The following is a 576,716-nucleotide window of genomic DNA, read 5'->3' as shown; positions in this document are numbered from 1 at the left end:
GATAGTTATAGTTTTTAATCAGATGTTTAGGGAATCCATGTGGCTATTCTCTTAATGGGGATTGTAAATTTTTTTTTTTTAGAGAAGAAACTAGACAAAAGTTCCATAGGATGAATGTGTGTGACCTAGATTAAACTAAAGGAAGCAAAGCTCAGGCTGTTAACTCTTTAATGGCTCACTGTGATGAAAAGGATGCCCCAGGGTGCACAGAACTGGACACCAGCCCCCAGTCAGCGAACACGACATACCCTACAATGCTGGTTCCCAGACACAGTGTTCCCTGCTCTGCAGCTGTCCCTGGTCCCATTGCTCACATCTGGATCCTTTACCCGAGTTCTGGCAGTCTGAGCTTGTGTTTCACTGAGGGATATTTACTCCCACATAGCTGTTAAGCAGGAGGAGCAGAAAATCAACTCGGATACAATTAATACCATGTTGTAATAAGGAGATGTCACCAAGAAAAACAGTTGCTGAATTGATTCTGATGATGCCGAGGAGGGTAACTATAATGATAATGGTGATTAATATAACCATTACTGGTTCAGACTCATAGAATGAGCGTATTTTTATCCAGCCTTTGTTTATGCTGATGCAATCCTTCATGCTCCAGTTACCGACATAGATCATGCACAGTGGCAGATAAGCTTTGCTTTGGCCTGAATTCTTTACCTAATTGACAAAAACACCTCTAATATACTTCAGTTAGATGATGGGATGATACTCAGATAAATTTTGCTTTGGCCTGAATTCTTTACTCAATTGATGAAAACACCTTCAACATAATTCAGGTAGATACTGGGGATGATACTCAAATATCTGTATAGCTCCCCCTGCCCCATTTTGATAGAAATAATCTTGCCTGGAATTGCCAAAATTCTTTCCTAAATAGACTTAACAAGAATGGTCAGACTGGGGTGAGAATGATAGTACAGAGGGTAGGGTGCTTGCCTTTCACACAGCCAACCTGGGTTTGATCCCCAGCACCCCATCTGATTGCTGAACTTGCCAGGACTGAGCACTGAGTGAAGAATAGGAATAAGCCCTGATCACTGTGGGATGTGGCCCCTCCCCCCAAAAGAAACACAAACAAGAAGGTCAGACTATTGACACAGAGTTAGAGGCAAGATTGATGTTTTGGTATCTCTCTGTGTCTTGGAAAGCACCATTAGAACTCTTGTCCTGAAATTGTCTTTTCATTGCCATGGGTGCTCCTGTGCTCCTCAGAGGGTCATTCTTCCTCATGAACACCTGTCAGGAGAGCTGCAGGCCACTTGCAGCTGTAGCTTCTACATACATTCGTATCTCAGTCAATGTGACAATCTGAAATATTCCTACATAATTCCAGGTGGCCCTCTCAAAGTAGAAAATTATGTAAGCAATGGAGGTCACCCCATTTTTTTCAGATTAATTGACTTTGAAGGTTGGGGAAAAATAGTTGAGTCCTTGCATTCTAATTCTCTTTACTTCCTAAATGAAGTATAGGAATTTGTGGCCCTTTATGACTCTGCCCCTCAACTAATCTTGCCGAAAATCCTACCTGGAATTAAGCTATGTGTGGAATTATATAGTTTTTACCAGGACCCAAATTCTGCCTAGTCTACCTAGCAGGGGATTGTGGGAATATTACTGTGCTATAGGATTGTCATATAAAGAACTGGAACAAGTGGCTCTTATCACACAGGATTATTTTGATGATTAAAATAAAACTTGAGAGAGCTGACACAGATGAACAGTTCATAAGCCTTAGCTTTGTGCTCATATATGAGTGCTTATGTGCGTTTATTAAGAACTGGACTTGAGTTCTGTCATAACAGGCAGCCAGATCTAGATAGCTTTTGAGACCCAGGGAGAGGATCTCACTGAGAGAAAAGAGCAGGGGAGAGACCTGTACCTTGCCAAGGATGTCTCTGATGTGGGCTTTGCTTATTGTTGTTTCACCATTGTACCGACATCGTATAGCTTACAAAAAAAAAAAAAGCTGTGATCTTCTCTTTGACCTTAATTTCTCACTCTTGCTGGCGAGGTACAGAACAGTTTGGTGGAAAGGGAGAGGGCAGATTTGGTGGTTGTGGCCCATTTAATGCCATTTCGCCCGTATTTGGATCTTAGACCATCTTCAGGGTTCCCTTTATTTGAAATTGGTGCAACGGAGGGTAGGAAAACAGACTAGAGGGTGTGGATAAAAATGGTTCTAGGACAGTAGTGAGAGAGTGTTTGCTTGGACCCAGCTGACAATAGAATGATAATTTCTGTCTCCTGTTGGGTTTCACTTGATTTTATCTATGAGGTAAAAGAGTACGTGGGAGTGTGGGGGAGGACAGGAAGGCATGGAGGCATGGTTGAACTTTGGAAAACCAAACTACACATAGAAAAATCTGAGATGCTTTCTGATAAAATCCATCTCCTAAGCAGAGTGAGCGCAGACAGGGATCCCACCCTCTGCTCCAGTCCTTATGTGATTCCTCTCATTGTAGTTCCTTGCTCCCAAACAGGTTGGATCAGGCTTGTCTTGGGATGGATATTGGCACTCATATGATATTGCCTTGCCTGTGGTGGCAGCTCTTTTCCAATCCTTTTCTTGTCACTAACACCAGTTGATTGCCAGCATCCTTCCTTAGTGCACTGGGTGAAGGCAGGTGGAGGAAAGCGACAGTGCAGATCTACTGTGCGACGGCAGCAGGACTCGTGCAGGATTTGTTCCTTCTATGCCCTCATCCCCAAGCTCTAGAAGAAGACGAAGAGACACTCACAGTCCCCTTTGTGAGGAAAACTTGAAACATTTCTCTCTCCACCAGTCCTCCTGCAGCCAATTTCAACTCCTGAACCATCTGACTCAGGGACTCATAAACAGAACTGAGCAGCGTCATGGAGCAAGGAACTCAGTGTGACCAGGGCAGCTCCACACTGGTGCCCTGCTGGGACCCTCTCCTCTCCAGAGCAATGGATGCATCAAGGATACAGCTGCATCCAGGCCAGGCAACCCCTGTGCTCTATCTGGGCCCAGGATTTTCTTACTTGGAATAAAATCCAAATCTGTTCTCGTGGCTCCCTAAGGCTTCTCCCACTGTCTCTTACCGTCTCACACCACCCCATTAGCCTCTTTGCTCATGAACCTGCTGTGACTCACAGAGCAGAGTCACCAGCAGAGTAAAGGAGCAGGTCTTGTCCCCAGGCACTTACTCTTTTCTTACTTACATACTCTTTCTTCTGCCACCATTTTCTTTTCCCATTATCCTAATGGATTGGTCCCTGACTTTCCTCAAGAAATCCTCCCCCAAAATAAAATAAAATAAAAAAAAGAAATCCTCCCAGGCAGACTGCCCATGAATAGCCTGGATAAAAGAATACTCCCCTCTGCTACTCTCTTTAACTTCCTCTGTTAATAGTTTTCTTGACAGCACCTATAGTCACACCAATTCTACATTTGCTCACTATCTCTGTTCCTCTCAGGAAGATAAGCTTAGTAAGAATTAGTACCTTGTTTCTCTCAGCAGTACCTAGAATAGGAGGACTTGGCACATAGTAGGTTCCCAACAAATTATTGGTGATCAAGGAAAGGTTGCATCAGGTGCTGGAAATCGTTTTGTTTTGTTTTGTTCCCAAGCAACACTTAGTGGGGCTGGAGCAATAGTAGAGTGGGTAGGGAGTTTGCCTTGCATGCAGCTGACCCGGGTTCAGGTTCGATTCCCAGCATCCCATATGGTCCCCCAAGCACCACCAGGAGCAATTCCTGAGTACAAAGCCAGGATTAACCCCTGAGCATTGCTGGGCATGACCCAAAAAGCAACAAACAAACAAAAAAACCCCCAAAATCAAAAAAACCCGAGCAGCACTCAGGGAACCCAGGGACTAGGAACTTTTTGGTGACTCTGGGTCTGTGTCTTAAATAAGAACCTGAAAATATGACGCTGGGGATTATCTATGCCACACTGGGGTGTTTGCGGAGGTGGGGGGGCGTTTCCAGGGATCATATACAGCAATGCTCAAAAAACTGAACAGAGTTGGAATTATACCCAGTTGAGCTGCATGGTCAGCTGTATTAGAGGTCAAACATCTAGAAAACCTGTTTATACATATATTGATGGATAATTGCAAAAAAAATGGTCACAATTCTCCTTTCTGTATCCATATGTGGCGATGTGACTTGGAGCTTCTTTATATATAGCGATAGCACAGCAGTAGGGCGTTTGCCTTGCATGCAGCCAACATGGCCGACCGGAGTTCGATTCCTCCGCCCCTCTCGGAGAGCCCAGCAAGCTACCGAGAGTATCTCGCCCGCACAGCAGAGCCTGTCAAGCTCCCCGTGACGTATTCGATATGCCAAACACAGTAACAACAAAGTCTCCAATGGAGACGTTACTGGGCCCGCTCGAGCAAATCGATATATATATATACATATATATGTATATATATATATATATTTACTTGGAGCTTTTTTCCAACAATATTTTTCAACTCTTGGGCTAGACTTGAGGCTTTCTTCAACCAATGGAGGTAGCAGATATGAGCTTCAAGAAACTTGAAAAGTTCTCCCACCATGAGATGCTATTGCTCCTGAAATCCTCCATGTCATCAACATACGGCTAGCCTGCAGCAGAATGAGGCATGTGATCCCGTGGCAGTGAGCCATGTGTGAAAGCTGAGTCACTGACCTTAGACATAAGGGCGATCTGAGCAGCTCAGCTGGGTCAGTACCACATCCAGTCCAGTTCCACCAACCCCAAATGCTGACCCCTGAAATACGACTTGATTGACTATTACTTTTTATTTTGACTTTTTGGGTTACACCATGCGACGCTCAGGGGTTACTCCTGTGTCTTCACTCAGGAATTAATCCTAGCAGTGCTTAGGAGACTGTATGAGATGCCAGAGATCAAACCCAGGTCAGCCACATGCCAGGCAAATGCTCTCCTGCTATACTATTGCTTTAGCCCAATTGACTATTGCTTTAAGCCATCAAGTTTGGAGTAAGCTGTTTCATGGCAAAAGCCAAAGAATACATATGTGAGAGAAGGCAGGAATTAAAAGCAGCTAAGTTTTTATTTTTGTTTGTTTGTTTAGGGGCCATACCCAGCAGTGCTTAGGGCTTATGCCTGACTCTATGCTCAGGAATTGATTACTCCTAGCAGGCTTGGGAGTTAGATGGGGTGCCAGGGATTGAACCCGGTCAACCGCATGTAAGGCAAATGGCCTACCCGCTGTACTAACAGTCTCGTCCCACAACTGGGTTCTGAATGAGGAATCTTACCACCCCCATCGCAGACACACAATGACTCCTGTCTATTACTCTGCCCACAAGTCATTTTCTGGGACTGGCACATTCCAATCAGATAAAAACTTCTAGATTATCCAGAATCTGCGGCCACCGCCATGTATTTACATTATATAACCCAAAATTTTTATATTTGAAAAGACTCACTCATCACAAATCTGTTTAGTGGTAGTGAGAAAAGATCACACTTCCTACATTACTAAATTTCCCAAGGGAATCCACAGAGTCAGAAACTATACCAGCATTTGATGTTCAATTCTTCATCTCCTGAAGCTTCACTCATGATGAGATTCCTCCAGAGATGATTAACTCCAGAGGGAATTGTGCCCGACTGATAGATACACATTATTCTTTATTCTAACTCTCAAAAAATGGACCTCTGTAAATCATTATCTCTCATTTACTAGAAAAAGATAACTCAATTCTCTTGTTAATATGAGCCTCCAAGCTTAGGTCCTGAAACCATGAAAGAAAATCCTGCTTGGCACATTTTGCCAGAATAGAAAGGACACCAGGAGAATTTTATAAATCTCTAATCTACATTGAATCAATCTCATTAAAGATCAAGATGTTTCTGTTCCATGCCTCAAAAGGTGCTAACATTATTTCTTGGACTTGAACTAGCTACTGATAAGATGACATCTTATATCAACATAATAGGGTTCAAATATGGTTTGAACCAGGGGAACACTTACAAGACGATTAGAGGCCTCCCCCCAAAGCCTTTATCCCTCTCAGAGAGCCTGGCAAGCTACTGAGAGTATTTAACCCACACAGCAGAGCCTGGCAAGCTATCCATGGCATATTTGATATGCCGAAACCAGTAAATACAATGGATCTCTTTCCCTTGACCCTGAGGAGTCAACAATACGACAGCGTTGAGAAGGATGTGAAAGGAGAGTCTGATAAAATCTCAAGGCCAAACTAGGCTGCCAAAATGAAGAAAGACAAAAAATGATTTTCTGCACTTTCAATGCATGTACACTGGCATCGAATGCATCCATCAAGGACCTGATGGTACAAGCACAAAAGATCAAGTATGACATCATTGGTCTGACCGAGACGAGAAGGCATCAATCACATCACGCTGTTTTTGACACTGGAGAACTGTTCCTCAGAACGTGTGACAAAAGAGGCATCGGAGGTGTCGGTGTCCTTGTCAACACCAACTTGGCCATGATCATTGATTCATTTGAATGCCTAACAATCTGAATTGGATGATTACACTTGAATAGATGTGGCTCACTGCCAGCCATTCCTATCTTCGTTGTCTATGCACCAACATCCAATTATGATGAAGGAGAAGTTGAGAAGTTCTACATGCAGCTGGAGAAGTTCTATAAAGAAGACCACACCTTCTACAAGATCATTGTCAGTGATTTTAATGCCAAGATAGGACCGAGAAGATCAGCCAAAGAACTCCACATCGGGACCCATAGAATGGAACGAACAGGGTGAGAGACTGTCAAGTTCATCATGTCGACCAAGACCATCCATGGTAACTCAGAGTTCCAGAAGGCCGAATCGAAACATTGGACATGGGAGTCTCCCGGTGGATGGTTCCACAATGAAATTGACCACATCATATTCAAATGATGGTTTTGCCTGACCAATGTTGCTGTTGTCCCAAAATTCCAAAAGGGATCAGACCACTGTCTCTGTGCAAAATTCTACTTCACAGAGCAGGGAGAAAGAGCTGCAAAGTTTAAGAAGAGAAGTCCCAGTATGAACACAAACTGGGAGCTCTTTGGCACTATCGCTGCAACATGGGAAGATGTCATCCTTGACAACATTGACGGGGAATGAGATCAACTGATTGAGCACCTCCATGATTGTGCAAGGAATGCCGAGAGAGATAGGCACAAAAAAACGCCTGTCTTTGAAAACTCTTGAGCTCATTTGCCAACGTAGTTTGGCGCATTCCACAAGCCACCACAAGCTAAAGTTCGAGCTCGCAAAGCAGTGCAGAGTTGCGATAAAGGAAGACTCAAAGAGAGAACTGAGGCAGTGCTGATAGATGTGGCAGAAGCCGGGAAAAGCATTCGTAACACCCGCCTGTCCTTCGCCAACTAAAGGATCAAGGTGACTGCCCTCCGACATCCTGATGGATCTATCACATCTTCCAGAAGGATAATGGAGTAGATTATCCATGACTTCTAATCAGATCTCTTGATAGCCACGTCCACCTGTCCACATACCAAATTCCGCAGGATGGATTGTCATTCCCAACGTTCTCCCTGCTGAAATCCGACAAACCATTTTGTCAATAAAGAAACGAATAGCACCTGGCCCAGACAAGGTCAGACAGGAACACCTTAAGAACCTGCCATCAGTACTCATCAATACACTGGCTCGGCTCTTCACATACTACCTGTCTGAATGCATGGTTCTGTCAGAGTGGAAAACCAGCAGGACTGTACTACTGTACAAGAAGGGAGACATCCACTACATTGGCAACTATGGCCCAATCTGCCTATAGTCTGTCATGTACAAGCTTTTCAATCGAGTCATCCTGAATAGGATTGGCAGAAAACTAGATGAAGGACAACCATGCGAGCAAGCTGGGTTTCGCAAAGGATTCAGCACCATCAACCATATGCACACGTAACCAAGCTCATTGCAGTTTCTTGGGAGTTTAAGATGCTGTTCTGTCTAACATTCAATGATTTAAAGAAGGCCTTTGATTCTGTTGAGACAGAAGTGGTCACTGAAGCCCTAGCCAATCAGGGCATTCATACTCAATACATCAGGATCCTCCATGAGATGTATTACGGATTCACTACCAGGATCTCACCATTCTACAAAGAAGTGATCATCGATGTCGAGAGGGGTTCAGCAGGGTGATATCATTTCACCGAAACTCTTCAGTGTCAGTGTCGAGAATGTCATGTGACGACTGGAATGGGAAGGAATGGGAGTGAAGATAGATGGTTGGCAACTACACCACCTCCGCTTTGCTGATGACATCGTTTTTTTTTTTTTGACATCGTTTTAATATCACCAAACATTAGCCAACTGGCACAAATGCTGGCGAACTTTGACTGAGTGTGGAAAGGTTGGACTACAGCTGAATCTCACAAAGACAATGTTTATGAGAAACAGTTTCGTTCCTGACATTCCATTCACTCTCAATGGAATGACCATTTCCGAATGCAGCAGTTATGTGTTCCTAGGTTGAGAAGTCAACATGATGAATGAGCTGGCACGTGAGTTGTGCAGGAGGAAGAGAGCAGCTTGGAATGCCTTCAAGAGCGTCGAAGTAATAGCTAAGAGGATGAAGAACCTCTTGCACATCTTTTTGATTCCACAGTTCTTCCTGCATTAACATACTATGCCTCAGAGACCTGGGCCCTACGAAAACAGGATGAGAACTCTATTCAGGTCTCCAAAGAGGAATCGAAATAGCTATACTTGGAGTATCACACATCACTCAAATGAGTGGAAGAATCTGGAGTTTCGACCTCCATCTACAGTCAAGAATCAGGGACGCTGTCTCATTTGCCAAGGCATCAAAAATCAGATAGGCTGGACACGTAGTGACATTTGTAGACGGAGACGACCGCTGGACTAGAGCTGTTACTGACTGGATTCCACAGGACATCAAAAGACTGTGTGGCCGCCCGCCTAGAAGATGGTCAGACTTCATCAAGACCCTGAGTGATTGGTTTGAGGCTCTTCGTGTTCCTAGAATGAACAGATGCCATTGGGCTGCACTAGCACGCGACAGGGACTAATGGAGATGTTACTGGCGCCCTCTCGAGCAAATTGATGTTTAATGGGAAGTCAAGTGCTCAAGTGAAGTGACATCAACCTTCACCCAAAATTCCTTTCTGTCTCCACTTAATTCCTGCCTTCTCTCACATATGTATTCTTTTTTATTTATTTATTTTTTGCTTTTTGGGTCACACCTGGTGATGCACAGGGGTTACTCCTGGCTCTGCACTCAGGAGTTACTCCTGGTGGTGCTCAGGGGACCATATGGGATGCTGGGAATTGAACCCGGGTTGGCCGCGTGCAAGGCAAATGCCCTACCCGCTGTGCTATCTCTCCAGCCCCTGTATTCTTTAGCTTTTGCCATGAAACAAATTACTCCATACTTGATGACTTAAAGTAATAGTCAATTGGGCTGAAGCAAGGTTTGATCTCTGGTATACTGAGCACCACTAGGATTAATTCCTGAGCTCCAGATTAATTCCAGAGCTAGGGGTAACCCCTGAGCATTTCCAGGGAGAGAAGTATATATTTATGTCACTATTTGGAGTCAGACTATAAGAATCCACTGATAGATAACTGTGGGGCTAGGGATGTGGTTCAAGTGACAGAGCATGTGCCTAGCAGGTGTGAGGCCCTGAATTTTATTCGTGGATCTGCATCCCCCCCTTCTTTAATAACACTGCTGGATATCACCCTAGTGACCCTTGAACACTGCTAGGTTTAGTCTCCATAAAGATATCACTGTCATCATCATCACTGTCATCCCATTGTTCATCGATTTACTGAATGGGCTCCAGTAATATTTATATTTGTCCCAGCCCTGAGATTTTAGCAGTTTCTCCTTACTCATCTTTCCCAACGATTGGAGGCTCTTTCAGGGTCAGGGGAATGAGACGTATTATTATTAATCACTTGATCACTTGACATCCCGTTACTCATCGACTTGCTCTAGTGGGCGCCAGTAATGTCCCCATTTGTCCCTGTCGCATGCTAGAGTAGTCCAATGGCATCTGCTCATTCTAGGAACACGAAGAGCCTCAAACCGGTCATTCAGGGTCTTGATGAAGAAGTCTGACCATCTCATAGGTGGGCGGCCATGCAATCTTTTGATGTTCCATGTAATGCAGTCGATAACAGCTCTAGTCCAGCGGTCATCTCCAAATCGCATTACGTGTCCAGCCCAGCTGATTTTCGATGTCTTGGCAAATGAGATAGCATCTGTAATTCTTGATCATCAACGAAGGTTGGAACTCTGGATTCTTTCTATCACTTGGGTGAAGCGTGATTCTCCAAGAATAGTTCTTTAATTCCTCTTTGGAGACCTGAATAATGTTTTCATAGGGTCCAGGTCTCTGAGGCATATGTTAATGCAGGAAGAGCAATGGAATCGAAGAGATGTTCCCAGAGCTGGAGGTTGTTTGTCCCCTTAGCTATTTCTTCAACGCTCTTTAAAGCGTTTCAAGCTGCTCTCTTCCTCCTGCGCAACTCAGGTGCCAGGTCATTCGTCATGTTGAGTTCTAGATCTAGGTACACATAACTGTTGCATTCGGAAATGGTCATTCCATTGAGAGTGAATGGAATGTCAGGAATGAAACTGTTTCTCATAAACATTGTCTTTGTGAGATTCAGCTGTAGTCCAACATTTTCACACTCACGGTTGAAGTCAGCCAGCATTTGTGCCACTTGGCTGATGTTTGGTGTTATTAAAACGATGTCATCAGTGAAGCGGAGGTGGTGTAGTTGCCAATCGTCTATCTTCACTCCCATTCCTTCCCATTCCAGTCATCGCATAACATTCTCGAGGGTGGCACTGAAGAGTTTCAGTGAAATGGTACCACTCTGCAGAACCCCTCTCTTGACATCGATGATCACTTCCTTATAGAATGGTGAGATCCTGGTAGTGAATCCGTAATACAGCTCACCGAGGATCCTGATGTATTGAGGTTGAACGCCTCTCTAGGGCTTCGGTGACCACTTCAGTCTTAACAGAATCAAAGGCCTTCTTTAAATCAATGAATGTTAGACAGAATGGCATCTTTTTTTTTTTTGATTTTATTGAATCACCATGAGATAGTTACAAGCGTTCATGTTTGGGTTACAATCACACAATGATCAAACACCCATTCCTCCACCAGTGCACATTCCCCACCACCAATATCCCTTTTCACCTTCACCCTGCCTCCATGGCAGACATGATTCCCCATAATCTCTCTACTTTTGATGGTTTGCAATACAGACCCTGAGAGGTTATCATGTTTGGTCCTTTACTTTCTGCACACATCTCCCATCCTGATTGATTCCTCCAGCCATCATTTTCTTAGTGGCCCCTTATCTATTCCAGCTGCCTTCTCCCCTTTTATCATGAGGCAGGCAGAGTGACATCTTGAACTCCCAAGAAACCTCAATGAGCTTGATTATTGTGTGGATCTGGTCGATTGTGCTGAATCCTTTTTGGAAACTGACTTTTTCGCATGGTTGTTCTTCATCTAGAGTTCTGCCAATCCTATTCAGCATGACTCGAATAACAGCTTGTAGACAACAGACAACAGACAGATAGGGCCAAAGTTGCCAATGTTTTGGATGTCTTCCTTCAGTAGTACAGTCCTGCTGATTTTCCACTGGGGCGGAACCTTGCATTCAGACAGGTAGCGTGTGAAGAGCCGAGCCAGTGTATTGATGATTACTGATGGCAGATTCTTCAGGTGTTCCTGTCTAATCTTGTCTGGGCCAGGTGCTGTTCGCTTCTTTACCAACAAAATAGCATGTTGGATTTCAGAAGGGAGAATGTTGGGAAAAACATACCCATCCTGTGGAATTTTGTACGTGGGCAGGTGGACCTGGCTATCGAAGAGATCCGAGTAGAAGTCATGAATAATCTTCTACATTGCCCTTCTGGAAGGTGTGATAGATATATCAGGATATCAGAGGGCAGTCATCTTGGTTTTATAGTTGTTGAAGAGCAGGCGGGCGTTATGATTGCTTTTCCCGGTTTCTGCTGCATCGGCCAGAACTGCTGCTCTTCTCTCTTTGAGGTCTTCCTTCTCTGCACTGCTTTGTGAGCTCGAATGTTCACTTTCAGTTGCCTGAGACTTGTGCCAAGTCATGTTGGCAAATGAGGTGAAGAGTTTTCTAAGACACGTGTCTTTTTTGGCTATCTCTGTCTCGGATTTCCTTTCACAATCATGGAGGTGCTGAACCAGTTGATTGTATTCACCTTTTTTTGTTCCATTCTAGCCCAAGGGTCCCAATGTGGAGTTCTTCAACTGATCTTCTTGGTCCTATCTTGGCATTAAAATCACCGACAATGATCTTGTAGAAGGTATGGTCTTTACAGAACTTCTCCAGCTCCATATAGAACTTCTCAATTTCTCCTTCATCATAATTGGATGTTGGTTCAGGATAGTGAAGATAGAAACTGCTGGCAGTGATCCACAACTATTCAAGTGTATTCGTCTGATTCGGATTGTTAGGCATTCAAATGAATCAATGCTCATGGCCAAGTTCGTGTCGACAAGGACATACCACTGACACCTCTTTTGTCTCATGTTCCGAGGAACAGTTCTTCTCCAGTGTCGAAATTGGCATGATGTGATTGATGCCTTCTCGTCTCGCACTTGTACCATCAGGTCCTCGATGGATGCAGCTGATGCCAGCATACATGCATTGAAAGTACAGACAGTCATTTTTGTCCTTGTTATTAATATGACTATTAATATTATTGGGCTGGAGTGATAGCACAGCGGGTAGGGCCTTTGCCTTGCACGCAGCCAACATGGCCCACCTGTGTTCGATTCCCCTCTCGGAGAGCCCAGCAAGCTACCGAGAGTATCTCGCCAGCACAGCAGAGCCTGGCAAGGTAAAATCTGAGCAGACTCAAAGAAGGTAACTCTCTTTTTTGTTTCTGAGTACCTTCACCCAAAATTCTAGTCAATGATTTTATCTACAACGGTGGCTTTGTAAACCTTTCTTGATCTAAATAAAATGGAGCTAACCAAGCTCTTGATCTTTCCAGACAAGAATATAGATGTTTTCTTGTTGAAAGGGATCTGTTTTCTTTCTTTGCTCCTTCATGGTTGCATTTCTTTTTCACACATTGAGACTTAGATTCTGTCTTGATGAATTCCTGAGATCCATATTTTTGTCGTGGTAGAATTGTGGTTTGGATAATATTTCTGCATTTTTTTTATTCCATAGATAATGATATACAATCTACTGTGAGGTTGAGTATAGTTCTCTTCCCTGTTTTAGGATTTCACATGACTCAAGCACTTCCCATCTCCTGGGCTGTGGATATCCATCCTCTGCTGCCATCAAATCCTGGCAGAAAGCAAGAAGAGACTCTCAAATGTCAGAGGGGGCAAGCTGTTAACTTCCTCTTTTCAAGGGGGAAATAGCATTGATTGACAGATTGGAGACAGCTGCTACTAATTTATCCACCAAAAAATATTACATGGCTTTAAGCAGTGTTCAGGAGCATGAGAAGGTAATAAACTCTGTGTATAAGCTCAGATCTCAGGAGAGGGAGACCATGGAAAACCCTTAGTCAAATTATTTCTTTCTTTTAGGCCCTCTGAGCATGCCTAGATTAGCAAAGGTAAAATGATAAAGAAAATCTATCAAGAAAATAAGTCTATCTATTTGCTCTTCTGGAAGGTTATTCCTCCCATTCTATTGGCATTTTTGTGTGTCTGGGTGACTGGCAGAATGGTGGGCATAGAAACATCAGCCAATAGGGTCAGAATAACATTCAGTTCTCACACAGTGTTTTGATGGGAACTCAGTCATCCAACTCTCATGATATGGACATCCAGTCATCAAGAATCATTGTTGCAGAAATATGAAGTGGAGCGAGGAAAGCCTCTTTAACAAAGGGTACCGGGAAAACTGGGCAGCTACATGCAAACAAATGAACTCAGACCTTTCTCTAATGTGAGGAACAAAAGCTGTATCACTATGGATTAAAGATCTCAATATCAGACCTGAATCCATAAGGTCTCCCATGAGGAGAAAAATGTAGCAGAATCCTCTATGACATTCAAGCTTAAGACATCTTCAAAGATAAAACACCACTGACCAAGCAAGTGGAAGCAAAGATAAACAAATGGGACTACTTTAAATGAAGTAGCTTCTGCATCTCCAAAGAAACAAGAACCAAGATACAAAGATGGCCCATGAATTACATGAATTAGGAAAAATTATTTACCCAACACTCATCTGATAACGGGTTAATATCCAAGATATAAAAGCATAGTGGTAATTCACAAGAAAAAAATCCTACCTCGTCAAAAAGCGGGGAAAAAATCAGCAGAAACTTACTCAAAATAGAAATAAAATGGCCAAAAGAAACATGCAAAAATTATCTACATCACTAATCATCAGGGAGATGCAAATCAAAACAACAATGAGATATCATCTCACATGACGAAGACTGGCACACATCAAAAAGAATAAGAACAATGAGTTCTGGCTCAGGTGTGGGTTGAAAGTAACTCTCATTTTGTTGGTAGGAATGCCAGCTGGTCCAGCCTTTTTGTAAAATAATATGGGCATTTCTCCAAAACCTAGAAATTGAGCTTCTATATGACTCAGCAATACCACTTACAGGAATATACCCTGGGGACCAAAAACATACTGCAGAAAAAAAACCCTTAATTTTTATGTTCATTGAAGCCCTCTTCACAATAGTCAGAATCTGGAAACAACTGAAGTACCTGAAAACAGACGACTGGATTGATAAACTATGGTACATCTACACCATGGCATACTAAAGTCACCATGAAAAATGAAGTCATGAAATTCTCTTGTAAATGGACATGCTGAGTGAAATGAATTAGAAGAACCAATGGACTCATTTGGGGAAATCGAAAAAAATAATAAGATACCAATACCCAAAGACAGTATAAACCAGGGCCAGGAGAATTGGTCCATGGCTGGAAGCTTATCTCAAGTGCTGGGGCAACTATGGAGTTGGGAGAGAGAGGGGGCCATTATGACAATGACAGTGGGAAATGATCACTCTAGGTAAGAACTGCGTCTGAAAGTGGGTAAAGGAACAAGCACAAAAGCGTCTCAGCACCTGTATTGCAAACCATAGTGGAATAGAAGTATAGTGCCCAAAAGGAAAGAGAAAAAGAATGAGAGAGAGAGTGGGAGAGAGAGAGAAGAAAAGTGCCCACCATAGAAGCAGGCTGGGGGTTGGGGGACTGGGGGTGGCTGTCGGGAAACTGGACACATATGTAGTGGGAAATGTGCACAGGTGGAGGAATAGGTGTTGGAACATATTATGACTGAAACCCAATCATGAACAGTTTTGTAACTGTGTATCTCATGGTGATTCAATTAAAAATAAATAAATCAATAAAAGAATCATTGCTGTACCTTGGCCTTTGGGTGCCTTGGTGTGTGGCTTTGATCTGAGATAGGTCATGGGCTCAGTGTATAGCAGGCCATGGGACATGTGGTCACAGTTTTTTTCACAGTTTTTTTTTCTTCCTTCATCATGTTGAGCACCAGAATGGATACACTTATGGTGCTAGGTAAAAGGATTCATTTATGAATTAGCTGATTTCCCATGGGTCTTGAATACTGTAGGCACCTTAATTATAGAATAGTCTAGTACAATGACGATAGCTCCCCACCCAATTCTATATATGGAAAGTGTTCATCGACATCTGATTCATAAAAAGAGATTATGCCCTCAGAGGAGGTTTGTTGCTTCAGTTTTATTTTCTCTTATTTATTAATATTTTAACCATTAGAATATTAAAAATATTTTATAATACATTGAAGTTACTGTTTTATATTTGCAGTCCTGCTGCTCTAATCTCTTCACCAGGGTGTCAAGGTCCTTGTCCCATGATACCTTCATCTCCATCCCTTGACTATTTTTTTCAGTTCCCACTTCTTTTTAATCATGTATCAGTATTTGGGACCATCAATTAGAGACTATCTAATTCCTTTACTTTTTCTTTATAATCTTCCTATGAGTCACATAATAATTTTCTATTTGACTTATTTAATATTGGGGGGGTCGTTGGTGTGTTTGGGCCACTCCTGGAGGTGCCCAGTGCTTACTGCTGGCTCTGTGCTCAGGCATCACTCCTTGCTATGGTGGAGACTGAACCAGACACAACCTCACGCAAAGCAACGTCTTACCCTTGACTCTCTGGCCCTGTCTTTTACTTTCTGATTCATTCAATCAGCATGACATCCTCCAGTTCTATTCATGTTGCAACAAACCACACAATTCCATCTGTTCTCATACCTGAGCATAAGTGTGATTTTGTCCCTTGTGAATTATGTGTTCTTGGGGTAGGTATCCAGGAAAGGAATATGACCCCAGGAGGGTCATATGGAAGTTATATTTGTAATTTTTTTTTCTGAAAAATCTTCAAACCATTTTTCAAATAGGCTGAAGCAGGAAACAGCTTTATAAGCTTTTAATGTAGACTTTGGGTAAGTAAACTAGTAGAGAACTTTTCTGTATTTTTCTTATAAACTGTTGGGTATCATGGCATTTTGGGAAGGGTCTTGATAGGGCAGTCTAATGTACTGCACACTGGAACAGTAATTACTGACTTTACATACAGCATATCAGCCCCTGCTCTAGGTGTATGTGTATGATGTAATTTCATCCTCAAAATATGAGGTAATTACTGCTATTATCATCTCATTTTACAGATGATAAATGGAGGCACAGTGAGGACCTATTTCTGTTTCTTCTGCTGTAAGGCTAACAGATAAGGCAGAACCAGAATCCAAATACCAGTCTCTAGCTCCAGAAATGTCCCTTGTAGCTACTAGTCTTGAGTAGTACTGAGTGGAAGTAAAACTTTGATAAAATTATCAGTTCACTTTGCCAATAAAGAAAGTATTATAGATGCATCTAGGTGATTGCTACTTGGTTTAGAGTTTGTCACTTTTCTTTTTTATTGCTCATTCAAAAAATTGTGTAAGGAGCTGAAAAGGGTATCCTGGGTTAATCTCTTGCCTTGTTTGCAATTGAGATGGGCTCAATCCTGGGGACCCCTCATGGTCCCCCAAACACTGTCAGAAGTGATCCCTGAATGCAGAGCCAGAAGCAAGTCCTGAACACCTTTAGGTTTGTGACCCCTGGCCGCTGCCAATTGCTTAGACACCATGATTTAGAATATTGTCTATACTAATGTTTCTCAAACACTGTCACTGCACCACATTTGCCACCAGAGTACCTCCACCCCTCACCCACCTCCAACTCTAGGTCCCTGTCAACCCCTATGTGTTATCCATCTCCTATTCTAGCAGATTCTGTGCTCTAGAGAGACGCTGAGGCTGTTATCATGGGCTATTATTTATTCCTCTAGTATGTCTCTATGTGCAACATATGAGGGAGATAATTTGCCATTTGTCCTGTCTTTGATACTCTCTTCTCAGTATGATACCCTCCAGGTCCATCTAAGTTGAGCAAACTGCAGGATCTCATCTTTTTTTCTCTCTGAGCAGAATTCTACTGTGTTTATACAGGTTTATCTGTAGTTGAGCAGTTGGGTTGCTTCTTTATCTTGGCTTCTGTGAACAGCGCTGCAATGAATGTAGGTATTTTTGCTCATTTAAAAAAATTGGAATTTAAGAAGAACCTATGAATTATGAAGGCATGTATTCATTTTTTGACAGATATTATAAATAACCATAAAATTCCTTCCCATTTATTCATTTAGCTGATGAGGACCTGATGGATATGAATGAGGACTCTATTGAAATCATAATTTCTATCCTTTCAGAGGTTTTGGCCTCTGTTAGAGAAACAAGTATATGTTCATGAATCATGAAAGACAAGGTAGCATAGTGTGTGTGGTATGTGATCAAGGGAAAGCTGAAGACATGATGCTTAAAGAAGAAAGGGCTTAAAACAGAGCTGGAAAGATAAGGAGAATGTCCTGAAGGAGGGACAGATTGATTGCTAGCTCATATAATTTTCATAGGCTTTCTGGATTTTTTTTTTTTTTGGTTACACTCATTGGTGCTCAGGGTTACTCCTGTCTTTGCAACCAGGGATTACTCCTGGTGGTGCTCGGGGGACCATATGGGATGCTGAGCATCAAATCTGGCTTGGCCACATGCAAGGTAAGCTCCTTACCCCACTGTACTATTATTGTTCTTGCCCGTAAGTAGGCTTTTTTTCCCCCTTAAATTTTTATTAGTGAAACACCATGAGGTACAGTTGTAGACTTACAAATTTTTGTGCTTGAGTTTCAGTTATACAATGATCGAATACCCATCCCTCCACCAGTGCCCATTCTCCACCACCACCAGTCCCAGTATCCCTCCCACCCCTCATCCCCCCATCCCACCCTGCCTCTGTGGCAGGGCATTCCCTTTTGTTATCTTTCTCCTTTTGAGTGCTGTGGTTTGCAAAAGAGATGTTGAGTGTCAATCTTGTTTGGTCTATAGTCTACTCTCATCACACATTTCCCATCTTGAGAGGAACCTCCCAACACCCTTTATTTGGTGTTCCCTTCTCTATCTGAGCTGCCTTTACCCCTAGCGTGTGCAGTAAGTAGGCTTTTTTAATGGGAGCAGGATAGTGAATTTTTTTTTTACCTTATCTAGATAGTGTTTAGCTCAGGACCACAAGAGAAATTTCTGGAGCATGTTCAAATGCTGCTTCTTATTTACTTTGTCTTGAGGTATTCAGCAATTTAACTTTTCTGAGGCTCAGTCTTCTCTTCTATTAGAAGGTGGAAAGAGGGAATGAGAGATTTTTCAGTAATGATCACAGTAGGAATTAGATTGAGTTCTATAAAAGGCTAAGAGAAAGATGATTTATTTGCAGGTAGTAAGGCAGTTCGTTGGAGTGGTGTGAGGGCGAGGTTATAATTGTTCATGAGAGTCTGAGAGATCGCAATGGTCACCAAAAGAAACAGCCATAATTAGTAAGAAGCCATATCTCAGGGCACAGTGCCTGCTCCCTGGAGGGGCAGAGTGAGCTCAAGGAACCTCATCAGGAATGTAAATTGGAATGTAACCATTCTGGCAAAAGTGGTGAAGGCCCCTAAAATTTAAAAAAATAAACAGTCATGCAATTTTGCAATTCTACCTCTGGATATTTATCCAAAGAAAGTGAAAAAACAACTTAAAAAGTTATGTGCTCAGATGTTTATTTACAAAGGCTAAGACTAAGGGCCTTGGAACAATCTAAGTGTCCACAGATGAATGAATGGATAAAGAAAATAAACTATTATTCATCTTAAAAGAATGAAATTTTCCATTTAGCAGGAACATAAATCGATCTTAAGGATATTATGAAGTGAATAAGAGAAAACCACATACTGTATGATGTCACTTAAATATGGACTCTGGAATAACAACAACATAACCCTTAAGTCCCTTCAGTGGTAGTAAGGAGCGATGTGAGGTAAAAAGAGTTAACTGGGTCAAAAGGTACAAACTTCTAGTTAGAAAATAATTAAGTCGTGGGAATATAACATGTGCTTACTGCATTACCTAGTTTCCTAAACTGTGGGTCAATACTCCGTGAGATGCCATAATTGAATGTTGGGGTTATGAAAGACTTGACAACAGTAAAAGGCCTACACACATGCAAGAGCAAAGCATTGATTTAAATCCAAATGCATCAGGAATGAATTTGAGATGTTTCTGGGCAGAGCTTGCCTATATTACATTTCTCAGGTAGAAAGGTGCTGCTGGTGGAAGGAACTTAGGATGCCATGTTGTGTTGCATATATCAGAGTTTTGGAGAGAGTAAATTTTAAAATTTCTTATGTCACTTAATCACTTAAGATGAGAACTCTATTCAGGTCTCCCAAAGAAGAATAGAAAGAGCTATGCTTGGAATATCACGTTTCACTCAAATGAGAGAAAGAATCTGGAGTTCTGACATCCGTCGACGATCAAGAATCAGGGACGCTGTCTCATTTGCCAAGGTGTCGAAAATCAGATTGGCTGGTCACGTAATGAGATTTAAAGACGACCGCTGGACTAGAGCTGTTACCGACTGGATTCCACGGGATGTCAAAAGACCGCGTGGCCGCCCACCTACCAGATGGTCAGACTTCTTCGTCAAGATCATGAACGATCGGTTTGAGGCTCTTCATGTTCCCGGAGCGAACAGGTGCCATTGGGCTACACTAGCACGTGACAGGGACAAATGGAGACGTTCTTATGTCAAGAAGAAAATTTTGTAACTGTAGTGACAGATGTTAACTGGACCTGTGGTAATCATTTTCCAATATTTACAAATGGTAAATCATTATGTCATACACCTAAGACTACTATATATTTATATATAAATTACACTTTAATTAATAAAAAGTCTCCTAAGAGAAGGAGTCAGGCCAATAGGTTTTGCTCATCTCTCCTATTGGCTAGACTCAGTCCCAAGGACCAGCAAGAAAACTCTCAGTTCATCTGTTAGAATGAGAGTCACCACGAGAGAAAGGGAGAGGGTAATTGCAGAGGACCAGGCAGATCTGGGACCAACACTGAGTGGAAGCACCAAAGAGTGAATGCACAGAAACGTTTTCTGGTGTCCAGTCTTGCGGATTCTTGTGAACTGGGTTTAGGAATTTGGACTTGGTTCTAAAGGTAATGGGAATCATGGAAAGCTTTTGAGCATGAATGTGAAATAATGAGACAACAAACTAGCATCAATGTTTGAAATAGATCATCAGGTGGGAAGATAAAATAAATGCTTGGGTTAAATCTTAGGCCACTGGCTTGGTGCTAACCATTTACCTTTGGTGACCCAGCAAGTGACAGGGGCTTCTGGACCGGATGTACTGACAGCAGCATTTGTCTATATTTGGAAGCTGGGGATTTCTCCAGAAAACTTAAAAAAATAATTTTTTTTTAAATCCCAATCTCCTTCTTTTCTTGAGTTTTAAGAGCTACCCAGGTAACTGTAGTCTGATTAAACGTATTAGGGACTTTATAGAAAGAAAGAAAGCTGGTTTGGAAGTAGCTGTCTCAACCTAAGTCTTGGAACTGCCTCAGAACGCATCCCTAGAATACTCTTTTGGGATAAGAAAGTTACTGTGCTCATTACAGTCTGCTGAACATCTCTCTGACAGACACGTGGCTATGGCTGCAATCAGCACACTTCTGCAGGTTGAAAAGGTGACTTTGCATTGTTCTTTGGGCCAGTAATCATTTGCTATTATAAAAGTGAGCACATTTGTTGTACTACGCATTTCCTCTCTGAACGATGTCTTTATTGGATTCACTTAAGTATCAGAGGAATAAAGTACCATGTGTGCAAAGTCACTGGGTAACTGTGGTAGGCTTGAAAAAAATCAAGGTGTGCTTAGAACCAAGGTTTTAAAGGACTGTACTTCTGTCCCTGAAAGTTGTGTTTATATCTCCTTTGCCATAGAGAACTTGACCTTGTCTGTCCCCATAATTTCCTGTGTTGAATATTGCAGAACTGAACGGCAACCTGGAAACCACCAGGAATTATGTCAGCAAACAGAGGGCTACAACTCCTGTCTCTCAAGTGTGGACAGGGAGGCTCATAATTAGATGAGTCTAGAAGTTTTTATTATTTTTATTTCTAGATACTAGTTCTGAGTCTCTAAACCCCAAACCAGAGGTGCTATTGCTTCTTTAGGAAGAAAAACCAGTTATGAGGCACAAGAAGACCCTCTAGTTCTTTCTAGAATGTCACCCATTCATATCCCTTTTATCAAAATTGTAGACTACTCAGAATACTCACAGATAGCACAGAGGCTGGATTTCAGAATACAGGATTAAAAGGACTTTATTTTTTGATGAATAAAAATGCAATTGACATGTATTTGCTACTTTTTTTGGGTGTTTTTTGTTACAGCCTGAAATGTTCAGGCGTTACTCCTGGTTCTGCACTCAGGAATTACTCCTGGTGATGCTCGGGGGACCATATGAGGTGTTGGAGATCAAACCCAGGTTGGTCGCATGCCAGGCAAATGCCCTAATAGCCTAGCCCATATGTACTGCTTTTAATCAACAATGCTGGTAGACAGCACAAAGGTTACTCACTCACTGTGTTTTAAAAGAGAAATCTGAAATCCATAAGGGCAATTTTCTTCCTTTTTCTACAATACCCCTTACTTACATGATGATCTCAAATGATTTTGGATTGGGTTTCAAGTCTGCATTTGGATGCACATAAAATAATTGCTTTTCAAACAATACTCTCATGATTAAAAAACTACTGCAGCTAAAAATATTTAAATCAGGAAGCATCCCAAATAAAGGACTTGGCAAAACACATCAAGTATGACAAAAATTTTGCTGTCAGAATGTAAAACAAGTATCAAAAGACTAAGCTATACATAAGGCCCCATGCAACACTAGAGTTCTGCTTGGTACCATTTTGCCTGAAATGTTTGTATGTCTCCATGTAATTGTAGCTAATCATATAAATTCTTTGTTTCAGTCTGAAATCTGTTCAGGTTGACACCTTCAATTTTGTGTTGATTATTTTTTCTCCCATGTTCTGATCTCCTTCTGTCTTAAAAAAAAATTATACATTGCTGGCAAAGCATGGTCTTGTGAAGCAGAGATTTGATTATATTTAATTTCCTTCTCTCCACTTTCCTATGTTTATATCTATCGAACATTAATCTTCAACTTGAGGCCCACCTCAGGTTCTCTTAAGAAATCTGTTAGTTTTCACGTGTTATATTAATTTTTTCTTTCCTCTCTCCTTCCCTTCCCCCCCCTTTTTTTTTATTTCCTTCCGCAGATTTTCTTTTATAAAGTAATTCTAAACTGTTCATTTTCGATTGTTCTAGATGAGCCCAGTGGATTTTCTATTCAATTTCTCATTTGGGGGAGAAAAGATCACACTGAAGTTGGGGCCGTTCCTAGTGTTGTCACTTCTTTCTCTGATCAATGGACAGAAAGGAAAGAGTGAACTGAGATCACAGTTATGACCAGATACTGTCCTTTCGGAGTTCCTGTACTACATGTCTCCCACAGAGTCATATGTTGAAATCGTGAACCCCAGGTGATAAGACCTTTCGAAGGTGATTAGGTCTCCAAGGTGGAGTCTTCCTGATTGGGATTAGTGCTTTTACTAAAGTTTGCAGTAGTGGAAGACAAAACTCAATGAGAGGGGCCAGAGCAATAGCATAGCAGGTAGGGTGTTTGCCTTGCACAGGGCTGACCTGGGTTTGGTCCCCGGCATCCCATATGGTCCCCCAAGCATCGCCAGGAGTAATTCCTAAGTGCAGAACCAGGAGTAACTCCTAACCCCTAAGCATTGTTTGGTGTGGTCCAAAAAGAAAGAAAAAAAAAAAAAACAAAAAACCTCAATGAGAAAGAAATTCTCTCGAATCTACTGACACTTTGGACTACCCAGGCCCTAGAAAGAGAATGTCTGTTTTTTTTTCTTATCACAGCTCTTGTACACTTACAGAAAGGGAGTGGGCCTTTGGAGACCCCCTGATGCTAGTGTGGAGCTGGGGTTTGTCTTGGTCGTTTCCTTCCACTCTGTGACTGTGCCATCGGAGAAGTCAGGCTGAGTCAGAGGCAATTGCAGGCCCCAGAAGGATTTTCTCTCCTCTCAGACTTGACAGTTTATTACCTCCATGGGGGCTACAATGTAGTTCTGGAATGGGTATTTTCCCAGGCTATCAACCTGAGGATTTCTATATTCCAGATTCCAAGAAGGTCATTGGAGATTAGGAATAGCATCATTTTAGACTCTTTATCCATTGCCAAGATTTGAATTTGTTAGAAACACTTCCCTATTTTTTCTTCTTTCCCAGAGAAATCAACTGGATGTTAGAACAATAGCCCATCAATTTCCATCTGGAACTTAATTAGGATCCTGCTTTCTGTGACTTAAAAAAAAAACATATTTCTTCTGACTGCTCAGCCCATAGTGTTTTTTTTTCCATTTTAAGATCCCTTATATAATAACAGGTCTGCATGAGGTTGGGCCTCATAAAGTTTCAGTTCTAGCAGATTGAATCCCTAACACTTAACAAAATCTGATGTGTCTGACGCTTAATGCATACTATTTATTATGTATTGACAGTGCAATTATTTTTGTTTGCCTTGGAATATCTTTGGCTTTGCAATCAGATTTGAACTGTTCAAGAGCTTTAGATCACATCACTGTCTGTCTTGCTTGCATGAAGGCTACGCTTGTTTTAGACTCCTATTGATGAAGGTTATTCAGCTCTGTTCTCTGTGTGATGGGTACAGAGGTTGAAAATCTAAAGGAACTCTGGGGATGCATGGATGCAGCTCAGTGGTAGAACACTTATCTTGCAGGCACAAGGGCATAAATTTGATCACTGCCATCACCCACGTGTCAAGTGTGCAATCTCCTATGAGTACCACGACCAGAGCATATAAACACCACAACTAAAGTGCAAGCAGTACAGTCAACATGTGACCCATGGCCACTGCAACCACAACAACAACACAGGAAAGGGCAGGGGAAAATAAAATAAAGTTTGAAAAGCTCTTTCTTCACAGCACTTCAAAATATAGTAGGATAATGATATATCTCTGGGGTCTGACAAAAAAATGAATCACATTCTAATAGTTTTAGATTTAATTTTTATCACGTGGGCCTGATTTCAGAAATGCCTGGGCATTACCATGGAATCAACTGACATGTGTAATGCAAGAGTGGGATTGAATGAATTATCTTAGGGTGCTCTGAGTTTTTTCAGCAATAAATCACTTGCACTGCTTGCTATTTAGCTATTTATCTGCTGTAAATTTAAACCTGCCACCAACAAACTCTGTGAGGGCTCAGTGCAAAGAGAGGATGTATTGGATGCATTACTATGTCTCCAGGGCTCACAACTGGGACACACACCAGCACTGCTCACTCCTGCTGTGAGGCAGAGCTGCTAAGTGCAAGAGCTGAGATAAAAACCAAGTGTTACTGAAATGATTAATTTTGACTGCAGTGATTCTAGCCGACTTCACAAACAAATTGACATTTGAGTTGGTCCTTGATATTGGATTTTGACAAGCAGAGACCGGAGGAAAGACCAGCGATGGTGAAACGGGATCAACAGTAGCAGGAAAGTATAAATGTTTCTGACTTAAACACACAACAGAGGCATAAGAGTCGGGTGTGGTTTGGATATACATTTCCAAGGACTGTGAGTGACCTTAGGCAGGAGTTGCGCTGACATTTTCCAGGTGAAAATAAGCCTTTGGCCAAGTTTTGATGGTTCAGCATAAGGTGTTACATTTTTTTTCTGAGTTACTGCCAATATATAAAAGTCAGGTTTCAGGGGTAAGGTGCTTGCTTTGCATGCAGCTGACCGGACTTGATCCTTGGCACCTATTAGCTTCCCCCAAATTGCACCAAGTGTGATTCCTGAGCACAGAGCCAGGAATAAACCCCAAATACAGCCAGGTGCCAGATGTGCTCTCCCTTCCCCCCAAAAGATAAAACACATACAGGCATGCATCTATCCTCCTCTCCTTGGTCCTTAGGTTTGATCCTCAGGACTATTTCACAAATACAACTGGATTTGGGAATCTCTTGAAAACAATCTCACAATACTCTACCTCCGTTTCATCCTAGTGATAACCGTATAGAATAGAACAATGATTGTTCTTTGCTGATTCCAATAGAGCTTCTGATTTTGCCACTACTACACCAGTTGACTGGCCACGCTGCAGGAGCACTGGCAGGCATTTGAGTGGCATCCTCTGACCTAAGTATCGTCCTGACTTGCTTATTGGGAGACCTGTTGCCTGTTGGGCCTCTCTCTCTCTCTCTCTCTCTCTCTCTCTCTCTGTTTAAAATTATCTTTATAGGATTCTTGCATACTCAGGTGGCTCTTAGGAATTGGTAGACTCTTCAGAGAGGAAAAGTGCCAGGCAGTCATCCCAGACGCAGCTCTGATGAATCTTGTTGCTCTGTGTAGATCCTAGGCTGGAACACTTGGTAGAGTTTTAGAGGCAGGGAAGAATGACCCTCCCAGCTGCAAAGATCTCTTTCCATGGCAACCCACAAGGCTTTTGTCAATGTGAGAGCTTGTTAGCATCATGCATGGCTCTGGTTTATGTTTCCCTGATGAGTGAGCTTTCTTTTCTTCTAGAATGAAGACTGGCAGCATGCCAATAAGAATTGAAATCCATTTTCAGAACAAAGAAGGAAGTGTATATATTTTTTTCTCTCTTTATTTGCTTCATTCAGCTGTGATGTTAATCAGATGCTCAGACTTCTTGGACCTCTGTGAGCTAATTTCACTGCTTTTCCTAGAGAAGGGCACTTTGCTTTCTCCCGTGCCTATACTGCACTACATCAGAAGGCAGGAAAATGCTCCCACCCTCATGCCAAAGCACAAGGATGTACCTAATGCAGTTATCATTGCTTACTCCACTCTCGGAGACCTGTGAGTTCTTGCTCATATACCGGCAGGCTCTGTGCTTGATGCCTATTAAGAGTGAGAGGTTCCTAAGTGACATAACCTTCTTTTCAGTAGAATAAAATAGAAGGTTACTGAGTCTACGAGCTAATCTGTCTAATTAGATGCCTCTGAGCAAAATGCATAAAATTTGCATGAATTATCTTAACATGCAAAGAATAGGACACAGGAAGGAAAAAAACGCAAGGAAATTTGCATCCTGATGGGGGAGGCGGGAGAAGCTTGGGGGCTCTACCCCAGAAGGTCCTTTCTTCTGTATTTTGGACCCACACTGTATGGTGCATGTTGTCAACAAAACAGCTCTCTTAGCTTTGGATTTGAGGCCATCCTCCTAGTTCTCTTTGAGGACTGCAGGATGCAGCAGCCATCAAGCTCATCCAGGAAGCTTCTGCAGTGTCCGGGAGAGAAGGACTGTTAGTTTCAGTCTCAATCTCTAGGTGGCACTGTTGTATTTATTGTCAGAAGGACTTTGGGGAAAACACAACAGAAAAACACTCAAGTCCAGCTCCCCTTCCTGCTAGCCCCAGTTCCTCCTGGCATCCCAATCCATTCTGCCCAGGCACAGCGCCTTCATGCCGCCCAGTGGGCGCTGTGTTATTTAACTTCATGCCATTTATTTAAAACTAGCACTTGTCTTTGTTCTGTTGCTATAATGTACTTAGGAAGTCCAGGGACACGTGCAGTGTCTAACTGCCTCAGGTAGCCCTTGCTTCTCCCAGTTCCACTACTTCCTCTCCAAACCTCCCAATCCTCTTTCCAGGTTGATACAGTGCCAACACACGCGCCCGCACTCGCGCGTGTTTGTGTGTGTGTGTGTGTGTGTGTGTGTGTGTGTGTGTGTATGTGTGTGTAGAAAGGCTGGGGTTCAGAGCCTTGAATCCTGCAGAAGCTCTGGTTGGTAGTAGAGTCAGGACTTGGGCAGAGATGACAGGGGAAATCGCCACTGGACTGAAATGTTAGAGGAGATTGGGAGCAGGAACTGAGGTCAGTTCTTTCATCCCATTCTTTCTGTCAGTCTTAAAAAACCTGTTTCCTCTCAGGCTGACAGGTTTGCACCCAGTCTGAGAATTATATTCTGGTATCTAGTAGCCATGTTGAGGTTGAGGTAAAGGAAGACTAGCTTACACCAGACTGCCTCAGTTTCCCTGAGCTACGTCTTATTCTGGCAAAGACTTGTGGGGAGGGGGCAATAGAATGGCATTTGTGAGGAAGAAATGCTTGCAGATTTGGAAGATGGGCACTAATTCTGAAATTATCACAGCACATAATGACCAAGAGGGAAGGATATGGAGGGTGCAACGTGGGCAGCCCTAGAATGCTTGGTCAGGTACCATCCTCCCTGTCCCATCTCTGCCCAACTGCTCCTTCCAGCGCTGACTTCTCCACTGACAAGAGCTTCTTTCAGGAACATGGCTCGGTTCTTCCCCCATCTTGCTCCATGAACACAGTCCTCTCTGTAGCAGCATCAGACCTGGAGGGAAGATTGGGAGGAAAGAGGATTGGGAGGAGAAAGGATTGGGAGGAGAGGCAGGTACTTCCTGAGGCAGTCAGACTCTCTCTCCGACTACCCCTTGACTTCGTAAGTTCACCATAGCACTGTAGCAAAGAGAACCATGCATTTTGAATCAATACAAATTCTGATTTGTCAGAACAATTTGACCACTTGTTCTCTCTTGTCAGTGACCTCATCGTTTCCTCACCACATGGCTGTTCCCAGCTCACTTGGGCTAATGACGGGTTCATCCAGAGACTGGTTCAAGTTCATAGAGTTCGGGACAGAGTCAGAAGCCCAAATCAGGTTTCTTCACCCTTTTTGCTCTCCTTAGGAAGCTGTTTTATTTATTTTTATCTTAAGTAAATAAATTCTCCACTTTGGAAGAAACATTCAAGTCTGATCAATGTTTGCTTGCCACCCAAGAATCAAATAACAATGTTAAGCTGAGGGCAAAGTAATAAAAGAGACACCATGTTCTTAAAAAATTTTAAATCAAAATTCTGACTTGAGAAGCAATAACCCTAGGGTTTATTCTGTGTCTGTTTTCAATTTCACTATAATATTTTTTAGGGGGAGGTTTCAGTAAAGGGGTTGTCACTTTATCTGTTAGGCCTCAGTAGTACCTCTGTAAAGTAGGGTAAATAAATCTTAACTGGTCCTTTGGTATGTAGGGAAAATAAATTGTTTTATGAGTCACTGAGGGGTCTGTGAATGAAAGAATCAAGACAAGCATTATACTTTTATCCTTGTTTTAATAGCAATTTATTAAGCCCAAACCTCAGGGAATTGTGTAAGAATACATGTCTTCTGACTGATTATATCTTTGAATTTTGTAAAAGTTTATAATGGATGAAATAGTACTTAACAGCTTCATAAACCCAAACTGTAACACATTTAAATGGTCTTCACTCTTATTATCTTAACTAATGAATTTTACTAGGCATCTCTGTGATAGCTGTATGATTTATAAAGATTGTATTTACTTTTTCTCCTTATAAGAACCTAATGAGACCAAATTGGTTGCATGTAATCAGACACTGGCCTTTTTCATCTCTTCGGGTTTTATTTACGAAAGCTTATTAGAGCAAACGTACTGAGTAATATGCAGCGAGAGCTAGGTTTTGCCTAATGATCCCAAACAGCCAACACAGAATGCAGATAATGAAATGACAGGCTGATTACAAATGCAAGGAGAAAAGTAAATGCACTCAGGGCCCATTTTGAAAATCCTTACCTAGGCATAACACCCATTAACATGTTTTCACCTAAGAACATCTACTTGTAGAGACTAGAACGGGACTATAATACCTGTTCTTGAAAATGGGGGTCTGGTTTTTTGTTTCCAATGGTGGGGGCTTGGGTTAACATTAACTTCATGGCAGTGGTTGTGCAGAATGATAGCACAGTTGGCATCAAGGCTTTGAGGACCCTTCATTCAAGAGAAGTGGTTTACATTCTAGCAGGTGCTTTACAGTACTTATATTCAACCACTGAAACAAATAGTTGGGATGACCAGAAGCATTTTCCCTCTTTGAATGTCTGTCTTAGAGTCAATAATGCATATAAACAGCTTGGAAGCCAGCCTCACATGCTGGGGAAAAATGCAGCTTAGATAGAGAAGGGACCACCAGGCAAAGGGTGGTTGGAGGGCCCGTTCGGGATGGAAGATGCGAGCTAAAAGTGGACTATAGACCGAACATGATGGCCTCTCGATACCTCTATTGCAAACTACAGCACCCTAAAGAAAAGAGTGAGCAAAAGGGAATTCCCTGCCACAGAGGCGGGGTGGGGTGGGGGGAAAGGGTGGGGGTGGGAGGGCTGCTGGGATCATTGGTGGTGGAGAATGGGCACTGGTGGAGGGATGGGTACTCGATCACTGTATGACTGAAACGCAAGAACGGAAGCTTGTAAGTCTGTAAAAGTACCCAACGGTGGTTCATTTAAAAAAAATAATAAAAAATCAGCACAACGTCATTTCTCCCACACAGCAGCCAAGCACCTTAGGTCATTTCTGGGCCAAGAGGCTGACATCGCTGTTGGGTCCTGCCTCTCCGCTGTCTCTAGCCTTCCTTAATCAGAGCACTTACTTCCCTTGCTGATTAGGATCTTCCTTTCTTCAACGGAGAGAAAGATTGGCTGCTCTTTCTGCAGTAGAAGGCTGCACTCACTGATTTTTTCCCCCATGATATGACTTAAAAGGCCCTTGGAGATTAAGGACAGCTTTATTGTTTTCTCAGATGATAGCTTTCAATGCTTCTTTCCTTTTTCTTTTCTTTCCTTTGTAAAGTCGGACTCTGTAATGACTTGGCCTTTTCTAAAACTTTCCCAAAGCATGTTTGTTTGAAGCCATTTATACATTTATTTCCTACCGTCTGGTATAATGCATTTAGTGAGTTTATTACCCTTTGGGTGAACGACTTCCTCTATAAAGTTTCCACGGTTGTCCCCCCTTACTAGTATTTTGAGATTTAGCAACTGACTCTGCTTTCACCTCGCTTGTGTTATTGAGGATTTTAGTGACCTCCGACCTCTTGTTGCTTTCTGCAACATTCTCTTTAGGCTCTCCAACGAGGAGAGCAACATTTGGGTTATTTATTCCAGCCATTGTTCTGAAGGTTTGTTTCCTTCACTCAGGCTAAACTGGTCTAGAAGAAACGAAAGTCAAGGGCAGAGGAAATGTTATAAACAGAGACCATTCATAGTAGGAAAAAGAAATTGAGGCTTAAAGAAGTTAGGTGTCTTCCTAAGGATAGTAAATACATGGGACCGATAGATCGCTCCATAGCTGGAAGCCTGCCTCATGAGCAAAGGGGAGAAGGCAGCTGGAATAGAGAAGGGATCCCTAAGAAAATGATGGCTGGAGGAGTTGCTCAGGATGGGAGGTGTGTGCAGAAAGTAGATAAAGGACCAAACATGATAACCTCTCAGGGTCTGTATTGCATACCATAATGCCTCAAAGTAGAGAGAGATTATGGGGATTCATGTCTGCCATGGAGGCAGGGGGAGGGTGGGAAATATCGGGGGGGGGGCGGTTAGACCGGGGATACTGGTGGTGGGGAATGTGTACTGGTGGAGGGATGGGTGTTTGATCATTGCGTACTTGTAACCCAAATAAGCTTGTAATTATCTCATGGTGATTCAATAAAATTTAAAAAAAAAGAAAGAAGTTAGGTGTCTTGTTCAAGGCCACTTGTTAAAGACAGATCTGGATTGTAACTAGCGCTGTAGCACTGTCCTCCCTTTGTTCATCGATTTGTTCGAGTGGGCCCAGTAACGTCTCTGTTGTGAGACTTGTTACTGTGTTTGGCATATCGAATATGTCACAGGAAGCTTGCCAGGCTTTGCCGTTCAGGCGAGATACTCTTGGTAGCTTGCCAGGCTCTTTTAGAGAGGTGGAGGAATTGAACCTGGATTGGCCAGGTTGGCAGCATGTAAGGCAAATACCCTACCTGCTGTGCTACCGCTCCAGCCAGATTACAACTAGGCTCTCAACTATTTTTCCTCAGGTCTTGCTTCCGGTCATCATGGCAACAGTTATTTATGCCAATGGTTTTGGACATACAGTTGATTGTTCAAGTTATGAAGAGTAAACTTGTAAGCAGGGAACTTTTCTTGGCTTTGCTGCTTCTCCATCCCCGACATATCTCTTATGCTGAAGAAGGAATTGTAGGGCATAACGACCCCACATCCACCATTAGCGTGGCTTCCTCTTTGCCTTGGTCCACATGCACCAATATGAGCTTTTTGGCTTGTGTTTTTTGTTGTTCTTACTAGTTTTGTTGTGAGATCAGTTTTAGAATTGCAGATATACCAGATTTATGCCCTACAGGTTGTGATATTTTATAACACCCAGTACTCAGATATACTAATGTTTATACCTTAGTATTTAGTTTTGTTTTGGGGCCACACTGGCGGTGCTCAGAGCTGACTCCTAGCTCTGTAGTCAAGGATCGGGTGGATGAGTGAACTTGGGTGGGCCATGTTAAAGGCAAACACGCTTCCTGCTGCATTATGACTCTGGTCCCCAGACGTTTGTTGCTTTACGATGCTTGAAAGTCAGCTTGACAATACAATTTTTGTTGTTGTTGCTGCTGTTTTCCACTTGCAGTTGATAGTTCAAGGTATGACGAGTAAAACTGTAAAGTGGAACTCAGGGTCTTACATATTGCAAAGGATGCACTTTTTTTTTTAACAAAAAACTTATTTTATTTTGGTTTGAGGGCCATACCTAGGGCCCTCACTGGATGTATTCAGGGATCACTCTTTTTTAAAAAAAATTAATTTTTAAATTGAATCAGTGAGATACACAGTTACAAAGTTGTTCGTGATTGGATTTCAGTCATACAATGTTCCAACAGTTCAGAGATAGTTCTTGGTGGGGCTCTTGGGACCATGTATGATGGAAGATATTGAACCCAGGTTTGCCATGAAGCGCACACTTTAGCACGGAGATAACCCCCAGTGTAAAGGGATCTGTTTCTACCATGTTTTCCCAGTTCCTCCAACCTGCACTGTTGGTATTGCAGCGAGAGCACATAGTGTAGGATCATGCTGTGACCTTGAAGCCCCGAGAAAACAATTGAATTGGACACATCACTTCGAGCCCAGAGACTTGGGGCCCCTGTTCCTTTTATCCTCTTGTTACCTCTTGTTAAGTTTACACAACGGTTGAATATTGTGTCATTCCAAACACATGAGCACCCTGTAGGTGAAACACTTTTCTGTGTTTTTCTTTTCTTCCTTCTATAATGCCCCCCTTTATTATTTATTTATTTATTTTTTGATTAATTCATTTTTTTAAAAAAATTTATTAGTGAGACATCATGAGGTACAGTTGTAGACTTACAAATTTTGTGCTTGGGTTTCAATTATACAATGATCAAATATCCATCCCTCCACCAGTGCCCATTTCCCACCACCACGGATCCCAGTATTCCTCCCACTCCCCATCCTCCCCATCCCACCCTGCCTCTGTAGCAGGGCTTTCCTTTTTGTTCTCTCTCTCCTTTTGGGTGTTGTGGTTTGCAAAAGAGGCATTTAGTGGCAATCATGTTTCGCCTATAGTCTACTTTCAGCATGCTTCTCCCATCCTGGGAGGATCCTCCCAACACCCTTTACTTGGTGCTCCCTTCTCTATCTGAGCTGCCTTTTCCCCTAGCATGTGTGACTGGTCTCCAAGCCATGGAGCAAAATTCCTGATATTAATCTTCGCCACTTTTGGGTGTTAGTCTTCTATTTTGTTACTTAATGTTCCCCAGATGAATGCAATCTTTCTATATCTATCCCTCTCTGACTCATTTCACTTAACATGATACTTTTCATGTTTTCATGTTACTTTTCACCACTTGTATGTAAATTTCATGACTTCATCTTTTCTCACCACTACATAGTACTCCGCTGTGTAAATGTACCAAAGTTTCTTTAACCAGTCATCTGTTCTCGGGCACTCAGATTCTTTCCAGATTCTGGCTATTGTAAAGAGTGCTGCAATGAACAAACAAGTTGTAATGTCCCCCTTTAAATGCCATTTTATTTTATTTTGGATCACTATTATCTAAAAATAACAGACAAGCTTATTGTCAGGGTCACTCCTGGATGTGCCAGGGGACCCTTTGCAGTGCTGGGGATCAACTCCGGTCCTGCTGCATCTCTCCAGCCCACAGTGCCCAGCTCTCTCCATTTGGGAAATGGGGGGAGGGTAAAGTTTTATATATTTTTTGGCATTGTTGGTGGTCCTCAGGACTTATTCCTGGCTCTACAGTCTGGGATCACTTCTGGATGGGTTTTGTGGTGCTGAGTAGAGAGCCGGGTTCAGCGGCATGAATGGCAACCCTCTTTACCACTTACAATCTCACTTAAGTCTCTCTGGATTGCAGCTTTAAGCACATTTGATTTTGAATCAGTGAGCCATTTTGCTGTGTAATTCTACTCCAGAGAAGTTTCTCCTGGTCCAATTTTTCTCAGCTTCAGTTCCCCACCCGTTTTAATTTCCTCTTTTTGTCCTCACGTTTCCCTCTGCTATTTGGGATACGGAATCTGAAACCAATATTTCTTCTGTTTGCCGACACAGTGTCTAAAATGACATTTTAAGGCTCGGTGTCTCTGCCCTTTCATCTGAGCCATTTGTGCCTAAAAGAATCTATTCCCCAAATTTCTTGCGTCCACATTTATGCGGCCCAGGTAAGAACAATGGTGGATGTGATCATCTGCATATTACTTGGAAGGCGCCTTCTTCTGGAAAGTTTCTTCCGGGCTTATTTCACACAGTGGTTTCACTTGCCTGCCTGTGGGGAGTTTTTAAGAATCTGATGGTCTACACTACACCTTTCTTACGATTGTATTTCCAAGGGCAGGGGTGCAGAGTTTACTCCCCCTCTCCAAACTTTATCTCATAGTAGAAAAATGCTTTGTGTATAATGAACATATAAGGCTTTAGATGGACTTGTGAATCTCAGTCTTTAACTCAAATGTTCCCAGTACAATTTCTATAATCCAAGAAAACTCAATATGCAGAACTAGAATTTACAGAGAACTTTGTGGTTTTTCTTTGTATTCCAAAAGGTTCCATGATAGGACTTCCTCTAATTTCAAATTCCTTGAATAATTTTAACCTATATATTTTTAATCACATGAAGGAATTTAATTTTTACTGGGAAAACAGATAAATTTGACGGTTGTCGTACTGATTGCATAGAAAAAGAGCACTTGATTCTCAGAGACTAACAGCCTGGTGGTTTGTCATCATCATTCTTTGTTGCATGGTTTTGTCATAGATAGAAGTGACTGTTTCATTATTAATGACCACAAAGTCTCAATTTATGTAGATGAAAAATGGAGCTGCAGGTAAAATAGAGGAAGGAACTCAGAGCTTACAATCTATTCTCTGGAAGAGAAATAGACACACACACACTCACGTACACACACACATACACGCGCACACACATGCATGTGCGCACACATGCACACACACACAACTTATTCCTACTTTTTCCATTAGAAGAGGGCACAGTATGAAACTGTGACAGGGCTCCAGAATGACTCTGGCTTTGCTTGGCTTTTTTTTTTCCCTCTCTCAACTCTGCCATGGGCTTTCTTAAACTCTGAGATTCTTCCACGAGCTGACATTCTCTGTGCCCAAGGCTTCCTGCTTCTCAGGCCAAAGCAAGGGACAGGACAGGACAGGACAAAGCTCCCGCCCGAACTGGTCCCACTCCCTCTCAGTCCTGTCACTGTGCAGCACTGCACACCCACTTTCCGAGGATGGAAGTAGCGACCTGGCAGCCCTTTCTCTCTCTCTCCTACTCTTGAAAGCCAATTTCCTGCTTCAATCTTATTCTTATGAATAGAAACACGGAGCTTGCATGGAGAATGAGAAACCACTGTATCATAGGAAGCAATCACACAGAACACAAAAAGCCATTCAAAGTAATTAAACTACTCCCATCCCCTTTTCTATATTTCTTTTCAGCTTCAAGCTGATGGGCTGTTTATCTTCGCCACCACCACTGCGGCAGCGCAGAGGAAGCAGCAAGCCATTTTCTGCAAGGCTCCTGCCGAGAGGGCAGAATTAAGACAAACACTTTCATTCTGGGCTGCCAAACATTTTAGCTTCTGAAAGGGGAGGGGAGCCACGCCATCACCGCCCCCCCACCTCCTCCCAGTAAGGAAATAAATAAAGGCCTGGTGGTGAGACGCTTCTGGGTGATTTTCCACTTGTCAGAGGGAAGAGGGTGGGCTTGGGGTGGAGGGGCTAGGAGGGAGAGGAGCTCATTATCTTCCCGCCCCTGGAAGCTTTTGTTCTCTTCAGCTGGGGAGAGAGGCTGCAGCTCTGGGCCCAGCTGTGCAGCAGTTTGCATGCTAGCTAAGAGGGCCTCAGACCAGGATGGCACTCAGCCCCGCGCAGATCCAGGAGGAGATGATGGGCAGGAGAGTGAATTCCCGGCTCTCACTGGAGTTGAGCAAGGATTGCCTCGATAGCACTCCTCCTGACCCCTTGGCCAATGCGTGCCTAGATGCTATTTTCCAGTGCAGCTGCAGAGAGGAAGCAGAGAGGTTTGCCTTGAGGTCCCTCTTTGAGGTCCCTCCTTTCCCCTGCATCCTGGTCCTTCCACAGGAATTTATGGCAAATTTTCTGCAGAGTGAGCACCTTGGCTGAAGCAGACGGGGCTTAGAGTTGGCAGTGCAAGGTGGTGAGATAGCGCATTGGGGGTCCAGAGCAGTTTCTCTTTCTCTTGCCCATCATCACCAGTGCAGGTGTAATCTGATTTTCTCTTGTGGAAAGCAAAGTTCCATTCTAATAGGTGGTGCGGGGATGTGGGGAGACAGCCAGGGGAAGTTGACCGGAGATGCTCTTCAGTCAGTCAACAGGAACAGGGTTACTAAGGACGTACAGAGCTTGATCAGCCTGGCCGACTGTCTTCCCAGCAGGCAGGACCAAGTGGGTATCAGACTGAGATATCAGGTCTACCTCCTGATAGACCCCTGAGTATCTGAGATGCTTCTACCCCTTTTTTTGGGAAGGGGCACTTTTAAGAAGCTTTGTACATGATAGAAAACCTGCCTCCCAGATCGCAACATTTTGCAGAAGACAATCCAAAAAGCACTAAGCCAAGCCACCACCGGGCTCGAATCTATTTGAGGACTAAGTGACTTTCACTCCTTCCTGAGGCTCTCACTCCCCACATAGCTTTGTATTTGATTCTCTTTTATTTTGCTGTAGTCTTGGATTTATTGGAGTGGGCGTCATTTCCAGGTTTCCATATATCCCAGCTTCAGAACAATCCCATTGGCTTTGTACCCAACCCATCCCAGCCCCACTGACCCTGCCTGGAGTTGCTGGTTTGGTTTAATCTGGGAGCTGGCAGCGGGCCCATTCCCACTGACAAACCTGCAGTATTCAGCACTCATTTTGCATCTGTCATTATCTTTTGTATGCAAGGGAGTTTAATGTGCAATAAATGTAAATGGGCAATGTATATTCTGTGTTTTACTAACTTTCAATTGAGCCTGTTTTTGCCAGCGACTGCTCTGCCTTGCCAGGACTCATCAGTGAGACCCTCAGTGCTTGGTTTCCTTTGCAGGCTACGTCTCTTCCCTGAAAGCAGCTTTTATCCAAGTTCTGTTTCTGCAGAGGCCACTGGGCTTTCCTCAAATCTCAAGACCATATATACCTATTCTTCTGGTGACCAAGTGATTCTGGGAGGGTTTGCTTAGGCATGAGGGATGTAGTGGAGGCTGTCATCTCCCTTACACATGAATCATTTCAGTAGATAGGGAAGTACGAAAAAATTCCTGGAATTGAGGTAAAATCAAATGTTGCTTCCTGGACCAGGCTATGAAATCTTTCCCTTCCCCCTTTTAAGACATTTTTCAAAGGACATAGAGTGGAATAATTTCATCCACTTTGCAAAAATGTTAACTATGCTGAAAGGAAATGATAATTCAATTTATTCTCTCAGTAGGAATCCTTGTAAGGTACAAAAGAGGTGGGGCAATGCCTACTGAAAATTAAATTGAGTCTATAGGGGCAATGACCAAAGATCTTGGGATTCTCGACTCTCAGGGCAAATGCACTGACATTCACAGGTCACAGTGGTTAATGTGCCTCCATGAGGACTCACCTTATGATTTAGTGTTGCTTCAGATAATGCAGACAAATTTTAATTTTGACTTTTGGGTGAGAATTTGCAGTAGCGAATCAAGGGAAATGCATTCTTGCAATACTTTCTCCAGTTAGCCAGGGAGCATTTCTGCTCTGAGGAGAGAGGGTATCAGTAATTGCATGTCACATACCAGGGATGAGACATCATGCTAAGAAAGCACATCTGTCAAAATCAGAGGAGACTGAGGAGCTTTAACAGTGGAGTATTTGGACATTTCACAGTCAGCTGCTTGCTACAGAGTTCTTCCTAGATCTGCTTTTATTTTTGTTTTGGGGCTACACTGGGCAGTGCTCAGGACTTACTCCTGGCTCTGAGCTGAAGGATCACTCTTGGCAGTGCTCAAGGGAGCACATGGGGTGGAACCCGGGTCAGCTTCATGCAAGGCAAGTGCCCTACCCACTGTACTATTGCTTTGGCCTCAAGAGATTTTCTTAGATCTGGCTTACTCTTAAAGTGAGGCACAATTAGCTCCTTCTCCCTATTTCTGTGTTAGGGAGTCTACACTTTCCTGAGTGAGTAGAAAGGAAGAATGGTAGTTCAGACCAATGAGGCAACAGAAGATTCAGGGTGCTGATTGGAGACGTTTGAGTCCAGAAGTCAATGGTGTAAATCTTTTTTTATCTGTATCCAAAGGCTGAAGAAGAAGACCATGGTCATAGCTAGATAGATTCTCTCTTATTCAGTTTTTTATTCTTAAGCTTTCAACATGTTGAAAAAGGCTCACATTAAGGAGAACTGTAGACATTGCTCAGTTTACTGACTCAACTGTTAGTCTTTTTTAAAAAAAATTATTGATTCACTGTGAGATATAGTTACAAGCTTTCATGTTTGGGTTACAATCACACAATGATCAAACACCCAACCCTCCACCAATGCACATTTCCCACCACCAACATCCCTGGTACACTCCTCCCCTCCCCCCTCCCCGTCTCCATGGCAGACAATATTCCTCATAATCTCTTTCTATTTTTGAGCATTATGGTTTGCAATGCAGATACTGAGAGGTTATCATGTTTGGTCCTTTATCTATTTTCTGCACACATCTCCCATCCAGACCGATTTCTCCAACCATCATTTTCTTAGTGATTCCTTCTGTATTCCAGCTGTTCTCTCCCGACCCATTCATGAGGCAGGTTGCCAACTTTGGAGCAATCTTCTTGGTCCTTGTGTCCACTGTCCTTGGGTGTCAGTCTCCTGTTATTTAGTCAAATGTTATTCTTATGCAGTATCACCCTCACAGACACCTGGAATAATGTTTAACAAAATATTGGTCACTTTGTGTCCTAGTCCTGTTGACATGTAAAATGAAACATTTCATGGGCTTGGTTGAGGCTTAGTTTCACATCTGTAAAATTCCTGGAAATATATATTTTTCAATTGGCCAAGTGAACACGGAGGTGATAGGATCCTGTAAATTATGATCTTCAGAACATCCAGAAGTAATGCCTGTTTCAGAGACAGGATAGTTTTCAATCTGCTCTTGCCTTTCAACTCACACTGCCTGCCAATCTCTGATACTATTCCCTATTACAGATTCACATAATTTTGTGGAAGGTTGAGACAGTGCCCAGGATTCAGAGTAGTATATGGATCTACTAATCCTTTTAGTGGGCAATTGGCCTCTTCTTCTGTACACATTTGGGAGGCAAGGTTCTCATGGCAGCAGTTGCTAGTGATCCTGAATTTAATTATTACAAAGTCTTACATTCGTTAGTGCAAATGCAGCTCTGTGGGGCCAAGAATACAGCCTTCAATCTGTGCCCAGGCTTAAAATCACCAGCACCTTCACCAGAGTAGAACTCTTCATATCACTTACGCTGACATTTTGGAAATGTCAGTGATTGCTGAGTGTGTCCCATGGAAGGTTTTGGTTCTGGAATATGAAGGGAGAAAAATGACATTAGCTTTGTAAGTCCCCTCATGTGACTCCAGCTGCTCTTTCCACCTTCTTCTATGTTCTTCTCCCTAAAAATTGTTTTAAGCTTCTCTGGCAACTGAACACATCTTCCTCTGACTACAGATTATTAATAACGTATGTGAGCATAGAACCAGTGAAGAAACTAATTGAAAACTGGAAAGTTGAGTCAAACAATCATTTCAAGAGATGGAAAGGGTAAGGCCATGAGCAGCAGGGAATAGCCAACACAGTATCAGATAATCAGTTTTTTTTTTTTTTAAAATCCATCCCTCCTGTGAATTTATTAATGTGTGAGTAGGTTTATATGGAACCAAAGCTGTCGTCTGACATGGTCAGTTCAGTCAATCAGCACCGGCTTCTTTTCCAGGTTGATTCTCAGAGGTGCATGTAAATTATGCAGGATTCGCTATAGGCATTTGGGCAGGTAAAACGTTTACAAGAAAGCCATCTCTCTGCCTCTCAAAATGTGCTGTATTTACAATTCCACAGGCTGTGTAGTTAGTTGCTTGCTGTTCTAAAGTTAAAACCCCAAACCAACACAATTTAGAGCTCCAAGAGAAGAGAACCATTGATCATAATTCCAACAATTGGGCTCTTTCACCCAGAGAGAAACTTGGAATATCAAAAGTAGAGCTGCAACATATACACATTATGTTGAAAGTTTTAAAAGAAAAAGAATTATCTGTGGGACATGGGAAATAGTACAACCTTGCACACAACTGACCTGGTTTGTTCCTGGGTACCCCATATGGTCCCCAGAACCGAGCCAGGGATGATCCCTGAGCCCAGAGTTAGGAGTAAGCCCCAAGAACTGCCAAGTGTGGCCCCAATTTTTAAAATTTATTATTTGTGACATTATTATCCCTCAATTTTTATCCTTCAATTAGATATCAACTTACATGTTGAATGCTCTTATAATTTTGTGCTTATTATGATCATGGTGTGTGGTGTATATTTCTCTAGGTGTTTTTTCTTTTTGTATTTGCTTGGTCTTGTTTTGGGGTCATACCCAGATGTATTCAGGATATTTTCTTGGTTCTGCATTCAGAGATAACTCATGGCAGTAATCTGGGGTAATATGTGGTTCTGACCTTTTGGAAAAACAATATGAACATTCCTTAAAAAGCTGGAAATTGAGCTTCTATATGACCCAGCAATATCACTTCTGGAAATATATCCCAGGGTGCGAAAAAACACAATATAAAGAATATCTTCACCTGTATGTTCATTGCAACACTGTTCACAATAGCCAGACCCTGGAAACAACTCAAGTTCCAGAGAATAGATGACTGGTTAAAAAAAACTATGGTATGTCTACAAAATGGAATACTCTGCAGCTGTTAGAAAAGATGAAGTCATGAAATTTGCTTATTAGTCGATAGACATGGACAGTATCATGCTAAGTGAAATGAGTTAGAAGGAGAGGAACAGACATGGAATCACTGCACTCATTTGTGGAATGTAAAATAACATAATATGAGACTAACACCCAAGGACAGTAGAGACAAGGGCCAGGAAGATTACTCCATAGTTTGAAGGCTGCCTCATGAGCTGGGAAGAGGGCATTTAGGATACAGAAGGGTCCTTTAAGACAGTGATGTTTGGAAGGATCGCTCAGGATGGGAGATGTATGCTGAAAGTACCAAACAGGATGGCCTCTCAGTATCTGTATTGAAAACCATATGCTCCCAAATAGAGAGAGAGTCAGAAGGGAATTGTCTGCCATAGAGTCAGGGGGTGGGGTGGTGAGAGAGATACTGGGGGCATTGGTGGTAGAAAATGTACACTGGTGGAGGGATGGTATTCAAGCATTGTATGACAAAAACTCAATCATGAAAGCTTTGTAACTCTATCTCATGGTGATTCAATAATTTTAAAAAAATGTGGTGCTGAATATTGAACCCATGTTGTGAGGCCTTACCCATTATACTGTCTTCCCAGTGCCAATATCTGTTTTTTTTTTTTTTATCACAAACTGTAGTTATTTGAACTCTTTTCTTACTTTATTTTACTTCCTATATCCTTTTGCTCATAGACATGTTTGTATTTATTTTCTTATATTTTCCAGTGCTCTGGCAATAGAATTATAAAGATTTTTTTGCAAATAAATAAGTATACCCAACTCAATTTAAGCTGTGGCTGACTGCATGTAGAACAAGTAGTTCAAATTCATAAAAAGAGAGTTTTCTCTAAAAGCTCATAGTCAAATTTGAATGTCAAATTCATTTTTTAAAGCAGAAAAGTCTTTTCACCATGGGCATAGCTTTTCATGAAAATATTGGACTAGCAATTCATTGCCTGCAGATTTATAGGATGTTAAGGGGGAAAATCTGATACTTTTGCCTTAAATAAATTAGTTTGACAGATATCTCTTTTATTGCCTATCTTAAATTTTATTCAGTTGGAAAAAATGATAACAGAATGAACATTCACACACCCATCATCCAGGTTAAAAAATAAACCATTGTATTATCTTAGAAATTCCTTTGTGCTTTGCCTTGAGCCATATCTTACTCATACCTCTTCTCTTTTTTAACAATCATTGGATATTGAATGAGTCATCTTCTGCCTATTTTTCTTTCTTTCTTGTGGTCACACCCAGCCATGCTATAGGGAGGAGCATTCAGTGCTGAGGTAAGATAGGCTCTGCCATTTGATTTATTTCCCAGACTCTTTATTTGTTATTTCATTTTAATTTTGTGGACACACCTGATAGTGCTTGGGGGCTAATCCTGAATAGGTGCTTATGTGTTGCTCCTGGGGACTGTGCAGTTGAAGCTTTTGTGACAAATCATGCACTAGAGCCCCTTTGAATCATTTCCCCAGTTAGTCCTGCATTATTATTTAACAAAAAAAGGCAGGACAAATTTATTAATAACATTTATAGTTGAGAGAAACTCTGTCCTATAATATTGAATAATTTACCCACAGGGTTTTCTGGACATAGCTTAAACAACTTCAATTAGGACAAAAGGTTGGAGGAGTATGAGTAGGTTATCAAGGAAGGTTCTTCAAACAAAGATATACAGACGTGTCACTTTGACCCTCCCCATGGAAGAGAGAAGACAGAACTAGATGTTCCCTAATGCAGTAGGGAGAGGTCTTCCTTGGCAAGTGTAAATGTGTAAATGTAAGGCAACTTACATACAGATTTCAGCACCCCGCCGATGAAATATGCCTTTTGTCAAAGATATATTTTGGGGTAGCAGGGCTTTTCTTTCTTACAGTGCCATTTTTATAATTTCCTAAAAAATTCCACAATTCAGAGGTTGGTTTTTAAAATTGTTTTATAAAACTAATCTCAGTTCTAGAGAATAAAGCAATGAGCAAATCCTTAAGGCAGTCATCTAGGAGGGTTTCTTTCCAAATTAAATTTATATTACTGCAAATAGCAAGAGGCATTTCTATTGAGGAAAAAAGTTAAAAATAGAAACAAATAGTCAATAGTCTATGGGAAGTCAGTGAACATTCTAGATTCTGGGTTCTAAGCCTCTGCTGATGACAGGTATTCTTGGGTCCAGAGTTTCTAATGTCATAGGTGTTTGAAAAGCAGCTTACAGATTGTCCAGAAACATCATTGTGGTGGGTGGTCTTTCTGAAGATTGCATCAAATCCTATTTCCAGCTTGCATTTCTTCAATAAAGGGATTCTAACTTTCTTTCCTTTATACTTTCAACTGCAGGATGACTTTAGGTTGACCTTGTGACCACTCACTACTTTTGTCTAACTCTCCCTCTCGAAGAGCCCGGCAAGCACCAAGAGTATCCTGCCCACATGGCAGAGCCTGGCAAGCTCCCCATGGCGTATTCGATATGCCAAAAACAGTAACAACAAGTCTCACAATGGAGGTGTTACTCGTGCACTCTCGAACAAATCGAAGAACAACGGGAGGGCAGTGCTACAATGCTACAGTGCTATGCTTTCAACTAGCATTTACCTATGCATAGAGAGCACAGTGTTGTGTAGTGCTTTCTAAGTTATATACACAACTCTTGCACAAAAAGCTTTAATAACATCAATAGCAAATCATGAATATTATTATTTAAATATTGGGTTAGTTTAATTTCTGGATTGAAATTTTATAAGATCAATAAATTCCAATGAAAATCTTTCTTTCTATAGAGTTGGAAAATAGTCCAATATTTTACACAGAGTTGCAAGAGTTAAAGGTAGTCAAGAAACAGAAAGTGGGAATACGTTAGTGGGAGGTGGAAAACATTCCCACCTAATATATATTAAAATTTATATAGTTGAAAGAAATTAGGACAGTGCAGAGATTGATAAATAGATCCATGAAACATGACAGGTCAGAACAAAATCATGATTGTATTAGAACATCATGTGCCACAGACACTGAACGGCAGACCAGGAGGAAATAAATGAACTCCTAGCAAACCGTTCTCCATATGGAAGAAGGAAAATTGAATCTCTACTTCAAAACATACACAATTACACATGCCTATTGAATTAAAGATGAATTTGAAAGTTAAGAAAGTAAAAACTATGAACATTTGAGAATGTAGGCAAATATATTAATTCTAGCTATGAGTAACTTCTTTTAGAAGACGGGGGAAAAAGCAGAAGTAGAAAGCAAAAGGTTGATAAATTCAACTACATTAAAAATAAGAACTTCAGTTCATCAAAGACACCATAAAGAGACAAACCATAAACCGAGAACAGATATTTGCAACAAATGTATCTGACAAAGATTTAGTATTATGAACATAGAAAGACCTCCTATGAATTGTTAAGCAAAAGGAAAACAACTAACTTTAAAATGGGAAAAAGACATGAATATAAATTTCAGAGACGAGGGAACCTCTAACCCATAAACACATGCAAAGATGCTCAACTTCATTTGTATTCAGTGAAATGCAAATTGAAATTATAATGAGACTTCCTTTCATATCTACCAGATTGGCAAAAGTTAATAAAAGGTCTCTGCCTCCTAAACATTTGCAAGAGTGTGGAACAACATGATCTCTTACCCACTTCGAGTATAGTGTAAACAGGTTCAAAACAAGGTAGCACTACTTAATTAATTAAAAACCTCCACATTCCCTTTCTGCTAGCGATAACAAATATGGCAGATAAGATGGCAGATCCTTAGATTCTTCACTGAGGCACTGAAAAGTCAAACAGCACTGAGAAGGAAGAGAAGGGGTTGTGGGTCATTTCCTTCTTCCTCCATATAACTCTCATAAGTTATTGGAAAAAAAACCCGTGGAATGCAAATAATCACATTGTAGATTTGTTGTTCACATAGTTTTAAAATTTCTTGTTTCTTTTTGACTCTAGGGTGAAATGCTCAGGGTTTACAACTGCCTCTGATCTTAGAGATAACTTCTCACAGGTTTGGAGAACCATGTGTGGTGCTGGGGTTTGAACCTGGGCCAGCCTCATGCAAGGCAAATGACTTACCTGATGTACTCTCCTATCTCTTCAGCCTGCTATGTACATGGTAGGAGCTGTACTTGTGACCTTAGTGTTTTATAAAGTAAGAAGTGAGAGAGTTCTTGAAAACTACCATCTCAAAGCTCTGGTTGCCTATTCTAAATGGATGAGGGTGGTCCTGAGTAATAACTGTAGGTTAGGGAGTAAATGGTAAGAAGCTAAGTTTTGACTCATTGACCAGCATTAGACTTATATGTCTTTTTAAAAAAAGTGTTTATCCCCCTCATGGATGTCATGGGATTTAGGATTTGCCCTCCCGTTGATCATCGATTTGCTCGAGCGGGCCCAGTAACGTCTCCATTGGAGACTTTGTTGTTACTGTGTCTGGCATATCGAATACGTCACGGGGAGCTTGCCAGGCTCTGCCGTGCGGGCGAGATACTCTCGGTAGCTTGCCAGGCTCTCCGAGAGGGGCGGAGGAATCGAACTCGGGTCAGCCATGTTGGCTGCATGCAAGGCAAACACCCTACTGCTGTGCTATCGCTCTAGCCCGCTTCGATAGCTCAGCCGGTAGAGCAGAGGACTGTAGATGTCATGGGATAAATTAAAAAAAAACTGATTTTGTTGATAAACTAGTTCTATCATTTCTGGTGTCACTAGCACTATCGTTCTTCATGTTGGAGAAGGGCAAAGAAATCTAAGTTAGAAGAGATTAAATAAAAACTTTGAGGTTTAAAATTAAAGTGGTATTGGAATGAGGCTATGCTATCCTGTATTTTGCCTTAAGATTTTTTCTTGGTTATGTCCATAGCAAAGGTATAGGAAGAATTCTCAGTTAAGAGCAATGTAGAGATTAATGACTTGAAATGTCATCTCCCAATAAAAAGGAGCAGAAATCATCGTAAGGTTGCCTAGAAAAGGAAATATACAGGATTAAGTTGGAAAATCATATCTAGGTAAATAGCAAGTCAGCTCTCAAAAGCCACTATGGTTTTGGCAAAAGGCTCAAGGAAACAAGTTGATCTTGAACAAATTTGGATTAAATAATATCAACACGTATAACTTAATGGATTTAAATATATACACAGAAAAATACATGAGATTATTATACGCTTATTGTGACCCTGGGAAAACAAACATAACTGTTCATTGTAGAAGAATGCTAGAAAATCTATCTATTTAGAAAACTGGCATGTAGGGGCTATAGTGATAGTACAGTGTGTGGAGAGCTTGTTTTTACTTGGCCAATCCGAAGTTCCATCCATGGCATACCTTATGGTACCTTGAGTCCAGCCAGGTGTGATCCCCAATTGAGAGCCAGGGATAAGTTGTAAGCACTGCTAGGTGTAACCCCTTCCCCAAAAGGCCTTCTCAAACACAAAGCAAACAAAAATCAAAACCCAAAACTGTAAATAGAAAGCATCAAGCATTTGTGTGACCATCTCAACAAGTACATATTTGTATAATTGAATTATTAATACTGGGAATTAATCTTTATAGAAGTCTTCTAGCTAATAAATGAAGAAAGAATGATTCATTTAAACTATCATCATTTGGGAGACCCTGATAAACTATTTGATACAGGCATTGCATATCAATGGCTGCTAACCCTATGAAAGGAGGAAGCATTATATCTCTGTTAATGGAAAGTCACATAACTGCTTATGAAGTAGTGCTGTTAAAATATCAAACTTGAGGGGCTGGAGAGACAGTACAGTGGGTAGGGTGCTGACCTTGTAAGTGGCAGACCCAGCATCCCATATGGACACGTGAGTACCACCAGGAGTAATTATTGAGTACAGAGCCAGGAGTAAGGCCTGAACATCACCCGGTGGACCTTAAAAAGCAAAGGAAAAAGTTCACAATGTTTGAGAGGTTAAGAAATGAAACCAACCAATACCTCCAATTTACCCAATGATCTTGAAAATAAAATTGTATCGGATGACATCGTGGAGGCACCATCAGTAGAATCCAGACTTTTGGGAATTTTGTGAGACAAATGATCTAGTTTTCTTAGCCTATAAATTGTAAGGAAATAAAGAGACTAAAATAGGGCATTTATTAACCTTTAAAATGAAAAAACTGAAGATCTAAGAGACATATCAAGACAAAAAAATGAAGCTTCTTATTTGGATACTGATTCAAATGAACAAACTGTCAGAAGCAAACAGTCATGGGCTTTGTTAATCAGTAATATCTTCTAAAAAGTAAATTTGCTTATTTTCTCTAAGTTTTAGTGTCCTCTTCCAGGACTATGGGAAATCCACACGTCTTCCTCATAGGGCTTTAGCTGGAATAAAATGAACAATATCTATATAACGCTTAATACAATGCTTTTACATTGTAAGGATTCAATATGTGTTTGTTGTCAATGTTGCTTTTATTTTTACTAAAAGCTTGGTAAACAGTTTTAATTGGCTATGCATATTCAAAACTGGATATTTAAAAAGCAGGAAAGATAATCAGATTGTCTGCTTGTTTCTGGTATTTGAGGAAGATGGAAATAAGTGTAACGAAAGTGAAAGTAGACTTGTAGAATTACTTTTATCCAAAGTACTGGCGTTAACTGTAACTTTCCACCAAGTGCCACCAAGTGCTCAGAAACTCTGGTGTAGTTTGCCAAAAGTAGAGGAAATAACCAAAGATGGCCTTCAACATGCCAATGGCCAGAGCTGAGAGTTGCTCAGAGCCTCACTTTGACTGTGTTTGAGTCGCCATTCACACCAGTTCTTTTGGATGCTGAGAGTAGGTTCTCCCCACACCCCACAGCATACTCTAGCATCGTGTAATGTCTGTCTCTATCTATTCTGATACCTATATTTATTATTTCTCTAAAGTAAAAATGTCAATGAAAGCAAAGGCTTAAGTACAAAGCACAAATATGGACTCTGTTATATTGCCAGGAATACTCCTGGAATAGAAATGCATAATGAAAGACATGGAAAGAGCAAATAGATAATTTTATATTTTCTTCCGTGCCTATATGAATGATTTTGTATATTTACTGTATATAAAAGCAGTTGGAAGTTGCCAGATGAAACTATAAATCCGATTGATGCTAAAAGAAGAAATAGTACTTATTCTTTAATCCAGAAATAGCCCTGTGAATTAATATTATTACTATAACGATTTTTCAGATAAGGGAAGGATTAAAAGAGATAATTACCTGACAGGGTGAGATAGCAGAAAAGAAAGATCTGTAATTCAAAGACCCAACCTTGATATAGATATATATCTGTGTCTATATCCATATATATTCAAAGAAATTTATTTAGAGAAAGAAATATTAAGGGAGAGATAGAAAGGGAGAGAAAGAAAAATAGAGAGAATGAAAAAGAAAGAAAGGAAGAGAGCGAGAGAGAGAGAAAACATGTTTAAGAGTAAACAAGGACTTCTCCAGAGTGGAAAGAGTCTATGCCTTTTATATTATACCATCATTGACATAAGCATAGCCATTATAAAAGGTACTAGTTTTAGTATTTTCATGAACAGAGAAGCAAAATCTTGCTCAATAATTAAAAAATACTAGGTGTTTCTTTTCTCCTTCCTTTGAAAGTGTGACTTTAAATCCAGAAGTAATAACACTGTTAAGGGTAAAGTAGTGATTCCAATAAGATTCTAGCTATTCCTGTTTTATGCACTTCATATGTGTATTTTTCCTTAATTTATGACCTTGCTTATCATTAAGAATTTCACCAGGCACATCTGATATGCTTTTTGGCTTCCGAGTTATTTCCTTGAAGGTCATCATGCATAGGAGAAAGAGAAAAGTTTTATTGAAGATACTACCAGTATTAAAATTAATTTATTCTATTCTTATAATTTGCTTTTAATATCATAAAACTTACATCTTCTAGGGACTGTGGAAATTTTTATCAACTGGTTCTTTTAATAAAGCAGATTATATTAGAAGATTTTTGGCTTTGCTTTGAGCTGTCTGTATTACTCAATTCCCAGTGTGCAAGAGAAAAATAACTTCAGAATCATAGAAAGGAAGTCATGAAATTTACATACAAGTGGTACTACATGGGAAATATCATGCTAAGTGAAATGAGTCAGAAAGAGAGGGACAGACATAGAAAGGTTGCATTCATCTGGGGAATATAAAGTAACAAAATAGGGGACTAACACCCAAGAATAGCCAAGATAAGTACCTGGAGGTTCACTCCATGGCTTGGAGGCGAGCAGCGCATGCTAGGGGAAAAGGCAGCTCAGATAGAGAAGGGAGCACCAAGTAAAGGGTGTTGGGAGGATCCTCTCAGAATGCATGCTTAAAGTAGATTACAGGCCATTCAATGCCTCTTTTGCAAACCACAGCACCCAAAAGGAGAGAGGGAGAGAGAGAGAGAGAGAGAGAGAGAGAGAGAGAGAGAGAGAGAGAGAGAGAGAGAGAGAGAGAGAACAAAAGGCAATACCCTGCCACAGAGGCGGGGTGGGATGGGGGGATGGGGGTGGTGGGAGGGATACTGGGATCATTGGTGGTGGAGGGTGGGCACTGGTGGAGGGATGGGTACTCAATCATTGTATAACTGAAACCCAAGCACAAAAATTTGTAAGTCTACAACTGTACCCCATAGTGTTTCATGAAAAAAAATATATACATATATATAATATTGTTTAAATGGGAGAAAAGAGCTTCCTATATGTTTTTGATAATTCATGCATTATTCCCAAAATGTACTTTTGTGTCCTTTACTTTGTATGTCTTAATTCTAACTAGGTATATTTTATATTGTGTATTTGTGGGTGATGACCCAGAATGTGCCATCAACTTTTGGGAACTTTGTATGTCAAGATTTGTCATGTATGCCACAACACCCAAAAGGAGAGAGAGAACAAAAGGGAATGCCCTGCCACAGAGGCAGGGTGGGATGGGGGGGATGGGGGGTGGGAGGGATACTGGGATCCGTGGTGGTGGAAAATGGGCACTGGTGGAGGGATGGGTATTTGATCATTGTATAATTGAAACCCAAGCACAAAAAATTGTAAATCTACAACTGTACCTCATGGTGTTTCACTAATAAAAATAAAAAAAAAGATTTGTCATGTATGGTTCAGACATTATTAATAACATTGAACTATATCATATTGTGCACACAGAGAAAACTGCTGGTCTGAAGGAGCTGACTGTTGATTCCACTTTTATGCTGAAAGTCTTTAATTCCAAACATATATATATATATATATATATATATATAATTTCTGTGCAAAAATAATCGTGGAGTTCTATGAGAAATGACTTTTCTCATAGAATTTCCATTGATTGTAGGCATTGCAGTATTATGGAATTTTTGAAGTCAACGGAACTCAGTTTCAGAGCTGGAAACACTGTAGCTTGGTCCTTCTGGAGATTTTCTCTTATTCTGGATTCCAGTAAAAACTTTCAACTTTGGTCATTGAACTGGAACAACATATCCAATGTACTGTACATCAATTTCAAAGCTCATTCCACCCTGAGACTTTGGTCATGAGGTCTGTACAGTGGGACAACATATCTTTCACCCTAGAAAATACCTAGTCTAGATGATTGGGCTTCCTGAAAATTCACTGCTTTTATTAATTTTGGAGTTTATTCCCCATCCATTGTCACAACTATCTTATAAAAATATTTAGTATACCTGTTATATTTTGCTTGCCAGATTCTAACCTGCACGATATCATCAGTAAAGTAGACCATGGTGTTCTATGAAATACAGTTTCTTTTTTTTTTAACGTTTTTTATTGAATCACTGTGAGATAGACCCTTACAAAGCTGTTCATGATTGGATTTCAGTCATACAATATTCCAACACCCGTCCCTCCACCAGTGTACACTTCCCAGCACCAGTGTCCCCAGGTTCCCTCCCATCACCCCCTACCTCCCCCTGTCTGCCTCTATAGCAGGTGCTTTTCTCTCTCTCTCTCTCTCTCTCTCTCTCTCTCTCTCTCTGGCTCTCGCTTTCTCTCTTCTATTGGTTATTGTGGTTTGCAATATTCATACTGAAAGGTTACCAAGAATATCCCTTTTACCTACTGTTAACCCTCAGATATTGTCCTCAGATCTTATAGCTGGAATGATCACGATGGACTAGAGACAATTTCTATGAACAAGGTTACGCAAAAGTTAAATAGTGTGAAGCTAAAGTAAGAAGGTAAAATTATACTTATGACCAAAAACTCAAAAAGTGAATTCAACAACTTCTGGTGATTTCTGCTTCATGCTTTGGAAAATACAGCACTCCCCCCGCCCTCACTACCCCGCCCCAGATCAACACCAGGTGGTTCAGTAGGTGTTGATTTGTTAAAGTAAAGAGACCACATCTGGAGCAACAGATTAATTTTATGATTAAGTTTATGATAATTTACTGTCCTTCTTCAAGACCCATCTGCATTTTCACCAGTCAAACTAGGGAGGAAAATAGGGATATTAAAAATCATCACCCCTGAAAATTTCAATTGCAGATTAAAATCTCCCTGGGGATACGGTATTAAGGTCCTGTTGTGTAGGAGGTGTGCAGTTGGTCTCCTCTCGGGCTTCATCTCAGTCCTCAAACCATAAGCCAGGGAACCAGAGTATGTATTTTTCTAGTGCTTAGCAAATCTATTTTATGATGGATTTAATTATTTTAGAGGAAATAAACATAGGATGAGTTTATAAATAGATTATTAAATAGACTGGAGCCAGCATTTATTATCAAACCCTTATAAGCTCTAGTGGATCTTAGGATATTCTTGGGTCATAAAAATTAGCTTAAAGTAATTCCTGAAAGCCTGATTTATTCCTTCCTCTTGGGCACAGTAATTCTAGGAAGTGGTGGTAGATCCATTTGAAGAAGTCCAGGCCTATTATTCATAGAACATAAATGTCACAATATTAGATGGGCTGTCTTAAATAGTACAGTTTTCTTCTCATTAATGTGCTTCCATGAAGTGAACATCTTTGGAACTATATGAGACCCCAATTCAAGTCTCTATTTGCATGTTACAGAGATTTTTATTCTGTTATAGAAATAACGAAATCCCTTTGAGTGTATGATATTCATTTCATCCGTGTAGACCTTATGATCAGTTATATATTACCAGTAATATATTACATCAAACCTTCTGATTACCCACAAGCTTTGCTTCATACCTGGGGAGATTTAGTATAAAGAGCTGGTTGATGTAATTATAGAAACTTAGTAGTTTATACTATGGTATTTGTAAACTAGAGCCAGCAAAGCTGTGTTATAATTCCATTCCAAGTCCGGAGAATCAAGGGAGTTTGGACATGTATATTACAGCCCAAGGATAGGAGAAGACTCATGTCTCAACTCAGGAAAGGAGAAAGGAATGCTTCTTCTCATTCTTTGTGTTTTGTTCCATTTCAGAGCTTCAGTGGTTTAGATGATGTCCACCCACCTTATGGAAGACAGTCTAGTGAGCCCACTGATTCAAATGCTTATTATATCTGGAAACACTCTCAGAGACACATAGAGTCTGTCTTCACTTCAGTACCATACTGCTTTGATCACAATAGATTAATAATATAATTTTAAGTTAGGTAATGAGATACCACTAAATTTCCAATTTTCAGTGTGGCTTTGACCAATTGGAGTGTTTTATGATTCCATACAAATTTTTTATTGATTGTTTTAAGTCCTTGAAGAATGTAACCTGAACTTGGATGGAGACTGTGTTGAATCTGTATAATGATTTAAATAGGGTGTTTCTTTTGACAATACTGATTCTTTTCATCCATTAATATAAAGTATTGCCACTTCCCAAGATTTTCTTCTTCTTTTTGTCATTTATTACGTTAATATACAATATATTTTATATACACTACATAAAATTTTATTATTATTTGTTGTTGATTATCTAACTCCACCCACTAAAGAGTAGAAAATTTACTTATTTTTATTTACTGTCATATGCTCAATACCTTCATGTGTGCGGAGAGTGGTCCCAGCATGGTGGTGGCTGGTTCTGGAGGTCTTCGGCTGCAAGAGCCCTGGTCGGGGCAGGGAGGGAAACTCAACCCGCTCCCCTCCAAGGGGTCCTGGCGAGGACAGCAAGGCGCGGGGGGCAGGAGACTCTGTGCTGTTCTCTTCTGGGAGCTGGGTTTTATAGTCTCTGAGTCTTGGCCATTGATGGGATTACACGGTGCCAGGGGGCCAGTTGGTGGGTGTGACCCCCACCTACTGGAATTTGGAGAATCTGGGTGGAGGATGCTCAGCCCCAATCTAAACAGGCTTGGAGATCTCAGCCCCGGGACCCGCATGCCTTTGTTCCTCTACCGGTACCATGCTGAGCACCACCATGCTGAGACCACTCTCCGCACACATGAAGGTACCAGCATAGTAGATACTGGATACCAACTCAACAGTGTTGACACAATGAATAGTGTTGTTTTTGTGGAATTTATATTAAGTAGAGGAGAAATATATGAAAGCATACACAATATCAATGGTAAAATAAGATTTTGAATATACAACGAGCTGAGTTTTTCTATTGTCAATTTGGTTGAGCTAAGAATGGTTTACCACAGATCCTCTTTCGCTAAGTGAGGACCTTAAACTGTGGGAGCTACAAAGATGGAACCTCTGTGAGAGCTTCCTTTTGCAATCTCACCTTGGCAGGTAATTTACTTTGTTTCTTGTGTTAGTTATTGAGCACTGACTTTCTCACCTGTAGCAGAGCTCTAGAAGAACTAGGTGATGATTCACCTTTGACCCCTCCAATCTCCCCACTTCCAGATCATTAGTCTTTCACTTTTCCTATAAATTTGTACTAATTCCTATTCTATATTCCTTATCCCAAAACATCCTTGACTATACTTTCCTGACTATAGAGAAGTATTTTGCCCAATATTTAAGTGCTATAAAAAGACCCATGTTATGTGGGAATTGACATGAGAATCATTATCCAAGTTGATTGTTAAGAAAGAATGATGTTGGACTGGGATCCCAACAAAGTGAGTGTAAATGAAAAACAGGCAGGAGTAGATATGTGCCTCTGGAAAACAAAACTGGATGTCAATAGTAGGAGGGGAAATGACCAGTGAAATGGACTGAAAAATCAATATGATCAGTGCAGATAATTGAAGAGTATCCTGGTTTATGGGGGAGGTAGAAAGATCAATGGAGATAAGGGAATGTTAGAATTTGGAGACCACAGAAAGTATACAGGCACTTGGCACGTGGCAGATGGTCATATCTGTGTTTTGAAAATATTAATCTGACTTCAGAAAGAACAATCAATTATAGGGGACATGAAGATTCAAATAGACAGGTTAGGTAATCACTGTACTATTCCATGGTGTTGGGGATGATACATTATTTTGAAGTGACAGAGGTGAAAAGTGGGTTTGATATTGAATATATTGACTTTGGAGATTTTCGGAGAGAATCAGGTAACATTTTCTTTTTAAGCAGTGGGGTCTGGAGTGATGCCTTAAAATCTGAGTTGAAGAAGTAACTGTATAGGAGACATCTGCCTGTCTGTAATCTAGTGGAGAGGGTCAGACTTGTGCAAATTCACATATAGCTATTAAAACAAAACTCAAACCCCCTCCCCATTCGACCCAGAGGAGGATAAAAATAAAGAAAAAGGAGAGCAATAGTTTCAGTAGTGAGACAATTTCTTGATGCTATTCTAGTCAGCAAGTGAGAGAACTTGGGGAAATCTGAATCAGCTGTTTTTTTCAGTCATTCCAAATTCCAGCATGTATATTTTATGGAATTCAACGTGATTCCAATATTTAAAATACTGCATATAGTTTCCATACAACATCTAAAACCAGTCAAGTTCTGGAGACAGCTAAAGGACCAGCAATTTTTCAAGCCATGATAAAAATCACCTGTATTGAATATATTGATATATGGCATACCAATTTCAAGTATGGCTATTCCTGAGGATTTTCCTGAGTAATTTTGAGTTTGATGAACATTTTCTTTTATCTAGACAGGCTGATAATAAACAATGATCGAAAATGCAAGAAGAAAATTTCACCATATCTCAGTGAATAAGATTATTTAGGAAAAAAGGAAGGGCCTTTTGGTCATATATATCTTAGATACCGGAAGCGAGGCATCTGCCTATTTGTAATCTAGTAGAGAGCGTCAGACTTGTGTGAATTGTCTGATATATCTTCGATACCAGAAGGGACTCTCATTCACTGGTGGGAATGCTGAATGGTCAGGTCTTTTGGGAAAACAATATACACATCCCTCAGAAAACTAGAAATCAGTTTCCATATGACCCAGTAATACCACTTCTGGGAATATACCCCTGGGACCCAAAATCACACTACAGAAAAACCATTTGCACTTCTATGTTCTTTGCAGCACTATTCACAATAACTAGAGTCTGGAAACACCCCAAGTGCCTGAGAACAGACAACTGGATAAAGAAAGTCTGGCACATCTACAGATAGCATACTACAAAGCTACCAGGAAAAATGAAATCATGAAATTTGCTTATAAATAGATGGAATTGGAGAGTATCATGACAAGTGAAATAAGTCAATGGAGAGGGATAGAGGGAGAGGATAGAAGTATTACACTCATTTGTGAGATGTAAAAACCTATACTGCAAACCATAATTCTCAAAAGGAGAGAGAGAGAGAGGAGAGAGAGAGAGAGAGAGAGAGAGAGAGAAAGAAGGAGGGCGACAAGAAAGAAACCGAGCACACTGGTGGTAGGAAACAAACACTGGTAAAGGAAAGGGTGCTGGAACATTGCTGACTGAAACCCAATCATGAACAACTTTGTAACTGTGTATCTCATGCTGATTAATTAAAATTAAAAATTTTATTAAAAGAAAGGAGCTATGACAAACCATTGAGAAATTCCAAAATGTCTTGGCTAGGTAGAGAATAACAAACTTAAACATGTAGGAAAAGTAATAATTATCATAAAGGTAGAAGAATCAAGAAAGTGCTTTGTTTAGAAGTAAAAAAAAATGTTATGAATCATGGAAGAGAAGCTTATGCGTCAGTAACTTGATACATTAATTATTCTGTGGAGGGAGTTTATTCAAACTAAGAAAATGTGAGTCTTTATTAAAAAATATTTTTAATTGCACAGTTTGTCGCTCATGAAGTAAGATGCTCTTCAAGAGGCAAAGAAAAAAAAACTAGAAGGAAACTCTATAGGTTGAAGCTAAAATGATGAATGTGAGTTTATTTGGAGAGATTTCTCTGCAGGGCTTTTTACACAGACTGTATAGCTTTTCCTCTGTGACCTTGATTCTTTGAGGACTTATGAACAAACCTTTATCACTACAGAAAAAGTTCTTTGGAAAGATGGCATAACAGAAAGCTGAACTCAAAATTTAGCTTATGCTACTGAGGATAAACTCTTGTTGTCCCAAGAGGGTAGAACCTTTGACCTTTAGCTGAAACCAAAATAGTCCCTGGATAAATTTATTTGCAATTCTGATTCCTAGATTCTCAACAGGTTAAAATAAATCCCTATGAGTTCACAAATAATCCTGATAGATTTAGTTCCTCAAAGGTTACAGATGATAGAACTATTATAAATAAATACAAAATGTATTTCTAATTTCAATATAACTATAACATATCACAAACTTTGTGGAAAAAAAGCATCGAAATTTCATTCTCTTGTAGTTGTGCTTTTAAAATTCTAAAATCAAGTCATTAATTGGAACTTGTTTTTTGTGTGTATGTGTAGGTTTCTGAGGAGATGCTTCTTTTAAAAATTTTTAAAAATTGAATCACTGTAAGATAAACAGTTACAAAGTTGTCCATGATTGGGTTTCAGTCTTATAATGTTCCAAAACTCATCCCCTTACCAGTGTACATATCCCAGCATCAATGTCCCCATCCTCCACCCAGATCCTCCGAATTCCAGTAGGCGGGGGTCACACCCACCAACTGGCCCCCTGGTGCCGTGTAATCCCATCAACGTTCAAGACTCATAAAAACCAGCTCCCGGAAGAGAACAATGCAGTCTCCTGCCCCTGCGCCTGGCTGTCCTCGCCGGGGCCCCTTGGAGGGGAGCGGGTTGAGCTTTCGCGGCTGCGTGACATCTTATTATGACATCTTATTATCTCATTCCTACTTTGGACAAACTGGCAGGCTACCGAATGTAGCCTGCCCACACGGCAGAGTCTGGCAAACTCCCCGTGGCGTACCCAATATGCCAAATACCAGTAACAATGATGGGTCTCATTCTCCTAAAGAGCCTTGAATATAGCACTTTCTTTAAAATCTCAGGGCTAGGATGAAGGAGACGTTACTGGGGCCTGCTCGAGGCAATCGATGAATAACAGGATGATCGTGATTTGTGATTCGTGAATATCCCCAATTCCCTCCTTCCACCCCCTACCTCAAGTCTGCCTCTAGGGCAGATACTTTTCTTCTTTCTCACTTTCTTTCTTTCCTTTTGATCATTATGGTTTGAAGTACAGTTGCTCGAGGCCCTCCCGTTGATCATCGATTTGCTCGAGCGGGCCCAGTAACGTCTCCATTGGAGACTTTGTTGTTACTGTGTCTGGCATATCGAATACTCTCGGTAGCTTGCCGGGCTCTCCGAGAGGGGTGGAGGAATCGAACTCGGGTCGGCCATGTTGGCTGCGTGCAAGGCAGACGCCCTACCCACTGTGCTATCGCTCCAGCCAGGTTATCATGTATTTCTCTTTACCTACTTTCAGCACTCAATTCTGGTTCAGAGTGATGATTTCCAACTGTCATTGTCATAGTGGTCCCTTTTCTGTCCCAATTGCCAAGCTTCCACCTGTGGGCCAGTCCTCCTGGCGCTCATTTCTATTGTCCTTGGGTAGTAGTCTCATATTCTGGACGTGCTTCTTTTCTGTTGTTTTATTTTTGTTTGGAGGCCACAGCTGGCTATGCTCAGGGCTTTCTTCTGGCTCTGTGCTCAAGGATGTTATGTGGTGCTGGGAATTGAGCCCAGGTCGGTCACATGCAAGGCAAGCACCCTACCTGGTGTAATATCATGCTGGTCCCAGAGTATCTTCTTCTTTTGACGATTAAAATTTCATCCTCTACCAGACGTGGTTTCAAAATTCCAAAATCAAGGTATTCACTGTGTGAGCTCCTTGTGTAAGCCTCAGAGGAGGCATTTCTTTAGTTTTCCTGCTTCTCCAGCTTTCCTGTCCTCCTGATCTCAGTGTCTTCCTCCCCTTCAAAGTCCATGCTCCAGCCTTTGGGTCCAGCCATCTCACCTGCTGTCTCACTTTGCTTTTCTGTTTTTCTCTCCGGTGTGCTTTTGTGATTTTATTTGGTCTGTTTATATAGTGCAGGATAATCTCCCCATCTGAATTTTCTTAACCTAAAAATGTTTTTCCCCCTAAGTAATAACATTTTTGTAGAATAAAATTAAAACACCATTAGGGAGGTTGCATTGTCTCATCTACTATCCTATGCATGCATGCTTAAAGTATTAAAAACACTCAAAAATGATTTAATAATGGGTTTATAGAGAAGATAAGATTATAATTCATATAAATTATAATTTGTAAGAGTAAGCATATAGATTTGAGAGAAAAAATTTGAAAATGAAATGCAGTCGTTAAAAGAAATAACCCAAATCACTTAATATTTGGGTCAAACAGCAGAGTAGATGTAATTGTAGAGAAGATTTTTGAATAAAGCATAAAAATTATGAATATTGCATAATGACATACAGGCCACTGAATTAAAAATATAAAAGAGAATGGCTGGAAATTTTGCCTTCCATGCATCTGAATTGAATTCCTGACACTGCAAAAAACAAATAAAAATGAAGTATTATCAATGATCTCTCTTGCCTTTCTTAGGATTGTGGATATAACTCAGCAGTAAAGTATTAATCTTCCAGGTATGAGGCCTTGGTTTAATTCTTGGCACAAACAAATGAATAAAATCTTGGACCAGGGGTTTGACTTAGTGATAGAATGTTTCTCGTGCATAAGCCCATGGATGATTTGATTCCTGGAAATTCTCTCTCTCTCTCTCTCTCTCCCGCCCCCCCCCCCTTCCCCACCCCCCTCTTCCTGGTGTGAGAAGCTCTGTATCACTGGGAGTGGTCCCTGAATTCCCCGAATATGGCTTGGGAAATACCTGAATATGAAAAAGATCTTAATAGATACGGAGAATATAAAAAGCATAAGTAAAATGTTTTCATTTGAAGCCTTAAGAAGAGAAACTAAAAATATTAGAGGCAAGGTAATATTTGGAAGCATACTTTTAGATAAGTTTTTAGAACTGAAGACAAAACATCACAGATCTGGGGAGAAACTATTTCTTGAATCAATTCAAGTATTTAAATTTATTCAAAACATATTTCAAAATAAATGGAAAACTAGCATGTCTTGTATTAGGATTCTGGCTAACTATGAAATACACCAAAGTGTAGCCAGACAGGAAAATGTTTCTTTTCCTTACCTTCCACTGTGTCTGAGAACAGATACTTTTAGCAGAAAAAAGAGAAAGAAGAATAATTACACATTGTAATACTACTCACAGGAAAAAAATGCTTTAGATTATACTAATGCCAAGAATAAGTAATATGAAGGTTAATCTTATTTAAGTCAATGTTGACTATACTGAAAGTTTTAATCAAAGAGACCGATACTATGTTTGGGGAATGTTTATTTTAAGTAAGTAAGTAAGTAAGTAGAGGCCCTCCCGTTGATCATCGATTTGCTCGAGCGGGCCCAGTAACGTCTCCATTGGAGACTTTGTTGTTACTGTGTCTGGCATATCGAATACTCTCGGTAGCTTGCCGGGCTCTCCGAGAGGGGCAGAGGAATCGAACTCGGGTGGGCCATGCTGGCTGCTTGTAAGGCGAACACCCTAACGCTGTGCTATCGCTCCAGCCCTAATGTGATGTACTACTCCTAATATATCAGTGGTGCAGAGGATGAGAGCATTCGTGCTATGTGTTCCAGGAGTTCTAAAATTTTGAATGGGATAATACAGCTTGAGTTAAATTTTTAACTGGATGCTGACTTTGGGGTCTGGAAGCATCTCTGCAGCTTGTTTATCTCTTACAAGATCTATTGATGAGTCTCTGGATCATGGCTGGTTAATGAGCTCTTATGGAGCCAGAGGCAATTCCTGGGCATGACTGCCAGGCTCCCAGAAGAACAGGAAGATGGAGAGAGGTGGCCCATCCTTGATTTCATGAGAGCTCGGAGAGTTCGGTGACAAAACCTACATACCCGGGTTTTTCAGTAAATTCATTTCTTGATAAGGCTTGTCCTGAGACTGTGGATTTCATCCACGAGCATGATGGTGAGTGGATTATGGAGGGTTTGGGCTGCCAGTGCTCTGTTTGGGTAGTGGTGGGCTCACTCATCCCCTTCCAAAGTGCCCCAGATGAGACTCAGCCTGGTCGGGGTTTCTCAGTAATGGGAAAATTCTTAATTTTAAAATTTGTTATATGGAGATACTAAATTGTGCAAATTCTGCTTACGCACTAAGAAAAAAGTACTTGGTTCCCAAACAAGCAGAGAATAAGAAATATGAGAAATCATTCAAATAAGAATTCTAGAAAAACCGATGTCAAGGTATCAAGATCAAAATGTAAAAAAGTAAAAAGAGATCTTAATAGATCTGTGATTCTAATAAATGCAAAGGAATTTAAATGATTAAAGATTAGAACACAGAGTTTGGGAGTTCTGGCAAGAAGGTTGAAATAGTGAAATGCCAGGCACATCTACCTCCATAAATACACAAAATAACATGTGTAAAATAGGAAACCCTGAAATAAGATCAGCTTATTAAAGGATCATATCTACACAGAGTGAGTAAACAAAGAATGTTGGGAAGGGCAAGAACAATTTAAATTTAACTTATCGGAGCTCTGGACTCTAGTGAGGGAAGGAGAGCTAAGATATGTGTGTGTGTGTGTGTGTGTGTGTGTGTGTGTGTAGTGTGTGTGTGTGTAGTGTGTGCACATGTGTGACTAAAGGAGGGGTCACTTTTGTAATAGAGAAAATGGTATGTGGGGACTGAAAACAACCTGGTGTGGAGAATACAGAGGCCTTCCTCTGGAGAACAACAGAATCCTGCGGAGCAAAGATCCAAGACTGAGTGATGGGGGAACAGATATCACCCGGGGCAGATGCCACATTGCTAAAAATTCAATAAAGATCCAGGGCAAGAGGGTGAAATTCTGAGATTCATTAGAAGTGCCCAAGACCTTTGGGCAGTCCTTTATAACCATAAGTGCAGTACTAGCCCAAGGTGGTGATTGATAGCTTGAATCTACAACCCCTCCGATGCAGACAGGAGTTCAAGGTTTTGGGGACGGTCTGGTGAGTGGTACTTTCTGGGAGATAAATGAGGACCACCTGGTATTGGAAAAGCTGGACTGTCACAAGCAAAAAAAGGACAAAGATGTAATATCGCAATTTAATGGATTAAACATTTGGATACTGGACAGAATCAATAAAGTATATAGAAAAAACTTATGTGATACACTTTAGTATCACAACCTCAGGGATGTATTTGGAAACTCAATTCTGTTGGTAAAGACAACAACAAAAAAAGATAAACAAACGGGTTATTACTAAATTCAAAAGAATTTCAGAACAAAAGAAAGAAGGAAAGAAAAGAAAGCAAGAAAACTATCAAGAAAACAAAAAGAAAACCTAACAATTGGGAGAACATACTTGCACATCATATATCTGACAAGAGACTGATATACAAAAAATATAGAATACTCACAACTTAACAAAAAAGAAAGCAAACACCCAAAGCAAAAAAGTGGGCAAAAGACCTGAATAAGAAATTTATATAGATCTCTGACTGAAATGAAAAATTTCTTAATGTCTTATATTACCATGAAAATTTAATTTTACAATGAAATATTGCCCCCAAATGAAGAGAATATCCTATATCAAAAAGAAAAAATCACAAGTGGTGGTCTGGATATGAAGAAGGAACTCTGTTACAGTTGGTAGAAATGTAAATTAGTGAAGCTTCTATGGAAATTGGTACAGAAATTTTTTTAAACTAAGCTGGAGCGATAGCACAGAGGTAGGGCATTTGTCTTGCATGCAGCCAACATGGCCGACCCGAGTTCGATTCCTCCGCCCCTCTTGGAGAGCCCGGCAAGCTACCGAGAGTATTCGATATGCCAGACACAGTAACAACAAAGTCTCCAATGGAGATGTTACTGGGTCCGCTCGAGCAAATCGATGATCAACGGGAAGGCCTTTACCTTTACCTTTACGTAAAAATGGATATATCTTATGATCTAGTGATACCATTCTTGGGCATTTCTTGAATGGATATGGTAAAAGGTAAAGGTAAAGGCCCTCCCGTTGATCATCGATTTGCTCGAGGGGGCCCAGTAACATCTCCATTGGAGACTTTGTTGTTACTGTGTTTGAAAAATACTAATTGCAAAATATATTTATACTGATATGTTCAAAGAAGCATTACTCACAATCTCTAAAACACAGCACTGTAAACAAATAATAAAGTGTGTATATTGAATGGTAGAAAGTATTGCAAATAATCAGAAAGGGGTTCAATATCCAAGTTATATAGAATTCATGCAACTCAATAACAAAAAATGCAATCCAATTTCACTATCTTTATAGTATCCTTGGATACATAAAAATTTTAAATTTTGCCAAAGTCTGTTTCTCTATTTTCCCTTTTGTTGATTTTTTGTGTGTTTCTTTTTCTTCTTTTTGTGCTTTTGATGTCATATCTAAGACTGCAAGACCATATCTAAAATCAGGAAAATTTAATCCTTTGTTTTCTTCTGAGGGCAATATAACTCTATCTCTTAACATTTAGGTCTATGATCTATATTTGATCAGTTTATGCTAACAGTGAGAGGTAAGGTGAAGATAGAAATCTTTCTTAATTTTATTTATTAATAAAATCAACAATATGTTTTAATTTGTTAATTAACATTTCTTTAGTTTTTTTATATTTTATGTATTGAATCACTGTGAGATGGAGTATTATAAAGCCATTCATGATTGCGTTTCAGCTGATATTTAAAAAAGAATCCTTTCACAATTGTGCCTCAAAAGATCAAGTACCTTGGAATTACCTTAGCTAAGCAGGTAAAGGACCAGTACAAAGAAAACTATAAAATCTTAATTAACATTTCAATACCTTATCTTGAAGTTAGTTAATTAATTGGGGATAGGGGCCAAGTGATCCCCAGTAGGCCTGAAGACCCTTCCAGTGGGGCTTTCAGCATGACTTGCTGCTCAGCCACTGAGGAGGTGCTGCAAAGGGGTGGTGGGTGCCAGACGGGAGCACTTGATGGGTGCACTGCATGAAAGGCAAACACCTTCACTGTTGTGCTATCTCTCTGGCCCATCTGTCTTTATGTTTTTATTTGTGGTATCTGGCTGTCCTAGCATCATATATTCATTCATTCCTTTTCCTTGGTATCTTTATGGAAAGTCAGTTCATCATATATGTATGGTTAATGCTACAGTTTTGAAAAAAATGTACAAAAATCCTAGGTTATGAAATAAACTTTGATGGAGGGGCTGGAGCGATAGTACACCAGGTAGGGAGCTTACCTTGCATGTGGCCGACCTGGGTTTGTTCCCTGATATCCCACAAAATCTCTGAGCCCCACCAGGAGTGAGCCCTGAGTGCAGAGACAGGGGTAAACCTTGTGCACAGCCAGGTGTGGTCCCCAAACAAAACAATATTAAACGTGCAATATAAAAAGCATAATATTAATGTCATGAAAAATTCTGTGACAAGAAACAGCAAAGATTGTTTCATAAAATGTTCTTTCAAGAACAACTGAAAAGTCAGAGAAAATTTAAAATTGACCTGTTTTGAAAGTAGTTGAGATCTTTCAACAGTGAGGATAGTGAGCCCCAAATCCTGATGAGAAGAAAAGTCCAGAGAGACAAATCACACCTGACATTGTTCTTCACAAAATGTGTCACCTCAAAAGCAAAGGCTGAACGATTGTCATCTGCAAAGTAGGAGAGATTAAAGAAAGAATATACAGCAATGTGGCATATATGGGACAAGATGAAAATCTGGAATATTTACGTAAATGAAATCCTAAAAAAAGAAAGAAATCAGAACAAAGTAAAACTTCACCCTCATCGCCATCTCCCTTAGATTTTTATTTTTAACTTTGAGGCCACACCCAGTAGTGCTCAGGGGTAGTCCTGGTTTGATTCTTAAGAGAGATTCATGGGCCGCATGCAAGATAAATGTTCCCTCCACTTACTATCTCTTCAGCCCTCCAAAGCAATCTCTGAAGAGGTAACAGCTTTTTCCAAAAATTAAAAGCATCAAGCCACACATGCAGGTAGAAAATACAAAGAAGACCACAGTCACACATTATACCGGAATTGCTACAAATGAGATGAAGACAAAATCAGAAAAAAGATCTATGATACCTTCTAGGAATAACAATAAGACTGAAAAACATCACTTTTAGGGGGATACTTCATCATGATAAAAAGGCCATTCCATTAGAAATACATAATAATTCTAAGCTTATATCTGTAGGAAGATAGATTTTTTTTTCTTATGAAATTTTTTTTTTATTAGTGAAACACCATGAGGTACAGTTGTAGATTTACAATTTTTGTGCTTGGGTTTCGATTATACAATGATCAGATACCCATCCCTCCACCAGTGCCCATTTTCCACCACCATGGATAATATCCCCCACCCCCACCCCCATCCCCCCATACCCCCCTGCCTCTGTGGCAGGGCAATCCCCTGTGTTCTCTCTCTCCTTTTGGGTATTGTGGTCTGCAAAAGAGGCATTGAGTGGCAAACATGTTCAGTCCATAGTCTACTTTCGACATGCATCTACCCTCCTGGGAGGATCCTCCAAACACCCTTTATTTGGTGCTCCCTTCTCTATCTGAGTTGCCCTTTCCTCTAGAATGCCCGACTGGCCACTAAGCTATGGAGTAATCCTCCTGGTGCTGATCTCAGCTATTCTTGGGTATTAATCTCATATTTTGTTACTTTATATCCCCCAGATGAATGCAATCTTTCTATGTCTATCCCTCTCTTTCTGACTCATTTCGCTTAGCATGATACTTTCCATGTTGTACCACTTGTATGTAAATTTCATGACTTCATCTTTTCTAAGAGCTACATAGTACTCCATTGTGTAGATGTACCAGTTTCTTTAACCAGTCATCTGTTCTTGGGCATTCAGGTTTCTTCCAGTTTCTGGCTATTGTAAAGAGTGCTGCAATGAACAAACAAGTGCAGATGTCACTTCGACTATACATTTTTGCCTCTCTGGGATATATTCCCAGGAGTGGTATTGCTGGGTCAAATGGGAGCTCAATTTCTAATTTTTTGAGAATCGTCCATACTGTTTTCCAGAAGGGCTGAACCAGTGGACATTCCCACCAACAGTGAAGGAGTGTCCCTTTCTCGCCACATCCGCGGTTGCTTTTGTTCTTTTGAATGTGGGCCAGTCTCTGAGGTGTGAGATGGTATCTCATTGTGGTTTTGATCTGCATCTCCCTGATGATTAATGATGTAGAGCATTTTCTCATGTGCTTTTTTGCCATTCGGATTTCTTCTTTGAGATAGTTTCCGTTCATTTCATTACCGCATTTTTGGATGGGGTTGGATGTTTTCTTCTTGTGGAGTTTAACCAGTATTTTGTATATCCTGGATATCAACCCCTTGTTAGATGTGTATTTGGCGAATATCCTTTCCCATTCTGTAGGCTGTCTTTGTATTTTGGTCACTGTTTCTTTGGAGGTGCAGAAGCTTCTTAGTTTATCTTAAGTCCCATTTATCTATCTCTGTTTTTTCTTGCTTGGCCAGTGGCGTGGCATCTTTGAAGATACCATTAGCTTCAATGTCATGTAGGGTTTTGCCAACTTTGTCTTCAATTTACCTTATGGTTTCTGGTCTGATGTTGAGGTCTTTAATCCATTTTGATCTTACTTTTGTACATGGTGTTAGGCAGAGTTCTGAGCCCATTTTTCTGCATGTAGCCGTCCAGTGATGCCAGCACAATTTGTTAAAGAGATTTTTCCTTGCTCCACTTCACATTACTTGCACCTTTATCAAAGATTAGATGATCATATGATTGAGGGGAGATGTCAGTGTATTCAACCCTGTTCCATTGGTCTGCAGTTCTGCCTTTGTTCCAGTACTATGCTCTTTTAATTATTACTGCTTTGTAGTACAGTTTGAAGTTTAGGAGGTTGATTCCTCCCATTTGGAAGATAGATTTTTAAGATCAATTAGGTGAAGATGAAACTAAAAGTTAAAATGGTTCACTGATAATTATAGGAGATTTTTAACATGTTCTCAATAACTTCCATACCAAGTAGAAAAATAATATATACAAGGCCAAAGAATTTAATAGATAAAATCAATAGATTGAATTAATAAAATGACCTAATTTATATTTGTAGAACACTGAGTAATTTTTCCTGTTATCCTATTTTTCAATCACATATTTAAACTAGACATCAATAATAAAACTGTAGGTAGCAGAGAGATAATTCAGTGGGCTGGAGAACAGGTTCTGCATGATGTAGACTCATTTTGATCCCCACACTAAATACAGTTCCCTGAGCACTAGTAGGAGTGATAGCTGAGTACTGAACAAGGAGCAGTACTAGCCCCTAAGTATCACAGAGTATGGCGTACAAAGCAAAGCAAATCAAGCCACAGTAAACCAAAACCAACAGAACATAACAGGAAAAGTCCTCAAATATTTTCAAAATATGAGTTAACTTATCTCTAATTCCTATGACAACAAATCACAGTTGAAAAATAGAAACTTTTCTGAAATTAATAGGAATGAAACTGTGAGATATAAAAATGTATGAGTACCAAAGTTACTCAGAGTGAAGGGAGAAGCAGGAGGAGAATCAGAGGGGAATGGAGAGGAGATTGGAATAAACTGCAGTTGATACCGGCCATCCTGGCCCTCATTCCTTCCTCCTCCTGCCCATCGTCATGGGCCTCCCTGGGGTGGGGGAAGTGGAGACCACCGAACACGGGTGGTGAGAGAGATAGAGCGCCACTCCCCTTAAGTATATACACATATGGCTGTAGGGGCTGGAGTAATACTACAGCAAGTAGGGTGCTTGTCTTGCATATGGCTATCCGGGTTTGATCCCAGAGACTCCACCAGGAGTGATTCCTGAGCATAAAGCCAGGAGTAAGTCCTGAACCAATGGGCGTGTCCCCCCAAAAAAAACAATGAAAAACTACATGACCCCAAACTCTGTGTGCTACTCTGCCTGGACAGCATGAGCACCCATATTTCAGATGTGTGTTCTTCCCTTAATAAATCTTTCTGCTTTCTGCTTTCGGAGAGCCCAGCAAGCTACTGAGAGTATCCCGCCCTCACAGTAGAGCCTGGCAAGCTCCCCGTGGCATATTTGATATGCCAAAAGCAGTAACAATAACAGGTCTAATTCCCCTGACTCTGAAAGAACCTCCAATACCGTTGGGAAAGACAAATAAGGAGAGGCTGCTAAAATCTCAGGGCTGGGACGAATGGAGATGTTTCTGGCACCCACTCAAGAAAATTGATGAACAGTGGGATGACAGTGACAGTGACTAAAGTTACGGTGAGAGGAAAATATAAATTAAATATACATATGCTGAAACAAAAAGAAAGACTGAAAATGAATACCTGATTCTCAGGACCCAAAGTTTTTTTTTTAAATAAGCTCCAAAGAAGCAAGATAAAATAAAGATAAGGACTTAAATGAGGAAAACTGGCAAAATTATACAGAACGTATCTTTAAAATCAAAACTTGATTCCTTTAAAATATTAATAGACTGATATGTGATCAGGAAAACTAATTAAGGATAAAAGGAAGAATTCCTAAAATAAATTTCAACAGCAACAGAAAGAAGATACGTATAATTTTATTCTGAATGAAGTTGAACTAGCAGATAACATTTTAAAAAATTTAGCTTTCCAAAACAGATACAAGAAAAAATAGTTTCAGGTTTATAAGATTTAAAACCTATTAGTTTCAACCCAACAAAGGAAATTACAGACACAATTTATTTCACCTAAGAATTCTACTTGATAACTACTAACATATACATGTATATGTGTGTGTACGCATTAAGACGTTCATTCTTTTTACTAGTTCTAAGCTCTGTGTTTCTAATCCTTTGTTTTCAACTGAACTTTCTAATACTGAGGCTTGAATTTTGTACTCAACTCTTCTGTTTTTGTAGTTTGACTTCCTGTTTGGCTTTGCAGAAAGGTGGTAGAAACAGGAGCTTGGACAAAGTTGGGAGATGGGATAATACACATATCAGATATCAAGAATATTATAAGTGGATTAAAAACAGTTTATAAAACCCAAAATTAAAAAAGGTAGCGATTTAGCAGAGAAACCATATATAATGAAGTCTAAATATAAAATTTGGACTTTTGTTGCAACCATTGGTAGGGTTAGGGAAATTATACGTGGAAGCAAGATTAGAATGAGTTTACAAAGAAGCAGAAAGGAAAAACAAAAAACAGTTGATGGACTGTTTTTTTTCTGTTTCTGGGCTGGATCACAGTGCAATAAACTGTAGGCTTCAAGTCTTTAACAGCCATGATTCAGCATGGCTGGGACAGTTTTGAACTGATATCCTGGACCCATGACTTAAATTTTATGACGCTTAAGTGTATTAACTAATTTGGAGCTTTGTTTATCAATTCGGGCTTTTCTTGGACTAGAGTCAGCTTCATGAGCTACACATCGGTATTGCAGTACTAAACCATTTGGCTGAATTGATTTACCCTAGTCCTTTTAATGTCAAAACTCAAGTCCAATCAAATTATTTTTGGTGATCCAGGCCACCTGAGAATTTTCTATTCAGTTCTGTTTTTCTATTAATACAGAGATTTAGTCTTATACCATAGCAGATGTTTACGTCTCTAAGGGAGTCTAACTTTAATAATTCATAGCGAATATTAACTGGTTATGGGATTAGATGGCCCAATCCATTAAAAGAGGCTTTAAGCCCATTCTCCTGTCTCTAGCTGCTTGTGTGCGGGATCTTGGCAAGAAGGAAGTTTGTTTTTTTTTTTCCTCCTGCAGGCTATTTTCAGGAAGAGACTTTCATCTGAAATGCATTTACAGCCATGCTCCTTGGTGTCACAACATCCTGTTGTGTGTTGGAAGACAGTGGTTTTATAGAACAGCTCACCAATGTTCTGGAAAAACCTAAAAATTGTCTTTTGACTTGGGAATGTGTTAGGATGATAACCTCAAGATTTTAGCAGAAGAAAACCTCCTTTCCTGAGTTTCTTTTTGATATGTCTACGTATGTTTTTAGTATATGTGCTGCCGAAGCTATTTGATTGCCAAAAACTGTAACAACAAGTCTCACAATGGAGACGTTACTCGTGCCCGCTCGAGCTAATCCATGAACAACGGGAGGACAGTGCTACAGTGCAGTGCTACATATGCTTAAAAAGGCAGGGGTTCAATATAGGATGGTTTTATTTGTTTGTTTCTCTTTTTTTGGGAGGTGTGATAAAATTCAAGTAATTAACTAAGCAGTAGAATTTCCCTTGGTCCTAAAGGAACAATCAAGAAGCAAGTAGGGCACAATGCAAATCATACTCATCTCTTGACAAGTAATTTAGGCAGAGTTTCTGGCAAGAAGCCTACCTATTCCAAAAGCTCCATCCTCCATTTCTCCACTTTGCTCCACCAGAGATAGCTTGATTATTTCATAATGTTTTGGTTTCCTTTTGTCTGACAAATTGAAGCGTTAGTAGAACAGTTTTCTGTACTTACTGAGGGATTTTTTTCTCACTTCACTTGATCACTTGACATCCTGCTACTCATCCATTTGCTGGAGCGGGCACCAATAATGTCTCCATCTATTCCTGTCATGTGCTAGTGTAGCCCACTGGCGTCTGTTCGTTCTAGGAACATGAAGAGCCTCAAAACAATCGTTCAGTCTTGACGAAGAAGTCTGACCATCTCATAGATGGTGGCCACGCGATCTTTTGACGTCCCGTGGAATCCAGTTAGTAATGGCTCTAGTTCAGCGGTCATCTCCAAATCTCATTATGTGTCCAGCCCATCTGATTTTTGATGCCTTGGCAAAGGAGACAGCATCCCTGATTCTTGATCGTCAATGGAGGTGGGAACTCTGGATTCTTTCTCTCACATGAGTGAAGCGTGATACTCCAAGCATAGATCTTTCTATTCCTCTTTGGGAGACCCAAATAGTGTTCTCATCCTGTTTTTGTAGGGCCAGGTCTCTGAGGAGTATGTTAATGCAGGAAGAACAGTGGAATCGAAGAGATGTGCCCAGAGCCGGAGGTTCTTCATCCTCTTAGCTATTTTATTGACCATCTTGAAGGCGTTCCAAGCCACTTTCTTCCTCTTGCACAACTAAGGTGCCAAGTTGTTCGTCATGTTGAGTTCTCGACCTAGGTACACATAACTGTTGCATTCGGAGATGATTGTTCCATTGAGAGCAAATGGAATGTCAGGAACGAGACCGTTTCTCATAAACATTGTCTTCGTGAGATTCAGCTGTAGTCCGACCTTTCCACACTCACAGTTGAAGTCAGCCAGTATTTGTGCCACTTGACTGATATTTGGTGTTATTAGAATGATGTCATCAGTGAAGCAGAGGTGGTGTAGTTGCTGACCATCTATCTTCACTCCCATTCCTTCCCATTCCAGTCATTGGATGACGTTCTTGAGGGTGGCACTGAAGAGTTTTGGTGAAATGTATTACCTGCCATCAGTAATTATCAATACACTGGCTCGGCTCTTCACACGCTACCTGTCTGCATGCAAGGTTCTGTCCCAATAGAAAACCAGCAGGACTGTTCTACTCTACAAGAAGGGAGACATCCACAACATTGGCAACTATCGCCCGATCTGCCTGTTGTCTTTTGTATACAAGCTGTTCACTCAAGTCATCCTGAATAGGATTGGCAGAACACTAGATGAAGGTCAACCATGAGAGCAAGCCAGTTCCGGAAAAGGATTCGGCACAATCGACCATATTCACATGATAACCAAGCTCATTGAGGTTTCTCCGGAGTTCAAGATGCCGCTCTGTCTAACATTCATTGATTTAAAGAAGACCTTTGATTCTGTTGAGACTGAAGCGGTCATTGAAGCCCTAGCCAAACAGGGCATTCGAACTCAATACATCAGGATCTTGCGTGAGCTGTATTGCAGATTCACTCACTACCAGGATCTTTTTTTCTCAGTAATAATTATTCCAGGTAGGTACTCTGGCTACAGAAGGAAAATTGAAGCAAAACACTTGAAAAAAATGCTACCAATCCCCATGAGGACAGAGTTAGCACATGCCACCACAGCGAGTATATGTGAACCAGAAGTTACAGGGAAAAGAAAGAAATCCATCCTAAAAGGTCATCTTTTCTATTTCACTCTTCATTCTCTTGTTCTTTTTTTTTTGCTTATAGTAGAAAGTCCATGTGTCTTGTGTTGATGTCATCAATTGCTTTTAATTGAAGTCATCAACTGTTTTTAATAACCTAAATGAATACCAATTTTCATTTGTTAAGCCTCTCTTCAAGGTAAAGTATGCTGACAGAAGACACAATAAGAGGGTTTTTTAAAAAAATTTTTTTATTGAATCACTATGGGAAAAGTTACAAAGCTTTCAGGTTTAAGTCTTGGTCATGCAATGATCAAAGACCTTTCCCTTCACCAGTACTTATTTTTCACCAACAAAAACTCCAATATACCCCCCTCCCAACCCTCCCAATGCCTGTGAGGAAGATGAATTCTACTTAACTATCTACTTTGATTACATTCATTATTTCGACAAATGATGCACCATTATGTTTAGAGTTTACACCCAACAAACGATAGCACAGCGGTAGGGCGTTCGCCTTACAAGCGGCCAACATGGCCGACCCGAGTTCGATTCCTCCACCCCTCTCGGAGAGCCCGGCAAGCTACCGAGAGTATTCGATATGCCAAACACAGTAACAACAAAGTCTCCAATGGAGACGTTACTGGGCCTGCTCGAGCAAATTGACAATCAACGGGAGGGCCTTTACCTTTACCTTTACCTTACCCAACAATCAGAACTGCTGAAAAGGCATTGTGAAATAATTTTTCTACAGCTGGTTATGAGAACCATATGATGTTGCGGCTGCGCGATTTTGAATTTCTGATATTTTACTTATTATGTCTGGGGGGATTTCTGCCAAGAGTCAGATAATTACGAGATTGGTTTCTGTGGCTCTGGAGCCATGGCCATGCTGGAGAGCTGCTCATAGCGGGCAACTCGTGACCTCGGTAGGTTGTGAAGGACGAGCTGGGAATGCCTCCCTTCCCATGAGGTTGCAGTTTCCCTGTCACCACCAGCTCATACCTGACTTTCCAAAGAGCTCTGAGGCGGCTGCCATCTTGCTGCCCAGGGGAAAAGAGGTGGAAGGGGAAAAAAGGGTTTTTTTTTTTTATGTTGTTTTTGTTCAGACATCTCATCCTTTATATGACAATGAAACATCAAGGATCTCTGGGTAACTGTATATTATTGGGTGATGTGGTAAACTGTCATAGTAATGACGTTTAGTGGATTATACCTGCCAGTATCCAAGCACCCATGAACTTCTCTCCCATGTCTGAACTCTTAACCACTTGGTTTGCTTTGGTCACTTGTATTCACATTGCAGCAAACAATAAGATTTCATCTTTTCTATAGATTCATATTATTCCATTATCTGTCTATCTATCTATCTATCTATCTATCTATCTATCTATCATCTATCATCTATATCTACCACAAATTCTTATTCAAATTTTACTAGATATCTGGGCTATTTCCAAATCTTTCCTATTGCACTAAGTGTTGCAATTTACATCAGTGTATATATATCTTTTCAAATTAATGTTTTTCTGTTTGGGGATAGATGTCAACAAGTAGAAACGCAAGGTCACGCGGATGCTTTAGTCTTACTTTTTGGATAAATCTCCAATTGTTTTCCATGGAGGTTCAACTAGATGACATTACCAACAACTGTGAATGAGGGTTTTATTTTTCTGCATTTCAGCTAAAACTGCCTTGCTCCTCATCCCTTTGATGTATGCCATGCCATCCTCACTAGTGAGATGATATCTTATCTCCAAGCCTACTCGGATTTGGGCCGAGCATCCTCCACACAGATCCTCCAAATTCTAGTAGGCGGGGGTCACACCCACCAACTGGCCCCCTGGCGCCGTGTAATCCCATCAGCGGCCAAGACTCAGAGACTATAAAAACCAGATCCCGGAACCGCGCGGCCGTATTTGCGGCCGTGCGACATCTTATTATGACATCTTATTATCTCATTCCTACTTTGGACAAACTGGCAGGTTACCGAATGTAGCCTGCCCACAGGGCAGAGTCTGGCAAACTCCCCTTGGCGTACCCAATATGCCAAATACCAGTAACAATGATGGGTCTCATTCTCCTAAAAAGCCTTGAATATAATCTCAGGGCTAGGATGAAGGAGACGTTACTGGGGCCTGCTCGCGGCAATCGACGAATAACAGGATGATTTGTGATTGTGATTTAAATTTTCTTGGTGGATATTAGCCTTTTATTTGATGTATTGTGTGTAAATATTTTCTCCAATTCAGCAATGTTAATTTCAGTCTGATTTCTTTTTATCATGCAAAGCCTTTTTAGTTTAATGCATGCAGTATCATTTATTTTTGCTTTTGTTATCTTTCCCAATAGAGTAAAATCACTGATGATCTCTCAGAGGTCCATATTATGGAGAGTTCTACCCATGTTTTCCTCAATGCATAAACTAGAAAATAATAATATTTTGATACCACCTTGACTGTAGATTGCCCAAAGATATTTTGGAGTTTTTACTTATTTATTTAAATTATTTTAAATATTATGTTTATCAGAAAGCATGGTTATTTATAAGGTTATTTACAATACAGTTGTTTCAAGCACGCAATGTTCTATCCGGTACAATCCCACTCATTACCATTGTGACCTTCCCTCTTTCAGAGTTTTTAACTACAGAGAACATAGGAAAAATAGACATTACCCAACAAGTGGAAAAAGAAAATATTTTAAGGAATATTAATGATTAGAATGTTAGTAAAACAAGGTCTAGCTTTGTTTAAAATATATTCTCTAATGTGTGCACAATTCATTTGCAGTATCTTAGAAGACTTTATTTTCTATTTATTTATTTTTTTTTTTTTGCTTTTCGGGGTCATATCTGGTGATGCTCAGGGGTTACTCCTGGCTTTGTACTCAGGAATCACTCCTGGCAGTGCTCAGGGGACCATATGGGATGCTGGGAATTGAATCGGGTTGGCTGCGTGCAAGGCAAACGCCCAACCCGCTGTGCTATTGCTCCAGCTCCCAAAGCTTAGAAGACTTTAAGGTAAAGTTTCACAGCCCTGAAATGTTATTGCCAGAGATCAGACAGACTCCATGAAGCTTCTAGATGAAGGAGAATCCTGGTGAGTTTCTGCTTACTACTGATCCTCAAGGAAAACAGAGGTAAGGGACTGGGAAAGTGAGGACTTTCTGCAGAGGGAATTATCTTTCCAGACTCACAAGGTGGCTGTCACACTACATCTATACTAGCTTGATCTGCTTATCTTGGGAATTGACCCTTGCCACCCCAAATTTCAGGAGACTAGATTGGGAAGAAATTTGATTTTTTTACATACCCAAAGTACTATGGCAGAATGGCCTTCTCCCAAGTGCCAGGTTCTTGTCTTGTCACAAGAAAGTATTCAAGGACAAGACAGAGTATGGACAAAAGCAGAATTACTGTTGTGATATTGAACACCCAGGGCATGGTTGAGAGCCTTCTCAAGGGGAGGTGTATTTGGTAAAGGGGTTTTAAAGGCGTTAATTTATTAGGTTGATTACAGGTTGCATGATTGAGTGGATGCTAAAGTTGTGCTGATAAGAGATATATTCTAGCGCATATGGTGTTTGTGTCATTAGGCAACATTTCAGTGTGTGAAGCAAAATGTATGTTAGGCTAATGAGAAAAGTGAAAATAGGCTCAGGATTCTGTTCTCTGAGCTTGTCACAGTAAATATCTGGAGCTAGTTTTCCAAAATTCTCTATCAAGAAGTTGAAAACATTAAGGTTGTCTGGCTACATGAGATAGACCTTTTCCTTTTTTCTTCTTCTTAATATTTTTAGGCCACACCCAACGGTACTCAAGGTTTAATCTTTTCTCTACACTCAGGGATCACACTTGCCAGAGCTTGGTGGACCTTATGTAGTACGTAGACCCGAACAAGGGGAGCTGCATGCAAAGCAAGTGTGCTATCTTTGTGGCCAAATCTTCTAAACTTTTAATGCAGTTAACTGCACTGGCACACCTATCTCATTGCCGCCGAAGGCACTGTGATTTTAGTAAAAAGGAAGCTTTTGGGTTTCCCCACCTTCTTGTCTAAAAAGTGCTTTTCTTTCATGTATATATAGAACAGCCATTTGCAGACACAAAATGAATCCTTCTGCAATAAACACTTCTCACAAATGTGCAAAGTAGAGGAAACTGTGCATAAATATACATCCAATTACTTTTGGTTTATAATAAGCAATTAAAGTGTGCATACACACACAGATAATCACACTTATTAAAAGATACCACCAATTCTGCTCCCACTTGGGATCCAAACCTCCTGACTGTTCCGGCATAGAAATTCACATTCTCGTTAGATGGGAAATTTTGGAAGCCGTATTAATCAAATCCTCCTCACTGCATCTCTAATTGTCTTGCTATTATAACAGTGATGATTTCTTAGGAAGAAATCACAAGATTTGAAGCAAAATGTAATTCGCTGAATGCTCCACTCAGAGGAGACACCAGGTTAAGCAGCTCTCTTCCTCCCTGGAAAGCAAGAAAAACATAAAGGGAAAAGAAGCAGGTGGGCGGTTGGCGGGGTGTAAGGAGCTTCTTGGGGTTTAACGATACCTGGTATTGTTGAAAAGAAGTGTGGAGAAGAACTTCGTTGGCATTCTTTCTAAACTATTAGCTTAAGGACTCTTCTGTGTGCTCATAAATGATCTTTAAATTACAACGTTAACTCACCCCCTCCATGTTCCTTTTTCACCCCCCACCTCCCTCATATGGTTCCACCATCCACAATCCTGACCCTAAAACTGAGGTGTAAGAAAGCCAGTGTCAATAACAAGATGGTTTTCAATAAGATCAATAGAAACAACTTTACTTTTCATTTTAAAGCAATATGTTCTCAAGTGTGGTCTGGGGATCAGTCTTTAGGCAGAGGGAAAATGCCCCTCGAGGGGCAGTATAATGTATTTGCAGTTGCTCTCTCAAGGCAGTGCTAGAATTTTCCTGGGAAATAAATCACTTAATCACTTAATCACTTAACTTCCCGTTAGTCATCGATTTGCTCGAGCAGGCGCCAGTAACGCCTCCATTTGTCCCTATCGCGTGCTAGTGTAGCCCAATGGCATTTGTTCGCTCCGGGAACATGAAGGGCCTCAAACCGATCGTTCATGATCTTGACGAAGAAGTCTGACCATCTGGTAGGTGGGCGGCCACGCGGTCTTTTGACATCCCGTGGAATCCAGTCGGTAACAGCTCTAGTCCAGCGGTCGTCTTTAAATCTCATTACGTGACCAGCCCATCTGATTTTCGACACCTTGGCAAATGAGACAGCGTCCCTGATTTTTGATCGTCGACGGATGTCAGAACTCTGGATTTTTTCTCTCATTTGAGTGAAATGTGATATTCCAAGCATAGCTCTTTCTATTCTTCTTTGGGAGACCTGAATAGTGTTCTCATCTTGTTTGCGTAGGGCCCAGGTCTCTGAGGCATAGGTTAATGCAGGAAGAACAGTGGAATCAAAGAGATGTCCCAAGAGCCGGAGGTTCTTCGTCCTCTTAGCTATTTCTTGGACGTTCGTGAAGGCATTCCAAGCCGCTCTCTTCCTCCTGCGCAGCTCGGGTGCCAGGTCATTTGTCATATTGACCTCTCGACCTAGGTACACATAGCTGTTGCATTCGGAGATGGTCGTTTTGTTCAGAGCAAATGGGGTGTCAGGAACGAGGCTGTTTCTCATAAACATTGTCTTCGTAAGATTCAGCTGTAGTCCTACCTTTCCACACTCACGGTCAAAGTCGGCCAGCATTTGTGCCGCTTGGCTGATGTTTGGTGTTATTAAAACAATGTCATCAGCAAAGCGGAGGTGGTGTAGTTGCCGACCATCTATCTTCACTCCCATTCCTCCCCATTCCAGTCGTCGCATGATGTTCTCGAGGGTGGCACTGAAGAGTTTCGGTGAAATGGTATCACCCTGCCGCACCCCTCTCTTGACATCAACGATCAATTCTTTGTAGAATGGTGAGATCCTGGTAGTGAATCTGCAATACAGCTCACGGAGGATCCTGATGTATTGGGCTTGAATGCCCTGATTGGGTAGGGCTTCAATGACCGCTTCCGTCTCAACAGAATCAAAGGCCTTCTTTAAATCAATGAACGTTAAACAGAGCGGCATCTTGAACTCCCAAGAAACCTCAATGAGCTTGGTTATCATGTGGATATGGTCGATGGTGCTGAATCCTTTGTGGAACCCGGCTTGCTCGCATGGTTGTCCTTCATCTAGTGTTCTGCCAATCCTATTTAGGATGAGTCGAGTGAACAACTTGTAGATGACAGACAATAGGCAGATCGGGCGATAGTTGCCAATGTCATGGATGTCTCCCTTCTTGAACAGTAGTACGGTCCTGCTGGTTTTCCATTGGGACGGAACCTTGCATTCAGACAAGTAGCAAGTGAAGAGCCGAGCCAGTGTATTGATGAGTACTGACGGCAGGTTCTTCAGGTGTTCAGGTCTGACCTTGTCTGTGCCGGGTGCTGTTTGTTTCTTTACCAACGAAATGTCGTGTCGGATTTTGGAAGGGAGAACGTTGGGAACGACATATCCATCCTGTGGAATTTGGTATGTTGGCAAATGGACATGGATATTGAAGAGATTTGAGTAGAAGTCATTGATAATCTTCTCCATTGCCGTTCTGGAGGATGTGATGGATCAATCGGGACGTCGGAGGGCAGTCATCTTGGTCTTGTGGTTGGCGAAGGACAGGCGGGCGTTATGAATACTTTTCCCGGCTTCTGCCACATCTACCAGTACTTCTGCTCTTCTCTCTTTGAGGTCTTCCTTGATCGCATCTCTGCACTGCTTTGCGAGCTCGGATGTTAGCTTGCGGTTGCCTGAGGCATGCGCCAAACCATGCTGGCGAATTAGCTCAAGAGTTTTCGAAGATAGGCGATTTTTTGTGGCTATCTCTCTCTTGGCGTTCCTCTCACATTCATGGAGGTGCTGAACCATTCGATCGTATTCCTCGTCAAAATCTCAAGGCCAACAAAATCTCAAGGCCGACCTAGGCTGCCACAACGAAGGAAGACAAAAATGATCGTCTGTACTTTCAATGCACGTACGTTAGCATCAGATGTATCCATTGAGGACCTGATGGTACAAGCTCGAATGATCAAGTACGACATCATTGGTCAGACTGAGACAAGAAGGCACGAATCTCACCATGCCGTTTTAGACACTGGAGAAGAATTGTTCCTCGGAACATGCAATAAAAGAGGTGTTGGAGGCGTCGGTGTCCTTGTCAACACAAACTTGGCCAAGAGCACTGATTCATTCGAATGCCTAACAACCCGAATTGGACATTTACATTTGAATAGATGTGGCTCACTGCCTGCAGTTTCTATCTTCGTTGTCTACACACCAACATCTCATTATGATGAAAGAGAAATCGAGAAGTTCTATATGGAGCTAGAGAAGTTCTATAAAGAAGACCACACCTTCTACAAAATCATTGTGGGTGATTTTAATGCCAAGATAAGACCGAGAAGATCAGCTGAAGAACTTCACATCGGGACCCATGGCCTAGAATGGAACGAACAGGGTGAGAGACTGTCTGAGTTCATCATGTCGACCAAGACCATTCATGGTAACTCACAGTTCCAGAAGGCAGAATCTAAACGATGGACATGGGAGTCTCCCGGTGGACGATTCCACAACGAAATAGACCACATCATATTCAATCGACGGTTTTGCCTGACTGATGTCGCTGTTGTCCCAAAATTTCGAACGGGATCGGACCACCGTCTCCTTCGTGCAAAATTCTACTTCACAGAGCGGGGAGAAAGGGCTGCAAAGTTCAAAAAGAGAACTCCCAGAATGACCACCAACTGGGAACTCTTTGGTACTATTGCGGCAACATGGGAAGATGCCATTGTTGGGAAATAAATACAAAATAAAATTTTATACATTCCTTGGAGAACAAATCCAATGACCAGCAGATCTCAGACCTCCACTGGCATCTTTTTTTTTTTTTAATTTTCATTAGTGAAACACCATGAGGTACAGTTGTAGATTTACAAATTTTTGTGCTTGGGTTTCAATTATACAATGATCAAATACCCATCCCTCCACCAGTGCCCACTTTCCACCACCACTGATCCCAGTATCCCTCCCACCCCCATCTCCCCCATCCCACCCTGCCTCTGTGGCAGGGCATTCCCTTTTGTTCTCTTTCCCCTTTGCATCTTTTTGTTTGAGGGCCACCGCAGCAGTGCTTCTAGGCTACTTCCGGCGTAGTGCTTGGGAGACCCTCCTGAGGATGCCACATGTAAAGTCAGAGCTTCGCACTCTTTCCCAAGGCACCTGACCCCATCCCAGCAGGCATCTCAGGACCCGGGCTGCCCAATGCATCTCATTTACCCTCTGCCAAAGATCAACTATCCAGCAACTATTGTTAAAACTATTTGTGAAAATAAAGATTCCTTGGGGAAATTATAATTTAGTGATCTGGGTTCAGAGCAAGGAATCTGCATGTTGTACAAACTCTTCAATGATTCTAATGCAACACCCATGTCAGATAATTAGGTTTAGAAAAAGAGTTGAAGAAGGCTCAGTTATCAAGCTAGTTAAAACCTTGATACACCGTATTGCTTTGGATAAATATTTCCAATTCAGAGAACAATTACCATTTTATATTAGGCAAGCAATTCCTGTGATAAAGTGCTATTTATGTCCTTTTATACATTAACACAATCTTCCAAATCACTAGGGTTAGGAAATTACATCAAATGTCTAGTGTAAGCCAGATACTCTGACCTCAGGGTTGCTGTTATCATGCAGGGCAGAATTACCATCTCCATTTTAAAGATGAAATCAGAGATGCACATATTTATTAACTTTGGGCCCATGATGTTTTTTATATGATCAGAATGGAGGCTGTCAGTCTTTTCCAATTTCAGTGCTCTTTCTCTATGTGACGAAATGATGGTCTTTGTAGCAGGGCCCTTGGTTGTAGTAGTTAATGGCTATATTATTCAGCCCTATTCCAGCAAAATGTGGACTCTTTCATATGTGATATCTTTTAGTTCTTGCCAAGTAACGAGAATGCAGACCAGCTCTAAATCGCTCACCTCTAGATTTCATTTGTATGAGAGAGAAATAAAATATTTTTTAATTTAGGTCATGTTATTTTAGGTTTTATATCACTTTCAGCCGCTTCTATCTTAAACTGATTAATATTCTCACACTTGTTCTTTTCTCCTTAAACATTAAGTGTGACAAAAGTTCTGTTGATTTGAATTTTGTTTATGTTAGCACAATTTTTGTGTAATTGAGACCAGATAATTCTTTAAAACAGATCTCACACCAAGTGTCTAATCTCTAATTTAATTTTATAAATATATTTATCTTTTCATAATATGCGTTGTGAAGGAAATATAAGATCTTAATCCTCAGTCTATGTTTTTAGTAGAAAGTAGAACAGGTACTGATGAAGTTGAAATTTACCTATTACTTGTCATATATTTTGTTTGACTATTGGTTCTATGCACTCTTCTCCAAAATCTTGTTTTACGATTCTTTTCGGAGTTTTCAATATTACTGCAGACATCTGGCAAAAATCTTTCCCGTCTCTTACAGCTACAAAACAGATGATTACACAAGTGTGGTGGAGTGGGAATTCGGAATGTGACTCAGGTAAAGCACCTGCCTTTCACCCCCTTCCATGCCCCACTTCATGTGATCCTTGGGACCACAGAAGGAGATGTGGTCACGAGAGCACCAAAGCCAAGTGTGTGTGAGAGTACTGCAGTGAAATTTCCAGCCTATCAGTGATAACACAGCAGCCAAAGGTCTAGATATAGTCACGCGGATGTGAAAATAGACTAGTGGGTAGAGTGAGGCATATCAGCTTTGTTCTTTTTGGGTTCACTCTAGGATTTTATTCACCCTGGGTGTGCACGGGGAGGCCAGCCCAGATGAAATGTTATATTTGGTTCTTTTCCTCCCCAAAGGATGAATAGGAGGCATTCACAGGAAATCTGCAGGAGGAGCTGAGGAAGAACTCTCCCTTCTCTTCTCTTGTCACAGCTTGTTGATTCCCTTGACTAGTTGCCTATCTCAGCTATTGTTGCAATAAATTTACTTTTCCCAGTTTATTTACTTAAGTAACTTCATGATTCTGTAGGGAGAAACTTTTGTTGGATTTGGTTGTCTACTTTTGGTCTGAACTGGCACCTGACTCGATCACTTTTAAATCTGTAATCATTTTTAGGTTGTCTGGGCACTGGCTGGCTGGCTTTCTTCAAAATTTGGCAGCTGACTAACTGTTATTGGAGACCAAAGAGGAGATAGTGACAATCGTGTCATCATTCAGTGAGCTAGTTCAAGGTTCTACTGTTTAGGATAACACTGGTTTGTCCTTTCTTCCTTGCCACAGGGAGTTTAGGTTTATTTTGTTACTCCAATCACAGTGCTCCCATTCCTCTTTGTTTACTTCTAACTTCTTTGTGCTCTGTTGACTTGTAAATATTGCTTTCCTCTTCTCCTTAGTCCAATAACTTAATTAAGCATCTTAATCACGATCACAATCATGATCATCCTGCTGTTCGTCGATTGTCTTGAGCAGGCCCCAGTAACGTCTCCTTCGTCCTAGTCCTGAGATTTTAAAAAGTGCCATATTCAAGGCACTTTCAGGGTTAGGAGAATGAAAGCCATCATTGTTACTGGTGTTTGGAATATTAGGTACACAACGGGGAGTTTGCCATACTCTGCCATGTGGGCAGGTTACATTCAGTAGCTTGCCAGGTTGTCCAAAGTAAAAATGAGATAATGAGATGTCGCATGGCCACAAATGCGGCCACGCACTTCCAGGAGCTGGATTTTATTGTCTCTGGGTCTTGGCCGTTGATGGGATTACACTGCACAATGGGGCCAGTTGGTGGGTGTGACCCCTGCCTACTGGAAGATGGAGGATCTGGGTGGAGGATGCTCAGCCCCGATCTAAACAGGCTTGGAGATCTCAGCCCTGGGACCCGCATGCCTTTGTTCCTCTGCCAGTACCTTCATGCGTGTAGAGAGTGGTTTCAGCATGGTTGTGACTGGTTCTGGAGGTCTTCAGCTGTCAAAGCTCTGCTCAGGGCAGGGAGGAAAACTCAACCCAAAGACCTCAGCTGAAGACCTCCAGAACCAGCCACAAACATCTTAATAAACATCATAATTCTACTTCTTAATACTATTTATTTTCTGAACAGAAACTTTCTTAAGGAAGAAATATGAATGGTAAAAAGGCACATGAAAAAATCCTCTTCATCACTAAACAATCAGGGAGATGCAGATCAAAACAACTATGAGATACTATCTCACAACACAGAGACTGGCATACAACGAAAAGAACAAAAGCAACCAGTGTTGGCCTGGATATGGGGAGAAAGGGACCCTTCTACACTGCTGGTGGGAATGCAGACTGGTTCAGCCCTCCTAGAAAACAGTATGAACGCTTCTCACAAAATTAGAAATTGAGCTCCTATTTGACGCAGCAATACCACTCCTGGGAATATATCCCAGAGATGCAAAAAAAAGTATAGCCGAAGTGACATCTGCACTTGTTTGTTCATTGCAGCACAGTTTACAATATCCAGAATCTGGAAAAAAACCCGAGTGCCCGAGAACAGATGACTGGTTAAAGATACTATGGAACATCTACACAATGGAGTACTATGCAGCTGTTAGAAAAGATGTCACTGTCACTGTCACTGTTCTCCCGTTGTTCATCGATTTGCTTGAGCGGGCCCAGTAATGTCTCCATTGGAGACTTTGTTGTTACTGTGTTTGGCATATCGGATACATCACGGGTAGCTTGCCAGGCTCTGTCGTGCGAGTGAGATACTCTCGGTAGCTTGCCGGGCTCTCCAAGAGGGGCGGTGGAATCAAACTCGGGTCGGCCACATTGGCTGCATGCAAGGCAAATGCCCTAGTGCTGTGCTGTTGATCTAGCCCTAGAAAAGATGAAGTCATGAAATTTACATACAAGTGGTTCTACATGGAAAGTATCATGCTAAGTGAAATGAGTCAGAAATAGAGGGACAGACAGAAAGACTGCATTCATCTGTGGAATATAAAGTAACAAAATAGGAGACTAACACCCAAGAATAGTCGAGATAAGTACCAGGAGGTTCGTTCCATGGCTTGGAGGCCATCTGCACATGCTTGGGGAAAAGGCAGCTCAGTAGAGAAGGGAACACCAAGTAAAGGTTTTTGGGAGGATCCTCCCAGGATGGGAGATCCATGCTGAAAGTGGACTATAGACCATACATGATTGCCACTCAATAACTCTATTGCAAACCACAATACCCAAAAGGAGACAGACACAAAGGGGAATGCCCTGCCACAGAGGCGGGGTGGGATGGGGGGAATGGGGGGTAGTGGGAGGGATACTGGGATCATTGGTGGTGGATAGTGGGCACTGGTGGAGAGATGGGTACTCGATCATTGTATAACTCAAACCCAAGCACAAAAAATTTTAAGTCTACAACTATACCTCATGGTGTTTCACAAAAAAAAAAAAGAAAGAAAAAACTGGAGAAAAAAAACCAGAATTATAAAACAACCAAAAAACAGAAGCTTGAATGGCAGTAAAGCCATTTCACTTGATCACTTGACTTCCCGTTAGTCGTCAATTTGCTCGAGCGGGCGCCAGTGACGTCTCCATTTGTCCCTGTCGTGTGCTAGTGTAGCCCAATGGCATCTGTTCGCTCTAGGAACATGAAGAGCCTCAAACCGATTGTTCATGATCTTGATGAAGAAGTCTGACCATCTGGTAGGTGGGCGGCCACGCGGTCTTTTGACATCCCGTGGAATCCAGTCGGTAACAGCTCTAGTCCAGCAGTCGTCTTTAAATCTCATTACATGACCAGCCCATTTGATTTTTAACACCTTGGCAAACGAGACAGTGTCCCTGTAAAGCCATTTACAAAAAAACAATTATACAGGAAGAGATAAACTGAGCTTGCAAAGTGGATCTCCTGGGAACATCTTGCCACGGACTCAGACTACAGTGCTCAGGCAGGTTTAATCTTTTCTAACCCTAGCAGGGTCCGAATCTATTTATTACTTTTTGGATCATTATAGAATTTGTTCATGACCATGCTCTTAACTCATAGTTAAGTTTTATGGCTCTTTGGCCAGGCCCATTTCCATGCCAGGGTAGCAAATACTCACATCTTGCCCTGGGTCTATTCAGTCCGTCATAGGGACCCTGCTTTTGGCATACTAGGAAGTAAGGGCAACTGAGGCTTAAGTGAGAGAACGCAGGTCCAGGAGGTAAATATCATTCAGAGTCAATTAAGTCCCAAGTTAGGAAAGCATAGCATTAACTGTCTTCTTGTGTCCATACAAAAAGGACATCGCTCTGAATTAATTATGCAAAGGGCATAAGGAGAAGAGAAAAGCAATATTTACAAGTCAACAGAGCACAAAGGAAGAGGTTACAAGTAAACACTGAGTAATAGGAGCACTGTGATGGGAGTAACCCAATAAACCTAAGCTCCTTGTGGCAAGGCAGAAAGGATAAGTCAGTGCTATTCTACACTACTGGGATGGTAGGACAGTTTGCAGAGTAAGCTGGACCACATCCCAGGCCTAGACTTGAAACAGTCGTTTCCTTTACTCACTATTAGTGAGCATAACACAAAATCAACCCAATTTTAAGAAGTTGTGGAAATCAACTCTGGATCTTAGTGAAAAGAAGTTCAAACCTACAGCAACAGGCACTAAGAGAGGAAGAAGTGGCGGATTGTGAGAATCTTGTCAATGTACTGGAGAGTTGTGTCTCCTCCCAAGATCTCTCCATGCTGCTTTTTATGTTCCTGGTAACTTTCATTTTTCATTATTGTTCTTTGGTATATAGTAATGGTTCAACACTCAAACAAAGTACACATTCATCCTTGTTTCTAAACAGACATTTCATCAAAGTTTTCTCTAGCCTGAGTTTGTCCTGCTGAGATCTGGACTGATATTTTCAGGTGTTTCTATTAAACATGAACGACTGAAAAATTGTGGGCCTATGGGGCAGGTGAGAGCCCTTCCCGCTCCAAGGGACCCAGCCCCGGCAGCCGACCTCCACTACCTAACCACCACCATGCTCCAGGTTGCTTTCTGGACGCTCAGGCCGAGCCTCACTCATGAATGAAGTCCCACAGAACGCAGATAATATGGAACTTTGAGACCTTGGACTCTGGACTCAACAGGATCCTGGAACAGAGCTCCTTTGCCTGCTTCCTCCAGTCCCTGGTAGCTCAGGGAGTCACACCCATAAGCTACACCTTGCTGGAACCAGATAATCTCATCGGTCACCATCCAGAACTCAGTATGCTACTCCAGACGGGAGTATAAAATGAGGCTCCCAGAACTATGCCAATGGACTTCGTGTCAGGCTGTGGGGCAGGTGAGAGCCCTCTCTGCCCCAAGGGACCCAGGTCCGGCAGCCGACCTCCACTACCCAACCAGTGCCATGCTCCAGGCTGCTTTCCAGACATTATAAGATACTTCCTACCCATTTTCCATTATGACTACACCATATCTGATGGGGTTCAGACAGCAGGCAACAAATAATAGAGAAAAATATTTAAATATATGCCTCTCCGAGAACCTGGCAAGCTACAGAGAGTATCCTGCCTGCACGGGCAGAACCTGGCAAGCTCTCAGTGGTGTATTCGATATGCCAAATATAATATCGACAACAGGTCTCATTCCCCTGAGCCTGAAAGAGCCTTCAATCATTGGGAAAAGACGAGTAGGAAGAGGCTGCTAAAATCTCAGGGAGGAATAGAGAATTTACTGGTGCCCACTCAAGTAATTTGACGATCAAACGGGATGGCAGTGATGATGATGATGATGATGATGACTGTCACTGTCCTCCCATTGTTCATCGATTTGCTCAAGTGGGCCCAGTAACGTCTCCATTGTGACCCTTGTTACTGTGTTTGGCATATTCAATACGTCATGGGTAGCTTGCCAGGCTTTGCCGTGCAGGTGAGATACTCTAGGTAGCTTGTCAGGCTCTCCGAGGGGGTGGAGGAATCAAACTTGGGTCGACCTGGTCAGCCTCGTGCAAGGCAAACGCCATACCTGCCGTGCTATCGCTCCAGCCCAATGAAGATGATGAACTGAAAAATTATTTATCCCACAGAAAATTTTACTTTTATTGGGAAAAGTCTTTAGATCCATATGAACAATGGTAATGGGAAAGAAGAGGACAAAGGAAATGGTATTTTGAAAGATGAAAGTATAGACATCTGAACAAAGCAGAAAAAAACTAAAATTAAGAGTTCCCAGGGACCAGAGAGATATGCTGGGTGTGGCCGCTAAAACAAGCAAATTCTAAGGAGCCTGAAAGTGCTTAATGACTTATCATAGCTTTCCAGTGAGTGGGCTCAAGGTCATGAGCTTAAAACCTGCACTGCCACAGGCTCTGAGGTGATCCTGCAGCTCTGCTATTAGAAGCTCTCTGGGAGAAAAGCCTAGAAGATGACTCTGTGGCTTAGGAAGTGTGAGAGCATGAGATTTAACCCTAATTCTGTCATGCACCCAGGGCATTTTCAAGGCCTCTCGTTTGGGGTTTCCCAGTGAGGGAAGAGAAGAAATGTCTCTAAACCCAAAAATGCATGAGTATTCATCTATGAAGTGCTTGTAGGTAATCATTATCATTATAATTAATAAGATAATATTTTTGAAGAGCATTGTGCCACACTCATAGGTGCTCTGGGATCACTCCTGGCAGTGCTCAGGATAACATATTTGGGGTCAGATATTGAAGGGATGTCAGCCTCATGCAAGGAAAGAGATTTAGCACTGTACTGTATCTCCAGCCCCAATTAATGAAAAATATTGTATCAAAGTATTTGTGGTGCATCAGTGAGTCATACACAGAAGGCCCTGAGTCTCCTAAAGAGGTCAAAGGTTATGTTTCTAAGATCAACAGTTGGGTGGTTCATGGGCATCCCCAGGTAAGAAGACAATGTTTCTGAGATGGAACAGAGGGATGGAAAAGAAGAGGATTGCAGATATTAATTGCTGACTTTGAAGAACCAGGAAGGGGAATACAAGACAAAGGAGGTCAGTAGTTTCTGGAAGTTGGATGGAACAGGGAAGGCTTTCACCCCTGCAACTGCTCAAAAGAAAGCAGTCCTGTGGGATCTGCTTTAGCTTCTGGCTCTCCAGAATTGTAAGATCATAAATTTATGTTTGAAGTCACAAATTTGCGGTATTAGCATAGTCAGAGAAAACAAGATACCGATCAAATTAATAACAAGATATGCATGCCTCTAAGTTTTGACCTCATACGACTTCCTTCAAACACTGTGAAGTGAAGTCCCATCAGAAGGAGAATGGCCTGGGGTCCAGCGAAGAAGAGGCGCCTAAGGAAAGTGGGAGGTTTTCTTCTGTAAGAGTAGAAGGGAGTCCGAGAGATGCAAAATGACAGAATGATGGAAAGTAGCTGTTCCAGATTAAAGTTAGTGAGACAAAGATAAACAAGTCTGGGTGGTAGACTGTTCCGTAGCTTGGACTTTGTCATACTTAAGAGATCATTCAAACAAAGCCAGACAGCCTAGAGTTCAACTTGTTCGCAACAGTTCCTAACCATATCACGGTCATATCACGCTCCTCCCATTGTTCATCAATTTGCTCGAGCGGGCCCAGTAACATCTCCATCATGAGACTTGTTGTTACTGTGTTTGACATATCAAATATGTCACGGGGAGCTTGCCAGGCTCTGCCGTGCGGGCGAGATACTCTCGGTAGCTTGCCGGGCTCTCCGAGAGGGGCGGAGGAATCGAACTCGGGTCGGCCATGTTGGCTGCGTGCAAGGCAAATGCCTTACCGCTGTGCTATCGTTCCTAACCATGCAGCCAAATTATTTAACTAATATTTCTGAGAATAATAATAGTGTTACCATATAGGTACATCAAGTCAGGAATAAAGTAATATATAAAGGGACCATGGAGATATCATGGGTTTTAAGATGCACCCAATACAGGTTTGATCCCCAGTACCACATCCCACCCCCCACCCTGCCTGCAAAGTGCAGTTCTCCTGGCTCCTGATCACAACACACATGCTCCTAGAAGTCCCTGGTACTGAACACCCCAGCAGCATCACCTCGTGATGCTCTTGCTTTGACTCTAGAGCCAGGTTGGTGGAGTACCTCTGAGAACAGCCACTGGCTACCCTGGAGCCCAACTTTCAAGGCCCCTTAAATAGAGCCAATATATAGAGATTGTGTGTCAGGGTTTCTGGTACATAAGTGTTCGATTGTTGTTTACTTTTTATTTTTGAAACATCTAAGAATTCTACTGGAAATTTTGGGAGGAATATTGATAGTAACATAGAATGCTAGATACACATGTAATTATGTGAAATAATTAAAATAGTAATGCAGTATATTTTAATATATCAAGTATTTTTACCATCATAATTATATATGGACTATTGTTTTAACCACCTTGCTGTTTAAGTGTTCTGGGAGGTTGATAGAATATGGTGTGTGTGTGTGTTTGTGTGTGATAATGTATGTATGTGGTGGTGGGAAGTTGAATGATAAGGACATCACATTATAAATTTGCGATCAAGCTCTAAAGTCAAGATATAGCAGTATAAGCATATTATTATTAGAAATAGCTGAAAAGTTACGAGTGTCTCTAGGGATTACAAGGATCTAACTAAGAGAGTCATTGATTTCCATTATAAGCTCTATGGCATTATTTGCCTTTTGAAAATTGCAGATATTAAAAAAAATCTTTTTATGTTTGCTAGTTTATATTTCCAAACTGATGGCACTCCTCCTAGAATGTCAGTATAAACAATCTTTTATAGCAATGATTGATGAAAATCCCTTGGATTACAAAACTGAAATTACCAAACATTGGAGGTGAGGTTGGGGGGAAGGCGAGTGGAAGAAAGAGATGAACTAGAAGTAACATAAAGGGCCTGGAGCTATAGTTCAGTGGGCTGGGTGTTTGCCTTGGTTTGGGGCCGACCCAGGTTTGATTCCCAGCATCCCATATGGTTTCCTGAGTACAGAACCATGAATAACCCCTGAGCATCTCTGGGTATGACCCAAAAAGCAAAAAACCCAAAAAAAACTCTTAGACTTTTGGGATCAGAAAAATAGCACAGTGGACAGGGCATTTGCCTTGTACACGGCTGACCCAGGTCGATACCCATCATCTCATATGGTCCCTGAGTACTTACTGAGTGCAGAGCCAGGAGTAACCACCCTGAGCATCATCAAGTGTGACCTAAAAATCAAAAAAATAAAAAAGAAAAAGAAGTAACATAAAGACATTGGGGTAGGAATTTGGGCACTTTGGTGTTGGTGAAGATACAATAATTATGTACATCAAAACTAAAAACATTAACACTTTCATAACCATGTCTCAGTAATAAAAATTCATAATAAACGAATAATAAGTCAATAAAGCTGATGATAAACTGTTAATGTCATAACAGGTAGTTGAGGAACTTTCAATTGATAATTCCCCAGAATTATCAAAAATCCAAGTTCAAATATTGGTAATTTAAAGCTCTGTGACTGATTACAATGTGTGACCAAGGCTGAAGGACAACTGTGAGAAAACATTCTGAGCAGTGTTTGATAGGTTATTTTTATCATCGCTATTGTAGTTAAAAAAACACCCTACATTTTTCAGCATAGTGGGAACAGATGTGGATCTGGTGGTAGTTAATAAAATAAATAAATTTAAACTATAAATATATGTGTATGTGTGTGTGTGGGCATGGGTATGTATTTCCTAAATATTATAATTTTAATTAGGATTCATTTGAGTAGTTTCTATTGTTAATTTTGTAAGACATATGTGGTTTTACACCTAGCTTTTGCAGTTAATGCAAAAGTTGGATTTCTAAGACTTTTTTATTTATTTATTTATTTATTTATTTATTTGCTTTTTGGGTCACACCCAGCGATGCACAGAGGTTACTCCTGACTCTGCACTCAGGAATCACCCCTGGCAGTGCTCAGGGGACCATATGGGATGCTGGGAATTGAACCCGGGTTGGTCGTATGCAAGGTGCAAGGCAAAAGCTCTACCCACTGTGCTATTGCTCCAGCCCCTCTAAGACTTTTTAGAGGCTTCTTTGAGGTTTAAGTACTGATTACTTTTGTTGAAATGTGCTGTCCAATGCGAGTGCAGAACATCTACTAATGAACTAATGAATAATAATTAAATGATATGAGGAAGACCCAATATTAATTGCTATGTAGTTCATACTACAATTTACAAATCAGATACAAAATCCAATAATTTAGGACAATTGCTATGTAATTACTCTCACCCTACATAATAATTACAGTGTAATTTTGTCAATAGTTCACACCACATATCCATAAAGAGAACTACTATTACTTTGCATCCTGGAGTTGAAAATAACTGGTTAGATTATTCTGACTTCAGTTTAGGGATGAAACAGTATGTGATCTTCACCCTAGTTTAGAATACAGAAGCCACTTCAGATTCAGTTTGTAACCTGCTTAGTATCTATCTGATAGTTAAAATTTAGGTTCAGGAAGGACTTACGCGTTCTGTTTTCCCCTGTAACATCCGACCTATAAATAAAATGATATATTACTCGGCAGATGAAAGTGCATATTTATGCAGAGGAATGCTCTGTGATTAAGAACTATTAGGACATGCTAGAAAGTGTTACTTTTTTCTTTGAAGATGCAATCCGAATCGTTTTATTCTAGCTGAACTTGAGTTTATCAAAAGCTTTTTAAATCAGTGAGTAGAATATGATTTGATTAGTTCTCTGCAGGGAATTTTCTTTCTTTCCTTTTTTCTTTATTCCCAGCTGTATTAGGAGCTCAATATGCTGAGGAGCTGAGAGAGTCAGCTCCAGGAAGACGAAAACAAATAGAATTGCCACAAAATTGTGGGGATGGGGGATGAGGATCCCTCGTATCATCCTCTGACAGGCAGAGAGACTCAATCTAAGACAAGTTCTGAAGGACAAAGAGGTTTCTTCACAAGTCCAAGCAGAGCGAAGGCTAAAGGGAAATTGAATCTTGACGAATGGAATGTCGGTGAGTTTCAAGTCACGACAGAGATCTCATCAAAGCAGCAAATAGACGGTGGCAACAGCCTCATCCAGTTAATCTCTCTACCACAGTTGAGTGTAGTAAACGAAGGATGGCTAGATCACCCTTGACCCCAGAGCTTAGGAAGAAGGATAGAGAAGGAAAGAAATCAAAGTGGGAAGGAAAAAGATGAGTAAAGGAAGTAATGGAGGAAGAGGGGTCAGCTTTCAGTTATACTGATGTTGTGAGAGTGAAGAATGAGTTGAACTATTTATCCAAAGCAGACTCAGCAACATTGAAAAGATGAGATCACTGGATAACTGAAACCCCAGCACAAAAATTTGTAAGTCCACAACTGTACCTCATGGTGTTTCACTAATGAAAATTTAAAAAAAAAAAGAGAGAAAAAATTGAAAAGATGAGTTCTAAGGTGCAACCACCAAACTCTGTAATGTGACTATCAAGGTGGCAGGGGTTGGGTGGGGGGATGGCAAGGGAGTAGAATATAGAAACAATGGTGGAGGCAGTTGACAATGGTGGTAGGATTGGTGTTGAAATATTATAGAGCTAAAACTCAACTATGGATAACTTTGTTAATCACTGTTCCTTTTTTTTTTTAAAAAAAAAACAGATGTAGTTGTCAGATTCAACCACTCTTGATTAAAAGCCAATTACAAGTCAATTACTCCTTGATCACCAACTCTCTGAAGAACAGGTACATCCCAAACAAGGTGGGACCCAGAAAGATGTGTCCCGATTAGGGCAGAGAAGTCCTCAGGCATAGAGTTGAGAGGCTAACTCCCTCTGAAACTCTAGGCTGAAGTTGTAGAGTTCCTGAATTTGGAACACTTCACTCTAGTTGTTTAAATGATGAAAATAATAGCCACAATATTTGAAAGGTTGTACTTGTGAAGCTCAATTAAGTAATGAAACCCAATATATTAGCAATCAAAGTGTTTTATCTCCAAGTCAGATTCATTAAACCTCCTAGAGGGTTCAGTGGACCACATATTGGATACTAGTGATTGAACCTTGGCCAGTCACATGCAAGGCATGATACTGCTCTGTTATTGCTCTGATCTCTCTTCTGTAGAATTCTTTGTAGGAAAGCAAGACCTCGTCAGGTTATCAAAAATCAAGGACATTATTTGCTTGCTTGTGTATTTTGCAAAAAGAAATTCTTTCTATGGAAAGGAATGTAGAGAAATGTGAAAGGAAAGAGAGAGAGAGAGAGAGAGATGTTCAAGGGAGAAAAGAGGCTTCTCCAGAGTGGAAGAAAGCTTACAATGTTGACATAACAATGTAATCAAGCTCGCCCAAAACTCAGAAAAGAGCTGATAAATGGACATAAATGCCTAATTTATTTAGAATTAATAATTTGTTTCTAATTATTTGAGAAATATTTAGTCTTGTGATGTCAATCATAAGACATATATAGTTTTCTAGAGAACTTAATATCTTAGCTAAAGTCAGTTTCCCAAAGCATTAGAAGTTAGGTTGTTTCAATTCTCAAGACACAGCATATTAATTTATTGTATTATGATAATTTTGTGTTGTGAATTTATTGCACAAATAATCTTTGTTGTTTAGGTAATTTGGTTACAATAATCACAAAATTGATGGTTTTGATATACAAAGTTTCTATCTCCCCAAAGCCTCTGCCACTGTTTTTTGTTTTTCTTTAATGTGTGTGGCTCTTACACCCTGTTCATCATAGAGCCTTAGGGTCCCTCCGCATTATCCCAGGGCCCTTACCTCCCGTGCCCCACAGCATCCTAGCTCACATTCCTCTTCCCCCCCCCCCCCATTTTTTGGGTCACACCTGACGATGCACAGGAGTTACTCCTGGCTTTGCACTCAGGAATTTCTCCTGGTGGTGCTCTGGGGGCCATTTGGGATGCTGGGAATCGAACCCGGGTTGGCCACGTACAAGGCAAACGCCCTACCTGCTGTGCTATCTCTCCAGCCCCTCAGCTTACATTTCTTTCTATTGGCATTCTTTCTGTATTGTTTCCATTGGGAATTGTATAATCCCTTGAGGTAAATATTTTTATCAGGTTACTATTTCTCTTTCAGCAGCATAATTAATGATTAAACCTTCTGAATTATATTCATACAGCAAGAATTATTTGGAAAGTTCAGACTTTTAAAATAACTCAAGGTCTTATAAGCAGGATGTGCTTTGAAAATTGTCGGCTAACAGTAGCCTGAAGTAACCTATGTTGTTTAGTGGTTATATGTCACTATGGGGTTGTTTGTTTTATTTCACTTTTTTTTTGGCTTTTTGGGTCACACCTGGCGGTGCTCAGGGGTTACTCCTGGCGGTGCTCGGGGGACCATATGGGATGCTGGGGATCAAACCCGGGTTGGCCGTATGCAAGGCAAATGCCTTCCCTGCTGTGCTGTAGCTCCAACCCCACTCTGGGGTTGTTAAGTCAATTGACTTTCTCTTCCCTTGACCAAGACATGTGAAATTAATCTAGAGATGTAGCAAAATTATATTAGGATTTAATAAGGATAGACGATGAGGATGAAGCATCTTTTTCAAAAGAAAGAACAGATCTTCTGTAGAGAATAAAATTCAAGGTTTTGCTTAGAAATTATAATGTGTAATGCTTCTCAATTGACTTTAAAAGAATATTTGATTCGAAAAATCCAATGAACTATAGAACATGTTCCTTTTTATTTTATTTTACTTTGGATTTTGGTCACACTATGCTGTACTTGGCATTCCCTTTTGGCTCTACATTCAGAGATCATTTTTGGTGGGGCTTTTGGGGCACCATATGGGTGGGTTGTCAGTTTGAACCTGGGGTAAGCTGCATGCAAAGCAAATACTCTACCCTCTGAACCCCAAATGTTTCTTTTTCTACCCTAGAAAAAAAGACACTGGTTATTGATTGAAGACTATTCAGAAGAAAAGACCAGTATGATGCATATAATTCAAAACATTTATAAATATTCTAAATAGTAAAGTAAAATTGAAATGGGCACAATTGAGGATCCTAAGACACCCATAATAGAACATTACTTCCTTTGTAAGATGTGTCCTTTCTACAGAATGAAGTCACTTTTTTCCAAATCAGTAAGAAGCCAGGAGTGAGAGAAAGCTCTTAATAAAGCAAAGGTAATTTTAGATACCCAGTTGACTTAATTTCCTAATTATATTTTATAAAACTTGGTATCACTAAAAAATCTGACACAAAATTTTCAGTGAGTGTTTAAATTTGACTTAATCTATTAATTTAAGACATGTACACGTATAATCTATAAATTAGTTCAGAAGAAAGATCTGTCAAATCTTGAAGGAAAAGACCACTAAAAACAGCTTCAACTCTTGCTCACAGCTGTGTAACTAAATTACATAATCTTCTGGAAAGCAATTTGGCAATTTGGCAATATGAATGAAAAATCATATAATATACATTTTTTCAATAGGGTAATTCTCATCTTAGGACTTTTCATGAGGAAATAATGTCATGTACATAAAATGTGTTGAATATACCAAGAATGTTCCACAGTTTGGTTTATATTACCAAAAAATGAAATAAAATTAAATGTTCAGCAACAGAGACATGGTAGCATAAATTAGCATTCATTAAAAGTGATGGTGCAGATTTGAATCTTTCAGAATATTCTTAATAAAAAAGTAGCTTCAAAGCAAAATATGTGATATGAAATCATTTTGTAATTTAAAGATAATTTAAAAAGTCTAGAAAAAAGGTCAAATTCTATAAATTAGTTTCTATGATTATGAATAAGTGATCAAATTTATGAGTGCTTGCTTTTATTTTTACTTATATGTATCTTTTTCATTTTTTTCAGAAGAGATGTTAATTACTTATGGAATTATCTACCATACATCTCATGCTTGCAAGAATTTAGAAAATAATGATTTTGTAGAGTTAGACAACAAAGTCTTATTACTCCATGGAACACGATAAAGACCTTAATTTTTTTACTTAACAAATACTTAAAATATCTACATGGAACTCAGTATATTTCTATATACCACGTGCAATTTTGTTTCCCCTGACTCTTTATCTTTGTCTACCACTCTGACTTTTTACATGTGTTTACAAGCAGATAAAATTTATAGATTTTAGTGTATGGATCTATATGACTTTTGTTAAGCACAAACATCAATGTAACCATTACAACCATCAGAGTCTTAAGTTTCATCACTCATCTCCTGCAGCTCATTTCTTTGTGCTCCTTTGAGGCAAAGTCTTGTGTTCCCAATCTCTAGCCCTTGGAAGACAGTGTTCAAGCTCTGAATCTTTGTTAGTGTTGCCTTTTCCAGAGTGTCATGTAATTGCACTTACACAGTTTTAAGAATCTGGCTTCTTTCAGTTGAGGTCAGGGAGTCATTTTGTACTGCTACGTAAAGTTCCAGTTATCTGCTTGTATCTTTACCCTTTCACCAGCTGAAGAAGATTCCATTTGTTTTTACTTTAGATCATGAATAACGATTCTTCTTTCCCAAAATCTAGTTCTAAGTGTGTAGGCTGTAAGCCCTCCCTACCTGAACCAACTGTGTGAAATTTTTGATATAATGGTCTGACCCGAAATGTCACCAACGCAGGTTTGTGCTGGCTCTCAGCCTACTGCAGCAGCAGGGAGGAAGGACAGTACTCTGCTAACACTTCACCACTTAAGCTGTCATTAAAAGGGAAACACCTGCTGCCTGGAGAGTCTTTATATTTCACTTTCCACAGGGGTCTTCTCTGGACTTGTCAACTGATTGCTTTGGGGCTAAATTGGAAAAAAAATATTATCTCCCCATGTAAGTATCAAATAAGGAAGGAAGTGTTCTTTGTGTGGTTGGGCTCAGCCACAAAACAGAACCGTGGAGGGTCTAGATGCATACGCTCTACTTTAGAAAAGGAGAAGCACTGTGTCTAGCTGTTCTTTGGAAGAATAGACCAGGGACACTGTTTTATTGTGTGCTTAGAATACTATTATCAGTGGGAGTTTCTGTTCCTCAGCACCATTTGCTGTTCCAAAATTATTTATTGCAGCTTGAAAACCAGTCGCAGAAAGTGCTATATCTCTAATCTTCTGAATTCGTATAGTTTGGGAGGTAGGAAGCATAGGGTTCAAGTCCCAACTGTAAAAAAATATCTTACGCATACGCGGTGAGATGGGAAGATGTGAGTTGTCGGCATGCTCTCAGGACACTACTCTCGTTGCCTATGTTTGGTACTCTCGAGCTGCTGTGTATGGACCGGATCGAGATGGCTCCTCCTTTGTGCTCTGCTTCTGTGTGTGCTGCTGTGCTCTCTTCTGTCTATCTCTCTATTTCTGACTCTGTCTCTGTAGTCTCTCCTCTGGTCTCTTCCAATCTCTCTGGAGTCTTTCTGTTTCTCTCTCTCTGGAGCGCTTCTGCTCTTCTCTCTGGAGCCCTTGGCCCTGGATTCTGACTCTGCCCAACTTGCTTCCGACTCTGCCCCTCTGGATTCTAACTTCTAGCTCTTCTCGCTTCGGACTCTGACCCCTTCCACTCTTGCAGTCTTAGTTTATATAGCAATCACATAGGGTGGTGACACAAAGGTGGGCTGAACATTAACAAATCAACAAAGAGGGGTAAGACCACTCCTCCAGGACATTAACTCAAGGACAAAATCTCATCTAAGGAGATTACTCCAGATTACTAGGAGATCCACTTAAGGGCGGGATCCCATCCAGGGTGTGTCACTTTCTCCTTCCTCAATTAGTAATCCACTTAAATAGTTGTAGTAAATCTACTTCTAATATTTCTAGCAATGTCATTCTGTATGAGCACAGTAAGAGATATATCAACTTAAAGTTTGGTTCTTCCTGAGGACGTCTTACTATATATTCCAGACCACAGTCCTCAGGCCAGTTTAGTCTTCCTAACCCCAGTAGGGTCCTAGTCTCGTCGTTACTTTTGGATCATGACAGCATTTGTCTATGATCATGTTCTCAATTTATAGTTGAGCATTGTGGCGCTTTGGCCTGGCCCATTTCGATGCCAGCTTGCCCTGGGTCCATCCATTCAGTCCCTCATTGGGACCCTGCTTCTGGGGTGCTAGGAACTAAGGGCAGCTGAATTGAGAGAGCAGATGTAAATATTGGAGTCAATAATATTGGAGTAAATATTATTGGAGTCAATCAACTCCCCAGTTACAAAGCATAATATTAACTGTCTTCCTGTGTCCATACAGAAAGGACACTGCTTAAAGGTAAACTAAGTTCCTTGCGGCAAGGCTGAAAGGACAAATCCAGTGTTATCCTACACCAACTATGTTGCTCTGGGCAGAATATTGAACTTTCCTGAGACTTCTTCAGTATTAGCTGGGACTCAGAGTGTGGGTCAGTTTGTATATCTAACTTTGATAAGAGGAGTTAAGGCCTCCCGAGTCTCAAACTGACATAACCTCTGCACCAGTTAGGAAGGAGGGTAATGCGGAGAGTTTCTTCATGATTTACAGTGAAATCTCCCTGGTTTCTGTTCACAGAGGGGGCAGTGAATAGTTTGAATTATAGGATACTTTTTCAGAAATGCCATTTTTATTACTTTCAAATGGGCACAGTAAATATGCGAAGCTAACAAAATGTTGCCAGGATGTTTTGCCAAATATAGATCTTTGTGTGAATGTATCAGAATGATATGTAATTAACTTTTATTGTTTATACATCAGCCTGAGCTTCTAGAGTGCTTAAATACAGTTTGTTCCCTTAAGTGGTTTCACAAGTACCTTTATCACCAGGCATTTATTTACACAATACCCTGCATAAAATTTGTTGGTGCAAAGATGAAACTGTATTCATTTTTTTATACTATCAGAATTTAAAGACCTATGATATTTATCATATATGAATGACAAAGAGTTGGTATTTACAAGATTATCTTGGAAGCATTTTTTTCCTATTGAAGTGCCATTTGCATTTTTTAGGGGGGCAAAATCCAGTGTTTCTGAAAGTGGGGCAGTGATGGGGGAACAACTCTCGGCATGGTATTAGCAATTGCCTCTGGTAGTGCTCCAGAGGCCATGCAGTAATAGAGATCAAATAAGGGGCTACAACATGCAAAGCATATATTCCAGCCCTCTGATCCATCGCCTTAGCCCCTTTAAGTGTCGTTACTAACTCTTGTAGTCTTGAAGTCTTGGTTGAATTTGTTTTCCTGTTTACCCCACTGATTCAGAAGCTCTGGTTTCTAATCTTATTTAGACTGAAATACAAATTATATTGAGAACTTCAGAAGATTCTTTGAAGTTGAATTTCTTCAACTTCTTACACATCTCTTACTCCTGCACCCTTTTTTCTCCGGGTCCCACCTACCTGGTCACATCCCAGTCTTCTTGGTCCAGATAATCTTTTAACTCCTGAATTCTGCAGTGTAATGTAGATGACATCAATCTCTAGAGAATAAAGCAATATGTTGTTTCAGAAACAACAGTTTGATGGTCACTGGTTGCCCAGATTCTGAATTCTTCATTAGTCATTGAATACCTACCGTGGATACACTATGGAAGACTAGCAAAGACGAATAAGAATCAGCCCTGCTCTGGTAGAGAAGGCTAATTCCCCCGTGATTATATTTCTATTTTCTAGGGCACCTGATTTGTCCTTTGTCCTCAGGCTTCAATAATCCCTGCATTCTGCAGAAACAATCTTTCCCCAGCAATTGGTGACAGCAAATGACACACTTAGCAAATGGCTTTGCTAAGGGAGAATGACCTCAACAGTGTTACTTGGCTTAATTGCAGCTTCTCAAAAAATTTACAAAATTTTTAGAAACTACAAAATATCCCATCGATGATCTGAGAATCCTAGAGCCTATGAAAAGGGAGGGAGAATAATGGGACTCTGGACTCACAAAATTTAAGCCAATTTGTTGGGAGCAGGGAAGGGAGGGGAGAATTTTGAGTCAGGGCAGCACTAACTCATTGACTATCTGCAGGAAGAAAAGCAAATAAACTCAGATGTCTCAACCACCTCTCATGAAGACAGAATTTGTGTTGGCTTCTTTGTACATCTGAGTTATTTCCATAATCATTAGAAAGATGTACCACACAAGTGTAGGGCCTGTTAACACATTCACTGAGATGCAAAGCCTAATATATAATCAAGGTAACTGCAAGGCCAAAATTTCTAATGGCTCTTGTTCTGACTGTCCTGTTTCAATTTCCAGCCATTAGAGTTTATAGGTTTGTGCTTTCTGGACACATTTACACTGGACATGTATTAAGGTCTTATTACTTCAAAGGTGAATGTCTTACTAGCAAAGCTTTGTTTATCTCGAGAGATCATTAATGCTCAACTCTGTCTTGGGGCGGGGGAGACGTAGGCTAGGAAAAAGAATGAGAAACAAAGTGTAGATGTGAGAGAGTGGAGAGCTCTGCCGCATAAAAGTCTTAGCAGCTCTCGGAAAAGGTGATAAATATTTTAGTCATCCAGGGTGAGAGAAGCAAAGATGTATGTTGTCTTTTGTATTTTTTTAAATTTTTATTAGTGAAACACCTTGAGGTACAGTTGTAGACTTACAAATTTTTGTGCTTGGGTTTCAATTATACAATGATCGAGTACCCATCCCTCCAGCAGTGCCCATTTTCCACCACCACGGATCCCAGTATCCCTCCTGCCCCCCCATTCCCCCCCTCCACCTCACCCTGCCTTTGTGGCAGGGCATTCCCTTTTGTTATCTCTCTCCTTTGGGGTGCCATAGTTTGCAAAAGAGGCATTGAGTGGAAATCATGTTTGGCCTATAGTCTACTTTCAGCATGCATCTCCTATCCTGGAAGGATCCTTTCAACACCCTTCATTTGGTGCTCCCTTCTCTATCTGAGCTGCCTTTTCCCCTAGCATATGCGACTGGCCTCCAAGCCATGGAGTGAACATCCTGGTATTTATCTTGGCTATTCTTGGGTGTTAATCTCCTATTTTGTTACTTTATGTTCCCCAGATGAATGCAATCTTTCTATGTCAGCCCCTCTTTTTCTGACTCATTTTGCAGAGCATGATACTTTCATTGTATTTTTGAACGCTTTCTTTATAAAGAAGTTTGGCTGATATCACTTAGCACTTCATTTTAACGTGCATGTATATTTGCTTATGGGGTTTGGGCTGATGTTCTAACTTTGTCTGGGTAGACAACAAGAAACTTTGACTTGCTAGCACTGGGATAATATTTGCATGGGGTGGAGATAGCATATGGCTATCAGCAAGCCTCAGTGTGGCTTTGTTACAAATTACTACATGGTCTTAGGCAAATTTGTTCCATTTCCTAGAGACCAGTAGTCATGGGTGGAAGAGAGTAGCAATCCAGAAGTAACTGCCCTGCTCCAAATGGGGATGTGTGCCTATGTATTGTAGAAGCAGAGATTTTAGTTCTAGAGAATTTGATCTTATCCATCATTATGTGAGCAATAAATAAACTTTAATTTCATAGCAACATGTGGTCCTGTCTCACATATTCCTTGGGGAGAACATAATGCATATATGTGCTGAGTGTCCAAGGTCCTTCCTAAACCTTCTTCACCTACTGAGTCATCCTACAAAGTTGGATTCACGGCTCCTGGGATAAGCCCAGCCTTGCCCAAAGTTAGGCAGCTCACATCTACTAGGGGCAGAAGCTTGGATTTTAATATAACAACCAAAGCCAATATATAGAAGTAATATGATTTTTTGAATCATTGGAATTAGCTAGTGGAGCTTGAGAGTTACAATTACTCAGAGGCTCGCAAACCCTAATAACATCTGGCAAATTCCAACTGGGGCAGAAGGAAAAAAAAAAGACAACAAAAATAAATCAATAACAAAAGCCTCATCATATGCAACAAGCAAGTAAACAAAAAACATACCTAAGGCACCATCATCCATTTTTATTATGACAACCTCCAGGTCACCATGCTAAGGAATAGAGGGAAATTAAAAGGAAGCTTCTTAGAGGACACTGCTTACAAGGATTCCTTTACTTATAGCTTGTTAATTTTCGCAGTACAGTTGCCCTGGGTTGTGAATTAAAGAAGCAGATGAAAAAAATATTGCGCCTTTAACTGTACTGGAGGCCCCTTGCATACTCCTGTGCCTTTTGATGAGAAACATTAAACATTTTTAATTTAGCACATCAATTTGAAAATCTAATTTTTTTTTAATGCTTTGTAGCAGCAGACGCATTCACGGTGCTGTCACGACCATAGAAGAATTATGAGAAACTTGAACCGCAAAAAGTAAATTAGAAAAATCTCATTTCAGTTACTCTAAAAAGAGGGGAAATTAGATTTTGATTAAAATCACTCACACATACAATTTTAGGTAAACTAATTTAGCAAGACTGACTATATAATTTTTTTCCCTGCCACTATGTCCTTTTAATACTGCCTGAGAGGTATTTGTACCCATAACCTTTGTTACAACCAATGGATGGAAAAAAGAAAGTCTAATAAAGTGGCCTCTTGACCACACAGCACAAGGCCTGGCAGGGAGAGATTAAAGTAGTGTATTTGTCAATATAATAGGCAGAAGCCGGGAATGAATTCAGACTCCTGGTAGAGTCTTTTTTTAGCTGGCTCTCGGCTTTGCCTTTTCAATTTTTTTTATTAAACTTGGAAATTTTTACTTTAAGGAATGATGTGTCAGCTAATGTAGGAATTAACTGCATCATTAGCACTGCATAATGTACAGTGTATGGCCAGCGGCCCCAGTCTGGGTCTGACGAATGCTGCCACGTCCAAGGTGAGGCAGAAGAACAGCAATCCACAGTTGTCATTAATTACAGTGGACCTTGTCCTCTCCAGCGGTGTGGCCAGATGAAGAGAAATGACAACAATGGATGAGGCTCACGGCTCTATGTGTCAGGATTACCCTGATGCCTGAGTTCAAATTACTGGCCCATTGTGTCTGCATTTGAGTCTTAGTTTTCCCAGTGTTGAAGCTAGGTTCTCAAAGGTCTCGGGATATTTGAAGGGCATTTGAATTATTAAGCATCTCATATCAAACCTCATTTTGGAAATTGCATTGTTAATGAATTAGAAACTTTTAAATTAAAGCTGAGGTGAATTATTAACTCTGGGTAGGATGAGGGATTGTAGCTCTATAGAGGACAGTGTCCTAAACTTATCCCCACAGTCTCTGGGAACAAGACAGAAAGAGGTTGACTTCTTGGAACTTGACAGTGAAGCAATCTAAGAACTGCATGAGGTGATGGGTGCGAGAGTCTTTGAAAATGATGACATAACCTATAGACAAGATACTATTTTAAATAGTATTTTTTTAAAAAAAAGACAGCATTTTAGAGCTGAGTAGAACATATGGAGGGAGCAGCAAGTCCAGAGGGTGTAGAAATGAGAGCTTTATTCACTAAACGCTCTTTCAGTGTCAGTGAATCTCTCTCCTCACTGCACTCACAATTTCCAGGAGAAAAAAGTGAAGGGAAAGAGGAAGGAGATAAGACTTAAAAAGGAAAAAAATACAAGTGAAAGGGAGAGAAAATTATTAGAAAATAGAGGAACGTGGACTAGAAATAAGAAATACAGAGATTTAAAAAAAAAGAGGAAAGTACAGAGAGAAGGAGAGAAAAGGATAACAAGAATCAGAAAAGAAAGGGGAAAGAAGCAAGTCAGCAGGAATGATCTGGATGTTTCTTACTGAGTTTAATTTGTTTTTACAGCACTGTGGTCAGCTAAGTCTCAGGCATTACTTTCAGCCTTGGGAATACCAGAAGCCTTCTTAACCATCTGTTCCCGGGCATTTTCTTACTGTGCATCAGTTTCAACTTTCTTCCATCTCTGTTTGGAGTTTATGGTCCATTATTACAATTTCTCCCTTGCAAATAAGCACAACTTGTCTATTTTTTTCTTCAAACCTTGCCATGTCCAATTCTTTTCCTTCTGTCTAGGCAGCTTAATGTTTCTGGAGAAATATCATGCAACAGGACATTAACTTTATTTTTAGTGAATGATGACTTAGTCCCAACTGACCAGGTGACATTCTCGGTGATTCTGTTCTTCCATACCGTGAATTGACACAGAGAATATTCGTTTAGTTAGGACTACTTGGCATTTTAACATTTAAACTTCACAGAACACAAAATGTTCTTAATAATATATGCCACTGATTTAATAATATTGATTTTAAAAGAATATATATTTTCCCTCATTACTTCTCAGTGCCTTTTCTATCAAAAACAGAACAAAATTGTGGCTGGAGCAATAGCACAGCGGGCATGCAGTGACCGGGGTTTGATTCCCAGAATCCCATAAATGGTTCCCTAAACACCGCCAGGAGTAATTCCTGAGTTCAGAGCGAGTAATAACCTGTGTGCATCGCCGGGTGTGGCCCAAAAGAGAAAAAAACAAAATTATGCTTGGTAATATTGTGGGACTCTGGGATTGATCTCCAGCACCCCAAAAGCCCCAAAAAAGAGAAAGAAAGAAAAAAGAAAGAAAGAATAAAGAAAAAAGAAAAAGAAGGGGAAGAAGAAGAAAAGAGTATAAATCCTTAATTTTTAGGACTTTCTTCTCTGTTGCATTAATGTGTGTGTCTCTCCCTATTCCAATATCTCATTTGTGAGAGTTCTTGGATATTTTTATCCTTTAAAATTGCCTTGACTGTTATTGGTCCTTTTTCATTTGCAGAATGAATGAAGTTTCAGAATCAGTGTGCAAACTTGTACCATAGATGAAAAATTCTTGCTAGGATTATTATTGGACTGCATTGAATATATAGCTCAATTAAAAACATGACATCTTATAGTATTCAGCCATTAATACAGAGGCATATACAGTTTTTCCATTTCTCTGTATCTTCTTTTTTTCTCTAGTCATTTCTATGCAGATATCTCTTTCAAATTTCATGTTGCTGCCCTTATATTTTCCTTGACCCATTATCAAGGAGCTGCAGTGATTTTATTTGAATTTTGAAGAAAACAACTTTGGACTTTGCTGCTGCATTCTTGCAAGATTACTCAAAAAGTTGTCTCTAAATTGGTGATAGTTGTTGGGGTACTCCTTCCTTGTTTGAGATACTGTATCAAAATCTGAGACGACGTTTAAAAATTTTATGGAAATTTAATCTTTTTCTGACATATATACTTATCATTAGTCCTATGAGCATTTTAATTTTTTATGGAATCATCTATGGAAAAAATTAAGATATCTTGAAATTATGAAAGTACACACAAACAGATGTATAGAAACATGTACATGAATCTTTTGATATGAGGATAAAATTTTGGAAAAAGTGAAGACGATTGGGTAGATAGAAATAGTATAGACTAGAAAATCTCTGAAAAGAATAGCTGATAAGTTGAACATATTAAATTCATGCTTTGTGTGAGACCCTATCAAAAAAATGAGAAGACAAACCATAAAGAGAAATCTGATAGGGGTTGTTATTTCAATATCAAAGAATTCCTATAATGAAATAAGAAAATAAACAACCTGAGTTAACACTGGAAAAAATATCTGAATACCTCACTAAAGACATAAATAGTATGTAAAATATACCAATAAAATATATTTGTAGGGCCAGAGAGATAGTTCAGGAGTTAAGGTCTTGTAAGCAACCACTCCAGTGTGAATTACTGGTAACACATATGATCCTCCGAGCACTGTGCCATGAGTGATCTGCGAGCACAGTCAGGAATAAACCCTGAGCACTGCCTGCCATAGCTGCAAAGATATTGATGATCCTGTGAATTAGGGAATTCAGACTAAAGCTATATTAGATATTTATAGATAAGACTCAGATCCCAAAGATACTTATGATCATATGAACTACAGAATTTCAGATTAAAGCAATAAAGAAATATCACTAAGGTTGATCCACATCAAAGTAGATACACCAAATGTGATTTAGTTGGAACAATGCTAGCTCTCATTCATTGCTGGAGGAAATGCAAGATGTTACGATCACTTTGAAAAGCGGTCTGGAAGATACTTAGAAAATTAAGCATATCACTGTTATCAGAGAACTCAGCAATTGGATTTCTTAGCACTTATCTAAATAAGTCAAAAACTTATGTCATCCATAAATTTCCACACAGGTGCGTACAATTTTAATTATAATTGCCAAAGCTGGGCTAGGGAGATAGAATCAGGCTTTAGGTGTTTGCCTTCCAAGTCGTTGACTTCAATTCTATCTCCAGTAGCACATTCTTCAAGCTTGGCCAAGAGTGATCCCTGAGCACAGAGCCAGGGTATCTTCCAGAAGCCAAGAGATAAAATAATATTGCCAAAACATGAGGCAATCAGGCATCCCTCAGGAAAGTAATGGAGAGGTAAAGTACAGTACTGCCAGACAATGGAATATTATTCAGTGTTGAAAATAAGGTATCAAGCCATGAAGATACAGAGGAATGATGAATGCAAATTATTAAGTTAAACAGTAAATCTTAAAATGTATATGTTGTGATTTCATCTTTATGATATTCTTTACAAGTTACATCCAAGGAGATTGTAAAAATACTGGGTGTTGTCAAGAGGGAGACGGAACTAGCCAGGGCAGTGAAACTATTTTGTAGACACTAAACCTAGGCATATATGTTATCACGTATTTGTAAAAGTCTATAGATTATACAACACAAAAGTGGATGTAAATATAAATTCTAGACATTGGGCAATAAGGACAAACCAATGTAGGTTTTATCAACTGTGACTAATGAATCACTTGGCAGGGAATGCTGATAGCTAGGGTATGGAGGTGTGGTGGCAGAAGATAAATGGGAAATCCCAGTTACATTTTTGTCAGGGACCTAAAATTACTCCAAAAAAGCCAAAACAAATAAATAAACTTAAAATACATCAATGAAAGTCAAACAAATAAACAAGCAAATTCATGTGAGGTTATTAGAGGAGTTACAATGGATATGCAATTTGAAATGAAAATCATTTTTGTTTGCTTTTCCTTATCTGTGTTTACAGTGATGGAATGAGCATGGACATGGTATCAAACATATTCATTTGAATCCTAATTATTATTTGCAAGCTCTATGATCTTAGGCAAATTAAATTCTTTGTTTAAATATTTCCATACCCAAAAACATGTACTCTATTTTTTTTTCAGTGCTGATTATGTAATTGGTAGGATGCCTATATCGAAGACATGGCATCTATGTAAAATATGCATTCTTGGTAAACGGTGGTCAGTAGCAGTTGGAATTGTCACAGAAATGTTGGCTGTGTTATGAACAAATATACTGCTGTGTAGCATAGTGGCCATTTGTGGATAAGAGGCAGCTAATTTAGTACATTAAGAAGGTTAAGAAGTCTTAGCTCTAGGAACAGGACTGATAGAATGGGTAGGGCACTTGTCTTACATGCACCCAACCTGGGTTTGATACCCTGCACACCATCTGGTCCCCTGAGCTCACCAGGAGTGATCCCTGAGCACAGAAACTGAACTCTGCTGGGTGTGGCCAAAACCAAAAAAATAAGTATTAGCTCTATAGTTAGAGAAATAAAGAATTATTACTCTCTTTTGTTAAAATGGTGAGGAAACTTGTGTCTTTTGTCTTTGAGGCCTCACCAGCAGTGCTCAGGAGACCATGTATTACCAGGGAATGAAGCCCTGCCTCCTGCATGTAAAGCATGTGCTTGACTATTGAGGCATCTATCCAACTCAAGAAAACTTCTGCAACATGGTTAGTGTTTATTTTATGGAAAAATTAGAAGTTAAAATAAAACTCTGAACTTTAAAGCAAAAAGATAAGAATTCAAAGATAAAGCTAAGTCAAATGAGCATCAACAACCCTTGAGAAAGCAGAGTTAAGGAAAGAAAAGGAGAATAGCTATTCACCAGAGTGGAGGACCATATTGGAAGCAAGCTGAATAGATGGAATCAGAGATTTGAGGAGGTTACCTAAGGAAATCACCTACAACTAAATGGAGAGGAAGCAAGACAGAAATTATTCCAGACAGAGAAATAGATATGTGAAATAAAGTGAAATTAAGTCAGTTTTTTTATCAAAGCAGGATGATTTAGAACACTATTGTTATTAGTGCCTCAGGAATAAAGTATTGCTATAGCAGAACTTTTTTTTATGACATCTTATTGTCTTATTTCTACTTTGGACAAACTTGCAGGCTATCGACTGTAGCCTGCCCACAGGGCAGAGTCTGGCAAACTCCCCGTGGCGTACCCAATATGCCAAATACCAGTAACAATGATGGGTCTCACTCTCCTAAATAGCCTTGAATATAATCTCAGGGCTAGGATGAAAGAGACGTTACTGGGGCCTGCTCGAGGCAATCGACGAATAACAGGATGATGAAATGAAATGAAAATGAAAAATAGCAATAGCACAGCGGGTAGGGCATTTGCCTTGCTATGCGGCTGACCAGGTTCGATTCCTCAGCCCCTCTTGGAGAACCCGACAAGCTACTGAGAGTGTTCATGCCCCGCCCCCCACACCTGCACAGCAGAGCCTGGCAAACTCCCCATGGCGTATTCAATATGTCAAAAACAGTAACAACAAGTCTCACAATGGAGACATTACTGGTGCCCGCTAGAGCAAATTGATGAACAATGGGAGGACAGTGCTACAGTGCTACCATACCTCATCATCAGAATGCCAGCCACCAGCCACCATTGTCTCTACGTTAAATATTGTTTCATTTGAAACGTGGTTATTTGCAATACTGTTCATGACAGCATTTCATATATATAATGATCAAAGACCACATCCTGCTTCTCTCCATTGTAGTCTCAGGATTCCCTTTTAAGTAACACCTGTGCCCTTGGTTAATTTAGTTCTGTAAACCAGTTCTAGAATGATGTAGCCTTTGACTATTATTCCCAGCACTCTGATTTACAATACTGTAAATAGCAATGATTCATGCATTCAATGTTCCAGTACCAAACCCATATGACTAGAACTCGTGTCTGTCTACCAATATCTCAGTGGCCTCTCCCTGCTCTTCTCTTGGTAACTCAGTTCTGTTGGCTGACTCCCATTTTCTGATGCCATTGATATATGTTCTTTACTTACTATTTTTCCTTATAGTCTACATATAAGGAAATAACTATGTGTACCTAGGTTGAGAAGTCAACATGACAATTGACCTGGCACCCGAGCTGCGCAGGAGGAAGAGAGTGGCTTGGAATGCCTTCAAGAACGTCGAAGAAATAGCTAAGAGGACGGAGAACCTCCGGCTCCGGGCACATCTCTTTGATTCCACTGTTCTTCCTGCATTAACATATGCCTCAGAGACCTGGGCCCTACGTAAACAAGATGAGAATGCTACTCGGGTCTCCCAAAGAGGAATTGAAAGAGCTATGCTTGGAATATCACGTTTGACTCAAATGAGAGAAAGAATCCGGAGTTCCGACCACCGTCGACAATCAAAAATCAGGGACGCTGTCTCATTTGCCAAGGTGTCAAAAATCAGATGGACTGGTCACATAATGAGATTTGGAGACGACCTCTGGACTAGAGCTGTTACTGACTGGATTCCACGGGATGTCAAAAGACCGCGTGGCCGCCCACCTATCAGATGGTCAGACTTCTTCATCAAGATCATGAACGATCGGTTTGAGGCTCTTCATGTTCCCAGAGCGAACAGATGCCATTGGGCTACACTAGCACGCAGCAGGGACAAATGGAGACGTTACTGGCACCTGCTTGAGCAAATCAACGACTAACGGGAAGCTAAGTGATTAAGTGATTAAGTCTATATATGAGAGACATCAAGCATCATTCTATATATTCTTTCTCTCTGACCGACTTCACTAACCATCAAGACTTCTAGTTCTCTTCCCACAGTGGTGAATTGGTATAGTCTCATCTTTTCTGATAGCTGAATAGTATTCCATTGTTTATATGCCATACATCCTTTATCTTCTTATCAGTTCTTGGGAACTTGGCATGTTTCCCAATCTTGGTTACTGTGGGATACCATAGCAATAAATACATGGCACTTGTAGCACTACCCTCCCGCATTGTTCATTGATCTGCTCAAGCGGGCACCAGTAATGTCTCCATTGTGAGACTTGTTGTTACTGTTTTGGCATATCTAATATGCCGTGGGGAGCTTGCCAGGCTTTGCCGTGAGGGCAGGATATTCTCCGTAGCTTGCCGGGCTTTCCGGGAGGGATGGAGGAATGGAACCTGGGTCGGATGCACGCAAGGCAAACGCAATACCTGCTGTGCTAAGTAGAAATATTTTACACAATAAATATTTCTGTACTCTTGGAATCTATTCTAAGAAGTCGAATCACTGGGTCATGTAGAAGATCTGTTCTTAACTTTTTTTTTTTTTTTGCTTTTCGGGTCACAGCCGGCGATGCTCAGGGGTTACTCCTGGTTCTACACTCAGGAATCACTCCTGGCGGTGTGTTTAGGAGACCATATGAGATGCTGTGAATCGAACCTGGGTCAGCCACATGCAAGGCAAAAGCCCTACCCATTGTGGTATCGCTCCAGCCCCTTTTCTTAACTTTTTGAGAAGTCTCTATGCTGCTTTCTATAGACACCCCCACCATCAGTGAATGAGGGTTCCTCCCCACCCCCTCCCCATTCCTCTAACCCTGGTTATTTCTAGTACTCTTGAAATCAGTCTTACTGGTGTGAGGTGACATTTAATTGTCATTTTAATTTCCATTTCCATTATTAGAAGTGATAAAGACATCCCATGATCATCTATCTGTCTTCTTGGAGGAAGTGTCTGGTCAGCTCACCCGCCCACACCCCGCCTTTTTGATGCGGTTGTTTGCTGTTCTTGTTTAAGATTCGTGATTGGGCAGAATGGGCACGGAGGCCAAGCTCTGGGCAACAAAGCTGAACGGCTCCTATTCCAACCAGATACAGCCCGCCCCCAAGGGACTGGGACCCTCTCTGGGCATGCGCAGCTAGCTCCATCTCCTAGAAAGCCAGTTTTCTCCCCTGATCTGGGCAGGACGGGCACGGACACCCAGCTCTGGGCAACAAAGCTGAACGGCTCCTCATTCCAACCAGGAGACGTTCCCAACTCCTCGCCCAGTGCTAGGGACTCTTTCTGGAGCCGCGGCCGCATTAGCCAAATATTTTCCCACTACATATGCCATAGGAACCATAAGCTACCTTCTTAGATGGAAACTTCTCTAGTTTAGCTCAGCCACTAGAAACACAGTAGCCAATAACTCATAAGCCTATTTAACTCACACTGCATATCAAGCAAAATAGTAACAGTGAACGTGAAGGACTAAACCACACCTCTCACAATGGTAAAGCAACGCAAAAGCCCACCAAACTTTCTTATTGAAGAGTCTAGCCCAGATGACACCAACAGTACTGTAGTGTTAGACAACCTCTATGACAAGGAATTCAGAAGGGAGCTACTTAGGATGCTTAGGGAATTAAAAGAAACAATGGAAAGCAATGCCAATAGAAGACAAGAGGATTTGAAGGCAGAAATGAGGAAAATGCAATCGGAAATGTCAGATCTGAAAAATCTTGTCGGCGAATTGAAAAACTCAGTGGAAGGCCTCAGCAGCAGAGTAACAGCTGCTGAGAACAGAATCAGTGAGCTCGAAGATGAAGTTCAGAGACTCTCCAGAAAAGAGCAGAAAATGGAAAAGAGACTCACAATTCGGGAACAGATGGCAAGAGAAGACCGTGATGAAGCCAAGAGGGGTAACATAAGAATTATTGGAGTCCCAGAGGTACAGGAGGAAAACCTTGATGAAGAAGAAACTGTCAAAGACATCATTGCTACAACGTTTCCAGAGTTGAAGAAAACTTGTGACCACATTCAGGAGGCCCGAAGGGTACCAGCTAGAAGAAATCCGAATAAAAATACCCCAAGACACATTCTGATCAAAATGACCAAAACCTTAGACAGAGACAAAATTCTGAAAGCAGCAAGATCGAAGAAAGAAATCTCTTACAAAGGAGCATCCTTAAAATTCACAGCTGATTTTTCTGATGAAACCCTCATGGCCCGAAAACAGTGGTGGGACATAGTGAAAAAACTCAGTAAAATAAATGCCTCCCCAAAAATACTTTACCCAGCGAGACTCTCATTCATAATAGAAGGAAAAACACACAGTTTCACAGACAAACAACAGCTCAGGAACTTCATAGACTCAAAACCATGGTTACAAGAACAACTAAATGGGCTACTTTAAGGCAAGACAGGCCCCTCAAATACACCAAATTTCAACAGAACAACGGGACAAAATCCCATAACAATAATCTCTCTCAATGTCAATGGGCTAAACGCACCAATTAAAAGACATAGAGTGGCAGGATGGATTAGAAAATTGAACCCAACATTCTGCTGCCAGCAAGAAACACATCTCAATAGTCAAAGCAAACACAGACTCAGAGTCAAAGGCTGGAAAACCATCCTACAGGCAAACAGCTCCCATAAAAAAGCTGGGGTAGCCATCCTAATATCAGACCACATCGATTTCAGAGTGAAGAAGGTCATAAGAGACAGTGAAGGCCACTTCTTATTGATCAAAGGATCTGTACAACAGGAAGAAATTACAATAATAAATGTATATGCACCTAATGAGAGACCAGCAAAGTACTTAAAACAACTACTCATAGATTTGGAAAAAGACATCAATAGCAACACAATACTAGTGGGAGACTTCAACACCGCTTTGTCACCTCTTGATATATCAACCAGACTCAAGCTTAGCAAGGACATACTTCATCTGAGGGAAACAATGGAAGAAAGGGACTTAGTAGATATATACAGGACACTTCATCCACAAAAAGCTGAATACAGATTCTTCTCAAGCGTACATGGAACATTCTCCAAGATAGACCACATGCTGAGCCACAAAACATGCCTCCATAAAATTAAGAAGATAGAGATTGCATCAACAATCTTCTCAGACCGTAATGTGCTGAAATTAGAAGTAAATCACACACAAAAACAGAAAACTAAACCAAACACCTGGAAATTAAACAGTGCGCTATTGAACAACGAGTGGCTGAGACAGGAAATTAAAGAAGAAATCAAAAGATTCCTAGAAACGAATGAAAATGAGAACACGAGTTACCAAAACTTATGGGACACAGCAAAAGCTGCCTTAAGAGGAAAGTTTATAGCTCTACAAGCATTCCTCAGGAAGGAGGAGCGAGCACACATAAGTAACCTAACCTCACAGCTTAAGAGCTTGGAGAAGGAGCACAAGCCGAATAGGAGAAAGGAAATAATAAAAATCAGAGCAGAGATTAACGAGATGGAAACCCAAAAAACAATCCGAAAGATCAATGAAACCAAGAGCTGGTTCTTCGAGAAAATTAACAAGATCGATAAGCCTCTAGCAAAACTCACAAAGAAAGGGAGAGAGAAAACCCTAATAAACCGAATCAGAAATGAAAAGGGGGTCATTACAACAGAAACTACAGAAATTCAAAGGATCCTCAGGGAGTACTTTGAGAAGCTTTATGCCACGGAACATCAAAACCTCGAGGAAATGGATAAATTCCTAGACTCCTACAGACTCCCAAGGCTGAACCCAGAAGACCCGGAATACCTGAACAGACCTATCACCATCAAGGAAATTGAAATGGTAATAAAAAGTCTCCCCAAGCACAAAATCCCTGGCCCGGATGGATTCACTAGTGAATTCTTCCAAATCTTTAAAGAGGACTTACTCCCAATCCTCTTTAAGCATTTCCCCGAAATTGAAATATCAAAAACACTTCCAAACAGTTTCTGCGAAGCAAATATCACACTGATAACAAAAGCAGACAAAGATACCACAAAAAAAGAGAATTACAGACCGATATCCCTGATGAACACAGATGCAAAGATCCTCAACAAACTACTAGCAAATAGAATCCAACTACTCATCAAAAAGGTCATACACCATGACCAAGTAGGATTCATCCCAGGGATGCAAGGATGGTTTAACATTCCGAAATCAATCAACATAATCCATCATATCAACAAAAGAAAAGATAAAAAGCATATGATTATATCAATAGATGCAGAGAAAGCATTTGACAAGATCCAGCACCTCTTTATGATGAAAACCCTAGCCAAAATGCGTATAGAGAGGACTTTCCTCAACATAATTAAAGCCATCTACCACAAGCCTACAGCAAGCATCATCCTGAATGGGGAAAAACTGAGAGCCTTCCTTCTAAGATCAGGGATGAGACAAGGATGCCTACTATCTCCACTGTTGTTCAATATAGTACTGGAAGTACTTGCAATAGCGATTAGGCAAGAAAAAGATATTAAGGGCATTCAGGTAGTAAAGGAAGAAATCAAGCTCTCACTATTCGCAGATGATATGATACTATACTTAGAGAACCCAATAACCTCCACCAAAAACTCCTAGAAACAATAGACTCGTATAGTAAAGTTGCAGGCTATAAAATCAATACCCAAAAGTCCATGGCTTTCCTATACGCAAACAGTGAGAGAGAAGAAAGCAACACGAAAAAAACAATCCCGTTCACAATTGTGCCCCAGAAAATCAAGTACCTAGGAATCAGCTTAACTAAGGAAGTAAAGGACCTGTACAAAGAAAATTACAAAATGCTACTTCAGGAAATAAAAGAGGACATGAGGAAATGTAAAGATATCCCCTGCTCATGGGTCGGGAGACTTAACATTGTCAAAATGACAATACTACCAAAAGCATTGTATAAATTCAATGCAATCCCTATAAGGATACTCATGACATTCTTCAAAGAAATGGAGCAAACACTCCTGAAATTTATATGGAACAATAAGCCCCCACGAAGAGCTAAAACAATTCTTGGGAAAAAGAAAATGGGAGGAATCAACCTCCCGAACTTCAAACTTTACTACAAAGCAGTAATAATTAAAACAGCATGGTACTGGAACAAAGGCAGAACTGCAGACCAATGGAACAGGGTTGAATACACTGATATCTCCCCTCAATCATATGATCATCTAATCTTTGATAAAGTTGCAAGAAATGTGAAGTGGAGCAAGGAAAACCTCTTTAACAAATTGTGCTGGCATCACTTGACGGCTGCATGAAAAAAAATGGGCTCAGAACTCTGCCTAACACCATGTACAAAAGTAAGATCAAAATGGATTAAAGACTTCAACATCAGACCAGACACCATAAGGTACATTGAAGACAAAGTTGGCAAAACCCTCCATGACATTGAAGCTAATGGTATCTTCAAAGATGCCATGCCACTGGCCGAGCAAGTGAAAACAGAGATAGATTAATGGGACTATCTTAGCTAAGAAGCTTCTGCACCTCCAAAGAAACAGTGACCAAAATACAAAGACAGCCTACAGAATGTGAAAGGATATTCGCCGAATACACATCTGACAAGCGGTTGATATCCAGGATATACAAAATACTGGTTAAACTCCACAAGAAGAAAACATCCAACCCCATCCAAAAATGGGGCAATGAAATGAACAGAAACTTTCTCAAAGAAGAAATCCGAATGGCAAAAAAGCACATGAGAAAATGCTCTACATCAATAATCATCAGGGAGATGCAGATCAAAACCACAATGAGATACCATCTCACACCTCAGAGACTGGCCCACATTCAAAAGAACAAAAGCAACCGATGCTGGCGTGGATGTGGCGAGAAAGGGACACTCCTTCACTGTTGGTGGGAATGCCGACTGGTTCAGCCCTTTTGGAAAACAGTATGGACATTCCTCAAAAAATTAGAAATTGACATGATACTTTCCATGTAGTACTACTTGTATGTAAATTTCATAACTTCATCTTTTCTAACAGCTACATAGTACTCCATTGTGTAAATGTACCAAAATTTCTTTAACAGTCATCTGTTCTCGGGCACTCAGGTTTTTTCCAGATTCTGGCTATTGTAAAGAGTGCTGCAATGAACAAACAATTGCAGATGTCACTTCGACTATACCTTTTTGCCTCTCTGGGATATATTCCCAGGAGTGCTATAGCTGGGTCAAATGGGAGATCAAATTCTAATTTTTTGAGAATCGTCCATACTGTTTTCCAAAAGGGTTGGACCAGCCTGCATTCCCAGCAGCAGTGAAGGAGGGTCCCTTTCTCGCCACATCCGCGCCAGCACCTGTTGCTTTTGTTCTTGTGGATGTGGGCCAGTCTCTGTGGTGTGAAATAATATCTCATTGTTGTTTTGAACTGTATCTCTCTGACGATTAGTGATGTAGAGCATTTTCTCATGTGCCTTTTTGCCATTCGGATTTCTTCTTTGCGAAAGTTTCTCTTCATTTCCTCGCCCCATTTTTTGATGGGGTTGGGTGATTTCTTCTTGTGTAGTTTAACCAGTACCTTGTATATCCTTGATATCAACCCCTTGTCGGATGTGTATTTGGTAAATATTCTTTCCCATTCTGTAGGCTGTCTTTGTATTTTGGTCACTGTTATTTTTGAGGTGCAGAAGCTTCTGGGATAGACACAGAAAGATTGCATTCATCTGGGGAACATAAAGCAACAAAACGGGAGACTAACACCCAGGTATGGCTCAGATTAGTACCAGGAATTTTGCTCCATGACTTGAAGGCAAGCCACATGTGCTAGGTGAAAAGGAAGCTCAGATAGAGAAGAGAGCACCAAATAAAGAGTGTTGTGAAGACCGTCCCAGGGTGGGAAAGACATGCTAAAAGTAGTCTATAGACCAAACATGATTGCCACTCAATGCCTCTCTGGCAAAACACAGTACCCAATAGAAGAGAGAGAGAACAAGGGGGAATGTCCTGCCACAGCGGCAGGGTGGGATGGGGGATGTGGGGGGTGGGAGGGATGCTGGGACCCGTGGTGGGGGAGGATGGGCACTGGTGGAGGTATGGGTACTTGATCATTGTATAACTGAAACCCAAGCACAAAAATTTATAAGTCTATAAAAGTAGTTCATGGTGTTTCACTAATAAAAAAAAAGATTAAATAAAAAAATTAGAAATTGAGCTCCCATTTGACCCAGCAATACCACTCCTGGGAATATATCCGAGAGAGGCAAAAAATGTATAGTCAAAGTGACATCTGCACTTGTTTGTTCATTGCAGCACTCTTTACAGTAACCAGAAACTGGAAGAAACTTGAGTGCCCAAGAACAGATGACTGGTTAAAGTAACTTTGGTACATCTACACAATGGAGTACTATGTAGCTGTTAGAAAAGAGGAAGTCATGAAATTTACATACAAGTGGTACAACATGGAAAGTATCATGCTAAGCGAAATGAGTCAGAAAGAAAGGGATAGACATAGAAAGATTGCATTCATCTGGGGGATATAAAGTAACAAAATATGAGATTAATACCCAAGAATAGCTGAGATCAGCACCAGGAGGATTACTCCATAGCTTAGTGGGCAGTCGGGCATTCTAGAGGAAAGGGCAGCTCAGATAGAGAAGGGAGCACCAAATAAAGGATGTTTGGAGGATCCTCCCAGGAGGGGAGATGCATGTTGAAAGTAGACTATGGACTGAACATGTTTGCCACTCAATTCCTCTTTTGCAGACCACAACACCCAAAAGGAGAGAGAGAACACAGGGGAATGCCCTGCCACAGAGGCAGGGGGGGATGGGGGGATAGGGGTGGGGGGATATTATCCATGGTGGTGGAAAATGGGCACTGGTGGAGGGATGGGTATCTGATCATTGTATAATCGAAACCCAAGCACAAAAAATTGTAAATCTACAACTGTACTTCATGGTGTTTCACTAATAAAAAAAAAAGATTTGTGATTGACTTTATAAATAATTGATGTTAGCCCAGCATCAAATGTATGGTGAGAAAATATCTTTTTTTCTATCCAGTGGAATGTATTTTTGAGTTATTTTTATTTAGCAGTGAGGAAAATTTTAGTTTGATGTAGTCCTGTTTGTTATTGCTTCTGTTTTCTTAGCCAAAGGCATGGAATCATTGAAGATTCTTCTGAAGTCGTTATCATGGAGAGTTCTAGCTATGTTTTCCTTGATGTATTTTATGGATTCAAATCTAATATTGAGGTCTTTAGTTCATTTTGAAATATTTTTGTGGATGCTATTAAATAGGTGTCCATATTGATTTTTTTTTTAATGTGGAAACAGGATTCCCAAAAATATTTGAATAGGTTTCCATTGTACCACTTTATGCATCAACATCCTTTGTCAAAAATTAACTTGCTTGTTTATTGAGGGTGCATATCTGGGATTAAATCTTTTCTTTTTATTCTTTTTTTTTTTTAGTAAAAAGTCTAAGATTTTGTTGTTTCCCCACACACCAACAGCCATGTCTATTTAATACAGACTTAAGACTCTTTACTATCACCGATCTTATTAATGCCTAGTCAAATAGAGTATGTCAATCAATATTTTCTGGTTTCTTTCTCCCCTTTCCCTTACCTAGGTAAGACAGCCAGAAGACAGTGAAATTGATGTGTAAGGGAAATTTTAATTTGGAATGCAGAACAAAGCTCCTGGATATGGTTGAGTCTAAATAATATGAAGGATAGGTAAAGGTAAGGTAAAGGCCCTCCCGTTGATCGTCGATTTGCTCGAGCGGGCCCAGTAACGTCTCCATTGGAGACTTTGTTGTTACTGTGTCTGGCATATCGAATACTCTCGGTAGCTTGCCGGGCTCTCTGAGAGGGGCGGAGGAATCGAACTCAGGTCGGCCATGTTGGCCGCGTGTAAGGCGAACGCCCTACCCGCTGTGCTATCGCTCCAGCCCATGAAGGATATAGCAATAATTTTTTTCCTGAACTTGACTGAAGAGGAAGCATACATTAGATATCTTTAGTGTGTATTTCTTTCTTAATATAGCATATTTTAGATTAACACATTGTTCCTTATATTGATAGTTGTTCATATTAATTGTTATTAAAAAATAACATTCAAGTATACATGACTATATCACAAAATGTTTTCTAATTCATTGCTGAATGCTAACTGATTCCCATTTTAGGATACATTTGAATAGAACTGCTATTAATCTTTTGTATCATACTCATATGGAAATATAAAATTTTCTTTTCTCTTTGACAGTTAGCTAGAGAAGAATTACTTTAACATAGGTAAATTAATATTTTGTTTCATATTAAATGCCAAATATATTTCCAAAGTTCTTCTACTTTTATTTTATACTCTCACCAGCAATGTTGAGTTCTCATCCTTGCCAATTTGCTATTATAAAGTCCTTTAATTTGTGTCTAATTGATGTTATCTCAGTGTGATTTTAATTTAAATTTCCCTTATGGCTAATTTTTTAAAAATATTTTTCCACAGTAGCTACTTGAATTTGTTCTTTGGTGAAGTCTTTTGCAAACATTTAACTCATTTATAGTTATATTATCTACTTACTGAGTTATAGGTGTGGAAATATTCTGAGTTATGTCTTCTATATATGTAATAACATATTACAAATGTTGTTAGAGCATTTTCATTTTCTTGTCTTTTTTAAAATTTTATTTATTTTTGTTAAATTTATTTATTGAATCACCTTAAGAAAAGTTACAACGCTTTCAGGTTTAAGTCTCAGTCATACAATGATCAAACACCCATCCCTTCACCAGTAATTATTTTTCACCACGAAGAACCCCAATATAAGCCCCCTCCCACCCTTCCCAATGCCCGTGAGGCAGATGATTTCTACTTAACTCTCTCCCTCTCTGCTTTGATTACATTTATTATTTCGACAAAAGGTGCACCATTATTGTTTGGATTTTCCCCTCAACAATCAAAACTGCTGAAAAGGCATTGTGAAATAATTTGTTTTCTATTGCTGGTTATAAAAACCATATGATGATGGATTCCTGATATTTTACTAATCAAGTCTGGAGGGATTTCTGCCAAAAGCCGGATAATTACGCGATTGGTTTGTGTGCCTCTGGTGCCATGGCCTTGCCAGTGAGCCGATCTTGGGGGGCAACTCGTGGCCGCGGTAGGGTGTGAAGGACATGCTGGTTCCATCCCCCCATCCCATGAGGCAGCAGTTGCCTCATCACCGCCAGCTTATACCTGGCTGTCCAATAAGCACTGAGGGAGCGGCCACTGTGCTCGGGGGTGGAAAAAGGTGAAAGAGACAGACACCCTTTCCCTCCCGTGGGGGGGGGGGGCGGCGGTGAGGTGGTGTGTGGCGCCATAATTTAATGCATAGTTCATTCACATTTCTGCCGCAAGCTGCTGGGCTCTGAATTAGGTCCGTGTGCCTCTGGTGCCATGGCCGTGCCAGAGAGCTGCTCAGGGAGGGCAACTCGTGGCCTTGGTAGGGCATGAAGGACATGCTGATTCTGCCCTCCATCCCATGAAGCTGCATGGGATCAACTCTTTTTCTATTGGTTGAAGAATCTTCCTTTATTTTGCCAATGTAATAATTTTTATTAATATAGATTTTTGTAATTTAAAATGAGGATGAAAAAAGGCTTTCATTTTCCCTTTACCTAAGATTATTTTAAATCTTCATAGAATTTCATTATTTCATATAAATTTTATCAGTATATGGTCCATGTTTCTAAAAACATTCTGAAAATTTTGATGGGGATACCCTTGAATCCAGATAATCTATGTAGTGCTTTGGATAGTATGTTCATTTTAACAATGTAATCCTTCCAACTGTATCCAGGGAATTTTGTTTTCATTTCCTTTTGCCTTGTGACATTTATTTTCACAGTGCTTTATCAATTTTTTTTGGTAAAAGTCATTCACTTCCTTTGTAAATTCCTTGAAATTTGTTTTGGAAGGAGACACAGTTGTAAATGGGATTTTTTCCCCTCCCCTCTAAGTCACCTGATCACTTGACATCCTGTTACTCATGAATTTGCTCGAGCAGGCGCCAGTAATATCTCCATTCGTCCCTGTCCCATGCTAGTGTAGCCCAATGGCATCTGCTCGCTCCAGGAACACGAATAGCCTCAAACCGATCGTTCAGGGTCTTGACGAAAAAGTCTAACCATCTCATAGATGGGCAGTCATGCGATCTTTTGATGTCCCACGTAATGCAGTAGGTAAAAGTTCAGTGGTTGTTTCCAAATCACATTACATGTCCAGCCCATCTGATTTTCGATGTCTTGGAAAATGAGACAGCGTCCCTGATTCTCAATATCAACAGAGGTCGGAAGTCTGGATTCTTTCTCTAGCTTGAGTAAAGTGTGATACTCCAAGAATAGATCTTTCGATTCTTCTTTGAGAGACCTGAATAGTGTTCTTATCCTGTTTTCGTAAGGCCCAGGTCTCTAAGGCATATGTTAATGCAGGAAGAGCAATGGAATTGAAGAGATGTTCCCAGAGCCGGAGGTTCTTTGTCCTCTTAGCTATTTCTTCAACACTCTTGAAGGCATTCTAAGCTGCTCTTTTCCTTCTGAACAATTCAGATGCCAGGTCATTTGCCATGTTGAGTTTTCGAACTAAGTAGACATAACTGCTGAATTCGGAGATGCTCATTCCATTGAGAGTGAATGGAACATCAAGAACAAGTCTGTGTCTCATGAACATTGTCTTTGTTAGATTCAGATGCAGTCCAACATTTCCACACTCATGGTTGAAGTCGGCCACCATTTGTGTCATTTTCTAAAGTTTGGTGTTATTAGAATGCTGTCATCAATAAAGCAGAGGTGGTGTAGTTTCTGACAGTCTGTCTTCACTCCCATTCCTTCCCATTCCAGTTGTCGCATGATGTTCTCAAGTGTGGCACTGAAGAGTTTTGGTGAAATGGTATCACCATGTCAAACCCCTCTCTTTACATGGATGATCACTTCCTTATAGAATGGTGAGATCCTGGTAGTGAATCCATAACAAAGTTCACGGAGGAGCCTGATGTATTGAGTTTGAAATGCCCTGTTTGGCTAGGGCGTCAATGACCACTTCAGTCTCAACAGAATCAAAGGCCTTTTTTAAATCAATGAAACTTAGACAGAGTGGCATCTTGAACTCCCAAGAAACCCCAATGAGCTTGGTTATCGTGTGCATATGATCAATTGTGCTGAATCCTTTTCAGAACCCAGCTTGCACGCATGGTTGTCCTTCATCTAGTGTTCTACGAATCCTATTCAGGATGACTCAAGTGAACAGCTTGTAGACAACAGAAAACAGAAAGATTGAGCTATAGATGCCAATGTCGTGGATGTCTCCCTTCTTGTACAGTAGAACAGTCCAGCTGATTTTCCATTGGGACAGAGCCCTGCATTCAGACAGTGTGTGAAGTGCCGAGCCAGTGTATTGATGAGTACTGACGGCAGATTCCTCAGGTGTTTGGGTCTGACCTTGTCTGGGCCCGGAGCTGTTCACTTCTTTACCGACGAAGTGGCATGTCAGATTTCAAAAGGGAGAACATTGGAAACGTCATATCCATCCAGCGGAATTTGGTATGTGGGCAGGTGGATGTGGCTATCAAAGAGATCCAAGTAGAAGTCATGGATAATCTTTTCCATTGCCCTCCTGGAAGATGTGATAGATCTAGCAGGATGTCAGAGGGCAGTCATTTTGGTCTTGTAGTTGGCGAAGGACACGTGGGCATTTCGAATGCTTTTCCTGGCTCTGCCACATTTGCTAGCACTGCTGTTCTTCTCTCTTTGAGGTCTTCCTTGATTGCTTCTCTGCACTGCTTTGCGAGCTTGGATGTTCACTTGCAGTTGCCTGAGGCTTGTGCCAAGCCACATTGGTGAAAGAGCTCGAGACTTTTCAAAGGCAGAAGTCTTTTTGTGGCTTTCTCTCTTGGCATTCCTCACACAATCATGAAGGTGCTGAACCAGTCTAAGTCATTGTTTGCATTTAGAAAAGCAATGAAAATATATTGACACTAATTTTGTTTCTTCCATCTTATTGCATACATTTGTTCTTTCTATGTGGCTTTTTAAGTGGTCCCTTTAGGCTTTTCTGTGTATAGTATCATGAAATCTTTAGTGAAAATTTGACTTCTTCTATTTAAATCCCTTTGATATCTCTTTCTTGCCTAATTGCTATGAAAAGGACTTCCAATATCATCCTATTATAATAGTGGTGAGAGTAAACATTTTTATCTCAGATATAATCTTAGAAGAAAGAGTTCATATTTTCTAACATTGGGTATGATGGTAGCTCTGGATTTGTGACATATGGCCTTCACTCTATTGAGTAAAATTTCTTATCTTTTCATTTTATTTTTTAATAAATTCAATATTATTTTTGATCATATATGGATATTGTATCTTCTTGGATATTCACTCTGCATCTATAGAGATGATCATATCATTCTTCATATTAATGCAACATCATCTGTGGAGATGATAATATCATTCTTCATATTAATGCAATGTCATCTATAGAGATGATAATATCATTCTTCATAGTAATGCAATGTATTGCATTAGTTAGCTTGCATATACTGCACTATCTTTGCTTCCCTGGGATAATATTCTTTGTATTAATGCAGTGTATTGCATTAATTAGCCTGCATATCCTGAACTATCCTTGCTTCCCTGGAATAAATTACACTCAATCATGGTGACCCTTTAATGTATAGTTAAATTTACTTCACTAAGATTTGTTGTAATCTTACAAATCATTACAAAAATTTTTAATGTATCTTCAGAGATAGTTGAAATTTTCTTTGCTTTTAGTGATATCTCACTTTTTGGAATCAGGGTAGTATTGGTCACATAGATACCATATAGAATAATTTCTGTTTCTCCAACTTTATGAAAGAGGATGAGAAGAATAGGAAGTAGGTCCTTTGTAGATTTGGAAAATTTACCAGTGAACATATCTGGGCGATATTTTCATTTTGGGGAATAATTAGACTTCCATATTAGCTGTTCAGATATTCTGCTTCCTGTTAACTTTTTCAGAGATCATTAGGATTGCAAAAAGATTCCATTTTTAAAATATTTTTTCTATTTATGAATCACCATGAGGTACAGTTACCGACTTGCAAACTTTCGTGCATTTCAGTCATTCAATGATCAAGTACCCATCCCTCCACCACTGCCCATTTTCTACCACCAATGATCCCAGTATTCCTCCCACCATCCCCACCTCATGAGTCCCCCCTCCGCCTCTGTGGCGGGCATTCCCTTTTGCTCTCTCTCTAAAGGTTATATTTTTATAGGTTCTTCAATATTGTGCCATAAAGTTCTCTATTGTATTTGTGTATCATCTTTTATTTCTGATATCTTTTGTCACTTTCAACATGGATGCAATTTATTGGAGTTCTCTCTTGCTTCTTTTTTGTTGTTGAGTCTAAATAAATATTTGCCCATCTCATTTACTATTTTGAAAAACGAACTCTTGGTTTTATTAATTATAGTCAATATATGGCTTATATATACATATATATGTTGTCTACTATGTCATTTATTTCCTCTATAAGTTTTTTGCTATTATTTTTCCCTTCTGCTTACATTGAGTACTCTTTGCACTTATTTCTCTAGTATCTTAAGCAATGTAGTTAGGCTATTTATTTGAACTTTTTCTTTCTTTTTTTAAATTGAATCCCTGTAAGAAAGACCCATATAAAGATGTTCATGATTAGATTTCAATCATACAGTGTTCCAACATCCATCCCTCCACCAGTATACTATTTCCAGTACCAGTATCCCCAGGTTCTTCCCTCCCATCATTCCCCACGGCCTCCCCATCCTGCCTCTATGGCAGGCTCTTCTCTCTCTCTCTCTCTCTCTCTCTCTCTCTCTCTCTCTCTCTCTGTCTTTTCTTTTGGGCAATGTGAACTTTTTCTTATACCCTGATGAATACTTACATTGCTATGAACTTCCCACTCAGTGTAAATTTTGCTGTTTTTCTTTTACATATTTTGATAACTTTTATCTTCACTCTCAATTTTTCCTGGGAATTTATTATTTTTTTACAAATTCCTCCTTGACTCACTAGTTTTTTAGTGGTAATCTGTTTAGTTTCCAAAGTATTTGAGTTTCCCCCTACTTTTTGTTTGTGACTATTTTCCACTTTCAAAGCATTGTGGTCTGACAAGATGCTTGATGTGACTCTATCCTCATGATTTTATGGAGACAGACACATTTTGTGCCCTAACATGTGGCCTATTTTAGAAAATGCCCCATATGTGGCGGAGTAGAATGTGTGCTGAACTCTTTTGGGTTGAGACCTTATATTGGATTAAATCTATTTCTTACACTATTTTATTTAAGGTCAAAGTTTCCTTATTGCTTTTCCCCTATTTGGCTGATCTTGTGGTAAGAGGAAGGGTTGTTAAACTTTCATTTTTACTATTGTGTTGCTGTTGATAATTTTTCTCAAGTTCCTTAACATTTGCTCTGTATCGTTTGATGATCCTTCATTTTGTGCATGTATGTTAATGAGTTAAGTCTTCGTGACATATTGATCACTTGATAAATATATAATTCCCATCCCTATTTTTTTCTATTTAGTACATAGTTAGAGTTTTAATATTTATGTCGTCAGATATAAGTATCAACATTCTGGCTTATTTTTGTTGTTATTGTTGCTCTGTAAGATTTTTTCCTGACTTTTCCTTTAAAACTGTTTTTTATCTTGATCACTCAGGTGTCTTTCTTGTAAGCAGGTAAAGGTTGAGTTCAGTTTTCTGGTCCTTCCTGCCACTCTGTGCTGTTTTATTGATGGCTTTCGGCTATCAGCATTAAACAAGATTATTGAAATGGAGAGATTTATTGTTATATTTTTGGTATAACTGGTTTCAATTGCCTCTTCTTGGTTGTGTCCTTTAAGTATGTTGCTATGAGATTGAATTCAGCTTACTCCAGTTTATCAGTTAATTTTAATATAAAGAGAATAAATTTCTGGCATATATGCACAGGTAAAGAAAAGACAAAATAATTTTATTCATATCATCTTGGCTTTAAAGTGTTAAGTAACACATTTTAAACATTACAATAATTGATGGATATAAGGTTCATAAATCCTCTTAGAACAATTATATTATGATAGATTTCAACAGACAACTAGATCAAATTAAATAAAAGATTCAGAGATGAGAAAATAGAAATAAGAAATATTTGAAGATAAACAATGAACTAATTTAAATATAAAAGTAATTTATTTCCCTTGTAGTGCCAGGAATTCCTTTGCCTAGGCAAGGTCCCTCTGCCATTGATCCACAAACCTGACTTCTAAATTTAAAAAAATTAAAAAAATTAAAAAACCAACAGGAGATTATGGAAGTTGTGACCAATATATAAAACTTGACGATATCAAGTGGTAATAGTACAACTAGAGAAAACTGTAAGGTGATAGGTAAGAAGTTTGGGGTACTAGAGGGGGTGATGATTTCCTCATATTTCATATCATGAAGTCAGAAACATTGTACTAGTGGATAAGTCATTAAGAAGACATTAAAGCTGATGATATAAAGAACTCAAAAGAGATACTGGCAACAAATCTTTAAGTGATTAGAATGAGCAATAATTAACGCCAAGAACATACAGATTACAGGAAAAAAGGAGTAAGTGTAAAAATAGAACAAGACATTTTGAACCAATTAACAAAGTGTTAAATGTTTACAGCTAAAATTATAGCAAATAAATTTTTGGTATTGACATAATTTGACAGTAAAATTTCTTTTTTTAATGGGGCAAATAATTTCATAATGAAGCTTAGTTTTAGTTTGTCTATTTTGAAATTTTAAAGATTTTTTTAGAAGTGCAAACAAATAGATGAAATAGCAGAATTCCTCTCTTCCCTTCATACTGTTTTTTTCATAGTAACATAACTGTAGAAAAAATTCTTCTAATTAAAAAATTACAATTATTTTATACCATTTATATTTTCCTTTTAAGTTTCGTTTATTTTTACTTTATTTAAACTCTATATCTTACAAAGTTGTTCATTATACATTTATTTCAGGCATTCAATGTTCCAACATCAATCTCACCACCATAATGACCTTCCCTCCATCATTGTCTCCATTTTCCCAACCACCCCAAGTCTGCCCCCTTAGCAGGCAAAAATATTTATTTTACATTGCTTGTTGCAACTAAATGGCTAATGGAATTATCAAAAATTCTTCAACAGAAGAAAATTGTTATGTTTTACCATGGGGCTGTTAAGTCCTTATGTGAGGATTTGACAGTAAGAATTTCTAATGCACTACTTTTATCCTATGACTGTTGATATTATTTAAATATAACTTTAATGGGATGATGTAACATAAAATAAATTGCGTAGAGATTACACTATAAGCAACAAGAGTGTTCACATAGAAACACGCCTATTTATGGAATATTTGAAAAGATCATATATCATCACTTAAATTAACTGTATAGAAAACCCATTCATTTAGGGAAGTTTATACTGCACAATTTTGGTAAGTTTCCCCTAATCTATTGCATTTCCTGAATTGGAGTTTGAAAAATCTCTGGATTAAGAAATGGCAGCTGTATTACTAGACCACCAGCATGAGAGGCTTCCTATTCAATATCAAACTACTTTTCCTATTGTTATTTCAGAAAAAAACAGTGTTCTGATTATAGCTGTCTGGCAGCTGTTGATTATAACCAATTCTACCGTACTCCAGCAAAGAAACTAAGAGAAACTTGGAATCATAAATCATCTCTCAAAGATGATTTCGACAATAATACTTTGTATTATTGTACACACTTGAACTTATAAGGCACTAGCCCTTGACCTCATCAGGGTTATCTGATATCCCCCGTGTAACACTCTTAGAACAGATTCTTTTTGGATAGTAACAGAACTAGAGATTGAAAGCTTATCTCTTGAATCCTAGTTCTTCTTTTCTTTAAGCTGCATTGCTTTGCCTCAACACACACATGGACTGTGGATAAAAGGTAGTTTTTATTTTAATTTTGTGTTATCTAGATTATTTTCCATTGGTTTTTCTGGCCAATTCTCCTTGGTACCGTCAGCAAATCCCCCAAATCTTCATACCCAGCTTTATGATTGTACATCATATAAAATATGTTTGATTGATCCATTCTGTCCCACCTGTCTGTCTGGTTTACACCAGATTATTGTTATCGAAGAGTGCGGGCAGCTTTTCAAGTGGTGATGAACTCCACATGAGCACTACACTTCTGTCAAAGAATCTCCTCACTCCCTCTCCAGGAGAGGAGAGGAAGAAACACCAAGAAGAAGCCTTTGGTGCGAACCCCAAACCATACCTGCTGATTATGGAATGCCTGTCCTGAGTATGAGATACCATAAAAGTCACAATCCAGGTTGCAAATAGTAGTTTTTTGTGTTGGTTGCTCCACTACCCTCTGCCAGGCTTCAAGGGGATGAGCAAGGCTTCCAGAGAATTGCATCTTCAGAGGAAGCAGCACTAACATCACCCTGAACCAAGATGCATGGGAAACCAACCCAATAAACAAATTTTGGTTCAAAAACCAAGTAAGAAAACAAAAGAGAGCTACAAATCCAACATCTCTGAAAGAGCCTCTGCTCACTGTTTTTTTTTTTCTTTTTCCTTGTACAAAATGAATCTGTTCCAGCTCTATGTTGATGTCTCCTGGTACTAATGCAGCATCTCTGGTCCCAAAATGCCTCAAGAATTGCACTCCATTTGCTTTTTTTTTTCTTTTTGGGTCACATCCAGTGATGCACAGGGGTTACTCCTGGCTCTGCACTCAGGAATTACTCCTGGCAGTGCTCGGGGGATCATATGGGATGCTGGGGATCGAACGTGTGTTGGCCACATGCAAGGAAAGTGCCGTACCTGCTGTGCTATCGCTCCAGCCCCCATGCACTTCATATTCTTTTCTTCAAACACATTCCATGTGAGTGAAGACATTATGGGAACTTTTTTTTTTGATTAGTCCTCTGCATATTTCTATCACTCTTCACAGGTGAAAAGCATGTTTCTTAATAAGTATATTAAATATAATATATTTTTATAAACCACCTAAATATATGTCTTAACAAATCAGTTATTTTTTTATCAAGGTATCATGGTTCACAGTAGTATTGGTATGATTGCTTTGTATTTTCAATACTATTACACCACCTCCATCACCAGTGTCAATATTCCTCTATCTCTATCTCAAGCCAGATTCAAGATAAATGATTTTACCAGATTGTTGGTTGTCCAAGGCCATCTGAACCCATTTGTTCCAGATGGATTCAGATCTTGGCCCAAAATATTTAGGTCAGTTCTGATTTCTGTGATTTGACCAAATGTTTAATAGACTCTCAGTATTTTTCTTTACAAATACATTTCATTTTTAATAATGAACTAAAATGATTTTTACTAACATAACACTCAAAAGATTTTGTGCTTTTATTTAGTTTATTTATTTTTAATTTGGAGGATTCAAGGGTTACTGTCAGATTGATGCTTAGGTGTTATACTCCTTGCAGTGTTGTTTCTGGAGATCAAATCCAGTGCTCTCTCATGTAAAGCATGTGATCCAGAACTTTTAGCTATTTTTCTAGCCCAGATATTTAGTCATTTTTTTTTCTCTGGGGCAGGGATTGGGCCATACCCAAAGGTTCTCAGGAATATTCCTGACTCTGTGCTCAGGGGTGATTACTGGAAATGCTAAAGAGGCCATACGTGGTCCAGGAATTAAAAACCAGGGTTGTGGTTGACCGTTACATGCAAGGCCTTACCCTTACAATTTCTCCAGTCCTGTTCTATGATTTTAAGATTGTGATAATGGGGACTGGAGTGATAGCAGAGAGGGTAGGGCGTTTGCCTTGCATGTGTCCTACCTGGGTTCAATTCCCATATGGTTCCCTGAGCAACACAGTAGTAATTCTTGAGTGCATGAGCCAGGAATAACCCCTGTGCAACAACGGATGTGACCCAAAAAGAAAAAAAAAAGGATTGTGATATTGTTTCATTGATAATATTTCTAGATATCTACTCTGAACTTTTTGATTGAAGGGATAAAGCTCTCTTAAGTCACTGGGAAGTTAGTTTTACCACAGAAAGAGTGGACATTATTAGCTACTTCCATAAGCAGCAGATCAAATCTTTTTGACATGGGTAGTACCTGTATTTTTACCATCAAGAATATCTCTAAGCTGAGGTAACATGCTTGGGTCCTTCTGTACAAATAAAGGAAGCCAAATTGTTTCTAATGCCTGTTCTAATATCTGTCTCTTTGAAGACCAGAAGGGAAAGACTTACTGGAATGATGAATTTATTAGTGCAATATACTATCAATCTTGCTTCTCATCTTTCCTTTGTTCCATATAAATGTACAAATACAAAAAAAATTTAAGCTAGACTAATTACATTTTGGGTTTTAGGGGAAATTTATGTTGAGATCATAATTCATCTCTGGCCCATGAGGCAACTCTGAAAAGTTCAAGGGAGTTGTTGATTAGCATATGAGTTTCTTGATAGAACCCGCTGAAAATGACTATATAATATGCTTTCATTCAGTTATTTTGTAAATATTTATCAGGCAGTTTCTGTCCCAAACTGCTGTATAAAATTCTAAAGGACCCGTGGGAGAAAAGGCAATTGATTGCCTGAACCAGGCTGCCAGCTCATTGAGACAAGGATATGTCAGGAGTATTAGTAATTTTAGTATCAGATACAAAACGAGTGTGAGGAAAGATAGAGGTGAAGTCCTTCAGAGACTGTGGGCAGTAGAGGTTAATCCCAGTTTAGAAGTCTGGAAGGGACAATAATTTAAGAAAACACGAAGAAAGTGTTAGGAGCTTCACTTCATTAAATAGGCAACAATGCACTTCAGAGAAGACAATGCTGTAATCAAAGTTTTATCAATTTATTTTTTGAAAATGTAAAAAACTCACATTGGCTTCTAACACATGGGTTTTACTGGTCAGCAATAACTCAACATCTCTGCCTGTCACAGTATGTTCACCACCAACAGTCTAATGACTGTTCATCCCTACATAATTAGCCCCCACTTTCCTGCCTGATTTACCCCTTGCCCACCTCCCTCCACTCCCTTTCTTTCTGGTAATTGCTGTTCTGTCTTTAGAGCCTAAGAGATCTCCCCAGACCCCCCGCAACTCAGAATTTCTCATGGGCTGGTTCTTGGCTCTGTGCCAGAGAGTAATATCTGGTGTGCACAGGGTATGATACGAGATGCTGGGGATCAAACCAAGGTTGGCCTCATATAAGGCAAGTGTCTTACCTCCTGTACTGTCTTTTCTACTCCCAAGAATTTGTTTTGCTTTATTGTTTATTATTTTTGTTTCTTTTTAAAAATTTCCCACGTATAGGTAAAATAATACTGTTTTTCTTTTTTCTGTCTGAAGATTCATGGAGCTGACAATTCAAATGAGTTTAACATAACACTCTATTTCCACGCATATTTAAACTTCCAGTTGAATTATTTTTCTTAGGTTCTTGTTATAGAACCAGGCTCATTTCCAATTAGATACCTAATTTTTGACCAATACAAACTCTGATTTTAGTGTTTCTGGGTCTGTGTGACTCTACAACCCCAAGAGATCAAATTACTGCAGCAACCTTTTGAAGGTTCTTAAAGTCAGTGGGCTTCAAGAACATGTGGTAGAGTGGCTGAGAGCATTGTGACCCATTGACCTTCAAATCCCTTGACTAGACCATTTTCTACTTAGACTTCTGCTCCTGCAAGCTTGGAAAATGCTTCCCTTTGTCGAGATGTGTATAACACAGGTATTGCAATGCTTTAGGCTCTAATTTTTTTTTTTTTAGTTTAGAAAATTTTAAACATCAGAGGTTCATATTATCATTAAATAAAGACACTTGAATTTTGTTGTGTTTGCTATGACTTTAGCATTTTCTCTGAGTTTACACTCTGAAGTTCTGGATTTCAGGTTTTTTTTTTTTACTGGGAATATTTTTTACTTGGAATTTTTTTTTTTTACTATCAATATTTTATGTGTTTCCCTACTTCCTTGGTAGTTGAGTTGAGAGAACAATGAGTTACAAAGTGTTTTGAATTTTTTTTACATAAAAACATGTATCATTCTTTTGAAAAGTTTTATAAGTTTAGCTATGGAATATTATGATTTATTTGAAAAAAAATTTCAATCAATTTTTATATGTGTCTTTGTAAAAAAGTCTTTGTGGTGAGAAAAGCTCTAGGCAAAAATTCATAAATAAAAGTGCACATTTAGAATAGCTGGGGGTGTACTTCAGTTGTATAGTTGAAGAGTATTTGACTACAGGGCACCATATGTCTCAGATCACATTTTTGATAATCCACTAGTATCAACATTTATAATAGCCAATTAAAATAATGTACCTGAAATGAAGTTCTCATGCAATTATTCCCTTGTGAGAAATAGATAGGCTACATGGGTTTCCAGCCATTTAAAATAATGCATTTCTTCTTTAATGAGTGTCAGGGGATGTTTAACTATATCAAATTTTAGTTAAACTCTTCATCAATTTTCACCAAGGTTGGTGGGCCTGTAAAGTTAAATAAGTTTTATGGAGAGTAATTTGGCAATGAATCAAAAGCCTTAAATACATTAATGCTCTTTGACCCAGTAATTTCATGCCTGAGAATTTATCTTAAGACAACAATCAGAGATGTGCTGAAAGATTTATGTATGATGCTATTTATCACGGACTATTTTATAACAGTAAACTACGGAAACAACCTAAATGTCAAACAATAGGGGGTTGGTTAAATAAATTATGGTACAGCTATATCCAGAATGCTGTGTGATCATTAAAAATAATGATCTCAAATAATTTTTAGGCTGTGAGATGCTTAGGGTATTTTATTGAGAAAAATAATAGAGTAAATAGATTAGAACTCAGTTTGTATTTTTAGAAAATATATATGTATTGCTATATTACAAACAGACTATGAATATATAAAAATTTTAGCAATATTTATGGGTAAAACAAAGCAGTTTTTCTCCTTTATTATCCTTCCCATATTTAGAGTTGATTTATCTTTTTAGAGTTGATATATATTATATTATCTTCAAAAGAGATTTTAAAATGTATGTATATTATATGTCTGCTATAACAACACAATGTACTAGAAGTCCTATGGTTTAGAAACAACAACATTTTATTTCTCCAAATTCTAGTGACTGGAAGTTAAGGCATCGGCATGGTCAACTTGGAGTGAAAACCTACTTCCTACTTTACAGTTCACATCTTCTGGCTGTGCCCAATTATGGCATAAAGGGATATGGCTAAATATCACTGAAACCTTTTTGAAGACACTAATCTCATTCATGAGTATTCCATCCTCATGACTTGAGAATCTTTAATAGCCTCTTGAGATCATTTTAGTGATTGGAAGTTTAATGTAGAAAGATCGAAGAGATGCATTCAGATCATGGCATTATACCTATGAGTCATACACTATATTACTTATTTTAAATAAGTCCTAAATTTTTCTTTGTAATTAAGCAGTTTTCCTGGGACTTTTAAGCTTTTTTCTTGTTCTCTCTGGGGTTTCATGTGAAATCCATCAGTTTGATATTGTGGTGGTAACCCACAGTTCACAGCAAGTTCAGAAATTTTATTTCACCCATGAATTCAGAAGTTTACATGAACCTGGTTTGAGACCCACACTAACCAAACTTAAAAAAAACTAATTTCAGTTAAAATAAAAGCTATTAAGTAAGTTGGAAAAGAAGTATAGCTTTACTGTTCTCATTATCTGATCGACTCATTGAAAATATAAGTTTTAAAGACTTAATGATGGAAAACTCCAAAATGGTTAAATTTTCCAAAATTACAAAACCAAGAGTGCAAAAAATAGCAGGAAATCTTAGGCTTGGGATTCTCAGATTTCCTTTTATTTTAAGATATTTCTAATAGAGAACTCAACTTCAAAATCTAGAAGACTTCTTCTTGCCATTACAGTCTTGGGCGATTTAAGTTTACAAACTTCATTTAAAACTTTTGTTAATTAATCCCACTTGATGATGGTGTATGATTCTTTTGATATTCTGTTGTATCCAGTTTGTTGAGATTTTGTTGAGGATTTTTGCATTGATGTTCATCTGTGAAATTGTCCAGGAGCTTTCATTTTTTACAAAATCTCTCTGCTTTGGGTATAGTATAATGATGACTCCATAGAAGCTGTTCGGGAGGATTTCTGTTTCTTAAATATTTTGGAAGAATTTAAGTAGAGGTATTAAGTATCTTTTGAAGATTTTCTATAGTCACCAGAGAACCCATCTGGATCAAAGCTTCAGTTCTTGGAAATATTTTTAATTAGGTTTTCACTTGACTTGCTTGTAACTGGTCTGGGTTCAGATTTTCTCCTTGTTTAATTTTGGGGGTTATATGATAGAAGCATATAACTCATTTGTTTCTTCAAGATTCTCCCACTTGACAATGTAGAATAGTTTGTAATAACTTCATATGGTATTGTCTTTTGTGTTTCTGAGGGCTCCACTGTAATTTCCCCCCTTTCATCTCTGATCTGATTTATTCGTTTTTTCCCCCCAATTTTTCTAGTGAGGTCAAGCTAAGGGTTTGCTTCGTTTTTTATTCTGGTTTCTGGTTTCACAGTTTCTGGTTTCACTGACTATTTTTGTATTGCTTCTTGGTTTCTATATTCATTGATTAATGCTCTTATTTTATTTTTATTATTAATTCATTTTACTAAGTTTAATATTTCATTTTTGTTCCTTTTCTATATTTTTATGCAAGGATGTTTCAACACATGTAAATAAATTAATGTAATATGCCATATCAACAAAAGGGAAGATAAAAACCATATTATTATTTCAATAAATGCAGAGAAAGCTTTTGACAAAATCCAACAGCCATTCATGATCAAAATAAAAACTCCCAATGAAACAGGTGTAGAAGGATACTTCCTCAAGAGAGTAGCAGTCATTTACAACAAACTCACAGCCAGTATTATGTTCAATGATGAACAACTTAGTATTCCCTTTTGTTTATATATATATGTATATATATATATATATCAATCTGTATACGTATATAACATGTCTAGGGAGGCATCAAAAATGAGTAAACTGTTGGTTCTATATTATAGAAACAAAAATGCCAAAGAAGAGACATGGGAAAGAAAGCAATAATAGGAGGTCTGGAAATAGCATAGGGGCAAAGGTCGGGGTTATAATTTCATGTAGAGGTTAGATAACCACATGCTTCTAAACAATTAGACCCATGAATATTGAAAATATAGGACCCAGACTATGATAATTAAACTATAAACTGCATTTTTCAAGGAGTTATTTTGGGGAGTAGGGCCATTGGGGGAAGGAAGGAGTCACGGGGTGGTGGTATCGGGAGTAAGAATATTGCATATCTGAAACGCTATGTTAATCAATTTTTTAAATCACAGAGTCATATTAAAAGTAAAGCCTCTTCAACAAGCAACAAAAACAAAACAAGAAGCTTTTGTTTAAAGATTTACTTTTAAGTGCAGTTTTAGGTTCAAAACAAAAGCAAAACAAAAGCAGAGCATGAAAATTTCTCATACATATGCAGACTTTTATCCTCCATCAACCTCTCCCACCAAAATGAACTGGCAGTGATATATCATATCCAACAAAGACCACAGATTTCATTATGATTCACTCTTGCTCCTGCACTTTCTAATGGTTTGGACAAATGTAAGACAACATGCATTCATCATTCCAGTACCACAGAGAATAGTTTCACTACCTTAAATATCCTGTTCTTCTCTTACTGCTTCCTCTTCTCATCATCCATGCAGGGAAATCACTGATCTCATTGTTTCCACAGCTCTGTCATTTCAAGAACATGATAGAATTGGAGTCACAAAGTAGAAAGCCTTTCATATTGACTTATTCCACTTTGTATTGCGAATTTAAGTTTATTCATGGTCTTTTGTGACTTAATAGCGTACTTAATTTTAACACTAAATTATATTTTATTGTCTGAATAGACCGCATTTTATTCATTCACCTACTGACACATATCTTATTTATTTCCAAGTTTCAGCAATTATCAATAATGCTAAACAATATAACTCTTTAATACTAACTCTTGATGCTTCACTTTGATAATGAATTTATATGAACAAAGATACTTGAAAATTTTTCTGAAGAGGCTCCAGAATATTATAGGCCCTTGAGAGTTGTGCCTCTTATTCAATAAAATATCTGCTGAGTGAACTAAAATACATGAACAAATATATATAATATATGGGTCTCTTCCAATTCATAAAGAGAATTAGAAAAACATGGATGAATTAATACTCTTAATCTGTTGTTCTTCATTCAAATTTTTAGATATGTACATTTTCGGTCATTCTGACACTATTTTTTTCTTTCGCTCTTTTTTTAAAATTTTATTGAATCACTGTAAAATAGTTACAAGCTTTCATCTTTGGGTTACAATCACACAATGATCAAACACCCATCCCTCCACCAGTGCACATTCCCCATCACCAATATCCCCAGTATACCCTCCCCTTTTCCACCCTCCCCTGCCTCCATGACAGAAAATATTCCCCATACTCTCTCTCTGCTTTTGGGCATTATGGTTTGCAATACAGACACTGAGAGGTTATCATGTTTGGTCCTTTATCTACTTTCTGCACACATCTCCCATCCTGACTGGTTCTTCAAGCCATCATTTTCTTAGTCATCCCTTCTCTAATCCAGCTCTCTTCTCCACTTTGTTCATGAGGCAGGCTTCCATTTGCTCATGGAGCAATTTACCTGTCCCATATATCTACTATCCTTAGGAGTCAGCCTCATGTTATGTAGTTTTATACTCCACAAATGAGTGCTGTCCTTCTATGTCTGTCTCACTCTTTCTGACTCATTTCACTTAGCATGATACTCTCCATGTCTATCTATTTATAAGCAAAGTTCATGACTTCATCTCTCCTGACAGCTGCATAGTATTCCATTGTGTAGATGTACCAAAGTTTCTTTAACCAGTCTCTGTTCTAGGGCATTTGGGTTGTTTCCAGATTTTGGCTATTGTGAACGGTGCTACAATGAACATATAGGTACAGATGTCATCTCTGCTGTGTTTTTTGCATCCTTGCTATATATTCCCAGAAGTGGTATTGCGGGGTCATATGGAAACTCAATTTCGAGTTTTTGAAGGACTTTCCATATTGTTTTCCAGAAAGATTGGACTAGTGTGTATTCCCACCAATAGTGAAAGAGAGTCCCTTTTTCCCCAAATCCGTGTCAGACCCCTCAAAGAGTGGCTGGTTTTCATCCTTTGTCTGCAGGGGATGGGAATTGAGGCACACTGCGTGCAACCAAAGCTGCACCATTCCAGCACCCTCTGGTCATCTCACTCAGGTGCCCATCTGGTGGCAGGGCCCCTTCCTGGAGCCACAGCCTCGAGTATTTTCCTCCTACATATCCCATAGGAACCATAAGTTACTCTTTTAGATGGAACTTTCACTAGTTTAGCCTAACCACAAGAAACACATTAGCCAATAATTCATTAAGTCCACCTCAATTAATTCTGCATCATAAGCAGAATAGTAACAGTGAGCATGAAGTTCTAAACCACACAGGTCACAAATGGTAAAGTAATGCAGAAGCCCACCAAACTTACTTATTGAAGAGGCTAGCCCAGAAGACCCCAACAGTAATGAAGTACTAGACAACCTCTCTGACTAGGAATTTAGAAGGGAGCAAAGAAGGATGCTTAGGGAGCTAAAAGAAACAATGGAAAGCAATGCCAATAAAAGACAAGAGGATTTGAAGGTAGAAATGAGGAAAATGCAAACAAAATTTCAAATGGAAATGTCAGACCTGAAAAACCTGGTAGGGGAGTTGAAAACCTCAGTGGAAGGCCTCAGCAACAGAGTAACAGCTTCTGAGGATAGAATCAGTGAGCGTGAAGATGAAGTCCAGAGACTCTCCAGAAAAGAGCAGAAAATGGAAAGAGACTCACAATTTGGGAACAGATGGCAAGAGAAGATCGTGATGAAGCCAAGAAGAGTAGCAAGAATTTTTGGAATCCCAGAGGGCCACGAAGAAAACCCTGATGAAGAAGAAACTGTCAAAGACATCATTGCCATGACATTCCCAGAGCTGGAGAAAACATCTGACCAGATTCAGGAGGCCCGAAGGGTACCAACTAGAAGAAACTCGAATAAAAATACCCCAAGACACATCCTGATCAAAATGACCAAATCCTTAGATAGAGACAAAATTCTGAAAGTAGCAAGATCACAGAAAAAAATTTCCTATAAAGGAGCATCCTTAATATTCACGCCTATTTGTCTGATGAAACCCTCACATCCCGAAAACAGTGGTGGGATATAGTGAAAAACTCAATGAAATAAATGCCTTACAGACACTATTTTTTAAATTTATTTTTTTAATGGATCACTGTGGGGTACAGTTACAGACTTATAAATTTTCATGCTTACGTTTCAGTCATACAATAATCGAGTGCCTATCCCTCCACCAGTGTCCGTTCTCCACCACCAGTGCTCCCAGTATCCCTCCTATCCTTCCAGTTCCCCCCCACCCCCCGCTTCTGTGACAGGCACATTCCCTTTTCCTCTCTCTCTCTTTCTCCTTTAGGATGTTGTGGTCTGCAATGCAAGTATTGAATGGCCATCATGTTCCGTCTATAGCCTACTTTCGGCATGCATCTCCCATCCTGAGTGGGCCCTCTAAACACCCTTTACTTGGTGGTGCCTTCTCTTATCTGAGCTGTCTTTTCATTGACACTATTTTGTTGTAGTTTTCTGAGAGAATGGCTACCCTGTACATTTAAATAGTTGCTTGTTCTTGTTGACACACAGGAAATAGCCACTATATTGTATGCCGATTCCCCATATAACGAGACAGTTACCTGTGGAACTTGTGTCTCAGTTTACGAGGACTTGCATTTTTATCCATTTTTGACAATAAGGGATAATTAGCCTTATCTATGTTCTATGCTATCTTCTAACCTGCTGTGGTATATTAAACATCATAGCCTAATTCTACTGAAACTTTGACAGTTTATTCAAGTGGATTAGTATATTTTCTCTGTGCTAACTGAAATCCTACATATATATATATTTTCCTACTAGAGAACATTCTTTTCAAATAATAATAGCCTAAGCTAAAAATTTTAGCCTTTTTTATCCCTCCTCCCTCATTTATTCACTTTGTATTTATTAATTTATCTAGCTTTTTTTAATTCATTTTTTTGGTATTTGCATTCTATTTTTACTGGCACTGATTTTATATATAACTTGGTGGGGGTTGGTATGGATTTTGTGAAATAAAAAATTAGTTAAAATTAAGTAAAAATATTATGACTTCCATTCTTTACAATATAGTCATTTTTACTTCTAGATACGAAGACGTTTGGTCTGGGTAGAAATGTGTATGTGGTTACAGAATTTGTAATATTATTTCAAGTTGAATACATCCTTTTATTAGATTCCAAACACCACCTGAAGATAATTTGGAAGGTGTAACAGCAGAAAATTAAACTCTGTAAATGCTGTCTGGCAAATTAAAAGACGTAATTGATTATATTAGCTTATTTAAGTGCTTCTAATTGCCAGAGATAGGGTTTGTTTGGTATAGGTTTTCAACCTACCAAGCAAAGTTTACACTGTCAACTAGCAGGTAATAGAAGTTGCCAAATGGCTCTAGAAAAACAATAATAACTCTCAGGTGCTTAATTTTACTCAATACTTTGCTTTTGGTTTCACATTCTCTTGTATAGTCTGTGGTTAGTGCGAGAAAATAGTACAGTGAGGATGGGTGTGGAAAAGATTTCCAGTACCCACCATTTTTTTCCCCAAAAGCAGCCAGCATTTTTATTTCTTTCTTTTTTCCCCTAGGAATGACTTTTATTTTTTATTTTATTTTTCAAAATTTTCATTAGTGAAACACCATGAGGTACAGTTGTAGATTTACAAATATTTGTGCTTGGGTTTCAGTTGTACAATGATAAAACACCCATCCCTCCACCAGTGCCCATTTCCCACCACCACAGGTCCCAGTATCCCTCCCGCCCCCCCACCCCCCCATCCCACCCTGCCTCTGTGGCAGGGTATTCCCTTTTGTTCTCTCTCCTTTTGGGTGCTCTGGTTTGCAAAAGAGGCATTGAGTGGCAATCATGTTTGGTCTATAGTCTACTTTCAGCATGCTTCTCCCATCCTGGGCGAATCCTCCCAAAATCGTTTATTTGGTGCTCCCTTCTCTATCTGAGCTCCCTTTTCCCCTAGCATGAGTGGCTGGCCTCCAAGCCATGGAGCAAAACTCCTGCTACTAATCTCGGCCACTCTTGGGTGTTAATCTCCTATCTTGTTACTTTATGTTCCCCAGATGAATGCAATCTTTCTATGTCTATCCCTTTCTTTCCCTCATTTCGCTTAACATGATACTTTCCGTGTAGTACCACTTGTATGTACATTTCATGACTTCATCTTTTTTTAAAATTTTTATTAGTGACAGACCAAGAGGTACAGTTGTAGACTTACAAATTTTTGTGCTTGGGTTTCAGTTATACAATGATTAAGTACCCATCCCTCCACCAGTGTCCATTTTCCACCACCACGAATCCCAGTATCCCTCCCAAACCCCATCCCCCCCACCCCACTCTGCCTCTGTAGCAGGGCATTCCCTTTTGTTTTCTCTCTCTCCTTTTGGGTGCTGTGGTTTGCAAAAGAGGAATTGAGTGGCAATCATGTTTGGTCTATAGTCTACTTTCAGCATGCTTCTCTCATCCTGGGAGGATCCTCCCAATACCCTATATTTGGTGCTGCCTTCTCTATCTGAGCTGACTTTTTCCCTAGCATGTGTGACTGGCCTCCAAACCATGGAGTAAACCTCCTGGTACTTATCTAGGCTATTCTTGGGTATTAGTCTCCTATTTTGTTACTTTATGTTCCCCAGATGAATGCAATCTTTCTATATCTATTCCTCTGTTTCTGACTCATTTCACTTAGCATGATGCTTTCCATGTAGTACCACTTGTATGTAAATTTCATGACTTCATCTTTTTTAACACCTACATAGTACTCCATTGTGTAGATGTATCAAAGTTTCTTTAACCAGTCATTTGTTCTTGGTCACTCAGATTTTTTCCAGATTCTGGCTATTGTAAAGAGTGCTGCAATGAACAAACAAGTGCAGAAGTTACTTCGATTATACTTTTTTGCCTCTCTGGGATATACTCCCAGGAGTGGTATTGCTGGGTTAAATGGGAACTCTATTTCTAATTTTTTAAGAATAGTTCATACTGTTTTCCAGAAGGAAGCAGCCAGTATTTTCAAACCCATTCGTGGCCGCGCGACATCTTATTATGACATCTTATTATCTCATTCCTACTTTGGACAAACTGGCAGGCTACCAAATGTAACCTGCCCACACGGCAGAGTCTGGCAAACTCCCGGTGACATACCCAATATGCCAAATACCAGTAACAATGATGGGTCTCATTCTCCTAAAGAGCCTTGAATATAGCACTTTCTTAAAAATCTCAGGGCTAGGATGAAGGAGATGTTACTGGGGCCTGCTCGAGGCAATCGATGAATAACAGGATGGTCATGATTCGTAATTCACTTGATCACTTGACATCCCATTACTCATCGATTTTCTTGAGCAAGTGCCAGTAACGTCTCCATTTGTCCCTGTCTCATGTTAATGTAGCCCAATGTCATCTGCTCACTCCAGGAACATGAAGAGCCTCAAAACGCTCATTCAGGGTCTTGACGAAGAAGTCTGACCATCTCATAGGTGGGTGGCCACGCGATCTTTTGACATCCCATGGAATCCAGTTGGTAACGGCTCTAGTCCAGTGGTCGTCTCCAAATTGTATCACGTGTCCAGTCCATCTGATTTTCAACGCCTTGGTGAAGGAAACAGTGTCCCTGATTCTCAATCATTGACAGAAGTAGGAACTCTGGATTCTTTCTTTCACTTGAGTGAAACGTGATGCATAGCTCTTTCAATTCCTTTTTGAGAGACCTGAATAGTGCTCTCATCCTATTTTCATAGGGCCCAGGTCTCTGAGGCATATGCTAATGTAGGAAGAACAGTGGAATCGAAGAGATGTGCCCAGACCTGGAGGTTCATCATCCTCTTAGCTATTTTTTGACACTCTTGAAGGTGTTCCAAGTCACTATCTTCTTCCTGCACAACTCAGGTGCTGGATCATTCGTCAGGTTGAATTTTTGACCTAGGTACACATAACTGTTGTATTAGGAGATGCTCGTTCCATTAAGAGAGAATGGAACGTCAGAACAAATCTGTTTCTCATAAACATTGTCTTTTTGTGTGTGTGTGAAACACTATGAGGTACAGTTGTAGACATAAACTTTCGCGCTTGGGTTTCAGTTATACAATGATCGTGTGCTCATTCCTCCAGCAGTACCTATTCTCTCCCACCAATGATCCCAGTAGCCCCCACTCCATACCCCCCCATCCCACCTCATCTTGTGGCAAGGCATTCCCTTTTGCTCTCTCTTTCCTTTAGGGTGTTGTGGTTTGCAATAGAGGTATTGAGTGGCCATTCTGTACTTTCATCTCGCATCTTGCATCCTGAGTGAGTCCTCCAACCACCCTTTACTTAGTGTTTTCTTCTCTATCTGAGCTGCCTTTTCCCCCAGCATGTTCTGCTGACTTCCAAGCCATGGAGCAGACCTCCTGGTACTTATTTTATAGATTTTTGGGAGTTCATCTCCCATTCTGTTGCTATATATTCCCCAGATGGGGGCAGTCTTTCTATGTCTGTCCCTCTCTTTCTGGCTCATTTCACTTATCATGATAATTTCCATATAGGAAAATTTGTATATAAATTTCATGACTTCATATTTTCTAACAGTTGCATAGTATTCCATTGTGTAGATGTACCGAAGTTTCCTTTTTATTCATTTTTTAAAAAAAATTATTATTAGTGAAACACCATGAGGTACAGTGTAGACTTACAGATTTTTGTGCTTGGGTTTCAGTTATACAATGATCGTGTACCCATCCCGCCACCAGTGCCCATTCTCCACCACCAATGATCCCAGTATCCCTCCCACCCTCCTCTGTGGTAGGGCATTCCCTTGAACATTGTCTTTGTGAGATTCAGCTGCAGTCCAACATTTCAACACTCATGGTCAAAGTCGGTCAGCATTTGTGCTGCTTGGCTAATGTTTGGTGTTATGAGAATGATGCCATCAGCAAAACAGAGGTAGTATAGTTGCTGATCGTCTATCTTCACTCCCATTCCTTCCTATTCCAGTTGTTGCATGACATTCTCGAGATGGCACTGAAAAGTTTGGTGAAATGGTATCACCCTGCCAAACCCCTCTCTTTTTGTCATGATCACTTCCTTGTATAATGGTGAGATCCTGGTTGTGAATCCATAATAGAGCTCATGGAGGAGCCTGATGTATTGAGTTTGAATGTCCTGTTTGGCTAGGGTTTTGATGACTGCTTCAGTCTCAACAGAATCAAAGACCTTCTTTAAATCATTGAACCTTATACAGAGTGGCATCTTGAATTCCCAAGAAACCTCAATGATCTGAGTTACCGTGTGGATATGGTCGATGGTACTGAATCCTTTTCAGAAACAGGCTTACTTGCATGGTTGTCCTTTATCTAGTGTTTTGAGAATCCTATTCTGGATGACTCGAGTGAATAGCTTGTAGACAATAGAAAACAGGCAGATCGGGCGATAGTTGCCAATGTTGTGGATGTCTCCCTTCTTGTACAGTAGGAACAGTTCAGCTGATTTTCTATTGGGACAGAACCTTGCATTTAGGCAGGTAGTGTGTGAAGAGTCGAGACAGTGTATTGATGAGTACTGACAGCAAGTTCTTCAGGTGTTTGGGTCTGACCTTGTCTGGTTAGGGTGCTGTTAGCATCTTTACCAATGAAATGGTGTGTTGGATTTTGGAAAGGAGAACGTTGGGAACGACATATTCATCCTGTGGAATTTAGTGTGTGGGATATTGGATGCGGCTATCAAAGAGATCCAAGTAGAAGTCTTGGATAAGACTCATGCTCAGAGAGTCCCAGGCCCTGGAGGTGAGCTGTACCTGATTGGAAGGAGGAGAGGGATCCCCTTCAGCTTTGTTGCCGAGCCGTGGGGCTCAGTTCCCATCCCGCGCAGATCAGGGGAAAAAACCGGCTGTGCTATGAGATCGAGCTAGCTGTGCATGCTCAGAGAGTCCCAGGCCCTGAAGGCGAGCTGTACCTGATTGGAAGGAGGAGAGGGGTCCCCTTCAGCTTTGTTGCCGAGCCGTGGGGCTCAGTTCACTTTGCAGCCTTTTCTCCCTGCTCTGTAAAGTAGAATTTTGCATGAAGGAGATGGTGGTCCAATCCCATTTGAAATTTTGGAACAACAGCGACACCGGTCAGGCAAAATCCTTGATTGAATATGATGTGGTCAATTTCGTTGTGGAACTGTCCACAGTCAGACTCCCATGTCTAATGTTTAGATTCAGCCTTTTGGAACTGTGAGTTACCATGGATGGTTTTGGTCGGCATGATGAACTCAGACAATCTCTCCCCCTGTTCATTCCATTCTAGGCTATGAGTCCCAATATGGAGTTTTTTGGGCGATCTTCTCGGTCCTATCTTGGCAATAAAATCACGACAATGATCTTGTACAAGGTGTAGTCTTCTTTATAGAACTTCTCCAGCTCCATGTAGAATTTCTTAGTTTCTTCTTCATCGTAGTTGGATGTTGGTGTGTAGACGACGAAGATAGAAACTGCCGGCAGTGAGCCATATCTCTGCATTCTTTGACAGCACATTATTCTCTAGTACAAATGGGCTAAGAATTTGAACTGTATCCTGATTATTTCCCGATTATTACTATCCTGATTATTTATTTATTTATTTATTAAATAAAGCTTTACTGAGACATATATTCTCTGCCTTATTCATATACATTGAAATAACTCGGGGCTTTTATGCATGGATAAGCAGTTGGCTCATAAATCCCCTCCACCTCAATGAGATTGCATTTATTTTCTGAATATTGAGTCTCTATAAATGCATCAACACATGTTTATTGGGTGCTTTTAATGCATACTACAACATTCAAGAAGCTCTAGGGAAAGTGAAAAGAGTATCAGTCAAAGTTTTTGTCCTCAAGGAGTTTGCAATGTGTTAGGGAGATAGTGAATGTTTACCTTAAAATAGCTACAACATAAGTCACTTATTTGCAATTGTCAACTGTCACACCTATGGGACCTGTTCTAAATTCTGCTAGGCTGTAAATACTGAGGAGATAAAGACTCAGAATTCCTGAAAGCCAACTTGGGTTTGTTCCCATGTGTTTATTCAGCATCTATGCTGAGACAATTTGGAACAGAAGGTTATGGTGCTTAGTTGTGGAAAATTTAGAGTTCAATGAATGATGCTGTTACTGTTGTCCTTTTTCATGTGGGAAGAGACAATAGTAAATGGTCACTGACATACAATTTCCTGGCCTGCCAGCTCTGCTTGGAAATATCACTTAATGGTAGGATGGGGCAGAGGCAGAGCCAATGTAATTTTGATGACTTATACATGCTCTCTTATTTGTATGCTGAGCCTGGTACCAGATTTTCTTAATTCACATCAAACGATGCTTATGAAAGAGTTTTTTGTAAAAGCATAAATCATAGGAATAGCCAGCATTTATAAGCACTGTGTCCCAGGCACTTGGCTAAGCATTTTGTATACATGATTTACTGTAATCCTTATGACAACTTTATGAAGTACTATTTTTAGTCTCACTTTTTATTTTTTTACATCTGGGAAGCCAGAGCTGTAAGAGGTTAAGTTCTGCTTAAATAAGTATTTGAACCTAGCTCTGAGTGACCCTGGAGCTCAAATTCTCTACCAGTATTTTAATAAACTACCTCACAGAAAGCTTTTTATTACCCCAAGGTGTAGTGGTGTTGTATGCAGACAATGGTGATGGAGAAATAGTAGCTTATTCCCACAGCTGAAAGAGACTCTAATGTCACCTTTTGATATTTCCTATCATTCCATTTTCTTCTAAGTAGTAGCAGGATATATACTGGTCACAAGTATTCCTTTGCTTCACTGATAGCATGTAGATCAATCCTCATTGAAACTCAGCATCTTAGTTGAGCCTTCTGTGTTGTCTTTGTTTGTTGAGTTTAATTGACTTCCTATGCTACTTTCCCATCTAAATTGGCGTGATAGGACCTACTAGAATTTTGGTATTGAGGATTTAGGAGGTGTTGCATGGAAATACTTAGACAAGGACTTAATGAGATGTAACAATTCAAACTTTTTTTTTACTTATTGGTTTTAATAATGGAGGTTTGTATCTAATCAATTTCAACACTAGAATTGTATCAACAGTTACGACTTTGGTCTGTTAGGGCGCAGATCGTGATCTCCCTTTAACGACAAAGAGACTCCAGAAACTGCAAACAGCAAGCAAGGTTTATTGTAAGACTGGCTAGCCAGGGTCAAGCCGCCTACACAGACACGCAGGTCAGTTAGGTGAGGCAAGACCCCGAACTTTTCAAAGGGGATCTTATATAGGCCTTCACTGGCCGTTACAGCAAAGCCCGCGCATTTCATAGCCAATAGATTTGTAACAACATATGCTTTCTTAACCAATCCATTTAACAGTACATCACTCCTTAGCCTATAGATTCAAAGATCAGTATTTACGTACATAGGCATTGTGACTAATGGGCATCAGGTAACTGGGACATTTGGTTATCACCTGGCTTCCTTTGATTCTCAGGCCTGCATTCCGGAGGTGGATAAGGGAAGAGTTCCTAAGGGAGGTAACAGATAAGGAGGGCCCAACAAATGGTTCCCGACTTTACGTTCCAACAGGGAAGAGTTTCATTCTAAAGCTCTGCTAGGGAGGGGGCAGGAAAAGGAGAGTTACTAATTTATAGAGTTTTAACTCTGGAATCTCCCTCAGGGTCCCTAGGGATCTAACAGGTCTACATTAAAATAAATTTTTAAAGAAGAAAGTAAAGTAAAGTAAGTAAAGTAAAGGCCCTCCCGTTGATCATCGATTTGCTCGAGCGGGCCCAGTAACGTCTCCATTGGAGACTTTGTTGTTACTGGGTTTGGCATATCGAATACGTCACGGGGAGCTTGCCAGGCTCTGCCGTGCGGGCGAGATACTCTCGGTAGCTTGCCGGGCTCTCCGAGAGGGGAAAGAAGAAAGTATTTACATTAAAAAATAAATTTTTAAAAAATAAAGTCAGTGTTCTGTTTTGAATAAAGCAACCCCCTGCCGACTAGGTCAAATCTATGACTTTGGGTCTTGTCAGTGCAAGCTATTTGGGATTCCCTGAGGGCAGTTTTCTGAGGACAATACAGTTGTCTTATCTTAATGCTTTGAATTTCTGAAGTATCCTGTGTCTGCTCAAAGCTTTTCACTGTGTCCTTAACTGTGGTTGTGGCATTTTTACTTCCAGTGCTCATGTCTCCCCTCATGAATGCATCATTGTATGTACTCTTTTCTGGGGACTTTGGGGTCAGCCTTCAAGCTTGATGCTCTCTGGCTTTGCCACTTACTGCCAATGTGATCATTGGGTAAAGTATTTTGAAATTTTTATTTTTATTTTCCTCCTATCTAAAAATTGTTTTGTAGTATTTATAGTGGTCAGGTGTAAAAAACTAAGGATATGTGTGTTCGCGGGCTCTCTGGACGGCTCTGTCTCATGGCCCGTGTCTCATGGTGCCCTAGAGCTGCTGTGTGTGGCCTGGATCGGGATGCCTGTTGGCCAAGGGCAGACGAAGGAAGAGACGAGGGCCAGGCTGGTTGGTCTTGCAGCAGTTTATTACAAGGAAGTTTATCCCATAGAAGAAATTTATGCTATGGAGGGCCCAGGTTCTCTCAAGCACGTGTTTCCCTTGCTAGCCTCTCTGAGGTCCATCTTGCAGCCCTGCTCTCTCTCTCCAGCTCTCTCCAACTCCCTGCAGTCTGGGCTGACACTCCACTCAGTCAGGTTAGCCAAATCAACATAAGAAAGCCCTTCCTGAGGGCCCACCTAAAAGGTAATTCTAAAGCTCTTCCTGACTGCCCAAGGGCAAAATACCTCCTAAGGTGTTTTTCTCTTTTCCTCAGACCAATAAACTATCAACTATCAACTATTCCTGAGGCTATGCAGGAAGGACAGAACGGCCTATCCTACAGTCAGGATGGAATAATATTGGAGTCACTGGTCTCCTGCCCATCTCTACTGATGTCCTGGAACTAGGGTCCAACTTAGCCCTTAGACAAAGTCCTAGAGGTGAGAGGAAATGAGTAGCTGAAGTTTGGCTAAAATCATTTGATTGGCTCCAGGTGCCATGAAGTTTCTCGTGGAGTTTACTCCCTAGAGTGGTCCGGCTCTAGGGGTGCTAAAGTTTGGAGTCACGGTATTCCTAGTGAGATGTCCTAGGGAGCTGCTGCACTGGGTCCTTTTGTGAGCTCAGAGAACGCCACCCTCTTTAGATTTGACCACTTTGCTCTGCCCTCACTCACTTCACACTCATTACCTCCAAGCAAATCTTCAGTCACTTTCTTTCTTGCCTTGCTACTTGGCTTCTGATTTCAGGCAAACCCAACTTGTCTCACTTTCGCTTTAAATTTAGGCTTGATGGTGTATTCAGAGCTATCACATCCATGTTGGCTTCAGATTCTTGCTACTCAAACCCAGACACAGTACTTCACTTCCCTGGTGGTTGCTCTGCCTTTAATATTTCCTTCTTGGAGAATATCCATTGTTCCTCATTTCGCCTTTTGCTTCTAACTGAGCCCTTAGGTGCCAACGCTATAGTGCCCCAGGTAACTTAGTGAACTGGGAGGAAGCAATCCCCTCTCCAGTGACCCAAGCAATGCCATCTGCCTTAGCCAGATGTGGAGAATTGTCCTCATTATGACTGTTTTAACATATTAAATCCTTGTGCCTCACCAGTGATAGAGCAAAGCCTCATTAATTAAGGCCTTACTGATTCAGACTTGAAGATAATTTGTTCATAGGCCAAGTTAAAATTTACATTTGTACTTTCTATATGAAAAAAAGGTTCATTAAGTAAATCAATAAAGTAAGGAAAATTGCAGGAAGCCTGTTTAATCTTATTAAGAAAACAAACTATTTTTCAGCACTTTGTAATACCGTTGACATATAAACTATGTGCTCATTACAAATGACTTTTATGTGTTCATTAAGGCATATCCAGGAAGATTTCTGTTTGACAATTTTTGAAAAAAAATAACGGAAGCAAACTTATTCAATTTAGGATAATAACACTGCTTTTACAGAGTTGGCCATTTGGGCTCTTTTGTGGTGAAATGTGCATTAGTAACATATTGGTTTAGTTCAGATGAGACCTGGCAAGCCTGTATACTAAAGTTCTCATCTTGACTTTGCCTGTGAACTTGGCAAGCCATTTCTTCCTATAAACTGTGATTTATTTTTTTCTCAAGGGGATTTTGAGAGGATTAAATAAAATAGTATTTGCAAAGTGCTTTTCACTGTCCTAGACATAGAGGAATAAGCCACAAAAATGCAGCTATTTTGTCTCATTTAACCCATACAACAGAACCTGAGAAAATTGTTATCATTCTCATTTTCCACGTGAGAGAACATGGACTTAGAAAAATTGAACAACATCCCCTCAAAGTGGAAGAGCTTGGATGCAAACCAGATTGGCCAGGTTCCCCCTCCAAATCCTTCCCCAACTCCCTCCCTCCCAGTGCCCTCTTCCTTTTAGAAGCTGCCAAGGGGGAACCCCTTAGCCTAAGAGGACTCGGATATTTTCAGTTGAATAAGGTATACATAAGTTAATTATCTATCAGTTATATAGTTGTTTTTCTCCAGTTTAGTGCATTAGGAAGAATCCTTTCCCTGTCATGTTTCTTTCCATTTTAAATTTTGGAGGGGGATTAACTTGGCAGTGAGAAGCAAAAGAAGAGATTAGAAGTATCAGAAACAAGGATTCTGGAAATGCAGATACATTTGGTGTCTTAGAAAAGGTTGGTGGGGGGGGGGCACGCAAACCAACGTATTGTCAATGGAAGCACCTCAACTGGGTACTGAGCGCTCAGAGGGCAAAGAGTCCAGCTTTTTTTTCTGTAAAAACTAGAGCTTCCAAAATGATGGAAATCTATTGTCGACGAGAAGGAAGAAATATGGATTAAGCCTATAACTATGTTTAGAGCATCAGGGGATGAATTAGCCTAATTGGAATATTAGTCTCAGTTACTGAGAGTAATCACTACAGGCTGCCTCTGTTTTCATTAGAAATTTAATTAAGTTTATCAATGTTTGGCTTCTCTAGTATTCGTTTCCCAGACTCTCCCCAGACAGCCCTGTTGTTTAATAGAAGTTTTCTGGTCTTTTGTTTGGTTTCCAGGAAGGGGGCTCTGCTGGAACCATGCTCAGGTGATGGAGAAATGGAAGGGAGACAGGTAACAGGGTCAGCCCTTCCCAGGATACCTGGTGGGTACCCTCATGGCAGGGTGTCACAGTGCTAAACTGTGAATTCCTAGTTCTCATAGGTGATGTGGGTGGAACTTTCAGTGTTGGCGAGATCAAGAAAAGCACATTTCTCCAAAACAGGGAACAGAGCATCTTCTGACTGTACACGGTTTCCTTTAATAAGAATCCAGAGATGGTCCCTGGGTGATTCTGCTGTTCAGATGTGACAAGTGAATCTTCTCCAGGCAGACAGTTTTATCTAATCACTTAGTGTCTGTGGGCAGTTTTCACAGGAGTATTGTGTGTACAATGCAAGTGCTTGGAAGAACCATGAAGGGCTTCTCAGTGGGTAAAGAGAGTAAGACCAACTTAATCTTCTCTTGCTGTTGTTCTCTCCTGGGACTTCCTGTCCTTATTTTCCTCCTTCCCCTTCTTACTCTACTCCTCCCCTCCACCCTCCTTCTTTTTGGGGGGATTTAGGTTTCTCGTGATTGATTCCCTTATGCTAGTTCTATTTTCCTTGCTCTGTCTTCAACCACTTCCAATATTTTATTTAAAGGGATTTCAAATTTACAAATTGTTTCTGTTTTGCCACTATTCCCCTTTATACATTATGTATAAAATCGTTGTAAATATGCGTCTATTTTTGTTCTGGATGAATCATTGTAAAGTAGAAATATTAATGTGCTCACATTTTCACATGTGAGAAGGCTTTTATTATGAAGTAAATTGGAAAACAAGAAGTAGATAATTCCGAACATTATTTATTATGAAGGAGATTCTCTTACTTGCCTTCTATACAGCCAACTTTGGTTCAATTCTCAGCATCTCGCAGGGTCACCTAAAACCAACACGAGTGATTCCTGAGCACAGAGTACAGAGTAAGCCCTGTGCACCAATGAGAGTCACCCCAAACAAAAATAAACATACAAAAGGAGCGCCTTCATAAAGATTGGTTTGAATGGAGATTTTTGCTAATTACTTAAAACAATTTATGACAAATTAACCTAATAATCCCATCTGTCCCTGTCCTCTTCAAGCAAAAAAAATATTTTTGTGCCATTCCCCCTTCAATAATGAACATAAAGTTGTTATTTTTTTTTTAACATTTTATCTTTGCAAGTAAATTGAATTTTGTTTTGGTTAGTATAACCAATATATTTAATTCTTTTTGTCTCCAATTCCCTTTCCAGTTTCAAAAAAAGAAATGTGTTGTGTGTTTATTAAAGCTTCAAGAATCATTCTCAGAGATGTGACATTGGTTAAACATTTATTATTTTTTTGTCTTTTTTTGGGTAGACTTACAAATTTTTGTACTTGCGTTTCAGTTATACAATGATCCAGTACCCATCCCTCCACCAGTGTTCATTCTCCATCACACACACACACACACACACACACACACACACACACACAAATCATCCTGTTAATCGTCGATTGCCTCGAGCAGGCCCCAGTAATGTCTCCTTCATCCTAGCCCTAAGATTATATTCAAGGCTCTTTAGGAGAATGAGACCCATCATTGTTACTGGTATTTGGCATATTGGGTACACCACGGGGAGTTTGCCAGACTCTGCCATGTGGGCAGGCTGCATTCGGTAGCCTGCCAGTTTGTCCAAAGTAGGAATGAGATAATAAGATATCATAATAAGATGTCCGGGTTCTGGGAGCTGGTTTTTATAGTCTCTGAGTCTTGGCCATTGATGGGATTACACGGCGCCAGGGGGCCAGGTGGTGGGTGTGACCCCCGCCTACTGGAATTTGGAGGATCTGGGTGGAGGATGCTCGGCCCAAATCCGAGTAGGCTTGGAGATCTCGGCACTGGAACCCGCGTGACTTTGTCCCTCTGCCAGTACCTTCATGTGCGTGGAGAGTGGTCTCAGCATGGTGGTGGCTGGTTCTGGAGGTCTTTTGTTCTTGTTGATCTATCCAGAGGTGATGAGGTGATGTTGGAGTCTCCAGCTACTATTGTGTTTCTAGCAACGTCCTCCTTAAAATCTGTTAGCGGTTGTTTTAAGTATTTAGCTGTTCCCTCATTAGGTGCGTGAACATTTTAGAGTGTGATTTCTTCCTGTTGTACGTATTCCTTGATGAAGAGAAAATAGTCTTCTCTGTCCTTTATAGTCTTTTTAAACCTAAAGTTAATGTTGTCGGATACTAGTATGCCCACCCCTGCTTTTTTGAGGGAGCTGTTTGCTTGCAGGATTGTTTTCCATCCTTTGACTTTGAGTCTATGTTTGCTCTGACTGTTGAAATGAGTTTCTTGTAGGAGGCAGAATGTTGGGTTCTGTCTCTGAATCCATTTTGCCATTCTGTGTCTCTTAATTGGTGAATTTAGACCATTGACATTGAGAGAGATTATTGTTATGGGTTTTTTTGTTATCTTTCTGTAAGGCTGTGTTGTGCTTGTAGGGGTTGTCTTGTCTTATAGTAGCCCCTTTAGTCCTTGTTTTAGGTTTGGTTTTGAGTCTATGAAGTTCCTGAGCTGCTGTTTATCTAGAAAATCGTGTACCGTTCCTTTGATTTTGAGTGAGAGTTTATCTGAATAGAGTATTCTTGGTGAAGCATTTGTTTCAGTGAATTTTTTCACTATATTCTGCCATTGCCTTCGGGCTTGGAGGATCTCCTCTGATAGGTCTGCTGTGAATCTAAGGGGTGCTCTTTGTATGTGATTTCCTTCTTTGCCCTTGCTGCTTGCATTATTGTATCTCTATCGGCAGCATCAATCATTCTAACTATGATATCTATGATATGTCTTGGAGTTTTTTTGTTAGGGTCTCTTTTAGCTGGCACCCTTCAGGCTCCTTGAACCTGGATGACTGCATTGTGGAGCTCTGGGAATTTTTCAGCAATGATTTGTTTAACCGTGTTCTTTTCGTTGGGATTGTTTCCCTGAGATTCTGGTAGTCCAATGATTCTAATGTTGCTCCTCTTGGAATCATCTGCTAGGACTCTGATTCTCTGTAGAGCTATTTTGAGGTCCTGTTGTTTGTTGTTGCCTGTTGGCTTGGTGCAGCTGCTCTTCCAGCTCACTGATTCTCTCTTCAGCTGTGGTCATTCTATTGTTGAGAGAAGAGACTGAGTTTTTCATTTCACCTATGGAATCTTTTATTCGTGACATTTCTGCTCTCACTTCTTCGCATAATTTGTAATTTTTTTGTCATGTTACTGGATATCTGTCTGACTGTTTTATTGAGTTGATTGAACATCTTCATGACTTCTTATCTGAATTCTTTGTCAGAGAGGTCCCTTAGGTGAAGAGTATCTACCGAGGTTTCTGGATTCTTTTCGTCATTCTCCCAATGTGGTGGGGATTTGCGTTGTTTCTTCATGATGGTGTGTAGGTATGGAGACTAGGTTTCTTGGTATGGGTAAATTACCTGCGGCGGCGTGAGCATTGGCCCGCCGAAAATTAGGCCAGGCCCACTCCCACAGAATCCACGCACACTTCTGAAAAGGCCACTCCCCCACGGAAACCTGGTGTGTGTGTGGGGGGGGTAAAGACTGGGTGGTGGAGAAGATCAGCACAGTTTAGGAGACAAAGAGGAAGAGGCAGAGGCTCAGGGCTGCTTTTCTCCCAGGATCCAAGAGGACGCCTGGGGGGCTTGCAGGGAGAAATCCAAGTCCCGGGTTTGAGTACCAGTGTATAAACTGACCTGGGTGGCGGAGTAGATCAGCACAGTTTGGGAGACGAAGAGGAAGTGCCATTGGTTAAACATTTAATCTCTTTGATCCTCAGCTTCTTTCTTTGGTGGAAATCAATTAGAGATCTAAGAACAACAAAAGTCCCCCCTTTGGAGCTATAATTTACATACCAATTTGAAGCATACTGTTCAATAAATGTTGCCAACTGTATACTTCCAAGTAATCTTCCCTCAAATCCATATAGCACACTACCCTTAATTGCCCCACTGTTTAGCTGAAAAATTTGCAGTTGATCCTCTTGTTAATCTCCACCCTATGTAGTAGTCCTGATTTGTTTCCTGCTTCTACATATGAACTCAAACTATTTTTAGAATTTCATATAGTATGTACCTTTTTGTATTTTCTCAGCATACTGTTTTTTAAATTTTACATGTTGTTGCAAATAACAATAGTGATTCATTTTATTTTCTAATATGCCATTGTATGAGTTTGCATGAAATTGCCACAGAGACAACTTTGGTTCTGTTATCATACATTTCCCTTCTGTGTATCTCACCACATATTATGCATGACATCTGTAAATTATATTTTAAAGGCACTAAAAAACCGGAAAGGTTTTCTGCAGTCATTTTGCCTTTGTGCCTGTCCACATTTTTATTTACTTCCCCTCTCATCCTGCAAAAGTCATGTAATGCAGAACCTCACAGGGCAATTCTTTCTAGCATTTAATTGTCTGAAAATTATCCTTTTTTAAAAAAGTATATATTCACTACATATACGAGGTCCATATTTTGTTATCCCTTTCATGTTCTTATGTTCTTTTATTTATTTATTTTTTATGTAGGAGTACTGTTATTTACTCAGTCACTGATTAGCTGATTGAATTGGGCATGAACTCCACCTTACTTTTTTTCATAATTTTCTTATTTATTTATTTTTCTTCTTATATTTATTTATTGAATCACTGTGGGAAAAGTTACTAAGCTTTCAGTTTAAAGTCTCAGTCATACAATGATCAAACAACTTTCCCTTCACCAGTACTCGTTTTTCACCACCAAGAACCCCAATATACCCTCCTCCCACCCCTCCCAATGCCTGTGAGGCAGATGATTACCACTTAACTCTTCTCTACATTGATTACATTCATTATTTAGACAAAAGATACACCATTATTGTTTAGAATCCCCCCCCCCCCAACAATCAGAATTCCTGAAAAGGCATTGTGAAATACTTTGTTTTCTATTGCTGGTTATGAAAATCATATAATCTTGCATGGCCACAACAGCAGCCTTTCGATTTTGGATTTCTACAAAGAGCCAGATAATTACGAGATTGGTTTCTGTGAGTCTGGTGTTATGGCTGTGCCAGAGAGCAGCTCGTGGGAGGCAACTCGAAATCTCAGTAGGGCGTGAAGAATGAGCCGGTACCGCCCCCCTTCCCATGAGACTGCAGTTGCCCCATCACTGCTGGTTCATACCTGGCTTTTCAATAAGCTCTGAGGCTGCGGCCACCTTGCTGCCGGGCGGGAAAAAGGCGGAAGGGAGCAACACCCTTTCCCTCCCGGGGAGATATGGAGCCATAGTTTAATGCATGGTCCATTCACTTTTCTGCCACAAGCTGTCAGGCTCTGGATTAAGTCCTTTTCCTCTGGAGCCATGGCTGTGCCGGAGAGATGATCATAGGGGGCAACTCATGACCTCAGTAAGGCGTGAAGGATGTGCCGGTATCATCCCCCTTCCCATGAGACTGCAGTTACCCCGTCAATGCCGGCTCATACCTGGCTTTCCAAGAAACTCTGAGGCAGCGACCACCTTGTATGCGGTCCAGATGCATTTCTGCCAAAAGTCACTGGGTTTCGAGATTTGTTTCTGAGTCTCTGGGATCATGGCCATTAATTAGCTTGATCAGGAGCCAGAGAGGCCATTTGTAGGCAGCAACTTGGGGTCTCTCTGGGATGGGGAGGAAAGGGCTGGTACCACCCCCATCTGGTGAGGCCCTGCATATCTCATCCCTGCAGGCCCAAACCTGACTGTCCAGTAGCCTCTGGAGGATGGTGGTCACTGGACCACCAAGGGGAACAGGCCAAGGCACGAAACCTATTCCCACCTGGACTGGCCCAGAGCCAGTAACCTACTGCAGGAATAGGACGCATTTCTGCCAAAAGCCTGTGGGTTCCAAGATTCGTTTCTGAGTCTCTGAGATCATGGCCATTAAGCAGTTTGATCAGGAACCAGAGAGGTCATGCCTCCAATTATATAGCTGAGCCAGAGGTGGGTGTGTCTCCCACATATCTAACTTTTGGCTATTTACTTTCTTGGTAAACTTTGCCCCAAGTTTTTGGGGTCTGACCAAAGGCACAGCAGCATTTTTGGGGTATCTGAAAGTCTGACTGTGCCAACAGTCTGCTGATGCACTTGCCTCACAGGTACAAATTGACCTGCTAGCGGCATCAACACCCCAACCCCCACCCCCGTCATGTTCTTTTAGGACTTAAAAAATTACTTTGGTTTTTGGGTGACACCTAGCTGCGCCCAGGACTTGCTCCTGACTCTATACTTGGGCATTACTCCTGACAGGGCTTGGGGGCTACATGGAGTGATGGGAATCGAACCTGGTTCGACTGTGTGCAAGGGAAACCCTTACTCTTTGCCCCAGTTTTTTCAGTATTTTAAAACTATGACATTTTCATTCCACTTGAATTTTTCCTGAGGAGATTGGTGATAATTCTTGTTCTTAATTTCACTTCTTCCTATGCAATGTTTCCTTCTTTCTGATTTTATTTTATTTTATCTCTTTTATTATTGCTTTAAAGTTTCTTGATTTCCATATTCTTTGGTACGTATTTCTTTGTGTTTGTCTTACTTGGGATTGATTTTGAAGTTTTCTTTTATCCCCACTTTGTTTCAACACTGTGGTTTACGAAGCTGTTCGTGATGATTTGCTGCAGTCATTCAATTTTCCAACACCAAGCCCACAACCACTGTCACCTTCCCTACACCATTGTCTCTATTTCCCAATTATCCTTCAAGTGTGCCCCTGTAGCAGGCCCACAACAACTTATTTTCCATTATTTGTTACCACTAACTGCCTAATGGAATAATCAAAAAAGTATTTCATGGAAGAAAATTTGTGACATTAAGTCCTTGGGTGAGGACTTAGTGGAACTCAGGACTTTAAGTCCTGGGTTTATCCCTGGCATCCCATATGGCCCCGAAATACCCAGAGTTAATTCCTGAGTGTAGAGCCAGGAGTAGCCCTTGAGCATTGCTGAGTGTGATCCAAAAAAAAAGAGATAAAAGAAAAAAAACTTTCAGTCCTTGCCTGAGTGTTTACCAAATATTGTTGCAAGTTAAGCCTCCTGTGTTACTGTTTTTGTTGGTGGAGATGGATTGGTTTCTAGTTTATATCCCATCCAACCTGGTATGTTAGTATGTGCTGTCAGCATTGTAGAGTTTGGAGATGTTGCATGGCCACATTGCAGATGCACAATAAAGAAAATCCAGAATATTTAAGTGGATAGTTCTGCCAGAAGCCAGGCAGAGGCGTTGGGGTGTGGGCCAGAGTTGGCCAGCCCCACTCCCGAGAATGCCCTGGAGGTCTCAGCTGTGAACAGATATTCTACAAAGTTTTGTAGCTAGTGGATCTCTTAAGAGATTTGTTTATGAGTCACTGGAACAAGGTTCCTAGAGGAGCTTAGATGGCAGGAGAGGTCTGAATTTTGTTTGAAAGTCTTCAGTGTAACTTTCCTCAAATTTCAAAATTTATTATTTCTATATAATAATAGAAATATTATTATTCTTCATGATTGTCTATGCAACTCTACCTGACTCTCCTCTCTTTAGGTGATAAATATATATGTTACATACTGAATATTGCTATTTACTCTATATAGTTAGTGATGAGTTTTCTTTTTTTAGCTTTTATAGTCACACTCCGAGATGCTCAGGGATGACTCCCGATTCTTCACTCAGGAATTACTACTGGCAGTAATAATTTTTAAGTTATAGTCTGCTAATTACTTTTCCATTGTCATTTCTAGACCTGTTCTTTGTTGGTTAGCTTTTCTTCTCCTTGTGGATCAAATATCCCTGCCTTTTTTTTGCATGCATAATCATTTTTTATCTGAATTGGATTTTTTGAGGTATTTCCAACATAAAATATTATTAGTTTTAGTTGAAAACATAAAGACTTGATATCAGCATTACATAGTGAGATGATTACATCATAACTCTATCTCTCATCTTTGGAGATATATACACACATATGTGCATATATATGACTTTTGCCACACTCATCTTGTGGATATATACAATTATATATGTATATATGATTATATATGTATACACATATGAATGTATGTATGCATATATATATATATATATGGATTTGGGAATCACACCTGGTGGCACTTAGGGCTTACTCCTAGCTCTGCACTTAGGGATAACACATGGTAGGCTTGGGGGACCATATGGGGTGCCAGGATCGAACTTACATCAGCTGATTGCAAGGTAAATGCCCTACCTGCTATAATATTGCTCCAGTCTCATCTTGATATTTTTAATGTTTTAAGCATTGGAATTCTTTTTCTTCCCTTAAATAAGTTTATTTTGGATTGGCAATTAAATTATTGTAGGCCAACAAAATGCATACTTTAAAACTAAACTTTATTTTCGATTGTGGTCCCATTGTTTTATATCATTGCATGTTTCAGAAGTGCTTTTGTGTACCTCTCTAAAACTAATTTAATATGCGTACTTCTTTATACATTTTTATTAAAGTTTGAAGTACAGAGTGTATTTTATGTTGTACCCTACTAAGATCCAACTAAGATTTTTGCTGAATATCCTGGGTGTTTAACAAAAACCTGTGTTTTGGCAGATGAAAAGAATATATATGATGGTTCTTTGCATGACTTCATGGAGTTGCACCCTATAGATCCACAACTTAGTATTCCTCTAAAGACCTAGAGGCTCCCCCGAGCAGCTTTCTAGATCTTTTATTTTACCTGTTTTCCTTCTTGTCCATAGTATGTTCCACAGTCTGGGATGCCTGGCTGTACTTTCTTAATTCCTTGAGTGGACTTCTCTTCCCTGAGTAATAGAGCAGGGAGTGCCTCTTTAGAGAAGGTTTGGTGATTATGGGACTTAACTTGATTGTTCTTTTCCTAATCTCTTTGGAATCACTGTTCCATGTTGCTTGTTCTCCCTGGCCTGAAAATGCCCATGTCGTGTATTTTGTCCAGCCTTCCAATTGACCACAGCAAGAGAGTGAGTGATTCTGACGACAATTACTCTCTCATGGTCAGAAGCTAAAACTTTCTTAATCCTCTTATCTCCAAAGTTCACCACATCCACATGGTATTTTCAAGACTTATACGCCCCAAACCTGTTTATCTTCATGCTCCATGTACAAAAGTGAAAACAAAGTCTTAAATGTAAGAGAAGAATTTTCTGAATGAACCAAAAAAGGCCATTTCTCAGTATCCCTGCACCTACGCCATTTCTTTTTATTAACTGACTCCTATGTACTTTATCAAAACATAATTTACATTATATCTATTTACATTTACATAAAGTTGTATTTTTGTATAATTTCTATATACCTATATTTGTTTCTCATTCTGTAAATTTTATTCCTATATATATGTTTCTGAATCTGTATTGTTTTAAAACATATCTCCCTTTTTCTCTGTACATATATACATATATACGTAGTATTACATGTTTGTTTAGATGTGTGTATCTATATCTATGTCTATATCTATATCTATATCTATATCTATATCTATCTATAGACAGACTTGGAAGCCAACTCTTTGTACTGGAATTTCATTCTATTAATATTGTGTGTCTCATGACAGTTGGAAATGCTCTCTCTGGACACAAATTGAAAGCTGAAAGTTGGTAAGGGGATATACATGATAACCTTAGAGTACCTGTCCTGCAAACTACAATGCCCCAAAGGAGAGAGAAAGCAAGAGAGAGAGAGAGAGAGAGTGGAGAGAGAGAGAGAGAGGGCCATCTGCCATAGAGACAGACTAGGGGTGGGGGGTAGGAGGAGAAAAATTGGGGAATTGGTGGTGGGAAATCTACTACACTGGTGAAGGGACTGGTTTTGGAACATTGTTTAACTGAAACCCAATCATGGAAAACTTTGTAACTGTTTATTTCATGGTTATTTAATCACAGTCACGGTCAAGGCTCCTGTTATTCATCGATTTGCTCGAGCGGGCCCAGTAATGTCTCCATCTTGAGACTTTTGTTACTGTGTTTGGCATATCGAATTCATCACGGGGAGCTTGCCAGGCTCTGCCGAGCGGGTGAGATACTCTCAGTAGCTTGCCGGGCTCTCCGAGAGGGGCGGAGGAACCGAACTCGGCTCGGCCATGTTGGCTGCGTGCAAGGCAAACGCCCTACCGCTGTGCTATCGCTCCAGCCATGGTTATTTAATAAAAAATATATTATGTGTCTCTGGGAAATGCATCTAATCTTTGCATACCTGTCTTTCTTTACCTGTAAAATGGGAATGACATCTATGTCAACCTTATATATTTGCAGCAAAGAGTTAATGACCATATTAATATGATTCAATAAACTACCTGGTACTTTGCGAGTGCTATTTGAATTGTAAATATTAAGAGTTATATTTTTTAAAATTTTCCTGGCAGAAGCTGGGAAAAGCATTTGTAATGCCTGCCTGTCCTTCACCAACTACAAGACCAAGATGACTGCCCTCCAATGTCCTGATAGTTATATCACATCTTCCAGAAGGGCAATGGAGAAGATTATTCATGACTTCCACTCAGATCTCTTTAATAGCCACGTCCACTTGCCCACATACCAAATTCCGCAGAATGGATATATCGTTCCCAATGTTCTCCCTTCTGAAATTCAACATGCCATCTCGTCGGTAAAGAAAAAAAGAGCACCTGGCCCAGACAAGGTCAGACCCGAACACCTGAAGATCCTACCGTCAGTGCTCTTCAATACACTGGCTCATCTCTTCACACACTACCTGTCTGAATGCAAGGTTCCGTCCCAGTGGAAAACCAGCAGGAATGTACTAGGGAGACATCCACGGCATTGGCAACTACCGCCCAATCCGCCTATTGTCTGTCATCTACAAGCTGTTGACTTGAGTCATCCTGAATAGGATTGGCAGAACACTAGATGAAGGACAACCATGCGAGCAAGCTGGGTTCCGAAAAGGATTCAGCACCGTCGACCATATCCACATTATAACCAAACTCACTGAGATTTCTCGGGAGTTCAAGATGCTGCTCTGTCTAACGTTCATTGATTTAAAGAAGACCTTTGATTCTGTTGAGACAGAAGAGGTCATTGAAGCCCTAGCCAAACAGGGCGTTCAAACTCAATACATCAGGATCCTGCGTGAGCTGTATTACGGATTCACTACCAGGATCTCACCATTCTACAAAGAAGTGATCATCCATGTCAAGAGAGGGGTTTGGCAGGGTGATACCATTTCACCAAAACTCTTCAGTGCCACCTTCGAGAACATCATTTGATGACTAGAATGAGAAGGAATGGGAGTGAAGACAGACGGTCGGCAACTACACCGCCTTCACTTTGCTGATGACATTGTTCTAATAACACCAAACATCAACTAAGCAGCACAAATGCTGACTGACTTTGACCGTGAGTATGGAAAGGTTGGGTTACAGCTGAATCTCATAAGGACAATGTTCATGAGAAACAGTCTTGTTCCTGACGTTCCATTCACTCTCAACAGAACGAACATCTCTGAATGCAACAGGTATGTATACCTAGGCCGAGAAGTCAACATGATGAATGATCTGGCACGTGAGCTGCGCAGGAGAAGAGAGCGGCTTGGAATGCCTTCAACGAAGAAATAACTGAGAGGACAAAGAACCTCCAGATCTGAGCACATCTCTTCGATTCCACCATTCTTCCTGCACTAACATACACCTCAGAGACCTGGACCCTACGAAAACAGGATGAGAACGCTATTTGGGTCTCTCAAAGAGGAATCAAAAGAGCTATGCTAGGAGTATCACGCTTCACTTAAATGAGAGATAGACTCTGGAGTTCCAACCTCCATCAACACTCAAGAATCAGGGACGCTGTCTCGTTTGTCAAGGTGTCAAAAATCAGATGGGCTGGACATGTAATGAGATTTGGAGACGACCGCTGGACTAGAGCCATTACTGACTGTATTCCACGGGATGTCAAAAGATCACGTGGATGCCCACCTCCGAGATGGCCAGACTTCTTCATCAAGACCCTGAATGATCGGTTTGAGGCTCTTCAATTTCCTAGAATGAGCAGATGCCATTGGGCTACGCTAGCATGCAACAGGGATGAATGGAGACGTTACTGGCACCTGCTCGAGCAAATCGATGAGTAACGGGATATCAAGTGATCATTTAAAATTATTTACTGATATCTTATTGAATTACCGTTAGATAAACAAAGTTCTTGATTGGGTTTCAGTCATACAATGTTCCAACACCCGTTGTCACCAGTGTAAATTTCCCACCAGCAATTTTCCCAGTTTTTTTTCCCTTCTGCCACTGCCCCTTCCCCTTCTCCCCCACCGCCTTTATGGCAGGCCCTTTTCTTTCTCTCTCTCTTTCCCTTTGGTATTGAAAGGTTATCATGTTTGTTCCTTTACCTACTTTAAGCCTGCAGTTCTTTTTCCAGCTACCATAGTCATAGTGGCCCCTTCTCTAACCTTATCAGTTACCTTCTCCCCCTACAACTCGAGTCAAGTAGTAGTTATATTTTACTACAGAGAAAGGCCTCACTGAGTTTTTGACACCTAACTAGTGTCAGACATGAGAACTAGTACAGAGGATAAGGTGCTTACGTGTATGTGATGGGTCCCAGTTTGATCCCTCTCACCATATTTGGTCCCCTGAACACCACTAGGACTGAACCCCTCAACATATAGTCAGAAGTAAGTCCTCAGCATGGTCCACAGTGCCTTAAACACCAAAAAACCAATAATTAAAGACACAGTGTTTCCCTTCCTCCCTCCCTCCCTCCCTCCCTCCCTCCCTCCCTCCCTCCCTCCCTCCCTCCCTGCCTTCCTTCCTTCCTTCCTTCCTTCCTTCCTTCCTTCCTTCCTTCCTTTCTCCCTTCCCTCCCTCCATTTTTCCCTCTCTCCCTCCATTTGTCCCTCTCCTCCTCCTTTTCTTCTTTGCCCTTCTTTCTTCTTTCAAGTTTCTCTCTCTCTCTCTTTCTTTCTTTCTTTCTTTCTTTCTTTCTTTCTTTCTTTCTTTCTTTCCTCTCTCTCCTTCATCTTCCTTCCTTCCTTCCTTCCTTCCTTCCTTCCTTCCTTCCTTCCTTCCTCTCAATTTTTTCCTTAGTTCCTGAAGTCACTTTCAGAATATTTGGAAGAGAATTTGCTATTTCAAGGTGGTGAATATTTGCTTTAGAAAACTGGAAATTTCTATCCATATGAAGTCACATGTTTATATAAATCAGTAGCCTAAATGAGTAACGTGGTCCTTAAAAGCACTGCCAGAGGGCATCAAATAGTATCTACGGTCATTACTGTTTTTTTTTTCTGTTTTTGAGACCTTTTTATTTACTACTCTCTCTGCTGGTGTTCACGGTGTAGCCTGGCTGTGACATTTTGATCTAATATAGTTTACCTATGCATCTATGCAGATCAATTGATCTCTTTTCCACCTTCTATCTCCTCATGTGCCTGTTCCCCCTTACCACATTCCTTATCAAAAAGACCTTATTTAGCACAACTAGTCACCTTCCCAAAAACTCACAGAGGAATTATTAATAAATGAAAGCACTTCCTCTTTTTAAAAGTATTGAGCTCATGATGGCATTTTTTAGGAATGGTTCCTTATGGAAAAGAAAACCCATTTCGGGGCTATAGATAGAAAGTGGTAGAATCAGAACTCAATTTCAAATTGCCTGTCCCCAGAGATGAGTTGTTTATATTCCCTACATCAGAGTTCAGATGGTTTTATTAGGTCAAGGAGTCCAACAATCTAGAGAATTCAAAAGCAGAAGCCAGAGCCCATTTAACCTCTCTTGGTGTGTGTATCATAACTATTTCTTTCTTTTCTCCCCCTCATCCTACTCACCCCTACTTCCTTTCTTCCTTTTTCGATAAAAAAACAACCCTTATTTTATGTAGAAGTCATATGTTCTCTTTCTTCCAGTTATTTTAAAGACAGGGATCTTGAGTTATTTATTTCATTCTGTCCTTGGGTCATCGGCATTGATGCCCCAGATTATGGAATTTCACTTCTCCTGATTAAAGCTGCTGGGCACCGAGTTCCTATTTCCCTCTTGTTTCTTAGTTCCGGTGCTGAACCTCCTGACAAGCAAAAAATCCTAGAGGGGAAGAAAAGGAGGGGAGCAGAGGGTTAGAATTTTTGAGTCTATTACCTGCAGACACTTAGAGTGCCCCAAATGTTTTACATATAGCATGAGGGGCTCAGCTCACCATTTGCCTATGTAATGCTATTGAGTGTATTTATTTATCTCAAGAGAAGTCTGTTGGAATCATGCTATTTTTAATGCAGAATTCATCTTCCTCTCTGCTTTATGTCACTGAAAGATACTGGGTTTTAGTTCCACCTGGGCACAATGATGGGAACCAAGGGACTGGACTTGTTCCATACTGTAGAAAGGAGACTGCAGGGCTCTGACAGGTTCACTGTCACTTTCAAATATTGTAAGCAGCATCACATATTATCCAGGCTGTGTACATGTAGACAATTAAATACTAGTGAGCATTCTCCAGCTTGGAAACCAGAGCCTGTGACTAATGATCTTGTGTCTGACTTGAGGCCCTGCTGAGGACCAAAGACGGAATTAACCCCAATAGCATTTGGTGTTTGTAAGGTATCGTGAGCTGCTCTTACTTGAGAAGGTAAAAGAGTGTGCCTATTTGATTGTAAATGCCTTACTATAAGCAGATATTAAAAGATGACATTGTTGATGGATCTTCCTGGTTCCCTATCAGTACGATGTATGCATCTTTGGGATTTATCTTGTTAACGTAGAGGTCTGAGAATGACACCTTACTTTATCATCACACCTTAAAAACCCAATACATATGCACAAATACGCAACATTGCTTAGCATTTGTCATTAGAGCAAAGGGCTCTGGCACTGGCTACATACTCGGGTGCATTGTCTAAATTAATCCATTGAGGGATATTGAATCACTTCATCACAACACAGACTTGCTGCCTTGGTAGGCACGCTCTCCCTTCATTAGATTTAATATATTTCTCATTATACAAATCTGCCGCTGTGACAATAAGTCTTGTTCATAAATCAGTTTGCCCTTTTGCTATGCAGATGCAGAGAACTTTCATCAAACAAGACATAAATGGAGCCTGTTAGACAGGAGGTCAGAGCAGTCATCGGCAGAGAGTAATATCTATTCATTAAGATGATTTTTTAATAGCACATTTTAATGGGCAGAGGTAAAACAATTATGATTTTAACTTCTGGTTTGCGTTATAAAAAAGAAAAAGGGAAGGCAGTAAAAGAAACTATTTAGAACTTCTTTGATAACCCTCCAAACTTTTCACTCTCTCTGAGTTCAAGCCAAAGGCTGTGGACTCCGAGTTGGCTTACACAAACTTGCAATCTCTCAGGTTAGCGCTCTAGCACAGAGGCATTTCACTAAACACCGAGGCACAAAGAAAGTTATGTCTAGAAAGATATGCAACGTTTTGGGAATAATGTACAAAATGGCTATTAAGAAATTGAGCTAAAATTATGATTATTAATTCCAGAAAAGCTTTTACTTTATTTTTGGTTTCTCTACCCTAGTGCTTGATGTCCAGAATGTGTGATTGTATTTTTGTCAGACAAATTCTGATTTATTTACTACTTAGCATATATATATATATATACACACACACACATATATATATATATATATATATATACACATACACTGTAGCACTGTTCTTCCTTTGTTCATAGATTTGCTCCAGCGGGCCCAGTAACGTCTCCATTGTGAGACTTGTTGTTACTGTGTTTGGCATATCTAATACATCACAGGTAGCTTGCCAGGCTTTGCCATTCATGTGGGCGAGATACTCTCAGTAGTTTGCCGAGCTCTCTGAGAGAAGTGGAGGAATTGAACTTGGGTTGGCTGGGCCTACCGTGTGCAAGGCAAACACCCTACTACTGTGCTGTCGCTTCAGTTATATATATATATATATTATATATATATGGAGATATATGTCTCCAAATATTAGCTACTGACCCTGTCTTACATTTTCTTGATCATATTCTCAGAAATAAAGTCTGTTATTGGTCTTTTTCAAATATATTTTTTCCCATTATTCCTACTGTTTTAAAATTATTTCACTAGCATCTATTTTTATCTTTATTCATTTCTTTTTTCTTTTGGATACCATTCACTTATTTACTTTCATGAACTCTAAGCTTGTCTTATTTATTTTCCATTTGTTTACTTTAGATTGAAGATGTATAAGAATGGATTACTCATTCTGCTTGGTTCATGACTTGTCACATTTGTTTGTTCATTTATTTAATAGAAAATGCCCTTCTAAATCTGCTATGCTAAATAAAAACTATGACCTTCACCAAATTCATTTAACCATAATGCCTCTTTATCTTGTTTTTCCTTCTTGCAGTTAGGGTGACCATTACCTTCAATTTCATGTCATTCTTCTCTTTTCATATAGTTTTATTTCATTCTTACCTAAAGTTTATACATCTTTATTTTAGGTTTTTCATATAATTGAAATTCATGTTTCAAATCATATTTCTCAAGTAAAATGGATCTATCACCGTTTAGACTTATTTACTTTTTATTTCTAGTAATATTTTCTTTCTTGACATAAAGTCAAACTATCTAAGGTCTATAGAGCAATACAAAATATAAATAAAATAAACAAAGCATAAAAAAACAATAAAACATGCAGAAGGACATTTAGGGGTAAAAGTATATTTTAAAATGTATGAAAGGTTGTATGGAGAGCCCAACAAGCTACTGAGAGTATCCCGCCCACATGGCAGACCCTGGCAAGCTACCCATAGTGTATTTGATATGCCAAAAACAGTAACAATAACGGGCCTCATTCCCCTGACCTTGAAAGAGCCCCCAATACGCCACTGGACTACGCTAGCATGCAACAGGAATGAATGGAGTCGTTACTGGAGCCCACTGGAGCAACCTGATGATCAATGGGATGACAAATGACAAGTGACTGGAAAACCTTAACTTTACCTATAATATTAAAGCAAACAAAAATTCTATGAAAATAGTCATTCAATATCCTAAAATGTTGAAGCATTTGAAAAACAATGTATTGGTAAGTTTTTGGAGAAATAAGTAGTCATCCTCAGCCGGCTGCAATTTTAAAAGGTACAGCTCATATGGTGAGGTGTTTGTCAATAGCAAATGAAACTGAAAGTGTATTTATTATTTGATTCAGAGAATATGAGTCTATCTAATGATGCTTTTTGACAAATATCAATAAACTATGCAAAAGTCTCTATTTGTTTCAACATCTCTTGTAGTAGCAAAAGATTGAAGTAACCCAAATGTTTATCAACAGAGAACTGCTTGGATAAATTTTGGTTTGCTATGAAAATGCAGGACTGTGTAGCCGTTAAGAGAAAATTTAAGAAGATCTTCATAAAATGATGTCTAGTGATTTCTATTACATGTTATTAAAAAGGAAGAAGTAAGATACAAATAGAGCAGAGGATATGTTACCTTTCGTATGAGAAAGGAAAGTAAATAATACGTGTGTAAATTACTTTCACTCCAAAGAAATATGGGAAGGATAAACTGAAGCCATGCTGAAGGAAATGGCTACCAATAGAAAATAAAGGAATGGGGTGGAAGGAAATGAATTAAGACTTTCTTGACTTTTAAGCCTCATGTTTTATTATTTAACAATTTAACAAAAATTAAGTAAGTAGAAAAAATACAAATGTATGTTTACTTTTAGGAAAATAAATTATTTCAAGAAATGTTTGAAACCTACAGTTTTGTATGCTTTCAGTAGAATATATTTTAAGATAAAAGTACTGCAGACAGCAGTTAGAAAAGATGAAGTTATGAAATTTACATACAAGTGGTACTACATGGAAAGTATCATGTTAAGCGAAATGAGTCAGAAAGAGCGGGATAGACACAGAAAGATTGCATTCATCTGGGGAACATAAAGCAACAAAACGGGAGATTAACAGCCAGGAATGGCTGAGATTAGTACCAGGAATTTTGCTCCATGTCTTGAAGGCCAGCCACATGTGCTAGGTGAAAAGGAAGCTCAGATAGAGAAAAGAGCACCAAATAAAGGGTGTTGTGAGGACCTTCCCAGGGTGGGAGAAGCATGCTGAAAGTAGTCTATAGACCAAACATGATTGACACTCAATGTCTCTCTTGCAAAACACAGTACCCAAAAGAAGAGAGAGAGAACTAGGGGGAATGCCCTGCCACAGAGGCAGTGTGGGACGAGGGAGATGGGGTGTGGGAGGGATGCTGGGACCCGTGGTGGTGGAGGATGGGCACTGGTGGAGGGATGGGTACTTGATCATTGTATAACTGAAACCCAAGCACAAAAATTTATAAGTCTATAACTGTACCTCATGGTGTTTCACTAATAAAAAAAATTTAAAAAATAAAATAAAATAAAAAAAGTACTGCAGAGAAATTTTAAATGTCACATAATTTATTATAAACAATATTCATGTGCTTCAAGCATATTGTAGAACAAAGTGAGTAAATTTATAAAGATTTTTGTGGAAATAATCTATAAAATTATTATAAAATCAAATTAGTACTATATATGTATACATGTATATATATGTATATATATAAAATATACACTTTCAGTTAAAAATATATTCCATCCTCTATCCTTGAACCTAACTGAAAACAATAGCACTTGAGCAGCAATAAGCACAGACAGTAACTATCCCATGGTTCTAAATGTCATTCTCTATTAGAGACAACCAGGCTTCACACCCTCGGGAAATGGTTGGTTTTTGATCTGGTCTGGAAAAGAACAAGGTGAGTTTAGACTCTCTCTTACCAGAAAATAGGAAACACTCAAAGCAAAATAAGATTATGTCTCAGAGACACAAAAGTCAGTTTGATGGGGTTCTCACGGGGAAAATTTGGGATAACATGAATATTAAAAAGAATAATGAATATATTTGTGAAATAAATACAGTGATTAATAATTTAAGTGAGAAAAACACTATGAGTCCATTGTAATAGGTGGTAGGACTAGTTCATTAGGAGAGAACTAGTTAATAGGGCGACTGTTACAGGAATCACGATCACGATCATCACGACCACCCTGTTGTTCGTCGATTGCCTCGAGTAGGTGCCAGTAACGTCTTCTTCGTCTTAGCCCAGAGATTTTTTTTAAAAGTGCCATATTCAAGGCTTTTTCAGGGTTAGGAGAATGAGACCCATCATTGTTACTGGTATTTGGCATATTGGGTATACCACAGGGAGTTTGCCAGACTCTGCCGTGTGGGCAGGTTACATTTGGTAGCCTGCCAGTTTGTCCAAAGTAGGAATGAGATGATAAGATGTCATCTTATCATGCGGCCGCGGAGCTGAGTGTGATAATCTCTGGATCCTGGCCGTTGTTGGAGTTACACGGCAGTTGGTGGGTGTAACTGTCTAGTTACTGGCAGGTCCAGTCCCAAACCGTGTAGGCTTGGAGATCTCAGCCCCGGGTCCCACACACCTGGGTTCCTCTGCCAGTTCTGTTATGCCTGAGGCTTATCCAAGTGTGTGGAGAGTGGCCTCAGTATGGCCTTGGCTGGGGCCTGGAGGTCTTCAGCTGTTTGGGCCCTGGCGAGGATATTCAGGCACAGGGTAGGAGACTCTGCCTTGTTCTCTCCCGGAAGCTGAGTGTGATAATCTCTGGATCCTGGCCGTTGTTATAGGAATGCAAGTTAATAAATATAGAAATATGATAGCATTATAAAATCACCATTTTTATCCCCCAATGAAATAAATGATTCACTAAAGAAGATAAGCATTATAAAGCTATACTGAAATCATTTGCTAAAATGTTGTTTCAAAGCAGATATTCACAAATGACTAGAGTCACCTCCCAGGTTAATTATTGGCTGCCAATTTACAAAGGAAAAAGCACTTTTCTGTTCTTGTTGTTGTTATATAATAGAGATCTCGGTTACTGCTTCAAACAAATAAGACAAGTTAACATAAGTACTAGAAGGATGAATTAACACTTCTCCCAATTTTTCTTTAATCGTTGTGATTTAGAGTATGAATAATAGAGTTTCAAACCTGTAATGTTCTAATAGCACAACCACTACAGAATGTCAGCATTTCTCCACCAATGTCTTAAGCTTTTTTCCCTCTTTGCCTTTGGCAAAGAAGTTCTAAAGACTGTGACCATTTATCAGGGTTTGTTGTCATTGCCCAATAGTTATCCCTGTACTACTTTATATCCCATACGATGTGGCAGGCATCAGGTATGTTTCTCTCTCCCTCTGACAAACTTCATCCGGCATGATATCTTTTCGTTCCATCTATGTTGCAGCAAATGGGATGATTTCAGCTTTGATTTCCACTGCACAGATGGACCAGTTTCTTTAGCCACTCATCTGAACCTAGGCATGTGAGTTGCTTTTTGGGTCAAATTAGTACTATATATGTATACATGTATACATGCATATGTATATATATATAAAATATATATTTTATATTTTGGGCTCTTGTGAGTAGTGCTGTCATAAACTGGAGTGCAAAGGTCTTTTGCAAATAGCGTTTTTGGACCCTTGGATAGATGTCAAAAAATGAGGTATGGAAGCTCAATTTTTGATTATTTGAGAAGTATTCATACTGTTTAAAAAGCCGGTGGGCTACACTTTAAAAAACTTTGTCTTGAAAATGTATAAAAATAGGTAGAGGGATGATTTCATAACAACCAAAGCGAGGCCTGAACCTTGATTAGATTTTTTGAATGTAATTATGAAAGGAATTTGTGGAATAATTGGGAACATTTGAAAATGAACTATGACTCAATGTTATGTAATTTAAATTACTGTTTACTCTCTAAAATGGAATAATTACATTCAAATGCTTCTCTTAAGATATATGTGGTCAAATGTTTAAAGTGACTTCTCATGACAACCGCAACTTAATATACAGAAAGAAGTAACATAAAGGTAGAGGGGGAAGGATGAAGAAATATGGCAAAATTTTTATATTTCTGACTCTAGTTTTTTTTATTATATTATTTGCCCGAACTTTGTATTTAATACTCATAATAAAACTGGGGAAGCAAAGGACCTTAGCCGAGGAAAAAAACACAATCACACAGCCTTCTTGTAAACAGTAATTGTATACTTGGATTGTATCTGAGATTCGGTGCACTCTTGCACAAAGTGTGACCAGGGAATTAGCCTTATTATTCACTGTAGCACTATTCTTCATGAGCAAGACATGAGAGCAAACTAACTAGAATGATGGATAAAAAACTTTAGAATTTTGCAAAATTTGCTCCTTCCTCTTCCCTTGCTTCTCTACTTCCCCTTAATACTTTTACACACACACATACACACACAGATTTATTTTTTAAAAAGAATGTCTTGGGGCTGGAGCGATAGCACAGCGGGTAGGGCGTTTGCCTTGCATGCGGCCGACACGGGTCGATTCCCAGCCTCCCATATGGTCCCCTGAGCACTGCCAGGAGTAATTCCTGAGTGCAGAGCCAGGAGTAACCCCTGTGCATCGCCAGATGTGACCCAAAAAGCAAACAAAAACAAACAAACAAACAAACAAACAAGAATGTCTGCCATTTTCAATAATGTGAAAGAACCTAGAACCTAATACTGAGTGAAATGTTTGAACTACTGTATCATCTATTATCTCATTTCTATATGATTTCTAAAGTAGTCGAATTAACAGGAACAAAATAGACTGGTAGAACGGTATTTGCCAGGGACTTTGAGTAAAGTGAGGGAAGTGATGTGGGTCAGAGGGCAGACAGGCTGAATTATGAGAGATGAATACATTTTCGAGATCAAGTTCATATCATCTGCTGGTTGATAATACCACGATATACACCCCCAAATTGCTGAGAGTAGATATTAAGTCTTACAAAAAAGAAAAAGGTAACTATGTGTAAGTAATTACTATAGTAATTTTATTGTGGTGGTGATTTCATAGCGTAGGTATATTAAGATATTAGGTTGCTCACATTAAATATATATATATATATATACACAATGTTTATGTCAATAACGTTATTTAAAAACATAAATATAACACTTGAATGATAAAAAGAAAAGTCAGAGAATTTTATGCATTTCTCCATAACCTGTGAATCAGAATTTGCAGTTTAACAAGATTTCCAGGTGATTCACTTGTCTATGAAATGTTGAGAAATAGTGGTATACAAGATAGCAACTGAATTCTCAGTGAAACACATGCAATTCTCTAGCTTCTTTCTTTGTGCTATGAATATGAATATCAGAATTTTTACAGCTTTGTAAAGTTAAGCAGCAGGACATAATATATCTCTGGATCATTTTTTCCCCCCAGAGGAACATAGGATAATTGCTCTATAATTATATTTGTTTCAGGGCAGGTAGGCTATGAGTCAATAAACAACAAGCCTGCAAGCAGAGATTCAGATTGGCTTCTGCTTCATTTACCTCTGTACTTCCTTTCACCAGATACAATTACAGGGAAATAAAAGGTCTTTCCAAAGGGAGGAAACAAATGTCTAGAGAAATCTGTTTTAGATGTCCTCTGCTAGGTTCATAATTTTGGATTGCATTTGAGCAGTTTCTTTGCTCTTGTCAGTTTGAGAGATCTACCAACAGACCTTAGTGAAAACCCTACTTTAACAAGAGAAGGCAGGTGGTGACGACAAAATAAACCTACCTAACCAAAGTGTTCTTTCTGAATTTCTGACTTCTAATTCTGCTACTCCTAATTCACTTTAATTATTTTACAATTTTATATATATTGTTAGAAAAGATGAAGTCATGAAATTCACATACAAGTGGTACTACATGGAAAGTATCATGCTAAGTGAAATGAGTCAGAAAGAGAGGGACAGACATAGAAAGATTGCGTTCATCTGGGGAATATAAAGTAACAAAATGGGAGACTAACACCCAAGAATAGCCAAGATAAGTACCAGGAGGTCCACTCCATGGCTTGGAGGCCAGTCTCACATGCTGGGGGAGAAGGCAGCTCAGATAGAGAGGGGAGCACCAAGTAAAGGGTGTTGGGAGGATCCTCCCAGGATGAGAGATGCACGCTGAAAGTAGAGTATAGACTGTGCATGATTGCCACTCAATGCCTCTTTTGCAAACCACAGCACCCAAAAGGAGAGAGAGAGAGAACAAAACGGAATGCCCTGCCACAAGGGTGGGATGGGATGGGAGGGTGGGGGGTGGGAGGGATGCTGGGAGCATTGGAGGTGGGGAATGGGCACTGGTGGAGAGATGGGTAGTCATTCATTGTATAACTGAAACCCAAGCACAAAAATTTGTAAGTCTACAACTGTACCTCATGGTGTTTCACTAATAAAAACTAAAAAAAATAAAATTTTATATTTATTTTTATCTGTGTAAGGATTATTATAATTGCTTTATTAGTCATTTTTAAAAGTGGAGATTCTGTGGTTTACAATACTATTAATAATGAGTTATCGTGCACACCACACACATCAGCAGTGTACCCAAGTCACTCTCCCAAGGACCTCACTACTCCTTCAGCTTATCCCCTTCCCCTACTCCTACTAAGCTGGGTAAGTTCTCTCATTATGTTTCCTTTGGGCTTTTGCTATTACCTTGCTATGTATCTTTAAGTCTCACATATGAGAATTTAAGTAGAAATGTTTTACCTTCATGACCCACACACCTGTTTAATCTGGATGCTTCAAATGCACCAAATTCCACTGGGATAAAAAAATTGATGTTAAGTCAATATAATCAGCATTATTAGACTCTTTTCTGTTAATTTTCATTGGCATGTATGTTGAAACATAATTTGGTGCATTTCTCCCTGCTATGCAAATTCTGCTGTTTTATTGATAAATCTAGCAGTACTCGGGGCCACTCCTGCCTCTGTTCTGGGAGAATTGGGAATTCCTGGGATTGTTAACGATAAACTGGGGTTGGCAACCTGTAAGGAAAGCTCTGGCTTTCTTAATTAAGTGGGAGGGAGGGAGGAAGAGAGAGAGAGAGAGAGAGAGAGAGAGAGAGAGAGAGAGAGAGAGAGAGAGAGAGAGTGATAGCACAGTGGGTAGGGCATTTGCCTTGCATGTAGCCAACCTGCTGTCCCTCTCAGAGAGCCTGGCAAGCTACCAAGAGTATCCCCCCCTCAGAGAAGAGCCTGGGACGCTCTGGGTGGCATATTCCATATGCCAAAAACAGTAACAACAAGTCTCACAATAGAGACGTTACTGGTGCCTGCTCAAGCAAATGGATGAACAATGGGAGGACAATGTTACAGCTCTTGTTAAATCTAAGTGAAAAATGTGTGTCTTCTATCCCAGGCTTCATTTATCCCAGGATTATTATCTAGTTGCTAATGCTTCCTGTGACTTCCTATGCTCCATGCAGACTTCCTGTGGAAACTGCACAAGAGCTGTTGAGCCCAGGAAATAAGGCGGACACATGGGTGCCTGTTTCTGACACTTTTGAATTCAATTAAGTTTTGTGTGAGCACTGCTATTGCTTTGGGGCTTTACGGCGAATAAACTAAGATGCTTTAATTTCTTTTCTTTCTTTCTTCTTTTTTTTTTAAACAGCTTCCTGTCTTAACCTGGATGAGTTTCTTCTGAGTGATTTCATGTGACTTACCCTGTGACAGTCTTCCAAGCAAAAGGAAGTTAGTGAGAGGACCTTGACGGCTCTTCTCACTGACCTCCTTGCATCTGTTCGCAGCCTCCTGCTTTATAAAACACCAGCAAAATAGCAAAGCTGCTTCCCTTGGGAAAAGGTAAGTGTGGTCTCACCTTTTCCTTTCAGATTTTCTTCCTCTTCCTTCTTCCGAAGTCAATGTGTTTCGTGGCCGTGTAAAAGGGCCCCGCTCCATTTGAAGTGTTAGTCATCCTGAGTTAATTAAAATAACCGAATTATGCACATGAGAAGGAGAGCAGAGGAAAACAAAAAGAACTCCTATTTTCAGCTTCTGAGAGTCTAGAACTGAATTTTGCTGTAATCCTATGAATTTTGCAAGTGTATTTAGTTTCTTGGAGCTCCAGTTTTGTCATTTTTAGTGTAGGGTTGATTGAGCTTCCTGGCCTAGTTCCCAATGATCTATTGAGATGCCAACATACTTCAAATCAGGCTGTGTTTCTATATATTTCTATTTTGAGATAATAATCAATTCATGTTACTATATGAAGTAATAGAGTCTGTTTCTATTCACTCAATTTCTCACAATAATTTCTCTTGCACAACTATAGTCTAATATTGGAAGCAGAAAATCAGCACTGGTATGCTCCACGATCATCAGGTTTTACAAGTTTCATTGTCATTTTGTTTATTTAAAAAGTTTATATATTTAATTTTTATTAATTTAAATGTATTAAAATAACTACCTTATAACACTGTATAGGCTTCCATTGCAAAGCATCATAATTTGACCTCTGCATACAATAAATCACTGTCAAAAGTATAAATTTCATTGATTATTATATCTTTCAATTATTTAATGTCTCCTCCATAACTAGATGCTTTAATTTGTTCCATGTGTAAATCAAATTGATAAGTACATAATATATAATACATATGTTATATACACTATAAATCATCACCATCACTGTCACCATCACTGTCCTCCCATTATTCATTTGCTCAAGTGGGCCTAGTAATGTCTCCATTGTGACAATTGTTACTGCGTTTGGCATATTGACTACGTCAGGGGGAGCTTTGCCAGGCTTTGCTGTCTGGGAGAGATACTCTTGGTAGCTTGCTGGGCTCTCCGAGAGGGGCGGAGGAATCAAACTTGGGTCAGTCATGTTGACCGCTTGCAAGGCAAATGCCCTACTCGTTGTGCTATCGCTCTAGCCCATACACTATAAATAAGTTTATATATGAATATAGTATATATATAAATGTAGTGCAGCACCTGTGAATTTTCTAGGCCTTTGCTTCGCTGCTCTTTGTTCAACTGTAGAGCATTAGTCAGCACTTTCTCCCTCCTCAGTTTCTTCATCCAGGGAGAATTAGGGAAAAGGAGACACATTTGTTCTCTGGGGAGGGAACTGAAATTGTACTGCCATCATCCTTATCAGAAAGACTTGGACAAGAACAGTGCAGTCTTCTGCCCCAGCGCCTGGCTCTTCCTCGCCGGGGCCCCTTGGAGGGGAGCGGGTTGAGCTTTCCTCCCCGCCCCGACCAGGGCTCCGGCAGCCGAAGACCTCCAGGACCAGCCACCACCATGCTGAGACCACTCTCCGCACACATGAAGGTACTGGCAGAGGGACAAATCCACACGGGTTCTGGGGCTGAGATCTCCAAGCCTACTCGAATTGGAGTCGAGCATCTTCCACCCAGATCCTCCAAATTCCAGTAGGCGGGGGTCACACCCACCACCTGGCCCCCTGGCGCCGTGTAATCCCATCAGCGGCCAAGACTCAGAGACTACAAAATGCAGCTCCCGGACGAGACCAGTGCAGTCAGTCTCCTGCCCCTGCGCCTGGCTGTTCCTCACCGGGGTCCCTTGGAGGGGTGCGGGTTGAGCTTTCCTCCCCACCCCGACCAGGGCTCCGGCAGCCGAAGACCTCCAGGACCAGCCACCACCATGCTGAGACCACTCTCCGCACACATGAAGGTACTGGCAGAGGGACAAAGCCACGCGGGTTCCGGGGCGAGATCTCCAAGCCTACTCGAATTGGAGTCGAGCATCCTCCACCCAGATCCTCCAAATTCCAGTAGGCGGGGGTCACACCCACCACCTGGCCCCCTGGCGCCGTGTAATCCCATCAATGGCCAAGACTCAGAGACTATAAAATCCAGCTCCCGAAACCGCGTGGCCACATTCACGGCCACGTGACATCTTATCAGGACATCTTTTTATGACATCTTATTATCTCATTCCTACTTTGGACAAACTTGCAGGCTATCGAATGTAGCCTGCCCACAGGGCAGAGTCTGGCAAACTCCCCGTGGCATACCAAATATGCCAAATACCAGTAACAATGATGGGTCTCATTCTCCTAAAGAGCCTTGAATATAATCTCAGGGCTAGGATGAAGAGACGTTACTGGGGACTGCTCGAGGCAATCGACGAATAACATCCTTATCATGGTAGAACTTTGCTTACTGCAACAGAAACTCCACTTGGATTTTAAACATGCAGAGAGTTGTAAATTTTAAGAAATGGAAGATCATAAAGTTCTCCGGGACTATTGATAGAAAAATGTATAGTGGACCAATAATAAAGGGACAGAATCTTCCTGTTGCATGGGATGTGGAAGCCATTTTGTTACTTCCTCCCCTGTATGAAGGATACACTCTCACAAACACAGGAAGACATATTTTGTCACAGTAACAGAATCATCCTTCTTCAGAATATCCTTCTGACTCCTGAATATGGCAGATTCTGAAAAGGTTGATTGATCTTCACTTAGGTCATATTTTCTCTGATGTCTTCCCTTCTCCCAATAGATGTTGTCACAGTGTATCAGTCCGTTTCTTTGAATTAGGACAGTGTGTCTAGATTTGCTTTATTTCCCAAAATTTAAAACATAAACTCAAAAATATGGTTTCCAGATTGAGAATCTCCAAGCATAAGTTGTCAAATCATATTCTAAAGAGAAAGCACGAAAGCAGTTTTTGGATGCTTTTGAATAAAGCCAAAGGTTGATCATTCACTGAGGTTCAGAATTGCTAAACCATTTTCTTACTGGAGAGTAAGTGGGAGCTCTCTTAAAGCTTCTTTATTGTCCCACATCACAGCTATTTTTGTTCCTTACAAATGTTGTAGCAATTTAGCAATCTATCGACTTGACTTTTTTCCATAAACATGCTGCCTGTTAGATGCATAATTCAAATTCACACACAAACCGTGAGATGTTTGCTTAGCAAGAGCTATAATTTAAATGTAACCTCTGTAGAAAGCCATTCAGCAGCGCCTCTGTGTAAAGTGTAATTTAGTCTGTAGCCGCAATCTTCCCTCTGCCGCTCTAATATGTGAGCTTGTTTGCTAAATAATCATTGTAACGTTTTGCTCAAAGCAGTGGTTTTGTGTATTTTTTTCCCCCACCACTCCTAAATGTTGCCAAGGTAAATGAGAGTTCTTTGGAAACTGTTACTGTCATGTAGCTCTCATTTGAAAATGTCACAATAAAGCAATGTTCTTTGATGTCAAAAAGCATGGAACATTAGAACATGATAAACATAGTACCTAAATACAGTAAAATAACATAGCATAATGGTTCGATTCTCTGTTAAATTGAGAGGCATTTTGTTGTTTTTATTCTGAAGGGTCTAGTTGGGCCACATGACTGGGAGTGAGATGGAGTGCATAAAAGAGCTGTCAAGGTGGGAGTTTGGAGGAAATTATTATGATTTGCAGCTTGGGCAGAAAGGAAAGGAAGAGAAATTTGGAAGAAAAATGTACTCCAAATAAGTGAAATGGAGATTACAGTCCAAAAGATGCCATTAACACCAAATTACAAAAGTCTTTCCAGGTGGAGGCACAAAGTAAAAGCAAAGTTTTAAAGGCGTAATTCTAAGATTCTGAGGAATATACAAATTGGAAAGGAAGGAGAAAAAAAATTACAGAAGGCAGCCAGATTGGAAAAGCTACACATCGTCTTGATGCACTTTTAGTTCTTTTCATTATTATTTCTATTTATGATATTAGAAGATGCCAATCATACTTTTGGTATGTGTCTGAGACCTCCGAAATGAGTGGCGAACACATTTATTAAACCTGGCTGAGGAGGTCACTGGTGGTTTTCTTGTTTTGTTTTTTAAATCATTATTCCTTGTGATTGTGTGTGTGTGTGTGTGTGTGTGTGTGTGTGTGTGTGTGTGTGTTTAAACACTATGTTAATTGGTTAATTGGGCTGGAGCAATAATAAAGTGGGGAGGGCACTTTCCTTGTATGAACCTGACCTGGGTTAGATAACTGGCACCACATATGATCCTCTGAGCCCCACCAGGAGTCATCACTGAGCACAAAGCTAGGAGGAAGCCCTTGGACACCCCCAGGTGTAGCCCAAACTGCCCCCAAGCCTCCATGGAAAAAACCTTAAAAGCAATGACAATTTATCTCAACCTAAATTGAAACATAAGGCTGAGAATTTTAATTCATCAAAGAGACAATAGGAATAGCATTCAAACATCATAAAATAGTAATATGCAAAATGCTATCTGCCTTGCTTGCTTTCACATATTTAATTAGTTATGCACTCATTTGTTAAGCATTTATCATGTCATTACGATATGCTGCTCACTATACAGGGCAATCAAAATGGAAAGTTTTTTTTTTTCTCTCAAGAGGACTCAGTATCCTGAAACTTCTTAAAGGTTGTGTCCTTTTCTTACTTTTCTTTCTAATAATTCTGTCTAATGTTTCTCAACTTATTAAGATAATCACTTTTATCCCTGTCACTTAACATTTTGTGGACTATAAATTAATCTTTTCCTAAAATAGTTGTACCTTTGTACAACTACTCAGTTTAAGTAAAAATTATTCATCATTATTTCTTAGGTGTGCTTTCATGAAATAATCACCAGTACATGAAGTTTTCAATTATTGATTTTTGAATGATGACTGCTCTCAATCAACTTTAAAGTAAGATCTCAAGGAAGTTTTGAACAATGAAATTGCTAAAATAAGTATGTTCATACTCATATAACTTTAAAGGAACTATTCAATTCTGAGGCTATGATGTGTTTTTTTTTAAAGTTTAGTCACTTTTTTGTATATGTGAATACATATTGAAAATTCAATGGTAGGTCACTAATCATTTTTAATGCTTTAGCTAAAATTACCTCTTATCTAGTTTAGAAGATAGGAAAAAGCCAAAATAACAGAGAAAAGATGAAATTTACTCATATGCTGTTTAACTTTCTGTGTTCCAGAAATCATGATTATGAAACCTGTAGTTGATCACCCTTTGTTCATAGAAAGACTATCATTTAAAGTAAGACTGCATTCCCATTTTTGACACTTGTCTTGTTTTAGAATTGTCTTATTACACTTGTTTTATTTCTTGAGGACTGTTGACTGTCTTTCTTACTATAAAGTAAGATTTTAATAAGAGTGGATTAAATAGTGGTCCCTTCTCTATTCCAGCTGCCTTCTCCCCTTTGCTCATGAGGCAGGCTTCCAGCTATGGAGCAATCTATCTGTCCCGTGTATCTACTGTCCTTAGGTGTCAGCCTCATGTTATGTTGTTTCATACTCCACAAATGAGTGCAGTCCTTCTATGTCTGTTCCTCTCTTTCTGCTCATTTCACTTAGCATGGTACTCTCCATGTCTATCTGTTTATAAGCAAAGTTCATGACTTCATCTCTCCTGACAGCTGCATAGTATTCCATTGTGTATATGTACCAAAGTTTCTTTAACCAGTCATCTGTTCTAGGGCACTTGGATTTTTTCCAGATTTTGGCTATTGTGAAAAATGCTGCAAAGAACATATAGGTACAGATATCATTTCTATTGTGCTTTTTTGCATCCTCGGGATATATTCCCAGAAGTGATACACATATGGGGTCATATGGAAGCTCAATTTTGAGTTTTTGCAGGACTGTCCATTTTGTTTTCCAGAAAGTCTGGACTAGTGGGCATTCCTACCAACAGTGAAAGAGTGTCCCCTTTTCCCCACATCCACGTCAGCACTGGTTGCTTTTGTTCTTTTGAATGTGTGCCAGTCTCTGTGGTGTGAGATGACATCTCATTGTTTTGATTTGCATCTCCCTGATGGCTAGCATTTTTTCATGTGCCTTTTGGCCACTTGTATTCCTTTTTTTGAGGAAACTTCTGTTCGTTTCTTCTCCCCATTTTTTGATGAGGTTGGATTTTTTTCTTGTACAATTCTACTAGTGTCTTGTATATCCTGGATATCAATCCCTTATCAGATGGGTATTGGGTAAATATTATTTCCCATCCTGTAGGCTCTTACTGTATTTTGTTCACTGTTTCTTTTGAAGTGCAGAAGCTTTTTAGATTGGTGTAATCCCATTTGTTTATGTTTGCTTCCACTTGCATGGTCAGTGCTGTTTCATTCTTTTTTAGTTTCAATGTCATGGAGTTATGCCTACATTTTTCTCTATGTACTTTATTTATATTCATGTCTGGTATTGAGGTCTTTAATCCACTTTGATCTGACTTTTGTTCCTGGCATTAGACAGAGGTCAGAGTTCATTTTTTTGCAGGTAGCTTTTCAGTTTTTCCAGCACCACTTGTTGAAGAGGCTTTCCTTGTTCCACTTCATATTTCTTGCTCCTTTATCCTTAATATTTGCCAAAATTAAGTGGTAATATATTTGGGGGTCTGTGACAGAATATTCAACTCTGTTCCATTGGTGTGCAGGTCGTTTTCTAGCCCAGTACCATGCTGTCTTAATTACAACTGCTTTGTAGTACAGTTTGAAGTTGGGGAGGGTAATGCTACCCATTTTCTTTTTCCTAAGAATTGTTTTAGCTATTCGTGGGGGTTTATTGTTCCATATGAAAGATGGCTGGAGGAATCAGTCGGGATGGGAGATGTGTGCAGAAAGTAGATAAAGGACCAAACATGATATCCTCTCAGGGTCTGCACTGCAAACCATAATGCCCCAAAGTAGAGAGAGATTATGGGGAAAATCATGTCTGCCATGGAGGCAGAGGGAGGGTGGGAAAGGGGGGTTATACCGGGGATATTGGTGGTGGGGAATGTGCACTGGTGGAGGGATGGGTGTTTAATCATTGTGTGATTGTAACCCAAACATGAAAGCTTATAACTGTCTCACGGTGATTCAATAAATTTTTTTTAGAAAAGAGTGGATTAAATAAATGTGCTTCTTTTGACTTGATATCTCAATTTGGGTGCTATATCAAGTTGGTTTCTTTTTGATCCCAACTGTAAGAAATGGGATGTGTTCGATTTTGGATACATACTATAACCATGCCAAGAAAATGTTGCATTGAATCTGTAATTTTAGATAACCTGAAAATATGATGGAATCAATAAATTCATAGGAGGCATAGACTATTGAACTAGGTCAAGAAATACAATCAGTGAACCAGACGCAGCTTCTTTTATGATAGCAGGTAGATCATCTGGGAAGACATTAAATATAATATATACAAAAGATGCTAACCAAGGACCTGGATTGCCTTTCAAAGATGAATCTCATTTTATATACAACTACCTTCAAAAAGTTTTGCTCTCACGTTGACATCCCCACTTTATGTGTAAACACGTGACCTTTTATTGCTTCTTTGAAATCAAATTATGCTAATCAATAATATCACAAGGCTTCATACTCTCGAAGTGCATGCTTTAAAAAATTTAGGATGACTGAAGAGCCTTTATTATAGTCTCACTTAGGGTTGGTCACATTAAGCTGCTGTATCATGGCTCCCTGTTGACCTCGAGGCAACATTGTCCTTTAAGCAGCCATTGACTTATTTCCCACGACTCTTCCTGAAATGGGACAAAAACATTTTGAGTGTCTCTAAATCTTATCAGTGATTTCAGCTTTGCAAAAAATGCTCATAGCTCTAATAAACCAAAGCTTTTTTTTTTTCTCAGCTAGGATACTTTTACAAATCAAAAGAGGCACCGATAATAATTTTATTAGGACAGTAACTAAAAACAGAAAGTCTGAAAAGTGCAAGTAAAGGGAGAATGGGTAGCAGGTATTGGATGTAACATCTAGGTGACTGATGGAAGATTGTAGGTGCTTTGCTAGGGGTAAAGTGGGGTAATTCTGTACATAAAAGTCAGAAGTGGGAGGCTGGAGCAATAGCGGGCATTTGCCTTGCACGTGGCCAACCCGGATTCTATTCCCAGCATCCCATATGGTCCCCTGAGCACCGCCAGGAGTAACTCCTGAGTGCAGAGCCAGGAGTAACCCCTGTGCGTCGCTGGGTGTGACCCCAAAAGGAGAAAAAATGTCGTAAGTGTTGACTCTATTGTGGATATGTGACCCAAGTTATAGCACTGTAGTACTGTCCTGAAGCCCTGTCCACCCATTGTTCATCGATTTGCTTGAGTGGGCACTAGCAATGTCCCCATTGTGAAGTTTGTTGCTACCTTTGTTGGCATATTGAATACGCGACGGGGAGCTTGCCAGGCTCTGCTGTGCAGGTGGAATACTCTCAGTAGCTTGCCGGGCTCTCCGAGAGGGACAGAGGAATCAAACCCGGGTTGGCCCCGTGCAAGGCAAATGCCCTACCTGCTGTGCTATCACTTCAGCCTAATACAAGTTATGGTTTTTTAAAAAAATTAGCGGTGTTGGTGGAAATGTTAGATTGATGAAGTTGAAATATATCTTACTTGAAGCTCTATTTTTAACAATATTATAAATCACAGTGCTTAACTAATTAGTGAACTTAAAAATAAGGTAACAAAAAAAATGAGAGAGAGAGAGAGTCCAGATAAAGGTGGAGGAAAGGCTGCCATAACTAAAATCATTGTTTCTGATTTGGATCTATCTGTTTCTGAAAACACAGTGCTCTATTGAAGCTTGCTTTAGGGCATTATTAACACACTTGTTTAATGGTATTCCTTTTTGGTTGGTTTCCAGTAGATATCCTGCATTTCTGTTTTCCTCCCTAGTGAGCTGTTCTGCTTAGCTCTTTCCAATGTCAATTCTCTTGTTATTCTTTGTATTTGTACTCAAGCTGATTTTCCTGGTTGAGGACTCTGGTATGATTCTAAAGATTTTGTCTTGGAACCTAGTGTGGCGCTTTAAATCTAAACTTCTTCATCGATATTGATTCGCCCTAGGACACTGTTGCTTCTTAGGAGTAAAAATTAAATTTCGTCACAGAAACTTCGGAAATATTTTATGTGATCAGTTAGTGCTTCATGTGTGGGTGGACATTGCCGAAGTCATACCATGTTTTGGCCCATAAATATTTGTCTGCTCGATAGCTAGTTTTTTTAATCTCAGAGAACAATGGGTGTAACATTTTCTTTTCATTTATTTTAATCTCTTCTTGGTGTGTCTGAGTCAGAACACTAGTTTGGATCACGAACTATAGAAAAACAAATTTATTAAAACTCCATTGGGATACTTTTCCTCACTTGTATTAAATTTCACATAATTGTGGTATAACAAGCTTAAGTATTTTGTTATACAAAGACAAACTGGTTTTAAGTATTAATGTAGTAAAGGTAAAGGTAAAGGCCCTCCCGTTGATCGTCGATTTGCTCGAGCGGGCCCAGTAACGTCTCCATTGGAGACTTTGTTGTTACTGTGCCTGGCATATCGAATACTCTCGGTAGCTTGCCGGGCTCTCCGAGAGGGGCGGAGGAATCGAACTCTGGTCGGCCATGTTGGCCGCTTGTAAGGCGAACGCCCTACCGCTGTGCTATCGCTCCAGCCCATTAATGTAGTAAATGATAGAAAATATTTAACCTGTGAACATTATATGCCTGGTTCTCAATGTATTCACTACTAGTTTGATTTAAGCCTAACAATGATTTGAGATGTAAGGTTACCCCTTTATTGCTAAAGTAAACAAAATCTTAGAAAGCTTAAGTGAATTTTCCAGTATAGCATAAAGAAGGGCAAAGTAGAAATTTTGAATCCAGAAACTTTGTACATAGTTATCTAGGAAAGCTAGATATGACTGCATTGCCACCACATATATAAAAGGTAAAATGTAAAATATTCTAAAATTTTCTCTCTCTATATATATGTATATATATACATATATATATTTGCTAAGAGTAAACTTAGCAGGGATATCTTCCTTTCTTCATTTTGTTACTATAGGTCCACTGTAGTTACTACATACAAGTCCAGTACATCTACATGCTCTGGTATACAATCTTTATTTCTTTTACTATTTAACATAACTGTTCATTCTTTTATATTGATTGCCCAGTACCTTGATTTCATCATCTAATAGTGAATAAATCCAAGTGAATGTATCATTTACTCTGTTTCTCTCTATTGCCATTTTCATCAAGAGGTAAAGTTAATTTTTCAGTATCCTTTTCTGATTCTGACACCAATTCCTGTGTTTTGATGCCTTTCCCATATCAAGAAATACTTCAACACTAGCTGGGTGCCTTACAATTCAACTCAATTCTGACAATGTCATCCTGCATAGAATTATGTTAGACAGTTAAAGGCACAATGGTATGAGATTGAATTTCACCACCTTCCCTAATCAGACCCACATTTCAGATGATAAACACTAAACCAGATTAACTAAACTAGACCTCTGAATAACCAACTTGCCATAACTTGCAAATTTGTTAGGGCTTGACAAATTTTCTAGATCAGAAGTGGAACATTAGCAATGGATTACTCAAGGAGAACTCATAGGAACTAGACAGAAGTTCATAGGACTAGGTACAGTGAGAAAACTTGAGGTTTCCATGCTTTCTGTATTTCAACATATTCACCAGCTTTGAAGTGCTACAAGCCCCAGAATAGGGGTATTTTATGGAGTTTCTCATTACAGTCATGATTGACTAAGTCACTGGCCATTGGTGATTTACTGAAGATCAATATCTTATCCCCCACCCGTCTATGGAAGTCAGGGATGGAAACTTTGAACTCTCTAGTTACTTGGTTGGCTTAACTGGCTTCCAATCCTGATCTTTAGGTTATTTTCCGAAGATCACCTCACTAACATTAACAACAACAAAACACCTTTATTGCCATCATCAGCAGGCATCTCAAAGACATTTGTTCTAGGAAAGCTCCAAACATGTCTTTCTATAAATCATGTATCATGTCTGTTGGACATGGACTCCTCTCTCTCTCTCTCATCCTATTTGCTGCCCTCATGTACTGAAGGACACTAGTCCATAGAATATGGTTTCTTTGTAGTCCTGTGCTCACTACCTCTGGCTTTCTCTCCTAAGATGCTTTCATGCCTTCAGCTTTTTCTTTTTCTTCATTTTGGTGAAAACTTCTCTGTGATATGATTTTCTCTTCTTCATTTCTTCCTAAGGAACACCTTCCCAATCCTTCTAATTATGTTGTGCTATCTGAATAAGTGCTTAGGTACTAAGAACATCTCCTTCTTTGCAATTATAGAAAAATAGAGGATCCTTTAATTGAGCATTTGAACTTTTAAGTGACCCTTGAGGCAGGTTTTGCTTCTTTTTTGCCTACCTCACACAGAATAGCAGACTTGTCACAAAGAATAGGATGTAAATTAATATAGTTTTCTCCCACTATCTAAAATAGAGTATTCTTTGGGGGTAGAGAGACAATACAGCAGGTTGGGCATTTGCCTTGCCCGTTGCTGATCTGGGTTTGATCTCTAGCAGCTCATAAGGTCTCCCAAGCCTACCAGGAGAGATCCCTGAACACAAAGTCAGGAGTAATACCTGAGCACCACTGGATGTGACCCCATACGCAAAAATAGAGCATTCCTATGAATTTTTTTATAAGCACAAATTACATATCGTGAAGCAATTATCATTAATAATATATAAACTTAAAAATATCTGAAAAGATAGTCCACTTAATCACATCAGATAACACATAAAATATAAAATAACATTAATATATAAAACAAATGGGTGAATGAGTGAATGAACACAAAATTTTCATGCTTTTATTCTGTTTATCCCTAAAAAATAGACACATTTTTCTCCTTAATTGTGAATATGGAATAGACAGAATTTTCACCATGGTATTCTTGGAATCTTAGCTTTCTCTGTATTATTTTGGCAGTGTTTATTCTTTACTTTTCCGAAGTTTTCTTTTCCCTTAAACTATCATGTAGTTAGAAGTTTGGTCTTGTGGGAATTTCAAACAGCGGAGTTGTGCTTTTGAAACTTCAGGCAAATAAGCATCACTATATTCCCTGATCATGTGCAATAATTTTTTTTTTGTTCACTGCTATCTGCTTCTGTTTGTTTTAGTTCCCTTGAGTCCATAAAGTGGTGAAGAAAAAGAGAAAGTTGTTTCCATTGGTTTATTGCAAATTGGTCTTTTTTTTGTTTGTTTGTTTACTTATGGAATTTACACTAGATTCAAAGGTGTTTCCAGGCTTAAATTAGTCCAAGAAAGTGTGAAGATTTATGATTTATGGTCCTTGTTTGTGGTGATTGACATATATAAGTTCTTCTGAAACTGACTTTTGTAATTCACGTTTTGCTTTTATTGAACCACCATGAGATACACAGTTACAAAGCTGTTCATGGTTGGGTTTCAGTCTGCCTGCTGAATATAATTCACATTTTGGTGTGAGAATTTGAACATTTAATTTTTTTGTTATAGAATTTCAAATCTTCAAAATGATTTAGTTCTGTTCTTGATATCTATTTCTAAAAAGAAAAATCTTTCTTTAAAACTGGTTTCTTATCTAAGGATTTTTTTTTAGTTATTTAAAAATGCACCCACCATCTTTAGATCAAGACCTAGGGAAATTATTACACTTAAGAGTATAAATTGTGATATTTTAATACGCTAAACTATGATGAAATCATTGAAGGCATCATCATGCAAAGAAAACCCCAGGGAAGTTATTAGCAATTTAGCATTTACAGTTCATGAGAGAATGCTAATTTCACTTACCAGAGAAAAGTACAAAGATAGCAATCATTATGAATAAAACCCAATGATTGGATAAGCCTAAAATTGTGAAGTTGATGATTGAACAGACATACTCAGAATAAATGCATCTGATAGAGTAGAGGGAATTGAATGTTCCTTATTCAGTTTAATTTCCTTTCAGATTATTATTTTTTTTCTGGAAACTTGAATTGCAAGACCTATCTGCTTTAAAGGTATCTCCAGTCTGCAACTCTAATTAGTATAAGTGAGTGCTAGCTATAGATGAGGATATATAAATAGATCATGGGGATTTATCTTTTAAGCCTAAAGGCTGTCATTCCTCCTGATCAATTCTATGTCCCACTCTTTTTCTGACCCTATTCTGTTTGGCTCAGTTATGTAAACACCTGATAACTCATCTTCTTCCCTGCCTTTCCTCACCCATAACTTCTCACACACCTAATGTGATTACAAGATATTATAAAATAAACAATTTTAATGTTCCTCTTAAGAAAAATTCACCATTGATTTATAAATAAGAAAATGAAAGCTTAAAGGTTTAGCAAAAATTGCTGTTATAGAATTACTTCACAAAGGAGCATGTGTCCATGACATGCTATTAACTCTTTATTGGAATTTTTTTCTGGTATATTATTTTAATCATTTTCATTTGCTGACAGTTGTTCAAACTCACAAGAGTGAGAGTTGAATTAATCTCGTGGAATCTCAAAATTGCAGTTACTTTAGAAATAAAATATATCTTCCAAACTATAGTAAATCACTAGTAAGTTATTTTTATTGCACAGATAAAAAGGACATAGTTTTGAAAATTGGTAGGTTATGTCTAATAATATTGGGGGGAAGAAGCATCTTTTTAATTATGTAGGGAATAAAAATGTAGATTTTTAGGGAGACTATGCTCTTCCCTCGCACTACTATCATATATAATAGGGAATATAAGAGTTGCAAAATTTGAGAGAAGTAAGAAGGAAACTGGCACATAAAAACAGATAAATTGGTGATTCTGTGACTTTCATAGTTTCAGACAAGAAATTATGTGAGATCCCTTAGTTTTTAGGTGACTAAATCTGTACTAATTTTTTTCCCCACAAATAGTAAGCTCTCAGTAAATATTACTTATGTGTAGCTAACGGTACTAACTCATTAGCCAAAATATATGCTTACCTGAGAAGTAAATGTTGTTTAATCCCCATTTTGCCTGAGAAGAAACAAGACTGAAAATGTAAAAACATGTTCAAATCCACACATCTAACAGGTAGCAAAGTAGCGATTTAAACCTAGGTCAGGTGAATTTCCTTCCAAGCTTTCTAACCTGGTCAGAGACAGGAAAGAATTGACTTGACCTCCAAATGTCAAAGATATTTTGTGTTTCTGTGCGTTTTACAATCACACCCAACCCTATTCAATAAGTTATGATCAATGGGTAGATCATGAGACTTTACTCAGTAAACCTTCAAACCATATACTGTTCTTCATGCAAATTGAGTGGCTACTCTAAGTAAGGAATGAGTATGCAGTGAAAAATCAAAGGTGGGTGACACATAGCTCTGTAGTCAGGAGAAAGCTGAACGGAAGTTATTGTCAAACACTACACTAAACGTGGAAGGGAAGGCCATAGAGAAATCTGTGAGGAGACTGTGAGGAGAAATTTTCTGAGTTTGGAGGATACTTATGATGAGAAGAAGGCTATTTTAGTTTCTTAGTGCTGCCCATAACTAAATGCCCACAAAGTAGGTGATTTAAATAACAGAAATTAAATGTTCTCACCTTTCTGGGGATGGAAAGTTGACAATTAGGCAATGGAAGTTTGATTTCTCTGACTTCTTTGATTCCAGGAAGCTGTATCCGCCCTATGTCATGTGGTCCATTTTGTTTTATTGTGTACAAGCATGTCTGCTAGTTTCCCCTATATCTTAACCTCTTTCAGTAAAAACACCAATCATCATGTATTGGATGCCATGCTATGACTTTTTTTAAATTTTATTGCCTCCTCAAATACCTATGTCCAAACGGTCATAATCTGATGGACCCGAGGTCATGCTTGAACATGGAAAGGCAAAGGTCATGTGAAAGGCATGTGTGCGGACGTATGTGCATTTGTGTTTAGTGATATGATTCTTAAGTACCAGGAGAAGTAGGCCTCCAACAAACACCTCCAAAGCTCAGAACTGCTTTTCTCCCTTGGGGACTTGGTTGAAAATCACTTGGTTGAAGCAGAGTGCTGTTTAGTTTCTGGTTCTGGAGCTACGGGGAAACAAATTAGAAATTCCACTTCAAACAAATCTCTTGGTGCTGCTGCTGCTGCTGTTGCAGCTCTGGAGACAACACTTCTGGGATCTGCTCAGATACAGCCTCAGTCCAGGCCGGCATGCAAACCCAGCTGATTGCAGGAGGATGCTGAGCAATGCTCTGCAAGAGCTTTGAAAGGGTTTTCCTGGAGCTATGCTGTGCATTTTTTCTTTTAACAACTGGTGGTAGTTTAACATGGTGCCCAACGTGTTCCTAACAAACAATAATTTTAAAAGATGAGACTCAGTAGCAAAGCAAGTGACAGCTTGCTTTCTGGTTGTCTTCTTTAGGAAGCTCATTCAAATCAGTGGAGATAAAGCTTGTTATGGTCCCCCAGTCTCTTCCTCCCCCCGGCTTCTATTTTCTTGAGATGTTTATCTCAGATGGGAACTTCATCTGTCTGTGTGATACGACTGTATATTTCCTGCATAGTTTGGTGATTTTCAGCTGTGGAGAAGACAGTAACTCTGGGATTTATCATTGCTAGGTATGGTTTTATATTCCCTTAACATGCTTCGTTGTCCATTTTGTAAAGTGCGTGTGTACTAAGTGTGTGTGTGTGTGTGTGTGTGTAGAGGTTTCTCTTATTTAGTGGGCTTTTCATCATGTGACGCCAGCATGTATTTTACCCTTAGGATAATTCTTACTGAGGGCTGGTGCTTCTTGAAGCTGTTTTGAAGCTGGGTAGTTGCAATTTAATGGCAACTACTACTAATTATCATAAAACAAAACTAAGAAATGATGTTTATAACATTCTGTTCTCCAGGCACTAAGTTGGCTACAAAGGCATTCATTATCATTATGGACATTAGTGTTAAGTGGGTGCATTAATATTTTACTCCTGTATTATCAGGGCTGAATGATAGTAAACAGTAGGAGAGAGTACTGAGAATTTAAAGAAGGGGCTTTTACACCAGTTCTTTGCCTGTATGACCACTTGTGTCATGTGCATGTGGACCGAATCTGTTGTTTTAGTCAGCACTAGCATACATTTGGATCACTCCATAATTAATCTGGCCCACACAAAAAACAAAGGAAATAAAGGATCAGCTGTGCCATAGTGAAAATGCCCACTGCCTACTGGACAGAGAGAGCCTCTGCCTCCTTATCCACTTTATTCTAGCATGCAACATAATAAAATCTATGTTGACTCCTTTTATATATTCATAGATCCTGGGCAATGAACAATGCACACTCAAAGAGATTAGATAAATGTTTAGTGGACGTTCAATAGTAAAGGGAAAAAGTAAGTGGGTAATTTCATTTGCTCACTAACCATCACTTAATCTGGGTTATTATAGAACTGCTCTCTCAAACATATAAATCTTTCTAGGGAGGGCTACGTCAATCATCCACTCAATCAACAAATATTAACTAAGTGTATTCCATGTGTCAAGAATTTATATTAGCAGCTGTGAACAGAGCTGTGAGCAGAAAAGAATGAATAATCTCTTTCCTCTCAGGGCTTGCAAAATGCTGAAAGAGATGAGATATAAACAAACAAACAAATGAACAAGGAAAGAAGTACTACATGAGCTAGAGTGGTGTGGTTGAGGATGCAAGGATGCAGGACAAGGAGACTCACGGGGAGATGATATTTAAGTGGAAAGAGAAAGGAAAAGAATGAGCTAGATGTGCAAAAGGATTAAAGAGATATGGAAAAAGAGGACCACGTGTGAGGAAGCTTTCAGTCACGAGCCTCCTAATCAGACTGTCTGCTAGGATCTATGTGTTTGAAGGAATCAGTGTTTCCACTCATGGGTAAAAAAGTTCACAGTAACTTTGAATATAAGATAATGTTAGAGAAAAGCGGCACTTGGTGTGCTATCTGTGGTCATTATGAAAGCCATGGCCAGAGGGAAGAATAGGGGAGAGTAGGTGAGACACATTTTTCTATTTTCTAAAATCAGTAACACCAGCTGTAGACTGTGTGCTATAGACAATTTACCTCAGGATAGGATCTACTGAAGAAAAGGCAGAATATATTAACTCTTTGTTCATGTTTGACTGACTCAATGCTGCGGCATACCATGAAGATAGGTGCGTGCAAAGTGGTTTTCTCTGTATTCTCACCTGCTTGTCTGGGCTATGGCCATGTCAGGCTGGGGTCCAACAGTCTAAACGATCCAGGCCTATTTGGAAGTGTCCCTAGCTTTGAACTGCACCTGTGTTGGCTGGTCAGCAGAAACAGGAGCCCAGTCTTGTATTCTATATTAAGCCATGGCTCTGTGTAAAACCACCCGGTTGAAGAGTGAAAAATCCATTCAATCAGCCCATTGTTTAGTATTCAAAACACTTAAACAGTTTGGGCTTTTAGCTGAATTGGCCGTGATTTGAATGGGCATAAAAGCAGTTTAAATTAGCCACCGTGTAATGGTGGATCAAAACAATTATTCTAATCATACATTCAAACATTTAATGAAACCTCTCATATGCCATTGAACCCATCTCACTCTACCTGGGGGGATGGGTTCTTTTCAGCCAGGAATGCTGGGGCATGGTGGAGTCTTCTTGACTGTGGGAAACCTTAGCCTGAGTTAGCTGTGTTGCATTGTCATACTACAATATGGCGCAGACTGAGGCATCATCATGAACTTAAGATTCAGTGAACAATTAGAATACTTATTGTTAAATGATTTTCAAAACTCAATATCTGTTGACCGTTTATTGAAATAAATGGAATTTTGCAAAAATATTGAGGAAATTGGTTAGCCAGAAGGGTCAATACAAATAAGCTATTAAGGGTGGAGTAGGTTGAGTATGCTTAGAAATGGTTATTCATTATGTATGCAAGAATGCAGGAACAGTAGGAAGTATGCATGAGAGATCCAATGCATGATGGTAAGCACCATACTTACCCCACTTTTTAGGCTAGTGATTCTCAAACTTCCAGGTGTCTTATCGCTTGATCACTTGACTTCCCATTAATTGTGGATTTGCTTAAGCAGGCGCCAATAATGTCTCCATTTGTCTCTGTCGCGTGCTAGTGTAGCCCAATGGCATCTGTTCGCTCTGGGAACATGAAGGGCCTCAAACCGATCGTTCATGATCTTGACGAAGAAGTCTGACCATCTGGTAGGTGGACGGCCACGCGGTCTTTTGACATCCCGTGGAATCCAGTCGGTAACAGCTCTAGTCCAGCGGTTGTCTCTAAATCTCATTACGTGACCAGCCCATCTGATTTTTGATGCCTTGGCAAATGAGACAGCGTCCCTGATTCTTGATCGTCGATGGAGGTCAGAACTCCAGATTCTTTCTCTCATTTGAGTGAAACGTGATACTCCAAGCATAGCTCTTTCAATTCCTCTTTGGGAGACCCTAATAGCTTCTCATCCTGTTTGCATAGGGCCCAGGTCTCTGAGGCATATGTTAATGCAGGAAGAACAGTGGAATCAAAGAGATGTGCCCGGAACCAGAGGTTCTTTGCCCTCTTAGCTATTTCTTCAATGCTCTTGAAGGTGTTCCAAGCCACTCTCTTCCTCCTGCACAGCTCGGGTGCCAGGTCATTTGTCATGTTGACTTCTCGATCTAGGTACACATAGCTGTTGCATTCGGAGATGGTCGTTCCATTGAGAGCGAATGGGGCGTCAGGAACGAGGCTGTTTCTCATAAACATTGTCTTCGTAAGATTTAGCTGTAGTCCTATCTTACCACACTTATGGTCGAAGTCGGCCAGCATTTGTGCCGCTTGGCTAATGTTTGGTGTTATTAAAACAATGGCATCAGCAAAGCGGAGGTGGTGTAGTTGCCGACCATCTATCTTCACTCCCATTCCTTCCCATTCCAGTTGTCACATGATGTTCTCGAGGGTGGCACTGAAGAGTTTCGGTGAAATGGTATCACCCTGCCAAACCCCTCTCTCAGGTGTCTTATAGGATTGCATTATCCCCAAGACCATTTAATAGAATTATTCCATTAATTTGCTGTTATTAGCTTTCTTGCTACTATGATAGACAACCTGCTCTTATATACTTCCTCATTGATTACCATGAGCTAATATCCATAGAAGTTTGCTACCAACAATAGTGAGAAGCCAGAGATTCTGTTACTGTAATGTAGAGCATTCAATATAAAATTTCTCCTTGAAGAATTGGTACATGTAGTTATCATTCAACTGAAAAATTCTTCCTAAGTTTTATCTATATTTATTTATGTCATTTATGGTGCCTAGCACTCTGTGGCAATTCACTAATTTAAATGTTTCTGATTATCTAATTTCTTACAACTAAAGCCACTCAGTATCTCTTTCAGTATCTCTTGGCTTTCCTTGGAGGATCTGAGCCATTTATTAGTGCAATGACCTCTTAACTGTTTTTTAATTCTAGTATTTTCCCTCTTAAATTGCCTTCTAAAACTCCAGGAAGATCATTCTTTAAAATAGTTTATTCCTCTGGCCATTTGTCTTTTTGTTTTGTTTTGTTTTTGTGAAGTAAACCCTACTGTACTTAGGGTTTACTCTTAGCTTTGTACTCATATCACTCCCTCTGGACTGGGTGACCATATGGGGTGCTGGGGATCAATCATCCTGCAAGGCAAACGCCTTACCCACTTTGCTACTGCTCTGACCCCAGGCCATTGTTTGAAAAACAAGGGAATTCAATTTTACTTAGTGTTTTTTCTTAAATGCCTTTTCCACTTCTTTAACTGGAAAGTCTATGCCTTTTACACTTTGTCCATGAAGACTTTCTAGATTCTCCTAATCATAAGTATCTGTAGTCCTTATTTTTGCTGCTTCTTTGACCTGGACTACAAAATTAATTTAGTCATATAAAATGTAATTACACATATCACCATCTTTACGGTCCTTCCCTTCCTCTCCAAATAGTTACATGATCTGCTTTCTCTTAGAGACCAGGATTATAAAATGTGTCTTTCAAGTTAATCACAGTACAGTGTAGTTAGTACAGATAATATTCTAAGATTATTTTCATCAGGACAAAGACTATGAAGCAACAAGTAATTCCCTAACCTTCATGGATAAATAAATACAGTTTTTATTTTCCTCATATAGTTTGGTGAAGGAGTTGTTTCACACAGTTGTTTAAGCATATCTAACTAACTTCAGGGTTTTTGTGGATGATGTGTAAGATTGTCACACTCATCACCAGATATCGTCAGCCTCAAAGAATTTATTTCCCATACTCCTAGGTATTTCTCTCCAATATCAGTATAAGTAGTAGATAAAACAGGAGTCCAACAACTTCAACCTCTTTTGAGAACAGCGATGCCACCATGCCAACCATTCCTCAACTCTGCAAAAACCCGAGATCTGTGCTTAAATATTCAATAACTGTGCCCCTTAATTATTTCTATTTTCTGACTGGTCATGTCCTATGTAAATAAGGTTTGTGGAACTGACCAGTAAGATCACATATGACACTGGGCCATATAAAATGACCAATCAGAAGTCATGATTATTAGGCTCCTGCGTGCTCATTGCTCTGTGAAACAGTCACAGTCACAGAACCAAATTTCTTTCTAGAGACTCAAGTATCCTGGGATCCTGTATTCCCAGGACATCTTAGATCAGACTAGGGATAGGTGAAGAAAAACAGAAGGATTGCACCAGGTCCTTCATGACAACACTTGGAGATGACAGAAGTACTTCTGCTGATACTTCTTTGGAATTTTGTTATATGGCTCTTATTGGGAGAGATGTTTGGTTATGTAATTTAACTGTGTTTTCAGAAGAAAGAAGAAACATGTTTTATAAACATTTAAGTAAATTCTCCCACGCAGATTAAGATGAACTGGAAATCTTAAGAGCTTTGTTATAGAATATACGTCAAGGATAGCAGCCTTAGGAAAAAAAAAAACACAAAGCAAGGCACTGAGTTGTAAAAGGGTATCTCATGGGCAGGAGACAGAAATACCATTCCATGGGAAAGCGTATATTCCTTATCCCGATGACAGGATCTGTTATTTTATAGTCATGTAGTAAGAGCATCGGGCTCTCCGACTGGAAGTGAATGAAAATGTTACTCTATGAAAATGAATGCACTAGTCTGCTTTTATCTGTGTGAGATGCAGTGGCCTGCCTATCCTAAGAGGAAAGCTGTAGGAGCCAGCCTCTGTAAAATCTTGTAAGGGGTGGAGGAGGGCCACGGTAATGTCTTACAGTTGATTGATCAAACTGGTTTTCTTCAAAGGCTCATCTGACATGCCAGTCTCTTGTTCCTCACTCAATCCTCAGCTCTCCCTAATCCTTTATACCGATGGGCATTTTTGAGTTTGACAAATTGCACTGTCTGCATGGAGATAAAGGAGAGCAGTCTGATTCTTATTTAAACCCAGCGATTCTCTGGTAACCAAACCTGTGCTCAAACAGACAGCAACACCTGGAGCCCACCAGAGAGTGGAGAGAGAGAATGGGCGACATCCCAGTGACTGCAGGAGGACATTCCCGTATCTCTGTGGGGGAAGGGACCCAATTAATGCTGATATGCTAATTAGATAGCCTTTATAATAAGCGGGGGCCATTCCTCTGGGTCCAGTCCAGTTCCATAATGTGGAAATGAATCTTTTGTTTCTTTTCTCTTACCAGGCACAGGGGCCTCTTGAATGTTCTCATTTCTCACATTTATTTGTTTAAAAGAAGGAGCTTGCTGGCAGCACCCCCATTAAGATGACTCCCCTTATTTATCAATCCCACCAAGCTCCCTGACAGAAAGGGGGTTTGGTACTTTTAAAAATAGGTTTTCTTCCCAAATGAAGCAAAGCATGGGAAAAGGAGAAAGAAAAGTGAAATGTGAAGCATGTAGTGTGAAAGGTAGTTTCATTATTTGTCCTTTAGCTGCTTTTGTACTCAGGAGGGAGTGTTTGGGTCTCTCCACAGTTTGCTAGATATAAAAGCCCAGTTGCCCAATCATAAAAGACAGAAAAGCACTGACGGAGGAAGGGATTTTTCCAGCACTAATCCTTAGTCTACAGATGTAAAGAGGATCTGAGGATGAGTTTGATTTGCTACATATGTGTGGGAAGGTTCCAAACCTGAGTGCTTACACATTGTATCTTGGAAAATTCTATTTGACAACATGAAGCTCCCATGGATGAAAAATAACATTTGCATAGAACGCTTTTCTTTCCTTTCTGTCTTTATGATCTAAAACCTTTTTATTCCCCTTTGGCACCCATCAGAAGAATCAAAAACAAGTCCTTCCCCACTCCACCAGCACCCAAACCTCACTCCTGCCAATGACTGAGAACACAGTTATTCGCATGCAAATGCTTGGGGTCTAAAGCTAAAAGAATAAGACAGTGTCCACCATTTCTTATAGTGTGGTATAATAGAGACAGTACTGAACAGCAGTTGACCCTGTCTTCCATCTTTCTTGTTGTTTGATGATGTAAAAAACATTCCAAGATTTTCTACCATTTTTAAGCAATAGAATCTAACTAAAGTGGGGCTTCTAAAATCTATAGTTTCTTTCTCCTCAATGAATATGGATTTGAAAAACTTGAATGCTTCAAATACTTAAAATGCATATGATGACTGAAATAAAGATATCGTGGTACTATGTCAGCCCGGCAAGCTACCGGGAGTATTGGATATGTCAGACACAGTAACAACAAAGTCTCCAATGGAGACGTTACTGGGCCCACTTGAGCAAATCGATGATCAACGGGAGGGCTTTTACTTTACTTACTTACTTACTTATGTAAACCTTTGGACTAATATAGACTGCTTTCTCTTGTTAAAAGTGAATGCAGGGCCCAGGGAACTATATGGAGTGCTGGGGATTGAACCCAGGTTGACTGCATGCAAGGCAAATGCCTTACCTGCTCTACTATCACTTTGGCCCCCCAAATGGTATGCATTTTATTGTGACATATAGTAGGACTTATAGGAAAGCTGTGAGCATCAAATATCAAAATTTTTGAGATATATAGTGATTATAATGACAGCCAAATCTTAAGTGTTCAACATAGATTAGATACTATCATATTACCATGATTATGCCGATTGATATCAGAGGAAATTAGTAATTTTGAGGTATGCTATTTGTCTTATTCTTTGCAAATTGTTCTCCTCATATAGAATGTCCTAAGTTTTAGGGCAGAATTGAGGTCCTATAGGAAGGGAATGCATTACATTTTGAAGTCACCACTTCTGGGTGAGTCTCCCACATTCAAGTTAGCTGGTGACAAATGTCGGGTAGTGAATGTGATTTCATCAAATGTATTTCCTACCAGGTTCTAAGCTATCCGTAGGAGTTTGGGTTCACCAAAATGAATCACAGTTTGAGGAAATTTTAAATCAGTACACATGCCAGGTCTTGCAAAAGGGCCTACAATCAAAGGAAGTTTGACAATTCCATGAAGACACATGCAGCATCTCAGATAACAGCTGCAAAACTCAGTATTATGTCTATTTGTGAAGATGCAATGGAGAACACAGAAATTACTGTGCAACATCTCCTGGGTGCCATCTACATATCTGATGTATTTGCACACACGTAAGCCTAATTCAGTAAGTACTGGAGAGAATGCCTACTGCTACCCTAAAGGTAAGCTGTCAACCCTACCCTAGCACCACCTGACAACTCTTATTGTGGGGAAATACTCCATTCCTGGTGTTAAGCTTTATAAAATAGGTAAATTGAGTAGAATATGACATCCTATTTTTTTAAATTATAGATCAAAATTTGATTAGGCTGTTGATGAATCATTTACTGAATCCCCATGTTTTCAAAGTACTTGAAGCAGAATCCTCAGGGTGCTTAATGTTTAGCATTTTAAGAAAGTCTAGCTGTCTCAGAATCTTTGTTTGCTTTAAATATGCTTCAAAAGTGATCCAAATCACAGATAAGAGACAAGAATGAAAAAAATTAGCATATTTCCCTTTATGTGTAGGTGGGTGCATATGTAAATGTGTATTCTGCTGATCTCAATGTGTGTTAACACAGGAGTGTGTGAGTGAATGATGTATGAGAGAGAAACAGTGACAGCAATTTAATTAATTCTACTGACATTGTTATGCCTTTAAATACAAGTAAGAATTGAAATTGGAGCAACCCAGAAATCTCCATGGTTGCTATTGACAGTGCATTTGATTTAGCAAAAATGGAACTGCAAATTAACCAAACCAACCAACTTCTGGCAACTGATGGCTTGATGATTATCAATCCTCTGAGGAAGTTTGAAGAATGACCTGCGTGCCAGGAAACGACTGCTTCTCAGTCCCCATGCTCCTGCACACAGAGTAACAAAACACTTCAGCTGAAGAAAAAGGAGGAAGATTGGTGTTGTGGGAGTTACCTATTTGACTTCATGCATCTCTGTCATGTCACCGCTGCTAATTAGTAGAAATACTTTCCTGACAACTGCTATTAGAGGTAATTTAATCCACAAAAGTTTTGCAAAATGAAACCTGAATAAAATACGGAAGAATAAGAAAATTGGGTCAACGTCAGTGCTTTATTTTGAGTTGTCTGCATGTATAAATGGATAAGTACAAGAGCCACAGTCTGAGAGGGTTGGCATTCTGGACTATCCCTCCATGAATGCTCTCTAAATAAGGAGAAGTTGAAGGTTCGAGAACAGATTACAAAAAATGGGCATGTGAGTAGCTAAAAGTAGTCGCAAAGCCTTGGTTGTAGTAGGATCCTGAGAGAATCAACTAGGGTGCCAGAGAGATAGGACAGGGGTCAAGATGCTTTCATGCAGCTGACTACAATTTAAATCCCTGGCACCACATTTCATTTGTTCCCCATAGGTGTCTCCCCACCCCTGCCAGCACTTCCAGGGATCACGTCTGAGCACACAGCCAGGAGTAAGCTCAGAGCACTCCTGGATGTGCCTCATAAACAAAAAAACAACAAAAGAACTCAACTAGAGGTTTAGTTTTAAAAAACTTGTTTTAAGAAAAGAGATCTAGGAAATGGAATCACATTTTGTTCGTACTTTTCTGCTCAATTTTTCTTTTTTCACTTCCTAAAGCTACCAATCTGGATGACATTCTTCAATAATATCTGGGTATGTATCATTATTTTTGAGGACATTTTCTAGACTACTCTTTCTAAGGCAATATATAATCCAATAAATATCAGATTATTTGGTCAAGTGCTTAGAGTTTTTTTTAATGTATAAGCTATTCAACGATATTCATTGAGTGCTTTTAGCAAATTCTGTATTAAGAATTTTTTGGTATTATTTCACTTAATTATAAAAAGTATTCCTGTGAAGAGATACTGAATCTAGTTTTATAGTCATATTTTTAATTTTGGGGGGAGGGCTTTGGGCTTAATCCTGACAGTGCTCAAGGGCTAATCCTGACTCTGCTTAGAGAATCATTCTTGGCAGTGTTTAGAGGATCATATGCAGTATTGTGAATTAAATCAGGGTTAGCTACATTGAGGGCAAGTGCCTTAACTGTGCTCTATCTCTTGGTCCTCATAGTTATTTCTTTTAAGAGTTTTTCCCCTCTACTTTAGCTGTCTCTTAATTTACTATGCAATCAGCCATAATGTGTAGATATGCTTAAGAGAGGAACCACTATTCACACTATCATTTGAAAATAGTGTTGGCCTTGTGTTTTGCAATTCCTTGAAGCAAGTAGACAATTCAAGACTTCAGGTTGGATTTTTTTTTGGTGCTTTCAAAATACCATCTCACTAACACTCTTCATCTGGCTTACTTAGAAAATAGTTTTTGTTGTGCTGGTCTTATGGAAAGAGTAAGAGTAAAAAGATAAAAAAATATGCCACTGAGATCTTGTACTGTGTACTGTGAGCATTTATTACCGAGCCACTCTGCGACTCAGGATCCGAGGAAGTGGCAGCTGGCCCATCATACGCTTCACTTTCATCTGATTCACTGGAAATGGAGTCATGCAGAGGAAATGGGGGTCTCTCCAGCTTGTCATCAGTAAGGAACATTAATTCACCAGTGTCAGAAAAATTTTTACTTTGAGAACGTGTTTCCACTGGAAACATGTTGAGCTTCTTTTGGGGCTTGGACATGGGAGTAGCTGATCATTGAGCATCGAGCTACCATCAAGGCTTTTATCCTGGGGTTGGGGGTGGGGGGAGCCTAGGACATGGCTCTCTCAGCAGTAGGAGCTCTCTTTGTTTCATTCTTAATATTCTCTCTGTTTAACTCCTGAGGAGAGCCTCCATCACGTACATAACATCCTCCTCTTCAGATATACCTTCCAAAACCTGACAGATGGAATTAGCAATTTCACAAGTTAGCCAGAATTGTTGGGGGATCTGAGACCCTCCCTTAGTTAAGAACAAAAAAATCAAAGGTTGGGGGTTAGCAGTTACACATAGGTGAAATAACAGTCAATGTATGTAAAACCTTTCCTTCAAGCTTTTCCAGGACAGTATCTCACCTTGCTAGGAGATCCACCCAAAGATAGGATCCCATCTAAGGTTTTCCTTAGCTGGGATTCATTTAAATAGTGATCTTAAATTTACTTCTTAATAATATTTCTAGTAATTTTGTTTGGACACAGTAAGATATACCAAGCTTAAAGGGTAACTCTCCTATATATTCCCGACTACAATCCTCAGGCGAGATTAGTCCTTCCTAATGCCAGCAGCATCCTTGTCCAGTCACTTCTCTTTGGGTCATGACAGAATTTTTCCATTACCATGCTCTTAACTTACTGTAAGTTTTATGATACTTAGCCTGTCCATTATTGGTGCCAGAGTAGCTTATATCTTGTCCTAGGTCTATCCAAGTCCCTTCATTGGGACCCTCCACTTGGAGCACTAGGGACTAAGGGCAACTGAGGCCAAGTCGAGTAAATATGACAAATGCCCAGGAGTAAATATTATTCAGAGTCAATAAACTCCCAAGTTACAAAAGTCTAGCATTAATTGTCGTCCTGTGTCTAAACAAAAAAGAACCTTGCTTTAAAGTAAACTGCAAAGGACATAAAGGAAAGAGAAAATATATTTACAAATTCACTTACAAATACAAAATCCAGAATCCTCTGAAGAGTTTAACTTTATAGTCATGGGTCTTTACAGGGGGAAATGAGTGAACAACAGGGGAATCAGAGCACAAAGAGGAGTTAAATGTGAACACCAAGGAAATGGGAGTGCTTAGGGAGCGTTGTGATGGCTGTTACTCAGTAAACCTAAGCTCCTGCAGTTCTGAGGAGAAAGGACTGACTGACCAATGTTATCCAGCAGTTATCCCATTAGATCCATTGCCACATCCACATTACCCCTTTTCTCAGGCTGCTTCCAGTTACTGAGAGACTAGGCCAAGGGTTCTAAAGTAAGTTTATTCTGGCATTATTATTGAATTATTACTTTGGAGAACTTTTGTTTCGGTAATCCCCAAACCTGAAGGGTTTGCAGTCACCCTGATGTTGAAGACGTTTTCTGTCTAATTCTTTTTTTTTTTTAAATCTCCCTCAACAGCTTTATATCCTAATTTAAAGTTTCTTTCACCTTATCTGGCTATTTTCCTAATTTAGCTCTTGAAATTTTTTGTTTTATTTTGTTTGGGGGGGCATAGCCAGGAGTACTCAGAAATGCGTTCTGGTTCTACTCAGGGATCACTCCTGGCTGTGTCTGGGGGACATGATGTAGTTCCTCTGACAAAATCTGAGTGGTCTGTGTGCAAGGCAAGTGGTCTAGCCTGTTGTTCTTGTCCCAGCTCTTGAACTTCTTATCTTTTCTTGACTTCTGTCTCTCAGCAGATCCAAAGTAATATAAGTGGCACTGAAAATGGTTTAAAAAGCAGATGGTTACTCAGTTTTCTTTTTTTTAAATCAGATGGTCAGATGAAGATTTGTTTCCACAATCCAGCAGTGGATTGTTCATGAATGCCCCTGGTACAAAGTGGGGAACAAATTGTATACAATTTCACTGTTGTGTGTTTGAATGCCCTGTTAGAGAGATTGCCATTGAGATTACATGGTAAGATAATATTTACAAAGGCAGTGGCATTAGCTGCTAACTTATACTTAAGATCCATAGAATGAGAATGAGAAATTGAGGATTATAGGAAATCGAGACATCATGATGGAGTAAGAGCAACAGAAATAACATCCAACATAATTATTTAAGACAGCTCTTTGCTTAATCAAAATGTGTGTGTGTCTGTGTGTATGTGCATCTTTTAGATCTGAATTGGAGCTAACATATAGAATAATATAATTGATATTCCATATGTGTTTTATGTGTATCACAGCGGTTATCTTCTAGAGTGGAAGGTATGCCCCCTATATGATTTCTAGCATTTGTTTCAGATCTTAAAATTTATGGAAGCACTACTGATGTCATTGCCTTATTTACATTTCCATAATAACTTTTTTTCTAAACAATTTGGAATCTATGCAGAACACTTTAGAAGCATGATTCAGTTACCTTGCTTGGTCATTTATTTAGAAAGGGCCATTGAAAATTAAACCATGGTTATGATGAAATGAGAGACGAAAAATGTGATAAATTTGGTACATAAGAAACTAAACTAAGGGCATTTTCTGAGTGTTTTTTTTTCTCTTTTATTTTGATTCCATTTTTATTTGATTGAATGATTTTTAACATTTCCTGTTTCATCCTTTTCTTCTTACTATTTGTCAAAATTGAGTGCAGGATATTTCCTCTAAAGATGATTGTTTATGTTACTAAATTATTTTCTCAATTGTCTAAAAAATATTTCTTCTTTGTTTTTGGAAACAGCTCCTATTGTTTTGTTGTTGCCCTTTCAGTTCTGAGATAATTTGTAACTCAGGATCATTTTACTTGACATCTTTTGGTACATCTACATATTGTCTTAAATAATTAAAGACATCTGTATTCCCATTTACCATACATAAATGTTCTACAAAATAATCTTAGTTCAAATAATAAACTTTGAAATTATTGCTAGGTGGGATTTACTATGATAATAAGTTTAACATAAGAATTGGTCTATATGTTCTAGTTCAAGCATTTCCTTTCATTAATGAAAAAACTGAAGCCATTGCTATTCTTGTGTTCCTCTGAAATTTATCTGTTGAAACCAAATGCTCAATATGATGGTATTTGGAGATAGGGCATTTGGGACTATTAAATAAGAAGAAAGAGCCATTATAAAGGAATTAGTGACATAATAAAAAGAGATATGGGAAAGCTTGCCTCCTTATTCTGCTCTCCACCATTTGAAGATACACCATCTGCAAGCAGTTGTCACCAGTTATATGAATATCAGTGTCCTGATTTAGATTTTCAAACTCAAGACTGTGGAGAAATTAAAGTTTTTTGTTTAAGTCACCTCATATGTTGTGTTTGTGATGGAAACCAAATTGTCTGAGACACATAAAGATGCAAAAAAATGGTATCAGGTCTATGCAAAATGGAAGGAGAAAATTCCATCACATGGGATTCTAATCCTCTTCTCAACAGATCTGTGAGTTTAGTAGTTTCTGTAAGTTCCTGTTCTTTGAAAAGTCAAAGTAAGTTGGTAACTTTTTTTTTTGCCTTTTGGGTCACACCTGGTGATGCACTGGGGTTACTCCTGGCTCTGCACTCGGGAATTATCGCTGGCGGTGCTCAGAGGATCACATGGGATGCTGGGAATTGAACCTGGGTTGGCCGCGTGAAAGGCAAATGCCCTATTTACTGAGCTATTGCTCCAGCCCCTAAGTTGGTAACTTTTAACTGGACACTTTGGTGATCAAAATCTTGAGATAATACTAAGGCTTTATTAATACAATAAACATTTAATCAAAATTGCTAGGGGAGTAGTGTTTGGTAGGCAAGGACTAGGGACAGTGATGTCTCTTTGGAGCATGATACTGAAACTGCTCCGTGTTTAACAAGAACGTAAAAAATATGTGCTGACATTAAAGATCCATGATGAGAAGATGTTGGGGATAGAGAAGAGAGATAATTCAGGGGGATTAGGTGCTATAAAAGAGAAAAAAGGTATCAGGAATTACAATATGAAAGTAGGACTACCAGACTACTAGTATATCTAGTCAACTGAGGTGTGTGTGTGTGTGTGTGTGTGTGTGTGTGTGTGTGTGTGTGTGCACATATCATATTATTTTGTGTGTACTCCTTCTTCATTAATGGACCTGTTCAGGCTCATTTCTCTGCTTGAAACCCAGTGAGTTCCTCTCATTTTCCTCTCCTAACTCAAATGCAAGACATATGCTTCATTTTTTTTTTTTGAGCTAACGCTCTAGTTTCTGATATGGTCACAGTCCAGAATGGTCACAGTCCTCCTGTTGTTCATTGATTTGCTCGAGTGGGCCCAGTAACGTCTCCATCATGAGACCTGTTGTTACTGTTTTTGGCATATTGAATACATCATGGGTAGCTTGCCAGGCTCTGCCGTGCGGGCGAAATACTCTCAGTAGTTTGCCGGGCTCTTCAAAAGGGGCGGAAGAATCGAACTCGGGTCAGCCATGTTGGCCGCTTGTAAGGCAAATGCCCTACTGCTGTGCTATCTCTCCAGCCCTAATTTCTGATACATGATTAAAAAATATTCTAGAAATTTCTGATACATTAAAAAATATTCTAGAAATTTCCTTGGAGTCCCAGTCTCTTATTATTTATCAGGCATAGGTTACTTAGAAATTAAATATAAAATTCAAAAGCTTCCTTATGATTACCTTTGCCAAATGCACTTTACAATGTTGAATGGACAGTAAGAGTGAGAAGGGGATCTACTATAGAGATGAAAGCATGGAGATTATTTTTTCACCAGAAGTAAAAGGAATTAAGAAATCTAGGATAAAGCAGTCATTCATTAATATCTTGGTCAAAGGCAGAATTAAACATAAACAGAAGGCAATTTTCTGCTTTATAATTTTGCTGTGGTAGACTGACTCCTGTGAACTGCTCTATGTCTCCTACTGGGTTAGGTCAATGGAATGTAGACATTTTTAAGGACCTTTAGAAGGACTTAACTGGGGGTGGGAAGCAGGCCTAGTGTATGATCAGTCAACAGTCATCATAATGCCATGAGAATAGGCCAGAGGTTTAGAATCATCCAGGCGACTGGTAAATTTTATCAAAAGAAGAGGTGATATTTAGAAACGTAGCACTGTAGCACTGTCCTCCTATTGTTCATTGATTTGCTCGAGCAGGCACCAGTAATGTCTCCATTTGGCATGCAGAATACGCCATGGGGAGTTTGCTAGGTTCTGCAATATGGAGGGATACTCTTGGTAGTCTTGGTAGTCTCATGATGAAGACGTTACTGGGCCCGCTCAAGCAAATCAATGAACAATGGGAGGACAGTGACAGTGACAGTGACAGTGACTCTTCGTAGGTTGCCAGGCCCTCCAAGAGGGATGGAGTAATTGAACCCAGATTGACTGTATGCAAGGCAAATGCCTCACCTGCTGTGCTATTACTCCAGTTCATGACCAGGGAAAAAAAGAACTAAGAATAGGTAGGACATCTCTCCAGAAAGAGGAGAAACGTGAAAAAATCCAGGTTTAAAGTGGTCTGGGTGAGGCTCAGAGCTATAGAGAAACATTATCATATGCGTAGGCAGAGGGATAGTCTAGGTGGCCAAAGTGATGTCCTAAAATGAAGGATTGTTTGATGACTATGGTTACTTGTCTATGAATTTTTCTGCTACAATAGATTTTAGATATCAGTGAGGACAGCAAGCCACCCCATGAAGAAACTTCTCTCTCAATATTGAATTTAACCAGTCTGTTTTGATTACAGAGTTCTTTTTTTCTGATAAATAGCTATCTTGGGTAACCAGTTCTCTTCAGGCTTATCAGATACCTCTTCTCTCCAGGGAAACTAAGAAAATAATACAATACAGCCAAGTCAGCCAAGCTCTATCCCTGCCCCAAGGCAAAAGTGTCTTATTCTAACATTCAGTGGAAATTGTCATGTCTGTGAGTGACTATTTGTAGTTTGCTGAAACCCTTCAAGAGTTTCTACAAAATCAGAAAACAGGTAGTCTGATTATCTGAACCAAGATCTCCTGGGGATCACGCAATTAAGTAATCAGGCTACTTTCTTATAATTTTTGAAAACTTTATTTAACAATTATATCAATTAATTCCATGTGCATAGTGGGTGCTGGGCCTGGGAGAGAGGCGGCAGCAAACAAATGTTTATAGAACATCAATTCTCTACCACAAAAGATTTGTATTTTTTATTTACTTCTCTTTTTGGAGGGGGCATCAGGGGAGCACACACTCAGCAATGTTCAGGGCATGTTCTTGTTCTGTGCAGGACTCACTCCTAGGGATCTTTTAGCAAACATATGAGATACTAGAGATTGAGCCAGGGTCAGTAATGTGAAAAGCAAATGCCTTAATCCTGTACTATCTTTGCAGTGCCCTAAACACAAGAGAATTTAAATGGTTAATTAATTTTCTTAAATAAATCACTGAGGATAGGACATAATATATTATCTAAAAACAATGAATACCATATATCAAATAAAAGGCTAATATTCAAGATACATAAAGTACTCACACAGTTCAACAACAACAAAAATCCTGTCAAAAATAGGAGAGGAGGGGCTGGAGCAATAGCACAGCAGGTAGGGTGTTTGCCTTGCATGCGGCCGACCCAGGTTTGATTCCCAGAATTCCATATGGTTCCCTGAGCACCGCTAGGAGTAATTCCTGTGTGCATAAGCCAGGAGTAGCCCCTGTGCATAGCCGGGTGTGACCCAAAAACAAACAAAAGAATGGTAGAGGAGATGAATAGACACTTTAGTGGAGAGGAAATATGGATGAATTGTAGGCCAATAAAATTTAAAAGACCATCTCTTTTAAAATAGTGTTCCAAAATGTCAGAATGCCAACTGGTTCAGCCCTTTTGGAAAACTGTAAAATCTTATCACGCCGAAGGTTGTATGTTCACGGACTCACTGGACGGTACTGTTTCACCGCCTGCGTTCGGTGCTCTTGAGCCACTGTGTGTGGCCTGGATCAGAACGGCTGTTGGCCAAGGGCAGACGGAAGAAAAAGCGGGGGCCAGGCCGGTCTATATCAATAGTAGTTTATTCCAATCCTCTTCACTCCTGTCTTTCTCTGCCTCCTTCTCTCCTGGGCCCCAGTCTTGGAAGCTCTCTCCTTCTGGCTCTGACTCTGGATCTCTGGAGCCCGAGCTCTCTCACTTCTGACCCCCCTTTCCGAGCTTATGTCTTAGTTTATATAGCAGTCACATAAGGCAGTGACATAAAGGTGGGTTGAATACTGACGAATCAACAAAGAGAGGTAAGACCACTCCTCCAGGAGATTAACTCAAAGATAAAATCTCATCTACAGAGATTATTTCAGATTACTAGGAGATCCACCCAAGGGTGGGATCCCAACAAGGGTGTCTTCTTCCTTCAGTTAGTAATCTACTTAAATAGTTGTAATAAATCTACTTCTAATATTTCTAGCAATGTCATTCTGTATGAGCACAGTAAGAGATATAAATTTAGTTTGGTTCTTCCTGAGAACATCTCACTATACATTTTGCAATCCTCAGGCCAGGTTAATCTTCCTAGCTTCAGCAGGGTCCTAGTCTCGTCGTTACTTACTTTTGGATCATGACAGCATTTGTCCATGATCATGCCCTCAACTTATAGTTGAGTATCGTGGCTCTTTGACCTGGCCCATTTCGATGCCAGGGTAGCTCACTGCTTGCCCTGGGTCCATTCAGTCCCTCGTCGAGACCCTGCTTTTGGGGTGCTATGAACTAAGGGCAACTGAGTCAAGAAATCAGATGCTCAGGAGTAAATATTATTCGGAGTCAATCAGCTCCCAAGTTACAAAGCATAATATTAACTGTCTTCCTGTGTCCACACAGAAAGGACATTGCTTACAATACAAGTTCAGTGTTCTTAGATGGGTGTGACCTGACAAACCTAAGCTACCTGAGGAAGGACAAAAGAGTGTTATCCTACAGAAAACAGTATGGTTGATTCTCAAAAAATTAGAAATTGAACTCCCATTTGACCCAGAAATACCACTCTTGGGAATATATCCCAGAGAGGCAAAAAAGTATAGTCGAAGTGACATCTGCACTTGTTTGTTCATTGCAGCACTCTTTACAATAGCCAGAATCTGGAAAAAACCTGAGTGCCCAAGAACAGATGACTGGTTAAAGAAACTGGTACATCCACACAATGGAGTACTATGTAGCTCCATATTAGAAAGGATGAAGTCATGAAATTTACATACAATTGGTACAATATGGAAAGTATCATGCTAAGCGAAATGAGTCAGAAAGAGAGGGACAGACATAGAAAAATTGCATTCATCTGGGGAACATAAAGTAACAAATAGGAGACTAACACCCAAGAATAGCCGAGATAAAAACCAGGAGGTTTACTCCATGGCTTGGAGGCGAGCCGCATACTCTAGGGGTAAAGGCAGCTCAGATAGAGAAGGGAGCACCAAATAAAGGGTGTTGGGGAGAGCTGCCCAGGATGAGAGATGCATGGTGAAAGTAGACTATAGACCGAACATGATTGCCACTCAATTCCTCTTTTGCAAACCACAGCACCCAAATGGAGAGAGAGAACAAAAGGGAGTGCCCTGCCACAGAGGGAGGGTGGGATGGGGGGATGAGGGGTGGGAGGGGTGCTGGATTAGTTATGGTGGAGAATGGGCACTGGTGGAGGGATGGGTAGTCAATCATTGTATAACTGAAACCGAAGCACAAAAGTTTGTAAGTCTACAACTGTACCTAATGGTGTTTCACTAATAAAAATGAAAAAAAAAATCAGATATCAGGAATCAACCTAAAAAAGGAAGAAAGACCTATACATAATAAAGTATAATTTTTTGCTAAAAGAAATAGAAGAAGACACCAGGAAATTGAAAGATATTCCCTATTCATGTATTTGAAGAATCAACATTGTCAAAACAACCTTCCTACCCAAAAGCATTATACTGCTTCATTAATACTGATTAATTTTCCAATGGGTTGAAATTTGCTTATACATGAATGGACATGATGAGAATCATGCTGAGTGAAAGGAGTCAGAGGGAATGGGACAGATATAGAATTATCATGTGCATTAGCAGGATATAAAAATAAAGGTGTAGAAAAATACTCAAAGAAAATATAAACAAGGGCCAGGAGGTCCATGGTAGGAAGCTTGCCACAAGGTGTGAGAAGTGCAGTTTGGACAGAGAAAGGACCACTATGAGAATGATAGTTTGAAATGATCATTCTGGACAAGAACTGGGTGCTGAATGAAAGGTAATTGGCTCAAATGTATTACAAAACTCTTAATTTTATTTAGACTATAAGTACCGGACTAAGTTATAAATTTTTTAACTGTTTGGCAGATACATACTTTGACAAGAGGTTGAGGGAAAACACACACACACACGTATACTCAGATGCCTTGAATAAAAAATGTAAACTTTTATCAACTCTAGGGAAGAGGAATTTGAAATAAAAATCAAAATGACAAGTGAAAAATAATAAACTACACTTGAACCAGCAATTCTTCTCTAATAATTGAAGTCTTTGAATACTTTGACTAAATATTTCACTTTGAATATGTGAAATAATATACACCTAACTTTACACGGGGGACTATACCTTAGAAGCAAAAAAGTACTTAGAAACAGTCTATTCAGATTTGTGGATCATTAAATATGGAGCATTACAGAAACAGAATTTTATGAGACAATAGTTAGGAGGGAGTAGTGTTTTTATGTTATTATACTTAAAGAAATTTATAACACTGTAAAAAAATCAGGGGGCACTAATAAAACTTTACAAGAAAAAAAATACTCAACCCCATCAAAAAATGGAAGAGAGATGAACAAAAGCACTCAAAGAAGAAATGCAAGTGGCCTAAAGGCCTATGGTTAAAAAGCTCTACATCAACTCTCCACGACATTGAAGCTAAAAACATCTTTATGGATGAAACACCACTGATCATGCAAATAGAAGTAAACATAAGCACATGGGACTACATCAAACTAAGACGCTTCTGCACTTCAAAAGAAACAGTGATCCAAATAGAGAATGAGTCCACAGAATGGGAAAGAATATTTACCCAATACACATCTGGTAAAGAATTAATATCCAGGACATATAAGACACTAGTAGAACTGTACAAGAAAAAAACCTCCAGCCCCATCAAAAAATGGGGAGAAGAAATGAACAGAAGTTTCCTCAAAAAAGGAATACAGATGGCCAAAAGGCACATGAAAAAATGCTCCATATCTCTGGCCGTCAGGGAGATGCAAATCAAAACAACAATGAGATATCATCTCACACTACAGAGACTGGCACACATTCACAAAAACAAAAGCAACCAGTGCTGGTGTGGATGTGGAGAAAAAGGGACACTCTTTCAATGTTGGTGGGAGTGCCCACTAGTACAGCCTTTCTGGATAACAATATGGACAGTCCTTCAAAAACTAGAAATTGAGTTTCCATAAGACACCACAATACCACTTCTGGGAATATCCCGAAGATGCAAAAAAGCACAGTAGAAATGATATCTGTACCTATATATTCATTGCAGCACTGTTCACAATAGCCAAAATCTGGAAACAACCCAAGTGCCCTAGAACAGAGACTGGTTAAAGAAACTTTGGTATATCTACACAATGGAATACTATGCAGCTGTCAGGAGAGATAAAGTCATGAACTTTGCTTATAAATGGGCAGATGTGAAGAGTATCATGCTAAGTGAAATGAATCAGAAAGAGAGGGACAGCTTTATTTCGTCCCCCAAGCTTAGCTGGTCTTCTCCCCACCCAGGTCAGTTTATATGCTGCTTCTCAAACCCGGGACTTGGATTTCTCCCTGCAAGCCCCCTCAGGCGTCCTCTCGAACCTTGGGAGACAAAGTAGCTCTGAGCCTCTGCATTCTTCTTTTTCATCCCTCAAGCTGAGCTGGTCTTCCTCCCCACCCAGTCGTTACTCCCCCCACACACACCAGGTTCCCGTGGGGGTGTGGCCGCTTTAGAAGTGGGCGTGGCTTCTGTAGAAGTGGGCGTGGCATAATTTTCAGCCACAAGTAGTTTACTCATATCAAGTAATCTAGTCCCCCACACCACCTACACACCAACATGAAGAAACAACAAAGATCCCTACCACAAGAGGAGGGCCATGAAAAGAGTCCAGAAGCCTCGGTAGGTGGTACTCATTTAGGGGACTTCTCTGACAAAGAATTCAGATATGAAGTCATAAAGGTGCTCAACAAACTCAATGAAACAGTCATACAGATATCCAGTAACATGGCAGAAAAAATCAACAAATTATGGAAAGAAATTAGAGCATAAATTGGAAAGTTATGCACAGAAATGTCACAAATTAAAGATTACATAGGTGAACGAAAAAACTCAGTATGTGCCCTCAAAAGTAGAATGTTCATGGCTGAGGAAAGAATCAGTGAGCTGGAAGATCAGCTGCACCAAGCCAACAGGCAACAACAAACAGTGGCAAGGGACCTCAAAATAGCTGTAGAGAGAATCAGAGTCCTAGGAGACAATTCCAAGAGAAACAACATTAGAATCATTGGACTACCAGAATCTCAGAAAAACAATCCTAACGAAAAAACACGGTTAAACAAATCATCGCTAAAAAATTCCCAGAGCTCTACAATGCAGCCATTCAGATTCAAGGAACCCGAAGGATGCCAGCTAACAAGAACACTCCAAGACATATCATAGTTAGAATGATCGATGCCATATAGAGACACAATTCTGCAAGCAGCAAGGTAAAAGAAGGAAATAACATACAAAGGAGCACCCCTTAGATTCACAACAGATCAGAGGAAATCCTCCAAGCCCGAAGGCAGTGGCGAGATATAGTGAAAAATCTCACTGAAATGAATGTTTCACCAAGAATACTCTATCCGGCTAAACTCTCACTCAAAATCGAAGGAACGATACACTATTTTCTAGATAAACAGCAGCTCAGGAACTTCATATACTCAAAATCAAACAACAGTCAGTCAGACAAGGGCTAAAGGGGCTACTATAAGACAAGACAAATCCTGCAATCACAAAAGATCCTTACAAAAAGATGACAAAAAAAATGCGTATCAGTAATCTCTGTCAATGTCAACAGTCTAAATTCACCATTTAAGAGGCACAGAGTGGGAAAATGGATACAGAGACAGAACCCAACATTTTGTTGCCTACAAGAAACTCAACTCAACAGTCAGAGCAAATACAGACTCAAAGTCAAAGGATGGAAATAATCCTGCAAGCAAACAGCTCCTTCAAAACAGCTGGGGTGGCCATACTAGTATCCGACATTAATTTCACGTTGAAAAAGATTTGAAGGGACAGCGAAGGCTATTTTCTCTTCATCAAGGGATACGTACAAAAGAAGAAATCACACTCTTAAATGTATATGCACCTTATGAGGGAACAGCTAAATACTTAAAACAACTGCTAACAGATTTTAAGGAGGACATTGCTAGCAACAGAATAGTAGTTGGAGACTTCAACATCGCCTAATCACCTCTGGATAACAGAACAAAACTCAGCAAGAAATCATTGTCTTTGAAAGAAGAAATAGAAGAGAAAGGGCTTATAAACCTAAACAGGGCTTTACACCCCAGAAAGAATGAATACATATTCTTCTACAGTGTGCATGGAACATTTTCCAAAATAGATCATGTGCTAGGCCACAAAACATACCTCAACAGAATCAGGAAGATAGAAATAGTATCAACCATCTTTTCAGACCACGATGCACTGAGGATAGAAGTGAATCACACACAGACACGGAGAACCAAATTAAACACCTGGCAATTAAACAACTCACTGCTGAACAATGAGTGGGTCAGGAAGGAAGTCAAGGATGAAATCAAAAGATACTTGGAAACAAATGAAAATGAAGACACGAGCTACCAGAACTTATGGGATGCAGCAAAAGTCGTATTAAGGGGAAAATTTATAGCTCTGCAATCATTTCTCAGGACGGAAGAAAGGATGCACATAAACAACTTGACTTCACAGTTCAAGACCTTAGAAAAGTATCAACAGAAAGAGCCTAAATCAGGCAGAAGGAAAGAGATCATAAAACTTAGAGCAGAAATCAATGACATGGAAACCAAAGATACAATCTGAAAGATCAATGAAAACAAGAGCTGGATCTTCGAGAAAATAAACAAGATAGATAAACCACTAGCAACACTCACAAAGAAACAGAGAGAGAGAGAGAACCCTAATAAACCGAATCAGAAATGAGAAGGGGGATATCACAACAGAAACCAAAGAAATCCAAAGGATCATCAGAGACTACTTTGAAAGTTTGTATGCTACGAAACAAGAGAACCTAGAAGAAATGGATAAACTCCTGGATTCCTATCATCTCCCAAAGCTGAATCAAGAAAGATCTAGAGTACCTGAATAGACCTATTAACATCAAGGAAATTGAAACTGTAATCAAAAGTCTTCCCAAAAACAAAAACAAAAGCCCAGGTCCAGATGGATTCACTAGCGAATTTTTACAAACATTTAAAGTGGACATACTGCCAGTCCTTCTCAAGCTTTTCCAGGAAATTGAAAAAACAGAAACTCTCCCAAAAAGTTTCTATGAAACCCATATCTCTCTAATACCAAAAGGAAACAAAGACACCACAAGTAAAGAAAACTACAGGCCGATAACCCTGATGAACACGAATGCGAAGATTCTCAACAAAATACTAGCAAATAGAATTCAACTACTCATCAAAAAGATCATACACCATGACAAAGTGGGATTCATCCCGGGGATGCAAGGCTGGTTTAACAATTGGAAATCAATGAACATAATTCATCATATCAACAATAGAAAAGATAAAAATCATATGATCATATCAATAGATGCAGAGAAAGCATTTGACAGGATCCAGCAACCGTTTATGATGAAAACTGTCGCCAAAATGGGGACAGAGGGGACTTTCCTCAATATAGTTAAAGCCATCTACCACAAGCCTACAGTAAGCATCATCCTCAATGGGGAAAAACTGAGAGCCTTCCCTCTAAGATCAGGGATGAGACAAAATGCCCACTCTCTCCACTGCTGTTCAATATAGTACTGGAAGTACTTGGAAAAGCAAGAAAAAAATATTAAGGGCATCCAGGTAGGAAAGGAAAAAATCATGTTCTCAATATTCGCATATGATATGATACTATACTTAGAGAACCCTAAAATTGCTACCAAGAAACTCCTAGAAACAATAGACTTGTATAGTAAAGTTGCAGGCTATAAAATCAATACCCAAAAGTCCATGATTTTCCTATATGCAAATAGCGAGAGAGAAGAAAGTGATATGAAGAAAACAATCCCGTTTACTATTGTGGTCCAGAAAATCAAGTACCTAGGAATTAGCTTAACTAAGGTAGTAAAGGATCTGCACAAAGAAAACTACAAAACTCTACTTCAGGAAATAAAAGAGGACACGAGGAAATGGAAAAATATCCCCTGTTCATGGATCGGGAGAATTAACATTGTTAAAATGGCCATACTTCCCAAAGCACTGTACAAATTCAAGGCAATCCCTATTAGGATACCCATGACATTCTTCAAAGAAATGGAGCAAACACTTCTGAAATTTATATGGAGCAATAAACCCCCACGAATAGTTAAAGAAATTCTTGGGAAAAAAAATGGGAGGAATCAACCTCCCTAACTTCTAACTCTACTACAAAGCAGTAATAATTAAAACGGCATGGTACTGGAACAAAGGCAGAGATGCAGACCAATGGAACAGGGTTGAATATACTGACATCTCTCCCCCCAATCATATTATCATCTAATCTTCAATAAGGGGGCAAGAAAAGTGAAGTGGAGCAAGGAAAGCCTCTTTTACAAATGGTGCTGGCAAAACTGGACGGCTACATGCAAAAAAGTGGACTCAGATCTCTGCCTAACACATGTACAAAAGAAAGATCAAAATAAAGACCTCAACATCAGACCAGAATTCATAGGTACATTGAAGATAAAGTTGGCAAAACCCTCCTTGACCTTGAAGCTAATTTTATCTTCAAAGATGTCACGCCACTGGCCATACAAGTGAAAACAGAGATAGACAAGTGGGACTTCTTAAACTAAGAAGCTTCTGTACCTCAAAAGAAACAGTGACCAAAATACAATGACAGTCTACAGAATGGAAAAGGATATTCGCCAAATACGCATCTGACAAGGGGTTGATACTAAGGACATACAAAGCACTGTTTGAACTCCACAAGAAAAAAACATCCATCCTATTAAAAAATGGGGCGATGAAATGAATAGAAACTTTCTCAAAGAAGTAATAGGAATGGCTAAAAGGCACATGAGAAAATGCTCCACATCATTAATCATCAGGGAGCTGCTGACCAAAACCACAATGAGATATCATTTCACACCACAGAGACTGGCCCACATTCAAAAGAAAAAACCAACCGATGCTGCCGCAGATGTGGCGAGAAAGGGACCCTCCTTCACTGTGGGACCTTCCTTCACTGTTGGTGGGAATGGCGACTGGTTCAACCCTTCTGGAAAACAGTATGGACTATTCTCAAAAAATTAGAAATTGAGCTCCCATTTGACCCAGCAATACCACTCCTGGGAATATATCCCAGAGAGGCAAAAAAGTATAGTCGAAGTGACATCTGCACTTGTTTGTTCATTGCAGCACTCTTTACAATAGCCAGAATCTGGAAAAAACCTGAGTGCCCAAGAACAGATGACTGGTTAAAGGAACTTTGGTTCATTTACACAATGGAGTACTCTGTTGCTGTTAGTAAAGATGAAGCCATGAAATTTACATACAAGTGGTACTACATGGAAAATATCATGTTAAGCGAAAAGAGTCAGAAAGAGAGGGACAGACATAGAAAGATTGCATTCATCTGGGGAACATAAAGTAACAAAATAGGAGACTAACACCCAAGAATGGCCGAGATTATTACCAGGAATTTTGCTCCATGGCTTGGAGGCCAGCCACACATGATAGGGGCAAAGACGGCTCAGATAGAGAAGGGAGCACCAAATAAAGGGTGTTTGGAGGATCCTCCCAGGATGGGAGAAGCTTTCTGAAAGTAGACTATAGACCAAACATTATTGCCAGTCAAGCCTCTTTTGCAAACCACAACACCCAAAAGGAGAGAGAGAACAAAGGGAAATGCCCTGCCACAGAGTCAGGGTGGGATGGGGGTATGGGTTGTGGGAGGGATACTGGGATCCGTGGTGGTGGGAAATGGGCACTGGTGGAGGGATGGGTATTTGATAATTGTATAATTGAAACCCAAACACAAAAATTTGTAAGTCTACAACTCTACCTCATGGTGTCTCACTAATAAAAATTAAAAAATTTAAAAAAAAAGAAAGAGAGGGACAGACTTAGGACAGCACTCATTTGTGGAGTATAAAACAACATAACATGAGGGTGACAACTAAGGATAGTAGATACACGGGACAGATAAATTGCTCCATAGCTGGAAGCCTGCCTCATGAGCAAAGGGGAGAAGGCAGCTGGAATAGAGAAGGGATCACTAAAAAAAAAAAAGATGGCTGGAGGAATCGGTCAGGATGAGAGATGTGTGCAGAAAGTTAATAAACATGATAACCTCTCAGGGTCTGCATTGCAAACCATAATGCCCAAAAGTGGAGAGAGTTTATGGGGAATCATGTCTGCCATGGAGGCAGAGGGAGGGTGGGAAAGGGGGGTGTATACTGGGGATATTGGTGGTGGGGAATGTGCACTGGTGGAGGGATGGGTGTTTGATCATTGTGTGATTTTAACCCAAACATGAAAGCTTGTAACTATCTCATGGTAATTCAATAAAATTTAAAAGAAAATTTTAAAAAAAGCTCTACATCACTAATCATTTGGGATATGCAAATCAAAACAATAATAAAATATCATCTCATACCACAGAGATTGACATACACCATAAAGAATTAGAACACCCTGTGGTGGTATGGATGCAGAAAGAAAGGAACACTCCCGGTAGGAATGCCTACTGAGCAGCCTTTTTGTAAATTAATATGGACATTCCTCAAGAAACTTGAAATTGAGCTTGCATATAACCCAGCATTACTGGGAATATACACTAGGGGCCCCAAAACTCAGTACAGAAAAGTCATCTGCACTTCATGTCGATTGCAACACTATTTACAATAGCCAGAATCCGGAAACAGCCCAAGTGCCCAAGAAATAAATAAGTGGATAAAGAAACTATGGTTCATCTACACAATAGAATACTATGCAGCCACTAGAAAAAATGAAGTTATTAAATCTGCTTATACATGGATGGACTGGAGATTATCATGCTGAGTGAAATGAGTCAGAGACAGAGGGACAGACAGAGTTATTACACTTATTTGTGGGATATAAAAAGGCATTGTATGAGAAAATACCGAAAGATAATAGAAATGAGGTCCAGAAGGACAGGTCCATGCTAGGAAGTTTGCCACAAGGGGCAGGGGAGTGTTGTTTTAGGACAGAAAAAGGACAACCGAGACAATGATAGTTGGAAATGATCACTCTCACACGACAAAATGGATGCTGAAAGGAAGTAGAAGTGAAATGCATGACACCCTTTCAGTAACAGTATTGCAAAACACAGTGCCTAACGCACACACATACACACACACACACAGAGCAACCTGGGGAAAGGGAGAAGGTGGGGGGGTTGATGGGGGAAATTGGGAACATTGGTGCTGGGTAATGTACACTGGTGGAGGGGTGGGTGTTGCAACTCTGTATGAATGAAATTTAATCATAAACAACTTTGTAACCATGCATCTCACCATGGTTCAAAAGAAATTTCAGTGAAATTCTTCAATTACTTGGAACTATTAAAATTTGTATGGAAGCACTCTTCTAATAGTCAAGGCAATGTTAAGAGGAAAATAAACAAAAAAGAAGATAGGGTATTGTGGCTCCCGACTTTGAACTCTTCTACAAAGCTATAAAAATCAGAACTGCATGGTACTGGAATAAAGACAGACTCGCAGACAAATGGAATAGAATTAAGAATGCTGAGTTAAACGCTAAGAATAATGGGAGTTAAATTTATTGCAAAAGAGCTAAGTACATAAAGAGGAGCAAAGAAAGCCTCTTCATATCCTGCTGAGTGAAATGAGTTAGAAAGAAAGGGATATTCAAGGCAGGCTAATAAAGCATAGTGCCTAAAATGGGAGAGAGAAAGACAAAGAGAAACAGAGAGAGAAGGGAGGTGCCTGCCATAGAGGCAGGCTGGGATGGGGGATGGTGTGAAGGGGTGTGAGGGAAACTGGAGACACTGGTGCTGGGATGGGTGTTGGAACATTGTATGACTGAAATGCAATCACGGACAATTTTGTAATGCTGTATCTCATTGTGATTCAATAAATAAATAAATCACGGTCATGGTCCTCCCGTTGTTCATCGATTTCCTCCAGCAGGGCCAGTAACGTCTCTATCGTGAGACTTGTTGTTACTGTGTTTGACATATTGAATACGTCACGGGGAGCTTGCCAGGCTCTGCCCTGCGGGCGAGATACTCTCAGTAGCTTGCCGGGCTCTCCGAGAGGGGTGGAGGAATCGAACTCGGGTCGGCCATATTGGCTGCATGCAAGGCAAACGCCCTACCGCTGTGCTATCACTCCAGCCCAAATAAATAAATAAGTAAAAATTTTTAAAAAGTCTCTTCAACATGTAATCTTGGAAAAACTGGACAGTCACATGTAAGAAAACGTATTTGGAACCATACCTCATACCATTCACAAAAGCAACTTCAAAGCAGATTAAATATCTAGAGTTTAAACCAGAATCCATTAAATACATTGAAGAAAATGTAAGAAGAACTCTCCAAGAAATAGACGTCACAGGTATCTTCTATGAGATGACCACAGAAGCAAAGACAACAAAACAAAAATAAACAAAGGAGACTAAAAGGCTTCTGCACAGCAAAAGAAAATCAAGATAAATTGAAAAATACAATTTATTCAGTGGGAGGAAATATTTTCATGTAATACGTCTGATAGAGTTCTAATATCCAAGAGCTATAAAACACTTTCAAGATTCAACAACAAAAATTTCAACAATACCATTTTTTGATGAATGAGAGAAACAGACACTTCCTCAAAAAGACCCATGGCATAAAAAACCTTCTCATTGTCACTTATGATTAGGGAAATGCCAATCAAAACAACAATGAGGCATTATCTTACACCAGTGAGAATGCTGTATATTAAAAGATCTGGAAATGCCAGTCTTATAGGGGTTGTCTCATGAAATGAACCCCTATTCAAGGTTGGTGGGAATGTTAGCTAGTTTAGCCTCTATACACTGCAATATGGAGATTTCTCAAAAAGAGGTAACAATAGGGTTTGTATAGGACCCAGCACTACCATTTCTTGACATTTATACCCCAAGTGCAAGAACATTAATTTGAAAGGACATATATACACTATGTTCATTGTCACATTTAGTAGCACTGTAGCACTGTACTGTCATCCCATTGTTCATTGATTTGCTCGAGCGGGAACCAATAACATCTCCACTGTGAGACTTGTTGTTACTGTTTTTGGCATATTGAGTATGCCATGGGGGAGCTTGCCAGGTTCTGCTGTGTGGGCGGGATATTCTGGGTAGCTTGCCGGGCTCTCTGAGAGGGCCGGAGGAATCAAATCCGGGTTGGCTGCGCACAGGGCAAAAGCCTTACCTGCTGTGCTATACAGCCCTCTCATGTTTAGTATGGTAGATAAAATATGGAAATGACCCAAATACCCAAATACGGATGAGTAGAAAAAGAAGTTGCAGTATACATACACAACAGAACACGGTACTAAGAAAAAATCATGCAATTTGCCACTACATGAATGAAATTAGAGGATATCATGTAGAATGAAATCAATTAGAAGAATATAAGTAGATACAGAATGATCTTTCTATTTTATGGGATTCAAAGGCACTGAGGGTGCAATAGATGTCAAAAGACAGCATAATTAAAGAATTAGACCATAGAACTGAGCTTTCAGGGATGGGGAGTAGAACACGAGGGGCCTTTGTAACCTAGTTGGAGGGAAGTTGGTAACTGGTGGTGGATGTGGTGTTGAAATGATGTATGCATGAAACTATCATTTATAGGATTGTAAATCAAAATACCTTAATAAAGATAAAAATAAACATTTTATAGCATTTGCACAGAGGGTAGGGCGTTCGCCTTACAAGCGGCCAACATGGTCCTCCCGTTGGAAATGATCACTCTCACACGACAAAATGGATGCTGAAAGGAAGTAGAAGTGAAATGCATGACACCCTCGAGTTCGATTCCTCCGCCCCTCTCAGAGAGCCCGGCAAGCTACTGAGAGTATTCGATATGCCAGACACAGTAACAACAAAGTCTCCAATGGAGACGTTACTGGGCCCGCTCGAGCAAATCGACGATCAACGGGAGGGCCTTATATATATAGCATTTTAATCAATATGGTGATATAATTATTTCACTAAATAAAATTATTGAGATGTTTATTTTCTTTGTTTGTTTGTTTGTTTGTTTCTTTCTTTCTTTCTTACTTCCTTTTTTCTGTGAGACTATATAACTCTATCCTTAATAGCAGTACAATTCTATTCAGAAAATGTAGTGCCAACAATAATGTTTTCCATGCTATATATGAGATACACAGGTCTTAATCATCTTATAACTGAAAGTTTGCGTCCATTTGCTAATCTCTCTATCTGCCCCCTTGTTCCTTAGTTGATGTTCTGTCTTACTTCTCCTAAAAAAATGAAGTGTTCAATTTCCAAAAAAAATGTACAAAGAATTATTTTAGAATTATATGAAAAAATAAACTTCTTCACTTATTTTTCTAACAAAAAATATTAAAGCATTTCAAATGATAACTACTCAAAGGACATATAGATGGCACAGTTTTTAAGGAGACTGCCATCAGACAATGCTGGTAGGTAATTAAATAGTGCATTCTCTGTGCTTCAATAAAATTCTTCAAAAATGCTCTTCAAGTTGTCTCCTGGGCTAAAGGATTAAGACATTAACCTTAACAATGCCAAGGTGTGCTCACTTTCAGTTCCCGGTTAATTAGTATCCAAGGTAATATTTAAGAGCAAACTTCATAGAGAGGAATGTGTAAAAGCATTAGCTGTTCATAATCATGACAGTCGTTTGAGACTCAATGAACTAAAAAGATGCCAGATGGAATGTAAACTGTTATATTTAGAAAGGGTGAAGACATTTGAACCAAAAAGATAAATTACCAGAAGGGTTAGTAATGCACTACAGTACAGTTCTGTCCAAAATACTTTATATATGTTGAGAGAAATGTTGTTTATTTGTGCTGTCCAATGGACAGCCAATAGCAATCGGTGACTATTGAGGTCTAGATATGTGAAGCTACATTTAAAATTTTATGAATCAAGAAGCCACATTTAATGTCTTATACTTTTTAAAATCAAACCACTGTGAGTTATGAAGTCACAATAAATTAAGTTTCATAATTAATGGTAAGTAATCATGATCAAGTTTCATGATTAAGTTTTAGGTATATAATATTCCAACACCCTGCCCTTCACCAGTGTCTACTTTCCTTTCTGATGTCCCAGTTTCCCTCCTGTACACACACATGACTCTCTGGCAGATGCCTCTTCCTTTTTTTTCTTTCAGGCATTGTGGGTAGCACTACTGTTGCTGATTGGGTATCATGCACATCACTTCATATCCTTCCGAGAGGAAATGATCACAAGTGGGGCTGTCACACGAACACTGTGGATAGAGCCAGAAACGTTTCTTCCTTGGTTTGTCCCATCACCCTTATCCTAACCCTTCCCTGCTCTGAACAACAATACAACAAAATTAAACAGCGTTGACAGCCTTTCTGTCTGCACACTATGCACAAAAAGCAATAATCATGAGTTATTAGTTTGAGTCTCTCTTGGACGGATCTGCAGATCCAGGACAAGACTGATTCAGATTCACAGTTTACTTAATTAATCTATCATTGCTTTGTGGGCCACACCCAGCAGTACTCAGGGTTTATTCCTGGCTCAGGGATCACTCCTGGCAGGGTGCACAGAATCATGTGTGGAGCTGAGGAGCAAATCGAGGTCAGTTGCAAGCGAGGCAAATGTCCTGCTGTAATATTTCTCTGGTCCCCTAGACTCAGGGTTTGGTACTGAATTATCTGGGCAGATAGCAAAAGAAATTACATATTCAGAACTGACTTTAGGAAGTGAACGTCATGTTGTTGGTCTAGTAGAAGGAGTGAAGTGGAATTAATACACTTGGATCTATTCAGAGTTTTTTGTTTGTTTTGGGGTGTGTGTGTGTGTGTGTGTGTGTGTGTGTGTGTGTGTGTGTGTGTGAAAAGATAGCCACATAAAGATTTTGGAATAGGTGCCAGGTCATTCGTCATGTTGAGTTCTCCACCTAGGTACACATAACTGTTGCATTCAGAAATGTTCGTTCCATTGAGAGTAAATGGAACGTCAGGAATGAGACCGTTTCTCATAAACATTGTCTTCGTGAGATTCAGCTGTAATCTGACCTTTCCACATTCATGGAACTATCTAGTGGTAGTCAGATAGTTCTATTTAGTGGGACTATCTATGGTAACTATCTAGTGCTATAGTTACCATATTTGGTGTGTCAAAACTAGCATGATTGCATGAAATACTGATGGTCTCAGTGAATACTGATGACCTCATTAATTGCTACTTACCACCTTCATCAAAAACTTTTGTCTTCGAATGCCGTCTGACTGAAGTGGTTTTGGTCATGTTAATAAATCTGTCTAAGGTCAAACCATCTCTCAGTGATGTGTGCTGCTGTATTCCGAAATTGCTTTGGCAACACCAAAATGAAATGGAGAAGTGAAGCTCTCTCTTAGTTTATTTTTAAAATTGTCCTTAAGAAGATAAAATTTTGATTATTAGTATCATATTGATTTGTTTCGATCTACTGCCAACCGTATTCTCTCATTGTATTTTCTGAGAATACAGTGAGTTTACAAATTACTAGTTTTGTATTCCGAGACTGTTTCTAATTTGTCAGGGTTTTCTTTATTGCTCTATCTCTAGAAGATGTTTATAGGTGTATTTGATATCTCTTTATGACTCCTAGGATACACATATCTGAATCAAGGCTCACCCAGATCAAACTGGCTTATTATACATAAAGAATGTATAAAGAACCATCTATAAAAGAAAGGACAAAGTCTGTGCTCTCAGAACCCGGAGACTAATTATATTTATAGCAGCGAGACAGCACTACATGGGTTATGGTTATGGATCAAATTATTTTCCGACAACTCTGCTTACTTTGTATCTAAGAACTGCCCATGTGCTTAATGAAGTGTCTTTACCAACAAGAAACTCATTTAGCCACCTCTCATTTCTCCCTTCCTTCCGCTTTTTGCCTTTCTTTTTGCAGCCTCAAGAGTAATAATTACTAGGTAGAGAGGCTCTTTTCTTGCCACTGTCAAATTCCTGAGAGGAAGCATACTTGGATCATGCTTTCAGGCAGTGTATGCTGTGTTAGAGTTCTAGACGCATAAAACCTGTTGTCTAAGTACTGGTTTCCAAACCTTACTCATTATTTGAAAATCATTTAGTGGCCGCTGAGACACTCACTGAGACACTAACAGAGGTAGAGGTAAATGTTCCACAAAATTATTAAAGTCTGTTGAGTGATATTTTTATAGGCAATTAAAAGAAAGCGTATTTACAGCAACTCTCACAAATATTTCCACTAAGGCTGGGGGAACAGTATGAAGCAAGATGTCATTGTGATGAAGCTGTCGTAGAGAGTCTGAGTCTGGCGCCTTAGACCACTCGGCCATCCTGACAGCCTGTCATAGAGATTCTGGACCCCAAGGCTAAGGAATACTAAAATAAAAGTAAAGTAAAAAAAGTAAAGGCCCTCCCGTTGATCGTCGATTTGCTCGAGCGGGCCCAGTAACGTCTCCATTGGAGACTTTGTTGTTACTGTGTTTGGCATACCGAATACATCACGGGGAGCTTGCCAGGCTCTGCCGTGCGGGCGAGATACTCTCGGTAGCTTGCCGGGCTCTCCGAGAGGGGCAGAGGAATCGAACTCGGGTCGGCCACGTTGGCTGCGTGCAAGGCAAACGCCCTACCGCTGTGCTATCGCTCCAGCCCAAGAAATACTAAAATATGGAAAAGGAAATCCTGATAGATACAAAAGTTTTGGCTTCAGAGCACCTGTGTAGGATATCTTTGCGTGTTTCTTCACATCTATTCCAGTTCTATTCTGTGTCTGGGAGGTTGAGCAGTATAGACTTGGCCTCCTTCCTTTCAGCAGAATTAGGTCAATGGGGGAAGCTTGAGGCTCCCTCAGTCTCTCTCTCTCTCTCTCTCTCTCTCTCTCTCTCTCTCTGTGGCAATGCTGCTTGACTATGACTATGGTCATCAACAGAAAAATTACAGATCCTGCTTGGCATCCCTCTTTTTTTTTTATTATTATACTGTTCCCGACTTCTGTGCTTTGCTGATTTCTAGTTTCATGCAATCCAGCATGGCAGAGAGGCTCAAAGAAGTTCCCTTCACCCACCCAGGTGAAGGCACAGTAACTCTGTGCCTCCAAACCTAAAAGTTAACATTGCAATGAAGTAACATGAACCGAGACTTTTTTTTTTTTAAAGAAATGACATCTATCCAAAGAGCAGCTCCTGTGATCATTGTTCCAAGAAATGTTTAAGCGCTAAATTGGGTTGCAGTGTGTGAATTTGATCTCGGAGTAAAGCTAGTATATCGTTAGCAGTGTCCAATTAACTAGCAATTGACTTGGAAATAAGCCCGCTTCGGTTTGTTCATTTTGCCTCTCAGGAGTTGTAGAATTCCGAGAAGACTGAGCCACCCAGCGGTGGGGAAAGGTACTGCTGACAGCTGCACTCGGCTACATTCTGTGTAGCTTCCTGGTCCTACTTCCCACTTGGGTTTGCAAACAGCATTGAATTCCACGCACTGCTCAATTAGCGAAAGCTCAAAGAGCCCAATTTGCATGTAAAAGTGCTGTTTGCAGAAGAAAATAGAGAGTTTTAGGCACACAAATGATTTACTTATAAAAATCGCATCTAAATTTTTGGTTTTCAAAACTCACTACTGAAAGCCGATGGACCTAGAACAGTTATTAGAGACAGACAAACACTCTAACAACTGTCTGTATTTTTTTCTTCCATATTTCCACATGCATTCTTATCTCAGACCTTCCAATCCTATCTGCTTATCTCCCCTGCTTTTCTCCTGAAGCTGCCCAGGAGATTCCTTGGCTGGGAGGTGGGGAGGGAGGGGCAAGCTGACATCCTGCTTCAGTTCCCATTGACAGCTGAGCGCTAAGCAGCAGAGCTTGCATCCAACGATGATGTGCAAATCAAGATCTCAGATGGATTTGCAAGTCCCAGGTGAAACTCTTAGCAAAGGCATTTAAAAAACAAACTGTCTTTTGACATATAAACTGATTGAGTGTGATATGCCCTATCCTCGGAGGATAAGCTTGGAGAACTCTCAAGTATGATCCACGGGATCTGCTGCTCAGTTTCTAGTCACTCATTTTGAGGAAATATTGAAAATCCCAGAGGCAAACTCAGGCCTTTACTCTGGAGCTTAGTAGAATTAAAGGGCTGAACAATGGTGGGGCTGTCTATATCCTGCACAGTTTTGTTCCAGCCATAAAGACTAATTTTCCATTCACATGAAAGAATCCTAGCACTGCAACTGGAAACTGTTTTAAGTGCTTGAAAATTTCTTTTAGTCAGTCAGCAACCTTATCAACTCAATATTTATTTCTCACTGTGGATTCTAAGATGGTCAAAGAAGTACAATGAATTCTGATCCTGGGCCCCAAAGAACTTAAAAACTTACCAGGTTAAAAGAAATATGTGCTAAATTAATGAAGTAATGAGCAGAGGATCAAATTTATTTTAAATAAATTGAGCAACTACTAAGTGTGAGCCATTATAATAGTGGGCTAGAGATTGATCTTTGCTTTTATTGTGAGGTATTTATCTAGTTGGTGAATGATGGTGGGCACACATTGGACTTTGTAAAGAATTGAGAGAAGAGTGAGTGCAAAGAGTTGAACAATGAAAGTGAACTTGAGTTGGGTCTTGAAAGATGAGTTGGATTTTAGTGGCTGGAGTTGAGAACTAACCATGAGGGGGTCTGTCAATCTCTCTCTCTCTCTCTCTCTCTCTCTCTCTCTCTCTCTCTATCTATCTCTCTATCTATCATCTACCCAATGAGAAGCTGGAAAATACAGGATAATAGTAAGGTATAGATCCGGTGCATTTATCAAAGGAGTTTGGAGAGTGGTGTCCTTATGTCCCTGATTCTTGCCCTGGAAAGTCCAGAGACGGGGCCATCACTATGAAGCATGAGAAGGCATGTCGCTCCTCCAGCAGCAACGTCCCTCCCTCTCCTTCCTCTTTAATTGCCAGGCCTCTATTTTTGACAAGAGCAGATAAGTGCTAGGTGAGCTCTCATTGCCTCTGTGGGAAAGTTTCAGTCCTGTCCTTAGCAAGAGCTGCATCATCAATCACGCTTGACAAACTCAGGACGAGGGAGGAGGAGGAGGAGTTTGCTTTTCATTGAGGGAGGCACAAAGGTCACAGGCAGCTTCACTTGCAATGGGGTTTTCAGTCCCAATATTTCAGCGTCTACCTTTTCCTTCTGCTTCTTGTCAGACTTGCAGTGCTTTCTGCCCTTTTCAACTTCTTTCTTATATGAAATGCGTTTTACAAGTCTCTGTCAAGTTCCCTGTGAAAAATCCTTGATGCACAAAGTCCAGAGGGCTTAAAAAATTTCCTTGTCTTGTACCACTCAGGGAACACTGATCAGTCCTTTCTTGTCTTTAAATATACCCTCTTGGCTCTGCTGTGAAGACAGAGTTGGGAGAGATGAAGCAACGGGGGGTGGGACCCAGAGTGGTGACAAAGAGCCCTGTTTGTCAGCCAGCTGCTCACTGGCAGGAGGGCCAGGTAGGAGACATCTACGGGGATTACAGTTGTCCCTGGAATGCATAGCAGAAAGAGATGCGCTCAACCCTGGACACTTTTTTTTCTTTTTTGGTTTTTGGGTCACACCCAGCAATACACAGGGGTTACGCCTGGCTTTGCACTCAGGAATTACTCCTGAGCGGTGCTCAGGGGACCATGTGGGATGCTGGGAATTGAACCCGGGTCGACTGCGTGCAAGGCAAACGCCTTACCCGCTGTACTATCCCTCCAGCCCCTGGACACATTCTTAACACGGGGGAGAGTCCAATGCCCAAGGACCTGGCAGTTACAGCAGGGTAAGGCAAGGAAGGTGTGAAGAACCCTAAGGGATTGGTGGGGACTACAGTCAACTAGAAATCATCTGTCCTGTCATCTGAAGGAGATGCTTCTTCTCAGCTTCAGTGGATAGAGAGCTGCAGGAGGAAAGCAAGCTTAGTGCTGCCAGTTCTTCTGGGAAATTTTGGAAAGAGCAAATCTTGTGTTCTTTAAATAAATTTATCATTTTTTTAATTGGAAACTAATTCAGATTTTTATTTTTTGAAAAACACCATAAGGCCAGGATTGCACAAGTGAAGCAAAACTCTTTTGTGGGCTGCCAGTATGTGCAACTTCTTTAAGTGAAAATAATGCGAGCCCTGTTAATATGGTAAAGGAGAGAACTGATTTTTCGTAGTGGAGTTAATGTACTATCGATCGAGGCTGGCTTAGAGCGAGGCACACGTGGAGTGTCTATAACATCCCAATGCACTGTAACTCCAGCTTAAAATGGCGGTTTGCTGCTTCAAAGGCCTGGAGATTGTGCTGTGCATCTGGACTCCCTGGTTTGCTCCCTGGAACCACATGGACCCACAAGCGCTGACCAGATGTGACTCTGGAATGTGTGGCAGAAATTGCCCCTGAGTACCTTTGGTGTGGATCCAAAAGAAAAGTTCAGAAGCATTAGTCCTATAGTTGGACATATTTTCTTCTCAGCTCTCAACTGCGAGATGGTAACTCATAGACTGCTACTTATCTGTTCTAAGCTTCATTTTTCTACTAAGCAAGAAGGTAGTGATAAGCTTACCACCAAATACTATAGTAATTACTGTTACTATTATGTCCAGTCGATACAGTATTATTTTATTTTAAGAAAGGACTTTAATGTCAGGCACAGGGTTTTGAAAGTGGAATGTGGGGGATGCTTTACCAGCCATATTCACCAGCCACAGGAAGTGGTCAGAGGTGGTAGGAATCAGTTCCATGGAGGCCTGAGAGATAGTACTGCAGGAGGGAGCTTGCCTTGCATGCTGTTGGTCTGAGTCCTACCCTTGGCACCTTATAGAGTTCTCTGGGCACCAAGCCATGAGTAAGCACTGGGTCCCCAGAGTCCTACCTACCCCGGCCCTGCAAGAAGAAAGTAGTGCTTACTATAGCTAGCAGGACCTGAGAAGGGCTTTTGGTTCGGTGGCTAATGGAAGAATACAAAAAACAAGAATAAATAACTTGGCATGGAGTGACATTTAGATTTGAGTCACATGGCCAGGGTAACGAGAAAAATCAAATAGAGAAGAGTTAAGCAGTTTTTCCAGGTCATGCAAATAACGTGCCTACTACCACAAGTCACATCATCCAGGACTCATTTCCAGTGAGTTATTTACCAGAGCCTAAGAAACTGAGAGACTCTGTTTTCCTCACTCCAGGTCTGGCAATGTAGGGGAGATTTGGGGATGGGGGGATTATTCTAAAAGAGAAGACTTACAATTTTCCAGATGATAGCAATTCTAAGCTTAAATTCTTTGGTACCTAAGAGGTTCAGAGCAGTTTAATAGCATGCCCTGCTTCACACAAACTTCACTGACAAAACTGAAATTTGAACCTGAGTCTTTTTGAAACATTAGTTCAGGCATCGCTGCCTCCCAACCACAGGAAAAGGTGTAGATGGACATACCAGGGCCTTGTTGTTTTTAAGCTTTTGGAGAACATGTATGATGAAAGTGCAGAGTGAAGTCTCAAGAGGGGAGACTTGTTGTCCCCTCCCCATCACAAGGGATCCCAGGAGATGACATGATTAGGGTCACCTTGGTGCATGCACAGTCAGACTTACGTCCAGGAGCATACACTCATCCTGGGTTCTTTTTAAGTCCTTCTTCTTACCAGAGATCCTAATAGCAAAGCTTCTGATTTCCTCGGTTAGTACCTTCAGATGTTACCCCATTTAAATTCAGCCAAGTGCTTGCTGGGAAAGTACTTTAAGCTGATAAGCATCTTGAGACCCATACATTTTATTTAAGCAAAGACCAACAAGCTATCTCATTGTCTCATGTCAGATAAAACCAAGAAATTTTTATTTGCTCTTATTATTTATCATTTCACATTACTTAGAACCATCTCTTCCTGGCCTGCCTTTAGCTATTCATCACTTTTGAGGGGTTTGGGGTGGACCACACTCAGCAGTGCTCAGGGCTTACTCCTGGCTCTGCATTCAGAAATTCCTCTTGGTGGTGCTCTAGGGACCATGTGGGTTACTGGGAATCGAGCCCAGGTTGGTTGTGTGTAAGGCAAATAACCACCCTGTGTACTCTATCTTCAGCCCTCAGTTATTATCTTAGTCTCTCCAATCCTGCTGTAGTCAGACATCCTTTCCAATGCATACTTGTCCTTATATGCTGCAAGTTATTCTTCCTCTAGAAAAGGAGAGCCTGTGCCACAGTAACACACTACAGAGATCCTCGAGACTATAGGTTGCCTTGCAGAAGAAATTGATGGGTCGATTATTGCCAAAAGTATTTTACTTGATAATGCAGAGAGTAGCATGGTAGCATTGTCCTTCCATTGTTCATTGATGTGCTTCAGCGGGCACCAGTGACATCTCCATTGTGAGATTTGTTACTATTTTTGGCATTTTGAATACACCACGGGGAGCTTGCCAGGCTCTACAGTGCGGGTGGGATACTCTTGGCAGTTTGCCGGACTCTTTGAGAGGGACGGAACAACCGAACCTCGGTTGGCTGCATGCAAGGCAAATGCCCTAACCGCTCTGCTATCACTCCAGCCCAATGCAGATTATATTGTATATTGATGATAACAAAAGCAGAACTTCCATGAAAACTAAAATCAGTTTAATTTTGCACATCTGATAATTACTTTTGGTCAGAGGAAATGCATCTAGGACCAAGGACAGGTTGGCTGATAGACTGTTTTTAGAAATAGGAGGGGGTCATGTGTCAGATGAAAGGCTGGTCACCAAATAATCAATCAAATAAGTTATTTTTAAGGGATAAGTAGGAACGAGGACCTTTTCTCTCAGGGATTCAAAAAGGCCCGGCAGAGTCCGTGACAGTCATACATAAAGGAGCAGGCTTCTTGAGAAGGACCAAAACTTAGATAAACAAAAAAATAACTATTCACACAACACAAGGGTGAAAGTGATATTGATAGAAAGTGCAATTTGCTTTTAATTCTTTATCGCCCTAAAATCAGCAACAAACATCTATCGGGCTATCTATGCACATGTACCTATGGCACAAATAACCAATATGTCAGATGAATAAATTACCTTTCCTCCTCATCAAAGAATAGAGAAGATACAATATCAGGACTCAGTTCCAGCTACTTCTCTCTCTCTGTCTTCCAATACCATGCCCCACTTCCAATACAAATCAGATATGTGATGATATTCCCTTCTCTTTCAAATATGTTTATGCTTCTCTTCATTCTGCCCATCAACTATCTGCGTCTTCTTTCTGCTTTCATCTAAGTGGCCATTAAGTCCCATTAATTCTTCCTTCTATATATTTCTAAATCTGTCTCTTATTTATAGTAAAGTGTTTCTATACTCTATTTTTTTAAATCCGGGTCCCCTTGCTTCATCTAGATATGTGTCACCTTCATGTCATTGATTCCCTGAATAGCTGATGTGACTTTAGCTGTCTGTTAAACTCCTTGACCCACTACTCAAGATCCTTTATATGCCTCTCTTTGCTTAGCTCATACACTCATGCACCCACATTTCTGCTACTCTTCCTTATGGGAACCCTGAAGTCTATTTCAGGAAGTATCGGTTGCTCTTATAGAATGCTTTTATTATAAAAGGATATCTTGGTTCTGCAATTTCTCAGGCATCCTACTTAAACTTGCTTTTAAACACAAATTACTTTCTGGTTAGGAATACGCATTCTCTCCTAAAACATTTTTTCCAACCCCCATAATGTTAATCACCTGAAAACATCCCAATAACTTAATCTATCATTAGCTAAGGCCTACTTGGTAGTTTTGCCAAGAGCCTTAGCCGTTTGATGTATTGTTCCATACTTAGTCATGACAGTCCTGTGATGCATTATGTCACTCAATATTTTCACCCCAGAATAATAAATTGGAGAAATGAGACATCTGCCTACAATTTATTCCTGTTATGTCTTTTCCTTCCTGAAAAGGAAATGGCAACACTTCTAAAACAAGAAAGTTAGGTCAGCGTGGCCCTTCCCAAAGTCATCCTTATATCCATGGGACAGCCACATCACTTTTGTGTGCCTTAGTTTATTTGGTTGAAACATGAAACTCTTTTAGCTTTTCCTTAGAAAGTTGTTATGTTAATGAACTAAAAAGCGAAAATAACCTTACATATCAGGCACTACTCTAGTCACAGTGGCACAGGGACATGGTAGTCTGGGGCATCAGGGGAGGCGGATGAAGATGGTAAAAGGTTGAAAGCATGGACTTTTGACTCAAGTCATATTTCTTTCTTTCTTTTGACTTGTTTTGCTTTTGTTTCTGGGGCACACTCAGTGATGCTCAGGGCTTATTCCTGGCTCTTTATTCAGGGATGACTTCTGGTGGGCTCAGGGGACTATATGGAGTTGGGGATTTAACATGCGTGGGCTGCATGCAAGGCAAGTGCACTACCCATTGTACTATTTTCTCTTGCCCTTCAAGTCATACTTCTTATTTACAAAGCAATCTTGGATATAATCTTGGATATGACCTTTCCTAAGTCTTAATTTCTTCATCTGAAAAAAATTAAATTATTTTCTCTATTGTGTAGGGTTTTTAGGGGTATTTAATAGAATTTTAGGTTGATGCCATTGCAATTACAGTGGTATCTAGTGTTTGTTGAGTGTATATAATAGAAAATCTTTACTCTTACATCTTACATGTTTTTAAGGTAATTGACACTGCTCTCTCTGCTGTACAAAGAAGCTGAAGACAAAGAGGTTCAATAAGTTGTGTAAGTTTATTCAGCTTGCAAGGCTCAGCTAGACTCAGCTAAATTTCTAGCAAGAGGAATACCTTTGGGCCACAACCAAAATCTATCCCTTTGCAATGCAATTGTCAGCTGGAGAAATTTTGAGTAGGAGGCAAGTTGTTTGCCAGTTATGGGAACAAAGTGATATGTTTAAGTAGTTGGGGCCATGAAAATAGGTAAGAAGGGAATAAATCCACACCAATTCTGTTGGAGGTATCCTTTTGTTTTTCTTACCTTTAAAACACATATAAGTTAATGTAGTCAAAAATGAGTTTATCTATCGTCAAAATGGCAGTACTCCCGAAAGCTTTATACAGATTCAATGCGATCCCTATAAAGTTACCCATGAAATTATTCAAAGAAATAGATCAAGCACTCATGAAATTCATATGGAACAACAAACACCCACGAATAGCTAAAGAAATTCTTGGGAAAAAGACATGGGGAGGCATTACCTTCCCCAACCTCAAACTCTATTACAAAGCAGTAATAATTAAAACAGCATGGTACTGGAACTTAGGCAGGGCCACAGACCAATGGAACAGGGTGGAATATCCATACACATAACTCCGAATGTATGAACATCTAATCTTTGATAAGGAAGCAATAAATGTGAAGTGGAACAGGAAAGCCTCTTCAACAAATGGTGCTGGAATAACTGGGAAACCACATGCAAAAAGAATGGGCTTAGACCTTGACCAAACATGGTGCACAAAAGTCAGATAAAAATGGATTAAAGATATCAACATCAGGACAAAATCCATAAGATACATTGAAGACAAGGTCGGCAAAACCCTCCAGGATATTGAGACAAATGGTATCTTCAAAGACGACACTCCACTGACCAACCAAGTGGAAACAGAGGTAAAAAAATGGGACTATATTAAACTAAGAAGCTTCTGCACTGCAAAAGATACAATAACCAGAATACAAAGAAAATCTACATAATAGGAAAGGATATTTACCCAATATCCTTCTGATAAAGGGTTGATATCAAGGATATACAAAGCACTGGTTGAACTCTACAAGAAGAAAATATCTAACCCCATCAAAAAATGGGGTGATAAAATGAACAGAAAATTTCTCAAAGAAGAAATCTGAATGGCTAAAAGGCACATGAGAAAATGCTCTACATCACTAATCATCAGGCAGATGCAGATCAAAACAACAATGAGGTATCATCTCACACCACAGAGACTGGCCCACATCCAAAAGAACAAAAGCAACCGGTGTTGGCGTGGATATGGTGAGAAAGGGACTTTCCTTCACTGCTGGTGGGAATGCCGATTAGTTTAGCCCTTTTGGGAAACAGTATGGACGATGCTTCAAAAATTAGAAATTGAGCTCCCATTTGACCCAGCAATACCACTCCTGGTAATATATCCCAGAGAGGCAAAGAAGTACAGTCAAAATGACATCTGCATTTCTATGTTCATTGCTGCACTATTCATAATAGCCCAAATCTGAAAAAAATCCGAGTGCCTGAAAACAGATAACAGGTTAAAGAAACTTTGGCACATCTACACAATGGACCACTATGTATCTGTTAGAAAGGATGAAGTCATGAAATTTACATACAAGTGGTATTACATGGAAAGTATCATGCTTAGCGAAATGAGTCAGAAAGAGGGACAGACATAGAAAGACTGCATTCATCTGGGGAACATAAAGTAACAAAATAGGAGATAACTCCCAAGAATAGCTGAGATAAGTACCAGGAGGTTTACTCCATGGGTTGGAGGCCAGCCGCACATACTAGGAGTAAAGGAAGCTCAGATAGAGAAGGGAGCACCAAATAAAGGGTGTTGGGAGGATCTGCCCAGGATGGGAGATGCATGCTGAAAGTAGACTATAGACCGAACATGATTGCCACTCAATTCCTCTTTTGCAAACCACAGCACCCAAAAGGAGAGAGAGAACAAAAGGGAATATCCTACCACAGAGGCAGTGTGGGATGGGGGAATGGGGAGGGGGTGGGAGGGATGCTGGGATTGGTAGTGGTGGAGAATGGGCACTGGTGGAGGGATGGGTACTTGATAATTTTATAACTGAAACCCAAGCACAAAAATTTGTAAGTCTACAACTGTACCTCATGATGTTTCACTAATAAAAATTAAAAAAAAATAATAAAATAAAATGACTGTCACACCTGAGACTACAATACGGTGCTCCTGGAAGAGAACAGCGCAGAGTCTCCTGCCTCCATGCCTGGCTGTCCTCACCAGGGCCCCTTGGAGAAGGGTGGGTTGAGTTTTCCTCCCCACCCCAAGCAGAGCCCCGGCAGGTAAAGACCTCCGGTTCCAGTCACAGCCATGCTTAAGGCTACTCTCCACACATTCAGACCAGCCTCACGCATGAAGGGACCAGCAGAGGAACCAGGACCCGGGAGTGTGTTGATACCCATCCGATAAGGGATTGATATCAAGCATATACAAAGTGTGCGGGACCCGGGGTGTAGATCTCCAAGCCTGCTTGGATTGGAACTGGGGCTTCCTCTACCCAGATCCCCCACCTTCCAGGCCTTACACCCATCAATAGCCCCCGGCACCATGTGATCCCATGAAGGGCCAAGACCCAGAGACTATAAAACCCTGCTCTCGTTTTTTTTTTTTTAAATTTACATCTTATTATCTAGGTCTTATTCTGGTGAACCTGACAGGCTACCAAAAGTATCCTGCCCACACGGCAGAGTCTGGCAAACTTCAATATGGCGTATTTAATATGCCAAAAACCAGTAACAATGATGGGTCTCATTCTCCTGACCCTGAAAGAGCCTCGAATGTGGCACTTTTTAAAATCTCAGGGCTAGGACAGAGGAGACGTTACTGGGGCCTGCTCGAGGCAATCGATGACCAACTGGATGACAGTGATACAGTGATACAGTGACTGTCCCCACCCCCCAAAAAAAAGATGACATGCCACTGATCAACCAAGTGAAAACAGAGATAAACAAATGGGACTGTATTAAACTAAGAAGCTTCTGCATGGCAAAAGATACAGTGACCAAAATACAAAGACAATCTACAGAATTGGAAATGATATTTACCCAATACCCATCCGATAAGGGATTGGTATCAAGGATATACAAAGCACTGGTTGAACTCCACAAGAAAAAAAAATCCAACCCCATTAAAAATGGGGTGATGAAATGAACAGAAACTTTCTCAAAGAAGAAATCTGAAAGGCTAAAAGGCACATGAGAAAATGCTCTGCATCACTAATCATCAGGGAGATTCAGATCAAAACAACAATGAGATACCATCTCACACCACAAAGACTGGCCCTCATCCTAAAGAACAAAAACAACTGGTGTTGGCATGGATGTGGGGAGAAAGGGACTCTCCTTCACTGATGGTGGGAATGCCGACTGGTTCAGACCTTTTGGGAAACAGTATGGACGATTCTCAAAAAATTAGAAATTGAGCTCCCATTTGATCCAGCAATACCACTCCTGGGAATATAACTTGGAGAGAAAAAAAGAGTATAGTAGAAATGACATCTGTAATTGTATTTCATTTTTGCACTGTTCACAATAGCCAAAGTCTGGAAAAAACTGGAGTGCCTGAGAACAGATGACTGGTTAAAGAAACGTTGGTACATCTACACGATGGAATACTATGCAGCTGTTAGAAATGATGGAGTCATGAAATTTACAAACAAATGGTTCTACATGGAAAGTATCATGCTAAATGAAATGGGTCAGAAAGAGAGGGCCAGACATAGAAAGACTGCACTCATCTGGGGAATATAAAATAACAGAAGGGGAGAAGAACACCCAAGAATAGTTGAGATAAGTACCGGGAGTTCTGCTCCATGGCTTGAAAGTCGGCAGCACATGCTGGGGGAAAAGGCAGTTCAGATAGAGAAGGGAACACCAAGTAAAGGATGCTTGGAGGACCCGCTCAGGATGTGAGATGTGTACTGAGAGTAGACTATAGACCAAATATGATGGCCACTTAATACCTGCATTGCAGACCACAACACCCTAAAGGAAAGAGAGTAAAAAGGGGATCTGCCTGCCACAGAAGCGAGGGGATGAGAGAGGGATACTGGGAGCATTGGTGGTGGAGAATGGGCACTGGTGGAAAGATGGGTACTTGATCATTGTATAAGTGAAACCCAAGCACGAAAGTTTGTAAGTCTATAACTGTACCTCATGGTGTTTCACTAATAAAAAAAATAAAAATTTTTAAAAATAAATAAATAATAAAAATATAAGGATCGACACAAATAAGGTAAGAATTTGGACTACAAAAATCACTCTCTATTGAGAGATGTGGAATGTCTCAAGGGACACTTGTTTGTGGTGAAAAAGCTGGGAGGAACCATCCTGATATTATCTACACACGTTTTTGTAAATGGAAGGATACTGGAAAACATGGAGTAATCAAAGCTGAAAAGATTGAAAGCAGGAAGAGAGAAAGGCTATGAATGCTGTTTGGTGTCTTTCTCTGAGACATTCACCTGTGCAGAACAACAGAATCTGGAGAACTCCTCAGAAACTGTCCAACTTGATAAAAATTTAATCTCATCAGTGGTCTGATACAGAATATAGAAAACTGGTTTCCTTACAACATTTTCAAACTTTTCAGCAAGGTTTTATTTTTTTCCACTAATAGAACCTGTTTTGAGTGAAGACAGCTTGCAAAGCAGGTCTATTGGCTGTGGTGGAGTGACTCTAACAGTTTATTGGAGAAATAATGACCCTCAAAATAACCCTGGCAGTATGACTGTGTTCAGCACCTGAGTACAATGAAACTTGTGAGTTTTCTTGTATCACACCACTATGCTATTCTTATTTTCTAGTATCAATAGTTAGGGGCATTATGATTTTAATTCCTGATTCAAGTACTGCTCATTTTTCAGGGTATTGGGTGACACCAGGCTGTGCTACTCCTTGTGTCTGCTCAGCAGTGTTCAGGGGACCACATGTGCTACCACGAGCCTAACCACGGTGAGACACAGATGAGATAAGCACCTTACGCCTGCACTGAAGTTCCTGCCCCTACAGAGTTGCTTTAATGCCATGTGCTATAGACAGCCTGGCATATCTGCCTATGCTATTTTCTCCTTGGTTATAATATGGGATTTTGGGGTGGCAAGAAGAATGGGAAAGGTTTTTGATGCCTCTATTTGTGTAGCCTTGTGGAAGAATTTTTTCTTGGTCATCCAAGAAAATAAACTGGGTAAAGGAACTGAATTTTTATATGCTTGCCTGCCCCAGGCTAGCACTGACAATCCGACGTCTGTGACTTAATATTAGTATGTGATAATAAATTAGTAAGAAAAATATGTTTGGTGTTGGCCAGAGGTGTGTGACTGGTGATTGTGCTTTCTTATCTGAGAAACATTCTGTGACATTTCATAGTGACATGCCTATGTTCTCTTTGATCCCTGAATGTGGTGATAATTATGAATATTCCTGGGCCACTCTAGACACAGGGATCTATTTTCATTTTTCCACGTCTCTCATTTCCCTGCCTTTGTCATAACAAATAAATGACTCTTTAAGCCAGTTGGGGTCTCAAATGCCACATTTTCAAAACACATTATCTAGAAAGTTAAGAGAGAGGTTAAAAATAATGTCTTGGGGCTGGAGAAGCATTACAGCAGGCAAGGTCCTTCCCTTGCTCATGGCTGACCTGGGTTCTTTCCCCAGCATCCCATCTGGCCCCCTGAGCACTGCCAGGAGTGACCCCTGAGCAGAAAGTCAGGAGTAATCTCTGAGCATCACTAGGTGTGGCCCCAAAATAAAAGGAAATAATAATCATCTGCTTTCCTTTTCCTTGTATTACATAACAGCCGATTATGCCAAATTTGCTTTCCTGTGGTCTATTTAACAGCTCTTTATTATCCAAAGCATAGTCTCAATGGCAAATCAATAGTACCACAGGGAACATTTATGCTATGTAGCAAAGGGGGCAAATTCTAGACAAACAGGGAAGTAAATTTAGCGTGTTTAGGCAGATACTTCCATGAATTTTTAAAAAATGTGAGTGTGTGTGTGTGTGTGTGTGTGCACGTGCACCATTGTGTAATGAGAATTCTGATTAATCTACTTCCTTCGAACGCAAGTTTGGTCCATCTAGTTGTTGGTAAAATTCCCATAAAAATGGGGAGGGGTTGGAGAAAAATAAAATAGAAAAGCTCCACATTATAAATCTGTTCCTTATTGCTTAAAGCTCCAGGCAGCCTTACGAATCAACTTTTATTAGCTCCCTATTAGAGAACCATTTCCCTTATAATTTGATTATTAGAATGGATATATTTGAAATCTACATTTCCATATAGATAGAGCCACTCTGTTTTTATGACCTTGATGCACTCTTAAAAACTCAGAGAGACTCCATGTAAATTTCTTTGGTTGATTGTTTTCAAGAAGGAAATCTTAATACTATCCACTATGCTAATAGAGAGTGATTCAACTAGAGAGAGCTGAGTGGCAAAAGTTGGTTACCTTGAGCCTTTGCAGTATATTATTTCCTTTATTCTTAACAAATCATACTAGTTAAAGGTCATTGGATTTGCCTTTTTCTGTCCACTCAGGGAAATGTTTATTTTCTCTTTTTCCCTACTTTTCTTTCTCTCTCACACTGGATATACATAAACACCTACAGAAATCCTGCTACCCCATCTTGTCAAACAGTCCATTTTCCAAGACTGTGATGGAACTACTCGAAGCCTGCTCAGATCGGGGCTGAGCATCCTCCACCCAGATCCTCCAAATTCCAGTAGGCAGGGATCGCACCCACCAACTGGCCCCCTGGCGCCGTGTAATCCCATCAACAGCCACGACTCAGAGACTATAAAACCCAGCTCCCGGAAGTGCGCGGCCACATTCGCGGCCACGTGACATCTTATTGTTACATCTTATTATCTCATTCCCACTTTGGACAAACTGGCAGGCTACCGAATGTAACCTGCCCACACGGCAGAGTCTGGCAAACTCCCCGTGGCGTACCCAATATGCCAAATACCAGTAACAATGATGGGTCTCATTCTCCTAACTCTGAAAGAGCCTTGAATATGGCACATTTTAAAAAATATCAGGGCTAGGACAAAGAAGACGTTACTGGGGCCTGCTCGAGGCAATCGACGTATAATAGGATGGTTGTGATCATGATCGTGATTGTGATGGAACTAATGGTAGATAATACTGAGCTGTCTATTTTCCAAATGCCAGGCCCCAAGGGTATGATCCTGCTTATTCCCATTCAATCTTTAAGGAACAGAGAAGAAACTGGATGAGCGAGTTCAAGAAAATTTCTCAATATTTTTTTTCACAGTTTATAAAGACAATATTGGTAGTTACATTTAGAAAGAAGAGTGAAAAGCTCAGATGTTTTACTATACTGCCTTAATGTTTCCAAAGCTTGTAAGTAACAAATATTTCATTAAAAATTTTGATTACAACCATCCTCCCAGAGAGCTATATTCTAAATCTTAAATTCAAACTTAAATTCAGAGACATTTTATCCCTTGGACCACTTCATGTGATTGGTAAGGGATGAAACTCGAGTCTTTGACATCCCTGCTTTTATGCTATAAGAGACTTCAGAGCAGCAACTACAGATCCTGCCCACAGTAAGCAGTAAGTAGGTTCCCAAGGTCACAGATGTTCATATTCCCTACAATTACCCAACTCTCTTACCTCTAAAATTCCGTTTTCTACTTGATTGTTGTTGGAAAAGGCAGCTTCACTTGAGACATTTAGAATGACAAGTGGAAAATTGTTCCATTAGCAGAACAAGGAGAAATTAATTCCTTCTAGCATTTTACCCCTTTTGGCCATGAAAACACTGAATTAAATGTGCAGTAATGAGCAGGATAAATTGATTAAATACAATAATATAAAAACAGAATTTCTTCAAATTGATTTTCTCCTCATTTAAAAAAATCCATCTTATGTTCCTGGGGAATATTCATTCAGATGGAGTTAATTCTTTCAAAATACAGCAATAGGGATTGTTTTGAATAATTGAGTAGAGAAAGGGTAATCCTGGTAAATTAAGATGTCACTACTTCTTATGGAATTTCATCTTTACAGGTGGGAAGGCAAATATACATGTGCTGTCAACAAGTAAAACTTATGACTTGGGGCTGAACTATATAATGTTTCTCTCCAGTAAAGGGATTTCCCAGGTAAGAATTCTAGTAATCATTTTATTAATGATAATGCTTAGAAGCTCAAAAGTGCATTAGAGGTAATCTACTCCAAATCCCTTATTCAGTAGATGAGTTAACTGATACTTAAAAAAATTGACCTGTCCAATCTTTTCCCAGGATGAGATTGTGCAATGTGCAGGAAACAACGCCTGGGAGAAAGTAGAGATAGAGGGTAAGTAACAGATTGAAAAGAAGCATGTCCAATTGGCTCTTCTAGCAGAGGAAGTCTGAGAGAATAAGGGACTTATACGCAGAGCTAGAAATGAGATGAGATGAGATGAGATCAGAGACATCTAGTTTAAAATTGTGAAGCACTGGTATCCTTCTGTGTTACTAAAGTGAAATATATTCACAGCCACCAAGACTGAATGGTCAAGGCATCACCAAGGTCACTCAGAAAAATCTAAGACATAATAAGAACACTCAGAAAATAGGAGACAGTCCTAGACCAAACAAAGACACTATCCTTGATTTTATTTCCTGTTAGTCTGTGATGAAACTGCTTCGTGAATGAATCGCATGGGATTTGGCTTGTCAAATCATATGCAGAGTCAATAGTAAACTTCTTCATTTTGACCTTAAACGTATCACTTATGTAGGTTTTATTGTGCTGATATTATTAAACTGAGATGCTACTGCATGGGTTTGTGAAACTAGAACACATTTAAGAGGGTGAATTACAAAATTTATAGAGGTAGCCATTGTAATTGTCATGGAATAGTAAGGCATAACCCATACTTCCTGCTTTTTCAGACACTGGGCATCACTCGGATGCAGATAGCTCTGGAGAGTGAGGGCAGGCATGTGTGGCTTGGCATATCAGACCAGCTGTGATTGCGAAGAGGGATTTCCCTGCATCCAGCTCGGTTCCTGCAGGATTTTGCATTAGGCTCCATCACCAGCGTGTACTGATGCACTGAGCACATGGTCCTGACACAAAGCTGACTGTCACTGAAGCTTAACCTGGAAATTTCAGCGTAACTAGGTGCTACTAATTTAGCAGGGGAAAGCAGGAGTTGCAATTTAGGGAATAGGGATAAGGCAATGCTAAATTACAGAAAATTCTTATAAATTTTCCTTTGGACATGGCTTTCATTTGTTTTCTTTGGATGTAACAGTAAAAACAGTTCCATGGCCAAATGGGGTATCATTTATGTGATGGAGAGAAATAATAACCCTTACTCAGAAGTAGAGCAGAGAGGAGAAAATCAACTTCAAAATATTGTTGATTGGATTAGGGGTGTGGTGATAAAGCATATGCCCTTTATGGATAAATACTGGGCAGAGTCTCTGGACACTCTCTCTCTCTCTCTCTCTCTCTCTCTCTCTCTCTCTCTCTCTGTCTCATGCTGCTTATAAAAATTCAAGGAACACTTATGCAAAATCAATTATAAAGTAATTGAATTTCCAAGAATTGTGTTTAGAGAAAATCTGCCTACTTTTGTTTTTCCTTTTTCAGATTTTCTTAAACGTGATTGATCAAATTATAACGCATTTGAAATATACAGTGTGATGATTTAATATATGAATTTGAAAATTCAACATTAAGTTAATTAAAATAGACATTGCCTTCCATATTGCTTTGTTATGTTTGGTGGAAATACTCTAGTTTATCAGCAAATTTAAATGAAACAATAAACCCTAACTCAAATCCTGCTATATATTAGATCATCAGAACTTATTCATTTTAGACCTGAAAGTTTGTAATGCTTTATCACATGACTACATCTCTCACCGCCCCCCCCCCCCCCAGCCCTTGCTGGCTATCACCATTATATTCACCACTACTATGTGCACAGCAATTGTTTTTCTATGGTCCACATGCAAGTGACATCTTGCAATGTTTTTCTCTTCTGTTTGACATATCATTTAACATAAAAATATAGGAGTTGCTTAACTTAATTTTTTAATTTTTATTTTTTTAAAAATATTTTTATTAGTGAAACATCATGAGGTTCAGTTGTAGACTTACAAACTTTCATGCTTGGGTTTCAGTCATACAATGATCGAGTACCTACCCCTCCACCAGTGCCCATTTTCCACCACCAATGAACCCAGTAGCCCTCCCACCCCCCCACCCCTCCCCACCTTTGTGGCAGGGCATCCCCTTTTGCTCTCTCTTTCCTTTAGGGTGTTGTGGTTTGCAATAGAGGTATTGAGTGGCCATCGTGTTCAGTCCATAGTCTACTTTCAGCACGCATCTCACATCCCTCCAAACACCCTTTACTTGGTGTTCCTCTCTCTGCCTGAGTTGCCTCCTCCCCCCACCCACCCACCCAGCATGTGCTGCTGGCTTCCAAGCTGGGGAGCTTGGTACTTATATCAACTATTCTTGGGTATTCATCTCCCATTGTGTTACTTTATATTCCCTAGATGAGTGCAGTCTTTCTATGTCTGGCCCTCTCTTGTTTGTAAATTTCATGACTTCATCATTTCTAACAACTGCATAGTATTCCATTGTGTAGATGTATCAACGTTTCTTTAACCAGTCATCTGTTCTAGGGTATTTGGTTTTTGTCCAGATTTTGATTTTCTTAATTTTAAAGACCGAAAAATTTCCCAGTGTGTGTATGTATGTATGTATGTTTGTGTATGTGTGTATGTGTGTGTGTGGTGTGTATGTGTGTGAGAGATATTTGTAGCATTCTATGGTGTTTATATGTTATACTTCTCTATCATTTCATTGTCATTGGGCACTTAGGTTGTTTCTAAATCTTGATCTCTGAAAATAATGCCACAATAAACATAGATGTTCATACATATGCTTTACAACTAGCATTTATATATTCTTTGGATAAATTTCCAGAAGGGAGGTAGTGGGTTCCCATAATACTTAAATTTTTAAGTTTTTCAGCAATCTCCAAAGTATTTTCCACAGATGTAATACAGATTACATTTCCTTCAAAAGTATCTGAGAATTCCCTTTTACTACATAACCTTGCTAACGCTTATTGTTTCATGTCTTCTTAATAACCATTCTCACAGGAGTGAGATGACATCTTATAGTGGTTTTGATTTACATTCCCTGAAAATTATTATAGCCTTCAATAATCTTGTGTCTATTTATATATTTTCTCTGGAAAACATATCTATTTGGATTTGTGCATAGCTTTAAAACTAAATTATTTATTTTTATACTGCTGGGTTGTATTAGTTAATTCCCAATTGTATTTTAAATGTTAACCATTACCTGATGTTCAGTTTAGAGAGATTTTCTCCCACTTAGTAGCACTGTAGCACTGTCCTCTGGTTGTTCATCGATTTGCTCGAGCAGGCACCAGTAACGTTTCACAACAAATTGTGAGACTTGTTGTTACTGTTTTTGGCATATTGAATACCTCACAGGAAGCTTGCGAGGCTTTGCCCTGCAGGCGAGATACTCTCGGTAGCTTGCCCGGCTCTCAGAGAGGGGTGGAGGAACCGAACCTGGGTTGGCTGCGTGCAAGGCAAATGCCCTACCTGCTGTGCTATCACTCTAAACCCATTAATAAAATAAATACATAAACAAAAAAATAAATACATAATGATAGGGGCCAAGGAGAAAATACCAGGATAGCAGAGCCCATACTGACCCTTCAGTGAGCTCCCCCACCCCTGCCCCTGGCCAGCTGCAGTCCTGGAGGATACCCTGAGCACTTCCAGGTGGCCCCGGTCATCAAGAACAAAGAAGGGGAGAATGGGGAGGGGGGAGTAAGGATGCCAAGCACAGGTGAGAGGCTCCAGGCACTTTTATGTGTGACTGGCAGGAGCTGAGCATTTTTAAGGGTCATTTTCATGCTTTTATTTATTTATTCACTTTATTGAATGAGTGTGTTACCATGAGACACAGTTACAAAGTTTTTATGGTCTGGTTGCAGTCACACTGTTCCAACACCCTTCCTTCCACCAGCGTACATTTCCCTGCACCAATATCACTGTGTTCCCTTCCTGCGACCACCCCTGCACCCAGCCTGCCTCTATCTCTCTATAGCAGGCTCTCATGCTCTCTCTTTCTCTCTTTCCCTCCCTCCCTCCCTCCCTACTTACTCCCACTTAGTAATGTGCTTTTTCATTTTGGTAATGTGTCCTTTGCTTTGTAGCTTTTAGGTCTGATACACTTGTTGATTTCTTCCTCTATTGCCTTTGCTTATGGCATCAAAACAAAAATTTATCTAGCAGATCAATGCCAAGATAAGAATACACTTACTTCTCTGTATTCTTCTGAGAGTTTTGTAGGTCTTACTTTTGCAAGTCTTTGAGTCAATTTTTGTGTGTAAGGAATAAGCAGGAGTTCAGGTTTGGTCTTTTGCATGTGGATGTTCAGTTTTTCCAATGTCACTTACTGAAGCTGCTATAATTTTCCTTTTATATATTTTTTGACTCTTTTGTCAAAATTTAATATACCAACTTGCTTCTACGCCCTTCATTATGTTTTATTGATCTTGTGTCATTTTTTATAACAATGCAATACATTTTTTTGTTAATATGACTTTGTATTATAGTTTGAAATCAGGAAATGTAATACCTCCAGGTTGATATTTCTTGATTGATATTGCTAAGACAAGCAAGTAAGAACTTTTATTCTTCTATGTGAATTTTAGGAAAATTTTCTATTTCAACCAAAAATGTACCAAAATTTTGATAGGATTACAATGAATTTGTAGATGGCTTTAAGATATATGACATTTCAGCAATATTAATTCTTCAATCCATAAACATGAAATATGTTGACATTTACGTGTGTTCTCTTTAATTTATTCCATCAGTGTTTCTGTAATTTTCAGGTTACAAACCTTCTTGGTTAAACTCTATTTCTATGCCATTGTATTCTTTACACTATTGCAAGTGGAACTGTTTTATTAATTTCTTATTCTAATTGTTTTTAGTGTAAAGAAATGCAACTAATTTGGTATTATGATTTTGCATTCAATTTTCTTAATAAATTCATTTATTGGTTCTAATTGTATGTGTTTGTTATCATAAAGATTTTCTATATATCTTACACTATATCAATAGACAGTGTTATCTTTTTTCAGATTTGTATGACTTTGATTCCTTTCCCTTGCTTAATTGCTCAGACTAACTCCTTCAGTTCTATGCTTATTAAGAATGAAAAATGGACCAAAAATGATAACCTCTCAGTATCTGTGTTGCAAACCATAATGCCAAAAGTAGAGTGCGAATATGGAGAATATTGTCTACCATGGAGGCAGTGGGAAGGTAGGAAAGGGTGGTATTCTGGGAATATTGGTGGTGGGGAATGTGCACTGGTGGAGGGATGGTGTTTGATCATTGTGTGATTGTAATTCAAACATGAAAGCTTGTAACTATCTCACAGTGATTCAACTAAAAAATAACGAATGAAAATAATGAGCACCCTTCCTTGACTCATTTTTATTCTCAATGGGAAAACACTAACTTTTTTTTTATTTGTGAATCACCATGGGTACAGTTACAGATTTACAAACTTTTGTGCTTGCGTTTCAGTCATACAATGATTGAGAACCCATCCCTTTACCAGTGTCCATTCTCTATCACCAATGATCCCAGTAGCCCTCCCACCACCCCACCCCACCCCCACCCCACCCCACCTCTGAGGCAGGGCATTTCCTTTTGTTCTCTCCTTTTGGGTGTTGTAGTTTGCACTAGAGGCATTGAGTGGTCATTGTGTCTGATCTATAGTCTACATTCGGCTTGCATCTCCCAACCTGAGCTGGTCCTCCAAATACATTTTACTTGGTATTGACTTCTCTATCTGATCTGCCTTTCCCACGAGCATTTGAGGCTGGCTTCCAAGCCATGGGGGTAATACTAACCTTTTCACTATTTTTTTTTTCAGTATTCATATCATTTTTTTTTATTAGTGAAACACCAAGAGGTACAGTTGTAGATTTACAATTTTTGTGCTTGGGTTTAATTATACAATGATCAGATACCCATCCCTCCACCAGTGCCCATTTTCCACCACCATGGATAATATCCCCCCCACCCCCATCCCCCCATTCCCCCCACCTTTTCACTATTGAGAATGATATTTGTTGTGATCTTATACTAAAGGTTTTTGTTATTTTGAGGTACATTCCATATGTATATGATTTATTTATAGTTTTTATCCTGAAAAAATATTGATTTTTTTTTGTCTTTTTTGGGTCACAATCAACAATTCTCAGGGGTTACTCCTGGCTTTGCATTCAGGAATTACTTCTGGCGCGCTCAGGTGACCATATGGGATGCTGAGGATCCAACGTGGGTTGGTTGAGTGCAAGGCAAACAACCTACTTGCTGTACTATCACTACAGCCCCAGAAATATTGAATATTTAACTCTTTTTATGTGTCTATTTAGATGGTCATATGACTTCTATTTTTACCTTGGTAATGTAATGTTATTGCATTCATTGATTCGTGTATGTCAAACTTTCTTTGAATACTTAGGATAGATTTCATTTGGTAATTGTACTTTTAAAATACTGTTGACTTTTATTTTATTTGGCCAGCTAATGCTTTATTGAGAATATTTGTATCTATGTTCATTAGGGATATTGATCTATACTTGTCTCTTCTTTTTAAAGATAAAACATTTTTTAAAATTGAATCACTATGAGATAGCCCATTACAAAGCTGTTCATGACTGGATTTCAGTCATACAGTGTTCCAATATGCATCTGTCCACCCGCCCCTCCAGTGTACATCCCAGCACCAATGTCCCTAATTTCCCTCCCATACTACCCTCCACTTCCCCTCCAGTCTGCCTTTATGGAAGACACTTTTCTTCTCTCTCTCTCTCTCTCTCTCTCTCTCTCTCTCTCTTTCTCTTCTCTCTCTCGGTCCTTCCCTCCCTCCCTCCCTCCCTCCCTCCCTCCCTCCCTCCCTCCCTCCCTCCATCCTTCCCTTCCTCCCTCCCTCCATCCCTCCCTCCCTCCTTCCCTTTCTCGCTCAATCCTTCTCTCCCTCCTTCCCTCCCTCCCTCCCTCTTTCCCTCCTTCTCTCTCTCTTTCTGTCTCCTTTTGGGTATTGTGGTTTGCATTACAGATACTGAAAGATTATCATGTATATCCCTTTATCTACGTTCAATACTCAGTTCTTACCCAGCATTATCATTTTCAATTACTATTGTCATACTGATCCCTTCTTGGTCTCACCTATCCTCTGCCCTGCTTCCCCCACGCCTCCCCCCACACACTTGTGGTAGATTCCAACCATTGACCAGTCCTTCTGGTTCCTATTTCCCTTGACCTTTAATAATAGCCATATTTCTTTTTTATATACCACAAATAAATGCAGTCATTCTATATCTGTTCCTCTATTTCTGACTAATTTTACTCAGCATGATACTTTCTGTATCCATCCATTTATAGGCGAATTTCAAGACTTCATTTTTTCTAACAGCTGCGTAGTATTCTATTGTGTAAATGTACCGTGTTTTCTTTACTCAGTCGTCTGTTCTCGAGCACTCAGGTTTTTTCCAGATTCTGACTATAGTGAATAATTCTGCAAGGGACATAAAGGACAGATGGTGTTTCTGCTGTGTATTTTTGGCACCCCAGGGTATATTCCCAGTAGTGGTATTGTTAGATCAAATGAGAACTCAATTTCTAGATTTCTCGAGAAATTTCCATATTGTTTTCTAGAAAGGCTGAATATGGTAGTGTCTTCTTGTGGTCTTGACTGACGTTGTTATAAGAGTAATGCTGAGATTCTGGAATGATCTCAAAAGTGTTCCTTTCTCTTCTATATTTTGAAGTGTTTAAAGTGATTGGCATTGACTCTGCTTTAAGTTTTTTATAGAATTCACCTGTGATGGCATCTGGTCCCAGTCTTTTGTTCCTTGGGATGTTATTGATAACTAATTCATTGATATATTCATATTTATGCCAAACACAGTAACAACAAAGTCTCCAATGGAGACGTTACTGGGCCCGCTCGAGCAAATCGACGATCAACGGGAGGGCCTTTACCTTTACCTTTACCTTTATTCATATTTTCTAGTCTTAATGATTGGAAGTTTTTATGATTTTAATATTTTTTTCTGATTTGTCTAATATGTTAGAAGATACATATTCTTAGTTATATATTCTGATACATTTTGGGCTTCTTAAATCTAGACATCTATTTCTTTCCTTAGGGTAGGGACATTTTCCTACAAATATACAATAAATATTTGTATATTTATTTGAATAAGATTTTCTCCCCTCCCCTTTTCTCTCTATTTTTAATCAAAGCTTTATTTCTACTGCACATGTTGATCAGCTTGATGGCATTCCACAAAGTACTTTGAATTATTTTCACTATTTATCATTCCTTTTCTTTTTTTTTTTTTGATTGAATAAGTTCAACTTAAAAATCCATTTTCTTATCTCTCAAGTAGTTCCTAGAAGAATTGGGTCAACTCTTGATGATTTTATACCAAATAGATCAGTGATTCAGTGCAATGGCCTGAGCAGGTGGCACTGCTTGGACCCTACAGTGATGGGAAGTGTTGGTGGTACCATGTTGATTCTTAGGTCCTCCAGGACTACATTCAGAAGTGCTTCATCCTATGATTCTTGAGACCATGTGGTTTGGGAATCAAACCATACAAGACATATTTCTGTTGTGTGCTTTGCAGCAAACCGTTAGAGCATATTATGGCCCATAAATTCCGTTGTTTTTTGTATTCCAGTTTGCTCATCCTTTTTCTATTTGCGATGGTATTAAAATTAAAATTAAAGGCCCTCCCGTTGATCGTCGATTTGCTTGAGCGGGCCCAGTAACATCTCTATTGGAGACTTTGTTGTTAGTGTGTTTGGCATATCGAATACATCACGGGGAGCTTGCCAGGCTCTGCCGTGCGGGCGAGATACTCTCGGTAGCTTGCTGGGCTCTCCGAGAGGGGCGGAGGAATCGAACTCGGGTTGGCCATGTTGGCCGCTTGTAAGGCCAACGCCCTACCACTGTGCTAATGCTGTTTTTTCTATAGAAATTTTCAGCTCAATTATTGACTATTCTTTTCAACTCTTTGATTTCTATATAGTATTTCTGAAAAATAATTTATGTGCCTTAGTTGAAATTCTTACTCCGTGAAAAGTTGGACCATTATTTTAAACTCTATAGGTAAATTACTTATATCTGTTCTGTTAGGTCTGGTTTCTAGAGATTTGACATTTTTCCCCTTTGGATTATTCTTTTTGATTATTTATTTATTTTATTTTTAATTTTTATGATGTAGTTCACAATATTTGATTACATTCAATATTCAAACATCCTACCACCATCACACCTTGCCACCACCATATTTTGGGAGTTTCCATCCAAACCCCAGTCCCTGCCCCAAAGCAGACCCTAAATAATTTATTTTGTATTGTTTGTTATGAAAAACCACTGAAATTGATCCAAAACTCTTCCTTAGAGGAGAGTGCGTGAAGATTGTTGTATTTCACCCAGAGGCCATTAAGCTTTCTATAAGAAATTACTAACGTGTTGTTAAAGGTTGACTTATGTGCTTAAATATGTATGTCTGTAATAATATATTTTCCTCTAAAATTGGTGCCTTCTACTTTACCCCCCCAAAAATGTGGTGCACTACTCTTGGAATATCAATGATGTGAGGTATGACATATCGTGTGGCTGCATTTGTGGCTGCAAGGTTCTAGAGGTTTTTCCACTGCGGTTGGGGCGGGGAGTGGAACTCAGATGAAAATTCCGTGTGGCCCTGAATGAAACAGCCTGGCGCAGGGTTTGGTGACATGGTTACTGCCTGGAATACATTCTTATTTCTTCATTTTCACTTATTCTCTCTGTTGTTCTCTCTACATTAGATGAAACTGTAAACTTTCCCCACTATTAGTAGATGTGTGTGGGATATAAATTTTCCCAATGAGCGTGATTCAAATTCCTGATACATATCAAATGTGATTGTACAATTTTTGTTTCTAATGGCTCACAGTGTTGAGGATGTGCTGAGGAGTAGTTGAGGAGGTACTGGGAATGTTTATAGTCAGGGGTCTAAAGATTACTATTCATTTTTCCTTTCACATCCGTTCTATAGACTAATTGGAAGACAATGTTTAGACTGAAAAATCAGGATTTAAATTTTTTAGTCTAGTTTCTATCAGAAACAAAGTGAAAACTGAGTGTTTCTGCTTATACACTCTGTGCTGAGCCATAGTGAATTTTCAGTAGGAATCCTTGTGCATCTGAACAGAACTGTTTCTGTGTTTTAGATGATCCCACGGGACTCCTGATTGCCAATCTCTGACAGTTCCCAGAGCTAGGTGATTTGGGAGAAGTCCCTTGGGTGGTAGCTTAAAGTTGGGGTGTTATATGTATTGACAAGTTCCTTCTCAGAATTTGGAGACCTGGTTTTACTTGCAATAGGCAGCAGGGTATATATGACAATTATCTTTATAACATTCTCAGTAAGATTGTACTCAATTTCCACATGCGGCCTAATTAGATAGAAGCAACGACTTTTTCTTTTAAAAAATCTTTATTTTTAATAAGGTAGTTCATATTATTTGATTACAATTAATATTAAAACACCAATCCCACCACATTACACCTTCCCACCACCATATGTAGGATGTTTCCATCCCAAGGCCCAATCCCTGTCCCAAAGCACAACCAAAATAATATATTTTGTATTGTTTGTTAAGAAAAACTGCTGAAAATGCTACAAAAAAGTATCCATAGAGGAAACAGTGCAAGGATTGTTCTAGTTTGGCAAGGGCCATTAAGACATTATGTAGGATACCAGTAACATGAAAGCAACAGACTTAAAAAGCAACCAATGTATAACGTTTGAAATCAAACTGTTTTCATGGGGTCAGAATAATAGTAAAGTGGGCAAGGCAGTTGCCTTGAATGTAGCCAACTCAGGTTGATCTTGATACCCTGCACCAAATATGTTCACCTGAGCCCTTCCAGGAATGATCACTGAGCACAAAACCAGGAATAATCGCTGAGAACCATCTAATCCTCTTACAAAACAAAAATAAGCAGCAAAAAGGAAAAACTAAAACCTCTCTCAGGGAGAAGCTAGAATACAGGTCTTTGATGTGCCGAGCTTGAGGAAGACAGTTACATTAAAAACTTACATGCTTGTTTAAAAACTGCTTTTAGCTTGTTTGTTTCATACACTCTTTGGAACTCCTGAATATTAAGTGCTCTTTACTATGGGATATAGCTATTATACTTCATGTGGCTGCGTGACTTCGGGGAACCATAGCTTGCAGTGCTAGGGTGCAGCTCTTGGTATGGTTGAGGGCTGTTTCTGGTAATGCCAAGAATAATATCCTGAGGTTTCCACATGAAAAACATGAAGGGGGTAGGTGATATGAGTGTCCATCCTTCAGGTGGCAACTGTAAAAACTGGGACACTAAATGTTTGGTTAGATATCTTTCCCAAATTATGCTAGAAACGTTGTTTTGTCATTGGAACTAAATAGAGGGAGAAGGCAAAGTTCCCCTAGACTCTTTTGAACTCCAAGGGGCATTGCAGTCAAAACCCAGATTAGAAGCCTATAGATGCTGAACCATTAAATCAAAGTTTGAAAAGTATGCAGCCAAACCTTTTCCTGGGAAACATTGGATGATGGCATTCTGTTTGTTCTCCATGCTGAGTGTAGCTGTGGGGAGTATTTCTGTGCCTATTCCAAACGTCTACTTTTGTTTGCTAGAGTCTGGGGAATCATGAACTGTGCCTCTGTTTATCAGAGCTTAGATACTCCAGAGTGGATCTCTCATGGTCAGCCATATAACTTGAGGTGCTAGATATGTGATTGAAAGCCTCAGATCCTCAATGAGAAGTTGTGAGTTAAGCGTTCCTTCCTGATTATACTATTTTGTGTTGGTGATGGGGGTTTATGGTGGAACGTTTTAGTCAATTTGCTTATTTTCTCAGTCACCAGAAAGATAGCTTACCTAGCTTCTGGATCTCCTTCAGAGGAAGTTGTTCCAGATGTTTTGTATATTTGTGGAAGAAAAAAAAATTCAGAGGCCTTCTAAGACACCATTTTGGTGAATTGATCTCCTAATTATTATTGCTATTATTATAATTTTTAATGCTAAGGAAAGGTGGCTAATTGAATGTTTTCTTACCAGTTGAAAATTTTTATTTTTATTTATTTACAAGTTTTTATTCGAATGCTAATATTTACCAAATTGTTCATAATACAGTTTTTTCATGTATTCAATGTTCCAACATTATCCCACCCAAATGGAATATCTTTTAAAAAACACTGGGAAGGTAAGAATATGTTGGGGAGCATCAGGAGAGTATTCAAACGATCATTTGAACCCAAATCTATAATCAGAATCTATTTGAGTTCAGAGTTCATGTTTAATTCATATGTTGAAACTCTGCCTCCTTGTACTATATTTGGAGATAGTGTCTTTAAATTTGTGAAGCCATTAGGACAGGCCCTAATCCAAACTGATTGGTATTCTTATAAGAAAAAGTACTTTAAAACTACAGAGAAAAACCAGTTCTATGTGCACCCAGAGAAAAAGGGTGTGTGAGTTTATTGCAATGAGTCAATCTTTCAAGGAGGGAGCCTTAAGAAGCAATGCTAAGTCAAACCGTATTTTTAAATATCTATAACTTTTAGTGTCTAAAATTGTGGGAATCTAATTTAATTTGCTTAGGCCCTCCAGTCTGTGTGTTTTGTTGTGGTTATTCTAGGAAATGAACAGAGTTATTATGATTAGAGTAACAATTCAAGTATAGTTTATTATAGTCATGTTCTGAAATGTGGATACAATATTACCAAACTTAATCATCTTTAAAGGGAATCATAAATTCAGATTTTTAATTAGAAATATCGAGTTTCAAAAAATCTTCACATTTAGTTGTCATATTAAACCTTGCTAATATGACAAATTACCTATATATTATATTTGGTCCTTGTGCTTTTAGTTTAGAACCTCTGATGTAACACATGCAGGCAGCTAGCACAGTGTATGGCCCTTATGAGGTCTTCATAACTTATTATCAGAGAATAGGAAATGTTCCTATCACACAAACCTCAAAGTAATACCAGTTGGTCCAGCTTTGAAGGTGAGGGAGTCCAGAACAATTGGTGGTCCAGGAATGCCTTTTTTTAGGGTTAGTACCTGAACTTACAGTTCATGTAATCATATGTAATAGCTTATGGGATGGAGAATGTGACAAGAAGGCATTTTTCAGGTAAATAGAGCAGTTGTCTGTAGCAGTGAGAAAAGAGAATTTGCAACATTCTCATGAACTTTAAGTAGTCTAATATGTTTATGGTGGAATTAAAGGTGAATAATGAAGGTAATTGAGTGATGGAGGTAAAATTGAGAATTTAAGAAACTTTGTCCAGAAAACAATATGAGTAATAGAAGAATTTGAAGCGGAGACAAATACCATTTTTAGGAGACTTCTCTGGTAGAATCAGAAATGATCATGGTGAAGGAAGTTTGGCAGTCAGTAAAAGAGATGATGGTTTGATCTATATGGCAGTAGAAACAGAGAGGGCACATGTGAGAAAGAGCAGAGGAAGACAAGACTGACTTTGTTTTGGGTAAAGGAAAAGCTTGAATCAAAAGTGATTTCTAAATTGAAAATCCAGAGACAGACCCTCAAGTACATGGTCATTTAGTCTTCAATAAAGGAGAGAAAGAAAAGTGACCTCTAGTTTTCTGAAATACACAGTTGAGTGGATTAATGTCATTCACTGAATTAGAAAGCACAGAGATTTTGGAATATAAATTATACTAAATTTAAGATACCAAGTGACAATTTTAGTAATGTGGAGAAGTGTGCCTATAAAAGCAATATGCCTGTGTTCAAGATATCCGTTTGGCATCTATTAGTGTAGTCAGACAATTAAAATCCTGGGAAATATGTAAAGTTGGAAAAGAAGGGAGATGAACAAGAATGACCTATATCACAACCTACGTGCTTCAGTTCACTTCTGTAGCCATTTTTCATCCACAACAAAGTGTGCTCAGGAATCACTCCTGGCAATGATTAAGAGACCATCTGTGGTGGTGGTTGGGATTGAACCAGGGTCAGCTTCATGCAAGGCAAGTGCCTTACCCACTGTACTATCAGGATCTTTCTGTTCCCAAGATTTTAAGCTCTATAACAAACAAAGATAGCCAGAAATTCCTAAAATGGAGACTTGAAGTGTGAGTAACTTATTGTTTTACATATAAATTGTTTAATGATAGCACAGTGGTAGAGCATTTGCCTTGAGTGCAGGCAGCCAGGCCGAGCCGGGTTTAATTCCTCCACCCCTCTCGGAGAGCCTGGCAAGCTACCGAGAGTATTCAATATGCCAAACACAGTAACAAGAAGTCTCACAATGGAGACATTACTGTGTCCGCTCGAGCAAATCGATGAACAACGGGAGGACAGTGTTTGTTTTTGACAGTGTTGAGAATTCATGATTTTATGTGTATATATATATATATATATATATATATATATATATATATATGCCAGTCAGAAGGGTTGAAAATATAAACTCCAATCTACTGAAATAATGTTAAGTATCACATTATCCAGTTTGGGACTGGACCTGCCAGTAACTAGACAGTTACACCCACCAACTGCCGTGTAACTCCAACAACGGCCAGGATCCAGAGATCATCACACTCAGCTCCTGGGAGAGAACAAGACAGAGTCTCCTACCCTATGCCTGACTGTCTCCACCAGGGCGCAACAGCTGAAGACCACCGAGGCCCAGCCAAGGCCTTGCTGAGAGCACTCTCCACACACTTGGATGAGCCTCACGCATAAAAGAACTGACAGAGGAACCCAGGTGTGTGGGACCCGGGGCTGAGATCTCCAAGCCTGTACAGTTTGGGACTGGACCTGCCAGTAACTAGACAGTTACACCCACCAACTGCCGTGTAACTCCAACAACGGCCAGGATCCAGAGATCATCACACTCAGCTCCTGGGAGAGGACAAGACAGAGTCTCCTACCCTATGCCTGACTGTCTCCACCAGGGCCTAACAGCTGAAGACCACCGAGACCCAGCCAAGGCCTTGCTGAGAGCACTGTCCACACACTTGGATGAGCCTCACGCATAAAAGAACTGACAGAGGAACCCAGGTGTGTGGGACCCAGGGCTGAGATCTCCAAGCCTGTACAGTTTGGGACTGGACCTGCCAGTAACTAGACAGTTACACCCACCAACTGCCGTGTAACTCCAACAACGGCCAGGATCCAGAGATCATCACACTCAGCTCCTGGGAGAGGACAAGACAGAGTCTCCTACCCTATGCCCCCTATGCCTGACTGTCTCCACCAGGGCCTAACAGCTGAAGACCACCGAGACCCAGCCAAGGCCTTGCTGAGAGCACTCTCCACACACTTGGATAAGCCTCACGCATAAAAGAACTGACAGAGGAACCCAGGTGTGTGGGACCCGGGCCTGAGATCTCCAAGCCTGTACAGTTTGGGACTGGACCTGCCAGTAACTAGACAGTTACACCCACCAACTGCCGTGTAACTCCAACAACGGCCAGGATCCAGAGATCATCACACTCAGCTCCTGGGAGAGAACAAGACAGAGTCTCCTACCCTATGCCTGACTGTCTCCACCAGGGCCTAACAGCTGAAGACCACCGAGACCCAGCCAAGGCCTTGCTGAGAGCACTGTCCACACACTTGGATGAGCCTCACGCATAAAAGAACTGACAGAGGAACCCAGGTGTGTGGGACCCGGGGCTGAGATCTCCAAGCCTGTACATTTTGGGACTGGACCTGCCAGTAACTAGACAGTTACACCCACCAACTGCCGTGTAACTCCAACAACGGCCAGGATCCAGAGATCATCACACTCAGCTCCTGGCAGCGCGCGGCCGCATTCGCGTTCGCGCGACATCTTATCATCTCATTCCTAATTCGGTCAAACTGGCAGGCTACCAAATGTAACATGCCCACACGGCAGAGTCTGGCAAACTTCCCGTGATATACCCAATATGCCAAATACCAGTAACAATGATGGGTCTCATTCTCCTAACCCTGAAAAAGCCTTGAATATGGCACTTTAAAAAAAAAAATCTCAGGGCTAGGACGAAGAAGACGTTACTGGCACCTGCTCGAGGCAATCGACGAACAACAGGGTGGTCTTGATCGTGATCGTGATCGTGATCACATTAAAAATAAAATATTGCAAAGGATAATAGGAAAATGATAATTATAGTTATATGTATAATATTAAGGCATAAATCACTTAATCACTTAATCCCCGTTATTCATCAATTTATTCGAGCGGGTGCCAGTAACGTCTCCATTCATCCCAGTTGTGTGCTAGCGTAGCCCAATGGTATCTGTTCGTTCTAGGAACATGCAGAGCCTCAACCCGATCATTTAGGGTCTTGACGAAGAAGTCTGACCATCTTATAGGTGGGCGTCCACGTGATCTTTTGATGTCCCGTGGAATCCAATCAGTAATGGCTCTAGTCCAGCAGTTGTCTGTAAACCTCATTACGTGTCCAGCCCATCTGATTTTTGATGTCTTGGCAAATGAGACAGCGTCCCTGATTCTTGAGCATTGACGAAGATCAGAACTCCGGATTCTATCTCTCATTTGAGTGAATCGAGATATTCCAAGCATAGTTCTTTCGATTCCTCTTTGAGACACCCGAATAGCGTTCTCATCCTGTTTTCGTAGGGTCCAGGTCTCTGAGGCATATGTTAATGCAGGAAGAATAGTGGAATCAAAGAGATGTGCTCGTAGCTGGAGGTTCTTTGTCCTTTTAGTTATTTCTTCAATGCTCTTGAAGGCATTCCAAGCCGCTCTCTTCCTCTTGCGCAACTCAGGTGCCAGGTTATTCCTCATGTTGATTTCTCGACCTAGGTATATATAACTGTTGCATTCGGAGATGGTGGTTCCGTTGAGAGCGAATGGAGCGTCAGGAACAAGGCTGTTTCTCATAAACATTGTCTTCGTAAGATTCAGCTGTAGTCCTACCTTTCCACACTCACGGTCAAAGTCGGCCAGCATTTGTGCCGCTTGGCTGATGTTTGGTGTTATTAGAACGATGTCATCAGCAAAGCGGAGGTGGTGTAGTTGCCGACCATCTATCTTCACTCTCATGTTTTCCCATTCTAGTCGTCGCATGATGTTCTCGAGGGTGGCACTGAAGAGTTTTGGTGAAATGGTATCACCCTGCCGAACCCCTCTCTTGATATGGATGATTACTTCTTTGTAGAATGGTGAGATCTTGGTAGTGAATCCGCAATAGAGCTCACGAAGGATCCTGATGTATTGAGTTTGTACGCCTTGATTGGCTAGGGCTTCCATGACCGCTTCCGTCTCAACAGAATCAAAGGCCTTCTTTAAATCAATGAACGTTAGATAGAGCGGTATCTTGAACTTCCGAGATACCTCAATGAGCTTGGTTATTGTGTGGATATGGTCGATGGTACTGAATCCTTTTCGGAATCCGGCTTGTTCACATGGTTATCCTTCATCTAGTGTTCTGCTAATCCTATTCAGGATGACTCGAGTGAATAGTTTGTAGATGACAGACAATAGGCAGATTGGGCGATAGTTGCCAATGTCGTGGATGTCTCCTTTCTTGTATAGTAGTACAGTCCTGCTGATTTTCCATTGGGATGGAACCTTGCATTCAGACAGGTAGCGTGTGAAGAGTCGAGCCAATGTATTGATGAGTACTGATGGTAAGTTCTTCAGGTGTTCAGGTCTGATCTTGCCTGGGCCAGGTGCTCTTTGTTTCTTTACCGACGAGATGGCATGTTGGATTTCGGAAGGGAGAACATTGGGAACGACATATCCATCATGTGGTATGTGGTATGTGGGCAAGTGGATGTGGCTATTAAAGAGATCTGAGTAGAAGTCATGGATAATCTTCTCCATTGCAAGGCATAAATAATAAAGATTTTTCAAGCATGCCAGCAAATAATTGCTACTCTTCACATCTCAAACCTTAGAACCAGATAAGTTACTTACTTCTCACAGATATTATAAGGTGTAATTACCTGAACTTTGTAATTACTTAAAGCTTGAGATTAAATCAGCCATGCTACTGAAGGATTTCATATAATGCATTACAAAGTGAGCACATATCTCAGTTTATTTGTTCTCATTTGAACAAGAATTACTGAACATCAGGGTAAGTCCATCAAGAAACCAAAATAAGAGCTGCAAAGTACATGACAAATTCAAAATAATAAATCAAGCTCCCAGTAGAGCTTTGTTTCTGTCTATCTGGAGTGATCAGGGCATATTTCAGCTTACATCTGCTAGAGGTGTTAAATTTTCTCCCTCAGTAAGCTCAACTCTAACGCCCATTGGTTCCAAGGATTTTCAATTATGAGATCTTAAAGATGCATTATGTACTAACACATCATAGATGTGACTCTCCTTTCAACTACAGCCAGGTTTAGAACTGCTATGATTCATGTCAGAAGAATGAGAAATATTTTTTAAAAGGTTTTTCAGAATAGGTATCTCTGAGGTATTTCAGAAGTATAGAGCATGAATGTCTTCAGGGTCAATTTTCCTCTCTCTTGGTAATTGCAATGGTAATTAGTAAATTCTTTTTAGATATTTTCTGGAGTTCTGACAGGTGGCCTTTCCTTAGCTGTGCCATAAAGTTCATTTTCAGAACTTGGACAAAATCTAGGCAATTCAAAATGCTCTGCATCACCAACTTTTATTTTCATCACCACAAAAGCATGCAGTGTCTAGAAGTTTCCTTTAGTTTCACATATTTTTTAGTTTATCCTCTTATTTAAAAAGGTGCTTGGGTTTCTATAGTCACAATCTAACTTGTTATTTTCTGTCATGTCTTCCAGAAATAAAGAGAAGGAAAGAAGGAAATATATCGTGCCCTCCCAGTCAAACGCTTTAGGAATCCAAAACTAAAACCAAAAGCAAACTGAAAAACAACAATAGGAGCTAGTGTTATCAAAAATAAAAGACAACCTGTCTTCCTTTCACTAGCACACAGAAGAGGAAGCTCTTATAGCAAAGGAGATACAATAAAAAAAGGTCACTGTTCAGTAGACCCATCTTTGGGTTAAGCATCTTTGTTCTCAGCACTTTATAAATGCTAAGGTTACCTCATCCCCATGGCCACCAGAACATGAATTGTATGGCCTTGAAAATGCATAATGGTGCTCCCTGTCCATTTTAAGTTTCATACTCTATCACTCTTATAGCTTGGCGTTGGTTTTGTAGCATTGGGTACTGGAAGAATAGCAACCAAGCTGTTCTCTCTGCTGGTGGGGATGAGTGATTTGCTCAAGGCAGAATATCAGTGTTATGGATGTGGGAGTGGAAATCACCAGTAGAACGGGCATTTTATGACTTTGTTTAGATTGCTTTATTTTTCTCCTGCTGAGCATTAGTATCTTTAGAAGAGTTATATTCATCACTTGCCTCTCATCTTCAGTATCCTGGAGAGAATCATGTTTAAACTAGCCTGCACTTTGGGGGCAAAGAACTCTGCACAAGATGGCTTGAATAAAATGGGAATACCTTACCCATTATAAGTAGTTAAAAATGCAAAACATTTGGTTCCAATGCTGCTAAAGTTTACTTGAAGTTTCAAATACTTCCTAAAATTAAAACAGGAAAGAATGCTGTCATCCTAGAATCAGAAACCTGTTAAAACATTTTCTTTATACATTGGAAAGATCAGGTTTCTACAACACATTATGTTCAGAGAATCAGGTAGCTTTACCAAGGTCAGTAGTAGACTCTCGATAAATTTCTGTTGTCTATACCCCACATGGATAAGCAAATACCCTTTTATATTTGTGCCAAATTTAAAAAAGTGTTAGTAATACATATTCAAAACCTTTTCATTATCTATGATTCTAAATGCTCAGAATACTGAGTTTTCAGAAAACTTTAAAAAATATTGCAGTTTAGATAGCATGGTTAAAAGAGTGACGACTTTTACATTTTTGATGTGCACAGTAAACTGCACCTTACCACTGCTCAGGTACCCAAAATGCTAAACAACTCTCACTTCTAGTCCAGCTCTTCAACCCTCCTATACCCACCACATATTGTCTGGGAATCCCAGTTCTGCAATTAAAGGTCAGAGTGTCATCATCTAGTACTATCAGTGCATTTGTTTTGCTTCTCTTTGGACCAGAGAAGAGTAAGGTCATCTGGCATTTGTCCATCCTCTGACTTACTTTGCTTAACACCCTCCAGTTATTTTCATGGACACCCTCCAGTTCAATCCAAGTTGTGTTAGACTGTGATATTTTATCTTTCTTATAGCTGCATGATATTAGATTGTGTGTGTGCGTGTGTGCATGCATACACCAAATACCTGTGCCAGTCAGTGATAGGGCCAACATGTGCCAATTGGTACCAAACTCTTCCAGATGGTTTCAACATGTGCCACTCTGTTCCAGGCAGTGTCACCACCAGCTTATGTGAGTTCTGTCAGCCCGTGCAAACCTGTTCCTCTCAGCACCAGGAGATGCCAAACTGTGCCAGGTGGTATTAACCTGTTTCAGATAAGTCTGGATCAGGCAGTGACAACCTATCAAATATGTGTATCAATAAAGGCAGCGCCCATCCATACCAATCAACACTAGGCAGTGCCAACCTGTGCTAGTTAGTGCCACTTTGTTCCAGGTGGTGAGAACCTATCCAATATATGTCATCTGTGCAGCCATACCAACCCATTCCAGTCAATACCAGGTGGTACCAACCTGTGCTAGCCAGTGCCAACCTGTGCCTGTTAATGTCAAACTTGCAAATTTGTACCAGTCAGTTCCAGTCATGCCAGGTAGTTCCATCCTATACCAGATGGTGGCAACCCATGCCAGATATTGCCAGACTGCCAACTTCTTTTAGGACTAATCAGTGCCTGGTGGTGCCAACTCATGCCAATCAGTAACAGTTTGTACTAGGCAGTGCCAACTTGTGCAAAATTTTTCCAGTCAGTTTTAGTATATACAGTCTTGCAAACATGTACCAATCAGTTCAGTGTTATGCCAACCTATGCCATCACTGCTTCCTGGCATTGCCAACATATGCTAGGCAGTTCCAATTAGCACCAACATGTACTAGTCTGGGCCAACGTTGCTAGGTGGTGCCAATATGTGCTAAGATATGCCAAGTTTTGGCAGTCAGTGCTAGGTGATGCCAGAGTATGCCAATTGGTACCAACTGGCACCAGTCAGTGACAGCAGTGACAACTTTGCAAACCTGTGCTAATCAGTGCCAGGATTTGCCAGCTTGTTCCAATCAGTGCTAACCTGTGCCCAGCTCTTCCAGTCTGTACCAGTCCATGCCAGGTGTGCCATTTGTTTATTTCTTAGAAAACTTTTTTGGGAGTATACTTGAGTCAGGAGATTTTATGGGAATAGAAGCAGGTGCTGGTAATATAACCCAGGTCAACCGTGTGCAAGGAAGTGTCCTATCTGCTGTTCCTATCTGCTGTACTATCTCATTTCTTGACCTATAATTTCATACATTAAACCTGGGATATCTTTGAGGTATACCTGATAATATTAAGCAGTACCATCTAATGATTGTGTAACCTTTTATTCATTTATTTTCATTCATTCGACAAATATGGACAAATACATATTTTATGCAGTCAATGCTTTTGTACACACTGAGGTTATATTAATGAGAAAATGATGATTTCTGCCTGAGGTTTTTTTTTTAAATTGTCAAACAAGCTACAATTAGAGCTATAAAATATGTCTATATACCTAGCAGTGGTTTCCAGCAGGGGATGATTTTGCCTCTCAGTGGACATTTGACAATGCCTGGAGATACATTTGATTGCACAAAAGTGGTACTAATGTATAAGGATGTGAAACAGAATACAGTGTATTTAAGAACTCCCCATGTCAAAGATCTATTCAGCCCCAAATGTCCTTCATTAAGGACAGAAGGATCCCATTCATTAAGAACGAAAAGTGCTGAGGTTGAGAAACTGTAAATTGAAAGAATAACATAAAGGCAACCTAATTAAAACCCCATATTATCCTTGGAGAACCATCAAATTTTCAAACTAAGTCTACATGGGTATGGAGGGAAATGGCATAAGCATTCCAATGTTTTGATTTTTCAGATGAAGAAAAGGGTGAATAGAAATTAACCAGATGACTTAGTAGTGAATGAGAGGAGGATATGTAAGAAATATTTCCAGGATAAGAACCCATACAGGCTTGGAATATGACATCCTGACATCATTACTGACTGACAAGTAGTTCATAGAGCCCAAGCACATGAAGTATGTGTGGACAGCATTGTACAGGATAGAATGATGCTGATGGGTTTTGAGTAAAATGTTCAAATGCTTAACTTACTTCCTGAGAATGGTGGTCCTCAAGTGAACAATTTTGAATAAAACATGTGGCTCTATTAAACCTGAGTTTTCTGATGTATATTGGGAGGTTGTTCTAAATAGGTGAGGCTAAACACAGACATGGTCAGGTGCTGTTGGTATTTAGTTCAGAGGAGAAATGCTGAGGGACTTAAGAGATAGAGGCTATGAAAACTGAGAAATAGAGTCACAGATTCAAGGTCTTTATAAAAGCATATTTTTAGCAGAAATGGCCAAGATATTTGGGGGTATTTCAGAACCAGCTATTAGAGGATGAGTCCCAGGTTCTGACACTACCAAATAAATCATGCTGACTTTTATTAGCAGAGAAAATACAGGAGAAAGAGCAGGCAGAAAAAGGGGGGGGGAGAGAGAGAATGAGAGAAAAGAGAAAGAGTGGGAGAGAGAGAAAGAGAGAGAAAGAGAAAAGAAAGAGAGTTCTTGGCTTATTGGGGGAGACAACATAAAACTGACCTAATTATAATCATTTGTCTCTGGGACCTCATCTAGCTTTCAAACTGGCCTTGAATTCAACACATTGATTGATTTCCTAAAAAAATAACCTTACTTGTTGGCTGGTTTAAGGATGAAAATATAAGGAGGCATCTATTCTGACAGGTTTGCAAGCATTCCAAACTCATAAGGACATCCCTGTCAAAATTGTATGTTTGGCCTTTATCAGAAGCAATTATTCCCGACAACTGAAGCATATTTATAAGGGCACCAGCTAGAAATAACTGGGGCTATGCTATCTTGATTGCGGCTCATTCTCTTTCCTTGCAGGCAGTGCTGCTGATCACGGGTGCAGGAAATGCTATAATCATGTTGGCTCTGAGTTCACTTAATTGTTACTAGAGTAAGAAAGGTTTTTCCTCCAGTGGAATAGAAGCCTCTTGACTAATTAATTTGGATTGTTCTTCTCTTGGTGCCCTGGACAGTTCATAAGACTGGAAGTTGGAAAGACTTTTCTCTTCTCAGCCTTGCTTTAGATTGTCCTTTGGAAGGATAAATTATCATGTGTATAAAGTAATCCAGCAGGAAATCAATTTCCTCTTCATTTATGATATTTCAATTTATGAACTTACTTGTAATTTTTTGAGGTTTCTGCATAATTTGCTCTCCAGTCCAAGTTTGTCCTTTTTTAGGGTCCAAGAATTCAATAGGATTTTATGGTTAGAGTAGGAAGAATTGGTTCCTTCCAGTTTCCAAAACATCATATGGGACTGCAGTGAGATGTGTGCTGGGGTTTTACACTTACATAGAAGAGTCTAATAAAAACAGTAGGTACTATAAACACGAATATGAGGCCTGGATGTTATGTATGCCAGCTCATTTCATTTTCAAAATCCTTCTTGAAATAGTCATTGTCCTTTCTCTATATGAAAAGACAGGTTCAGAAGCAGTATTAGCACTAGCAAGTGGCAGGTTATAATCTTTTCCCTACGTCCAACCTGAATGTTTTTTGCTCATGCTCACGCAGCTTATTTTCTTGTATTGAGAGGAATATATGACTTCTTGCTGCTCATCAGTCTTGAAAAAATATTTGTGGGAGGAGAGAAACTTGTGCTTGTTTTTTCCAGATGCAGATTGGTACTTCTAGATCAAACAGTTGTTGGACCAATTTTAGGATGGGGGGGGGGGTTCTCTGGCCCATCCCTGCTGATGAGTCTGATAGCTAAGATTACTGAGCACATCTCTTGGGACAATGAGCTAGCAGGGTGCTTCTTTTTATTTTCCTTTGGTTTTTCCTTTTCCTCTTTAGGGCCACCAAGATGACCCTCTCTGAATGTCCACTGGCCAGAGGGAAAAGAGGAGCTCTATAGAATGTGTTCACTCTTAATGTGACAGGGAGCCACCTGGGGGCTCAGCTATGTATGAAAAGTGTCTCCTAAGAGTCCACCTGAATTCTAAACCTCTTGCCCCCCACGGCCAACATGATTCACTTGAGCACTAATTTGTAGTATCCACAACCTTCCTCTGCACAAGTACAGCTCTGACGTTATGAGAGTCACCCTGTCTCTCTGTTTTTGCAAGAGATTTCCTCCTGAAACTGGTTGGAGAAGCAGCCTTTGTGCTTTTCAGAGCAGCATTGTTATTTATCTGAATAATTTTTATCCAGCACTTTATCTCTGAAACTATACTACAAAATTAAGGAGATTATTAACAATAGTAAGAACTGTGTTGTGAAACGCAGAGTTCAGTAAAGGAGAGCTGGGACTGGGAGGATAGCTTGGGATTCACAGGTACTTGCCTTATTTGCTCAAGGACCCAAGTTTAATCCTCAGTATCATGGACCCCCCCCCCCCTCCAACTCCACCATATATAAATACGCATTCCCTGACCAACCACCCTCCCTGACCCTGCCTGCCCCAGCCCTGCTGGAATGACTCTGGAGGCTCCTAAAATTGTCAGATTTGAGCAGGGATGCATGGATGGTTCTTAGTATTAAACCAACTAGTGTGCCTGCCAGAATATTGCAACAAGTAGCCTCCAGATTCTTGAGAACTGCTTGGAAAGCTCCCCCCAAATCTGAAAATTAAGAAGAGCATGGATTTATATCTTAAAATATCCTAGAATATTGTAGAAAGGTTATTGACAGAAAGGGCAGGGTACTAGAAAACAGTTGCAATAAAAAAAGCAGAGCGGCCCAAATTCTTGCATGCCATTATGTGAAAAATTTAAATTAAAAAATTTAAATTTAAATAACCATATTAATAAAATGAGGGAGCCAAAATTTGAACTTAAGCTTGCGTAAGAGATAGGCAAGTTTTTCTGGGAGCATGAAACACAAAGGACTTTTATAGGAAAGGACCACAATCTGACCAACCTGATGTCTTCAATAATAAAATAACTTCTGTTTGCATTACAGTGTTTCAGATGCAGTAGTCCTGTCAACCACTATCTTTGTTTCATTTAATTCTAACAATGGTCTTATCAAGAAGGTTTTCCTCCGTATTTTACAGGAAATGTCTCAGAAGTTCAGCCACTTATGATAGCACACATAGTGAATGGCAGATTTTTGATAAGAGACCCCTGGACTTTTGACAGGAAGTTCAATATCCTTCCCACCATATCCATACTCCATTGTACCCTGGAGGATTATGGTTTTTTTCTAAATGGTCAGTTGAATGTGTCGTTATGGATGAGTTCATATTGCAGAAGAGGCAAAGAATGTAATTCAAAAAAAGTCCTGTTGTTAGGGGATAGTTGTCACAGAAACTCAAAAGATTCTTGAAGGTTATGAGTGTAAAGTCTTCTCAGGACCAAATGGTGATAACATCCTAGAATCAAAGATCACTCTGCTGCGGCACAGAAGACAGGACTTATGGCCCATCTTTGACAGGAAGCCACCAGGCTGCATTCCATGCTTCCTTACCTTTCCCCTCTACAGATAACTGAAAGCCAGACTAAACACTGGGGCCCTCTGGTTTCTGTACCCTGTCCCACCCACGACAACTTAAAATGCCACTTAGCCTCTCCTAGAGTCTCAGTTCTCCCCTCGTCTTGCCAGGGGCTTGTACGATCAGCCTAGGAATATGCCATAATAAATTTCTGTTTTTTCCCTTCATTTGTATCTGTCCTTCTGTGTGAGGTCAGGTCAGCAATCTATTCACAGTCCTCCCATTGTTCATCTATTTGCTTAAGCGGGCCCAGTAACGTCTCCATTGGAGACTTTGTTGTTACTGTGTTTGGCATATCGAATACGTCATGGGGAGCTTGCCAGGCTCTGCCGTGTGGGCGAGAGACTCTCAGTAGCTTGCCGGGCTCTCTGAGAGGGGCGGAGGAATCGAACTCAGGTCGGCCATGTTGGCTGCGTGCAAGGCAAACACCCTACTGCTGTGCTATCGCTCCAGCCCAGCAATCTATTAAAGAAAAGAAAATAATAGAAACAAAATAGAAACATTATTTTAAAGCACAGTGCTTATTACATGGCTTCTCTAATCTAAAACTTCTCACAAAATCAAGCACTGACTGGGATATTCCACTCTGATGAATGACTTCCCTCCCAACTTACTGATTTCTTATCATTTGGGTCCTATACCTTACTATCACGTGAGTCTGATACCCATCCCAGACTACTGGACATAGTCTTTGCCCTTTCCTAACTTTGTTGTGGAACCTCCTAATGTAGCTTTAGGAATGATGCACTTTTTTCTTTAGCAATGCCTCTTTCTGCCATTTACATCTCTACATCCCTGCCTATCTATTAATATCTGCCTCTGTGTTGCCTCTTCCTTGGAAGGATTCTTGCTTTCTCCTTCCCACCAACTGCCTGTCCATTCCATGTATTTACACAGAAATTTTTTTCTTTTTGGTTCACACCCATAAATGCTCAGGGATTACTCCTGGCAGTGCTCAGGAGACCATATGGGATGCCAGGGATCGAACCCAGGTTGGCGGTGTTCAAGGCAAATGCCCTACCCGCTGTGCTATCTCTCCGGCCCCTTTACTCAAAATTTTGATTGCATTGTTTTGATTTTGGTTTTGGGGCCACACCTGGCAATGTTCAGGGATTACTCCTAGCTCTGTACTCAGGAATTACTCCTGGAGGTTCTTTGTGGATATAGGATGCCAAGATTGAAACCCAGGTTGGCTGCGTGCAAGGCAAGTCCTCTACTTGCAGTACTGTCGAGGTCCTGGCCAGTCAATCCCGGCACACTGGAGTGTAATTCGCTGGAGTCTCCGAACTTACTCTCTACTCAGGGAGTGGGTAGGAGAGAAGGGCACCTCAGAGAAAGAACCACGAGGAGTGGGGAGAAAGTTGGTGGTCAATCAGCAATCCATTTATTAGCTCTCACTTAAGGGTTTTTATACATACATTCATGTATTGCACACATATATCACGTTCACCTCGTCAGTCTCAGTACAGAGGTCAGTTAATAATTTACATTTCCCGCTCTCAGGGCCGGGTGTGTCAGCAGGGCAGATGGCAATTGTCATGTCCCTCATCCTGTTATCTCCTCAACCAGAGTGCCAATGTGGGCGGAGTGCTGGAGCAAGCCCCTGGGCCCTTGTGAGCAGGGCCGGCTCCTATTTCTAGGGGTAGGAGATTTGGTCAAAGTCTCAGGCTGGCTGTTGAGACCCCAAAAATGTACTATTGCTCGGGCCCCTTGATTGCCTCTTTAAAGCACACATCTTTAAGCCCAAGTATGCACATAATTCAGAAAGCAGTTATTGGGTATGAAGAAAATGAAAACATGGTAGGCTATAGAGACCCTAGGTTTCTCATTTCCTATTTAGTTCTGATTATCTTGCAGGGAAGAAATTTACCTTCATCTAGCAATAACGTGTGTGAATACACATATTTACACTGAGATTAATATTTTTATATTGGCAATGAATTAAAATATATATACATATGGGTAATATATATATATATTTATTTTAAACTCTGTGAGCTAAACAAAGTCTGCTTGAGAAGAGTTTGATTGATTACCCTGTAGGCTCTATTTTGTAGACTTTGGAGACAAATAGATTATGCCAATATTAATAAATCATCCCCATTATTAATTAAAATACACTGAGGGTGAGGTACATGTTTGCATCTACAGAGGGTAGCCCCTTTTCTGAAGTTGGAAGGTGCTCAGTATGTACTTGCCAAATCACCAGAATATTTTGGAGGGTAAGGAAGGAAAGGGGTTCAGAGAAATCAATTGGCTGGGCTGTGTGTATAAGATTAGACAAGTTAAGACTACTTTTTGTAAACTGTTTCATTTGGATGTTTTATTAATCATGCTGCTGGTGAATGTAAATATTTTAATGATTGGTGTATTTTACTCTTTGCATGCCCTCGGGCTTTTTTAAAAAAGAAATGACAGTGAAAAAAATTAAAATAGAAATGCTTGTTCAGGCAACATTCAAACAGCCCAGTGACACTGCCACTTTCTGCTGTGAATCTGGGTCAGCGTGGCATTTGGTGATGGGGAAACTCAAATTGACTTCCCTCGCTGGTTTTTTTTACCAAGCTGAAATCATTAAGCAATTTCATCTCTCATATTAGAACCCTGAAAATTATCCCATGAACCAATTCTATTTAGAATGTGCAGCTTCATGCATCAAACAAAGCATGGAGCAAGAATAAAAAAATTATCACTTTATAAATTTTGCCTTTCTATGAAAATAGCTTTCCAAATTATAGATTGTACTTTGATGGAGATTCTCTCCTGAATATAAGTTTAGATCTCCTTAAAGCTATTAAATATTTATTTAAACAGAAAATGGAGGAGTTAAATTTATTTACTAAGCATTAGACTCTGCATTGCTTAAAAATAAAATAAAGCAACCAAATTCCCAATGAATGAATGGACATTCAGTTGTTTCTGATGCCAGTTGGGTCCCAGGGTGTCTGATCTGAAGAGGGGAAGAAGGAATTTGCAGTTTCCAGGAAGAAATCTGCATTTCTCTCTCTATCTACCTTGATACCCCAGAAATCTAGGAATGGAGAAATCTAGGACTGACTGAATCTGGTGTGGAGCTTGCTTATTGCAGGAACGGAAAAGTGAGTCCTAAGCCTTATCCAGGCTTTTTGGGTTCTTTGCCTTTCTTTCAGAAAAGAATTTCAAGAAAAATGAGTGGTGCAGTAAAACAAACAAAAAAAGAAAAAAATAACAACAACATAAAAAACAGGTTATATCTGGAAGTTTGAGGGAGTTGCTGGGAGAAAGAGAGAGAACACACTCAAGAAAGAGCATGGGCGTCTTCAGAGAGGAGAAGGAGCTCCAGAATGCATCCCAGCATTAGATACGAAAGTATGAGAGTCCACATCACAAGAGGGGAGATTCGGGGGACACATGCTCTGGCACCACATGCTCTCCACAGAAATACCTTGATAGGGTTTCTCCCCAGCTTTCCCACGTGGAGGCTTTCCACCTTGTTCAGAGTTCATCACTAGGGTGGTTGTGAAGACACAGAGTTGGAATTAGTTGATGGTTTTTGATATTACTTCCCTGGTCTTTGCTCCTGCTGGATCTTGTGGGTGAGGGGGGTGGGGATGGGGGTGTCAGGGTTCAGCCTTCTCTTGGTTTGTGCTGGTCTAGGCAAAAGTCTTATCAGGCCATAGTTCCTATGCCCACAAGGTGGGTTTTTTAGTAGCTTCATGGCTTTTGGTGTTATTACTTCCCTGACTTCATTGCCTTGGGGGACCCTCCCCTATCTATCTGTCTGCCTGTTTGAGTTTCTTTGAGTTTTCCTAGCAAGGCTACCTGTTCTCAAAGCTGGATGTAAATATGAAGTGCTGTCCTTGCTCTGTTGTCCCTTTTTTCCACTAAAGCACCGTCTCCAGTAGAAGCTGGGCATAGCCTGTGTATTCTTGTCCAGGGAATATTTTTCTATTTGCTCCGACCACAGGGAATTGTAACTTCTCTGTCATCTTCATCTTCTTTCCGTCTGCAGTTCCTCCAGGACCTGCCCCAAACCTCTCTTTTAGGGACTTGGTTTCTAACTCTCCTTGCAAATCCTTCAACCTCACTGGTCCGACTGGTCATTCTGTATCCCTACTGCAATCTTGCCCTTTTCCATGCCAAGGTTTGCTAATCCCTCCCTCTCTGAATTGCTGCTCAATTCTGTCAAATCAGCGACAGGCAGGCGGTGAAGAAAATCAAGTCATAGAACTGTGGCTTTTCATTCCCACACATGCAACTATTCTGAGTTGTCACTTTTCAGCCCATTCTTAGACAAGAAGTTTAAAAAAATACATAAATAGCTTTGTGACTCACCCAAGGGATTCTTGTGACCTTTTATTTCCATTGTTTTCACATTTTTCCCCCTCAGTGGGAAATCAACAATCTGCATTTTAAAACAAAACTCATTGCTCTACTCTCAGAAAGGTGAAGTAGAATAGGAAGCATTTGAAAAGACACCACAGGGAAGCCTTTGAAGGGTGGAATATCACTAAAAAAAATCTTATAACTGGATATTTTTATAGGAAGTCAAGATATTCTCTTTCAAACAGCTCAAGAACAAAAGCATCTCTGACCGCTCCCTCCAGCCCCCCACAGAAATCCACATCACATTATTCACTTTCCATAAAAAACACATTACCCCGAATTCTGACCTAATGGAGGACTCACCATGGAGCTAATCAAGTCTACCCAAGGCCTGAAAGCTGGCCCAGCAATGCTTTCTCAGGGTAATATTCTCTGTAAAAATTGCAAAAGAAGTTTACTGTGGATTGCCACTGGTATTTTTCCTTCTCTAGTTTTCATTTGACTCACTGTCCCTCATGACCCTTCGGCATTTTAAGTGTTCCCTAAGGGAAGTGGAGGACATATTTAGCCTGGGTTTAATGAGCTATGTTTTCATGATAATCTGTCTCCTCCATACATACTTAAGTTATTGCTAGCCAATCTAGTCTTCGAATTGATCACTCCCAGTGCTGCCTTTAGGACAAACTATTAATTAGATCACTGTCACTTAAAAGAGGATGTAAGTTAGTCTCCATGCAAGAAAACTCAAAATTCCCTGAAATCTTATAAACTCAATATGAAAGAGGTTTGAAAGAAGTTTTACCCTATTTTTTGCGGTCCTAGCAATATGTACAACATCACAAGTATTGAGTTGTGTTCTGAAACTCTTGCAAGCTATTGATAATACAAGGAATTTTAAACAACCAAAAAACAACCAAAGAGAAAGAAAAAGTTCATTATAAATTCTCTTTATAAAAACTATTTTTGTAACATAATTTTCAGATGATGAAAGAACAAAGAATTAAAACAGATATATCCCCCAAAGTTAATTAATGGCAATAAAGTTTTCTCTGGATTTTTTTTTTTAGCCATTTAAAATAATTGTGATTTGTCACTGTCACTGTCACTGTCCTCCCATTGTTCATCAATTTGCTTGAGTGGGCCCAGTAACATCTCCATTTTGAGACTTCTTGTTACTGTGTTTGGCATATTGAATATGTCATGGGGAGCTTGCCAGGCTTTGCCGTGTGGGCGAGATTCTCTCGAAAGCTTGCCGAGCTCTCCAAGAAGGGCTGAGGAATCGAATTCGGGTCGGCCTACTTGTTTTTCTTTTCTTCCTCTTCACTGGGGATCTTCTGATCATGGATTGTCAAGCACCAGGGATTAAACTCAGCCTCATTCTTTTTTTTCCCTTTTTATAATTTTAATAATTGAATCCTGTGAGAGCACTTACAAAACTTTCAGGTTTAAGTCTCAGTCATACAACAAAACACCCATCGCTTCACCAGTGCCCATTTTCCACCACCAAAAACCCCAGTATGCTCCCATCCCACACCCTCCCCCTACCTGTGGGGCAGGTGATTTCCACATTACTCTCTCTCTCTTCTTTGATTACATTCAATATTGTGACACCAGACCCACCATTATTATTTGGGACTTTACCCCAACACTCAGATCTGCTTAAAAGGCAACAGTAGACAATTTGTTTTCTATTGCTGGTTAAGAATAAGATATGATGTCCCTTGGCTGCAGTAGTGGTCATGCGATTTTGGAATTCCGAAACTTTAACAATTAAATCTGGAGGGATTTCTGTCAAAACCTGCTGGGTTCTGAGATTTGTTCCTGAGTCTCTTGGATTATGGCCATTAAGCTGCTTGATCAGGAGCCAGAGAGGCTGTTAGTGGGCAGCAACTTGGGATCTTGTTGGGGCGGGGAGGAAAGGGCAGAACACACCCCATCCTGTGAGGCCCCACATGTCTCATCACTGAGGGCCTACACCTGACTGTCCAATGACCTCTAGAGGATGGTGGCCATGAAGCCGCCAAGGGGAGCAGGTAGAGAGACAGCACCCTTTACCCCCTGGGGGGATCCGGAGCCAGTAATCTACTGCAGGGACCAGAGGCGTCTCTGCCAAAAGCTGCTGGGTTCTGAGATTTTTGTCTCTGAGTCTCTGGGATCATGGCCATTAAGCAGTTCGATCAGGAACCAGAGAGACCTTGCCTCCATCTATATAGCTGAGCTGGAGGTGGTTTGTGGGTGTGTCTCCCACATACCTAACTTTCGGCCATTTACTGTCTTGGTAAACTTTGCCCCAAGTAGTTGGGGTCTAGCCAAAGGCACAGCAGCAATTTTGAGGTATCTAGAAATCTGAAGGTGCCATCAGGCTGTTAATGCACTCACTTCACAGGTACAGATTGACCTGCTGGCAGCACCATACCACCAATAGCCTCATTCTTGTCCTGGGTACTTCTAATCTGCGGACCCATTTTTCAGGCCCTTGGTTCCAAATGGCACTGTGTTTTACATCTGTGACTCTGAGTTTGAAAATCTTAAGCCCTCAAGCAATATTTTGGGCCCCAGATTTTCTTTCTTTCTTTCTTTCTTTCTTTCTTTCTTTCTTTCTTTCTTTCTTTTTTCTTAAAAATTTTTATTAGTGAAACACCATGAGGTAGAGTTGTAGACTTACAAATTTTTGTGCTTGGGTTTCAGTTATACAATGATCAAATACCCATCCCTCCACCAGTGCCCATTCTCCACCACCAATGATCCCAGTATCCCTTCAACCCCCTTATCCCCCCATCCCACCCCGCCTCTGTGGCAGGACATTCCCTTTTGTTCTCTCTCTCCTTTTGAGTGCTGTGGTTTGCAAAAGAGGAATTGAGTGGCAATCCTGTTCGGTCTATAGTCTACTTTCAGAATGCATGTCCCATCCTGGGAGGATCCTCCCAACACCTTTTACTTGGTGCTCCCTTCTCTGTCTGAGCTGCCTTTTCCCCTAGCATGTGCATCTGGCCTCAAGCTAGGGAGTGAACCTCCTGGGACTTAGCTATTCTTGATTTTTAGTCTCCTATTTTGTTACTTTATATTCCCCAGATGAATGCAATCTTTCTATGTCTGTCCCTCTCTTTCTGACTCATTTCACTTAGCATGATACTTTCCATGCAGTACCATTTGTATGTAAATTTCATGACTTTGTCCTTTCTAACAGATGCATAGTACCCCATTGTGTAGATATACAAGTTTCTTTAACCAGTTATCTGTTCTTGGGCATTCGGGTTTTTTTCCAGATTTTGGCTATTGTGAATAGTGCAGCAATGAACATAGAAGTGCAGATGTCATTTCCACTGTACATTTTTTGCCTCTCTGCGATATATTCCCAGGAGTGGTATTGCTGGGTCAAGTGGGAGCTCAATTTCTAATTTTTTGATAATCGTCCATACTGTTTCCCAAAAGGGCTGAATCAGTTGGCATTCCCACCAGCAGTGATGGAAGGTCCCTTTCTCGCCATGTCCACATCAAAACTGGTTGCTTTTGTTCTTTTGGATGTCGGCTAGTCTTTGTGGTGTGAGATGATATCTCCTTGTTGTTTTGATCTGTATCTCCCTCATGATTAATGATGTAGAGCATTTTCTCATGTGCCTTTTTGCTATTTGGATTTCTTCTTTGAGAAAGTTTCTGTTCATGTAATCACCCCATATTTTGATGGGGTTGGATGTTTTCTTCTTGTGGAGTTCAACCAGTACTTTGTATATCCTTGATATCAACCCCTTGTCGGATGGGTTATTGGGCAAATATCCTTTCACATTCTGTAGACTGTCTTTGTATTTTGGTCACTGTTTCCTTTGAGGTGCAGAAGCTTCTTAGTTTAAGATAGTCCCATTTGTCTATCTCTGTTTTCACTTGCTTGGCCAGTGGAGTCTCATCTTTGAAGGTACCGTAAGCTTTAATGTCGTGGAGGGTTTTGACAGCCTTGTCTTCAATGTACCTTATGGACTCTGGTTTGATGTTGAGGTCTTTAATCCATTTTGATGAAACTTTTGTACATGGTGTTAGGTAGATATCTGAGCCCAGTTTTTTGCATTTAGCTGTCCAGTTTTGCCAGCATAATTTATTAAATAGTTTTTCCTTCCTCCACTTCACATTTCTTGCTCCATTTTCAAAGATTAGCTGATCATATATTTGAGGGGGAGATGTCAGTATATTTAAACCTGTTCCATTGGTCAGCAGCTCTGCCTTTATTCCAGTACCATGCTGTTTTAATAATTACTGCTTTATAGTAGAATTTGAAGTTATGAGGTTGATTTCTCCCATTTTCTTTAACCAAGATTGCTTTAGCTCTTCGTGGGGGCTTATTGTTCCATATGGATTTCAGGAGTGTTTGCTCCATTTCTTTGAAGAATGTCATGGGTATTGTTATAAAGATTGCATTGAATTTGTACAATGCTTTGGGAAGTATTGCGATTTTAACAATGTTAATTCTCCCGATCCATGAGCAGGGGATATTTTTCCATTTTCTTGTGTCCTCTTTTATTTCCTGAAGCAGCATTTTGTAGTTTTCTTTTTACAGGTCTTTTACTTCCTTAGTTAAGCTGATCCTTAGGTACTTGATTTTCTGGAACACAATTGTGAACAGGATTTTTTTAATGTCACTTTCTTCTCTCTCATTATTTGCATATAGGAAAGCCATGAACTTTTGGGTATTGATTTTATAGCCTACAACTTTACTATACAAATCTATTTTTTAGGAGTTTCTTGGTAGAGGTTTTAGGGTTCTCTAAGCATAGTATCATATCATCTGCCAATAGTGAGAGCTTGATTTCTTCCATTCCATAATGTCCTTAATATCTTTTTCTTGCCTAACTGCTATTGCAAGTACTTCCAGTACTATATTGAACAGCAGTGGAGAGAGTGGGTATTTTGTCTCATCCCTGATCTTAGAGGGAAGGTTCTAGTTTTTCACTATTGAGGATGATTCTTGCCATAGGGTTGTGGTAGATGACTTTAATTATATTGAGGAAAGTCCCTTCTATCCCCATTTTGGCGAGGGTTTTCATCATTAATGGGTGCTGGATCTTGTCAAATGCTTTCTTTGCATCTATTGATCTGATCATACGGTTTTTATTTTTTCTTTTTTGATATGATGAATTATGTTGATTGATTTCCGAGTGTTAAACTATCCTTACATCCCTGAGATAAATCCCACTTGGTCATGATGTATGATCTTTTTGATGAATAGTTGAATTCTGTTTGCTAGTATTTTGTTGAGAATCTTCGCATCTGTGTTCATCAGGGATATTGGCTTGTGGTTTTCTTTTCTTGTGGTGTCTTTGTTTCCTTTTAGTATTAGAGAGATATGGGCTTCATAGAAACTGTTGGGAGAGTTTCTGTTTCTTCAATTTCCTGGGAAACCAACTTTTTCTTTCTTTATAAATGTTTAATCATGCCAGGGATTAAACTCCTGACAGTCATATCCATATGTACGTCTTTCACCCTGATTTTTATTTTTTTTCTCATTTACTTGTGTATCCTAATTTTATGTCCTAACTCTTGTATCTGAGCAGTTTTCAACCTTGCAAGCATTTCAGGCCCCACAAACCTGAAACTATTCTACATCTCACTTCTCTGTAGTCAGCTGGGCATTTACTGCCGGTCTGTTTATCTGCTGAGCATGGCCGACTGAAGTGCCTAGTGCTTACAGGAAGGAAAATTCTATCCTGCAATGACAGAATAATCTAGCAAGAAAGAATAGAATAGGTGATAAATATCACCTCGATGCAGTTGGAAAACATAAAATAAGACTGCATAGGGGGTTTTAGATATCTGGACAGCATGGGCAAAATGAACAGGAAGCTGTCGGGAGCTGACTCTGCATTTGCAGAATGCCTTTCGAGAGCGCTGTACAATACCCCAGTCTTTGCTCTTCATGTACCTATTGAATGTTGATGTGTTGACTAGCTCTCCTTAATGTCTCTGTCAACAGCGGCTCACCTGTGGAGCCCACTGTGGGTGAAAGAGAGATATTGTAGTGAATAAATGGCCTCCCTGTGGGAGCACTGATGGTTGCCCAGGAGACCCTAAAGCTTGCATAGTCCATGTGTGTGTGTCTGTCTCCATATGTGTGTGTTTGTCTCATTCTTTGAGACTAACCTCTGCCAGATAGGGATCCATTGTGCCAATTCAATTGGCTTTAGACAATTTTTCCTTGCTAATCTTTGATTAGCTACTTAACAGATAGACAAAACATAAAACTGTTTTTTTAACTTGAAAATAATCATTCTAACTGATTTAAAAATTGAAACTATTTATACATCTTTAGTTTATATGTAATATATATTATGCACATAATATATATGTTTATAATATGTATATATGTAAACCAGACATGGAGAGCCCTTACTTCTTCAGAGCTTGATGTTTCTTTTCCATTGTGTAGTGAAGTGACTACAGATAAAGAAAGGATCCTGCTTTTCTGCCTTTTGCGAGAGATCCTTTTTGACAGGTGAGTGATGCATTTGGAAGCCCTCTTTTTTCTTACTGTTTTCGAATTCAACATCTTAGTGAAAATATTGCCTGAGAATCTTACTTCAGAATAGTCATCATGCAAGTTAACCAAGCTCTAGAACAGAGTGATCTGAGGAATGGGATTTCAGGGCCCTTTCTGTGTGAATTAGGAAAGACCAGAGAAAACCAACTGGTTATCTACCTTCATGGCAGTCCTGGTGAATAAGTTCTCTTGTTACTGCCGTTAAAGGAGAGGAAGGCTCAGAGACAAAAACTTGTCCTGTTTACCCAAGGTGTAAATGGGAAAGTGCAATTTGAAAATATTAAATCTGTGACCAGAGCTTACCGTTTTATTTTTGAGATTGTATTATCTTCAAGAAGGCTCCTTGGGTTGAAGAGGTTCAGAGGGAGAATGGTTCTTTTTTCTTTAAACAAAAAAAATATTATTTTATTGGTTGAAAATCCGCAATTTTCGATTCTGTTAATGATGGTTTTTCATGCATTTAATTTCAACAACACACGCATCATCATTGTAACCACCTCCATCCCCCAAGGACCTCAATGCCTCTCCCTGCTTCTCCCTTTCATACTCAGAAACCCCCTGCCCCCCCTGCCCCTCCACACCCTATCCACACACACACACACTGACTCAGTTGTGAGGATCATTTCTCCAGGCAAATGCTTATTTCTATTGGGTTTACTTTGTTGAAAATGGAAGGGAGAATGTGATGTTTTATAGAATTATGGTGAGATTGTGTTTGTATAACTTGAGTTCTCTCTCTCTCTCTCTCTCTCTCTCTCTTATACACACATATGTACACATGAAAACAGGACCCTTTCTTTCCTTGATCAGCTCCTTTTCTAAATGTTTGCTTAGTGATTTGAGACAATTGCTTGGATTTACAATACTTTGATGATGCAGTGTGGTTGCTGCCTATTGCAGAATTAATCATTGTCTCCCACAATTGTTTATGGTGAAGCCCTAAATCCTGTGAGACTGTATGCAAGAATCCAAGGACATAGGAAAGGTTAAATGATGCCAGAGGGTAAAGCCTTAATTTGATGGGATTAGTGTTCTCATAAGAAGAGGAAGATGCATGAAAGAGGTCTTGATCTCTCTGTTCATGTCCATAGGGAACAAAAAAAAACCCCTGCTGTGAGCCCAAAGCAAGTCTTTGGCTGTCTACACGCCAGCAAAAGAGGCATCATCAAAACCATTACTGACAGCAGCAACAACCTGATCTTAGACTTCCAGTCTTCAGAACTGTGAAAAAGTACATTTCAATTGTTTAGTTGTCCAGTCTCTGATGTTCTATTATGGCAGCCCAAGCAGACGGATGCACTGCCTATTTCAAAGAATATTCTGGGAAATGAGGAATGATATGTTTGCTAATTCAAACATGACTGACGCATCCTAGAATTGAAATGATTTGGGATTTGCATTGTGTTAGATGCCTACCTCTTTTAAAAGGAGGCATTTGAGATAATTAAGATCCAAATATGGGTTAGAAAAACTCCAAAGGAATTACTTCTGTAACCAAAAAGAAACATCTACGAACTTTTCCTTTGATCACAATTACTTTAAAGATGATGCCTAAAACTTCTCATCAAGTAGGCCACATGGAGAAAGAGGACGCGGGGAAAAGTTAGCAAGGGGAGAGTTACCAAGTAGATGAAACATGTATATTCATTTATACATATATAGACACTCATTTGCAAAAAGCAATATTTTTTAACAGAAAAGCTGAGAATATAGCCCAGAAGAAGAGGGGCAAGCGTTTTGATGAGGTCAAACACCAGTGTTCACCAGTGCTTCATAAGCTCTCTAGCTTTATTTTCCCAGAAGAAAAATGCGGATAATTCTATCTGTACTGAATTGCTACATATTTGAGGGGATTGTTTGTGAATTAATTTATAAAAAGGAACTTAGTCTCTCACATTCTACACTCCTCAAAGTATGTATTTCTCTGAGGACATAATGTAGTTGGAAGTTTCTACCACAGCGTTTAGCCCAAAGCGGGCACTCGATAAATGGTTATTGAATAAGTGATGACTATTGAATAGCCTCAACTGATGCTCTGATATTTTAGATTATGATTTTCTTGGAGCTATGAAGAAATGCTCTAAAGAGTTTGCAAATGTGACTGTTGTAGTGAATATAAAATGTGCAACTATAATATAGATGCGATCAGAATATGTCTCTATTTTTTTGCCAATCCTAAACCACTCATTTATTTTTCTATGTTTCTTCATGGAGAATTTGGCATTTAGCATAAAATATCAGGCCATTCTTAGTAATGTACTGTCATATGCTTCTGAGTCAAAATAGGTCTTTACCTTGGTAATTGGAGTGTATCTCACCCAAGATACTAATCATACTTGTTCAAAGTTCTTTCTTCCTGTCTTGGTTTATGCAGTTGGTTGCTCAGGGTTAGTTTCTTGTATCTCTTATTCACCTTCTTTATAAGCCAGCAACTTTTGCTGTTTTTTCCCCTTAAGAATTTACTGAACTGAGACAATATGAGGTTTTTGGGTTTGCAAAGAGTTGGAGTTGGTTAGATTAACTGTCTGTTGGTACCTAGCCTGTTAAACTGTGGGTCAAGACCCCAGAAGAGGTCAAATAACTGAATGTAGCAATTGTAGAAAAATTTTGAGGTCTTTTTAAATAAATTTTTTATGATTTACTATCAGAAAATGTTTGATTTGTATATTTACTTTATATACTTATACGCTTGGTGTTGACTAAAACATTTCTGGTGAAAGAGGTTTGGGAGTAGAAAAAATTTAAGACTTTCTTTCTCTCTATTCCTCTCTCTTTCTCTCTCTTTCTTTCATTTAGTTTATTTCTTCCATTCATTCTTTCTTTCTTCCTCTCTTTTTTCCCTCTCTCCCTCCCTCCCTCCCTCCCTCCCTTACTCCCTCCCTCCCTTCCTTCCTTCCTTCTTTTCTTTCTCAAGGGGTACTCATATGGCCCCAAAGGTTATTTCCAGTGATATCCAGCCAAATCAGTTGGCAGTTCCAAGCTAGGTCACCAGGATGCAGTGTTTCTCAGGTCCTGCATTGGGGGACAGTCCGTGGCAGTGCTCAGGGATCTCCAGCACTGCACCTGGCAATGATTAGGGGCCCTGGGGTACTGGCATTCCCACACAGGTCAGGAACACACAGAAGTCAAGTTTAAATGGATTCTTCATAATTCCCTGTTGTAGGCATCCCATGGTATATAATTTTTTCCCTTTGGATATATGTGTTTATAATAACATGAAAATGGTGAGTGCTGTGCTTTTCCACTGTACATTTTGCCAAAATATGAGAAAAGCATTCAATTCCATTTTCTGAAGTGTATATTATTTTGTGAGTTTCACTTATATTTTCATCTATCTTCCTTTGGAGGAAAAAGCTCCTTAATGTCCTCATGTGTGTATTAAAAACGAGTGGTAAGTGTGAAATATATTTCACGTTATTTGAAATTGTATGGAAAATATATAAATGACGAGTTATTTGAGTTGTGATTTTATATAACTTAAATGACATGTTCATTATAAAAATTAAATCCAACTGATTTCAGAGACAATGTGATAAAAGTCTTGTAAAGTCTTATCAAATTTAATATGATAGCAACTTATAAATTACAGTTATAAAAATTATCAAAAGTTGAACTATTAAAAATCATTAAAATAGTACATATTTTTAGTATTAAATATTAAATATTGCATATTCAAATAAGTAGTAAAAATTATTAAAATGGGGGCCAGAGAGATAGAGATTAAACCTGTATCACCACAAAATTCCTAACTTCTACCCCTCTTTTTGGAGCATGGCCTCCCAAGTGGTAGTCAGAGGACCTGGGGATTTTTCTTTGATATACTCAGCCAGGGGGGGGTCCACGGACAGTGCATTTCTGGGCTCTGTGGAGCCAGAGAAGTCTGAGCTACACCTGAAAATGTTTGTAGGCCACGTGGTGCCAGGGGTCAAACCCAGACTGGGTTTAAGCAAGGCATGTGCTCTCATCCCAGTGCTGTCTAATCTCTTTTTTTTTGGAGGGGCATACTAATTATTTAACAAATCTCTTTAAAGAAAATATCACAAATCCTCTCTTTCTCTACTTCTTGTTTATATTGATTCCTCAAGAATATAAAGTTGCAAAGTTGCTTTCATCGTCTCTTATGAAGAGATGCTCAGAGTGAGATTTTAGTTGAATTTTTCAGAATTTGTATCTGATTTCACTAACAATAAATTGACATGGGGCAAGCGATAAGGATTTATTTCCTGGAAGGAATGTTTCCTTATGTGTGACATTTTGTATAATGGGGATGAAGAGAGATTTTATTTGTAAAGAGTTTTACTGTCTGAGCCATACATTGGATAAGGCACTTGCCTTGCATGTAGCCAACCCAGGTTCAATCCTTGGCATCCATTTTGTCCCCCTAGGGCATTAGGAGGATTTCTGAGCACAGTGTCAGGAGTAACCCTTGAGCATCACTGAGACTTCTTTAAGCAGATCCTGTTTACTTCATAAGAAAAAGTTTTGAGCATCTAACTTATTTTCCCTATTATATATAAAGAAAAAATAGCCCACATTTTCATAATGTTTTGTAGTTCTTAAACACCTTACGTCTACCTGGTTTCTTGATACTTATTTTTCTTCAGATGCAGATAATGTAGGCATTGTTATTAGTATTGTATAGATAGACACCTATTTCTATCTATACTACCTGAGTTAATGGAAATTATAATCTAGAGAGGAGCACAGAAATTGTAACCTATGAACGAAAGACAAGTCTAAAATATGCATGGGGACCAAAATGATAGTAGAGGAGATAAGGTGCATTCCTGGCATGTGGTTGGCCCCAGTTCAATTTGATGGTACTCACGGTCTTCTGGGTATAGTATTGGGGCTCTCCCAATCCCAGACAGACCTCCAACAGCATCTCTGCTGTGGGTCAGGTCATCTCAGAGAACTCATCTCTCTCCTAACATTCCTGGTCCTCACTCTGTGGTTGTCAAATATTTGTAATTACTCCTGGAAGATTTACCTGCGAATCTATGGTGTTTAGTTTTTGGTGAACCACTGACTGAATGTGCTCCCCATGAATTTAAAATATGTGTTGCCTTCTGATGAATTGAAGTTTATATAATTTTAACTAAGTCAAATAAAGAGACTGATATTTGAATTTTGAAAATTTCAGAAAATATTTGAAACAACTTGGAACAATTTTCAAAGAGTAAATTTTAAAAAATCTAAATTCAGGGTCGAATTCAAGGTAAATAAAAAAATGTTGTCTCAATTGGGATCTTCTGTAACTTCCAGGTGTTCCAAAAATTTAGGAAAAGCAAAAGTTTAATCATTTGATCACTTGACATCCAGGTAATCTTTGATTTGCTCGAGTGGGCACCAGTAACTTCTCCATTCATGCCTGTCGTATGCTAGTGTAGCCAAGTAACATCTGCTTACTCCAGAAACATGAAGAGCCTCAAACTGATCGTTCTGGGTCTTGACGAAGAAGTATGACCATCTAGTAGGTTGGTGGCCATGCAATCTTTTGACATCCTGTGGAGTCCAGTAGGTAACGGCTATAGTCCAGCGGTCATGTCCAAATCGCATTACATGTCTGGACCATCTGATTTTTGACACCTTGGCAAACGAGACAGCATTCCTGATATTTGATCATCAATGGAGGTCAGAACTCCGGATTCTTTCTCTCACTTGAGTGAAGCATGATACTCCAGGCATAGCTGTTTTGATTCCTCTTTGGGAGACCCGAATAGCATTCTCATACTGTTTTCGTAGGGCCTAGGTCTTGAAGGTATATGTTAATGCAGGAAGAACAGTGGAATCGAAGGGATGTGCCTGGAGCCAGAGGTTCTTCGTCCCCTTACTTATTTCTTTGATGCTCTTGAAGGTGTTCCAAGCCTCTCTCTTCTTCCTGCGAAACTCAGGTGCCAGGTCATTCGTCATGTTGAGTTCTAGAACTAGGTACACATAACTGTTGCATTCGGAGATGTTCAGAGCTATCTAGTAAGGTAGATATTTATTTCTCTCGGGATATAGAATCATTACTATTATGTCATTCAAAAATCATTATTGTATTATTTTGTTTAAATACAGAGAGATGGGCTGAAGTGATAGCACAGCAGGTAGGGCATTTGACTTGCATGCAGCTGACCCAGGTTTGATTCCTCCGCCTCTCTTGGAAAACCTGTCAACTACCAAGAATATCCTGCCCACATGGTAGAGCCTGGAAAACTCCCTTTGGCATATTTGATATGCCAAAAATAGTAACAACAAGAGACGTTACTGGTGCCCACTCAAGCAAATCGATGAACAGGATGACCGTGCTACAGTGCTACAGAGAGATATGGCAGTGGGTCTTAGACTTGGCTTGGAGATTTTGTTGCATCCTTGGGATATATTCCCGGAAGTGGTATTGCAGGGTCATATGGAAACTCAATTTCTAATTTTTGAAGGACTTTCCATATTGTTTTCCAGAAAGGCTGTACCAGTCAGCATTCCCCCCAACAGTGAAAGAGCGTCCCTTTTCCCACACATCCACACCAGCATGGCTGTTTTTGTTCTTTTGAATGTGTGCCAGTGTCTGTGGTGTGAGATGATATCTCATTGTTGTTTTGATTTGCATCTCCCTGCTGACTGGCGTACCACAGTTTCTTTATCCAGTCTTCAGTCATCTGTTCTTGAACACCTAGGTTGTTTTGAGATCTCGGCTATTGGGAAGAGTGCTGCAATGAACTGGTGAAACATCACAAGGGAAACAAAAACAAAAACAGTCCTATCAAAAAGGAGGGGAGTAATTGAATTAAAACTCTACCTTAGAGATATAGGTGGCCAAAAGGCATATGAAAAATGCTCTGCGTCACTCATCATCAGGGAATGCAAATCAAAACAACAGTGAAATATTACCTCCTATCAGTGACATTTGCATACACCACAAAGGACAAAACCAACCAGTATTGTCAGGGATGTGGGGACTTTGTATGGACAGAGTAATAAATACTTTAAGCTTATAGAATTGCTCTCCTAGGGCCATCTCTATCTCAGACTGCAGTGCTCGGACAGATATCTTTCCTATTACTAGCAGCAGGGTCCTAGTCTCATCATTACTTTTGGATCATGACAACATTTGCCTATGATCAAACTCTTACCCTATGGTTAAGAATCATGGCACCTTGGCCTGGCCCATCGCAATGCCAGGGTAGCACATAACTTACTGGCTTGCCCTGGTTCCATCCAGTCCCACGTTGGGACCCTGCCCTTGAGGTTCTATGAAGTGAGGGCAACTGAGGCTTAAGTTGAGAAAGCAGATGCCCAGGAGTGAATAATATTCAAAGTCAATCAACTCCTAAGTTACAAAGCACAATATTAACAGTCTTCCTGTATCTATAGAAAAAAGGGCATTGCTTCAAACTATTCAAAAGACATAAGGAGAGGAGAAAGGCAGTATTAACTTACAGTACAAGTTAAGTGTCCTAGAAGGATGAGACCTTACAAATTGGTTGGGGAAAAGAGCATAGAAGTAGATGCAGACAAAGTAATGGGAGTGACTCAGGAGCACTGTGATAGGTGCAACCTGATAAACCTAAGCTCCTTGTACTCCAACAGGGACAAAGGAAACCTCACCCACTGCTGATGAGAAGAATGTCAACTGCTTCAGGTTTGGGGGAAAATAATACGGATACTTTTCAAAAGACTATCAGTAGAACTCCCATATGATCTAGCAATTTACTTCTGGCATTTACCCTAAAGGCCCAAACACTAGTCCAAAAAACCATTTGCACTCCTATGTTTACTGAATATCTTTTAAATTTTTTTCAAGAAGGTATATTGGTCAGCCTTGGAAGTTATAGATATTCCAGAACAAATAGTATGCCAATATATTGCCCATGGTGAAATATTGGGGTTCTCTACATTCAGAGTTCCTCTTTTATAACGCAACTCATTTCTTGAGCAGATGTTTGTCTGGGTCCATTGATGTCACTCTATTGGGTCTTAGTCTGACACAAATATGTTAATGATCATATTGCTTGCTTTGCCATGGGAAATCAAGTCTTTGGCTACCCAGGAGTGTCATGTTTTCTCCTAACCATAAATTTGGGGCTGGCTAAAGTGTCAATTTACAAGAATGGCCCATTCTCAACCCCTTCACAATTCTTGATGGAAATTTAAAAGCAGCTGTTCCAGGAAGCTTCTGGGGAAAAATAACTTTTTTAAAAAAGGGAACAGTTTTTGACACACTTCTTACTATTCTATCTACTATCCATTACAAATCTAGAGCAACAGTAGTTACCTGGGGTCATTCGATAAAGATGAATTCTTACATCAATGAACCATTTAACAAATACCAACAGCTACTACCTCAGTATATCTTGATAAAGTTAAGAAAAACGAAAAAGAAATTAACAAGAACCCCCGAACCAACACCACCAACAAAAAAACGATTTATACTCCTGTGAACTAGAGCTTATATTTCCTTGACCAAAGTCTTCAATACTCTTTCCATTGATCATTTTCTCAAGAAGCCAATGTTTACTTTGTGGAAAATGTGTGCAAGACACTTCAAAGGGGGAAGAGCTGTTAGTTATCCTGCCCTTGAGGGTGATTAGTTGTTTATTTATTTATTTTTAGGAGAAAGTGGTAATTAGCAAAATTAGGCATTGAGGTAATTTCCAGGAGAATAGAACAGGTAATAAAAGTTGTTCCAAGTCAGGGTAAAGGACGTGACCGAACTGACTGAACTTTATGTGTCTGGGCGACTGCCAAAACTGTGGAGGGCAGGGCAGTCGTTTGCTCATCTCCCTTACGAGAGAGCTGACTAGAATCAGAGATGTCTGAGACACACTTTCAGCAGCAGCACGCTCTGTAAATGAATACTTACCAAGACTCACACTCTATAAACCAAGCCGAAGTATAGATTTTTGGAAACACAAACACAAAATCAGATCACCGAACTCTCTTCCCCCAAATATATCTCCATACCCCCTTTCAGAATCCATAACGCAATTCTTTAAAACCTGAAAGGTCACCTAATACAATTTGGAAATTCTCAGGCACGAGGAATGCAGAGAATTATAACAACATAAAAAGAAAAAGAATTGGTAAAGATCAAGTGTGTGTGTGTGTGTGTGTGTGTGTGTGTGTGTGTGTGTGTGTGTGTGTGTAGCTTCAGTCAGGTAACTGCTTCAGCTTCTGCGGGATGCGGACCCAGCCAGGACTCCCAGCTCTGTGGAGCTTGGCTGATGCTTTTTCACTGACAGCAAGATAAGCATAACCAACTGCTCCATGACACTAGTTTATTCTGGGATGGGGCAGGGGGCTGAGGGCTGAGGGTGGGAAGAATCTAAAGAACATTAAGGCATCACTTTCAAATTCTATACCACTAACTAGAAAAACAACTCACAGTTCATCCCTCAGTTTCCATCTCTACCTGGAGACCAGCTCCTATATGGAAAGCAGCATTCCGAACCTCATGACAGGAAAAATGCTTTTGAATTAGTTCCCCCCACTACTATACCCAGAGGGGGAGGCTATTGTGGCCATTAGCTTTTCCCGCACTAAATCTGCTTGGTCTGACTAGGCCATTTGATTTCAGGTTTATCCTGAAGCCACAGAAATCGAGTTGCTCGGTATTTACTTGGGATTAATGAGCAGTTAGGAGAAGCTGTGTTTTATACCATTAACCCGAGCCAGGTGCTAATTCCTAGAACATGCCCTGCAAACGGAGGTCATTATTGCTATTTGAAACTGCGAACGCTGCCTTCTACACTACAGGCTTTATTTAGAGAAGGAGCCGTTTTGATTGGCCAACACAGTGTAGTTCTGGAGAATTAATGCCCTGTATATAAGCCAGTGTGGTTGCCTGGAACCATCCCCCGGTGTTTGTGCTGTTCGGCTGATAATCCACTTCTAGACACAGGGCAACCTGCTGGAAACCCAAGCAGGTTTTATTTTGGGCACCTAAAATCAATGTCCCATTCTGGCAGCCTGGTCTGCCGCTTCATTATTCCCCTTGCCCGGTGCACTGAGTGCAGCTTCCCTTTGTGAGAGATTAAAGTGCGTCAGGGAGTGTGATAAATGCTTTCAGTCATATCTGCTGTCATTTGAATAGTACTAAGTGTCAGGAAGACATACATCCCTCGCTGGTTTTAACCAGCCAGGCTCACTGGCGCTTCCTTTCCCTACCTTGCAGTGAAAAGCAGCTTTACAGAAAACTGCGACACCTCTGGCCCTACCCCACCAGCTCATCCTCTACTTGCAGACTCAGTTGCAGAGTCTCTCTGGAGACATTTCCTTTGCACTTCTCCAGCAAAAACTCTTTGGGGGAAGGGATTCCCCTTTCTTTGGGAATACCACCTGTTTTTCTGATGAAATCTGGATCTGTATGCGTTTAAACTGGGCTTAATGAATAAGCTTACTCATGCTTTCATTTTTCTACTGATAGAACTGGAAATAGTGAAAGAAAGGATGGTCAAAATGTATCATTATAGTCAAATGCTCTGCCCCTGAGTTATATTCCCTCCCTATACTAGAGAATGTAAATTGTTTCAGTCACTTTAAAGACAGTATGAATGTTCCTCAAATTCAGACTACACTACCCTCTGATTCAGCTATTCCACTTCTGTTTAGCCAAATATGAAAACCTAAGTCTTTAAAGTCACATGTACTCTATGTTTATGATAGCATTATTTCAATCGCCAAAATTTTGAAGGAACCGCTTCAAATTTTGAAGTGTCCACGAAGACATGAATAGGTAATAAGTGGCATCACTATGGAACAATCTTAGTTATTAAAAAATAGAACATTTTCAGCATGCTTCTCCCATCCTAGACCAGACATGATTGCCATTCAATGCTTTTTTTGCAGACCACAACACCCAAAAGGAGAGAGAGAACAAAAGGGAATGCCCTGCCACAGAGGCAGGGTGGGATGGGGGGATGAGGGGTGGGAGGGATACTGGGACCCGTGGTGGTGGAGAATGGGCACTGGTGGAGGGATGGGTGTTTGATCATTGTACAGTTGAAACCCAGGCACAAAAATCTGTAAATCTACAACTGTACCTCATGGTGTTTCACTAACAAAAATTTAAAAAGAAAAATTTAAATGATGGAGAATGGGCACTGGTGGAGGGATGGGTACTGGATCATTGTATAACTGAAACCCAGGCACAGAAATTTGTAAGTCTACAACTGTACCTTATGGTTTTTCACTAATAAAAAATTTTAAAAAAATAGAACATTTTTCCATTGTAGACAACCTAGTATATAAGTTTTTATAAGATGCTATGTGTTAGATACTTTTCTAGGTACTGGGAATAAAAACAAAAAATAAAAATAATTATTTGCCCTTTTATTATAGCTCATTATCTGAGAGACAATGAATATAATGAATAAGTAAACAACTTCAATCTATTAGAGGATGATAATTGCAATAATAAAATAAGGTACCATAAAGGGAAAGAGAAACTGAATATGGTGGGTTCAAGAAAAGCATAGAACTTGAATAAAAACCTGTGAAAGAGAGTTAGCTGTGTGGATTTATATAGGGGAGGGCTATTCTAGGTCAGGTTTTTATTTATTTATTTATTAAATTATCTATTTTTGTTTTTTTCACTTTTTACCTTATTTATTTATTTTTTAAAATTTTTATTAGTGAGACACCATGAGGTACAGTTGTAGACTTACAAATTTTTGTGCGTGGGTTTCAATTATATAATGATCAATTACCCATCCCTCCACCAGTGCCCATTCTCCACCACCACTAATCCCAGTATCCTTCCCACCTCCCATTCCCCCAATCACACCCTGCCTCTGTGGCAGGGCATTCCCTTTTGTTCTCTCTCTCATTTTGGGTGCTGTGGTTTGCAAAACAGAAATTGAGTGGCAATCGTGTGAGGTCTATAGTCCACTTTCAGCATGCATCTCCTGTCCTGGGCGAATCCTCCCAACACCCTTTACTTGGTGCTCCCTTCTCTATTTGAGCTGACTAAGTCAGGTTTCAAACTTTTCCTGCTGGCCATCTTTTTGCCTGAGAAATTTTAATTTCAGGTATATGGGCATGCAAAATAGGCACATAAATCACATTTATTGATAAAAATCATATATAGAATTATTTAAAACAACAGTTTTAAAAGTTAGGGAGTAGCAATCCACAGTTTTAGAAGCTGGGTTCTATGCAATGGGAAAACCTGAAGGAGAGAATATTCTTAACGTGTTTTGGAATAGGAAGGAGGTCAATGTGCTTGGAGCAGAATGAACAAATGAGTCATAGGAGAAGTCAGAAATTTGGGAGAGGGACAGCTTATAGAGCTTAAGGACTCTGACATTTGCAGACATGATGGCATGAGAAATGACTCGACTGGTTTGGATTGAGTGTCAATGATCTGACTTACCTTTTTCTTTCATTGCTAGGGGTCACAAACTGTGAGAGTCAAAATGGCCTCAGTGCCTGTAGTAGCGCTGGGGAGTGGTGGGTGTTTTAATTTTCCAGGCTTGGGCTTTTGGCCACTGAGTCATTGTCCAGGGTCCTGAACTTATATTTTAGAAAGATGGTTTTGGCTGTTGTTGGTTCTGTACAAACTACACAGAGGAAAAGGCAGGAAAAAGGAAGGCCAATGAGGGGGCCATTATTATAATCATTTAGGCAAGTAATGATGATGGCTGCAACCAGGAAGAATCATTCGAGTCAACTGAATTTGCAAAAAAGAGGTCAAAGGTGATTTTAAGCAACTGGAAGTGTGAGATTGTCATAACCAGAGCTGAGCAAGTTTCAAGGGGGAAGATCAGGATTTCAGGATGGTGCTAAAATTGAGAGATTAGAGAACACCTACTAGAAGTTTAAGCATTAACCCTTATAGGACATGAAGTCAGAGGAAAGAATAGGATTTTAAAAGACTAACTGTGGCTGGAGTTTGGAGGATTTCCTAGAGGAAAAAGGAAACAAATACCTAAGAGTGAATACATATGTTAAAAAGCATTGGAAAATTGAGCCAGACAAGAACTGACCCAGGATTTAGCAATGTGAGCATTGCTGGACACATGGACAACAGCAGTTTCAGTGAAATTTTAGTGGCAACAACCCAGGTAAATGAATTTAGGAAAGAATGGAGTGAAATAAATTGAAGATAATAAATTTCAATCCCTCCCTCCCTCCCTCTCTCCCTTCCTCCCTCCCTCCCTCCCTCCCTCCCTCCCTCCCCCCTCCCTCCATTCCTCCCTCTCTTCCTTCTTCCTTCCTCTCTCCACTCCCTTTTATTTTCCTCCTCTCCCCTTCCTTTCCCTCCCATCCTCTCTTCTCCTTCCTTCTCCTTCCCTCCCTTCTCCTCCCCTCCCCTCCCTCCCCCTCCCATGTCATGTTCAGGGCTTACTTATTCCTATCTCTGCACTCAGGGTTCACTTCTGGTGGGATTCTGGGGGTCATATGTGGTGCCAGGGCGTCAAACCTTGGTTGGCTGTGTGAATCAAACACCCTGCTGACTGTACTATCTCTCTGGTTCCAGAGACATCTCTTTAAAAAACTCACAAAAGGGGGCGGATAAATGAAACAACAGCTGGAGGGGAGATAGGATAACAAAAATACCAATTATTTCAAAGTGGAAAGTGCTATAACTTTCTTCTCTTTTTGCTACTAAAAATAAAGCAGAGATAACAATAAGAGACAGGCCAAATCCCCCTATCAGAGAGAGGAGCGTGGATCTGGAAATAAGGAGAGTAGTGAATAAGCAGATTTTGCTTGGAAACCGCAGAGAGGTCAAAGGGGTTTTGTTTCTTCTAGTCTCTGGTCAAAGATTGCTCAAATTTAGTGAAAGATTGCTCAAAAATTGCAGGGTCAAAAAATACTAAAGTAGATAAGCTTCTTGCCTTGTACCTGGCTGACCCTGGTTCAATTTACAGCTCCCTATTTGGTTCCATAAGCACCACCAGAAGTGATTCTTGAGTACAGACAGAGCCAGGAGCAACCCTGAGCATAGCCAAGTGAAGCCCCCAAACCAAAAAGTTCTTATTTTGTGTACTTAACTATTATCTAGTAAAGTAAGTAAAGGCCCTCCCGTTGATCGTCGATTTGCTCGAGCGGGCCCAGTAACGTCTCCATTGGAGACTTGGTTGTTACTGTGTCTGGCATATCGAATACTCTCGGTAGCTTGCCAGGCTCTCCGACAGGGGCGGAGGAATCGAACTCGGGTCGGCCATGTTGGCTGTGTGTAAGGCGAATGCCCTACCCACTGTGCTATTGCTCCCATATATATATTCTCTATGAGGTTTACATGTCAGAAATAAAGATTATTTAAAGATTAGTCATTTGAGATATGTGTGGTGTGCACAAGTATGTATGAGAGTGATATATATGTATATTTATATACATGTGCATGCATGCATGTAGTACATCTCTGTAAGATGAAAAATGATAAGTAACATATAAATCCTCATAGAATAAGCTTTCCAAACTCTTTAGCAATATAAAACCACTTAAAATTTCCACCTTTCAAAGGCATATTGTTAAAGCTCAATTATTTTTTTTTCCCCATCCCAGTATTAAATTAAAATGAAAGAGCAGTTGAGTATATTTCGGACACTTTATTTAAGATGTTTTCCAATCAGAAAACAATGACTTTTTTTTTTAAAAAAAAAAGAGTGAATCTTTGAAGTGAGTCAGCTGCTGATTTTCTCTCCCATAATTGAAATGAGACAGAATTATATAGAAAAGTCCTGGGTGCTCTTTAGTCCAGACAAAGCCATGATGATTAGGAGAATGAATTGCAAATGAGGAAGACAATAGGGAAGAAGGTTCTTTTATGGAGGGAGAGAAGATGGGTGTTGCAGAAAGGACTCTTTAATAATTACAATTCAGGCTCAGAAAGCACTTGGGGTGTGAATAATTCAGCAGCCATTAGAGAAAAGGAAACCTTTGGAGAATGTCAATCTGTGACATCAAATTGTACAGTGTGAGTGCCACATCTGTGCCTTGCCGAGAGTGGATAGAAACAACAAATGCAACTGGTTTATGAAGCACCCTCAATTAAAAAAGGCACAAACATAAAACACTAATTTTTCTCTAATTACTGCTCCTAACCATTTTGTGCCAAGTATTCATCTTCCTCTCGGGAACAGACTCATTTTGGTACAATTATGAAATTTTCTAGATATTTCATTATTAAAAAGCTATTTGTTTTAAATAGCTCGGATGAGATTCACGCATGAAGGAACTGGCAGAGGAATCCAGGTGTGTGGGACCTGGGACTGAGATCTCTAAGCCTGCTCAGATCGGGACTGGGCCTCCTCCACCCAGATCCCCCAACTTCCATTAGCTAGGCAGTTACACCCACCAATTGAAATTTTATCCCATCAACGGCCAAGATCCAGAGACTGTAAAACCAAGCTCCTGGAAGCGCACGGCTGTATTTGCGTTCTCGTGACCTTTTAGTGTCTAGTTCTCTCTCTCCGAGAATCCGGCAAGCTGAATCAGAGTATCTTGCCTGTATATATGCCTGACTGGAAACACCTGTCAAAGTGATTGGAGGTTGCCCCAAAAGCCTCCATTCCTCTCAGAGAGCCTGGCAAGCTACCGAGAGTATCCCACCCACACGGCAGAGCCTGGCAAGCCACCTGTGCGTACTCTATATGCCAAAAACAGTAACACTTATGGTCCTCATTCCCCTGACTCTGAAAGAGCCCCCAATATGCCATTGAGGTACACTAGCATGTGACAGGGACAAATGGAGACGTTACTGGTGCCTGCTCAAGCAAATCAATAAACAATGGGATGATAGTGATACGGTGTGAATTGTTTTAAATTTAAATTGTGTATCTAATTCAAAGTTTTCTTGCTAGCATTATATGTCAGACTTATCATCTGGGAGACAGGATGTGCAGACAGAACATATCAGTACTATGTCAAGTTGGCAGAGTCTTTACAGTTCCACATATGATACAGTTGGAGATTTCCATGGTCAAGGGAACATCACAGAATTCCCTCCTTTGAAGGGAGTACTTCGGTTTAGTGTGTTGTGTGCAATTCTGCAGCTGTAACTCAGCTTTTGTCTCTGTTGTAGGTTGAACATTCAGAGGTTACAGTGGTTAGAGCCACTTTGGAAAGTCTATGCTATTTACCCACTTTGCTTTTTCACTTTGCACTTAGGATGGTTGCTAATACCTATGAACTGATTCAGCAGGTCTACTTGGTAATTTCTTGCCTGTTCTATGGTGGATATATTTTACCTGTGTTAATGGATATCATCATTTTATACTACTTTCCCTGCTTTATAGCATCTACCTACTTTATTGCCATCTAACCCAGAGCTCCTTGTCTTGCCAATAACTTATCGTCTAGGCCCCAGTCAACATCCAAGACACTATTCATTGCCCTTGAGTTATGACTTAGATGCCATAACCTCAAGTTTCTTTCTTCCATACATAGCAGATGATCAATGCATGGCCCCAAACACACTCATTGGCACTACAGTATCTTTCCATTGTGTTTCAAAGCTCACCTTGACTGAGATGATGGAGCCCTAGTCTGTATTTGGCTTGCACCCCTATCCACTTTGAAAGCAGGGCTATGGTTTTCTTGCTTCTTCAGCTTGTCTTACAGAACTCTCAAGATAATTCATGTTGTCCACTGAGAGAGAATTGACGTGTAACAGTGACGGATGGCATTGGGCTCTGTGCCAACCTAAATTTTGCCTGTGCTCTATGTTCCCATTAAGGTAAAGGTAAGGTAAAGGCCCTCCCGTTGATCGTCGATTTGCTCGAGTGGGCCCAGTAACGTCTCCATTGGAGATTTTGTTGTTACTGTGTCTGGCATATCGAATACTCTCGGTAGCTTGCCGGGCTCTCCGAGAGGGGTGGAGGAATCGAACTCAGGTCGGCCATGTTGGCCGCTTGTAAGGCGAACACCCTACCCGCTGTGCTATCGCTCCAGCCCCAATGTTCCCATTAGTGTATAGTTTTTGGATTTACCTTGGGGCCAACTTGATTTTATTAGTAAGTCAAAAAGGACCCAGTTCATGTGAGAAACTTTGGCTGCACTTTTACTTGGTATTTTGTGGCTTAATATAACAACTCTATCCGTGCTCAAGAATATGTCAGGCTATTTTTCTCCTAGAGACATAAAACCCCCTAATATAGAAAGCAAGACTTTGTTCCAGAATTTGATTCTGCTTTGATATTCCTACTGAACTTGCCCTAAACACATCCTTTTTAATGATGGTGTTGAAATGTTGTGATGACAAAGGTTGTTATCTTTTCTGGAACCCCAACCCAAGTAACATAGCTACTTGGCTGCAACCTACACTTGAACACTTGCATTCTTGCCTTGTTTCAGGGTCGCCACAATAAACTGTTTTATATGACACCCAATTTTTTCAGACTTCAAAAGAAGCCTAACAGGTTTTGTGTTTTATTCTAGAAGGATTATCGATACAACACTACCTTTTTTTTTAAGAAGGGTTAGATAATAATGCTTCTGATCTTCAGACCCCTAAACATTTTACTAAAGTGACAAATTAATTTTTCTGGATCGTATTTTCTTAAAATATCCAACATATTATCTATTTCCTGATTAACCCACAGAAGCATCACCACACCAAAATATTGGCTCAGCATTCTATGATTATTATGCACACTATATAGACTAGTCAGATATCTTAGATCTATTGATAAGGACACAAGAGGAAAAGATACATAGCCTTGAAAAAGTGCGAAGGCGTCATGATATTCATTCCTTGTGAAACTCAACTGAAGTAATTTATTTTTCATCTGAGCTACTTTGACTTCTCTTTCCTGATAGGGACAGTTGGAATACACTCACAAAACGTGTATGCAGTGACACAACAATATCACTGCATATACTTAATTCCATATAAGAGAGCTCTACCAACAACAGAACCTCCTGGGTGGTGGCAGTGATAGGGACTCAAAGCTTTGTGAAGATATCAAGAATGCCAGTTTGGAAGCCTTTAGGCATTTAAGAAATCAACTCATGTGTGACATTTTCCCGAAGGTATAATATAGTTTTTGATTGGATTGGAAGCAGCACAGAGGGGTCGATTTTAGAGGCTTGCATCTTGGTCTTCCATATTCAGTGGCTTTTATTCCAAGATCAAATGCTGGGGATCTGATGTCATACTGATTATGCTTAGCTAGACAGCACTGGATCTTTGGGAGAGAGACTGGTTGATCCTGGCTCTGCACACTTGCTGGTTGATGGACAAAGAACTGTTTCCAGTTCTGCAAACAGACTCAGGGATAATTGTTGAATTTTTATTGGAGTGACCTCCCTCAGCTTTTCTCCATATATTTTATCTTTTGCGTTGTTTTGGGCCATATCCACTGGTATGCAGGGGTTACATCTAGCTCTGCACTCAGGAGTCACTCCTAGAAGTACTCAAGGGAATATGATTAGGGTTGGGGGGTTGAGGAATATGGATAGGGGTGGGGGGTTGCTGGGTATTAAATCCCAGTCAGTGATGTGCAAGGCAAGTGCCCTGCCTACTGTGCTATCTCTCTCATTTTGTTTGAAATATGTATCGAGATATATTGTTTTTAAATGACATTGTCCCCTACTGCTGCTAGAATTTTTTCATTTTTCATTTCATCATCCTATTATTCGTCGATTGCCTTGAGCAGGCCCCAGTAACGTCTCTTTCATCCTAACCCTGAGATTATATTCAAGGCTATTTAGGAGAATGAGACCCATTATTGTTACTGGTATTTGGCATATTTGGTATGCCACGGGGAGTTTGCCAGACTCTGCCCTGTGGGCAGGCTACATTCGATAGCCTGCAAGTTTGTCCAAAGTAGGAATGAGATGATAAGATGTCATAGAAGATGTTCTGATAAGATGTCGCGCGGCCGCAAATGCGGCCGCGTGGTTCCGGGAGCTGTATTTTATAGTCTCTGAGTCTTGGCCATTGATGGGATTACACGGCGCCAGGGGGCCAGGTGGTGGGTGTGACCCCCGCCTACTGGAATTTGGAGGATCTGGGTGGAGGATGCTCGACTCCAATCAGAGTAGGCTGGGAGATCTAGGCCCCAGAACCCACGTGGATTTGTCCCTCTGCCAGTACCTTCAGGTGTGCGGAGAGTGGTCTTTGCATGGTGGTGGCTGGTCCTGGAGGTCTTCGACTGCCGGAGCCCTGGTCGGGGCGGGGAGGAAAGCTCAACCCGCTCCCCTCCAACTGGCCCCAGCGAGGAACAGCCAGGCACGGGTTCAGACTGCACTGTTCTCGTCCGGGAGCTGGATTTTATAGACTCAGATTATAGCTGGATTTCAAGACTCAGAGCTGCTAGAATATTTCATTAAAAATCTTGATCTCTTGATCACTTGATATCCTGTTACTCATCGATTTGTTAGAGCAGGTGCCAGTAATGTCTTCATTCATCCCTGTTGCATGCTAGCATAGGCCAATGGCATCTGCTCATTATAGGAACATGAAGAGCCTCAAACCGATCGTTCAGGATCTTGACGAAGAAGTCTGACCATCTCGTAGGTTGGCGTCCATGCGATCTTTTAACATCCTGTGGAATCCAGTCAGTAATGGCTAGTCCAGTGGTCATCTCTATACTCATTACGTGTCCAGCCCATCTGATTTTTGATACCTTGGCAAACAAGACAGCGTCCCTGATTCTTGATCATTGACAGAGGTCGAAACTCCAGATTCTTTCTCTCATTTGAGTGAAGCATGAAACTACAAGCATAGCTCTTTCGATTCCTCTTTGAGAGACCCGAATAGCATTCTCATCCTGTTTTTATAGGGCCCAGGTCTCTGAGATGTATGTTAATGCAGGAAGAACAATGGAATCGAAGAGATGTGCTTGGAGCTGGAGGTTCTTTGTCCTCTTAGTTATTTCTTCGATGCTCTTGAAGGCGTTCTAAGCCACTCTCTTCCTCCTGTGCAACGGAGGTGCCAGGTCATTCATTATGTTGAGTTTTCGACCTAGGTACACATAACTGCTGCATTCGGAGATGGTCATTCCATTGAGAGTGAATAGAACATAAAGAACAAGACTGTTTCTCATGAACATTGTCTTTGTGAGATTCAGCTGTAATCTGACGTTTCCACATTCACGGTTGAAGTTGGTCAACATTTGTGCCACTTGGCTGATGTTTGGTGTTATTAAAACGATGTCATCAGCAAAGCGGAGGTGTTGTAGTTGCCAACTATCTATATTCACTCCCATCCTTCCCATTCCACTCCTTGCATGACATTCTCAAGGGTGGCACTGAAGAGTTTCAGTGAAATAGTATCATCCTGCCGAACCCCTCTCTTGACATCGATGATCACTTCTTTGTAGAATGGTGAGACCCTGGTAGTGAATCCATAATATAGCTCATGGAGGATCCTGGTGTATTGAGTTTGAACACCCTGTTTGGTTAGGGCTTCAATGACCACTTCCGTCTCAACAGAATCAAAGGCCTTCTTTAAATTAATGAATGTTGACAGAGCAGCATCTTGAACTCCCGAGAATCCTCAAGGAGCTTGGTTATCGTGTGGATATGGTTGATGGTGCTGAATCCTTTGCAGAACCCGGCTTGCTCGCATGGCTGTCCTTCATCTAGTGTTCTGCCAATCCTACTCAGGATGACTTGAGTGAACAGTTTGTAGATGACAGACAATAGGTAGATTGGGTGATAGTTGCCAATGTCGTGGATGTCTCCCTTCTTGTACAGTAGTACAGTCCTGCTGGTTTTCCACTGGGATGGAACCTTGCATTCAGACAGGTAGCTTGTGAAGACCCAAGTCAGCGTATTGATGAGCACTGACGGTAGGTTCTTCAGGTGTTCAGGTCTGACCTTGTCTGGGCCAGGTGTTCTTTGTTTCTTTACCGACGAGATGGTGTGTCGGATTTCGAAGGGAGAGCATTGGGAATGACATTTCCATCCTGTGGAACTTGGTATTGGGCAAGTGGACATGGATATTAAAGAGATATGAGTAGATGTCATGAATAATCTTCTCCATTGCCCTTCTGGAAGATGTGATGGATCCATCAGAACGTCAGAGGGCAGTCATCTTGGTCTTGTAGTTGGTGAAGAACAGGCGGGCATTACAAATGCTTTTCCTGGCTTGTGCTGCATCTACCAGCACTGATGCTCTTCTCTCCTTGAGGTCTTCCTTGATTGCTTCTCTGCACTGTTTTGCGAGCTTGGATGTTCACTTGCAATTGTCTGAGGCATGTGCGAAGCCACATTGGCGAATAACCTCAACAGTTTTTGAAGACAGGTGCTTTTTTTTTTTGTGGTTATCTCTCTCTTGGCTATCGCTCCAGTAGGGCGTTTGCCTTGCACGCAGCCAACATGGCCGACCTGAGTTCGATTCCTCCACCCCTCTTGGAGAGCCCGGCAAGCTACCGAGAGTATCTCACCCACACAGCAGAGCCTGGCAAGCCACCCGTGATGTATTCGATATGCCAAACACAGTAACAACAAAATCTCCAATGGAGATGTTACTGGGCCCGCTCGAGCAAATCGACGAACAACGGGAGGGCCTTTACCTTTACCTTTACCTCTCTTGGCATTCCTTGCACAATCATGGAGGTGATGAACCAGTCAATCATATTCCTCGTCAATGTTGTCAATGAAGGCATCTTACCATGTTGCCACAAGAAAGCCAAAGAGCTCCCAGTTGATGGTCATTCTGGGTGTTCTCTTCTTAAGCTCTGCAGCCCTATCTCCCTGCTCTGTGAAGTAGAATTTTGCAGAAGGAGATGGTGGTCTGATCCCATTTGGAATTTTGTGATAACAGCAACATCAGTCAGGCAAAACCGTCGATTGAATATGATTTGGTCAATTTCGTTGTGGAACCGTCCACCAGGAGACTCCCATGTCCAACGTTTAGATTTAGTCTTCTGGAACTGTGAGTTACCATGGATGGTCTTGTTTGACATGATGAACTCAGATAGTCTCTCATCCTCTTCGTTCCATTCTAGATTATGGGTCCTGATGTGGAGTTCTTCGGCAGATCTTCTCGGTCCTACTTTGGGATTAAAATCACTGACAATGATTTGTAGAAGGTGTGGTCTTTATAGAACTTCTCCAGCTCCGTGTAGAACTTCTCAATTTCTCCTTCACTGTAATTGGATATTGGCGCGTAGACAATGAAGTTATAAACTGCCAGCAGTAAGACACATGTATTCAAGTATAATCATCTCATTCGGGTTGTTAGGCATTCGAATGAATCAATGTTCATGGCTAAGTTCATGTTGACAAGGACACCGACACCATGTTGCATGTTCCAAGGAACAGTTCTTCTCCAGTGTCGAAAACGGCATGATGTAATTGATGCCTTCTCCTCTCGGTCAGAACAATGATGTCGTATTTGACCTTTTGCGCTTGTTCCATCAGGTCCTCGATGTATGCATCAGATGCCAGCATTGAAAGTACAGACAGTCATTTTTTGTCTTTGTTCATTTTGGCAGCCTAGTTCGGCCTTGGGATTTTATCAGCCTCTCCTTCCACATCCTTCTCAACTCTGCCGTATTCAGGGTCAGGGGAATGAGATCCATTGTATTTACTGGATTTGACATATTGAACACACCATGGATAGCTTGCCAGGCTCTGCCGTGTGGGTGGGATATTCTCGGTAGCCTGAGAACACAAATAAACTTTACAGGTGTTCCTATTCAGGCATATTTGCTGGTATGATACTCTCAGTAGCCTGATGGGTTCTCTGAGAGTGAGAATTAGAGAATAAGATGTCACTTCTGGGAGCTTGGTGTTATAGTCTCTGGATTCTGGTTGTTGATGGGGTTATACGGCAGTTGGTGGGTGTAACTGTCTAGCTACTGGAAGGCCAAGTCCCGAACCGTGCAGACTTGGAGATCTTTGCCCCGGGTCCCGCACACCCGGGTTCCTCTGCTGGTTCCTTTATGCTTGAGGCTCATCCACGCGTGTGGAGAATGGTCTCAGCATGGCTTTGGCTGGGTCCTGGAGGTCTTCAGCTGTTGGGCCCTCTTAAGGACAGTCAGGCACGGGGGTAGGAGACTCTGCTTTGTTCTCTTCAGGTCCTTAGTGTTATAGTCTCTGAATCTTGGTATTAATTTAGATTTAGATTAAAAATTCAAAAAACCTTAATAGCCAATGTGTAAGGGGCTGCACTGATCTTGCTAATCCCTGGCTTCTGGCAGTTAAATGCTACCTTCTGGTTTCTATTGCTCCCTCCCATGCAAGATTCCACATTGATGTTTGCACCTGCAGTCTCTGCTACAGAGAATAGTCCTCACACTGTACTCTGAGTTCTAGATGACTGAAGTGAATGGTTGGTTCTCTAAACTATTGATTCTGAGGAACAAAAGAATACATAATATTTCATTCTGATTTGCACACTCTACTGAATTATTTTATTTTGCACTTCTTTCTCAAAGCAGTAACACAGCGGGTAGGCTGAATGCCTTGCAGGCAGCTAACACAGATTCGATTCCACAGCACCCCATTTGGTCCCTGAACACTGCTGGGAGTAATTCCTGAGTGCAGAACCAGGAGTAACCTCTGAGTGTTTCCAGGTATAAGCCCCAAGAAAAAATAAATCTTTGTTTAGAAGATGCCATTGTTTTCTCCAACCATCCTTGAGCAAAGGGTATATCTTACAAGCCAAGAGAGTGTTTCCAGGTCTATCAAGTTATGATTCAGTCACATAGTTCAGCTCTCTTGACCAAGTGCCCTCAATTGCTAGAGGGACAGACTCTTTCCTGGTTCTTGCTTATACATCTTGACAAATGCTACCACTCCCTGGCATAATAGGACCTATCTTTTCTAGCCCACTAGATTATAATAAGATATCTACAAGTTAGAGCCAGGAGAGAGAGTAAAGTGTATTTCAAGGGATGTTTTTATTAAATCTCAGGGCAGATGCCTCTTCCACTGGGGAGTGGCAGGGACATTTTTTTTTCTTTTGTAACTAAATAAGATCTGTACTCTCTTTCTTCAACACATTAATTCATCTATTAGCTTTTCATTTCATCCCTAACCTCTGGTAACTTCTGCTATATTTTGACTATTATTATGGATAATTATATAGAGTTCATATAGGTTCATATAGGTAGAACCATAAAACATTTCCCTTTCTGTCTTATAATTTAATTTATTCTCATGTTTTGAAATTTTCTATTATCTTATATATAAAAACTTCTTTCTTTTCTTTGGATGAATAATGCTCTATAGTAAATCATATTATTCATGTGCTTATGAAAATTTGGATTGTTTTACCACAGCATTGTTGTGAAAAAGAAAAGTTGCAATGCTTATTAAGATACAACTACATGTTCTAGTTTGCATTTTTCAATTATATGTGTATATACACATATATCCACCAATTCCATCCCTATATATACTTATATGCATACGTATATACATATATATATAGGGATGGAATTGTTGGATCACATGGTAAATCTGTGTTAAATGTTTTGAGGAACTTCTGAATGAACATTATTTGGCTGAGTCCTTCTATTACATATTCTGTATTTATAGAAAATGTACATAGCTCAGATAATTTTATTTTCCACTCACCACCTAAGAAATTCGCTCATTTAGGAAACTCCCTCATTCCTTCAGTGAGATGTTGTCAAGTGGTATACAACTTCCATGGCTTAACATTTCCTTCCATGAAATTTCTTGTGTTCATATAGACATTGACTAGAAAGAACATGTCCTCTTACTATATGAGCAAACTGGTATTGGTGTTATTTTTTCCCAGTTGAAGTCAATGCATAGTTATTTTGGAAGGCCATATCTAGCGATCAGAGAGCTTTCTTCTAGCTCTGTGCTCAGGAGTCACTCCTGACTGTGTTTGGACCATATGCAGCTCCAAGGATGAAACCAAGGTTAGACCTACTGTAACATCTCTATAGCCTGCTTGCAGTTCATTTCTAGCCTTTACCAGGTTCTTAACTTCAGAGACCAGAGAACATATTTCTTTTCTAAGAGATAGCTTGGTCCTGTCATGGACAATATTAGAATAATGTAGGAGAGTTATTACTTTTTGTTTCTCAGCTTTTGTCTCTAAACAGTAATTCTAAGGGAATAAAACATCGCAGTTTACTCTAATAGTAAACTGAGAAGAAATAGCAGGAGACCTTCTGGAGTCTATGTTTTATGCTAGAAGTATACGGCTCAGTTTGCTTTCTTGTAGCAAGCAAGAAATGCCAGGGGTAGGTGTGGGACAGTGAAGGGAGAGATAGCATGCTTTGGGGATCATGAGAAAGATCACCTCTGCGAGCTGTTTCTCCCACTTTTTACATGTGTTGGTCTCATTTCTCCTCTACTCCATAAAAGGCTGTCTTGAGTATTAAATTGGATTATGAGTACACAAACACATGACATAATATTTTCTAAATATGAGGTGATATTCTCAGGAATGATCCCAAGGAACTTTTGAGGGTAAAGGTTAATAGAAAAATGATGCTTGGAAATCCTTTCCACTTATTCATCCATTTATCTATCTGTCCATCAGCTGTTGCTTCATTGATTTATTCACTTATTCAACAATACGGGCAGCCATCATATGTAGGTACTAGAGAGTAACAGTGGTGAATAAAACATGCCTGCTGTCTTTCAAGAACTGACATTCTAGCAAGGAAGGAACGGGTGTAAATAAACAAACGAATACAACATGATGGGATAGAAACTTTGGCGGGCGTTATGGGCAGTGGGAGTCGTATGGGAATCTAAGGCCTGGGCAGAATCAAACAGGGTGAAGAATTCATTGTGTGTGATGGTTCGGAGAGTGAGCACATTTTGAATTAGGCTGGACATCTTCTGAGGATTGTCCCATGATGGAAATTACCACCCGGTTTGTGTTCTCAGATGCTGCCAATTTTCCTGCCAGGCGACATCTGCTGTAACACCTGTAAACCTCGTGCTAATGATTATTAATGACACTGTCCCTGCCTCATGCTAGATAGCAGGGAAAGCAGTAGCAATCGTCTCTTCACACAGCGAGTGACCTGGCCACCGCCAAAGGGACTTGTGTTTCACCTGTGGGGCTGCTGGGAATAGTCACCCTGGCCTCGAATAATGCCTTCGTAGAATAAGGAAAATTTTTATTCATCTTTTCACGAGACTCTCTTCCTTGAATACACTTCTTGCATATGTGGATTATAAGTTCTTCCAGAAAAGGTCTATTTGTACTAAGTGTTATTGTTAACCCATGTTTAGAAGGAATGTTGGCTGCAAAAACAAAAGCAGAGTCCGACATCCCCTCACTTATTTTACAACCTGGTACAACATATGCTTTTGATTCGCTGACTAGAACAATCCTACATTAGCCTATTTTGTGTGGGAAATAAGGATTTTTCTAACGTTGATATAAGGCACAGGAACAAAGTACTTTTTTTTCTTTTTTGTTTTTTGTTTGGGGGCCACACCAGCAAAGCTTAGGCATTAATCCTGGCTCTGGACTCAGGAATTACTCCTGGCAGTGCTTGGGGAACCATATGGGATGCCAGGGATTAAACTCAGGTTGACTACGTGCAAAGCAAACACTCTACCTACTGTACTATCACTCCAGTCCCAGTACTCTTCTTCTGGAGTCAGGTAGAGCTGGTTGTGAATCATAGATTCTATAATTTCTAACTGTGTGACCTTGAACAAAATCCTTATTTCTACAAACCTATTTCTAGAGTCCTACTTCTGTGGAATATATAGGAGAATTAAATAAGAATGCATGCAAAATTCTTATCACAGTTCAGACATATAGTAGGAACATGATAAGTGAAAATATCACAGCTGTTGTTACCTGCTTCTGTCTTGATATAGTTCTGGTTGCTTTAATTTATTAGGATTAAGAGTAAATGGGAGATCCACAGTGGTGGAGCTTTCCACAAGTGGTGTATTGGGCAGTTAGGATAAAGGACCCCTGCAACAAGGATAGATGGAAATGATCATACTAGAGAAGGACTGAGTGCTGAGTAAGCAAAGTGGGAAACATTATAATCTTTCAGTACTTGTAGTGCAAACTATTATGTCAAAAGGAGAGAAGGGGAGAGACAGATACAGAGACAGAGACATAGAGACAGACAGAGAAACAGAGAGACAGAGTGATAGAGAGAGACAGAGGGACAGAGTGACAGAGAGAGACAGAGAGACAGAGAGAGAGAAGTGTCTAGAGGCCATAGAGGCAGACTGGGGTAGGGGAGGGGGTGGGAATGACATTGGGGACATTGTTGGTGGGAAATGTTATATACTGGTGAAGGGACAGGTAATGGAACATTTTAAGACTGGAACTAATCATGAAAAAATTTGTAACAAAATATCTCATGCTTATTCAATACAAATATAAAATAAAATAAAAAATTAACAAAAATAAAAATGAAAACCACTAAACTGATAAATAAACAGAAGAGTTTCAGGAGAGACAATCCTTTTGACATTCCCTTCAATAGTGAGAAAACGTGAAACTCTATTCTCTAATACCAACACTTTCATCTGAAATGAGATGAAATAATATGGGAGCACTTATATATTATCTATCTTTCCATTTTCCAATAATGTTTCCTGGAGACTGTTAGCTCATAAAAACAAGGTCCCCCCTCCCTTGATAAGAATCACGTGGTGTCTTTGCCTGACATTATATGGTTTCATCAGTCGTACCTGCATGTCACATGCTCCTTATTCCCCTGGTAACCACAAAGTAATCCTCAAAGTGGGTATCAGCATATCCCCAAGAAAAGATGTTGAACAATTAATTGGTGTGTAAAGGGTCTGGGCTGTGCTCCAGCTGAAGAAAATTTCTTCCTTTCTTCATGCAATGCATTTTTATAAATAATTGGACCTCACTTTTAAATACTTGTCTGCAGAACAATTTATACACTCTTTTATTTCCCTTATTAAGAGAGACTTTACTTTGCATAGTACCATCATTTTCTTTCTATTGCTTCTCTCTTTTTCCTTTGCCGACATTGCTGTTACTATTATTACTCAACACGGCCATTAATAAAAGTTATATGGTTATAGGAGCTGATATTTAAGTAGTGCTTGAAATATGCAAGGGACCAGTATGAATACTCAGTTAATCATTATGATACTTGCACATACACAAGGGAAATTGAGGCAGCAGAGGTTAAGTATTTTTAAATTGTCAAGCTAGGAAATAGTGTCATTTTTCCAACCGGGGCAGTCCATCTGGAGAGTGAGTGCCCTTTGTAAATACTATGAATGTGCATTTTATTTTTCTTACACAGTGTTTCATACTGTATTTCACTGAGTAATTGCCACCATTGCATAATTGTTGCATTTTGTCCTTTAAGTTTGCTCTAGTGGGCCCAGTAACATCTCCAATGTGACACTTGTTACTGTGTTTGGCATATCAAATACTTCACGGGTAGCTTGCCAGACTTTGCTGTGCAGGGGAGGTACTCTCGGTAGCTTGCCAGGCTCTTTGAGGGGGCGGAGAAATTGAACCTGGCTCAGTCAGGTCGGCCGCATACAAGGCAAACGCCCTACCCACTGTGCTATGGAGCAATAACACAGCGGGTAGGGCATTTGCCTTGCAAGTGGCCAACATGGCCGACCTGAGTTCGATTCCTCCGCCCCTCTCAGAGAGCCTGGCAAGCTACATAGAGAGTATCTCGTCCTCACGGCCAAGCCTGGCAAGCTACCCATGCCGTACTCGATATGCCAAACACAGTAACAATTGTCACAATGGAGACATTACTGGGCCCGCTCGAGCATATTTGTGCATTGAATTATTCTTTGATTAAGGCAGAATGATTAAGCCACTCTGTTCTGGCAAAGATGTCACACAGTAGGGAAGTATTAGAATCTAAGAACATTCCATAACTTGGATAGCTTTTACATTAGAATTTTCTGAACTGACTTCGCTGGGTATTAGGTAAAGAACATATTATGTTCTTTTTATTAACTTTGATTCTGCTAAGTTACAGCTCTCTCAAAGTTGTTTATTTGTGTTGATATGAACAACGGGAGGACAATGACTCCATTACAGTCATTTAAGTTATACTGGCACAATTTTAAAAATGATTCACATAGTGGTAGCACCAACTTTTATTTTGCAAAAAAAAAAAATCACATAAAATCTGAGATAATTTTGCAGTTAAATGCTGCTGATAAATCAATTTCATATACACAATGCAATATAGTCCCCATTGCCATCTTGTGATATAGGTAGTGATATTTTTACATTTTATAGATGAGAAAACAGAATATTATTATTAATTAATTAATATTATTTTTTTTGGTTTTGGGCCCACATCTACTGGTGCTTAGGGTTTACTCCTAATTTTGGATTAAGGGATTACTCCTGGTGGTCCTTCTGGGGGCACCATATGTGGTGCCAGGAGTCGAATTCACATTAGCCATGTGCAAGGCAAGCACCCTACCCACTTTACTAATACTCTGGTCCGGGGAACAGGATTTTAGAAAGGTTTTGTGATTTTTAAAGAGTCTTACAGTGAGTATCCGCTTAACTAAAACTTGAAACCAAATACTTCTAACTACAAACAACCTTTAATATAGCAAGCTTATCTAGTTAGAAAAGATGTTAAGCTGGGAATTTGTTTACAAATTTTACATTTGAGAGACATTTGAATCTTGGTCTCATTCTTGTCTTACCAGTTTTGCCCTAACGGGGGAAAAAAAAAAACCTGTATACAGACATTGAAAATGCTTCTCCTAAAACCTTTTATACATGGTCTGATTTTTCCCTTTCCTTTTTCTCCTCTCACAAGGGAAAAAAGCTAATTGAAATTCATGCTGTGGTCTTATGAACTATGAGTCAGAAGAAAAGAAGCACTTAATCACTTAATGCAATGATAGTCTATTCAAATAAGCACAAGGGAGTCGGATGGAAGTTGGGAATGCAGAGAAGGAAAGACTGCATGATAGCGAGAGAAACTCTTTGAACACATGACTCCTTGATGTTGACAGTCTTTTGGAACCCTCCTGCGTAGCTCAGCGCAATGGCAAGGAAACAGGCGGAAATGGCTCTGCCTCTGCTTGGTGTCACGACACCTATGATGAGTGTCTGTGTTCATTACCCAGGGTCAGGTCTTCTTTAATAGAGTCCGTCCAACTCAGATGGTGCTTTTCACCCCTCCCCCTCCGTTACCCATCTGGGATACTCTATTCACTCCATGTGTTTATAAGGCCAGATTTGTTTTCTGTCTTAGAACTGAGCTTTGTTTCTAGGGTAGGCATTAGTCTTGACTAATTTTGGCCTACTTCCTCCCCCCACTGTCTGTTCCCTTCTTCTGTAGACAGACACCATTGTCATGATTGTGGCAGAACTTGCTTATAGTCCCAACTCCTCTAGAAGAATCCATGACATTCTCCATGAAGGACACATTCTGAGGATTAAATTCTGAGTTATTGTATTAAGTCCAAGGAGCAGCTTGTTTTTCCCTTAGCCTGGGAAGACATTTCTGTTTTTTTTTTTTTTTTTTTGGCTTTGGCTCCAGATAAAGTGGTTGGCTGATATTTAGTACCATGTGGTCTAAATATGTTTATTTTTTAAATGCTATCTTTATTTAACTTTGCATTTTTGCTTTTGCATAAGTTAAATGGTATCCTGTTCTACCTGTGTCATATGGCTTCTGTATGTGCGCAATATTTTGGAGATAACTGATATTCGTGCATTGAATTATTCTTTGATTAAGGCAGAATGATTAAGCCACTCTGTTCTGGCAAAGATGTCACACAGTAGGGAAGTATTAGAATCTAAGAACATTCCATAACTTGGATAGCTTTTACATTAGAATTTTCTGAACTTACATGGCTGGGTATTAGTTAAAGAACATATTATGTTCTTTTTATTAACTTTGATTCTGCTAAGTTACAGCTCTCTCAAAGTTGTTTATTTGTGTTGATAGAATTTGTATTCCCATCTTTTTAATAAAGGATTGTATTTATCTATGACATATAAATACTGTATAGCCAAGCCATTTGCAAGGAAACTCAGATACAGAAAAGCAGCATATGCTACAGGCTATTTTGTTAACTCTAGGTATTCTGATCTTCTAGAAGTTCTTTGAGCCTCAATTGATTATTGGTGAAAAGGTGTTAAAATAGTTGCAGCCTCAATTTTAGATGTTATAAGAATCAAATAAAGCATTTTATGAGAAAACATTTTGTAAAATGAATGTGTTGCTAAAAACTTGTAATCTCTTATTATAAATATCTGAATTTTTAGTACTTAATTTAATTGATTTATTTTAAGGGGGATAGGAATACCCAGCATTGCTTCGACTTACTCCTGGCTCTGTGTTCAAGGATCACTCCTGGTGATGCTCAGGGCCCATGAGTGGTACTGAAGAGGCAAGTACCTTACCCCGAGAACTATCTCATTAGCCTTGATTTTTTTTCAAGAATACCATTTTGGTTATTTGTTGATATTATCTATCAGAAAATATTTTTATCTTGGGGCCAGAGAAATAGTAGTGCAGGTAAGGTCATTGTCTTGCACACAGCTGACCTGTGTTCATTTCTTAGCACCCCATATGGTCCTGTGAGGCTGTCAGGTGTGATTCTTGAGTACAGAGCCAGGAGTAAACGCTAAGCATTGTGAGGTTTGGTCCAAAAAGAAAACAAAAAATAGTATTTATCTTTTCATAGAGAAAACACTTGCATCTTTACAGCACCCAATTAAATGAAATGAAAAAAGAGAAATCCACTAACTGTATTAAATGATACTAATTTAGTTATGTTTATACACACAAAGAAGACAGTTAAGTAATAGTTAAGAGTGTTAGTATTCACTGTGAAGTAACGATTATGACTGGATAATGTACTGGAAATTTGATTAAGGAACTGAATTGATATGTCTGACATATCGGTTTATAATATGTGGCAAGTAAATTGGATAATAAACAGACGGAGAATGAGACCCATTGTTTTTACTGTTTTACTGTAACGTTTGAAGACGACTGCTGGACTAAAGCTGTTACCGACTGCATTTCACATAGTGTAAAATTAAAAAAAATAAGGCGTGGCTGCCCACCTACGAGATGGTCAGACTTCTTTGTCAAGACCCTGAACAAACTGTTTGAGGCTCTTTGTGTTCCTTTAGCAAGCAGACGCCATTAGGCTACACAAGCAAGAGACAGGGACAAATGGAGGCATAACTGGTGCCCGCTGGAGCAAATTGATAAACAACGTGATGGCAGCACAGTGCAATAAACAGAAGGGGCCATACATTGCACGATTTTCTATAAATTCCAGGCTGTACATATCCAGGAAGATTTCTAACTTATGTGAATGTGTCACACTTTTTAGGAACCCTTTATTTCTAAAGACAGTTTGAGTTTTTAAAGATGTGTCAGTTTAGTTACACCTTTGGATGATGTATTCCACACTCTGGTCCTCAGATAGAATATTATTGCTCTTATATATTTATCTTTTTGAATTGGCCACAGTATTTGTGCCTACTCATCCATGAAATGGACTGATATGTTAATATATGCTCTAGTTTCATAATTCAAAAGTGAATGGGAAATAGACTTGGTGAATTCTCTCATAAGATCTGGCAAGCTTTCCAAGCTTTCCAGAGATTCAGATCATATTCCTACCATTGGAGATATAAAACATTTAAAATAACTTTTAGACAAATATTTTTATTGTATGTATATATAATCAAACGTATGTAAACATATATCACTTGATGACTTGATAGCCCATTACTCATCGATTTGCTCGAGCGGGCGCCAGTAACATCTCCATTCATCTCTGTTGTGTGCTAGCATAGCCCAATGGCATCTGCTCATTCTAGGAACATGAAGAGCCTCAAACTGATCATTCAGGGTCTTGACAAAGAAGTCTGACCATCTCATAGGTGGGCATCCACGCGATCTTTTGAAGTCCCATGGAATCCAGTCAGTAATGACCCTACTTCAGCGGTCGTCTCTAAATCTCATTACGTGTCCAACCCAACTTATTTTTAATGCCTTGGCAAATAAGACAGCGTCCCTGATTCTTGAGTGCTGACGGAGATAGGAACTCTGGATTCTATCTCTCATTTGCATGAAGCGTGATATTCCAAGCATAGCTCTTTCGATTCCTCTTTGAGAGACCTGAATAGCGTTTTCATCCTGTTTTCGTAGGGCCCAGGTCTCTGAGGCATATGTTAATGCAGGAAGAACAGTGAAATTGAAGAGATGTGCTCGGAGATGGAGGTTCTTTGTCCTCTTAGTTATTTCTTCAACGCTCTTGAAGGCATTTCAAGCCGCTCTCTTCCTCCTGCATAATTCAGGTAGCAGGTCATTCGTCATGTTGACTTCTCGACGTAGGTATATATACTGTTGCATTCAGAGATGGTCATTCCATTGAGAGTGAATGGAGCATCAGGAACAAGACTGTTTCTCATGAACATTGTCTTTGTGAGATTCAGTTGTTATCCGACCTTTTCACATTCAAGGTCGAAGTCGGTCAGCATTTGTGCCACTTGGCTGATGTTTGGTGTTATTAGAATTATGTCATCAGCAAAATGGAGGTGGTGTAGTTGCCAAACATCTATCTTCACTCCCATTCCTTCCCATTCCAGTCGTCACATGACACTCTCGAGGGTGGCATTAAAGAGTTTCGGTGAAATAGTATCAACCTGATAAATTCCTCTCTTGACATGGATGATTACTTCTTTGTAGAATGGTGAAATCCTGGTAGTGAATCCAGAGGATCCTGATGTATTGAGTTTGAACATCCTGATTGGTTAGGGCTTCAATGACTGCTTCTGTCTCAGAATCAAAAGCCTTCTTTAAATCAATGAACGTTAGACAGAGCAGCATTTTGAACTCCTGAGAAACCTCAATGAGCTTGGTTATCGTGTGGATATGGTCGACGGTGCTGAATCCTTTTTGGAACCCGGCTTGCTCTCATGGTTGTCCTTCATCTAGTGTTCTGCCAATCCTATTCAAGATGACTCGAGGGAACAGTTTGTAGATGACAGACAATAGGCAGATTGGGTGATAGTTGCCAATGTCGTGGATGTCTCCCTTCTGTATAGTAGTACGGTCCTGCTGGTTTTCCACTGGGACAGAAACTTGCATTCAGACAGGTAGCATGTGAAGAGCTGAGCCAGTGTGTTGATGAGTACTGACGGTACGTTCTTCAGGTGTTCAGGTCTGACCTTGTCTGGACCAGGTGCTCTTTGTTCCTTTACCGATGAGATGGTGTGTTGGATTTCGGAAGGGAGAGCATTGGGAACGACATATCCATCCTACGGAATTTTGTATGTGGGCAAGTGGACTTGGCTATTAAAGAGATATGAGTAGAAGTATGAATAATCTTCTCCATTGCCCTTCTGGAAGATGTGATAGATCTATCAGGACGTCGGAGGGCAATCATCTTGGTCTTGTAGTTCTTGAATGACAGGCGGGTATTTCAAATGCTTTTCCTGGGTTCTGCCGCATCTTCCAGCACTGTTGCTCTTCTGTCTTTGAGATCATCCTTCATCGCTTCTGTGCACTGTTTTACCAGCTTGGACATTCGCTTGCGGTTGCCTGAGGCATGCGCCACGGCACGTTGGTGAATAAGTTCAAGACTTTTTGAAGAAAGGCATATTTTTGTGGTTGTCCCTCTCTTGGCATTTCTCGCACAGTCATGGAGGTGCTGAATCATTCAATCGTATTTCTCGTCAATGTTGTCAATGATGGCATCTTCCCATGTTGCCACAACAGAGCCAAAGAACTCCCAGTTGGTGGTCATTTTGGGATTTCTAGTCTTAAACTTTGCATTATTTTCTCCCCACTCTGTGAAGTAGAATTTTGCACAAAGGAGATGGTGGTCCTATCCCATTTGGAATATTGGGACATTAGCAACATTGGTCAGGCAAAACCATCGATTGAATATGATGTGGTCTATTTCATTGTGGAACCATCCACTGGGAGACTCCCAGGTCCAATGTTTAGATTTGGCCTTATGGAACTGTGAGTTACCATGGATGGTCTTGTTCAACATGATGAACTCAGATAGTCTGTCACCCTGTTCGTTGTGGAATCGTCCACCAGGAGACTCCCATGTCCATCATTTAGATTCTGCCTTCTGGAACTGTGAGTTACCATGAATGGTCTTGGTCGACATGATGAACTCAGACAGTCTCTCATCCTGTTCGTTCCATTCTAGGCCATGGGTCCCGATGTGAAGTTCTTCAGCTGATCTTCTCGGTCCTATCTTGGCATTAAAATCACCCACAATGATCTTGTAGAAGGTGTGGTCTTCTTTATAGAACTTCTCTAGCTCCATGTAGAACTTCTCGATTTCTCTTTCATCATAATGAGATGTTGGTGTGTAGACAACGAAGATAGAAACTGCAGGCAGTGAGCCATATCTATTCAAATGTAAACGTCCTATTCGGGTTGTTAGGCATTCGAATGAATCAATGCTCATAGCTAAGTACGTGTTGACAAGGATACTGACACCACCAACGCCTCTTTTGTCACATATTCCAAGGAACAGTTCTTCTCCAGTGTCGAAAATGGCGTGATGTGATTGATGCCTTCTTGTCTCGGTCAGACCAATGATGTCATACTTGATCTTTCGCATTTGTACCATCAGGTCCTCGATGTATGCATCAGATGCCAGCATACGTGCATTAAAAGTACAGACAATAATTTGTCTTTCTTCATTTTGGCAGCCTAGTTCAGCCTTGAGATTTTATCAGTCTCTCCTTCCACATCCTTCTCGACTCTGCCGTATTCAGGGTCAGGGGAATGAGATCCATTATTTTTTTTTACTGGATTTTGCATATCGAATATACCACGGATAAGTTGCCAGGCTCTGCCATGTGGGTGAGATATTCAAGGTAGCCTGAAAACATAAATAAACTTTACAGGTGTTCCTATTAAGGCATATGTGCTGTTATGATACTCTCGGTAGCCTGCTTGGTTCTCTGAGAGTGAGAGTTTGAGAATAAGAAGTCGCGTGGCCACATTTGCAGCCGCGTGCTTCCAGGTGCTTGGTGTGATAATCTCTGGATCCTGGTCATTGTTGGGGTTACATGGCAGTTGGTGGGTGTAACTGTCTAGTGGAAGGTCCAGTCCCAAACCGTGCAGGCTTGGAGATCTTATATATAATATATATATATAATTTATATTTTTATTAATATTTTATCATGATCACGACCATCCTGTTGTTCATTGATTGCCTTGAGCAGGTCCCAGTAACGTCTCCATCTTCCTAGCCCTGAGATTTTTTAAAAAGTGCCATATTCAAGGCTCTTTCAGAGTTAGGAGAATAGACCCATTATTGTTACTGGTATTTAGCATATTCGTTATGCCACGGGGAGTTTGCCAGACTCTGCCGTGTGGGCAGGTTACATTCAGTAGCCTGCCAGTTTGTCCAAAGTAAGAAAGAGATAATAGGATGTTGCGCGGTGGATGCGGCCGTGCTTCCGGGAGCTGGGTTTTATAGTCTCTGGGTCTTGGCTGTTGATGGGATTACACTACACCAGGGGGCCAGTTGGTGGGTGTGACCCCTGCCTACTGGAATATGGAGGATCTGGGTGGAGATGCTCAGCCCTGCTCCGAGTAGGCTTGGAGATCTCAGCCCCAGGACCCTCATGCCTTTGTTCCTCTGCCAGTATATTCATGCGTGTGGAGAGTGGTCTCAGCATGGTGGTGGCTGGTTCTGGAGGTCTTTGGCTGCTGGAACCCTGGTCGGGGTGGGGAGGGAAACTCAACCAGCTCCCCTCCAAGGGGCCCCGGCAAGGACAGCCAGGCGCGGGGGCAGGAGACTCTGTGCTGTTCTCTTCTGGGAGCTGGGTTTTATAGTCTCTGGGTCTTGGCCATTGATGGGATTACACGGCCGTTGATGGGATTATTTATAAAATAATATTTTATAAATTATATATAATATATAATTAAATTTAGATTTTATATATATAAAATAGTCATCTCTCTTTCTTTTCCTTCCTTCCTTTCTTCCTTCCTTTCTTCTTTCTTTCTATCTTTCTTCTTTTTTCACTTTCTTTCTTAGTTTCTCTCTTCTTTCCTCTCTTTCTGTTTGCAGTGCCAAGGACTGAACCCTTGTGTCATACCTGCGAGACATACATTTTCCTATTGAGTCACATTTCCAACCCCTTGAAATGATAGCTGCAGACCTTAGATATTCTTGTTCATGTGTAAGTAGCTGCTTTATTAATATCTGGTTCCAGTCTGCAAGTACCCTTGGTGGAACTTATTTACGTATCTATTTCCTGTGGCTCCAGTGTAAAAACATAATATGAAATACTGCTGAGATCAGAGCCAGAAAATGCGGCCTAAAAATTCTGAAAAATCCAGGTTTTTATAATCGATCTTGAGGAGTGATTATATAGACCCCTTTCTTAGATCTAGTAGTTACAGTATTTAGTTTGAGGCATAAACATGCTATAGCCTCAACCTCTGTGCTTATTAGTTTTCTGGTAGGTTGCAGTTAATATACTGTTTTTTGGATTTCAGGTATGCTATATGATGATGAAAATTCAATCTAGTGAAAACATCTAAAGAGAACATCACAGTCACATCAGAACTAGAGGACTGGGTGTGACAGTAGTTTAGCCCAAGGCACAAAAATAACCTCAGAAGAACAAACATAATGAAGAGACAAGGAAATTCATTCCAACTGATGAATTAAGACAAAATTCTGAAAAATAAATCCTAGTACAGTAAAAATAAGTAGACTAGCAGTTTCTGACATCATTATATTTTCAGAATACCATCAGTTTGTAGATAAGCAGTTTAAAACCACTGAAGTAAACTACCTGACCTCAAAATATCAGTCATAATGGTGTTCTCTGAAATTAAAAGAACAATGAATAAAAAATGAGAATGTTAGCAAGGACAAACTATGAGAAAAATTCAAACAAAAATAGCAGCAATAAGAATGCATATTTTTTTTTCCTTTTTTGGTCACACCCAGCAATGCTCAGGGGTTACTCCTGGCTTTTCACTCAGGAATTACTTTTGGCAGTGCTCAGGGGACCATATGGGATGCAGGGGATTGAACCCAGGTCGGCCGTGTGAAAGGCAAATGCCCTACCCGCGCTCCGGACCTAAGGATAAATTTGTTTAACCAAATATATATACATAGTAATTGGGTTAAACAGAGGCTTATTGAAGCTGAGCACTAATTTGTTGAGCTGGGCTTAGGATAGAAGAGAAGGTAAGGGTAGAGAAGGGAAGAGAGAAAAAAGAGAAGAAAGAAAGAGAAAGAGAGAAAAGCGAAAAAGAAAGTAAGAATAAAAAAGAAAAGAACCAAATAAAGCCTAAATATAATTTGGAAAACATAACATATTTATGCACCTTTACCCAGAGAGAAAGGTTATATCATACTATAGGGATTATAGAGGGGCAGTAGGAACAGAGAGAAAAGAGAGGAGAGGAGAAAAGAGAGAGGGGATTAGAGAGGGTTGAAAGAAAGAGGGAGAGGGAGAGACGGAGAGAGGGACAGAGAGAGAGAGAGAGATTAGCTGAAAACATCAATTTGGAGAAGGAAACAGAAATTCAGATCCAGGAAGTTCAAGAGTTGTAAACAAAATAAATTGAAACATATACACACTAAGATACATTACAATCAAAAACAAAAGGAAAAGGGAAAATCCTAAAAGCAGTAAGACAAAAGCAAAGAGTCATATATATGGGAAAGATTCAGACTATCAGTACATTGCTCAGAAGAAAACTTACACACCAGAGAAGAATGGCATGATATATTGAAAATAATAAATAGAGAAGATATCCACCTAGGAATATTCTACCTAGCAGTCTGTAACTCAAATTAGAAGAAGTAATAAAGAGCTTGACAGACAAACAACAGCTAGAGGAATATATCCCCATGAATTTGGACTTGTAAGAAATACAACCTCTGGAAAATAAAAAGAAAATATCATTTTAAAGCAGCAAGATACAAAAAAAAGTAAAATGACGAGGGGGAAAGTAATAATGGGGATTCACAATAAGCATGAGATTAACTTGCTTTTAATTTAAATTTAGAAACCTAGATGTAAACCTCATGGAAAATTTAAAACTATTTAATAAGCAGAGGAAATGGAATTTTAATTTTATAAATAGGTAAAAACAAAAGTACAAAGGAAGTGAATGATAATAGAGACAAACTCCAAAGACATTTAGAAAAAAAATAAACTTTTTTGTATAATAATTTCTTTATTATCATACTGTGAACTCACTAATGATAAGCAACAGAGTATGTAGATCAAAAATAAAAACACAAAATTCTGATTTCTTTATGAGATTCTTATGAGTTCCAAAGATAAAAATAGGTTGAAAGTAAGAGGTTGAATAATATTCCTACAAAAAAGATACAGATCAATGGAATAGAATTTATGGCTCAGAAATAAATCCACACTTCTTTGGACAGCTAATTTACAGCAAAGGAGGGCATGGATAAAGGAAATAATTTTCAGCAAATAATTCTGAGAAAATAAGATAGTTACAAAAGCCAAAGGATGAAACTAGACCTTAATATTAGACCTCACAAAAAATTTAAGTTAAAATGGGTTAAGGACTTTGATGTATATCCTGAAGCCATAAAATATATAGAAGAAAACTTTGGCAATATACTCTTTAAGATCACTTAGAGATGTAAATTTCAGGCACTAAATTTTGGGTTAATTTGTCACATACCAATAAATGCTCATGTTGGAGTCATTGTTCATTCCGATTTGTAACTAAAGCATCAAATTAAAGAAATGAAGACAAACCATATACTCACTTACAATCTTGAACTTTAGACTCTTACTCTAGTTTTTAACAAATAACTGGCTAAAAATCCATAATTTTACCCATCGCTCATAATCTTACCCAATGGTCTTTTGAATTTTTTTCTTAATATATGTTTTTTTGACATCTGGTGGATATTAATCATCATCCTAAATAGTATTACTCAATTTACTGCATGCAGGATACTTGTCTAGTGTGTTTAGAAAAATATTTCCTAGCTTTATATCAGGCCCACTGACTCAGAATTTCTGGAGGTGGAGACAGAATTTTTTAATGCTTCTTAGATTTTGCACTGTTCTCACACACGATTCAAGAAAAATATTTTTTCCAATTCCTGCTATTAGTCACCAGCTTTTAAGCTGATGGAAATAATACTTTGACTATAATATGTTATGAAGAACATTTTATTCGTAACAGGATTACAATTACCATTGGTTTCAATCTTCTTAATTTCATGGGAGAAAGGAGAGGAATGTGTTCTGACAGAACAGATGGATGTGTTCAATGATTGCTTTCAAGTGTTGAGTACAGGTCAGTACCACGCTGAGGACTCATTTGGGGAAGTGCTTAGTGTTATGTAGGAATGCAGGAAAACCATTGAAAATCCACTAGCAGAGAGGCCTTTTTTTTGTATTTTCCCTTTATTATGAAGTTATAAAAACATAAGAAAGCCCAACTAATCGGTTACAAATCCAAACAATTATAACGGGAGTCAAGCTATTCTTGAAGAAAGATGAGCTCAAGCAAGACAAATTGAGTAGGCACAGAAGAACCCAAAATGAGAACAGCGATTTCAGTTCCAGCAAGAAAAATATAAATAATAAACACTCCCTTCCCAGTGTACACTTCTTTATTAATGAAATATTCTAATGATATTCCAAGTAACGTGTCCATCATAAAGAGAGGTAGAATGTACCAAAGTGGAATAATTGGCGAAAGCAACTCATCTTAGGAAGGATGACACACAGCAGAAGCAACGGATGGAAACCAGAGGAAGAAAAGGAAAATGGAGATGCTTTTTGTGCGAATATAGATAAAGGACAGGGGGCCAAGGAGATAGAACAGGGTGTGAGGATAGGGATCTCAAACAGTATTTTTTTTCTCTTTTTGATGTACAAGAACAAATCTGATTAGCTTCAATTCAGTTTAATTAAATTTAACCCAATTCAACATTAGCTTTGAAACACTTCACTTGGGCACTTAGGTTATGCAGAAAAGGGTAAGACAAGATTCATATCCTCAAGGAAATGCCAATCTAGAGGACAGGAAGGGGAAGTGGATAAATAGACATATAAACAACTGGTGTGATTATTTCTTTGTCTTTACTAGAAGATGCACTTCATGTTCTCCTCTGTATTCTAACCGATATTGTCTGTCCTTCTGAATGTATGGAGGATAAAACAAACTAAAGAACTCATCTAATTCATCTACAAAATTCAGATGGTTTTGTTGTTGCTGAGTTGATTCATATTTCCTAAGTTGCTGAGTTTTATTTCTCTAGAAAGATAATATCACAGGAGTTTGTTTAGTAAAACCCACTTAATTACTTCACTTAATCACTTAATCCCCATTATTCATCGATTTACTCGAGCGGGTGCCAGTAACGTCTCCATTCATCCCGGTTGTGTGTTAGCGTAGCCCAATGGTATCTGTTCATTCTAGAAACATGCAGAGCCTCAAACCGATCATTCAGGGTCTTGACGAAGAAGTCTGACCATCTTATAGGTGGGCGTCCACGTGATCTTTTGATGTCCCGTGGAATCCAATCAGTAATGGATCCAGTCCAGTGGTTGTCTGTAAACCTCATTCCGTGTCCAGCCCATCTGATTTTTGATGCCTTGGCAAATGAGACAACGTCCCTGATTCTTGAGCATTGACGAAGATCAGAACTCCGGATTCTATCTCTCATTTGAGTGAATCGTTATATTCCAAGCATAGCTCTTTTGATTCATCTTTGAGAGACCCGAATAGCGTTCTCATCCTGTTTTCATAGGGTCCAGGTCTCTGAGGCATATGTTAATGCAGGAAGAACAGTGGAATCAAAGTAAAACCCATATAGAGAAAATATTTCTTTTCTGACACCTATTACTTAAAGTACAGCGGATATTTACAAACACATTATTTTCTTATCCTTATAATAGTTAATGTGCAATGGCTTTAATTACTCATTTTTAGAGATCACTTAATCATGTAATCACTTAACTTCCCATTAGTCGTCAATTTGCTCGAGCAGGCGCCAGTAACATCTCCATTTGTCCCTGTCGCGTGCTAGTGTAGCCCAATGGCATCTGTTCACTCTGGGAACATGAAGGGCCTCAAACCGATCGTTCATGATCTTGACGAAGAAGTCTGACCATCTGGTAGGTGGGTGGCCACGCGGTCTTTTGACATCCCATGGAATTCAGTCGGTAACAGCTCTAGTCCAGCGGTCATCTTTAAATCTCATTACGTGACCAGCCCATCTGATTTTCGACACCTTGACAAATGAGACAGCATCCCTGATTCTTGATCGTCGACGGATGTCAGAACTCTGGATTCTTTCTCTCATTTGAGTGAAACGTGATATTCCAAGCATAGCTCTTTCTATTCTTCTTTGGGAGACCAGAATAGCGTTCTCATCTTGTTTGCATAGGGCCCAGGTCTCTGAGGCATGAGTTAATGCAAGAAGAACAGTGGAATCAAAGAGATGTGCCCAGAGCCGGAGGTTCTTCGTCCTCTTAGCTATTTCTTCGACGCTCTAGAAGGCGTTCCAAGCGTCTCTCTTCCTCCTGCGCAGAACGGGTGCCAGGTCATTTGTCATGTTGACCTCTTGACCTAGGTACACATAGCTGTTGCATTCGGAGATGGTTGTTCCATTGAGAGCGAATGGGGCGTCAGGAACGAGGCTGTTTCTCATAAACATTGTCTTCGTAAGATTCAGCTGTAGTCCTACCTTTCCACACTCACGGTCAAAGTCGGCCAGCATTTGTGCCACTTGGCTGATGTTTGGTGTTATTAAAACAATGTCATCAGCAAAGCGGAGGTGGTGTAGTTGCCGACCATCTATCTTCACTCCCATTCCTTCCCATTCCAGTCATCACATGATGTTCTCGAGGGTGGCACTGAAGAGTTTCGGTGAAATGGTATCACTCTGCCGCACCCCTCTCCTGACATCAATGATCACTTCTTTGTAGAATGGTGAGATCCTGGTAGTGTATCCACAATACAGCTCACGGAGGATCCTGATGTATTGGGCTTGAATGACCTGATTGGCTAGGGCTTCAATGACCACTTCTGTCTCAACAGAATCAAAGGCCTTCTTTAAATCAATGAACGTTAAACAGAGCGGCATCTTGAATTCTCGAGAAAGCTCAATGAGCTTGGTTATCGTGTGGATATGGTCGATGGTGCTGAATCCTTTGCAGAACCCTGCTTGCTCGCATGGTTGTCCTTCATCTACTGTTCTGCCAATCCTATTTAGGACGACTCGAGTGAACAACTTGTAGATGACAGACAATAGGCAGATCGGGCGATAGTTACCAATGTCATGGATGTCTCCCTTCTTGAACAGTAGTACGGTCCTGCTGGTTTTCCATTGGGACGGAACCTTGCATTCAGACAGGTAGCGAGTGAAGAGCCGAGCCAGTGTACTGATGAGTACTGACGGCAGGTTCTTCAGGTGTTCAGGTCTGACCTTGTCTGGGCCGGGTGCTGTTTGTTTCTTTACTGATGAAATGACATGTCGGATTTCGGAAGGGAGAACGTTGGGAACAACATATCCATCCTGTGGAATTTGGTATGTTGGCAAGTGGACATGGCTATAGAAGAGATTTGAGTAGAAGTCATGGATAATCTTCTCCATTGCCGTTCTGGAGGATGTGATGGATCCATCAGGATGTCGAAGGGCAGTCATCTTGGCCTTGTAGTTGGCGAAGGACAGGCAGGCGTTACGAATACTTTTCCCGGCTTCTGCCGCATCTACCAGTACTTCTGCTCTTCTCTCTTTGAGGTCTTCCTTGATCGCATCTCTGCACTGCTTTGCGAGCTCGGATGTTAGCTTGCGGTTGCCTGAGGCATGCGCCAATCCACGCTGGCGAATTAGCTCAAGAGTTTTTGAAGATAAGCGATTTTTTGTGGCTATCTCTCTCTTGGCGTTCCTCGCACATTCATGGAAGTGCTGAACCAGTCGATCGTATTCCTCGTCAATGTTGTCAACAATGGCATCTTCCCATGTTGCCACAATACCAAAGAGTTCCCAGTTGGTGGTCATTCTGGGAGTTCTCTTTTTGAACTTTGCAGCCCTTTCTCCCCGCTCTGTGAAGTAGAATTTTGCACGAAGGAGACGGTGGTTCGATCACGTTCGAAATTTTGGGACAACAGCGACATCGGTCAGGCAAAACCGTCGATTGAATATGATGTGGTCTATTTCGTTGTGGAATCATCCACCAGGAGACTCCCATGTCCAACGTTTAGATTCTGCCTTCTGGAACTGTGAGTTACCATGAATGGTCTTGGTCGACATGATGAACTCAGTCTCTCACCCTGGCATTAAAATCACCCACAATGATCTTGTAGAAGGTGTGGTCATCTTTATAAAACTTCTCTAGCTCCATGTAGAACTTCTCGATTTCTCTTTCATCATAATGAGATGTTGGTGCGTAGACAACGAAGATAGAAACTGCAGGCAGTGAGCCACATCTATTCATATGTAAACGTCCAATTTGAGTTGTTAGGCATTCGAATGAATCAATGCTCTTGGCCAAGTTTGTGTTGACAAGGACACTGACGCCTCCAACACCTCTTTTATCGCATGTTCCGAGGAATAATTCTTCTCCAGTGTCAAAAACGGCATGGTGAGATTCGTGCCTTCTTGTCTCGGTCAGACCAATGATGTCATACTTGATCATTCGCGCTTGTACCATCAGGTCCTCGATGGATGCATCTGATGCTAGCGTACGTGCATTGAAAGTACAGATGATCATTTTTGTCTTCCTTCGTTGTGGCAGCCTAGGTCGGCCTTGAGATTTTGTTGGCCTCTCCTTTCTCATCCTTCTCAGTGCTGCCATGTTGGTGAAGCCTTCAGGGTCAGTTGAGTGAGACCAGTTGTAGTTACTGGTTTTGGCATATCGAATACACAACGGATAGCTTGCCAGGCTCTACCGTGCGGGCGGAATACTCTCGGTAGCTTGCCAGTCTTTCAGAGAGGGATAGAGGCTTTTGGGGCGACCTCTAATCACCCTTGTAGGTGTTACCATATTTTAATCCTATCAAATACGGTACAATAATTTCGGAAGATGGGTATTTAGTGTCTTATGATGTGTCCGGAAAGCGTCCTGGAGTGTGGCGACGGCTGGGTAGTGGTAGTAGAGATCATGAAAATTTTTTTAAAGTGTTTTTACTAAATATGATGCCCAAGGTCACATAGCTAGCAAGAGGTAGAGTGGTAATGTGATATGCCTTTTTAACATCATCAGCATAACTTACTCTGTTAAAAGTCCTCATTCTTCTTATAGGGTAGCATGAAAGGAAAATGAAACAAGTGGTAAGTAAATGTAGACATAAACAATAGGTCTTCAAATGAAAAGGCACATTTTTTCTGACATGAAGTTTCTGTCTCTGTCTCTGTCCTCCCATTGTTCATCGATTTGCTCGAGCAGGCTCAGTAATGTCTCCATTGGAGACTTTGTTGTTACTGTGTTTGGCATATCGAATACAACACGGGTAGCTTGCCAGGCTCTGCCGTGAGGGCGATATACTCTTGGTAGCTTGCCAGGCTCTCCGAGAGGGGCGGAGGAATCGAACTCGAGTTGACCGTGTTGGCTGCATGCAAGGCAAAAGCCCTACCGCTGTGCTATTGCTCCAGCCATGAAGTCAAATAGTCTAAAAACAAAATAGAGATTGAATTGGGGATTTAACGATTAGAAAAATGTTAATCAAGACTTAAAATTGCTCAGAGCAATAGGAGCAAAAATATCAGAAAAACACAAGCGTAGGATGTTTTGAAAATGATGGGAACACAGATCACTAAGCACAACAGAGAGCAATAAAATTAAAGTAATAATTTGCAACTGGATATTTAAAAATCCACAAGAATTTAGGGTTTTATTTTGGAGTTGATTATGATGCTTTGAGAGGATGGACATGAACTAAACTGATTTCTTCATTTAGTGGACAAAAGATGGAGTTATAATTGACCAGGGAAGCAACTCTCTATAGGTTTGTGAGGCTAGTTAGTTTCGTCTGAAACAGAAACCAAAATATCAAGAATATAATCAAGAATAGAAATGTTGAAAAGAAGAGTATCATATGGATTTGTTGAGTACCTACATGCAAGGGATGTGGAAGGGAAGGTGTTGAGATAACCCCCAAATTTGTACAGATGTTTTTGTATCTAATGGTACTATTTAAGCAAGAAAGACTCTCAGCAGAATATTCTACGGGAAGGGAAAGTTGAAGAATTCAGCTTTACATAAATGGAGTTTAAAAGTATATGAAAAACAGCTGGAAATCTTGTTCTAGAGCTCAAGAGAGCGATAAAGTCTTGTGATATGGATGGGAGCATTTACTCTCAACTGGTGTTTTGAAGATTATCTGTTTTAGCTAAAGGAAACTGGAGAAAATATAGGAATGTGATTAGATTGCAGTCAAGTTAAAAAAAACCCTCCACTGTTGTTTAATGAGGAATCAGCAGAGTCTACAGACATTACAGGCATTTGGTCTGAGGAGAAAAGAAATAATTAATATTGCATACTATTCTATGAATTCATATTGTTATTTATAGGAATTGAACACTTATCGTCCAAGGAATTTAGTATATTGGGTTAAATTTATATTTATCATCTCAATAAAGACGTATTTGGTAATGAAATGGTCTTGGCAAATCGTAATCATTAGAAGTTTGTAATTTTAATTATATTAGGACACTATAGTACGTGACACTATAGCTCACATACCCACCTATGTTATGTCCTGCTAATGGCCAGCATGGTTAATCCTCAAGACAGCCCTGAGGCTGTCTTCATAATTTTGTGAGGTAAGAATCATAAAAATATTGAAGGAAATTGAAGAACTTGGACACAGCTCTGCCTATTTCCTCCCTTCATTAACCATCTCCTTGTGCATTTCCTTCATTTTAAAGTCCAATAAATATTTATTGAGCACTGTCTGTAGCCAAAAACTATTCTAGAAAAATACAAATGGAATATTCAGAAAATATCTCTGTGAAACAGTTTTATGGCTTAGTAGGTGAATAGGTGAAGAATAGACATTAAGATGATGCAATATAATTTTGTTAGGGGTTCAATATATCCAATAAAAATAATGATGGGTAAGGAAGAAAGGACTTTGAAAGCAGTTATAGAAAAGCAGTTGAGGAAGGCACACTGATGATGGGTGTAGTATTGGAACTATGTCCATGAGAAACTATTACTAGCATTGCAAACCAAAAAAAAAAAAACATTTTTTAAATTAAAATAGTTAATTGCTGAGAACATTCTACATGATGAAACTAAAGTATTTTGAAAGTAAAATAATGGAAGTGAGAAAAAAATCAAGGTTAAACAAGGGTTATTATGGAGGGATTTTTCAGCTGTTGTTTTCAGCTATTGTCTCCAGATAAGATGGAGAGAAATAGAGGAAGAAGCTGAGACCAGAGTGAAACTTCTAAAAAAGAGAAGGGTGACAACTGCAGGGCTGTTTCGTTGTTTGAGAGAAAAGGAGAGCAGTCACAGAGACTTACAAAAGAAACAGGATCTTGGCTTCTCAATTATGTGCAGATGTGTTTTGATCTCAGTTTTTTTCTATCTCATAGCAAATAAAGCCAGATAAATTTAGAAGCAAATTTTCTTTATTTGAATACATCCTTTCTTTCACTGTTCCTTTTTTTCTCGGAAAGGTGTATTGATGGAGAAAAAAAAGTTAATTTAACTAGAAAAGCTAGAACTGACAATGTGGAACCTTGATTCCCTTACAAATACAGCCCTTATTATTACAAAATCTGCCTATGACAGGTCTAATATGTCTCTCTTAGTGGTAAATTATCATTCATCCTGAAAGGTATAAGAACCTAATCCTTTGCTTTTAAGGAGCTCAGGGCCTGAACACCATGATTATAAAATGATTTATTTTTCTTAAGAAGCTCCAAAAAGTGCTGGAAATATGCTTGCAGTCTCAACTTGGTTAACTGACTGAAGTTTAACCTACAGTTCATGTGTTTCTTCTTGGTTCTCTTGATGTTGCTAATGTTTGGGTGGACACTTTACTTATTTCACCTCTTACTATCCCCACAGGTGTGGAAACTTTAGGAGGTGGCAGGAAATAATGGGGTGAATTATTGGAATCAGACAAATTCCAGACAAATTGGAATCAAATAAATCTATAAAGCTTTATCACTCACTAGTTGTTTGAGCTAGAGCAAGTCATTTTACCGCCCTGGGTCTTGGGTAAAATGGATATAGTAAGACCAGCTTTGCCTGTGGCTTGAAGAAAAAGTGATAGGATATGACTGTTTTTCTTCTGGTATAAATTCAACCTTTAGAAGGGCTGGAGCGATAGCACAGTGGTAGGGCATTTGCCTTGCATGCAGCCAACATGGCCGACCTGAGTTCGATTCCTCCGCCCCTCTTGGAGAGCCTGGCAAGCTACCGAGAGTATCTCACCCGCACGGCAGAGCCTGGCAAGCTCCCCGTGACGTATTCAATATGCCAAACACAGTAACAACAAAGTCTCCAATGGAGACGTTACTGGGCCCGCTCGAGCAAATCGATGATCAACGGGAGGGCCTTAGTTACTTACTTATTCTAATCGGGGAATAGTAGCATTTAGTCTATAGAATCTACAGCACTAAGGATGAACCATAGTATATGACTATGAAATAGAGTAATAATTATTTGTTAGGGAAAGCCATCAACCCAAACAAATATACTACAGTGGTACAGGAAATCTATAGGTATCCAGTGGAAATTTGAGGGGCTGGGGGTCTACATGGGGACTAAGGGGTATATGGGAACTATGCTCTGTAGTCAATTTAGCTGTGAGATTAGGGTTGCTCCAAGAATAGAACCCATTAATTAAAAAATAACGAATAACTAACAAATATCAAATAACGCACTCAGAACTAATGCATTATAAAGTTTACTATAAAGTTTACTATCACTCTATCTTCTTGTAGGATTTAGGAATGTCAGTTTTCCCTAGGCTCCCCTGAATAAACAACATTGGTTCTGCTGCACTGTTAGTCTCAGCATTGTATTCTCTACTTGTCTACTGGCCTTTCCCATAATTTTACTCACTGGTGGATGTAATGTTAGAGCAAGTTATATTGAAGGTTTGGGTATAATGAGTCAGGGAAGGGGAAAAGCACAATCAAAAATCTTAGTTCTCTAATTTCAAGCCACTTAGAATGTCATTTGGTCCCTTTTGCATAGTTTTACCTTAGTGGAAAATGTGCCTTGTTTCTCATCTATCATGTGCCTGCAGTCTCATAGTATTGTTATGATTTACTGATTCTTACACCTAATACTCTGTTCTTACCCATCCCCCTGCTTTTATTCCTCCTTTAATTGTAAAGAGTAAAAAAATATACTCAGGGAAATTTTCTTTCATTGTTTTTATTGTAAAAATTCTTTTGTAAGAAGGGCAAAATTATGACAAGGTGAATAAAAATTAACATGTGACAAATATTTAATTTATCATATTATGCAATGAGGTAAAGGTAAAGGCCCTCCCGTTGTTCATCGATTTGCTCGAGTGGGCCCAGTAACATCTCCATTGGAGACTTTGTTGTTACTGTGCCTGGCATATCGAATACATCACGGGGAGCTTGCCAGGCTCTCCGAGAGGGGCGGAGGAATCGAACTCGGGTCGGCCATGTTGGCTGTGTGCAAGGCAAACGCCCTACCGCTGTGCTATCGAGAATGCAATGAGATGCTAGATTTTTTAATGAATACCTTTTTATTATCTCTAACTACATTAGAATATCAAGGGGTGAGTCTCAGAATCTGAATTTTTATTAAAGACTATCAGTATTCCTATGCCTATAAAAAATACAACACCAAGGATAATAAAGAAAATCTATTATCTTTATACTCAAGAAGAATGATGAGTAAGTCTTCTTAGAATGGACATGAAGCCCAGTGGAGTAGCTTAATTAAGTTTTCAGAAGACCCAAGACCAACAAGATAGTTCAGACATTTGAAGGTGTTTGCTGTGCACACAGCCAAGCCCTGTTGAATAATGGCACTGCATATGGTCCCCTGACTATTGTCAGTAGGGAATCCTAAGCATTGAGCCAGGAGAAAGCTCTGGTCACTGCTGCGCATGGCCCCCAAACAAAAAAGACCTTATGCCTGATCAGTGCTGTCAGAAACTGGCAGGGTACATACAAAAGTTCAAATCCAGCTGCACTTGGTTGCTTTTCAGAAAGATCACTTGATCCTTGACTTCCCATTAATCAACGATTTGCTTGAGTGGGTGCAAGTAACATCTCCATTTGTCCCTGTCACGTGCTAGTGTAGCACAATGGCATCTGTTCTTTCTAGGAACACGAAGAGCCTCAAACTGATCATTCAGGGTCTTGACAAAGAAGTCTGACCATCTGGTAAAAGGGCAACCATGCAGTCTTTTGACATCTCATGGAATCCAGTTGGTAATGGCTCTAGTCCAGCGGTCATCTCCAAATCTCATTACATGTCGAGCCCATCTGATTTTTGACGCCTTGGCAAATGAGACAGCATCCCTGATTCTTGATCTTGAATGAAGGTCAGAACTCCGAATTCTTTCTCTCATTTGAGTGAAATGTGATACTCATAGCATAGCTCTTTCAATTCCTCTTTGGGAGACCCGAATAGCATTCTCATCCCGTTTTTATAGGGCCCAGGTCTCTGAGGCATATGGTAATGCAGGAAGAACAGTGGAATAGAAGAGATGTGTCCAGAGCCAGAGGTTCTTTGTCCTCTTAGGTATTTAAATTAAATCCAAAAAATCCACACGAATGCTCTTGAAGGCGTTCCAAGTCGCTCTCTTCCTCCTGCAAATTTCAGGTGCCATTTCATTTGTCATGTTGACTTCTTGACCTAGGTATACATAACTGTTGCATTCGGAGATGTACGTTCTGTTGAGAGTGAATGGAGCATCAGGAATGAGGCTGTTTCTCATAAACATTCAGCTTCGTGAGATTCAGCTATAGGTCGACCTTTCCACACTCAAGGTCGAAGTTGGCCAGCATCTGTGCTGCTTGGCTAAAATATTTGATGTTATTAGAATGATGTCATCAGCAAAACGGAGGTGGTGTAGTTGTGGACCGTCTATCTTCACTCCCATCCCTTCACATTCCAGTCATCGCATGATATTCTCGAGGTTGACACTGAAGAGTTTCGGTGAAATGGTATCACCCTTCTGAACCCCTCTCTTGACATCAATGATCACTTCTTTGTAGAATGGTGAGATCCTGGTAGTGAATCTGTAATACAGCTCATGGAGAATCCTGATGTATTGAGTTTGAATGCGCTGATTGGCTAGGACTTCAATGACAACTTTCGTTCAACAGAATCAAAGGCCTTTTTTTTAAATCAATGAAAGTTAGACAGAGCGGCATCTTGAACTCCCGAGAAACCTCAATGAGCTTGGTTAATGTGTGGATATGGTTGATTCTGCTGAATCCTTTTAGGAACCCGGCTTGCTCGCATGGTTGTGCTTCATCTAGTGTTCTGCCAATCCTATTCAAGATGACTTGAGTCCACAGCTTGTAGATGACAGACAATAGGCAGATCCGGTGATAGTTGCCAATGTCCTGATGTCTCCCTTCTTGTACAGTAGTACAGTCCTGCTGGTTTTCCATTGTGACGGTGCCTTGCATTCAGACAGGTAGCATGTGAAGAACCGAGCCAGTGTATTGATGAGAACTGTGGCAGGTTCTTCAGGTGTTCAGTTCTCACCTTGTCTGGGCCGGGTGCTGTTTGTTTCTTTACCAACGAAATGGCGTGTCAGATTTCAGAAGGGAGAACGTTGGGAGCAACATATCCATTCTTCAGAATTTGATATGTCGGCAGGTGGATGTGGCTATCAAAGAGATCTGAGTAGAAGTCATGGATAATCTTCTCCATTGCCCTTCCAGAAGATGTGATAGATCCATCAGGACATCGGAGAGAAGTCATCTTGGTCTTGAAGTTGGCGAAGGACAGGCGGGCATTACGAATGCTTTTCCTGGCTTCTGCCATGCCTACCAGCACTTCTGCTCTTCTCTCTTCGAAGTCTTCCCTTATTACATCTCTGCACTGCTTTGCAAGCTCAGACATTTGCTTGCCATTGCCTGAGGCACGCGCCAAGCCACGTTGGCTAATAAGCTCCAGAGTTTTCGAAGTAAGGCTTTTTTCGTGGCTATCTCTCTCTTGGCGTTCCTTGCACAATCTTGGAGGTGCTGAACCAGTCAATCGTATTCCTCGTCAATGTTGTCAACAACAGCATCTTACCATGTTGCAGCAGTAGTGCCAAAGAGCTCCCAGTTGGGGGTCGTTCTGGGAGTTCTCTTCTTAAACTTTGCAGCCCTTTTTCCCCACTCTGTGAAGTACAATTTTGCAAGAAGTAGATGGTGGTCCAATCCCGTTTGTAATTTTGAGACAGCAGCAACATTGGTCAGGCAAAATCATCAATTGAATATGATGTGGTCAATTTCATTGTGGAACCATCCACCGGGAAACTCCCAGGTCCAATGTTTAGATTTGGCCTTCTGGATCTGTACGTTACCATGGATGGTCTTGATCGACATGATGAAATCAGACAGTCTCTCACCCTGTTTGTTCCATTCAAGGCCATGGGTCCCAATGTGGAGTTCTTTGGCTGATTTTCTCGTTCGTATCTTGGCATTAAAATCACCGACAATGATCTTGTAGAAGGTGTGGTCTTCTTTATAGAACTTCTCCAGCTCCATGTAGAACTTCTCGATTTCTCCTTCATCATAATTGGATGTTGGTGTGTAGACAATGAAGATAGAAACTGCTGGCAGTGAGCCACATCTATTCAAGTGTAATCGTCCTATTTGGGTTTAAGGCATTCGGATGTATCAATGCTCATAGCCAAGTTTGTCTTGACAAGGACACAGACTCCTCCAATGCCTGTTTTGTCTCATGTTCTGAGGAACACTTTTTCTCCAGTGTCGAAAACGGCATGATGTGATTGATGCCTTCTTGTCTTGATCAGACCAATGATGCCGTACTTGATCTTTCGCACTTGTACCACCAGGTACTCGATGGATGCATCTAATGTACGTGCATTGAAAGTACAATCATTTTTGTCTTTTTTCGTTTTGGCAGCCTAGTTCAGCCTTGAGATTTTGTCAGCCTCTCCTTCCTCATCCTTCTCAATGCTGCCATATTGGTGACACCTTCAGGGTCAGGGAAATGAGACCCATTGTAATTACTGTAAGTTCAGAAATATAATAGAACTAAATGACCACTATTTCTCTCCCACTCCCAAAATTTCATACATAGGCATTAGGATAAACTTATTCTAATAGCAACCTATTCAGAGTACTTTGTATTTTTATTTGGGCCTCATAAACATTAATTCAAGTGCCTAAAATCAGATTACTACAGGCAACAGCTGCTCTAAGGCTCACTGATATCATTTTATGAACCATTAGTTGCCTTGGTTCTCTTCATGGGATTGCTTCTTTTGTGTACATATTTTTAAGGTATTTTGGTACTGTTTTCAAAGAACTGAATCAGAGACACACTATTAATTTTCTTCTCCTGGAGATATACTACACCTGGATCCTATGGATGGATTTGATAGAAATAGAGACACAATTATTCTTTCAGAAATAGACATCATCCCTTCTACTAGACATCAATTAATTTCGGCTAGACTAATTTTTCTTCCTTTATTAACTGTCCTCTGTGCTTAATGGAACCAAATTTGAGATGGAAATACAAAGTGTTCTGGGTTCTGTAGGACTAATTTTAGCATCAGGAATAGTTGTGTGGGGCTTGGAGCCAGGTGCATTTCAGTCTTAATGAAGTGGCACCTCCTTGATGCTTTTGACCTTGTCCATTGTAGGTGGGAATTTGTAGGAACCACTTAGACAACTTAAAGTACAGTTGACAGAACTGTCTGCACCATTCACCCTTATCCATTTGAGCACTACCAAGTGCCATTTTCTATCACCAGCAAGAAATGTACATTTATCTAGTCATGGGACAGATATATAAACATGAGTCGGCATCTCCCACCCAACTTGCAGTCAATATTAATTAATCTAAAATAGTCCTTACTTTATTTAGAGTCACACTACAAATTGATTCATATTTTAATAACATCACTGAACCATTGCTAATAAAGAATGATAGAAAAATATGAAGTAAAACATCAATAGTAGCTTCCTGTCTAGGGTGAATTCTTCCAGAGTGGCATCTGCTCTCCTGTATTAGAATGACCTACTAATCCTCAGCCTAATCCCAAATCAGAACATCAGAAGCACTGATGGTGTCACTCCTATCTGTAAATTTGTTTCTGTGAAGACTGTAAGGATTACATTTAAAGTCTACTATGGGAGAAAACGTGATGGCTGTTTTTGATCTTTGTTAATACTTTATTTTTCTTTCTGAGGGGATCCACCCCTGTGGTCTTCAAGGCTTACTCCTGGCTTTGTGTCTCAGGATCACTCTTGGCAAGCAATGGGACCAAGCTATCCATTCTCTTCTGCAGTAACTCCAGAGAAACATTTTAACTGCAATTATTGCAGTTTTGCTTTATTCCCGTTTATTTTTGTTTGAGGCCACAGCCAGCACTGCTCAGGACTTACATCTGGTTTTGTACTCAGGGATCACTCCTGGTAGTACTCAGGGGACCAGATATAGTGCTGGGGATTGAACTGTGGCCAGCTGGATGCAATACAAGTGCCTTGCCCCTTTCCTGTCATTTCAGCCCAAGATTTCTGCAGTTTCTAAAAGTTTTATGTTTTTCATTTTATTTTCACCCTTAATCTATATATTCTTCCAGTGATTGTTAATATTTAGTAACTAAAGAATAGGTCAACATAAAAATGAATCGTTTCCCATTAACATTCTCTTTCTCTTAGAAATATCCTTAAGAAAGAAAAGTAGATAATTGGTAAAATACATTTCAGCAGAAAATTTTTCAAGGATACATTGTTTGTGTGTGATAAGTTCTCTTGAAAGGAACATGAGATAGACTGAATAATTTTATGGTTTCATGGCTGTTGGGCTTAATAGTAAGTCATGGATAGAACAATGATGTTAAAGGCTTCCTCAATTTGTTTAAAAAATTTTGTTAATGTCAAAATTTCCTGAGGAGGAAAAATATTCTTACTTTCTTTTTGTTATATTTAAAAAAAATCTTGGGTTGGAATGAAACCAGTGAGTACTAAAGTCCAGGAATATCATTAATAAATTATAACTTTATTCCAACTTCAAGTTCTCAGGCTGTCAAGAATATTTTTTATGTAAAATGTTTTTCATTGGAATAAAGTCTGTATACTATGTACCTTTGAGAGGAAATAGCAAAACAATAACATTTTATTTTAAAAGGCATAAATTTAATTTTGTAAATTTAGTTCTCTAAGTCTGTGCCAAAGTTACTGAATCACCAACCTCCATTTACTTCTCATGCTTTCTGATAAATATTTCATTAATTATTCCCAATAAATTGTTCCTAAGAATTTATTCCCAACTAATTCTACCCCACTGCATCTCCAAAGTCTAAGAAATGCATGGGTGTGTGAAAATATTCAGAGAAAGACGATAATAAAGGAAATTATTTTATTTATAACACCAGTGATTATAGAATGCTGTTAAATAGACACTTTTCTCAGACTCATTAGGACTGAATTGTATTTTCTCTGTCCTATTGATTGATAATCTAACTTATAAAATAGAGTAGTAACACCTGCTCAGCTTAATAGTAAGGTTAGATAGGATTATCATATATGCTAATCAAGTTACAAATACATATAAGTTCAGGAGTTAAAATGAAAAGTAGAAAAATCTTGGGTTCCCCATGAATGCATCCATTCAAGCATTTCCAAAGATTTTTTCTATATCACACAAAGTATATGAACTATACACAGAAGCAAAGCATATTTTTTTCTAGATACCAACAGTCTTCAAAATATAATTTTCTTATGACTTATTTATTCCTAACTTATATCATATAAAACACTTTTGAACCCGGGGTCTAAATCAGGGTATTAAGGTACTTGCCTTGCACTCATCTCCTTTATTCAAATCCTGTCACTAATATCTTGTAGATCCTGTCACTAAACATCCTGAGTAGAGCAGCAGTAATCCCTATGAACAGAGCCAGCAGTAAGTGAAGAGAACTGTTGGGAGTGGTCCCCAGAACGAAAAAAAAAAAAAGCAAAACACACACACACTTAAATAGGTGGGACCCAAACAGCAATCTAACTGAAGTGGTCATTAAAATAAAAATCTTTCCTGACCAAGGAGAATAACACTGTGAAGATCAGCCAGACAGTACATTTTGGTCCCTATTCATCCAAACATGGTGGTTTACAAGACTGAAATGAACCATATGTTTCTTAAAGCTGCAGTGAATACTCTGAAGGAAGTAAGTACAATTTAAAAGTTTTTATAGTGCCAAATGTAGAATATATAGCCCAGTGCAGAATCCCACCAGGGGCTGTGTACACACAGTGCTTCAAATAAAATTCATGTGGTGGTTTTCTACATTGGACAGACTGCTCTTCCATGGAACAATAGAATAAAATGCATAGATATATAAAAGCAAAGAGACAGAGATGGATGGAAAGAAAAAGGATATTGCAGCAGCAATAAAAAACAGCAGTTAAAGCAGTCAAATGGCCACAACTGTCTTTTTTGACAGAATCTGGAAATAATAGATCTATATAAAAACTGAAAATTAAGTATTAATACTATGGGATCTTGGTAGAAATTTATGGCACGTAGGTCATACATGAAACTAATATTTAGTGGTTCCTTAGCAATGAGAGTTTTGTAATTATCACGATCACGATCACGACCATCCTGTTGTTCGTCAATTGCCTTGAGCAGGCCCCAGTAACGTCTCCTTCGTCCTAGCCCTGAGATTTTTTTTTAAAGTGCCATATTCAAGGCTCTTTCAGGGTTAGGAGAATGAGACCCATCATTGTTACTGGTATTTGGCATATTGGGTATACCACGGGGAGTTTGCCAGACTCTGCCGTGTGGGCAGGTTACATTCAGTAGCCTGCCAGTGTGTCCAAAGTAGGAATGAGATGATAAAATGCTTGCTTCCGGGAGCTGAGTGTGATAATCTCTGGATCCTGGCCTTTGTTGAGGTTACACGGCAGTTGGTGGGTATAACTGTCTAGCTACTGGCAGGTCCAGTCCCAAACCGTGCAGGCTTGGAGATCTCAGCCCCGGGTCCCACACACCTGGGTTCCTCTGCCAGTTCTTTTATGCGTGAGGATCATCCAAGTGTGTGGAGAGTGGTCCCAGCATGGCCTTGGCTGGGGCCCGGAGGTCTTCAGCTGTTGGGCCCTGGTGGAGACAGTCAGGCACAGGGTAGAAGACTCTGTAATTATAGAGGAAACAAATGCAGGTTTGCATCACTATAATAAGGCATCCACGTACCTTCTCCTGAATTGAAAAAATTGTTTTTATTCTTCAAAGTTTAAAAACATCAAATATTGGTAGATAGAAATGACTAAATTTGATTGGATCCAAATTAGATGCAGATCAGATTTTGATGCTGAATAAGTATTATCCCAGAAGAATCCACAAATCTTTTTGCTGGAACTTTGAAAATTCATTGTCACCCAGAATAGAATTGTCTCATGTGTGTGTCAGAATAAGTCATAGGAAAAAGGCAAGTTAGAAAAGCTAAGATGTGGCAAATGTAACGTTTGTTGCTAAAAATAACTCCTCATCTGGGGAACATAAAGTAACAAAATAGGAGAGTAACCCAAGAATGGCTGAGATTAGTACCAGGAATTTTACTCCATGGCTTGGAGGCCAACCACACATACTAGGGGGAAAGGGAGCTCAGATAGAGAAGGGAACACCAAATAAAGGTGTTGGGAGGATCCTCCCAGGATGGGAGAAGCATGCTGAAAGTAGACTATAGACCAAACATGATTGTCACCCATTGCCTCTTTTGCAAACCACAACACCCAATAAGAGAGAGAGAACAAAAGGGAATGCCCTGCCACAGAGGCAGGGTGGGATGGAGGGCATGGGGGGGTGGGAGGGATACTGGGATCCGTGGTGGTGGGAAATGGGCACCGGTGGAGGGATGGGTATTTGATCATTGCATAATTGAAACCCAAACACAAAAATCTGTAAGTCTGCAACTGTACCTTATGATTTCTCACTATTAAAAAATTTTTAATAAAAAAATAACTCCTTACTATCAACACAAGAAGCATCCCTCAGTGCGCTCAGTTTCTGCCAGTTGCCTCTCAGGTTTTTCTCCACTACTTTTGTTGGGTTCTCATGAAATAAAGGAGGTTACATTTTCTGAAAAATATAAAGGAATACACATTCAACTAGAACTATTATTATATATTTTCCTAAAATCATCTTGTCCTAGCTCTTCCTTCTTGCCAGTGTAATTTGTTGTGTTGTTTTTTATTTAAGTTTATTTTTTCCTCCTTCAGTGATCATCCTTCACCATTCAACTTGCCTGACATGTACCAAGCACCATGCTTTTACAGACCCCTAATTATTAGAAAACAGACATATCCCCCCAAACTTCTGATGCCCTAATAGTGGAAAGCATACGTGTAATTTTATAACTGTAGGTGAAGGGTAAGCTTCCATAAACAGAAAAACAAAATGTTCAGGGGCACATGAAAGGATCGAAGTAGGAGATATTATTTAGATTAAATAATCAGAAACCATCTCTCAAATGAAGGGTTTTTTAACTTTTAATTTAGGGCTGGAGCAATAGCACAGTGGGTAGGGCATTTGCTTTGTAGGCGGCCGACCTGGCCAACCCGAGTTCAATTCCTCCACCCCTCTCAGAGAGTCCAGCAAGCTACCAAGAGCGTCTTGCCTGCACGGCAAAGCCTGGCAAGCTTCCCTTGATATATTTGATATGCCAAACACAGTAACAACAAGTCTCACAATGGAGACGTTACTGGGTATGCTCGAGCAAATTGATGAACAATGGGAGGACAGTGCAGTACAGTGCAATTTAGGCACTGAGGTTTCCTACATATGTATATATACATATATATGCACAAATCTATATGAATATGTATTTATTTATTTAATTTTGGGGTCACACCCAACAGTGCTCTGCACTTACTTCTTGCTCCGTGCTGAGAGATCACTCCTGATGGGTGCTGGGGGCAGAACCAGCATTGGTTCCATGTGCGACAAGCAGCCTACTTGCTGTACTATTGCTCCAGCCTCCTAAAATGTTGTTAATGGTACATGAATACTAAAATGTTGTTAATGGTTCATGAATACTACATTTCATTTTTTTTTTTTTGCTTTTTTGGGTCACACCCGGTGATGCTCAGGGGTTAGTCCTGGCTCATGCACTCAGGAATTACTCCTGGTGGTGCTCGGGGGTCCATAGGGGATGCTGGGAATCGAACCAGGGTCGGCCATGTTGGCTGCATGCAAGGCAAATGCCCTACCCGCTGTGCTATCGCCCCAGCCCTACATTTCATTTTTATACCCTCCACCAGTGTCCAACTTTCCCAGCCATCTCCCAGTGTCCATGCCCCTCCCCCTGCCTTTTTTCTCCCCATTGTTAAACTTCCTACTAAAGACCTGTTCTCAGTTTGTTTTCTTTTGGTGCTTGTTATTCCCCTACTATGCTATTGCATACATGGGACAAACAATTCTGTCTGTATCTCGTCTTCTGACTAATGTTACTCAGTATGCTATTCTCTAGATCTATACCTGTAGCAGAAAATCGCATGATTTTATCTATTCTTAAAGTTGAGTATATATGCACCATAGCTTTTTTATCCAGTCAACCATTCTTAGACACTTGAGTGCATATAATGTGGCTTTTATTTATCCCTGGAGGAAGGAAATTGGGGGTACACAACTTGTGGTAGGACCTTGTCAAACATTACAGCTAATCTCTTGTGTACTTCTGTTTGCTTGCTATTTTTCTCTTCTTGTTGCATCTTAATCCTAATCCATTACCTTTAAGATTATTTATGAGTTTCTCATGCCAAGATTTTCCAAACAGTTCTATCTCTATTCATTATCTGTTTCTCCTTAGCATTACATCCCAATACATACATAACCAAAGAATGTTGATGAAACTATACCATGATTAAAAAACTACACCATGGGTTGGAGAGACGGAACAGTGGGTAGAACTGTCTTACATGCAGCTGGTCCAAGTTCAATCCCCAACATCCCATATGGTCCTCTGAGCACTACCAGGAGTAATTTCTGAGTGCAGAGCAAGGAGTAAACCCTGAACATCACCAGGTGTGGCCAAAACCTATGAATAATAAATTAATAAAATAATAAACCCCAAAGAAGCACACAATCAGATCCAACACTGCATGTCAGAAGATAGCATTTGGGTGTTTATAGAATGGAATACTTTAGGGGTGAATGAGGACCCCATAAATGGTAGCATAGATTTTTCTGTTGATGCATTTTCCTGAAGCAGGGAGAAATCAGCATCATTATCACTTTAGCCACTTTCTAATGCCCAACTGTACAATGGCCAAGAGGGAGAAGCACTCCAGGGACTCAAGTTTTAGTTCCCTTCACCTAGCAGTAATATAACATTGTCCTCAATTTATCACTTGAGACAGTAGTGTGCCATACATGCAAATGACAAAAGATTAAAGTGCTATGTGCAATAGTGGCACTCAGGGTTTTGTTGAGTTATAGTTTCATGTCCATGGCCAGAGTTCTCAAAATCCCTGCACCGCTTAGTCTGGGACACAGAACCATTTCTCTTAGGATTTAAGCAGAGAGCTTCTCTGCAAGCCCATTATCTCTCCATATCCCGGAAGGACTAGAATCATCTGAGGAGCGAACTTGCTTTTATTTATTTTTTTAAATTTATTTATTTATTGAATCACTGTGGGAAAGGTTACAAAGCTTTCAGGTTTAGGTCTCAGTCATACAAATATCAAACACATTTCCCTTTACCACTACTTATTTTTTTACCATGAAGAACCCCAATAAGACCCCACCCCCCACCCCTCCCAGTCCCTGTGAGGCAGATGAATTCTAGTTAACACTCTATCTGCTTTGATTAGATTCATTGTTTCATTAAAAGATTCACCACTATTATTTAGAGTTTACCCCCCCCCAAATCAGACATGCTGAAAAAGCATTGTGAAGTGATTTGCTTTCTACAGCTGGGTTCAAGAATTAAATGTTGGTTTTCGATTCTTGCTATTTTACTTATTGACCCTGGAAGTATTTCTACTGAAAGTCAGATAGTTAAGAAATTGGTTTCTGTGCTCTGGAGTCGTGGCCGTGCTGGAGAACCGCTCGTGGGGGGCAACTGGTGGCCTCGGAAGGGCGTGAAGGGCGGACCGAAACGCCCCCCTTCCCATGAGGTTTTAGTCGCCCCCACACCCCCGGCTCATACCTGCTGTCCACAAGGCTCCAATGCGGCCGCCATCCTTCTTTCCAGAGAAGAGAGAGAGAATGTGGCAAAACCCTTTCCCCTCCGGGCAGACATGATGGCCTGGATTAATGCATAGTCTGTTCACTTTTCTGCTCCAAGCTGCTGGGTTCTGCATTAAGTCCTTGTGCTTCTGGGGCTGTGGCCGTGCTGGAGAGCCGCGTGTGGGGGGCAACTGGTGACCTCGGTAGGGCGTGAAGGACGGACCAGAACGCCCCTTTTCCCATGAGGTTTTAGTTGCCCCCACACCCCCGGCTCATACCTTCTGTCCACAAGACTCCCATGCGGCTGCCATCCTTCTTTCCAGAGAAGAGAGAGCGAATGTGGCAAAACCCTTTCCCCTCCGGGCAGACATGATGGCCTGGATTAACGCATAGTCCTTTCACATTTCTGCTCCAAGCTGCTGGGTTCTGCATTAAGTCCTTGTGCTTCTGGGGCTGTGGCCGTGCTGGAGAGCCGCTCGTGGGGGGCAACTGGTGACCTCGGTAGGGCGTGAAGGACGGACCGAAACGCCCCCCTTCCCATGGGGTTTTAGTCGCCCCCACACCCCTGGCTCATACTTGCTGTCCACTAGGCTCCCATGTGGCCGCCATCTTTCTTTCCAGAGAGGAGCGGGCGACTGGGCGAACTTGCTTTTAATTTTTAGTTTTTCTCTCTCCATCAACATGTATCACAGTCACCCCAACTTATGCACAATATAGAGTCCTGTGGGAGGATGTGTTAGGAGAGTGCAGGGGAGTTGAGGGAGGAGTAGCTAAGGAGAAAATACAACACATTCCTTTAGGAAACTTTCAGTGGGGATTTCAATCTATGATTTGAATATCATGATCACGATCATCTTGTTGCTCATTGATTGCCTCGAGCAGGCACCAGTCACGTCTCCTTCTTCCTAGCCCTGAGATTTTAAAAGAGCCATATTGAATGCTCTTTCAGGGTTGGGAGAATGAGATCTATCATTGTTACTGGTATTTGGCATATTAAGTATGACACGGGAAGTTTGCCAGACTCTGCCATGGGGGCAGGATACTTTCGATAGATAGTCTGCTGGGTTATTCAAAGTAAAAACGAGATAATAAAATGTCTTCCGGGAGCTGGGTTTTATAGTCTCTGGGTCTTGGCTGTTGATGGGACCATCTGGCGCCGGCAGCAGCTGGTGGGTGTAATGCCTACCTTACTGGAAGATGGGGGATCTGAGTGGAGAAGGCCCAGTCCCGGCCCAAGCAGGCTTGGAGATCTCAGCCCCGGGACCCGCATGCCTGGGTTCCTCTGTCGGTTCCTTCATGCATGAGGCTTGTTTGGACATGTGGAGAGTGGTCTCAGCATGCCTTGGCTGGTTCTGGAGGTCTTCGGCTGCTGGGGCTCTGCTCAAGCCGGGGAGGGAAACTCAACCTGCCCCACTCCATTTGAATATATGCCTGTAAAAAATTCTGGGAATGTTTTAAATAATCTCAATTGCTACAAATTTTGGTCATTGCTTTAAGTGGCTAGGTGGTCAATATTTAGATAATATTCACAAAATAATTCAAAGGTAGCCACATAACCTTTACCTTAGGAGAATTTGCTTTAGAACAATAGTCAACTAATATACATATTAATATGTATATTATATATATGTATATTCAGTGCCAGTAATCAATTCCAGGGTTTCACATACACAAAGCATGAGCTTTACCCATGAGTTGCATCCTTGATCCTGAATATCAATTCTTAGTATTATTTTATTATTATCAATATTTCCACTTATAAAAAATAGAATCTCAGAGTTTTCTCTAGTTCTTTATAGTGACTATATTAGTCCTAATTTTCTGCATTTGGTCATCATTGGTTATTTTTATAGAAGATTGGAATAACAATCAGTAGATCTCAGACAGTGCCAAACATTAAAAGTAATCCTGAAGATTTAAATAAGTGAGTTTAAATGCAGCTCCAGATGCAACCCCTGGGAATTTAGGAATGAGAAAATGGATTGCCACCACTCATATTATTTTATGGCATATTCTATATTACTGTCTTCTGAATACAGGCTTCCCTAGGTAAACTCTCATAGTAATAAAAGGAGAACTAATAAAAATAAGGTTTAGTAATATCATTTTTGGCAGTAGTTTTCACTGAACTTGCAGGTCTACACCAGAAATGAATGGTAGCAGCAGGATTCAGTGTCTGTGTAAAGAGAAATTAACTGTTAACCAGAATCCCTGGAAAGCAATCTTGCTGGGCTACAAATGCACAGAGTTGGTCTAGTTAAATGGTCATTCTCTGTCTTATTTTTTAGAAACTTTTTTTTTAAAAAAATCAGGGATAATAGCATTGGTCTGTTGCTTTCACAGTTAGTGGTTAACTACAGGGGTGGAAGAATGATGAGAAAAATAGAGTGACTTAGCTTCGGGTTGGGTCTAGGAATTGGTTTTTAAACTTACTCTGGAAAATAAGATCCTCATAAATTTTAGATTGTAAAAGGGTTGGCAAGGCATGTAGTTTTCTCTTCTGTCATTTGCTTGTCTCCTGCTTGCTTCTCCTTTTATAGTATTGTGTCAATAAACAAAGGTCAAAGGATTCTAAGTGCTATGTATGATGGTGGCATTTAGAGTCTGTTGGAATGTGACTAGCTGGCTAGGGCCTTAGAATGCCTTGTACCACTTAGTCTGAGACCCAGAGCTGACCCAACCTCTGTCTCTCTTGATGGATGTGTTGTTCCAATTCCCCAAACATTGATCTGGGAATCATTGCTTTTCTTCTCAAATGATATGTCTTGTCCCTTAGATATGGTTTTATATCCCTTGATTTCATGTCTAGAGTTAAAGGTGATATTATCAAAGACATTCCGTTTTTTGGTCAATGAGCACACCGGAAGGTGCTAAGGTGACTTCTCTTATTTTTTCCTTAGGGGTCATTCCTTATGGTTCTTGAGGGATCATGTGGTGCTGAGGATCAAACTAGGGACAGATGCAAGGCAAGTTTTTTTTAACCCCTGTCCTACCACTATGTCCCAAAGATTCATTTCTTAAAAAAGTGACTCTCTTCAAAAGATCCTTAAAGATTTTTCAGGAATTAAAAAATGTGAAAAATCACCATATTTTTACTTTGCAGTCATGTGGAAAATATTTGTGTAAGACAGGTTTGGGGAATTCAGGAAACCCATTTAGGAAGTTTTGTGTTATTATAAAATGGATAGAGGTAGTTCTTCTATTAAATACTCTTAAACTGTTTTTTTTTCCTTTTCTGTTCTATCAGGACTTATTGATCCTGTGTATATAGAAAATCAAGCAAAGGGAAGTGCTAGTGAAGCTTAATTGCCTATCTTGGGGGGTCCCATTGACCAATAAAGTTGTGCTAGTCACAGCAAGTTAGCCCAAACATGCTAATAGACAAACACCAAACCAACAGAGGTTTAAAACATCAAATGCCCATTTTTTTTGTTCAGGAATTTTGGTGGGAAGATATGTGCATCATAATCATGCAAGAACTAAGACTGATTTAGGTTACTATTCTACTCTTATTTCAGCATCTCCTTCCACATAGGAAGTTAGAGGTACAGAACATAGAGAATTATGTACTCTCTCTTGATTAAAATTGCACAGAAGTTAACGTTTATTTCAGTCTTTTTAGGTCTTTATAGTATGATTATATTTATTAATAGTGTGTCCATAAGTATGGCCTTCCACATACATGGAACTATAAGATAAGTGTATACTGCTGATCATGTGTGATGTCCACTATCTTAGATGAACAGGAAAAACAATTACACCTGTTGGTGGTAGCAGTGATAAGAAATGCCTTAGAGACTGGTGTGCAGTGTTTGGGTAGCATGCTAAGGTGTCGAGAACACTGCCCAGATGAACTTTGGGTCCACTTAAAGCACAAGTGTACTTACATAAGGAGGTAAGTCTAATGCTATCTTCCCAAGAGAAAGGTCTAGTGGCAGAAAATGCTCTTGCATCATCAGATATTGTAGTTTTTAAGGTCATTGGAATGTATGGAAACTTCTAGGAGATTATGAGAAAAGAGAAAACGGGAAAATAGAAGTATGGCTCCATAAAGTTACAACATTTAAGTAGATAGCTAGAGAGAAAAAAGTAGGAACAGAAAAATATCAAAGCAAATGTTTACTAGAAATTTCTATTTCTATTTATACTAGAAATATAGTAATATATTGAAAAATATGTAAACACAGAGCAACAATTTATAAAGAAAAAGAATACATAGGCTAGGGTGGTAGCGAGTACAGAAGGTAGGTCACTTGCCTTAAATACAGCCAACCCCGGGTTTGATCCCTGTCAACCCATATGGTGCACCTGCTCCATGGAGAGCAGAGTGAGGAGTAAGTCCTGAGTACCTCGTCTTGTTCCCCTCAAACCAAACCCAACCAAAATTACTCACATTAAAAAGATTAAAAGGATATAATGATATATGCATTTTTAAAATGTATTTGCTTTTGGGTAAAAATAAAGACTTAAACCACATTTCTGCCACTGTGATTTCCAGCAAGCATTCTGCACTAGGGTTTATACTGTCCCTCAGAAGTAACCTTGAAACAGTCCTGTCTGCCAATCAGCCAGAAGCAGAACAGAGCTAAAAAGAATTAAATAGCTCACACTGTGAGGGAAGCAATCTTGTTAAGTTAGGTTTCTAAGTGACCCCTGACTGATATACCTCAAACTTGGGAAGTCTATGGCTTTCACAGTATGAAGACTGAAATCTAAAGAGCAACTTGTCTTTTTTTGGTAAAGTGATTACAAAACTACAAGAAAAGTGAACTTTCAAAGTTAAGCTTGAGAGAGCCTCCATGTATGATCCTTGGTGTTATCAAAAGGGAGTTTCCCTGAAAATCTGAGTGAAGACCCACTGGAAGAGGTCATGTGATCTCCTAGGCAAAGTCAGAAAATATGGAATTTAAGCGAAGATAGTGGTTCTCAAGAATGAGGTAGCTTAGACTACTTGGACAATAAGATAAGACCATTTTGTTTGTAGTTTCTGTCTTTAGATTGTTGTTTTTAAGAGATCAGTAATTATGCGATCAAAAAAAGCTAAGGGTTTTTTTTTTATTTTGTTTTTTGCTTTTTGGGCCACACCCAGTGATGCATGGGGTTACTCCTGGCTCTGCATTCAGGAATTACTCCTGGTGGTGCTCAGGGGACCATATGGGATGCTGGGAATTTAACCTGGGTCGGCCGACTGCAAGTCAAATGCCCTACCCGCTGTGCTATCACTCCAGCCCCAAAAGCTAAGGGATTCTTAAAGGGTCAATCCAAAGCAAGATACCTTGGTGTTCCATGAACATCTCTATTGTTTGAGTCTGATAGGACAGAATGACCTTGTTTGACATGGATGTCTTACTTTTCTCTGCATTATTTGAAGGTTGTCAAAGTCAAGGGAATCCTCCTGAAGTGAAAGGATTATCAGAAGGAAACAGATGCTGTGAGAGTGAGTCTGGAAGTGGGAGGCACACAGAGCTGGGGAGAAGCCTTGGATTTTTTTTCACCTATGTCATTGATTAGCAGACATTTCTCTTCCATGAAAGTCAAATACATACAAGGAAAAGATCTCAGTATCACTTATCACTGTCATCCCATTGTTCATCAATTTTCTTGAGCAGGCACCAGTAACGTCTCCATTCATTCTAGCCCTGAGATTTTAGCAAGTGCCATACTGGAGACTCTTTCAGGGTCAGGGGAATGAGATCCATCATTGTTACTGGGTTTTGGCACATCAAATACGCCACGGGAAGCTTGCCAGATTTCAGTAGATCGGCAAATAAGGGAAAGGGCTCTTATAAACAAAAGGGAATACAGACACTTTCTTTAGGTAATTAGAAAGAAGATATTTGATCCAAGGAAGGAAAAAATAAAAGTTGACATGAGCTTTTCTACCATGAGATTAACTATAGGTAGAGAACTGGAACCAAAGATGAAGAAACCAAACACAAGTGGTGACTGAGTTCAGTGAAAAGGAAATGTAATGTCTCCTTTATTTCTGACTGTTTCCAGTTTCTCATGGATTGCTTATGTTCATTTACATGAACTGAAATCCTTCCCTCGTTTATGTTTGTCATGTAAGGTAGAAATCAGCTGAATGATGATTATAATGTATGGGTTTAGATGAGTTACAGTACCAGACTCTAACTTGTTACACTAACTATTTTATCTAGATGTTTGTTGTTGTTAACTTTGAACTTTCTACTAACCTGAAAACTCTAGGATGAGATGAATTTGCACAGGCTCTTGAATGGTGCAAGTATTTATGGGATGGACTGTTTTAGATTGCTTGCAAAAGTTCTTCACTACAACTTTTGTCTCATTTGGAATTTACTGCACTTCAATGAATTCCTTAATTTCTGCCATAAAACTTTCGCTACTGACACATACAGTGCTTGAAAGAATTCACTCAGCTTTTCTGGTACATATGAAAACCTGGATTCACACTCTTGGTTAAGGTTCCTTGGGGCAATCATTATTGAATGTCCAGGGGATAATGGAGCTCCCTTACATCTCTTGCTGATAATTTTGGATATTATATGTTTCTCAGAAGATCCCAGCAAATTCAGGATCTCATCAATCACAGTACTGACCTTGATATATCATTCTCTTGTAGATTTACTGCTTCTCTCTTCTACTCTTTCTTTGATTTTTTCCACTCCACCTTTTTGGCTTATATACAAGATAAGCTGCCTATTCAAACATCCTTGCATCAGGTTCTGTTTTTATGGTATTAGAAATCCAAACAGATAGGTTGTTGGTGGTCTAAAGAAGAGGGAGAGAAAATTGCCTGAATGGGTATGTTGGAAATGATCTGAGAAATCACAGAGTAGTCGAGGAACTGGCTTCTCAATTTAGTTTTCAAATTATACAGCTCAGCTAATTTTTCTGTCTTAGATTTTTTCCCTCCATAAATTATCATTAACTACCCATTAGAAGTCAGGCACTATTTGACAAGCTATGGAGACTATGAAAGTCATGATCTTAAGGAACTTCTGAGATCATGGTACAATGGAGAAATCTATAGAACACTGTGTTTGTGTGTGTGTGTGTGTGTGTGTGTATGTACGTGTGCACCATTGTGTACACTGAAAATGGAATAAGAGAGATGGGAAATAGAGCAATCACATAAAAACTGACTTTTAAGCTTTCTCCCATACAATCCTGGGTACATATAAAGGGCCGGGTATGAGCATAGGGCAGCTGTGTGACAGCAAAAATTTCTCGTCTGTTACTAAATTGCTCTCACTGGAGAGATTGAACTACCAACACACATATGATTGGGGTATTCACTATTATCACTGATGAGACACCTGAGGCCTAACAATTCTCTCTGCCTTCCAAGCAGGCTTCCTGAAATACACTGCCTTTGCATAGATCACTCAGGCTCATTATTCTCCGAAATGTGACCATGATGCACAATCATCACTTGCTCTGAAATAACCTAACAAGGAAATTACTCTTCTATCTTCTTCGGAGTCAGCAACTGATTTACCATAAAGCAAAATCACTTAGATTTAGGGTCAGAGACACTGATATTTGCCAAGTTGAAAGAATCAAAAGATCAACAAAAGGTATTCTCCTAAGGCACCGTGCCCACATCAAAGTAAACAAAAGATTAATGTATCAAAAGATTCATTACTTATGTGTTTATGTACATATGTGTTCACCTGCACATGCGTACACAAATGTACACTGCCTTCTGTTGTAACTGGAGAGAGTAGTGTGGTAGCAAAGAGGGTAATGAGTGTGAATACAGGCTTCACCCTTGATGTGTGACTATGACTATGTTTGTGTGTGTGTGTGTATACATATATATATGTACGTGTGCATATATATATATGCAACTTCTAATATATATGTACATATATATATGTACGTGTGCATATATATATATATGCAACTTCTAATGGGTACTTACTTTAAGATATTCGGCTGGAGAGATAGTTTAGTGGTAGGGCATTTGCCTTGTGCACAGCTAGCCCGGCCAAGCCAGGTTCGATTCCTGCGCCCCTCTCGGAGAGCCCAGCAAGCTACCGAGAGTATCTCGCCTGCATGGCAAAGCCTGGCAAGCTACCCGTGTCGTATTCATATGCCAGACACAGTAACAACAAGTCTCAAAATGGAGACGTTACTGAGCCCCCTTGAGCAAATTGATGAACAATGGGAGGTCAGTACTACAGTGCTGATATTATTGCGGCTGGAGCAATAGCACAGCGGGTAGGGCTTCTGCCTTGCATGTGGCCGACCCTGGTTCGATTCCCAGCATCCCATATGGTCCCCTGAGCACTGCCAGGGATAATTCCTGAGTGCAGAGCCAGGAGTAACCCCTGTGCATGGCCAGGTGTGACTCAAAAAAAGCAAAAAAAAAAAAGACATTTACTGGCTATAATGAGGACAACTACATGTTTATAAAAGATACAAGTAGGGATTGATAATTATTATCAAATAAATTTATTAAAATCCATTGATATGATTCATGACTTTTTACAAGGGACAGTATCTGGCTTGATTCTTCTCCTCATTCTTCTCCTCTTCTTTCTTCTTTTCCTCCTCCTCCTCCTTTGACTGTTTCTGCTTCTTTTGCTTCTGATACTTCTTCTTCTCCTGCTTCTTCTTCCTTATACTATGTTTATTGAGACCATAACTATACATTCTTAAAGTTTCAAATATTCTGGAAATGGGAAAATTTCACCTTCATTTTTTTCTTTCCTTTTTCCTTTTTCTTCCTATTCTGCTTTTCGGATTCCTACTTTTCTTGAGGCATTCCAAGTGTTCCTGTCCTCTGGGATGCCTGAAGCTCTCAGAGCCCCTTGTCCAGGGGGATGCCCAAATCACCAACCAAATAGTTCTTATCTGATATACTTATGATAAGTAATAAAGTTCTCTCATTTAAGCTGTTAGCATATGGAGGGCTATATTTTATTCATTTACTTTTTCTTATGCTGCATATAATACTTAATGTATCATAGGGGCTCCATAAATAATATATTTTGCTATTTATGATGGTGATATCACTGAGTGATATTGTGTTGTGTTATTAATAATCCCCTTTGAAAATTTTTGAATGAACATTTCCATGGAGATGAGTGGAGGGCACATATCTACATTATTCTCTGCAATTGATGTAATAAAATGTCTGACATTCATACAGCTTTATCTCATCTCACATATTATCTATAACAAAAACATTAATAATAGAATCCTCAAAAGTTTATGTACAGTAAAAAAAATTTTCTATTGACAGATAATAATAACTAAAATTTAATGAAAGGTTTACTATCGTTCAGAAATAATCTTAGATACTTTTTATATAAAAGTAATTTAATATTCCTAGGAGCTATTTTCTTAGGTTCTACTTTGCAGATAAAGAGAGTGAGATGCAGAAGTTGGATTATATTTTGTCCACAGTTATATGTCCCGTTTTGTTTTGTTCTTATATAAGAAGAAAGAGCCTCTTCTCTCTCACAGATCCATGCTTTTTGCTAGCTAGCTTACTGACAATACTATGAAATTTGGTGGTGTAGGGTGACTGTATATGTGAACATGCTCCAGAAGCTGTCGCGTTTCACCTGGACTGATCTACTTGGGAGTGGGTAAACTAGTCAGGGAGATTCAGGGACATCATGTCCTTTTTGAGATGAATTATGGAGCTGGGCTGTTTCTGTACTGTAAGATATCAAATGTGGGAAGGAACTGCTGGGCTTTATGGTGGTGGGCATAGGGGACAGTAGTAGAGGTGGGGGATTTGGTCTTTGGAATAATCTCTTAAGCCAACGATATGTGAGTGGAAGACACAGTAGGCTTGTTTCAAGATTCATCTTTTGATAATCATTGCTTTCTTTTTTTTTCCTTTTTTTAAATATTTATTTATTGAACCACTGTGAGAACAGTTACAAAGCTTTCATGTTTGAGTCTCAGCCATAGAATGAATAAACACCCATCCCTTCACCAGTGCACATTTTCCACCACCAAAAACCCCAGTATATCCTCCCATCTCACTCCTACCTCTGCCTGTGTGGCAGATAATTTCCACATTACTCTCTCTCTACTTTGATTACATTCAGTATTTTGACAACAGTCCTACCATTATTATTTGGAATTTTCCCTCAGCACTCAGACCTGCCGAAAAGGCAATGTTAGACAATTTGTTTTGTATTGCTGGTTATGAGTAGCATATGATGTCGTGTGACAGTCTTGAAATTCTAAAATTTTAATAATTAGGGTATGAAGGGACTTCTACCAAGAGCTGCTTGGTTCCAAGATTCCTTTGTGTGTCTCTGGAATCATGGCCGTTAAGGAGCTTAATAAGTAGCCATGGGCCATTCATGGGCATCATCATCGATCATTGCTTTCTTATAATCTGCTATGAGGTTGAGAATGGAAGCTCAAGCTTAGCCTGTATCACAGGGTGAGCAGGAATTGCAGAGTTGAGTTACAGAGCGTCAGAGCTATAGTTAATTCACAGTCATAAAGAAATATGAGGGAGGAATAACTATTAATAGATGTTTGGAGCAGGTAAATTTTGGTTTATTTATTATAAAGCAGAATGAAGTATATGGTGCCTAATATATTGACTATGGATAAAGTAATTTACTCAAGGTTACATGCTTTTTATGTAACAAGGTTCAGATTCAGAATCATGTCATCTTTCTTGCAAAGTCACTGGTTTAACATCACATTATTGAAGTAAGAAAATAGATGGCTGGTTTGAGTTGGGGGCGGCTATCAATGAGTTCTCCATAAGTAGAAATTTCTCTATCACTGGCCATAAAGAAGTTAAAGCAAAAAAACACAATGTAAAACGTGAAGGACAGGACACACTTTGTGGACACAGGAACTGACACTGATAAGTCTATCTGGCACCTGCACCAGCCCAGAGAATGCTGGACCCTTTCCAGAGAGGAAATGCTCCAGCAAGAACAAAAGATTGTGGTAAGAATATAAAGGTGGACCACCAAAATTTTAAGCTCTTCCCCTTGAATATGCCCCACCACAGGCTCTTATATTTTTTATTATTATAATTGTTATTTTAAAAGATAGATTGTATGCCTACAGAATTACATCACCAAACTCTATAAATTTAACTTTGCAAAGGCGAGTGCCATGCACTGTTCATCTTCGAAATTCTCCTGCATCTCAACCTCACATGTATACTTTACTCTCAGCATTCTGAATTGTCCTCCTGTCCTCCTGTTGTTCATCGATTTGCTCAAGCAGGCACCAGTAATGTCTCCATTGTGAGACTTGTTGTTACTGTTTTTGGCATATCGAATACGCCACAGGGAGGTTGCCAAGCTCTGTCATTCGGGCGAGATACTCTTGGTACCTTGCCAGGCTCTCTGAGAGGAGCGGAGGAATCGAACCCGGGTCAGCCGTGGCAAGGCAAAGCCCTACCCATTGTGCTATCACTCCAGCCCAACCCTTCCAAATTTGTCCCTCTTAAATATTTTGTTCTCTCTCTCTCTTTCTCTCTCTCTCTCTCCCCCTCTCTCTCCCTCTCTCCTTCTCTCTCTTTCCCCTTCCCTTTTTCCTTTCTTCCTCATGACCTCTAGGAAAAACTATTTTACTTGTTTCCTCCTGAAATTTATTTTAGCAAGAGGAAACAGCAGACCTGTAAAGAATCAGGGTAGGAATTACTACTGACTTTCCCTTTCCTTAAGAAAAAAAAATTCCTCAGTCCAACTGAATTCCATAGGTCCCTGAGAAACCAGATGACAAGGATCAATTTCCAAATATGTACATCAAGTGAGACTAAAGTGCAGCGTGATGACTCCCATGTGGGGCTGACGTTAGGTCTGTACCATGCAGGTGCCCATAGTGTGTGTGTGTGTGTGTGTGTGTGTGTGTGTGTGTGCGGCAGGGTGATACCATTTCACCGAAACTCTTCAGTGCCACCCTCGAGAACATCATGCGACGACTGGAATGGGAAGGAATGGGAGTGAAGATAGATGGTCGGCAACTACACCACCTCCGCTTTGCTGATGACATTGTTTTAATAACACCAAACATCAGCCAAGCGGCACAAATGCTGGCCGACTTTGACCGTGAGTGTGGAAAGGTAGGACTACAGCTGAATCTTACGAAGACAATGTTTATGAGAAACAGCCTTGTTCCTGACGCCCCATTCGCTCTCAATGGAACGACCATCTCCGAATGCAACAGCTATGTGTACCTAGGTCGAGAGGTCAACATGACAAATGACCTGGCACCCGAGCTGCGCAGGAGGAAGAGAGCGGCTTGGAACGCCTTCAAGAACGTCGAAGAAATAGCTAAGAGGACGAAGAACCTCCGGCTCCGGGCACATCTCTTTGATTCCACTGTTCTTCCTGCATTAACATATGCCTCAGAGACCTGGGCCCTACGCAAGCAAGATGAGAACGCCATTCAGGTCTCCCAAAGAAGAATAGAAAGAGCTATGCTTGGAATATCACGTTTCACTCAAATGAGAGAAAGAATCCGGAGTTCTGACATCCGTCTACGATCAAGAATCAGGGATGCTGTCTCGTTTGCCAAGGTGTCGAAAATCAGATGGGCTGGTCACGTAATGAGATTTAAAGACGACCGCTGGACTAGAGCTGTTACTGACTGGATTCCACGGGATGTCAAGAGACCGCGTGGCCGCCCACCTACCAGATGGTCAGACTTCTTTGTCAAGATCATGAACGATCGGTTTGAGGCCCTCCATGTTCCCGGAGCGAAGAGATGCCATTGGGCTACACTAGCACGCGACAGGGACAAATGGAGACGTTACTGGCGCCCGCTCGAGCAAATCGACGACTAACGGGAAGTTAAGTGACTTAAGTGACTATATATATATATATAGTCTAAAACCAAGTGATGGGTGGATTAAGAGGAAAATGGTAGATTCCCCTTCTGGAGCTTCTGCCTCTCTTCCCCCACTCCACGTATGTCCCTTACAACACTATCATGCTTCTTAACAGATTAAAGCTCCTGAGTCCTAGAGTGGTAATTATGTGTTTGTCTAAATGATACGTGAAATATTTTACTGAACTTAGGTTAGGAATTTATTCCCTGAGTTCCTTCCACGTCAGAGTCTGCATCTTGATTTAAGGAGGTATGGCTGCTGTGCCTGGTAGGCAGTAGCCTGTTCCATATTTATGGTCATACTCTGTGGGCAGCTGGTAGATGATTCTCTGAGGTGGAGCTGACGTCCAACTGCATAGCTCAGTATTCTGGTCCTGTCTCTAGCCGTCCTCTTCTTGGGGTTATTTATGAGAGATGAAGGATGAGGGGGGCTGTGCAGAGTTATTTGTTTTCAGTGAAGCTAGGGGATTGGAAATGGTTTAGAAGCATAACTGGTTGACACAAACGATAAAAAGTTAAACACATAGAACCCAACATGTCCTCTCCCGGGACCTCTGTCTACCAAGCAGCAGGATTCACTCTGACAGTGTACTGCAGACTGGATGAGGGTAAAAGACAATCCTGTTCAAACAAAGCCTCGACTACAATGGTTTGAAAGGCCACATATTGAGTTCTGTGAAGCTCTTTAAGAGAAAATGTAGTTTGAGTGCTGGTTTGGGCGGAGAGCTTTGAGAGTCGCAGCTGGTGCAGGGTCAAAATACTTGTAGATGGTTGCGGGGGCTTCTTGCTTCTTTTCACAGGAGTATCCATGGGAATCAGAGAGGTATTTGCATCAAAAAACACCTGTCTCCTCCTCTTGACCACATGCAAGCACACATTTAGGGTAATACAATATAGACATTATCATTGTGATGATTTTCTGTAAAATATTTCTTTTATTTTTACTCCTTTGCTCTGCTGAACAAAACAGCAAGATTGTGATAGTGTGAGAGAATTAATTTACTATTGCCTCTTCAGTTGCAGAATCAGAGAACAGGAAGGCACTTTGATGTCATCTATAGCAGTAGAAGTTTGACTCAGATGATATTTGTGTTCTCAATATGTTCAGTGGGCATAAACCACTGTCGATTTGCTTGAGCAGGCCCAGTAACGCCTCCATTTTTGAGACTTGTTTGTTACTGTGTTTGGCATATCGTGTGTGGGCGAGATACTCTCGTTAGCTTGCTGGGCTCTCCGAGAGGGGTGGAGGAATCGAACCCAGCTCGGCCAGGCTGACTGCGTGCATGGCAAATGCCCTACCGCTGTGCTATCACTCCAACCCCTCAGTGGGCATAATGATTGTGTAAAGCAGAAAGTTGTGACTAGTGTGCAAATTTACAGGACAATAAAATTAGGAGTTAAAGAAAATTAGTACCAAAGGTACTTTCCAGCAGGGCCTCCCAAATAGTGCTCAGGAGACCTGAAGGCCCCAAAGCAATTCCCAATCACTCTGGTCAGCAGCTCAGTGCAAAGGCATCCATAGGCCCTTGCTGCTATGCTACTCAAGCTCTGCAGTGCCCAGAATCACCCAGGCTACTCTAACAATGCTGGGTATGTTTAGGAATTCATGTAGTGGTGCTCTGGGGACCAGGTGAAACATACGAGACAGCATGCTAACCCCTTTTCCAATATTATTATATACTTGCAGCTATACTACACCATCCAGGCCATCAGAATGCCCAGATAATAACAATCCAAGGTCCCCACCTCGAATGAATTTCTTCATCCACTCAACTGTTTGGGGGTACTTGTTTTATTTCCAGATCTTGATATTTGTAAATAATTCTGCATTGTATATATTTAGGTATATAATGACCTTTGGATCATTGTTCTTGTGTTCTTTGTATAGATGTTCAGTAATAGAATTTCAGAATTATATTGAAGATCTATTCTTAATGTTTTGGAGAAGTCTCTAAAATATTTGACAAATAGTCTTGAAACTAAGCAACAATTCCTCCAGCACTCAATAAAAGTTACTTCTCTGCCACATATCCGACAGCATTTATTGTTTCAGAGCTTCTGATATTCGTCATTCTTGCTGGTGTGAGATGATATTTTAATGTTATTTTAATTTGTATTTCCCTGATTACATTTTTGCAATGTTGACCATTTTTATAGCATCTTTGAGATATTGTCTGTTGATTCCTTTCCCTACCTTTTTTGGTGGGACTCACTTAATGATGCTCAGGGTTTCTACTGGCACTTAGGAATTATTCAGGGTACTATATGGGATGCCGATGAATGGGACTGGGTAACCCACATGCAAGGCAAGTGCCCTTCCTGTTAAACTGTTACTCCAGCCTTATCCTCTCCCATGTTTTTTGGAAGGGTATATTTGTTATTTATTTAGCCTTGAGTCCAGGATTTATTATCACCATTCCAAACAGAAATTGGCACAAATGCTACAGTATCAAAGTTGTGTGTAGCCAATTTTCTTATCAAATGTTTTGATTTTCTTAATAATGTCCCTGTATTGTTTCTCACTATAGGGTGACTCAGTGGAATCTATTTTGTTAACACCAATAATTAATTGCTTGGCATCCGGTATGAGTCACCCCATGGAGATACCTGTTTCAAATTCACCCATACTTCAATCAGCAGCAGTTAGGAAAGCAAAATCTGCCTGAGACGTGTCTGGAATCATGTTCCTGAAAAAGTCTGTGTTCTAGGGCATCAGTGACCATGAACTTCCACAGAGGATATCAATGGTTTTAACATGCTTTGGTTTAGCGTTTCAGTTTATCAAAGCTCAGACATGCGTGAAGGAACCCTTTCTATCTTGGAAGCCTCCTTGGAGTTCTCAATGGCTCTCTTGCTGATCCTGCCACATTTGTAGATCAGGTGGTCCGTAGTGGTGGATTTGCTGGAATTTATGTGTCCAAAGACAGCAACATTGATGTGAATCCTTTCCTTTCCCATTTTGGCTTTGGTTTCACTGTGATTTTCATGACCCCTATGTTCTGATGAAAAATCTGTCATAGAGAAAGCAGTGATGCCTGTCTGGTCTCTTCAGATTTGGTTAGTACTGGAGTTGTATGGTTTCATATAAAAATTTTACAAGTATTTTTCCTATGTCTTTGAAAATGCCATAGAAATTTTGATGTGAATTGCAATGCATCTGTGAGTGCATTAGGTAAGATGGCAATTCTAATGATGTCTACTCTTCTAATGCTGGATCAAGGAATGTGTTTTCATTTTCTTTATGTCTTTTTTTTTAATTTCAGAAGTGATTTATAATTTTAATTAGATAGGTCTTTTACCTCTATTGAATTGATTCCTAGGTATTTGACAAATTTTGGTTTTGAGTGCAATGATAATTGATAATTTAAGAAATTTTCTCTTTGATATTGTTAAATAAAGGTAAAGGTAAAGGCCCTCCCGTTGATCGTCGATTTGCTCGAGCGGGCCCAGTAACGTCTCCATTGGAGACTTTGTTGTTACTGTGTCTGGCATATCGAATACTCTCGGCAGCTTGCCGGGCTCTCCATATTGTTAAATATGGAATGTAAAAACCTTCTAAGAATTGAATTTTGTTATCTTCTACTATGCTGTTTAAGTTTATTGTTTCTAGGTATTTTTAGTGGAGCCCTCAGAATTTTCTATGTACATTATCATGTCATCTACAAACAGTGATAGCTAGGTTTATTTATCAATATGAATTCCTTTAATTTATTTATTTTTTGCCTAAATGCTGCAGCTGGAATTATTAATATAGTATATTGAATATTAGCGGTTAAAGTGCACATCCATGTCTTGTGCCTGGTCTTAGAGAAAAGGTTTTCATCTTTTCTATTAAGGGAGATACTAGGTCTGAGTTGGTTATATACGTTACTTATATTTAAAAAATTTGTTTGGAAACCACACCTGGGAGGTTCTCAGGGCTTGCTCTTGATTCTGTGCTCAGAGAATCGCTTTTGGTGGGGCTTCAGGCACCATATATGGTGCCAAGCATCAATCCCAGTAGTTTCATGCAAGGCAATGTGGACTTTACAATATAGAGGTAAGTTCCTTGAATTCCCATTTTGTTTTATGGATCTCTTGAAATGCTTCTCTGCTTCTGTGATGATGATAATGTGATTTTTTTGTTCTTCTTTTATTAATGCTGTGAATCACACTAGTAACTTTGCATATATTGAACTATACTTGTATCACTGTAATGATTCCCACGTGATTATGGAATATGATTTATTTAATGTATTATTATATTTTATTTGCTAGGATTTTATTGATAATATATGTATGTTCATCAGAATTGTTGGTCTTAAATTTTTATTTTTAGTAGTGTCTGTCAGCTCTTGGTATGAAGATGATATTGATATCATAGAAATTATTAAGGAGATGTTTTTATTTCTTCCATTTTCTGGAAGAGCTTGAGAAGGATAGCTAGAAGGGGCAATTTACTTTTGATCTGTTTCTTCTGAGAAAGCAAAGTTATCCCTTGCTTTATTGGATTAGGAATAATCACAATTACTTTCCAAGATAAATTCAGAAAGTAAGAATCCCTACCTGGAACTAGTACCCCAAAAAAGTGAAACCTTAAATTTTTCTTGAGTTATATTAAATCTGTGATAAAAATAGCTCAAGTTCTGATTTTTGTAATTTTGAATACTATAATCATGTACTGAACCTTCACTTAGGATAATCATGTGAAGAAATGGATATTTTCCCATAGCAGAAAGATTTACTGTGTCATTTGTTAATTAAGACCTTCTAAGAAGCAGATGTGAAAATAAGATCGGGGTGTAAAAACTCACTTTAGGTAACTGTCTGTGAAGTATATATTCTGAAGGAGAAAAAACTGTTGAGAATCCTCAGATCAGGAGGGAAGCAGGAATGGGTAGCAGCTCATATTTCAAAGCAGCCTGTGATCAGTCGGCCTGGACAAATATGGTGTCCCTGGGCAAAGTTTATGTGTTAGAGAATTGCAAATAGAGCAGTAATTGTCCACTTTTATTTATTTATTTATTTTTAAAATTTTTATTAGTGAAACACCATGAGGTACAGTTGTAGACTTACAAATTTTTGTGCTTGGGTTTCAGTTATACAATGATCAATACCCATCCTTCCACCAGTGCCCATTTTCCACCACGACGGGTCCCAGTATCCCTCCCACCTCCATCCCCCCCATTCCTACCCTGCCTCTGTGGCAGGGATTCCCTTTTGTTCTCTCTCTCTCCTTTTGGGTGTTGTGGTTTGCAAAAGAGGCATTTGAGTGGCAATCATGTTTGGTCTATAGTCTACTTTCGGCATGCTTCTCCATTGTCCACTTTTAGTCCACATTTTTTTTTTCAGTGTCCAGAAAAACAGCATCTTAGGGGAAGCTTGGCCTAGTATGAACTCCATAGTGGGTTCAAAGATATGATGGCTCATTGCTGCTATCATTTATTTTCCTTTCAGTGCTGAGTCTTCAAAATGAAGTACAGGCCTCAGACTTAGGTAACCTAGTGATTTTCCACTCTTAAAATATGTTATAATCTTTATCGTGGTCCCTTCTCGATCCTAACTGCTTTTTCCTGTATCCTCGATTTTCATCTAGTTCTAGGTACCAAGAATTTTTTTCTAAAAGTTTTATTATTTTTACATTTTATATTTTCACCTGTGGTTTATGTTGACACTTTTTTAAAGATAGGAGATATAAACTGAGATCAATAATTTTACCAATGGATGTCAATGGTTTCAGTACCATTTGTTAAAAATATTATTGTTCTGTCAAACTGCTTTGGAGCTGTTTGTCAAAAGTCAGGTGGGCCATATTTGTGCTGACATGATTATTACAACTCTTATATAATGATCCTTAATATTGGGAATAGTGACCCTCCAACTATGATTTTCTTTAAAAGAAAATTGCTTTAGCTAATCTAGCCTTTATGTCTCTACAAACAACTTTAAAATAGATGCTTATAGCTGTCAAAATCTTGCCAGAATTTTGATAAAGTTTTTTTTCTTTAGGAAATTTCTCGAGGAATTCTATTGTGATATACTTTTTTTAAAAAAATCTATTTATTTATTGAATCACTGTGGGAAAAGTTACAAAGCTTTCAGGTTTAGGTCTCGGTCATGCAAATATCAAACACATTTCCCTTTACCAATACTTATTTTTCACCACGAAGAAACCCAATAAACCCCCACCCCCCAACCCTCCCAATGCCTGTGATGCAGATGAATTCTAGATAACACTCTATCTACTTTGACTAGATTCATTGTTTCAATAAAAGATGTACCATTATTATTTAGAGTTTACACCCCCAAATCAGACATGCTGAAAAGGCATTGTGAAATGACTTGCTTTCTACAGCTGGGTTCAAGAATTAAATGATGTCACCCAGCTGCAATAGCAGCTGCGCGGTTTTGGATTTCTACTATTTTACTTATTAACCCTGGAAGTATTTCTGCTTAGAGTCAGATAATTGAGAGATTGGTTTCTGTGCTCTGGAGCTATGGCCATGCCGGAGAGCCGCTTGTGGGGGGCAACTGGTGACCTCAATAGGGGGTGAAGGACGAGTCGCGAACGCCCCCCTTCCCATGAGGTTTTAGTCGCCCTATCACGACCAGCTCATACCTGGCTTTCCACAAAGCTCCCAAGCAGCTGCCATCTTTCTTTCCAGAGGCGTGATATACTTTTGTATAATTTTGTCCATGCTTTTTTTCCTGAGTTTCATCTGATTACCTGTGTAATTTTCATCAAATTTAGAGAAATTTTAACCTTTATTTATTCAAAGATTTTAAATTAAAAAAATATTGCAGGCTGAAATGATGGTTAGCATGTAGGGCACTTGCCTTGGACACAGCTAACCCTTAGGTTTGAGCCACCGTACCTCAGATTCTTCCCCAAGAACTGCCAGAAGTAAGCCCTGCACACTGCCAGGGATGGTCCTTCCCCCTCAAAAAACTTAAATTGCTATTATGACTGATTTGAATGGAATACTATCACACCCCAAAACAAAATTCTGTTCTAGCCCACCACCAAAAAGACATTTCCACTCATTTATCCTATTGTAGCTACCCTACTGGCAACCACAACAACTCTTTTCTACTAAGTCTAGAAGTTCCTTTTATTGCCTTTGGCTACTTAGTTTTCTGTAGAAATTCACATTTTATATCTAAGTAAAACCATCCTGCAATTGTATTTCACTTACTAGCATAACTGCATAAAAACTATCCTTTTGTTCCCAATGACAAATTTATTTTTTCAAATGTCAGTCTTATACCTCAAATACATACCATGTTTTTTTCTTTAATATATGTTAATCGTCCAAAGAAATGGCAGCCTTACAATGCAATGTTTTCATTGATATAGGCAAGAAGCAGAAGTCATAGATATTTAAGCAAAAACACGACAGTAGAGGACAATTTTTCTTACTATTTGTAGTTAAAATTTATGCTAAATATTAGTTTTTCTTCTGTAGACCGATTTATAAATTATTTTTTCTATTGAAAGTGTTTTTAAACAGCATTTACCCACCACTCACAGCTATTTAAAAGATGGATAAACTTGTTGTGTTTTCTTGCTTTTGTGCCTTTCAATGAATAAGGGCCTTTCATTTTGAGCTTTAGAACTGTTTATATACTTTATTTGTTAATAATAATTAAAATCTTGAAAACATAAGAATGTATATATTGATTTATCAGCTTTAAGTCCACGTTCTGGTTATTGTGAATAATATTTCTGTAGACATAGAGGTGCATATGTTCTTCAAAGTAGTGCTTTCTTATTTTTTTAATAAATGATCAGAAGTAGTATTGTTGGATAATATAGAATTTCTGTTTTGTGTTTTGTGAGAAATCACCCTTCTTTTTTCCATAGCAGGTGCACCAAGTTACATTCTCACCATCTGTGTATCAGAGTGCTCTTTTCTTCACATCTTCACTAACACTGGTTGCAATCTTTTTCTAAATGATTTCTCACTTGTGTGATGTGATATATAATTGTAGTTTTATTTACATTTCTTTAGTTATAAGTGATAGTGAGTGTTTTAATGTGACTGTGAACCATCTGTATGGCATTCTTAAAATGTCCTCTAAACTCTTTAGCAATTAAAAAATTGATTTGACTGCTTTTTGGGTGTTGTGTGGCTTTTAAAAATACATTTTGATTCCTTGACACATGTGTGTTATGTAAATATATTACTCCAACATATAGGCTACTTCCCCCCCCCAACTTCTTTTTTGTGCAACATCCACATTTTCATAATACTCAGAGGCTACTTCCAGCTCAGTGCTCAGGTATTACTCTCGTAGTGGTCAGGGCACTATGCAGAGCGGTGCATCAAATTTGGAGTTCTGCATACAAATAATGCATGCAAACCCTGAAGGAATCACTCCCATTTTCTTTTATTTCTTTTTTTTTTAAAGGGTAATTTCTTCATTTGCGTAAAAGCTTTTTATCCTTACTCTTCTTGGTCTGTAGCCTAGCGAGTTACAGAGAAATAAGCCTGGACAGTGCAAAGGGAATCTATTTTCTCACATTCTCTCCAAGAGACCGATCCCTACTACTTGGTTTATTCTTTCACATTGTTTGTTCATTTATTTTATTGTGTCATTCAGGAGAGTAAATGAAACCACATAATTCCATCTTAACCAAATGAAGAAATATGGGTATATTTCATCTCTGACCTGCCCTTCTCCCAAAAGTTTGTACATTTACACAATGGAGTACTATGTAGCTGTTAGAAAAGATAAAGTCATGAAATTTACATACAAGTGGTAGTACATGGAAAGTATCATGTTAAGCGAAATAAGTAAGAAAGAGTGGGATAGACACAGAAAGATTGCATTCATCTGGGGAACGTAAAGCAATAAAATGGGAGAATAACACCAAGGAGTGACTGAGATTAGTACCATGAATTTTGCTCCATGACTTGGAGGCCAGCCACATGTACTAGGGGAAAAGGAAGCTCAGATAGAGAAGAGAGCACCAAATAAAGGGTGTTGTGAGGATCCTCCCAGGGTGGGACAAACATGCTGAAAGTAGTCTATAGAACAAACATGATTGCCACTCAATGCCTCTCTTGCAAAACACAGTACCCAAAAGAAGAGAGAGAGAACTAGGGGGAATGCCCTGCTACAGAGGCAGGGTGGGACGAGGGAGATGGGGGGTGGGAGGGACGCTGGGACCCGTGGTGGTGGAGGATGGGCACTGGTGGAGGGATGGGTACTTGATCATTGTATAATTGAAACCCAAGCACAAAAATTTGTAAGTCTATAACTGTACCTCATGGTGTTTCACTAATAAGAAAAAAAAGTTTGTAACACTGACAAAATAAGACAGAGATAGTCTAAAATGAGAGAACTAATTTTAGCACCAACACCACCTATTCACACTATATTCCTTGGGTTCTTCTTAGCTAATTGCATGAATAGAAACAGCTTTGAATTATGTTAGCAAATAAGTTTGGGACACTTATTTAGTCCTATTGTAGAATTAAGCATAAATATTAGATGTCTCTCAAACAGTATTTAGAAAGACAGGGAATATTCTATATTTGGGGATTTTAAAAAAAATATTCCATAAGATAGTTACAAGCTTTCCTGCTTAGGTTACAATCACACAATGATCAAACACCCATCTCTCCATCAGTGAAAATTCCCCACCAACAATATGCCCGGTATACCCCCCCCTCTTCCACCCTCCCCCTGCCGCCATGGCAGACAATATTCCCCATACTCTCTCTCTACTTTTGGGCATTATGGTTTGCAATGCAGATACCGAGAGGTTATCATGTTTGTTCCTTTATCTACTTTCTGCACACATCTCCCATCCTGACCAGTTCCTCAAGCCATCATTTTCTTAGTCATCCCTTCTCTAATCCAGCTCCCTTCTCCACTTTGTTCATGAGGCAGGCTTCCAGCTATGGAGCAATCCTCCTGTCCTGTGTATCTACTATCCTTAGGTGTCAACCTCAGGTTATGTTGTTTTATACTCCACAGATGAGTGCGTCCTTCTATGTCTGTCCCTCTCTTTTTAATTTATTAATTTATTAGTGAAACACCATGAGATAGAGTTGTAGACTTACATATCTTTGTGTTTGGGTTTCAGTTATACAATGATCAAGTACCCATCCCTCCACCAGTGCCCATTCTTCAGCACCAATGAACTCAGTAGCCCTCCTACTCCCACCCGCCACTCCCCCTACCTCTATGAGAGGGCATTTCCTTTTGCTCTCTCTTTCCTTTAGGGTGTTGTGGTTTGCAGTACAGGTATTGAGTGACCATCGTGTTTGTTCTATAGTCTACTTTCAGCCACGTATCACAACCCGAGCAAGTCCTCCAAACACCCTTTACTTGGTGTTCCCTTCTCTATCTTACCTGTGTATGCTGCTATCTTCCAAGCCATGGAGCAGACCTCCTCCTGGTACTTATCTCAACTATTCTTGGATGTTCGTCTCCCCTTTTGTTACTTTATATTCCCCAGATGAGTGCAGTCTTTCTATGTCTGCTCCTCTCTTTCTGACTCATTTCATTTAGCATGATACTTTCCATGTAGATCCACTTGTTTGCAAATTTCATGACTTCATCCTTTCTAACTGATGCATAGTATTTCATTGTGTAGATGTACATTCTTTAACCAGTCATCTGTTCTCGGGAACTCGGTTTTTTCCAGATTTTGACTATTGTGAACAGTGCAGCAATGAACATACAAGTGCAGATGTCATTTTGACTATATATTTTTGCCTATCTTGCATATATTCCCAGGAGTGATATTGCTGGGTAAAATGGGAATCAATTTCTAATTTTTTGAGAATAGTCCATACTGTTTTCCAAAAGGGTTAAACAAGTCAGCATTCCCACCAGCAGTGAAGGACTGCTGACTCTTTCTGACTCATTTCATTTAGCATGATACTCTCCATGTCTATCCATTTATAAGCAAAGTTCATGACTTCATCTCTCTTCACAGCTGCGTAGTATTCTATTGTGTAGGTGTACCAAAGTTTCTTTAACCAGTCATCTGTTCTAGGGCACTTAGGTTGTTTTCAGATTTTTCACTATTGGAAACAGTGCTGCAAGGAACATATAGGTACAGATGTCATTTCTACTGTATTTTTTGCATCCTCGGGATATATTCCCAGAAGTGGTATTGCAGAGTCATATGCAAGCCCAATTTCTAGTTTTCAAAGGACTATCCATGTTGTTTTCCAGAAAGTCTGGACTAGTGGGCATTCCCACAAACAGTGAAAGAGTGTCTCTTTTTTTTCTATTTGGGATTTTTTTGATGTGTCTTCCATGATGATTTATAATGAGTTTTAAAATTTTGACTATAGAGCTTGTTCATTGGACATCTATATTTCCACGTTTAACACTACCCCTAAGATATAGAAGTGACTTAAAAAAAAGATTGTCCTGGGGCTGTAGTGATAGCACAGTGGGTAGGGCATTTGCCTTGCTCACAGTCGACCCAAGTTCGATCCCTGGCATCACATAAGGTTCCCTGAGCACCAGTAGGAATAATTTCTGAGGGCAGAACCGGAAGTAACCCTTGGTGCATCTGCAGGTGTGACCCAAATAAGCAAAAAAAAAAAAGTTTGTCTTTAGAAAATTCTCTTTTCTTTCACAAAATTAGTTTTTTTCAATTTTAGCTACCTATTTTTCTGCTTGCACCTCCAAGTATATTTATTCATCTTTTTTCCCTTCTTTAAATTACACAGTAACGTCTCCATTGGAGACTTTGTTGTTACTGTGTCTGGCATATCGAATACTCTCGGTAGCTTGCCAGGCTCTCCAAGAGGGGCCGAGGAATCGAACTCGGGTCGGCCATGTTGGCCGCTTGTAAGGCGAACGCCCTACCCGCTGTGCTATCGTTATAGAATTCTTCATTATCATACTTCTATTACTTCAAACTCTCTTCCTCTAATTCTTCACAGACTCCCAGATAATCTTTTTGCTCTCAGCCCCTCAGCCATAATCCATTGTAAGTGACACTGATACATCAGACTCCCCCTCTTCCCATTTTAATCATGCCACTCCTTTTTTTAGCATTCAGCTCCCACCAAAATATGATTCTAACTTTCATTAATTTTTGTACTGACTCCTGCTTCTCTCTTTTATTACTGTAGTAGCTCTTTATTTATTTATTAGTTCAACAAATGTTTACCAAGTACCTACTCTAAGCAGAGCACTGATATTATGGAAATAATTGTTACTTTATACTCTCATAAACTTTATATTTTAATTTGGAAGCCACAATAATAGCATTTATTAAGATGAATGAAAAAATAGATGTAGTAAATAAGATGCTTGTCTTGCATGCAAATGTCTGGGTTCAATCACACTACATATAGTAAATTGAACACCACCTGAATAGATTCATGAGGGTATAGAATCATGATAAATCCACAATAGCCATGGGGTGGGGCCAAAAATGAATCAAAAATGACACAAAAAACAAACCAAGTCTGAGTTTAAATTAAAAGATGAATCAGAAAAAATAGGGTGATCCTGTAATTTAGTTCTGAGTGCTTGCTTTCGATTAAGACTAACTGGAGATTTATCTGTAGATGTTTAGGACAAAACCAGAGTCTAAAAGATGACTAGATTTGTTTTCGTGTAAAAAAGGAGGGAATGGAATTAATTTGTGGTCAATAAAACTAGTAGAAATATGAATATGGATATGCTTGGTTTATATATCAAAGTAGTCTACAAAACAGAAAATAAAACTATTTCACAAAGGATATTGAATAGTTTCCATTTTATAATAACACGGCAGAGTCTGGGAAACTCCCCGTGGCATACCCAATATGCCAAATACCAGTAACAATGATGGGTCTCATTCTCCTAAAGAGCCTTGAATAAAAACTCAGGGCTAGGATGAAGGAGACGTTACTGGGGCCTGCTCGAAGCAATCGACGATTAACAGGATGATTTGTGATTTTGTGATTATAATAACAACAACCACTCATTTTAAAAGTTATGAATAAAGTCCTATTTTTGTGTTGGGATTTAATACATTAACTCTTTATTCTCATAGTATTTTCAGATTAATAAATCATTGATAATTCAGATAAAAATAAAGAATCTCTGTTAACAAATAATTAAAAATAACTTGATTTTGGGGTTGGAGTGATAGCACAGCAGGTAGGGTGTTTGTCTTGCTCGCAGACCACCTGGCCGATCCAGGTTGATTTCTCTGACCCTCTCAGCGAGAACGGGAAACAAAGCCTGGCAAGCTACCCACAATGTATTTGATATGCCAAACACAGTAACAAGTGTCACAATGGAGACGTTACTGGGCCTACTCGAGCAAATCGATGAGCAATGGGAGGACAGTGACAGTGACAGTGAATATTTTGTTGAGGATCTTCACATCTGTGTTCATCAGAGAAATTGGACTGTAATTTTCTTTGTTAGTGGTGTCTTTGTTTGCTTTTGGTATTAGGGAGATATTTACCTCATAGAAATTGTTTGGGAGATTCCTGTTTTTTTTTTTTTTCAATTTCCTGGAAAAGGTTGAGGAGAACTGGCAACAAGTCTTGTTTAAATGTTTGAAAGAATTCACTAGTGAATCCATCTGGGCCTGGGATTTTCGTTTTTGAAAGACTTTTTAGTAGGGTTTCAATTTCCTTGATATGAATGGGTCTATTCAGGTATTCCAAGTCTTCTTGGCTTAGTCTCAGGAGATTGTAGGAATCCAGAAATGTATCCATTTCTTCTAGAGTCTCTATGTTCTTGGCATACAGACTCTCAAAGCAGTCTCTGATGATCTTTTTAATTTCATTGGTTTGTGTTCTGATGTCCCCTTTTTCATTTCTGATTCGGATTATTACAGTTCTCTCTCTTTTGGCCTGGTTTGGGTTCCTTTTGTTGGTCTTTTTCTAAGATCTTGAGCTGTGAGATCAAGTTATCAAGTTATCTAGGTAGTCCCTTTCTTCCTTCCTTAGGAATGTTTGCAAAGCTGTAAATTTTCCTCTTAACACGGCTTTAGCTGTGTTCTAGAGGTTCTGGTAGCTTATGTTTTCATTCTCATTTGTTTCCAGGTATCTCATTTTTTTATTAGTGAAACACCATGAGGTACAGTCGTGGACATTACAAGTTTTTGTGCTTGGGTTTCAGTTATACAATGATAGAGTACCCATCCTTCCACCAGTGCCCATTCTCCACCTCCAGTGATCCCAATATCCCTCCCACACCTCCCACCCCACCCCCCATCCCATCCTGCCTCTGTGGCAAGGCACTCCCTTTTGTTCTCTCTCTCCTTTTGGTTGCTGAGGTTTGAAAAACATGCATTGAGTGGTAATCATGTTCGGTTTATAGTCTACTTTCAACATGCATCTCCCATCCTGGGAGGATCCTCACAACACCCTTGGTGTTTCTTTTTTATCTGAGCTGCCCTTTCTCCTAGCATGTGCGACTGGCCTTCAAGCCATGGAGTGAACCTCCTGGTACTTATATCGACTATTCTTGGATGTTGCTCTCCTATTTTGTTACTTTATATTCCCCAGATGAATACAATCTTCTATGTCTGTCCCTCTCTTTCTGACTCATTTCACTTAGCATGATACTTTCCATGTAGTACCGCATGTATGACAAATTCATGACTTTGTCTTTACTAACAGCTGCATAATACTCCATTGTATAGATGTACCACAGATCCTTAACCAGTCATCTGTTCTCGGACACTTGAGTTTTTTACAGATTTTGGCTATTGTGAACTTTTCAGCAATGAACATACCTGTACAGATTTCATTTTGGCTATACATTTTTGCCTTTCCAGGATATATTCCCAGGAGTGATATTGGTGGATCAAATGGGAACTCAATTTCTAATTTTTTGAAAATCGTCCATACTGTTTTCCGAAAGGGCTGAACCAGTTGGCATTCCCACCAGCAGTGAAGGAGAGTCCCTTTCTTGCCACAACCTTGCCAGCACTTGTTGCCTTAGTTCTTTGGGATGTGGGCCAGTCTCTGTGTTGTGAAATGATATCTCATTGTTGTTTTGATCTGCATCTCCCTGATGATTAGTGATGTAGAGCATTTTCTCATGTGCCTTTTAGCCATTCGGATTTCTTCTTTGAGAAAATTTCTGTTCATTTCATCACCCCATTTTTTGATGGGGTTAGATGTTTTCTTCTTGTGGAGTTCAACCAGTGCTTTGTATATCCTTTATATCAACCCCTTATCAGAAGATGGGTACTGAATAAATATCCTTTCCCATTCTGTAGATTGTCTTTGTATTCTGGTCACTATATCTTTTGAGGTGCAGAAGCTTCTTAGTTTAAGATAGTCCCATTTGTTTATTTAAGTTTCCATTTGGATGGTCAGTGGAGTGTCTTCTTTAAAGATATCGCTAGCCTCAATATAGTGGAGGGTTTTGACTACCTTGTCTTTGACATATCTTATGGATTTTGGCCTGAGGTTGAGATCTTTAATCCATTTTGATATGAATTTTGTGCATAGTGTTAGGTCGAAGCTAAGCCCATTTTTTTGCATGTGGTTGTCCAGTTATGCCAGCACTATTTGTTGAAGAAGATTTTCTTGCTCCACTTCACGTTTCTTGCTCCTTTACCAAACATTAGATGTTCATACATTTGGGGTTGTGTGTATGGATATTCCACCCAGTTTTATTGATCTGCATACTTGCCTTTGTTCCAGTACCATGCTGTTTTATTACCGCTTTGTAGTAGAGTTTGAGGTTGGGGAGGGTAATGCCTCCCATTGTATTTCCCCCAATAATTGCTTATCTATTCGTGGGCGTTTGTTGTTCCATATGAATTTCAGGAATAATTGATCTATTTCTTTATAGAATTTCATGGGTATCCTAATGAGTTTCACATTGAATTTGTATAATGCATTGGGCAGTACTGCCATTTTGATAAAGTTAATTCTACCTATCCATGAGCAGGGGAGATGTTTGAATTTCCTCAAGTCCTCTTTTATTTCATGAATTAGCGTTTTATAGTTTTCATTGTAGAGGTCCTTTACCTCTTTTGTTAGGCAGATTTTGAGTTATTTGATTTTCTGGGGCATGATTGTGAACAGGATTGTTATTTTCATCTCACTTTCTTCTGTCTCATTATTTGCATATAGGAGGCCATGGATTTGGGGGAATTAATTTTATAGCCTGCGACTTTACTGTACAAGCCTATTGTTTTTACTAGTTTCTTGGCGGAGAATTTAGGGTTCTCTAAGTATAGTATCATCACGACAATCACGACCATCCTGTTATTCATCAATTGCCTCCAGCAGGCCCCACTAACGTCTCCTTTGTCCTAGCCCTGAGATTTTTTTAAAAAGTGCCATATTCAAGGCTCTTTCAGAGTTAGGAGAATGAGACCCATCGTTGTTACTGGTATTTGGCATATTGGGTACTCCACGGGGAGTTTGCCAGACTCTGCTGTGTGGGCAGGTTACATTCAGTAGCCTGCCAGTTTGCCCAAAGTAGGAATGAGATAACAAGATGTCGCGTGGCCGCAAATGCAGCTGCGCGCTTCCAAGAGCTGGGTTTTATAGTCTCTGAGTCTTGGCTGTTGATGGGATTACATGGCGCCAGGGGGCCAGTTGGTGGGTGTGACCCCCGCCTACTGGAATTTGGAGGATCTGGGTGGAGGATGCTCATCCCTGATCCGAGCAGGCTTGGAGATCTCAGTCCCGAGACCCGCATGCCTCAGTTCCTCTGCCAATACCTTTATGTGTGTGGAGATTGGTCTCAGCATGGTGGTGGCTGGTTCCGGAGGTCTTTGGCTGCTGGAGCCCTGGTCGGGGTGGGGAGGGAAACTCAACTCGCTCCCCTCCAAGGGGCCTCGGCTAGGACAGCCAGGCACAGGGGCAGGAGACTCTGTGCTTTTCTCTTCTGGGAGCTGGGTTTTATAGTCTCTGAATCTTGGTCATTGATGGGATTATACAGCGCCAGGGGGCCAGTTGGTGGGTGAGACCCCTGCCATATCATCTGCCAATAGTGAGAGCTTGATTTCTTCATTTTCTATCTGGATGACTTTAATGTCTTTTTCTTGCCTAATCGCTATTGCAAGTGCTTCCAGTACTATATTGAATAGAAGTGGTGATAGTGGGCATCCTTGTCTTGTTCCTGCTCTTAAAGGGAAGGCCCTAATTTTTCCCCATTGAGGATAATGCTGCCATGGGTTTGTCGTAGATGGCTTTGACTACCTTGAGTAAAGTTCCTTCAAAATACATTTTGGTGAGAGTTTTCATCATAAACCGGTGCTTTATTTTGTCAAAAGCTTTCTCTGTATCTATTGATGTAATCATATGGTTTTTATCTTTACTTGTGTTGATATGATGGATTTATGTTGATTGATTCCCAAATGTTAAACCATCCTTGCATCCTTGGGATGAACCTCACCTGATTGTGGTGTATGATCTTTTTGATGAGTTGTATTATATTTGCTAATATTTTGTTGAGCATATTCGCATCCGAGTTCATCAAGGATATTGGCCTATACTTTTCTTTATTGGTGGTGTCTTTGTTTGCTTTTGGTATTAGGGAGACATATGCCTCATGGAAGATGTTTGGGAGAGTTCCTGTTTTTTCAATTTCCTGGAAAATCTTGAGGAGAACGGGCAACAGGTCTGGGCAACAGATCTTCTTTAAATGTTTGGAAGAATTCACGAGTGAATCTGTCTGGGACTTGGCTTTTGTTTTTGGGAAGACATTTGATTACTGCTTCAATTTACTTGATATGAATGGGTCTATTCAGGTATAACACGTGTTCTTGGTTCAATCTTGGGAGAATATGGGAATACAGGAATTTATCCATTTCTTCTAGGTTCTCTTGTTTTATGGCATACAGACTCTCCAAGTAGTTCTGATGATCTTTTGAATTTCATTGGTTGGTGGAACATCTGTTGTGATGTTCCCTTTTTCATATCTGATTTGGTTTATTAGGGTTCTTTCTCTCTTTCATGTGTCTTGCTAGTGGTTTATCAATCTTGTTTATTTTCCCAAAGCACCAGCTCCTGGTTTCATCGACATTTTGGATTGCTTTTTGGGTTTCCATGTCATTAATTTCTGCTCTAAGTTTTATTATTTCTTTCCTTCGACAAATTTTGGGTTCTTTTTGTTGGTCTTTTTCTAATATCTTGAGCTGTGTGGTTATCTATGTAGGCCGTTTCTGCTTTCCTTAGAAATGCTTGCAACACTATATATTTTCCTCTTAGCGTGGCTTTAGCTGTGTCCCATAAATTCTAGTATCTCCTGTCTTCATTCTCATTTTTTTCCAGGTATCTTTTGATTTCATCTTGGACTTCCTTCCTGACCCACTCATTGTTCAACATTGAGTTGTTTAATTTACAGGTGTTTGATTTGTTTCTATATGTCTTTGTGTTATTCACTTCTATCTCAGCGCATAACGTCTGAAAAGATAGTTGATACAATTTCTATCTTCCTGATTCGATTGAGGTATGTTTTGTGGCCTAGCACTTGATCTATTTTGGAGAATGTTTCGTGTGCAGTGGAGAAGAATGTGTATTCTTTCTTTTGGGGTTGTAAAGCCCTGTATAGGTTTATTTGCCCTCTCTCTTCTATTGCTTCCTTCAAAGCCAATGCTTTCTTTTTGAGTTTTGTTCTTGTTTATCTATCCAGACATGATAAGGTGATAATAGAAGTCTCTAACTACTATTGTATTGCCGACAATCGTCTCCTTAAAATGTGTTAGCAGTTTTTTTTAAGTATTTAGCTGGTCCCTCATTAGATGCATATACACTTAAGAGTGTGATTTCTTCTTGTTGTACATACCCCTTGATAAATAGAAAATGGCCTTTGCCATCACTTCCAATTTTTTTTTCAACCTGAAATTTATGTTGTTGGATACTAGTACGGCCACACCAGCTTTTTTTGAGGGAGCTGTTTGCTTGTAGGATTGTTTTCCATCCTTTAACTTTGAGTCTATGTTTGCTCTGACTGTTCATATGAGTTTTATGTAGACAGCGGAATGCTGGTTTCACTTTCTGGATCCATTATGCCACTCTCTGTCTCTTGATTGATGCACTTAGATCATTGACATTGAGGGAAGTAATTGTCATAGGGTTCTGTGCCATCTTTCTGTAAGGGTTTGTTGTGCGTATGGGTATGTTCCTTCTTGAATTACAGGAACCCTTTAAGTCTTTCTTTTCGGTTTGGTTTTGAGTCTATGAATTTCCTGAGCTGTTTTTTATCTATAAAATTGTGTTCCATTGAGTTTGAGTGAGAGTTTAGCTGGATAAAGTATTCTTGGTGAGGCGTTCATTTCAATGAGTTTTTTCACTATATCCCTCCATTGTTTGGGCTTTGAGGGTTTCTTCTGAGAGGTCTGCTGTAAATCTAAGGGGTGCTCCTTTGTATGTGATTTCCTTCTTTGACTTTGCTGCCTGCAATATTGTGTCTCTATCCTACACATCTATAATTCTGACTATGATTTGTCTTGGAGTGTTTTTATTTGGGCCTCTTTTAGCTGGCACTCTTCTCACTCCTTGGATCTGTAGGCCTGCATTTTCTAACTCTAGGAACTTTTCAGCAATGATTTCTTCAATTGCGGCTTTTTCATTGGGGTTGCCTCCCTGTCCTTCTGGTACTCCAATGATTCTAATATTGTTCCTCTTGGAGTCATCCCCTAGTTCTCTGATTCATCTTGGAGGTATTTTGAGGTCTTTTCCCATTGTTTTTTGTTGCCTGTACGATTTCTGCTGCTCACCTTCAAGCTCAGTAATTCTGTCTTCAGATGTAGTCATTCTAACACTGAGTTTTTAATTTTATATACTAAATCCTTTATTTGGGACACCTATTTTTGTAGCTTTTTTATTTTTGCTCTCCTTTATTCCTGTATTTTCTTGACTATCCATTCCACTCTTTCTTTCATTTCTTCCTGTATTTTCTCGACTATCCATCCCACTGTTTCTTTCATTTCTTCCTTTAATTTTCTGGATGTCTGCTCCATTGGTTCTTTGAGTTCCTTGAACATCCTCAGCATTTCATCTCAGAATTCTTTATCAGAGAGATTGTACTTTTGGGTAACCCTTGTTGAGGATTTATGACTCTTTTCTTCATCATCTCCTTGTAGTGGAGATTTGCACTGTTTCCTCATGCTGTTGTGGTCCTATAGAGGTAAAAGCTTCAAGTTCACTATCACTGTTACCTCTCATTGTGGGAAAGGATCAGTTGATGGTGGTCACCCTTTTGCCCTTCTAGAATATATCCTTCCTCTCAGATATTATTCTGTGGTTTATGATAGGCATGTAGTGAAGTGTTGGAGGAGATGCTCCTTTATGTTGCAGGAGGTGGTTTGTACAGCTTCTTGTGTACACTGGTCTTTTGTGGAAATTGGAATAGGTCGGTGGATTATCATATAGTGTTTGAGGCAGACAGGACTTTTCCCATGGAATTAGGTGATAAAAGTTCTGACATGTGTCAAGAGCGCTGGGAGTGGGAAATATAACTGCAGCAGCTTCGTGGGCCACACAGAAAGCCACGACCACTTTTGAGGAGGCCACGGTCCCTACACTGGAGGCCACACCCCCAACCGGTCTAGATGCTAGTCCACAGACCTGGGCCCAAGTGCCTTTGCAAAGGAAAGGCCTGGGCTGGGCGGGTGCACATGTCAGAACTCAGGTGGGTGCCTTCAGGGAGCTGTAGGAGTAGCTGGCGATTGGGAGTGCTGGGTTGGACAGGATAGGGGCACACAGATGAACCCATTTGTGCAGAGAAAAGGCCATAAATGAATGGTTTTTTTTACTAGTATTTAGGAACTTCGAAGGGGTGGAAATATTCTCAACTACCAAGGAGCTGATAACCTACAAAGGAGACATTAAATACAGTTTTTTAGTAGAATAAAGATTTCTGTTATAGCACAGGTTAAACGACTATAACTAAGTGAGAAACATTGAAATTAGGCAGCTGTGATCTCTGGTTTTACCTTTTTTTGAGCTGTGTGATTTTGGGTAACATATTTAACCTTCACACTGTTTATTCCTTAATCTATGAAAATAAGAATATCACTGTTGTATATAGTTCTTGTGAGCATTAGCAGTTGTGCATTAGCTTTTGTTTCCAGCAATGATGGCTAATGTGTGAATGAAAATTATGGTGATGGTGGACCTGATGAAGACATGATAAAAAGGGCTGACTGAGAAGGAGTGATAAGAAAACAGGAAGGCTTAATCGAGGATTTGGGGATGACATGTCTCTATGACTAGACATAAACTCAAAATGGTTGAAATAAAGTTAATTACAAGATAATAACTCTACTTATTTCTTTCAAGCAGGATTCAAAAGAATTTTGCATACATGTGTATACATTTCCACATATATTTTCAATACATATATTTCTTTTTCAAATAATTGAAATTGTTGGAAAAGGTATCAACAAGAAATGTCATTTGGGGCTCAAAAGGTCCTTAGTAGTCTTCTACCCCTGCCTCCTCGTTTAACTAATGAGAAATGCAACATCCACAGTTGGCGAAGGTGTCGCCTCTGATCCCACCGTTAGGAGGTAAGAGAGTCGAAATTTGATCTTGAAAATTCAGACTTCATCTGTGCTATTTTTTCAACATACTTGTCTGTCTCAGTAATGAGAAAGCAGTGCCTATTAGCACACAGATTTCTATTAATGTAATAGTGTGACAACTAGCCTTACATTTCTTTAACATTTTGAACATTTCTACTTACTCTTGTAAACATGGGCTGGAGCAATAGCACAGCGGTAGGGCGATTGCCTTGCACGCAGCCAACATGGCCGACCCGAGTTCGATTCCTCCACCCCTCTTGGAGAGCCCGGCAAGCTACCGAGAATATCTCGCCCACACAGCAGAGCCTGGCAAGCTCCCCGTGACGTATTCGATATGCCAAACACAGTAACAACAAAGTCTCCAATGGAGACGTTACTGGGCCCGCTTGAGCAAAATCGATGAACAACGGGAGGGCCTTTACTTACTTTACTTACTTGTAAACATGTGTGCTTACTCTTGACTTTTATTCTTCTATCCAATTTGATTCTCATGATAGCTGTAAAGAATTTATAAAGTCAACAAAAAAATAAATAAAATAGAGATAACATGACAAAATGGAGGAGCCTTGATTTTAAAAAGAACATGTTCAGTCAGACATATGGAGGAAATATTGTTCAGCATTTTCCAAAGTGTCTTCTAATATACTTATGGGGGTGGGGGAATATGACAGAGTGATTTATAGATAATTCAAACATGTTGAACTTCTCAAGCCAGAATATTTGGATTTCAGTATATCATGGTTCATAAATAAGCTCATAACATAACTTATGTGCAGAGATAATATACTTGCTTCATCTTTTTCTGGTATCACAATCACGACCACGAACATGACGATCACGACCACGATCATGACGATCACGACAATCCTGTTGTTCGTCTTTGCCTCGAGCTGGTCCCAGTAACATCTCCTTTGTCCTAGCACCGAGATTTTTTAAAAAGTGCCATATTAAAGGCTCTTCCAGGGTTAGGAGAATGAGACCCATCGTTGTTACTGGTTTTTGGCATATTGGGTACACCACGGAGAGTTTGCCACACTCTGTGGTCTGGGCAGGTTACATTTCGTAAGTCTGCAGTTTGTCCAAAGTAAGAATGAGATAATAAGGTGTCCGGGAGCTGGGTTTTATAGTCTCTGGGTCTTGGCCGCTGATGGGATTACACGGCGCCAGGGGGCCAGTTGGTGGGAGTGACCCCTGCCTACTGGATTTTGAAGGATCTGGGTGGAGGATGCTCAGCCCTGATCCGAGCAGGTTTGGAGATCTCAGCCCCGGGACCCACATGCCTTTGTTCCTCTGCCGGTACCTTCATGAGTGTGGAGAGTGGTCTCAGCATGGTGGTGGCTGGTTCTGGAGGTCTTCAGCTGCCAGAACCCTGGTCGGGGCAGGGAGGGAAACTCTGGTACAACGCCTATTTTTTCTAGAAAGAAAATATTTGTTCTATATCTTGGTACCCCTAATGGTGAGAGAGTTATTAAGGAACATGGTGGAAAGCATGGTACAAACAAATGTGGGGAATTATAGAATGTGTGGGTCTCTACTGAAGAGTTTCCTGGTTTTAAAGAATTACAATTCACCTTCCTTGTCTGCGATGTGCTCTTTCCCTCTTGGAGTTTATTTCTGGAGTCTGTGACTTGTGTAAATCACGGTCTTGCTGTTCACCCTTGCCTTGGTAAAGCAAGATGTCCAGAGAAAGGGCAGTCTGACTCTCCTTGCTCTCACTGGCTCTCACTGATACCAATGTTTCTAAAGCTCTAGTCTTTGGAATGCAATGAATGTGGACAGGTTAGCCCAGAACCTGCATAAGGTATAAACACTAGCTCCACACCCTTCACTGCCATTTGACTTTTCAGTTGTTAAACAAAATAAATGCAGTCTATTCCTCCTACCTCTGCTCTGTTCTAGTTTTGTGATGGTACTAGGTTTTGGTCCATGGAGATTCTTTTTAAATTTGAAATAAATCACAGAAATGTGCCAGTTCTGAGCACAGACCCTGCAGAAGCCATGTGTGCTAACTCTTGACTTTTATTTTGGGGGAGGGGGAGATCACACCCGACAATTCTCAAGGGTTATTCCTTGCTCTGCACTCAGTAATTACTTCTCTCAGTGCTCAGGGGCTCATATGGGATGCCTAGTATTGAACCAGGGTAGGTTGTGTTGTCAAGGTGCAAGCCCGACCTGCTATACTACCGCTCTGGCCCTGAATGTTTACTCTTAGCTACTATGTCTCTGTTACCCTTGTGAATAGATGCGTGCACGAATCTCTGGAGAATAAAAGACATATGGAGCTAAACTGAGGTGACTAATCAGACTAACGCCCACCTTCATCATCCAGTCAATTTATCTCATTTTTTTTGTCTTTTTTGTTTAATTACCCCTGGCAGTGTTCAGGGCTTGCTCCTGACTCTGTGTCCATGTATCACTCCTGGTATGGTTCAGGGGACCATTTGGGGTGTTGGGGATTGAACCTGGTGTGGCCGGGGTACAATGCAAACTTCCTACACTCTGTGTAATCATTTCAGTCCATACCTGATCAGTGCTAACGAGTTTAGGCAAAATGACATCCCCAAGTTCCAGAACAATAAATACTATACTGTACTAAGGTGTTTTGAGAACTACTCAGTGGTCTCACTGGAGCCATGGGGGTCATTCTAGTTTATGTTCAGTCTAGATGTGCAGGCTTAATGACAACAGAACTTATACTCAGAAATGTCACATGGTTCAAATCCAGTAGTGCTGGGGCCACAAGAGGTACACCTAAAATTTCTTGTAGTGCCATGAAGTTCCAGAGATTAAATTTGGGTTAAACCTGGGACCCCATGCATGACAAGCATTCACTCTGATCCTTGTCCTCTCCTTCCCATCTACCATTGATATTTTTGGTTATGTAACTAAATTTGTGATATAACTAAAGCTATTTGATAAAGCATTTCACTCCCAATATAGCAACATTTTGGAAATCACATCAAGCATCCTTGTATGTTGTCAGTGCAGGGACATAATTGCAGATATAAATACATTAGTGTCTTAAAATAAAATTGAAAGCCATCATAAGGCAGGCCATGAAAAGGTGTTTGAAAGAAATTGAGATTTTTGTTTGGTAATTGGCAAGAGTCCAAGGAAACAGTCTCTTTGTAGATAAGGCATTGTCAGAAATAAGAGGCAAAGATATGATTTGGTATTTCAATATGTATTATCTGTAGGATAATCCACACTAAGAGTAAAGTTGTAACTGATAAACAATGATCAGTTACTCCATTAGTTACAAGGAGTCATTGGGTGTTTTATGCTGCCCAGTGACTTAATTTTGTTTTCCTTTATCATTTTTCAGAGAATGCAATATTCCAAAAGATCATTTGTGGCCAAGAGGAGAAAAAACTGTTCCACCTGCAGGCATCAGATAAGCTTCTAGTAATGCTGCTGTCTGTGAATCCTAGACCAATTCTGGATACCAGAAGCTGGTTTTTCTCTTACAAGTGACCTTCCAAATTTTTCCAAAGGACATGAGAAATTCTGGGCCAACTGGTACTGTCAGTTAGTTAAGGGGAATTCTGAGGAGCTAGATTTAGGTCCTTCTATTTTACTCAGTCTCTTTATTTTAATGAAAATACTCCTGGGGAAATTTGTTTAAAGGCCTTGAGGATAACGGCTAGTAAAAGCTTAAACAAAGAGTGGAAGAAAGACCCTTTCTTCACCATAATGTGACGCTTCTTTATTTAACGTTTTACTCCTGTTTCAGGTCATGGATTGGGAAGTTATGGTAACTTTCAATTTTGGTCTTGTTTCTTCTCAACTCATGTTTGGAAAGAGAGCTTATTTCACTACAAAGAGGCAGAATTGAACAGTATTTGTGAACTTCTGAGAATTTCTATAATATAATAAATAAATCTTGTAGAAAAAAAGGAAATAGCATTTCTAAATATTACAACCCCTACAAATGCCAGGTTTTTTCTCATCACAATAACTGTTCCTTCTCATTTTTCCTATCTCTAGTCTGTTGAGTTGTATAAGGTAAGAGATGGACCCAGGCCAAATATGGTAGTGGGTGGAGTACTGAAAATATCAGATTCTCAAGAAATTCTCTAAATTTATCTGAGCTACTGCTAATTTTCCCCTAGACTTAAACTCCAGCATATCTAGCTACTAAGCAGGCTAACTTCCTCCTGAAACTCCATGTTATGATTTACAGAAAAGGAATTTCAATTCTTGCTCTATTTTTGGGACTCTTTAAATGAAATTAACTATACGTGAGCAATGTATTGTAGCCATTAGTGTTCATAAAGCTAGCTCTGCTGTTACATTTGCTGGTCAATTCCTCACTTCACATGAGGTTCATTTATGCTTCAAATGACCATGGGGAATTAGAGACTTTTCCCTACCTCAGTTTCCTGTGTGTATGTATGTGTGTTATATAAAAAAATATGCCTTAGGATTTCATAGTAATGATCATGTGAGTGGTTTATTCGTTGAATAAGTTAATAAATGAAACATGTTAGTAAGAAAAATCTTGTTAATAGTAAAATAATAATAAAATAATAATGCAGAGCTTGTTAGTGGGTGTTTTTCTATTAAAAAGTATGAATTCTTAGAGCAGTATCTGTCTTACAATGATATAATATAAATATTTTCTCCAGTAGGCTGGAGTGATAACACCGTAGGTAGGGCATTTGCTTTGCATGTGGCTGACCTGGCAGACCCAAGTTTGATTCTTCCGCCCCTCTCAGAGATCCTGGCAAACTACCGAGAGTATCTCGCCCGCATGGCAAAGCCTGGCAAACTACCCATCACATGTTCAATATGCCAAACACAGTAACAATAAGTCTCACAATGGAGATGTTATTGGACCTGCTCTAGCAAATCGATGAAAAACGGGAGGTCAGTGCAGTGCAGTGCTACATTTTTTCCAGTAGCCATAGTAACTGCCACTGCATTTTTTGTATTAATGTTTTCAAGTATATATTTAAATAATTTAATATACTATATATCTTAATTAATGATTCACCTGTAAACTAAGCCTGATTAATTTAAGGCAAGGATAGATTTTATGTTTCTTTTGAGATCTATCATAAATTTTCCTTGTCCAACTGCCTGATTCTCAGAGTAGAGAATACAAAGTGCTTGATTTTTCTACTTTCAAGAGCTTTGTTTTGTGTAATAAATAGTCTTTATACTTATGTGTGGCTGATGCTCAATAATAATTTATTGACCGAAAAAAAACCAGAATAAATTATATAGCTCTTCTCTTAATTTAAGGACTTAGAACTATTTACCTTGCAACATAATGCATAAAACTTCAACATCAATATTGAGGATACCACTGTAGACAGATTTCCTAACTCCTGAAAGCAGTTGGTAGGGGTATCTTATTACCAGAAGGTGTCTGGGAGCAAGTTATGAAATTGCTGTTCTTTGCAGAACAAAGGAGGACTATCAAGTAGATTGGATTTCTACAAAACAGAAAATTTATTTGCCTGTTCTATTCATTTTTTTCTCCTTTCTCTATGATTGAGAATATAAATTATTTCTTCATATTTAGCCTGAGGGCTGGAGCGATAGCACAGTGGGTAGGGCGTTTGCCTTGCACGCAGCCAACATGACTGACCCGAGTTCGATTCCTCTGCCCCTCTCGGAGAGCCCGGCAAGCTACCTAGAGTATCTCGCCTGCACAGCAAAGCCTGGCAAGCTGTCTGTGACGTATATGATATGCTAAACACAGTAACAACAAAGTCTCACGATGGAGACGTTATTGGGCGCGCTCGAGCAAATGGATGAACAATGGGAGGAAGTGACAGTGATTTAGCCTGAGCAGAGAAATTCACTGATGGATACTATTTCTAGAACTGAGTGAGAGTGACCAAATTCCTCATATGAAAAACTGAGATGACTATAGTGTCCAGAAACTAGATGAAACAAGACAGGGAATGCCTAGGTAGCCCCAGAGTGTCTTTCTTTCTAGTGTGGGAGAGTTTAAGGGGGCTTTTCGGCTCCTTGTTTCCAAGTGACTTCTCTGTCACTGATGCCATAGCACAGAGCATATAATATTTATGACTAGGCAGAAGACAGAATCAATTTTTAAAAAGAAATAAATTTTATTTTAGTTTAGAAGGCAAAGCATTCAAGCTATTCTTTGAATTAAAGTATTTTTAACTGACAGTCTGGAAAGATAGTCATAGGGCTGTGAGTAGGACCTTACATGCTGCAAAACTGGTTCAGTGCCTGGCATCCTATATTTTACCCCGAGCCTTCCTGAACAATTCCTGTGCACAGAGCCAGGAGCAACCCATGAGTACCACTGGGTGTGGCCCCAAAACAAAGCAAACACCCCCTGAGTGTATATCATTTTGGAGTCAAGGCCATGTAAGTGCAAGAGTGCATCCCAGCTAACCTGCCTCGTCCAGTCTTCCTGGGATTATGCGTCTTGTAAATGGAGGCAAAACTCAGTAGCTTCCAGCACTGCAGGGAGGATGATTAATCCTCAGTAATGGAAGATCTTCTCTGAGGAGCTGTGCAGTTCCCAGTCAGGAACTCCCCAAATGCAGTGACCTAAAACATTAAGCATTTATTATTGTATATGAGTCTCCTAAGCATCTCTTCATTCTGCTGATAGAGGTAAGTCTCTGCTGAGCTCAGTGAACTGGTTCATATGTCTGTGATCAACTGATTAGTCAGGAGGGCACTTGCTTGCAGGTCTAGTATGACCTTAGTTGCTTGTCCTGTGTTTGGTTAACAATTAACTTATGTTATGGGAATTTTTCTCACTCATCACTTAGCAATCTCGTCAGGGCTTTATTCTTGTGGTATCTGATCAGAATCAGTAGAGTAGAGGGCCTCTTGAGGCCTAGGTATAAGAGTTTATCTTCTATAATATGGTAATCAAAGTCACCCATCTATTCATTTATCAAGATGGGGAGGAAACATATTTACTATATTGTTTGGTGGAAAATGAAGCAGAGTTGTATGCCAAAAGTCATAAACATCAAAATGGAGAGTATACTGGTCATATTTATTGTATAACAGATGATGCTGAATAGATGGTAGTAATTGACATAGTATATATAGATAATGATTTTTGTGAAATGAATTAATGACCTTAAAGAACACCTTGCCCTTCAGCACTGTATGTTTCAATGTTACTTACAAATTTTAGCTGGAGTTACATTATTTGCTTGACACCATCAATAATAAAAGATTCCACATTCAATTGCAGTATACTTTCTCCAAAGTCAATAAATTAAACTGAAGAAATTACCTTTTTGGAATTCCCTGTGTGTGTTGTGTATGTATATGAGTATGTGAAGGGTTGAAAAGATTTCAAATCTATAAAAGGTTTAAAAAGTAGTTTTTATTAGAACCCCCACAAGCTTTCTGAAATAGAGAAGGCTTCTCCTCATTTCTGATCTTCATTTCGTATCATATATTTTCTGAGGACAGGTACTATACAAAAACATCTATGCAGATTATGTCAAAGGTCTAGAGATTGGAAATTGATGAGCTCCTGACAATGTATTTCCTATGTCACTCTTTTGATGGTATCCTCTAAAGAACATTTATTATTCTATAGAAAAAGACACTTCCAAAAAGATCATCTGACATTTCTAAAGGGACTTGCAGAAATTTTAACTTTTCCTTGTGGCAATTCGGTGAGGTCATTGAGAGGATTAGTCCTTCTCAACTTACAGATAAAGGTTTAGAAGCTGGAGGTACTCTTTAGTTTGTTGGAGATGTCAGTGGCTGAACTTGAATAAAACACCTCAAGGCCCAAGGCTCTGTCACTTCAGACCTGCATTTGTATTGACAGATGGAGGCCGACTGAGTGTTGGGTCTTAGATTCTAACCCTATAGCTCTCACCCAGCTGAGAGTTAGAACCTTAGACTGTACAGCAAAACTAGTTATTGACTCTAGGGTTGGGTTCTGAAGTGATTGTAAAATCCACTTTGTAGATTGTAACTGAAAAAGAGAAATGAAGTTGAATAAATGTAAATAGACTAGAACGGAGATTTTATTCATTTAGAAAATATCAATAGAATATTTTCTCTCCAAATATAGGGCTGCAATTTAAAGTTTTATTTCTTATGCTTGGCTGTGTTAAGAAATGTAAATCCAGCTACAGACATGTACTCTGTGTGCAAGAGACCTGACTTTGACCCTTGCCACCATGTTGTTTCTGAGTCTGACCAGCACCAACCCCTAAGTGTAGGGCTGAGTACAGCCACCGAGTGCCACAAACTGTGGCCCCAAATTAAAAATAAGTTTTTAATCTTTCCTTCTTTAGCTTAGCACTCTGGAAACTGAGGCTTAGAGACATAAAGTAACTGGACCTAGGTCACCCAGGGAAAAAAAATAAGATTTGGGCTTCCTAATTCTTTGGGGAAGGCATCATGGCAAAAATTAAAGAGAAGTCATTATGAGCAAATAGATGTTGGCTTCAATATTATATAACTCTTCTATAATGGTTGAAATATTTTTATCTTTGATTTGGGAAGCTGAGCTTGGAGAGGTTAATCCATAGTAGGGTCTACGATAGGAAGTAAATTAGATATTGACACAATGATAAATTAGATCTGGTTCATTTGGTAAATACATTTCAGTTCATGCTATTCTTTTCTTTTATTCTGAAAGAGCACAAGAATTCTACTCTTTGTGTCAAGGGGACACCCCAAGCAGTGATTAGGAAGACTCAGGGCAATTTTCAGTCAAATGAGAGTGACAAGGTTTGAGGACACATGCTACTCCAGCAATGTGTGCTGGGGATGCAAGATCAACTTAGGGTGCAGGACTGACTGCACCCAGCAAAGGTCAGGGGTCAATGTGTTGCTGCGAACTGAACTTAAGTAGGTACCTAACCATTACACTATACCCTTGTTTCTACTCTACTTTAAAATATGATTAATATGTAAAGTTGTGATTAAGCTTTGACATAAAAACCAAATAATTGGTTCATTGATTTTCAGCTTGTCCTATGTAAATGCTATTTAGATTACAAGGAAATATGCAGATATTATAATGGGTAAAAATAGGAAAAGAGAATAACGGAACAGTTATGTTGTAGAACAAACAAATTTAATAATTGTCTTTTCTGAATATGCCTCTTCTCAACTCGATAACAAAATCATGTAACATATTTGAAGAGGTAGAAACCACTTTGAGGTAAATATATTGAAAAGGACTCTTTCAAGGTTTAAATAAATGATATTTGAAGGATTAATATAATTTAGAAAGTCACACAAATAAGATGGCATCTTGAGAAATAGGAATGGTAAATGTAGAGAATTGGGGATATGGGCATATTCAAGTTGAGTTATGTGTAAATTTATATAAAGGAAGAAAACCCAGGGTCAATCTATGGAGTACCTGGAACTCAAGATTTGGAATTTCATTCTGCTAATGGGACCCCATGAGACTTTTTGTCAGAATATTGGCAAAATAGAACTGTGAAGAAATAGCACTGTCCTCCCATGTTCATCAATTTGCTCGAGCGAACTCCAGTAATGTCTCCATTGTGACACTTATTGTTACTGTTTTTGGCATATTAAACATGCCATGGGGAGCTTGCCAGGCTCTACCATGCAGGCAAGATACTGTCGGTAGCTTGCCGAGCTCTCCGAGAGAGACAGAGGAATCAAACCCAGGTTGGCTGTGTGCAAGGCCAATACCCTACCCACTGTGCTATCACTCTAGCCATTGGCAAAATGATAGACTATTTAAACAAAATTAATTTCCATTTTAGAAGAAACAGATAGTTTCTTGGAAGTAATATATTTGTAATATTTAATCCTATTAAATTATTCTAAGACATTATAAATATCACACAGATACACAGAAACACATACAGAGATAATTAACTCAGATTGAATAATTTAACTTTAGGTTCAGACTGATTAAGAATGCCTTTCACAGCTTTGGGGTAAGATGAATTTAAGATATCTCTCTCAAAGCATTAGACAAGAGGTGGATAAGAGATTAAGTTGTGAAATCAGTCAAGGAAAGAGGAATAATCCAAGTCATGACAGAGTCCAGAAAAATGGTTTCATTGGAGGATTGACCAGTGCCGAAATGAAACTGCAGGATAGTAACTAAGGCGCTTTGCAGAAATTGTTCCATCAGAAATGACTGATGTCCTTAGATGTATAAAATAATGACAAGTTGGAGGTTAATGTGGGTATATTATTATTGACAGCCTGAGAGAACAGCACAGAAAACAGATGACTTGTGATTATGACTCTTAACCCTAAAATTGTCAATAGCTTACCATAGAACACGTTGCTTTCTCTTTCTTGAGACCGTAGGTATTTTGATCTTACTATCTTCCAGAGTTATTCTTCCTGTTATTCTATCATTCCAAATTTTACCTTTCCTTCTTCTTAAACCAGACCACGGCCCAAAAGCATATCAGAAAGGAATTTTATTTCTACATGTACATACGTATATGTACAAATCAATTCTTATTTAAAGATTATTTCTGTTGTTTCTTTAAGTGACTTTATTGTCATTACATGATTGTTTTAAATCTGCTTTTTGAAAATATAATTATATTTTATCAAATGTGACTCTTGCTATATACAGGAAAACAATAGTAATACGAATTTTACTATTTTCTCAAATAGCCTATACAACTTGTCTACACGTTTTTACCCCCAGTGTTATTTTCATAAAGAAAGTCTCCCCAAAATATGGAACACTTCATGAATTTTCATGCTTTCATGTGCAGGGCCATGCTAATTTTCTCTCTATCATTCCAGTTTTAGTATATACCAGTTAGTGCTGCTGAACTGAGCACCTTTCTCCCAGTTTTATTGAGGTATAATTTAATAATAAAAAACATGCACTTTAACATGTTAAATATTTATGGCATTAAATTTTACTATTACATAAACGCTTTGATGTTTTGGTACACAGTTGTGAAATAATTATCACAATAAAGCTAATTATCATATCCATCATTTCAAAAGTTGAATTCCTAAAAGTAGAAAGTAGAATAGTGGTTGCTAGGAGCTCAGCGGAAGCTGGTTACAGGGAATACTTTTGCTATGACCCTATTTATATTTAATTATGCAATCTTCAAGTTTATACTTCCATACTTCTCATCTCACTGAATGATCTAATAATAGCTACTAGAGATTTTGAATATTATTAGTCATTTTTTCACCTCTCTATCCTCTTCTCCTTAGTATAAAATCACAATACTTTCAATATTCCTCAAATAGCATGTTTTACAGATTTTTATTTCTCACCATAGTTATCCTTTACAAAATATTTTTGTCTAGTTCTCCTTGCTCTTATTAGATTAGAACAATTCAAACAGAGCCCAGTGTTCCATGTATTGTTTTGACATTAGTCAGAAAGATCGTTTTGTCTGGGACATAGAATTCTACTTGGACTGCTAAGTACCTAAAAATCATGGAACTAATGATTTTATTTTGTTTGCTCGTTTGTTTGTGTTGGCCATGTTGGCTGTGTGCAAGGCAAACGCCCTACGTTTGTTTGGGCCACGGCAGAGCCTGGCAAGCTACCCGTGATGCATTCGATATGCCAAACAAAGTAACAACAAAGTCTCCAACGGAGACGTTACTGGGCCCGCTCGAGCAAATCGATGAACAACGGGAGGACCATGACCATGACCGTTTGTTTGGGTGCCATACCTAGCAGTACCCGGGGCTTTTCCCACAGGCATCTCTCCTGGCTGTGATTGCTCTGGGGACCATATGTAGTTCTGGAGCTAAAATTCTAATCAGCTATGCAGAAGGCAAACGCCATACCCATTATACTATCTCTCCAGCAACATAAATACTTTATTTTATATAGAAGTTTTATACCTGGACTGTTTTATTTGGCTCTATACACTTTCTGGTCCTTCTATCACTTGTTCTACAGAATCTTGATATGATTTACCTATTTTGTTTCTTCCTGCCTTGTCCAAGTAACATTTGTCTCCAGCATTGCCTCCATTGTTCTCACTATGGCAGAAATTTCAGCTTCTCCAGGACACAGATTACATCCCACTAGGATGATGGGAAGTTTGATTCATTTCTTCAAGGCTCACATAAAGTGTCATGACTTCTGACATGAGATCAAATGAGATGAGATGAAGCATGAGATCTGACTTCTCAATTTGGTTGTACAAAGGATCCAGAGTCACAAATATATCAAGGCATTGCTGCTTCATAGGAAAAAGTTGGCCAATGATGGGATATAGTGGAGTCAGTACATTTTTCCATTTCTCTTATTGGTTAGTTCTAAATAAAGTATATTAAATATGAAAACATAGGGCTTTTTAAGTGAATAAACAATAAATTTAGTTTTCTTGTGAAGCTTTGGACAGCATGGTATATAAAATTTTTAATTTTTTTCCTGCCTTTCCTGTATATAGAACCATTTTCTCAATTAACCTAATCTACTATTGCTATAAAACAGTTTCGTATAAGTTTGATCTTGAATTTTTTCTTTTAGAGAACTTGGAAAAGATATGAAATTCTGTAAATTATTCTACAAACATTTGTTAATGCTTTTATATATTCTAGGTAATGTTTTGAGAAGCTGTGAACTTACTTGAAAAGTTGATAGAAGTTTCATGGAGGGAAAGTAGTTTATGTGTTACTTATAAATCTTTGTTATATGATTTAGTACAATTGTACAATTAGGATTTAATAGATTACTGTGAAATTTTGCACTAGTATTTATGACATTTTACTTATTTAAAAGCTTTGGTTTGTGGGCATCACTTGTATCACTTGTCATCCTGTTGTTCATCCATTTGCTTGAGCGGGCGCCAGTAGCGTCTCCATTCGTCCCTGTCACTTGTTAGTGTAGCCCAATGGCGTATTGGGGGCTCTTTCAGGGTCAGAGAAATGAGGCCTGTTATTGTTACTGTGTTTTGCATATCGAATATGCCACAGGTAGCTTGCCAGGCTCTGCCGTGTGGGCAGTATTCTCTCAGTTTGTGGTCATATATATTGAATAGTGAAGATTCCATTTTAATAAATTTTATTTTTAATATATAGCAATCAACTATTTTCCAAGGATTGGGTATTGTTTACTTTTTTCTCACCTCTCTTATCTTTCTTTTTATATTTTTCCTTCTTTTGCTTTCCTCTCTCTTCTACTTCTTCCCTTTCTCTTCCTTTTCATCTCTACTACACATCTAAAACTTAGAAGAGCAAATCTGAATTTCAGACCTTTTGGAAAGGTTTCTGGAAGTGAAAAATTATTCCTGTTGATGCTCAGGGGACCATATGCGATGCTGTGCCTTGAACCACGGTCAACTGTGTGTACCGCAGGTGCCTACCTGCTGTCCTAGGGCTCTGATGCCTGAGATTGACTATTTTAATTAGTAAAGACAGCTTGTTCCTGCTTTGTTGGTTATTTAAGCATATTTTATTTTTCAAGGAAAGGGTACTTTTAAGTGATGCTCAGAAGGCTCAGTGGTTCAAGGCGAGGAATGTGGTACAATGGGGGCCTCCAGGACGGTTCCGAAGAGTGATGGGGGATGATGCATTAGGATCAAGGGATTATAGTGCATAGAATAGAACTAGGGTCTAGTGCATTCCAAGTCTAGAATTAACTCCTGTACTATGGCTCCTGTACAGTTGAACATTTCTTTCAAATGTTTATTAAACATTTTCTGTGTGCAAAATATACATTTATATCTATCAAATCTTAGAATTTTTCTTATTAACTATGAAATAAGATTCTTCTGTTATATTTGTCATAAGTATTTCCTTAGTTTGAAGTTTACTTATCATGAATGACTTTACAAACATGTCAGACGTTTTAAAGTCTTCTTTTTATTATATTTTTACATCAGACTTTCAATTTTATCTCATCTGCAAGTTATAAAATTGATACCTTATCAAAAGTCATTGATTTTAAGAGAAAAGACACTAAAACAAAACAAAACAAAGATCGAACCCAATCAGACAAAAGTTAGAATCTTGGCAATTCAGGGACCCAACTCGAGACTGACATTTGTCTGCTAACAAATTTAATTTAGTAATTTATCATTCACAAATGCCTTGCTCTCTTTTCCACAAAAGAAATATTTTGAGAAACTGCACCCCTATGAGTTACATGTCTTACTGACACATAATTCCCATGATGATTTCTTAGCAGCTCCCTCATGTCTATGCAAAGGGATGTGACTAGACTTGGACAGATTGTGTGTAAAAACAACAACAACAAGGTGACAGTTCTTGGAAAACAGGACTTGTGCCCTCTGTTTCCATTATTTTTCCTTAATAAGGTAAAGGTAAAGGTAAAGGCCCTCCCGTTGATCGTCGATTTGCTCGAGCGGGCCCAGTAACGTCTCCATTGGAGACTTTGTTGTTACTGTGTCTGGCATATCGAATACTCTCGGTAGCTTGCCGGGCTCTCCGAGAGGGGCGGAGGAATCGAACTCGGGTCGGCCACGTTGGCCGCTTGTAAGGCGAACGCCCTACCGCTGTGCTATCGCTCCAGCCCTTCCTTAATAAATGTGATATTATTTTTGCAAATGGGTAGCAAAATGACATATGTATGTTCTAGATTTTAAATTCCTTTCGTCTATTTTAATTTTAATATATTGTTATTGAAGGCAAAGCTTGTAACAATAAGTAAGTTTCAGGTATACAGCACTGCAACTCTGTATCTGTAGTACTGTGTCTACATCATCCTAGAAATGGCCCAGGGAAAGTACATAGAGGCTAATGTTCTGGCCTGACATACAGCAGATTTCTTTTTGATTCCTGCTATGACCCCATATGGTTCCCTCATCATTGCCAAGAGTGGTCCTGAACTCAGAGCCAAGAAAACTAAGAGCAGAGAAGAGTAGACAACACCCGTGTCTTCTAAAATATTATTCCTATCATCAGACACTTTCTCCTTTTTACCCCCCAACCTCCCTGTCTGCTTCCCCCGTGGAACCAACTTCTCTGTATCTATGTTTGCTTTTATCTTGTTTCTCTTTATTTCCCACCAGCGAAGTTATGTAGTATTTGTATTTTCTGAGTTATTTCACCGAATAATATCTTCTAGATCTGCCCATATCGTCATAAATGGTAAGATTTATTCCATTTTATACACATATTTCATTTTCTTCATCCATTACCTGTCAATGCCTACTTAGGTTGTTTCTGAATCTTTGCTAATTTATAAGTAAGTCTGAACTTATAGGAACTAAATTTTATAGAGAAATTTGAAACAAAATTTACACAAAAATGTATGTACAATCATTCAATACGGGAAGCAGAATTTCACTGTTAGCAAAGTTAGCTCACAATGTTTCTGTAACCCTCTCTAAATCCTAGAAGATTCCTCTGGTGTAAGAGATTAATTTAGATGATGCCATGCTGCATTATTATAGCTTAGGATATGATAATTCTCTCTCATACTTGCTTTATTTCATGCTGTTTCTTCCTTTTAAATGTACTAAACCTTGATAGAAAATATTAAAACAATTAAGAGTGGTTTTGCTTTCTTTAATTCTTAATACCTATAATAAATACTGTTTTTTTATGCTCTGGTATTTATAATTTCTGTTTTTCTTACTAGCACGATTTCCTTCATTCCTTTCTCTTTTCATTCCCACAAAGATAAACCCAAGTAGCATGAAATCAGTCTTCAGTGTGTGGGGACAAATGTGGGTCGTGGATATGTGAGGTATTTTTTTAATTTTTAATTTTTTTTAAGTTTTTATTATTGAAATTGTGCCATGTGGGTACAGTTGTACACTTCTTACAAACTTTCTTGCTTGGGTTTCAGTTATACAATGATCGAGTACCCATCCCTCCACCAGTGCCCATTCTCCACCACCAATGATCCCAGTGACCCTCCCAATCCCCCCCAGCCCCCCTCGCCCCCACCACCCTACCTCTGTGGCAGGGCATTCTCTTTTGCTCTCTCTATTCTTTAGGGTGTTGTGATTTGCAATAAAGCTATTGAGTGGCCATCGTGTTTGGCCTGTAGTCTACTTTCAGCATGCATCTCCCATCCCGAGTGGATCCTCCAAACACCCTTTACTTGGTGTTCCCATCTCTATCTGAGCTGCTCTTTCCTCCAGCATGTCCTTCCAGCTTCCAAGTCATGGAACAAATCTCCTGGTACGTATCTCAACTATTCTTGGATGTTATCTTTCTGACTCATTTCACTTAACATGATACTTTCCATGTAGAGCAACTTGTACACAAATTTCATGACTTCACCTTTTCTAACAGCTGCATAGTATTCCATTATGTAGATGTACCAAAGATTCTCTAACCAGTCATCTGTTCTCGGGCACTAGTTTTTTTCCCTGATTTTGGCTTTAGTGAACAGTGTAGCAATGAACATATAAGTGAAGATATCACTTCAACTGTACTTTTTTGCCTCTCCTGGATATATTCCCGGGAGTGGTATTGCTGGGTCAAATGGGGACTCAATTTGTAATGTTTTGGAGAATCGTTCATACTGTTTTCCAAAAGGGCTGAACCAGTCAGCATTCCCAGCAGCAGTGAAGGAGGGTCTCTTTCTCCCCACATCCATGCCAACTCTGTTTGCTTTTGTTCTTTTGGATGTGGGCCAGTCTCTGTGGTGTGAGATGATATCTCATTGTTGCTTTGTTCTGCGTCTCCCTGATGATTAGTGATGTAAAACATTTTCTTACATGCCTTTTAGCCATTTGGATTTCTTCTTTGAGAAAATTTCTGTTCATTTTATCACCACATTTTCTGACGGGGTAGGATGTTTTTTACTTGTGCAGTTCAACAAGTACCTTGTATATCCTTGATATCAACCCCTTACTTGATGGGTATTGGGTGAATATCCTTTCCCATTCTGTAGACTGTCTTTGTATTTTGGTCACTGTTTCTTTTTCTTTGTTTGATCCATTATTGGATCAAACACTCCTGAAATTCATATGGAACAACAACCCCCCACGAATAGCCAAAGCAATACTTGGGAAAAAGCAGATGGGAGGCATCACCCTCCCCAGCTTCAAACTCTATTTCAAAGCAGTAGCAATTAAAACGGCATGGTACTGGAACAAGGGGTGAGCCGCAGACCAATGCAACAGGGTTGAACTTCCTTACACACAACCCCAAATATATAAACATCCAATCTTTGATAAGAGACCAAGAAATGTGAAGTGGAGCAAGGAAAGCCTCTTTAATAAATTGTGATGGCATAACTAGACAACTACATGCAAAAAATGGGTTTAGATCTTGACCTAAGACCATGAACAAAAGTCAGATTAAAATGGATTAAAGACCTCAAAATCAGACCTGAATCCATAAGATACATTGAAGACAAGTTTGGCAAAACCGTCCACGACATTGAAGCTAATGGTGTCTTCAAAGATGACATGCCACTGGCCAAGCAAGTGGAAACAGAGGTAAATAAATGGGATTATTTTTTATGTGAGGTTTATGGGCTGACTCTCATTGGTGCTCAGCACAGGAAGAGAACACTATTTCCATACCTCCTTCTTGAACCTGTTCAAGTCTCTTTCAGCCTAATGCTATTAGTATCAATCACCTAGCACTTTGATCTATGGACCAACATTTCCATTCCATAGGAGAGCTAGAAACTACAGACCATCCCTTATTCATTTATGCAGCATAAATTTGGTTGTGTCTAGTGTCTATAAGGAGATGAATTTTGCCCTGTTCTTCAATTGCTTCCTTCAGAAAGGGAAAGGGACACCTTGCTTTTCCTAAGGGAACTTCCCTTTCTTCCCAGAGATCTCTTTGGAATGATAGTTTCATCTTGCATGGTACAAAGTTACCCTGAATATTATCCTGAGTGTCTAAAGAAGACAGAGGAGTCTTATTTGGATAAGAGCATCTCCTGTTACATTTTACTTTTTGTCCAATAAATGTTCCAGGAGCTCAGCTGCAGAGATGGATAGCACATACTCTTAGATTTAACCTGCAAGATGTTGAGGTCAAAGACCATAGGAAATTCAATTCCAAGCTCCACTTGTTTCTGATCAGACCTGACATCTATGCCTGGGCAATAAAATTTGTGACCTAAGCAGAATAAATGGAAGCCCAATCTCAATTAGCATATATAAGAAGTTGTGCTCCAAGGACTTGGTCTCAGTTTCAGGCCCTCCTACACAAGTAAAAAAAGGATATAACACAGATTTTCAGAAGATCTAAGTTCTAGTTCTCCCTCTTTTTTCTATGAATTCTTTATAGATAGACTTCTTAATCTTGATAAGACCTGTAGCACTGCAGCATTGTCCTCCCATTGTTCATCAATTTGCTCGAGCGGACTTCAGTAATGTCTCCATTGTGAGAATTGTTGTTACTGTTTTTGGCATATTGAATATCCCACTGGGAGCTTTCCAGACTTTGCCATGTGGGTTGGATACTCTAGGTAGCTTGCCAGGCTCTCCGAGAGGGGCAGAGGAATCGAACCTAGTTGGCTGTGTGCAAGGCAAATGCCCTACCCACTGTGCTATTGCTCCAGCACTGATAAAACCTAAACTTAAAAAATGTAAACTATGAAGAGAAAATTACACATGTCTTACAAACTTGTGTGTATTAAAAGACAGCACGGGAAACGGTGCTATATTATTAATAAAAATAGCAAGAATAAAATAGGAATATGTAGTAATTTGTGACTGAAAATTATACAATGATGCACTTTAGTCATCTCTGAACTTTCATAGTAAGAATATAAATAATATTTCATCATGATTGTTATCATTATTAAGGACCTAACTAAGGAGAAAGATAAAATCATCATTTCATACAAAATTGTTTTCCAAAAGGTCAAAAAATACACAGATATGAAGCTCTTCTGAACTCTGACGATAATATTTTCTTTTGTCTTTTCTCAGTACAGAGCCACACAGTCTGTATCATATTTTGTTTGAATCATAACATGAAATTTATTCTCCTTTTTTGCTCATAGACGCCCTTAAACTAGATTACAAGTCACTCTGGGCCAGAGAGAGCTGAATATAGTGTGATGCATGCAGTAGGTATGGAAACACACAAACAAGTTTGAGCTCATTTTCAGGAATCAGAGGGGGTATTATTATTGCAATTTTGAAAAGGAGTGCAGAGATTTCCTAGGGGAGGAGACTGGAGAATGACTTGAATTCTTTTTAGACCCAGAAATAAAACCTAAAGTCTTCATATGAAACTTAAGTTTCTCATTCTTCTTTCCCAACACACACACACACCACACACACACACACACACACACACACACACACACACACACACAGAGAGAGAGAGCGCAAAGGAGGAAACATCTTTGGAAGAAAAGTAGACAGATAAACATTTATTATGATGGAAATAAAGAAGTAAAAATTTCCCTCATAGATAGGAATGATTGTGTATTGCAGTATTGTGGTAGAGGTAATTATAAGCTATAGTCATAATTCAAAGGAAAATCTATAACCAATTGTAAATAATTAGCAATAAAAATAATTAAAGGCAATAATGGTAATTTTACTGAGAATGTTACTAAAGATATCTAATTTTTCAAATTTTTTCAGACTAAACACTTTTGCTAAAACTTTATCACATTATCATGAATTATAATGCACCTTCAGTAAGGTAATTATTATGTTCCTATCTTCACTTTACACATGTGAAAGGTTCACAGGTTAAGTAATTATCTAACGCAATTTTAAATCTAAGAAAAACAATTTTAAATCATTACATACTATCAGATACTGCCCTAGGATATAGGCTTTTATCAGATACTCTAGCAATCAGAAATCTCTGTGTCTTGAAGCTTACATTATAACTGGAGAGGCAGAGGACAGATAAAATAAATATAGCACATACTATTGAAGATAAAAGATGTCCCAATGAAAAAATTATAGCATATGCAGTGTTAGCAAGTATCAGAAAGATAGAGTGGGGATATTACAGTGGGCAGGGTATTTGCCATGCACATAGACAACCAGAAGTTGGTCCCTGACATCCCATGTGGTTCCCTGGTCCTGTGAGGAGTGATTTCCAAGTACATAGTCAAGATTAAGCCCTGAGCACTGCTAGATGAGACCCTAACTCTATAACCTCCCACACAGAAATAAAAGAGACAATGATTTTTGATGGAAAGTGGTTGAAGAATATTCAATTATGAAGGTGAAAATTTGGTAGAGATCCAAGCAAATGAAAACAAAACAATCATGCTAACATTGTAACAAGTGCATTTTCAGGTAATAGAAAGGCAGATGCAAAATTCATATACTGGACATATGTCAGGAGTGTTTGAGAAACTTTCAAAGGCAGGTGTGATGGGAATTAACTTAAAATGTAAGAAAGATGGTTCAGAGCCAAATGATACACTCATTAAGGTAGAAAGACATTCAAGATATTTTAGTAGAGAAAGTAAACAATCTGATTTGATTTTTAATTTTTTAACTTGGAGAATAATTTAGAAAGAAGTTGCTAAAATAGCACACAAAACTCCCACATACTATTTATTTAATGAACATTATGTAATTAATTTTCCATAATGGCACAATTATCAAAAGTAAGACTTTAATGTACATCAGTACTACTGAACTCTGGACTTTAACCATACTTCCCCAATTTCTTCTCCAGTGTTCCAGGATAACTTGTCTTCCCTACTCTATGAGTTTCTAAGACATGTCCTATTTCTTTTGAACTTGAGAATTTTGGAGAGCACTGGTCATGTATTTTGTAGAATTATTCATGTATAGTGTAGAAAATCCTTTAATGTGATTGTGATCTGACCAGGCTTATTACTTGTGGTCAGGGTGAATGAATGCTTCAAGAGGTGAAGTAACCTTCTCATGATAGCACATCAGTAGTTAAGGTGACGTCTCCATGACATCTCCATGACATTGAGAATGTCAGCCTCTATCACATGGTTAAGTGGTGACTGAATGGTCTTTTCACTGTGAATTTAAAATTTGTTCATTTTCCTGAACTATTTTTTAAGAAGTTATTCACTAAATTCAGTGTGCTCTCAGAGTGGAATGGAGTAAATTAATTTATTCCTGTTTAATGAGGTTGTCCTGGCTGGGCTGCTGAATGGTCTAGGTAAAAGATAAGTTATGAGATTTTTGTACAAATCTAGCCAGGGATAATGGTGGCTTTGGTTAAGGTAGATGCAATAGAGGTGACGGGATGAAGTTGGGTTCTGGGTTTATTTTGAAGGCATAAGGGTTGGAGCGATAGCACAGTGGGTAGGGCGTCTGCCTTGCACGCAGCCAACATGGCCGACCCGAGTTCGATTCCACCGCCCCTCTCAGAGAGCCCGGCAAGCTACCGAGAGTATTCGATATGCCAGACACAGTAACAACAAAGTCTCCAATGGAGACGTTACTGGGCTCGCTCGAGCAAATCGATGATCAACGGGAGGGCCTTTACTTTTACTTTAACCTAACAAAATTGGAACAGCTTAATTGTAGCATGTAGAGAGAGGAATCAAAGAAAAATCCAGTTACTTGGAAGTCTACAGTTACTATCTGGTGAGGTCTTGGAAGTCTGCAGTTGTTATCTGGTGAGGTAAGGCATGATTCAAGGTGAGAAAGTCACCATGCTAGCAAGTTGGGAAGGGAAGGAGGTTGTAAAGCTGCTCTGTCTGACTCTTAAACTCCTTAACTTTAATGATGTTCAATTTCTTTACCTCACTCTCATCATCTGCAAAGTATTTGCTGGCAGAATAAAAGTTCAAAGTATTCTTATTGTAAGTTTACTCTTCTCTCTTTGCAGTGCGCTTTTACTCCAGATGTCCAGCCAAGGTGTGTTTCCTCTTGCTCAGCAGATACGTGGCAGATTGCCAATAGCAATACTTAGAACGAGGAGCACCTGGGGATGTCCATGTCCTATTACAGTCATTATGGACTTTTACTGGATTCCTTTATTATCTCACTACAAATGTTGCCTCGTTCCTGCTAATTAAACAGCAACTTTTTTATTATCAGTGACAAAATTATCCAGTAACACATACCCTAAGGAAGCAGTCCAAATTTTTCAAGGTCAAAGGGTTGTTCTATTATATTCAGCTCTAACAAATAGTGTTGTTTTAGAGACATTTGGTCATGTTGTAGGAATTGAATGAACAGGATAAACAGAGAATAAAGCATACTCGTATGTTTTTTTGTTAATAAATCTCACAACTCCTCTCCCTTTTATGACCCCATCATCCATTTCACTGGGATCTCTGCAGGTGGAGACAAAGCCAGAACTGTGTGATAGGAGATCTCCTGTGCTAGATATAGGCACATATATCCGAGATATGGCTTTCAGCTAACTATGGGCATGTGCTGGTGATTATCTATCTGCTAACACATATTCTCTTTGTTAAACTAACAGTCAAGCTCTTCATGTTGTCCTATAGATTGGATCCCTGTTAACCTCTCCATCCTCATAGCTCATAGCACCACAGCTGGAAAAACTTACGTTCTGCCCTCACACTCAATCATCCTTATCTTAACCCAATTTTCCTTTGTGCCTGGTGTGCCACTTGCCTAAAGACCTCTCACTCCGGCTTTGCATGACTCGTTGATTTATTCATGTGTTTTATGCCTCAATTAAAAAACTACCTATCTACAGGGATTCCTTCACTACCAAATCTAAAGTGGGAAAGCTCTCTTTTTCTCTCACAGTGAACACTTCTGTACATCATTCACTTTCTAACACTGAACTCTATTTTGGTGCCAGCACTTTGAATAATTTGACATTATTGCTGCCTGTTTCCTTGTTTCCTCATTTATTTTCTGACTCTGTCTGCTAGAATACAAGCTCTTCAAGGCAAAAACTACTCTTGTTTATTTCTCACTGCCATTGTATCAATTGGACTAGCTCCTCAATTATTAGTGATGAATGGATATTTGTTATATGAATAGTTGTCCTCAAGATTTCTTGAAAACAGATGCGGATTGTTCACCTTTACCCAAGTTAACAGGACAATATAAAAATGTATTCTATGACAAATAAACTACAGGAAATCTTTTGATCGAGGGATGCAAAATGCATGCTTTGAACCATGCAAAAATGAGCAGTTCAAATGGAATGAAGCAGAACATGGGTGAGGAGAACCTTCAGAATAAGGTCGTAAGCAGACATTTGTGACATGCTAGTAAATTTCTACTGGTAAGCAGCAATCAAGTGGCAAGACAACTCAATTCCTAAGAGATATGTTTCCATGGACTGGCTTTCTGCCACATACCTTGTGCCCCAACATCCTAAGTTATTTTACCAAGCAATTCCTAGAGGGGTTGTCAAGTAATAGAGAACTAGGGAAGGAGGATATTTTGGAAGCCAATTATCTCAAAAAGTTCATTTATGCATTTCCATTTCAGTCTCTTGGGAACAATGGCATAGTTCTCTAATGGGCACTTTATGGAAACCAGATCGGAATCAAGCTTCTCAGATGAGATTTAGTAAGAATCTGAGGCGTAAAGTAATGGTGGGGAAGCATATAAAAAATACTTGTATTTGCTAGGAAAGCAGGTTCACTTTATAAAAAAAAAAACTAAAACTAATGTCATGTTGTCTGTTTATAGGCTGTGACATTAGGGACTAAGGGCTCTGACTAGGTTCTTTACTTCAGAGTCCTCAGCCTTTGGATCTGTGTCAGATCAGATAAATAGAGGCCATGGATTTGGTGGTCAGGATAATTCCTGGATACAATTTTTGGATCCAAAATCTATTTAACTTTGGTAGGGAACAAATCTACTCCAATTTAAAGTCAAGAAGGGACATTGTAAGAATTCTCTTGTGAGCCAGGTGGCACTGCCAGATAAACTTATAGAGGGTGGAGATCTCTGAAAGGCTCAGGTGATTTAAGATGTAAGAATAAAGAAGCTAATATATGAAAGTTTTTTAGAGAAAAAAACATGTATTGAGGAATGGAAAGTTGATACAATGGGACCCAACAATTACAGAGAGAAACCATTTCAGGTTTATTTTTGTTGCTATTGAATTTGGTCTTTTCTTACTCTTTTCTTACCTTGCCATCTTCTTAGAATTCTGTTTGACAGTCGGTTTTCCTTGAGGAGTGGCCTGTTGCAATCTAGTTTTTCTGTGGAAGACTCTGCCCAGTATTGAGGGCTAGGAGGGCTATGCCGGTGGATCTAGGGAGACTATGTGGAGCAAAGGATCAAACCTGTGGATGTCAAACACTTGCTCCAGCACCTCTGAGCTCTCGCCCCAACCCTTGCTCTCATCTTTTCAGTATTTGTTTTGTCATAAATCCCTAAGCCTTATTCCCTCTGTAGCGCCCAAACACAAGATAAACAGCAAAATAACTAGTGTTCTCTCTCTCTCTCTCTCTCTCTCTCTCTCTCTCTCTCTTTCTCTCTCTCTCTCTCCCTTTCACAGTCCTTGGCACAAAATGTTCCCTTGCAGTCTTGCATTTTATATTCTGCAGTCCTTCCAACTCCAAAGAAATTTTGATGGCATCTCACACTGAGGTGTTAATGACTGCCTTACCCATAATTACTCTTAAAGAACATGGTGTAGTGATAAGAATAGAGAGTTGGGAATGCTTTTGGAATGTTGCTTCTGAGTAACTGTTGTATTTACTGCAAAAGCACCACTATGATGTTAGAGCCTGGAGTTAGAGAACAACAATGTACCATTTAGTTGGAATCCTTATATGACCCTACTTGCATGTTCTGCCTACCAAACATATTCCATTGCCTCCTTTTTTAAATTGTTTTTCATTAATGTACAAGAGTTGTTGAAAGAACTGACAAGCCAGAAGGAAAGGTCTGGTCTGATTCAGAAGTTCTGTTTTCCTATTCTGGGATATAATGTAATTCCTCTGTTTCAGATGAAGCCAGTAAGTTCGTGGTGGATGGATAGAAAACATCAAGAGTTAGAGTACATGGAATAAAAGAAATCTAATCTTCAGCCATAGTTGTTCTTTCCTCAATCTGCCACATCTACCAGGGAAATTAGATCTGGCAGCTCAAGTGTCCAAGATTGGAACAACGTGTACTGTCTTTCTCTTCACAAATTAAACTCCAGGAGAAGCAGAGGGACAAAGAAAAGAATATAAGGGGAAAGTATCAGAGGAGAAACACAAGAAGCATGGTCTGTGTCTAAGGATAAGGTTGCTTCAGAGTGTTCTCTCCTCTTGAGTATTTGTACAAGGAAATAAATCATTTTGATACCTTAACAATATTTTATCAAAAGCTAAGTTGGACTTGGAGTCTTCTTGAGAGGTAACTGGAATTGTTACAGCAGCCAGCCTCTTTCCTCTCGGCCCAGGGAATTAACACCGAGATGTGGCTGTGCATGTATTATCAGATCCTCTTCTCCTTGCAGGATTTTGAAGAGGTTTGAGTTGTTAACAAGTGTTGTTTTTGAAATAAGGTGTATCTTTCAAGTGATACTTGAAATTCTCAGTTTCCTGTTCCTATATGGTGTGCAGAACAGGGCAGAAATGTGATCTGTTAATTGTGGTCATAAAACAGCCTGAGAATTGAGCTGTCAGTTTCTTTAATAGAGGGATAAGAGCTAAATGCCCAGGCCTCCCTCTTGGTCCCAAGTCTCATTGGACTATTGCTCTCATTTAGTTCTTTGAACTCTTCCCAAACTGTATGCCATTTGCATTAGAAAAGTTTTTCATTACCACCTTGATTGGCTCTAGTCACTCAGGAATCTGGGCGATGGTGATTGCATTAGTCAGGGTTCTCCTAAAACAGAACCCAGCATATTATGTATGTATATAATATATATGTAGATATATTATATAGATAATATATATATGGAGCAGGGTAAGGAGCACTGGAGCAGGAAAAACCCGACCTTGCAAAGCAATCCTGAAGTGAAACCTCACAAGACGAAGTAACGGATAGAGATAGCAAGACAGGACGCCTGCATCATGTGTCTGGCCTTGAGCCTCACTCGATCCCCTAGTCACGTCATGAATGCCTAGAACACGGAAACTGTTAAGTACATCTTAAGCAAGGCTATATGCTCCTACCTGCAACATATAGCCTTGAAGGGATTGGACCAGGGGCAAAGCAGAGGGGAAAACGTGGTAGGCCAATAGTGTTAAGCTCTATGTGATTGGACCTCCTGTAAGCCGAAACCGCTATAAAAATGTGTACATTTGGCAAGAGATGAGAACAGCGCAGAGTCTCCTGCCCTGGCTGTCCTCGCCGGGGCCCCTTGGACGGGAGTGGGTTGAGTTTCCCTCCCCGCCCCGACCAGGGCGCCGGCAGTCGAAGACCTCCAGAACTAGCCACCACCATGCTGAGACCACTCTCCACACACATGAAGGTACTGGCAGAGAAACAAAGGCATGCAGGTCCCAGGGCTGAGCTCTCCAAGCCTGCTTGGATCAGGGCTGAGTATCCTCCACCCAGATCCTCCAAATTCCAGTAGGCAGGGGTCACACCCACTAATTGGCCCCCTGGCACCATGTAATCCCATCAACGGCCAAGACCCAGAGACTATAAAACCCAGCTCCCGGAGGCATGCGGCTGCATTTGTGGCCGCACGACATCTTATTGTGATATCTTATTATCTCATTCCTACTTTGGACAAACTGGCAGGCTACTGAATGTAACCTGCCCACACGGCAGAGTCTGGCAAACTCTCCATGGCATACCTAACATGCCAAATACCAGTAACAATGATGGATCTCATTCTCCTAACCCTGAAAGAGCCTTGAATATGGCACTTTTTAAAAAATCTCAGGGCTAGGACGAAGGAGACATTACTGGGGCCTGCTCAAGGCAATCGACGAACAACAGGATAGTTGTGATTGTGATCGTGATATTTGGCAATAAAGTAATCAACTGCTCCCAGAGGGGTTTCTCCACATACTTGTCCTCCTTCACCCGATGGCCAGGCTCCTGCCCAGACCCAGTGTGCAATGTGTCTGTTGAGCATGTTGGGGATAACTGTTCCCCAACAATATAATATATTTACAATATATTATAGATGTAATATATAATATATTTAACATGTAAACTATATAAAATAATAGCTATGTATGTATATATGTATACATTATCATACATATGCATATACATACATATGCATATATATGCATATACATATGCATATATAATGCATATCTATTTAGAGAGATTATAAAGATGATTCTGTTATAATGGAGGCAGAGAAGCTCCACAATTTGGACATGTAGGAAGGTCTGTGGTGAAATTTAGTCCAAATACAAAGGCTCCAGAACTGGGTAAGACCTTTCGGTAACACTCAATTTGAGGGAAGGAGAAAAGCAGGTAGGAAGAGAAAAAGGCACATTCCTCCTTGGCCCATATTTGTCTTCTGTTGTGATCTGAGCAGGATTGGTGGGATGATGGACACTAGTATTGACAGTGGTGATCTGTTTTGCTGACTTCACTAATTCAAACACTAATATCATCTGGAAATACCCTTGCAGATATACTTAAAAACAGTATGTCTGCAAGGCTTACTATTAATGATTAATCCCCTGGTAAGTCAGAGATACACATGAACATAACTCTGAATGTCAATGTTAAAAACTTAAACACTATTGTCATAATTACCTCAACTATAAGGAACAAACAAACGAACTGCCCTCCCGTTGTTCATCGATTTGCTCGAGCGGGCCCAGTAATGTCTCCATTGTGAGACTTCTTGCTACTGTGTTTGGCATATTGAATACTCTCGGTAGCTTGCCAGGCTCTCCAAGAGGGGCGGAGGAATCGAACCCGGCTCGGCCGGGCTGGCTGCGCGCAAGACAAATGCCCTACCGCTGTGCTATCACTCCAGCCCTGAATCACTTAGTGGCCATGTTGGTCCTAAGGCCTACATTTTGTCACTTATTTTCTTCTCTGAGGTCAAAGTATCCTGAATTCGAGCTGAGATGGGGGAGGTGAGAAGGACATTCATAAGCAGTGCAAAAAATCTTTAGTCATCTAGACAATCACTTCACTTAATCACTTAACTTCCCGTTAGTCGTCAATTTGCTCGAGCGGGCGCCAGTAACGTCTCCATTTGTCCCTGTCGCGTGCTAGTGTAGCCCAATGGCATCTGTTCGCTCCGGGAACATGAAGGGCCTCAAACCGATCGTTCATGATCTTCAGGAAGAAGTCTGACCATCTGGTGGTGGGCGGCCACGCGGTCTCTTGACATCCCGTGGAATCCAATCAGTAACAGCTCTAGTCCAACGGTCGTCTTTAAATCTCATTACGTGACCAGCCCATCTGATTTTCGACACCTTGGCAAATGAGACAGCGTCCCTGATCCTTGATCGTCGACGGATGTCAGAACTCCGGATTCTTTCTCTCATTTGAGTGAAACGTGATATTCCAAGCATAGCTCTTTCTATTCTTCTTTGGGAGACCTGAATGGCATTCTCATCTTGTTTGCGTAGGGCCCAGGTCTCTGAGGCATATGTTAATGCAGGAAGAACAGTGGAATCAAAGAGATGTGCCCGGAGCCGGAGGTTCTTCGTCCTCTTAGCTATTTCTTCGACGTTCTTGAAGGCGTTCCAAGCCGCTCTCTTCCTCCTGCGCAGCTCAGGTGCCAGGTCATTTGTCATGTTGACCTCTCGACCTAGGTAGACATAGCTGTTGCATTCGGAGATGGTCGTTCCATTGAGAGCGAATGGGGCATCAGGAACAAGGCTGTTTCTCATAAACATTGTCTTCGTAAGATTCAGCTGTAGTCCTACCTTTCCACACTCACGGTCAAAGTCGGCCAGCATTTGTGCTGCTTGGCTGATGTTTGGTGTTATTAAAACAATATCATCAGCAAAGCGGAGGTGGTGTAATTGCCGACCATCTATCTTCACTCCCATTCCTTCCCATTCCAGTCGTCGCATGATGTTCTCGAGGGTGGCACTGAAGAGTTTCGGTGAAATGGTATCACCCTGCCGCACCCCTCTCTTGACATCAACGATCACTTCTTTGTAGAATGGTAAGATCCTGGTAGTGAATCCGCAATACAGCTCACGGAGGATCCTGATGTATTGGGCTTGAATGCCCTGATTGGCTAGGGCTTCAATGACCGCTTCCGTCTCAACAGAATCAAAGGCCTTCTTTAAATCAATGAACGTTAAGCAGAGCGGCATCTTGAACTCCCGAGAAACCTCAATGAGCTTGGTTATTGTGTGGATATGGTCGATGGTGCTGAATCCTTTGCGGAACCCTGCTTGCTCGCATGGTTGTCCTTCATCTAGTGTTCTGCCAATCCTATTCAGGATGACTCGAGTGAACAACTTGTAGATGACAGACAATAGGCAGATCGGGCGATAGTTGCCAATGTCATGGATGTCTCCCTTCTTGAACAGTAGTACGGTCCTGCTGGTTTTCCATTGGGACGGAACCTTGCATTCAGACAGGTAGCGAGTGAAGAGCCGAGCCAGTGTATTGATGAGTACTGACGGCAGGTTCTTCAGGTGTTCAGGTCTGACCTTGTCTGGGCCGGGTGCTGTTTGTTTCTTTACCGATGAAATGGCGTGTCGCATTTCGGAGGGGAGAACATTGGGAACAACATACCCATCCTGTGGAATTTGGTATGTTGGCAAGTGGACATGGCTATCGAAGAGATTTGAGTAGAAGTCATGGATAATCCTCTCCATTGCCGTTCTGGAGGATGTGATGGATCCATCAGGACGTCGGAGGGCAGTCATCTTGGTCTTATAGTTGGCGAAGGACAGGCGGGCATTACGAATACTTTTCCCGGCTTCTGCCGCATCTACCAGTACTTCTGCTCTTCTCTCTTTGAGGTCTTCCTTGATCGCATCTCTGCACTGCTTTGCAAGCTCGGACGTTAGCTTGCGGTTGCCTGAGGCATGCGCCAAACCACGCTGGCGAATTAGCTCAAGAGTTTTCGAAGATAGGCGACTTTTTGTGGCTATCTCTCTCTTGGCGTTCCTCGCACATTCATGGAGGTGCTGAACCAGTCGATCGTATTCCTCATCAATGTTGTCAACAATGGCATCTTCCCATGTTGCCGCAATTGTACCAAAGAGTTCCCAGTTGGTGGTCATTCTGGGAGTTCTCTTTTTGAACTTTGCAGCCCTTTCTCCCCGCTCTGTGAAGTAGAATTTTGCACGAAGGAGACGGTGGTCCGATCCCGTTCGAAATTTTGGGACAACAGCAACATCAGTCAGGCAAAACCGTCGATTGAATATGATGTGGTCTATTTCGTTGTGGAATCGTCTGCCGGGAGACTCCCATGTCCATCGTTTAGATTCTGCCTTCTGGAACTGTGAGTTACCATGGATGGTCTTGGTCGACATGATGAACTCTGACAGTCTCTCACCCTGTTCGTTCCATTCTAGGCCATGGGTCCCGATGTGAAGTTCTTCAGCTGATCTTCTCGGTCCTATCTTGGCATTAAAATCACCCACAAAGATCTTGTAGAAGGTGTGGTCTTCTTTATAGAACTTCTCTAGCTCCATGTAGAACTTCTCGATTTCTCTTTCATCATAATGAGATGTTGGTGCGTAGACAACTAAGATAGAAACTGCAGGCAGTGAGCCACATCTATTCAAATGTAAACGTCCGATTCGGGTTGTTAGGCATTCGAATGAATCAATGCTCTTGGCCAAGTTTGTGTTGACAAGGACACCGATGCCTCCAACACCTCTTTTATCGCATGTTCCGAGGAACAATTCTTCTCCAGTGTCGAAAACGGCATGGTGAGATTCGTGCCTTCTTGTCTCGGTCAGACCAATGATGTCGTACTTGATCATTCGCGCTTGTACCATCAGTTCCTCGATGGATGCATCTGATGCTAGCGTACGTGCATTGAAAGTACAGACGATCATTTTTGTCTTCCTTCGTTGTGGCAGCCTAGGTCGGCCTTGAGATTTTGTCGGCCTCTCCTTTCTCATCCTTCTCAGTGCTGCCATGTCGGTGAAGCCTTCAGGGTCAGGTGAATGAGACCAATTGTAGTTACTGGTTTTGGCATATCGAATACACAGCGGATAGCTTGCCAGGCTCTTCCGTGCGGGCGGAATACTCTCGGTAGCTTGCCAGTCTTTCCGAGAGGGATAGAGGCTTTTGGGGTGACCTCTAATCACCCTTGTAGGTGTTACCATATTTGAACCCTATCAAATATGGTACGACAATTCCAGAAGATGGGTATTTAGTGTCTTATGATGTGTCGCGCGGCCGCAAGCGGCCACGCGGGTCCGGAAAGCGTCCTGGAATGTGGCGACGGCTGGGTAGTGGAAGTCTTGTCGAGAGTGGAAGTCTGCCAGTGGGGTATTTATCTGGGTAGGGTGGGTCTCCTGTGCACAATTCGATCCCTGGGTGGTTGATGGAAGCAGACAGGGCAGGGTAGGGTGGGGCTCCTGATTAGAATCCCTTTGTCACCTGTGGTGGTGGGAGCAAGCAGAGAAGCTCTGTCCCTGGGTCCGCCGAGCCTGGAGTCCAAGGTCTCAGAGAGTTCCGCTTATCTTGTTCTGTGGGTCTTCAGTTGTGCGTGGGTCTCGGCCGGAGCTGCCGCGCGTCCGGAAAGCGTCCTGGAGTGTGGCGACGGCTGGGTAGTGGAAGTCGATCATCTAGACAAATAATAGGTAAAGGTAAAGGTAAAGGCCCTCCCGTTGATCGTCGATTTGCTCAAGCGGGCCCAGTAACGTCTCCATTGGAGACTTTGTTGTTACTGTGTCTGGCATATCGAATACTCTCTGTAGCTTGCCGGGCTCTCCGAGAGGGGCGGAGGAATCGAACTCGGGTCGGCCTTGTTGGCCGCTTGTAAGGCGAACGCCCTACCCGCTGTGCTATCGCTCCAGCCCATAGACAAATAATGAGACAAATAACATTTAGTGCAATTAGTATTACAAATTAAAAAATGAATATGTTCATGGTGAATCCGTTGTTTAATTTTCAACACATTGGGGCTCAGCCTTACTGATTTTTTTTTCTTACAGCTTCAAAGTATCCATGAGCAGCATTGGTTCTCACCACATCTTGGTGAAGACAGAGACTATTCTTCCTGTCTCACTTGAAAGACCCATAGGAGGGCACAGTACCAGCGACTAGGCTAAGGCTGGAGGCGAGAACTTATGTCCTAAAGGAGAAGTTGTTGATTAGAACAACTTTCTAATGAACTGAACATTCCTTTCTATGCCTTTCCATGTGATAGCATCTAGCTGCTGTAAAAGGAATTGGCCAAACAGGCAAAAGTGAAGCTTTCTCAACTGACTTAGTTCAATTCAACCTCCCTTTATATGACCCTGGGGATTTCCAGGAACAAACTTCACTGTGCCTTACACATCTCACTATTCACATCTTTCTCCGCGTCAGAGTTTGACCTTGAGAAAGTCATTTTATGGGGGCCTGGTAGATGCTCTTTTTTCCATTGCATCTTGGTAGGGCTCTGCCCTTGCCACTCATTTTCACTGTCTTCAGCACCAACACTTCCTTCTGTAGAGAATCTTAAGCCCTCTCAAGTTAAAATGTAAATGATTAATAATAAAAAAAAAGCCAAATAAAAAGCCACGGGCAACAACATTAGCTTAAGGCTTTGATCTTTGCTAACAGTAACAGTGAAACTACAGTCATTAAACAAGGAATGAGAGGTAAAGGAATTATTTGAAAGTAACCCTTGATATTATGATTTACTGACTAGTTTTCTCCTCAAGGCAGGCTAGTGTCCTCTGGCAATTTGTTCTCTCTCCTTAACGTGCTACGTCAGGAAATATCTTTATTGGGTACCGTTATACATTTCTCAAATATGGATAAAAATAAAGGAATAGATAGTATTTCACAAATTATAATAATTTATTTCTCAGATTCATTGCAGTTCTGCAATGACTCTATGAAGTAGAGATATCATTCTTACTCCATGGAGGAGAAAACTGAGGTTCACAAAGTATCATTTGCTTTCTCAGACTATAATTAAAATTAAAATGGTAGATAAAAGACTCAAACAAAGCTCAGCTTACTCCCATACTGTGGGGTTTAAAAAAATTCAAACTCTTTAAAATCACTACGATATATTCTAAGTTCCCTTAGCCTCACAACGCCTGAGCTCAATCCAGAAAGCTATTAAACATGTCTCTTGGAAATTGTGGCCCGGTGAGATGGAAATGGTTAAAGACGACCCCGTATAAAATGGGGTTTGCTCTTGGGAGCCCTCAACTTTATTCAGCATATTAGAAATATTTGCATAGATTTTTTCTCTTCCGGCAATAGTAGAGAGTGATATTTCTATAGGGAAAATGGCATGTCAGACTCAGGAGGATGAATTTGATGAGAATCTGCCCTTGAGTTACTTTTCTGTATTCAACTTCCAAGCCTGATGCGCCTGACCCTTGGGACCCTTATAAATTCCCACAAAGCTGGAAATATACCACTTTCCTGCCTGGACAGCAGCAAATGCATTCTGTGTGCTCAGCAAAATAGAGAGAAAAGAAAAAAGTCCTACAGATTCTGCTTAGTGTATAAATTAGCAATCATGTTTTGGGAGCCATGACTTGCCCTGCAGCATTTATCTAAGTTTGCCTTAACAAACTGGGTTGTTAGGGGACTACACTAAATAATTAGTGGACCTAGAACAGAGCTGACCACATTTTCTTTCTTGCAGGCATTAGTTGTCAGATTTGGTTTTCTAAAGGAGACACATCTCTTTTACTATTTGCCCTTTGAAGAAATTATATTAAACCCACATCGGGCACCAAAATAGAAACTTTTGTCTTCTGAAGTTCTCATTATTTGCTAGTTTTTTTAATTTGGGACCAAATTGCAAGTTTCTGAAAAACAGGGGATGACTTCTTAGAAATCAAGAAGCTGGTGCTGGTGATATGGGTGGAGGGTGTGGAAGACCGCATTCTTGCACTGTCAAGGATCGGTTTCCAAATGAAAGGATGGATACCTGTGCATCAAAAGACTCTTCATATGAAGCATAAACTTGGAGAGAGGTTAACTAAGATTAAGAAAAGAAAAGTACAAAGTTTAAGACATTCGTTGAATCCTCTTACTCTACAGCAGGTGGAGACATGTGCCTTTCTGACCCTTGATAAAATAATTTCTTCATTTTTAAAATGATCTCATTTATTTCTCCATAACATCAATCTTTTGTAGTTACAGATTTTGACAACATTCTTGGGCATGCATAATGGGGTCAGTTATTGAATAAATTGTGTCTTAATATTTGAAAAGTAAACTTATTTAAAAAGCAGAGAAGAGGTACATCTCAGAATAGCTAAGGATATAACAGTAAAGTATTTTCTATATTCCTCTCCCCCCGATATCTATTAGTTGTATAATGTACTAAAATCCTAAGGAATACAGTTAAGTATTTTCTATATCCCCTGCCTCATATCTATTAGTTGTGTAATGTTACTGAAATCCTAGTAGAGATTGTGGCACATTTTCTCCTTTTTACTGTTAAAGATGAAGAAAGTATCCTCTTTTATTATCATAAATGACATAGCATTGATTGTCCACCACCAACTTCTGCATTTTGAGTGCATGTGTGTGTGCGTGTGTGTGTGTTTGTGTGTGCATCTTAAGATTGATGATACTGACTTTTTTCTAGAACACAATTCACCTCCATTTCTAAATGTTTTGCCTCTGGACCTATGAAGTGTTTGTTCTCTTCCTTACTTGTCTTTCACACATGTCCAGACCTATAGACTTGGTTCTCCACATTTTCTGCTTGGTTCTAATAGTGTGTCCTCTGGTGAGCTTTGGAATCTCTTCCACCTGTCTGGCTAAAACAGCACTGCCAGGTTAACTTAGCTTGAGATCTTCCTTTCCCCAGCCATGTACGCATTATGTTCTTTCCAGTCTTGGAATAAAGAACTGGAAGAAAAGGAAATACATTTTGATTTACATGGTAGATGTGCTCTTTGCAAAAACACTTGCTTATTTATTATTGTGTTTACTTTTTGCTTAAAATACCTACTCTACTTTTACTTCTTAAAAAGTAAAAAATTAAAATGTTATTTTGTCTAATAAAAGTCTTAGAGAAAGTCCTTCTATTTAGAAAGTCCTTCTATTTTCTAATTGAATTATTAAAACTGCTAGTATTAGTAGTAGAAGGGTGAAAAAATCCTTTTAATTTACTGATTTAATACACTTAGTAATTTACATTTACTGTTTCCAGGCTTTGAATCTTTATTATTGCTTTTTTTATTACAGCAGAAAAGTTTTCTAATGTAACAAATAACTCTACTCTGAAGAATTTTCCTGGATACCTGATTCCTAAATTAATTCTATTTAACAAGATTAATGAGAAAATTTCCTCCCAGTAGGAACTTGATGGATCCCTCTATCTCTCTTTCCTTCTAAAGTTTTCTTTATCTTTGAGGTTTTTTTTTTTCAATATTTTCTCTCTCTCTTCTTTTCTTCTTAAGTACTCCCTATAATACCAACTTATTGCTTTGACCCATGTTTTTTTTTCTTTTAAAAGACCTTAATTGTTTCTTTTCCTACTTGATGTTACAATTACTGGGGTACTCACACTTTACTTGTGACTCTCAATCACTTACTTTTGACACTCACTGAGGGTTGCACTATTTGGTTGTAGTACTTGCATCATTGGTTGTGGTGTGCCAAAGATCTCACTCTTTGTTTCTATGCCAGAGACCCCAAACAACAGTACCATCTGGATCCCATCAGATGGGGAAATGCTGAGGTTGGAACTCAAAACCTCATGCTGAAATGGCTGGTGCGTTCCTCTGAGCCCTCTCCACATTCCATCTTTCTTTTCCCTCATTTCTCCCATCTTCTTCGGTCATTGCCCAGCCAATGCAGTCTATGCTGGGGTTGTGTGTTTACAAATTTCACACACCATCAAAGTGCCAAGGTTGTTTCTAATTACATCAAATTCAGGAATAAAGTTAAGTTTCAGTTGGAAGAAATCTCAGAGAGAAGAACCTTTGAAATTTGAGAAATTGGTTATATTGGAGATTTTTGGCTACAAAACAGAGAGTGGAAAAAATGAAAAATAGAGTGAAACAGAAAGTATGTTTAGTCTGGGTACCTCTAAGTTCTATTGTTTTGTGAAGTCCTTGAGAACAAATTTACGACAAATGTTTGTTCTTGTTTTGATCCGGGTTATTCTTATTTTGACATATTTTTAAAAAATATTACCATATAAGATAACCTTCAAAAAGATTTTTAAGGGACTTGAAGATTCCTGTAGAAGAGCTCCAAATTATTCTTGACTAAATAATGTTTTTATTATTTCCACAATTACTCTTACAATCACCATTATCCTCCTATCCATTTGTACAGTACTTTTTTTTATTTATTTTTCATTTTTTGGCCACATCCATGCATGTCAGTGTTCACTCCTGACTCTATTCTCAGGGATCACTTTTGGTGGTGATCAGGGGACCATGGGGGTTACCAGGATCAAACCCTGATCAGTCATGTGCAAGACAATTGCCTTACCCACTGTATTCCAGCCCTACAGTACCTTATATTAAAAAGTAGTTTCATATTATCTTTAATTTTAATTAGACAAATTTACTATAAGGGAGTGATTTATTGAGTATTGTACAGGAAATCAGATTGATGTGAAATTTGGCATTGGTTTTAAGGATTGGTGTTGATGTTAGTTTCTAGTAAATAATTTTTATATGTCTACCATTGTGCCACTTGTGCTGTCTTATTTGAAAATCTTGAGGTAAGCAAAATTTCTCAAATTTTACAGTTGAAAAATCTGGGGCATGAAATAATTAGAAGATTTGTTCAAAGGTCTGTAATGAGTTCATATTAGAGCCCTTGACAGCCTAGCTCTGTCTTACCTCATCAAAGCTCTGTGCCATCTGCTTCAAACTTATACATCTGAGTCTAGATCACACATCCTGTTCTATGGTAATTTCTACTACTGTGCAAATGCATGAAGACACAATCTGATATAGAGGCTTATTAGCATACATCTCTCATCCCAGTGAGGTGTCTATAGAAATATGTTTCCTAGTAAGGGATTTGGGAATTTCATACCACAAAGAAAAGGAAACAAATCAGAATAGTACAGTGTGTAGGGCATTTGCCTTGAACACTGATGAGCTGTGTTTTATACTCACACTGACACAGTACAAGGTAATGCTTATGGTCCTGCCCTCCACAAAAGCCCTGCCAGGTGAGATCCCTTAGCACAAAACAAGAAGTAAGCTCCTCTGAACACTACAGGGAGTGGTTCAAACATACCCCTCTCCAAACAAAAAAAAAAGTAACAGAAAAATGAATAGAATAATATTTTTAAAATGTAACAGAAAAATAAATAGAATAATATTTTTAAAATTACAAAATCGCTGCAGTGATAGCAAAGTGGTAGGGCATTTGCCTTGCACGCAGCCAGCCCCGCTGAGCATGGTTCGATTCCTCTGCCCCTCTCGGAGGGCCTGTCAAGCTACCAAGAGTATCTCACCTGCATAGCAAAGCCTGGCAAGTTACCCATGTCGTATTCAATATGCCAAACGCAGTAGCAAGTCTCACGATGGAGATGTTACTGGGCCCGCTCGAGCAAATCGATGAACAACGGGAGGACAGTGCTACAGAACAGTGCTACTACAAAAAAATAGAATAATAGTAAAAAAAAACACTTTTTAATTTTTTTGACCCACAAGCCTTGTCACTTAGTCACCTACTTCTGAGTGATTAGAAAGTGACTCACAAACTGACTCTCAAAACTTCATCCATATTAGCTTTGACTCAAGATTATAGAATTGAGGAAAGCCAGATCTGCAGACCAGTGCAATACAGTTGAATATCCTGGAAAAGACCCTAAAATATGCAATCACCTAATCCTTAATAAGAGAGCAAGAAATATGAAGTGGAGCAAGGAAAGCCTTTTTAACAGGTGGTGCTGGGAAAACTGGACAGATACATGCAAAAAAAAAAAATGAACTCTGATCTCTACCTAGGGTCATGCACAAAAGTCAGATCAAAATGGATTGAAGACCTCAACATCAGACCTGAATCCATAAGATACATAGGTAAAACATAGGCAAAACCCTCCATGACCTTTAAGCTCAATGTATATTCAAAGATGAAACACCGCTGACCAAGGAAGTAGAAACAAAGATTAACAAATGGGAGTACGTTAAACTAAGAAGCTTCTGTGCCAGAAAAGAAACAGTGACCAAGATACAAAGACAGTCATGGAATTAGAAAAACTGTTTATCAAATACCTATCTGATAGGGGTTAATATCAAAGATATACAAGGCACTATTAGAACTTCACTTGATCACTTGATCACTTGACTTCCCCTTAATCATCGTTTTGCTCGAGTGGGCACCAGTAACATATTCATTTGTCCCTTTTACGTGCTAGTGTAGTCCAAAGGCGTCTGTTCATTCTAGAAACATGAAGAGCCTCAAATCGATCGTTCAGGGTCTTAACGAGAAGTCTGACCATCTGGTAGGTGGATGACATCATGTGGAACTCATTCGGTAATGGCTCTAGTACAGCTGTAGTCTCCAAATCGCATTACGTGATTTTCGGTGCCTTGGCAAATGGGACAGAGTCCCTGATTCTTGACTGTCGACAGAGGTCGGAACTCTGGATTCTTTCTCTCACTTGAGTGAAGTGTGATACTTCAAGCATAGCTCTTTTGATTCCTCTTTGGGAGACCCAAATAGCGTTCTCATCCTGTTTTCATAGAGCCCAGGTCTCTGAGGCATATGGTAATGCAGGAAGAACAGTGGAATCGAAGAGATGTGCCTGGAGCTGGAGGTTCTTTGCCTTCTTAGCTATTTCTTTGACTCTCCTGAAGGCATTCCAAACCGCTCTCTTCCTCCTGTGCAACTCAGGTGCTAGGTCATTCGTCATGTTGACTTCATGACCTAGGTACACATAACTGGTGCATCGGGGATGTTTGTCCTGTAGAGAGTGAAAGGAATGTCAGGAATGAGACCGTTTCTCATAAACATTGTTTTCATGAAATTCAGCTATAGTCCAACTTTCAACACTCACAGGCAAAGTCGGCCAGCATTTGTGCCCCATGGCTGATGATTGGTATTATTAGAATGATGTCATCAGCAAAGAGAAGGTGGTGTAGTTGCTGACCATCTATCTTCACTCCCATTCCTTCCCATTCTAGTCGTTGTATGACATTCTCGAGGGTGGCACTGAAGAGTTTTGGTGAAATGGTAACACCCTGATGAACCCCTCTCTTGACATGGATGATCACTTCTTTGTACAATGGTGAGATTCTGGTAGTGAATCCGTAATACAGCTCATGGAGGGTCCTGATGTTTTGAGTTTGAATGCCCTGACTGGCTAGGGCTACAATGACTACTTCTGTCTCAACAGAATCAAAGACCTTTTTAAAATCAATGAACGTTAGACAGAGCGGCATCTTGAACTCCCGAGAAACCTCAATGAGTTTGGTTAACATGTGGATATGGTCAATTGTGCTGAATGCTTTTCGAAAACTGGTTTGCTCGTATGGTTGTCCTTCATCTAGTATTTTGCCAATCCTATTCAGGATGACTCAAGTAAACAGCTTGTAGATGACAGAAAATAGGGAGATCGGGTGATAGCTGCCAATATCCTGGATGTCTCCCTTCTTGTACAGAGTAGTACAGTCCTGCTGGTTTTTCATTGGGAAGGAAACTTGCATTCAGACAGGTAGCGAATGAAGAGCCAAGCCAGTGTATTGATGAGTAATGATGGCAGGTTCTTCAGGTGTTCAGTTATGACCTTGTCTGGGCCAGGTGCTGTTCGTTACTTTACCAACAAAATGGCATGTGAGATTTCAGAAGGGAGAATGTTGGGAACAACTTATCCATTGTGTGGAATTTGGTATGTGGGCAGGTGGACGTGGCTATCAAAGAGATCTGAGTAGACGTCATGAATAATCTTCTCCATTGCCCTTCTGGAAGATGTGATAGATCCATCAGGACATCGGAGGGAAGTCATCTTGGACTTGTAGTTGGCAAGGGACAGGCAAGCATTATGAATGTTTTTCCTGGCTTCTGCTGCATCTACCAGCACTTCTGCTCTTCTCTCTTTGAGGTCTTCTTTTACCCTATTTCTGCACTCCTTTGTGAGCTCGGATATTCGCTTGTGTTTGCCTGAGGCAGGCACCAAACCACATTGGCGAATAAGCTCAAGAGTTTTCGAAGGCAGGCATTTATTTGTGTCTATCTCTCTCTTGGCGTTCCTCGCACAATCAAGGAGGTGCTGAACCAGTCTAACATATTCCTCGTCATTTTTATCAACAACGGCATCTTCCCATGTTGTAGCAATATTGCCAAAGAGCTCCCACTTGGTGGTCATTCTGGGAGTTCTCTTCTTAAACTTTGCAGCCCTTTCTCCCTGCTCTGTGAAGTAGAATTTTGCAAGAAGGAGATGGTGGTCCGATCCCGTTTCGAGTTTTAGGACAACAGCGACATTGGTCAGGCAAAACCATTGATTAAATATGATGTGTTCAATTTTGTTGTGGAACCATCAACCAGAAGACTCCCATTTCCAACGTTTATATTAGGCCCTCTGGAACTGTGAGGTACCATTGATAGTCTTGGTCAACATGATGAACTCAGACAGTCTCTCACCCTGTTCATTCCATTCTAGGCAATGGGTCCCAATGTGGAGTTTTCAGCTTTCTTCTCGGTCTTATCTTGGCATTAAAATCACCAACAATGATCTTATAGAAGGTGTGGTCTTCTTTATAGAACTTCTCCAGTTCCATGTAGAACTTCTCAATTTCTCCTTAATCATAATTGGATGTTGGTGTGTAGACAACAAAGATAGAGACTGCTAGCAGTGAGCCACCTGCATTCAAGTGTAATTGTCCAATTCGGTTTGTTAGGCCTTCAAATGAATCAATGCTCATGGCCAAGTTTGTGTTGAGAAGGACACTGACACCTCCGATACCTCTTTTATCTCATGTTCCGAGGAACAGTTCTTCTCCAGTGTCGAAAACATCGTGATGTGTGTGTATTTCCCTGAGCCTGAAGGAGTCACCAATATGGCAGCATTGTATTCCCCAATACATGGCAGCCTTGAGAAGGATGAGGAAGGAGAGGCTGATAATATCTCAAGGCCGAACTAGGTTGCCAAAACGAAGAAAGACAAAAATGATTGTCTGTATTTTCAATGCATGTACGCTGGTATCAGATGCATCCATTAAGGACCTGATGATACAAGCACGAAAGATCAAGTACAACATCATTGGTCTGAACGAGACAAGAAGTAGAACTTCACAGAAAAAAAAAACCTGACCGCATTAAAAAAAATGGGGAGAAGAAATGAATAAAAACTTTCTCAAAGAAGAAATTCAAATGGCCAAAAGGCACATAAAAATGCTCTACATCATAAAGCATTAGGGAGATGCAAATAAAAACAACAACAGTCATCTCCTGCCAGAGAGACTGGCACACATCCAAATGAACAAGAATATACAATGCTGGCACTGATGTCTTGAGAAAGGAACCCTCATTCATTGCTGGTGGGAATGCCAACAGGTCCAGCCTTTTTGGAAAACAATATGGCGATCATATAAAACAGAAAAACTAGAAATTGAGCTCCCATTTGTCCCCACAACACCACTTGACAGTGTGTTACTCATCAATTTGCTTGAGTGGGCACAGTAACACCTCCATTTGTCCCTGTCGTGTGCTAATGTAGCCATATGGCGTCTGCTCGCTCTAGGCAAATAAAGAGCCTCAAACCGATCCTTCAGGGTCCTGATGAAGAAGTCTTACCATCACGTAGGTGGGTGGCCAACCAATCTTTTGACATCCCATGGAATCCAGTAGGTAATGTCTCTAGTCCAGCAGTTGTCTCCAAATCACATTATGTGTCCCACCCATCTGATTTTCGACACTGTGGCAAACAAAACAGTGTCCCTGATTCTCAATTGTCGACAGAGATCGGAACTCTGGATTCCTTTTCTCACTTTAGTGAAGCATGATACTCCAAGCATAGCTCTTTTGATTCCTGTTTGGGAGACCCGAATACCATTCTCATCCTGTTTTCATAGGGCCCAGGACCCTGTTTTCATGAGGCACATGTTAATTCAGGAAGAATGATGGAGTCCAAGAGATGCGCCCAGAGCCGAAGGTTCATCGTCCTCTTAGCTATTTCTTCAACGCTCTTGAAGGTCTTTCATGCCTCTCTCTTCCTCCTGCGCAATTCAGGTGTCAGGTCATTCATCATGTTGAGTTCTCGACCTAGGTACACATAACTACTGCATTCAGAAATGTTTGTTCCATTGAGCACGAATGGAACGTCAGGAATGAGTCTATTTCTCATTAACATATTCTTCATGAGATTCAGCTGCAGTCCAACCTTTCCACACTCGTGGTCAAAGTTGGCCAGCATTTGTATCGCTTGGCTAATCTTTGGTGTTATTAGAATGATGTCATCAGTGAAGTGGAGGTAATGTAGTTGCCGACCATCTATCTTCACTCTCATTCCTTCCCATTCCAGTCATTGCATGACATTCTCAAGGGTGGCACTGAAGAGTTTTAGTGAAATGATATCACCCTGCCGAACCCCTCTCTTGACATCCATGATTAATTCCTTGTAGAATGGTGACATCCTGGTAGTGAATTCATAATACAGCTAATAGAGGATCCTGATGTATTGAGTTTAAATGCTGTGTTTGGCTAGGACTTATATGACTGCTTCCATCTTAGCAAAATCAAAGGCCTTCTTTAAATCAATGAACATTAGACAAAGTGGCACCTTGAACTCCCGAAAAACCTCAATGAGCTTGGCTATCATGTGGATATGGTCGATCATGCTGAATACTTTTCAGAACCCCACTTGCACCTCATTCACCCATGTACCTGCCCGGCAGCATGGCCCCTTTCTGGGCCTGCGAGGCTAACTAGATCCCCTGAGAACTGCCAGTTTTCACCCATGGTCTGCGGGGGAAGGAAATTGAGGCACACCACACACACACACACACAAAAGCTGAACCGCTCCAGGCACTCTCTCCTTATTTACCCAGGTAACTGCCCTGCAGCAGGGCCCCTTCCCAGACCCATTACTCTCCCCCTACATATCCAATAGGAATCATAAGTTACCCTATTAGATGGAACTTTCACTAGGTTAGCTTAACCACCATAAATACATTAGCCAATAATTCATTAAGCCCATCACAATTCATTCTGCATCTCAAGCAGAATAGTAAGAATGAGCATGAAGGTCTAAACCACATTGATCACAACGGTAAAGCAATGCAAAAGAACAACAAGCTTTCTTATTGAAGAGTCTAGCTCAGAAGACACCAACAGTAATGAAGTGTTAGGCCACCTCTCTGACAAGGAATTTAGAAGAGAGCTACTGAGGATGCTTAGGGAGCTGAAAGAAGCAATGGAAAGCAATGCCAATAAAAGACGAGAGGATTTGAAGGTAGAAATGAGGAATATGCAAATAAAATTACAAACGGAAATGCCAGACCTGTAAAACCTGGTAGGCGAATTGAAAAACTCAGTGGAAGGTCTCAACAGCAGAGTAACAGCTGTTGAGGACAGAATCAGTGAGCTCAAAGATGAAGTCCAGAGACTCTTCAGAAATGAGCAGAAAATAGAAAATAGACTCACAATTTGGGAACAGATTGCAAGAGAAGATCGTGATGAAGCCAAAAGGAGTAACATAAGAATTATTGAAGTCCCAGGGGAACAGGAAGTAAACCCTGATGAAGAAGAAGCTGTCAAAGACATCATTGCCATGACATTCCCAGAATTGAAGAAAACATGTGCCAATTCAGGAGGCCTGAAGGGTACCAGATAGAAGAAATCTGAATAAAAATACCCCAAGACACATTCTGATCAAAATGACCAAAAATTTAGATAGAGAAAAAACTCTGAAAGCACCAAGATCACAGAAAGAAATTTCCTACAAAGGAGCATCTTTAAGATGCTTTGTCAAATCAGGTGAGTTTATAATACAACCTTACTATGTATGTGCTGACATGGGAAATTTATTGTATTTTTGTTCTACAACATGGGTCACTATATTTTAAGATAACTCTTGAGAACAGGTTTTTATTTTAAATAAAATTACATGCAAATAATTTCAGGTTATGAATAAAAAGTTCTTGTACGTTGCCTCATAGGACCCAAATGTGTTAGTTGCTATGATAGAACTTCAAAGATATTAATATTAGATGAGATTATAGACTTAGATCATACATTATTATAGAACCCATTGCAACAATTTATTGTGGAAAATATTCATAATTTTAAATTTTTGATTTGTGACCCTCAATAAAAATACATTTTGTTGTTCTTGGAATTAAATAAGAATGTATTGAAGAATCTTGTATGTGTGTGTGGGGGAGAGGTAAGAGGCTAAGTAATACCTTTATATATGTTTGATATCTCTTTATCTATTCCTATGCACTTTATATATTTAGCTGACTAGCTAATTGTGTGATAGGGATAAAATCCAAAGCTTTGTGCATGAAGAACATGCATTATCTCAAAGTTCATTTTGATAAATTATAATTATAAAATAAATGTCCTCTCCACAATTTTTTTATTTTATTCTTATAAACTAATAACAGAAAGTGCTAGTGGGATCGCTATTGCTGTGCAAATACATATTACAAAATATGGCAGCTTAGAATACTCGTTTAATTTTGTTCCCAGTGTTGTGAATGAGAAATTCAGCTAGATCTTGACTGGATAACTCTCCAGTGCAATAGTAGTAAATATTGGTTTATCTGGTATTGCCAAAATCATGACTGAGTTCAATGGCTCAATCACATGATCAGTATTTGACAATGCTTGATTTCTACTGTTGCCTGGAGCACAGCTGGGGCTGATGGACAGAAAATTTACATGGAGCCTCTGTGGCATTTTGGGCCTAGTATATTCAGACATCTTAGTTGAGCCTGGTCTTCTCCCATAGTCCATGCTTTGAGAGATCCAAGTGGATACTGCATGACCTTTTCTTTTCTTTTAGCGTAGTCTAAGAGGTCAGGTGTCATCAACATTCTTTGTGTCAAAGCAATCAACAACCTGCTCGCATTGAAAGGGAGAGCATATAAGAACTTACTCTTGGATGTAGGAGTCTTCCCCTCATTTCCTTTGTGAGAAAAGAGTTAAAGGATTTGGAATGCTACAAGTTTATTTATAGAAATAAATCATATCAGTTTGCTGCTGTTGCATAACAAGCTGTGACAAAATTTCAAACAACTCACTTTTTCTTAGTGGATAAGTGAAGTGAGGTTCAGGTAGGTTTTTTTTCTTAATCACTTAATCACTTAACTTCCCGTTAGTCGTCGATTTGCTCGAGCGGGCGCCAGTAACGTCTCCATTTGTCCCTGTCGCGTGCTAGTGTAGCCCAATGGCATCTGTTCGCTCCGGGAACATGAAGGGCCTCAAACCGATCGTTCATGAACGAAGGTTTTTTTTTAAATTTTTAATATTTTTTGGCTTACTATACCATTAATAATTGTTCCTCATAAATATATTTCCAACACCTCACCCACCACCAGTGTACCCATCTCTCTCTCTCCCACGGAATCTAGCCACCGACCTGTCACCTACTTCCCAATTCTATTGTGTGTATCAGTTCCCTGTGTCTGTTGCCTCTTTTTTAAAATGTATTTATTGAATCACCATGAGAACAAACAGTTACAAAGCTTTGAGGTTTAAGTTTCAGTCATACAACAATCAAACACCCATTCCTTCACCAGTGCATATTTTTCACCACCAAGAACCCCAAATATACCTCCCCATTCACCTCTCCCCATGTCTGTGAGGCAGATGATCTCCACTTAACTCTTTCTGTACTTTGATTACATTCATTCTTTCGACAAAACACGCACCATTATTATTTGGAATTTTCCCCCAAAACAAGGCCGACCTGAGTTCGATTCCTCCACCCCTCTCGGAGAGCCCGGCAAGCTACTGAGATATCTCGCCCACACGGCAGAGTCTAGCAAGCTACCCGTGATGTATTCGTTATGCCAAACACAGTAACAACAAAGTCTCCAATAGAGACGTTACTGGGCCTGCTCGAGCAAATTGATGAACAATGGGAGGACAGTGACAGTGACAGTTTTCCCCCCAATAATCAGACCTGCTGACAAGGCATCATGAAATAATTTGCTTTCTATTGCTGCTTATGAAGACCATATGATGTCGTGTGGCCACGTGCTTTTGAATTTCTGATATTTTACTAATTAAGTCTGGAGGGATTTCTGGCAAAAACCGCATAATTCCGAGATAGGTTTGTGTGCCTCTGGGGCCATGGCCATGCCAGAGAGCCGCTTGTGGGGAGCAACTCATGGTTTGGTGGGGCAAGAAGGACGTGCCAGTTCCATCACCCATCCTATGAGGCCACAGTTGCCTCGTCACCACCAGCTCATACCTGGCTGTCCAATAAGCTCTGAGGCGGGTGGAAAAGGCCTAAGTGTCTCCTTTGTCTCTTGATTTTTGTTGTTACCTTGTTGTACTGTTAAGTCCCCCCATGACAGAGATAATTCTGTAGCAGTCCTTTTCAATTTGATTGACTTAACTCATTATAGTTACCTCAGTTCAATTCATGTTGCTGCAAACTGCATAACTTTCTTCTTCCTTACAGTTGCAGAGTTACATTATCTTTATATACCAAAAATTTTTGAGCCAGCTAGATGATTCTTGTGGTCTTTGCTGGGCTCCCTTGTACAACTGATTATAGCTGTGCCTAATCTTCCTGTGATCTCAGTTTGGCTAATTTAGAAATGGTCTCTGTGGATACCTATATGACAGGCTGGGTGGTAATTCACAGTTTATAAAGCTATAGACATTTAAAAAACTATTTTCCTGTGTAGATAATGTTTAAGGAAATTAAGATAGTGTCATTAAAGTCACAAGAAAATTTTATCACATTATTAAAGAAGTAACATGGAGGAACAATTGAATCCATGAATCTGGAAAATAGATTCCTTATGTGTCAAGAAAGTAGATTCCTTATGTTGTACTGGGTAACCTCTGGTTCCATAATATTTTAAAGTATAAATCTCATCAATATTAAATATATATATTTATATGAAACTAGTCAAACAATGGACTGGAGCGATAGCACAGTGAGTAAGGCATTTGCCTTGTTGGCTGCTGAACTGGGTTCAATTCCTCTGCCCCTCTTGGAGAGCCTGGCAATCTACTGAGAGTATTGTGCCCAAACGGCAAAGCCTGGCAGGCTACCCGTGACGAATTCGATATGCCAAACACATTAACAACAAGTCTCACAATGGAGACGTTATTGGGCCCACTTGAGCAAATCGATGGATAAAGGGAGGACAATCTGACAGTACTACAGTCAAACATTATCTATAATAAGGATAACAAATATACTGCTACTATTGATGGGATTTCTGGTGGTTATTGGCTTTTCTATATGTTATCCACATATATTATCAACCATTTCTTGTTCTAGTTTTTAAGTAAGGTACATTAATAGTTGATTAATAAATATCTACAATTTTAGAAAACAAAATTAATCTTTTGAGAAATCACTCATAAATATGTTTTTCACGTGACATGTTTAATGGTGCTTGGATAGGCATTGAAATATAATCACTCTACATAAATATTTTAATATCATACAGAATAAGAGATGTGGTTAGAGATTTATGTGAGACCATTTACTGGACCAGATAGCAGCAAAAATCAGGGATTTCTAATGGGAAACTTACTTTTTCAGGTCAATAAGAAATCATTATTAGCACCAGAAATGATATGGAAATCTGGTTTCTTTCTGTTTATAGAAAGAAATTAAGAAAGAGGAGAAAGAAAGACAGAGAGAAAGAAAGAAAGGAAGGAAGAAAGAAAGAAAGAAAGAAAGAAAGAAAGGAAAGAAAGGAAGAAAAATAGTAAGTTCAATTAAAAACTGCAACTCAAAGCTCACACCATGCCCCAGGTATGGAATACAAATTCATGCTCCATATGCAGGCATGAATTCTAAATTGATAAATTAACAATGTAAATACTGACCTGGTCAGATGAATTCTCAGAGGTTCCCAGTAGAAGAAAAATGAAACAGCTTTTTTGGACTTCTGTGGTGGAGGGGGAAAGGTAGCCACTGAGAGAAAAATAAAATTCCAGATTAAAACTGATACTTATTTAAAATTATAACTCTAAATGGAACAAAATTAGAATGAAGGGCATAAACAAATATAGGAAAAGAAAAAAGTTATTCAATAATAAAACATTAAGATTTAGATGAAAGAATAGGTATGAACAATTAGAGAAAATAAGACAATAAATAGTGAAAGGCATAAGAGTATTAAAAACTCAGTAGAGCCTTCTTATAAGAAGAGGAAGTAAATGTCCTTTTATTATTTTTCAAAGTATAACTAAAGGCCAGATAATTAATTAGATATGTTATGTATAACATAACTTATTTTAATATATAATAAGATCATCTAATTATCTCATGAGAATCTTTGACAATTTTGAATGTGAAATAAGGTAGTCAGAAGGTCTTTTAGGATAGAGAACTGACACATTGGTGAATTTCTTAGTATTAAATTAATTATTTTGTTTCACAATCACAATCACAAATCATCCTGTTAATCATTGATTGCCTTGAGCAGGCCCCAGTAACATCTCCTTCATCCTAGCCCTGAGATTATATTCAAGGCTCTTTAGGAGAATGAGACCCATCATTGTTACTGGGATTTGGCATATTGGGTACGCCACAAGGAGTTTGCCAGACTCTGCCGTGTGGGCGTTCGCTAGCCTGCCAGTTTTTCCAAAGTAGGAATGAGATAATAAGATGTCATAATATGATGTTGCGCGGCCAACAATTCACCAATTCACATTGGTGAATTTCTTAGTATTAAATTAATTATTTTGTTTAGTCAAGCAAAATGTGAAAGCTAGAACTGCTATCCCATTGTGCAGTAATGAGTCTCCAGTCAAGAATTAACTGAATGTTGAAAGATGAAACTAGACTTCATAACCACCTGAAGGTAAGGAGTCCATCTCTGCAACTTCTCTTATTAAAGCCATGTTAGAAAGTGTCAGATGAAAAAGATTTAACACAGGGCTGGAGAGATATTATAGTGGGTAAAGTATTGGCTTTGCCCATTGGCCAATTTCAGGTTCGATGCCTGGTATCACATGTGGTTCCCAGAGCACTAACAAGAGTGATCCTAGTGCCAGAGTCAGCCCTGAGCACAGCTGAGTATGGCTCTCAAACCAAAACAGTAAAAAATCAAACAAAAAATTATTAAATAGATTGAACATAATCCACTCTAAATCTCTAAATTTTAATTTAAAAATCGCTTGTCATATCAAGAATCAGAAAGATTTCACACAGTTGAAAATGCTGCCACCAGCAACAAAGGTGTCAACATCAAGATGACAGAGATCTTAAACTACATAACAAAGATTTTAAAGAAGGCATAAAAACCGCATCAATATGCATTTCTGAAAATTCTTTAACAAGTGAACAGTACAACAAAAAATTAGAAGTTTTCAGCTAAGAAATAGAAAATATTTTTTTAAAGAATGGGAGCTATAAACAAAAAAATATTGTAATTGAAAAAAATCTTAAATGTGATGTGATCGAGAGCAGACCAGACAAAGGTAATAATGAGCTAGAAAAAAGTATCATAAAATCATCCATTGTTCCATTGGAACAAGAAAGAAAACACACACACACATACACGCACTTCTGACTTTAGGTAGCTCTGGGAATATAGGAAAAGAGCAAATATTTCTTTTATCTGAGTTCCAAGAGGAGAGTAGAAAAAAGTTGAAGTTGATAAACAATAAAAGAAATAAAGTGTAGGGGGTCAGAGAGGCAGGATAGGTGTTAAAAGCAGGGCTTGTATGTTGTTAACCTTGGTTTGATTCCAGTGACTACAAATCCTCAGTATCACTGTCCTGCTCACCCTATCCGACTTCCCAAGAAACACTGCATTGTCTGGCTGATATATTGTGCCATGGGTTTGATTGGCAAAACATAAGGAGCGGTTTCTAGGAATCTTTAGGATTCCCGAGAACCATCACCTTTAAAGCTGTATTCTTCCCAACCCCCTAACATTCTACACATAAACAGACAAACAGACACTCATGCGCGCACACACACACACACACACACACACACACACACAGATGTGTATGCACACACACACACCATTTTGATTCAAGGTCAACAAATCTCAATAGGTATTCCCTAATAACTTATCTAAATAAACTCACACAGCGACACATGATAATCACACGCAGAACGCTAAAATAGAATTAAGAAAGATGAAGTCAAGAAAGAACAATGAGGGCTGGAGCAATGCACAGCAGGTAAGGCATTTGCCTTGCATGCGGCCCACCCTGGGTTCGATTCCCAGCATCCCATATGGTCCCCTGAGCACTGCCAGGAGTGATTCCTGAGTGCAGAGCCAGGAGTAATCCCTGTGCATCGCTGAGTGTGACCCCAAAAAAGCAATAAATAAATAAAAGAGGTGGAGACACAGAATGTCCATTTGGGAAAATACTCTTCCAGCATAAACCTTATTTTGAAATTAGAAAACTGAATTGAAATAATCTTATTAAAAAAAAAGAACAATGGAAGGGTAAATTTATAGGTAAGTACAATCCCTTTAATCCCTTACCTTTCAACTATGATGATTAACAAGAATGCTAATTTACCTGTGGAAGAAACACTTAAGACAAATATAAATAAGCAAAGAAAAGAAGGAAAACACAATAAATTATATTTAGTTTTACTAAAACAAAGTAGTAGTAGATGAATAACCTATATGTATATAATACTTGAACAAATTTTTAAAAGACTATTCAGGGACTCTCAAATCCTCTATATATTCTACTAATTTAGCAGTAATCCAAGGACAATTTACACAAAATTCAGAGAGAAGAAACAGACAAAAAAAATAAACGTCAAATGTAAACCTTAACATATTAATCATTTGATCACTTGATCACTTGCCGTCCCGTTACTCATCGATTTGCTCGAGCGGGCACCAGTAACACCTCCATTCATCCCTGTCGTGTGCTAGTGTAGCCCGATGACATCTGCTTGCTCCAGGAGCAGGAAGAGCCTCAAACTAATCCTTCAGGGTCTGACGAAGAAGTCTGACCATCTTGTAGATATGTGGTAACGCAATATTTGACATCCCATGGAATCCAGTCGGAAACGACTCTAGTCCAGCAATCGTCTCCAAATTGCATTACATGTCCAGAGCATCTGATTTTCGATGCTTTGGAAATGAGAAAGCATTCCTGATCTTTCATCTTCCATGGAAGTCAGAACTCCACATTCTTTCTCTCACTTGAGTGAAGCGTGATGCTCCAAGCATAGCTCTTTTGATTCCTCTTTGGGAGACCCGAATACCATTCTCATCCTGTTTCCGTAGGGCTCAGGTCTCTGAGGCATGTGTTAATGAGGAAGAACAGTGGAGTCCAAGAGATGCACCTAGAGCCAGAGGTTCTTCATCCTCTTAGCTATTTCTGTGATGCTCTTGAAGGCATTCCAAACTGCTCTATTTGTCCTGCACAACTCAGTTGCCAGGTCATTCATCATGTTGAGTTCTCGACCTAGGTACAAATAACTGCTGCATTTGGAGATGTTCGCTCCATTGAGCATGAATGGAATGTCAGGAATGAGTCTGTTTCTCATGAACATTTTCTCCGTGAGATTCAGCTGCAGTCCGACCTTTTCACACTCATGGTCAAAGTCGGCCAGTATTTGTATCAATTGGCTAATGTTTGGTGTTATTAGAATGATGTCATCAGAGAAACAGAGATGGTTTAGTGGCTGGCCATCTATCTTCACTCCCATTCCTTCCCATTCCAGTTGTCCCATGACATTCATGAGAGTGGCACTGAAGAGTTTTGGTGAAATGGTATCTCCCTGCTGAACCCCTCTCTTGACATCCGTGATCACTTCCTTGTAGAATGGTGAAATCCTGGTAGTAATACAGCTCACGGAATCCAGATGTATTGAGTTTGAACGCCCTGTTTGGATAGGTTTTGATGACTGCTTCAGTTTCAACAGGATCAAAGGCCTTCTTTAAAACAATGAAGGAAAGAGTGGCATCTTGAACTCCTGAGAAACCTGAATGAGCTTGGTTACCATTGGAAATGGTTGATCGTGCTGAATCCTTTTCAGTACCTGGCTTGATTGCATGGTTGTCCTTCATCTTGTGTTCTGCCATTCCTATTCAAGATGACTCGAGTGAACAGCTTGTAGACAACAGACAACAAGCAGATTGGGCGATAGTTGCCAGTGTCATGGATGTTTCCCTTCCTATACAGTAGGACAGTACTGCTGACTTTCTGTTGGAATGGAACCTTGCATTCATACAGGTAGCATGAGAAGAGCCGAGCCACTGTATTGATGAGTAGTGACGGCAGATTCTTCAGGTGTTCAGGTCTGATCTTGTCTGAGCTGGGTGCTGTTTGCTTCTTTACCGATGAAATGGTTTTTCGGATTTTAGAAGGGAGAACATTGGGAATGACATATCCATCCTGTAGAATTTGGTATGTGGGCAGGTGGAGGTGGGTGGTTATCGAAGAGATCTAAGTAGAATTCATGGATAATCTTCTCCATTGCCCTTCTGGAAGATGTGATAGATCCATCAGGACATTGGAGGGCAGTCATCTTGGTCTTGTAGTTGGCGAAGGACAGGCGGACATTGCGAATGCTTTTCCTAGCTTCTGCCTCATTGTCCAGCACTGCTGCTCTTCTCTCTTTGAGGTCTTCCTGAATTGCTTCTCTTCAAGCTCGAATGTTCGATTGTGCTTGCCTGAGGCTTGCACCAAATCACTTTGGTGAATGAGTTCAAAAGTTTTCGAAGACAGGCATCTTTTTATGGTTTTCTCTCTCTCTCAGCCTTCCTTGCATAATCATGGAGGGCCTGAACCAGTCAATTGTATTCCTCGTCAATGTTGTCAATGATGACACCTTCCCATGTTACTGCAATAGTTCCAAAGAGCTCGCAGTTGGTGGTTGTTCGGGAATTCTCTTCTTAAACTTTGCAGCCCTTTCTCCCTGCTTCATGAAGTAGAATTTTGCACAAAGAAGATGGTGGTCTCATCTCATTTGGAATTTTGGGACAACAGTGACAGTGGTCAGGCAAAACCATCTATTGACTATGATGTGGTCAATTTCATTGTGGAACTGTCCAACAGGAGACTCCCTTGTCCAACATTTAGGTTTGGCCTTCTGGAACTGTGAGTTACCAAATGTGAGTTATCTCCACTACCTCTACTATCCAGCCACCAGCATGCTCTAGGCTGCTTTCCGGATGCTTGGGCCGAGCCTCATGCATGAGTGAAGCCCCACAAATGCAGGTAAGTGGAACTTTTTTTTTTCCCCTTTATTTTATTATATTTTTTTAAAGTTGTAGATTTACAATTTTTTGTGCTTTGGTTTCAATTATACAATGATCAGATACCCATCCCTCCACCAGTGCCCATTTTCCACCACCATGGATAATATCCCTCCCACCCCCATCCCCCCATCCCCCCTGTCTCTGTGGCAGGGCAATCCCCTGTGTTCTCTCTCTCCTTTTGGGTGTTGTGGTCTGCAAAAGAGGCATTGAGTGGCAAACATGTTCAGTCCATAGTCTACTTTCGACATGCATCTCCCCTCCTGGGAGGATCCTCCAAACATACTTTATTTGGTGCTCCCTTCTCTATCTGAACTGCCCTTTCCTCTAGGATACCTGGCTGGCCTCTAAGTTATGGAGTAATCCTCTGGGTGCTGATCTCAGCTATTCTTGGGTATTAATCTCATACTTTGTTACTTTATATCCCCCAGATGAATGCAATCTTTCTATGTCTATCCCTCTCTTTCTGACTCATTTCGCTTAGCATGATACTTTCCATATTGTACCACTTGTATGTAAATTTCATAACTTCATCTTTTCTAACAGCTACATAGTACTCCACTGTGTAGATGTACCAAAGTTTCTTTAACCAGTCATCTGTTCTTGGGCATTCAGGTTTCTTCCAGTTTCTGGCTATTGTAAAGAGTGCTGCAATGAACAAACAAGTGCAGATGTCACTTCGACTATACATTTTTGCCTCTCTGGGATATAATCCCAGGAGTGGTATTGCTGGGTCAAATGGGAGCTCAATTTCTAATTTTTTGAGAATCGTCCATACTGTTTTCCAGAAGGGCTGAACCAGTGGACATTGCCACCAACAGTGAAGGAGTGTCCCTTTCTGGCCACATCCACGCCAGCATCGGTTGCTTTTGTTCTTTTGAATGTGGGCCAGTCTCTGAGGTGTGAGATGGTATCTCATTGTGGTTTTGATCTGCATCTCCCTGATGATTAATGATGTAGAGCATTTTCTCATGTGCTTTTTTGCCATTTGGATTTCTTCTTTGAGAAAGTTTCTGTTCATTTCATTGCCCCATTTTTGGATGGGGTTGGATGTTTTCTTCTTGTGGAGTTTAACCAGTATTCTGTATATCCTGGATATCAACCCCTTGTCAGATGTGTATTCGGCGAATATCCTTTCCCATTCTGTAGACTGTCTTTGTATTTTGGTCACTGTTTCTTTGGAGGTGCAGAAGCTTCTTAGTTTAAGATAGTCCCATTTATCTATCTTTGTTTTCACTTGCTCGGCCAGTGGCGTGGCATCTTTGAAGATACCATTAGCTTCAATGTCATGGAGGGTTTTGCCAACTTTATCTTCAATGCACCTTATGGTTTCTGGTCTGATGTTGAGGTCTTTAATCCATTTTGATCTTACTTTTGTACATGGTGTTAGGCAGAGTTCTGAGCCTATTTTTTTGCATGTAGCCGTCCAGTGATGCCAACACAATTTATTAAAGAGGCTTTCCTTACTCCACTTCACATTACTTGCACCTTTATCAAAGATTATATGAGTATATGATTGAGGAGAGATGTCAGTATATTCAACCCTGTTCCATTGGTCTGCAGTTCTGCCTTTGTTCCAGTACCATGCTGTTTTAATTATTACTGCTTTGTAGTACAGTTTGAAGTTCGGGAGGTTGATTCCTCCCATTTTCTTTTTCCCAAGAATTGCTGTAGCTATTCGTGGGGGCTTATTGTTCCATATAAATTTCAAGAGTGTTTGCTCCATTTCTTTGAAGAATGTCATGGTTATCCTTATAGGGATTGCATTGAATTTATACAATGCTTTCGGTAGTATTGCCATTTTGACAATGTTAAGTCTCCCGACCCATGAGCAGGGGATATCTTTCCATTTCCTCATGTCCTCTTTTATTTCCTGAAGTAGTGTTTTGTAGTTTTCTTTGTACAGGTCCTTTACTTCCTTAGTTAAGCTGATTCCTAGGTACTTGATTTTCTGGGGCACAATTGTGAATGGGATTGTTTTTTTCATGTTGCTTTCTTCTCTCTCACTGTTTGTGTATAGGAAAGCCATGGACTTTTGGGTATTGATTTTATAACCTGCAACTTTACTATACGAGTCTATTGTTTCTAGGAGTTTTTTGGTGGAAGTTATTGGGTTCTCTAAGTAGAGTATCATATCATCTGCGAATAGTGAGAGCTTGATTTCTTCCTTTGCTACCTGAATGCCCTTAATATCTTTTTTCCTGCCTAATCGCTATTGCAAGTACTTCCAGTACTATATTGAACAGCAGTGGAGAGAGTGGGCATCCCTGTCTCGTCCCTGATCTTAGAGGGAAGGATCTCAGTTTTTCCCCATTGAGGATGATGCTTGCTTTAGGCTTGTGGTAGATGGCTTTAATTATGTTGAGGAAGGTCCCCTCTATACCCATTTTTGCTAGGGTTTTCATCATAAAGGGGTGCTGGATCTTATCAAATGCTTTCTCTGCATCTATTGATATGATCATATGCTTTTTATCTTTTCTTTTGTTGATATGGTGGATTATGTTGATTGATTTCCGAATGTTAAACCATCCTTGCATCCCTGGGATGAATCCTACTTGGTCATGGTGTATGATCTTTTTGATGAGTAGTTGGATTCTATTTGCTAGTAGTTTGTTGAGGATCTTTGCATCTGTGTTCATCAGGGATATCGGCCTGTAATTCTCTTTCTTTGTGGTATCTCTGTCTGCTTTTGGTATCACTGTGATATTTGCTTCGTAGAAACTGTTCGGAAGTGTTTTTGATATTTCAATTTCGTGGAAAAGCTTAAAGAGCATCGGGAGGAAGTCCTCTTTAAAGATTTGGAAGAATTCACTAGTGAATCCATCCGGGCCAGGACTTTTGTGCTTGGGGAGACTTTTTATTACCATTTCAATTTCCTTGATGGTGATAGGTCTGTTCAGGTATTCCAGTTCTTCTTGGTTCAGCCTTGGGAGTCTGTAGGAGTCTAGGAATTTATCCATTTCCTCGAGGTTTTGATGTTCCGTGGCATAAAGCTTCTCAAAGTACTCCCTGAGGATCCTCTGAATTTCTGTGGTTTCTGTTGTAATGACCCCCTTTCCATTTCTGATTCGGTTTATTAGGATTTTCTCTCTCCCTTTCTTTGTGAGTTTTGCTAGAGGCTTATCGATCTTGTTAATTTTCTCGAAGAACCAGCTTTTGGTTTCATTGATCTTTCGGATTGTTTTTTGGGTTTCCATCTCATTAATCTCTGCTCTGAGTTTTATTATTTCCTTTCTCCTGTTCGGGTTGTGCTCCTTTTTTTGGTCCTTCTCCAAGCTCTTAAGCTGTGAGGTTAGGTTACTTATGTGTGCTCGCTCCTCCTTCCTGAGGAATGCTTGTAGAGCTATAAACTTTCCTCTTAACACAGCCTTTGCTGTGTCCCATAAGTTTTGGTAACTCGTGTTCTCATTTTCATTCGTTTCTAGGAATCTTTTGATTTCCTCTTTGATTTCCTGTCTAATCCACTCGTTGTTCAATAGTGCACTGTTTAATTTCCAGGTGTTTGATTTAGTTTTCTGTTTTTGTTTGTGATTTACTTCTAATTTCAGCGCATTATGGTCTGAGAAGATTGTTGATACAATCTCTACCTTCTTAATTTTATGGAGGCATGTTTTGTGGCTCAGCATGTGGTTTATCTTGGAGAATGTTCCATGTACGCTTGAGAAGAATGTGTATTCAGCTTTTTGTGGATGAAGTGTCCTGTATATATCTACTAAGTCCCTTTCTTCCATTGTTTCCCTCAAATGAAGTATGTCCTTGCTAAGCTTGAGTCTGGTTGATCTATCAAGAGGTGACAAAGCAGTGTTGAAGTCTCCCACTAGTATTGTGTTGCTATTGATGTCTTTTTCCAAATCTATGAGTAGTTGTTTTAAGTACTTTGCTGGTCTCTCATTAGGTGCATATACATTTATTATTGTAAGTTCTTCCTGTTGTACAGATCCTCTGATCAATAAGAAATGGCCTTCACTGTCTCTTATGACCTTCCTCACTCTGAAATCGATGTGGTCTGATATAAGGATGGCTACCCCAGCTTTTTTATGGGAGCTGTTTGCCTGTAGGATTGTTTTCCAGCCTTTGACTCTGAGTCTGTGTTTGCTTTGACTATTGAGATGCGTTTCTTGCAGGCAGCAGAATGTTGGGTTCAATTTTCTAATCCATCCTGCCACTCTATGTCTTTTAATTGGTGCGTTTAGCCTATTGACATTGAGAGAGATTATTGTTATGGGATTTTGTCCAATTGTTCTGTTAAAGTTTGGTGTATTTGAGGGGCCTTTCTTGCCTTAAAGTAGCCCATTTAGTTGTTCTTGTAACCATGGTTTTGAGTCTATGAAGTTCCTGAACTGTTGTTTGTCTGTGAAACTGTGTGTTGTTCCTTCTATTATGAATGAAAGTCTTGCTGGGAAAAGTATTTTTGGGGAGGCATTTATTTCATTGAGTTTTTTTACTATGTCCCGCCACTGTTTTCGGGCCATGAGGGTTTCATCAGAAAAATCAGCTGTGAATTTTAAGGATGCTCCTTTGTAAGAGATTTCTTTCTTCGATCTTGCTGCTTTCAGAATTTTGTCTCTGTCTAAGGTTTTGGTCATTTTGATCAGAATGTGTCTTGGGGTATTTTTATTCGGATTTCTTCTAGCTGGTACCCTTCGGGCCTCCTGAATGTGGTCACAAGTTTTCTTCAGCTCTGGAAATGTTGGAGCAATGATTTCTTTGACAGTTTCTTCTTAATAGAGGTTTTCTTCTTGTCCCTCTGGGACTCCAATAATTCTTATGTTACCCCTCTTGGCTTCATCACGATCTTCTCTTGCCATCTGTTCCTGAATTGTGAGTCTCTTTTCCATTTTCTGCTCTTTTCTGGATAGTCTCTGAACTTCATCTTCGAGCTCACTGATTCTGTTCTCAGCCTCTCTTACTCTGCTGCTGAGGCCTTCCACTGAGCTTTTCAATTCGCCTACGAGATTTTTCACGTCTGACATTTCTGATTGCATTTTCCTCATTTCTGCCTTCAGATCCTCTTGTCTTCTATTGGCATTGTTTTCCATTGTTTCTTTTAATTCCCTAAGCATCCTAAGTAGCTCCCTTCTGAATTCCTTGTCAGAGAGGTCGTCTAACACTACAGTACTGTTGGTGTCATCAGGGCTAGACTCTTCAATATGAAAGTTTGATGGGCTTTTGCGTTGCTTTACCATTGTGAGAGGTGTGGTTTAGTCCTTCACGTTCACTGTTACTATTCTGCTTGATATGCAGTGTGAGTTAAGATAGGCTTATGAGTTATTGGCTACTGTGTTTCTAGTGGCTGAGCTAAAATAGAGAAGTTTCCATCTAAGAAGTTAGCTTATGGTTCCTATGGCATATGTAGTGGGAAAATATTTTGCGGCCGCGTTAGCGGCCGCGGCTCCGGAAACAGTCCCTGGCACTGCGCGAGGAGTTGGGAAGGTCTCCTGTTTGGAATTGGAGCCGTTCAGCTTTGTTGCCCAGAGCTGGGCCTCTGTGCCCGTCCCACGCAGATCAGGGGTTGAAAACCGGCTGTCTAGGGGCTGTTTCTAGCTGTGCGTGCCCAGAAAGGGACCCAGGCCCTTGGGGGCGGGCTGTACCTGTTGGAATTGGAGCCGTTCAGCTTGGTTGCCCAGAGCTGGGCCTCTGTGCCCGTCCCACGCAGATCAGGGGTTGAAAACCGGCTGTCTAGGGGCTGTTTCTAGCTGCGCGTGCCCAGAAAGGGACCCAGGCCCTTGGGGGCGGGCGTAAGTGGAACTTTGTGACCTTGGACTCCAGGCTCAATAGGACCCAGAAACAGGGATCCTCTGCTTGCTCGCACCAATCTCCGGTGACACAGGTATCACACCTAGAAGCCCCACCCTGCTGGTATCAGAGAAATCCCTCATAGGCTGACTTCCACTACCACCATTACCTCTACTACCTAGCCTCCACCACAATCCAGGCCGCTTTCAACATCTTAAGACACTTAATCCCCATCTTCCAAGACTACTGCCCCCTATTTGATGGGGTTCAAATATGGTTTGAACAATAGAAACACCTGTGCAGGTGATTAGAGGCTGCCCTAAAAGCCTCTATCCCTCTATGAGAGCCCGGCAAGTTACTGAGAGTATCCTACCCACATGGTAGAGCCTTGCAAGCTATCCGTGGCATATCTGATATGCCAAAAAACAGTAAATACAATGTTTCTCAATGTTTCTCATTTCTCAATGAAAGAGCCCCCAAGAGGACAGCGTTAAGAAGGATAAAGAAGAAGAGGCTGATAAAATCTCAGTGCTGAACTAGGCTGCCAAAACGAAGAAGGACTAAAATGAGTGTCTGTACTTTCAATGCATGTACAGTGGCATCGGATACTGCATCGAGGACCCCTTTTGGTGCAAGTGCAAAAGATCAAGTACAACATCATTGGTCTGACCAAGACCAAAAGGTATCAATCAACTCACACCATTTTCGACACTGAAGAAGAACTGTTCCTTGCAACATGGCAACATGCGATGAAAGAGGTGTCAGTGGTGTCAGTGTCCCTCTCAACAAGAACTTGGCTATGAGCATTGATTCATTCCAATGTCTAACAACCCAAATCGGATGATTACACTTGAATAGATGTGGGCCACTGCCAGCAGTTTCTATCTTCGTTGTCTATGCACCAACACCCAATTAAGATGAAGAAGAAATTGAGAAGTTCTACATGGAGCTGGAATTCTATAAAGAAGATCAGACCTTCTACAAGATCATTATTGGTAATTTTATTCCAAAATAGGACCGAGAAGATCAGCCAGAGAATTCCACATCAGGACCCATGTGCTAGAATGGAACAAACAGGGTGAGAGACTGTCTGAGTTCACCATGTTGACCAAGAACAATATATTAATAATTATATGTAAATAAAATGAGCATACAATTAAAATATAGTAATTAGTGCCCATGTTTAGAAAGCAATACTCATTTATATGCACTTTTATAAGAATACTACACATATAAATATAGACAAATTGAAAGTATAGATATATATACACCATGCTATCATTAACAAAACATATTATTGTTAGTAATACAATAAATTCAAGTAGAATTCAAAATAAAAAATGCCAGGAATCAAAAAAAAAACATAAGGATTAAAGTGTCATTTCTCCAAGAAGAGATAGTAATCACAAGTATATATGCAGCGAACTGAGATTAAAAGTGTTACATAAAAACTAATGTATTTAAAAGAAGAAAGAGACAAATCTTCTGATTATATTTGGAGACTAAATTATGTTCTCTCAATTAGTAGAATTATTAGATAAAAGATCAGCAGTGACAGAGATTAATATAATACCATCAAAGAAGAAGGATCTAATTGACATTTATAGACATTATAGACAAATACTCCAACCAACAACAGCAGAATATGATTCTTTCTAAAGTACTCAAAAAATCTACTCACCATATTCAGGTCATAAGAAAAGTTCTACGGTCAGAATCATTTTAAGCATTTTTTTAAATTATTTTTCAGCAAAATCAAGATTCTAATGCTTCATAATTTTTCTTAATTTGTTGTCTTATTAATATTTGAATGTATGTTTTTTTCCAATGTTCTCAATGTTCTCCCTTCCAAAATCCAACAAGCCATTTCGTCAGTAAAGAAACAAACAGCACCCGGCCCAGATGAGGTCAGATCTGAACACCTGAAGAACCTGCCGTCAGTACTCATCAATACACTGGCTCAGCTCTTCACATGCTACCTGTCTGAATGCAAGGTTCTGTCCCAATGGAAAACCAGCAGGACTGTACTACTGTACAAGAAGGGAGATATCCATGACATAGGCAACATTCGCCCGATCTGCATATTGTCTGTCATCTACAAATTGTTCCCTTGAGTCATCCTGAATAGGATTAGCTGAACACTAGATGAAGGACAACCATGAGAGCAAGCTGGATTCCTCAAAGGATTCAGCACCATCGACCATATCCACATGATAACCAAGCTCATTGAGGTTTCTCGGGAGTTTAAGATGTCGCTCTGTCTAACGTTCATTGATTCAAAGAAGGCCTTTGATTCTTTTGAGATGGAAGCAGTCATGAAGCCCTAGCCAATCAGGGCATTCAAATTCAGTACATCAGGATCCTCCGTGAGCTGTATTATGGATTCACTGCCAGGATCTTACCATTCTACAAAGAAGTAATCATTGATGTCAATAGAGGGCTTCGACATGGTGATACCATTTCACCGAAACTCTTCAGTGCCACCCTCGAGAACATCATGCAATGACTGGAATGGGAAGGAATGGGAGTGAAGATAGATGGTTGACAACTACACCACCTCCGTTTTGCTGATGACATTGTTTTAATAACACCAAACATTAGCCAAACGGCACAAATGCTGGCTGACTTCCACCGTGAGTGTCAAAGACTGGACTACTGCTGAATCTTACAAAGACAATGTTTATTAGAAATAGCCCTGTTCCTGACTCTCCATTCCCTCTCAACGGAACGACTATCTCCGAATGCAACAGTTATGTGTACCTAGGTCGAGAAATCAACATGACAAATGACCTGGCACCTGAGCTGCGCAGGAGGTAAAGAGCAGCTTGGAACGCCTTCAAGAACGTCGAAGAAATAGCTAAGAGGATGAAGAATCTCCGGCTCTGGGCACATCTCTTTGATTCCACTGTGCTTCCTGCATTAACATATGCCTCAGAGACCTGGACCCTACGCAAACAGGATGAGAACATTATTCCGGTCTCCCAAAAAGGAATTGAAAGAGTTATGCTTGGAGTATCATGTTTCACTCAAGTGAGAGAAAGAATCCAGAGTTCAGACCTCCATCAATGATCAAGAATCAGGGATGCTGTCTCGTTTGCCAAGACATCAAAAATCAGATAGGCTGGTCACGTAATGAGATTTAGAGACGACCGCTGGACCAGAGCCATTACTGACTGGATTCCACGGGATGTCAAAAGATTGCCTGGCCACCCACCTACCAGCTGGTCATACTTCTTCATCAAGACCATGAACGATCGGTTTGAGGCTCTTCATGTTCCTAGAACGAACAGACGCCATTGGGCTACACTAGCATGTGACAGGGACAAAAGGAGATGCTACTGGTGCCCGCTCGAGGAAATTGACGATTAACAGGAAGTCAAGTGATAAAGTCAAGTGATGTATGTTTTTTCCATAGACTTTTTAAAAAATTTGCTCTTTTGGTCTTGTTGAAGTTCTAGTTTTAAATTTAAATCTTTTTTCTAATATTTTTATTTTTTAAAAAATTAGAAAAATAGATTAACATTTCTGTAAAAATATTTTATTTATGCATTATAATTTTGTTGTCATGTATAAGAAATTTTGACTTTACTAAATCCCTCATTTTTTAAAAATTTTTATTTGTGAAACACCATGAGGTACAGTTGTAGACTTAAAGATTTTTGTACTTGGGTTGATTGATTTTGAACGTTAAACCATCCTTACATCCCTGGGAATAATCCTAGTTGGTCATGGTGTATGATCTTTTTGATGAGTCATTGGATTCTATTTGCTAGTAGTTTGTTGAGGATCTTTGCATCTGTGTTCATCAGGGATATTGGCCTGTAATTCTCTTTCTTTGTTGTATCTCTGTCTGCCTTTTGTATCAGGGTAATGCGACCGTGGCTCCAGAAAGGGTCCCTGATGCCAGGTGCCAGGCGGTACCTGTTTGAATGCGGAGATAATGCCCGAAGAGGTTCAGCTTTGTTTCTGCGCAATGTACCTCCTAAATCCCTCAAATTTTTGCTGCATTTTAACATATTTTATAATTTTTTTATTTTTATATGTAAGTCAATTTATGTGTAACATATTTTGAACTAATGTTTAGCATTATAGTTACACTAAGGTCAAGTTCATTTTTTCCTTAATTCATTAATGTTCAATTCCTTCAGCTGTTTGGTGAAATCCTATCTTTCCTTCATTGAACTGCTTTGAACCTTTGTCAAACATTTAACTGGGCTTATTCATATGCATCTTCTTTATTCAACAATCTTTCAAGGTGTATTTAGTTATTTCCTATCCTTGCAACTGTAAATAATGTTTCAATAGGCATATGAGCAACACACGCACCTTTAAATTAGTGCTTCATATTATTTGTTTAATAAACTTAAAGTAGACTAAGTTAAAAACATCGAGTTTTATCGGGGCTGAAGCGATAGCACAGTGGTAGGGCGTTGTGCGCAGCCTACCCTGCTGAGCCGGGTTCAATTTCTCCGCCCCTTTCAGAGAGCCTGGCAAGCTACTGAGAGTATCTCGCCCATATGGCAAAGCTGGGAAGCTACCCGTGATGTATTTAATATGTCAAACACAATAACAACAAGTCTCAAAATGGAGATGTTACTGGGCCCGCTCAAGCTAACTGATGAACAAGGGGAGGACAATGACAGTGTTTTTTTTTTCTTTTTCTTTTTATTTTTGTATAATACAAATACAAATCCATATTTATGTATGCTTGGGCCGAGCCTCATGCATAAGTGAAGCCCCACAAAAGCAGGTAAGTGGAACTTTGTGACCTTGGACTCCAGGTCCAATATATATTATATATATATTTTATATATTATATTATATATAATATTTATATTTATATTTATATTATATATATAATATTATATTATATATTATATATATTCTCATTTCTCAATGAAAGAGCCCCCAAGAGGACATATATATTATATATAAACCATAAAAAGATGCCTGTCTTCGAAAACTTTTGAACTCATTCATTCAGGTCAGGATTCAGAGATCATCACACTCAGCTCCTGGGAGAGAACAAGACAGAGTCTCCTACCCTATGCCTGACTGTCTCCACCAGGGCCCAACAGCTGAAGACCACCGAGGCCCAACCAAGGCCTTGCTGGGAGCACTCTCCACACACTTGGATGAGCCTCACGCATAAAAGAACTGACAGAGGAACCCAGGTGTGTGGGACCCGGGGCTGAGATCTCCAAGCCTGTACAGTTTGGGACTGGACCTGCCAGTAACTAGACAGTTACACCCACCAACTGCCGTGTAACTCCAACAACGGCCAGGATCCAGAGATTATCACACTCAGCTCCCGCAAGCGCGCGGCCGCATTCGCGGCCGCGCGACATCTTATCATCTCATTCCTAATTCGGTCAAACTGGCAGCCTACCAAATGTAACATGCCCACACGGCAGAGTCTGGCAAACTCCTTGTGGTATACCCAATATGCCAAATACTAGTAACAATGATGGGTCTCATTCTCCTAACCCTGAAAAAGCCTTGAATATGGCACTTAAAAAAAAAAAAATCTCAGGGCTAGGACGAAGAAGACGTTACTGGCACCTGCTCGAGGCAATCGACGAACAACAGGGTGGTCGTGATCGTGATCGTGATTTCTTTTTATTTATTTATTTTTAAATTTTTATTAGTGAAACACCATGAGGTACAGTTGTAGACTTACAAATTTTTGTGCTTGGGTTTCAATTATATAATGATCAAATACCCTTCCCTGTACTAGTGCCCATTTTCCACCACCACCGATTCAAGTATCCCTTCCACCCTCCATGCCCCCCATCACACCCTGCCCTTTTGTTCTCTCTCTCCTTTTGGTTGTTGTGGTTTGCAAAAGAGGCATTGAGTGGCAATCGTGTTTGATCTTTAGTCTACTTTTAGCATGCTTCTCCCAATGTGGGAGGATCCTCCCAACACCCTTTATTTGGTGCTCCCTTGTCTATCTGAGCTGCCTTTTCTCCTAGCATGTGTGGCTGGCCTTCAAGCCATAGAGTAAACCTCCTGGTTCTATCTTGGCAATTCTTGGACGTTAGTCTCCTATTTTGTTACTTTATATTACCCAGATGAATGCAATCTTTCTATGTCTATCCCTCTCTTTCTGACTCATTTCGCTTAGCATGATACTTTCCATGTTGTACCACTTGTATGTAAATTTCATGACTTCATCTTTTCTAACAGCTACATAGTAGTCCATTGTGTAGATGTGCCAAAGATTCTTTAACCAGCATCTGTTCTCAGGCACTCAGGTTTTTTTTCCAGATTCTGGTGATTGTAAAGAGTGCTGCAATAAACAAGTGCAGATATCACTTCAACTATACTTTTTTGCCTCTCTAGGATATATTCCCAGGAGTGGTATTGCTGGGTCAAATGGGAGATTAAATTCTAATTTTTTGAGTATCGTCCATACTGTTTTTCCAAAAGGGCTGAACCAGTTGGCATTCCCACCAGCAGTGAAGGAGGGTCCCTTTCTCGCCATATCCATGCCAGCACCGGTTGCTTTTGTTCTTTTGGATGTGGGCCAGTCTCTGTGGTGTGAGATGATATCTCATTGTCTTTCAGATTTGCATCTCCCTGATGATTAATGATGTATATTATTTTCTCATTTGCGTTTATTGCCATTTGGATTTCTTTTTTGTAAAAGTTTCTGTTCATTTCGTTGCCCCATTTTTTATGGGGTTGGATGTTTTCTTCTTGTGGAGTTCAACTAGTACTTTATATATCCTTGATATCAACCCCTTGTCGTATGTGTATTGGGCGAATAACCTTTCCCATTCTGTATACTGTCTTTGTGTTTTGGTCATTGTTTCTTTTGAGGTGTAGAATCTTCTTAGTTTAAGATAGTCCCATTTGTCTATCTCTGTTTTCACTTGCTCGGCCAATGGCGTGACATCTTTGAAGATACCACTAGTTTCAATGTCATGAAGGGTTTTGCCAACTTTGTCTTCAATGTACCTTATGGATTCCGGTCTGATGTTGAGATCTTTAATCCATTTTAATCTTAATTTTGTACTTGGTGTTAGGCAGAGATCTAAACCTATTTTTTTTGCATGTAGCCGTCCAGTTTTGCCAGCACAATTTGTTAAAGAGGCTTTCCTTACTCCACTTCACATTTCTTACTCCTTTATCAAAGATTAGATGATCATATGTTTGAGGGGAGATGTCAGTATATTCAACCCTATTCCATTGGTCTACAGCTCTGCCTTTGTTCCAGTACCATGCTGTTTTAATTATTACTGCTTTTCAGTAGAGTTTGAAGTTAGGGAGGTTGATTGCTTCCAGTTTCTTTTTGCCGAGGATTGCTTTATCTATTTGTGTGGGCTTATTGTTCCTTATGAATTTCAGGAGTGTTTGCTCCATTTCTTCGAGGAATGTCATGGGTATCTTTATAGGGATCGCATTGAATTTGTACAATGCTTTGGGAAGTATTGCCATTTTGACAATGTTAATTCTCCCGATCCATGAGCAGGGGATGTCTTTCCAATTTCTCGTGTTCTCTTTTATTTCCTGAAGTAGCCTTTTGTAGTTTTCTTTGTACAGATCCTTTACTTCCTTAGTTAAGCTGATTCCAGGCACTTGATTTTCTGGGGCACAATTGTGAACAGGATTGTTATTTTCATGTCAATTTCTTCTCTCTCACTGTTTGTGTATAGGAAAGCCATGGAATTTGGGGTATTGATTTTATAGCCTGCGCCTTTACTATACAAGTCTATTGTTTGTAGGAGTTTCTTGGTAGAGGTTTTAGGGTTCTCCAAGTATAGTATCATATCATCTCAGAATAGTGAGAGCTTGATTTCTTCCTTTTATACATGAATGTCCTTAATATCTTTTTCGTTCATAACTGATATTGCAAATACTTCCAGCAATATATTGAACAGCATTGGAGAGAGTGGGCATCCTTGTCTCGTCGCTGATCTTAGAGGGAAGGCTCTCAGTTTTTCCCCATTGAGGATGATGCTGGCTGTAGGCTTGTGGTAGACGGCTTTAACTGTATTGGGGAAAGTCCCCTCTATACCCATTTTGGCAAGGGTTTTTAGCATAAATGGGTGCTGGATCTTGTCAATAGATTTCTATGCATCTATTGATATGATCACATGATTTTTTCTTCACTTTTGTTGATATGATGGATTATGTTGATTGATTTCCAAATGTTAAAACATCCTTGTATCCCTGGGATGAATCCTACTTGGTCATGTGGTATAAACTTTTTCATGAGTCATTGGATTCTATTTGCTAATAGAACAACACTATTGGCCTGATGCATCTGTGTTCATCAGGGATACTGGCCTGTAATTCTCTTTCTTTGTGGTATCTCTGTCTGCTTTTGGTATCAGGGTGATATTTGTAGAAACTGTTTGGAAGTTTTTTTTTGATATTTCAATTTCGTGGAAAAGCTTAAAGGGGATTGGGAATATGTCCTCTTTAAAGATTTGGAAGAATTCACTAGTGAATCCATCTGGTCCAGGACTTTTGGGCTTGGGGAGAATTTTTATTACCATTTCATTTTCCGTGATGGTGATAGGTCTGTTCAGGTATTCCAGATCTTCTTAGTTCAGCCTTGGGAGTCTATAGGAAGGGTCCTGTATATATCTACTAAGTCCCTTTCTTCCATTGTTTCCTTCAGATGAAGTATTTTAGGATTTTATCCATTTCCTCGAGGTTTTCTTGTTCCTTGGCATAAAGCTTCTCAAAATACTCCATGAGGATCCTTTGAAGTTGTGTAGTTTCTGTTGTAATGACCCTCTTTGTATTTCTGATTCTGTTTCTTAGGGTTTTCTCTCTCCCTATCTTTGTGAGTTTTGCTAGAGGCTTATTGATTTTGTTTATTTTCTCGAAGACCCAGCTCTTGGTTTTATTGATCTTTCAGATTGTTTTTTTGGATTTCCATCTTATTAATCTCTGTTCTGAGTTTCATTATTTCATTTCTTCTATTCAGGTTGGGCTCCTTTCTCCACGCTCTTAAGCTGTGAGGCTAGGTTACTTATGTGGGCTCGCTCCTCCTTCCTAAGGAATGCTTGTAGAGCTAAAAACTTTCCTCTTAACACAGCTTTTGCTGAATCCCATAAGTTTTGGTAACTCATGTCCTCATTTTTATTCATTTCTAGGAATCTTTTGATTTCCTCTTTGATTTCCTTTCTAAGCTACTCATTGTCCAATAGCGCACTGTTTAATTTTCAGGTTCTTGATTTAATTATCTGTTCTTGTGTGTGATTTCCTTCTAATTTCAGCACACTATGGTCTGAGAAGATTATTGGTACGATCTCTATCTTCTTAATTTTATGGAGGTATGTTTTGTGACTCAGCATGTGGTCTATCTTGGAGAATACTCCATGCATGCTTGAGAAGAATGTGTATTCAGCTTTTTGAGGATGAAGGGTCCTGTATATATCTACTAAGTCCCTTTCTTCCATTGTTTCCTTCAGATGAAGTATGCCCTTGCTCAGCTTGAGAATGGTTGATCTATCAAGAGGTGATAAAGCGGCGTTAAGTCTCCCAATGGTATTGTGTTGCTATCAATGTCTTTCTCCAAGAATATGAGTAGTTGTTTTATGTACTTTGCTGGTCCCTCATTAGGTGCATATACATTTAGTATTGTAAGTTCTTCCTGTTGTTCAGATCTCTTGATCAATAAGAAATGGCTTTCACTGTCTCTTGTGACCTTCTTCAGTCTGAAATCAATGTTGTCTGATACTAGAATGGCTACCCCAGCTTTTTTATGAGAGTTGTTTGTAGGATTGTTTTCCAGCCTTTGACTCTGAGCCTGTGTTTGCTTTGACTATTGAGATGTGTTTCTTGCAGGCAGAAGAATATTGGGTTCAATTTTCTAATCATTCCTGCCACTCTTTGTCTTTTAATTGGTGCGTTTTGCTCACTGACATTGAGAGACATTATTGTTATGGGGTTTTGTCCCATTTTTTTCTGGTGAAATTTTGTGTATTTCAGTGGCCTATCTTATCTTAAAATAGCCCATTTAGCTGTTCTTGTAACCATGGTTTTGAGTCTATGCAGTTCCTGAGCTGTTGTTTGTGAAACTGTGTGTTGTTCCTCCTGTTATGAATGAGAGTCTTGCTGGGTAAAGTATTTTTATTTCATTGAGTTTTTTCACTAAATCCCACCACTGTTTTTGGGACATGAGGTTTTTATCAGACAAATCAGCTGTGAATCTTAAGGATGCTCCATTTTAGGAAATTTCTTTCTGTGATCTTGCTACTTTCAGAATTTTTTCTCTATCTAAATTTTTGGTCATTTAGATCAGAATGTGTCTTGGGGTATTTTTATTCGGATTTCATCTAGCTGGTACCCTTCGGACCTCCTGAATTAGAGCATGTTTTCTTCAACTCTGGGAATGTCATGGCAATGATGTCTTTGCCAGCTTCTTCTTCATCAGGGTTTTTTTCCTGTTCCTCTGGGACTCCAATTATTCTTATGTTATTTCTTTTGCCTTCATCACGATCTTTTCTTGCCATCTGTTCCCGAATTGTGAGTCTGCTTTCCATTTCCTACTCTTTTCTGGAGAGTTTCTGGACTTCATCTTCGAGCTCACTGATTCTGTCCTCAGCAGCTGTTACTCTGCTGCTAAGGCCTTCTACTGAGATTTTCAATTCACCTACCAGGTTTTTCAGGTCTGACTTTTCCATTTGCATTTTCCTCATTTCTACCATCAACTCCTCTTATTTTTTACTGGAATTGCTTTCATTTTTTTCTTTCAGCTCCCTAAGCGTCCTCATCCTTCTAAATTCCTTGTTAGAGAGGTGGTCTAACACTTCATTACTGTTGGTGTCTTCTGGGCTAGCCTCTTCAATAAGAAAGCTTGGTGTTTTTTTTTTGTATTGCTTTACCATTGTGATCAATGTGGTTTAGACCTTCATGCTTAATCTTACTATTCTGCTTGAGATGCAGAATGAATTGAGATGGGCTTAATGAATTATTGGCTAATGTGTTTCTGGTGGTTAAGCTAACCTCGTGAAGATTCCATCTAAGAGGGTAACTTATGATTCCTATGGGATATGTAGTGGGAGTATAACTTGAGGCCGCTAATGCAGCCATAGCTCCAGAAAGGGCCCTGGCGCTGGGCAGGTACCTGTTTGAATGAGGAGAGAGTTCCTGCCTGGAGCATTTCAGTTTTGTTTCTGTGCAGTATGGTTTAATTTCCATCCCATGCAGACCAAGGGTGAAAACCGGCTGTTCTCAGGGGATCTGGTTAAGCTGCGCAGGCCCAGAGAGGGGCCCTGGCGCCAAGTGGGTACCTCTTTGAATGAGGCAAAGTATCGAGTTTTCATCTCATTTTTTTCTGGGTAATCTTCATATGCCTTTGCATAATGACCACACCAAGTTACATTCCCACCAACATCCAATTTTGTATCAACTATGCAGAATTCATTTGAAGAAAGAATTGGTAAAGAGAGGAAATAGGAAAGAGATAAGAAGCATTTTATTGGCAATATATTTCCTAGAGTTATGCTATTTTCTTACTTTATTTTATCCATTTCAGAACCCTTCCTTATATGTGTCTGTAGTAACAGATTTTTTTTCAGAGAAATTAAACCACTGGTGCTAGGTCACTCAATAGTATTAGAGTAGAGACATTATTAAAATTATGATTCATCATTTCACAGATAGGAATCTTTTACTGAATTCTTCAGACATTTTATTTGGAAAGAGTCCCTGCTCTCCTTGCTCATGTATGCACCAAAATATCCTTATAAGCCGTCGATGCATGTTAAAGAAGGAAGACAGAATACTGTGCTAAATAAAAGTAACAGTCAGCATTTTGAAGAAAAGTCAGCTGGGACCTACTGCAAATATCATGGTTATTCCTTCAATGAGCTTCTGATGGATATGATGCTTCCTTATGTTTTCAGGGATTGGTTCGTGATTTATCACTCTGAAAAGAATATTGGATTGAGTGTTTGAACTGGGAAAGGAATTTCCCTGAATAGAGAGAACTAATTTTCAGCCATTAATAACGTGTCCTTTTCTATTTTCTTCCTGTCATCTAAAGGATTACATTATAGGCTCACTGACCTGCTACATTTAATTTGAAAAAACAAATCCTCTTTTGAAATCATAAAGACTGAAAACATTATTAGAAAGTGCAGAACTCTATTTTCACCCTTGAAACTAAATATAACAGCTTCAGTTTAAAATGACTGACAGTGAGAACACATTATTACAAGAGAAATGATTAATAGAAAAGAAATTACTAAATTCTTTAAATTGCAGATTTTAGCTTTTTGTACATTAAAATAATTATCTGAAATACTCAAATATTCGTGAAATACATTTTTAGTTTAATTACTGAATTATACATCTCAATAACCTTATTATGAACTTTCCAACAGGGAAATCTGAGAGATTTAGAAGAAAGTGCTATATTTGGCATAAACATAGTGGGCATTTATACTATTAAGCTCTCAACTCCTTTGATGAGACCCTTCCTTTATGGGGTTTGTGCATACCTAGTAATGCTCATAAATAATTCCTGGCTCTGCACTCGGGTATAATACCTGGGGGTGCTAAAGAGACCATGTGGGATGCCAAGGACTGAACCCAAGGTTGCCTTGTGTAAGGCAAGTATCCTGTATGCTCCAGACCCAACCTATTCCCCTTAAAAACAGTGTTATCCTATATTTACCATTTTTATTTCCTAGACACATATATTCTCTAACACTGATATGTTTTGATGATGTGTTAATGTCATTACTTTGTGCATCTTATGGTTTTTTTCTGGTATTCTCAACAGACAGAATTCTTTTTGTGAAATTTACATTTCTTTTTCTGTTTTTGAGACAAATGTCACTAAGGTGATCACTTAATCACTTAATCACTTAATCCCCGTTATTCATCGATTTATTCGAGCGGGTGCCAGTAACGTCTCCATTCATCCCGGTTGCGTGCTAGCGTAGCCCAATGGTATCTGTTTGTTTTAGGAACATGTAGAGCCTCAAACCGATCATTTAGGGTCTTGACGAAGAAGTCTGACCATCTTATAGGTGGGCGTCCACGTGATCTTTTGATGTCTCGTGGAATCCAATCAGTAATGGCTCTAGTCCAGCAGTTGTCTGTAAACCTCATTACGTGTCCAGCCCATCTGATTTTTGATGTCTTGGCAAATGACACAGCGTCCCTGATTCTTGAGCGTTGACGAAGATCAGAACTCCGGATTTTATCTCTCATTTGAGTGAATCGTGATATTCCAAGCATAGTTCTTTCGATTGCTCTTTGAGAGACCCGAATAGTGTTCTCATCCTGTTTTCGTAGGGTCCAGGTCTCTGAGGCATATGTTAATGCAGGAAGAATAGTGGAATCAAAGAGATGTGCTCGTAGCTGGAGGTTCTTTGTCCTTTTAGTTATTTCTTCAATGTTCTTGAAGGCATTCCAAGCCGCTCTCTTCCTCCTGCGCAACTCAGGTGCCAGGTCATTCATCATGTTGATTTCTCGACCTAGGTATATATAACTGTTGCATTCGCAGATGGTGGTTCCGTTGAGAGCGAATGGAGCATCAGGAACAAGGCTGTTTCTCATAAACATTGTCTTCGTAAGATTCAGCTGTAGTCCGACCTTTCCACATTCACGGTCAAAGTCGTTCAGCATTTGTGCCGCTTGGTTGATGTTTGGTGTTATTAGAACGATGTCATCAGCAAAGCGGAGGTGGTGTAGTTGCCGACCATCTATCTTCACTCCCATGTTTTCCCATTCCAGCCGTCGCATGATGTTCTCGAGGGTGGCACTGAAGAGTTTTGGTCAAATGGTATCACCCTGCCGAACCCCTCTCTTGATATGGATGATTACTTCTTTGTAGAATGGTGAGATCTTGGTAGTGAATCCGCAATAGAGCTCACGAAGGATCCTGATGTATTGAGTTTGTATGCCCTGATTGGCTAGGGCTTCTATGACCGCTTCGGTCTCAACAGAATCAAAGGCCTTCTTTAAATCAATGAACGTTAGACAGAGTGGCATCTTGAACTCCCGAGATACCTCAATGAGCTTGGTTACTGTGTGGATATGGTCGATGGTACTGAATCCTTTTCGGAATCCAGCTTGTTCACATGGTTGTCCTTCATCTAGTGTTCTGCTAATCCTATTCAGGATGACTCGAGTGAATAGTTTGTAGATGACAGACAATAGGCAGATTGGGTGATAGTTGCCAATGTCGTGGATGTCTCCTTTCTTGTATAGTAGTACAGTCTTGCTGGTTTTCCATTGGGATGGAACCTTGCATTCAGACAGGTAGCGTGTGAAGAGTCGAGCCAATGTATTGATGAGTACTGATGGTAAGTTCTTCAGGTGTTCAGGTCTGATCTTGTCTGGGCCAGGTGCTCTTTGTTTCTTTACCGACGAGATGGCATGTTGGATTTCGGAAGGGAGAACATTGGGAACGACATATCCATCATGTGGTATGTGGTATGTGGGCAAGTGGATGAGGCTATTAAAGAGATCTGAGTAGAAGTCATGAATAATATTCTCCATTGCCCTTCTGGAAGATGTGATAGATCCATCATGATGTCGGAGGGCAGTCATCTTGGTTTTGTAGTTGGTGAAGGACAGGCGGGCATTACGAATGTTTTTCCCAGCATCGCTGCATCTACCAGTACTGCTGCTCTCCTGTTTTTGAGGTCATCCTTGATGGCTTCTCTGCACTGTTTTGCCAGTTCGGACGTTTGCTTGTGGTTGCCTGATGCACGTGCCAAGCCACGTTGGCGAATAAGTTCAAGAGTGTTTGAAGAAAGACAGTTTTTTGTGGTTATCTCTCTCTTGGCATTCCTTGCACAATCATGGAGGTGCTGAATCATTCGATCGTATTCCTCATCAATGTTGTCAATGACGGCATCTTCCCATGTTGCCGCAACAGAGCCAAAGAGTTCCCAGTTGGTGGTTGTTCTGGGAGTCCTCTTTTTAAACCTTGCATTCTTTTCTCCTCGTTCTGTGAGGTAGAATTTTGCACGAAGAAGACGGTGGTCTGATCCCGTTTGGAATTTTGGGACAACAGCAACATCGGTTAGGCAAAACCGCCGATTGAATATGATGTGGTCTATTTCATTGTGGAACCGTCCATTGGGAGACTCCTATGTCCAACGTTTAGATTCAGCCTTTTGGAATTGTGAGTTACCATGGAAGGTTTTGGTTGACATGATGAACTCAGACAGTCTGTCACCCTGTTCGTTCCATTCCAGGCCATGGGTTCCGATGTGGAGTTCATCGACTGATCTTCTTGGTCCTATCTTGGCATTAAAATCACCGACAATGATCTTGTAGAAGGTGTGATCTTCTTTATAGAATTTCTCCAGCTCCATGTAGAATTTCTCAGTTTCTCTTTCACCATAACTGGATGTTGGTGCATAGACAACAAAGATAGAAACTGCTGGTAGTGAGCCACATTTATTCAAGTGTAATCGTCCGATTCGGGTTGTTAGGCATTCAAATGAATCAATGCTCGTGACTAAGTTTGTGTTGACAAGGATACCGACACCACCGATGCCTCTTTTATCACATGTTCCAAGGAAAAGTTCTTCTCCAGTGTCGAAAACAGCATGATGGAATTGATGTCTTCTCATTTCGGTCAGACCAATGATGTCGTACTTGATCTTTCGTGCTTGTACCATAAGGTCTTCAATGGATGCAGCAGATGCCAGGGTACGAGCATTAAAAGTACAGACAATCATTTTTGTTTTTCTGCGTTTTGGTAGCCTATGTCTGCCTTGGTGTTTTATCAGCCTCTCCTTCCATATCCTTCTCGACTCTGCATATTCAGGGTTAGGGAAATGAGATCCATTTATTACTGGATTTGGCATATCAATTTGGTCTATTTGGCATAGACCATGGATAGCTTGCCAGGCTCTGCCGTGCGGGTTGGATATTTAAGGATATTTAAGGTACCCTGAAAATTTAGAGAAAATTAAATAAATAGTCGCGCGGCCGCAGGCTTATCCAAGTGTGTGGAGAGTGGCCCCAGTAAGGCCTTGGTTGGGGCCTGCAGGTCTTCAGCTGTTGGGCCCTGGCGAGGATAGTCAGACACAGGGTAGGAGACTCTGCCTTGTGCTCTCCCGGGAGCTTGTTGTGATAATCTCTGGATCCTGGCCTTTGTTGGGGTTACACGGCAGTTGGAGGGTGTAACTGTCTAGCTACTGACAGGTCCAGTCCCAAACCGTGCAGGCTTGGAGATCTCAGCCCCGGGTCCCACACACCTGGGTTCCTCTGCCAGTTCTGTTATGTTTGAGGCTTATCCAAGTGTGTGGAGAGTGGCCCCAGTAAGGCCTTGGTTGGGGCCTGCAGGTCTTCAGCTGTTGGGCCCTGGCGAGGATAGTCAGACACAGGGTAGGAGACTCTGCCTTGTGCTCTCCCGGGAGCTTGTTGTGATAATCTCTGGATCCTGGCCTTTGTTGGGGTTACACGGCAGTTGGAGGGTGTAACTGTCTAGCTACTGACAGGTCCAGTCCCAAACCGTGCAGGCTTGGAGATCTCAGCCCTGGGTCCCACACACCTGGGTTCCTCTGCCAGTTCTGTTATGTTTGAGGCTTATCCAAGTGTGTGGAGAGTGGCCCCACTAAGGTGATAGGTCATGGAAAATGAGAAAGCACTTGAGGATGGGAAGGGGAATGTTTTCAGAAAGGATAATCAAAAGAAGTTTAACTCATATTGTCATATTGTATTCAGTTCTGCATTATAAAATATATCTCAGGAAGAACAAGGGCTAGGTTCTAGAAACAGAGTGAACAATAGCGTCCCATAGAATATTTGAGAACAAAGAAAGATAACTGGTGTCAGAAGTATGGAAAATAAATGAAGATTGACTCAGGATGATATAGATCATTTGGAGAAATATAGCCATTGAAGAGTATTGCATTTTATCCTAACTGCAATGGGAAATTATTAAAGAATTTCAATGGGGGATAAGAAGATATAAAATACTATTGATATAAAATGATACAAAATTAGCTGATAAAGTCTAACAATTGAAGAATTTACTTTGTATTTAACAATGCATTAAAGCTACAGGAACAGCAGTCATTATTGAGACTGCTGCATAAAAACAATTCTTTCAATCCATTTTTCCACCTTCTACTTCTCTGAACCATTACGAAGTATATGATTTTGCTGATTTTCTTTGGGGGTGGCTGCATCTGGTGATTCTCGGGGCTTTCTACTTGGCTATGCAATCAGGGATCGCTCCTGGTGGGCTCAGGGGACCATATCGGATACTGGGCCTCTAAATCAGGTTGGCCACATGCAAGGCGAATGATCTACATGCTGTACTATCCCTTCAGCCTCTTACTTTTTCTTTCTTTTTTAATGGCAATAACCAAACCTGTTTGGAATCCCTCTGATATGGTGGTTCTTTGCACACATCAGTTCAGTCTGATTTTAGGTGGTTATTGAAACAAACATCGTAGATTTGTTCAATCATCAGGGCATTTTCCATTTGAGCTGGGGTGGTAGCTGTCAAATGATTTTGATGAAGTGGGGAGTTGTTCACTAACCAGACGCTGTGACTATAATGGAAACCCAGACATATACCAAAAACGGTGACAGCCTTCTTGATCAAAAGGCTCTGAAATCACGTTTCATGAACTTCCTCTGCAGCCTGTGTTCCCTGGCACAAATCCCACACTCAGTCAGGCTGGAGGGAACCGTGTGACCATCTGTCCTAGGGCAATGAGGTTCTGTGGTGTCCTGTCAATTCAGCCAAAATTGCTCACAGATCAAGCAAAAGAGCTAAATGCTTCAGCATTTCCCAGTTCTTCCTCTAATAAGAGAGTGCTATGGAGGGGACCGGGGAGGGATGCGGTGGGATGCAGGGTGCAGCTCTGTACACAGTGTACAAAGTCCAAACAATCTTTCTGAAACAGCCTGAAAGGAACGATTTAGAAATTTAATGTAGTTTCCAACTTCAGAATGACTGATTTGAAGTTGCTACATTCATGCATTTCCATGGTTATTCTGTAACCCAATAGGCCCCTGATAATTTCTGTTTGAAGACATTTGCATATTAAACTCATAAAAATATGATTCTTTTTGTCAGTGCTGTATAGCATTAGGAAGAGAAATACTAGTCCACACTCTATGTATATGACATGAAAAGGGTAGATTTTTTGAAATTCCTGTGTGTGAATTATTTAATTCAGATTGTATCTTAGCAAAGCTGTATTTTTAACCAGAAGTTTCCAAATGAGATGGGTAGGAGGCTATATATGTTTCCTTAACCCAGTTCTGAAGTTATAGAACCGGAGGTTTAGAATCAACAAGAGAGTTATCTAGAAATATGAAAATGCATTAAAATATGTTAACAAGTGATCTAAATGTGATTAATATTTCTTTTACTACCTACCATATATTCATATATATTCTACAATATATGTTGTAGTTAAGGCCTTGACACTTTCTTCTTATACAGCCTATATCCTTGCTGTGATATAAATCATAATAATTTGCTAAAATGAAAACTGAAAATACAATATTAGAGACTAATCTACTAGGTTACCGAAGATTTGTAGATGATAACAACATTAAAAAAATCTAGATTTTAAAAATATGTGCCATAAGACTATTTGCTAACTTTAAGCATCTAAATGTCCAGATTAATCTTTTAGAGGGATCTAATTGTAGCAGTATATTCATATGTGTGCGTATTTGTATCATATATACATACATGTAAATGAAGCTTCTCAGGACCCTTAACTTTTTTTTATTATTGTGCATTTTGCTTTAAATATATTTCATATAAATTTCTAAATTCTAACTATGCTAAGGGATGGGAAATCACTTAAGGAGTCAACCATGGTTCAGTTAATGGTGCAACAGTTGAGTTGCCCTTAGGAAAACAAAAATAAATATCATTGTACCCCAAGCTTGATGCTGATGCTTACACCAGGAAGTTATAAATGAATTCTAGATTTAATGTACAGAGAACCCAGTTTAGATGTTTAGACATTTCTTCAGAAGAATTACATATATGTGTGATTTCTGAGGATAAATATATAATAAGTGAAAAACCCACTTTATAAAAAAATGATAAGGCCAAATAGATCATAAGCAGAAGCATGTGTGTTAAAACTACAATGAGCAAAAATATAGACATATGATAAATCAAGAAAATACTGAGAAGATTAAATTTTGCTAATATTGATTTTCTAATATAAAACTTCCATAACCCAGCAGGAAAAAAATGAGCAAAAGACACTTCACCACAGAGAAATTTAAGTGGCTCAAATTTAAGTGGCTCAAATATATTGCAAGAGTCTTCATCTTAATTAGAATATAGATGCTACTAGTTAGACTGAATTGCAAATTTCTTATACCAGTTTGGCATATGTATAATGACAAAAGTTTGAGGGAATATATATATATATATATATATATATATATATATATATATATATTTACCCACATACTCACTAGATTGCTTTGAATAAAAATGTAAACTGTTCTAGGGAAGCACTGTAGCATTGTCCTCCCATTGTTCATCGATTTGCTCAAGCAGGCCCAGTAACGTCTGCATTGTAAAATTTCTTGTTACTCTGTTTGGCATATTGAATACGTCACGGGAAGATTGCCAGGTTTGCTGTGGGGGTGAGATACTCTTGGTAGCTTGCTGGGCTCTCCAAGAGGGGCGGAGGAATAGAACTTGGGTCAGCCAGACAGGTTGCATGCAAGGCAAATGCCCTACCGCTGTGCTATCACTCCAGCCCCATATTGCTTTTTCCCTAAACTTTAAACACCATGGTATACAAATGTTTTCCTGATGATTTGTGATAGGCATTCAATATTCCACAAAAATCCCACCACCACAGTCAGGTCCACTATTGTCTCCATTTTCTCAATCACCCATCAAGGCTGCCCCTGTTGCAAACACATAATAATTTATTATATATTTTTGTTATCAATATGATCACATGTTCACTTGATATCCCGTTACTCATCGATTTGCTGGAGCGGGCGCCAGTAATGTCTCTATTCATCCCTGTAGCCTACTAATGTAGCCCAGTGGCGTCTGCTAGATACAGGAACACAAAGAGCCTCAAACAGATCATTCAGGGTCTTGAGGAAGAAATCTGGCCATCTCATAGGTGGACGTGTCATGGAATCCAGTCAGGAACAGTTCTAGTCCAGTGGTCATCTCCAAGTCGCATTAAGTGTGCATCCCATCTGATTTTTGACACCTTGGCAAACGAGACAGCATCCCTGATTCTCGATCGTCAAAGGAGGTCAGAACTCTGAATTTTTTCTCTCACTTGAGTCAGAGGTGATACTCCAAGCATAGCTCTTTTGATTCCTCTTTGGGAGACCTAAATAGCGTTCTCATCGTGTTTTCGTAGTGTCCAGGTCTCTGAGGCATATAGTAAAGAGGGAAAAACAGTGGAATCTAAGAGATGTGACTGGAGCCAGAGGTTCTTCATCGTCTTATCTATTTCTCTGATGCTCTTGAACGCGTTCCAAGCCGCTCTCTTCCTCCTGCACAACTCCAGTGCCAGGTCATTTGTCATGTTGACTTCTCGACTTATGTACACATAACTGTTCCCTTTGGAAATGTTCGTTCCATTGAGAGCAAATGGAACGTCAGGAACAAGACTGTTTCTCATAAACATTGTCTTGATGAGATTCGAATGTGGAATTCTCTGGCTGATCATCTCGGTCCTATCTTGGCATTAAAATCACCGACAATAACCTTGTGGTGTTCTTTATAGAACTTCTCCAGCTCCATGTGGAACTTCTCAATTTCTTCTTCATCATAATTGAATCTTGGTGCATAGACAATGAAGATAGAAACTGCCAGCAGTTAGCCACATCTATTCAAATGTAATTGTCTGATTTGGGTTGTCAGGCATTGGAATGAATCAATACTCATGGCCAAATTAGTGTCAACAAGGACACCAACACCACTGATGCCTCTATTGTCTCATGTTCTGAGGAAGAGTTCTTCTCCAGTGTCGAAAATGGCATGATGTGGTTGATGCCTTCTCGTCTCGGTCAGACCAATGATGTCGTACTTGATCTTTCACACTTGCACCATTAGGTCCTCGATGGATGCATCCGATGCCAAGGTACATGCATTGAAAATACAATCATTTTAGTCCTTCTTCGTTTTGGAAGCCTAGAGATTTTATCAGTCTCTCCTTCTTCATCCTTCTTAATGCTACCATATTGGTAGCTCTTTCAGTGTGAGCGGAATGAGACCCATTGTATTTACTGTTTTTGGCATATAGAGTATGTCATGGATAGCTTGCTAGGCTCTGCCATGCAGGCTTGATTTTCTAGTAGCTTACCAGGCTCTTCGAGAGTGATAGAGGTTTTTAGGGCGGCCTCTAATCACCCTTGCAGGTGTTTCCCACCTTCACTTGCGCTCTCCCACCACCTGTTGGGACTGGGGTCCGAGCGGAGACCCACTCCTCTCGGGACTCTGGGCACGGCTGGAAAAGCAGCTGCCCCCTCACCTGTCACTCAACGCATGTTTGTGGAGAACCTGGTGCTAAACCATTCGTAGACGACCTGCTTCTGTGTCAGGGTTTCGTACAGATCCAGTATACTACTCCAGCATATACCCTTGGGGCTCAAAAACACAATGCAGGAAGTTCATCTGCATTTCTATGGTCATTGCAGCAGCATTCATAATAGCCAGAATCTGGAAATAAGCTAAGTACCCAAGAACAGATGAGAGAATAAAGAAACTGTGATACATCTACATAATGGAATTCTAAGTAGTGTTTTGCTTATATGTGGATGTATACGGAAGGTATCATGCTCAGTGAAATGAGTCAGAGGGAGAGAGACAGACAGAGAGATCACACTCATTTGTGGGATATATATATTTTAAAACAAAACATGGTATGAGAATAATACTATGTGAGTTATCTATCATAGAGGCAGGTTGGGGGTTGGGGCAGAAACTGGGACATTGGTGGTGGGAAATGTACACTGGTGAAGGGATGGGTGTTGGAACACTGAAAATCATGAACAACTTTTTAACTATGTACCTTAAGATGATTCAATAAAAAAGAAAAATTTAAATCAAGGTGCAAAAAGATACTTTATATCTTAATCTATTTTGCATATATATGCTAAAATACTAAACTTAAGTTTAAAAGTATAATTTGAGAGAATTTATTCTTTGTATATGAGTAAAATATCTCTGTAAAAATATCAATGGAAATAATAAAACTCGATTGCCCAGAGAAGAAAAACTGGAAATATAAAGTTTAGATCAGACAGAGATAATTTTTGCTTTGTGCTCTTGTGTTTTCTTTTGCACTTTACACCATATGTATATGTAAATTATAAAGAAAGACAAAAATAGTAAAGAGAAAAATAGGATAAGTTCACAATAAGTGAATATTAACTCTCATAACTTATCCAGGTTTGGCCCCCACTGTACACCATAGCTAGTTCTCTATTTAACCTTTATTATCAGTTCTTTCACCAATACAGAAAATTATGTTGTAATGATACATATTTTTTTCAGTATCACAGTGCAGAGAAATGAAGTTTAGATCTGACTTCATATGTCAGCAACTTAGTTTCTATGTTAGTTTCCAATTCCTTGCTCTTTCCCATAAAGTTCTTATTGGAAACTTCTAAGACATATTAGTGTCCATATTTGTGTCCTTCACACAGAGAGCAGTCCCATTGTTCATTTACTTTGGGAGTTGTAAGAAGTTTGAGGGCTAAGTCTGAGTCTAAACGAGGCTTGAAACAAAGGGAAAGAAATCAAATCTGAGCACATTTCTCCAAAGTTGGCCTTTAGTTGGCTACTCAGCAGTAGGCATAACCCGCAACTCTCCACCTTATGACAACTTGAAAAATTACACGAGTCATTTATCTTTGAGAGGTCACCTGTTTGCAGGATGCATGTGGTGGCAAGTGGAGATTAAATACCCAGAAGGGCACCAGGTGACAGCTTATGTTTGTGCTCCCCGTCGACAGTATGTTTATTAGATTCTATTTTATTCCAAGGAGAAAGTCATGCCCACAATTATGAGTCTCTTACTTGTCCACTCTCAAAGCTCTTCTGTTAGATAGGGGGCCAATTACGTCGACAGATCCTGTTCCTGGAATTCCTCAGTGGCCTGGCTTTCTCTTGCCCTCTCCCACCTGCTAGGAACAGATCATTAAAGGAGACAAGAGACATCTTCAGGAAAGGCACACCGCCAACAAGATGGAGGGTTCAGGTTTTCTTTTAATCTTGACCCTCCCTCCAACTGAGCAACTTCCAAGGATGAGATTCATGTAAAACATGAAGTCTCAGATGCACAAAGGTGTAAGAACACAGAGAAAGACTCAGAAAGATTCCATGCTGATCTCATGGAAATGAGATTGCTGCGAGGCAAACTTCCAATTCCTTGCTTGGTTTTGTTGCACTTATTTGATTTTTTTTTTAAATAGGACATCTTTTCTATGAGGGTTAATTGAAGTCTAGGTTGAAGTATGAAAATGCTGCTTGGCAATTCTTCCGACTACTTGAGAGCTTGAAGATTTGATTCTGATCTTGTCTCTCATTATTAGAGCCACTCATGATATTAATTTGACCAAACAATGTACCACAATTAAACCCTCTGTGAGAGATTATTGTCTTCTTTCAAATAGCACACGTTAAATTTAGAGTTACAGTTTTGTGTTAGAAAAAACAAAGCAAAAGTATATATATATATATTTATATATATATATATATATATACCTGTTCCCAGGTGTAAAATTATTAGTTTTTATGAAAAATTTTAGTAAAGATTTGAATGTTCAAATATTTATATCTTTAATTGAATATTCCAAATCAATATGCTATTTGAAGGCAATATTTGGACAGATGTGCAAAAAAGCCTGTAAAGAATGTTCATAACAGTACTGTTTATAAGAGATCAAAATTGTTGTTCTTTTAAGTGTACAATAGAGTAATTGAGTAAGTACATCTACCCCTTATTTTCTTTTTTGTTGTTGTTTTCTTTTGTTTGGGAGGGTCACATTCTGATGGTGCACCAGGCTTACTCATGACTTTGTGCTCAGGCATTACTTCTGGCGGGGCTCAGGGGGCCATTTGTGGTGCCGTGGATTCAACCTGGATCAGCTGTGTGCAATACAAGCCCTCTACGTGCTGTACTATCACTCTAGCCCACCCTTAAAATTGTAAGATCAATCTATATTTATCAAAAATTTTGGATGTTTGTCTTATAAAATATAAAGCTTGTAAATAAAATTTATAGCATTACTTAGTTTTGCAGCTATGATGGGCTTATCACATATGTCAAGTAAGAATATAGAACAGCATATATAACTCTCTTTGCTTAATAGACATATTGATGTCTTTTGTTTTTAAATATTTTTTTACTTATGTCAAGGTCACAAACATGTTGGGTGGGCTACTATTGCTCAAAGAACCCTCAGGTACTGATCTCCTCACAAAGGCCCAACCTACTAATATCTTTAGATTGAAGATTAAGTTTCAATATGTACATATTAGTGGAACACAGAACCATTTCTATTCTCTCTCCCCACCCCTCCTCTCTTTCTGGACACTATGGTCTGCAACACAGATACTGAGTTATTGTGTTTGTTCCTTTACCTACTTTTTCATACAGTTCCTGTCCAGTGTAATCATTTCCAAATATCTTTGTCAAGGACCTTTTATTTCCATGATATTTTTTCAAGTAAAATGCACTCATCTCATGCCAATGATTTCAACACTTTTAAATAACTTTGCTGATTTTAAAAATTTTTTCACTATAAACACGACTATTTATTATTTATGTATTATAATTATATAAAGGTAAAGGTAAAGGCCCTCCCGTTGATCGTCGATTTGCTCGAGCGGGCCCAGTAACGTCTCCATTGGAGACTTTGTTGTTACTGTGTCTGGCATATCGAATACTCTCGGTAGCTTGCCGGGCTCTCCGAGAGGGGCGGAGGAATTGAACTCGGGTCGGCCATGTTGGCCGCTTGTAAGGCGAACGCCCTACCCGCTGTGCTATCGCTCCAGCCTATATAATATGATTACTTATTATAATATTTATGAATATTTTCTCCAGAAATGCCATGCTAAAAATAATTTCAGGTAACCAGTGGCCAGGCTGAGAACACTGATATTTCTCGGGGTTTGGGTGGGCAACCACTCCCCAACCTCCCATACTTCAAGAATCATTCATTTACATTTCTATTTTTCCATATAGTTCAAGGTTTACTTTTTTGTTTTTATATTCTATACCCTACACATGTAGAAGGGCTGGACGATATAGCACAGCTGGTAGTACACTTACCTTGCATGCAGCTGACCTGGATTCCTCTGTCCCTCTTGGAAAGACTGGCAAGCTACCAAGAGTATCTTGCCCGCATGGCAGAGCCTGGCAAGCTCCCCGTGGCATATTTGATATGCCAAAAACAGTAACAACAAGTCTTACATTGGAGACGTCACTGGTGCCCACTTGAGCAAATCCATGAACAATGGGAGGACAATGCTACAGTGCTATTATAATATTAAAAATGGAAAACTGGATCGCTACATGTAAAATAATCAATTCAAACCTCTGTCTAATATCAGGCACAAAAGTCAGATCAAAATGAATTAAAGACCTCAGCATCAGACCTGAATTCATAAGGTACATAGAGAAAAATATCGGCAGAACCCTCCGTAACATTAGAGCTAAAGACATCTTTAAAGATGAAACACCACTGACCAAGCAAGTAGAAGCAAGGTTAAACAATGGAACTACATTCAGCTAAGAAGCTCCCACACCTCAAAAAACAAACAAAAAATAACAACAACAATAATAAAAAAAAGTAATCAAGATGCAGAGACAGCTCACAAAATGAGAAAATGTTTTTATACAGTCTCCATCAGATAGGAGGCTGATATCAAAGATATATAAGGCACTGGTAGAACTTTATAAGAAAAAACCTCTAACCCCATTGAAAAATGGTGAGAAGTAGGGGGTATGGTGCCTCCAGCAGGTCAACCTGTACCTGCAGGGCGAGTACATCAGCAGCCTGATGATGCCTTCAGACTTCTTGACACCCCAAATCGCCTCCGGGCCCCAATAACTTGGGACCAAGTTTACCAAGAAATTAAATGGCCAAAACTTAGGTATGTGGAAGCCACGACCACAAATCACCTCCAGCTCAGCTATACAAAGCTCATCTATTGTCCTTATTTCAGAGACCCATAGAAAAATCTCAAAAGAGATCAAAAGCCACAGTTAATCTCAGATCCATGCATGGTTGAACAGACTGGGGCAAAATAGAGGTGGGTGGGTTGTCCTGGTGGCCTGTCCAACCAGAGCCCCCAGCAGCCACTTGCTTCCATAATCCAAAATTGCCACCATAGCCCTGATCTGATTCCACCATCTCAAGACAGACCTCACCAAGATAAAATCTGCTGAAAATTCTGGCATATGGGTTTTGTGACTAAAATCTCCAGACTTTCTCAGAGTTGCAGTGGGCTACTTCTCTCCATTTCCCAATACTCATGGAAGCACTGTCAGTTACCCCTATGAACAAACCCCAGCACCATCTTTTAAGCTCTACTATTGAACTTGCTTCAGAGACACATAAATAAATATTGAAAGAGATCAAAAGATGCAGTTAAGCTTGAACCCACGCATGGCTGGAGACTGGGATGAATTGGAGGGCGTTGGATTGGCCTGTGCCCACCCAATACCCCTGGTCTAACTCCACTGTCTCAGGTTGGACCTCACCAAGATATAATCTGCTGAAAATTTTGGTATGTGGGTTTTGTGACTAAAATCTTCAGGTTTTCTCAGGGTCTGGATGGGCTACCTTACCGCACCTCCTTGTGTTTCCAGAAGCCTCGGCAATCACATCTACACCCCAAAAGTGCCACCCAATTGAAAAGCTTCTTCAGCCTTACCGTCCCGATGAAAATACTGAATGCCCTGAACAAATACCATGACCTCTTAGCACCTGTATTGCAATCCATAATGCATTAAAGGAAAAGGAGAGAGAGAGAGAGAGAGAGAGAGAGAGAGAGAGAGAGAGAGAGAGAGAGAGAGAGCAAGAAGAAAAGAAGAAAAGAAGAAAAGAAGAAAAGTGCCTCCCAAAGAGAGAGGTTGGGGGTTTGGGGTGAGAGGGTGAGGAATGGTGCTGGGGAAACATGGGACAGTGGTGGTGGGAAACTTTACTGGGGGAGGGATAAGTTCTGGGTCATTGTATGACTGAAACCCCATTATAAACAGCTTTGTAATAGTCTTTCTCATGGATTATTTAATTAAAAATTTTTAAAAAAAATAATGTGGAGTTCATGCCCAGTTCAATCAACTTAATCAATGCTGAATAAGGAGAAATACTCCTACGTTAAAAATAATAAAAAATAAAATAAAACTTGGGGAGAAGAAAAGGACAAAAATTTTCTCAAAGAAGAAATACAAATGGCCAAAAATCACATGAAAAGTATGCTTTCCATAGATAATCATCAGGGGATGCAAATCAAAACAGTGAGATATCACCTTACACCACAGAGACTGGCACACATCAAAAAGAGTAAGAACAACCAGTGCTGGCTCAGATGCAGGAAAACAATACGGGCATTCCTCAAAACACTAGACGCTGAGCTTCTATATTGCCCAGAATTATGACTTCTGGAAATATACCCCCAGGCTGCAAAAATACATAGCAGAAATGACTTCTACACTTGTATATTCACAATAGCCAGAATCTGGAAACAACGAAGTGCCAGAGAATAGATGATTGGTTAAAGAAACTACAGTACATCTACACAATACAACTGTTAGGAAAAATAAACTATACAACTGTTAGGAAAAATAAAATCATAAAATTCACTTCTACATGAATAAACATGGTGAGTGAAAGAAATCAGGAGGAGAGGGACAGATATAGCACACATATGTAGGATCTAAAAAGAACATAGTATGAGACTAACATCCAAAGACTGTAGAAACAAGGGCCAGTACAAATGTCCCATGCTTTGCATCCTGCCTCAAGGGCTGAGGGAGAAGGCAGTTGGATATAGAGGGACCAATTTGACAGTGATGGTTGGGGAAGGATCGTTCTGGATGGAAAATGTATGCTGAAAGTGCATAAAGGACCAAACATGATGGTCTCTCAGTATCTGTACTGCAAATCATAATGCCCAAAAGAAGAGAGGAGAGAGAGAGAGAGAGAGAGAGAGAGAGAGAGAGAGAGAGAGAGAGAGAGAGAGAGAACATCATGCCATACAGGCAGTGAGGGGTGTGGGAGGGAAACTGAGGACACTGGTGCTGGAAAATGTACATTGGCGGAGGGATGGGTTTGGAACATTGTATGACTGAAACCTAATCATGAACAGTTTTTTAAAGAGTCTTAGAGTAATTCAATTAAAAAAAATTAAAAAGAAGGGGACATATTTTGAGGAGAAGAAATTTGGGGAGTTCATAAATTTAAACTTCAATGAGACTCTACTTTTGTTTCAAATAGCTTTCGCTTCAGTACAGTTGGATTGGGTCCAAGGCAATTTTTAAATCATGTGTCCTCTAGAATCAGAATGTCTAGTTCTGAATTTCCTTCTACCACTTATAAGATGTTTGATGTACAAGTTATTTACACTTTCCTTAATTTCTTTCCCTGCTAGATAGAAATAATCATTAAACTTCCTCCATATGGCTGCTGTGAAGACTATATTAAAAATACCAATAAAGGTAGAGTAGTAGTTAGTTCATAGTTAGTGCAAACTGTATGTTAAAACATTCTTTTTTATCATTTTTGAAAAACATAAACTCTATGTTGTGTCTGGATTTGAGCTGTAGTTAGCAATTCTTTAAGGAGAAAACCAACCTAGTGGTGTGTTTGCTAGCTTGTTTAGACTAATAAGAGACTCCATGAAGTATTGAGTAGAGGGCAAATTAATACAAGGCTAAGAAATTCATTGTACAGTTTAAATGAGGAATTTTAATAAGTATAAAATATATTTTATAAATCAATACAGAATTTTCAATAACATTAATTGTTTAAAATTTAAGTGGTTGATTTCATTTACTTCTAAGTCTTTTCACTATAAGGAAACAGAGAAATAATCTCTTAACTGAGCTTAGAATATTGACATAGTTTAGTCCTTCAAGGGAGCATAAAATGAGGCCCCCATAGTCATACCACCGGACTCCATGCCGGGCTGTTTTCACTTGGGGCACCCAGATGCGGGGATGAGAGCCCTCTCCACCCCAAGGGAACCAGCCCAGATCTCCACAACCCAACCACTGCCACATTCCTGGCCACTCCCCACCCACTCGGGCCAAGTCTCACATATGAGTGAACATATTCCTGGACCTTGTGGCAGCTTTCTTGGCCACGCGACACACCATAAGAGACTCCCTACCCTTTATCCATAATTACCACACCAAATTTGATGGGGTTCAAATAGCAGACAACAAATCATAGAGGGAAATATATATGCATATATACTGTCACTGTCACTGTCCTCCCGTTGTTCATCGATTTGCTTGAGCAGGCCCAGTAACATCTCCATTGTGAGACTTGTTGTTACTGTGTTTGGCATATCGAATACATCACAGGTGGCTTGCCATCCTCTGCCGTGTGAGCGAGATACTCTCGGTAGCTTGTGGGGCTCTCTGAGAGGGGCGGAGGAATCGAACTTGGGTCGGCCATGTTGGCTGCATGCAAGGCAAACGCCCTACTGCTGTGCTATCACTAAGATGGAGCCAATATACATATTTTCAGATATATATATATATCTAATCTCCCATCACCCAAACTTTACTAACATGTTAGTGATATCCTATAGAATGTCTTAATGGCTCCAGCCAAAATAGAACAATCTTCACACTGTTTCCTATATGGACACTCTTTTGTAAGTATGTTCAGCAGTTCTTCATAACAGACAGGTAAAGGTAAAGGCCCTCCCATTGATCGTCGATTTGCTCGAGCGGGCCCAGTAATGTCTCCATTGGAGACTTTGCTGTTACTGTGTCTGGCATATCAAATACTCTCAGCAGCTTGCCGGGCTCTCCGAGAGGGGTGGAGGAATCGTACTCGGGTCGGCCATGTTGGCCGCTTGTAATGCGAACGCCCTACCCACTGTGCTATTGCTCCAGCCCTTAACAGACAATACAAAATATATTCTTTTGGTTGTGTTTTGGGACAGGGATTGAGGTTTGGGATGGAAACATCCAGAATTTGGTGGTGGGAACATGTAATGGTCCTAGGATTGGTGTTTGAATATTAAATGCAATCAAATATTGTGAACTAACTGATAAAATAAAAAACTTAAAATACAAAAATATTATGTCCTTTATTTGTACTATATTGGGTATTGCTGAGGTCACTGAATTATAAACAGCAAACATTTATTCTATTTCTCCTTTGAATTCTTGATTAGAAATATAGTTCAAATTTCAAAGATCTCATCAGTGCAATTGGTATATTTAGTCTAATGTTTATTAGACTAAATTAATACTAACATTTTATTTATACATTTCATTAAACATGCCTTACACTACCTTTTAGGACATGTCAGTGTTTGAAGATCAGTGAGTACAAACTTATGAGTGGAATTCAAGTAATCTTAGGTGGGTAAGAGCTTGTTAGGGAGAAAAATTATATTCATTCCTCTCTGAAGGTCTCAAAATGCTTAACCTATACTGGTACTAACCTTCACAATCACAATCACAACCATCCTGTTATTTGTCGATTGCCTCGAGCAGGCCCCAGTAACGTCTCTTCATCCTAGCCCTGAGATTTTTTTAGAAAGTGCCATATGCAAGGCTCTTTCAGAGTTAGGAGAATGAAACCTTTCATAGTTACTGGTATTTGGCATATTGGTTACGCCACGGGGAGTTTGCCAGACTCTGCCATGTGGGCAGGTTACATTCCGTAGCCTGCCAGTTTGTCTAAAGTAGGAATGAGATGATAAGATGTCATGTGGCCGCAAATGCGGCCACGCACTTCCGGGAGCTGGGTTTTATAGTCTCTGAATCATGGCCGTTGATGGGATTACATGACGTCAGGGGGCCAGTTGGTGGGTGTGATCCCCCCTTACTGGAATTTGGAGGATCTGGGTGGAGGATGCTCAGCCCCAATTCGAGTAGGCTTGGAGATCTTGGCCCCAGAACCCGCGTGGCTTGGGCCCTCTGCCGGTACCCTCATGTGTGCGGAGAGTGGTCTCAGCAAGGTGGTGGCTGGTTCTGGAGGTCTTCGGCTACCAGAGGCCTGGTCCGGGCGAGGAGGAAAACTCAAACTGCTCCCCTCCAAGGGGCCCCGGCAAGGACAGCCAGGCACGGGGGCAGGAGACTCTGTGCTGTTCTCTTCTGGGAGCTGGGTTTTATAGTCTCTGAATCTTGGCCGTTGATGGGATTACACGGCGCCAGGGGGCCAGTTGGTGGGTGTGACCTCCGCCTACTGGAATTTGGAGGAAAAAGATTATATTCATTCCTCTCCGAAGGTTTCAAAATGCTTAACCTATGCTGGTACTAACCTTATTAGAGACAAAATTCATTCAAATAAGTTTACAGATTAATTGGTCTTGTTAAAAGTTTTATGAATATGGTGACAAAGCATCTAACAAACAGAAGTGATTCACAACGGATTTCACAAAATGGATTTTATTTTAGTCCTCATGAAAATGATTGGAGCCAGCAAAAAATATATACAAAAAAAACAGACTAGTGTTCCCTAAGCTAAAATGGTCCACAGATTTGTAAAGTTTCATTAAAAAATAAGAAAGAATATCACTGTATTTCATTAAAAAATAAGAAAAAATTTAAAAAAGGAAAGAGCATTGGAGAGGATTATTACCTATATTTATATATATTTATACATGTGCATGTGGGCTGGAGCGATAGCATAGTGGGTAGGGCATTTGCCTTGCACGCAGCCAAACATGGCCGACCCGAGTTCGATTCCTTCGCCCCTCTTGCAGAGCCCGGCAAGCTGCTTAGAGTATCTCGCCTGCACGCCAAAGGCTCGCAAGCTACCCATGACATATTCAATATGCCAAACACAGTAACAACAAGTCTCATGATGGAGACGTTACTGGGCCTGCTTGAGCAAATTGATGAACAACGGGAGGACAGTGATACAGTGATACATGTGCATATATATGTATATATGTTTATATATATATGTACACACGTGTACACACATTGTATATGTGCATATGTATAAATATGTACATATTTATACTTAAATATGCATATATTATACTTACACATATGTATACCAATACATCTATCTATAGCATGTTATAAAATATATACGTGCATCTCTTTCTCCTGAAAAATCCTCCCGACCTTGTGGGTAGTAAGGGATAATCTTCACTACTAATCTGTGCCATTTCCTTTTACTGGCTTAAATTCCACTTTTAAGAAGCTGGGAGGTGGGTGAAGCAGGAGCACCTCTGCCCAGTATATATGTGAAGCCGCCCTCAGCTCCCACACAGCTGATCAGAGACCTGGCTGCTCACCGAGCACTTCCCAGCCCCATAAGAGCTCAGTTATCTGTCCAGAACCATGAACCCTGGGGCCTGTGGTATGCTCCTGTCCAACAGTTCTCCTCCAGGGAGAGGCTGGATAGGTACTAACCTTACTCCATCTGAGGGCAGATTTCTGGCCCCATCCACCCCAGCAACAGCAGAAGCCTCTAGTTTAGTCAAGTTTCATAAATATCATCTAAATCAGATACTGGTGAGACTCAAGGTGTGATTCATCCTGAGGCAAATTGATCCCAAGCTGTGAATCTGTGAAATCAAACAACTTTAAAATTTTATGCTTCAAAAATACATTGCTGGAGATAGGATAGATTTTCCAAAAGCAAGAAATAGGAAAGAAGAAATGAGAAACAGGTTCAAAGCAACACATATCAAAGGTGAAAAATATTAACACTAAGGGCTCCAAAAGAATAATCTGTGTTTTTTTTTTTTTTTTGGAGCCAAATCTGGTGGTTCTCAGGGCTTATTCCCGGCTCTGTACTATGGAATAGTTCCTAGTGGTGCTGAGGTGGGAGGGGGGTAGATTTACCTCCTGGACATACTGAAGAGAGCGACTCATGCCCACAGCTCTTTTCAGGGTTCCTACCACAAGAAAAACTGGTTTTGTCCTTTGGAATCTCGATAGAGGTGAGCATGCTTGTGGGATGCGTGTCCCTGAGCACTGGTGGGAAGAGTATAAAAATGAAGCTGCCAAACTTTGCTGCTGATGTCCTCTTGAGAGGTAGCTCTCAAGACGAGTGATGCATTGAGGCCCACCAGAACCACCTGGGCAGGGCTGAGCATTATTATCTTAGAGTGAGAGAAAGGACAACTCTAGTGACAGGGGCAGCAAGCAGCCACATGGAAAGCCCGGGTCTTATACTCTGGGTCTATGGTGGAAGGGGAAGCTCTGAGGATCTCTGAATTTCCTTCAAGATCATCTTTCAGGTTTTGCAGAGTAGCTTCTGCCTTGGTAGAGCTGAATGTTCTAGACATCTCTCACTCACAGCTTTTCAGTTCTTCCCTGGTCTAACTTCCTGAGTCTCTACACCATGAATAAGCTAAGACTTCTAATCTGAAATAGCTAAGGATATGGGAAGGATAGAGTTCAGAAAATTCCTTTAGGTGCTACTTCATTTTAAATGAATGATTCCATTTATAAATCATCACTCTCTTCTTACGTGTTGTTGTCTGCAATTAGGGCTAGTCAAGGCACTGTCTTGAACACTTGCTTAGAATAGCTTCAACTAAATATATCATTTTTCTAAAGTTTTATCTTCTCCGAATACTAGTCAATATAATTAAGCCATTTTGGCCACCTTAAACCAACACTTTTTTTAAAAATTTTCCAATAGCAAGTTTTTCATTTTCACACGAGACCTCAGCACAGAGCTCTGAACAGTTTATCCTTTCTAACACTTTGCTCAAGATTACTTACATGTCCTATAAGAAGGCCGAGACTCTCAAAAGCTCTCATGCTTTTTTCTGAGCTCTTAGCAGAATCACACTTAACATTCTGTTCTCTGCAGTATAGACCTTTTTTTTGGACAAGAAACTCATAACTGCTCCAGCCTTTAACCATTATCCAGTTTCAATGTTGCTTCAGCATTTTGAGGCATTTATTGCAGCAATACCTGACTTCTAGCACTGATTTCTGTCTTAGTTTACTTAGGCTGCTTTAACAAAAACAGCAACACGGTATTTGGAGTCTGAGAAAGGTGATAATTTTTATACATACAAAGGATCATATGTAAGGTTCATATGTGTCACTGTCACTGTCCTCCGTTGTTCATGGATTTGCTGGAGCGGGCCCAGTAACATTATTTCTGTGTTTGGCATATCCAACGGGTAGCAGGAATCGAACTCAGATCAGCTGGGTCTGCCGCATTCAAGGCAAATTCCCTACCAGTTGTGCTACTGCTCCAGCCCAAGGTTCATATGTGTAAGTATCATATATGTCATTTCGATATTTGAAGGCTCCAGGTTCCATGCTTAGTGAGAGTCTCTACCTAGTAAACCACTGTCCTAGCGTGCTCATTTGTTTGTTCATTTGTATACTCATAAGTGGTATATAATAAGAATCTGAGAATCTGTGATTAATGAAGGGTGGAGGAGAAATATCATTGAATAGTGGGAACCAAGAAATTATATTGCACACTGGTATTATATTGGGAAGATAGTTACTGTTCTGTTCGGAATCACCAAGAATTCTGTTTTGTTCTGTTTGAGGGGCCACAATCATCTGTGCTCGGGGCGTTCTCCTGGCTCTGTGTTTAAGAGATACTTCATAGGCCACTATATGGGGTGTCTGGGAAAGAACCTGGGCTGGCCGTGTGCAAGGCAAGTGCACTACCCAATAGACAATCGCTCCAGTTTCCCCTCCCCCACCCCACTTCCATTTGGGTGCTAACCAAAAATATTTATACGGTAGAGTTGATAGTGCCACAGAGATTAAAATGAACCAGTAACTAAAAACTCTAAGGCATCATGGGAAAATCCATGTGTGTATATTATTTGATGGAGTAACCTCACATGGAATAACTTGAGATTCAGAGTTGGGAGGCTTTAAGAGAAGAGAGACTGCGGTAGTTTACAAGGAGCAAAAGGTGATCCTTAAAATTCTCCTAGGATATAAGAACAGATCTAAGGTTTTAGATATTTGGAGAATTTTTGTTTTGGTTTGGTTTGTTTCCATACAGATTTCCCAGGACCAAACAATTAATATTCTTTCTAGTTTTCTGACTTGTCTATATATATTACAATAGTTTGCTTATTTAGTTGAGACTAAATTTAGAGTCTTGGTTTTGTCAAGAAAGAGAGTTTCGATTTTCACTTTGCTCTGCCTAATCTTAAGCGATTTTTCTTCTGGTACTGTTTAGCACTAAAATCTAGGCCCCCTTGTACTCGAATCTGTTGTTGCTCTCTGCCCACAGCAACAGAATTGTTAGACTTCGTTTACACTGAGAATTTTATTTATTTGTTCCTGAAGATGTCCTTTGTTTTCTTATTATTTAAAAATGCACTTAAAAAGATGACTAGCATATATGTACTTTCCATTATTTCATATTGCTTTATATTGTTGCTTAAAATGGAAGCTCTTTATACTTGTTCTTTTCCCTTACAAATGGAAAAAAGAATTTTATATGATGACCAAAACTTACCATTTAATATCACAAAAGCAATTTTGAAACTGTAGTAACACAGGCAATCATTGCAACGTTTTCAATGTATATAAAAATAGCTCATTTTCCAACAACAATTTGCACATCAACATATGTTGTTCAAATATTTGATATGATGCAGCCATTTCATTTCTACTTTGTGGAACACATATGGCAAATAGTCTAATCATATACAGCCATTTATGCCAATATTTATTTTTTTAAACAATAGAGAAGTATATAAGTGCACAAAGGCATGACTATTTTTCTATTTAAATATTTGAACAACATTCAGATAGTGTATTTTAATGAAATAGAAATTTTGTGTTTTTTTTTAACTGTTATGTGATTCTGATGAAACATCACTGAAGTACAATTTGTTAAATTCTCAGCCAGGATCACACATTCGTATCATATAATTTAAATAGGTATAAATAAGTAACAATCCTTGCTGTGTGCAAGTGGAGCCTTTTCAGAGGGTCTCTGCACTCCTGCCTGTCTGGGAGAGAACCCCTCTTACAATTTCCAAAATGACTTGTGGTCCCAGGAGCAAGGTGACAGGACCTTCCAACAGGGGGCCAGACTCTTTCTCTATGGGCTATTTACCAATTTTCCACTTACCTGTGGGGTCAACAGTTGCTAGGAGGAACTGAGACTCTCTGAGGAGACACAGCCCATTCCATGGACAGGTCAGTCCATCTAATTGTTACTTCCTGTCCCTGCTCCTCCTCATCATCATCACAAAAGGGTTTACAGTGATTAGGGATGATGCAAATATATAGATAGAAGGCCAACAAAACGTGTTTGCCCAATATCTTAGGGGAGGCTCTGCCCCAAAATGTGCCACAACTTCCCCTATCCCCCTTAATTCTCATTTCCATGGTTTTTCACTTTGAGAGTAAGTACTAGAGGAAACTCCAGTGGTTATTCTGTTTAGGAAATGGATTCTAGCAGAATGTATTGGTTAAAAGTGGTTAAAAATTCTTAAAGAATGAACAACAACCTTTGCATTTATGCCTTCTCTTCAGAAAGTCAACTAGATTGTTATTTTAATGGGAGCGACATGGGCCTTGGTTTCCTGGGAATTGAGTTAATGTGACATTCCTGACCCTCCATTGCTATGAGAACCAGTGAATGGCAGGGGGAGGCCTCCAAACTCACTGACAGTTGACTTGTATTCAGGGGCTACAATTGGTAAAACCTGATGGAAAAGGATCATAAAATTCAAGTAACTTTGTGTCTTTTTCTCCTGATTCTGCCAAAATGACAAAAGAATAGCAAAATGGAGGCTATTTTTTGGGTTATTGATTTCTGACTCAAATACTAGAGATCTCCTGAGAAACTGTTTTACTGAACTAGTAGGTTTATATGAGAACTAAAATGCATTATTGGTTTGTGGACTTTTTTTCCTTGCCAGGCTATGGAGAGGTTCTGAGATCCCATCTAATCTAACTATTATGGTGCATCAGTGTCTTGGATGCAAAGACATTGAAAAAAAATATATATATATATGTTTGCAAACTCTTTTAAATTTTCTTTTCCTGGACTACTTCTGTCTGAGATTGAAAAGAAAATATAAAAACAGTGACTTAAGCACAATAACAGTGGATACAAATCAATTCTTATCTAGTTTTTCTTTATTATGAGTGGGATCTTTGGAGATATTAATTTACGAATCACAACTCCATATAAATAGGAAATAATGATTGAAAAGTGCATTTAATTATCTAGTTTTTTATCTGGGGAATAGAGAAGTGTCTGTAATAGTATTATTAGAAAATCACCCATCATGTCTCCAAGGAAATGATAGAGAACAGAATTAGGAGATATAGAGACTTGTTATTTTATGCTTTGTAAAACAGGAAAGCTCTAGAAGATGATTTAAATAAAGAACCTTGCTCTCCATATTTTAAAAGACTTCAAAGAATTGAAATAAGACTCATGGATTCTGTGTATCCACCGTGCTTGAGGACCACTCCAGACTCTATGCTCAGGGTCACTCTAACAGAACATGGTCTGAGGTCAACTATAGGTCAAGAATGCACCTTAACCCCTGTGCCATATCTCCAGTCCCTCAGAATACCCCTTTATGTAGGAAACAAGCCTGGACAAGAATAACGGCAAGAGCCTTACCGTCCCAATAAAAATACCATATGCCTTGAACACCATGATCTCTTAGCATCTGTATTGCAAGCCAAAATGCATAAAAAGAAAAGGAGAAAGAGAGAGCAAGAAGGAAAGTGCCTTCCATGGAGGGAGACTGAGAGTATGAGTGGGGGGTTGAGGGTGATAGTGGGGAAATGGGGGACACTGGTGGTGGGAAATGCACACTGGTGGCAGGATGGGTGCTGGATCATAGTTTGATTTAAGTCAGACTATGAAGCTTTGTAACGGTCTATTTTATGGATAACCCATTTAAAAAAATGGGAAAAAAGCAATGTGGAACTCATGCCTGTTCCATAAGTTTAATCAATGGCTGAATAAATAACAATACTCTTACATTACAGTTGTAGCTGGTTCTGGAGGTCTTCAGCTGCCAGAGCTCTGCTCAGGGCAGGGAGGGAAATTCAACCCGCCCCCATCAAAGGGGCCCTGGACAGGACAGCCAGGTGTGTGGGCAGGAGACTGCACTGTTCTCTTTCGGGAGCTGGGTTTTATAGTCTCTGGGTCTTGGCCTATGATGGGATTACATGGTGCTGGGGGTCAGTTGGTAGGTGTGACCCCTGCCTACTGGAAGATGGAGGATCTGGGTGGAGGATGCTCAGCCCCGATCAGACCAGGCTTGGAGATCGCAGCCCCGGCACCCACATGCCTTTGTTCCTCTGCCGGTACCTTCATGCATGTGGAGAGTGGTCTCAGCATGGTTATGCCTGGTTCTGGAGGTCTTCGGCTGCCGGAGGTCTTCAGCTGCCGGAGCTTTGCTTGAGGGGGGAGGGAAACTCAACCCTCCCCCCTCTAAGGGGCCCCGGGGAGGACAGCCAGGCTCAGGGGCAGGAGACTCTGCGCTGTTCTATAAAACCCAGCTCCCGGAAGCATGCGGCAGCGCAACATCTTATTATCTCATTCTTACTTTGGACAACCTGGCAGGCTACCGAATGTAACCTGCCCACACGGCAGTCTGGCAAACTCCCCGTGGAGTACCCAATAAGCCAAATACCAGTAATAATGATGGGTCTCATTGTCCTAACCCTGAAAGGGCCTTGAATATGGCACTTTAAAATCTCAGGGCTAGGATGAAGGAGACATTACTGGTGCCTGCTCGAGGCAATCGATGAACAACAAACAGGATGATCGCAATTGTAATCATGGCTCTTACATTAAAAAAAAAAAAGAATAGGAAAAGGAAAAGAATGACGGAAAGTCTGGAAATTCGTCAGCTGCCTGGAGACATTGGAAATATTTTCCTCTGCAGCAATTTACAACATTTTGTTGGTGTAGAAATAAATTCAAAGAGGACACCATAAAAGGGAAAGAGAGTCGAAAGGGGGCAAAAGAGGGAAAGGAAAATTATTTGGAAGGTATCTCAACTGGATAACTCCTCCAGTTTTTTTTTTTTTTTTCATTAAAGTGCACGGTGCTCTAGTGTTGGGTAACATTGCTTTGTCTTTCAAGAAGCTTAGGTTTATCTGGTTACACCCATCAATCTGGTTATACCCATCACAGTGCTCCTGAAGCACTTCCACTTCCATTGTGTTTATCTGTAAGCAGTCTTACCTATGCTCTCCTTCCCACCCAGTTAATCAGCTTTCCCCTTAACCAGACTTTGTTAATTTGTAAGATCAGTTTCCCAGAAATCTATGATTTTATATGTATAAGTGAAATATTGCCTTTCTCCTCTCCTTATGCCTTATGAACAGTTTACCTTAAAGTAATATCCTTTTTGTATAGATACAGGAAGACCGTTAACATTATGCTTTGTAACTTAGGATTTGATTGGTCTTGAATATTATTCACTCCTGAGCATCTGCTTTCTCGACTTAAGCCTCAGTTGCCCTTAGTTCCTAACACCCCAAAAGCAGGGTCCCGACGAGGGACTGAACGGACCCAGGGCAAGCAGTGAGCTACCCTGGCAGCGAAATGGGCCAGGCCAAAGTGCCACGATTCTTAACTATAAGTTAAGAGTTTGATCATAGACAAATGCTGTCATGATCCAAAGGTAACGACAAGACTAGGATCCTGCTAGGGGGTGGGAAAGACTATCTGGCCTGAGCACCGTAGTCTGAGATCGAGATGGCCCTAGGAGAGCAATTCTATAATTTTAAGATATTTCTTACTGTATCCATACAAAATGATTTATATTATATTCTTATATGCTTGTCGGACAAGGAGAGGAGAGGCAGGCCCATGGGATTATGCTCTAGGGTGGGTCCTCCTGCTGAGGAAGGATCTGTCCTAGGAGTGGCCTTCCCTGAGGCTAAGATTTCTACCCCTATTGATTGTGACCTCACCTATGTGTAATTGTTCCCCCAATTCCTCATGGAGAGAGGATTTAACTGTACTGTAGGAGCGGGCTGGAGGCAGAAGGAAGAAGAGAGTTCAGAGAGGATCTGAAGGAAGAGGAGGATGAAGGGAGATGGAGAAGGAGAATGAAGTAGCATGGGGGCAGAGACAGAAGGAGCGATGAGGAGAGAATCAGAATAAACTACGACTAATACCTACCAGCCTGGCCCTCATTCCTTTCTTTGCCTGACCATCGCCATCAACCTCTCCGGGGTGGGAGAAGGGTGAGACTACCGAACATGGGCGGTGGGAGAGATAGAGCCACCGCCGCTGTGTGTGTGCTGCGCCCCTCTTTGTGTGAGTTTACACACTCTAGCTAGGATTGATTAAGCTGGATAGGGATAGCAGTGAAAGTGCAGACCACTGAGAGTCATCCTCCCAGTGAAGTGCAGTGAAGCCTCTGCAAGCAATGCTCCTTATTTGGAATATCTGGAACTTTCTCATATGTGAGTAAAAACAAACACACATAAGTAAATATGGCCATTGCAATAATTTCCCAGGGTTATTACAATAAAAAAAACTAGCAAATATTAAATTCATACTTAAGTAGTATGAATTTAGCTTAAATTCATTACATCAGTCCTGGAGGTCGATTGCCTCGAGCAGGCCCAGTAACGTCTCTTTCATCCTAGCCCTGAGATTATATTTAAGGCTCTTTAGGAGAATGAGACCCATCATTGTTACTGGTATTTGGCATATTTGGTACGCCACGGGGCGTTTGCCAGACTCTGCCCTGTGGGCAGGCTACATTCGATAGCCTGCAAGTTTGTCCAAAGTAGGAATGAGACAATAAGATGTCATAAAAAAAAAGTTCAGATAAGATGTTGCGTGGCTGCAAATGCGGCCGCGCGGTTCCGGGATCTGGATTTTATAGTCTCTGAGTCTTGGCCGCTGATGGGATTACACGGCGTCAGGGGGCCAGGTGGTGGGTGTGACCCCCGCCTACTGGAATTTGGAGGATCTGGGTGGAAGATGCTCGACTCCTATCCGAGCAGGCTTGGAGGTCTCAGCCCCGGAACCCGCGTGGCTTTGTCCCTCTGCCAGTACCTTCATGTGTGCGGAGAGTGGTCTCAGCATGGTGGTGGCTGGTCCTGGAGGTCTTCGGCTGCCGGAGCCCTGGTCGGGGCGGGGAGGAAAGCTCAACCCGCTCCCCTCCAAGGGGCCCCGGGAAGGAACACCCAGGAGCGGGGGCAGAAGACTGCACTGTTCTCGTCCGGGATCTGGATTTTATAGTCTCTGAGTCTTGGCCACTGATGGGATTACACAGCGCCAGGGGGCCAGGTGGTGGGTGTGACCCCTGCCTACTGGAATTTGGAGGATCTGGGTGGAAGATGCTCGACTCCAATCTGAGTAGGCTTGGAGGTCTCGGCCCCGGAACCCGCGTGGCTTTGTCCCTCTGCCAGTACCTTCATGTGTCCTGGAGGTGAGGGGTCTAAAATCAAGGTGTCCTAGGGTTGGTTGCATCTACAGGCTGAGGGACCATCTGTCCCAGGTCACTCCTAACTCCTGGTGCTCTCCTCACAGACTTTAGTTTTCCTTAGCTGCAGTGACACCACCACTTCTCTGCCTTCATATTCTCATCACAGTCTCCCTGATGTGCATATTTATTTGTCTTGGAAACAAAATTTCTCCTTTTATAAGCACAAAGTTGTATTGGATCAGAACTGAGCCTAATGACCTGATTTTAGCATTATTTGCAAAAATCCCATTTAAAATGAGATCACATTGACATGTCCTGGGTATTTTAATATAGGATTATTGGAGACCTAATTAAATCTATAAATGTATTCACATAACATTTAATTTAAATAGATCCTGCATTTAGAAAATTACTAAATCAAATTAGAAACTTAGAATTAAAATTTAGGAAACCGAATTCTAATACGGCTGTTATGTCATAACTGAAGAAATCTTTAAAAATTCACCAACATATTTTTATCAAGTATTTTGTTATTTAAAATGTTGTTGTTGTTGTTGTTGGGCCACACTCAACTGTGCTCAGGGCTTACTTCTGGCTCTGTACTCAGGGAGCACATCTGGTGGTCTCAGGGAGCCATACAGGATGCCAGGAATCAAACCCAAATTGGCTTCATGCAAGGCAAGTGCCCTATCATTTGTACTATCTCTTCAGTCCTTAGAATTTGGGACATAATATAAAATGTCAGTAATTTTAAGAATTATATTTATAAGGAATGTTTAATACAGAAAAGTATTCATTGATCCTATGGAATGTCATTTTGTCACTAAAATATATCTCGTATATCATGCTATAAATTTGCTAGGGATGAACAATAAGAATATTTTTTGATCCTGTGCTCTTTCTATGTTTGCAAAATCAGGTTTTGTCCTGCCACTTCTTTGAACTACTTTTTGGTCTTGGCTGCAATTACTTTACACATAAAGTTTCTGTCTGAAATATAAGTGGGCATATAAAATTTTGTAGTCAGAAACAAGGAATGAAGATTTCTCATTGTGTATTATTTTGTTAGAAAACAAGTGAGTGTACTTTCAGTATGATGAGATATTGAAAATTATCCTTTGATTTCACCTGTATTTATCACACACTGAATATCTTATAAATCACTACCACAGGATTAAAAGTAATCTCTAGGTTTTAATTCTCAGAATTGCCAGAAGAATAAAAGTAAGTTCCTCTGTGTGTAAGAAGAAATTGAAGAAGTGCTTGAATGTCTTAGGAAACAAGTAATAAAAATGGTTTGAAAGATCTAAAACACTAACTGTAGTATATGACTAATGATTGTTGCTTGGAGATTAATGAATATTGGGAGTTTAACTTAAGAAAAAACACATAAATGCATATATCCTATGAAAATTTCACCTTAATGTATTACTCAGAAGGATAGAGCTGGTCATTGAGACTATCTTTCAACTCACATGTAGGAGAATCACATAAGTTGTACCTTGCTCTGTTGAATCTGAAGTACGATGAAATCATTATGTTTCATTCATGTCAGAACATCGGTTCACAGAAAGTTAGAGATCATAGAGAACATTTTTCTTCCTCCTTTGTTGATAAAGAGAGACTGAAGCCATTGGGTTATCCAAGTTTCCTAGAAGAACCCAGTCTGAAGTCCTGATCCCTGGCAAATCACAGGAAAATTCCTTCTGAAATAGCAAGTTGGCTGAATGATGTTTAGGTCTGTATCTTTTGTTATATTTCAGAAATCTTAAATTTATATTCAACTTTAGTTCTACCATAGCAATTATGAGAGGATATTATTGGCTATTCTTCAATTATTTGTTTGAAGTAGGGTGTAGGGGTGGATGGAGGAAGAAGGAAAGAGAAAGAGACAGAGAAAGCTTAGCAATCAAGTACATTGTCAGTCATTTAGCTAAGATAAGGAATAAGAATCTTCTGAGAGATGGTCTGTTTATAATATGTGCTTATATGATCTGACAGTATCACATTCTAGAATTGAATTAATAAATCATTCACAGTTCTGGCTAGTATAGTTAATGCACTTTTTGTGCCCCAGCAGAGAGGAAAATGGCCCTGCTTTCCTTAGCTTCATGACACATTAAGCCTAAATAGAATTAATGATTGAGCTTTTGAATCATATTTACTGTGGAGAGTTCCTTTCGAAGGCAAGTGAGCTACAGGAATACACAAGAGATTTCTTACATTATTAACAATCGTATCTTATTGATTTAGAGAACTTTTTCTAGTTGGAGAGGTAACATTACTTGATAAAAATTCTGTGTGCGTGTGCATGCCTGTGCCTGTGTGTCTGTGTGTGTGTGTGTGTGTGCTTTATGTTAACATACACTTTTAAGAACTAGGCCTTTGTGTATTATTATACTGTTTAGTCTGTCTTGTAACTTCTGAAGAATTATATGCACTGTTCAGAGAAAGAAAGAAATGGAAGAAAGAGAGGGGAACAGAAATAGATATAGTTTTTCTTTCATAAGAAGAAAAACAGAGTACAAGAGAATGAATAAAAATACAATTATTTTTGGCCTTCAATGGATTGGTTAAGAAAAAAAAACTACACTTTGGGATCGTAGCTCTTAAATATTTTGTCATATTTTCTAGTCACCATGAGTTATTGTAAAGAGGATATAGATTAGGCAAGAAAGCTTAGCATTTATAGTGTAGAAAATACACATGTTAATCAGATTTGTATTTAGTTAATTATTGAAATATTAAGTATCTTGTAACTAATTAAAAATTAAAGTCAATTTTAATGCAATATACATTTAGAATATAAAGTTAGAACAAATATGTTAATTTTCTATGATAATACCACAACATTTTTCTTTTTCTTTTGACATGAGGTTCACTCAATGACAAAATATCAAATTAAAATACATATTTTCTTTATTATACTTCTGGAACAATAAGTATATATTAAAATTGTGCTCATTCAATGTCTTAAACTAAATCATGTCTAAATTATCCATAGTAGTCCTTAAAAACTCCCTGTATGGGAGGATTACTACATGACTTAGAGGCCATGCAGACATTCTAGGGGAAAGGGCAGCTCAGATAGAGAAGGAAGTACCAAATAAAGGGTGTTGGGAAGATCCGCCCAGGATGGGAGATGCATGCTGAAAATAGACTACAGACCAAAAATGATTGCCACTCAATGTCTCTTTTGCAAACCACAGCACACAAAAGGAGAGAGAGAACAAAAGGGAATGTCCTGCTACAGAGGCAGGGTGGGATGGGGGGTATGGGGTGGGAGGGATACTGGGATCCATGGTGGTGGAAAATGGGCACTGGTGGAGGGATGGATATTTGACCACTGTATAATTGAAACCCAAGCACAAAAATTGGTAAGTCTACAACTGTACCTCATGGTGTTTCACTAATAAAAATTAATAAAAAAAATTAATAAAAAAAACTCCCTGTATGTATCAACTTATTTGATGCTTTTCTTAATTATATATATATATTATTAGTTAGTATGTTTTTTAAAATATACATTGTATTTTATATTTTAATTTATTTTTATGTTGGTCTCACCCAGCAGTGCTCAGAAGGCCATTTAGTACTATATTTCTTAAACAACATTGCTGGTTACCTATACTACATTAAAATCAGAGTGGCATTTATCTAGTACAAATAAATGAGCCTTTTGTCTGACAAGTCTTTATGCTAGTTTGTGAGCTCACTAGAATCATTCCACTAAAATTTTAGATATTCATGAATGTTAAGGTTATATTTTATTTCTGTATTTTTGTTTATGCCTTCAGATTGGTAAAATAATATTATGCAAGGATAAAATAAGTAGGAAGGTAAAAAAACATCATTTGACAAATCATAGAGAACTAAAGGCAATTTCTTTTAAAAATAATACATATCAACATGGGAACAGGATGAAGAGAGAACTCTGTGGGGATCAAATTAATTTTCTCTGTCTAAATATATAGGAAGTAGCTTTGTAAATAAAAGAAATTTCTAAAATGTCTGAATAATATTAACTTCAATTATTCGGAGATTTTGAAGTGGGCACGGAATATGGGGAATGTTTCAAGTTACTGAGATAGATTTTCTAGAGAATAGCCATGAAGCATTGTCTAAGATAGAAGATTGCCTAACCTAGGAAAATACTGTAATTCCATAAACTAGAGGCTAGCAAATCATAGTATTTATGTCTTTTGGAATTTCTGACAGTTCAGCAATTGTGCATAAATTACTACATTTCATCGTTTTCATCACCAAACTTAACACGACTATTTAACATAAAACTAGCTCTTTGTAAAGCACTTGTTATTTTACCTTTTCAATTGAAAGAAGGTAGAGGAGCTGAAATTTTAGTGACTACATGAAAAACAAAGTACTTTTTTTTTCCTTTTTACATTCTAACAATTTATTTTTCATACTTGATTAATTGCATTTTTAGCCAATGGCACATGGGGAATAAGCTATACCTCTAGCCCATCACTTTATTTTACCCTGTGCTATAAATGTCTACTCTGAGTTAATTAATCCCTTAGAGATTTCTTTCCAAATCATGATTGTGTCCCTTGTTTCTGAGAAGCTGAACTGCTGGTAGCATGCGAAGATTTTGCAATCCTCAACTTAAAACTTGAGAGCAATGAGAGATGACAAATTAATCAATATTGAACATAATAATCAAATTGAAGTGAGAAAATATAAAAGGTGCAAAATTATAATATATTACTTTAAAATTTTTTTCTATCAGCTGGATTTCAAGACAGCATTTATTTGTCTTATGTAAGGATCCCAAAACATGTGGATTGAAACCTTTGCCCTCCACTAGGATGAATGAGATGCTTGGTGCAATTTAAGTGCTAGAGGGGAGATTGGCAGGATTATTGCAATGAGAAGTGATGAAGGAATGAAATGAATGGGGTAGAGAAAAGAGGAGAGATGCTTTTTCTTCCAGAGACTGAAGAAACTGCATCTGGGATCTGACATATTTAACACGATACAGGCATCACTGATCTAAATGTTATAGGTTACCAATTGCATACATGATGTCTATTTATGCAAAGGCAAATAATACAAACCTGCAAACATAAAAATTATATTGGTGAAATTATAATGATATATTTTGAATAATAGAAAGAAGTGTATAAATTTTAGGTCAGGACTTCCTCAGAGCAAATCAATAGGGGAAAATGATACAGAAAGAAAGAGATTTCTTTTTAGGATTTGGCTCTCATGACTATGGGTAGAGCAGGCTGGGGACCTTCCACACAGGACAGCAGGCTTAGATGCAGGGAATAGTAGATGGAGCTCAAGTCCTAAGGCAGTATGAAGAACAAATTCCTTCTTCCTTGAAGGATCACAACATTTCCTCTTAAGTTCTTCCACTGATTGGTAATGTCTACTCACTACAGGGTATACTTTGTTTTGCTAAAAATTAAACACTATTTACAATTAAAAATGCCTTCACTGAAACATAAAGACTTTTGTTTAACAAAAATACCAGGTGCCATTATTGAGCTGACTAATTGAACAAAATGAACTATGATAGCATAACAATGTGCTGTTATTAACTATGATAAATTACGAATCACAAAGAAACTGAGTCAAATAGTACTAGGTTTAGAAAAAGAGAAATCCAATAATTTCTCTGGAGCTGAGAAGCAAGCAGTCCAAGTTAGTGTTTTTCTTTTTTTTAGCTTAGGAAATCAAATAAATGTAAGGAGCATAAAGTGAGGTAAAGAACCAAAAGTAGACTGTTTCCTCAGATTGGCATTGACTTTTCTAGAGAACATGGAGGAGAAAACCTCTTGTAAGCAGTTAAATGCATATGTGCTAGATTTAGACTCATGCAACTGTCCCTAGGAAGATATTTTTGAACAATATTAACCTATAAATGGCAGCTGAGGACACTTGAGTGACAGAAAGGTGACTCTACAATAAGAAACTAATTGTTATTAGGGAATCAGGAAATATAGAAAGAAATAGCAAGACATTCAAAGAAGGAATAGTCATATAATGAAAATGAGAATACTCTTCCTAAAACTGAATACATGGTGACAATAATGAGAAGCACAATAATGGGTTGGTATGAAGGCCATGAGAGTAAATAATTTTATCAGGGTAGGAGGGTTCAATATCAAATAGCAAAGGAAATTATGAAAAGAATAGCTCTAAAATACTTCTAGTGGATTTGTCGATCAGTTAGTCACTGGCAACTTTGGCTAGTAATGTTTAAATAAAAATTCGAAGAAAGTATGAGATTTTGTGCTTTGCTTTGTATGTGCAGTCTTCTTTAATACTTTCTACCATATGTGAGGCAGGTTTTCTTATCACGATTTCAATGATATGAATGTGCACATTCAAGTTTAGAGAAGGTAGGTGTCTAACATAGCTAGAAGTCACATACTTAGAGATGGGGCATCAGGTCACTGATATGTTTTGTTTAAATTCAAAGTCTATTTATCCACATCTATTAGGTTTTTGTGCAGTAAAGGAGATTCATACAGGTGACAGGGTCATGGAGTGAGCAATAGGTGAGACAAAGGAAAAAAATTACTGACGATAATTTTCCAGAATTGTAGTTTGAGTAACGATTCTTTTATGGAGGGTGAAGGAGTGGAAACAATAGTGAGTGACACACCCACCTGGCAGTTCTCACAGCTTACTTCTGACTCAGCATTCAAGAATAATTTTTGGTAGTGCTCAGGGGAATATATTTACTGCCAGTGGTTGAAGTTTGAACCAGACCCAGCTGTGTTCAAGGCAAGCACCCAGATCTTCGGACTATGTTTATGGCGCAAGATGAATGTTATAAAAGCTCTTTTAAATTATGAACTATGTGGCCATATTACTATTCTGTTTTCAGGAATCTGTGAGAGGAGAGGAAGAGCTCAGAGACTATAAACAAGGAGCCAAAGGGGGCAAAACCACAGGAGGGTCACAGGGTGTGATCTCAAGCAGAGGGGAAATTTGCGAGTCAGATCTTTTAGAGACTATAAAACCCAGTTCCTGGAAGAGCGCGGCCACATTTGCGGCCACGCGACATCTTATTATCTCTTTCCTACTTTGGACAAACTGGCAGGCTACCGAATGTAACCTGCCCACACGGCAGAGCCCAGCAAACTCCCCGTGGCATATCCAATATGCCAAATACCAGTAACAATGATGGGTCTCATTCTCCTAAAGAGCCTTGAATATGGCACTTTCTTAAAAATCTCAGGGCTAGGACGAAGGAGATGTTACTGGGGTCTGCTCGAAGTACTTGACGAATAACAGGATGGTTGTGTTCGTGATCGTGATTGTGATCTTTTAGAAAGAAGAGAAGGAAATGTGGGCGAAGGAAGATATAATATTTAAAGGGGAGTGGAGTGGGGTGGAGGTGAATGAGTTGAGAACAGTGAACTTCGTGTGCTGCTTTGAGCAGGTGAAAAGAGTAAGCCCTGTGCTGCAATGATCAGTTCTGCCTATCCTGAGTCCATTTCTGCCTCTGTATCCACCAAATGCATCCTCTCTTTTAGAACTCAGATTGCATGGCACCGCTGTAGAAACATCTTTTCTCCTGGCTCCTGTGAAGGATAGCCTCCTTTTATCCTTTCTCTCATGCCATCAAAATTAGTCAGTATTTTGTTTGTGCTTAGCTTTTCCTCCATGTCCTTTCTTTACACTATGCCAACATCTTTCTTCCTGTTGTACTTAGATGCTTAATATAGTGCCTCAGTTCACATAGTTGGCCTTGAACAAATCTGTATTGAATGATAGATTTGAGTGTCCCTGTCTAGTATTTTGTCAGTCTTTGACAAGACCAGTTTACTTCTCAGGCCAGTTTTGTCACATGTAGATCAGAAATACTTACTCTACCCTATCATAGGGGTCTTGTTAGCATATGAGCTGATGAATATAAACTACCATTTTTTTTACCTAATTTTAATAAATATTAGCTATTAGTTTGTTAATATGGGAGTATAAAGACATAGAGGTTGTTATTTAAAAATAAAAGTAGTTTGAGATTCAACGTGCTCTTCAGTGGTAATAAAGTAAGAAATGAGGAGCTATGAATGAGGCTTACTGTAGAGCACAGGCTTCATGTCTGTGAGGCTCTGGATTTTATTCCTGCATTACAAAACAACAAACATCCAAACCACTAAGACAAAATCAAAGATGTGTTCTTCTGAACAGTGCCCCCTTAAATCTTGTTTGATAATAAAGATACAGAAAAGTGTACACAAAATAGTGTCTTTTAAAAATATATAATTCCATTTCAGTTCCAAATCAAAGGACTAGAAGATAATTCAAACCAAGCGTGTCTCCTTTTCTATAAGTGTGCTCCCCTGAAATGGCCTGCTGAAACAGCAGGGTTCCTGTCAATACCATGTCTCATCACACCCTGCCTTAATGCAGCTTAGTATCAAGCAATATGCCCCATTAATCAAATTTAAGGCAGTCATGCTGGAATCTGGGAGTTGTAACCTGAGTCACTTCTCCCTGGGTAAATAAGAATGTGGTTTTCTAGAAATTGCTTCGAGGTGTCCAGAGATTTATTTAATCTAATCAAAAGAAATGATTGCCAATGCCTTATTTGATAGGGCCGTGTTGGCTTGTCCTTTTCTCTTCTTCCATTAAATTTTTCCCTTGCCCCTGATAATAAGGCTCCAAGGACTCTGAATTTGAAAAAAACATTTCAGTTATTAAAAAGGAAAGAGGTGAATGAAAATTTCTACCTGTTTGATTTCCATGCTTCAGTGACTTCTTTACTGACTGAAAAATGGGGTTAGGAGATAAAAGAAATTCACCCACAACTCATATTCTAGAAGATTCTGTTGGTCTAGCCATATCAAGGTATTTAATTATCTGAGAACAAGACTGTGAGATACACATGACTAAATCTAAAAAATGCTCAGAGATATCCTAAAATCCACTCAAAACTCTTTGCTTGCATTTAAGCTAGGCTCCAATTTTATGTAGAGAAAGTATTAATAACTTGCATAATGTAATTTCTCCCCTAACTTAGACATATATTTTTATGTAAAGCACACATGTTTTTCATTTATTCTGAGTGGCAGCAACATTCAAAGCTGTCATCATTTATTATGTCTGCCAGATTGTTTATTATTTATTCCTCTTTATTAATAATGCCTAAGCAAAGAGGTCTTTGGATTCCTTTAGATATTTGGTTTCTTTATTCTTATTTCCTCTGGGTGAAAACTTATCAAAACTACCTCTCTAATATATTGTTCTTGTCCTTGAGTGCTTTTTGTTAGGTGTTTATATTTGAAGTTTTAAGCCTTTAAAAACATTTTTTCAATCGCTCTATCTCATTGCGCTGTTTCGGGCCAGGCTCTCCTAATATCGTCTCCTCTTTTTGTTCACATATAGGTCTGAGCACATAGACGAACGTGGATGGAATACAGTCAAAAACTTGTCACAATAACTGGGAGATTCACTGGTTTCTCAAAGGTGTTGTTAGAGGGAAAGCTCTTCTCATTTCCCCTTCAAAGCTTAATGTGGAAAAACTCAATTTTCTGATTTCATAAAGTAAAGTAAAAGTAAAGGCCCTCCCGTTGTTCATCGATTTGCTCGAGCGGGCCCAGTAATGTCTCCATTGGAGATTTTGTTGTTACTGTGTTTGGCATATCAAATACATCATGGGTGACTTGCCAGGCTCTGCCGTGCGGGCGGGGTACTCTTGGTAGCTTGCCGGGCTCTCTGAGAGGGGCGGGGGAATCGAACTTGGGGTGGCCATGTTGACTGCGTGCAAGGCAAATGCCCTACTCCTGTGCTATCGCTCTAGCTCTGATTTCATACCATTCTGAATCTCCTGCCCCTTTTGTTTCATAGACATAGAAGGCATATCTGATTTCCACTACATTCTGCCAATATCCAGCACACTTCTAAGTTGTGGGTCTTATGGTGTGACATGAGGAGAGTAGGTACAACATCTTGGAACTTTTTCTGTTACGCCATCCCCTCTTAAGATTTTTCTCCCAACCATCCTAGATCAAAGATTTAAACCAAATGTTAATGAGCATCTTATTTATCAGTTATATGCTATTTTTATTTATTTCTTATTTATTTAAGCATAATTTTAATATTTATACCAAATATTAGTCATTTCGATATATTCTATTTGTTCTGTCTTGAGTTTACTCACACACACTTGAAACCTCCACAACCAGTGCTCTTAAAAATGACTGCACATTGGAATCACTTAGGGAACTTAAACATTTTTCTGTTGCCTAGTTTCCCCATGTCAGTCCAATTAAATTAACATCTCCAAATAAAGCTCAGACATCAGTATTTTGTATAAAACCTGCCCAGATAATTGTATGTGCAGCTAACTTTTGAAAACAATGGTTAACCCGTTGTTATCTAGATGATGTGAGATTTCTGCTTGACTTAGTGTTTGACGGTGTTTGTAAAGTCCTTTTAACTCTCTTAAAAGTTCAGCTTTCTCTAAAGGTTGGTGTTGACAGTCTGATTATCTGAGTTAATGTGTACTCACATCCAATTCTCCCTGGTTTCACACCACACTTTCTCAATCTTCTATTATTCACTTGAAGACGCTCAGGTAATGGGCTAAGTGACTTTATAAGTCCCCACTAATGTTATTAATGAAGGACAATTGCTGGAGAGGTAAGAGAAGCAAAGGACAGAGATGCAGTCCACATTTCCCAAAACAGACACAGGAATGATAATATCCCCAGTCCCATCTATTGAGTAATATAACTATTATAACCATGCAGACTAGTCTAAGTTCTGCATGTTTGGAACAAAACTATCTATCTCTTTCGCAAACAATCATGCCTTAACCACGTTTTGCTCCGCAGAACAAGCCGCAATAGGTTCAACCTCCGCCTGCCTCTGGAACATACTTATTAAAATAGAATGCCTACCTGCAGCTACTGTCATGTTGGATAACCAGATGGCTTCCGGAAGCAATCCTCCCTACTCAAATGATATTCACCCAGAATCTTTCTTGGAATATAAATTAAAGCATCACTTTACAATAAACTATATGTGTTTGGTGATCAATACAGAACTCTAATTTTCTCAAGTTAATGCTTTTTAATGACAGGTTCCCAATGCTGGCTCTAGACAGTTACATGCAAGATTATAAATCATGGTGATGTCTTAGCTCTGAATTATTAATCTTTGTTCCCCCTGCATTACATAATTGATAATGACTATATTGACAGTTCCAAGAGGGCTCCGGAGATGGATCTGTTCAGTGGAAGGAAAAGCATTACCACCGTGGAATGAGTGCAGCAAACAATGCCAAAATGACACGCTGTGTATTCTAATGAGTTGATTCCATAAGCTCTGGTTGTAGCCCTACATTTTCTAGGACTTTCCTTCACTTAAAAACAGGTTGGCTGTGGTCAGAAATGACTGCATAAATATGTTATCTTCTTATCATTGATATTTATTCCCTACGTGTCTTCAAGTTATTTTTTGATAACTTATACTGCTGGAAAAATACTTTTCATTCCTTTCATTAGGTTTCACAGATCCGATAAAGCTATGAGAGAAAACTATAGTATATTCCTCCTAGCAAATCAGCATACTTTATGGTTTCACACTTCTTGGTAGCAAAGAAAAATCAGAAGAAAGGGTAAACAAGACAATTTAGGTCAGAGAGATGCCCAGAGGCCCATCACATTGACTAAATTTTAAAAATGCATGTCTCTTTAGGAATGGGGATTTTATTCATTTACAAAGACACTATTTCCCCTGACTTTGGCTGTTTTTATCTGACAAAGAGGATAAATGCATATTATTTTACAGTTTTACTTAAGACAAAAGTCTGGTCTAGAGGGAACAATCTAGTTTCCAGTGACAACTCTGCAAAATATGTTCACAATAGGCATTTCTCTACAATTGGATCATTCTTTAAGTGATAACTAACTTTTCTCATTCTCCCTATAATTAAATAAAATTTTTAGCATCTTGATTCACCATTTTTATTTTATCTGCTTATTTATTTTTTTCGTTGAATCACTGTGAGATACACAGTTACAAACTTGTTCATGATTAGGTTTCAGTCAATGTTCCAATGCCATCACTTCACCAGTGCACATGTCCCATCACCAATGTCCCCAGTTTCCCTCCTGTCATCACCCAGACTGCGTCCATCACACACACATGCACACACACACACACACATATAAACACCCATCACACACATACACATATAAACACATGCTCTCCTTCTCTCCTTTTCTCTTTCTGTCTGTCTCTCTCTCTCTTTCTCTCTCTCTTTTCCCTTTTAGGCATTATGATTTGAAACACAGTTACTAAAAGTTTATTGTGTTTATTCTTTACCCCCTGAGCGATAGCACAGTGGGTAGGGCATTCGCCTTACAAGCGGTCAACATGGCCGACCCGAGTTCGATTCCTCCACCCCTCTCGGAGAGCCCGGCAAGCTACCGAGAGTATTCGATATGCCAGACACAGTAACAACAAAGTCTCCAATGGAGACGTTACTGGGCCCGCTCGAGCAAATCGACGAGCAACGGGAGGGCCTTTACCTTTACCTTTATTCTTTACCCCCTTTCAGCAGTCAGTTCTTGTTGATAGTGATCATTTCCAACTATCATCAGAGAATTCACCATGTTTTAGTAGGAACATACCCAAAGGACTCTTTCTGCTGAAGTGGGTTGGGATAGGATATTAGGACACACCCTCTGATGCTAAACTCCTCTCTCCCATTTCTTCAAGTAAAGTATTTATTTACTAAGCTTTACTCAAATTTTATCAAGAGGTGACAGGGTGGAGTTGAAATATCCAAGGGCTGTTGTCTTGCTATCAATATCTTTTTCAAGCAAGTATTTTAAGTAATTTTTTTTTGTGCCTCATTAGGTGCATATATGTTTAGTACTGTGAGTTCTTCTGATGTACATACCCTTAATCATTAAGAAATGGACTTTGCTGATTTGTAGCCCTTTTGAGCCTGCAGTCTATGCTCTGCAGTCTATCCTTTGCTCTGCTACATACTTATTAAAATAGAAAGCTTACCTGCAGCTACTGTCATGTTGGATAACCATGTTGGATAACTAGTATGGCCATCCCGGTCTTTTTGAGGGGTTTGTGACTTAAAGGGTGGGCATGCAGATCTGGGGTCCATCTTGGAACTGTGTATTTCCCCAGCACCATCAGGTATACCAGAATTGGCTGGAGAGCAGGGGTGATGGCTTAAAGGGCTGAGCATGTGCTTTGCATAGGGGATCCCCTAATATGATCACTGTCACCACATGGTTTCCTAACCCCACCAGGAGAGACCCCCAAATTTTTCAATTTTTGTGATCTAAGTTATGGCAATATATTTTAGATCATAGAGTAGAAAATTTGTATGTGATTTAGATTTATGTGATTTATCTTTATGTTGGACTAGAGTGATAGCACAGCGAGTAAGGCATTTGTCTTGCATGATGTTGACCTGGGTTCAATTCCTCCGGCCCTCTTGGAGAGCCCGGAAAGCTACTGAGAGTATCCCACCTGCATGGCAGAGCCTGGCAAGCTCCTTATGGCGCACTCGATATGCCAAAAACAGTAACAAGTCTCACAATGGAGACATTACTGGTGCCCACTCCAGCAAATTAGTGAACAACGGAAGACATGCTACAGTTCTAAGGTGCTACTATCTTTATTTACATCTATGTAAATGAGACAGGCATTACATTGTGATACATTTAGATTAAAATTTCTGTATTTGCATAGGTTAAAATCATATAAAGGTAAAGGTAAAGGCCCTCCCGTTGATCATCGATTTGATCGAGTGGTCCCAGTAACGTCTCCATTGGAGACTTCGTTGTTACTGTGTTTGGCATATCGAATACTCTCGGTAGCTTGCCGGGCTCTCCGAGAGGGGCGGAGGAATCGAACTCGGGTCGGCCATGTTGGCCACCTGTAAGGCGAATGCCCTACCCGCTGTGCTATAGTTATTACATAGTTATTCATAGTTGGGTTTTAGACGTACAATGTTTCATCACTGATCCTGCCACCAGTGTTGAATTTTCTCCACTATAGGCACACATACAGCTAACACATGTTTCTATCACTAAACTAGAAAAGGAACTCCCTCATAATCAAAATCACATGATGTTACTTCCTTCATTCAATTCATTAAAACTCAGAGGAATGAACAATGAACGATTTCTTCAATAAGTTATTGTATTCATAAACCATCTGAAACTTTAATTTTGTAATATCAATTTCTCTATCACAGTGCCCTTTGCCTTGCTTAATGCTCTCTCACACATCCTGATGGAGTAGTGTAAAAACCATAGATAAAAGCTCGGAGGTCTTACGTAGAACTTGTATGGTGCAAGGTCACCTTCTCTTTCTGTAAATGGATAATAGAAATAATACACATTCTAACTCACAGTTACATATGAAAATTCTTTAAAAGATATAGTCTAAACATATGGTCTCAATGGAGTCATTACTAATGTTTTAGGCTAAATAGTTCCAGATGAATATAAAGAGTTGGTGAGTAAAAAATAAAACAAAATAAAAATTGCTTTATTAACAAGCTGCGATAAATCTGATCAATAAACCTTATATAAGGTATCTTTCTATTCTCTAGGTCATTTTAAGTACTTTTTATTTATTGTAAATTGGTAACCTTTCTTTTTCATTGGATCACCATGAAACACAGTTACAAATTTTCATGATTACACTTCAGTCATAAAATGATCAAGCACCCATCCCTCCACTAGGGCACATTTTTTACTACCATTGTTCCCAGTATCTTCCTGCCACCCTCACCCCATCTTACCCCTGTGTCTGTGTCAGGTACATTCCTTCTTACTCTCTCTCTAATTTTGGGCATTATCATTTGGAATACAGATACCAAGAGGACATCATGTTTGGTATCTGTATTCTGTTTGGTGGGCTGGAGCAATACCAGAGCAGGTAGGGCATTTGCCTTGCATGCAGCGGACATGGCCAACCTGAGTTGGATTCCTCCACCTCTTTTGGAGAGCCTGGCAAGCTACCAAGAGTATCTCGCCCTCATAGCAAAGCCTGGAAAGCTACCCATGACGTATTTGATATGCCAAACACAGTAACAACAAGTCTCACAATGTTACTGGGCCTGCTCGAGCAAATCGATGAACAACAGGAGGACAGTGACAGTGACAGTGATTCTGTTTGGTATCTGTATCTGTGTGTGGGACCCGGGGCTGAGATCTCCAAGCCTGCACAGTTTGGGACTGGACCTGCCAGTAACTAGACAGTTACACCCACCAACTGCCGTGTAACTCCAACAACGGCCAGGATCCAGAGATCATCACACTCAGCTCCCGGAAGTGTGACATCTTATCATCTCATTCCTACTTTGGACAAACTGGCAGGCTACCCATTGCAACCTGCCCATACGGCAGAGTCTGGCAAACTCCCCGTGGCATACCCAATATGCCAAATACCAGTAACAATGATGGGTCTCATTCTCCTAATCCTGAAAAAGCCTTGAATATGGCACTTAAAAAATAAAAATCTCAGGGCTAGGACGAAGAAGACGTTACTGGCACCTGCTTGAGGCAATCGACGAACAACAGGGTGGTCGTGATCGTGATCGTGATCTGTATCTGTATTAGTCTACTTTCAATACACATCCCCCATCCCAAGTGATTCCTCCAGTCATCATTTACTTAGTGGTCCCTTCTCTATCCCAACTGCCTTTTCCCCCAGCATGTGAAGGGACCTTCCTAACCATGGAGTGATCCTCCTAGCCCTTATCTCTACTGCCCTTAGATGTTAGTCTCATAGTATGCTACTTTATATTCCACAAATGAGTGCAGTCATTCTATGTCTGTCCTGTTCTTTCTGACTCATTGCACTTAGCATGATACTCTACATGGCCATCCACTTATATGCAAATTTAATGATTTCATCTCTTTTAACAGCTGCATAGTACTCGATTGTGTAGATGTACCAAAGTTTCTTTAACCAGTCATCTGTTCTCAAGCACTCAGGTTTTTTCCAGATTCTGGCTATTGTGAACAGTGGTGCAATAAACATACAAGTGCAAATGTCATTTCTAATGTGTTTTTTTTTTTTGCATCTGCAGGATACCAGAGTGGTACTTCTGGATCAGATGGGAGCTCAGTTTCTAGTTTTAGGAGAAATGTCTACATTGTTTTCCAAAAAGGCTGGACCAGTTGGCATTCCCACCAGAGATGAATGAAAGTCCCTTTATCCCTGCATCCTCACCAGCACTGCTTGTCCTAGTTCTGATTGATGTGTTCCAGTTTATGTGGTAAAGTAAAAAAGTAAAGGCCCTCCCGTTGATCATCGATTTGCTCGAGCGGGCCCAGTAACGTCTCCATTGGAGACTTTGTTGTTACTGTGTTTGGCATATCGAATACGTCACGGGGAGCTTGCCAGGCCCTGCCATGCAGGCGAGATACTCTCGGTAGCTTGCCGGGCTCTCCGAGAGGGGCGGAGGAATCGAACTCGGGTCGGCCATGTTGGCTGCATGCAAGGCAAACGCCCTACCGCTGTGCTATCGCTCCAGCCCTATTTGATAAGCTCCTATCTGATGGGTAAATATTCTTTCCCATTCTGTGGGGTCTTTCTGTATTTTAGTCACTGATTTTTTTTTATTATTTAAAAATTTTATTGAATCACTGTGAGACAGTTACAAGCTTTCATGTTTGGGTTATAATCACACAATGATCAAACACCCATCCCTTCGCCAGTGCACATTCCCCACCACCAATATCCCCGTATACCCCCCCCCTTTCCCACCCTCCCCCTGCCTCCATGGGAGACATAATTCCCCATAATCTCTCTCTACTTTTGGGCATTATAGTTTGCAATAAAGACCCTGAGAGGTTATCATGTTTGATCCTTTATCCACTTTCTTCACACATCTTTCATCCCGACCGATTCCTCAAGCCATCATTTTCTTAGGGATCCCTTCTCTATTCCAGCTGCCTTCTCCCCTTTGCTCATGAGACAGGCTTCCAGCTATGGAGCAATCTATCTGTCCCGTGTATCTACTTGTCCTTAGGTTTCAGCCTCATATTATGTTGTTTTATACTCCACAGATGAGTGCAGTCCTTCTATGTCTGTCCCTCTCTTTCTGACTCATTTCACTTAGTATGATACTCTCCACGTCTATCCATTTATAAGCAACGTGCATGACTTCACCTCTCCTGACAGCTGCATAGTATTCCATTGTGTAGATGTACCAAAGTTTCTTTAACCAGTCATCTGTTCTCAGGCACTCTGGTTGTTTCCAGATTTTGGCTACTGTGAACAGTGCTGCAATGAACATATAGGTACAGATGTCAATTCTACTGTGCTTTTTTGCATCCTCGGGATATATTCCCAGAAGTGGTATTGCGACGTCATACGGAAGCTCAATTTCTAGATTTTGAAGGACTGTCCATATTGTTTTCCAGAAAGGCTGGTCTAGTGGACATTCCCACCAACAGTGAAAGTGTCCCTTTTCCCCCACATTCACGTCAGCACTGGTTGCTATTGTTCTTTTGTGTGTGTGCCAGTCTCTGTGGTGTGAGATTGTATCTCATTGTTGTTTTGACTTGAATCTCCCTGATGACTAGCGATGTGGAGCATTTTTTCATGTCCCTTTTGAACATTTGCGTTTCTTTTTTGAGGAAATTTCTGTTCATTTCTTCTTCCCATTTTTTTGATGGGGTTGGAGGTTTTTTTCTTGTACAATTCTACTAGTGACTTGTATATCCTCGATATTAATCTCTTATCAGATGGGTATTGGGTAAATATTCTTTCCCATTCTGTGGGCTCTTTCTGTATTTTGGTCACTGTTTCTTTTGAAATGCAGAAGCTTCTTAGTTTGCTGTAGTCCCATTAGTTAATGTTTGCTTCCACTTGCATGCTCAGTGCTGTTTCATCCTTAAAGATGTTTTTAGCTTCAATGTCGTGGAGAGTTCTGCCTACAATTTCCTCTATGTACCTTATGGATTCATGTCTGATATTGAGGTCTTTAATTCACTTTGAGCTGACTTTTCTGCCTGGCATTAGAGGTCAGAGTTCATTTTTTTTTTGCAGGTAGCTATCCAGTTTTTCCAGCACCACTTGTTGAATAGGCTTTCCTTGTTCCACTTCACATTTCTTGCTCCTTTGTCAAAGATTAAGTGGTAAAATATTTGGGGGTCTGTGACAGAATTTTCGACTCTGTTACATTGGTCTGCAGGTCTGTTTCTAGCCCAGTACCATGTTGTCTTAATTACTATTGCTTTGTAGTACAGTTTGAAGTTGGGAAGGGTGATGCCACCCACCTTATTTTTCCCAAGGATTGTTTTAGCAATTCATGCGGGTTTATTGTTCCATATAAATTTTAGTAGTGTTTTGTCTTTTTCTTTAAAAAATGTCATGGGTATCCTGATAGGGACAGCATTGATTTTGTATAGTGCTTTGGGCAGTATTGCCATTCTGATAATGTCAATCCTCCCTATCCATGAGCAGGGGATGTGTCTCCATTTCATAGTGTCATTTTTTATTTCTTGAAGTAGTCACTGTTTCTTTTGAGATGCAGAAACTTCTTAGTTAATGTAGACCCATTTGTTTATGTTTGTTTCCACTTGCTTGGTCAGTGTTGTTTCACCCTTGAAGATTCCTTTAACTCCACTATCATGGAGGGTTCTGCCTACATTTTAACTGATGTAAGTTATGTATTCATGTATGATATTGAGGTCTTTAATCAATTTTTTTTTACTTTTGTTCTTGGCATTAGACAGAGGTCATATTTATTTATTTATTTGCTGGTAGCTGTCCAGTATTCCCAGCACCTCTTGTTGTGAAGAGGTTTTCTTTGCTCCACTTCACATTTCTTGCTCCTTTATTAAAGATTATGTGATCAGATACTTGAGAGGCTGTGTCAGAAAATTCAACTCTCTTCCATTAGTCTGCATGTCTGTTTCTATTCCAACACCGTGGTGTTTTAATAACTACTTCTTTGTAGTATGGGTTGAGATTGGGAAAGGTGATGCCACCCATCTTCTGTTTCCCATTAATTTCTTTGGATATTCATAGCAGTCTATTACTCCATATGAATTTCAGGAGTGTTTTGTTTATTTCTTTGAAAAATGTCAAGGGTATCCTTATAGGGATTGAATTGAATCTGTACAATGCTTTGGGGAGTATTGCCATTTTGACATATTAATCCTCCCAATCCATGAGCAGGGGATGTGTCTCCATTTGCCAGTGTCCTCTTTATTTCTTTTTCTTTAATGTGATGAAAGGTTTTATATATATATATATATATATATATATATATATATATTCACTGTCACTGTCCTCCCATTCATCGATTTGCTTGAGCGGGCCCAGTAACGTCTCCATTGTGACAATTGTTAGTGTGTTTCGCATATTGAATACATCACGGGTAGCTTGCCAGGCTTTGCGGTGTGGGTGAGATGCTCTCGGAAGCTTGCCAGGCTCTCCGAGAGGATATATATATATATATATATATATATTTAGTGAAACACCATGATGTGCAGTTGTAGACTTACATATTTTTGTGTTTGGGTTTCAGTAATAAAATGATCAAGTACCCATCCCTCCACCCATGCCCGTTCTCCACCACCAATGAACCCAATAGCCCTCCCACACCCACATCCCCCGCACCCCACCCCACCTCTATGGAATGACATACCTTTTTGCTCTCTCTTTCCTTTAGAGTGTTGTGGTTTCCAATAGAGGTATTGAGTGGCCGTCGTGTTTGGTCTATAGTCTACATTCAGTGCACATCTTGCATCCCAAGCGAGTCCTCCAAACACCTTTTACTTGGTGTTCCCTTCTGTATCTGAGCTGTGTTTTCCCGCAGCATGTGCTGCCGGCTTCCAAGCCTTGGAGGAGACCTTCAGGTACTTATCTCAACTATTCTTGGGTGTTCGTCTCCCATTCTGTTACTTTATATTCACCAGATGAGTGCAGTCTTTCTGTGTCTGGCCCTCTCTCTCTGACTCATTTCACATAGCATGATACTTTCTATGTAGAACCACTTGTTTACAAATTTTATGACTTCATCCTCTCTAACTTCTGCATAGTATTCCATTGTGTAGATGTACCAAAGTTTCTTTAATCAGTTACCTGTTCTCAGGCACTTGGATTTTTTCCAGATTTGGAATATTGTGAACAGTGCAGCAATGAACATACAAGGACAGATGTCATTTTGACTGTACTTTTTTTCCTCTCTGGAATATATTCCCAGGAGTGGTATTGCTGGGTCAAATGTGAGCTCAATTTCTAATTTCTAATTCTTGGAGAATCATCCATACTGTTTCCCAAAAGGGCTGAACCAGTCAGCATTCCCAGCAGCAGTGAAGGAGGGTCCCTTTCTCGCCACATCAATGCCAAAACCGTTGCTTTTGTTCTTTTGGATGTGGGCCAGTCTCTGTGGTGTGAGATATCTCCTTGCTTTTTTGACTTGATGATTAGTGATGTAGAGCATTTTCTCATGTGCCTTTTAGCCATTTGGATTTCTTCTTTGACAAAGTTTCTGTTAATTTCATCACCCCATTTTTTGATGGGGTTGGATGTTTTCTTCTTGTGCAGTTCAACCAGTGCTTTGTATATCCTGGATATCAACCCCTTATCAGATGGGTATTGGGTGAATATCCTTTCCCATTCTGTAGATTGTTTTTGTAGTTTGGTCACTGTATCTTTTGCAGTGCAGAATCTTCTTAGTTTAATGTAGTTCCATTTGTTTATCTCTGTTTCCATTTGGTTGTTCAGTGGAGTGGCATCTTTGAAGATACCATTAGCCTCAATATCATGGAAGGTTTTGCCAGGCTTTTCTTCCATGTACCTTATGGATTCTGGTGTGAAGTTGAGATCTTTAATCCATTTTGATCTGACTTTTGTGCATGGTGTTAAGTTGAAGTTTAAGCCCATTTTTTGCATGTGGTTGTCCAATTATGCCAGCACCATTTGTTAAAGAGAATTTCCTTGCTCCACTTCACATTTCTTGCTCCCTTATCAAAGATTAGATATTCATGCATTTAGGGTTGTGTAGGGATATTCAACCGTGTTCCATTGGTCTGCAACTCTGTCTTTGTTCCAGTAGTATGCTGTTTTAATTATTACCACTTTGTAGTAGAGTTTGAGGTTTGGGAGTGTGATGCCTCCCATTATCTTTTCCCCAAGAATTGCTTTAGCTATTCATGAGAATTTGTTGTTCCAAATGAATTTTAGGAGTGCTTGATCCAATTCTTTGAAGAATTTCATGGGTATCCTTATAGGGATCTCTTTTATTTCTTGAAGTAATGTTTTGCAGTTTTCTTTGTATAGGTCATTCACCTCTTTAATTAAGCTAATCTCAAGATACTTGATTTTCTGAGACACTATTGTAAATACGATTTTTTAAAATATCTCTTTCTTCTTTTTCATTATTTGTGTATAGGAAAGCCATGGACTTTTGTGTATTGATTTTTTTAAAGTTTATTTTAGTTACATTGATTCACAATATGACAAGATTCCTCTCATACAAGGTCCCAATTACCTTAACCTTTTCTAGAACGACTGCTTCCTTCCACCTTTCTCTCGGGGTTCTTCCCACCACCTCCACCACCCCTACCACACACTCTTCCATCTCCCTACCACAGTGTGTTCAGTTCTGTAGACCAGTTCTCAAGTTCTATTGTCTTTACATGTTTTTATTTGTTTATCCAGGTTCTTTATATTAAAAATTGGAGAGAAATAATTCTTTAGTCATTTTATTTTCCAACTGAATAATCCCACTGAACAAAAATTAGTAATTGGACCTGAACATTTTGGGAAGGAAGGAAATCATTGAGTGAATTATGCAGGACCCGGTATAAGAAATACCAACTTTCATAATAAACTAAGGCCAATATCTGCCGCAACAGCGTAACAAGGGGGGACTCATGGAAAGCTAGCCTGTCTGTCTGCGCCATGGGTCCTCCTTTAAAGAGAGGCAGGCTGACCTCAGGGACCCACTGCATCCTCACCGACACATACCAAAAAATTGGCAAATGTATCCTTGGCTCCCTGAGTAAAAGTATTCAATTGTGAATGTGAACATTCAAAGGGAAATAACTGCAGAGAATGAAGAAACTAGAGGCAAATTCTGTGACAGGGCTGAGTTTGTAGCCCAACGGTCATAGCCAATGATGAATCTGGCTATCAAATCCAGTCTTGTTTTCAGACTTTCTTTCATAATTTTAGTCGGAAAGGGCCATGTTTAGCAATCCCCATTCAGGAGCTGACTCCAAACATTAGGCCCTGTCCTGAACAGACCAAGAAAAGCTGAACCCTTTTTCAGATTAACCTCTGTTAGTGTTCTTGGTTCTAAGTTCCTCTTTGAGGTTCAAGCTTATTTCCCAAAAAGTTAACCCAAGGAACTGCTCCAGTCTTTCCAGCAAGACTCCATTTATCAATATGGGTGCAATACAACCAACCATCACAGATTTAACAGAGACCATATTAAACTCCAATACAGCCCTGTCATTTTCATTCTGAAAAATACTCAGCTATGGGAAAGAGGAAAGAGAAGCTCTCAGAATGAAATTTTTACATTTGAACTATTGGGTGTTACTCTGTGTGTGTATTTTATATGTCTTCTAGTACTAATAAACTTTGGCCTGAGTTTGCAGACCCATGACCAAGTAGCTATTTAAAAGGGCAAAAGAATAGAAGGGGAAAGAGGGAGGAGAAGAAGAATGGTGGAGGGACAAAAATTTATAGAAGGAAGCAAAACAAAGTAAAACACGCAGGATCTAGTAAGCTATGCAGCGTGCCTGATCGGCTATTTCTGGAGACAATAACAGTGGAAGAAAAGAGAGTAAAACGTAACTCCAGATACATGAGTGCAGCTACACTTTGAACTAAGAGTGTAGCTGTTCCTCTTTAACATGATCGCAAGCCCTCTCCCTGGGAAAAAGGGCCTAAATCCACTGGCTCCTTTTTTCAAGAATTTAATGGGCCAGCATGAAGCTGAGGCCAACTCTCAGTTGGTCAATGGCAAAAGTATGGAAAATTCCAGACGGTGGATAAATTCAAATGTCATTGGCTCTGGAATGTAAGATAGATTGTGGTAGAGTTTTCAGTAGCAGCTATCCTTCCTAATTATGTTTTCCTTAGGCTAACCAGCCATCTCCACTCTATGCTTCTGCGCATTTGTGTCTTTACCAGCTCACAACCTCACCTGCTGAGGTGCAAAGTGATTCACAACAGCTTTTTTTTTTAAATAATTATGTAGGAGTACTGCTATTTATTCAGCCATTGATTCACAAATCACAATCACAAATCATCCTGTTATTCGTAGATTGCTTTGAGCAGGCCCCAGTAACGTCTCTTTTATCCTAGCCCTGAGATTATATTCAAGGCTCTTTAGGACAATGAGACCCATCATTTTTAGTGGTATTTGGCATATTGGGTATGCCACGGGGAGTTTGCCAGACTCTGCCGTGTGGGCAGGCTACCTTTGATAGCCTGCCAGTTTGTCCAAAGTAGGAATGAGATAATAAGATGTCATAATAAAATGTTGCACAGCCATGAATGCGGCCGCGCGGTTCCGGGAGCTGATTTTTATAGTCTCTGGGTCTTGGCTGTTGATGGGATTGATTTAATTGGGCATGAACTCCACAATACTTATTTTTTATTCTATTCTGAATATTTATTTTATTATTTTATTTCCCCCCTTTTTGTTGGTTTAATGTGAGATACAGTAACAAAGTTTTCATATTTGAGCTTTGGTCATACAATCATCAAACACCCATTCTCTCACCAGTGCACATTTTCCATCATCAAAATCCCCAGTATTCCCACCCCTCACCCCCCCCCCCCCATTCCCCTGCCTGCGTGGCAGACAATTTTCCCCATACTCTCCCTCTACTTTGGTTATATTCGATATTTTGACACCAGTCTCACCACCACTCAAAATCGAACCTGCCAAAAAGGCAATGCTCAATGATTTGTTTTGTATTGCTTGTTATGGCTTCCGGGAGCTTTAGTTTATAGTCTTCAGGTCTTGGCCATTGATGAGATTACATGGGCTGGGGGAAGTTTGTGGGTGTGACTGCCAAGCTTCTGGAAAACTGGGGACCGGGGGGAGAGGGCCCAGTGGGCTTGGAGATCTGAGTCACAGGTTCCTGCATATCTGGGTTTTCCTGCCAGTCCGCTTTCTCGTGAGGTTCATCCCATAGTGGGTGAGGCCCATTCAAGCCTGTGGAGAGTGGCCTTGGGTAAGGCAGAGGTTGGGTTCTGGAGGTTTTCAGCTGCTGAGGTCCTGGTTGGGGCAGGGAGAGAAACTCAACTCCTCTGAAGCACCCCTCTGAGGTGCCTCAGTGAAGACAGTCTGGCACGGGGTCAGGACATTCTTCAGTGCTCTCTTCTGGGAGCTCTAGTTTGTAGTCTTTGGGTCTTGGCCATCGACGAGATTACAGGGTGCCAGGGTGGGGGGCAGTTTGTGGGTCTGAATGCCAAGCTACTAGAAAACTGGGGACCTGGGGGAAGGAGGTCCAATCCTTATTCCAGCAGGCTTGGAGATCTTAGTCATGTGTTCCTGCAGATCTGTGTTTTCCTGCCAGTCTGCTCTCTGGTGAGGATCATCCCATCTTGGATGAGCTCATTTGAGTGTGGAGTCGCCTTGTGCATGGTGGCGGTTGGATTCTAGAGGTTTTTGGCAGCTGGCGTTCTGTTTGAAGTGGGGAGGGAGACTCAACCCAGCCCCCCCCAGTGTTCTTTGGAGAATTCAGCCAGGCATGGGGTTAGGACATTATTCAGCATTCTTTTCTGGGAGCTTTACTTTATAGTCTCTGGGTGTTGGCTATTGGTGAGATTACATGGCACCAGGGGCAGTTTCTGGGTGTGACTGCCAAGCTTCTGGAAAACTGGAAACGTGGGGGGAGGAGGCCCAGTTCTGAACCAAAAGAGCCTGGAACTCTCAGTCATACGCTACAGGCCCTAATTTCATCGTTTTATCTTTTTTGAGACTTATGGGTCTCTAAAGTAAGACCAACAAATGAGCTTATATAGCTGAGGCAGAGGTGGTTTGCAGATGTGTCTCCTACATTCCGAATTTTTGGCTGTTTAATTTCTAGGTAAACGGCACCAAGTTGTTGGGGTCTGGCCAAAGGCACAGCAGCAATTTTGGTGTACGTGGAAGTCTGAAGGCACCAGTAGGCTGCTGATGCACTCACCCCACAGGTACACGTTGGCCTTCTGGAGGCACCATATCCCCAGGGTATTGATTTTGTAACCTGCCAGTCTACTATACAAACCTATTGTTTCTAGGAGCTTTTCTGTAGAGCCTTTAGGGTTCTCTAAATATAGTATCATGTCATGCAAATAGTAATAGCTTGACTTCTTCTTTTCCTATCTGTATGCCCTTCATATCCTTTTCTTGCCTAAGTGCTATGGAAAGTATTCCCAGAACTATATTGAATAGAAGTGTGAAAGTGGGCAACCTTGTCTTGTTCCCAATCTTAGAGGGGAGGCTCTTAGTTTTTCTCCATTGATAATAATGCTTGCTGTGGGCTTGTGGTTGATGTATTTTACTATACTGAGGAAAGTTCAAGTCCCATTTTGTTGACAGTTTTTATCATAAATGGGTGCTGAATCGTGTAAAATGATTTTATTGAATCTATTGTTATAATAGTTTTTTATCTTTCCTTTTATTGATATGGTGTATTATGTTGATTGACTTGTAAATGTTAAACCATCCTTACATCTCTTGGATGTATCCTACTTGATCATGGTGTATGGTTTTTTGATGAGTTATTGGATTCTATTTGCTAATATTTTATTGAGGATGTTTGCATCTGTATTCATCACGAATATTAACCTTTTATAGTCTCTGAGTCTTGGCCGCTGATGAGATTACACAGCGCCAGGGGGCCAGGTGGTGGGTGTGACCCTTGCCTACTGGAATTTGGAGGATCTGGGTGGAGGATGCTCGACTCCAATTCGAGTAGGCTTGGAGATCTCGGCCCCGGAACCCGCGTGGCTTTGTCCCTCTGCCAGTACCTTCATGTGTGCAGAGAGTGGTCTCAGCATGGTGGTGGCTGGTCCTGGAGGTCTTCGGCTGCCGGAGCCCTGGTCGCGGCGGGGAGGAAAGCTCAACCCGCTCCCCTCCAAGGGACCCCAGCAAGGAACAGCCAGGCGCAGGGGCAGGAGACTGACATCAGCGGCCAAGACTCAGAGACTATAAAATCCAGCTCCCGGACGAGACCAGTGGAGTCAGTCTCCTGAAAATATTGTTGATATAATTTCTAACCTTTTAATTTTATGGAGGTATGCTTTGTGGCCCAGTGTGTTGTCTATCTTGGAGAATGTCCCATGTGCACTTGAGAATACGTATTCAGTATTGAGGGGATGAAATGCATATATATGTATATATATATACATATATATGTACATATATACATATATCTTTATCTATATATATCTTCTTTTTGGGGAGACTTTCCATATTCCATTTCTTCAATTTATGTCCTTGGGAATGGAAGAACATAAGTATGTCCTTGCTGAGCTTGAGTCTGGTAGATCTATGGACAGTTGGTAAATCAGTGCTGAGATCTCTAACTATTCTTGTGTTGGTATGGATGTCTTTCTTCAAGTTTGTCAGCAGTCATTTTAAATGTTTTGCTGGTTTCTCATTAGGTGCATATATATTTAGGAGTGTGAGTTCTTTCTGGTGTACAGATTCTTTGATAATTAAGAAATGACCTTCACTGTCTCTTATCACCTTCTTCAGTCTAAAGTCTAGGTGGTCTGATATTAGTATAGATACTCTAGCTTTTTTGAAGGAGTTGTTTGCTTGTAGAATTGCTTTTCATCCGTTCACTTTGAGTTTGTGTTTGCTCTGACTATTCAGATGTGTTTCTTGCAGGCAGCAAAATGTTGAGTTCAATTTTCTAATCCATTCTGTCACTGTGTCTTTTAATTGGTGCATCTAGCCCATTGACATTGAGCTAGATTATTGTTATGGGGTTTTGTCCCATCTTTCTGCCAAAGCCTGGTGTATTTGATGGACTTGTCTTGTCTTAAATTAGCCCACTTATTTGCTCTTGTAGCCATGGTTTTGAGTCTATGAAATTCCTGTGTTGTTGTTTGTGAAGCTGTGTGTTGTTCCTTCTCATATGAATGAGAGTCTAGCTGGGTAAAGTATTCTAGGTGAGGCATTTATTTCATTGAGTTTGTTCACTATATACCCCCACTGTCTTCGGGTCCTTAGAGATTCATTGGATAGGTCTAGTGTGAATCTTAAGGATGCTCCTTTATAAGCAATGTCTTTCTTGGATATTTCTTTTTTCACAGTTTTTTCTCTGTCTATGATTTTCATCATTCTGATCAGGATGTGTCTTGGAGTATTTTTATTTGGATTCATTTTAGCTGGTACCTTGTAAATTGGTAACTACTTGCATACTTTCCTGATCTCTTGTCAATATGTTATATGCAAAATTGATTCTATCATCATCTGTTATCTTGCCTTAGATTATTTTATTGAAGTTTCAATTATTTACTCAGCCACATTGCACCTGCTCATACTGTTCAGAATTGTATAATATATTATATAATAATACATAATATAATATAATATAGCATAATTGTATAATATAATAATTATTCAAAGATGCAAAGTCTTAGATATTAATCTCATGTAAGGGTAGAAATAATTTTATTATGAACTTTTCTCACTAAGCTCAAAGATAGATGTGTTTATGTAGTAAGAATTAACTATGTCCTACATGAGAATAACGTTAGTACATGAGAACCACATTCCATCAGATCAATAAGTATTTGCTACAATGCATTATTTGTGACTTCTGACAAAGAAAATTAATTATACTTTATCTGAAAACATTAGTTTAATACTAATGACAAAGATGTATATTACATTTTTCGATATAACTTTTTACTTAAACTAAGCTACATTTGTGTCACTAAAGTTTTTTTCTATTTAAAAAAAGTTAAAGAACTAGTGTTCCATATTTAATGAATATATAAATTTTATAACATTCATGTAGGCAGTATAGCTAAATACACAAACTATAGAGATATCACTGTCAAATCATTTACAGTGGTATAATCAATTCGTGGAAAAAAGATGGATTTGGGGTTACTTGAAGGAAAACATATCTTCATTTTGTAGATGAATTGGAATAGCTCTGTAGCACTGTTCTCCCGTTGTTCATCGATTTGCTCCAGCGGACCCAGTAATGTCTCCATTGTGAGACTTGTTGTTACTGTGTTTGGTATATCCAATACCTCATGGGTAGCTTGCAAGGCTTTGCTGTGTGGGCGAGATACTCTCAGTAGCTTGCCGGGCTTTCCGAGAGGGGTGGAGGAATCAAACCCAGCAAAGGTGGTTCACAATATTTAATTACAATTAATATTCAAACACCAATCCCACCACCATTATACCTTCCCACCACCATATTTGAAATGTTTCCATTCCAAACTCCAAACCCTGTCCCAAAGCGGTACTAAAATAATATCTTTTGTGTTGTTTGTTATGAAAAAAACACTGTGAAAGCTAGAAAAAAGGCTCGGCCGGGCTGGCTGCATGCAAGGCAAACGCCCTACCGCTGTGCTATTGCTCCAGCCCTAGATGAATTGGAATATTTGATTAATAACATAAAACAAAACTAACTTCAAGGCAACTATAGAATTTCTTTTTTGAGTTCATATTTCTTAAAAGCAGATATATATGTACATATATATCTGCTTTTAAGAAATAAGATATATGTATATATATATTTATACATATATATATACTATTATTTCCCTTTCTAAGGATAGTTTAATTTCTTCCACAATTTGACAGATATTATTATATTATTAATTTGTTTTTCAGTTTTAGCACTTTTTAATTTTTTTGTTTCAGATATGGAAACCAAGTAAGACAAAGAACAGATATAATCACAAAAGAAGAGAAGGCATTGATGGCCAGTTTCCCATACATAGTGCAACTATTGAGGAAAACCAGTCAATAGCTTAACCCCTTTCCATCTCCTGCAAGAAGTCCTGAGGAACAAAACTGATGTTGAAATCAAGAGCAATACCTTCACTAGAAAAAAAAATTATAAAATTGCTAAATCTTATAGTAGAATTAATAGAAAATAAAATACCCCCATAAATATTTTAATATGTAATGAGAACTCTAATGTGGTTAAATTTCAATTTGCTCGAACAGGCCCAGTAATGTCTCCATTTTGAGACTTTCTGTTACAGTGTTTGGAATATTGAATGTGCCATGGGTAGCTTGTCAGGCTTTTCTGTGAGGGTGAGATACTCTTGGTTGCTTGCTGGGCTCTCTGAGAGGGGCAGAGGAATCGAACCCGGCTCAGCCGGGCTGGCTGCACGCAAGGCGAATGCCCTACTGCTGTGCTTTAGCTCCAGACTCAGGGTTAAATTAAATACAAATATAATCAATACATGCATATAATGTACAAACTATCAGAATGAAACATTAATGGAATAAGAAAATGTAGGAATTTTTTACATAAAATAATTCTTCAAATAGGCTCAATCTTACAGAAGAATGAATTTTAAATCAAAGATAAAATTCCACAAATGACTCAAGTGGAAGAGAAAAGTAACGTACAAAAAATCAAGAACTTGAGGCTGGAGCAATAGTATAGCGGATAGGGCATTTGCCTTGCACGGGATTCGATTCCCAGCATCCCCTATGGTCCCCTGAGCACTGCCAGGAGTAATTCATGAGTGCAGAGCCAGGAGTAACCCCTGTGCACTTCCAGGTGTGACCCAAAAGAAAAAAGTAATCAAGAACTTGCCTGAAATCTGACAATTAAATGTCCTAATAATTTATTTTTAGCTTTTCTTGAAAGCAATGAAATCATATCCTTCTGTATGCTAATAGACTTATCTAAAACCCTTGAAATAGAGTGAAGAATGTCAGGACAAACGGTTATTTCATTGCCAATAGTTTACTGAACTTGTCCCTTCAAATATCAGTGATGATTTAAATGACAAAGATAAAGGCTTTTACTCTCATTGAATCTTTATTGATAAATGACTGAGAGTTCTTCCTGAAAATGTATACTCTCATTACATTGGTTTATAGTGGATGCCTTTTAACCAGCCACTTCTATGCATAAACAAACAACTCTGTGTGTGTGTTTGCATATTTATAGATCTACTTTCTTGTTCTCTGTATAGAAGCTATTAGGCTCTATTAAAAGAACAAATATGATGATGATGGGTGTACAAGAAATTAAAGAGGCAAATCGATTTGTGTCTTTGAGACAATATGGGTGACATGTTGAATGATGATCTCAAATCAAATAATTCAGGAAGTGAAAGACAATTGCTGAATGTTTTTACTCTTATGTGGCATATAAAAATCCCTAGAAAATAGATGGATAAAATGTAACAAAAATAACTCAGGCTCTATTTAAAATGTTGTGGAAACAGGTATACTGCAACATTATTGTGTTTATTTTGTAAGCATGATGAGGTGAGGCCATGAGCTTGGATCTTGGCATCCCCTCTTATGCCTGAGTATATTCTCAGAGGATCCATTATTTGGTATCTTTAATAACAAGCAAGTGGCTCACAGAGGGAAAGTGAAAGAATTGAAGAATGGGTGAACTGAGTCATTTTGACAGTGCAAACCTGGGCTGAACCTTGACTGGGACTTTGACTGGAACCTTAATTGTGGATGAGGTGAAATATGTACAGATTGGTTTGGAACTTTATTCCCCAAACCTTATAATATACTTTTAATAAAACTTTATTGAAAATAGTTTTAAAAATAAAACTGGACTTGTATATTAGTTTCTGAAACCAAATGAGATTTGCAGCCCAATTTCATAACAATAACCACTGTCTCTTGTTATCTTCTGTCACAATCTTGCTCTATTTCTAGAGTCAGTGTTGGATTTTATTTTTGTTTGTTTATGTTTATAACTAGTACCAGGTCATGCTGTTAGTTTACAGCACATTTCAAGTTATTAGGTATTTATTTCACTGGCAATATTTATTTTTTCTTCCCCCTTATCAACTCCCTCCTTCCCTCTCTTCATATCATCTTCCCTCCCTCCCTTCCTCCTGCTCTCCTTCCCTCCTTCCCTTCCTCCTTCCCTCACTCCCTACCCCTGCCTACCTCTGCATCCCTTCCTCCCTCCTTCCCTCACTCCCTCCCTCTCTCTCTCCCTCCATCCCCATTCCTTTCTTCCTTGGTCTGATAAAAGTTGAATTCTCAAATATCTTAGTCCATTCAGGTCACTATAACAAGATACTATAGACTAGGTAGCATTTGGACAATAAACTTTTATTTTTCATAGTTCTAGAAAATGGGTAGTTTAAGATTAAAGTATTTGAAGATTTGTTGATGGTGAAATATTGTTCTGGTTCCATAAACAGCATGCTCTCAGTATGTTCACATGTTGGAAGAGGCAACAAACAAATGAGATCTCTTATTTTTTATATATATTTTTATTAGTGAAACACTATAAAGTACAGTTGTTGACCTTACAAGTTTTTGTGCTTGGTTTTCAATTATACAATGATCAAGTACCCATCCCTTCACCAGTGCCCATTCTCTACCCCCAATGATCCCATTATCCCTCCCACCCTTCCCATTGCCCCACCCCCTGCCATCCGATTCTGCCTCTGTGACAGGGCATTCCCCTTTGTTCTCTCTCTCCTTTTGGTTGCTGAGGTTTGCAAAAGAGGTACTGAGTGGCAATAATGTTCAATCTACAGTCTACTTTCAGCATGCATCTCTCATCCTGGGAGGATCCTCTCAACTCCCTTTATTTGGTATTCCCTTCTCTATCTGAGCTCTGCCCTTTCCCCTAGCATGTGCGGCTGGCCTTAAAGCCATGGAGAGAACCTCCTTGTACTTCTCAACTATTATTGGATGTCAGTCTCCTATTTTGTTAACTTTATATTACCCAGATGAATGCAATCTTTCTATGTATGTCCCAAGCATGATACTTTCCATGTAGTACCACCTGTATGACAATTTCAAAACTTCATCTGTTCTAACATCTGCATTATACTGCATTGTATAGATGTACCAAAGTTTCTTTAACCAGTCATCTGTTCTCGAGCACTCGGATTTTTTCCAGATTTTGGCTATTGTGAACAGTGCAGCAATGGACATAGAAGTGCAGATGTCATTTCTGCTATACTTTTTTGCCTCTCAGGATATATTCCCAGGAGTGGTATTGCTGGGTCAAATAGGAGCTTAATTTCTAATTTTTTTACATTTGTCCATACTGTTTTCCAGAAGGGCTGAACCAGTTGAGTTTCCCACCAGCAGTGAAGGAGAGTCTCTTTCTCACCAGATCCATGCCAACACCGATTGGTTTTGTTCTTTTGGATGTGGGCCAGTCTCTGAGGTGTGAGGTGAAATCTCATTGTTGCTTTGACCTGCATCTCCCTGATGATAAGTGATATAGAGCATTTTCTCATGTGCTTTTAGCTATTTGAATTCTTCTTTGAGAAAGTTTCTGTTCATTTCATTACCCCATTTTTTTATGGGATTGGATATTTTCTTCTTGTGGAGTTCAACCAGTGCTTTGTATATCCTTATTATCAACCCCTTATCAGATGGGTATTGGGTGAATATTCTTTCCAACTCTGAAGATTGTCTTTGTATTCTGGTCAGTATGTCTTTTGAGGTGCAGAAGTTTCTTAATTTAAGATAGTCCCATTTGTTTATCTCTATTTCAAATTGGCTGGTCAGTGGAGTGTCATCTTTGAAGATACCATTAGCCTCAATATCATGGAGGATTTTGCCGACCTTGTCTTCAATGTACCTTATGGATTTTGTCCTGAGGTTGACATCGTTAATCCATTTTGATCTGACTTTTGTGCATGGTATTAGGTTGAGGTCTAAGCCCATTTTTTTGCATGTGGTTGTCCAGTTATGCCAGCACCATTTGTTGAAGAGGCTTTCCTTACTCCACTTCACATTTCTTGATCCTTTATCAAAGATTAGATATTCATACATTTGCTGTTGTGTGTACGGAGATTGCACCCTGTTCCATTGGTCTCTGGCCCTGTCTTTGTTCCAGTACCATGCTGTTTTAATAATTACCGCTTTGTAATAGAGTTTGAGTTCGGGGAGGATAATGCCTCCCCACGTCTTTTTCCCAAGAATTGCTTTAACTATTTGTGGGTGTTTGTTGTTCCATATGAATTTCCGGAGTGCTTGATCTATTTCTTTGAAGAATTTCATGAGTATCCTTATAGGGATCACATTGAATCTATAAAATACTTTGGGGAGTATTGCCATTTTGACAATGTTAATTCTTTCTATCCATGCATAGGGGATATGTTTCCATTTCCTCGTGTCCTCTTGGTTTCATGGAGTAGCATTTTTTAGCTTTCATTATAGAGGTCCTTTACTTCTTTTGTTAGGCAGATTCTGAGTTATTTGATTTTCTGGGGCACTATTGTGAAATTGCTATTTTCATGTCACTTCTTCTTTCTCATTATTTGTGTATAGGAAGGCCATAGATTTGGGGGCATTAATTTTATAGCCTTCAACTTTACTGTTCAAGTCTATTGTTTCTAGGAGTTTGTTGGTAGAGGTTTTGGGTTCTCTAAGTATAGCATCATATAATCTGCCAATAATGAGAGCTTGATTTCTTCCTTTCCTATCTGGATGCCTTTAATATCTTTTTCTTGCCGAATCACTGTTGCAAGTACTTCCAGTACTATACTAACAGAAGTGGTGATAGTGGGCATCCTTGTGTTATTCTTGATCTTAGAAGAAAGGCCTTAGTTTTTCCCATTGAGGATAATGCTTGCCATGAATTTTTGGTGAGAGTTTTCATCATAAACAGTGCTGGATCTTGTCAAAAGCTTTCTCTGCATCTATTGATATAATCATGTGGTTTTTATCTTTACTTTTGTTGATATGATGGATTATGTTGATTGATTTCCGAAGGGTGAACCATCCTTGCATCCCCGGGATGAATCCCACTTGTTCGAGGTGTATGATTTTTTGATGAGCTGTTGGATTCTATTTGCTAATATTTTTTGTGGATCTTTGCATCTGTATTCATCAGGGATATTAGCCTATAGTTTTCTTTGTTGGTGGTGTCCTTGTTTACTTTTGGTATTAGGGGGATATGTGCCTCATAGAAGCTGTTTGGGAGAGTTCCTGTTTTTTCAATTTTCTGGAAAAGCTTGAGGAGAACTGGCAAAAAGTCTTCTTCCAATGTTCTCAAGAATTCACTTTTGAATCCCTCTGAGTCTGGGCTTTTGTTTTTGGAAAGACTTTTGATTACTGCTTCAATTGTTCTTCTGCAAAATGGTGTATAGTTCCTTCGAGTTTGAGTGAGAGTTTAGCTGGATAAGGTATTCTTGGTGAGGCGTTCATTTCATTGAGATTTTTCACTATATCCCACCATCGCCTTCAGGCTTAGAGGGTTTCCTCTGATATGTCTGCTGTAAATCTAAAGGGTGCTCTTTTGTATGTGATTTCCTTCTTTGACCTTGCTGCTTGGAGTAATATGTCTCTGTCCACAGCTTCCATCATTCTGACTATGATATGCCTTGGGGTGTTTTGTTAGCGTCATTTTAGCTGGCACTCTTCTGTCTCCTTGATCTGGATGTCTGCCTTCTTTAGCTCGGAACTTTTCAGCAATGATTACTTTCATTGTGGCTTTTTCATTTTGGTTGCCTCCCTGTCCTTATGGAACTCCCATGATTCTAATGTTGTTCCTCTTGGAGTCATCCCCTTGGTCTCTGATTCTCCTTAGAGCTATTTTGAGGTCTTTTACAATTGTTTGTTGTTCCCTATGTGATTTCTGTTGATCATCTTCAAGCCCACTGATCCTTTCTTCAGCTGTATTCATCCTATTGCTGAGGGCACCTACTGAGTTTTTAGTTTCGTCTACTGAATCCTTTATTTGTGACACTTCTTTTTGTAGCTTTTTTATTTATGTTCTCATTTCTCCCTATATTTCTCAACTATCCATTCTACTGTTTCTTTCATTTCTTCCTTCAGTTTTCTGGATATCTCCTCCATTCATTCTTTGAGCAGTTTCTTGAACAACCTATGCATTTAATCTCAGAATTCTTTATTGGAGAGAGTATATTTGTGGATTACCCTGGTTGAAGATTCGGGACTCTTTTTTTTGTCCTCTCCTTGTAGTGGAGACTTTTTCTGTTTCTTCATGTTATTTTGGTTGTCTAGAAGTAGAACCCTGGAATTCATTAGCGCTGCTCCATCTTATCTTGGGAAAGGATTCTGATTACAGTTGGTTGATTGTGGTCACCCTTCTCCCTTTCTAGAGTCTGACCTTCCTCTCACGCATTATTCTTTGAATTTTGAAGGGCATCTAGTGAAGCTATGGAGGAGGTGCTCTTTAATATTGGGCTTGTACAGCTTCTTGGGTACTGGTCTTTTGTTAGAATTGTAGTGGGCCAGTGGATTATTGTTGTATTGTATTTGATGCAGCCAGGATTTTTTCCACAGAATTAGGTGATAAATACTGGGATGAGATTTGAGATGGCTGGGAGTGGAAAAAGTAACTGCCCAGGGGGAACCCACCTTGGAGAAGGCCATGCCCACTTGGGGGAGACCACACCCCGTAAGTGAAGGCCAAGCCCCAGCTGGTTTTAGGGACACTTGGACCCAGGAACCCGGAAAGACGGGGCTCCGGAGAGGTGGGTGGTATGTCTGGTGGAACTCGGGCAGGTGTTCCCCAATGCCCGCCCGACAGAGGGAGTCTGGAGCCACGGGAAGAGGGGGTGCACACTGGGCATGGGAAAGGGGAGTGCTCTGGTCCCCATAGGAACCTGGAAAGGTGAGGCCCAGAAGAGTTGAGATCTCTTTTATAGAGTGCTCATGAGAACTCTACACATATTACTTACTTCCCAAATGATCTGTCTCTAATATCACCACACTGGGAATTTGGTGTGAAGTAGAATTCGGGGGGTCCAACAATGTTCAATCCATAGCATTAGGCTTCTAGTATAATGATTGAACATCCATATTTTCCTCTTCCCCATTCCACTTCTTTTTACAATGATTTTCCTCCTCTCCCCAGTCCACTTCCTACCACCGTTTCCTGTCCTACACTCAAGAATTTGATGTTCTGAGAGCAAAATACAAGTGTTTATACTCAGCTGGCTATCGGGTAGGGCATTCGCCTTACAAGCGGCCAACATGGCCGACCCGAGTTCGATTCCTCCGCCCCTCTCGGAGAGCCCGGCAAGCTACCGAGAGTATTCGATATGCCAGACACAGTAACAACAAAGTCTCCAATGGAGACGTTACTGGGCCCGCTCGAGCAAATCGACGATCAACGGGAGGGCCTTTACTTACTTTACTTTATACTCAGCTGGGAGATAGCTCAGGGAGAGAGCATTTGTCTGGCATGCACGAAAGCCTTTGTTATATCCCTAGCTACCCGTCTCCCTCCACACAATAAATAAATGAAAATTAAAAGTGTTTATACCGACCAGTAGTTTTTTCATAAAAAGGAGTAAGAGTATTTTCTTTAAATATCGCATACATTAAAGTGTTTTAGTTTGCTCTCACGTTTAATTGACAATTTGGCAGCATTTACAACTCGAACTTGAAAATCATTTTCCTCAAAATTTGGAAGTATACAAACCACAGAGTCATTAAACAATGATAACAGGAGCTCCAAACCACAACAACCTAATTTAAAATGTGTCTTTCAAAAAGGCTGGCTGATGTTGAGGAGAGAGAACCTGGGGACACGGGAGTTGGGATTGATGCTGGAGTATATTATGCCTAAAACTCAGCTCTGAGTAACTTTGTAAATCATAGTGTCTTGATAATCTTTTTTTTAAAAAAATGAAGTAACTGTACTACCACACCCTAGATTTGAATGCTGGTATTGATAATTTCAATGCCTATATGTACCTTAATGTTTTTTTTAAATTTTATCTGACTTCTTTTCTGATTTCTTTTCTGAATTTTAAGTTTTTGTCACTTGCCTCATTTATCATTATGACTTGCTATATTTTATCTGAAAAGTGGAACTGCTACATTTAAGACAATGTCTTGAATCCTAATAATCCAGATCTATTTCCTTGAAAAAAAAAGAGTGTGAGACAAAGATTAAAATGCAAGAAGTATAGATATCCAGGATCAAGCTTCTTTTTTTTTAATATATGAATTTTTCTTAAGGACCTGTGGTTTTAAGTAAGAATATTGTGTCACAACCCAGATATTTCATTACAGAACTAGGATTTATCTTGCTTGTTGTTTATTGTTCTTGAGTTTTTCCAGGGGAAATTATTTCAAATAGTACATTGTTGCATTGAAATGGGAGTTATTAGGTATAGGGGTGTCATCATACTCTAGCTTTTTATATTGGTGTTTCTCAGTGCCAGTTATGTTAAAATCTAGGACTCTCATATGACATTTTCACAAAGTGATCTAATGCCAGAATAGCTGATATCTGGGTACTTTTCTGATTCAATTTTCCTATGAAATGAATCACCAGTTCTGTGACGAGGTTAAGTATTTAAACACTTACCATGAATACTTTCAAATAAACTTTCAGTTTTCAGTCCTATATTACTTTTGAGCTATCCTTGAAATCTTTGCTATTAATATTGGCATGAGGAAGAGAGAGAGAGAGAGAGAGAGAGAGAGAGAGAGAGAGAGAGAGAGAGAGAGAGAGAGAGAGAGAGAAGAGAGCATGACATGTAAGATGCGTGTGCATCATATGGTCCCCTGAACCCTGCAAGGAGCAATTCCTGAGCAACAAGCCAGGAATAAGCCCTGAGCACTGCTGAGTATGTCCCAACCAACAGATCCACCCTAATCCCCTAAAAAAAATGCATGATTTTTTTTTTAGCTTCTGCAGCCTGATTTGATCTAATTCTATTGAGCATTATTCATTTCCTGATAATGTTTTGGTCTCTTTATATCTTGACAGAGGCTTGAGTAATAGCACAGCGGAAGGGCATTTGCCCTGCACATGGTCGACTGGGCTGACCCAGGTTTGATTCCTCCGCCCCTCTCGGAGAGCCAGGCAAGCTACCAAGAGTATTGCGCCTGCACGTTTGATATCCCAAAAACAGTAACAACAAGTCTCACAATGAAGACATTACTGGGCCCACTAGAGCAAATTGATGAACAATGGGAGGACAGTGCTACAGAGCTACAGATGCACATAGCTGAACCACCATTTTTTATATCTTGATAATTTCTTCTTTTTATCTTCATGTCCTGAGTTTGTCTTTACTTTCACTTTGTGGGATTCCTGGAATAAAAGAAAAATATTTCAACGAATTCAGTTCTTTTTGTTTAACTAGAAGTTTTACTTTCTATTACAACTGCAAAGTTCTAAAAAGTTTATACAAGAGGACCAGAGAAAACCTCAATGGCTGAAATGAATAATTTGTATTCAGGGCTTGTGAGCTTGACCCTTCGCACTCAGGCTTCCCCCTGAACACTGCTGGGAATGACCCTCAAGCACAGAGCTCAGAGTAGTCCCCAAATAACACTCACTGTGGCTCAATATTCCTCCACAAAAGAAATAAAAAAGGATATAATATGATAAAGGGTTTATTTTTAGCTAGGAAGCATGAGTGGGTCAAAAGGCTTTATGCAATAATAAAGATATTCCCTCTCAGAGTAAATAAAATACTGGATGTATGACTTTTTATTATAAATGCAGCCTGTCTAATCTTTATGAGTAGTGAAAATGTTGTTGACTCTCATACAGCAAAATTGATTATTGATTTTTTTCAGTACTGTTTGGAAAAAGCTATTTTTTCCTGTTGGTTCCTTCTCATGGAATGAAACAAAATGTTTAAGAGAAGAAAAAAAATATGTAGTGAGCTGGGTTAGGTTAGATTTTGTTTTCATCTCTATTTTCTCTGTCCCAAGCAGAGTTAAAATATTGAGGGGGAAAGGGACTTAACAAATAGTACCTGTTCTTGCCATCGATGCTGTCATTAATCTAATAGAACTGCTCAAAGTTCTGTCGCCATTTTATTTAGTAATGTCAAAATAACCTTGTTAAAGAAAAGTGCTTAAGTTGACCTTCAAAACCCTTATCCTTTGCTTTCTCATCTATTATTAAATTTGTCTTTTAGAAGAAAAAATACTTTAAAAAAACTCCACTGTGTTTATTTCATCACTCTATATTTTGTGAGAAACTTATCAAGCTAACAACTCAGTAGACCATTAGATATGAGAAACGCGATTGTCTTATATTTGTCATTATACATTTTATAAACATTTAAAAGTTTATTTAAAGTAGGGAATGTGGCTCTTTGTTCTCTGAATGCTTTTGACTGTTTTATTTTATTTAAATGTAATTAGGAAATTTAATGATTTTGCCTCTGTATTAGTAGTATACTTTAAATTTTTCTAGGAAAATAAAGAATTGACCTTGACTGTCATCCCTAGTGTTCTAGATTGAATTTGTCCTTTTAAACATCAGTGAACATATGTAAGGCAAATTTAAGGGCTTTAATTCTTATGAGATCTCTGTTGATAAGTGGTTGAGAGAACTTGACTTATCAATTTTAAGAATGTATACTCTCATTATAACATTTTTATTTCATAAATCTACTTTAATCAGTTAACTGTTCCTGTATATGTATAAGATTGTGTGTGTGTTTGTGTGTGTGAGAAAGAGAGAGAGAGAGAAATCTGAAAGTTACTAGTTCCCTTCTTACTATCTCATACATGAATTTTTTTAAATCTTGTCATAGTTTCTAGTGAAGGTTCAACCAATATTTGTTAAATATTGAGCTCCAGTGAACTCAATCTTTATTTTTTTTTTAGAATCATGGTAATAGCTTGAATTGTAATTACTTGAATTGTAATCAAGATGCCACTCTGTCTAACGCTCATTGATTTAAAGAAGGCCTTTGATTCTGTTGAGATGGAAGCTGTCTTTGAAGTCTTAGCCAATCAGAGCACTCAAACTCAATACATCAGGATCCTCCTTGAGCTGTATTATGGATTCACAACCAGGATCTCACCAAAAAGGAATCTAAAGCGCTATGCTTGGAGTATCACGCTTCACTCAAGTGAAAGAAAGAATCCAGAGTTCCTACCTCTGTCAACGATTGAGAATCAGGGACACTGTCTCCTTTGCGAAGGCATCAAAAATCAGATTGGCTGGACACGTAACGAGATTTGGAGACAACCGCTGGACTAGAGCCATTAGCAACTAGATTCCATGGAACGCCAAAAGATCGTGGGGCCGCCCACCTACCAGATGGTCAGACTTCTTCATCAAGATCCTGAATGATCGGTTTGAGGCTCTTCGTGTTCCTAGAACAAACAGATGCCATTGGGCTACCCTAGCACACAACAGGGACAAATGGAGACATTACTGGTGCCTGCTCGAGCAAATCAATGAGTAATGGTAAGTCAAGAGATCATGGTAACAGCTTATCTAAAAATGAAGTTAATACAGATATATAACCACATCTTTTATTGAATAAAACTATATATTTAACTATTTTAGCTAAATTTTATTTTTCTTTATATTTTCGATAATTTTTGCAGTATATACAGACATATATATGTATGCATATATATCTGTAATTCATATGTGTATATATTTAAAATTCTAATAACATTAAACATCAGCCAAGCGGCACAAATGCTGAATGACTTTGACCATGAATGTGGAAAGGTCGGACTACAGCTGAATCTTACGAAGACAATGTTTATGAGAAACAGCCTTGTTCCTGACGCTCCATTCGCTCTTAATGGAACCACCATCTCCGAATGCAACAGTTATATATACCTAGGTCGAGAAATCAACATGATGAATGACCTGGCACCTGAGTTGCGCAGGAGGAAGAGAGTGGCTTGGAATGCCTTCAAGAACGTTGAAGAAATAACTAAAAGGACAAAGAAGCTCCAGCTACGAGCACATCTCTTTGATTCCACTGTTCTTCCCGCATTAACATATGCCTCAGAGACCTGGACCCTACGAAAACAGGATGAGAACGCTACTCAGGTCTCTCAAAGAGGAATCGAAAGAACTATGCTCGGAATATCACGATTCACTCAAATGAGAGATAGAATCCGGAGTTCTGATCTTCGTCAACGCTCAAGAATCAGGGACGCTGTGTCATTTGCCAAGACATCAAAAATCAGATGGTCTGGACACGTAATGAGGTTTACAGACAACCGCTGGACTAGAGCCATTACTGATTGGATTCCACGGGACATCAAAAGATCACGTGGACACCCACCTACGAGATGGTCAGACTTCTTCGTCATCGGTTTGAGGCTCTGCATGTTCCTAGAACAAACAGATACCATTGGGCTACGCTAGCACACAACCAGGATGAATGGAGACGTTACTGGCACCCGCTCGAGTAAATCAATGAATAACGGGGATTAAGTGATTAAGTGATTAAGTGATATAATTAAAATTAGATCTCCTTTGACCCATCAAACTGAGTTCTTTTTGGTGTTTTTCTGTCATTTTCTACTGTCACTTAGACTTGACATTTTTGACTTGTCTTTACTCAACACTTCCTTTTTTTTATTTTTAAGGTTTTTTTTTTTTTTATTTTTAAGGTAACATTGTAGCACTGTCCTCCCATTCATCGATTTGCTTGAGCAGGCCCAGTAACATCTCCATTTTGAGACTTGTTGTTACTGTGTTTGGCATATTGAAAACATCATGAGTAGCTTGCCATGTTTTGCCGTTCGGGTGTGATAGTCTTCGGTGGCTTGCCTGGCTCTCTGAGAGGGGCGGAGGAATTGAACCTGGCTAAGGTAGTTCACAATATTTAATTACAATTAATTTTCAAACACCAATCCCACCACCATTATACCTTCCCATCACCATATTTTAGGATGTTTCCATTCCAAACTCCAAACTCTGTCTGAAATATTATATTTTGTATTGTTTGTTATGAAAAACTACTGAGAATGCTAGAAAAAAGTATCCATAGAGGAAAGAGTTTGAAGATTGTTATATTTTGGCGGGGTACATTAAGACTTTCAGTAAGATATTACTAATATGTCATATGTGAACTTTCATATATATGTAAATATATATATGTAGCACTATAGCAATGTCCTCCTGTTGTTTATCAATTTGCTCAAGTGGACACCAGTAACATCTCCAATATGAGACTTGTTGTTACTGTTTTTAGCATATAAAATATGCCAGGTGTAGCTTGCCAGGCTCTACCATGTGGGCGGGACACTCTTGGTAGCTTGCTGGGCTCTCCTAGAGGTACGAAGGAATTGTACCCAGATCAGCCACGTGCAAGGCAAACACCCTACCTGCTGGGCTATGGATCCACACTTCAGGTTAGCTGGAGCTCTATCATGACCACCCATGCAGTTTTATCTGGTCAAGTGAATGATTAGAGGTCTTGGGGAGTAAATATATATATATATATATATATATATATATATATGTATATATATATATATATATATCCCTCTATTGTTGGTTGCCTACTATTTAAACCCCATCTAATGTGTTACAGTACTCTTGAAGAATAGTTAGGGTGTGTCTTGGTCACGTGGGTCAGGAATAGGTTCACTTGTGGGTGAGACTAGGTCCGGGCATGTGAGGAGTGGCCTTGAGCATGGCAGGAGTTGGATTCTGGAGGTTTTCAGATGCCTGCTGGATCCCTTGGGGTGGGGAGGGCTCTTACCCGGTCCCCTCTGAGATTCCCTGAGTAAAACAGCCCAAGGAGGGGCTTCGTAGCACAGTTACAGTGAGCGTCATGCTATGCTCCCTTCTGGGAGAGAAGGACGTGTGATCTGAATTGTGGCCGATGACGAGATTATCTGGCGCCAGTGGGGTGGCTTATGGACATGATTGTTGTGTTGCTGGAGACAGGCAGAGGATCTCCGCTCCCAGTCCAGTTGAACACAGAATTCTAAGTCACAGATTTCTGCATACCTGGGTTTTGTTTGACTTCACTCGTGCATGAGTCTCGACCCAAGCAGGTGGGAAGTGACTGTGAACATGCCCGCAGTTGGATCCTGGAGGTTTTTGGCTGCTGGGGCTGGGTCCCTTTGGGCAGGTAGGGGTCTCATCCAGGGCCTCTGGCAATGCTCAGAGTGAAATAGTCTAGCGTAGGGTCCGATGGCATGGCTATGGCAAGTGTCATGTTCTGTTCCCTTCTGGGAGAGAAGGACTATACAGTACTTCTACATTAACTCAGTACTGTTGATTTTTTCCCTTCATACTTTATCATCTACAATTCTCACATTTTTATTATTCCAACTCTTATCTCTCCATTCTTCCTGTGAGGAAAGGAATTTGTCTTAGTCTTTTCTGCATATACAGCACAAGTTGGTATTCAGCACACATTTACTGCATAAAATACATGAATCATAAAATTAACAGATATATGTTTGTATGGCCAATCCTAATAACTTTATGTATTCTTAAAAATTTAATAATCACAAAACATCTGTGAAGTAAGTTGCACTACTAAAAATATGTTTATAGCTGTAGTAACTAATACACAAGGCCATGATATTAGTTGGCATCCAATATTAATTAACATAGTGGGTGTCTGGTTCTGAATACAAGGACTGAATTTAATTTTAGTGATATTTTGATGCGAAATGCTTTAACATAATTGTTAAAATAAGATATATACTGTTTCTTTAACTGTAGAGTAAATTTCCAGAAGTTAGGCATTGTGTGTCATGATTCTTACTTCCTAGAGAGTTGAGAATTATGTTGGTCAAAGTGAACAAAATTTAGCATTAAGTGTCATGTCACAAATTCAACCAAAATGACACCCTTTACTACTGTACGGATTGAATACAGTTCCCTTTAGAAAGGGAAAAATATCACTCTCTTGTTGGACAAAATATAGCTAGGAAATGAATCGAAAAGTCCTTCACTTCTTTATCTGAGCAACACATATCAGTAATTAGAACAGGAGAAACATTGTTATATATCTTTAGTAGAAACTTATTTATATATCAATTAACCTTGAAGAACTTTGGTCACAGTAATGGGAGAGTAAATGATGGTTTTCACTATTGTTACATACATCTTTTCCATAGAAATTTCATAAGGGCACCTTTCATAAACTATATAGTTGTCTCCATTTATATACCCAATCAGGAAGACCATAACTCTTTTTTAATGGCCTTTTTTACTAGAAAAGACACCTCATTTCTTTTCTTAAACAATATAAATTAATATTCAAACTGTTCCCAGTTCCCTCCCCCAAATCCTCTATGTAAATGCAGCAAATCAAGGCTATTATAAATTATTATTGCAACACGTTAGAAGAATATCCAGCATCGATTTCCACTGTTTGGCATCATAGTGCCATGTAAGTTTTCCCCATTTTAAAACAATCAAATCAATATTTCAAGATCTATGAATTTGAAGCTTAAAGTAAATTAAGCAATTCAACTGAAAATCAGTCTGTGTACTCAAACATAACAAGTCAATAGATCTTGATAGTAATTTTGAAATTGATTTTTTGTTTAATATTATTATGAAATTCTTAGCAGCATGAATCTGAGTTCAGTGTTGTTTCTTGATTTCCACCTGGGTAGTCAGATGCTTTCATTTCACACTGTTATTTTCAGACCATCTATAAAGTCACCCTCAAGTTTATAGAGATAAACTTCTCTAAATAACATTTATACTGATAATGTTGGTATCCAATAACATTCCACTGATGTTATCCATGGAGAAGCAAGAATCCTAAGCAGAGGTTGAGAAATAGTGTGAGAAATATTTTATTGCCAAAAATGGAACTGAGGAGAAACACTCCATAGTATAATACCAGATCCAAGATTCATCTTCTCCACTGCAACATCTCCATTCTGTCCTTTGTGTAACCTTATTGGTAGTCCAGCCTGTTTCATCAAAGTTCCTAACTTAGGCTACAAATGCTTTCTGCTACAGCATCCATCCTTTTTTCTTTTTCTATCCATGCTTGGGAAGCCCATATAAATATAATGTTGTTATAGAGCTGTCATTTCTGTCCTACAACAAATCTCACTGTAGTCGAGTGTCCTGTGGCTGAAGTTGCTATTAATGTTTTCTCTGCTCTGTCAATTGATTTCAAGGCTGCCTCCCTATCAAGCGGTGTGCTCCTTCAAAAGGTACATAAGCCGACTGAAGGAAAGGATCATAAAAGTGTCTGACAATCTCACATCATCTTCACACAGCCTGCCCTTGCCAGATAAATTCTTCCCATGTGAATCTTTTGGTAACACATTCCCCAACTTGCCAGTTAGCTTTCTTCTTTTCCTTCCCATGAAGGCTTTTAACTGAAATGACAAAATCATCTGGCTGTTTGACAGTCTCTAGGATTTTTTATGTCCATTTAAAAAATATAAATAAAATGGAAAAAATTGGTATTATCTCTTCTGAAATTTGTTTTAATGTTTCTGGGGATTGGTCCAGGACTTCACACATGCCATATCCCAGGCTCTATATTTTACTTTTTAAGACAAGTTTCTGTGAAAAGAGATCTGCTTTACATATTTAAATTTAACGAAGTTGTCAGTGACTTTCATCACTAATGGATCGGTTTTCAGGTTCTTAACCAATTCTTATTCATCATTCAGGCCCAGTCTCTGGTATTAGCTCTCATAGGAATATTTGCCTAGTGCTGAGGCTGTGTAATGCTGATAACATACATATTAACTACAGGACTGGAAACATTTACCACCTCCACCATTGTGAACTAAGCAAGAAGAAAATAAGGAATATATCAACATAAAAGTAGTGAACCACAAGTCCCATTTTTCTCATCTGGACCTCTCTTTTGTTCAGAAATGAGATGATTTCTCTGATGTCTAGTACTTGCTCAACTTATGTGCCTCCCTTCTTTTTTATCTGAAAGTTTTCTTATCTCGAACCGTTGTTCATCAACTCAAGCTTATAAGTTTATGTGTGATGTTTATGTGACAGACAAGGAAAATAGGCCTATGGAATAATTCTTCTGCTCTTTCAAATCAAATACAATTGTTCCTATGTGTTCCTATTGTTCCTATTTGTTCAAACAAATGATGATAACCACTTAATGTTGTTCAGAACAAACACAACTGCTTTATCCTGAAGATCTTCTTCAACATCAAATAAAACATATGCAGAATGATCCAGAATTAATCTGAGACCTGAATTCAACACTTTTTACAACCCTTGCCACAAGCAATACTTGATTTAGTCACTTCATACTTTGGTTCATATTGTTCTCGAGGTACATCAAAAAGCAATGTAATGAGATCTTCATCTTTTGGGTTAACCAATGGTGATTAACCCCAAATTTTCTAGTGAGTATATTTTCAGATGATCAGATATTGAAGTGCAATTGTAGGGATTTTGGATAAAAAGGGTAAATTTTTTTTAAATTAAAGAACTATGATTTATAAAGTTATTGATAATTGAGATTTAGGCATGTAATATTTCAACACCAATCCCACCATCACTGTCACTTTTCCTCCACTTGTGTTTTTATATTTCCTCCCCATTCTCCAACCCATCCACCATCTAATCCCAGCCTGTAATTTTTTAAATTTCTTTTTTGTTGAATCACTGTGAGTTAGACCCTTACAAAGCTGTTTATCATTTTGTTTCAGTCACACAGTGTTACAACACCCATCCCAACACCAGTGTACATTTCCTAGCACCAGTGTCCTCAGTTTCTCTCTTCTTTTTCTTCTTCTTCTTCTTCTTCTTCTTCTTCTTCTTCTTCTTCTTCTTCTTCTTCTTCTTCTTCTTCTTCTTCTTCTTCCTCCTCCTCCTCCTCCTCCTCCTCCTCTTCTTCCTCCTCCTCCTCCTCCTCCTCCTCCTCCTCGTCTTCCTCCTCTTCCTCCTTCTCCTCCTCCCCCTTCTCCTTCTTATTCTTTTTGAAGTGGCTCCAAGCTTCTTTTTCATATTTATATTATTGATCAAATTCTAGTATATGTAGCACATAACCAATGTGCTTCTATCCCAAGACCCAAATGTACCACATTTCCAGTTCAAAATGACTTTTACTTTTCACCTTTAACTTTTTCATAAATGCAAACAAAAAAAATGAATCATTGTGCAACCCCACTAGAAAAATGTTTGAAAGAAAAACAAAATGTGTCATTGATGGTGGGTGGCTTTAGATGTCACTAATTAAGGCTATCACTATTATTTCTGTATTCTTACATTGTTGGCATATCTGTTCCCTGATGTCTCTGAACATACCAAGTCAGAAGAGAAGTAAAAAAATGAGTGGTAAGAAGGTTATGTGGGGGATGGGTAGATTAAAGTGGATCTGGGTTTTCCCCTGCAGGGACTATGGCCCATAGGGGTGGGTAGGAAGAGGATGAGAACACCTGGAGACTGAAACATTGAAAGGGGAGCCCCTTAACGTACTACTTTTTTTCCACTGATCATGATGTTACCCATACACTCTGCAGAAAGAGAAGATGGAGCTTGCAGGTAAAAATAGGACTAAATAAAAATGCTTATTTAAGCAAATTAAATGAGACATCAATACCATTTTGTGGATTAGGGTTACAGTGTACCTTAAAATGAGAGAACTCATTGGATTAGCAGCAATTTAAAATAATTTTTGGTGCTTTCTATCTTGGGGGGGGGTGAAGTCACACCCAGCGTGCTCAAATCTTACTTCTGGCTCTGAACCCAGAGAACACTTCTGATCGACGAATAACAGGGTGCTATATGGCATCACGAATCATGAATCACGACCATCCTGTTATTCGTCGATTGCCTCGAGCAGGCTCCAGTAACATCTCCTTCATCCTAGCCCTGAGATTTTTAAGAAAGTGCTATATTCTTTAGGAGAATGAGACCCATAATTGTTACTGGTATTTGGCATATTTGGTACACCACGGGGAGTTTGCCAGACTCTGCCATGTGGACAGGTTACATTCGGTAGCCTGCCAGTTTGTCCAAAGTAGGAAAGAGATAGTAAGATGTTGCGTGGCCGCGAAAGTGGCCACGCGCTTCCGGGAGCTGGGTTTTATAGTCTCTGAGTCTTGGCCATTGATAGGATTACATGGCGCCAGGGGGCCAGTTGGTGGGTGTGACCCCCGCCTACTGGAATATGGAGGATCTGGGTGGAGGATGCTCAGCCCCAATCCGAATAGGCTCGGAGATCTCAGCCCCGGGACCCGCATGCCTTTGTTCCTCTGCCAGTACCTTCATGTGCGTGGAGAGTGGTCTCAGCATGGTGGTGGCTGGTTCTGAAAGTCTTCAACTGCCGGAGCCCTGGTCGGGGCGGGGAGGAAAACTCAACCTGCTCCTCTCCAAGGGGCCCCGGCGAGGACAGCCAGGCACGGGGGCAGGAGACTCTGCGCTGTTCTCTTCTGGGAGCTGGGTTTTATAGTCTCTGAGTCTTGGCCGTTGATGGGATTACACAGCGGTGTCGAGGATTAAACCTGGGTTGGCCATGTGCAAAGCAAGCACCTGACTACATTCTTTCTCATTTACAGGCATTCAATATACTCAAAGAATAGACCTAAAGGAATGAACTCTCAAGAAATCATGAGTAATGGGGTTAAACGTAAAACCATAGGAGGCTGGAGAGATAGAACAGTTAGTAGCGCCCTTGTCTTTTATGTGATTGACTCATGTTTAATCTCTAACACTCAGCCCTGCATGGAGTTATTTCTGAGTACAGATACAGGAATAATCCCTCAGTGCAGTTGGGTATGGCCAGAACAGAATTTTTTATTGGATAAAATATACAACTTTCCTGTCTTTATCCCTTTCCTTTTATGTGACTCTGATATAATAGCTCATGAATTCATTGAAATTGGACTATTGGCTATGCTTCAGAATAGTCACTATTTCTCTTACTAATTCTAGTGGGATTCCTAATGTTATCTTCTTGTTTGATCCTTCTCAGCCTGTCAAATAAATTATCTCACAATGCATATTAATCTGAAACATGTAGTTAAAAGAAAGAACTGATAAGTCTATCTTTAGGATCTAATAAAGTATAAAGCATTTCTAATGAACAATTATTGTGTTAGACAATTGCAGTATTTCTAGGACGTGGGTATATTTAATTAAAGTGTACACACAGATAATATGAGAGGGAGAAACTTCCTGCATGTGGAATTCTAGCTTCTAAAAGCCAGCCATGTTGGGGGATTGCTGCTAACTAAACATTGCATCAAAAGTCATGTACTCCTCTGAAAAAGAAAGGGACAACTCAATAATCCTTAATTCTATATTAACTCATGTGTATGCATGCTTGTGTGTGTTGAACTAATTGTTTAGACATTGATGGAATCAAAAGTAAAATAGTGGATGCCATGCAGTTTGTTGGAAAATGAAGTTTATTGGAAAGGAAGAGGACATGGAAAATAAAAAGCTTTTCTGAAAACTTTGCTGTGACTCTCCTTAAATAAACACTCCTAAGGAAAGGGAAAAGCATTGTGAAAAGTCTGCCAGAAATCCAGTTCTCATTTAAAGAAGATTCTTGAAGGCTACCACTGTAAAAGAAATTTAGGTTGAAAGATGCCAGCCTTACCTTCTATTTTAGAGGTAATCATTTAAACCTGGAGAATTATTTTCTTTTTTTTTTCCATTTCTATTGAAGATTCCAGTTTAGTTGTGTCAGAGGCAAAATTGTTTGGCAAATAGAGATGAGGTGATGCACGTTGAGAAATGTGGTCCTTCTTGGGCAGCACAGAGATGGTCCAGCCTCTTATCTCCCCCTGTTAGCTCAAACTAGAGACACCTATTGCCCTTTGCAAAGGTCAGGGTCAGAGGCTATTTTTGTTAGGGGCACATTTGGGCTAAAGAGAACAGTAACAGTGCTGTCAGCAAGAAGCTTTGAGAAAAGAAAGAAAGGAAAGGTCACTGGCCTGGAATTCTTCCCCATGGGGTGAAATTCAGGGCGAAATGTCCCAGGGCAAGAATTCAAACAAGAAAATAGGTGGATTGGGCATTGTTCCTCTTATCTGATCACTGAAGGGAAAGATTATTGCCGAGGGTAAAGGGACATTTTTGAAGGAAACCACAAAGCAGAGGCAAGTGGTCCCTTCCCTCTTCTTTTCCCAGACTGGCTTTGTTGTTCCTAAGGAGTCTGAAGATTTTAAACAAAGATGCTGTCAATCTGTGTTTTGGGGAAATGGTGATAGCAACCAAAGTTCTTTTTGTAACATTATAATCTACAATTGTGCCCTCTAGATTTCAAATCTATTAAATTGCAACCTTCAATTTACATCTGGCTACATTATCAGAAATTATTAAAAAACACAAGAGGTATGAAAAGTCTTTTTTTTGCATTTTTTGGGGGTCACACCCAGCAATGCTCAGGGATTAGTCCTTAGTCTGCACTCAGGAATTACTCCTGGCAGTGGTTGGGGCACCATATGGGATGCTGGGAATCGAACCCGGGTCGGCTGTGTGCAAGGCAAATGCCTTCCTGGCTAGACTATTACTCTGGCCCTTTGTCTTTTTTTTTCTTTATGGGTCACACCTGGCAATGCTCAGGCAATACTCCTTGTTCATGCACTCAGGAACTACTCCTGGCCATGCTCAGGGGACCAGATGGGATGCTGGGGATCAAACCAGGGTCAGGCCGCGTGCAACGCAAATGCCCTACCTGCTGTGCTATCACTCCAGCCCCTCTAATATCTTTTTTCTCTCTCTCCTTTTTTATCATCAGAACATTCATGCTACATATACACAATGTATAATAAATCAAAAGAGGAATATACCTTACTTCTCATTTGCTCTGAAATTAAAAAACAAACAAACAAACCAGTTTTCTCAAATTTTGAATGAAGGTATAAAATGATAGTGGGAATTATTCTCAGGCTGATCGAATCAATACACGAATATCACACTGATTAATATGAAAAGAAGAAAAATCTATTATGTATGTATGAAAAAATTGTGTGACTTTGAATTTTAGGGTTAAAGAGGACAGATTGAGGACTATAATTCTTGAGCTAAAGAAGGGCACAGGGACCCAATGTCAAGGAGGAAGAAAAAGGCATCACATGACAAGGAGAAAGTTACTCCTGAGACAAACTCAGTTATGGATTTTGACCCTGGCATACATATAGACAAGCATCTGTAATAAATGTCTGTTTCCAGAGGTGGTCTTAAACCCAAAAGTAATCTTTCTTCAAGCAGTTAATATATTGGTCATAGATTTTCTTTGGTGGTGGCGGCAGGGTGTGGATCCCTTAGTGATCAGAGGGTCCTGAGGCTTCCCCAGCCATTCTCCACCAACCAGGCCTCTGATTCCCCAGAGGACTTGAAGGGTCATATTGCCCCTGCACATCAGTGCCAGGCATAGGTGGACCACTCCAGCAGTTCTCAGAGGAGCTGCACCCATCGGTGTTCTGGGGTGAGGTGATGCCTGGAATTAATTCAGGGTGGGACTCATGCCCAGCATCTACACTAACAACTGTAGTTGGCCAAACTAGAAGTGTCTCTTTCAGACAGTTTCAACTGACTTAACATCTACAGACAAGGTAACATGTATTAGAAAAAGTCTATTTGAACTATGAAGGGAGGTGTATCCTTCCAAAACAGTGAAGTAAGTAAAGGCCCTCCCGTTGATCATCGATTCGCTCGAGCGGGCCCAGTAATGTCTCCATTGGAGACTTTGTTGTTACTGTGTTTGGCATATTGAATATGTCACGGGAAGCTTGCCAGGCTCTGCAGTTTGGGCGAGATACTCTCGGTAGCTTGCCGGGCTCTCTGAGAGGGGCGGAGGAATCAAACTCAGGTTGGCCATGTTGGCTGCATTCAAGGCAAACGCCCTACTGCTGTGCTATCGCTCCATACCACCCTGAACGCACCCAATCCAAAACAGAAAAGAATATTTTTTTAACATAGAGTAAAACAGGGATTGGAGAGATAGTTTAGTGGGCAATGTGCTTGCCTTGTAAGCAGCTGGTCAGGGTTCAATCCCCAGGACCCATAATGTCCCCCCTAATCTGCCAGTAGTGGTCCCTGACCATTGAGCCAGGAGTAAGTCTTGAGAATTCCCGATGTGATTCAAAAAAAAAAAAAAACAAATTCTTAAAATTAGAGTAAACTATATCTCCTTAATCTTCTTATTAGGTATAATGTTGAACAAAATTAAAGGTTGGTTGCTTTAGAATTTAGAAATCTCAATGTTTAAGTCACTGTTTTATCTAATCAGGGTTTCATTCTTAACTGGACTATTCATTTGTAATTTCCTTTGCGTCTTTGTCAATGCATTTCAACATTGCCCAAATTTTGACCTACTGTTCCAAGTCTGTTGTTTTTCTTCCATTCAATCTTAAGGTTAACAAGCTAGGTCTGCCAAATTATAAAATATGTGAACCCATTTATTTCTGCAATTTTTCCCTTCAGCATCTTTTATTTTGCAACAAAGAAATAAGGGGAAAATATACTAACCTGTAGATAAAACTAGGACAACAAAAATTGAGATTTTATTTAGGTTGTGTTATTCTTTCCCCTCCCAATGTACTTTTCTACTTTTATTTTTTCCTGAAATGCTTGTTCTACATTTGTACATAATTTATCCTTGTACTAAAAGCCGCATTTACCTCCACTTTCATAGAAGCAATTTATTAATCTTTTTGCACAGAAATTCTTCTTTTTGAACTTACATTAACTTCAGGTCTCTGAAAAAAGCAATCTCTCTATGTTTCGTTTGTATATGCCAGTTTACCAAAACAGAAAATATAATAATTTCTTCAAAGACTCTAATCGTAAGTCCTAGAGATGGTAAATGAAATATAGTAAGATGAAAAACATTTATGAGAAAACTAGATATTTTGACATCTTGATGTATTCAAGGGAATTTGAGTAAAGAATAAGTATTGATTAATAAGTAATTTGAAGTAATTTATCTGAACCTGCAAATTTTATGGATTAACTTGCTCCTCTGAAGGAAGACATTGAAATAATAAGTAGATATGTGAAGTTTATATATATTCATAAATCAATGCTTTCTTTTATACATATTAGATTAATTGCTGGTATTTTTTAAATAATTTATAACAATTATAACAATAGTGATTGTTATTTTTTGTTTTAGGTAAAAATGATTCACAAAAGACTTGTTTTCTGTCTATCTTTTATTGATATTTTATTTCGTGGGGTTTTATCTTTATAGATTACTTTCTCTTTACCAATGAAAATATTGTTATATTGTTTCTAAACTTATTTAAAACAACAAGAAATCAAAAAAAAGCTAGACAGAAAAAAACTACAACAACCAAAGTAAAAAACAACATATTAATATGTTGTTTTAAACACAAAACATATATATGTGAATATGTATATGCTTTCCTAGTGCTTCGGACCTTAAATTCTAGAATATCTATGTGGTCTCAAACTTAATTTCCCGAAGATGCAGAGGATTCAAATGAGTAGAAGGTCAATTTTATAGCACTCTTCATTTTAGACACATTTCCTCCCATCTGCTCCCTTTTCACAAGAAGTATTGTTAATCATGTATTTATCTACTTTTGAATACTTATAAGCATTTGTCTGACAAAAAATGAAATCTATAATTGGAAGTTTGCAGTTTCTTGGTTTGCATTTTAAGCAGTTCCCATGAACATACACTTATTTATATTTACTATAAATCTTTCTTTATTAACTACATCATGTTAACCGTAGAGGGGGTAATCAATTTCTATCACGCCAAGCCCTGATCTTGAATTACCATTTTATTTCTTCAACACTGATGAAGTTCATTTGTTTCCATGTCATTTAAGCATCAAAATGATTACCTATTTGTAATCACTGAATCCAAGAATAAATGATATCATGTAAATGCACAGAACCATTATTTTATACCAAACAAAGGAACACCTCAGATCAATGCTATGATACCTTGCTGAATTTATTGTTCTGGTACTAATGGCACACACATTACATTGTCAATTTCAAGTTACTGGGCAACTTGCTCCAAAATGCTTCCATTCATCATATTGACGGTGATGTTAATCAAATTGACTATCCTTAACAAAAAGCCCTGCTTCATTTGAGTTATATTGCTTTTCTGCCTACGGGGAACATTTACACAATTAACAAAAGCAGATTGAATGCTAATAAAGAAAACAAATGAAGATTTATTCATAATCTTCAAAAGAATTGTAATAATTTAATTAAGGTATATGGTATTTGGGGAAGGAAAGTGATAAGGGTGGGGGGAAGGTCGGGGAAAGCAAAGGAACTTGCTAAAGAATTATTTAGCTTTTGTAATATTCATTGATTTAATTTCAAAGAACAAAATTGAAGAATCCATTGAAGGTGGAAATTAGCACAGAAAGTAGTGGGGGATAAAAAAGATCAATCAAAATCTGAAGCTTGCCAGATATTTGAAAGACACAGAGAGAACCAGGAGGGAGGTCAACCAACCAGGGTAGTTCAAGGGAAGAAAAGAAAAACTTAATGGGATGAAACTAAAGAGCGAAAGAGAATTCAAACTTATAATCAAGTAATGTGTTGTGGCAGTTAGAGATTACTCATTCCTAAGCAAAGCTGGACTTCCTGTGGATATGTTTTCCTTTAATGTTTTATTCCCCTCCCCTAAGAGGGAGACGGAGCTTCTGAAACTGTGATGTGAATAAAACATCAACATTTGGGAAGAAGTTTGGCTTAGCTAAATGTAGTAAGATGTTTGTAGGGATGAGAATTTTATTTTATTTATTTATTTTAATAATGTAGGAGTACTGCTATTTGTTGAGCCATTGATTAAGCTGATTGAACTTGGTATGAACTCCACATTACTATGTTTTTTTTTTCATTTTATTGTATCACGTGAGATAGAGTTACAAAGCTTTGATAGTTGAGAATCAGCCATATAATGACGGAACACCCATCTCTCCACCAGTGCACATTTTCCACCAACAATGTCCCCAGAATCCCCCCGCCCCTGACAACATACACACACACACACACACACACACACACACACACACACACACACACACATCCCAATCCTCACCCTGCCTCTGTGGCAGACAATTTCACCAATACTCTTTCTGTAATTTTGGGCATTATGTTTTGCTCAAATTTTCCTATCACCATTCAAGCCTACCTGCCAGGGGAAGACCCTAGATAATTTATTTTTCATTGTTCATTTTTAATACCATGAGAGCTTGCGTGATCACGATTGTAAATGTAAATTTCTAGACTGTAAATGGTTGGGTTCCAAAAACATCTCTGAATGGCACCACTCCATTTTGGGATTCAATTGGGAGTCTCTGGACCAGGGAAGTTGGTGTGCTAAAATGGCACCCGGAAGCAAATTGTGGGCTTGACAGCTGTCTTCTGGCAGGGCAGAGACCCGGGGAGGGATAACTCGGGTCCTCTGCTGGCACGCGGCCTGCAGATTTAGTCCTGGAACCCGCTTACCTGGGCCTTACTTGTGGAAGCTCTTGGTCACTGCGATTCCATCTGGATTAGGCAGGAAGATTGCCCCTGTTCCATATGGGGCATCCCACCTGGTGAAATTGGCCTGGTATGGGGCCCGGAGAGATTTCTGGTGCTGTGGTTTCTTCCGGGACTTGCTGCTATGTCTCTGGGCTAGGGTTGTTGGTGCAATAAGATTCAAATTACAACATTTTCAGCAGATTATATCTTGGTGAGGACCATCCTGACACTGTAGAGTCAGGCTGGGGGTGTGGCGGCGACTTTGGATTAAGGAAGCAAGTGGCTGCTGGGGTCTCTGCTTAGGCAGGCATAGGCCAATCCCCCCATCCCCGAATTTGCCCCTATCTCCTCAGACATGCATGGGTCCAAGACTAACTGCAATTTTTGATCTCTTTCAGGATTAATTTAGGGGTCTCTGAAGCAAAGCCAGCAGTAGAGATTACAGGGTGATGCTGCAGTTGGTTCTTGGAGGTGACTGTCAGTGCTTCCATGTACTGGTAAGTGGGGGAAGGAAGCCTATACCAACTCTGATAAAGCCTGGATCTTTCAGTCACAAAACCCGCATACCAGAATTTTCAGCAGATTATATCTGTCCTGAGATGGTGGAGTGAGGCTGGGGTTATGGTGGCAATTTTAGATTTTGGAAGCAAGCTGCTGCTGGGACTCTGCTTGGGCAGGCCACCAGGCCAACCTGCCCTTCTCTGATTTACCCATCTGTTCAGCCATGTGTGGGTCTGAGTTTATATGCTGCTTTTGATCTCGTTTATCTATGATTTATCTATGGGTCTCTGAAATAAGGCCAATAAATTAGCTTTTATAGCTGAGCTGGAGGTGGTTTGTGACTCTCACATACGTAGCTTTTTAGTGTTTAATTCCTTGGTAAACTTGGTCCCAAGTTGTTGGGGTCTGGCCAAAAGAACAGCGGCAATTTTGGGGTATCAGAAAGCCTGAAGACACCATCAGGATGCTGGTGCACTCACCCCACAGGTAGAAATTAACCTGTTGGCAGCACCAAATCTCTAGGGATGAGAATTTTAATGAAAGAATAGCACTTAAACCTGGAATTTGATCTAGAGGTTTGTATAGAACCTAGTAAACTAGGCACTGGAAGCACTTGTTCCTAATTTGGGAAGTCACAACCACCCTTTACAATACGAATTAAGGTAGTAATTCAATCTTTCAAATTTTTATATACTTGAAAAGAAATCTTGCCTAATAAGGAAGTAGGAAAAGCTGTGTCCTGGATGAAAAGTGCAACGTTTAGGCCTATAATACAAAGGATGGAGTTAATGGGAAAATGTGTGAAGTTGGAATCTTTAGGTAAACTTTTACAGAGGGATATTGGGAGACTGGACAAATATGAGTTTTTAAACGAAATACAAAATTTGCTTTTCAAAACAGTGTGAAATTTATAAAGTATATTTAGTTTGAACATATAGCATATGCAGGAAGACACGCTTTTTAATGAAACCTTGCACAGTTTCTTCTTGAAAGATAAAAAATATAGAGCTATGAAGATTCCTAAGTATATGAAGGGAGTTGTACAGGCAGATTTCAGGGATATATGGATTTGGTTTCAAATTTTGTAATAAAGTGAATAGGGTAATAAAATGAGTCACAAGAATATGTCTGATTACCCCATACCATAAAAGCTATGTCAACACTATACTGTAGTCCATTAAGTATGCAATTACAATGTGTCTAAAAATATATGCAGACATCAATTTAAAAACATTATTGCTAAAAGTGCTATCATCTGAAACTTCCAGCAAGTCATAATATTTGTGTGCTTTCTAAAGGATGTTGCCTTGCTATTGGACACTATGGACTCTGGATGGTAGTTACTGAAAACTGAGCTAGCTATGATGACTTATTAAAATAAGAAAAGGAAACATGTGACATAGGATGACTCTTCCTATCACAAATGGTTTATATGTATTTTGTATGCTGCTTAACAATATTTTACCTTACAGAACAACTTCTTTTAACAAGGAGCAATTTCTTTCAAGCTCCACCTCCACATAACCACATCAATTTATTTTATATTCTAAATCCATTGTTGTCTTTTCAACAATTTAAAGCTTTTTCATCAGGAGTAAACTTTTTTTTAAGAAATCATTTTATTTGCTTGTTTATAAGAACTGTTTTATTCGTTCAAATTTAACCATGAGATGGTTCCAATTTAGTCACAGGTTTTTGTTTTGTTTTGTGGGCTACACCCAGAGGTGTCCAGAGTTTACACCTGGCTCTGTGCTCAGGAATCATTCCTTATGGGGGTTGGCAGACTATATTAGCATGCGGATTTTGGACAGTGATAAATCAAGTCATGGTCAGGCAAGTTACTTAATACTTCCATTAGCTCTCTGGCCCTCAGTTACATCTTCAGACTGTATTTCTAACTCTAACTTTTCTTGAGAAGGAGCTCAGAATGGTCTTATCCAAATTTTTCAAAGTATATCTCCACAAGATTCTTAGAAAATCCTTTGCAGGAGTCTCAGCATTGGTCACATTGGAGTACAGATTATCCTTAGCTGCTATCAATTGATTCCATAACAATTAAGGAGAAACCATTTCTGGGATATAAATGAACACAATATGAGACTGATACCCAAGGACAGTAGGTACAAGGGCCAGGAATATTGCTCCATGTTTGTAAACCTACCTCATGAGCTGGAGGAGAAGGCAGTTGAAATAGAGAAGGGATGACTCAGTCAATGATGGGGATGTAGGGATTGATCAGGATGGGAGATGTGTGCTGAAAGTAGATAAAGGACCAAGCATGATAGCCTTTCAGTAACTGTATTGCAAACCATAATGCCTAAAAGTAGAGAGAGTATGGGGTAAATTGTCTGCCATAGGGGCAGGGGTAGGAGTAGGATGGGGCTGGGGGATACTGGGGACACTGGTGATGGAAAATATGTACTGATGGAGGGATAGGTGTTCGATCATCATATGACTGAAACTCAAACATGAAAGCTTTGTAACGGTATCTCACAGTGATTCAATTAAAAAAATGAATAAGGTGAAATAATGTGATATATCTTCCCTTAATATCTGGAAGAATGAATTTCTCGAATAAATCTACATTTGTAGACCAAATCTGAGCTAACTTCTCCTTATCATGTCATGTTCCCTCACCTTGATGCCCTAGATTCCTAACTTATTTTTAATTTCAGGATATAAACCTTACTTACAATGCCTCTCTAAATATTGAATACCTATTCTCTTTGTAGATTACCCTTGCACATATTGCTGAGGTTTTTGGGGGGATGGGCACCTGGTGGTGATCAGGGTTTACTCTTAGTTCTGTGCTTAGGTATTAAAACCCTGGCAGTCCTTGGCTAACCATATGGGATGAGGGAACTCAATCCAATTTCGTTATGTGCAGGGAAAGACGATACACACTGTACTATCTCCTCCTCTTGCACTTATTATTGATAGCTTTTTTTTCTAAGCCATATGATGTTCTTTTGGTTACTCAACAAGTCAAAGAACAATCCAGTGAAATATGAAAGGGGGAATTTTCCCATTATAATTATTATGTTTAACACTTTCGTAGTTCGTTTCTTCAATAAAATGTTGAACATCTATTTCAAAGTCACTGAGGATTAGCTTCAAGTTATTCTCAGCCCCTCTTAATGTTGATATTTTGACCAGGTTTCATGAATTATGTCTTAATGCCATCTAAAATGATTGATACTTTCTAGAAGGTTTTTAATTGACTTCCCCAAGAATTATCAAAGGGATTACTACCCATGGCAATTGTAGCCTTACAAAATGTATTCCTTTAACCACAAGCCTTGAAGGTTGAGGCCATTTCTAAACCTATTGACTGCAGAATGTTGGTTGTGTTAGCAGATATGGAAACATTGATCTCCTTGTATATCTTCATTAGACCTTTCGGTTGACCTGATATATTGTCATGAGCAGTAATATTTTAAAAGGAATTATTTTTTTCATAAGTGGTAGGTCTCAACCATAGATTTAAAATACTTAACAAACCAAGCTTCCAGTGCCATCATAAAAGCATTGTTGTTTTATTTATAGAACATAAGCAGACTAGATTAATCATAGTCCTCAAAAGATTTTCAGAACAAGTGAGCATTGACTTCTATTTAAAATGACTGGTGATATTCTTTTCCTTAATTTTTCCTATGCATTCACAACTTGGGAAATTGTTTGACATAACAATCTTGGATTTTAAATTCTTCAACCATAAGTTCAGTTGCTACTAGCATTTAGTTTAAGAATGAGAGATATAGATTGAGTAGTTCGGGGTCATTATTATTAGGGTAAGTAATTGACTTATTTTCAATTTTATATTTTTATATAAGGGAATAGGGAGACCTGAGAAGAGGATGAGAGGTGTTTGAATAGCTGTGTGTGTGTGTGTGTGTGTGCGTGTGTGTGTAGTGGGGGACACACCCTGTGCTTCTCAGCACTTACTCCTGGATTGATGATCAGGAATCACTCTTGACTCGGGGGATCATATGGGATGCTGGGAACCAAATTCAAGTGCCCTTCTTGCTGTTGGATATCTTGTGTCCCTCTCTATCTTTTTTCCCCACAGTTACAAATTAGTTAATGATTGAGTTTCAGTCATGCAATGTTCCAACTCCCAACCCTTCACCAGTGCACAATTTCTGCCATCAATGTTCTCATTCTTCCTCCTGCTCCCACTCTTCACCCCTCTCTTAGAGTTGTTAGTATCCCAAAACAAGTATAACTGTAATGTCAATGACAATTGAACAATGATTACATAAGATAAATAAGGAGAATCTTTGAAATTGTGAAAATGTCTAAAATATGACACCAAGTCACAGAGTAAGTACATACTGGTTGAAAAGTGATGTTAAGAAATTTGTTCACCTCCCCTGATCTGCGCAGGACGGGCACGGAGGCCCAGCTCGGGGCAACAAAGCTGAATGGCTCCAATTCCAAACAGGTACAGCCCGCCCCCAAGGGCCTGGGACCCTCTCTGGGAATGCACAGCTAGATCCAGCTCCTAGAAAGCCGGTTTTCTCCCCTGATCTGCGCGGGACGGGCACGGAGGCCCAGTTCTGGGTAACAAAGCAGCAGGAGACGTTCCCAACTCCTCGCCCAGTGCCAGGGACTCTTTCTGGAGCCGCGGCTGCTAACGCGGCCGCGAAATATTTTCCCACTGCATATTCATAGGAACCATAAGCTACATTTTTAGATGGAAACTTCTCTAGTTTAGCTCAGCCACTAGAAACTCAGTAGCCAATGACTCAGTAGCCACTCAGTAGCCAATGACTCATAAGCCTATCTTAACTCACACTGCATATCAAGCAGAATAGTAACAGTGAACATGAAGAACTAAACCACACTTCTCACAATGGTAAAGCAACGCAAAAGTCCACCAAACTTTCATATTGAAGAGTCTAGCCCAGATGACACCAACAGTACTGCAGTGTTAGACAACCTCTCTGATAAGGAATTCAGAAGGGAGCTACTTAGGATGCTTAGGGAACTAAAAGAAACAATGGAAAGCAATGCCAATAGAAGACAAGAGGATTTGAAGGCAGAAATGAGGAAAATGCAATCAGAAATGTCAGACCTGAAAAATCTCGTAGGCGAATTGAAAAGCTCCGTGGAAGGCCTCATCAGTAGAGTAACAGCTGCTGAGAACAGAATCAGTGAGCTCGAAGATGAAGTTCAGAGACTCTCCAGAAAAGAGCAGAAAATGGAAAAGAGACTCACAATTCGGGAACAGATGGCAAGAGAAGATCATGATGAAGCCAAGAGGGGTAACATAAGAATTATTGGAGTCCCAGAGATACAGGAAGAAAACCTTGATGAAGAAGAAACTATCAAAGACATCATTGCTACAACGTTTCCAGAGCTGAAGAAAACTTGTGACCACATTCAGGAGGGCCGAAGGATACCAGCTAGAAGAAATCCGAATAGAAATACCCCAAGACACATTCTGATCAAAATCACCAAAACCTTAGACAGAGATAAAATTCTGAAACCAGCAAGATCGAAGAAAGAAAACTCTTACAAGGGAGCATCCTTAAAATTCACAGCTGATTTTTCTGATGAAACCCTCATGGCCCGAAAACAGTGGTGGGACATAGTGAAAAAACTCAATGAAATAATTGCCTCCTCAAAAATACTTTTCCCAGTGAGACTCTCATTCATAATAGAAGGAACAACACACAGTTTCACAGACAAACAACGGCTCAGGAACTTCATAGACTCAAAACCATGGTTACAAGAACAACTAAATGGGCTACTTTAAGGCAAGAAAGGCCCCTCAAATACACCAAATTTCAACAGAACAATGGGACAAAATCCCATAACAATAATCTCTCTCAATGTGAATGGGCTAAATGCACCAATTAAAAGACATAGAGTGGCAGGATGGATTAGAAAATTGAACCCAACATTCTGCTGCCTGCAAGAAACACATCTCAATAATCAAAGCAAACAGAGACTCAGAGTCAAAGGCTGGAAAACAATCCTACAGGCAAACAGCTCCCAGAAAAAAGCTGGGGTAGCCATCCTTATATCAGACCACATCGATTTCAGAGTGAAGAAGATCATAAGAGACAGTGAAGGCCACTTCTTATTGATCAAAGGATCTGTACAACAGGAAGAACTTACAATAATAAATGTATATGCACCTAATGAGAGACCAGCAAAGTACTTAAAACAACTACTCATAGATTTGGAAAAAAATATCAATAGCAACACAATACTAGTGGGAGACTTCAACACTGCTTTGTCACCTCTTGATAGATCAAACAGACTCAAGCTTAGCAAGGACATACTTCATTTGAGGGAAACAATGGAAGAAAGGGACTTAGTAGATATATACAGGACACTTCATCCACAAAAAGCTGAATTCACATTCTTCTCAAGCGTACATGGAACATTCTCCAAGATAGACCACATGCTGAGCCACAAATATGCCTCCAAAAAATTAAGAAGATAGAGATTGTATCGACAATCTTCTCAGACCATAATGCGCTGAAATTAGAGTAAATCACATACAAAAACAGAAAACTAAATCAAACACCTGGAAATTAAACAGTGCACTATTGAACAACGAGTGGATTAGACAGGAAATCAAAGAGGAAATCAAAAGATTCCTAGAAACGAATGAAAATGAGAACACGAGTTACCAAAACTTATGGGACACAGCAAAGGCTGTGTTAAGAGGAAAGTTTATAGCTCTACAAGCATTCCTCAGGAAGGAGGAGCGAGCACACATAAGTAACCTAACCTCACAGCTTAAGAGCTTGGAGAAGGACCAAAAAAAGGAGCACAACCCGAACAGGAGAAAGGAAATAATAAAACTCAGAGCAGAGATTAACGAGATGGAAACCCAAAAAACAATCCGAAAGATCAATGAAACCAAGAGCTGGTTCTTTGAGAAAATTAACAAGATCGATAAGCCTCTAGCAAAACTCACAAAGAAAGGGAGAGAGAAAACCCTAATAAACCGAATCAGAAATGAAAAGGGGGTCATTACAACAGAAACTACAGAATTTCAAAGGATCCTCAGGAAGTACTTTGAGAAGCTTTATGCCACAGAACATCAAAACCTCGAGGAAATGGATAAATTCCTAGACTCCTACAGACTCCCAAGGCTGAACCAAGAAGGCCTGGAATACCTGAACAGACCTATCACCATCAAGGAAATTGAAATGGTAATAAAAAGTCTCCCCAAGCACAAAAGTCCTGGCCCGGATGGATTCACTAGTGAATTCTTCCAAATCTTTAAAGAGGACTTACTCCAAATCCTCCTTAAGCTTTTCCACGAAATTGAAATATGAAAAGCACCTCTGAACAGTTTCTACGAAGCAAATATCACACTGATACCAAAAGCAGACAGAGATACCACAAAGAAAGAGAATTACAGACCGATATCCCTGATGAACACAGATGCAAAGATCCTCAACAAACTATTAGAAAATGGAATCCAAACTACTCATCAAAAAGATCATACGCCATGACCAAGTAGGATTCATCCCAGGGATGCAAGGATGGTTTAAGATTTGAAAATCAATCTACATAATCCATCATATCAACAAAAGAAAACATAAAAAGCATATGATTATATCAATAGATGCAGAGAAAGCATTTGAGAAGATTTTGCACCCCTTTATGATGAAAACCCTAGCCAAAATGGATATAGAGGGGACCTTCCTCAACATAATTAAAGCCATCTACCACAAGCCTACAGCAAGCATCATCCTCAATGGGGAAAAACTGAGAGCCTTTCCTCTAAGATCAGGGACGAGATAAGGATACCCACTCTCTCCACTGCTGTTCAATATAGTACTGGAAGTACTTGCAATAGCAATTAGGCAAGAAAAAGATATTAAGGTCATTCAGGTAGGAAAGGAAGAAATCAAGCTCTCACTATTCGCAGATGATATGATACTCTACTTAGAGAACCCAATAACCTCCACCAAAAAACTCCTAGAAACAATAGACTCGTATAGTAAAGTTGCAGGTTATAAAATCAATACCCAAAAGTCCATGGCTTTCCTATACGCAAACAGTGAGAGAGAAGAAAGCAACATGAAAAAAACAATCCCGTTCACAATTGTGCCCCAGAAAATCAAGTACCTAGGAATCAGCTTAACTGAGGAAGTAAAGGACCTGTACAAAGAAAACTACAAAACGCTACTTCAGGAAATAAAAGAGGACATGAGGAAATGGAAAGATATCCCCTGCTCATGGGTCAGGAGACTTAACATTGTCAAAATGGCAATACTACCGAAAGCATTGTATAAATTCAATGCAATCCCTATAAGGATACCCATGACATTCTTCAAAGAAATGGAGCAAACACTCCTGAAATTTATATGGAACAATAAGCCCCCACGAATAGCTAAAGCAATTCTTGGGAAAAAGAAAATGGGAGGAATCAACCTCCCTAACTTCAAACTGTACTACAAACTAGTAATAATTAAAACAGCATGGTACTGGAACAAAGGCAGAACTGCAGACCAATGGAACAGGGTTGAATACACTGACATCTCTACTCAATCATATGATCATCTAATCTTTGATAAAGGTGCAAGTAATGTGAAGTGGAGTAAGGAAAGACTCTTTAACAAATTGTGCTGGCATCACTGGACGGTTACATGCAAAAAAATGGGCTCAGCACTCTGCCTAACACCATGTACAAAAGTAAGATCAAAATGGATTAAAGACCTCAACATCAGACCAGAAACCATAAGGTACATTGAAGAAAAAGTTGGCAAAACCCTCCATGACATTGAAGCTAATGGTATCTTCAAAGATGCCACGTCACTGGCCGAGCAAGTGAAAACAGAGATAGATAAATGGGACTATCTTAAACTAAGAAGCTTCCGCACCTCCAAAGAAACAGTGACCAAAATACAAAGACAGTCTACAGAATGGGAAAGGATATTCACCGAATACACATCTGACAAGGGGTTGATATCCAGGATATACAAAATACTGGTTAAACTCCACAAGAAGAAAACATCCAACCCCATCCAAAAATGGGGCAATGAAATGAACAGAAACTTTCTCAAAGAAGAAATCCGAATGGCAAAAAAGCACATGAGAAAATGCTCTACATCATTAATCATCAGGGAGATGCAGATCAAAACCACAATGAGATACCATCTCACACCTCAGAGACTGGCCCACATTCAAAAGAACAAAAGCAACCGATGCTGGCGCGGATGTGGCGAGAAAGGGACCCTCCTTCACTGTTGGTGGGAATGTCGACTGGTTCAGCCCTTCTGGAAAACAGTATTGATGATTCTCAAAAAATTAGAAATTGAGCTCCCATTTGACCCAGCAATACCACTCCTGGGAATATATCCCAGAGAGGCAAAAATGTATAGTCGAAGTGACATCTGCACTTGTTTGTTCATTGCAGCACTCTTTAAATAGCCAGAAACTGGAAGAAACCTGAATGCCCAAGAACAGATGACTGGTTAAAGAAACTTTGGTACATCTACACAATGGAGTACTATGTAGCTGTTAGAAAAGATGAAGTTATGAAATTTACATACAATTGGTACAATATGGAAAGTATCATGCTAAGCGAAATGAGTCAGAAAGGGAGGGATAGACATAGAAAGATTGCATTCATCTGGGGAATATAAAGTAACAAAATATGAGATTAATACCCAAGAATAGCTAAGATCAGCACCAGGAGCATTACTCCATAACTTAGAGGTCAGTCGGGTATACTAGAGTAAAGGGCAGTTCAGATAGAGAAGGGAGCACCAAATAAAGGGTGTTTGGAGGATCCTCCCAGGAGGGGAGATGCATGTCGAAAGTAGACTATGGACTGAACATGTTTGCCACTCAATGCCTCTTTTGCAGACCACAACACCCAAAAGGAGAGAGAGAACACAGGGGATTGTCCTACCACAGAGCCAGGGGGGGTGGGGGAGATGGGGGTCGAGGGGATATTATCCATGGTGGTGGAAAATGGGCACTGGTGGAGGGATGGGTATCTGATCATTGTATAATCGAAACCAAAGCACAAAAAATTGTAAATCTACAACTGTACCTCATGATGTTTCACTAATAAAAAATAAATAAATAAATAAAAATAAATAAATAAATAAAAATTTAAAAAAATAAAGAAATTTGTTCAATATATAGTCAAATATTCAGTTTTTTTAAAATGCAATTTCCATAAAGAAAAAGAAAGCAAAGTACAATAAAATAAATATAATACATTTAAATAACAGACTATTTACCCAAAAATCTTTTAAGTCATGAATTCTAAGCATAGTCCTGCTATAAATTAGAATTATTCTTTTGCTAAGGAACTTCACTTTTCTAGATAGTTGGCCATTTGTAAAAAAAATAAAAATTTGAATTAAATAAATAAATAAGTACATTTTACAACTTGTCAATGCTGTTTATTGTTTATATTTCTAAAATTCTTTCTTAATTGGTGTAGAGCTCTGAATTTTTTGAAAATAAATTTTAACACGTTAAAGTTTTATTTAGGGTTAAAATATTTGAGGATGCATGAAAGATAGTGTGTTCTTATTACTCCTTATTCTTATTTCTTGTAGTTCTTCTCTTCCATAGAAAGGGAGATTTGATCCTAACTTTAGATCTCTTGAAAGGGTATCAACCTAGCATCAGAAACACTTAGCTCTATCATATCTGACTAGAAAAAAGAAAACAGTGTTGCTCTTTGGTGTCTAGATAGGAAAAGGACAGGTAGTACAATTAGTTTTATCCCAGAACTATGCAGCATTTAATTTTTATTATAACATTATCATCTTATCAAGTACAATTTAATGATCTCAGATATTACTATTGAGATTCCTTTTACCACAATTAAATAAATGAATCTCATTAAAATATGATGGGGTTGGAAATCCTATTTGGTATACAAGGTTTCTTAGGAGAAAGTCAAACAGAATTGTGCTGGTTTAATATTCATATATTTATAGATACATAGATATATAGATTTATCTGTGATGAATTCCAAGGTCTTAGCACTAACCTATGCACACTAAAATATCTTCAGTTTCTACAAATGACCTACGTGATCAGTTCTACATTTTCCATTTAAAAAATAAGAAAACCAGTGCTCAGAATGTAAAGGGAATTTTTAACTTATCTATTTAAAGTCATGTTGTTATCAAGATACAGACAGAGCCCCTAATCAGTCGTAAGGCCCATGCTCTCCCCCTGTCAACATAGAGCACTTGTCTAATAGGTCATTTTATTCTTCTGTTTTCAAATAATAAAACATTTCTCATCATGAACTGTTGTCTCCACAGAGTTACAGGGTAAAGAATCCATAGTGCAATTTCGGTTCCTTTCATTTTTCTTTAGCAACAAGGTTAGGAAACCTACCAAAGTTTCAAGACCAATTTGAAAAGTCACTTAATTCACAAAGACTTCAATTAAGCTCACAGTCACTTTACTGACTTCATGCTTGATCAGTATTACTTTTGTCATCTTTTCTTTAGGTCGGAGCCGTTCAATACATGTGACTGTTAAAATGAATTAAATAAAAATTTAAATGTGGCTACTCACTCTTAGCCGTCACATTACATGAGTTTACTAACAGATAGGGTCTGTTGGTTAATTTTCTTTTAGTTTTAAAAATTTGTTTTATTATTATTATTCATTATGACACTGTGATTTACAAAGCTGTTTTAGGTATTCACTGTTCTAATATCAATCCCATCACCAGTGTGACCTCTCATAATTGTTGACTATTGACTATTGCAATACAAAAATATACAATTCTTCCATTATCACAGAAAATTTGATTGTATAACAATGTTCTAGGTAAGTGGTTGAAAAATAGAATGAATGGGAGAAAATAAATTGATTTTTATTGTATAACAACCATACCTCTTCATTTCATATGATCTTTGGCCAATTTGATGCTACAAGGTCAAGATGGAACAGCTTTACAAGGTCGAATGACTAAGTCTAAGATATTTTTTTTTTCTAATAGAAAACTTTTGTTAACTCCTAATCAGTACCAGAAGTTTTTTTAAAGCTTAAAGCTCTGAATATGTTTCTTCTAGTTGAGGTGTCATCATATTAGATTTCTTAGAAAGAATGAGTGTTTGCTAAATTAAGTTCACATTTCATTAAAAAAATTAACATCATATAAATGAGTAAAAATTCAAAACAATTGATCTGTCACTATATGTACTTATTTCATGCCATTAATCTTTCTCTTGATCTCTGTTTTTATTAGTACAGTATTTAGTCAAAAACAAGTGACAATCATGTGGTAGGAGCTTCAGCAAGATACGACAAGATCTGGATAGATTTTGTTAAGGCTTTTATTTTAAATATTATTTCTACTCCTAAGGTACTCGCATAACAATACACAAATAAAATAGGTAACAAAATAAACACATACTCATTTGGATTACTGTTACTTCTTTTATTTTATTATTTTCTTTTCTCCTATTGCTCTCTTTAGTCTAACTATAAAGGATTCCATTTCTCCTGAACCAGTTAGGAATGCGTTTATCTCAGCATTTTTCAAACTTCTGCTTTTGTTAGGATGAATATAGTTTAAAGTTTTTCAAATCCCGTACCAAAACAGGGATAATTTACCATACCAGCCATGCTGCCTACAACCGTTTTCCTTCAAATATTCAGCAAACTGCTATGGTTTTCTCTAGGCTATTCACTCTCATTTTCTTATAAAAACTCCCAGTCTCCTTTTCTTGTTTCTATTTTCTTAACTTTTAGGTTCTAACATATTACACTATGTAAATAACTTTTAATTATTATTATTATTATTATTATTATTTAACAAAACATTTTTTAGGAGCAAAAACACTAATTGGTGCTTAGAGAACGGGGGTCTATTCCCTAAATGAATCTCAAGAGTTCACTATTCTTTGGGGGATGGTGATTGGTATATCTGACAGTGCTCAGAGGAACATAAAGGATACTGGGGATAAAATTAAGGTTGGCTTCATGCAAAGTGAATGCCCTACCCAATGTAATATCACTTCAGTCCCTGGAATTCAGACATATGTTGTTCTTTGTAGCCCCAGAAGTACTCAAGGACCACCAGGGCTGCTAGAGAACCATAAGCCAAAAATTAAATTCAAGGTCTCACATACTATATATACTCTACAACTTATACTGCTTCCTTGTAATGTATTATTTAGCTTATTGATTTTGCTTTCTATTTATTCTTTAATTTAGTCCTATTAGAAAACAAATTACACAAGGGAAGATCAAACTACTAAATCACTTCCTTAAAATTCTGTGCTGGTTGGCATTCTCAATCAATAACAATCATATCTAACAGGTAAATAGAAAGCAATAATTGAATTAATAATGCCAATAGCAAGGAATGTTACCCTAGGAAAATTCTCTCTTCTATCTTTATCATAAAAAGTATTAGGTGTATGTTATATTAAAGTTTGAACCTCCCTTTCTCATCCTTCTCTTTCTATCTTTCTCTCTTTTTCCTCAATGACCATCAAAGAGAAGTTCAGGTTATGAGATTGAGAGTTGTGGTTGAAGATTACAAAAAAGGAATTGTACATATGAGTTAGTGTGTATATAATTGTGTGTGAGAGAAAGAAGGCATTATATATATATGAGTGAGTGTGTATGTAATTGTATAAGAGAGAGAAGGGAAAATTTATTATCTCAGAAAGAGTGAGAGAGATTGGATTTGGTAAAATATTCATAAAATATATAATATATATCAAAAAGAGTGAGGAAAGTTGGATTTGTTAAAGCAGTAATAAAATACATAATAAATATTTATTTGACATAGTTCAATATGGATTTGCAGGTATGATGTGTGAAGATTATCTAACGCAGAAATCAAGCAGGATACTATTGATGTGATAATGCCAGTATCTTGGAAGCTGATATTCTGTTTTTACTTCCTGCAAAAGATATTTTCCCTAGTAGAAAAACTTAGTTTGTCCATAAATCAAATAGAAAGGCAGTAAGAAGTAGGAGGGTTCAGTCATCCCCCTGGATTTTCCCTACTTTGCTACTCTATAAATATACTGAAAGATCAGTTTCGTTTCTTTGAATCATTCTTCTTTGCTGAAGGAAACAATATCTCAGTGCTATTTCAAAGAATTGATTAATTTTGCATAAGTTGCAGAGATAAAATCAGGTTCAGGGCTGAGGAGCATGAAAAGAATTTAGTGCAAAGTGTCCTTGCTTTACAATTTAGTGTTGATACCAATCTTTTAATTGCCTTTGAAGTAGGAATGAAGAGCTCTATAGTAAGGATAATAAAGCTATGAAATTTGGACTGTATTGGATGAAATTGGATAACTAATTTACAATTTTTTAGGTTACATATTTGGTGGTAGGAAAAGAATTCAAAGAAGTTCCTGGCAATGATAGCTAATAATTTAATCCACATAAATATCTACAAATAATTTATTTTATACAACTTTATAACTATTCACTGAGTGCCCAGAAAATGTTATCCATGATAGTACAGCTAGTGACTGGACCTGAAATAGCAGAGAAAGGGAGATTATAAAGCACATAAACTCATCCGACATAAAGCAACCTGCCTTGAGAAGACAGAAGAACAATAGGAAAACATAAAAATCATATTTATCACTTACTACTCATTTACCACTGTTATCATTTGAACGAATTCCCCATCTTTTAACCATTTTATCATTTGAACGAATTCCCCATCTTTTAACATTTTAACCTTTCAATCATCCTATGTTTATGTTAAAGAGAATTTGACAGATTAAAAAATATCAACAAATAAAAATATAAATTAGGCATCTTATTTTCCTTAACTGTCCCTTTACTTTGTTCTCTTTACTCCTATTCACTAACTATACTATCATTCACCTGTTTAAGTTCATATTGGTAGTGAAAATCTTATGTAAGACTTTATCTGTTCTCTTAATTTCCCCAATTCTTCTGCTTATCTTTAGCTACTTTTTTATTCATGTCAGCCTTAGAGTTTCTCTTTGGGTATATTATTTATACAGACACCCTAATGGAGATTTTCTCTTGCCTTTGCTTTGCTAGTTTGAAAGATATAGGAACATCCTTGAACTCCCAAGAAGCCACTACAAATATATTTCTAAATGTAGAAAAATAAAAATAATGGAATTGTATCATATCACATCATAAAGTTTTGAATTGAAAGTCCCAGAAGAAAGTATTGGGTTCTTTTTCATCTTTTAAAATGGTTGAGTCCCCATGATCCCAGAGATTCAGAATCAGGCAGCTTTCGGCAGAAACACATTAGGTGACCAGCACTGGGCCACCCCGGGTGGGAATAGGTTTTGTGCCTTGGCCTGTTCCCCCTGGGGGCTCGGGGTCCTCCATGTTTCAGAGGCCAATGGTCAGACAGATGAGGGCCCCAGTGAGGAGACATGCAGGGCCTAATGGAATAGGGGTTGGGCCAGCCCTTTCCCCCCCCCCTCCAATGAGACCCTTAGTCGCCGCCCATGTACAAGCCCTCTGGCTACTCAAAAAGTGGCTTAAACCATGATCTCAGAGATTCAGAAATACATCTTGAAACCCAGCAGCTTTTGACAGAAATTCCTCCAGATTTAATTACTTAGATTTCAGAATTCCAAAATGCAGCGATGCGACATTGTATACTATTCATTATCAGCAATAGAAAACAAATTGTCTAATGTCGACTTTTCAGCAGATATGAGTGTTGGGATAAAATCCCAAATAATAATGGTGAATCTGGTATAGAAATATTGAATGTAATAAAAGTAGAGAGAGAATAATGTGGAAACCATCTGCCACACAGGTAGGGGAGGAGGTGAGATGGAGAGTATACTGGGGTTTTGGGTGGTGGGAAATTTACACTGGGGAAGGAACAGGCATTTCATCATTGTATGACCTAGACTTAAATTCAAGAGCTTTAACTGCTATCATGGTGATACAGTAAATAAATTTATAAAAAGTAAAAATAAAATAAAATGGTTGAGTCCTCACTAGGTCTGGGGCTATATTACAGCAGATAGGTTGTTTGCCTTTCATTCAGCTTACATGGGTTCAATTCTGACCATCCCATGGTCCCCCAAACATTGCCAGGTGTAATTCCTTAGAGTCAGCTGTAACCCCTGAGTATCTCAGGGTCACATGATCCCTTGATGTCCCATTACTCATCAATTTGCTTGAGCGGGCTCCAGTAATGTCTCCATTCATCCCTGTTGCGTGCTAGTGTAGCCCAATGGCATCTGTTCATTCTAGGAACATGAAGAGCCTTCAAACCGATCGTTTAGGGTCTTCATGAAGAAGTATGATAGGTGGGTGGCCACGCGATCTTTTGACATCCCGTGGAATCCGGTCGGTAATGGGTCTAGTCCAGCGGTTTCTCTAAATCTCATTACGTGTCCAGCCCATCTGATTTTTGATGCCTTAGTAAATGAGACAGCATCCCTGATTCTCAATTTCTCTTTCCTCTCAGGTATGGCCCAAAATTCCTTCCCCCAATAAATACAATAAAAGTGTCTCAGACTTTGGAATGTTCGAGCTAAGTGATCCATTATTTGATCTGAAGAGTTGCATAAGGAAAGAGTTATGTGAAATACATTTTGATATGTGAAACACATTTCTGAGGTGAAATGCAAGGGTAAAAGATGTACAAAACTTGGAAAATATGTACAAATTATTTATTTCCAACTAGAGAGACAAATTTGTTTAACTTTCTGAGAAAAGACAATTTCAAGAGCAAGTTATATAAAACCTCCCCAAATAATGCAGATTTCTTTTCAATAAAATTTCCAAAATGATAAACACATTTCAATATATCCTTATTGTCATTTTATTTTTTAATTCTTCTTTTGGAGTTGTGTTCAGACTACTGAGAATCCTCAATTGTCTCTCAATAACTCCAACCTAATTATGGGACACCTTCACTCTCTAAGTGAGAGAATTGATTTTCAAAAATAGCCAAAGCCTATTTCACCAAATTTAAATAACAGGATTATATAGTAAGAATGGACTGGAGTGATAGCACAGTGGGCAGGGTATTTTCCTTGCACACAGCCAATCTGGGTTTGATTCCTTCATCCCTCTTGGAGAGCCCAGCAAGCTACTGAAAGTATCCCACCTGCTCAGCAGAGCCTAGCAAGCTACCCGTGGTGTATTTGATATGTCAAAAACAGTAACAACAAGTCTCACAATGAAGACATTACTGGTGCCCGCTCGAGCTAATCGATGAACAATGGAAGGACAGTGCCACAGTGCTATAGTAAGGCAAGCTAATATATTTTTAAATAAAAATGATGAATACTTAGTATTGGATTGTATTATTTTTGATATTGTAGAAATTATGCACAAAGACAATCCCAAACCTTGTTTAGATTATAGATTGAAATAAAGAATAGTTGGTATGTGCCCATAAAGCTATTCTCTTCTCTTTTTATAATATTTTGCTGGTAGAAGGATAATTGCAAAACAAAGGAAAAGTGTTAGTCTTTGTGCCTTTCTTACAGTGCTTCACGGAGTCATCTTGGTAGCTAAGATTACACAAAAGCAACTCTGAAAATAATGCTAATAGAATGTCAATGAAAATTCATATTTCATTTTATCTATTGGTTTTTATCAGATTTTAAGTGGGTTTCTTTTTAATAAGAAATTTTATTTTAAAACTTTAACTTGATAGTACAAAAATTGACTGATTAATTTAGTAAGTCAATAATTAGTAAGTCAAAATTTTACTTTTGTCAATTTATCGTTCCTTTGCAGAAAAACAAATTACTTCTCTGAGTTTAATTTTTCTTCCGTGAGTAGGTGAAACAAAGGCTTGTATCATAGATAGTTATTTTTGTATTAATTTACAGGAATTAATCAACTTATTTTTTCTTTAAAGGATACCTTCCTGTGTGGGAAGTTTCAAAACATTTGTCATAAATTTGGTCATGGGCCATGGTATTTTAAGTGGGGAAAAATAAATGTTATTTGGCAAATTAGGTATGTGGGTGGGTGACTAGGTAAAAGGAAGGAAAAGGAGAGGACGAAGGGGGAGGAGAGAGATGAAGAGATCGAGAGAGAAAGAGAGAGAGAGAAAGAGAGAGAGGAGAGATCAGAAAATAATTTAACCTCTTATTTTGGAGATCACACAGAATCCAATTGACCTTTTAAAAAACATCTAATTGTCATGCACCCAGGTACTTTCTGGGTTTGAACTGGCAGTCAAATATCACTAGAAAGGTTATTCTTGTTATTTCAAAACCTTTTTGAATCAAGAAATATTAAGTGTCCTTGGTGAGATACCAATTAAACTCATCATGGAATTATTTTAATTAATTAATTACTTAATGTTTGTCAAGTGTTTTGAAAATGCTAAATGAGATGTATGTGCTAATTATTATTATTTATAAAAAGCAAATCAGATTAATGACTTCTTTTTCTCTCACAAGTGCATCATTTTAGTTGTCTAACGTATGAACCTAAAGAATAATTGAGTTTTTATCATTTTGTAAAATGCTAAATATTAAATTCAGAAAAACTATTTGAATTCTTAAACACAACTGATAAAAATCATGTTTTTTTTTCTATTTAACCTATGTTGTGTAATTTTATTAATGAGAAGCACACTCCTTAGAATAAAATAGAAGTAATGTGCAAATGTCTCGTGAGTTTGAAAGTGTTCTTCACATTATTTAAATAAGCTTTAGATTTTATGAGTAACTTTAACTTATGCATTGACTTAAATGGAGAATTTAAGTGAGATAGGGACAGAAGATAGTTTTCACATGACACTTTTCATTGGAAATCTCAACAGACTAGACACTTTCACTAGATCTTCCATTTTGGTGCTATTGAGGGTGAAAGGAATTCCAAGTTATTTGGCCATAATTAAATTCTGGGCCATACTCTTTCAGGGCCCATGAATATAGAAGCACAGGAAAATACTGGTTAAAACTTATAAGACAGATATACTCTTAACTCTTTAGAAAATGAAGGGTAACTGTGACAGCTAACAACTTCCCTTCCCAGATCCATGTCTCCTATTCATCATTAGATGTTTCTACAAGACACATAGGAATCCAACACCCAAAAGAACAGCTCTGTGGCAATTCTGAGATTTTGAAACATGCAATCTTTGTTCCTCAACATCGTGTAGTTGCAAATCATATTTTTTAAGCACAAGATTGTAAAAGGTTTTGCAACCTTTAAATCTTTTCTTGTCATTTTATGTTTCTGGCATTAAATTTTGCTGTATTAATGTCATCTTCACTTGGTAATATTTACAGCACCTAAATCAATGTTGAGGACACATGGAATATTGAAGGATCAACTCTACTTATTCCAGATACACTTTAATATTTTGACTGCCAGACCAGAGTTCGAGAAATATATGCAGTAGAATGATAATGAGAAGTTTAACAGTTTTATGATGGTTGAAGCTGACTTTATAAAAGTTGATAAATTTCATCTTGTAGGTTTCAATTTCTCATTCCCTACTGAGAGATGGGGAGAATGCATTGATACTGCATTTCAAATTGGCTAGATCAGAAGGAACAGCAGCTAAAATCCATTACAACCCAATTACATCCATCAGCTGAAGCTGTGTGCATTCACTCGTGAACATCAGCATTTAATCCATAAAGAGGAACTAATGAGAAATTTGAAAATGGAATCCACGCATCAGTAAGTTTGGAGAGATTTTTCTGGGATTAATGATCTGCCAGAGCATCTTCAACATTCAGGAAAACTATTCTCTCTGGGTTTGTTTACTGACCAAGAGGGGAAAAAGTGGGGTTCCTTCTGTCTACTCATCAAACATTTGAAAGACTTTACTCATCTAATTCCTTGAAAATAGAATGTCCTGTATTTCGGAAGGAAGGCAAGTGTAGTAGACATTTATATTCTGGAATGGAAAACACTAAATTATTAGTTGGGGTGTTCCAATCTAATAAGAGTAGCAAATTACCTTGGGTAATTTGACTCAGAAACAAAATTCAGAAAGCACTGTTCCTTTACTTTCAGTCCCAGAAACTTATTTGGAGTTGTGCATATGTTGTAAATATTTTTAAAGAATATGTATTTTAAGTTTCTATACTTCCAGAGATATAAATGAACATTCTACTATTGAATTGCAATATTGAAAGAGCAATAAGGCAATTTATAGCTATTGTGTACATCTGATTTTAACTAGTTCTCTGAGTCTAACTAGGTCTAACATACTGTGTCTGATTCAAACCTGTAGGTCTGATTCTAACTAGTATCAATTGTGAAAAACAGTAAAGGACAAAGTTAGAAAATGTATAAGCATATTTTTTATCTAGCAAATTAATTCAGTATTACTACATCTGACATCTTGGTAGTATAAACATTTAGATGAAAGGAATATACATATATAGTTGTGGAGAATAAAACTGCATATAAAGAAAAAGTTTATTCACCCTGTTCAAATGACATAAGGTGTACTATTCAAATGATATAACTCTAGGTTTTCTAGAGTCACTGGACTATTTCTTCATAAGCAGCATGCAATGTAGTGACTGAATGCAGATCAAAATGGTATGAAATTGAAGAGTTCCTGTTTTTCCTATGTATTTAATATTTTAGAGAGGAATTTAAGGAAATTACATTTTCTTTAAGAAAAGCATTTCAAAAGGTATACAAAAATTTTTAGACTTTGTGTGTTGGGTAGGTAGAGGTCATTGGGGGATTTTTGATAAAGGGATACTATGTATGTTTAAGAATGGTTACTCTGGATACAATGAAGACTGGGCTTGGGTGAAGACACTTAAGCAGAGGGTATGAGATTGTAATAAGGCAGTGGTGCCCTTTAAGTAAGAGAGTATTGACACTGAAAGCAGTAATGAGAAGAAGAAATCTTAAATCATGTATTAGAAGTAGAACCAGTAGAATTTGATTATTAACATGTTAAGATTTTGTCTAGGTTAACTGTGATTCTGGTACCTTTACTGGAAGATCAGCAGCAGGAGAAAAGGAGATCAGTTACTTTTCCTGCTATTTCTCAATCTTTTTGAGAATATATTTTTTAGCAAATATGCATTTAAAAGGTACCTAGGGTAAGAAATGTGTAGTTGCACTTTTAAGGAGCTGACTGTTGGCATCTCTGGATTAGCTGATCTGATCTTAACACTCTGGTCCCAACTCTCAGATAAGTGAAAAGAGAAACCAAGTGAAAAAATTTTAAATAAATATAACAGTGAATTCCTCTGTGAATATCAAAATTTGCCTTCAGGAACTCTTAATGTACCATGAGATTGAAAAAAAAAAATCCTCCGTTCCTAGAACGTCCAGGCACCAGAACTGGAAAGATGGAAAGATAGTACAGAGGGGAAGACACTTGTCTTGCATATGAATGATTGGGGTTTAGTCCTCAGCACCACATATGGTTTTCTGAGCCCTATAAGGGGAGCTGAGCAAAATAGATTCCAGGAACCATCTCTTCTAAAGTTGGGGAGACATTCTATAGCTAGAAAGAGTTACCCTGAAACAGGAATACATTTATTATTGGTAACTTTATTCATTCAGGGAAATTTTGTGCTTTCACAAATAGTTTGTAGTACTTTAAAAAAAAATACCTTTTATTTACATCTATTAGGGCGTTTGCCTTGCACACAGTCAACGTGGCCGACCCGAGTTTGATTCCTCCGCCCCTCTCGGAGAGCCCAGCAAGCTACCGAGAGTATCTTGCCCACATGGCAGAGCCTGGCAAGCTACCCGTGACATATTCAATATGCCAAACACAGTAACAACAAAGTCTCCAATGGAGACGTTACTGGGCCCGCTCGAGCAAATCGATGAACAATGGGAGGACAATGATAGTGATAGGTATGTGCTTACTGTTCAAGGAATTTTCAAATCCTGAAGGCCATGCTTGTGCGATGGGGAAAGAAAAAGAGAGTGACAAAGTAACTAAAATGTGTAATAAAAATAGGTAAAATGGGGAAAAGTATATATAGATATTACCTGTACATGTAGATACATAAATTAGCTGTGTTTTCAAATATGTTTACAATTTTCAAAGAAATTAAGTCTTGGAACTGGAGAGATAGTACAGCAGGTAAGGATCTTGGCTTGCATGTGGCTTATCAGGGTTCAATCCCCAACACCCCATATGGTTCCCTGAGCCCATCAAGAATGATCCATGAGCAAAGAACCAGGAGAAATCCCTGAGCACTGCCAGGGGTGAATGAAGCCCATCCCCCCAGAAAAGTGGAATCCTATTCATATGAAGTGTTTCAATATTTTGAGAGACAAAATTTTAATTAATTAATTAGTTAATTATTTAAATATTATTGAATCACCTTGAGATAGTTACATGCTTTCATATTTGGGTTACAATCACATAGTGATAAAATACCCAACCCTCCACCAGTGCACATTCCCCACCACCAATATTGCTCATATGTCCCCCTTTCCCACCCTCCCCCTGCCTCCATGGTAGACAATATCCCCCATACTCTCTCTCTATGTTTGGGCATTAAGATTTGCAATACAGATACTGAGAGGTTATCATGTTTGGTCCATTATCTACTTTCAGCACGTAACTCCCAACCCGACCGGTTCCTCCAGGACAAGGGATCATTTTCTTAGTGATCCCTTGTCTATTCAAGATGCTTCTCCCCCAGTTCATGAGGCAGGCTTCCAGCTATGGAGCAATCCTCCTTGCCCTTGTATTTACTGTCTTTAGGTGTCAGCCTCATGTTATGTTGTTTTATACTCCACAAATGAGTGCAGTCCTATGAGAGACCAAATTTGTATGTGTCATTCCAGATTCTAGCGTGATACATTTTTAGATTAAAAAAAGGTGGAAAATGAAAATAAATTTTACAGTTAAATATATAAATATGAATTCGGTAACTTTTTTCAAAGTTTTTCTGCTTTCTTTACTTATTTTTCTGCTTTATTTTCTTTATAATATTCTCAAGATTTCTTCTTTTCTCCCGATTTGTTTATTCAGTAAGGTATAAGCAAATTGGGCAATAGATATATTACATGATGTATAATCACTTAGCAATGAAAGAAGTATTATTTTTCTGCTACTTCTCCTACTCCTTTAGCTATATAGCACCTCAATATAAGCTTAATAACATGATGAGAATATACAGAGGAATTAATTGAGTCATCATAAAATATGTAAAGTTACATTCGGTTAAAAAAAGGTTAAGATGTTTGTTTTATTATTTTAAATTTTAAATTACTTATAGATTTATATAAAGCTGAAAGTTCAGAGAGAGAAGGATTCAAATTATCATTTATCAGGTTTTCCTAACAATTTAAAGTTTACATAAAATGAAAGATATTTATTGTAATATTTTCTATTTTATAACATGTATGACCTCTTAAAAACATCACAATGAGGATACAGAACCATTCCATTACAGTAGTTTATTTCATTTTTGTTATTGTGTCGCATTTTTAAGTTTTTTGGACATACTCATTGGTGCTCCGGAGTTACTCTTGGCTATTCTCAGGAATCATTCCTGGTGGGCTTCAAGGGACTAAATGAAGTGTTGCGGGATGAATCTGGGTCCTTTTCGTACAAGGTAAGTGTCCTAGACGCTGTACTATCTCTCCTGTGCCTTGTAAAGATCTACTAACATCTACTAACATTTTCTAGATTAATTAAAGTAGTCTTACCATTCCCTTTAAAAAAATTCCACTACAACATTGTTTTAATACTTTTATTGAGATAAAATGTATTTATAACTATTTACCATAAGTAATGGTAATTATTTCATATGATTATTATTAGGTGATTAGTTATTATATTCTATTAGAAATGCTCATATTGGGGCTGGAGTGATAGCACAGCAGGTAGGACATTCACCATGCAAGCAGCCAACCTGGGTTTGATTCCCAGCATCCCATATTGTTCCCTGAGCAATGCCAGGAGTAATTCCTGAGTGCAAAAGCCAGGAGCAACCCCTGAGCATCGCTGGGTGTGACCCAAAAAGCAAGAAAAAAAATGCTCATGTTTAAAATTAGGGAAAATTTAATTCTGGATACTGGTGAGATCCTACAGTATATAGAGCATTTTCCATTTGCATGGTCAATCTAGGTTTGATACCTAGTCCTACATATAGTTCTCAAAGCATTGTCAGGAGAACAGAGTCAGGATTAAGTCCTGAGCATGACTTAGTATGGTCCCATACTCAAAATAATTTTGTTAACATTTAAACATAACTAGTGTTTTTCTAAAAAATCAAAATATATTATAAGTAATTTTTTAAAAAAGAGTATAAAACAGAATAGCTGAATAAGCATGAGAAATACATATACAAAAGCCATTCAGAATGATTTAACAGAAAACTGAATGATGACATTAGGCCGTTACTGAAAAATATTACATTTTTATAACTGAAGAGTAGCCTTATAAATATTTATATTTAAACCTTTATTATTAATTGCACTCAAGTATATTTTCAGAACTAGTTTAAGTTTTTGTAAAAGAGAAAAGGACGAGAGAATAAATAAGAGATGCCAAAAAATAAAAAAAAAATATTTTCTCCTCCCAGAGAAAGGCAGATAATTCAGAATGGAACAACAGTTTTTAAGGGGAGCCACTATTCTACAAGATTACTGAAATTATCCTCTGGTGTTATAGTCTACTCCACCCAGATCCTCCAAATTCCAGTAGGTGGGGGTCACACCCACCAACTGGCCCCCTGGCGCTGTGTGGTCCTATCAACGGCCAAGACTCAGAGACTATAAAACCCAGCTCCCGGAAAAGAACAGCACAGAGTCTCCTGCCCCCGCGCCTGGCTGTCCTCGCCGGGGCCCCTTGGAGGGGAGCGGGTTGAGTTTCCCTCCGTGCCCCAACCAGGGCTCCGGCAGGCGAAGACCTCCAGAACCAGCCACCACCATGCTAAGACCACTCTCCGCACACATGAAGGTACTGGCAGAGGAACAAAGACTTGCGGGTCCCGGGACTGAGATCGCTGAGCCTACTCTGATCAGAGCTGAGCATCCTCCACCCAGAGCCTCCAAATTCCAGTAGGCGGGGGTCACACCCACCAACTGGCCCCCTGGCTCCATGTAATCCTATCAATGGCCAAGACTCAGAGACTATAAAACCCAGCTCCCTGAAGCGCGTGGCCACTTTCGCGGCCACGCGAAATCTTATTATCTCTTTCCTACTTTGGACAAACTGGCAGGCTACCGAATATAACCTGTCCACATGGCCCCCTGGCGCTGTGTAATGCCATCAATGGCCAAGACTCAGAGACTATAAAACCCAGCTCCCAGAAGCAACATCTTATTATCTCATCCTTACTTTGGACAAACTGGTAGTCTACCGAATGTAACCTGCCTACACAGCAGAGTCTGACAACCTCCCGTGGCATACCCAATATGCCAAATACCAGTAACAATGATGGGTCTCATTCTCCTAACTGAAAGAGCCTTGAATATGACACTTTTTAAAAAATCTTAGGGCTAGGATGAAGGAGACGTTACTGGGGCCTGCTCAAGGCAATCGACGAATAACAGGATGGTCGTGATTGTGATCATTATAGTCTACAGAAAGATGAAAAGAAAGATTGGTTGGCAAGCACATGCAGAGGAACTCATACAGCATTGCAAACAGTAGTCACACATCTATTTACAATAGCTTCTTCCTCGTTGTAGTCTTGCTGACAATTTCCCTAAGTGTATTATCCATAATTTAAGTCAGACACAGTAGGTGACAAAAGCTCCAGATTCTCTGTGTGCTATGGAATGATTTCCAAATAGTCTTGACATGCCTTCTGATGTCTAATGGACAGTGTGCTACTCTACGTGCAGTATGATAGTTTCATTAAAATCTACCAGTAACAAAATGTACAATCAGAATTTCTTTAAAAGTGGAGAAAATCTGATGTATCTAATGATGGGGTATAGTGGAGAATTGAGTTCCTAGGTCAAACTCTTCTCCTTTCTAAAATTCCATTCCCCCCCGCCCCAATACCTATTATTTTAAATTTACTATCTTGGAAATACTTCTTTGTCTATTATTAGTTATTAATACATCTGAAAAGAGTACTAAAATAAAAGACCCTTTGATCATTATTCAATTCCTGATGGTGCCTGTCTGAATATTTTCAAGTTGCTTTATCAGTAGAGCAATCATAGACTTTTGTATGCCAGGCTTGTAGTTCTATTGACAAAGGAATTTCTTCAATACTTGGTAGGATTCTGACTTAATTACTTCCAGAAACTTTCATGTGAAAGTTAAAATAACAATTATCTTGTCTGATCATGGTTTTAGCTAGCACGTTTATTACCTGTATTCCATGCTTAGTTCCCTACCTATCTCCTCCTGATTTAATTATTGCAAGGCTGGCTAAAACAATAGGCTGGAATGTGTAGGTTTTTCGATTTGGTTGTCAACAATCACAAAATATCATCTAACATAGGTTGCAGTCATCATTCTGGTTCCAAATTCTCTAGATGCAAATATCCGAAGAAGGAAAGAAAAAATTACTCAATGTATTCTGAAAACAAAGAACCAACCAACTGAAAAAAAAGGACAAAAAGATATAGGGCTTCTGATGGTTACAAAAGAACTAGGAGTATGAGTAGGTCAGCACTTTCACTGCATATAGAGTTCAAAGACAGATCCAAGAAATTATCTCAAGTGTCAGAGCTCATGTCTTATATGTGAGATGTCATGAGTGAGTTGGATCACCATAACCACTCTCTATTGGCTTGGTGAACCTAATGAATCACACAGAGCTCAACCATCAAACTCATAAGCTCACACCATTGGAAGAACCCTATACCCACTTCACCTTAATTAAGATTTTGGAATATTTATTCTAATTTCATCATAAAGTACAAAAACATATAATCTTATCAGTGACAGTGTTTTTTCATTCATTTTTCTAAGTATGCTTTGGCATTATAAAGTCATACAAAGATTTCAAATTTTTTCCTGAAATTTTTTCACTCACTTAGTTTTACTATTTTCATCTTGATTAACATTTAATCACCTTTTTTATCCTTTTACATATCTCTTTTATATATCATATATCAAGCATAGTTAGATACAGGTACATACAAATTTAATGCTTATCTTTCCATCATACATACATAATAGCAAAGAATATTAAAAAATTGTATATTAAAGAAAGAATAAAACTGCCATATAGCTCTAATATTCAGTGACAAAATTCTAGGTTTTGTCAATCTCATGGGAAAGATATTATTATTATGTTTTAATTTGTATTATTTTTGTTGGCAATGAACCAAATATCATTCATATATTTATCATTTTTACCTCTTTTTGTTATCACCTATTAAATTTAACATTTGGATTTGGGAATTCAAACTTTTAATCAGCTTTTTAGAACTAGAATATATATACATATATAGAATATATGTATATATGTATAACAACTTTATTATCACATTATTTAGTCACTTTGCTCCAGAAATGTAAAGTATGTTATACTTAAATCACTCAAATATATTATATATTTTTATTTTTAATAATTCTTATGCCTAAGTATACTGTATTTTTTACAATTATCAAAAAATTCCATAGGGAAAGTAGATGAGAAGCAACGGGGACAGTCAATGGAATGCAGGTACATCAGTGGTGTTAAGGAATGGCAGAAGCAAATCTCCATGCCACAGATTCAACTGCCCTGAAATTATGAGATCCAAACTTTAAGGACTGAACTTAAAAAGTGAATGTCAAAATAGCAGACAGAGGCTGAAAAGGAGAAGTCGGGGATCAAGGGGGGCAGGCTTAGTAGAGGAACCTGGCAACACTGGTGGAGGGAAGTTGACACTGGTGGAGGGATTGTGACAGGACATTGTATGTCAAAAACCAAACTATGAATAACATTGTAACTCATAGTGCCTTGATAAAATAAAATTTGGAAAAAATAACACTATTTGGAATTTCTCATGGAACTACACTGTAGCAAAGATCAAATCTGAGTCCCTATATATACTCCACATCTCAAATCTTTATCCCAACTCCTCATTTTAAGAATTCTTATATATATATATATATATATATATATATATATTTGCTTTGCAAATACTTTTACTATTGTACTTATAGCTTTTAAAAAAATATTAGTGAAACACCATGAAGTACAGTTATAGACTTACAAATTTTTGTGCTTGGGTTTCAGTTATACAATGATCAAGTACCCATCCCACCACCAGTGTCCATTCTCCACCACCAATGATCCCAGTATCTCTCCCAACCTACAATTCCTCCCCCCCCACCCCAACCAGCTTCTGTAGCAGAGCATTCCCTTTTGTTCTCTCTCTCCTTTTGAGTGCTGTGGTTTGCAAAAAGAGGTATTCAGTGGCAATCATGTTCGGTCTAGAGTCTACTTTCACCATGCATCTACCATCCTAGACGGATCCTCCCAACACTGGGATGTGAGTCTTGCATGCTGGGAGTGGGAAATATAACTATGGAGGGCCACACAGAAGGTCATGCCCACTTTTGAGGAGGCCACCCCCGCCCTACAGTGGAGGCCACACCCCCAGCCCATCCCAGGAACTTGTTTACCTACCAACCTGCAGAGAATTGGGTCGCCAAGAAGAGGTGGGCATGCGCTCCATCGGAACTTGGGGAGGTGTTCCCCAAAGTCCCCTCTGGCTTCCTGGAGGAGAGGGCACTGTGCGGGGGGGGGGGGTGCGGGGGGGGGGGCGGGGAGAGGCGTGTGGGGCACGCAGTGAAGGGACTCACTGACCCAGGAAACTGCAGAGAAGGGCGGTGCTGCGGCCTGTATTTATGCTTTTATTAATTTCATTGATAATGTTATCTTATTTGCAATATTTATGTTGTTGATGCTTCAATTATGAGGGCCCACTCCTAAAACTATTCAAGGCCCATGCAGTGCTAAATATGGAGTCTAGAATCTCCCATATGCTAGTCATATTTCACAATGCTTAAGCCATACCCTTCGCCCTTGACAATTTTCTTTAATGAACACAAGTTTTAACTTTAATAAAGAAGAAATGACATATTTCGCCATTTGTTGTTGTGTCCTTGGGGCTATATCTAAGAACAGTTACCAAGATTGATATGCAATGTTATAAAGAGTGATATGCAATGTTATAAAGATTCACCTTTGTTTTTCTCCACAAGCTTTGTAGTTTTAGTTCTTATATTTAAGTCTTTCATCCTTTTTGAAGTAATTGTTTAAATATGGTATAATAGAGGACTAATGCTCCACTTTTTATCTCACATAATCTTATGGAAGTCTAGCTGTCCCAGTGCTGATGTTGAAGACACAATTCTCCCTCATTGATTATACTTGGCATTATTGTCGAAAATTGACTGATGTCCGAACATGCATTTAATATGGTCTTTATAAAAATACAATATCTTATAATATTTTTGAATTTCAAATATATATTTTGATTGTTGCTATTTTTAAAAATCCAGTTTTAAAAATCATTTCCCTACCTAAAGCTTACAAATATTTTCTTCTTGTTCTAATAAACTTTCTTTACAAAAGAGATTGGGGTCCAAGTTTGTTATCTTCTATACATATATCTTATATATTATTTGAAGATATTGGGAAATTATTTAAATGTATCAAATCAATGACCATATAACGTTGGGTAGATCCTGCACAGTCTTATTCTTTTTTATTGATTCAAATGTCTAACTTTCTATAAATGCCATTTTGCTTAATTACAGGGGACTTATTATAAATCTTGAAATTAATTTATAACCTTTTCACTATTTCATTTCAAATTGTTTTGGCTATTTATGATTTTATCAGTTTATAAACTTTTAACAAATCACAATTCTGGATTTGGGTTGTAATTGTGTTTAACCTCTAAGTCAATTCTGGAATGATTTGCATCTTGACAATATTGTGTCAAAGTTTATAAAAATGGTAAAATCCTCCAATTATTTAGGTGTCATGTAAATTACTGTGATATTTGGTAGTTTTTAGTATTGATTCACACAAATTCTTCAAGTTCATTCATAAGGATTTTACTTTTAGCATTTTAAGTGTTCTCATTTAACAATTTCATTCTTAGTTATTTATTAGTATAAAATACATTGAGGAGTTTAAATCCTCCATGGTCACAGGAGTAGGTCAATTCATCTTCTATCAAAATATGGCCATTTATTAAAATAGATGAAAAGAATTCTATCCTGGAATGATGAATCCAATTAAATATTCCATTAAGCACAGGAACCCGTGACTGACATCTCCAAGCCCACTTGGATCGGAACTGGGCCCCTCCTCCCAGCTCCCCAGTCTTCCAGTAGCTTGGCAGTCACACCCACAAACTGCCACTGGCACCATGTAATCTCATCAATGGCCAAGGCCCAGAGACTATAAACTAAATCTCCCGGAAGAGAGCACTACAGAATTTCATTTCTTATACTCTGCCTCACTTACTTAACAAAAGTATCACACATTTGTTTGATTTCTAACATACTTGCTTGTATTCTCTTATATTCGGGCTTAACTGGTTCCAGAATGAAATACAGCAACCCTTACACACTTCCCTCTTATTGTGGTGGGAAGGTGCTCTGTGGTGGGATTGGTGTTTGAATATTATCTGTAATGAACTATTGGGAACTACTGCTCCACTCCTACTTTTATAAAAATAAAATAAAATAATAATTAAAAAATTCCACTAAGTTTTACAGCAGTGAGAATCCTGGAGATAATTTAGTAAGATCCCTTCCACTTGGTCATTAGTTGTTCTGAAGGGATCTACTTTTTCAGGTTTATTATGACACAACTACAAGGTTGGGTTTTTATTGGAGATAACTCTCCATTTGGGCTATGTAAAACAGCTTTTCCATATTATTTTGTTTTTTTTTTCTCTAGGTGGGGCACACCTGATGGTGCTCTGGGCTATGTGCTCACAGATCACGCTTAGTGGAGCTTGAGGGACCATACGTGGTGCTGGGTACTGAAACTAGTTCAGTCATGGGCAAGGACAATCAGTGCATGTGGTTTACCTTTACTCTATACTGGCGCTACTACTGCACTGTACTTCCAACATTCTTTTATTGCCCATTGCACTTTTGCTAGGGGTTGGAGTGATAGCACAGCAGGTAGGGTGTTTGCCTTGCACGCAGCCAACATGGCCAACCCGAGTTTGATTCCTCTGCCCCTCTCGGTGAGCCTTGCAAGCTACTGAGAGTATCTCACCCACACGGCAAAGCCTGGCAAGCTACCCGTGTCATATTTGATACGCCAAACACAGTAACAACAAAGTCTCACAATGGAGATGTTACTGGGCCCACTTGAGCAAATCGATGAACAATGGGACGACAGTGACAGTGACAGTGACTTTTGCTAGACTAATAACATGCTTATAAACTTTTTCACTCTCTTACTCTAATAAGTACTACAGAGAGATTAGTGTCCTCCCTCTGAAAGGGAGAAGATTCAAGAGACTCAAAATGTCCTAATAAAATATAAAAAAAACTATCAAGAGTTCACGAATAAGCCCCTACCCCTGATCTTTCTGGAAGAGATTATGATTTACAGTGCAGTTAATGACAAATTAATGCACACATTGCTTCGATATTAGACCCACCATTTTCTCAAGAATCCCTAACATCTTCCCATTCTTCCCACCTAAGCTTCTCTTGTAGGATAAATTCCTAGTTCTGTTGCCTTTATCTGTTTTCTTTGCTCCCTTACTAATTTTTTATATTACTCATACAAGAGATAGCATTCTATACCTGTGTCTTTCCTCCCAATTGACCTCACAAGCATTATGGCCCATAGTTGTATGCATGCAATCACAAATTGCATGATTTTATCTTCATTTGTAGTTCAGTAATACTGCATTTTGTATATATGTCAGAATATTGTTACCCAGTAATCTCTGAGACACATGAGTTGTTTCCATATCTTTGCTCTTGTGAATAGTTCTGCAATGAACATAGATAGGGGAGCAAATGTCTTCAAAATAGTATTTTTTGGATATTATGGTAGATGTTAAGAAGTGGGATTTTTAGTTTATTCAGAAGTGCAATTCTTAGTTTATTTAGAAATGTCCATATTGGTTTCCAGAAGATTGAACCAGTAAATATTTCCACCAACAGCGAATGAGAGAAATGTTCCTCCTCCTATTTACATCAGCATTGGTTGGTTTAACTCTTTTGTGTGCTAGTTTGACTGCCTTGAGGGAATAGTTCAGAAGAGTATATTTGCATATACTTGTTGTATCTGCATATCTTCTTTAAGGAAATGTCTATTTTATTTCTTTTCCCATTTTTCTGATGGGGGTTGCTATATTTTTTTTTATTAACTTTTACAAGCACTTCATATATCCTGGCTATTAACCCTTTGTCAGATGAGTGTTGAGCATACATTTTTTTTCTTAGTCTTCAGAGTATCTGTTTTATTCTGTTCCCTTCTTTTCTTTTGTAGTACAGAAGCTTCTTAATTCTATATAGTCCTATTCATTTTGCTTTTGTTTTCCATGTAATCAAGCCATTGAAGATGTTGCTAGATGCAGTTTCATGAAGGATTCTGCTGATGTTTCTCCTTGATATAACTTATTGATTGATATCTAATATTCAGGTTATTAATCCATTTTGAATTTATTTATTTATTTATTTATTTATTTATTTTTGTTTTGTTTTGGTGTCTCACCTAGCTTTGCTCAGAGCTAAGTCAGGCAGTTGGAAGGCAAATGCCTTACCTGCTTTTCAGTCCTTGAATTGAGTTTTATATAAGGTGTATTATAGAAGACTTTATATTTTTTTTACATGTGGCTGACCAGATTTCCCATACCATCTGTAGGAGAGGCTTTTTTTTTTTTTTGCCTTTTGAGTCACACCTGGTGATGCACAGGGGTTACTCATGGATTTGCACTCAGGACTTACTTCCGGCGGTGCTTGGGGACCATATGGATGCTGAGAATCGAAACTGGGTCAGCTGAGTGCAAAGCAAACACCCTACCCGCTGTTCTATCTGTCCAGCCCCTATCGGAGAGACTTTTATCTCTCCACTACACACTTCTAGGTTCTTTGTCAAAAGTTAGGTGCTCTCTGTTGAATACATATATTTCTCTCTCTCTCTCCATCTTTTCCCCTTCATATTTCTCTAATAAACTTATTTACCTCAGTAAAAGTGAGGTATGTTGAGGGGGCCCAGGAGAAAGTACATGGGTCAGGACACATGGATAGCATGCTCATGTCAAACTGGTTCTATTACTGGTATTACTGGTAATAGATATTTCTTCTATCAATCCTTGGTGAAATTCTGGAGACCCTCAGCAGCACCGGGTGAGACACTGAAGACCCACAGCACTTTCAGAGAGGCCTAAGGAATCCTTTGCTTCGCATTCTTTTTTTTCAGGGGGGGGTCACACCTGGTGATGCACAGGGGTTACTTTTGGCTCTGCACTCAGGAATTACTCCTGGTGGTGCTTGGGAGACCATATGGGATGCTGGGAACAGAACTCAGGTCAGTTGCGTGCAAGGCAAATTCCCTACCTGCTGTGCTATCACTCCAGCTCCAACGCTTTGCATTCTTGTAATGAATCACTGGATGGGTTGGACAAGATTCAGTCCCTGGCCTCCTGAGCCATGCTTGGAAGGTCCCTCCACTTCCTAAAGGGGACATTGAGGGCTAGGATGGATCAAAGGAATAGAGAAGGTAGATTTTCTGGTTAATGCCCTATTTTGACCTCCAAGGGCTGGAACTATAGCACAGTGGGTAGGGCATTTACCTTGCATGCAGCCAACCCAGGCTGTACTCCAGATTCCTGACTACTCTGAGGAGGACCTTCAAAATAAATAAGTAAATAAATAAAGATATGATGTCTTGGTCCTGTGACATTACTAAATTCACTTAATACTTACAGTAGACATATTTCTATAAATCCTTAAATTTTCCACCAAAGAAATAAGGTGAATACTTTGTTTTTTAGACCATATCTGGCTATGCTCAGGGATTACTTCTGACTCTATGCTCAGGGATCATCCCTGGTAGTATTTGGAGAATCATATAGGGTGCTGGGGATCAAACCCAAGATGGCCATTTGCAATGCAAACACTTTAACTATTCTACTAGCGTTCCAGCCTGGAAATCACATGGATTCTAAGTAAAAATGTCTTTCTTTTATTCCTTCATCTTCGTACTCTCTCTCACCCTCTCCCTTCATGCCCTCTCTCTCCTCCCCTTTTATTTCTTTACTCAAATTCCGTGAATTTTATTTGACTGAATAGGATCTTTGCTATAAGACAGAGTGAAGGTGTTAAGAAACAGTGACCTTAACTTGTTCCCACTGTTAGAGATAATTTTATTTTCAACAGTAAAAAACCTGTTAGCTGCAGGTTTTTTGCACATGCCATGTATATGTTGAGAAATTTCCTTCTCTTTCTAACATGTACCTTTGTTTGTGCTAAATAGGTGTTGAGATTTACAAAATACAACTTCAATAGTTTTTATCCCTGTTTTTAAAAATAATAAAAACGAATTAAATTCTTATTTAATCATACTTCCATACAAGCTTCCTTACATTGTTGACCTTTTAATATTTTTAATAATGTACTATGTGCTGTACAAGTATTTATAAAATTTCTTTATTTTTAATAAAAATGCTGTTTCTTAATAAAATGGGACTTTTTTTTTAAGAAACGAGAGAAAGAGAGAAGAGAGATAAAATGAGAAGAAAGGGGATAGGAGAGGGAAGAGAAAAGGAGATAGTGAGTATATCTCAGGTTGAGATGTGGCCAAATATTCAAGATACATAATGTGCCTGAATCTTATTTTTAAACTGAATTCTAACATGTTTGGAATTAATATTCTCTCTTAAGCATGTCTTTCACACTTTTTTTTAATTCTACACTCTTTGTATAGCCTATGAATTGCTATTTAATATAAGAACATTTGTTCTTCTAATAGATCTTTTAGACTTAATGTTAGAATTTTTCACATTATTAAAATGCATAATATAACATATATAATGAAAGGAGCGGTTTTGGCACCAAAGAAATAAAAAATACGTAGCCTTTTCAAGAACAAATAGGACATAAAAATAGGTCAAGAATTATACTTTCAGAAAATAGCAATTAATTTCTAAAGCAGAAATAGCACAGTCCATATTCTCTGAACACAATGCAATAAAAATGATGCTAAAAATGTCTATGCAGGTAAAATTTTAAAAGTGTTCTAAGGAAATGTGAAATAAAAGGGTTTAAAATTAATAAGTGTTTTTATACTAAAAGGAAATATGTGTAGCTCATATTAAAAGCTCTAGTATCTGCTCAAAGTCATACTGTGATAAAAAGGTAACATAAAATGCATGTGTTTTAAAATTTTAAATTGCACATGAAGAAGGTACATAAGAAGTAAAAGAACTCCAATTAATAAAAACAAAACTAGAAACTAAATTAATGGAAAATAGAAATAGAAAATATAGGTAATAATAAAGAAACTCTTCAAATTTTTCAATAAATTTGTCAAACTTGGATAACTTTTATCAGTAAAAACTAAAAACATAGCTGTAGAAATGACAAAGAAGAAAAATTGTTTCCCAATTGTAGCAGAGATTTACATGCAGTTTATTATTTTTTTAAATTGAGCATGTTAATGAAAATCATTTTCTAGTGCCAAAATCCTTAATTTCATATTAAAAATGGTATAAAATATTGATAGTACATGGGGAGAATTTTGGACACTTCTTTGCCATAACAAGAGAAAGTTAGAATCAGAATGTTTTTTAGAATAAACTACTCTGCCTCTAAAAATAATTTTTGTTATATGTATGTAATTGAAAGACCCTAATAGACTATTTCTTAAAGCATTCTAAATGAATAGCATATTTCTGATATCAAAGCCGGAAAAATGTAGCACATCAAGGAAAGCTTAAGAAAATGATATGAAGCCATAAATGAACCCCTAGTAAATTAATTTCCGGACTGCATTAGCAGACTATTAAATACATTATGTTCACAGGGTGTGTACTGAGAAAAAAGTGTTTTAGATTATGAAATTTGTACATTAATGTAGTTAGCACACTAACAAATTAAGAGATAAAGTGAATAAATATCTCAATATGGATGAATAAATTATTTTATTCCTTACAATGTTTGTTATTCTTAACTCAGAAAAAGAAGGCTCATTCTAAAATAATTTATAATCTAGACATTTTAAACTTGGTTTCAAATTTTACCAGAAACATTCAAAAATTATCATAATCCTCCCCACCCCCTACCCACAACAAAACCCAATCTCAGTTTCAAGCATCTTAATTCCTCAAGCTTGAGACTATGTTGCTTTATATGGTCAGAGAAGATTACTCAAAGATACTGAGATAAGGAGGTAGACCTGAATTTTTAGAATGGCAGAAGGTCAGAGGGATAAGAAATCTGATGAAGAGGCTAGTAGATATTGGAGGGATGCCTAGGAATGCAGGCAGCTGGGGCAAGGCAAGGAAGTTTCCTCTTTTGAGACTCTTGAAGAGACCAGCTCTTCCTTTTTATTTACTAAATTTGTAAGATGCATTTGAAACCTGAATTCCAGAATTGAAACAGCAATCAAACAAATGAAAGCAAATTTTATGTTCTAAGTACCAACTCTAGTAATTTATCACATTACTACTAAGAAATCAAGCACAAAAAGAAACTATATTGATAGTTTCGTTGATGCATGTTGAAAGTAAACTATGAACTGAACATGTTTGCCACTCAATGCCTCTTTTGCAGACCACAACACCCAAAAGGAGAGAGAGAACAAAAGGGATTGCCCTGCCACAGAGGCAGGGTGGGATGGGGGAATGGGGGTGGAAGGGATATTATCCATGGTGATGGAAAATGGGCACTTGTGGAGGGATGGGTATTTGATCATTGTATAATCGAAACCCAAGCACAAAAAACTGTAAATCTACAACTGTACCTCATGGTGTTTCACTAATAAAAATTTTAAAATAAATAAATTAATTAAAATAAAATAAAATAAAAAAGAAACTATAGTAAGTCAGAAATAAAGGAATCCTGGTAAATACATTAACATTGATAATGGATGGACCATGAGTTGAATTAAGATAAAAGATTTTCCATCTGTATACACACATATGCACACACACACACACAAAATGTGAATGTGTGTTTACGAATATATACTGACTTAACAAGACAAACTGATTACTTATTGCCAGCCCCCCACTCCAAATCACCAAGAGTCAATGGGAAAAGCATCAGAACTAGTTAGAGTCCAGGAAAATAGCCAAAGGAAAAAAAAATCAATATAAAAAATCAATAGTTTTCTTATAAACTAACAATGGCAAATTTAAAATGTAATAGAAAAATGGTTCTCATTTAAAATATCCACAAAGTTCATTAAATACTTATGATTAGCTACGATGTGGAAGTTATAAAGCTATTTTTTAAAGTGGTATAGTTTACTGAAGGTCATAAAACAAATTCTGAAAAAAATTATATAGCATCCCTGGCTAAAAATAATTCAATTTTTGTAAGGAGTAAACTCACCTCAAATTATTTTATTTATTAAAATTCACCTGAAAATTGAAATAAAAGAGAATTTTAGATTTACTAAGTAGTAAAATATTCTGATGATATTTGAAAAGAAACAATAAGGGAGTCGAACTACCAAATATCAAAATATACCATAGGATTACAGCAAGTTAAACAATTATGAGAAGCAATGAGAAAATTGATGGGGCAGATGATAAACTCAGAAATATATTTTTTGTGCATTGAATGTATGAATTCACAGAAATTATGAAATACCAAATAGGAGTAAAACATAAAATATATAATATACACCAGTAATAGAGTTTTCATTTAAAAAATTTATTGAGTGGCGTTAATGCCCAATTCAATCAGCCTAATCTGTGGTTGAATAAATAGCACTCCTACATTAAAAAAAAAATATTTAGGTTATCTTCCTATCTTTACAATATCACTAACTATAGTTTTAAGAGATAAATAAAAATAAGAAATGTTTTTAAATAGTGGTTGAAGTGATTTTCTAAATATAATACAAACCTAGAAATGACAATTGTTGTTATCAATATATTTTACTGCACATAAATCATACACTACATATTGTAAAATAGAAAAAAATCCAGACACCATATATGCAAAACAAAGCATTAATCATTAAGTACATTAAAAATCCTAAAAATCAATAAGAGAAGACAAAACAAACATTTCAGTGGAAAAATGAGCATAGGACTTGAAGAAGCAATTTGCAAAAGCACAGATCGAAATGTCAACATCACTAATATTCACATTAAGTTGACAAAAAATTTAAATGACTAACAGTCAAGAAGCTACAGAGTATTAGAGTTTGCTATATAACAAATCACCCCCAAAGTAGCAATTTAAAGCAACAAATGATTATTGTCTAAGCTATGTGGTGGTTAGGAGTCTGGAAGGTGCTTAACTGATTGTATCTGGCTCAAGCTGTCTCAGGAGACTGCACTCAAACTGGCTGTGGCTTTTGTCATTTTCAAAGACTACTGGGAGAAAGGGATCCACTTTTAAACTCTTTTAGATGGTCAAGAACCTTCAGTTCTTTCAATTCTTGAAATGGGGGTTTCGGCTTCTTGCCATGGCACAGGGATCTTGATAGTTCCAGAGAACTATGAAACGCAGAGACAGAGAAATAGAAGGACAGAGATAGAAACAGAGAGAGCTAGTCAGAGCAAGTATACAAATATCAGATACAGAATAAGTGGATGGCCATCCACTTTCCCAATCTAAGTTGGAAAATATTTGCTATGGTGTTTCTGTAGAGAAAATCTGATGAGGAGTAGCACTGTAGCACTGTCCTCCCATTATTCATTGATTTGCTCAAGTGGGCACCAGTAACATCTCTATTGTGAGACTTCTTTTACTGTTTTTGGCATATAGAAAACACCATGGGAGCTTGCCAGGCTCTGCTGTGCAGGCGCGATACTCTCAGTAGCTTGCCGGGCTCTCCAAGAGGGGTAGAGGAATTGAACTGGGGCCGGCCCATGTCAGCCTTGTTCAGTCATAAACACTGAAACAAAAATCCCAAAAATAGCACTGTAGCACTCTCCTCCTGTTATTCAATGATTTGCACGAGTGGGCACCAGTAACATCTCCACTGTGAGACTTGTTGTCACTGTTTTTTTGCTATATTGAATATGTTATGGGTAACTTGCCAGGCTTTGTTGTGTTGGCGGGATACTCTTGGTAGCTTGCCGGGTTCTCTGAGAGGGACAGAGAAATCAAACCCTGGTCAGCAACATGTAAGGAAAACGCCCTACCCTCTGTGCTATAGCTCCAGCCATGAAAAACTGTATTGGTGAAAATGAGAAGCTGGTTAATTTTTAAACTATGATGTAATCCAATGTGTATATGGGGTTTGATGCAACATAATAAGATAGAGTTATGTTCTGAGAGGACTCTGTCATATTTGGTAAGTGACAAAAATAGCTAAAGAATAAAGCTTTTATTAATAGTGTCTTCATTATGTAATAAGTAAGCAAGCAAAAAAGGAAGAAAGAAAGGAGGGAAGTAAGGACAGCTGAAATTAAATTTAGAAATAGGAGTCAAGAGATAGTAGAATTGTTAGGTCAGGTGTCTAGCATTATCTAACTTAGGTTAAATCCCCAGCATCTCACAGGTGTCCAAGCATTTCTGGGGATAACTCTAAAGGACCCAAAGCAGCACCAGATTGATCCCGAGGGACCCCTGGTATCATGGGGCCAGAATCCTAGCATTAAAACACAGCCCCATAGCATGAGAATCTCAGGGAGTTGCCCTCATCCCCACAACAGCAGGAAATTAGTTTTTGTATACATACATTTAAGAACAAAATATTTTTATTTTAATTGGATTCTAAAACATTCGACATGCCTTAGCTTCAGAAAAACGTCATTTAAAACATAAATTTTGGGGCTCTCCGGCACGGCCATGGCTCCAGAATCACAAGGACTTAATGCAGAGCCCGGCAGCTTGCGGCAGAAAAGTGAATGGACTAAGCGTTAATCCATGCCGCCATGCCTGCCCGGAGTGGAAAGGGTGTTCCTCCCTTCAGCCTTTTTCCCTCTGGAAAGCAAGATGGCGCCACCTCGTAGCTCTTTGGAAAGCCAGGTATGAGCCTCTCATGACAGGGCAACTGAAACCTCATGGGAAGGGGGGGGCGTTCCTGGCCAAGAGTTGCCTCCCAAGAGCGGCTCTCTGGCACAGCCATGGCTCCAGAGCCACAGAAACCAATCTCATAATTATCTGACCCTCGGCAGAGATACGTCCAGACTTAATAAGTAAAATATCAGAAATCCAAAATCACGTGGCTGCCATTGTGGCAGCGCAACATCATTTGGTTCTTGTAACCAGCTGTAGAAAACAAATTATTTCAAAATGTCTTGTAAGCAGGTCTGATTTTGGGGTGTAAACTCTGAATAATAATGGTGCATCTTTTGTTGAGCAATGAATCTAATCAAAGTAGATAGAGTGTTAACTAGAATTCATCTGCCTCACAGGCATTGGGAAGGTTGGGAGGGGGCGTTTATTGGGGTTCTTGGTGGTGAAAAATAAGTACTGGTGAAGGGAAATGTGTTTGATGATTGCATGACCAAGACTTAAACCTGAAAGCTCTGTAACCTTTCCCACAGTGATTCAATAAATAAAAATAAATAAATAAAACACAATTTTTTTTTTAGTTTCAATTTTTTTTTTAATTAGTGAAACATCATGGGGTACAGTTGTAGACTTACAAACTTTCGTGCTTGTGTTTCAGTTATACAATGATTGAATATCTATCCCTCCACCAGTGCCCATACTTCACTACCCAGTAGCCCTCCCATCCCCCACCCCCCCCCGACCCTATCCCGCCTCTGTGGCAGGGCATTCCCTTTTGCTCAACGTCATTCAAAACAGAATATTTTTACTGACTAGTTAAGGGTTATAAATAATAGAGTCTGAGATTATGCTTTACCACAGCAATAAACTTGAATTCAAGTACTAGGAAAAATATGTTCCAGACAGCTGTAGATAATGTCAGGTCAAGCCATATTTTTATGATAATCTGTAGGCCAATAAAATTGATGGTACATTAAGCATGAAAGGAAAGATCACTGGATTTTTCTTTTGATTAAAAAATACAAAAACAAAATAAAAGAAAGAATCAAACCAGCTCAATAGAAGTTTTGGAGGGCAACAGTTATGTACTCTGTCCTCTATTTTTTTTTCTATCACTGTCAATATTCAGGTTTCTGCTTTGTAATAATGTAAATATTCTAATTCTGAATTTTTCTATTATGTAACTTGCCTTTTTAACCATCTTAAATTAAATACAGTAATGCAGAATTAATTTTAATGTAGTCAACATATAATTAATTTATAATTTGCCTGGAGTTGGTTTTGTGTATGGTTGAGGTATGAAATATTTTTTTTTCTTGTGAACAAGCTGACCTTGCACTATTTAGTGAAAATATTTCTCTGTACACAGTTACACTGAGCAACTTTTATTCTAAGTCAGATGATCAGACGTTTACTTTTTCTTCTGGACTCTTGACTGTTTTCCATTGCTCTATTTCTTCCTCCTTGAACAAATGTTACACTATAAAAGGTAAGGTAAAGGCCCTCCCGTTGATCGTCGATTTGCTCGAGCGGGCCCAGTAACGTCTCCATTGGAGACTTTGTTGTTACTGTGTCTGGCATATCGAATACTCTCAGTAGCTTGCCGGGCTCTCCGAGAGGGGCGGAGGAATCGAACTTGGGTCGGCCATGTTGGCCGCGTGTAAGGCGAACGCCCTACCGCTGTGCTATCACTCCAGCCCTTAGAGCGGCGCTATATTAAAGTTATTTTCAAGTTACATTGTACAAACTTTTATAAGTACTTCAATTTTTTTTCATAAATCACCAGATGAATTTTAGAATTATTTTATCAATTTCGCCAATCCATTGTCCGTTTCTACAAAAAAAAAAATGTTTGCTAATAATGTTAAAAGGTTTGTTACTGATTGAATGCTTGATCTACCAATTACTAAGTGAAGAATAAAATCCCTCCCACTATAATCAGATATTTGCTGTTTTTATTTTTATTTCATCCAATTTTTTTTTATATTTTGAAGTTACATGTCAGGGGCATATAAACTTAAAGTTTATCCCTCTTGTTATTATAGAATATTTTTTCTTTAGCCCCAGGAATATTTCTTACTTTAAAATTCAGTTTGAGGTTCATCAACTGTGTTTTGGCTTGTGTCTGTCTTATCCAAATTGTGTTGAAATTAGTTGAAATTGATTGAAATTTCTTTCAACCATATTTTAGTCTCAGAATGTGTCTCCTACAAACTGTTTTCCACTGTGTTTAATCTCAATTTCACAACTGATGTCTTTTTTGGAGCGTGTGTTGGGCTGGGACTGAGGTTCAGTGATAGTGTTCTAGCCCAGGTAAGGCTCTGGGTTTGATTCACCATATATGGAAAAAATAATGAAAGAAAAAAAAAAGAAACTCCCAATTGGAACAACATTTTATTTAATTGCATTTGAGTTTAAATACATAGATTTATTATTTTTAACATTAAAAATTTTTATCTGAGGCCATCCCTGTCTCTCATGGGTTTTTTAATAAGAAGTGTATGTTTTCTAATATTAGTATGCCCACCCTGACTCTCATGTAGAAATTTTTCCTACAGAATTGTTTTTCAGGCTTTTATTTTTTGCCTTGTTTACCCTGAATGCTTCCAGTGTGTCTCTTGCAGGCAGCAGAAAGTTGAGTTCAGTTTTCTAATGCATCTGGCCACTCTGTGTCTCTTGCCTGGTGAGTTCCATTGATTGATATTGAATGACATTATTGAGTTAAAGGAATTTATTGCCATCATTTTGTGGAAGATATGCGTGATCCTGTGGTTTGCCTAACTTTTTAATGAACCTCGTTAATGCTTCTTGCAAAATTGATTTTGTGGATATGAAGTTTCTGAAATACTCCTTTCCTATGAAATTATGCATCATTCCTTCAGATCTAAATGATAATCTAGCTAGTTAAAGTACTCTTATTGAGGTGTTCTTTTCATACAATCTTTTTATAATATTCCACCATTTATTCTTGGTTCCATAAGAGTCTCATTTGATAGATATGCTGTAAATCTTATGGGATTTCCTAAGTGTGAATTATTTTTGAATGCTTGTTATTCACAGTGTGTTTATGTCTTTGACTTTTGACACTCTGGTTATAACATGTATTGAAATTATTATTTTTTTATCTGTATCATTTGTGGCTGGACCCATTGTACCCTTTTAAATCTGCATGTTTGTACTTCTCAACTCAGGGGAAACCTCATCTCTGAGTTCTTCATTAAATTCTCTTCCTATTCCTCATCATTCTTATACTGTTCCTCTTGAACTCATCCCATAGTTCTCTGTTGTAATATTTACTTCATTGTAAACTTTCCTCCATCTTCTGTTAGTTTCTTCCTCCTGCAACCTATCTTGAAACTCATAATTCCCCCTTCCCCCCAGCACTTATTATTCTGTTGTTGACGCCTTCCATTGGGATTTTATTTCACCTATCATACTCTTTCATTTTGTTGCTTTGGATTGCAGTTATAATGTTGGCAGGCAGGAAGGTAGCAGGGAAAGTTCCCCACTGCCTCCCACCAACCTCCCCTAGGCAATGGCAATGAATTTCCTGGGAAATAATAATATCAATAGCCCTTAAACTGCAAAAAGCTAACTTTGTAGAAACAGGAACAAAAGTCTGATAAGATATTTCACCTGGCAAATAAAAGAAACTGAGAAGGCTTGACCACCTCCAAGAAAAGCTCCAACTGGAACAAAGGCCAGGAAAGGAATTTCAAAGACCATCCATGACTCCCAGTTCCACCTCTTTTAGCAACCTCCCTAGCAGTGCCCTCTTAGATTAGTAGAAGTCCCGTGGAAGGGCAGGTTGGGAAAACCCTATAAAATCCACCTTGACCAAAAGAAGGGAGCACTTATGCTGCCCTATCCCATGTGCTGCTTGTGCCCACGTGGATTGAGCACATGTGGCACTTGAGAACACGTGGAGCATGCATCTGGAGACGTGTACTTTTGATGTAGGCAGGCAGATAGATTCGGCCCCTTCCCAAGGCAATGGCAGTAAATCTCCTGGGAAGCCATAGCTCTGACTTCATGGAGAACTAATCGGCACCAGTCCACCAGTCTGTGGCAGACCCTGCAATTATGAACCAGAGAGAGATTAACCAGAAACTCCAAAGCTGTTTCTCTGACACCTGACTAACCCCCTCCTCCAACAGAGGATCCTGCTGAAACAAAAGTCAGGAAAGGAATTTCAAAGAAGACCATCACCACTCTCAACTCCCTTGATAACCTCCCTAGCAACAGACGTTTACATAGGTAAAAGCCCCACAGGGGGGCAGGTTGGAGAAACCCTATAAAGGCCACCTTGAACAAAGGAAGTGTGCGCATATGCTGCCTGAGCACATGTGTCTTCCACATCTCCCCTCTTGAGATGTGTACTTTCATGTTTTCATGTCTAATGCTGGGATGTGTGTAGGGGCTCTCTCTGCCCTTGGAGAAAGCCAGGGCTCTCTTTTGAGCAGGTTACTCTTCACTTTCTCCCACTTTATATCCCTCCTTCCCTTCAAAACCCTTCAAATAAAAACTGCGTAATTTCACTGCTCATCTACTCCTGAGATTTCTTTCTGTGAGGTGAGACAAAAATCTAGTAACCCTGGGTCCCGGGTGGCAGAGGCGGATGGGGAGAAAGTGACTATGTTTCTTCTCCCTGCTTCACATAGAGCCCACAGAGTCCCATTTTCTATTTTCTGTTCTCATCTTTTCTGGTAACTCTACATTGTTTTTATCTATTTTATGGTGCCAAGGATCAAACTCAGGACATCATATTGCTCTACCATTGAGCCACACCTTGGATATAATGGATATAAAATGGAGTCCCTGGTCTCATCTCCTAGAACAAACAAACTGAAGTCTAAAATGCAATATATGAAAAGGGAAAAAATAAAAATATTTTAAGGAACAATATTTCTGAACTCAGAGACCTGAACTAGGATTTAAAATTCATCTTAATATTTTGATAAGATATGATATGATATAATATGAAATGGGAACCCAAGTCGAGGTTGCTAGACACCAAGATAGAAGGTATTTATTGTTTTCAAAGACTTTGCTGTAATGAAGTTGTGCTGCTTATAGGTCTTCATTTTCTTAAATATGTTGAATAAGTCATATCTACTTATTGAGATAAATTTTATTCCAAACTTTTGTTTTTTTAAACTACTAAGTTGGGCTTTATTTCTAGCTTACATGTCTGAAAGAATATAGCATGTTCCCTTAATTTCTAATTTTTTTGGTTAAAATATGATGGTCACAAATTTATAAATAAAAATTGGTAGATTCTCCTTATTTAGTCCCAAAGAAATTTAAACTGTGAACTTGATTTTTTAAATTCTGTTTTTCTCTTTATTTGGATTCTACAATGAGTCGTTCCATTACTTTGAATGTGTATATTCTTTCTTTTCTTCTCTATACAACGTTTTTTTCTTTTTTACTTCATTTACTGAGATTTAAGTCTCTATCAGGAGTCAGAGTCCGAGAAACATTAGAGGAAAGCAGAATAAGGATTTCTTTTTTCCTTGACTTGTTACATGGTTAGATGGGATGAACTTCAGTTCTCTGTTTTCGTCTATTCTTTTTTTGAGCTTTGACCCTCACAGAAGCCACCACCTCAGAGGTAATTTGGGAAACACAGACATAGTTTCCTAGGTGTGGCACTGTACCTTTCTAACTCTCTACTATTGCATAAAGCCTCTTCTTTTGTTTGTTTGGGGTTTTTTATGCAATATTTTAATACAAGTGCTCCCGGAATAGTATTTCATAAGTATATAGTCATATTTCTTAATATTTTTTGGTCAACCCAGTGATGCTCAGGGTTTATTCCTAGTTCTGTGCCTGGGAATCGCTCCTGGCAGTGCTCAGGGACCATTCACCAGCTCTTGAACCTGCATCAGATGCATGCAAGACAAACACGATAACTCTTATACTTGTCTCTGGCCAGTACAAGCTCTCATTGTTAGCAACCATTATGCATGTGTGAAAAAATTGTTTCCTAACCCCATCCCAAACTTAAAGATTCCCCACAATTCCTCAAGTAAAGCTGATTATGTCCGTCTCTTTTGACTTCAGGTAAAAGGTTTTCCACTGTTATCTCCTCTCATTCATTTCCATTGGATTGATTAGCTCTTAGTACAGTTCTCTCCAGCCCTTCTTATAAATTTCTTACATCTCCAAATGCTTTCCATCATTTGTTATTCATGAGGTTCTCTACTAATTCTGTAAATCTACTTTCAAATCTTTTGCTTTATAGGTGTGTCATTATTCACATCACGCCCCTGACAAATGTCTTATTCATTCAATCATTTATTCATTCAGATAGGTATACATTCAACAAATATCAATATTTTACTATAGGCTGAGTACTATTTTGGAGAATGTGACTAAAATAAAGAAACGAATAAGACCAAGATTTATGCACTCCTTTGAAAAAGGTGAGACAATAAAATTACATGCAAGCTATTTTTTTTGTATTAGGAGGTGGTAGATAATGCACAAAATAAAAGCAGGGGAGAAATATAAGAAGTAAGGTGGGGACATAGAAGACATTTTAAAGATAATAACCAAGTGAGGGAGGTGATTTGAGCGACCTCTATATAGAATGTTCTGGATAGATGTAAAACTGCATGCAATGTTATATAAAAAAAAAGTATTCCAGATATATGTAGCTAAGGTGGGAAAAAGTGTGGTATTTCTGTGGACCATAAGGAGTCAATGACCAAAATACAATGATATGTGGGCAGAGAGTAGGAAAACAAAGCCTGATACCACTGGAGAGCTAGTATGTATAGACAGATGGCTACTCTGGGTCCTGTCACTCCTCCCCTGCACACTCAACACACAGCGATAAAGGAACACATATTGCAAGGAGTAGAAAAGAGGTATAATTGCTGACTCAAAGTTTTTAAATAACCAGGCTGCCTTTGTATTAAAAGTAGATTGTTAGAGAGATGGGTGTAGAATAAGGGGCAGAATGAGATTAATATTTGTGACTGAAAGCAAATCAAAACTGAACGTTGAGGGCTGGAGCCATAGTACAACAGGTAGGGCGTTTGCCTTGCACGCGGCTGACCAGAGTTTGATTCCCAGCGACCCATATGGTCCCCTGAGCACCGCCAGGAGTAATTCCTGAGTACAAAGCCAGCAGTAACCCCTGAGCATCGCTGGGTGTGACCCCCCCAAAAAAAAAGAAAAGAAACTGAATGTTGGAGGGTGGGAGTGTGGAGAGAAGCTGCCTCTGCCTTTTTTTACTTCCTAATGGAGACCTTGGGGCTCTGGGTCAGTTGCACTTGGAGCCCAAGATTTCCCCACAAATCCTGCTAATAAAAGTCTCATTGCAGTTCTCCTTTCGTGAAGAAGATACCACGTTTTTAAAGCACTATTTTGAATAACGGGTGTTTTTAGATTGTCTATTCTAAAAACAGCACATAACATTTGACTTTTAATTAATTGCATTGTTTAGTCACTTGGTAGGTTTAATAGCCATTATAAAATTTTCATTGTTTTATAACTTCTTTATTCTAATACAGAATCATTAGATGAAGTTTGAGTTGTGTCAACACAGACTAGAGACTAGGTTCATATTTGGTGAGCTGTGAAATATGAAGAAACTTTTATCTCGTGTTATTTTTTTTACATTTACCTTATTAACATAAAGGCGGATAAAAGAAAATATCTACTTTTCACCGAAAACAAAGGAAGCGTCAAAAGAAGGACAATCTAGAAATTATTTACATTCCAGAAACATTTATGACACTATTTCCTAGGCCATAGTCAACGAAAGTCCACTGTTTGATTTTAAAGACAGTTTATATTCTAAAGGACTGATTTCGATTTGTGAATGAGGAAGTTCAACCTTATCTTGCACTGTCTGTTAGCACTTTTCTTTAGTGTTTTCTTTCAGACTTCAAAACTGGTGTCCAAATGAAAAGTTGTGACAGGTGGCCCCTCAGAGAATCTACTTCGTGTGCTTTTAATTTGATGGAAGTGATAATCAGAAATGGGAAGGAAGAAGCTGGCAAAATGTGACAGATGGGACCCTAAAATTGTCAAGAATGGATCATGTCAGGTCATGAAAAGTGGGGCATATGAGCAATAATTTTGTTGATATATTTCTCTCATGTGAAAAAAGTGATAGAAACAAAATTCTCTTATGAAGAAATCAAATTTGGGTCAGGTAATGAGGTGCGATTGGCATTTGGCATTTGTCTTTTTATGATTGTTATGCTCTCTCTCTCACACACACACAAAAATTAAAATAATAAATAAAAGTAAGAATACCTGGCATCTAAAATAAAATCCAGATTTTAATGTCTATGTATATGAATCACATAGAAGCATGCAATTGTGCTTGATATATATATATATATATATGATAAAAAGCAAGAAGAAATTTAGACATATGACATAATTTATTGTTCTTGCTTCATTAGAAGGAATTTGAGACAGAGATAGTGATCATAACGTATGTAAAATTAAAGTGAACTAGGGACCTTAACAATTATTATTTAGCCAAATCAGTATTTAATTTCAATATAAAGAGTATTTGAATTCTTGTTAACAGCTTAAAACTTAGGAAAATCCTTTCAATTACCCAGATTCCTAAACTCATTAAGACTATAGCCACAGACTAGAAAAGTAGCTTAATGTTAAATATATATGCCTTGCGTATGAA

At 39.5% G+C, this 576,716-nt stretch overlaps 1 non-coding gene across 1 annotated transcript; it reads right to left on the bottom strand.

Moving 5' to 3' along the window:
* Positions 1–382,652: 382,652 nt before the first annotated feature.
* LOC130026259 (U6 spliceosomal RNA) lies at positions 382,653–382,754 on the bottom strand. Its single transcript, XR_008792866.1, has one exon. It is a non-coding gene; the product is annotated as a U6 spliceosomal RNA (small nuclear RNA).
* Between the last annotated feature and the right edge of the window lie 193,962 nt (positions 382,755–576,716).

Source organism: Sorex fumeus, unplaced genomic scaffold (genome assembly GCF_029834395.1).
Source record: "Sorex fumeus unplaced genomic scaffold, SorFum_2.1 ptg000033l, whole genome shotgun sequence".
NCBI classification, from domain to species: domain Eukaryota; kingdom Metazoa; phylum Chordata; class Mammalia; order Eulipotyphla; family Soricidae; genus Sorex; species Sorex fumeus.
Note: the sequence above shows the minus strand (reverse complement) of the source record. Positions and strands in the feature narration are given on the sequence as shown.